This window comes from Heteronotia binoei, chromosome 2, assembly GCF_032191835.1.
Source record: "Heteronotia binoei isolate CCM8104 ecotype False Entrance Well chromosome 2, APGP_CSIRO_Hbin_v1, whole genome shotgun sequence".
Classification (NCBI taxonomy): Eukaryota; Metazoa; Chordata; class Lepidosauria; order Squamata; family Gekkonidae; genus Heteronotia; species Heteronotia binoei.
This window is the reverse complement of record NC_083224.1, coordinates 138326589-138903304: the sequence shown is the minus strand read 5'-3', so window position 1 is coordinate 138903304 and position 576716 is coordinate 138326589. Positions and strand designations below refer to the sequence as shown.

The following is a 576716-nucleotide window of genomic DNA, read 5'->3' as shown; positions in this document are numbered from 1 at the left end:
GGGCGGCCATCAACCCTTTGTTGCCGTGGGACCAAATCAACCAGCAGTTGTGGTTACAACTGATGGCCCCGGCTAAGCCCAACCTCGGGGACAGGGCAGATAGTGGGCATTTAGTCCATAAGCAGACAAGTAACCCAACAGCCCGCTTCACGGCGGGTCAGCTGGTTCAACCCCGGCTGTTGTGTTGGGAGTACACCTTGCAGGGAGTCTGTTCAAGGAAGGCTTGTAAATTCAAGCACGAGTGCCCGTTATGCGGCGGTTCACATGCCTTTTCGGCATGCAGCAAAGCCGAAGGGCGGGCCCAAGTGCCCCGGGGGCGGTAGCGGTTCACAACCGCTGGGGAAAGGGTCCCAGCCCCATTCGGCTGAGGGTTCTTGAATAAACAATTTTATTAGTAACATATGGTAGTAGAACTATAACTACAACTTATAAAAAGCTGAGGGTTCTTGAGCAATTCCTCGAGAATTACCCAAGGGCCGCGGACAGGATTTATTTGTTGGAGGGATTCACGTTTGGTTTCCAGATCCCGTATGTGGGACCTAGGGTCCCCTGCGCGGCTGCCAATTTGCGTTCCATTGTTGGTATGGAGCATGTGGTGAGGGACAAAATTGTAAAGGAATGCGCTGAAGGACGAGTTATTGGTCCTATTAGGGCTCCACCCGTTCCTAACTTGAGGGTCTCCCCGTTAGGCGTGGTTCCTAAAAAGGCCACGGGGGAGTTCCGGCTGATCCATCATTTGTCTTATCCCTCTGGGGGGTCGGTTAATGATGGCATTCCTGATCACCTATGTTCCGTTCGTTACACATCGTTTGATCAGGCTGTTAAAGTTATTCGGGGTTGCGGGATTGGGGCGGAAATGGGGAAATGCGACATTAAGTCGGCATTTCGGCTATTGCCGGTCCATCTGGAGGACTTCGAGTTGTTAGGTTTCCAGTTTGAGGGCAATTTTTATTTGGACAGGGAATTGCCAATGGGATGCTCGGTGTCATGTGCCGCCTTTGAGCGATTCAGCTCTTTTTTGGAGGGGCTGGTGAGGCACAGGTCGGGCTGCAACGAGGTGGTGCACTATTTGGACGACTGCCTGTTCGCTGGCGCGCCCGGTTCTGGGCATTGCGCTTGGTTGCTTGACCTTTTTACAAGGTTGGCCAGCGAGCTGGGGGTACCTCTCGCTCACGAAAAGACAGAGGGTCCAGCAACTCGCATCACATTTTTGGGCATCGAGTTGGACACCGTACAGCAGACCTCGCGGTTGCCGGACGATAAGGTCTACCAGCTCAGGGTTAGGATAGCCGCATTGAAGGGAAAACGAAAAGTGTCACTCCTGGAGCTGCAGCAGCTCGTGGGGTACCTAAATTTTGCTTGTTGAGTTGTCGCCCCGGGCAGGGCATTTATTCGGCGCCTCTGCGACGCCATGGCGAACCTGCATTTGCCCCATCATAGGTCTAGGATAACTGAGAGCATGCGTAGAGACTTGGAAGTTTGGGAGATGTTTTTAGGTGCATTCAATGGGGTGTCCTTTTGGAGGGAAGATCTGAAGGTCGAAGCGGACCTTCAAATTTCCTCCGATGCCACCGGTTCTACCGGTTTTGGAGTCTTGTTCAGAAGGCAGTGGTGCGCTGAGTTGTGGCCCGAAGACTGGCACCGCACCGGTATTTGTAGAAATCTGACCTTACTGGAATTTTTTCCGATTGTGGTGGGGCGAGCAGCTGGCCAACCGGGTCGTACATTTTTTGTGCGACAACCTGTCGGTCGTACACGTGGTTAATTCACTGTCTTCAAAGTCCAAGCCAGTTATGTCACTTGTCCAGGTTTTTGTTCTGCGTTGCCTACAGTTAAATATCATGTTCTTAGCCAAGCATGTGCCGGGAGTGAATAATGGGGTGGCGGACGCCCTGTCTCGCCGGCAGATAGAGCGATTTCGCCTTCTTGCCCCAGAGGCCGATTCTCACCCATCACGGATGCCACCCCATCTTTGGCAGCTTGGCAGGCTGAAGCCGGTAGGGCAATCCTCCTAGCGCTGGCCCCAAGCACGCAGAGGGCTTATGACCGCGCAGCTTCACAGTTTAAGGTATTCCGTCAATCCTCGGGGCTGGGCGAGGTATGGCCCATCCCGGTTGCTCATTTGATGCAGTTTTGTGTCTTGCAGAAATCCAAGGGTATGACGGTCAAAACTATCCGTGGCCAGTTGGCGGCCTTGGCATTCTTTAGCAAAGCCCAGGGCTACACGGCTGCCGGGGATGATTTCAGAATCAAGAAGATGCTCGAGGGTTGGTCCAGGGAGCAGGGGGCGAGAGTCGACACTAGGCAGCCCATATCCCCTGCTATTTTGCGGGGCCTGGGTGGTGTCTGGCCTGAAGTCTGTAGTTCAGACTACGAGGTGGTCTTGTTTCATGCTGTGGCCCTCACGGCCTTTTTCGGTGCCCTGCAGATTAGCGAGCTAGTGCAGTCTTCGCGTTGGGATACAGCTGACACCGCTTTGCAGAGTGGTGACTTTTCGTTTAAGGAGAACATGTTCTGCTGCAGGTGCGTCGGTCCAAAATGGATCAAAGTAGGAAGGGCACTCCGATTAAGCTTGGCCCTTGCTCGGAGCCAGGGCTTTGCCCGGTCCAGGCACTGTTGCAGTATGTTAGGGCCCATGGTACTGCACAGGGCCCCTTTCTCCGTCATGAGGGCGGGGCCCCCCTCACAAAGTACCAGTTCTGGGCATTGACTGCTCGGGCACTGGGTAAATTAGGATTGGGGGGTTTCAAGTTTGGGACCCATTCCTTTCGGATTGGGGCGGCGTCGACTGCCGCAGCCATGGGTTATCCGGGACCAACCATCCAACGAGTAGGACGGTGGAGGTCCTCAGTTTACCGTGCCTATGTGCGCCCATTGTTGTTCCCCTAAGGGGGGGGGTTGTTGTTGTTCTGTTCTGACTATGTTTTTTCGTTTCAGGTGCTGTGGCTCGTCATGGGAGGCTGAGGATCCTCATATGCGGGCACAGCATGATTTTCTGGGTGGCCCACTTTGCCAGAAGATCGTCGCTCGGTTCACAACTGGGGCTGAGCGAGTGGGCTACGGTCGACTGGCTGGGGCGACGGGGGCTCAGATGGTCTGGGTTGTTGCCGTTGTTGTTTGTTGGAGGGCCCTGTTCCCCGCCCCACGTATTGGTCATTCACCTTGGAGAGAATAACTTGGGCCTGTTGCAAGGGAAGGCCCTGTCTTTGCAGGTGATTTCGGACTTGCGGGTCATCGTGAGGAGGTGGCCCGGGGTCCGGATCATCTGGTCTGCAATTTTGCCTCGCAGGACCTGGTGTGCCGCTTGGAACCCCGCGGGGATCGAGCGGGCCAGGAGGAAGGCGAATCAGGCCCTGCGGTTGGCCCTGGAGGGAGGTCTGGGCACCTTCCTTCTGCACCCTGGTATCAGCGTGCACAGGTCTGAGCTTTATCGGCCAGATGGTGTTCATCTGTCCGATGAGGGAAATAGGGCCTTTTTGTCAGAATTACGGCAAGGTCTTCGGGAGGCTTTGGGCCTCCCGGGGGTCGCGAATGCCTAAGCAGAGGCCCATTTCCCAATTACCTTGTCTGCCTCTTTATTCCATTTGGGGGTGCAATTCAGCCCCGGCCGCGCCGCAAAGCGGCTGCGCGCCGCGGGGCCGTTCTTTGCAGCCCTGGGAGGATTAAGGGCGGTTTTCCTGGGCATCTGGGGATTTTGTGAGGGCGGGGACTGAGGCTATAAGAAACCTCAGCCCCACCCTTCTCCATGCAGTTTCATGGAGTCGTTGGCCCGCCCACCCACCCTGCAGTAGTACAAGATTATACCGGTCGCCTTATTAGGGGCCAGGTAGGAATTTTTTCACTATCACCTGAATTGGCCGTTGGTGGTGTGTTTTTTGCCTACTTTGTACTGCTAGCAGTGGTGTGGATTTGGTTAGCTAATTTGGTCACTTGGCGGAATTTGCAAGGGATTCAGAGCTTGCCGGTGAACACCCAGGCCTGGGCACCTGTGTTGTGCGTGCGATCTGTAGGAAAGGCAGATGGGCTTTACGGCTCAATGTCCTGGAATACGGATCAGGTTCATGACTCCCTTTGGTCGCCCCCTTCTGGTGATCGGGGCGGGGGTAATGGGAGGACATGTTTGGTCTGCCGCCCGGTTATAGCCACATTGGTATGGCTGGGACTGGGGGTTGGGTGTCTCGCCCTTGTAGGACTTGGCGGGGTCAGGTGTGACCCCAGGGCTTGTCCTCTTTCAGTTCACCTTGCCAGGTTGTGTTTAATGTTAATAAAGTGGCCCATTTCCCAATTACCTTGTCTGCCTCTTTATTCCGTTTGGGGGTGCAAAATGCAGTCATTCACCTCCCTCTCAGCTGCTATATCAGCCCTGCTGCCTATCACTTCCCTTGTTTGCCAGAGCCTGCAGCTAGTAGGAAAGAATAATAAGTGAAGGGACCAAAAGATTATAAGGTGAAACATCTAAGACCTTTCAAAGTTACAAGCATACTTAGGCAACCCTAAGTTTTACAATATTATGTCATAAAGTGAATATCACTTCAGCCCAATGATTCCAGTGCTTATATGTCTGCTTGGATGGCATTTCTGCCCAACTGTGGGTCATGCCCAATGTTCTTAAAATGCATCTATAAAGCTATTCAGATTTTTAAAATGCAGATAAACTCTTTTCTTCATTTTTCTCATACCAGCATCCTTGTTGGAAGTGACTCCTGTGTGTACTAACTATTTGCAGGGTTGGTACTTTGACATTACAGCAAGTTCAGATTATTATTTTTAACAGAATGTGCTTAGGAAAGGCTCTACTAAGGTGATCCATTTATTCAAATAAATCACATGGCCAGTTTAAAAAGGAGGTCAGCAGCAGGGTAGTTAGAGCAAATGTTCATTGGGGTTGTGTCTGTTCTGTAATTTGCCTGTGGATAATTTGGTTGAGTTTTTTTGTTTTGTTTTTTAGTATGCTGCATTTCCCACTGCTCTCATAAGCACAAATAATTGCTCCCATTTTTTAAAAGGAAAGAAAGCAAGAGATAGCCCCCTAGAAAGCAGAGTCACTGAGCTAGATACAAAAATTAATATTGAATACTCCTAAGTAAAAGTTACTCCTGATAAAGACACTAATATGAAAGCTGTAAATAATGGCCCTATTTAAGAAAGCTCAGGGCAAACTTTAGGAGTTGTTTTCTTCTCTAGCTAAACTTTCAAGGTTAGGAATCCCATTGTAACCAAAAATAGAAAGACAACTCAAGGTTTATTTTTCAGTACATGTATACTGTAGTCAAATGTAACTTGTTGGTACTATTCAAAGATGGAAAATTGGGTATCTTCACTATCCTTTCAAGGTTATCCTTGAGAAAGTGTGCTACAGATATTGCCAGATAAAGCTGAAAAGGAGAGCAGTAATTAGTCTTATGTGGACACAGTTTTGTAGTATTAAATAAAGAGCTAGATTTACTGAGAACATTTTGTAGTGATATCAACCAAGGCTTTTTTGGTAGAAAAAGCCCAGCAGGAACTCATTTGCATATAAGACCACACCCCCTGACATCACCATCATTTTATGCAGGGCTTTTTTGTAGAAAAAGCCCAGCAGGAACTCATTTGCATATTAGACCACACACCCCTGACAGAAAGCCAGCCAGAACTGTGTCCCTGCTTTTTAAAAAGCCCTGATATGGATAATAAAAGCATAAAAATTGAATCTTTTGATTCTTCTCTGTTTTCTATCAGTGAAAATGTGGTTTGGGGTGGAAATAAATGCAGTCTGGACTCATCACCAGTCTTCTTGATATTCTTTCAGCAAAACACCCACCAATCAATCACTCTGGAAAATAAATCAGTATATCGTTCATGACTAGAGCCATGAACAGACAAGACAGGTCTTTCTACAAGCCTGAGAAAAGCCCCAGGTTTGCATAATAATTTGAAATCTAAAATGAAAAACAACCAAAACTGGGGGATTAACCCTCCTCCAAATAATAGATTTTGTACTGTAACTTTAAGAAATGAATGCCTGCAGTTACTGTTGCTAGGCAGCCACAACAATATTGGCAACTGAAGTCTTTGTTTTTGTCAATAAAAGGCAGCTTTCAGGGCTTTTGATCTTTGAGGGAACAGCAGGGCCAGGCCTGGGAGAAACCACTGATTGACATCATACCACCCAAGTTCCATGGTCATCCAGGCCTGGCTGCTCACTATTTGATAGAAGCCACCCCACAAATCCAGTGTGGTGTTGTGGTTAGCATTTTAGAATAGGATTTTGGACATGAAGATTCAAATCCCTACTCTGCCATGCAAAACTTGATGAGTGACCTTGGGCCAGTCACACACTTTCAGCCTAACCTACCTCACAGAGTTTTTATGGAGATAAAATGGAAGGCAAGGTTTAAGCTGTTTTGAAATTCCATTCTAGAAAATGGTGGGCAATGAAGTAAATAAATAATGCACAGTGAAGTTAATAAGTATAGCTGTAGATAATAGGTAGGTCAGTTGGCCGGTGGGTGGAAAGGAAAGCAGGAATAAGGGAAATATGAGGATATAAGAATTGCCAAAAGGAGGGAAAGAGGAAATAGTGTGTGGAGGCCAATACAGGGGAAAGTGAGGTACCTCTTGCAAGTTCTTGCAGGTTTCCCACCATGCAGCTAAGCGCTGCAGCCAGCACCACATAACTCAGCTTTCATGGATACAGGCTATCAGAGAAAAGGAAGGAGGTGAAGTTGAAGGGGAACAAATTAAGGGACTGATGGGTAAGATGGAGAGAACAAAGCACAGACAATTTTTATATATATATATATAAATGAAATTAGTTGTTCTTAAAAGCTAACTTCCTTTAAGAAAATTGCACAGACCTATCCCATGTGTGGCGAAGGGATTACAAGTAATTTTTCTGTGTATCTGCTTTTCCACTGTGCCATTCCCAATCTTACTCTATGAAGGATCAAGTCATGTGAATCACTCTGGCTATCTCAGCTCTTTGGTACAAGATTGGTACTTTCTTGACTGCATAACACCAGCTTCCACCAATCAATACTCCTTGTCCATTTTAAGCAGCCATATAATGAGGACTGTTCATTCACTTTCTGATGAAACAAGATGGAAATTATTGAACTTTCCAGGTATGTATCATCATCACTGCCAAGATATAGATGGAGAGAAGAACAAGTAGCTCACCAGTTTTGTTTTGAGGGATATGCAGAACAGATTCTTGTCACCTGCAGTCATGACAGCCATGTGTGCTGTCTACCAAGATACACAACTGCTAGCATTGCAAGTGGTAGTGGTGACTCTGAAGTTATTTGGGATGCTCCCAAGATAGATCACATTGCTAGATTGGAGGGTGAGAAAGAGAACAGCTGTATCTTGGGGAACCAGTGCTCCCAAGGAAGACATTACTTGGCACATTCATTCTCTCTTTCATCTTTCCAGCAACAAAAGAGACCCAAGCTCAGTGTCCACATCTGGACAGAGGCTATTCTTGTACTTGTTTTTGCACATTTTTTGATTTAACTGAACATAAAATCTATAGCTTTCTGTATACTGGAGACTTCATACCACTTTTAACTTTTCTCCAGTAAATCCTGGAGATGGTTTAAATGACACTGGATATGCTTAGTTGGAGACCTTGCCCTCTTTTACAGAACTACAGTTCCCAGGAATCCTTAGGAAGACTGCTAATCAATAATAAATCAACTAGAAAGGCCCACATGATTTAAAATTAACTATCTTTCCCACTTCGTGTTTCACTGATATTATTCATATGAGGCACATGCCAGGCCAGCATGGGTTCTTAAAGGATCCTCCAGAGATGTTAGCGATATACATTGTTCTTAATGAAGAATATAAGATATTGGATTTATACCCCGCCCTTCACTACCCGAAGGAGTCTCAGAGCAGTTTACAATCTCCTTTCCCTTCCCCTCCCCACAACAGACACCCTGTGAGGTAGGTGGGGCTGAGAGAGCTCTCCCAGAACTGGTCTTGAAAGAACTTGTGGTTGACCCAAGGTCACATCAGCAGCTGCATGTGGAGGAGTGGGGAATCAAACCCAGTTCTCTGAGATAAGAGTCTGTGCACTTAACCACTACATCAAACTGACTCTTTTAAATATGAAAACAAACTTCCCCAGGCCATCAACCTATAATTGGGGCTTGCACCAAATCATGTCTGAGCCTGTCAAATGTTTACTAGTAGTCAATCATCACATTCAAACTCTGGCTTTATAATTTTAAAACTGGAATTAAACACCAACACAGTTTATCCACTCCGAAGTTCTGATTATGGTGTGTATATATTCAATAAACCTCAAACACAACTGTCCCATCAGCACGGGATGAGATTTTTTGGTAGAAAAAGCCCAGCAGGAACTCATTTGCATATTATGCCACACCCCCTGGCACCAAGCCAGCCAGAACTGCGTTCCTGCTCAAAAAAAACGCTGAGACTACCTGATGTCACCATTGTTTTGCTCAGGGCTTTTTTGAGGAAAAAGCCCAGAAGGGACTCATTTGCATATTAGGCCACACCCCCTGGCACCAAGCCAGCCAGAACTGCGTTCCTGCTCAAAAAAAGTGCTGAGACTACCTATGCAGTCTAGGCTGCCTGGCTCTAACATATAAAACATTAGAAAAAAAATAAAATAGTACCTATTTAAAGAGGGATATTTCCTGCACTTTGGTTTAGAAACAGAGCACTGAACTGAGAGTTCAAGGAGGCATCCTGCAGACATGCCCCCAGCAAATCTCAGGATTTTCTGTAATGGTACATCAATGATGCTGTTCTAGCCAACACTCTCTGCAGCCCATAACAGAACAAATCAAGAAAACTGGAGACCAGAAGGCCCTGTAACTCTGCACTATGCCTTAATTTCAGCCAAAGAGAAGGCAATCAGTGCAGAGACAAAGCTCTTTTAAAATGGGGAAGTTCTTCTGGTGAATCTTTTCTTCCTCCTACATTACAAGGCATACCTGCTAGAGAGAGAGAGAGACTGACTGATTGACTCCCTCCCTCCTCGTTGTGAGTGAAGATTCAGTACTGGGTTGTTATACAAGTTCCTGTCAAGTTAAAACCATACACAAGGAAGCAGTTGAAAAAGAGAGTATGTTAACCCATCTGCTGCACATACTTTCTAAGCAAGGCAGTTTCCTGCTGTACAAAACAGTGTTGTGCTCTAGGTCAGTGGTCTCCAACCTTCTTGGCACCAGGGACCGGTTTTGTGGAAGACAATTTTTCCACGGACTGGGGTGGGGGGAGGGGTGATGGTTTTGAAAAGATACAATGATTGTGCACATTATTTTGTGCACTTTATTTTGGTGTGATCGTGCACTTTATTTTGATGTGGTGGTTAAATGTGAGGACTCTTATCTGGGGGAACCAGGTTTGATTCCCCGCTCCTCCACTTGCAGCTGCTGGAATGGCCTTGGGTCAGCCATAGCTCTTGCAGAATTGTCCTTGAAAGGGCAGCTTCTGGGGAGAGCTCTCTCAGCCACACCCACCTCACAGGGTGTCTGTTGTGGGGGAGAAAGATAAAGGAGATTGTGAGCCACTCTGAGATTCAGAGTGGAGAGCAGGATAGAAATCCAATGTCTTATTATTACTACTACATTGTAATATATAATGAAATAACTATACAACTCACAGCCCAGTTGCTAACAGGCCATGGACCAGTACTGGGCCACGGACCGGGGGTTGAGGACCCCTGCTCTAGGTTATATGGAAGTCTCTGAGTCCAATCATTTGCAGATTTACTCAGACAAAATTGCCACTCAGTTCAGTAAGATAGATGTGTTGAGTGTCCATTAGAAATCCAGCTTGAAGACTAATACTTTTGTATTATTAGAAGTCACCATAGCAAAAGTCCCCCTCCCTTTTTTTTTTGTATCTAGTAACCAATCAAACTAGGAAGGCCAAAATATGACACAATCATAATGGAGAAGCAAGTCTCCTTCAACTTGCATAGTGCTGGGCCTTAGAAGGTCAAGCCATGCTCAGGCTTAACTCATTTGCTGATCTACATAGAGCAAGTTTTTAGTTAGATGATATATAGATCAAATAACCTTCTCCAATCTCACTGGAAACAACCCCTTGGAGGGTCTAGGTTTCTTAATTCCAGGATCCTTTTCCAAAACATTGGGGTAGAAGCCATACTGTTTTGATGCATTTCTTTTGCCCTTTTACTCAGGCCAACTTTTTCTCCATTGAACAGATGTGTTTGTTAGCTTAGCTTCTGGAAGTGTTAGGTTTTTCAGATTTCTTATTATGGGATTTGTGATGGGGATCTATAGGAAACAACATAGTTCTATTGCTGCCATTATTGTCTGGTCTGGGATTTAATTTCAATACATCACAAGCAACCAAGACAACCCTGGCATTGCAATTTGTCACACTTTTTTATGAGCTGTATCTTACTGAAGTGCATTCTCCCCAGCCTCCTGCCACAGGCTACAAGTCTGGAACAAAACTCTCTAACAGAGTGAGAGAGGTAAAAATCATACCAGAGAAAATTAATGGCCACTACTGTACATCTCTCATTTCTACAGGCTTTGTGAATACTCTTTCATCAACCAAGCTCTGTGAGGGGTCTGCTTACTGTGCCTGGAGTTGTGCAAACTTTTATAAATCTGATCCAGGGGGGAACTGCAATTATATCCTCAATCAAGTGATTTAGATGGTTCCTTAAAGCCTTGGCAATTTAAACCTTGAAAGTTGTGAAAGCCTTTTAAAATAACAAATGTCTAGTCCTCGTAATAACAGAGACCTTCTGAAAATGGAATTTTGCTGTAACTCAAGTTTACAATTTCTTCACTACTGTTTCTTTCCTGCCTTAGTCTCAGAAACAAAAAGAAAACAGGAGGCACAACTATGTTTATTTTTGAAAGTCATGATTTCTTGTGACATGACGTAATTGATAATTTTCAAGAGGGGAGTTGCATCATTCACTGAAACCATATTATGTAAACTCATTGGATGTATATGTCTTACATGTGTGCACTCACTCAGATTAAAAGATGACTAACTTTAGCTGGATCATCTCAGCTTCTGTGTCTCAAACAAAGATAAAGTGGCAGCTTGTTAGCCCAGGGCTCTTCTCCTTTATAACCCATATTAACATCCTTTTTGTTTTGCTTTTGGCCTCTTGACCTAGGAAGAGGGCTGTTAAATACTCATATTCCTGATGTGGTACCAAGTGTATTCAAAGCTTGATTTTGCTGTGCTCCAGAGGTCAGCCATGAAAGAACAGACAGCCAGGGTTGTGTCAAAAAAATACAAAAATGTTGTATGAAGAAAAAATGTTGTGACTTTGGCACAAGTCATTTACATATGTAAATTAAGCCAATTTACTCTTTCAACCTTGCAATTTACTCTTGCAACCTTGTTTAAAAATCATAATCACTTTTGTGAAATTGTGACCACTTGGAGACTATTTTATTTTTTCCTATTTGTATTGTATCACATACATACATACATACATACATACACACACACACACACACACACACACTTCTGTATTTTTTACAGTTATAATACATTCTGCTTGAGTTCAGTGGCACCTTTATGACCAACAGAGTTTTATTCAATGTATAAACTTTGTGTTGCTTGCTTACTTCAACTAACAAGCAGAATGTAGATTCAATTGAGTATGTTCGTGGATATTCTGCTTGTTAGTTGAAGTAAGCAAGTGCAAAGATGACTGGAGTGCAATATAACACAGAGTTACTCTAGTCTACATTCAAGATTTTACTGTAAAGCTATCCCTATCCTCTAGCAACAGAAGTTTAATTCCTCTTACTTCTATGATTTCATCAGGCATTACCTATGACTTTTAAAGACTAGAATTTTGTTTTGGAAATTAAAATAGAAATTCTCAAGATTCCAAAGTCTAACCAAATACTGGGCATTACAACTGTGGGATAAGTGCCTTTTCACAGGGGGATACTGCTGTCCTAATAAGCCTCATTGAATAGACCTGAGCAGGACTCTGAGTTGACATGTTTAGGATTCTGTTATAAAATAAAAAAGTTGTAAAATAGTTAAGTATAAATAAACTTAGACTTTAGCTTTCCTTATGTGATGTAAAAATTCAACTATACTTGAAGGTGATCAGTCAATACCCACTGTTGCTAAGAGATTAGCATTGATAGACTGGAACAAACCATGACAGTGATGGGAACCAAACCTGGTCTGCTTTGCAGATCGAAGAGATTAGCTTTCACAATCCATTGTGAAGATCCTGTTAAACATCTCATCATCCAAGGAGTTCAGTAGAGCCTTTGAAAATTCAGGTAAGAATTTAATTATTGAGTTAAGCAAGTAATTTTGTCTTTTCCTTAAAACAAACTTGGAATCTTATGGACTGTATTGTATTATATTTTTATATGGTTACTATTGCTGTTCTGTTAAGATTCATAGAACAACTTTGAATATAGTGATATATCTGCAATAATTAACTAAGTAGCTTGGATAAATCAGATCACAATTGACAAGGGCTCTATATGCCTCTAGTGCAATATCTGAATTCAGTACAGGGTTGTTTGTCAGGAAAAACTGTCTGAGAAAAGACGTAAATGAAAGGCTAAATCCACATCCAGAGACATAGCTGAGAATACTAAAGACCAACAGCGAAGGGAAAAACCACGTCACCAAGCAGTCACAAAAGCAGGTCAGTAGCAGAAACAGGATTAGCTATTTCATTATCCTCCCTGGTTCTTGGACAAGGAGATCATGAATTTCACCTATGCAACCATTTGAAATGTCCTTTCTAAACCAAACATGCTTGAAACCAAGAGTGCTGTTCAGAAAAATTATGTCTTGTAAAGAAGACCAGAGTCAAAGGTGATTGCTAAGTCGATAAAGAGACCAATATAGTTGAAGACCATAAAATAGCTATATTTTTCCCTCTCTTCAAAAATAAGAGCTTAAGAAAATGCATTTGGGTTCAAATACTACCTCAGCCAAGGAGGCATTGGGGGCATCTATAACTCACTCTCAATTTCTCTCTCTTACAGTTCAATAGCAAAACCTAGAGCAGAGGAGAAAGCCTGAGCACTGGCAAAAGGGGCACAGAGTGTGCATAGACATGCACTTTGACTTTTCATTCATATTCCCACTACAATGCCTGTAAACAGGATTATGAATATGCTACCAAACAATATATTAATTTTTACAGTTTCTTTTAAAACTCCTATACAAATTCCATAGCATTTAAAGGTGCGCCACTTTGAGCACTCGAGTTCATTTTGATGGCTCAGAAAAAGCAACTTGCTGCAGTAAAGCAAGAAGTCCTGATTTAGTTACCTTTTGTTTAATGCCTCCTTAAAAAGTTCTGCATGTCAACAGAGAAAGGTGAATAAAGCCTCTCAGATCATTTATTACTAGCTGCACTATTTTTTTTGGGGGGGGGAGCAACTGGTTGGGCAATCTAAGTGGCATCTCATGTCTGTCTTATCTGAATTTCTGTGCCATTGTTCTGGGGAACTTTGCAGTGATGGACAGCAATGAAGAGAGTGGAAACAATGTGTGAGTTGCCCCCCTGTGTAATATATGTGGAAGAGTTTCACAATAACAATTTGAAAGTCAACAGGGAAGCTTGGCACAATGAAAGGCCATGAATCAGGATGATCAAATGATTTTATTAGTTTCCTTTAATTAGTCAGATCTATTACCATTTTTTAATATGACCAGGGAAACAAACACAAACAAAAAACAAAGAGAAAGTAATTGTAACTAGTTCATCAAATAAGACCCTGGCAGAGACCACACTACCGATAATATGTTTCATTCATACTGAACCTATTGTTATTTTGTTTTTTGTTTTCCTGTGCTCTCTACAGTCATTTATCTTTAACATGCTGATTGACTAGAATGAACAGAAAGTAGCAGTTGCTGCTGAATCTGTGAGCATAAATTTCAAGGGGGTATTTTTATATTTACAGGACAGATGTAGCTTTAAAAGCAAAGGCATTTTTAAAAACAAAATGTTAATCCATCTTCAAACCACAGGCTAGAGATCCACTACAGGCACTCACAGTTTAAGGTCTGCCAACACTTCTGCCCTCTCCACCAATCAGGTGACCTTCCCCAGTAATAATCACATGCTCAGTAGGAAGGAAGGGCTTCAGCCACCATGATAGTTCATTCCAAAGCTTCCCCTAAGCAAAAAGAAACAATTACAATAAACTGTTGCAAATTATAGATGGTAGTCTTTGCAACAGAGAGTACTGTAGACCAGGCTGGGACAATTATCGAATGAAAGAAAATATTATTATTTGAGAAAATGGTAACATTTTAATACGATGTGAAAAATGATGAGGGAATAATAAATGGAGGGCATAAAAAGAGCTAATAATAAAAAGGAGCTTGGTGAGGAATCCCGCTGTCATATTTGCATTTACCCTGAAACTAATGCTGTGCACATTTTGGAATGCAAATAATTCACGAGAGGAAGCAAAATGAGGATGTTAATAATCATTTTGCCTTTAATGAGGGGCTGTACTTTGATTGAAGAAAAGCTTTAAGGTAACCAAAACTAGACCAAACAAAAGAGGGCAGCTCTTGTTTATTTAAAGATTATTTAAAGGGTGTGTTTGAATGCTTTTTTTTTTCATTTATCAGAAAACACCAGCATTAACACATTTCTGTCTGCAATCATATTTCCAGTTTTTAAAGATGAGTTTCAGAGGGAATGGATTTTGTATGTGTCATCTTCTCTCTTTCTGTTTTCTCTCTCTCTCTCTCTCTCTCTCTCTCTCTTTAACTTGAAAAAGGGTATCATTATGGCAGTCATTCAATATTTTGGATTTCTTACTTTTTCATGTCACAGATAACTGTGGAATGCTCAAATCCCTCACCTGAGTAAACTGGTTTCATGTTGAATTGTTACTGAACACAGTAATTCAAAGACTGAGCTGGACACTTGAATTCTGAAAACCTACTTGCTTTCAAAGAAATTTGGTTTTCTATATTCCAGATTTTTAAAAAAATCCTTAAAAGCAGCCTTATTAATTATAGGAATCTATATGGTAATGTAAATTCACAAATACAAGACTGGAATGAACTGAATGTTTCACTTTAGAAGTGTATTACTACAATAAAATAACAGGTTTGCTACAACTAAACTTCAGGTGCTTCCATTTTGAACGAAAAAATATTTTGTTATTTATTTTGTGAATTTATAGTCCGCCCTTTCCCATAATGGTCTCAAGGTGCATTACAACACAATAGGGCAGTTAAAATCCAGCAAGAAGACAGTTAAAAAGTTAAAACAGTATGGAAGGCAATAATGTCTTTTAGCCAGAATTAGAAGTCAAGAATCAAAGAAGTCATGATACAAGATGCAAAAAAAAATGTTTTCTGATTTGTTATATCACACTGTTAATATTATAAACTGATATATGACTAAACAAATCTCTGAGAAAGAAACAATAAAGACTGAACAGCATTATCTCCAATTAACGTACAAGGCCTACTACTTTAAATTTCAAAGAGTCATTATTTTCACTGGGAGGAAGACTTACCACCCATTGTGCCCCTGCTTGTCAGTGGCATATTGTCCTTTAAACTTTAAAGGGTCCTTATTTTCAGTGGAGCACACATCAGTGGACCAAATGAATAATAATAATTTTAAAAAGTCACTGGATCCAGATGGCATATGCCAGCCCCCCCACTTCTGGATGAGGCCCCCTAACTTTGGACCCCCACCATCCCCCAGGGCCTCTGGTCTTCTTATCGCTACCCTCCCTTCCCTGGCACCCAAATCCTATGCGGGGGTGGGTGGCAGAATTATCTCCCAGCCAGTTAAAGCACTTCCCGATCAGCTGATCCATGGACCCTTTAACTGGCATGGAAGGCTGGGACTGCTTCTGCTGCCCGTCAGCCCACACGTGCTATTTGAGTGGAAAGGCAGGGAGAGCAGTCCCTTCCTTCCCTGCCACCAGGCCCGGCCTGTGGAGTTCTGCCACCAGTGCTGGAAAGAGGAATCGCCATTTTTCCTTGGTTTTAAGGGGTGGGGGGCACTCCCCCCACCCCTTAAATCCAAGGAAAAACACTTGTCAGTTTCCCTCTGCAGCACTGGCCGAATTCAGCCAGTGCAGGAGAGGAGAATCACCGTTTTTCCTTGGTTTTAAGGGGTGGTTTTAAAGCCAAGGAAAAAATACTTATCTGTTTCCCTTTGCAGTGCCTGCCAAGTTCAGTCAGTGCTCTAGTAGCTGCTGCCCTCCCTTTCCCATCACCCAAATCATGTAGGGCAGTTTTATTTGAAGGGAGTGGGAGGGAAGGCTATGGGATGGGGCTGCTGAGTGCCCTCTGTAAAATGTATAGGCCCCCCCAACCTCCAAATCCCGGCTATGACCCTGGCATATACTCAGGAGTTTTAATGAAGACAGAGGTCCTTTGCATGGGCCGCGGTGCTCTGGGAGGGGAAATACCTCTCCTGGTTTTTGATGGTGCGCCGCTGAAAGCGGCGCGCCAGGTCAAGAGCCTGTGAGTTCTACTGGAGCCTTCACTATCGATGGAGGCCCAGGTAGCTGCCACTGCCAAGTCGGCATTTTTTCATCTGAAGCGGGCAAGGCAGCTGGCCCCTTTCCTGGAGCGCTGGGACCTAGCAACAGTGATCCATGCGACGGTCACCTCAAGATTGGACTATTGTAATGCCCTCTACATGGGGCTGCCTTTGTGTCAAACCCGGAAGCTGCAGCTAGTGCAGAACGCAGTGGCCAGGCTGTTATTAGGACTCCCAAAATGGGAGCATATACAGCCAAGTCTGCGCAAACTGCACTGGCTGCCAGTTATATACCGGATTCGCTACAAAGTGCTGGTTATTACCTTTAAAGCCCTATATGGCCGAGGACCTGCCTATCTGAAGGACCGTCTCTCTCCATACAAGCCCCAAAGAGCGCTGAGGTCAGCAGGGAAGAACAAGCTGACTGTCCCTGGGCCAAGGGAGGCAAAATTACAGAGAACTCGGGCACGGGCTTTCTCCATGGTAGCCCCGTGCCTGTGGAATCAACTCCCAGAGGAGGTGCAGGCCCTGCGAAGCTTAGACCAATTCCGCAGGGCCTGCAAGACCATCCTCTTTAGGCAGGCCTTCCTAGACTGACAGAGGATGGCCGAACGGATGATCCAACAAAGTAACTCTTTAGTGATTCTTGCCATTATCTAAATATGTAAATGGATAAATAGCGCCCAGAACATCTTTGCTGCTGTTAAGTTATAGATTATATATGCTGGATTAGTTTTAAGATATGTATTAACTATGTATAATTTTAATGTTGTTTTTAATTATTGTATTTTGTATAATGTTTTATTGAATGCTGTTAGCCGTCCTGAGCCTGCCTAGGTGGGGAGGGCGGGATATAAATAAAATTTAATAATAATAAAAATAATAAATGAACTCAGATGAAAAAAAGCATGCAGTGGAGAAAGCAAATAGATTTTTTTTTCTTCCTTTCCATAACACTTAAAATCGGGCACCCAATGAAATTGAAATGTGACAAATTCAGGATAGACAAAAGGAAGTACTTCTTTACTCAAAGGACAAGTTAACAAATCTGTCTCAACAGTGGTGAAGTTGGTGATTTTCAATGATTTTTTTTCCTGTCAACTAAGTTATTCATATGAGATCATATTCTTTAACAAATCTCTCTCAAATAATCCAAAATATCATTTGGGAGGTTATAGGGAATATCATTTTTTTTAAAAAAGCACCCAGGTCTTGCTCTAATACCATTCAACAGGTACCAGATGACATTTTGGGACAAATATAGCACTGCAGAGATTTGTTTGAAATGAATGGAAAAATCTTAGTCATTCTTATGCAAGGTGTAGGATTCAGATCAAAGAAACAGCCACATGTCACTGTGATCAAGCCTTCAGCAATACTCAATACAGTTATGCCTTGAAGCTTCCCTCAGATGTTACACTTACTTCATGGCCAAGCAGTGGGAAATCACCCCATGCCATGTCTTCTCAGTAAAGTCTCTCATTTCATCATGATGAGAGATGAGATCTTAAAAGCGCAATGCACTAAACTATGATTCAATGTTCTGGTGATTTGCCAGTGAGAATATTTTGTTTACTGAGCTGGAAATCAGACATATCACAAAAGGGTAGCAAAGTAAGCCTGTGATAACATAAAGGTGTTCCACAAAAGAGAAAATGTATTTATTTAGATACCTGATTCAACAGATTTAATACTGGTTTTCCACTTTAAAAGACTTCATAATTAAAATCAATGATATTACAATAATAAAACTAAGTCAGTCAATCAAATTAAATATAAATAATATAGCAATAAATAAAACAATCACATTTATTTAAAAATCAATAAAAGGAGAAAAAAGATTCTATTTTAGGCACTATAAGCAATGCCATGACACTGAAGGCAAAAAGGTGACATTGATGTCTCATGCATGTGTTCAGGTATAACTCTACTCACCGTATTTTATTTTATTTATTTTATTTTTATTTATTACATATATGCCACCCTATCCCATGGTGGGCTCAGGGTGGCTAACAACATAAATAAAATACATTAAATATATAATTAAAACCAGCAACTAAAACAAGATGGCAGCAAAACATACTTTGCTCAGGGTAATCTAATATGCCACTTGTTGGATATCAGTGGGATAGCAGTATCTTTAAGCTTGCTATGGGTAGAGGAGGCCAAGATGGTAGAGACATCATAGTGGATCACAGTAGTTAAGTCCTGGGAGGAGAGGTAGGGAACAAGCTGTCTGACCTGCCTCAGATGATAGAAGGCAGTGCAGACTTGGCAATAGCAGTGGCTTGGGCCTCCTTTGAAAGTGAGACATCCAGGATCACCCCAAGGTTTCCTGCCCTTGGCACTGGTGTCAGAGGCACCCCACCAAGCATCAGAAGCCAGATTCCCAATTCCAAACCCCCACAACTCAGATATAGAACCTCCATCTTTATTGAATTTCATCTCTCCCAGCTCTGTTGGAACCATACTATGTTGTTCAACTACAGTCCCCCTGCATTGCTTTCTGCAAATCATCTGCCAGGCATGAACAGAGACACCACAGCACATTGACTCCTATCTCCACCCCATACAGGTAGTCCAAAAGACTACCACTGGTCTGTAATATTGAAAACTACTGAGAGGTATGGGGAAATAAACATTCTTCCATCCTTCACAGTCACCAAAACAGGTTTTTTGTGCGTAACCATAAACTTAAACCAGATTGAAAGCATCCAAATAATCAGCATCATCTGGTTGTATCTACAGCAGTGGTAGTCACCCCACAGTTTGCAGAGAGCCACACTCACAATTACCATCAACCAAAAGAGGCACAAGCAGAATAAGTATGTTTAGGGCATGTATTGAATATAACTGAATTCAGATAAGTCACACATTTTATTCATCCTTTGGTCAACATGAACAGAGTATCTATGGAGCCCATTAAAGATTTATCTTCTCTATCTTCCCAACATACATTGAAAGAATTTGAATCTGAGCTAGAGATTATAACTATGTACCTTAGTGGTCACATACGGATGTGTCTCTATGCATCTAGTCATTAACCAGGTATATTTGGTTTATACTTTGTCAAACTGGGACTTTGCTGAGGTGGAAACTCAGCTGCAACTGAGCATCAGGTCCAAAATGGAAAGGTGTAAAACAGTTTTCTCAATACACCTGTGAGAGATGGACAGGTGATCAAAATAATGATAAGGAGAGGGAGTGTTTAGCCTTTTCCCCTCTGAACATTCTCTGGTAAAGCATCCCACCAATAGCCTATCCATCTGCAGGGTGATCACTATCTGTATATTTTCCACCACAGATTTTTTTTAAAGGTAGACTAAGACAGTTGCTAGGGCTGAACAAACTAAGCAGCATCAGCAGCAAGAGAAGCAGGCAGGGCGTGAGAAGATAGAAGCTAAAGATAGTCCCAGCATCCTTGAGTCTAAGTAGTTAGGAGAGGAGCAAGGGAGCCATCAATCATGACAGGCCTCCTAAGATAGCTCAAAGTCAGTTCGCAAATTTCAGAGATGCAACAAAAGAAATCTCCTTAATGTTTTTGCTTTCCCTGTGTAGGTTGTAACATAGTGAGATCTATTTGCTCCATAGGTTTGCCATATCCCTCTTAGCCACCAGCAGGGGAAGAGGGGGTATGTGTAAGCCAAAATGCTCTCAAAAGAGGTTGGGGAATTGAGAGGTGGGCACCTTTGGCTTAAAAAGGATCTAGAATCTATGTATACAGGATTCCACCTCCAGAAATTTTTGCTAAATTTACCAAGGATACTAATTAAGTAAAACAATCATGAATTTATTACAGAAAAATATAGAACACACACATAAAAGATAATAGACTCATATAACATACATACAGACCTAATAAAAATAGAGAGAAATGCATAGAGGTAACATAAGGATGGACAAACAGGGTGATAATTACCGATCATAGTCTTCAAGGAGGGCTCCAATGGCAACAAACGAGGACTATGGGGGAGGGGACCCTCAACTGGCCAAAAATCAGGGATGTATCTAAACAGCAGGAATGGGGGACTGCTAGATGCACACCTGTGGGGAGTTGGACCACTGGTTATAAGGACTACCTTGAGCCCTTAGGGGATGGGAGGTACAGGGGCGGATGATAGGCGGTCAGCTGGTACATGACCTCAGAAAAAGGGGAGGCTCCGCAATGACCATAAGGGCTGGACTTATGCAGTAGCCAATAACCAGTTCATTGGGGGCACCTGATTGGATGCCCATACCTGGCCAATGAGCAGACCTCGCCCTGGTTACCTGACTGGACTTCCAGGTAACAATGGGCCAAAGGGGGAGGTTCCAGGATGACCATTAAGGGAAAGAATGGGTGAAATTATTGTGGTGGAGGTGATTAAAGGCTATCAAAACTTATCTAAAAGGTGACAATAGATGGCCAAATTGCTACCTAAGGTAATACCCGATCTATACAAAGAAACTTGGCTCTGGATGAAGATGTTCTTCCTCTTCTTCATTCCTCTACTGGCACCATCCTTTCTCTTGGGTTCCGTTGGACAAAGGCTTAGGCAGTCTGACAGGATCCACGCCTAAGATAAGCTTGATTGCCTTATGCATAGGTGACATCTGTTGAGTACATAAGCCTCCTACTTTGCTGTCATGGAATCTGGCACTGCAGGAAGGTAGTTGCTGGTGATGTTAGCCTACCAATATGGATTCTATGGTCAAGGCTGGAATCCGCTTGCCCGGACAGTTCCTGGCAGCGCAACTTCTTCCGCTGCAATGGCCAAGATGGTGATCGCACAGAGCTACTGGAAACCCATCTGTTCTCATAGTTAGCACTCTTCCAGAGACACGGAGTGCTGCTGCAATGTTGCGGCTGTTAGTACTCACATAAGTCCCTTACAGTCTGGTAGACAAAACCCACGTTCTCCTGGAAGATGTGTGTGAGTTGAATCTCCAGGCACCCTGGCAACCAAATGGGTGACTACGATGTTCTGAAATTAGGGGTCTTTTTCTCACATATGGTTGACAGCTCAGATGGAGCCTGGGGATGACAGGGACCTAAGTGGGGCACAATGCCATAGAGTCCAACCTGCAATGCATCAATTTTCTTGAAAGAAACAGATTTCTGTAGTCTGAAGATGAGCTGTAATTCCAGGGGATTCCCAAGCCCCACTTGGAGGCTGAATTCCTATTGCTCCATGAGCTGTGGTTCTTATTGGGAGTGACAGCCAGAAATGTGTAAAACAGAAGTCAATAAAAACAATTGTGTGGCTGCTCTTATTGCTTCTAAGCAAATCAGCTCACAATGATTAAAAGTTGCACGGTTTGTTCATTTGTTTGTATTGTATGTGTGGTTTTCCCCTGAAGAAAATAGTGTATTACTAAACCCACCAAGCAAAATCAGAGCTTCCTAGAGACCCGGATAAAACTAAATTGTAAGTTTCCAAACACAATGTCATATGTGTGTCTGTGTGCAACCTTGGCATCTGGGGGCTTAGAGATATGTATCCTAAAACTAATTAATCCTGATGATCCACAATGTTTCTATGGTACAAGAAGCATTCAGTAGGGAGGGGAAGAACTCAGTATGTTTTACTAAAGCATAGAGGTCCAGTGGGACATAGCCCAGGGTGCAAGTCTACTATCATTACATGGCCTGATTTAGTAAATATCAGAAATAAAAATAACATTTTTTTTCTCAAGACACTATATATGCCCAGCTGATGTATTGTGGTATTTGTACTGGCCAGGAGAAGTGATACTTGAGCCAGAATTTACACAAGAATCAGGTCATTTTTGGACTGGACCACTTGAAATCTTAGGTTTGAGATTCCATCTTTGAATTCTATGCTGTGAAAAAACCTCCCTGATGTTATAAAAACTAGATATTTGTAGCCCTTTTCACAAGTTACAATGAATACTTCGTTTTTATTTTATGTGTGTTAAGTAATTTTTAACTTACATTCAATGCATATAACAGCTGAATGTGTAACTAAAACATGGCTGGGGAATGAGCCCTTGGGCACAATTCCAGGGACAAGAGCTTAATGGCTTGGCTAGATGGATTAAACTGGTGAACTTCAATCGAGGATATGTTGGGGAGCCAGTCTGGTGTAGTGGTTAAGTGTGCGGACTCTTATCTGGGAAAACCGGGTTTGATTCCCCACTCCTCCACTTGCACCTGCTGGAATGGCCTTGGGTCAGCCATAGCTCTGGCAGAGGTTGTCCTTGAAAGGGCAGCTGCTGTGAGAGCCCTCTTGTTGAGTATCGGACTCTGCACCCGCGCCGCGCAAGCCGGGACGTCCTCGGGTTACCTGGCGCAGCGCGGGAAAAGTCACCGCCAATCAAGACCAAGCGCGGGAAGTTTAACTGGCCAGGATTGGGCTGGCCAGCAGGGGGGTTGATCCGGGGTGCATGTATATATTAGCGGACCCGGCCGCGTGTTTCCCAGTTCTGTAATGTATCAGCGATTAAAGACCAATGCCTTTACCACGTCTCGTCTCCCAGTACATTACACTGGCGACGAGGATGGGATCTAGATAGGTCCGGCCGGAGACGAGGAAGGCGAGAGACCGCAGGATCGGGCAGCCCGCCGCCACCATGGCGAACTCGAGCGTAACGACGGGCCATCTTGCGGAATTCAACCCGGAGCACCCCGAGAGATGGGAGACCTACACCGAAAGGGTCGAGTGCTACCTGCGGGCGAACCTGATCGACGATGACGAGAGAAAGAGAGACGTCCTGCTGAGCGTCTGTGGCGAAGAGACCTTCGAGATCGCACGAGGTCTCTCCGCTCCAGCTAAGCTGACGGAGAGGACCTACCGGGAAGTCGTGAGGCTCCTCACGGGCCACTTTTCACCCCAACCGTCCATCGTCGCCCGCCGATTCCTCTTCCACAAGAGGGACCAAAAGTCGGGGGAGACAGCGGCGGTCTACCTGGCGGCCCTTCGGCAGATCGCCGGAAATTGCAACTTTGACAAAAGGGACGAAGCCCTGCGGGACCGTTTCGTCTGGGGCCTCCGCGACGAGCGATTGCAGCAGAAGCTCTTCGCGAAGGAGGAGCTAACGCTACAACAAGCCTTCAACGAGGCAACGGCCTTCGAGAGGGCCACCAAGGCGTTCGGCCAGCCACGAGGTGAAGCAGTCCACCAAGGGGAAACGGAGCCAGAAGACCGAACAGAGGAAGAAGCGTTTCAACTCCGGCGGCCCCAAAGAACGGACACAAGGGCCCCCACTAGACAGCGAGCGACGGAGAGGGCCACCGCCACCACCGGTCCCAGATGCGCCAGCTGCGGCGACCCCCACGAGCGCCGGGACTGCCCGTACCGCAACCTGGACTGCCGCAGCTGCGGAAAGACGGGCCGCATCGCTCGGGCTTGCCGGGCCAAGAACAGCCGCCGACAACCATCAGCGCATCACGACTCCCTGGACACCCACACGACGGCATCCACCACTCTGCAGGTATTGAACTTGCCCCTATCGGCCCCAGACAAGGTCAAAATGTCGGTCCTAATCGAGGGCGCCCCCTGCACCATGGAAGTGGACTCGGGTTCCTCCATCTCCATCATTTCGGAGGAAACCCTCAAGAAACTATGCCCCCACCGCCGCCTTCAAACGAGGCCAGCGGACTTCGTACTGAGGGACTTTCAGAAGAACCCAGTACACATCGTGGGGTGGGCCCGGGTGCATGTGGAAAGAAGGGGTTTCAGAGGGCCCCTGGACATCCTAGTGGTCAAGCGCCAACTGACCACACTTCTAGGGTTGGCTTGGTTCAATCCCCTGGGGATCCAGCTGGTGGGGGTGGACCACTTGCAGGCAAGCAATTTCGACGGGGTCTGCCATGAGTTCCCCGAGGTCTTTGATGGGTCTTTGGGGAGCTATAAGGGTCCGCCCATCACCCTACCGATTGACCCAATGGTCAGGCCCATAAGGCTTAAAGCGAGGCGCGTCCCGTTCGCCCTTAAGCCTAAAATAGAGGCAGAACTGGACCGCCTAACGGCCCAGGGCGTCCTAGAACCGGTAACATACGCGGAATGGGAAACCCCCATAGTAACGCCCGTCAAACCCAATGGGGAGGTGAGGATCTGCGCTGACTACAAGTGCACGATCAATAAGGCGCTACAAGACAACCCCTACCCAGTCCCGGTGGTCAGCCACGTCCTAGCAGCGCTAGCCGGGGCGAAGGTTTTTGGGAAGCTGGACTTAGCACAAGCATACCAGCAACTGCCGGTCGACGCTAAGACAGCGGAGGCGCAGACGATCGTGACCCACAGGGGCGCGTTCAGGGTTAAACGGCTGCAGTTCGGGGTCAGTGTGGCTCCGGGGATATTCCAGAGCATAATGGACTCTCTCCTTAAAGGGATCCCCGGAGTTCAACCCTTCTTTGACGACGTTTTAATCGCCGCCCCCAATGAAGGAGAGTTCTGCTGCCGCCTGCGCGAGGTCCTCAGGCGGTTCCAAGCGGCGGGGCTGAGAGTCAAAAAGGAGAAATGTTTGTTAGGGGTCCCGCGAGTGGAGTTCCTGGGGTTCGCCGTGGACGCGGCGGGGATACACCCGACGGCGGACAAGACCAGGGCCATAGTCCAGGCTCCGGCGCCCAAATGCAAGGCAGAACTACAGAGTTTTTTAGGATTGTTGAACTTTTATCACACGTTCCTACCGCACAAAGCCGCCGTAGCGGAACCGTTGCACCGTTTGCTGGATAAACAGGCCCCGTGGGTCTGGGGCCAACGCCAAGCCGCGGCGTTCCAAGCGGTGAAGGACCTCTTGGTCTCTAACGCGGTACTTCACCACTACGACGAAAACCTACCCCTGATCCTAGCTTGCGACGCCTCCCCCTACGGAGTAGGAGCGGTTTTGGGGCACCAACTCCCGGACGGGAGGGAAGTGCCAGTCGCGTACTATTCACGGACTCTATCTCCAGCGGAGCGGAACTACGCTCAAATTGACAAGGAGGCTTTGGCGATCGTGGCGGGGGTGCACAAGTTCAACGACTACCTCTACGGTAGGCGTTTCACCATCGCCACGGACCACAAGCCGCTCCTGGGCCTCCTAGCTCCAGACCGTCAGACCCCCCAAATCCTATCCCAGAGGGTCCTGAGGTGGAACCAGTTCCTGAACTCCTACACGTATGAACTGATCCACCGCCCGGGTAAAGCCATGGGACACGCCGATGCCCTCAGCCGCCTGCCGCTCCCCATGACAGAACCGGATCCCGCCCCGGCACATGGGGTAATGCTCATTGAATCGCTCCCCGAGCGCCCCCTGCACGCGGCGGAGGTGGCTCGGGCAACAGGGAGGGACCGCATCCTGGCACGGGTCAGGGACTGGGTGGGGAGGGGGTGGCCATCAGGCAAAGTCGAAGACGCGTTCAGGCCATTCGCGTCCAGGAAGGACGAGCTATCAACCCACAAGGGGTGTGTGCTTTGGGGCAGTCGGGTGGTGGTTCCCCCCCCCTTGCGCAAGCAGGTGCTGGAAGACCTCCACGAGACCCACCCGGGCATCGTGAGGATGAAAGCCCTGGCCCGTAGTTATGTGTGGTGGCCGGGCATGGATGAGGAGATAGAGGGGTGGGTGAGGAGGTGCCAACCCTGCCAAGAATCCCGGCCCGATCCCCCATCAGCCCCGGTCCACAGATGGGAGTCTAACAGGCGACCATGGTCCCGCCTCCACTTAGATTTTGCAGGCCCGTATCAGGGCCAAATCTTTTTTATACTTGTGGATGCCTACACAAAATGGCTGGAGGTGATTCCAGTAGCCTCAACCTCCACAGCAGCAGCCGTCCGGGCACTCAGGAGGGTCCTATGCACGCACGGGATCCCAGACACCCTGGTGACGGATAACGGTACTGCATTCACCTCCCGGGAATTCCGGGAGTTCACGGAGAGGTACCTCATACGACACATAAGATCCGCACCCTTCCATCCGGCCACCAACGGCCAGGCAGAGCGGATGGTGCGGACCGCCAAGGAAGCACTGGGGAGAATAGTACAAGGGGATTGGGACCACCGCCTCTCAGCCTTCCTGTTCCACAACAGGATCACCCCAAACCCTATAACGGGATCCAGCCCCGCAGAACTGCTTATGGGGAGGAAACTGACAACACGCCTAGACAGGCTGCACCCCGACCGGGCCCCCGAGGTCCGCGGGTCCCCAGAGGTCCGGGAGGCGGTGCGGGGGTTCTTTCCGGGTGACCCGGTATACGCGAAGAACTTCGCAAGCGGTCCCGAGTGGGTCGCGGGGAGAGTCCTTAGGGTGACAGGTTCCAGGTCATACGAGGTGACCACCGAGGGGGGCCAGGTACTAAGGCAGCACATAGATCAGCTGCGCCGCCGCACCCTACCCGAAGAAACAGAGGAGGTAGGGAATAGGGATCCGCGGGCAACCGAAGGTCCGGAAGGGCGCTCGCCAATACAGGAACTACCCACTTATGACGCCCCCAGAGACACCGAACCAGAGCCGGAGCCTGAAACAGACCCCAACATCCCGCAGCCAGAAGCAGCATCGCCCACAACGGAACCAGCCTCCGCACCAAGAGCGACCCCGAGGAGATCGACACGGGAACGGAGAGCACCGGCGTACCTCCGGGACTATGTGGTTTAAACTAAGGGGGGAGGAGTGTTGAGTATCGGACTCTGCACCCGCGCCGCGCAAGCCGGGACGTCCTCGGGTTACCTGGCGCAGCGCGGGAAAAGTCACCGCCAATCAAGACCAAGCGCGGGAAGTTTAACTGGCCAGGATTGGGCTGGCCAGCAGGGGGGTTGATCCGGGGTGCATGTATATATTAGCGGACCCGGCCGCGTGTTTCCCAGTTCTGTAATGTATCAGCGATTAAAGACCAATGCCTTTACCACGTCTCGTCTCCCAGTACATTACACCTCTCCAGCCCCACCCACCTCACAGGGTGTCTGTTGTGGGGGAGGAAGGTAAAGGAGATTGTGAGCCGCTCTGAGACTCTTCGGAGTGGAGGGCGGGATATAAATCCAATATCATCATCTTCTTCTTCTTCTTCTTGTTTACTTGTTTGGGTTTTTATACTGCATTGCATGCAAATTGGTTCAAACTGCATTTAAGTAAGCCCCTTTGGTTCCCCATCAAGGAAAAAAGCAAGACAAAAATCTATAGACATAAAACTGATTTCATATTGGCAGATCCCAGCTCCCTCATTAGTTGGGGTTGGGTGGGATTGCACTTCATCAACCTTTGGCCTGTCAAACTCGCAATGCAGAGTACTTGTGTGCAGGGATTTTGTTTTTGTTTTGTAGGAGAAACTCCTTTGCATATTAGGCCACACACCCCTGATGTAGCCAATCCTCCTGGAGGTTTCAGTAGGACCTGTACTAAGAACCTTGTAAGCCCCTGGAGGATTGACTACATCAGAGTTGTGTGGCCTAGTATGCAGATTGAGTCTGCTCCTCTCTCTCACCCGAGTGGCTGTTGCTACCCACCAAAGATGGTTTTGTCAGTGAAAGGCAAACAACCTTTGTTCTGGCAGTTACTGGCTCTTCCTAATCTCCTCCTATTGGCTGAGCTGCTTGTCACACTGATTCACAGAGGAGAGAAAGAAAACCTTCCTTCCATTGGCTGAGGGAGGGAGGAGGAGGGAGACAATCAGAGAAAGGCTTCCTTTGATTGGCAGAGGGCTCCTCCCTATTCTCCTCTGGAAAGGGAGGGAAAATGGCATCCTGCCAACAGACCAGATACAGAGTGAGAGCGAGAGACAGAGACAGAGATTAAAATCCTGTGGTTAAGGCCAACAACATTGTTAGAAACTGTTGGTCTGAAAGATATCACTACAAGCCTCTAAGGCAGAATTCATTGGGGCCAGTCCTGACTACAACTGCTAGTTCCAGGTTCTGTGGTGGAGTCTGAGGAAGGCATAGGAGTCAGGGCTTCAAAGTGGGGTCTGCCATTTTCCCCTGGGGAATCACTGTTGCCAATCTCCAGTTGATGACAGGAGATCACTCAGAATTACAACTGCTCTCCAGATGGCAGAAATCAGCAACCCTTGAGGTGGAGGGGTTGAATGTCTTCATTTGGGTGGGTTGAAAGATGACAAGGTGGAAGGACACTTGCCCAGAGCTTCTTTCTAGAGCCTGTTGTGTTTTTCTTCACAACAGGCCTTTTTCCTAGTATACTAAATAAATCAGTAAAAAATAAATCCTTTGAGCTCCACCACCATTTATTTATTTATTTATTTCTATTTTTAACCTGCCCTTCCCATAGGACATGCTCAGGGTGGGTTACATCATAAAAACAATCAACAATAAAAACATTAAAACATCAATTTGAATATATAACATCTAAAATGAAAGAATAACAATAGAGACTAAAATGGCAGGTTCTGCCTCACAGACATGGCCTATTGTCAAGGTCCAGCAGATCTTATAGCACTGGGATGGAATGAGGGGGGAGACCGGTAACAAGTGATGTCCACTGCCTCAGCTGAAAGCCTGGCAAAAGAGCACTGTTTTACAGGTCCTATGGAACTGGAGCAGATCCTGCAAGGCTTGGATCTCCAGGGGGAGCTCATTCCACTAGAGAGGGGGCAGGGCTGAAAAGGCCCTGGCCCTCGTTGAGACCAGATGGACGTCTCTGGGGCTGTGTACTACCAAAAGTTGTTGGGTCACTGATCATAAAGACCTCCAGCGCTCATAAAGGGAGAGGCGGTCCTGAAGGTACACTGGTCCCTGGCTGTATAGGGGTTTGAAGGTACCAACACCTTGAACCAGATCCGGTACTCAATAGGTAGCCAGTGCAGTTCACACAGCACAGGATGGATCTGTGCCCGTACAGGCGACGATGTCAACATCCATGCAGCAGCGTTCTGCACCAGCTGGAGTTTCTGGAGGAGAGTCAAGGGTAGCCCCACATAAAAAGAGTTACAATAATCTAGCCTGAAAATGACCATCACATGGGCCACTGTGGCCAGGACATGGGGAGGCAGGATATGGGACCAACTGTCTGACCCGCCTCAGATGGAAAAAGGCCCATCTTGCAGTGGTGGTAACCTGGGCCTCCATAGTCAGAGAAACATCCAGGAATACCCCCAAACTCTTCACCCTCGACGTGGGCATCAATGGAGCCCCATCAAAGGATGGGAGCCTGATCTCTGATCCCAGCCCCTTGTAACCTAGGCATAGGACCTCCATCTTCAATGGATTCAGTTTCAGCCGGCTCTGTTGCAAGCAACCAGCCACAGCTTGCAATGCCCTACCCAGTTCCTCCAGTACCCACCCCTGAAAGTGTATAGCCCCAGAGCATTTTTATGATCTCATCTGTGTAACCAATCAAACCAAACAGAATTCAATGTTGTAATATATGCACAAACTATTGAGCAGTTATCCTTCTTCAACAAACATTTAGAAGTTATTTTTTAAAAAGAAAAATGTACATGGAATAGAGAGGACATAATTACACTTAATATAGAGTAAGTAGTAGCATGTAAAGTGTCTCTAGACTAGTTTTAATATATTTGGATCAAGGCAAATTTATAATGGTGTAAATGTACCTAATCATATTCAAAACATGGTTATTCGGATGTTAGTTCCACTAAAGTTCAATGGAACTTACTGCTAAATAAGAATCTGTATGATTAGAGCCTTCATGCATCAACAGCATTTTGGCATTTCATTCTGATTTTAAAAAAAATACAGAGAGAGAGAGAGAGAGAGAGAGAGCATGTTTACTTTTTTCTTTATCAATTCAGTTGTACTTGAGATGAGTGAGAAACTATGCCAAAAACATAAGGTGAGATATAAATCCAATATCTTAAATTGTTTAATTTATATAAAGATCATCATTACAAAGTGTACTGCTGTGGGACTGTATAGGACTAATTGTCCCTAAACCACAAAGTTGTAAAAGATGCTGAAAAATCTTAATTTAATTAGTTTAATTAAATTCATTAGAGCTTCTAAAAGAGATTTAGCACTAATTTGAACCTCTAAAATTGAGAATTTAAATTGTTAATCAGTCAAGTGAGGTACTGGGTTATTCTGTTCATTATGCATATGAACGGAAGGGCTGATCAGCAAAGCGGTTTGCTTGTGCCATCCCTTGGAGATCAAAAGCAGGGAGAAGTGTATTTAATTGGACTATTTTGCCATTTCATGTACTGGAAGACTAGATTTAATAAAAAGCTGGTAAAGCAGAAAAAGAACCTCAGACCAAGTCCTTCTGGGTTTGCAGCAGTAGAAGTATTGTTTGATTCTCTTTCTCTTTGCTACCTTTACTTCAGTTTCTGCTGTCTCCTTCCGTCTTGTACCCACCTCCCGGGGGGGGGGGGTAGTGGTTTTCATTTCCTATGTTTGAAATCCAAGAAGCTTGACCAGAGATCTGCAGTGGTAAAGCAGACATGCCAACCCAGAATATATTCATTACATTCCACTCCTAACATAGAAGCAACATGAATTTTCTGGAATTTATTACCCACATTAATTCATTGTTGGTTGCAGATGCTCCTAAATTATGCCAGAGGCATGTTTTTCTGTATGGCATCAAATGGCCTGTTTATTTCACAAGCATAGCAACATTGGAAGGGTTGCCACAATAAATCACATAGGTGAAGTTATGAAATTGGCATTTAAATGCAACATTAAATGCAACAATTTCCCAAATCTAGGGAATGCAGATAGATGATATTTAGTACTCTCACAAAGTCCCCCTCTCCTGCTGTAATAATGTCTGCTTTATTCAGCTGAATGCAGGTAATCCATAACTGCATTACTTGTATAACTGCATATACACAGGTTGGTTTCCTGTCATCAGTGGGTCCATGCTCATTAGAAAGCAAGATAAAGGTACCAAAATCTGAAGGTTCCCTGCATGCGTAATAATGCAAGTATTCTCTATGCCTTGTAATAATAATAAATATTTTCAGACAGCAAGTATCCCCTGATGATGCAGCAACTATCCTGAAAGTGATTGCCCATTTCCCTATGAAACGCTTGTCCTGCATTTTGACTGCTACCGTCCAGCTTCCAGCTGAAGTGCTCTCACAAGTCTGCTTTCCTATGGGTTGCTTTCATCTGCTTTTCCTTCATTTATCTAAGTTAGCTAGTCAAGCTTTCCCTTGCACATGATTCAGTTAAGGGTTGCATTTTAGTTCAGCCTGTTTATTTCACAATAAATGTGTTTATTTCATCAGCACGTCTGTCACTGCAGAGGCAGTGATGTTCCATTCTTTTTATTCTCTCTCTCTCTCTCTCCCTCCACCCTCTCTTTTTTATGTTGCAAATGCACTATATATATAAAAAAACAAGATTATGTGAGGTGGTATTCCCTAGACAACAGAGTTCCAAATTTTCTAGACATGGTGGTGGAGGGAAGTAGCTTTAAGTTCTATCCAACTTATGGTGACACCATGGGATTTTCAAGGCAAGAGGTGGTTTGCCATTGCCTGCCTTCATGTAGCAACCCTGGGCTTCCTTCAGTGGTTTCTCATCCAAAGAACAGAGACAGAAAAAAGATTGGATTTATACCCCACCCTTCAATCAGAGTCTCAGAGTGGTTTACAATCTCCTTTCTTTTTCTCTCCACACAACAGACACCCTGTGAGGTAGGTTTAGCTGAGAGACCTCTTTTGAGAACAGCTCAGAGAGAACTGTGTCTGGGTCAAGGTTACCCTGCAGCTGCATGTAGAGGAGTGGGGAATCAAACCCAGTTCTTCCAGATTAGAGTCTGTGCTCTTAACTATTACACCAAACTGGGTTTGGGAAAAGGGTTGATTTCTGCTCTGATTCCTTTCTATATAATATATGGAATATAACCTGCTTGTTTCTATGTATGTAATGTGTTAAATGTAAGTAGATACTAACAAATATCCTGTGTAGAACTAATCAAAACTATAATACAAAAATCCAAACTAAACTGTAGTTTTCCTTCAACCACATGTAACAGGAGGACACTGTGATCTGTGATCCTCTTTATATGAATGGTTGCTGTTCTACAAGAACTGGGTCAAAGCATGTATAAAAGACTGCTTTTAAAAACTTTGTTGTTTACATGTACTACAGCTGTAGGTATATGGAGAATATATATACACAATACAGTGACCATGCATACTGGGAAGATCACAGGTAGCAGAGCACTCCCATTAAAAGCATCTGGAGGATCAAAACAAACATCTGAAAAGGACTATTGAGGAGTTAGCAAATGGAAAACAAGTGCCTCAGCAAAAGAATGTTAACTCCTGCTGTACTGAGTATGCATGAGGTAGATTTGGGACATCCCAGACACAACATTCACCTGTTGGCCAGTGATGGATAATTCCTATCCAAATCTCAAAAAAAAAAAAAAAAATGTGTCTGTGATAGTATGGTAGGCCCTCAGTTATCAGTGGAAGAATTGTACCAAGAGGCTTACCACAACTTTCCATAACCCCTCTGGGCTGAGCAGGAAATTTCTTAGCTGCTCCCTTGAGCTCCCAGGTGGGTCCATGCCTAAAGACTTGAATGCATACATAATAGGGATGGACACTAATCCAAACATGAAATGAATTTTTACTTGAACCAGGCTGGTTTGTATATTGTTCTGACACAGGTCAGTTGGTTGCACTAATATGGAAATGAAACAAAATGGCCATTTTATTTTGGTTGGTCATGTGCTTTGTTTCAGCAGATCAGTCAGCCAGACAGCCTGGTACTGATCAATCAATCTATAGACAGCATTGGGGATGGACTTCTGGAGAGCCCTAGAAGCACCCATAGGAGTTGCCCACAGCTTGATTATGATCTCTGGGGGCAAATAAACTACACACCTGCAGGTTCCAAACCACCATCTTGGGGCAACAGCATGCCAACCCAGAAGTAAGCTGCCCTGGGGTTTCCAGATGGCACAAAGCCCATCACTGGAACAGGGATAGGCCAGAGAGGAGCATCCACAGCACTTATGTGCCTTACTGCCACTCCTCGGGTGCTCTCCAGACATCCAGACACCTGGGAAAGGTGCCTTGGAGGTGTTCCTCTGATTTGCTACTAGTTCTGAAGTGGTAGCTTTTTGAGATGTGACTGGGACACCAATGGATGAGGTAAGTGTAGGAGCGGGGCGGCAGGCAGATGTGCGTATTTGGATGCACTTTTTTGATCCACCCAGATCCCATCCCTGTGCCAGCTTAAACTGCCGGTCTGGATTCAGCCACTATGACTCTGCAGTTTCACTTTTGCAGCAGCTGCAGAGAGTGGGGGCGAGGGGAGAGAGAGAGAGAGCGGTCATTATGAGAAATTAGAAATTAGATTAAAATCTTCACAAAATTTGGAGGGTGGGTGGAGGAGAGCTGCTGAAGACTCCTTGTGAGTTTGGCATTTCTAACTCGTGTAGAGACCTTTCCATAGCCTACTGAACTTCCAAAATGAATGAACCACAAATCAATTCAGGAAACCAAAATTTTCATGATGAATCATGACCCAAGGCTTGTCCAATCCAACAAATCACAAAACGAATCAAATCACAATTTTTTTTGGTTTGTGCCCATCCCTAATTCATAATAACCTTGCTGCCTCCTTTGCTTGTTCAATTCTGTCCTCCAGCTGTTCCTTCAATCCCTTTAATTGCATACCACGTATCTCCTTTTATCATCTCCTTTTAAATAAAATCTTATTTTCCCAACATTCCAAAATTTGTTCTTACAAATAGCACACCTGCCTTTCCAGCCCCTGAATTACTCCCAAGTTGGCAAAGCTAACCTGCTACATTGCCTCTGAGTCTATAGGTAAAGTGATGAAGAAATCTATAAGTAAATTATACAATGGACAAAGCTATCACATAGATGAGGCTTTTGAAAATCCCATGATGAACACTATACTACATCCAAGGAAAAAAAGGACTGAAATCATATTTTGCATGCTGTTCATGGTGGCTGCGAGGTAATGACAGAAGAAAGAGTCACTGACAATATTTTAGGGGATTTAAATAGTTTCTCTCATTATTTTCTTCACAGCAGGCTTGAGGGCAAACATTTAGCAGGAAAAATACCGAGGGTTAAATAGAACTAAAGAGGAATTCAAATATATTTTAAAATATAGTTTTCTCCTGGGTTTTACTTCTGACATTGATTTGCATACTTCTACCAAAAACTTTTGCAAGGATTTTGCATCACTTATTTAATCTTTAACTTCTGGCTCTAGCACTATTAATATCATCAAATATTTGTCTTTGGAATGTTAGCTGACTAGAAAATGAAGAAATGTGTCTTTGCAATATTGGACCCTTCATTATCAGAACTGCTGTTTTAGCTATTAAAATGTGAGGGCTTAGGAGGAGGAGGAGGAATGCTGTGAGAAATAGTGCTACTCAGTCTAATGATGACAAAGTATACAAATTAATGGACAAGATTAATGGATGAGTTAGACAGCAACATAGGTCAAGCATTTTAGATAGGTGGAGCAGATTTCTCACTCCAAGGTTTTGACTCATTAATCATGTGGGGAAAGTCTTCACACTTTCTTCTGTGATGACAATTGTCCCATTAAATACCAACTGCAGCCCAAGAACTGCTTGTTTCATTCCAATTAATATGTGAAATTCAGCCCTTGCCACTTATGGTTCTTCAATCACAAGGCTACAATAGAAGCCATAAACAGCAGAGTTTTCCTGTTAGGCTTCACGGCCTCATGCAGCTTTTGCTCAAAGTTTAGTTTGACCACTTCCTTCCTGCCAATAGCACACACATCTCCTTTCTTTAGGCCTTAGGTATAGTTTTATCCCAGTCTAAACTTCTTCCTGGCTTGTTCTTTCTTCAATCTCATGTCAATCAGCCCTACCCAATGTTTTTCCACCTTCCTGTTTTTTAAGCCACTGCCCGCATAGACCCACTTCCTGTAGTCACTCTATCTCCTGCTGCAGTGAAATCACATAAAATCCACATACAGTGTACACTTAATTTTCTTTACATATGCATTTAGCAGTTCTCACATTATATTCTACACACGTATAGTTAAAACATATGATTTAAACCTTACATTTAACCAGGTATGGTCACTCAATTCATTTGTAAAGTAAATGTGTATTGGCTCTTTCTTAGAAAGAGATGTACACACATACAAGTGGTTCATTGTAACATGTGAACAGGGCACCTCACTCTCGTAAAATTAAATGCTGTGAAGTTTCTCAAAAGCCCTTCCACAAGTAGCATCTTCTTGTCTCAATTTCAAGGTTTCTCTGAAAAATCTTTTTCCTAACTACATTTTCCTCAGTCAACATCCCAGTATGCACACTCTTCTTGCCAGGACCTAGCAACGGTGATCCATGCGACGGTCACCTCAAGATTGGACTACTGTAACGCCCTCTACATGGGGCTGCCTCTGTGCCGGACCCGGAGATTGCAGCTAGTGCAGAACGCGGCGGCCAGGCTGCTGCTTGGCCCCCCAAGATGGGAGCATATACGGCCGGGGCTACGCGAACTGCACTGGCTGCCGATTGTATACCGGGTCCAGTACAAAGTGCTGGTGATTACCTTTAAAGCCCTATATGGCCGAGGACCGACCTACCTGAGGGACCGTCTCTCCCCGTATGAGCCTCAGAGAGCACTGAGGTCAGTAGGTAAAAACAGATTGACCACCCCTGGGCCAAAAGAAGTTAAACTTCGGACTACCTATGCACGGGCCTTCTCTACCGCGGCCCCATGTTTGTGGAATCAACTCCCAGAGGAGGTGCGGGCCCTGCGGAACCTTGATCAGTTCCGCAGGGCCTGCAAGACCACCCTTTTCAAACAGGCATTCATGAACGGCTGACCAAGTCCACAAAGAAACATCAAAATGGTCCAGTCTGGAGATCCGCCATCATTACACAAATTGACAGGCATAGCGTCGATTAATAATGGTACTGTCAGATTTAACTTAATGTTTTTAGACTTAGTAACTGTTTTAACTAATGTATTAATCGGTTTGGGGTTAATTTAATGTTTTGTTAAATGTATTGTTATTTTGCTGTTGTTAGCCGCCCTGAGCCTGCTTGGCGGGGGAGGGCAGGATATAAATAAAATTTTATTTACTTACTTACTTACTTAAATAGTGGGTTCGATACATGGCTTAGTTGCATGATCAAAGCTCTTTATTGAGGTTACAGCATGGTAATGGTTAGACTAAGACTACTGCACTGAGCCAATGGGGCCAACTATATACACTCCCAAAGTTCCCGTGCTAGCGCATCATTGGGTCATTTTAACCAGCAGGGGGCTAGCAATTGGTCCGAGGAAGCAGAGATTTGGATCCTGCTTCCCATTGTTCCCACATTCCCAAGCTCAGTGCTCAAGGTTCCAATAAGCCAGGCAGGAACTAATACCCCACACTGAAATATAGAGTCACATACACAACACCTCCCATCTGATCTTCTTGTCCCTTAGCTTTTCTGTATCTCCAGAGAGCTTCTGAGTCCTCAGTCACCTCAATATGAGGTTTTAATCCAACGAAACTGGTAATGTTCTCGATCTGTTGTTCAATTGCCTGCACAACTGCCAATACAACCTAAACAAAGTTACACCCTTCTAAGCTAATTGAAGTCCAGCACAACAATCTTAAGCTCAGGAGATCACTTTTTTAAGCTCATCAGAACCAAAGGCAATCCATTGACAAACATACATGTAACTTCCCCAAGGAAGGGTTCAAAAAGTAAGAGGGAGGGGTTTTTGAGTCCACTCTGATCCTCTCTCAGCAGTCTGCACACCATCACTGCCTCAGAGGAGGAGTCTTAGGTGCCACAGCTGCTCTTCATCACTGGCTCTCATTTTCCCAGCTCCCACCCCTGCAAAGAAAAATGCAGATTAGCTTCATTATTTATGGTGCTCCTGTGGTTTTAGACACACAAACCCCTACTCTCCCTATCTGACTTTTCTACTTCCTATCCTAGTCTCCCTTTCATCTCCAACAAGATGAAGAACTGTTTTGGTGCAGCTGTATTAATTTCAGCATGCAATTTTTGTTTGGGGTGGCTGATGACCACCTCCAACATCCTCTTGTGCCACACAGCTACTAAATTCAGAATGGCATTAGGGACTGGGAGGTTGTGCAAATCAAATTGGATAACTGCTTTGCTGCATCTTTCTATTGACATTTTAATTTTGGGGAAAGCATTTTGCCCTTACATCCCAGCAGAGCCTAAGAGAGGATGCCAGCACAGGCACATGCTCGCTTCACTTACCCTTAAAAGCCAGCACTGGGTAATTGGAACAGTGGCAAGTTGACCTTCAGGAAGACCAACTGCTCAATTGTCCATGTGGACTGACAATGTCACCTGTGTGGGAGAAAACACACTCACTCTGCACTCTAGTCCACAGCAGTCAGATTGTCTTTTTCATGGCCCAGTAGCTCAGTTGATTGGTTGTCTGCAATTTATAAAGCTCAGCAAGATTCTGCCTAACCAATATTGCTACCGTATCCTGGTTGGTATACCTCTTGCTCTCAGAGAGGCTGAGTGCCCAGTCCACCTGATGAGGTCTGTCTCCAAAGTCATGAACATATCTCCCTACAGATTTAAAATGCAGGCTTTTATGCTGGACATAAAAGCAATGTAATACCAAATCAACCGCTAGAGAGAGCAAAACATGTGTGAAACAGGAAGAAAAAATCCTGAAGTAACAGGAATAAATAAGTGAGGAAAATGAAAATGTGGAAAAATCCATGAACTTTGTATTAAATGTGTAAGGAAAATTATGTTCATTCATAGATGAACCCAACATGCTGGTGGAAGTAGCTTCTGCCTCCTCACACACATAACCCTGAGGAGTTGCTATTTGCCCTGGTTAAGCAAACTTATATGTAGCCACATGCATAGGTGTAAACCATGGGGGAAGGCCTCTGGGGTGTGAGCCCCCATGGAATTTTTTCAGTGAGGGCTCAGCCCCCGCCAGCAATCAGTAAAGGACTTCAGGGCTTGGCAACCAAATAGTGACAAAGTCCTTTGAGTTTAGATTTTCAAGAAGGACAGATAATGATCTTCAAAGACATGAATGTAGTAGATCCTGTGTATATGCAGCAGTAAACCCCCCTCCCCTCCATGGTTTTTCCTCTAGGCTGAAAAGCAGAATGTCAGTGGTGTGATTTCCTTCACCTTCTTACAAATGCTAATTGAGGAGCTAGCAGACCAGGAACAGAATAGATAAACATCCCCCCCATGCACACACTATCTCTAGAGACAGAAAAGGTAAGGGGTGGGGACTGAGGAAAGAACTTTGATAATGTTTCTGAAAGGAAAGGAAAGGAAAGGAAAGGAAAGGTCCCCTATGCAAGCACCAGTTGCTTTGGACTCTGGGGTGACGTTGCTTTCACAACGTTTTCACAGCAGACTTTTTACGGGGTGGTTTGCCATTGCCTTCTCCAGTCATCTGCACTTTCCCCCCAGCAAGCTGGGTACTCATTTTACTGACCTTGGAAGGATGGAAGGCTGAGTCAACCTCAAGCCGCCTACCTGAAAACCCAGCTTCCGCCAGGGATCAAACTCCGGTCGCGAGCAGAGCTTAGGATTGCAGTACTGCAGCTTTAACACTCTGTGCCACAGGTAATGGGTAATGGGTAAAAGCTCTTTTGCCGCAATCCATCAGGAGGAAAAAGGTGGTTATTTTGTCCTTTCATCTGGCCGGCCTAGAGGGTTGAAGGAGAATGCTTGAAAGGTAATTATTATGAGATCTGCCAAATTTTTTTGCTGTACCTTTGGACTCTCTAGATTAATTACTAAGGTTTTGATATCCATAACACATCAATACTTAAATATGTTTGGTGTCTGTTGGAACCCCAGAAACTCTAGCGTCTGAAACGATATCAAAAGGTAAGAAGGCACTGTGAAGGGGCTACAGACACCACTTTGTTGGTGTTAAAGGTGCTACTGGGCTCCAACTCAGTTCTCACATTTGTTGACTGTTTTATTATCTGTACTAGGAGACAGGCCTGTTGTGAAGAAAAATACAACGGGCTGTAGAAGGAGGCTCTGGGCGAGTGCCTGCTACCCTTGCTGTCTTCCCACCCACCCAAGTGAAGGCATTGACTCCCTCCCCTCAAAGGGAGCTAATGTCTGCCATCTAGAGAACAGTTGTAAATCTGAGTGATCTCCAGTGCCTCCCCAGAAGGAAATGGCATTGTACCTGTCTAAGGTCCTATCCCTTCTCAAACCCCACCTTCTCCAAGCCCCATCCCTAACCTGGGGTTGGCAACCCTATCTCTTTTCCTTTATCTGCCCCTCTGACTTCAGCTTTCCATTGCCTTCCCTCTCCCTGCAGCTTCTACAATGGGGGAGTCAAAGCAGTTTGCACCATTCTCCTCTCCCTCCCATGTGATCTGAACAACAACCCTGAGAGGCAGGTTAGGCTGGAAGTCTATGACTGGTCCAAAATCACCCAGTCAGCTTCCACAGCAAGAACCTGGGTCTAGCAGATCCCACTCTGAAGCCCTAACTTGTATGTCCTCCTCTTCCTGTCCCACTTCCTATCCAGGCTTTAGTCACGGTGGAGTGTCACATTGGCCACATTGGGAAAATCTACAGTGAGGGACAATTGAAACAATGCTGAATGACATTAGAGAGACGTTGGGCACCAGGATGATGAAGAGTTCAGTGTACCTCTGTGCTTCCGCAGTTTGTATATTAGCATTCTCCTATGTTGTTCCTGTTAATCAAAACTAGTGGGGGGAGCAATGTTCCCTCTAAGCTGCAGAGTCTTGTGAGCAAAAATTCTACTTTGTGAGCTACTGGCATTAAAGTTGGGAGTTAGTGGCATTAAAGTTGGGAGCCACTGCATGAATTAGTGTGCTCAGGGGTCATCCTTCCTGAGTTAAGACAAAAATGTGTGAGCTGGAGGCTAAAAATCTGTGAGCTAGCTCATGCTAACTCAGCTTAGAGGGAACACTGGTGGGGGCATGAGGAATTTGGGGGGCATAATGTGGAAATCTCACCCCTCCCCAAATCTCCTCTCCAGGATTCCCATAAGCTGCCAGAGGCTTGAGTTGATCACCTCCTCCCCCTTTTCCCCCTTAGCTGACTCCCCATAGTCTTTCCCTCTGGCCCACAAGGGAGGAATTCTAGCAGGAGCTCCTTTGCATATTAGGCCACACACCCCTGATGTAGCCAATCCTCCAAGAGCTTACAAAAAAACTCCAGGTTAGAAGTGAGGCCTGGAGAGGGTGGGGTTTGAGAAGGGATGGGACCTCAGACAAGTACAATGCCATTTCCTTCTGGGGAGGCACTGGAGGTCACTCAGATTTACAACTGTTCTCTAGATGGCAGTCATTAGCTCCCCTTGAGGTGGGTGATGGTGGGGGGGTCAATGCCTTCACTTGGGTGGGAAGACAGCAAGGGTGGCAGGCACTTGCCCAGAGCCTCCTTTTAGAGCCCATTGTATTTTTCTTCACAACAGGCCTTACATCTTGACTTTTCTGACAACCACTCAACCCCTGTAAGAAAGGGTTGAGGAAACTGTTTTCAATGTATCTGAGGAAGTGTGCTAGCACAGGGTAGCTTATACTATGAATAAAACTTTGTTGGTTTTAAAGGTGTTACTGGACTCAAACTTTGTTCAACTGGTTAATGATTGCAGAAGAAACTGGGGGGAAATTGATCTTAATGTTATAGCTAATGAGTTCATTCAAAGAGCATCTATTAGAAAAAAACACATTCAGTGTCAGTTAAGTACAGAGGTTTCTGAATAGCTGCACCTTAACAGCTGTGTAGTACTTAGATTGAAGCAATCTTTAAGGTTTGCCACAGATCATGCAGCACATGGCAACTGCTGGGGTGGGGAGGTGATATGGCAAGAGAGGATGCTTGTGGGAGCAGAAGAGGTAACAGGGGATTGGGAGAATATTTGATTGTAGTGTGATTTCTAAAGAAACAGTTTGCATTGTTAATTAAAAGTTAAAGTTGTATTTCAGCTGTCTGAAGATCATTTGTTGAAGCCCAATGTGTTTTGCAAGTTGAACCTAAACAGCAGAAATATAACATGCACGGGAATGCAGTCATTTCCCATAAACTGAATCATGTGATTTTCATTAATGATTTGTTCTGAATATCTGTGTTTTTAAGGTGGAATTTCTAAGCAGCATTCTAAGAGACCAAGGTATATAAAATCCTAGGTGTTAAGGAGTCATGGGCCATGGGCACTGTTCTGAATTGCCTCAAAATGTACTTGTACTTGTACTCACTTTGTAGGATATGTTTGAAGTGAGAAGAACATTGCCACTAACTCTGAACTTTGTAAATTCTCAGAAATTGAGGACCCAGAAATTGTTTTGTATTCTGCCCTGGGTCAGAGACCAATGAATGTATCAAACAAAGGTATCTGTGATGCCATAGTTTTGTCAATTTCAGTACAATCGTACTTTATTAATGAGGCAGAAACAAGACACCTATAAGTGAACATCCAGGGAAACTTATAAAATGTGCCCCTAAAGCTTTTCTGTATTGCCTTTTACTGTCAAATTTGTGACCATTGGTTTGTCCTATGCACATGATATGTATATTTGCAGATCTTAAAGTGACTATTCTAAAAGTGAATTTCAAAAACAGGACACAGCAAGAGACCTCTGAGATACCACTATAACCACTGGCAAACTCCCACCTTTTCCTGGGTTTGGCCCAGTCCATGGGCATGGGGGGGGTGCTCCCTAAATTTATGGAAAGGGAGCTTCTCTATAAATTCATAATGGAGGCCCCTCCCTGTGATGTCACTGGCTCCTCCCTATCATGTCACTGGATCAAATGCCTCTGGCTGGGCCCCAGCCCGCCCCCCCCTGGGAAATTGAAAGGTCTATGCCCCTGGTCACATATATAAAAATCGTGATGGGGAGGCTGAAACCACTTCGACCTTCATTTCACAGCCATGGGCTAATTCCATATGGAGGTTATCTCCATTTCAACAGCTTTGCTTAGGGTGGCCAGACCGTCCCGGTCTCCCGGGACTTTCCCGGTTCTGGCCCCCAATTCCCGGCTCCCGGGCTGGCTATACCGGGACCATTAGAAAGTCCTGGTATAGCCAGAGGGGAGCCGGTGGGCCGCGCGCCTGGGCGGGGAAGGCGGCGAGTGAGGGAGCCAGCGTCCCTGCGCATGCGCACGGCGGTGTGCGCAAGCGCAGGGACGCTGGCTCTCTCACTCGCCGCCTTCCCCGCCCGCGCGCGGGGCCCGGCGGCGGTGGCGGAGGCCGCGGAGAGGCCGCCGCGGATCCCTGGAGGGCCTCCAGAGGCCCGCGGAGGCAGCGGAGAGGCCGCCGCGGGTCCCTGGAGGCCCTCCAGAGGCAGCGGAGAGGCCCCCGCAAGTCCCTGGAAGGCCTCCAGAGGCCCGCGGAGGCAGCGGAGAGGCCCTCGCGGGTCCCTGGAGGGCCTCCAGAGGCCCGCGGAGGCAGTGGAGAGGCCGGCGCTGGTCCCTGGAGGCCCTCCAGAGACCAGCGCCGGCCTCTCCACTGCCTCCCCGGCCTCCGCAGCCGCCGCCTGCCCCGCCAGCAGCACCAGCCGCCCGGAGGAGAGGCCGCCACCCGCCCTGGAACAAGGTAAGCGGGGGGGCCGAAAGCGAGGGGGGCGGCTGGCGGGAGGGGGCGGCCGGCCTTCCTTCCTTCCTTCCCTCCCTCCCCTCCCTCCCCTCCCTCCCTCCCCTCCTTCCTTCCTTCCTTCCTTCCTTCCTTCCTTCCTTCCTTCCTTCCTTCCTTCCTTTCTTCCTTCCTTCCTTCCTTCCTTCCTTCCTTCCCTCCCTTCCCTCCTTCCTTCCTTCCTTCCCTCCCTCCCTCCTCCCTTCCTTCCTTTCTTCCTTCCCTCCTTCCCTCCTTCCCTCCCTCCCTCCCTCTTTCCTTCCTTCCCTCCCTCCCTCCTCCCTTCCTTCCTTCCCTCCTTCCTTCCCTCCCTCCCTCCTTCCTTCCTTACCTCCTTCCCTCCCTCCTTCCTTCCCTCCCTCCTTCCTTCCTTCCCTCCTTCCCTCCTCCCTTCCTTCCCTCTCTCCCTCCCTCCTTCCTTCCTTCCTTCCTTCCTTCCCTCCCTCCCTCCCTCCTTCCTCCCTCCCTCCTTCCTTCCTTTCTTCCTTCCCTCCCTCCCTCCTTCCTTCCCTCCTTCCTTCCCTCCCTCCCTCCTCCCTTCCTTCCCTCCCTCCCTCCTTCCTCCCTCCCTCCCTCCTTCCTTCCTTTCTTCCTTCCTTCCCTCCTTCCCTCCCTCCCTCTTCCCTTCCTTCCCTCCCTCCCGCCCTCCTTCCTTCCTTCCTTCCCTCCCTCCCTCTGGCCACCCCTGGAGTAGACAATACTGACTTTGGTGGACCCAAGCACTGATTCAGTGTAAGGGAGCTTTGTGTTTGTGACTGGACTAGACAATGCTGACTTTGGTGGACCCAAGCACTGATTCAGTGTAAGGGAGCTTTGTGTTTGTGACTGGACTAGACAATACTGACTTTGGTGGACCCAAGCACTGATTCAGTGTAAGGGAGCTTTGTGTTTGTGTCTTCTGGTGCAATTTTGTTCTCAGATCCTGTATTTACTTCATCAGTATATGGGATAAGGCACTTTCTCAACTGTGCTGCATAATGCAGCCTATTTATTTTGTCCTGTTTGCTCTGTTGGCTCTATCTGCGCCACCTTCATCACTTTCGGGGTGTGGATCCCCCAGTGGGGTGGTCTCCCGATGGGCTGTGTGCACTCTGGAAGAGCTTTCAGAAAGCTCATGTGCCTCTCAGCCACTTCCAGTCACTACCCAGCCATCCAGACATCCAGAGAAGTGCCCCAGAGCAGTTTCAGAATTTAGGCACCCCTTTGTAAGTGGTGCCTTTCTGAGGCAGCTTCAATGCAGCCATGGATGACTGCATGCAGGACAGGGATGGCAGGCAGATGTGCACGTGTGTATGCACTTTTTTGATCAGCCTGCCTCCTGTCCCCAGGGCAGTTTAAACTGCCTGTCTGTTATCACCCAAAAAGTTCCTGGCATGCTCTCTCTTTTCCCATTCCCCCAATGTAGGAGGCCAGCTAGCCTTTTCTTTGTCGATGGATGCAGTGGGACGCCCAACACCTTTCTGTAACTATTATTACCGAAAGAGTAAAGTATTGTGTTATTCTAGAGAAGCACTATGCAAATATGCAGTTTTTAAAAATATTATTGCAATATTTTTCAGCAGCACCATGCACGCACACAAACACAAAGGTGGGCAGATGATCATGATGGTTGCATGATAACAACATGGTGAGTAGGGAATACAATCCCCAAATAATATGAATGAGAAACATTAGCTAACAACAAGGATGAAAAACCGGAATACTCTGTGCTATGTGTAATGTCTGCTGTAAGTGCAAATTGAGCAATAATGACCACCGCAGATGAACCTCATGTTTAAGTAGCCAATATCACAGAATGAGGACTGCATGTATCTGGGCAGCAGAGATCTTCCACCACATTCTGACATTTTTGTGCACCCCTAAGGACTTTGCATCATGTAAATCAGTCCTCAGCATGTGGAACTTTGAATCTTCAAATTATCTAACAAATTCTTTCTGATAGCTTAACTTTCTTAACAGCGGGCATTTTTCAAATCTTATTTTAAGACTTTAAAAAAGGTTCTTCGTAGTGTAACTTTTTTGTTCTCCAGAGATTGAAGTGACCTTTTTTTACTGGAAAAAAAAATCCATATTTCCTTCAGTCAATACTGCTTAGCTAATCCAGCAATTAACAAGAAAACAAAGAATGCCTCCTGCTGAGTCTTTTGCTTTCGTTTAACTACCATTTAAGAGGTTATACCAATGTGAGAACTTGGCTAGTATTACGCAGCCAAAAACTGAGCTGCTTTCATCCTTTATGCAAGTGTATGTGTGTATATATTATATTATATTATATTATATTATATTATATTATATTATATTATATTATATTATATTATATTATATTATATTATATTATATTATATCATATTATATTATATTATATTATATTATATTATATTATATATTATCATGCCCATAAACAATCACCTAGTTATGAGATATGAATGCTGGCTCTTTTGCTGTACAACTAGCTACTCTTTTCAGCTGATAATACTGTTGTGTGGCTTTAAGATTACAGAAAGCCAACAGCTTTTCAGCTGTGGAGGGGGGGGGATCCCATAAAGTTCATATGGCTCAGAATCCTTCAGTCATTTTCCGTATTAAATAGATCTCATTAATTTGGAAAAAAGGAACCTAAAGTGTTTGATCATCAACACTTGAAACTTAGCCCCATTACAGCACATGTTGCCATTTCAAACAATTAAAAGAAATGAAGTGCCAATCCCTGTTATTTCCATATAAATATGGTTATTAAGAATTCATTTGCCAATTTCACTTCAAAGAGATTCGTAACAGTAGGGTGGAATGGTTAAATGGTCATTTAAAATATTAATTTCTTTTTATTCTTGTAGAAATAATAATCATTAATAGATGCCTACTATTCACAAGGAAAGGTCATGACCTGAATATGATTAAAATGTTATCCTACATTTATGTGTTCATTTTTTAAAAAACAAAAAAGTAAAAAAAAATAATATTGTTCATATATTTGTGAAAGAGCAGCAATAATGGTTAGTGATTTCTATAGACCATTCTGAACTATCACATCAGTCCAAGGATGTCCTGTGTCAGTTATTAGAGCCTGATTTTTTTTTCTGAGAAGAGACTGTCATTCCTGCTGAATTGCATCATGGGTTTGTATCTTGGTTTTGTATTAACAAAATGTCTGCCAGAATCTTCTTATGAAGAAGCTCTACTCAAAATCCTACACAGGTATATTCATTGGGGCTTATTCCCAGGAAAGTGGTTATGGGATACCACTGTAAAAGTTGTAAGACAGGTATTTGCTTAAGCCATGCTACTGAAGGAACAAGTGCTGTATTATTTTTAATTTGATTTAACAAATTTAGTTTCAATAATGTATTATGCAAGAAGGATTTAGGATACTATTACAAAAAAAATTTGATTCTTGTTAAGAAGAATATTTCTGGCAGCCATTATTTGCCATTGGATCGTAGAATGGTTATGAGCTAGGGTCTAAGAAAGCAACAATTTATTGAAATAACTGAAGCATAGCTCAATTAGATTCCTGTTAACTTCTAGGTTTATGAGGAAAGGAGGCTAGAGGTAGCTTAATTAAAATTGTCAGGAAAAGATAGAGAGCACCTGCCTGGACAAGGTGCCCCAAATGCAACTTTCATTCTACCAAGAGATATCTACTGGCCCTTCACTCTGGTAAGAGGTATGGCAGAGGAGGCACAGCCTCACAGACAGCAACTATGTGGCGTGCACAAGGGCCAAGAATCCGTGGCACTCCACTCTGTGCAATGTCAAATCTAAGAGCGAGTCCTGCTGAGGTTCTTACAGTTATCTTGCCCCAAGGTCAGAGTTCTGCCAGAAGTTGGAGGTACAGATTATAGGGGACCTACATAACCTATGGAACCCAAGGAAATAATTGAAGCACCTCTTCCTCAAAAACAAGGCAGTTGCTGTGAGCTCAGAACAATCTTGAAAGGAAACTACAATTTTTAGTCTTTCTAGCAGAATTTTTTAATATGCATTGAAGAATTTCAACAGATCTCTTCTGGATTTCTTCTTCTTCTGGGAACCAAGTGATCTTCCTTTGTAAATCCACTGCAATTTAAAACAAGACACATTAGCAGAAATATCATACTGTAATTCACTTGAAGAAGTCTTGCATAGAACAAAAAAATGAAATATAGTTCCTCACCAGGCTAAAATCCTACCATTCATCAATCTACCTCTCTTTTCTTCACAAAAAATACCAGTGGCAGGCAAGTTGTAATGCCCAGGTTATTTATACCAAAGAACTCCTATTAAATATTAGGGCAACTACTCCAGAGTAAGCGCACTGAGGATTGTAGCCAGAAGTTGTCGATCAATCTCAGTTAGATTGGTGAGCACAAACTGAGTAAGAACCCTGAGTGGGCCTAAATTTTTAATTCCAAAACTGAGCCAAATGTTCTATTTGGTATCACATGGTCTTGGATCTATGTCTGTGCTATCATTTGTAAGCTTTTATGTTCTTAATTCTAATGACCTTTTGTTTTATTAAAAAGGTTTCCCTAGCTAGAGGGGTTGGTTTAGTGAACTAAGCATGAAGTTTGAAATATATTAACTCCCTGGGTTCAGAGTTTCAAATCCTGTCATGGCCAACCCTCCAGTGTGTCAGTGAAAATAACAAATGTTGTTAGTATGTCTTGTACATTTACCAGTATTTCTGTTACTGACTGCTTTCCTATCTATGAAATAAACAAAGCTTTGTTGGGTCTGTGCAATTATATGGGTGACTTTGTGCTCTTCCACTGTCAGTTAATTTAAACTTGTGGTATATTTGTTTCCAAAATGTGTTATTGCATTTATTTTCAAATGTGTTGCCTTACAACTACATATTCAGAATTGCTAACATTAAACAAGTGATAGACAAACTAACAAAAACTGTTGTGAAGTAGGGATGGGCATGAATTGCATTCTTGTGATTTAGTTCATGATTTGTGGCTGAACCACAAACTGAACCAGTATGAACTGGGAGGTCGGTTCATGAACTGACCTGGTTCATATCTGGTTGTGAGCCATTTAAAATTTAAACCCCTAATTTCTTCTCCCTATGGCTTTTTATGGGCAGCAGAAAGCAGGGGTTTCCAAATTGGTCCCCACTGCTCAGCTGTTTGGTTTAAATGGCTCTAAGCCATTTAAACCCTGCTTTCTGCTCCCTGCATAAAGGTGTGGTGAGCAGAAAGCAAGGGTTTCCAAAGAGTTGAACAGCAGGGACAGCCATTCAGCTGCTTGGTTTAAATGGCTCAGAGCTGTTTAAACCCCTGCTTTCTGCTCCCTGCAGCTTTTTACAGGAAGTAGAAAGCAGAATTTAAATGGCTCAGAGCCATGTAAGCCAAAAAGCTGAGTGCCAGAGAGGTCCACGCTCCACAGCCATTTTTCATGAAGAGCAGTTTTACTCTTTCCAAACAACCATGAAGCACCATGGGCTGCATAAAAATTCATGGAAGTTAATGGCAGTTCTTCAGTTCACAAATATTGCTTCATGAACCATGATAAACTTTAGTTTGTCAGCCAATTCATGCCCATCCCTATTGTGAAGTAATCCCCAAACATAACCAGTGCAAGCTACCAAATATTAGATACAAAGTCAACAAGTATAACTAGCAATTAGTATTATCTACTATATTTGGAAGCTATCTTATTTAGAAGAAGCTGTCTTATACTGAATCAGGCTACCTGTACTTCAGAGTCAGTATTATCTATTCAGAGTGGCAGCAACTCTCCAGGGTCTCAGGATGAGATATTACATATAATCTCCTGCCTGTACCTATAACTGGAGATGCCAGAGACTGAACCTGGGACCCTCTGCATGCATAGAAGTTCTTCCAATAAGCCACAACCCCTCCCTTTTTATTATTTACATTTTAGCTTATAGAACAACAAATCATACAAAATCATCACAGACATAAGAACAGGAGCCCAGCTGCAAAAGACCTGTTGTCCATACTGTGCTTTTTCCACAGTGACCATCTAGCTTGTTATCCTTGTTTGTATCTTGTTTGCATATTACCTTACAATTTTAGCTTGTTATTCTTCTTTGCATTTTTTAAAATATTTCATTATATTTTATGCTTGTATGCCAATTTGCAGTTCAACCTCAGCCTTATATGCATGGACTGGTAAGTCTCATTCCATTCTATCTGATGAAATGTGTATGCACAGAAAAGCTCACACCCTGAATAAAACTTTGTTGGTCTTAAAGGTGCCATTGGTCTATAATCCTTCTAGGTCTGTTGAAGTGACTGAGCTTAGAAAGATAGAACTCTGCTTAGACTGCATTGCCAGTGATCTAAAAAATAAAATTTGCCCTGAAACTTTCTCCCTGAAAAGCATACATGCATGGGGTAAAGTGGATAAAGGGGTCTTTTTCTCCCTCTCCCATAATACTGTCAGCCGATGTAACTTTACTGAATAAAATGCTTAGCTGAACTGTCGCCATCTTTAAACGCTGTTACTAACCATGAGAAAAGACCTTGCATATCAAAGTAGAAAGTGCAGATGTTGCCAATGCTTGATGTGAACATTTCTTTCCCTTGATACTAACAAAGGCAGAAATTCCCCCCTTTGAAGATAAAGCGCCTCCAGGGACAGCCGCCTGGCCATCCCTGGAAGACTAACAGTAACAATAAGGTAAGAGAGGGAGACCGTGTGAATCTTTGCACCTCACCTCAGCAATGTTTAGAATTGTGGCTTTGTATAGTTCCCTTTGATGTACCCCAATATAGCCTGCCTTCCAATGCTACAATGTATCAGTCTCAATTTTCCTTCGTTCTGATGCTTATGGATTATCAAATAAAGCCTAACTTTGCAACAATGCAAGGTCTATCAAAGATTTCAGGTTTTCACGGCTGGTAACATCATTAGGTCTGGTCAATTTGAGATCCCATCGTCTGACATTTTGAGACTGATACATTGTAGCATTAGAAGGCAGGCAAGAACTTGTGGAAACCCTATGAAATTGTTGGAAATAAGTTCAGAACAGACAAAAGGAAATATTCCTTCATTTAAAGAAGTGAAAAGAAATCATTGCCTCAATTATGGCAAGAGTGTGCATATAACACTGATTCTTAAGGAAGGAAATGATCCAGTCCTACCACAATCTCATAGACCAGGGGTGGCCAACGGTAGCTCTCCAGATGTTTTTTGCCTACAACTCCCATCAGCCCCAGCCATCAGCCATGCTGGCTGGGGCTGATGGGAGTTGTAGGCAAAAAATATCTGGAGAGCTACCGTTGGCCACCCCTGTCATAGACCTATCTTGTTGAATGTGGACTAAACATTTTTCACCTCAATAATGGCAGAAAGGCTTAAGATCTGATCCAGCATGCACTTCTATGACTAAGCCTCACACTGCTTCCCCATAGCGACTGACATTCAAAGGTGCACTGCCTCTGAATATGTATGTCCCATTTAGTCATTGATCCATCCTCCATGTATTTGGCATTTAATCAGGGCCAACACTGTGTTTTCTGCCACTGGAGGCAGACCCCAGCCCCCCCCCATCTACTTTTAGAAAAAAAATTCTGCGCCCGGCACGATGATGTCACAAAAAGTGATGTCATCAAGCAGGCCCCCCTGTCCTCCTCAGGCTTCCAGATCGGGGTGGGAAGTGGGGGAACTGACAGTTGTGTCCTGTGCACCTTGCAAGGTGTGCGGGACGCAAGCCCCCTTCCCTGCTCAGCCTTCCTGCAGCTCACGAACGCTGATTGGGGGGCGGAGGAGCCAACAGTCGCCTCCTGCAAGCCTTGCAAGCCACATGGATGCAAGCCCCTTCCCCCGCTCAGCCTTCCTGCAGCACAGAGGTTACGCCTTCCTGGGGGGCGGAGGAGTCTTCCAAGGTGCATGGGATGCAAGCCCTGGCCCGGCTCATGGGGGGGCACCCAGCTACGCCCCCAGGTGGGATGGTGCCCTAAGTGGCTGCCTACCCTACCTACTCCCACACACTAGATCTGCATTTAATTTTGCCAAATCCTTGCATCAATATTTGTGAAAAGGACACAGGGAATAAGAACAGTGAACATGAGCTGGGTGTGGCTTTTGCAAAATTGTATGACACACTTTTTTTTGTACACCTGGGTTATTTTTTCCTCCCCACCATGTGGATTTTCACTGCCCTCATTGTATGTGTTAAAAATAAAACAGCTCTTTCCATGTAGAATGAAAATAATTATTTCACTCAAAAATATTATGAGCTATTGTCCTTCACTGAATAGTCTTGGAAAACATTTTGATGTTTATGAGAATGAGCTAATATAAGTAAATCATCAGGATTTGAATTCCAAGGTTATGAGAACAAGACAGACATGACTGGTGTGGCAATTTGACATAATAGAGTAACATACTTGTTGTTCTAGAACTAAAATAATATAATAGAATGATCAGAAAATTGATCCCTTATGTTCAAAGCAATTCTGTAGCTTTTCAACAAGTTGAGATCTTAGTTACAAAGGAGTGGAATGATTATTTATTCAGCTAATAGAAAGATAAATTGGATTTCATTTTATAAAAGAGCAAAATTAATTGGCAATATCTTATTGGGATTAAATTAAAATGCCTTAGCTAAATTTTTAAATGTTTTTTTTCCCAAATTATCTATTTATAGCCCAACAAATGCTATAAACATATATTGTTCATTTGTTATGTATGATCCAAAATGCTTCTCTCAAAGAAGCTCTTCTGTTGTGGGAATGGAAAACTCTTTCATTAACAGGTATAATTCATTCCCATGCAACTCAGTACACTGTCAGGAAGGTGGCTGAAGAAGTGCCATAGGCAGCTATTGTATAGTTCCTGTGTTATAACTAGAGATGGATGAGCACTCTTTTGCTTGGATTGCAATAATTTGGAAATGGTGGATGGCATTCTTGAATACATATTAAAATATTATCTTCACTACTAACTAGATATTTGCACTATGATTTATATCAGTACAAAGGCACATGGCTCCCCTCCCTCAGCCTAACAGACCCAGAAAGAAACTCATAAAATGCATTTTGCTCCTATTTATGTACTTCATTTAGCCCTTTCTCCCAATGGGAACCCAAAGCTGCTTATATTGTTCTCTCCTCCATTTTATCCTTGCAACAACCTGGTGAGATAGGATGGGCTGAGAGTGTGTGATGACCCCTAGGTCGGCTCGCCCACTAGGCAAACTAGGTGGTTGCCTAGGGTGCCAGGAGGAGGGGGCACCAAATTGGGCTCCCCCCCCTCCCGATGCCCATGACAGCTGCCTAGTTTGCTTGCCTGCCTCCCCCCGCTGGCCCCCCGCCTCTGCCTACCTTTCCTCCCTCCCCGGTGCTGCAATGCAGCACTGAGCTCTGTCATTCCCCCATCATCAGAGCATGCTGCGTCATGCCGAGGCTGGGCTCTACTGGCTTTGATGCAGTCAGCATGCCATCTGATGCTTTGAAGCATGTGCAGGAGAAGACTTTGCTCCCCTCACTTCTGGTTCCAGGAAGGAGGGGGGAGAAGACTTCTCCTGTGCGGGCTTCAAAGCATCAGATGGAGCACCGGCTGCATCGAAGCCAGTAGGGCCCAGCCTTGACACGGCACACTTGGGGGGGGGGGTGATGGAGCGCAGCTGCATTGCAGCACCAGGGAGGGAGGGAAGGTAGGCGGTGGTAGGGGGGCTGCAGTGCGGGGAGCCAAGCCTTGTTGCAGGGGGGGCGCTGGAGCATGGCACTAGGGGCAGCAGCGGGGGGCACTGCAAGGGCTGGTGGGGGGCGACAGCAGGGGGTGGTGGTCAGAAAGCCTGCCTAGGGCGCTATGAGCCCTCAGGCCAGCACTGGATGACCCAAGACTATCTGGCATGCTTCTGTGGCAGAATGGCAACTCCCACATCTCAATTGTCAGGATTTTAACCACCACCTCTCAGTGGTAGCTACTAGAGTTGCTTCATCACTCAAACAGCCACTTGGTGCAGCAAACTGGTGTAGATGTGCCAATGTGGAAGGAGGTGATTCTGTGGTGCACCTGATATCACCTTCTGTTCCAGTGTGACTACTGCTAGGGGTCCAAGGCTGGCTGCAGAAGTGCTTCCTTGGACCTCTAGCAGCAGTTTACTGGAGCAGAAATTCTTCCTACAGATTACCTTGGACTCTGTCTAAACAGTTTCTCCTTGCTCATCCCTGGATCTAAGCCTACGTGTGGAACTGAGATGAATGACATCAGATTCATACCTGAGTTAAATGGAAGTGCTCATATCAAAGATGGGGTTCACAAAAAGTTAAGAAGACTCCTGTGGGGCAGGCTGAGTTCATCCTGTTCCTGCAAGATCACACCAGCAGACCTTCTAATATAGCTGCCTGTTTCCAATGGTAGCCAGATGGATGCTCCCAGAAGTTCACAAGCAAAGCATGAAAGGAAGAGCCACCCCCATTTTTTGCTTCTCAATAGCTAGTATGCAGAGGTACCCTGCCCCCCTCCCCCCTCTCTCTATACACACACACAGAGATCTGACATTCTTTCCACATAGGTTTCAGATTTCACAGTGCTCCAATTTTACATAAACTTGGCATAACCTCACAATGCCAGAATGTTTTGACAAAGCAGTGAATGCTGATTAAAAACAGGCTGATATTCACTTTATAGAACAACTGTTTCTCAGTGGAATGCTGCACACCTTTAATCATCTATGAAAAACATATATAAGGGAAAGGAGCTTTAGCAACTGTAGATAGCACCCTTATAGGCACCACTCCTTGAAACAAACACATCTGCTGTCCTCACACAGATAACAGAGAAAACCGGTGATAGTATGAGAAACATATTGGCTGCATGCCCACCAAGCTAGTCTGTCATATGATCCAGCAATCTGTTGAGGCTCTGATGTCCACTGACGTGAATGTAACAGTCCATGTGTGTCTAGGAATGCCATGTGTGCACTGGAAATATGTTACTGTCAGCTATGGGATTCCTTCATCTAGCATCTGAAATGCTAATCTCTTTGACAGAATCATACTGCAATCAATTTTTTAAAAAAACAACAACAACTAATTGATCCCTGGTGGATCTCTGTCTCTTTAGTGCATTGGGGAATTGCTTTTGGGGAGAAATCTTCTAACAAAACTAGGCAGTTTGCTTCTCTCTAGAAAACATTCTACTACATTTGAGCTCCATTCTTTATGCTGGGTATCATCTCGAGTAGTGAAATATGTGGCTTTTGAATGTAAGGCCATTATTCATGTGGAGAGGCAGATCAAGACACTGTAAAAAATTGAAACCATATGGGCAGCTTCTTTTTTTTCCCCTTCAATGAATACATACCAATCCTGAAATATTACTTTGGCTTGGTTGTTGCTCTTCTTATCTGTCATAAATGTGATAGAAAGAGGCAGAAAGAGGTGATTGTTCTTTTGCTAAGAAGTTTACAAATATTGAACTCAGTGCCCAAAGCCATTTTTATATGAAAACAAATACTATCCAAGCTGTATGGCTTTTGCTAACTATGCTCTCCACTTGGCATCCTCACTTAGATTCTATTGACTAAAACTGCATGTGAATCTTAACTAACTGCTTCAAATTAAGCTTGAATTTTGCTGTTAGTAGGTGTAGTGATCTGACATTACCCAGCTGATGCCAAGGAGATGGCCAGTGTATCAGGATAGTTTGGCTGGCAAGGAAAAAAACATTTTTGATGTGTGCTTAATGTTTCACCTTTTTCATGATCCCTCCTAATTATGCTGTAATAAAAAATGTTTGATGGAGTTTTTCTGAATTTCAGAGGTGGTTTGTTAGCTGGTGATGCTTTTGGGAAGAATGGACTCATAAGTTTTGTCAGGTGTGCAAATCTTGACAAATAATTATTTGCATCTTAGCTCTGAAGTGTTTTTTTCTCATTCTAGAATAATATTTTCAAGCAGCATTTTCTTGGCTGCAGCTTGGCTTAGTTGTTATGGGGATAAAATGAAGAAGAGGAGAACAATGTAAGCCACATTTGGTCCCCATTGGGGGAAAAGGGGGGGTATACATGAATAAATATATAAAATAGAGTTGGATGGGCCATATGGGTCCAACTCATGACCTCATCTGGTACAACTCAGAGATCCAAACAAGAACATTCTGGTTAGATGGCTGTCCAACTTCTATCTGAAGACCTCCTGTGAAAGAGAGCTTACCTACCCACTAGATCAGGGGTGTCAAACACCCGCCCTGCGGACCAGATCCGGCCCACCCAAGGCTTTGATCAGGCCCGCAGGGCTCTTTTCTCTCCCCTCCTCCCCCTCCTGTCCTTACCCTTTGAAGCTCCCAGGCTCTTACAGTTCCCAGGCTCTTTGAAGCTTCCACGCTAAGACTCTTTCAGTTTCAGCCTGGGAGCTTCAAAGGCTCTTTGAAGCACCCTTTGAAGCTTGCAGGCTGAGTCCCAGGCTCTTTCTGCCTTTCTTTGCTGGCTGCTGGAAGGAAAACATGGGGTGGATTTTAAGATTCATTCCACATTTTCCTTGCAGCTTTGTCTGTACTCTGCAATGGTTTCAAATGGAGTGGAGATGATTACATTTTCAACTTTCCTATAACTAGCTGAAACTGGAGTTGTGTTCTTGCAAACAAGGGTTGATGCTTTCAGCCAGCTTATCTCTCCTGAATAGACCTAACCTAGTGAATACTCTAATGTGGGAACCCACAGCCAAAGGGGACTATTATACTGGAAAGGCTGTGCCAATCTGAGTAGACTGGTGGGGATAAGTTTACAATGCCGTTTCATTGTTTCCACAGAGTCAGAGCCTTGTGCTTTTTCTTGATGTTTTATTGGGGGGGAGGGGGGCTCCCTCTTGGGTATCCTGCCCCCCCAGGGAAAGTGTATGCGCAATTACATAGCCTCTCCTTTCCCGGTGTAGTGAACGCCACGTGGTCTGAAGGGCATATCCACATCCACAACCCACAACACACCAAGTTTTGCAGCGATGGGCAAGGGGCGAAACGGCAGGTGGAAGATGCCACTGGAAGCCGCAATCCCGATCCTGCATGTAGGCGGTTCAGGGTATTGGTCGCCAGATGCTGACCCGAAGACGAAAGCATTTTTCGGCAGCACCCTGAACGACCAAGCAGCCTTATCTAGGGACAGCACTGCTTGCTCCACACGGAGAGGGGCCTAGAAAAGGTGGCCTAAACAAAGCTCGTCTCCCCCACCCCAGTTGGCTAGCCGTGGTCAACGCGCATCCTTACTTGCGGTCAAAAAATAACAACAAAGAAAAGGCATGCACCTGCCTCACAAAGTGCGCAAAGACTAAACCCTGCGTGTTGGAACATCAGAACCATGCTTGACACAGTAGACAGTGGTCGCCCTGAAAGACGCTCTGCTCTAGTTGCCCACGAACTTCTCAGGTTGAATATTGACATAGCAGCTCTCAGTGAGGTCCGTTTCCCTGAGGAAGGTAGTCTTCAAGAACATGGTGCTGGCTATACCCTCTACTGGTCGGGTAAGTCAAAGGCTGAGAGCCGCCTTTCTGGCGTTGGCTTCATGGTCAGGAACTCCATTGCCTCCAAACTCGAAAACCTGCCAACAGGTCACTCAGATCGCATCATGTCCATGCACCTCCCACTTCAAAACAAGCAGCATGCAACACTCTTCAGTGTGTATGCCCCAACCCTTCAAGCAGATCCTGCAGAAAAGAACAAGTTCTATGCTGATCTACGCAACCTCGTACGAAAGACCCCTACAGAGGACAAACTGATCATCCTTGGCAACTTCAATGCCAGAGTAGGTAAAGACTCGGAAGCCTGGAAAGGAGTACTTGGCAAACACGGAATTGGCAACTGCAATGATAACGGGCGCCTCCTGCTAGAATTCTGCACGGAGCACCAGCTCACCATCACCAACACTATCTTTCAGCAGAAGAAGAGCCTGAAGACAACCTGGATGCACCCACGGTCCAAGCACTGGCACCTTATCGACTACATTCTGGTGCGCCAGAGAGACCTTCGAGATGTCTTACACACCCGAATAATGCCCAGTACGGAATGTCATACGGATCATCATCTTGTACGCTGCAATCTCCGTCTTCACTTTAAACCCACACCCAGGAGAGGAGGTATCCCTCGGCGGAAGCTTCAGGTTGGCAGCCTTCAGTCAGCCGAAGTTAAAGCTGCCTTCCAGGCAAAACTCCAGTCAAGAATTGAGGACCCCAGTTGCCCCACAGACCCTTCTCCAGAAGCACTCTGGGAACACCTAAAAACTACCATCCTGTCGATCTCTGAAGAAGTCCTCGGGTTCTCCACAAGGAAGAACAAGGACTGGTTTGACGAGAACAATCAAGAGATTCAAGAATTACTAGCGAAAAAGAGATCTGCCTACCAAGCACATCTTGCTCAGCCCTCCTGTCCCGGGAAAAAAGCAATCTTTCGCGCTGCATGTAGCAACCTCCAGCGCAAGCTTCGAGACATTCAGAACGAGTGGTGGACCAAGCTTGCAGAGAGAACCCAGCTGTGTGCAGACACTGGTGATTTAAGAGGGTTCTATGAAGCACTGAAGGCAGTATATGGCCCATCATATCAGGCTCAGAGTCCCTTGAGTAGTGCAGACAGCCAAGTGCTCCTCACAGACAAGGCATCCATACTGAACCGGTGGTCGGAGTATTTTCAGGTTCTCTTCAGTGCCAACCGCGTAGTTCAAGATTCAGCAATCCACCTCACCCCACTCCAACCAGTGAAAACAGAGTTGGATGAGATCCCCACCCTAGAAGAGACTGTTAAAGCCATCAAGCAACTGAAAAGTGGCAAGGCAGCGGGAGTTGATGGAATCCCACCAGAGATCTGGAAGCATGGGGGCACAGTACTACATAGCACACTTCACAAAGTACTTGTCACCTGCTGGGAACAAGGCAAACTACCACAAGACTTTTGCGATGCAATCATCATCACTCTACACAAGAACAAAGGGGAAAATTCAGACTGCTCCAACTACCGGGGGATAACCCTGCTCTCCATCGCAGGCAAAATCCTTGCCAGAATACTCCTGAACAGACTGGTGCCCACCATTGCAGAAGAACTCCTCCCAGAGAGCCAGTGTGGCTTCAGAGCTAACAGGAGCACCACCAACATGGTATTTGTTCTCAGGCAGCTCCAAGAGAAATGCAGGGAACAGAACAAGGGTCTATATGTGACTTTTGTTGACCTTACCAAAGCTTTCGATACTGTTAGCAGGAAAGGCCTGTGGCAAATCTTGGAACGTTTAGGATGTCCCCCAAGGTTCCTCAGCATGATCATCCAGCTACATGAAGACCAGCGAGGCCAAGTCAGACACTGCAACGACCTCTCGGAGACCTTCCCAATAGGCACAGGTGTAAAGCAAGGCTGCGTTCTCGCGCCAACTCTCTTTACGATCTTCTTTAGCATGATGCTTCAAAGAGCCGCAGTATATCTAGATGATGACGATGGTGTCTACATCCGCTATCGCACTGATGGCAGCCTGTTCAACCTGAGGCGACTAAAGGCCCACTCCAAGACAATGGAAAAACTTATCCGAGAGCTACTGTTTGCTGATGATGCTGCACTCGTCTCCCACTCGGTATCAGCTCTGCAGCATATGACGTCCTGCTTTGCAGAGGCTGCCAAGCTATTCGGCCTAGAAGTTAGTCTGAAGAAGACAGAAGTTCTCCACCAGCCTGCACCCCAGGAAGATTATCACCCTCCCTGCATCACTGTGGGTGAATCAGTTCTGAAGACAGTCCAGCAGTTCAGCTACCTGGGGTGTATCATCTCCTCAGATGCCAAGATCAACAAGGAGATTGACAACAGGCTGGCAAAGGCAAACCGTGCATTTGGCCGACTGCACAAAAGAGTGTGGAGCAACAAGCATCTGAAAAAAGGCACAAAGATCAATGTTTACAAAGCAGTTGTGATGACAACCCTCATCTACGGCTCCGAATCGTGGGTTTTATACCGTCATCACCTGCGACTCCTTGAGCGCTTTCATCAGCGCTGCCTTCGCACCATCCTCAACATCCACTGGAGTGACTTTGTGACCAACACTGAAGCCCTCAAGAGGGCGGAGGTTACAAGCATCGAGGCACTGCTGTTGAAGACGCAGCTGCGCTGGGCAGGGCATATTTCTAGGATGGAAAACCACCGCCTTCCCAAGATTGCTTTGTATGGCGAACTTTCTACCGGCCATCGAAATAGAGGGGCACCAAAGAAGAGGTACAAGGACTCCTTGAAGAAATCCCTTGGCACCTGTCGCATCAACCATCACCAGTGGTCTGACCTAGCCTCAGATCGCAAAGCATGGAGGCACACCATCCACCAGGCTGTCTCTTCCTTTGAGAACGCACGCATAGCTGGTCTTGAGGACAAAAGGAGATTGAGGAAGAATCGCCCTGCTACAGCACCAACCCCAAATCAGACTTTTCCCTGCAGCCACTGTGGTCGGATCTGCCTGTCCCATATTGGTCTTGTCAGCCACCAGCGAGCCTGCAGCAGACGTGGACTACTGCACCCTTCTTAAATCTTCGTTCGCAAAGTCAAGCCGAGAGAGATTATAAAAATTGCATTGCCAAATTCCAATAATCCCCCACCTTTCCAATTTAAACCATTGGAAGAGTTTTAAGCCTGTTTGTATTTTAAGTTTTTTAAAATATCTTTAATTGGGTTAGGCTGTGTCCATTATAAAGTTTATATCTCCACTACCTGGCATATTTTATGACACTCATGGCCCGGCCTCACAAAGTCCCACTTGTGTCAGATCTGGCCCTCCTAACAAATGAGTTTGACACCCCTGCACTAGATAATAAGTTTGATTTTTGAACTGCTCTTATGTTTTGAAGTTTCTCCTAATGTTCAACCGAAATATGCTCACTATGAAGCCCATTTTATCTGGTCTTGCCTTCTGAAAAAGTGCTTCAGTGTGACAGCCTTCTGAGTATTTGAAGAATGCAATCGTATCTCCTTCCTAGTTTTTCTTCTCATGTCTTGAAGATTCCTTACACCACATCAGATAATTGATCCATTTCACCTGGTAGTATCTACTCATTGACTGGAAATGGTTCCCCAAGTTCTGAGACAGAGATTTTTTTCAGCCTTGCTACCTAAGATCCCAAACTACTGTGTTAGCGTACTGGACTAGGACTGGAGAAACCTGGGTTCAAATCTCCAAACAGTTATGAAGCACATTGGATGAATCTCAGGCAGCCATCATCTATCAACCTGCCCTAGCTCACAGGATTTCTGTGAGGATAAAATGGAAGAAGGGTGAGCCTCCTTCAACGTATAGCATAGGATCCCAGATCTACAAGTGCATGGGGGCATTTTTTTGCTGTTTCCCCCCTCTAACAGCAGATTTCCAGCTCCCCCTCCCCTTGCTGTTCCTAGAATTCCCCAATACACAGGATCAGTGTTTCGGCAGACATTCAGCAGAAGGGAAAGATGGGAAAGTCATGATAGATGGTGGCTGCCTGAGAGTCATCCAATGTGCATTATAACTGTTTGAAGATTTGACTTTTCCACCTTTCCCTTCTGCTGAATGTCTGCTGAAACACTGATCCTGGGTAATAGGGAATTCTAGGAACAGCATGGGGAGGAAGAGCTGCAAATCTGCTGTTAGAAGGGGGAAACAAGCAAAAAATGCCACCATGCATTTGTGGATCTGGGATTTCAAATTTTCTTCTACCTTATTTAGAATTGGAACAGAAACTTCTCAAATAGTTTATTTAATTCAATTGATCTATTACTACTACTACTACTACTACTACTACTACTATGAAGAAAAAGGCCCATTGTGAAGGAAAACAATGGGCTCTAGAAAGAGGTTCTGGGTGAGTGCCCTCTCTTGCTGTCCTTCCACCTACCCAAGTGAAGGCATTCACTCTCTTCCACCCTTAGTGCCTTCTCACCCACCTTCCAACTACCACCTCCCAACCACCTCTCCCTCTCAACTACTCCCACACCTCCGCCCGTGACATTCAGTCACCCCCACCCTTGCTGTCTTTCCACACACACACCAACTCTTGGCATTCACTCACCCCCCACATACACACTTGCTTTCTTCTCACCCACCCCACAGCTGAAACAGATGTTGGCTTTCCATTCACCCTTGCATATGTGTGTATGTTTCCATGTCTGTGGTGGCTCAAAGCTTTGAAATAGGTCCAGAATGGAGAGAAGAATAATTATGGCAGGTACGGGGGAGCATGACGACGGTCACACAGATGCTGAAGCACAGCATCCCTTTTGTTTGCAGTGCATTATTGCTGCCTTTTCCTGTCATAGGCTCTTTCTCCATTCAGCTTTGCTCCAGATCTAGTGAGCACTGAATCCGCCTACTACAAACTCGCATCATTCAAAATGCTCCCACATTTAAAAAATTGTTCCTCACCTTTTGCAGAGTTTTACATCTATATTTGCGAAAGAAGGAAGAAAACCTGCAGGCCCTCATCCCTCCCAGAGGCTGGAGGTTCAATTCAGCAGTCTTTTGAAATTGCCCAGCCATAGCTGTGTGGGTGGGGGGGGGGGTTTGAAATCACAGTCAAGCTGCTGCTGTCACACACAAACTCCCAACCACCCAAAGCAGGCTTTGCTTTGGGTCTGTATGGAACTGGGCTTTTATTCCAGGAGGGGGGAGGACAAGTGGCCAAAGCTGCCAACAACTTGAAGCAGAAGAGCAATGCCACCACAGACCCTCCAATGCCACCAAAGACCCTCACCACCATGCAGCAGTGCACACATTGCTCCTGCATGCTGCCTCTTTCTCCTTGCAAGGGAAGCTGAGCTCAGAGCCCCGCTCAACTGCTCTCGCCTAAAGGCAAGACCATCTGGGTGTGGCCGGATGTACTCTTCTCCTCCAAGCTTGGAGGAGAAGAACGTGCCCCACTCAGCTGCTCTCACTTTCAAGATGATTAGGTGACTGGATCAATATGTTCCAGTCGGGAGAAAGAGATTGAGTTTCTAGACACTCTCAATCACTGTGCTATGGAGCAGATGGTCACAGAACCTACCAGGGGTGGGGCAATCATAGACGTGGTCCTAAGTAATGCCCAAGACCTGGTGAGAGATGTAAAAGTGACTATACTGCTTGGGAGCAGTGACCATAATGTTGTTGATTTCACCATTTGATTAAATAGGGAGTTGCCCAAAAAGAGCAACACAACACAATTTTAAAAGGGGTAAATTCTCTCAGATAAGGAGGCATGTGAAGAGGAAACTGAAAGGAAAGGTAAATAGGGTCAAAACCTTGGGGAAGCTTGGAGGTTATTTAAAACTACAATTCTAGAAGCTCAGATAACATATATACCGCAAGTCAAAAAAGGCACAAATAAGTATTTTAAAAAGCCTGCATGGCTAACAAACAAAGTAATGGAAGTTGTAAAAGGTAAGAAGGATTCCTTTAAGCAGTGGAAAGCTATCCAAGTGAGGTTAATAAAAAGGAACACAGGCTGTGTCAAATAACATGCAAGTCTGTGATCAGGCAGGCAAAAAGGGACCATGAGGAGCATATTGCAAAAAAACATAAAGACCAACAATAAAAATTTCTTCAAATACATTTGAAGCAGGAAGCCAGCCAGGGAGACAGTGGGACCCTTGGATGACAAAGGGCTAAAAGGATTACTGAAGCACAATAGGGATATGGCTGAGAAGCTAAATGCAATTTTTGCCTTCGTCTTCACTGTGGAAGATGAGAAGTGTTTGCCCATTCCAGAACCTATGATTTTGGGAGGGGTGTTGAAAGACCTGAGTCAGATTGAGGTGGCAAGAGAGGACATTCTACAACTGATAAACAATTTAAAAACTGATAAGTCACCAGGTCCAGATGGCATACATCCAAGAGTTTTGAAAGAACTCAAAGGTGAACTTGTGGATCTCCTGACAAAAATATGTAAACTTTCATTGAAATCTGCCTCCGTTCCTGAGGACTGGAAGGTAGCAAATGTCACCCCATCTTTAAAAAGGGTTCCAGAGGATATTGCAGGCCAGTCAGCCTGACTTCAATACCAGGAAAGTTGGTGGAAACCATTATCAAAGAGAGAATTAGTAGGCACATAGATGAACAAAAGTTATTGAGGAAGACTAAGTATGAGTTCTGTAAGGGAAGATCTTGTCTCACTAACCTGTTGCAGTTCTTTGATGGGGTGAACAAACATGTGGACAAAGGGGACCCAATAGATATTGTTTACCTTGATGTCCAGAAAGCTTTTGATAAAGTTCCTCATCAAAGGCTCTTTAGTAAGCTTGAGAGTAATATGGTAAAAGGACAAGTTCTCTTGCGGATCAAAAACTGGCTAATTAATAGGAAACAGAGAGTGAGTATCAATGGGCAATTTTCGCAGTGGAGGGTGCTAAGCAGTGGGGTACCGCAGGGTTCAGTACTGGGTCTGATGCTTTTTAACTTGTTCATTAATGATTTGGAGTTGGGAGTAAGCAGTGAAGTGGTTAAGTTTGCGGATGACACTAAATTGTTCAGGGTGGTGAGAACCAGAGAGGATTGTGAGGCACTCCAAAGGGATCTGTCGAGACTGGGCTAGTGGGCGTCAACATGGCAGATGAGGTTCAAAGTGGCCACGTGCAAACTAATGTACATTGGGGTCAAAAATCCTAACTATAAATACAAGTTGATGGGGTGTGAACTGGCGGAGATTGACCAAGAGAGAGATCTTGGGGTTGTAGTAGACAACTCACTGAAAATGTCAAGACAGCGTGCTACTGCAATAAAAAAGGCCAACACGATGCTGGGAATTATTAGGAAGGGAATTGAAAACGAATCAACCAGTATCATAATGCCCTGTGTAAATTGATGACATGGCCTCATTTGGAATACTGTGTATAGTTCTGGTCACCGCACCTCAAAAAAGATATAGCATTGGGAAAAGTGCAGAAAAGGGCAACTAGAATGATTAAAGGGTTGTAACACTTTCCCTAGGAAGAAAGGTTAAAATGCTTGGGGCTCCTTAGCTTGGAGAAATGTCAACTAAGGGGTGACATGATAGAAGTTTACCAGATTATGCATGGGATAGAGAAGGTAGAGAAAGAAGTACTTTTCTCCCTTTATTACAGTACAAGAACTCATGGACATTCAATGAAATTGCTGAGCAGTCGGGTTAAAACGTATAAAAGGAAGTATTTCTTCACCCAAAGGGTGATTAACACATGGAATTCACTGCCACAGGAGGTGATGGTGGCTGCAAGCATAGCGAGCTTCAAGAGGGGATTGGATAAACATATGGATCAGAGCCACAGTGTATTGTTGGACCTCTCTGTCTGGGGCAGTGATGCTCTGTATTTTTGGTGCTTGCGGGTGGGCACAGTGTCCTGGGCTTCTGGTGTCCTGGCACCACTGGTGGACCTCCTGATGGCACTTGGGTTTTTTTGGCCACTGTGTGACATAGAGTGTTGGAATGGATGGGCCACTGGCCTGCTTCAACATGGTTTCTCTTATGTTCTTAAGCCAAGAGCTGCCAGGTGGAGAGCATTCTCCTCTGAGCCCAGCCTTCCTTGCCAATCTTCTGAAGCCCAGTCTTCTGAATATTGCCTTTCATACTATTCATTTCAAGTACCTGCTCTTGTATAGCTTGAATGAGTCCTTCCATTTTTTCCTTCAAATGCCCATTTTGGAGCCACTTCCAGGTGTTTTTGTTGTTGTTGTTGGAAGGAAACATGGTAGGCAAAATAAAAGAATAAAAATAAGCAGAAAAGCCTCAAGGCTGATGGTTCATGAGCTACATGAGTAACATAGGCAGTGGTTTGATAGGATGGGGGATTGGTAACATGCACACACCCCTTTTGAGAAATGGGTATTTGTCTTATTGCAATCAACAATAATAAAACATCAAAATTATATACAAAAATATGAGTACCAAATATTAAGGTGAACAGACAGGCCACATAGAGCCTTGGAAGACACTAGCTACCCAGTTGTCTCCATGAAGTAGGCCCTGTAAAGACTCTATCCCATCAATATCTCACAGGCCACACAGCAACTGGGAAAAGTAAAAGGAGAACATGCAATGCACCATGTTATGGTCTATCTGTTTTTTTTTTATCCTGTCCTTCTTCCAAGGGACCCCACCCATTTACCCTCCTAACAGCCCTATAAGGTAAGCCAGAATGAAAAAGAGTGGCCATTCAGTAAGTTTTATGGCAGAATGGGGATTGAACTTGGGTCTCCCAGGTCTTACTCCATCATTCTAACCAATATACAGTCTGGCTTGTGGATATATGTGTTAAGCATTTTGCTTCCTATAGAACACTAGTTCCTGATGCATGTGTTATTCCAATGACTGCTGTCTGGAGGACTCCAAAATACTGAATGGAAGATGTCATGTACTGACTCATCAGTCTTTAGGGTATGGGGTACCATTGCTTATCATAGACATTATTGCAAAATATACTTTTATAGACATACAAATGTCCTTGTGGACAGAATGGCAAGATATAAATACTGCAAGTTAAGTAAATAATGTCACAAGCAAATATTCTGGTGTAAGTGGTTAGGTTTAGGTGTCAATCTTATTACATATACTGAATGTATGCTGGCAATATTTTAGCCTTGATTAAAGCTTCCTGCCAGTCTGAAACAAACTATTGTTCACTTTTAAACAACAGCCAACAGAAAGAAGATACCAATTATATCCATTCCCACCAAACTTGGTGTATCAAAAATAGTTCATCATTTACATAAAAAATATTATATAAAATGAAAATATGAAAGCATGAATACCTCACAAACATGTAAGAACCACATTTTTTCATATTCGTGCACATATTGAAATGCTTGTCCACATAAGAGGTATACATAGGCTGCTCAATATGAGCAAGGACATAAACATCAAAACTATATTAACAAACTATCAGCTGGTGTCAAACCTTCCCTTTTTGGGTAAGGCCATAGAGTGGGCGGTGGCGACTCAGCTACAGGGATTCCTGGATGACACTTCCGCACTGGATCCATTCCAGTCTGGCTTTCGGCCAGCTCATGGGACAAAGACGGTTCTGGTCACCCTCATAGATGACCTCACGAGACGTCTGGATCGGGGCGGCTCAGCGGTACTTTTACTATTAGATCTGTCAGCTGCATTTGACATGGTTGATCATCAGTTACTGTCCAGCTGCCTTGCCGATGTGGGGATCCAGGGGGTCTGCCTTGCAATGGATGGCCTCTTTTCTCCAAGATTGGGGACAAAGGGTGGCGAAAGAGGAAGAATCATCCCAAAGGCACCCACTCACATGTGCTGTGCCACAGGATGCGGTTCTGTCCCCAATGTTATTTAACATCTATATGCGCCCCCTTGCCCAGATTGTCAGGAGGTATGGGCTGAGATATCACCAACATGCAGATGACACCCAGCTCTATCTATTGATGGGTGGCCGGTCCAACTGTACCCTGGCTCTTCAAGCCGTAACAACTTGGCTCAGGCTGAGTTGGTTGAAGCTGAATCCGATGAAAATGGAGGTCCTCTATCTGAGCCGGGATGGTCCAGGAAGGGAGATCCCTTTGCCAGCTCTTGACAGAGTGCCACCGCTACTAGCCCCTAAGGTCAAGAGCTTGGGAGTGCTCCTAGAGTCCTCTCTGACAATGGAGGCCCAGGTAGCAGCCACTACCACTTCCGAGTCCATTTAAAGGTGTTGGTCTTGACCTTTATGGTTGGGGGCCTGCCTACCTACAGGACCACCTTTCTCCGCATGTTCCCCAGAGAGCACTGCGTGCGGGGACACAAAACCTACTGTCCATCCTTGGACCAAAGGAAGCCAGGCTGTGCTCTACACAGGCTAGGGTTTTCTCGGTGGTGACACCAGAAATATGGAATGCCCTCCCAGAGGCCATAAGGGCCCTGTGGGATCTTTCGCAATTCCACAGGGCCTTCAAAACTGAACTATTCCGACAGGCCTTCAACATCTAACTGGGAGGGAACTGCCACCTTACACTGCTATGAACATTACAGGATCACAAACAGAAACAGAAAAAGAAAGATCCCACCATACTGAAGTTGTATAGCACTACAAAATGTTTTAAATTGTATTTTATTGGTTTTAAATTGTTTTACAGAACTGATTGTTAGCCACCCTGAGTCTGCTTGCAGAGAGGGCGGGATAGAAATTTAAAGTAATAAATAAATAAAAGTTAACACATTATTTTATTCCAGTGTGAATCAAATATGCAGCTGCTTATACTCTGGTGTTGCTTGTAAGCTACTGTTGAACTCCAGTATGCTATGGGCAGAAGATCTGAAGAAAAAATAGCAATTACTCTGGGGCACACCTTAAGCCTACTGCCTCCCAAGTTTCTCCTACTGACTGAAAGAAATTTGTAACACACACCCAGAAGCTCTTTCATGGAAAAGCTGAATAATTTGTAATCAGCCATGCATGTGGATTCATTGAGTCCCAGATTGTGTCAATTATGTTCTGGCACATTGTGGATCCACTTCGCCAATATGGAGCTCTGGAACCAGTTCTCCCTAAGGCTGTATTATCCTTCCCCATATTACTGAGATATAAAAAAAGATTCCTGCACCATGGGCTCCATCAGGTGCAATCTCCCTTCATGATACTCAGTTCATTGTAGAAATTATTCTGTCTTTTAAATCCAGGTAAGAACAAAAACACAACACCCTTATAAGTGCAAGGCCTCCAGATGGGGGTAGGTGTGGTTATTGTCCGGGTTGTGATGACAGTATGGGTTTGTTTTTGCAGTCATTCGAAATGAAAGATACATTAAAGTTGGCCTTCTGGAAGCTCCTGACATTTCTTTTTCTCCCTTGTCACAACTCTGAGTCACCGTTCCTACAGTCAAAATGCGTGGGAGACAACAGTCATGTGTTTTGTCCCTAAGGAAGTATAAGTATTAACTGTTGTGCTGAGTACTTCACAGTTGCTGCAACATATCATATGTGCATTCAACAAACACTCAAGAATAACATTGTTTGCTATAATGTAACCTGTTGTTGTATGTTACGTGCATTAAATGGAAGGCCAAAGATAACAGCAGAGGATATATCTCAGCTTTGCTCCGCATCCTTCTACAATGCCAAAGGCAACGTTTCACTCATAATTTACTCACCTTTGGTTCCTGCATGAACATTCTTGACCCTGTTGAGAAGCATATGAAAGTATATAAATATGGTGAAGAATGAAATAGATTTTCTGACATTTTGTTGCATTATATTATGACAAGAAGGAACATGTTCTGCATTGCTTTCTATCTTTCTAGTTGCCCCTTGAGTGATTAAGGATGAACTACCAACAAGTCTCTTTCAGCTGGCTAGGCAACGAATAGTACTCTGAAACTGTACATTCTTCCCAGACAAGTGTTTCCCAAACCTAGTATCCTGTACCAGTTATTTATCTCAGGAGACACCCAGGGGGCAAAACCTAATATGTTATCCAGACTGCAACAGAAGATAGAAGATTTTCTTGTTGCTGTTTTCCTTGGTACTCCCTTAGGGTCAAGTTATTGCAATGTTAAACACAGAAAAGTAACTCAGTGGAGAAGAAATCTATGAAAGTTACAAATACATAAACATTACAACATAAACATTATTTCCACCAGCCACAACATTGTCCTACAAGGTATAGAACTGCAAAAGTGTAAGTAAGTAAACAGAGTACTGAAACCCTTATATTAACCATTTCATTTTGGTGCTTTCTCAATCTGAGGTCTTGATGACAGAGGATTATGGTCATCTTTTGCCTTCCTGATTTATGGAGAATTTGGAACAGGTGAAGTGAGTAGGAAGTATGATAGGTAGCAATCAGTGCCAATTGTGGTGCTGGCTATTATGAGAACCTGAGTCCTTATTTGCTCTACTGGACTATTGTCTGCAGCAAAGTATCCTATGGGATGTTTCTAGAATGTGACTGGCATGATGGTTTTACAAGTTCTCCACATACAAACAGGCTAAATGAATGTCTCTGATATGTGTTTCATAGACATGTTGTTAACCCTGACAGAGTTATTAAATATTGCCTTTGATTTTTAAATTGGGGAATTTAGCAACAAAGGCCGAGCTTAGCAAGAGGTGGAGTAAAAGCAGGACCTGTTAGCAATGTTTATGAAGATCTTTCCAGATAGACCCTTTGTTGAAGTCAATAACCAGGCCAATTATAAAATAGAATAGATTTTATTGTAGGAAAGTAATAGAATTTAAATATGCACACAGATTGATTCACATACGCACAAAGTATTGGAATTAAAGTTGTTAGTGGGTGAGACAGAAGGCAGGGTGAGGTATGGGTGATCTGTTACCAGTCTCAGAGAGTCTCAGAGAGTGATGGTTGGGGTGAGGTGGTGTGTGGAGGTGTGTGGAGAACAACCAGTGCTAACCATGTACAAAGGCCTGATATGAATCAGGAGTGCTGCTTTGTGGGTGCTCACTAAGATACACAGAGCATGGGCAAAACTGGGTGTATTTATAGCCCAAAATCTATTCTGAAGATATCCTAATATGAGTGAGCTAATATGACAACCAGGGGTTTTTTTTAACAGGAACGCACAGGAATACAGTTCCGGCTGGTTTGGCATCAAGAGTTTTGGCTTATATGTAAATGAGCTACTGATGGGCTTTTTCTACAAAAAAGCCCTATACTAAACAATGGTGATGTCAGGGAGTGTGGCCTAATTTGAAAATGAGTTCCTGCTGGGCTTTTTCTACAAAAAAGGCCTGATGGGTTAGGAGGTCTTGACAAAAGTAATGTTTGAGTTTTCTGAGGTGTTAAACAAAAAGAAGGATGTTGCTCAATGGGTGTAGGATGTAGGGTGACTGTTGAGTATTACTGAAAAGTTAATGGTTACCTCGATAGCCTGGCATAAACGAAGGAAATGTAGATGTAGACAAATAGCTAGAAGAATTACTTCAGGAGTAAAGTGATTACCTGAGAGAAAGAACATACTATAAATTCCACAGCATGGCAGGAAGGGAATTGGGAAAGACAGTACCAAACATAATCCATGCAATCTATTGAAGGAAGTCTGGATGCTTGCTCCATTGTCAGTGCCTGGGCTACACAATGAGGCAACATTCTTGGCCAATATGTAAAGGTGCCTTGAGCTGTAGAATAATTCAGATAATGAGAGGAGATGGATAGGACAGGGGAGACTTGGAAAGGTCTGGCAACAGTGTTTGTCCATTGAGCAAATGTCTGTTTTTCTGTAGCAAGACACCTCTCTTTGCCAACCCTGGCTTTCTGGGGTACAGTGCTTTGAGGAGGTTCCAGTGTTTCCCATAGTGTTGGGGAATCTCTACTCATTTGGAAAGACAACCCCTAGTTTCACGGGCTATCGCCAAAGAGCAGGTTCATAACTTGATGGTGCTACTGGCCTACACCTGGAGGCTCAGGTTTGCTCCATGGCCTATAGCACCTTTTATCACCTCTGGCTGGTTTGCCAGCTATGGCCATTCCTTGAAGCACATGATCTGGCCATAGCAATTCATGCCATGGTCATACCCAAGTGAGATCGGTGTAATGTATTCTACATGGGTCAGCCTTTGAAAATGGTTGGGAAACTTCCGTTAGTCCTGAATGTTGCTGCCAGGCTCCTATCAGGAGTTAGTTAAACAGCTTGTACCACACATGTGCTAAAAGATCTGCACTGGTTACCCATCTGTTTCTGGCCACAATTCAAAATTCTGTTCTTTACCTTTAAAGCCATAAATAGCTTAGGGCCAAAGCACCTGAAAGGTTATCTCCTTCCATACTATCCAGCCCACCATTTGGCTTCTCAAACCCACCGCTCTCTGCTTCTGCCTTCAGAAGTGAGTCAGGTGGCAACCAGAGACAGGACATTTGCTGAGATGGCTCCTCATGTTTGTAATGCCTTCCCCTTGCAGCTCACCTAGCACTTACTTTACTTTTATTTAGGCTTTTAATTACCAGTTTAATCAGTTTTTTAATGTTCTCCTTGTGTTTTATGGATAGTTTCAAGTTGCTTATTCTAATGGCTTGTATTTTGTAATACTGTTGTGGAGGGACATGGGCCAATGTCCTGGAGAGCTGCTGACAGCCAGGACCAAGTAGAGCCAGCCACCACACCTCTGACAGTGCTATATACCTGTCTTTTGGAGGCTAACCAATGGTCAATGAAAATGGACCTCTGTGCCCTTACTATAGCCAAAAGACTCCCATTACAACATTGGAAAATAAAAGCCCATCTCCAGTAAATCAATGGATTGAGGACCTTAGGACCCTATCAGTAGTTGAATGCATGACACATAGACATCAATTGCATATGGACTTATGTTTAGATATCTGGGATCCATTCATAGAACTTTATATGTAGCTCTGCCACCATTGTTGCTATATATTTGCCTTTATGTATATATTTTCTAAAACTTTGTTTCTGCTGGATTTTAAAGTTTTCTTTCCCTTGTTTGGTTTTTTAAATGAATAATAATAATAATAATAATAATAAATACTCTGACAGTGCCTCAGTGGCCACTTGGCTTACACGCTTCAGGAGCGAAGATGATCAGTGTCAGTCCACCAGTTGTTTCTTTCTATAATGCTGCTAGTTGGGCATCCTGTGGACATAGGCAATGGGTTACTGGACAGGTCTGAACTGAGTGGCTCCAGAGCGCTAGCCTCTACAATGCTGGCAGGCAATGCTCAGTTGGGTTGCTTCTGGTTGACTTGGGCCATTTTCACTTTCCATACTAATCTTGCCCATACTAATCTTGGCTAGGTGAAAGTTAAGAAACTGAGACTTAATGACAGAGGCATCTGTTGCAGACAACAAAGTGTCAGATGACTTGAAATATCTGGTTGTTTAGGCTCTACTGAAAGACTGAAATTTGTATGTGGATTGTCCATTTGGGTCTTTCTCTATTCTTTCCTTTGGGAGAAAACTGTTTAATGAGCAGTTGCTTGCAATTTCCAGTTCATCTGAATACTCTCTGGGTTTTGGTTCTCTGCCAATATATCTTTTGGTGGTCAGATTTCTCTCACAGCATTGGTCAACAATCTCTGCCTGGAAATCAATAAGCGTAATTGCACCATATTGATTATGTTAATTCTGTTAATTGTTCCCTATTGATTCTCTTTTTGGAAACTTTGATATTGTTCATCACATGGTGTTGGTGTGGCCAGACTACTCTTTAGAAGATATCTTGGTTATCTACTCAAGCCCCCAAAATGGTAATTGGTAACTACTAGTCATACTCCTGAACTTTTCCTTGCAAGATGCTTCAGGGCCTGTCCTTCAGGATGTGTATACATAGTCACTGGATGAGCTCATAAGGAGACATGGATATTGGTGCTAACATGTGCATCCCTGATGGTGATCATTTATGCTTTTATAACCCCATAACTGGACTACTGTAATTAATTCTACATGGGATTTACTTTTACAGTTATCCAGAAATTCCAACTGGCGCAGAATAAAGTATTCTGCTGAAATAACATGATAATACCCTAGATCAGGGGTGTCAAACATGCAGCCTGAGGACCAAATCAGGCCCCCAAGGTGGTTCTATCAGGCCCCCAAGCAACTGGCTTTTGTCTGCTTCCTTCTCCCTCTCTCTTGCTTCCTTCTGCATTTCAGCTTGCTTTCCCAGGCTTACTCAATTGCACAGGAACTACAGAGCAAAACCTTGATTTTCTACATTGGTTGAGGCTCTTCCCCCTCCTGGTCCCCTGGGAAGGGAGGGAAAGAGCCCGAGCTTCCTTTGCCCAGTTTCCTGGATCCCATGGGAGAACTACAAAGAAGTTAAGACCAAAAAGTGTTAATGTTTTAAGCATATTTATTTAAAGCTTTTTTTAAAAAAAATAATCTTTAGTTGTGTTTGTCTATGTCCTTTAAAAAGTTTATATCTCTGCTACCTAATCTTAAATGGCCCAGCCCGACAAGGTCTCATTTATCTCAGATCCAGCCCTAAAAACAAGTTTGACAACCCTGCCCTAGATACTCAATGTCCAGTACAAGTATCTTAAATCCTTATTTGGTGTGACTTTCAGGACTGAACGTTGAGACAATAGAGAAATGGAGGTAGGGATAAGGATATCATTTGTTATGCTACCTGGGGCACCAACTATTGGCCTAGGCTGTGCTGAAGGGCCCCCAACTGCCCAGCTGCAGAAGCACTGCCTCTGGTGGCCTCTCTGCCACCAGGGCATCATAAAAAGTATCTGGACAAGTGAGGGGGCTGCAGTGGCAAACAAAGGCAGTGGTACAGACCTAGCCAGAGGAGACCTGGACAGTCTCTCATTCAGCCACTTCAAGCAGAGAAACTTCTGCAAGCAATGGGAAGGTAAGGCAGGGATGGAACATAGAAGAAAGAAGGCAAAGCCTGCTTTCCTCTGCCCTCTCTCCCATGGCGATTACTAGCAAATGAAGAGGAAGTAATGAGGAAAAAAACTGCCTCTGTGTTCCTTTTTCTTCACTATGCTTTTCCCTCTAAGCTACCATCCCCTTCAATGCATCAGCAATCCACTCTATATTAAACTTGCCACCTTTTCTTGGATGGGGAAGAAGAACCAAGCAGGACAGAAGTAGTACATGGCCATCTTGAGGGAAAGACCACTCTGAGCTAACTCTTGCTGCTGCTTTCTGATCATGTTCCACTGCTGAATCATACAAACCACAAATGAACTTTGCCTACAATTGTGAATGAAGTGATTAAAGCATGGTTCATAATGTCCTGCACGTATTAGTGAAAAAGACTGGAGCAGCAGTTTACTATGGTGTAATTGGGAATGAAACTACAGATATCATGTGAAAAAAACAAGACCAATTTCCCACTAGGTTTGTTCCAGCGTCGGAGCTCTTCTCCCGCACCCCCCCCCCAATGCTTCCATCCAGTTTCACACAAGCTGCCCTGGGATTGTGACTCCCCCACCCTTTCCCACGACAAGCAAGATCCTCTGAAAATCAGTTTCTGCTTGCCACAGGAAAGAGGCAGGGCAAGTCGCAGCCTGGGGCAGCTTGTGCAAAATCAGATGGAAGCATTGGCGGGGGGTGGGGGGTGGGAGAGCTCCAATGCTGGAATAAGCCTAGTGAGGAATTGGTCCAAGTTTCATTTTGTTTCCACACAGCTAGGGAAGCTATGTTTTTGGAGTGTTCTTTGTTTGTTTGTTTGTTTGCCCTTTAGGAAACTGATATCACCACACAGCCCTGATAGGGGAAAAGATATGCAATTTCTTGTTCAAAGTCAAAGAAGCAGGCAGTGGCAAGGTCCAGGGCTTTTTTTGAGCAGGAATGAAGTTCCGGCTGGTTTGTCATCAGGAAGTGTAACCTACTATGCAAATGAGTTCCTGCTGGGCTTTTTACAAAAACCTTGGCAAGGTCTATTTTTAAACAAAATGGTGGTAGCCCTTCTTTTTTTAGTTATCTGGAAATTGGCAGGGAGGGTCGCCTTATTTTAATGGGTTTGATGGAAATAAGAACACAAATCAAGAAAATAAATATGTGTGATAACTATAAAAGGGATAGAAAAATAAAGATTTAAAAATGTGCAAAACCATAATTCCATGATGGGGACAGTGTTATGACTGTCAAAATCATTTAAAGAAAACAATTGTTGCTAGTCTAATTTTCAAGTCAGTTTGAAGTATGAATATGTCTTCTTAAAAGGAGACAAAATCTAATAACTCTCATAAGGCAAACTGTAATGGACTCTATGTATTCTTCTAAAAAACCCCTGCTATTTGGACCATCACTGTGAACCTCATTCCTTTGCTAAGGAAGTAGAGTGGTAGTAATAAAATGGCTGACTTCAACTTGAGATTTTGAAAAGCACTATTCAGGATCCATGAATTAAACATCTCTCACAATGAAATGATTTTTAGGTGTAATAAAATGCTTTTTTAAAAAAATTGTGGAACAGAACCTTCTACTTTGAAACTGTTCTGTTTTGTAACAGAATACTTGTTAAATCCAGCTAACAAACTCAGCATTATGTAATTCTGACTTAAATTATTCTATTAAAACAATTTGTTCTATGTCATTGCCAAACTGTAGTTAATTTTTGTGTCCATGAGCTGAACTCCAGAACCCTGTATTCCAGAACCCTAACAGTCATTTTAATATTGGGGCTAAAAGCAGGGTGTTTCCTCACCTCTCCAGTAAAGCCAGCTGGGTGACCTTGGGCCAGTCACAGCTCTCTCAGCCCCACCTACTTTACAGGATGTCTGTTGTGGGGAGAAGAAGGGCAGGTGATTGTAAGCTACTCTGAGTGAAGGGTGGGTATAAAACCTCCTCCTCCAAAACCAGCAGATTCAAAACCCTTCCTTTGAAATACTCATCTTTTGTTCAAATATTTTATAGCTGAAACATTTTGGATAGTCAGATTTATTCAAATTTGAGCATTGCCCAAAAGATACATTTGCAGTGCCTAATTGCCAGAACTCCATTCCTAAATATTTAGGACTGATTTAAATATGATGCTAGCAAGGCAAAAACATAGAGAGGACTTTGTACCTGCACGTGTCTCATTTAAGCTAGGCTGCTACCTATGCAGACCAGTTAAAAAGGTAAAGGTAGTCCCCTGTGCAAGCAGCAGTTGTTTCCGACTCTGGGGTGACGTTGCTTTCACAACGTTTTCATGGCAGACTTTACATGTGCTTAGTTAGCATGCTGGTGCAACAGCTATTCAGGCTACTAAGCATACAGCTGCTTTGCATGCATATGAGATTATGTGAAAATGTAGAGTCCCACAGGTAAGTGTTGCCTCACCAGTATTATGTTTTAATCAGGTCTTAGAAGAAAAAAGGTGAACATAAATGATCCTTTACAAAGTAATTATGGGAGTGAGTATCTGACTGTTCAAAGCAACTACTAATGAAATAAAAAATAGTCCAACTAAAATTGTTACAGCTAATAACCTAACATAGCAGAACAAAACCAGCAGTCAGTCAAACCTAAAAATAAGCAAGAAGAACAGGAGAAAGACAACTCAATTAGTGTCCAACAAAATAAAAAACTGTTTCCTGGTAACTAAATACCAATGAAGAGAGAGCTAGGGATAGTATTCCATAGGCAACCAAAAAGGACTTGTTCACGGTTTCCACACTCATCATTCCTTGGAGAACACTGCCTAAGGCAGATATTGATGAAATTGATGGTTGATATGGAAACAGGGGGTCCTTCAGATACCCTCAAGTTCTTTTGACTTTGATGTGAAGCCAGAAGTTCTGTATTTTGCTTGCAGAAAGGCTTATAGCATGCTGGAAGCTGTAGTTTGTGTCAATACATATGGTATTTTTAAATTATAGCCAGAATGTGTTAAAAGAGATTAATTTGTCATGACTATAGATTGTGAATCTCCTGACTTGAAAAACTTGGACAACTTTCTTAGAGTTGTTTGTCATAATTAATACTATACAGAAATATCTTTTTGGTCAACATGGGATGTGGATGTTTCTCTCTTAAGCGCATGCTCATCAGTTTAGGGTATTTGCTTATCATTGCTCTCTGAGTGGTTTATTTCATGCAGGCTCATGTATGCCATTTAAATATTTAATCTGAAACTTGAGTTTTGTGATCTTGTGATGCCTATGTGTTATAAGAAATAGCTCAAAGCTTTCATTCCCAATATGAATGTCCTCTAAATAAACTCATCAAGTTCACTGGTAACAGTTGAAGTTTCTGTCTGTGTCCTTGAGCATCTCTTTCATAAATAGGAAAGTTGGGATTGTCAGTCAGGCAACCAGAGAAAGACACAGACTATAAGAATATGTTAGTATATAGCCGTGATAGTTTATCATAGTGTGTTTGCAACTATGCAGGACTCCAGACTTCTACAGAGTGGGGAAAATTCCATCACACTCCTCCCTACAGTTATAAATGGTAGAAAGAACACAAAAAATTATTTTCAGCACATGTATGTGTTGGATGCCACAGTAAACTATTTTGTAAATGATCATCCAGAATTACCTGTGATAATGTTATGTGAAGGTGTGTGCACAAGAAAAATCAGAGTCTTTTTGGATTTGGGTCCACTGGACCTGAAAAATATTGGCATTTCCTGATATTATTATTATTATTTACATTTAATGAATCACCCTATTCCGGCTAGCACCAGGCTCAGGTTGATGTACAACAGTAAAAAATACATACATATATTCCGGAGCTTCCGGATCAAACTCAAGGGTAGGCCAGCATAGAGCGAGTTACAGTAGTCTAGTCTGGAGGTAATCGTTGCATGGATTACTGTGGCTAGGTCCGAGTGAGATAGGAGGTGAGCTAGCTGCCAAGCTTGACGAAAATGAAAAAATGCCACCTTGGCAATATGTGTGACCTGGGCCTCCACTGAAAGCAAAGTGTCTAGTGTCACTCCCAAGCTCTTGACAGTAGGCACTGGTGTTAGTAGTGCCCCATCAAGAGTCAGCAGTCTATGCTCCAACTCCAACCCCACTCCCTCTAACCATAGAACTGCTGTCTTTGATGGGTTCAGCTTCAACCTGCTCTTCCTTAGCCAGCCCACCACGGCCTCCAAACCATCAGCCAGAGTTGGTGGGACTGCAGCTGACCGGTCATCCAACAGCAAATATAGCTGGGTGTCATCTGCGTATTGATAACATCCCAGTCTAAAGCTCCGTACCAGCTGGGCAAGGGGGCGCATATAGACATTGAATAACATTGGGGAGAGGAGTGCCCCTTGTGGAACCCCATACAAAAGGGGATATCTAGTGGACACGTCCTCACCTTGCGCCACCCTTTGTCCCCGACTGTGCAAAAAGGAGGAAAGCCACTGCAAGGCCACCCCGCATATTTCCACTTCGGCAAGGTGGTGAGTCAACAATGCATAGTCAACAGTGTTGAATGCTGCTGTAAAGTCTAACAATAACAACAGCGCCAACCCGCCTCGATCCAGCTGCTGAATCCTGAATCCCAATATCGGTATAGTGTTGGGATTTGGGTAAATATTTGGGAAACCAGAATTTATTCAGCTCCATTATACCCTATGTCAGGGGTGACCAAACTGCAGCTTGGGAGCCACATGTGGCTCTTTCACACATATGATGTGGCTCTCGAAGCCTCCACTACCCCATTGGGCAATTTGGAGAAGGCATTTCTCCTTAGTTCTCCAGGCCAAGCCAGACAGCAGCTTGGGAAATGCATTTATAGTGAAAGTTGCTTTCTTTCTACCTCTCCTGCCCTCCTCCCTTCCTCATCTATTTCCTTCCTTCCTTCCTTGCACAAGTTTGACCACCCTATCCTATGGGGACCATCTCCATAGGGTATAATGGAGAATCGATCTAGGGGTATTTGAAGCTATGGAGGCTGATTTTTTAGGTAGAGACACCAAATTTGCAGCATACCTGCTGGTGTCTTTCTTCAAACACCCCAAAGAAAGTTTTAAGAGATTGGACTGGGAGTCCAATTCTATGGGCCCCCAAAGAAGGTGCCTCCATTGCTTTCAATGGAGGAAAAGGGGCATTTAAAGAGACACTCTATAAATGCCTTCTCCAAGCTGCACCATTGCTGTAGTGGTGGCACAAGTCAGTAAGTGAACTCAGAAGGCATTTAAAGAGACTGCCTTCTCCAAGCTGTACCCAAATAAAAGCTGAATAATATCAGCTTTAATTCAGGCTCAGCTGTATTAGTTGCCAAGGGACTGAGGGAGGGGGGGGGGGTTGACTCAGGTAAACTGAATGCACACCCCTAGTTATATGGTTTTCTTCACCCCATCAATCACATCATTGATTATGACTGCTGGATGAATTTATCAATTCACAGTACATTATCATGAAACATGAAGGCCGAATATCTATATACATAATTCCCAAGTAACGTTGGAAGCATTCCATGCACATCACAACCCATTGGCCGATCACAGCTCAGTCAGAGTCTCTGGTCTCCTATTGGTTGACTCCCTGCCCCTGCCTATTCAGGCTCTGGAATGCTGAACAAACTGCCAAAGCAGTCTCACCTCAGAGAGAGAGAGAGATCTCCTATGCTGTTCTGTGTCCTCTCTGTCAACCAGCCTCAGACAGGACTGTTGCTCTACTGAGGCCTGACAAAAGGTGTTGTCGCTGCCACCAGCAACAGACCTCTGCCACCCTATCAATAGCCCACACTGTCTCCTAGCACAGGCAGCCTCCAAAGGCCACTGAAATAGCCAAGGAGGTGTCTCACCTTCCCTGTCTTTCCTGCCTCTTTCCTCTCATTCCCTCTCTCCTTCCTCCCTCAGCCTCATCACATGATTGTTGACTAAGGAGATAGGGTTGCCATCTACAGGTTGGAACATTCCTGGAGAATTGAAGGCTGCAGCCTGGAAAGAGTGGGATTTGAGGTGGGGTGGGGCCTCAGGTACAATGCCACCCTACAAACCAGTCATTTTTCCTGATGAATCATTGTTGCCAAGCTCCAGGTGAGGGCTGGAGATCACTTTCTGTCATTATACCCTGCTAAGATTGCTTGCTTCCAGCTTTGGTCTCCACTGTGGAGAAAGACTGGCCTTTTCCTCTGTAGAGACTGTGGGGAGGGGGGAGGGGATGGAAACTTGAAGTCAGATCAATTTCCCTACAGAAAATAGTCACTTAGAGGTACATACCCTATGGCAGGGGTGGGGAATATCTGGCCCGAGGACTGTTTACAGCCCTCAAAATCACTTGGTCTGGCTCTCTGGGATTGCTGGACCAAGCCAAGCCATGTGGTGGCCACCCTGGAGCCTGGCTGGTCAGCGAGGATCGCAGGGCCCAGCAGCGCTGCTCAGCAGCCTCCCTGAAGCCTGGCTGGCTGGCCAGCCAGGATCGCTGTGGGGCCTAGAAAAGTCACTGTCATGGTTCAAGTAAGTTTCCGACTCATTTCTTTATTTTCCTTTCTTTCCATTTCTTTCCCCCATTTCTTTCCCTTTCTTCTCCTCTTTATTTCCCCGTTTCTTTATTTTCCTTTATTACCCTTTCCTCCCCCCATTTCATTTCCATTTCTTCCCCCCATTTATTTCCTTTTCTTTCCCTCCCTCCCTCTCTCCCTCCCTCTCTTTCTCTCTCTCTCTCTCTCTCTCTGTGGAGCCTGAGTGGTGGGCATTGTGAAGGATTGCTGCTGGGGTATGTGGGTGCCTTTAAAGGTCTGCTGTGTGCAGCCACAGTTTCCACATGAAGGGAGGGAGGGAGGGGTGGCAGGGGTGGGGGGTGGGAGCCAGCTACCACCAATTCAATTTGCACTTGATTATCCCAGATGGTGTGGCCTAATATGCTAATGAGTGTGTGACCTAATGTGCTACTATCAGCGGATGTGGTCTAATATGCTAAAGAGTTCCTCTTGGGCTTTTTCTAAAAAAAAAAGCCTGGATCTATGCATTTGCCTAGGGTGGCAGGTCGGGTGTGTGTGTGTGTGCCACAGATGACTTAAAATAGAAAAACAATTATTTACATTACATTATTTACATTAATTTTGCTAGCCTGAATCGTTCTCCCTTGGTAGAGCACTGTTTTTTAAGTTGATAATTTTGTATGGCCTGTGAATGATGTTATAAATATCCAAATGGCCCTTGGCAGAAAAAAGGTTCCCCACCCCTGTATTAGTACGAGGAGTGGGGGTGGGGAGTTAAGGGTTGGAGGAAACTAAAGGTGCGGGAGGGGGAGTAAATACCTTGACTTGGATGGTGGGTGGAAGACAGCAAGGGGGGGGCACTCACCCAGAGCCTCTTTCTAGAGCCCGTTGTATTGTCCCCTCACAATGGGCCTTATTCCTAGTATATACATGAAAATCAAATCTCAGATTATTACTTACTTACTTACACATTTACATCCCACCTTAATGCTTTTGCAAGAGTTGCCCAGGTGGCTAACTATTTAAAACACATGGAAAATATGTTACAAAACCATTGCAATAAACTTATCTCCCAAACATACTTCATTAAAGCAATTTCTAAAAAGAGTTTTAAGAGTTAAAATACATAGAAAACTGTTAAAACACATACAAAAATAAATCATTGGTTAGGAAGGAAAAATCATAGAGGGAATGCAAAACAAAATTAAAAAAAAAAAAACTTCACCGGCTGGTAGAAGATGATGACAGAAGGGGACAGATTAATCTCCCTGGAAAGAGAGTTCCAGAGCTTTGGTGCTGTGACTGAAAAACTATCTTCCAGGTTGCCTCCTGCCTGATCACAGAATGTAGAGGCACCTGAAGCAAAACTTCCAAAGGTAAATGTAATAGTTGAGCAAGTTCATCAGGGGTTAAGCAGTCCTTAGGGTGTGTTGATCCCAAACTATTTAGGACTTTGAAGGTCAAGACCAGCACCTTGAATTGTTCCTGGAAACAAACAAAAAGCCAGTGTAGGTAGGCCAAGACTGGAGTAATATTGTCCCTATAGCCCACTCCAGTCAACATCCTGGCTGCAGTATTCTGCACCAATCAAAGTTTCCAAACACTTGTCAAGGGCAGCCCCACGCAGAGTAAATTGCAGTAATCTAATCTAGATGTAACCAGGGCAAGTACCACAGTGGCCATATCTTTTCTGCCCAAGAAAGGCCACAGCTGGCTAACCAGTTAAAGCTGGTAAGAAGCACTCTTGACCACAGCTGCCATCTGCTTGTCCATTCTTAGGCCTGGGTCCACAAGCACCCCCAGATTATTGACCTCTTCCTTCAAGGGGAGTGCAAGCGATCTGGCAATAGAGTGTTGGAATTATTATCTGTGAAACTGAGAAAGACCGGCACTCCAATTTATAAGATTTCAGTGTCTTAAGACTTGGATAAGGGTGAATGAAGCTGCATACTGAAGGTCTACTTACCGAAACTGGTCCCTTCACTTCAGCTTTTTCCAGTTATAAGAAATTTTCAGCTTTGATCTCATTAATGGAAGAAAAATACTCACAAGAGATTGCCAAGAATTTATTCTTGTCAGATACGAGACACTGAACACTGTTTCTGATTCAATTTCTTAATTGTTATGGGAGATACTGGACATTGCCTTTGACTTCATTTCTGTCATTCTAATATGAACTTATGATATGAGAGTTTTGTCTTAGTCAATGAGTATTGGTGCTACACGGTTTACCATCTTTATTCATTCAAATGAGTGACATCAGCTAGAATGCATTGGCTTCTTTTTATCCCTTTGCAATTAGCAGAAGCAATTGTCAGAAACAATCATAAGATTACATAAGAACATAAGAGAAGCCATGTTGGATCAGGCCAACAGCCCATCCAGTCCAACACTCTGTGTCACACAGTGGCAAAAAAATTGATATATACACACACACTGTGGCTAATAGCCACTGATGGACCTGTGCTCCATATTTTTATCTAAACCCCTCTTGAAGGTGGCTATAATTGTGGCCGCCACAACCTCCTGTGGCAGTGAATTCCACATGTTAATCACCCTTTGGATAAAGAAGTACTTCTTTTTATCCGTTTTAACCTGTCTGCTCAGCAATTTCATCGAATGCCCACGAGTTCTTGTATTGTGAGAAAGGGAGAAAAGTACTTCTTTCTCTACTTTCTCCATCCCATGCATTATCTTGTAAACCTCTATCATGTCACCCCACAGTCGACGTTTCTCCAAGCTAAAGAGTCCCAAGCGTTTCAACCTTTCTTCATAGGGAAAGTGCTCCAGCCCTTTAATCATTCCAGTTGCCCTTCTCTGGACTTTCTCCAATGCTATAATATCCTTTTTGAGGTGCGGCGACCAGAACTGCACACAGTACTCCAAATGAGACCGCACCATTGATTTATACAGGGGCATTATGATACTGGCTGATTTGTTTTCAATTCCCTTCCTAATAATTCCCAGCATAGTGTTGGCCTTTTTTATTGCAAACGCACACTGTCTTGACATTTTCAGTGAGTTATCTACCACGACCCCAAGATCTCTCTCTTGGTCAGTCTCTGCCAGTTCACACCCCATCAACTTGTACTTGTAGCTGGGATTCTTGGCCCCAATGTGCATTACTTTGCACTTGGCCACATTGAACCGCATCTGCCACGTTGACGCCCACTCACCCAGCCTCAACAGATCCCTTTGGAGTTCCTCACAATCCTCTCTGGTTCTCACCACCCTGAACAATTTTGTGTCATCCGCAAACTTGGCCACTTCACTGCTCACTCCCAACTCTAAATCATTTATGAACAAGTTAAAGAGCATGGGACCCAGTACCGAGCCCTGCGGCACCCCACTGCTTACCGTCCTCCACTGCGAAGACTGCCCATTTATACTCACTCTCTGCTTCCTATTACTCAGCCAGTTTTTGATCCACAAAAGGACCTGTCCTTTTACTCCATGACTCTCAAGCTTTCTAAGGAGCCTTTGATGAGGAACTTTATCAAAAGCTTTCTGGAAGTCAAGGTAAACATCTATCGGGTCTCCTTTGTCCACATGTTTGTTCACCCCCTCAAAGAAATGTAACAGGTTAGTGATCTTCCCTTGCAGAACCCATGCTGAGTCTTCCTCAATAACCCGTGTTCATCAATGTGCCTACTCATTCTGTCCTTGATAATGGTTTCTACCAGCTTTCCCGGTATTGAAGTCAGACTGACTGGCCTGTAATTTCCCGGATCTCCTCTGGGACCCTTTTTAAAGATGGGGGTGACATTTGCTACCTTCCAGTCCTCAGGAACGGAGGCAGATTTCAATGAAAATTTACAGATTTTTGTCAGAAGATCCACAAGTTCAACTTTGAGTTCTTTCAAAACTCTCGGATGTATGCCATCCGGACCCGGTGACTTATTAGTTTTTAATTTGTCTATGAGTTGTAGGACCTCCTCTTTTGTCACCTCAATCTGACTCAGGTCTTTCAACACCCCTTCCAAAATTAGTGGTTCTGGGGCGGGCAAAAAGTTCTCGTCTTCCACAGTGAAGACGGAGGCAAAAAATTCATTTAGCTTCTCAGCCATTTCCCTATCCTCCTTCAGTAATCCTTTTACCCCTTGGTCATCCAAGGGCCTCACTGCCTCCCTGGCTGGTTTCCTACTTCTAATATATTTGAAGAAATTTTTATTGTTGGTCTTTATGTTTTTGCAATATGCTCCTCATAGCCCCTTTTTGCCTGCCTGATCACAGTCTTGCATTTGATTTGCCACAGCCTGTGTTCCCTTTTACTAATCTCACTTGGACTGGTTTTCCACCACTTAAAGGAGTCCTTCTTACCTTTTACAGCTTCCATTACTTTGTTTGTTAACTATGCAGGCCTTTTCTTATGCCTGTTTGTGCCTTTCCTAACTTGTGGTATGTATTTTATCTGAGCTTCTAGGATTATAGTTTTAAATAGTCTCCAAGCTTCCCCAAGGGTTTTGACTGTATTTACCTTTCCTTTCAGTTTCCTCCTCACATGCCTCCTCATCTCAGTGTATTTACCCCTTTTAAAGTTAAACGTGCTTGTGGCGGTCTTTTTGGACAACTCCCTATTTATACAAACGGTGAAATCAATAACATTGTGGTCACTGCTCCCAAGTGGCGCAATCACTTTTACATCTCTCACCAAGTCTTGGGCATTACTTAGGACCAAATCCAGAATCGCCCCACCCCTGGTAGGTTCTGAGACCATCTGCTCCATAGCACAGTCATTGAGAGCATCAAGAAACTCAATCTCTTTCTCTTGACCAGAAAACATATTGACCCAATCAATCTGCGGGTAGTTAAAATCACCTATTACGTCACAGTTTTTACGTTTAGCCGCTATCTTTAAGCCTTCCATCATATTATAATCGTCCTCTCTCTTTTGATTTGGTGGGCGATAACAAACTCCCATAGTTAAATTTCCTTTTGGGCCCTCTATTTCAACCCAAAGCATTTCTAAAAGTGAATCCAATTCTCTGACCTCAGTCTTACTGGACCGTATATCCTCTCTGACATACAGAGCCACCCCACCTCCAACCCTTCCCTCCCTATCCTTCCGATATAGCTTATATCCAGGAATCACCGTGTCCCACTGATTCTCCTCATTCCACCAAGTTTCTGAAATTCCCACAATGTCTATGTTTTCTCCCAACACTAAACATTCCAATTCACCAATTTTACTTCGAACACGTCTAGCATTTGCATACAAACATCTATAATTTCCCAGGCAAGCTAGGCCCGCCACCTTCCTCCTGCTGCCTTGAGACTCTGGCAGACAGTCCATACTGTTTGTCACCTTCACAGTGGACAACTCCGGTCCATTACCCGGTAGAAAAATAGCAGCTAACCCTTCATCTCTTTGAGACGAGTCCTCCCGAACCAGAGACATTTCATCTCCTGTCGTCTTTCCCCCAAGATTTAGTTTAAAAACTGCTCTGCCACCTTTTTGATTTTAAGTGCCAGCAGCCTGGTTCCATCCGGGGACAAGTGGAGACCGTCTCTTTTGTATAGCTCCCGCTTGTTCCAGAAAGCATCCCAGTGCCTAACAAACTTAAACCCTTCCTCCTTACACCATCGTCTCATCCACACATTGAGACTTCTAATTTGTGCCTGTCTCTCCTGCCCTGCACGTGGAACAGGTAGCACTTCTGAGAAGGCTACCTTGGAGGTCCTGGCCTTAAGTCTCCCGCCTAGCAGCCTAAATTTTTCCTCCAGGACCTCACGACTGCATTTCCCCACATCGTTGGTGCCAACATGCACCACGACCACAGGCTCCTCCCCAGCACTGTCTATCAGCCTATCTACTACACGCGTAATGTCCGCTACCTTTGCACCAGGCAGGCAAGTCACCATGCGGTCAGTACACGGTTTCGCTACCCAGCTGTCTACTTGCCTAAGGATCAAATCACCAACTACCAAAAAAAACCCTCTCCCCCTGCTCAGGGATGGTTCCTTGGTGCGAAAGGATTTCCGCTCACCAACCGAAGAAGAGGTCCCTTCTGAGGGCGCATTCCCCTTATCCTCAGCACGGTGCCCTGTTCCCTCTCGACCCTCACGATCTCTGGCAGCAACGGGGCTGCTATGTTCAGAGTGGGGCTCATCTAATACGCCCCTGAGAGTCTTCCCCAAGTGCCTAACTGACCGTCTCTGCTTCTCCAGGGCAGTCACCTTGGCCTCAAGGATACGAACTCGTTCCCTGAGGACCAGGAGCTCCTTGCATCGAGCACACACCCAAGACTTCTGTCCTTTGGGCAGATAGTCATACATGTGACACTCAGTGCAAAACACTGGAAAGCCCCCAACCCCCTGCTGGCATCCTATCTTCATTATATATATTAAAATATACAGTCCTCTTTAAATGCTGTTTGTTTAAGTGGCTCCCCTTCTGGAGGGTCAACTTACCTTACCTTAACTTATTGGGAACTTACCTTATTGGGAGAACAAGGAAATCAGGGATCTGGGTTCCTGGTCCTTAGAGAGCCCCTAGGCCAAGAGCCACAGGCCAAGAGCCCTTTAGCTCTCGCCATTTAGCTCTCACCCTTCGGCTCGCGCCAAAGGCTCGTGCCTTTGGCAAGGTTCATGAGCAGGCATTAAAGCATACAGAAATTCCTAAATAGTAAGCCTCAACTAAAAAATCTCAAACAGATTTTTTTTTCTATTTTCACTATGTGCCTTTTAAAATTAGAAGTGGTAGTGGCAGTAAAAGAAAGGTGTGAGAGCAGTGTCTGCAATTGCCATTTGACAGGAAAGTTTCTTGTGCCTGGGTGGGGTGTAGGGAGGGTATGATTGCCAATCCCCAGGTGGGGGCAGGGATCCCCCAGTTTAGAGGCCCTTCCCCCATTTCAGGGTCATCAGAAAATGCAGGGAGGAAGGAAATGTCTGCTTGCTTGCTTACTTACTTACTTTACTTACTATGGAGAGCAATTCCCATAGGGTATAATGGAGAATTGATCTGTTGGTATCTGGGACTCTGGAGGGGGAATTTTTTTTAGGTAGAAGAACCAAATTTGCAGCATAATATCTAGTGCTTCTCTTCAAAACACCTTCCAAGTTTCAAAAAGATTGGATCAGAAGGTCCAATTCTATGAGCCCCCAAAGAAGGTAACCCTATCCTTCATTATTTCCAAATGGAGGGAAGGCATTTAAAAGGTGTGCGGTCTCTTTAAATGTGATGGCCAGAACTCCCTCCAATTGTGCTTGACACAGCCTTGCTCCTGGATCCACCCCAAAGTCTCCTGGCTCCACCCCCAAAGTCCCCAGATATTTCTTGGTTTGGACTTGGCAACCCTTGGCAACCTGCACTTTAACACCACTGAGACCATCACCGGGACTGCAAACGTTACCAATGAAGAACATCTATGGGCAGTGTGCAATAATTACCCAACAGACTATCTGGACTCGCACCCCACGGATGAGCGACGGTTAGCTCACTAATAAAACCAATTATTATTATCGTTAATTAATTATTGATTATTTTACCAATCAATTAGCGACTAAATTAATATCTAGAAAAAAAATTTTTTAACTTATTAATTAGGATGGGGTGGGAGGGATTATTTATTAATAAGTTTAGGAACCAATGAACTGATAGAAATTTAAACTAATTGATTGTAAGGTGGATTGGGAGGGCTAATTAATTTAATTAATTTAAGACACAAGTAGTGGGTTACCAGCTGGGAATCGGAGGGGTTGTTGAGGAGGGTACATTGAAGCGGCAGGTGGAGACAGATCGGGGGAGTGACACCGGTGACTTTATCTGGGTTGGTGCAGATGTTCGGCCAGGGGATCCCAGTGCTCCTGGGGAGGGGAAGATATGACGGTGGGAATAGACAGAAATACAATGGAAGGAGACAGAGACAAAATGGTGCTCGGCCACCTTCCAGTCTACTTCCCATCCCAACGGTGGCAGGTAGTGGGGCCAAGAGGAAATGCTCGCCTCTGTCATTGGTGTTATGTAATGCCAGGTCCATAAATAACAAGACCGCGACCCTTAGGGAGTTTCTGCTGCAGCAGAACGTGGACCTGGCTTGCGTGACCGAGACCTGGGTGAGGGACGGGGAGACAGTAGCTCTCTCCCAGATGTCCCCCCCAGCATACTCGGTCTTTCACCAATTACGGATTAGCGGGCGGGGGGAGGCGTAGCGTTACTCACACGGGAGGATTACTCCTTTCGGGCCCTCCCGGACCCAAAGATTGATGGGATTGAATGCGCCGGTCTGGCGTGGGATGTTGGAGAGGGGTTGGCAGTTTGGCTGGTGTACCGTCCGCCTAACGCACCAGCTAACGCCTTACCATCACTATTGGAGGCAGTGGCGGGCTGGGCGTTGGAGTACCCAAGGCTTATGGTCCTGGGTGACTTCAACGTCCACGCCGACGACACGGCCTCCACTCAGGCGATGGACCTAGTGTCGTCCATGGCGACACTGGGACTCTCTCAATTTGTCACAACTCCCACGCATCAGGCCGGGCACACATTAGACCTGATCTTTGCATCCGGGATTTTGGTGAACGATATCGCCGTAGAAGCGGTACCATGGTCAGATCACCTAGCCCTTAAGGCCCGTATGGGGACGCTGCCCCAACCCTGTATTGGCGGAGAGCCTATTTTGGCTCGCCCTCGGGGCCAAATTTGCAGCATAATATCTAGTGCTTCTCTTCAAAACACCTTCCAAGTTTCAAAAAGATTGGATCAGAAGGTCCAATTCTATGAGCCCCCAAAGAAGGTAACCCTATCCTTCATTATTTCCAAATGGAGGGAAGGCATTTAAAAGGTGTGCGGTCTCTTTAAATGTGATGGCCAGAACTCCCTCCAATTGTGCTTGACACAGCCTTGCTCCTGGATCCACCCCAAAGTCTCCTGGCTCCACCCCCAAAGTCCCCAGATATTTCTTGGTTTGGACTTGGCAACCCTTGGCAACCTGCACTTTAACACCACTGAGACCATCACCGGGACTGCAAACGTTACCAATGAAGAACATCTATGGGCAGTGTGCAATAATTACCCAACAGACTATCTGGACTCGCACCCCACGGATGAGCGACGGTTAGCTCACTAATAAAACCAATTATTATTATCGTTAATTAATTATTGATTATTTTACCAATCAATTAGCGACTAAATTAATATCTAGAAAAAAAATTTTTTAACTTATTAATTAGGATGGGGTGGGAGGGATTATTTATTAATAAGTTTAGGAACCAATGAACTGATAGAAATTTAAACTAATTGATTGTAAGGTGGATTGGGAGGGCTAATTAATTTAATTAATTTAAGACACAAGTAGTGGGTTACCAGCTGGGAATCGGAGGGGTTGTTGAGGAGGGTACATTGAAGCGGCAGGTGGAGACAGATCGGGGGAGTGACACCGGTGACTTTATCTGGGTTGGTGCAGATGTTCGGCCAGGGGATCCCAGTGCTCCTGGGGAGGGGAAGATATGACGGTGGGAATAGACAGAAATACAATGGAAGGAGACAGAGACAAAATGGTGCTCGGCCACCTTCCAGTCTACTTCCCATCCCAACGGTGGCAGGTAGTGGGGCCAAGAGGAAATGCTCGCCTCTGTCATTGGTGTTATGTAATGCCAGGTCCATAAATAACAAGACCGCGACCCTTAGGGAGTTTCTGCTGCAGCAGAACGTGGACCTGGCTTGCGTGACCGAGACCTGGGTGAGGGACGGGGAGACAGTAGCTCTCTCCCAGATGTCCCCCCCAGCATACTCGGTCTTTCACCAATTACGGATTAGCGGGCGGGGGGAGGCGTAGCGTTACTCACACGGGAGGATTACTCCTTTCGGGCCCTCCCGGACCCAAAGATTGATGGGATTGAATGCGCCGGTCTGGCGTGGGATGTTGGAGAGGGGTTGGCAGTTTGGCTGGTGTACCGTCCGCCTAACGCACCAGCTAACGCCTTACCATCACTATTGGAGGCAGTGGCGGGCTGGGCGTTGGAGTACCCAAGGCTTATGGTCCTGGGTGACTTCAACGTCCACGCCGACGACACGGCCTCCACTCAGGCGATGGACCTAGTGTCGTCCATGGCGACACTGGGACTCTCTCAATTTGTCACAACTCCCACGCATCAGGCCGGGCACACATTAGACCTGATCTTTGCATCCGGGATTTTGGTGAACGATATCGCCGTAGAAGCGGTACCATGGTCAGATCACCTAGCCCTTAAGGCCCGTATGGGGACGCTGCCCCAACCCTGTATTGGCGGAGAGCCTATTTTGGCTCGCCCTCGGGGCCTGATGGACCCGGAACGGTTCTAAACGGCCCTGAGGGATCCCTGGCCCACTGGCAATTCCCTCGATGACCTGGTGGAGATCTGGCAGGGCCAGTTGTCCAGGGCTATCGACAAAATTGCACCTCGGCGTCCTCTACGCCCTCGTATGAAGCTGGCTCCATGGTATACCTTGGAGCTGCGCCAGCTGAAACAAGGGCTCAGATGACTAGAGAGGCAGTGGAGGCATACTCGGGACGAAGCAACGAGAACATCCTACAGAACGTTTATGAAGTCTTATGAGATGGCAGTCAAGGCTGCAAAGAAAGATTACTTTGCAACCAAGATTGCATCTGCAAACTCGCGCCCAGCACAATTATTTAAAATAATTGGGGATCTTATAACGCTGCCACAAGGCAAACCAAATGTTAGAGAATTAGAAATAGGCTGTGAGGCATTTGCAAGATATTTTGCAGATAAAATCTCATTGCTCCGCCAAGACCTGCCTACCACTTTGGATACAGTGAGTGAAATTGAGGCTCCGTGCCTGTCTTCGGGTTTAGTGCTGGACCACTTCGACCCGCTCAGCCTGGAGGAAGTTGACAGAATCCTCTCTGCTGCTCGCCCCACAACATGCGATCTGGACCCTTGCCCCTCTTGGCTGATTAAATCTTGCCAGGGGGAGCTTAGATGTCCTTTACGGGACATCATAAACAGGTCCCTCCTAGAGGGGCATTTTCCAACACCTCTGAAAGAGGCCTTGGTCCGCCCTCTCTTGAAAAAAGCTACAGCAGACCCGGCCGAATTGGCGAACTACCGTCCGGTGTCTAATTTACCGTTTTTAGGTAAAATTATTGAGAGGGCCGTGGCGTTGCAGCTTCAGAGGTTTCTGGATATCGCTTCTGTCCTAGACCCATGTCAGTCTGGCTTCCGGCCGCCTTGGTAGATGACCTCCAACGGCAACTGGATTGAGGCGGCGTTGCAGTGCTGATGCTGTTAGATCTGTCGGCTGCATTTGATACAGTTGACCATCGGCTACTGACGCGCCGCCTCGCCGACATTGGGGTTGAGGGGTCGGCCTTGCAATGGCTTTCCTCTTTTCTCCTGGGTCGGGGACAGAGGGTGGCTATTGGGGGTGAGCGGTCTCGGAGGCGCACACTGGATTGTGGGGTGCCTCAGGGAGCAGTGCTCTCCCTGATGTTGTTCAACATCTATATGCGCCCCCTTGCCCAGATTGCCCGACGGTTTGGGCTGGGTTGCCATCAATATGCAGATGACACCCAGCTCTATCTACTAATGGACGGCTGGCCCGACCCCACACCAGGGAATCTCGACTGGGCCTTACAGGCTGTTGCGACATGGCTCAGGCTGAGTGGGCTGAAGTTGAATCCAGCGAAGACAGAGGTCCTTTGCGTGGGTCGCGGCGCTCTGGGAAGGGAAATAGCTCTCCCGGCCTTCGATGGTGCGCTATTGAAAGCAGCGCGCCAGGTAAAGAGCCTGGGTGTTTTACTGGAGCCTTCACTATCGATGGAGGCCCAGATAGCAGCCACCGCCAAGTCAGCATTCTTCCATCTGAAGCGGGCAAGGCAGTTGGCCCCTTTCCTTGAGCACCGGGACCTCGCAACAGTGATCCACGCAACGGTCACCTCAAGACTAGACTACTGTAATGCCCTCTACTTGGGGCTACCTCTGTGCCGGACTCGGAGACTGCAGCTAGTGCAGAACGCGGCGGCCAGGCTGTTGTTGGGACTCCAAAAATGGGAACATATACGGCCAGGGCTACGTGAACTGCACTGGCTGCCGATTATATACCGGGTCCAGTACAAAGTGTTGGTCATTACCTTTAAAGCCTTATATGGCCGAGGACCTGCCTACCTGAGGGACCGTCTTTCCCCGTATGAACCCCAGAGAGCACTGAGGTCAGTCGGGAAAAATCTAATGACCGTCCCTGGGCCAAAGGAGATTAAATACCAGAACACTAGAGCACGGGCATTTTCAATCGCAGCCCCTACCCTATGGAACCGACTCCCCGAGGAGGTGCGGGCCCTGCGGAACCTTGATCAGTTCCGCAGGGCCTGCAAGACCGCCCTTTTCAAACTTGCACACTTGGACTGCTAAGAAGATCGGTAATTAAAGATCCGCCAATGCAGTTTGAAGACCTACACCGCTGAATAACTGCACTTATTGGGATTGGTTTTAATGTTATTAAGTTTAATGTTTTAATGTTTTATATTGTTAAATTTAAGGCTTTTATCTACTATTGTATGTTTTTATAAAATGTTGTTAGCCGCCCTGAGCCTGCCGAGGTGGGGAGGGCGGGATATAAATAAAATTTTATTATTATTATTATTATTATTATTATTATTATTATTATTATTATTATTATTATTATTATTATTATTATTATTATTATTATTATTATTATTATAGGGTGTAGGAGGATGCTGGTCAGCTATGCCTCATATCTTAACTAAGGGTCCTGAGCTGCTATCTGTGACAGTTTCAAATATAGATGCAACCCTTTTATATCATTTAGATTATTGTCATTTACAAATACAACTTCAGGAATACATAGGGCTTGAGTCAGGTTTAAATGGATTTATCTTTGGTTATATTAAAGTATTTCATTGTGAATGCTGCCATCTTCTTTCGTGCATGTGCAGGAGTCTTGGAGTATCATCAAAATATGGGGTGTAAAATAAGTATACCAAAATAAGAACTCCAAAAATGATTTGGTGGAAACTATTACTTCCAAAGCCTTTTCTCATTAAGGAAATGTTTAGAAGAGGAGATATGGAATTCTTCATGTATATCTCAATTAAAGCCCAGGAGGCCTTGATGTTTGACTGATACCCAGCTTTTCTCCTTATCCAGTTCAGACTACAAACCACATGCTGTCTTCATTTCTTAGATCTTAGCATGACTGTCTTAGTAAATGTATATAAATGATCTTAGTTGGTTTTGATCTTGAGATCTTGCACAATTATTGAATCTCTCTTGTTAAAAGATTAAAAGAACCCATCCACAGAAAACATAAGGGGTAAAAAAGTCTGGAAAAGTCATTCTTTCATTGTTGAATTGCAGTGAGATTAACCCAGGTACGAATCTTACTATTTGTTTAGCACTTGAGCTTTTCTCATGCAAAACTCCTACAAAAACCGAATTTTTATGAATTCAAACTTTACTGGGTTTGTTATAGGCAGTCACACAGAGAAGAAGAAAAAACAGAAAGAAAAGGGTGTTCATGACTGTTCAATACAGACACAAGAGCAAATCTCAAGAATAAAGCATATAGTGCAGAATACCAACAAATGACGATTCCATCTTGGCACTCCCACTTCCACTTCAGCTTCATCCTTTCTGCATGATAGCAGCAACTCTATGATCTGACGCCATCTTGTTTTTCTCAGGGGTCTATAATGTTTTTAATGCTATTTATTTCTATTTTATCTGTTATAATTTTATATAACGTGTTGTGAACTGCCCTGAGCCTAGTTTCAGGAAGGGCAGTCAAAAATTCAATTAAATAAATTCAAAAGGCATAGTGGATTTATATCAAGGATAATTTAATGACTGGTTGTGGGAGGGGATGGAGACAACCCCTTCTCAAAGTTCTCTTATACATTGGAAACCTCATAATGTTTTTAAGTGGCCATCATATGAGGAAGAAAATTCATGCAGGGAATAAAATAATGCCAAATAATTCGCATCATCATTAGAAGTCCAGAGAGATCATTTTTGCAATGAACCTGAAAGAGGCTTATGGAATGAGAGAGTGATCAGATGCATAATTGGACTGAAATTAAACAGCAATGAATTTATTTGTTTAGGACATGAGTGCGGAGCTCCAAACAGTAGGAAAATCTTTCTCTAAACCTTTGTTAATTTGAAACCTTAACTATCAAGACTCATTGATGCAACCCTGTGGGCGGTTAACCTCTTTCTGATACTAATTCTACAAGGACAGTTCCCATGGCAACCCGAGGCCACTTTTCATGTGGCAATAATTTTCTGCAATTTTTTTCTCAGAACATTTCTGAGGCACTTGCACAGTGGTGATTAACCATGGCATAGTTTGAATGTATCAGGCACTAAGACAGAGAGCCAGAGTATATCACAAGAACACTGTAACAGGACAGCTGCTGCTGTGGCAACTTTCTCCAGGGCTTAAATGGAAAAGATCATCTGAGCTCTGGACTCTGGCCATTGCAAGTTTTAGTTTCCACTAGCTACCTTTGGGGGGAGAGAGGTGAATAAAGTAAGTTTTTGATGAATGACACTGTAGAATCAAGGCATGTGATTGAAACTTGAGCATTGAAGCTGCATTTTACAAAGCAAGGCAATCATTAATTGCAGTCCTGTGCTCTCAATTCCAACCAGAAGCAACTTTCCAGTATCTTATAGAGCAGCTTTCCTGGCACTGCTACTACAGTCCCTTTCAACTAAAAATGCCAGGGAATCAAATGTGTGACCTTTTGCAAGCAAAATAAGGGCTGTTACTGAGCTGTTACCTATACTGAAGTATGGGTAATGTGCCTTGTGTATTATTAAATGCTGAGTGCAATATGCATATGTTCCCCACCACACAGAGATTCTGATTAGGTAAGAACGCCAGACTGAAGCCATACTTTCTTCTACGTTTGTCTGTTTTTTAGCATAAGATTATCCTGGCAATCCTCCTACCCAATATGGGAGACTAATCTGGTGCTAGCGTTCAGATATATAGTCTTTCTTATTCTTTACCTACATTTTTTATGAGCATTGAGCCTTTTAATATTTATAGTCTGTCAAGGGCAGGTGAAACTACAAAAAAGGGGGGGGGGGTCGGATGGCAGGCCTGCTTCAAATATTATCTCCACCTACAATTTATAGCCTTCCATTTGAAGTAGCATCCCAAAACATGTATGGAAATTTAGTGCCATACACAGCTTACCTTATCCCAAAGACTGCTCAGTTAAAATGGTATTCTACATGACTTCTTTGGTGTGCATAACACATCTTTTGATGAAAGTGTTGCAATTACTTGTGAGAGGAGAGTTTTGATAAATGAATATGACATCATATCAGCTTTCCATCTACTTCTGGTCCACCCAGGCACTAGGCTTCATGTTTAAAAGAACTCTTATATGTATTAGGTGCTCCCTATTCAGTGTTCAGTTTCCTGCGTGACCTTTATGCTGTTCAGGTCATTTTATGAGTGGGCTGTTAGAACACAACTCAGAAAGGGTTACCTGTCAGAACTTAAGAACTCCAGGCAGATCCCATACTTAGTTTCCAAGCTAGGATTTTATTAGAGAGAACTAAGAACTGTTAGATACAAGGTACAAGATAACAGTGATGGCGAGAGCCAGCACTGGCCCAGTTTTATATAGTAAAACAAACAACCCACAAAGCTTTAATTCACACCGTTACAGGCACATCTGTCTTCCCACCAGTGCTATCAGCAAAGACGTTGCCTCCTTACTCTGAAGGCCACACGATTCGGCTTCAAAGGGTGTCAGTGTGAGAAAGTACAGAGATACAACATTATTCAGTCTACAGCCCCCAAATACTTTGGATACCATCGGGGCAGGGTTAACTACTACTCAGGCACTTCAGGTTAAGAAAGGTTACAACATGGGGTCGGTCTGGTTCAACGCTCAGGTCCACTCTATGCATACTTGCCAACCATCAATTATACTGGTTCTACATTAAGCTAGCAATAATAAAGTTACAAGTTCTGACATACTGCCCCCCCTAAGCGCCCTCCCCCGGGGGGTGGCGGCTTGGGCTTGTGCGGGTACAGCAGGTGAAACTTTTTTAACAATTGCGGCGCAGCTACGTTCTGAGACTCGACCCATTCATCACAGCTCGGGGGGAAGTGCTTCCACCTGATTAAGTAATACAGTTTCCCCCGTTTGACTTTGGAGTCCAGGATTTCGTGGACTTCATGGTGACTCTGACCCCTCACTGTCGTCGGAGGGGGCGGCGGAGCCCTGGGATGGAAGGACGTGGCACCAGGGTCTTTCCGGAGTAAGCTGCAATGAAAAACAGGATGGATTTTGCTTAGAGACTTGGGCAGCTCGAGTTCTGCAGTCACCTTATTGATTACTCGTTTGATCCTAAAAGGCCCAAGAAACTTCAACGCAAGTTTGCGGCAGGGCTGAGAAAGGGGGAGGTTTTTTGTGGACAAAAAGACAGTGTCTCCCACTCTCAATTCCCATTCAGGAGAGTGTTTTTTATCAAACTGTTTTTTGTAAGCCTTTTTCGCTTCCTCCAGGTTCTCCTGAATTCCCTTCCAGCTCTCCCGAAGGCCTTCCCACCATTGTTGGCACGATGTGGGTTCTGAGGGGGTGGCAGGGAGGGGAAGCGTTGGGAAAGGCTTGCCCTCATAGCCATTTATGATTTGGAAAGGAGAGGTTTTAGTAGAGCTGTGAAGGCTGTTGTTGTAGCCGTATTCAGCGAATGGGAGTAGGTCCACCCAGTTGGACTGTTGGAAGTTAATGAAACAGCGGAGGTACTGTTCTAGAAGGCCATTAACCCTCTCCGTCTGTCCGTCCGACTGGGGGTGGTAGGCTGAGCTGAGGCCCTGCTCAATACCTGCAAGTTTGCAAAACTCCCGCCAGAAGTTGGCAACGAACTGCGTCCCGCGGTCGCTAATGACCTTGTCTGGGAACGAGTGTAGGCGTACAATGTGTGTAAAAAAAAGTTGGGCAAGTTTTTTAGCCGTGGGGAGCTGCTTGCAGGGGATGAAGTGGGCTTGTTTGGAGAAGGTATCGACCACTACCAAAACAACAGTTTTGCCCTGCGACGGCGGGAGCTCCACAATGAAATCCATAGACACTACCGACCAAGGCCGGGTGGCTGTTGGGAGGGGCACTAGGTGGCCGGGAGGTTTACCCCCTCTTCGTTTAGCCATCAGACAGGTGGGACATGAGAGGACGAATTCGGAGACGTCTCTTTTGAGCCTAGGCCACCAAAACTGTCGGGTAAGGAGGTTGAGGGTTTTGACATAGCCGAAATGGCCCGCCAGGCGGCTGGAATGACAATGCTCTAAAATCTGCTTGCGGAGGGAGGAGGGCACATAGATCTTTTCGTTGTGCAACAGGAGGCCGTCCTCGCTTTTACGGAGGTTCGGTGGTTGATCTACTTCCCGAGCAGTCTCCGCAACTAACTGAGACAAGAGGTCTGGCTCCGGGGGGCCGATCCTCTTCCCGGAGCGGGTGGTGACCCCCCCCGCGATGGCCGAAGGGGGGATAAGGGAGTCCACCACCTCCTCGCGGAGGCTCTCGTGCTGTGGCAGGCGGGAGAGGGCGTCCGCCAAGAAATTCTTGGTACCTGGGATGTGTTTCAGTACAAAGTCGAATTTGGCGAAAAACCCAGCCCACCGGATTTGTTTTGCAGTCATTTTGCGGCGCCCGGTCAATGCCTCGAGATTTTTGTGGTCAGTCCAGATTTCAAATGGGACTCTGGCCCCTTCAAGCCAGGAGCGCCAGGTTTTCAAGGCAAACATGACTGCAAAAGCCTCCTTGTCCCACACTGACCAATTTTTCTGCTCGTTCGAGAACTTTCGTGAAATGTAGGCGCAGGGGCGCAGAACCCCGTTGTCCCCCCTTTGCATTAATATGGCTCCGACGGCGGCGTCGGAAGCATCACATTGAACCACGAAAGGTTTTAACTCGTCAGGGTGGGCCAACACGGGCTCCGAGGTGAAGAGGCGTTTCAATTCTGTAAAGGCTTTTTGACACTCTGGCGTCCACGTTAGGCGCGCGCCCGGCTTTTTTGCCTCTGCCCCCTTCCCCTTTGTTTTAAGGAGCTCCGTAAGGGGCAACATGATGGTGGCGAACCCCTTTATGAAGTCGCGGTAAAAATTTGCGAACCCGAGAAAACTTTGGAGCTGTTTGCGGGTTCGTGGGGGCTCCCAGTCTAGCACCGCTTGAACCTTTGCTGGGTCCATTGACAACCCTTCCCCCGATACTCGGAAGCCTAGATAGTCTAGTTCAGTCTTGTGAAATTCACATTTTGATAGTTTGGCATACAGCTTGTGCTTGCACAGGGTGCTCAACACTTTTCTGACTAGTGGTACATGTGACTTGAGATCTGGCGAATAGATAATGATGTCATCAAGGTACACCACCACCCCCTTAAACAGGAACTCTCGCAGAACCTCGTTGATAAAGTTCATGAATACCCCAGGGGCCCCCTGTAGCCCGAAAGGCATAACCAAGTACTCAAATTGTCCTAGCGGGGTATTGAACGCGGTCTTCCACTCGTCCCCCTCCCTGATGCGGACTCGGAAGTACGCGTCTCGGAGGTCGAGTTTTGTGAATATTTTCCCTGTGGCCACAGTGTTCAATAGGTCCTTAATCAATGGGATCGGGTAGGCATTAGACATCGAAATCCCGTTTATCGAGCGAAAATCTGTGCAAAGTCTAAGCGACCCATCCTTTTTCTTTCTGAAGAGGACGGGGGCGGCATGGGGGGCTGTTGCCGGTCGTATGAACCCCCGCTTCAGGTTTTTGTCCAAAAATTTGCGGAGTTCCGCTTTCTCCGCCCAACCCATGGAGTACAGTTTCGCTTTTGGCAGTTGCTGCCCCGGGATCAGTTCGATTGCACAGTCCGTGGGGCGGTGAGGTGGTAACTCATCCGCCTCCTTCTCACTAAAGGCCAGTTTTAAGTCCCGGTATTCTTTGGGGATCGAGGCGACCTCCTCGAAGGTGAGGCAGGCTCGCTCATTCCGGGGAGGCGGATGCGGCCCCCATTCGGGGCGCCAATGGTGGTGTTCGCACCTCCAGTCCGGGAATCGGACGATCTGCTCCTCCCACCTTATGTCTGGCTGGTGGCGGGCGAGCCAACCCGAGCCCATCACCACATCAAACGAGCAAGAGGGGGCAATTACAAAAGTTTCGATCCCCCAATGCTCTTCGGTCCCAACGGGGACCGCCTGCGTTTCTAGCTTACATGGCTCTCCCCTCATGGGCCCCCCGTCCATCTGCTGGAAAAGCATGGGTAGCGGGAGGGGGGACGTGGCTAATCCAAGCGCCTCTACTAGGCGGGGGGTGATTAAGTCCCGGTTGCACCCCGAGTCGATTAGTGCTCGGGCATGCATGAACCGTTTTAGGTTCGGGTTGAGAAGGGTTACGGCCATAAACAATAAACCCCCAGTGGCTCTCACCGTGAGGAGTGCCGGCTGTTGCTGGACCTGCTTCGCGGCACCCATTAAAGCAGGTCGTTGTCGTTTCCCGCCGACTCGGTGTCGTCCGACTCCCCGGTCGATTCTTCCACGGTTTCTGGTTCGGCGGTAAAATCCTCGTCAGTCGCCAAGGTGGTGGCGACGGAGCCCCGTCCGGGCTCTTTCGGCCGATTACTCTTTTTCTTCTTGGGCCCCGATGCGGTTGGCCTGGCTGTCGGCGGGGTGGACCCCGCTTTGGCTGGGCAGTTGGAGGCGAGGTGGTCCGGGTCGCCGCACCGGTAACACTTTCGGGCAGTGGTGGGGGTCGAGGTTGTCGGGGCCCGCCGCCCCTCCGCCTTGGTAGGTGTGGATTTCAACCCCTTCTTCGCCAGTTGCTGTCGGCGAAGCCCCACGTGCTGGATGTTGGTCTCGACCTCTCCGGCTAGCTGGATCCACCCGACCAAGGTGTCGGGTCGCCCGTGGCTGTAGCAGCGGTCGAGGACGTTCGGGTTCAGCCCGTTACAAAAAGCAGTATATTTCATAATCTCGTTCCACCCTCTCACTGCCGCGCAGTAGCCCAGGAACTCCGTGGCATACTCGCGAATGGATCGGTTGCCTTGTTCGATGCGCTGGAGGGCTGCGATGGCTTTCTCCTCGCGGAGCGGGTCGCCGTACTGGCGGAGCATGGCGTGCAGGAACCCCGCTACGGTTGCTAGCTCGGGCTTCCTCGCGGTGAACAGCCCGACGTACCATTTGCGGGCTGGACCTCTCAGTCGGGACGCAATGTGGTACACTCGGCTGGCTTCGGTCGGGTAGTCCGCACCCCAGTGGGTAAAGAACGTGTCGCACTGTATGGTGAAGTACTCCACGTCCTCTGGGCTCCCGTCGAATGTAATTTTCAGCTCTCTCCCCCCCCCTGCGACCGGGGGTGCCGCGGGTTGGGGCACCGGGGCCGGCAGGGCCGGTAGGGCTGGTGCAGCTGGGGCCGGCGGCGCTGGCGGTGCGGGCACGGGGACCGCCGGGGGCGCCGGAACTGGCGGCGCCGGAGGCGCTGGGACCGGCGGCGCGGGGGCCCCCGGGGCCGGAGGCGCCACTGGTTGTGGGGCCGGTGGGGCTGGAGCGGGCACCACCGGCGGCGCGGGAGCCAGCGGGGCCGGTGGAGCCACGGGCGGTTGCCCCAGCGGCAGCCCTCCCACGGGGATCCCCAGGACCGCCGTCTGCAAGGTGCGGAGCTGGTCGTAGATCGCGCCTAGGTTCTGTTGCATCTCCTCGGCCATCATAACTCGGGAGGCGTGTACGTCGTTGTGAATTTCCCGTACATAGTCGAACAGGTCGTTGCGGAGGCTCCGGACCGGGTCGTCCCCGCCTCGCGGTTCTGGACCCTCGCCCTGGTCGTCGTCTCCGTCTCCGCTTGCCCCGTCGCCCAGCATACTTCTGTACCGCTGCTCCGCCGCGTCGATCGCCGCCGTGGACTTCCGCGGGCTCCAGGATCGGGGTGCGGCGAACGCGTCCACCGAGAAAGGTGCGGGCACCTTAATCTTGCGCCTCACCCCCGTCACCTTCGGGTCGAGCGGCGGGTCCTCCGTTGGAGTGGTGGGCTCTCCGTTGTCTGGAACCTTTGCAGCCATCGGGCCGGGTTTCCAGTTCAGATAAGCTCCGAAACAATGGCATCACTGTTATAATGTCAGAACTTAAGAACTCCAGGCAGATCCCATACTTAGTTTCCAAGCTAGGATTTTATTAGAGAGAACTAAGAACTGTTAGATACAAGGTACAAGATAACAGTGATGGCGAGAGCCAGCACTGGCCCAGTTTTATATAGTAAAACAAACAACCCACAAAGCTTTAATTCACACCGTTACAGGCACATCTGTCTTCCCACCAGTGCTATCAGCAAAGACGTTGCCTCCTTACTCTGAAGGCCACACGATTCGGCTTCAAAGGGTGTCAGTGTGAGAAAGTACAGAGATACAACATTATTCAGTCTACAGCCCCCAAATACTTTGGATACCATCGGGGCAGGGTTAACTACTACTCAGGCACTTCAGGTTAAGAAAGGTTACAACATGGGGTCGGTCTGGTTCAACGCTCAGGTCCACTCTATGCATACTTGCCAACCATCAATTATACTGGTTCTACATTAAGCTAGCAATAATAAAGTTACAAGTTCTGACATTACCATGCCACACTATCTGAATATTGCCTTGTTTGCAGGTATGGCTGGTACTAGGATAAGGATATCAACATCCAGATGGGACCTGGAGTTTTACTAGAATTACAAGTGACCTCCAAATTAGAGAGATCATCTGGAGGAGATGGGAGTTTTAGAGGGTGGACTCTATGGTATATCATAGAATACAGTGGAACAGAAGTCAAAGAGTAATGTTGTACCCCTGCTGAGCTCCTTCTCCTCTCTAAATTCTGTCATTACCAGACACAACCTCCAAATCTCCAGGAATTTCCTAAACCAGAATTGGCAGTCACATATTATGATATGTGCTGGACTCACATATTATTTCCAAACCTCTGTCACATATTTGGTAGTGCCCATAGCTGAGAAGAAGACTGATAATCTTTCCTTCCCAGGTATTGAGATTGAGATCATAAGGATTATTCAGAGCTTTTCAACCTGCTGGGAGATAAACTAAAAATTCTGAAAGGTCTCATTTAGATAGCAGTCTGATCAGAAGAGAAAAGACCAGATAGTAGTTTTACACCTAGGGAAATGTTCTAATGTGAGCTTAGTTTCAGCCCTTAGGGGAGTAACACAGACAGAAGGGGTAAAGGGCTCTGAGAAATCTTAATGCCATCAGGATGGCTCTTCTTATATTAAGTACTTATTCTGAGGCAGTCGTTTGTACAGCAATGGTTACAGCTCGCTAGTCATATCAGGTTTTGATGGCCTGTTTATTCAGAATTGGCATGAGATCCACAGCTTCACACTTGAGCTTCAGTAGTTGGGAAATACAGAGCATGAGAAGATGGATGGAGATTAAGGGTTTATAGAAGTTACATGCAAACAAGGAGCTGAAACTTCAGGATGATCCCATTCATTTTGTTACTAACATGAATTCACTCTGTTGAGGCATATTGGCATCATTTGGAGGATAGTCATTTCCCCTTATTTCAGTGAAGAAACTGTTATTGCTCAAATTCACTTTTTTTTTTTTTGCAGGTGTTGATGGTTGCGGTTAACCATAAAAGGGTGCTTATTTGTGTTCACTTTAATTTTCTGGGCCCATAGGAAGGTGAACAACTCCACTGCCAAAATACAGCTAGGCATCAGCAGGCTTACCGATGTTGAATGGCAGGGGACATAAGAAATAATGTGGAATCTGTTGCTTCTATTTCTACAATTATGCTCTTGCAATTTGGCCTGCATCCTAAAGTCCATATTCACTTGGATGAGGAAAAGCTTCTATGTGCCATAAGCCTCTCAATGAGCTTTCAGATTTGCAAGGACCTGAAGGTCATCAATTGTATATCGCCAGGATAGTCATTTTGTGGTCAAATATATTAGAAAGGACAGCCTGGAGGGGGGCTTTCAAATTGGCAACAGGGCATGTGGAATTCTTAGTCAGCAGGTGTGTAAAGGAGTGTTAGCCTGGCAAATATAGTGCCTGTTATGGTGCTTTGTTTTGTGCAAAACAGTGTCATTTATTATTTAATGGTTAGCACCCAATGCATCCTAAAGGTGAAGAGAAATTTGCCAACATTTTATGGTTGTCTGGCCTAAGGAAAATGGGAGGGGGTTCTCTTGGGACCACAGCAGTGTAACTGAACTCTAAAGGAGAATGGCATAATCCTTGGTCCCTCTTGCCATATTTGTTGATGTAAATTAAGTCAAAGGGGAAACACAAACTTAGAACCATGGCGGGATTGTCCACAATTTTCCAGAACTGCTCAGTTCTAAGGCTGCTTGCTCTGACAGTTTATACAGGGTCTTAACTAGGCTTTGTTTCTTTAGATCAGCTGCTAATAAATGTAATCCTAGTTTAAGTCAATAATATGTCTTTTGTTTTCGTGTAAATAAAATTGAAGACAGTGAGAGAGATCACTATTGAAGGGCTTGTGATACTGAAGACCTGTGCTAACTCTGTGACAAATGTAAGCCTAAGCCCCCATAGAAGTGGCACCCTAAACCCCCGAGTCACCGTAACAGAGAATTATAAATGAACTGATTTTAGAACATAAGTGGTGATAAGATTCCTAAATGACTTTGTGATAGAGCAAGGTCTTTAAACCTGGACTTCACATTGGAACAAAAAAATGAACATTTACAAGAAAACTGCTCAGCAAGGCAGTATATTTACTTGGGGGGAAAAGTTAATGATGGTTTAATTGAAGCAAAATGTTTTATTTGGTGTCTAACATCCCCACTATCAAGCAAATGTCTGGTTGTGGTTATTAGCTCCTGAACCTTGCTCAGGAAACATAATAAATGCCATAATGCCTGCCCTCTCCAACATTGCCCTTTGCTTTGAACTTTTCCTTCCCGCTTGCTGTTCATTAAAAAAGCAGTATTGATAATTACACATATTTATTATCTTATTATTATTCAGAGTTTTTTTTAAAAAAATCCTTGCATGAAATAAATTACCTCTGCAGATTAAGTCTCTTACTTTTTGTGTATTGTAACTTGGGAAGCTACTGTCTATTTCAACACAAAGGACAGATAACTTTTAATCATGGAAAGAGTGTTGTCACTTGGTGAATTGGCTAACCTAGTTAGCTGCATTGTACTTCCTCCATTCTATTTTAAAGATCAAGCTATATGTATGATAAAAAAAAAAAATCAACGTTCTTTTGCAACAGAAGTAGTCATTACATTGTATCCAAGGGGCCTTGAAGCTAAAGAGTGGATAATACAGAGCTAAACAAAAGCTAAAATGCATTGATGGATCTAGTGCTATGGTAATAGTTCACATCCAGGATTTTTCTGTCCAGACAATAAATTATAGCAGTGTCATATCCAATACTATATGGATCCAACATAGGACCCATCCAGACTTGGGCTCTCAGATTTGTCTAATGGTATTTGTAAAATGCTGAACTGTAGATCTTGCACCCAGTAAGAAAAACATAGTCTTATATATTGATGCATATGATTATTTTATCTGTATAATTAACATCAGCGATGATTGTCGAGAAAGAGAAAGCTAACTAACCCAGTCCACACTTTTTATACCCTTTTTCCTTGATGGGGAACAGCATACTCAAAGCTATAAGAATGCGGATGCTCTCCCAGTTTTACCCAGCCATTTTCTCTGGGAACAACAAAGTGAGTGTCTTTTTCAAAACAGGATCCTAATTATTCACAGTTTTCATAAACAAAAACCAGTTGTGTGAGGGCATTTCATTCTTGATAATGTCCATTCAGCATTTTTCTTTGTCTTGGCAACTGAATTCCCCCCCCCCTTTTTTTAAATATGACTCAGTTATCATTTGCAGGAAAGGTGCATCTTATCTCCTATTTTTTTCTTCTCCTGATAGGCTGAATTTAAGAGTACATACAGCTGGTGTTAACACTCACAGCATCTCTGAGCTCTTGCTGCTTTCACTGAACACTGAATGTAACTGAACCTTGATTAAGCCACAACTCTTAGGCCTTCTTTAGAAGAAGAAGAAGAAGATATTGGATTTATATCCTGCCCTCCACTCCGAAGAGTCTCAGAGCGGCTCACAATCTCCTTTACCTTCCTCCCCCACAACAGACACCCTGTGAGGTAGGTGGGGCTGAGAGGGCTCTCACAGCAGCTGCCCTTCAAGGACAGCCTCTGCCAGAGCTATGGCTGACCCAAGGCCATTCCAGCAGGTGCAAGTGGAGGAGTGGGGAATCAAACCCGGTTCTCCCAGATAAGAGTCCGCACACTTAACCACTACACCAAACTGGCTCTCTCTTTAGGTCTGAAGTCCAAGTGGGATGTTGAACCCAGGTCTCTCTGATACCAATCAAACACTTTATCCACCATATTGCATGGACTTCTGAGGTTTGCATTAGGTAATCCCTATAACAATGTTCAGGTAGCCAGCTCCAGGTTGACTCAGCCTTCCATCCTTCTGAGGTTGGTAAAATGAGTACCCAGCTTGCTGGGAGGAAAGAGTAGATGACTGGGGAAGGCAATGGCAAACCACCCCGTAAAAAGTCTGCTGTGAAAACGTTGTGAAAGAAACATCACCTCAGAGTCGGAAACGACTGGTGCTTGCACAGGGGACCACCGTTACCTTTTTATAACAATGTTAATGCAGTCCTGAATCTTACATTTCAGGCTTCTGCCATACCATACAAGGTATCTGTGTTCTCTTCATTTAGCTTTTGGACAGTTCCATGTTACTTGCCTAGCTAAAACCCTGTATAGGATTTCCCATAGTGGATTTTCATTTCCATCAATATACAATCATTCTACTTTACTTTGGTTATTAAATGTCACAGTCAAGAAATTACAGAAAACTCAAAGGGAGAATCCGTTCCTCGCAGCCAGCAGCATCGCTGCTAGGCTGCAGGAACTCAATTTGCCTCCCTGGAGAGTAAGAGAAGACTTTTACTGCCCGTTTGGCGTGCTTTGGAGGGGGTGGGGCTTGGTCATAGTAACGGCCGGACCTCCGCCCCCTAGCTTCAGTCCCTCTTCAAAGCTCGGCTCAGTGGGAGCGTTTGCTAGCGCTCCAAGCCGTTTCTGATGGATTTAGCCAGTGGAAGGGCCGAGGGAGCGTTTTCCTTCGCTCCTGCTCAGGCCCTGTCAGTTGGGCTTATCAGCAATTGGATCGCTGATAAACCAAGCTGGATAGGCGTGAAGGAGGCAGCTGTGGAGCTGGGGCCAGCAGCATCGGCATGCTGATCAGGGCTTGCTTCATCATCAATCAACGCAGTGCTTTCACGGCCGGTTTTAACCAACCACCCCCCCCCTTGTGACCAGTTTTATTCAGCCTCAACCCCCCCCCCCCAGTTTGACAAAGCTTGCGCTGGATGGGAGCTGGTTGTTTTCATTATCCATTTTTTTGTGTGGTGAGGGTTTCTTTTTCAGCCTACCTTGGGCTGGTTGGGACTGTTCTGGACAGAGGCTGCCATATTTGGTCCACCTTTTTGTTTGCTAGGTGGCAGCCATTTTTGCTTTCCCTTCTTCTTTAGACGGCGGCCACTTTAGGGGTTGTTCTTCTTGGGACGGTGGCATTTTAGGGGTGGTTGGAAAGAGGCCATTTTGTAGAGGATATAGTACAGAACAGCTTGACATAAGGGGGCAATAGCTACTTCCTGGGGCGTTTCTTCAATAGCGAGCAGCTGTTTTTTAATGGCTTACAAGGACCCTTTTGGTGGAATTTTGAGTAGTTTTATTTGTCCTTGTTATTGGTAAGATGTCTGGTCGAAAAGGGATAAGAAAATCCAAGGGTAAGCAGCCTGCGCCAAAAGCTCCTAAGACCCCGCAAAAGCGACCACTGCCTCCTTTATCCTCTTCCGATGAGGGTGAAGACGAAGTTAATGCAGCTATTATGCAAAGGCTGCTGGCCCTGGAGCAAGCAAAGGCTGCTGGTTGCAGGTTCCTTTTCGGGGGGATAGGGCTTTCCTTCTCTCTATGGGGCGGTCCCTTTTGCTGACCTTCCATTTAGAGATGTAGCATTACCTTTAGGTGATCATTTGTTGCCTGCAATGAAGGATAAGATCCTAAAGGGAGAGTATGTTGATATTTTCTTCCTCCTGTTCCGTGAGTTGGAGAAAAAAGATAGAGGATTTGAATGACAAAGAAAAAGAGAAGTTGAAGAAGCGGAAGGTCGACCGGACTTGGGCCAATTGACTGCTGGCGTTTTTTATATATGCTGTTGTGATTGCACACACCCAGCCTTGGCGGGCTGCTGCGCTTATCCAGTATATGGATATCATTTATAAGGGGTACACGATGTTTAGTGGACCAGCCTGAATTCAATATGATGAGGAATTCAGGATGAGGGCAGTTTTGTACCCTTCCCTTCAGTGGGATCGCATTCACCAGCAGCTGTGGTTCCAAGTCATGTCTCCTGTGTGGCCAAATTTGGGTGATGGTCAGATAGTGGTCATTTAGTGGCCATGTTGGCAGGAACTTCTTCATCTTCGTCATCTTCCTGCAGTTTTGCAGGGCAGGCGGTTTAACCCTGCCTGCTTTGCTGGGAGTTTGGATCTCAAGAAGTGTGTAGTAGGAAAGCTTGTCAGTTCAGGCATGAATGCCCCATGCGTGGCGGCTCTCACTCCTTTAGTAACTGTCCCAAAGCTCGACCATGTAAGATCCAAAAGAAGCAGAGGTGGAAGTAATTACTAGGCTGGAAAAGGGGCCCAGTCCAATATGGGTGGGACCTCTTGAGCACTGGCTGTCCAGGTATCCTTGAAGGGTTGATAGTGCTTACTTGTTAAAAGGTTTCAAGTTCAGTTTTCAAATTCCTTTTCAGGGTCCCCGGGTCACATTTCAGTCCGAGAATCTTAGTTCTGTTACAGGTTTGGAGCATGTAGTCAAGGATAAGATTCACAAGGAGTTGGCAGAGGGCAGGATTTTGGGCCCATTTTCTAATCTCCCTGTGCCTAACCTTAGGGTTTCCCCTTTGGGGGTGGTGCCAAAAAAGGTGCCTGGTGGATTTCATTTGATTCACCATCTCTCCTTCCCCAAAGGGAGGTCAGTTAATGATGGGATTCCTGAGCAGTTATGCTCTGTTAGGTATACCAGCTTTGATCAGGCCGTGGGCGTGGTACGACGCTGCAGTAAGGGGGCAGAGTTGGCAAAATACGATATTAAATCTGCATTTTGCCTTTTACCTGTCCATCTGGCTGATTTTGAGCTTTTAGGATTTTCCTTTGCAGGGCAATTTTATATGGACAGGGCATTGCCAATGGGCTGTTCCGTTTCTTGTGCAGGTTTTGAGTGTTTCAGCACTTTCCTGTAATGGGCTGTTTGCAAGAAAGTTGGTCTGCAGGATGTTGTTCATTGTTTGGATGACTACCTCTTTGTGGGTCCTGCAGGGACTGGGCATTGTGCACAGTTGTTGTCTGGCTTCCTTGAGCTGGCTGCAGAACTGGGGGTTCCGTTGGCTAAAGAAAAAACTTATCTTTTTGGGGATTGAGCTGGACACCCTGGCACAATTGTCCAGAATACCTATCCAGAAAGTGGCAGACTTGAGGAGTAGGATTAATGCCTTCCTTCTTAAGAAAAAAGTCACATTGCTTGAGCTCCAGCAGCTGGTTGGGCATCTTAACTTTGCTTGCAAAGTGGTTGCTCCTGGACAGGCTTTTCTTCGTAGGCTATGTGATGCTATGACAGGCCTGCGCTTGCCTCAGCATAGGACGGGGGTTACCAGCAGCATGCAGGAGGATTTGAGGGCATGGCAGGAATTTTTGGAATCCTTTAATGGGATTTCTTTTTGGAGAGATGACATGAGGCTTGAGGCGGAGCTTCAGGTCATGTCTGATGCTGCTAGGTCTTTAGGTTTTGGGGTTTATTTCCATGGACATTGGTGGATGCATGGCCAGATTCATGGGTTCAAGTAGGAGTGAACTGAGATCTCATGTTTCTTGAGTTCTTTCCCATTCTTGTTACAGTTTGGCTGTGGGGGAGTTACATGGCCAATCGCACAATTCATTTTTGGTGCAATAACATGGCTGGGGTCCATGTCATTAATTCCCTTTCATCCAAATCTCAGCAGTTTATGAGACTGGTGAGGGCCTTTACTCTGCGCTGTCTGCGGCTTAACATAGTGTTTTTGGCCAAGCATGTTCCTGGGGTAAATAACGGGGTGGCTAACACTCTCTCTCGTAAACAGATGGAGAGGTTCCGTCAGCTGGCCCCAGATGCAAATCGCAAGCCGGCGACAATACCCCAGGAGCTATGGCTGATTGAAAAGTGGAGGCCTGCAGAGTGATAGGCCTTGCCATTGCGCCTAGCACCAGGAAGTCTTACGAATGTGCTGTGCAGCAGTTTGAGGACTTTAGGGCAGAGGTAGGGTATCGCATTGCTTGGCCCCTCCCAGTGGAGCAGTTGCTCCACTACTATGTTTCTCTAAAAGGTAAGGGATTGGCCATGCGATCCATTAGGGGACGCCTGTCTGCAAGGCGTTGGGACATAAGGAGGAAACAACAGACTTTCATCTTCAAAAGATGCTCGAAGGGTGGTCCAGAGAGGCTGGGCCTAGTCCTGACATTAGGAATCCTATTTCTCCTTTGATTCTTAGGGTCCTGAAAGGGGGTTGGGGCAGAGTGTGTGCATCTTATTTTGAATCTACCCTGTTTCATGCGGCTTCCTTGGTGGCCTTTTGGGGGGCTCTTAGGGTTAGTGTGTTAGTGGTAAGTTCCAGAAATGATGTTTCTGGTAATGCTTTGTTGCTTTGGGACCTGAGGTTAGTAGTGGGTAAGGCAGTTCTTACCATTGGACATTCTAAGACTGACTAGCGTAGCAAAGGGACCGTGTTGGAGCTGGGCACGTGCTCTGAGCTTGAGTTGTGCCCAGTTTCCACTTGGGCTGCCTATTTGGCAGTGCAGGGAAACAATGAGGGGGTTTTGTTTTGTCATCTTAATGGCAGCCCACTGACAAAGCATCAGTTTTGGGCTGTGACTTCTCGGGCTTTAACGAAGCTGGGGTTGTCTGGGCTGCAGTTTGGTACCCACTCCTTAAGAATTGGGGCGGCCTTTAGAATTGGGGCAGGGATATCTGCCCTGGGATATCCTTCTTCCTTTATTTAGTGCCTGAGCCGTTGGCAGTCATCAGCCTATAAATCTTATGTTCGCCCTCTGCTCTTAGTTCTTAGCTTCATTTGCTTGTACTTGGAATGTTATAGTTCTTGTTTCTAGTTTGACTGTTTTTTTCTTTTTAGATGCTGTTGTTCCTGGCAAGAGGAGCCGAGTTCTTGTCTGTGAACACAGCTATGTGTTTTGGGCTGCACATAAGGCTCAGAGAACTTTGGTCGGCTCTCAGTTGGGACTCAGCCAATATGTTACTATTGAATGGTGGGGGCGCGAGGTCTTCAGTGGCCCGACCTCCTGCCATTGTTATTTTGTGGGAATGCGGGCCCTCCTCCTCAGGTTTTAATCATTCACCTGGGAGGGAATGATCTCGGGCTGGTAAAAGGCAAGGCTTTGGTCCTGCAGGCACGAGAGGATTTGGGGCACATTAGGGAGAGATGGTCTGGGACCATTATAATTTGGTCAGCCATGATTCCCCGCCTTTTTTGGCGTAGTGTTTGAGACCCTGCAGGTATAGAGAGGGCCCGTTATAAAACTAACAAAGAAATTAGGAAGGCATTGGATGGGGTTGGGTCACTTTTTGTTCCACCCGGATATTTCTACAAAATTTCCTGACCTCTACAGAGGTGATGGGGTGCATCTCTCTGAAAAAGGTAACATGCTTTTCTTCAGCAATCTCCAGCAAGGGCTGCGGGTGGCCTTGGGCCTCCCAGTGGGTGCTAAAGCCTAAGTAGAGACTTGGCCTTAGTAGTGGCAGGTTTTACTGGGTTTATGGTACTATGCAGCTAGAGGAAGACTGGAAAGCATCCCCCTTTAGGGGAGTTAGGGGTCTGGCAGGATCAACCTTTGGGTTTCCATGACCCAGGGTGGGTGAATGCAGACCGTCCTGGAGGCTCGACTAGAGGGTGCCTTCCATTGAGATGTGTGTCTGGTGGTTGGGCCATCTGGGGCATGCCTCCTTGCTGGGCTGGCCTGGCGGGAGCAATTTGTGAATTGACACATTTTCAGATGGTGCAGCTCCTATAGAGCTGCTGTAGGTGTGTTTGTTTGCTGCCTTTAGAAAAAGTCTGTGAGAAAAGGTGCCATATATCCCCTGCATTTTCCTGTACATATGCTAAGAAGAGAAGAAATGTGGTCATTTACTGGTAAACAAGGCTTTTTTTGAGCAGGAATGCACAGGAACACAGTTCTGGCTGGCTTGGAATGAGGAGGTGTGGCCTAACATGCAAATGAATCCCTGCTGGGCTTTTTCTACAAAAAGCCCTATGTGAAGCAATGTTGATGTCAGGGGGTGTGACCTAATATGCAAATGAGTTCCTGCTGGGCTTTTTCTACCCAAAAAGCCCTACTGGTAAAGAAGATTCTTCAATGGCTCTGATCATTGGTTTGTTTCTCACCATTGTGAGAATTTTTGTTTCACATGCTTTCTGACTGATATCCCAGCTCCTCCTCTTCCTATCGTATGACTCTGATATCACATGGTTTTCTGTCATATGCTGCAGCTCAGTGGTTCCCATGCTTAGTGGGTCCCGGATATGAAAAGACTGAATATGATTAGGTTACAAACTTTAAGTGAAGAAACTCTAGGCCCAAAATCCCCATTCTTATATGAAACTCCCTGAGTGATCTTGGGTCAGTCATTTTATTTTACAGGACAAAGTAGAGATTTATGCCATACTAAATTTCTTGGAGAATGGGTGCTATAAGAATGTGACAGACCTATAGACAGAAACATACATAAGTTTCCTAGGAACTCTTCTGTCTACTGATATAATTTAGGAAAGTTGCTGCGCCAAATGCTTCCTATATACTGTTGCAGTTGTTTAATGTTCTTCCTAAATCTGGGCACCAGAGTGTCTGCATAATTTATAACTGTCATACTGTCATCAATATATTTGTGTCATGTTGCTGCAAAATTTAGAACCTCCTACCCACTAACCACCATTTGTTTTCTGCATTAGCATATTTGGCAAACTAATTGCAAAACCTTTGACACTAACTATGTATGTAAGTGGCAAATCACCCATGACTGACTTCCAAATATTCCCATTTGAGATCCAGTAAATTCAATAAAACTCCTCCAGGAATAATCCCAAAATAGCAGGTTGTGGCCTACTTCAAGCTACTAGCTTTAGAGCAGTGTCTGTGAAATCAATACAATAGTTTCAAGGTAAGTGTTGAGAATTGTGGTCTTACTGGCTTCATGGGTATATTTCCCTTTTGTAGAAATGCCTTTTGCTTGTTGCAGCAGACAGAGGAAACTGCCTATTACAGGAGGATTGATGAAGCTGACTGGACATAAAATGCTGTCAAATACACAAACTAAAGAGCCTGAAAATAGAGGATAGTACTGTTTTGTTCTCTCACCTTGCTCTATTACAGTCATCTGAGGTGCTACTTGCAACAATAGTACAACAAAGATTTTCAGACAGAGTGAGTTTTAAATGGATTCTGCCCTTTGATTTAAAAATAATAATAATGAAGATTTTTCCTCTGTCAGTGGAAAGTTATTTGAAACAAATCGAAGAGTTTGTGAGAAGGATAAATAGCTTTCTCGAAAGCTGGATGTTTTGTAAGTATTTTATTGTCTCTGTAGCTAAATATCATGAACATTCTTTCACTACATTGGAATATTCCTTCCTCTAACTATGTGCACTCCTAGACCATAATTTCATTATACATATAATTTTACAAAGTTGATTATTGTGTCGTGGAAGGCATTACATCTACAGAGGGAACTTCTAACATAAATTGAATGCAACTATCTAAGCCGTCTATGGAGCTATCTAGTGAACAAAGTGTTATGTAACAAAGTATCATAATGTGATGACTTCAGCATGGGTCCTTTGACAACATATGGGATCGGTAGGAGAGATGGGCGATATTACATTGAGTGCGGTAAACATCAATTCCCTATATCCTGGATAACACAGAAAGGTGAGAACAGGTGACTTTACTTTGTCATATTGATCTCAGAGGCTGTGAAGCAGAACTCCCCTTTTTAACTTCATACACAATTGGATTCATGAGCTACAGGGCTTTCACATGCATATACCCACATACACACACATACACTTGAGTAAGCAGCAAACATGGAGAAGTTTCACTTCTTGAGGCTTGGAGTCTCATTCAGTCTAAGGACAGCTCATCTCATGTACCCTGTGGCTAACAGGATGGAGGAGTTAAATGCACAGGATAATTCTAACTTGAGGTGACTCTCTATAAATCACTGATACTGGACACTGTATTCATGTTCTTTTCCATATCATCCACAGATGTTCTATTGGCCCCAGAATTCAAAAAGACTAGTAGTGGATTTTTAAAAGCTAAAGAACTTATATCGAGGGCAGGAGAGTGTTTCTTTTCATTACACTTACAATAAGGAATTAACCCCAAGGGTATCCACTTAATTTCATAATATGTAGACTGGAACACTAATAATGTGAATCTTCTAAAATGTAATAAAGAAGCAAGTGACCCTTTGCTCCCATGGGAGGTTTCTGTAAAATGTATCACCAAAAAAAAAATGTAAAACAAAGACTTTGAGTTAACAAGTTCCATAATGTCACTGGCTCCATTGCCCCGTGTGATCAGGAGCTTACAAACACAAGCATCAGACTTTTTTTTTGTACTGTGTTCATTGATGGGACTCTTTTTGTAGCACTGAGCACAAGAAAAGAGGGTAAAAACATAGAGATGGAAGACAACTATTTTACAATGTAAACCAGTAAGTATGCTCAAGAAGACACTTGGCCAGAGGTCAAGGGACTACAATAGTACAAATTAATTATGTGCTTGAAAGTCCATCTGGACCTAAAAAGCATGTTCCAAGCTTCCTAAGAATGCAATAACATCTTGGCATATCAATGTCAGCTTTAAAAGTTCCTGGACATTTGTGGGTGGTTCCTGTAAAAGGCAGAGTTTGAAGTAGAAAAAAGAAGGTCATTGGGGATCAATGCCATAGAGTTTGCCCCCCTCCCCCAGAAAGACTTCAGTCTCCACCTGGAGATTGGTAACCCTAATAACAGCTGTTCTTGAACAGGCCATCTAGAGAGTCCATTTCACACAATGGCCAAGTAGATACTCCAGGAAGCCTACAAGCAGGGCACAGAGATCAGTCTCCTGTTGTCAGTGTTTCCCAGCTTCCCAGTATTATTACCTCTAAATACGGAGAATCCATTTAATCTTATATTATAACTATCAACAGGCCTGTCTATTATTATTTTTTTTATAATTCCTCTTTAAAACGGAGTAAAGTAGCGACTATGGTCACTTCTGATGGCACTAATTCCACAAGCCAATCAGCCTTTGAATTAAGAAGGACTTCCTTTTGTCTGCCCTGTGACGTGCTAACATTTTATGCCCTATTCCAAAATAATTTTCAATTGACATTTTTGACAATAAGCAACTGCCTATGAATATTCAATTCTATGCAGCACAAAGAACAGCAAAACTATAATTATAGTCAGTGACTGTGGAATAAATTCCTTCAGCCTGAAATGCTGAAAAGACTATTCACATAGCTGGAGGAATCTTCATTTTAAAAAAAAATGGATGCCAAATCCATTCATTTCTAAGTCAGCTAAGGAAACCTAATGATCTAAACAGATCCCCTTTCTGGTTTGTTTGCATTGACCACAGAGGGTAATTTTGAGATTCATGGAGTGTTATTTATGAAACTGCAGAGACACTTTGTCTTCTGCGCAAAAGTCAGCTATTTACAACTCAACTGTGCAAGATCCCTTTGGAGATCCTTGGAGCAGATGTCAAAGATAAGTTGAGAAGTTGCTAGGGAAAAACTGAAAATAAGAAGTGCTAAGAGAACACTTAGGGGAACAATGCATCATATTAGGCTAGGAGAGCTGAGAAGTCAGAGTCTCATGGATGGTTAGAGAAGCCATCAGATGTGTCAGGAAGATATTAACTAGATGCACAGGAACAGTAGGGAGAGTCTAAGAAAGGGTCAAAGGATCAGGCAAAAAAAGACAGACAAAAACCATAAGAGACTGCAAGAAGTACATGTGAAAATTTGGCATGGAATGAAACATAATTCAGAATGAGAAAAGTTTTGCTGGTTTCAGGAGAGAGCTTATCAAACATTTGAAATAGGCTGGCTGGGGAATACAACCTATAAACATGAAGCCCTCTTTCTTCTACTGTTTTTATATCTCAGATACGTAATTCCAGAATGATCTATAAACCAGACTTTGAGTACTTTGTGCTTGCCTTAATAGATAACTTTTAAAATACCAGATTCTGTATTTTTATTATCTGCTTCATAGTTCCCTTACTACTAACAATCTCCATTAGGGATGGGCAGAAACCCATCCACAACCCTATTCAAAGCTAAAAATCATGTGGGTTGTGCAATCTCACCTCAATGTCCCTCCCACAGCCCTCCACATGGTTTTTGGAGATTTGTGCATCTTGTGGTGGGACATGTTGGTAGTGTCTGCTGTTGTCATGCTAGCACCAATATATTACTATCATCAAAGCAAGGGGGATGGACGTCGGCAGCCTTGGAAGCATCAATAGTGGCCCTCCAAAATTTGACAGGCAACACTGGCTGCCAATAAGAGAGCTCCTATTATGCTCTATATACTCCAATTGACTTGCAGCTGTTGTTTTCTGTCAGCAGCAGACATGCTGTGTGTTAGTTAGAAGCAGAGACAGAGAGGGAAGGGAATGGGAAGTCATTCCTCCTGTGAACAGTGGGGTTGGGGTCAGACCCATAACTATGGTGGGACATGGGGGGCAGGCACTCTATTTAGCCCCCACTTCCTTCTGTAGGGCCTCCAATACGTTCTAATTCATGCGGCCAGCAACAGGACCCAAGGAAAAGGGAGGGGGGAGAGAGAGAGAGCACAAGAGAGTGCAAGAGAGCACGACAGAGAGAGACAGTGAGAGAGAGAGAAAGTGACAGTAAGAGAGAGGGTGACAGTGAGAGAAAGCATGAAAGAGAGAGAGAGAGCACCTGATCTGCCCTCCCAGTCCAGGTGAGAATTGGACAACCCCCTCCACCCCAATCCCAGTCTTGGGCATCTGGCTTCATTGTCCTCTCCCACCCCTGAAATTCTTCTGGTGGTTAGTTCAGCACAAACATCCACCCTCTGAAAAAAGAAAACCCCAAGTCCCTTCAGCTTAATGGTCAAGGGGGGGGGAAGGGAAGCCCCTTCTCTGTTTGGTGGCTCCTGCTGCTGGGGCTGGGCGGCCACTGGAGGGAAGAAGAAGGCAAGCCCAGTGTCCCCCTCACCAAAAATTTTATCCGTTGGGCCCCTCCACTCACAATTTTCTGGGTATGGGCCTGGTTGGGGAGAGGGTTAATGTTGATGTGACTGACTGCACTTTTATGAAGCTCAGAAGTGCTCTACAAACAGCTGAAGGACTGTGAAGTGTTAATTCTTCACAAAAGCCAGAAAGCCTTGAGGGACAGGCTGTTTCAATCTGACTGGTTAGCATCAGCTGAGTAGAGAAAGATTTCTGAAGCACATGCTGAGAAGAGATTCAGTCAGATTGCTTTAATATAGTTTAGGAAGTAATTCTAAGAAGGTCTACTCAGAAATAAGTCCCATGTTATTCAATAGGATTTGTTCCCAGAAAAGTGTTTTTAGAACTGTACTACAAGATGCTTGCACAGCATCAAATCAAGATGGCCTTAAGATAGCTCTCACCAATAAGAGAGCTCCCATTCTGCTCTATGGGAGCAGAATGATATATACTCCCAACTCACATGCAGCTGTTGTTTTCCATCAGCAGCAGGCACACCACATGTTACTTAAAGGCAGAGGGAAAGAGGGAAGGGAATGGACTGTGATTTCCCCAGATGCCTGGGGGCATAGAATCATAGAGTTGGAAGGGACCTGCAGGGTCATCTAGTCCAACCCCCTGCGCAATGCAGGAAACTCACAAATATCTCCCCCTAAATTCACAGGATCTTCATTGCTGTCAGATGGCCATCTAGCCTCTCTTTAAAAACCTCCAAGGAAGGAGAGTCCACCACCTCCCAAGGAAGCCTGTTCCTCTAATGAATCACTCTTAACGGTCAGGAAGTTCTTCCTAATGTTGAGCTGGAAGCTCCTTTGATTTAATTTCAACCCATTGGTTCTGGTCCCACCTTCTGGGGCCACAGAAAACAATTCCACACCATCCTCTATATGACACCCCTTCAAGTACTTGAAGATGGTGATCATATCACCTCTCAGCCACCTCTTCTGCAGGCTAAACATGCCCAGCTCCCTCAACCTCTCTTTATAGGACTTGCACTCCAGACCCCTCACCATCTTTATTGCCCTCCTCTGGACCTGTTCCAATTTGTCCAAATCCTTCTTAAAATGTGGTGCCCAAAACTGAACACAATACTCCAGGTGAGGTCTTACCAGAGCAGAGTAAAGCGATACCATCACTTCACGTGATCTGGACACAATACTTCTGTTGATAAGTATCTGCTTTGGGGGGCTGTAACTCAGCCTTCTAAATCCCCACCAAACTTGGAGACAGGTAGAGGAGAACCATCTGGAGACATGGTGCAAATTCAGCATCTTTAGCCTACAGGGGGGTGCTGTACTACATCATCACAAACCTCACAAAATGAACAGGTTCTGTAAATGGGAAGGTCCATGGTTCCTGTGGCCCCATGAACCACAAAGCAAAAAACCCTCCATTTTCTCAGATTGTGCCCATCCCTAATCTCCATATCTCCACTCTGCAGATATTGTTATTGTTGCTGTTAAGAAATTTTATATATACTGCCTTTTCTGGAGATGGACTTGAAGTATCTTGATAACTGGCACAAATCTCCATATCCTTTATGGTCTCCTTCATCACATAGAGTAAGAATACAACTCATAATGAATGGTTATTGGGTTGTAATTTTAGAATTCTTCTCATTAAATGTGAGTGAAGATTAAAGCAGGGATCAAAGATTGGGATCAGTCTATATTTCTAATCTGTTTATGTGATCAAGAGAATATCCTCACACACAGAAGCAGGCAACATTTTCAAGTCCACAAAAATGTTGTATGCTCCTAACAGTGCAATCCTAAACAGAGCTCCTGACATTTTAGGAATGCACTATGAATCAGTGTGTTTTTAAAAGTTAGCTCACTTCTGGGTTATGCTTGTTGACTTCAATATTGCTTTGTGATATAAAGGACTGTATAGCTATGAATAAATAGCTGATAATCTGCCCCAGGAAATCAATCAATATTTGAAAGAATAAGGAAGACGTAAAACTCATCAAAATCATGCTGAGAAATATTACACAACAGAAACATTCTATGGTCTATGACTGGTAGATCATTGTTCTGTTGGTTGCCTCAGTTATTTGTTTTATAAAATATTACCTCAGTTACATGAAGGATTGAAGTAGGATTGTCCAGGCAGAGATAGGCCAGCCTAGCTGCAGTAATTGAAGTAGAAGGGTTTTAAAAAATAATGTCCCAGTACTGTGGATCATTATAACCTTTTATTATGAGTTTTTTTAACTTCTAAAGCAGAGGTGAAATAGGATTATAATAGTGGGTCACTTTTATGAGTAACCATTCTAGAAACATAGGGAGACACTAAGTAGTTTAGCAGTGCATAAGAACCTTTGGTTTACTGTATATCCTTTCTCCTCTACACCAAACAATCAAGTTATTACATGTCTATCTGGTTAGTCATCATTTCTCTTTAAGGGCTTAGGCTGGAGTAAATGTTGGTGCTGTATCTTCAACAAAAAAAGTACAAAAATAACATAATATCGACTTTTCACAAAGAAACCTATGTGCTTCAAGCATAAACTCTGGATTTGCAGTGGCAATGGAGCGTCCATATTAGATATGCCAGGCAACCTTCTTGGAAGTAGACCTGCTGCTCTCTTAACTCTGCCTGCTAAGCACAGGGAAAATGCTGGGGAAACTGGGAGAAAATAAGTGTTGCACTCAGGGCTTTTTTTTTTAGCAGGAACGCACAGGAATGCTGTTCCAGCTGACTTTATGTCAGTGGGTGTGGCCTAATCTGCAAATGTGTTCCTGGTGGGCTTTTTCTACAAAAAGCACTGTGTGAAACAATGATGATGTCAGGGTGTGTGTCCTAATATGCAAATGAGTTCCTGCTGGGATTTTTCTACAAGAAAAGCCCTGGTTGCACCAATTCCACGATGTCACTTCCAGCTTAACTTGGAAGTCATGTCCTGGGACTAAGCTACACTCCAACATTCACCTCAAACTCTGGGGTAAAACCATATAGTTTGGAGTGAATGGTAGAGTGTTGCTCCTCTGTAATAATGTCACTTCCGGGTCATGCCAAAAGTAATGTAACTGCATTGATCAAAATGTCATGACATCTCTGGGAAGCCCCCCTATAAGGTAAGTCTCCTTCCAGTTGCCAACCTCATACTGGCAATCTTAGTCCACAAAGCAGTTTTCCCTGAACTTTCTTTGCATCAGATTCCCATGGCTATCATTCCTTCTACAAATGCTTTTTTTAAAAAGTAAGTTATATTACTGTAGACCTATAATATAATAATGATCTATTCCTACTAGCTCTTCTGAATTCCCAGCTTTCATTTGGAAAAAAAGGCTACAAATGTTTGCCACTTGCCAGGGGTCTTTCTGGGAGGAGAGGGTACCTGAAAAAGCCTTCTGGCAATGTGAATGAAGAATGATTATCATAGGGGGCTGAAGCAAGTAAAATAGTACTAGTGTAGTTGGGGATGTTAAAATTCATACTTTCTCATCCACATAGTGCACAAAGAAGTTTTGAATATGATCTTCCCAAAGATCAAAGCACAAGTGGGTTAGGATTGATTACAGCAATGCTGAAGGAAACCTGGACAAATATTGTAGAAGAACTAAAGAGCTTTTTAGGCCAATGTTAAACAAAACAAAGAGAGCAATCTAGTCTCTTTAAAAGTTAATGGCAAATGGAGCCCAGTCACTATGATTTGAGTAATCACAATATCAGGGCCATTTCTTGCCAGTTAGATTTTACCCCAAAACAAATATTAGGAAATGAAATAAGTTTATTGAAGCCTGAAACTAGCAGATAAACCAGTAGTTAAACAGAGTTATATCCAGGGCTTTTTTGATAGTAGGAATTCCTTTGCATATTAGGCCACACTCCCTGATGTAGCCAGTTCTCCAAGAGCTTACAGGTCTCTTAATACAGAGCCTAGTGTAAGTTCCAGGTCTAATATGCAAAGGAGTTCCTGCTACAAAAAAAACCCAAACTGGTTATATCAATATACCATTATACCACTATATAGAGAAGGTTTCCTGAATTCTCAGTTTCCTTTTTTTAAAAAAAAGTAATATGTAGCCCCTTTCATTGTGGAGATATATTGGGAAAGACATAAGGAGTGTGTTTAGAGGTAGGTTGAGCCAGGTAAAGAGATGAGGTTTGCCTAGGCTTCCCATTTGCTTCTGGAGGAGGGAGATGTCCTGCCCACTGCTCCTGTTGCCTGCCAGCAGTTGGGAGCAAAGTTCCCTCTAAGATGTGGAGTCTTGTGAGCAAAAATTCTACTTTGTGAGCAACTGGCATGAAAGTTGTGAGCTACTGCATAAATTAGTTTGCTCTGGGGCCATTTTTCCTGAGCTAAGACAAATGTGTGAGCCAGAGGCTTAAAAATTGTGAGCTAGCTCATATTAACTCAGCTTAGAGGGAACACTGGTTGGGAGCTGGGCAGGAGAATTAAAAAAAAAAATCGTCGCTGTGTGATGGTGTTACATTACTTCTGGGAGAAAACTGTGGCCCAATGTCACCCCAGTGTCCCCACCCCCTGGACTTCCATCTGTTGCCAGATGGCTGAATTATCCCACCTTTCCCCCATATTACAGCAACTGGACAACTAGTTCAAGACAGGAAATGAAACAGGGACTAACCAAAATATTGGTACTATGGTAGGATAACAGAAATGTCAACAGCTAGATACTCACTACCCTGACTTGGACAGGCCAGGCTAGCCCAGCTTCATCAGATCTTGGAAGCTAAACTTGGTGAGCCCTGGTTAGTGCTTGGATGGGAGACCACCAAGAAAGTCCAGGGTCCCTATTAGGGGTGTGCAAAAAAGTATTTTTCAGATTTGGTATATTGAACAAGAAAAAATATTGGTATTTTCTGATATTCCCAAATTTCAATACCGGTATGACATTTGGATTCAGGATTTTTCTGAAAGCAATTTTTTATTTTGCTCCATTATACCCTTTGGGGACCATTATAGTCAATGGCCCCAAAACACATATGCAAGTGTCCTGACTGACTCATCAACACCCAACCCAAACCCCTGGACCTAGAAACCCAAAATTCCTTCCTTCCATGATGTAAGTACCTACTAAGAAGGGATTTTTAGAAACTCCACCCCAAGGGACTGAAAACTGGCAAAATGTGTTTTTGCACAGGGGTAAAGCTGTGTTATGTGGTTGGAGGCTGCTGCCTGCATGCATCTGGCAGCAGCCTGCTGATCAGCTGTGGAGCTCTGTGTTCTGAGGTAAAAGCCAGTTAGTGGAGATTGCAAACAGCTAAAGCACCCCCTCTCGCTGATTGTTCATCTGTGCAGCTCTGTGTTCATATACCCCCCCCCCAAAGAAGGTGCTCCCATCCTCCATTGGTTTGAATGAATAAAAAAGGTGTTTAAAGGGACTGTGGTCTGCAAGCATACTCTGAAGAGCTTGCAGTTCCTATAAACACCTTTTTCAAGTGGCGAGTTCACCCAGAAGGTGTTTGAAGGGACTGTGACTATCTAGCTGTCCCAAAAGAATCCCAAATACTTCCAGGATTTTGGGGGTTTGGCCATTCTGGATAGTTAAAAAATAGCCAAATCTACATGCAACTGAAAGAATTTCTGGAAAATTCTACTGATAAGGTATTTTTGGATACTTTTTTCAGCTCAGATTTAGCCAAATGCACACTCCTAATCCCTATGCAGAGGCAGGCAATGGCAAATTACTTGATTCAAACCCTGAAAACCTTATGGGGTTATTATGAATTAGTTGTGATTTGATAGCACTTCACATACACATGTACTCTGATATTGGCTGAAGGCACGCTGATTCATTATTAGAAGTCCTTGAATAACAGTCTGAATGCCAGGCATTGGGCAAGGTAAGGCATTTTCCTGGCACTTGCCTAAAATCCCTATTTTTTTAAGTGTGGTTGAATTTAGTGCAGTCCTGCTTCTGCTTGTTCTCTTCCTTTTGTTCTGTGGTAGGCAGAAAACTGTTTAACTCTGGTACAAAAACATGGAGGCAAAAAGGGCTCACTCCTCAGCATGTTGAGGATATGAACAAGATGGATGCAGTCTCCCAATAGGTCTATCTATTACTTTTAGCCATGGTTGTTACATGGAATCTCTATTTGTAGAGACCACATACTTTTGAATATCAAATGCTTGAAACAAATGAGGCACTGCATATAAAAATCTGAGAACTATGGCTGACCAGTGCTGGAAAAAAAGAATGCTGGACTAGATGGATCTTTGGGTCCATCCCACTGCTTTTACTGCTGTACTAGATTATATTGACCCATCACATATTCATCTTGCCTTTCTTCCAAGGAGCTCAGGGCAGGGTATATGGTTTTCTTTTCATTCACAACAACTCTGTAAAGTAGATCATGTTGAGAAGGTGTGGATGGACCTAGGCTTCATGAGTGATTTCCAATAATGTGATACCATTACAAACACATCAGTAGTGATACCATTACAAACACATCATTTTCTTCATTTTGGACTCCACTTGTACTGAGCATACATTTGCTAAAATCTGAAATCCCCATATCTTCAAAAGGGAAGAATAAGAAAATTGTGTTTATATAGAAATCATTGTGACTAGTAAACACTTTGCCTATCAGCCATCTGTGACACTGATTTTGTAGTCAGGTCTTGCTCTATATTATCTGTTTTCTCTTTGGCAATAGCAACCATGTGTGAATTCTGCTCTGGAATAGTCAACCTAAAATCTGTCAACAGTGTCTTCTGTCACTAAGTCTGAATCAGAAAAAAGAAAAACTGGTGAGTGCTCAGCATGGTACATGTCAGCAGGCCCATAAAATATGTCTGGCTTTGCATTGTACTGTGGTTGCAAATTCACATTGACTTTGCCAAGAAAGAAAAACAAATGCTCATGAGTACCAACGCCAGTAAATATTATCACCTCCAATAAAATAATTCCAATCTGTGGAGCTTTAGATCATCTCCTTCCAAAAGATAAAAAGCCAAATGAGACATCAGTCATCCTTTGCCGTCTTTTAGCAGAAGAATGGGAAAGCCACACAGGAACAGCTGCTTGACCGAACTTGGAATGAGCTCTGCCAAAAAGAAATAGGAAAAGCTACTTCATTGCACCCTTATGATACTAAAGACTCTCACATGAAGAGTCAAGTCTACACAGAAATGTCCCATTATTCAGTGGAGCTTACTCTTGGGAAAATGTCCTTAGGATTGCAGGCTTAGTTCCCTTGAGTCCTTTGAACTGCTTGGATGTTGGAATTACTTCAGGCATCAGTAGCAGTTGTGATTGTGAACATAGCATAGTTCTACAGGCTCCTGCTGTTGAGGGACTATCATTAGGCCCAGAGCAATTCTGGGGCCAGGGACCATTGTTCTATTCTAGGACCTGCCATTCTAGGCCCAGGCTGTTTTTCCTAAATCCTTTTCATGTTTTTATTACAAATTTTATGTGCTGTAATGTATTCCAATGGAAATCATGCTAGAGCATTAGTATTCCTGGCTCCTATTATATCCAATGGACCTGCAGGTAACAGGCCCTCCCATTGTTTCTAATTGTTATTCTTGACATTTTTTTAAGAACATCTGTTGCCTGCCATCTCTTCCCATTTTTCTGCCATTAATTCCAATCGGATACTTTCAGGGAGGCTGGAGTAACTGAATGTCACCAAATTGCAGCAGAGTGGGTGCTTCCTGTCCTGTAAATAACTCCAAAGTTTCAAGCAAATTGGTCCAAGAATTTGAATTCTCTGGACTCCTGAACAACTTGCTCCCACTCTCTGTTTTTCCATTCATAGTTGTTATAGTTAGTTTTTAAAGGGCTCTTCCTCCCTTCCACAAATGGGTGGAGGAGGGAGAACAGCAGCTCTGTGATTGGCTGGAAGTGCTTTGTTCTCCCTTGCAAATATCTGATTGAAAAAAGGTGAAATGCTATTGCCCAGGAAATCAATGGAATCAAAGAAAAAGATAAGCACAAGCTGCTTTGATGGTAAAGACCCACAGAAGAAGACGAAGAAGCATTGTTTCAGGGAAAGGGGTTTCATTATATCAATACCTTTTTATTACCATTCCAGGAAATGGTGTTACTGCCCTAAACCAGACATTTCAGTATATATCAGCCATTTTGTTATGAACACCCCTTACTAGGATTGTCTATACAGGCTTGGGAAATTCCTAGAGATTTGGGCCAGTGCCTCAGGGAGAGGGGAGAGAACTCAGCAGAGATGTGATGTCATAGAGCAGGAGTTCCCAACATGGTAACCACCAACACTTTTTCTGACACCCACCAAGTGTTTTTAGAAAGTGGGTAGGTAGGGCCAGATGGGGCTTTAACCCAGCAGGGCTTCTGATTGGCCATTGGAGATTTAATTGGAGATTTAATTGTGCAGATTTTTAAAAAGTTGCTTCAGCAGCAGCTACCACCACCATACAAGATTCTTCACTGAATGACAGTTTGCACATGCAAGAAAAATTTTTAAATTGTGTCCTTTTTAAAGGAAGCCTATTAAACAGAACTCCTGCCTGAAATGTTGAAAAAAATAGAATTATACATGACCTCACTCCCTGATATTTTGGGCTGGCTCTGCCTCCTGCAGCAATCATTTTGAAATTGCAATCACCACCTCCTGTCAGAATTCAAAAGAAGAAGACTGCAGATTTATACCCCGCCCTTCTCTCTGAATCAGAGACTCAGCTTACAATCTCCTATATCTTCTCTCCCCACAATAGACACTCTGTGAGGTGGATGGAGCTGAGAGGGCTCTCACAGCAGCTACCCTTTCAAGGACAACTCCTGAGATAGCTATGGCTAACCCAATGCCATTCCAGCAGCTGTAAGCGGAGGAGTGGGGAATCAAACTAGATAAGAGTCCACACACTTACACCAAAAAGGGAGCCCACAGGGTCAAGGTTGGGGCCTGCATCTGTCTTCAGAAGCTGCCATTTCTTTCAGGTGAACTGATCCTGCAGTCTGGAGGTCAGTTATAATTCCATAAGAATCCCTGGCCCTATTTTAGGTTGGGAACCTTAGCTCTGGCCAAAGGAAGGAATTATAGAGAGATCAGTTACACTCACAAGGAAACCTCTTGACTCCAAGAGTTTCCATACTCTTATTCTCTCTTCCCCGTGAGCAGGAAGATTAAGGCCAATATTACACACTTTCATACCCCCTAGACAAAATGACTCTTCGCAAACTGACATACTTGCAAATGTGAATGATTTGCTTGCTAATACTGTGAACTGGAATCCAGGGGAATCCAGGTTGGAGTTGACTGTTTAAATCAAATTAAAGTGTTAGTCTTTCAGATGCCACAGGACTTGGTTCTTTATTGATGCAACATGCTACCATTCTGGAATATATCAAATGTGCAGATGAAACAAATTTGGGAGGGATTACAACCTCTCCGGGCGATGAACTGAAATTAAACACTCTGCTTTGAATAAACTGGAAAACTGGAAAGCTGGCAATCAAATGAAATTCAACAAAGACAAATGTCAAAAAGGAGGGACCCTGCTAGGTAATAGCATTACTGAAAAAGATTTAATGGATTATAGTGGGTAATGTACAGTGCTGTGCTACATAAAGCCAATGCCAAATTAGATTGTACCAGCAGGAGCAAAGGGTTATGCCCTCCCCACTTCCCCAAGCGGTGAGAACTTCTGGGAGCAGCACAACTTGGTTTGGAGGAGAAAGCCCTGGAGATGTTGGTTGTTTCTGTAGTATTTGCTTTACTTATGAATGGTAGAGCACACACAGAGAGGCAAAGAGGCATTTTTGGAGGCTGATCAAATGCTGCACATCAGATTTCAAGAGAGAAATGTTTCCAGCACTACAAAGTGGGCTATATACAAGTTGGGCAAATAACAGCTTCCCAGGGTTGTTTCAAAGGAAGAAAAGAGCATGAAAGGAAGGGGAGGGTTAAGGCCCCTCTCTCTGCATGGATTACAGTCTCAATCCAAATCACTCCCTTCCCCTCATACCTAGGAATTAAGTTCTGCTCTCTGAACCCACAAACTGTCAAACAGTTCAAGGGATCTACCCAAGAAAAGTGTATCATGTAGCTAGGCCCTATCTGTCTTTAAAACACACAACAACAACAACAACCATTAGACTTCTGACTAGTTTGCAAGTTCTGTATTTCTTAGAAAAGAGAATGAATGCAGAAGTAATCAAGAACATCTGACAATCATGAATTATTCACATGTTACCAAGACAGTTCCACATCATCATACATGATTTTCATGTAAACTAAAAACTACCTTGTTTGCAAGATTATTTCAAACTGGCCATTCAGCCGCCCTTTTCAATTGTTCTGTGTTGTGGCACCACATCCAAATAAACAGTGAGTGTTTTAAAATGAACTCAAATATAAAATGCACAAAACAAGGTAATATTTGTTCAGATTAGTTGCCACCTAGTGGCCAAGTGGCAGGTACTTTTGTTTAGCAGTCACACTAGGCGTGCTCCTGGGAATGGAGACTTTTTGCACGTTTCCTAATTGGCTGAGGCCTTATATGCTGCGATGCAAATAAACCTGAGTGGCCTTGTGGTGTGGAAAGCCTTTGAACTCCAAACATTACTAACAAAACAGAAAGAAATCATAAGTCTTTGTTAAATCACTTCTACTTCTTCCAAAAATCTCCAGCTCTCCTTAGTGTTGGGATTTAATCAAGCACTTAATCTCAAATGCATTTCTATCAGGCCTTGAATTCAGCAGGAGCTCACAGAAGCGCAGCTCCTGAACCTTTCTGAGGATTCCCCCTACTCTTCCCCACCTACCTTGTCCATTGAATAGTAAGTGCAACTGCATAACTATCCCTGGATTAGGAGAGCAGCCAGCCAGCCACCAGGAGCTTTGTCATACCCCCAGCAGCCCTCATTAACCCCAGAGAAGCCCACACCACCCTTTCTCCACTTTTTATGAGATTTTGGGTGGTGGTTGGCTTGCTGGCCTCTTGATTGCGGAGGGGGATGGCCAAGGAGAGTCCCAGGTGAGCAAAGCCTGCTTGGGCTGGCTGGATCTCTAGCCAGCCCAAGAAGGTCTCGCTCATCCAGGGCGCTCCTTTCTTGCATCAGGTTGCTTTTGGCTTGTGGGTAGAGGCAGAATATGCTAATGAGTTATGCTAATGAGCTCCACCACCTATTTTTCTACAAAACAACACCTGATTTCCATCATCAAAATATGAAGGTTCTTTGATGAGTTGTACTTCTCTCTGTCATGAACGAGGGTTGCAAAGCAGAGTTGTCATTTCTGGGTTGGGAAATTCCTGGAGGTTTAGGGGGTGGAACCTGGGAAAGGCAGGATTTAGGGAGGGGAAGAACCTTAGTGGGGTATAATTCCATAGAGTCCACTCTCAAAAACATCTTCACTTGCAGAGCAGTTATAATTCCAGAAACTCCTGGAGTCTGGTTACCCTATATGCCAATTTAGGCTTGAATAATTCCTGTAGATTTGGGAGTGGTGTCTGGAAAAGGCAGAGTTTGAGAAGGCAACTCAGCAAGGATGTGATGTCATAGACTAAGAGAACATCAGGTGTAATTCTGAGAGAAATCTAGGCCTTAGCAAAAGCACTGATGGAGCAAAAGAGGGGGGGAAACAAAGAGAATTCAGCCCCCTCCTGGCCGAGCCAACAACTTCGGCAATTAGGTCAAGGGCTGTTTTTTCCCCACCCGGGAAAGGATCGGGAGGCTGACGATCTTTCCCAGACATATGGGGAACTGCTTTGGCCGGGGCATCAGGGGCTATATTAGCCCCGACCTCGCCCAAACCAACGCAGTTCTTCTGAGCTCTTGGCCCGCCCGTCCACTCTGCAGCAATACAGACTCTGACTGGTCGCCTTATTAGGGGCCAGGCAGGAATTTTTTCACTCTCACATGATTGGCCTGAGGGGGAGTGTTTTTGGCCTGCCTTGTACTGCTTGATAGTGTAGGTTGTAATTCATGTTAGAGGTTAGTATGCTAATCGGCCGCTTAGCAGGAGGAGTAATGGGCTACAGAAATTATCAGGTGAGCACCTATGGCTCTGCAGCAGCTTGAGTGCATAAGAACATAAGAGAAGCCGTGTTGGATCAGGCCAATGGCCTATCCAGTCCAACACTCTGTGTCACACAGTGGCCAAAAAAAATTATATATATATATATATATATATATATACACACACACACACACACAAACACACACACACACACTGCGGCTAATAGCCACTGATGGACCTCTGCTCCATATTTTTATCTAACCCCCTCTTGAAGCTGTCTATGCTTGTAGCCGCCGCCACCTCCCGTGGCAGTGAATTCCACATGTTAATCACCCTTTGGGTTAAGAAGTACTTCCTTTTATCCATTTTAACCTGACTGCTCAGCAATTTCATCAAATGCCCACAAGTTTTTGCATGTGGTCTGTAAGAACAGCAGATGGGCTTCACAGCTCAATACCATGAATGCAGATCACAACGAAGCCTTATCGGGGGGTGGATCTTTCTTGAAGGATTGATGCTGGCCCTGGTGAAGGTGGAGTTTAGAGCATGGCTGGCCCAGCACCAGCCATAATCCAGGGCTCGTGCCAGAGGCAAGGTAGCTTGCCCATCACAGGACTAGATGGGGTCAGTGAATGATCCCAGGGCTTGTCCTGTTAGTCTTATAGCCCTTGCCAGTCCAGTTCTTGTGGTTATGTTTAATAAAGCGGCCCTCTTTACCCAACTTACTGTGTAAGCCTCTTTATTCCGACTGGGTGGGGAAAGCTTGGCAACCCCAGGGTTCAAGTAAAATTTCATATCTGCAGTGATCCTTGGTTATTTCAAGAGGATTCTTGGGGCATTTTCTTAAAGAACTTGTAAAACTTGCATTACAAATGTTTCTTCAGTAGAAAGAGCCTTTCAGTTTCCATTTTGCTGCTCTTCATAGTTTCCTTGGTCAATCATTTCTCGATCCAAACTGCAGATCTAAGCCAGGATCACAAGCCTTTGGCTGGGGATTATTCTGCTGTACCAGCTGGCCTAATTCACTCAGGGCTGACACTTATACAGGGCATGATAAGGCATCCCTGGAGGCATTCTGAGTAAGTGTTATACACATCATTGTTTTCTATAATCATGAAGGGAAGTCTTTATTTCGATATAAATTTGGCCATTTAATATACTGAAGTGTGTTGATTTTCTAGTCATTACCCCCTCCCCAATGACCTTCAAGGTTAAGGCTGGCTATAAATATATTTCTGGGGGGAGGGGGAGAAGAAAAGTTTCTAACACAGAGAGTATGATAAGTAGGGTTGCCAGTTCTGGGTTAGGAAACAATTGGAGATTTGGGGATGAGCCTAGGGAGGGCAGGGTTTAAAAGAGTAGGGATCTCAGTGACGTAAAATGCCATAGAGGTTTCTTCCACTTCGGGATGGGATTTTGTGGAATCTCTATTGCTGATGCAGCTGCAGGTAAGGCACAATAACAAATGGGGGTTCCATGTAGTAGATTTCCCCCACAGTTTCCCTGCCCTAACCCCTCACCAGTGGTCACCCCATTCCCCAGTCCACCAATGCTTTTGCTAAGGATAACAAAGGCAAAAGTCCAGCACGGTCTGGGATGTCTGGCTGTGGCCTGGCACCCTTGGGAAGTTTTGGAGGGTGGGGACAGTTGTACCAGCATCACACATAATGGTACATAATGTCAAATCTGGAAAAAACTGGAGTGACACTGTAGGGTTCACCAAAACTCAATGGTTAAACCACAGATGGGGGAATGCTAGAGTGATGCCCCCAAAGTTACAATGTCATTTGTGGTTTTTGCCTACAGACAGGAATGGAAAGTTATAGAAATCATACAAACACCATGGGCCAAAACTGAAATCATGTTACCTCAGGGAAGCATACGTTTCTTCCACCATTGTCACTGCTACAGACATATAAAGAATGAAGGGACAGAAATTAAAATTTGATCCCTTTGCACATGCCAAGCTGTCGCCATGATTCATCTGGATTTTAAAGTGGGGCTAGATCTTTTATGTGGGAAAAATGGGCAGAGAAACAAATCAATTAATTAGACCATACGGCAACTTCTTGCCCTTTTCAACACTGTAGAAATACATATGCTTCCTAAACAGATGGAATGTCAATATATGTAAATGCAGGATGTATTAAAATCTGAATTGGGCCCAGAAGCATGTGGGGCTTCAAAATGTCTCCAGCTATTGGAGAGATAATTTCATTACCTTAGATGCCCAAGTCCAGCATTTTCTTGTACAAGAATATACAAAAATTAATTTGGAATATCTACTGAAACAGCAGCAGAAGACAGCAGTAGAAACCGTTAAAAAAAAGAAAAAAAGAAAGTGTATTTAGTCGTAAAATACAACATAAACTAATCTTTAGATCACATTGAAACATGAATGGTACTGTGGACTTCTGGGGATGTGGAAAAGGCATGGGTTCACTGGTACATATGATGTGAGATTGTTCATTGATCTCAGGCTTCTGATAGCAGTCTGTGTATGAATAAACATAGTATTAGAAAGTTGCTCTAAGATTTCCAGACACAATTGCTTTTTCAAGATATGACCCAACTGTGTAGCATGCTGAAATAGGACATAAATACTACAATATATTGATATTGAAATATTGGAAATGCAATAGAATATTGCCACAGACAATTATAGTTAAATTTATGTCAAAATATTTAATATATACTGTGAACACAAATCTGATTATAGAAACCAAGAGTAAAATGGGAAGGAATGTAACTCCTTTTCTTCTGTGCCTCATTTGGTTATTTTATTTTGAGATTCTCTTTTGCATTATTTCTTGCTCTAGTTTGCTGTGCATTATTTCTTGCTCTAGTTTGCTGTGCATTATTGCATTATTTCTTGCTAGTTTGCTGTGTCATTGTTAAAAGCACAAAAAGAATCAATAAGCATTTTAAAAACTGAATGTGCATAGGCTTTGACCTCATGGTCAAGAATGCTATTTAGTTGAACATTCCAGTCTCCGTAAACACACTTGCAGCCCCAACGCCTAAAGATGGGGAATGGGTAGCAAAGGTGAGGACCCCTTTACAACTACCCACTAATAACACTACACACATAGCATATTTGGAATAGAATGTGGAATAAATTGGCCACAACTTTATTGGTTACAGCTGCAAGAACCCTTGACACAGCTGACTCCTGGCTCCAACTGACCCACCTGCCAGTCAATGTATCTTGCCCCGCCCAGCCCACCTGCTGAGCTGGGGAGAATAATGGAATGGCAGGTTGCTGCCCCCACCTGGGGATTGGCAACCCTACTAGAGCAGTCTTGATCCTCAGATACCCTTGTGCCACAACTCCTGGCCAGCATATCAGAACACATTTCTTATCTTCTGCTGTCTGCTGGTGTGGTTTCAGGGTTCCAGGCAGGCTCCGAAAGGCATTTTGAAGGCACAACTGCAATCTTGCACCTGGAGTTTGTCAAGCCCCGGAATAGACTGAATGTGTATGTATCTGGAAATGGCTACATGATCAGTCAACATGTATACATCACATGTATACATCATAAATACAGGGTATTTGTCCTATGCTCTTATACAAATTTACCCTCTTCATTGTTGCCTACCAGCTCAAATATGTGTCCATTACTCCATACGCATCCTGTGACCTCAGGAATCAACTTTCACAGGGTTGGAAATGTTGTGGGGAGGGGAGACTGGGAAGATCCATAGTCCCTGAGCAAGCAGACAGCTGGAGCAGACCCTACGTTCATCATTCACCCTTGCATATTAGATGAATGGCCCTAGTGTGTCCATGATTGGATTGGTGCTAAATAGACTAACAGAATAAGGCAAGAGAAGCTGAATGTTCTCAGACTGATTTGAACTAATCAGAAAGACCATTGGAAGAAAGACAAGCCTTGGGCCAGGAACAGGTCACCCTGACAGTGAGTCATGAAATACTACTGTGGCATGTGATAGCAGCCCCAGATTCATGCCTCAGCTGCCTCTGTCTATGGCAGCATCATTTCTGCCATGAAGCACAGCTGCTGTTATTACTGAGGGAAACAGGCAAAGAATGACCTTAGTTTTGATGTCACTTTGCCCCTTCTCCAGTTCTTTCCCTCCTTCAGTGCTACAGACCACAATGGTGGCATTTAGGCCTATAGTTCTCTTGGCTGTGGTTATATAGGCAATTTATTCAAAGAATGATAATACACAATAGCAATAATCTAGGATTATTTCCTTAGTAAATTGTAAGGGCACATATTTTGCTGAAACATTAAGCAGCCTGGAAGGTAAAATATACCACTGGAACAATTATCTGGTCACTGTGACCTCTGAGGAAAACTGCTTTTCACATTTTGAGAAAGATGAAGCCATAATTTATTAATCCCAGCTCATGAAGGGAGAGAAGAGCCTTAAATGTGGCCTATTTCAATAAGTGTGTTAATTTCTTATCTTTCTCACTTTGTTACCCAAGTAATAGATTTCCTGACACTAGTGCACTAGTGACTAGCATAACTAATCAACATGCCATTGTATTTCCACAGTGGAAATAGCTGTTTATATCTCCCTTGCTCTATCTCTCAGTGAATTATCATTACGGGCTATTACGTTCCTCTTAGTATTTCCAATCATTTGTTACACTCAGCAGAAACACTCTGCTGAATAATGGCAAAATATTTCTTATCACTCTTTTCAACAATTCACTTCTTTACCTGTTTTTACTTTATCTGTTCCTCCATGGTGCTGAAGGGCAAAGCCTGCACAGCCAAGGCCAGTGTTCTGCATTGCACAGCCAGAGGTTTCAGGAGCTGCAATCGGAAAGGGAATCTATATAATGTGACACTGTGAATGGCTGTGCTGCAAGAGTGATGAGAAAATATACTTTTCATTTCTATAAGAGATGGCGTTTCACCTGGGATGGGGATGTGTGGCTTTCCCCCCACCTATTAAGAGAGATACAATCCTAGAAACAAACCTTGGGGCTTCCTTTACAAATCTGTACAAGATGTCCCACTGTACAAGCTCAGACCCACACTTTAATTGTTGCACACTTTTCATCTGCCACTGTGGACTAAATTTGTCCTGGGTGCGCCATGATTAGGATCAACTTTTTAAGTCTAAAAGCCAATATGGAAGGGGAGATTTGGATTACAGTGTTGGGAACAGTGGATTCCTCCAGTTAATTTTGCCACTGTGCTAATAGTTCTCCATTTGGACCAATGGCAACTTGGGGCAAAGTCCTTTGAGATTGGGAAAACAAGGAAGGGGGAAAGGATTAAACTTATTGTCCTCTGGTTCCCACTGTCCTAAGATGAACTGCCTCTCCTCTGGGAGGCTGTGTGTAGTCTTTTAAAAACACAGGAGGTCCTAATCATAGATCTCCTAGGTCATATATATTGATGGGGCTAAAACATTTTGCCAACGATCATCACACCATCAAATCTCCTCCAATATCACTGTTATATTCTTGAATTTATGAATGTAAGGTCTTGTATTCCATAACAACGGGCTCCTTGACAAAAACTTTATCTGATATATAACTAGCTATCTACAAAATCATCAATTTTTATGCTAGAAAGAACGCACCATGGCAACCTCTTTTCAAAAAGACATACCAGTAACATCCAACCACCTCCAAGCTACTCTGGATGACAATTCAATTCTACCTTCTCCACCTATGCTCTGTGTTCATGGAAGACTCCCAAGTCTGCCTTTTTCTCTTCCTTGCCATCTGATGTCAGATTATCACCTTTCTCTTTAATAATTGCACCAATGGAGTGTCTCCAAACACTTTCTCCCTCCACTTTAGATAAGCATGTGTGGAAATAAGCCAGCTCAGCTTCTCTGTTTCAGCTCAACACCTCTCCTTTCCTCTGGGTTAATTTATGCCAGGATTCATTGCTGGTATCTGTTTCAGCAGTTGATCTTATCCTTGGAATGTATTAATTAAGAATAGAAGCAGGTGCAGAGCAGATGTAGAGTGCATTTCCCCAACTACTGGGAAGATGCATACAGTTCTCATACATCAGATATTAGAGGGACAGGATTTCAGATCAGAGACCAAGGAGACTTGAGGCTCAGCATCTCTCCTTGTTGCCTTGACATCTTGGTGCTCTGCCATCATCTCTTCCACAGCCATACTGAGGACCTTTTGATGTACTGTTTTGCTCTTCCCAACAAATGTCCTGTATCTTATCAACAGGATAAACTAAATGCTATGCTCATCTCAGCCTCTTGATAAATTCTCTTGACTGGCATAATAGCCATGTGGCCTTCACTCTTTCTTGAATACTTCTTTCAAATTCAGACTTAGCAAGAGAATGAAACACATCACCTAATTCTGTTGCAGGCAGAAATTGTCTAATGTAATTACTAAAACTGTCATCTTGGGTAGTACTCTCAAAATGCTTAGAAATCTTTAAAGATTGAAGGACATAAATGCCAAATATCAGCTAATAACAGAAGCTGAAATTATTATTGTTGTTGTTACTGTTACTGTTATAGTTATTAATTATATATCATAATTCTCTTGTGGGGTGGCCAAATACACTCCAGAAATCATTGGCTGTTCACATCTCAGTCAGAGTCTCTTGCCTCCTACTGGCTGACTCCCCTGCCCCTACCTACTTTGGCCCAAGAATGTTGAACAAACTGCCAAAAGCAGTCTTACCTCAGAGAGAGACCTATCTCCAACTCTCCTCTACATCCTCTCTGTCAACTGGTCTCAGAAAGGACTGCTGCTGTACTGCAGCCTCGCAAAAGGTGACGTGGCCACCACCAGCAACAGACCTCTGCAGCCCTATCAATAGCAGCCAATACAGGTAGCCTTCAAAGGCCACCAAAATAAGCCAAGGAGCTGTCCCACATTTCCTGTCTCTTATAAACTGAGGCCAGAATCGCCCATTGGACATACTGTGAGGGGTCCTTCTCCTCAGAGGTCACAAGGAAAAAGGTCGAGAGAAAGAGATTGAGTTTCTAGATGCTCTCAATGACTGTGCTATGGTCACAGAACCTACCAGGGGTGGGGCGATCCTGAATTTGGTCCTAAGTAATGCCCAAGACTTGGTGAGAAATGTAAAAGTGATTGCACCGCTTGGGTGCAGTGACCATAACATTATTGATTTCACCATTTGTATGGACTGGAAGGTAGCAAATGTCACCCGCATCTTTAAAAAGGGTTCCAGAGGAGATCTGGGAAATTACAGGCCAGTCTGACTTCAATACCGGGAAAGTTGGTAGAAAGCATTATCAAGGACAGAATGAGAAGGCACATTGATGAACACAAGTTATTGAGGAATACTCAGCATGGGTTCTGTAAGGGAAGATCTTGTCTCACTAACGTGTTACAGTTCTTTGAGGGGGTGAACAAACATGTGGACAAAGGGAACCCAATAGATGTTGTTTACCTTGACTTCCAGAAAGCTTTTGATAAAGTTCCTCATCAAAGGCTCCTTAGTAAGCTCGAGAGTCATGGAGTAGAAGGACAGGTCCTCTTGTGGATCAAAAACTGGCTAATTAATAGGAAGCAGAGAGTGAGTATAAATGGGCATTCTTCGCAGTGAAGGACGGTAAGCAGTGGGGTGCCGCAGGGCTCAGTACTGGGTCCCATGCTCTTTACCTTGTTCATTAATTATCTGGAGTTGGGAGTAAGCAGTGAAGTGGCCAGGTTTGCAGATGAAACTAAATTGTTCAGGGTGGTGAGAATCAGAGAGGATTGTGAGGAACTCCAAAGGGATCTGTTGAGGCTGGGTGAGAGGGCATCAATGTGGCAGATGAGGTTCAATATGGCCAAGTGCAAAGTAATGCACATTGGAGCCAAGAATCCCAGCTACAAATACAAGTTGATGGGTTGTGAACTGGCAGAGACTGACAAAGAGAGAGATCTTGGGGTCATGGTAGATAACTCACTGAAAATGTCAAGACAGTGTGTGATTGCAATAAAAAAAGGCCAACACCATGCTGGGAATTATTAGGAAGGGAATTGAAAACAAAACAGCCAGTATCATAATGCCCCTGTATAAATCGATGGTGCAGTCTCATTCGGAATACTGTGTACAATTCTGGTCACCACATCTCAAAAAGGATATTATAGCATTGGAAAAAGTGCAGAAAAGGGCAACTGGAATGATTAAAGATTTGGAACACTTTCCCTATGAAGAAAGGTTAAAACGCTTGGGGCTCTTTAGCTTGGAGAAACGTCGACTGTGGAGTGACATGATAGAGGTTTACAAGATTATGCATGGGATGGAGAAAGGAGAGAAAGAAGTACTTTTCTCCCTTTCTCACAATACAAGAACTCGTGGGCATTCAATTAAATTGCTGAGCAGTCAGGTTAAAACGGATAAAAGGAAGTACTTCACCCAAAGGGTGATTAACATGTGGAATTCACTGCCACAGGAGGTGGTGGCTGCTACAAGCATAGCCAGCTTTAAGAGGGGATTGGATAAAAATATGGAGCAGAGGTTCATCAGTGGCTATTAGCCACAGTATATATATGTGTGTGTGTGTGTGTGTGTGTGTATATGTATGTATGTATATTTGTGTGTGTATACACACACACATATTGGCCACTGTGTGACACAGAGTGTTGGACTGGATAGGCCATTGGTGTGATCCAACATGGCTTCTCTTGTGTTCATTAACATTAACCTTAACTACAAACTGTAGCTATAACCTGAACAGAAGGATAAAGGAGAAGGTTTTGGAGAGAAGAACATGCTAGGTATCTGAATTAGCATCAGAAGGTAGGTACAGTATAGAAATGAAGATGATGATGATGTTGGGAATAGCAAGATGTCCTTGTGACCTCGGAGGAGAAGGACCCCTCACGGTAAGTCCAGTGGGCCGTTCTCCCTCAGAGGCAGAGAACATCTCCATGGGACCTCCCAGAACAGTGTCTCTCATTTGGGTGGGGAATCATTGTCAGAGACATTCAGGATGTGTTGCAAATCCTTTCTCCCAAAAGCGGCCTCTGCCAAAGCTAGAGTATGAAGTTTGTAATGTTGAATAAACTGAAGACCATGTCGCTGCCTTGCATATCTCCTCCACTGACGTCTGATTATAACATTTTTTTTACTGAACTATTACTTGCAATACAAGTCTAAACGATTCTTCTTCAACACAAATAAGTATAAAAAAGTCAGAGCAATCTCAACACAAAACTGGCTGGTTTAGCTTAACCATGTTGAAAGCACAGACTAATTTGTTAGTTTAATAATATCATTAAAATAAGCACATAAAATTCATATCTTTATCTTTAACAAGCTAAAAAAAATACAACATAGTAATTTGTCTATCTCAATATAAACAGTTTCTCCAGAGAATCACATTAAAAGAAAATCTGCCAGATTACAAAATAATTGTACTGTCTGCTTTTTTAACAGTTGATCCAATTTATCCCTATTGCTCTAGAAAAAACAATTTAATATAATCCAAAAATCTCAATGCACCTTCTCTCTCCTTAATGCAGTCTAAGACAAATATCTTTATCCTTCAGCTTTCAAAAGTTTTATTAGTTTCAGAAAAAGTAAGGGTAGGGGATAAGGGGGAAGAGAAAGCACAATACATTCTGGCCTTATTTTACATAAAAATACAAGCTTAATTCTACAATACTTTCTTTACATAAATTGTCCCATATTATTTTGTCTAAACTAAACATCATCCATTTTAAAATTTTATAGTATAAATCTTTTGTTAAAATTATCTAATAGTTTTGACAATTCCACTAAAGGTAATTTTATAATGTAAAATACAGGGGTGGGGGGGAAGAAGAATTAAGTTCACACCAGAGAATCTTAAGAATCTTGAATGTCTAACCAGGCATAAAATTTCATCCAATGTTTTCTTGCTTCTTCTTTAGATTTCCCAGCTGAGATAGAAAGTCCAGCTCTGCTGTTTCCAGAACTTTTCCTACCAAGCCCATTTTTGTGGGAATTTCCTGAGATTTCCATCTCTGCGTTAAAAGAATCCCAGCTGCTGTGTTAAAATGTGCCAACAGATGTCTCATTTCTTTGGAATAGTCCTCAGGAAATATGTTCAATAAAAAAAGTTCTGGTTTGAAATGAATTTGTGTCTTCATAATCTTCTGTAACATTTCATTCACCATTTTCCAAAAGCCTTTCATCATCTCACATGTCCACCACATATGGTAAAAAGAACCAATCTGTTTAGTGCATTTCCAACATTTGTTAGACATATTAGTATAAATCTTACAGTTTCTGTGGGGTCAAATGCCATCTATAAAACATCTCATACAAATTTTCTTTAAAAGTTACTGACCCAGTTAATTTAGCATTAAGCTTCCACAGTCTCTCCCATTCTTCTAATGTGATATTATAACCAATTTTTTTTGCCCATTGGACCATACAGTCTTTTACAACTTCATCTTGTGTCTTCATTTGAAGTAAGTATGCATATAATTTGGAGATTAGCTTTTCTTGTGGACCCAATTTTTTTTTGTCAAATAGATATTGTTCTGTATTAAAACCTGTCACCTTGTCTTTAGCATATCTGGATTCAACTTGCATTCTCTGCCACCAATTCATTTTAATATCCATATTTTCCAGCTCTTCTTTGGTTTTCAATTGATTATCTTTTCCCAACAAGTCATCATACCTATAATTCTGGTTTGATTTTAAAAGATTTGGATGGGTAAATGCTTCTACTGGGGAAACCCATCTTGGAATTTTTTGGTAAATTCTGGACTTTAATCATGACCATGTATGGTACAAGGATTTTCGAAATCAGTGATTCTTAAAATAGGAATGGCCTTCAAATCTTTGATACCATAAATATGTATGCCACCCCATAGTCCTTCTAACAACAATTGTCTCTTGTCATTCAGCAATATCCAGTCTCTTACCCATAGAAGTACAGAAGCTTTATAATACAATTGCCAGTCTGGAAGGCCCATACCTGCTCTTAACTTAGAGTCCTGCAATGTCTTTAGTTTAATTCTAGATTTTTTGCCTTGCCAAGCATATTTGGTGACCATCTTGTTCAGTTCCTGAAAAAATCCACTATTTAAAAATACTGGAATAGTTTGAAACAGGAATAATAACCTTTATTAGAGTTATTCTTCCCATTAAAGATAGGTTCAAATCGTGCCATTTTTCCAAATCTTTTTTTAATTTAAGTAATTTGTCATAATTATCTGCTTTTAAGTTACTACACTTATTCGAAATAACAACATGTAGATATTCAATTCTTTTTTCATACAAAAACTCTGATTTTTGCTGGAAGGATTGAATTTGTTCCATTGTCATATTCTTTGTCAAAAATTTTGCTTTATGATAATTAATCTTTAATCCTGCCCAGTAGCCAAATTGTTTAATCTTATTTATAAGACAGTCTATTGAGTCCATTGGTTGTTCTAGTATAAAGACCAAGTCATTTGCGAAGGCTCTGAGTTTATATTGTTCATCTTTTATCATAGCTCCCTTTATACTTGTATCTTCCCTTATTTGATTATTCAGTACCTCTAAAGATAAGATAAAAAGTAGAGGTGACAATGGGCAGCCTTGTCTTGTACCTTTTTGAATGTTGATTACATCTGTTAGTTCAACATTCGCTGTCACCCTTGCATTTTGTGAGGAGTATATTGCTTCTACTGCTCTCAAGAAGTTTTTACCACAATTGCTATAGCATAAAGTGCCAACAAACATTATCAAAGGCCTTCTCAGCATCTAAACAAATTAAAGCCAGTTGTTTCGCTAGATGAGTCTCATAATATTCCAAGATATTACAGTTTTGACATTATCTTTCAAATATCTTTTAGGAAGGAATCCTGCTTGATCATAATGTATTATAGACTGTAAAACTTTCTTCAGACGTTGTGCCAGTATAGCAGCAAAAATTTTATAATCCACATTTAAAAGGGAAATTAGATTAAAGTTTTTGATATCTTTCAAATCATTATTTTCTTTTGGAATCAAGGATATTTTAGCTTCTTGCCATAAAACTGGTATTTGGTCTTCCTCTTGAATCTTTTCAATAAGGCGCTTAAATGGTAAAAGTAAAGACTCTTCATAAACTTTGTAGAATTCTGCAGGTAATCCACCTGGACCCAGAGTTTTACCATTCTTTTGAGATGCCATTGCCTCTCCAAGTTCCCTTATCGTTATTGGCTCATTTAAAAATTTTTGTTGTTCTTCTATACATTTATTGAGGTTATTTTGATTGATATATTCTTCTAAATCTGTTTTATGAACTTGCTTATCTTCATATAATTTTTTATAAAACTGTTCCACAATTTGACATATTTTTTGCTTTTGAGTTTTCTCTTTTTTGTTCTCATCTTTCAATGTTATTCTTTTGTTCTCATCTTTCAATGTTCTCATCTTTTGGGCCTTTTCTTTTCCCATCCTATAAGCCAACCACTTTCCAGGCTTGTTGGCATGTTCAAAAAATTTTTGTCTAGCATACCTCAATTTAATCTCCATCTCCTCCATAAGAATCAAGTTCAATTTGTGTTGCATTTCTTTCACCTTTTTTTGAAATTCATATTTTGTTGGCTGTTTTTTAAGATTCGTTTCAGCTTCTCCAGCTTGTGACATTAAATTTTGAAAAATTTCAGTTCTTTCTTGCTTTTTCTTGATACTATATCTAATTGTAAGGCCCCTATAATAAGCTTTAGCAGTGTCCCAAACTACTTGCATCTTTACCTCTTCTATTGTGTTCTGTTTTAAAAAAACTCCATTTCGACCTTGGATTCTTTAAAAAAGTCTTTATCTTTCAAAACTGAAATATTTAACCTCCATGATCTTCTCATCCGTGGGCTTTTAAGCTTTATCATTACAGGGCTATGATCAGAAATAACTCTTGTTTGAATTTCTGCATCAACTAAATCTTTAATCAAGCTTGCAGAGAGCCAATACATATCAATTCTTGACCACGTTTGATGACTAGAGGAATAATAAGTAGTCTTTGGAGTTGGGGTATCTTGTTCTCTATGCATCCACCCAATCCATTTCTTTTGCTAATTTCCAAAAACGTATTGGCAGTTGGGAACCTTTACTTTTAGTCTGTTTGTGCATTTTTTTGTCCAGTTGTCTATCAGAAACTGCATTGAAATCTCCTATTAGACAGTATTCTACATACTCCAAATTTGATAATTTAAGATGCAAATCTTGAAAAAAAAAATCTTGATGATCATTTGGGGCATAGATATTTGCAAGTGAAATTTTTTTGTTATCCACTGTAATTTCCACTAATAAAAATCTTCTATCTTCAGAAGCATACTGCAGTTGTGGGTTAAAATTATCGTTAATATATGCTGCCACTCCCCTTTTCTTCTTGTACATGTCTGTTGCTGTGAATAAATTACCAAGTGTTTTATTTTTCAAAAAATGTTGATCTTTAGTTAGAATATGAGTTTCTTGTAAGCAAATTATGTCCATTTCCATTTTTGTCAAGTATCCAAAAGTCTTCCTTCTTTTGGCAGGAGAGTTGAGTCCATTCACATTAATTGAAACTATTGAAGCCATTATGGGTTTTGCTTATCATTATCTTTCTTGTCTTTTTTGGAATGCTGTCTTGTCTGGTATCTCCATGGTTCATTTGGATTTTCTTCACCAGAACTTTCTTCCTCCTCATCATCCTTCTTTTCTTTGCCTTTTCCTTCATTCTTTCCAGAAAATTCTGAGCTTTGAAAGTGGAGTTAATCCTGTATCTGTTCCCTTGGTATGTAAAAAGAAGGCCCTCTGGCATTAGCCACATGTAGGGTATTTCTCTTGCTCTCAAAACGTCTGTTAATGCTTGATATTCTCTCCTCTTTTGTCTCACTGGCCAAGGTTCCGCTCTTAGAATTTTCACCATACTTCCAGCTATCATCATGAGTCTATCTCTTACTTGTTTCAAAATGTCATCTTTAGTCCTCTTTCTTGTAAGTCTCAAATGAACTTCACTAGGTAATTTGTTTAGTCTTGTATAGCTCGATGGCACCTAACTTGATCAAACTCTTCTTCCATCCTCTGAGAAGTCACCTATAAATTTCAGCCAAGGCTTCACTTAAAATTTTCTGTAAATCTTCATTTTTCTCTTCTGGTATATTTTGAAACCTCACCATATAGGTGGCTCTGTCTACTTCCAGCTGCAAGAGTCTAGAATCTTGTATACACTGTCTTTTTCCAGATGTTCCACCATTTTAATATTCTCTGTCACATGACTATCTAGCACTTTTAGGGCTTTGTTGGTCTCAGCTGTCTGTCTGCTATTCTCCAAAAGCTCTTGTTTAATCTCTGCCATTTGCTCACCAATATTATCTACTTTGCTAGCCAGCTGTGTTTTTTTGTTATTTATACTTTATTAAGTTTTTCATAAAGCATATCACAGACGTTCATTCCGTCGAACGAACGGAGGCACTTATGACTTTGCTAGCCAACTGTGTTATAGCAGTCATTAAGGTGTTTTGCATTTCTTTCATATCTCCTTGCATGGTAATAAATTTCCCTGGCCCAGATGGAGCGTTAGGCGAAAGAAATGGTGGCTTTCCTTCTCTGTTATGTTTTTTTTACTGTTTCTTTGAAACCAATCCCAGCTTTATTTTCCATTCTTATTAGAGTAAGCACACTCATAGCCACAAGTTCAATAAAGCTTCTTCAATGTTTGTTTTGAAACTCTGTGTTCCTGTTTATAACAGATAAGCTAATCTCCACCAAACAATGCCCTCATTATGAAGTAGTTTTAAAAAGAAAACAACCTTATAGCTTCTATCAACAATTTGTGGTAGACAAAGCAAAGCTACGAGTAATAGTAAACACAACTTTTCAGTCCACCACACTGAGTAGTCACTAGGCAAAATAGTTCAGATCACTACAACAACAACAATTCACTGTTATGAGTCTTCCAGCAATGCTGATTCAGTTGAAGTCCAGATCACCACCACGTCTTTCAAATACTTTCAAAATTCAGCAACTTCAAGGTATAAATTTGCAATTCAGGCTGGATGCCCTATTTGTAATCCAAGAGTGAAACCCAAAATTAAACAATAAACCAATAATCTAGATAAAAGGGAAGGAAATCCACAGACCCAAAAATGAAGGCAAAAAATGATAGGAAAAAGTTCTCCTATTTGGTGATACAAAAAGGAATGAAAAATGAAAAGTGCATAAAAGAAAAAAGAAATCCCAAACCAAAAAATATTTAAACCATGTCAAAAAAATAATCCAGCCACAGATAAACAAAAGGCAAAGAAAAAAATAAAAAACAACTTTAAAAAGGTTATATCCATATCATCCAACAAGAATAGATAAAAATCCACTTTGGAAATTTGTACAGGTATTCTTCTTGCAGCCAGAGATCCTACTATGCTTTACAAGTCAATATCAGGCACTCACCAGCCTTTAAAAGTTAATTAAAATTCTTATAGATTCGTTCAGAGCACTTCACTTTAAGCTTAAAAGTATTTTTCAGCCAACTATCTTTCACATCCATGTACACTTGTCAGCAAACATCTTTCCCAAAGTCCAAAGCATTTTTCTCCCCCAAGGGAGGTTTAAAGTAGATCAGATAAATTCAGCCAACGAGTCTCTTATAAAACTAAAAGCTGGTGTAATTTCCTCATGCAGGTATTTTCAGTGTTATCAGGTTAGGCAGAAACTTTTACAAGCCTTGAAAAAGAATGGGGGAGAGTCCCCCCCCACCTTCTTCTCAGTCTTTTGCCCCACTTGAGATCTGCTTCAGTCCTGATTCTCCTTTTTCCTGCTTGTCAGAGATGTTACGAATCCAAAAAGATAGTACAGAAAAGGAACACTTACAATAGTAGAGAGATCAATGTCACTTGTCTTGACATTAGAAGGTTTGAAGGTCCAGAATATAGAGTGTTGAAAGAAGGAGAAAGGAGCCGGTGGCTGACCCTCTTACCATTTAACATGGCGATTGGAGCGATGAGGCTAGAGGCAAGCAGGGTTGGGGAGCAGCCGCCTCCGCTGACACCCCCGATCTACAGCTCAACTACCCCTGCCTTCTGGGACCCTTCCTGGGCCCCAGAGTTGAGTCATCCTTTGGGGGCAATGCCTCAACATGCCGATTTGAAAGCGACTCTGGACGCGTCAGTCCAAGCTGCTTTCAACTGTGCGTCGCTGAAACTGGAAGCCATGCAAATATCTTTATCCTTAACAGGCTAAAAATAGAACACAATCATTTATCTATCTCATTATAGACAATTTCTTCAAACAAACATATTAGAAGGAGATCTACTAATTTACAAAATAATGGTGTCTACCTTCTTAACAATTACAGACTAGCTTGTAGGTTTACCCATATCGATAGCAAACATAAAAAGCTAATATCATTATCTGTTAACGACAAGTTTACCAAATTACAAAATAATTATGCTGTCTGCCTTCTTAAAAGTTAATCTAAGTTAACTGTTTTTACATGAAATTATTTTCAAAAACTTTTCAGTCCTTTAGCTTTTATGTCCATATTACTCTAGACAAGACAACTTATTATAGCCCCCCCCCCCCCAAAAGAAATCTCACTTAGCCTTTTAATATGACATATCAGATTTTCTTCCAAGGTCCATTTCCAACTATCCACAGAGAGAGATCTAGTTCAAAAAGCCCTTCTTCCTGAAAGATTTCCGCATCATGATTTTCTAGTTAAAATGCACCTTCTAACTCCATAACGCAGTCATCCTTCTCGAAGAAAGTGGGAAAAATTCCACAGCCTTTGTTCCTCTCAACATAGCTTCAGTCAATCTCCATTTCTGGTCTTCTTTTTTAACTGCACCATAGGGTTCCATTTTGATTTTCTTTTGTTCGTTTCCCAATGAGTCACTCTCCCATTTCAATTCCACAGACATCACCAGGTTCTTTTTAGCACTCGGCTCAAGTAGATTTGAAATTTCACTAGCTTTCAGCACAAAAGTTCCCATTTGTTTCTTAATCAACTCTGTTAATGAACCAAGATCCTGCTTCAGAGAATTTAAACTGCTTAAAATATCTTTTTTGTAGATTTCACTTAGCAAAGCTATTTTTCTCTATCAACAAACTCAGTCTTTTAATCCAAGTTGAAAAGTAGCTCAGAGTTCCAGATAGTCCATCCTTCCCAATCTCATCCAGCTGAAGTTTTGAGTGTTAGTGTTTCAATTTCAATCAGATGACAAGGAGAAAACTCTCTAACAAATACTTGTTTTGTTCAGACCATATTGCAGCCAAATAATAGTCTCTTTAACAAATATCCAATTATAATCTGGGTCGATTTAAATATCCATATTTGGATTAATTCAAAGTATTTCCAATACTTAAAAATGTTCTTTAGCTTTACGAAGCCTCAGTCACAGAGAAATTAGAGATATCAACCTCTTTCCCTTCCTTTGAACTGCCCACTTGTTGTAATGTAAAACGACCCATTAGCCAGTGGTATTGAAAGCACACTTACTTGCTACGTAAAATTGTCATGCTTGAGGTAGAGAAGCGATAGATCAAAAGCTTACTGAAGAGAAGCAAGCGATCAGGCGTTCACCTCTTTCTGTTGTATTGGCGATCACGATGGGGGGGAGCTTCAGGGCATGCAGGAAGAACAGGAACAGCTGCCACTGCGCCTCTGTCTTGCTGTAAAAGCCCCATGCCGAAAGGAGACACCTTCAGAGTCTCTTTGGGGGTGTCACATCCGTGGCGCCCCTCCACCCACCTGATTCAGAGGGGCTGCAGGCAGAAGAACCCACGGACCCTGCTGAGCTCAAGACAACATAGCCCAGAAAATCTGAAGCCTGATTTTGGAAGGCTGCATTCATGGATGCACTATGGAGTGAGTGGGCTGTGATGCCTTTAGACATCTGTAACCCTGTGGCCTTATAGGCCTCAGCAATGCAGACTTTTATTATTGCAGATAGCACACTTAGACATCCTACCCTCCGTCTAGGCGGTGCAATGTTAATGAGCATAGCTTCTGTCTTGCGGATTGAACTGGAATGCAGAAGGTAAATCTTCAACATCCTACATATGTCAAAGGTATGCCAAACAAATTTTTTGGGATGGCTAGGTTGTGGGCAAAAGGTTGGCAAGTAAATCTCTTGTGTCTGATGGAACTTTGAGTCTGCTTTCAGTCTGAAGGTCGGATCTGTCCGAAGAACTACTTCATCCTTGTGGAAGACACACAGGTCCACACGAATGGATAGAACCTCCAACTTGGACACTCTACAGACTGACGTAATAACTATTAAGAATAATGTTTTCTTATGCACGCATTTGAGATTGACTTGCCTGAGTGGTTCAAAGGGTGAGTAAGTGAGGGTAGATAAAGCAGTGCTAAGTTTCCATGTGGGAAATCGATGAACAGGAGCCGGGGACTTCTGGAGGAACAATTGAATATGTGGATGCTGAGTCAGTTTGAATCCCCTGAAAATAGAGAGTACTATGGCCAGAGCTGCCATTTGCCTATGTAAGGTGACTGCCTTTAGACCTGACTGCAGTCCATCTTGGAAAAAAGCCAACACCAATGCCACCGAAGGGTTCAAATGATCTACCTTCTTCCACCTTTCCATGTAGTATTGTAAATCTTGATAGTTGACGAATGCCTGGAAGCCAGCATAGTATCAGTGACTTCTGTCGAGTACCCTAGACATAGGAGAATTTCTCTTTCAATTTCCAGGAGGCTAGGTAAAGCTACCCAGGATCCAGATACCACATCGGTCCTTGGTGAAGCAAGTCTAGATTCACTGGAAGGATGAATGGGGGTTCTCTCAACATCTCCTTCAGCATTGAAAACCATGGTCTGCATGGCCACACTGGTGCCACCAGGATTACTTCTGCTTCTAGCTCTCTCACCCTCTGGATGGTCTGAGGGATCAGAGGAATTGGAGGAAACACGTACAGTAGACCCTCGGGCCATGGGGTAGTCAGCGTGTCTGTCTATTCTGCTTGTGGGTGAAAGAATCTGGAAAAGAATTGGAGTAGTTGTGTGTTTATGACCGATGCAAACAGATCCACCTGGGGATAGCCCCAATGTCGACAGATTAGCTGGAATAGATCCATCTTGAGGGACCGTTCCCCTTCGCAAAAGACTTCTCTGCTCAGTCTGCTTGCGTGTTGTGTAGATACTTGATGTGTTTCGCTGTCAAGGATGCCAGATTCTTTTCTGCCCAACTCAGAATCTTGAAGGCTTCTCTGTGGAGCTGCGATGATCAGGAACCTCCCTGATTGATCAGGTATGCTTTGGGTGAAATATTGTCTGTTCTGATCAGCATGTGTTTGTTGTATAAGTATTGTTTGAAGTGAAGTAGCATCAGCCAAATCGCTCTAAACGCCAAAAGATTGATAGGTAGACATTGCTCCTTCAGAGATCAGAGGCCTTGAGCTGAAATGCCCTGGAACATGGCCCCCCAGCCTCTGAGGCTGGCATCTGTGAAAATCTCTTGAAATTGACAAATATGGAATTCTTCCTCTCATGTCAGGTTGGGTAGGTCTGTCCACCACAATAGGTAGATCTTGACTGAAGCAGGAACAAGGACTTTCATCTCCCATCGACCCATGATGAGAAGCTGATAAGGACGAAGAAACAGTTGTAGAGGTCTAGCATGAAAACAGGCCCATCGAATCATGTCTATAGTAGAAATCAAAAGGCCAGTAGCATCAACTGGGAAGATTGGCTTCAGACAACTAAGATAGCTGTGTCCCTGATCCTTCTGGCTTTGGAGATGGGTAGAAATAGAGAGTTGAGCCTTGAATCTATCACAGCCCCGAGATGCTCTAAACACTGTGATGGCTGAAGCACACTCTTCTTTATGTTTACCAGAAAATCATTGTAGGCATTGAATGGTGAGTTGACTGTCCTGAAGAGATTTTTCTCTGTACCAGTAGGTCATCAAGGTACAGATGAATGTGAATACCTGTTTCCTTAAGTATACTACTGGATTTATTAACAGTTTGGAAAACACTCTTGGTGCTCTTGCTCTTTTTACAGGGTGGTTTGTCATTGCCTTCCCCAGTCATCTACACTTTACCCTCAGCAAGCTGGGTACTCATTTTACTGATCTTGGAAGGATGGAAGACTGAGTCAACCTTGAGTTGGTTACCTGAACGCAGCAAATATATTAATTAATAAAGCTTTATGTGCACTTTAATCAGGTTGTGCATTTTTGCTGTGTTAATTACTCTGCCAATGCTTCCAATTTGTTTTCCCTAAATTCAGCCCTGCAAGGAACAGTTATACAATGACAACAATGTGATGAGTGTGCTTCTACAACCCTACAAACTGAAATGAAAGTGAGTGTGGACCAGTGGTTAGAATGTTGGACTAGAAGGGAGCAACCTGAGTTCAAGGTTCCCACTCTGCAATGAAACTCATCGGGTGACCTTGGGTCAGTATCATATCTTGTAAGCTTAACATATAGGACATATTGGGGACAAACTGAGGAGAAACGGAGTTATTCAGAGGACAAAATGGAGAAGGGGAAAGCCATATGCATACTCTGAGCTTCTTGGAGAAAGCATATGATAAAATGTGCTAGACAGAAGGAGGTCTCAGCTCATCAGAACTCTTCTTTAGGTTTTCTTTCTAATGTGACACAAATTTATGAACTTACATGAAAGGCAAAGAAGAAACAGAAAAGAGTCTGAAATATTTAATCTACTGATATGCAACCAAATGTCCCCTTTAAATGTTCAGTATATTCAGAGGTCAATATATGATTCAAGTAACTAGCTCATAACATTGTTTTTTTTCTTTGATTTTACATAGCATTGGATTAAATCAGGCCTTGAATTCAGCAGGAGCTCACAGGAGCGCAGCTCCTGAACCTTTCTGATGGCCATCCCTCCTCCCTACCTACCCCTTGTCCATTGAATAGTAGGTGCTGCTATATAACAATCCCTGGATTAGGAGAGCGGGCAGTCAGCCAGCTGCCAGAAGCTTTGCCACACACCCAGCAGCTCTCATTAACCCCTGGAGAAGCCCATGCCAGCCTTTCTCCACTTCTTATGTGATTTTGGGCAGTGGGTGGCTTGCTGGCCTTTTGACTATGGCGGGGGGGGGGCAGCCAAGGAGAGCCCAAGGTGAGTGAGGCCTGCTTGGGCTGGTTGGATCTCTAGCCAGCCTAAGCAGGCATCACTTGCCTGGGGCTCTCCTTTCTTGTGACGGGTTGCTTTTGGCTGGTGGGAGGATGGCATATGCTAATGAGTTATGCTAATGAGCTCCACCATCTATTTTTCTACAAAATGACCCCTGGATTAAATTAAGTTTTGGGCTTGAGAGAAAGTTAAAATAAATGTGTGTGTGTGTATACACATATGTATATGTGCACATATAAACATATATACACATATGTACATATACACATATATACATATATGTGTGTGTGTGTATATGTATGTGTGTGCGTATAAGGCTTGTTGTGGTGACTAAATGGAGCTCTCCCATTGGCCTAGGGGTGCATTCCATGCATTCCATAAACCATTGGCCCATCACAGCTCCGTCAATGTCTCTGGCCTCCAATTGGATAGTAAATAAAAGCTGACTCCGCTGCCCCACCTACCACAAAAAGAGGAGGAGGAGGAGATTGGATTTATACCCTGCTCATCACTACCTGAAGGAGTCTCAAAGTGGCTTACAACCTCCTTTCCCTTCCCCTCCCCACAACACGAACCCTGTGAGGTAGGTGACTGAGAGCTCTGACAGACACTGATCGTTCCAGAACAGCCTCTGACAGACTTATGACTGACCAAAGGTCACTCCAGTAGTTGCACATAGAGGAGTAGGGAATCAAACCTGGTTCTCCCAGTTTAGAGCCCACACACTTAAACACTACAACAAACAGGCCTGGGAATGTTGAACAAACTGCCAAAACAGTCTTACTTAAGAGACAGACACATCTCCAATGCTTCTCTGTTTCCTTTCTGCCAACTAGCCTTAGAAAGGGCTGCCACTATATTGCAATCTCATGAAAGGTGTCTTGGCCACCATCAGCAACAGACCTCTGCCACCCCATCAACTGCCCACACTTTCTCCCAGCACACACAGCCTCCAAAGGCCACTGAAATAACCAGGGAGCCACCACCACTGCCATAATGTTACTAGGAGGCAAGGCCTAGACCCTGGGAGCATTTCCTCAGAGGCCATGGCTGCCACCTCTTTCCTGTCAGACCCTCTCTCCCTCCTACCCTCAGCCTTGCCCCTGGACAGACTAGGATTGGGCCATTGGGGAAGCTGCTAGTCAGATGCTGTTGCTAATCTGTTGCTCCTGTCAGTAAAGGGAGAGGTCCCAGCTGAATAGAATGCTATAAATCCTATACTCCAAAGCAGTTATTTTCTCCAGGGGGAGAGAGCCCTGCTGTCTGGAGTTCAGTTGTGATAACAAAAGATCTTCAGGCTCCACCTGGAGGCTGACTACCATAGGCCTGGCTGCTTGCTGCTCTTCAGCAGCAGCCCCACCCCATGACAGCCAGTGTGACGTACCAGTTACTGCTTTAAAGCAGGGGCTGCCAGGCCCAGGTTCTTGCTGTGGAAGCTGACCGGGGGATTTTGAACCAGTCACAGACTTTCAGCCTAACATATCTCACAGGATTGTTGTGCAGATCAAAAGGTAGAGAGGAGGAAGGTGTAAGCTGCTTTAGTCCCCACTGTAGAGAAAGACTGCAGTTTTCCTAGATAGAGGCTGCAGGGATGTGGAGGAGATGAAAAGCTGAAGTCAAATCCATTTCCCTACAGAAAATGGCTGCCTTGAGGTGCATACTCTATGGTATACCATAACACAACCATGCCAGACCAAACAACACAGATCATGCCACAAGCTCATGCTGATGCTAAATGCTGCAAGGCTGAATATGACAGGAAAAGGTGGCAATAATACATCGCAAAGAAACTGAATGCGGAGCTTCAGCATCTGTGTGACAATCGTTATGCCCCCCCTCCGCAGCCCCCACAATTATTCTTCCTTCTCTCCATTCTGGGCCTGTTTTAGGGCTTCGAGCCACCACAGAAATGGGGACACAAACACACACATATTGGGGGGGGGGGGGGGGGATGGAAAGCCAGAATCCGTTTTAGCTGCTGGATGGGAGTGAAGTCTACAGGGTGGGGAGGTGAGTGAATGTCACAGGTGGGGGAGTAGTAGAATGTCAAGGGTGCAAGAATAGTTGAGAGGAAGAGGTGGGAGAGTGTAAGTGGTAGTTGGAGGGTTTGAGTTGGGAGTGGGAATACACCAAGGGTGAGTGGAGTGAATGCCTTCACTTGAGTGGGAAGATAGCAAGAAGGGGCACTTGCCCAGAACCTCTTTCTAGAGCCTGTTGTATTTTTCTTCACAATGGGCCTTATTTTTAGTGTGTGTGTCCATTGTTCTCTTTCCCTCTTTCTCTGTGTATGTGTGTGTATGTGTATAAACACTAAAACTTTGCTTTAAAACCTTGGCACATTCTGCCCTTGAAGCAGTGAATATTTGGACCAAAAGTCTTGAATCCATGCAACATGCTTCAATTAAATATTTCTAGGTTAATAGCCTTGAACCAGTAAAACAGGCTATACAATTCAGTATCTCTACTTTGATAACCTACACTCGCACAACTTTATTGCAACTCTTAGCCACTTTATTACCATGAGACATTGAAAATTTTATATCATTATTATAATGATTATTATATCATTGAAGATTTTGTTGTGTGAGTGCAGTTATCATGAGAAGGGAGTCATGGCCTGCTTTGTATACTTTCAACAACTGTACAACGTATGAGAAAGCAACGCTTGGTCTGGATTTAAATAGTAACTTCTGAATGTGTATCTTTTTGAGACTTCCTGTTTGGCTGGAAGACAGTCTGCAGCTCCCTAACAGAGGGGGATTTTATTGTCACTGTTCAGGGTATTAAAGACCCCTGATAAGGTCTATGCTCATTAACCCTAGGCAAGGGTTAACCCAAGACGACTTATCTTCCTTTAATGCTGTTGATATCGAACTGGAGCAGTCAGGGAACTGACTCCTTCATTTCTTGATGTCCGGCAATGGAATGTCAACCATCGTCTGCAGTGACTCTAAAGTGACTTCGGTCACTTAAGGCTGTCGGAATCCAAGCACGCTAGAAGGACTGATTTTAATTGCAAGAAAATAGCAGCCGGGGGAGTTGAGAACATCTAAAAGGTAGACTCATCATTCTTATCTTCACTCTGAGAGACTTTGAATATAGTTTAAACACTGAGTGGATTAATAACAGACGAAGGCAAAGCATAATTGAATGAAAAAAAACTTTTACCTTGTTAAGCTGAGCTCTGTGGCTTTGGATGTGAACAACAGCAAAAAAAAAAAAAAAACCTTTCAAGATAAGAGTGAAAGTTGGCAATGGGAGGCTGGTGACGCAGAAGAAAGAAAAGAGAGTTGCCGTGTATATATGCCCATAAACTGCAGAACCTAGAATGAACTGAGCTGAGTGGGGGCACAGCAGGAAAAGAATTCAGCTTGGGAAAACTGAACGCCGTAAAAACAATTGCCTTCAAAGATATTTTGGAGAAAGGACATATTGTTGTGAATTTTTGTGGTTGTGGTTTCTTCATGCAGCTCAAAAAACTGCGAGATTAGACACGAGATCAGTCTAAGCTGTGACAGGAAGTGAAACTAAAAGGGGCTGGACAATAAATCAGAGCCTATAAGGACAACAAGAGCTGTGACATCCGACCTTTGAACTAGGAAGGAATTGAGTCCAAGACTCAGATCAAGAAAGACGAAGAGAGACCTCTCTAGGCTGGAACTGTACCATAGAGAAATAACGATTGCCATTTTAAAAGGGAGAAAAACTGTCAAAATTGTTAAAATTCAATATCTTTGCTCAGGAAGAAGGGAGAAAAACGAAACTAGTCTCATCTGAAAGAACTGGCTCTAAGCTATTGGATTGGATGCTAAATTTTATGTGGGGATTTTTTTAAGGTTTGGTGATTTTTTATATGTCAGTAGAAAGAACAACACGTGCAAGAGCCCAATCATTTGACAAGATGCAGGCTCAATTTGACGCTCTGGAGGCAAAAATGTTAAAAGCTATGGACAAATTGCATTTGGCAATAAAAAAAGATATTAAAAAAGAAGTTGGAGACCTTAAGAAGGAGATAGAGAATTTTAAGGAAGAGACTCAAAATAAAGTGAAAGAGGTAGAGATGAAAGTGGATACACAGGCCTCTGCCTTGCTAAAAATTCAAGAAAAGGTCATAATACACGACTGTAAGTTGCTGGAGTCACAAGTGCGTCTAAGAGGGGTACCTGAAAAAGAAGACACAGACTTAAAAGCTATATGGTGGATATCATCACTGAGTACATAGAAGAAGACCCTGACAGATTTAAGAGTATGTTGGAGGGTGCCTACAGAGTCAACTCAGTTTATGCGAAAAATAAAGGTCTGCCAAGAGACATCGTTATAAGATTAAGATCAAAAGAAGTGGCAGAGAAAATTTTGAGGAAAGGGTACCAAAAAGCCTGGGCAATAGAAGGGAGCAGAGTTAAAATAATGAAAGAGCTACCAAGAGAAGTGATCAGCGATAGGAAAAAGTACAAGAAGCTAACCGATCAGTTGCGTGCAGAGGGCACAAGATATAGATGGATAATACCAGAGGGTCTTGGATTTGAACAAAATGGCAAAAGGATTACAATAAGAAGCGAACAAGAGATGCATAGCTTTTTTGAAGAAAATAAAGAACCAACATCATAATGGAGTACAAATTACTATCTTGGAATATAAATGGACTAAATTCACCACAGAAAAGAAGGAGAACATTTCATTGGATTAAAAAGCAAAAATGTAATATAATTTGTTTACAGGAAGTTCATATACAACGCAAGGACAGTAAATTTTTGTGGAATAGAAATTTGGGGTTGGAATTTTTTTCACTAGCAGAGCAAAAGAAAAGAGGGGTGGTTTTTTACATTAAAGAACAACTTGACCCAAAATTAATCTTTAAAGACAAAGAAGGAAGATACATTGCTGTTGAGGTGACGATAGAGGCGAAAAAAACGTTACTACTAGGACTCTATGCACCCAATGGAGCGAAAGACAAATTCTTTAAAGACATAAATAGACAAATGGACGAAGAGACTTATGACCAGGTATTGATGATGGGCGATTTTAATGGGACAATACAAAATAACCTTGACAGATCAAGTCCAAAGAAGAATGATAAAGAAGGGAAGCTGCCCAATTCTTTCTTTGAGTTGATTAAACAGGAAAATCTAGAAGACATTTGGAGAAAGTTCAACCCTGAGGTAAGAGACTATACATTTTTCTCAGCAAGGCATAATTCTTTTTCCAGAATTGACATGTTGTGGGGTTCCCAAGGCTTGGGCCTCATAACAAAAAAAATTGAGATTCTTCCAAAGGTTTGGGCGGACCATAATCCAATATGCTGGTCAACAAAATTGCAAAGAAAATCAAGAAGATGGAGAATTAATGAGGATTTACTACAAAATAAAGACACTGTATCATTCTTAGAAAAGGAGACTGCAGCATTCTTCCAAATAAATGAAACGGATGATATGGAATATCCAACAGTATGGGACACTTATAAAGCAGTAATGAGGGGTATATTAATTACATTGAATAATAAAGACAAAAGAGCAAGAGAAGAAAGGCTGTCAGCACTGCAAAATGAAATAGATAAAAAAGAAAAGGACTTAAAAAAAAGACCAGGGAAGAAAAAATTAATAAAAGAAATTACGATATTACAATCCCAAGTTAAACATTTGCTGAATAAAGAATTAGAATGGAATTTAAAAAATTTGAAACAGAAATCGTTTGAAAGTGCAAACAAACCTGGTAAATACCTGGCCTGGCAATTAAAAAAAAGGAAAGAAAATAAGACTATAAATAAAATCATGGCAAATGGGAAAACAGTAGTGGATCAAGAAGGAATTAAAAGAGAATTCTTTAAATACTATGCAAATTTATTCAAGGGTGTGAATGTAAGTAAAGAAAAAGTGGAAGAGTATCTACGAAACATTCAGGTGACACCTTTGACGGAACATATGAAAAAGATATTAAATGACCCAATAGAGAAAATTGAAATAGAAGCAGCAATAAAAGCAATGCAAGAGGGTAAAGCTCCAGGGCCAGATGGATTCACGTCAAAATTTTACAAATCTCTCAAGGATGAATTAACACCCAAACTGTTGAAGTTGTTAAACACGATAAGAGAAGAAGGGAAAATCCCAAAGACCTGGAGGGAAGCTGTAATCTCTCTGATTCCTAAGGAAGATAAAGATAGCACAAACGTAAAAAATTATAGACCAATCTCATTGTTGAATAATGACTATAAGATCTATACAAGAATTTTAGCAGAGCGACTGAAACAATACCTGACCAACTTTATAAACAAAGACCAAGCGGGATTTCTTCCTAAAAGACAAATAAGGGACAATGTAAGAGCTGTTATTAATGTTGTGGAATATTATGAAAAGCACCCGGAAAAAGAAGTGGCCTTATTTTTTGTTGACGCAGAGAAAGCCTTCGACAACTTAAATTGGGACTTTATGTTTGCGGTAATGGAAAAAATTAATTTAGGGGAACAATTTATAAAAATGACAAGAGCAATATATACAGATCAGCATGCAAAATTGTGTATAAATGCAGACCTTACCAAAGAATTGAAAGTGAGTAAAGGAACAAGGCAAGGATGCCCGCTATCACCATTGTTGTTTATAATGACTCTTGAAATTTTGTTACAACAAATTCAAAAAGATGAAAAAATAGAAGGTCTAAAAATTAGAAGATTCTCTTATAAATATAAAGCTTTTGCAGATGATATAGTGTTCATAATGGAGAATCCGGTTCAAGTGTCACCACTGCTGTTAGCTAAGATAAAAGAATACGGAGAACTAGCAGGATTATACATAAATAAGGAGAAATCGAAATTCCTCTGTAAAAACATGCAACCAAATAAAACAAACGAACTACAAAAGGTGACAGGTTGTGAAGTCACAACCAAAGTTAGGTACCTTGGAATAGAGATAACAATGAAGAACATTGATTTATACAAAAACAATTATGAAAAACTGTGGTGTAAGATGGACAAAGATTTGATGAAATGGAATAAACTCAACTTGTCCTTACTGGGCAGGATAGCTGCAATCAAAATGAATATTTTGCCAAGGATAATGTATTTGTTTCAAACCATCCCGATTGTAAAAGAAGCAAAACAATTCAACAAATGGCAAAGGAAAATCTCTGATTTCATTTGGGCCGGAAAGAAACCAAGGATAAAGATGAAGATCTTAACGGATGCCAAAGAGAGAGGAGGTTTTCAACTTCCCGATCTAAGACTATACCACGATGCAGTTTGTTTGACATGGATAAAAGATTGGATAATGCTGTTAGATAAAAAACCTTTGTGGTTAGAAGCTCACGGAAATAGATTCGGCTGGCATGCATACATGTACTATGGGAAGAATAAAATGGATGGTTTTTTCTCTCACCACTATGTCAGAAATACATTACTAAATACTTGGATAAAATACAAGAAATACGGGGACGAGAGAAAACCATTATGGATAGTGCCAGCAGAAGTAATAAAAATAACAGCTGATTCTGAAGAAAAAAGAGAAATGTCATATAACCAACTGCTTAAGATTCAAGGAGACAAAATTGAATTAAAAACCTCAGAAGAGCTAAATAACAATTATGATTGGTTTCAAATGCAACAAATTAAAAGTTTGATGGAAAATGACATAAAATCAGAGGGGATTAGACGAGAACAAACAGAACTGGAAAGAGTCCTGTTAGGTGACAATGAAAAATTGATATCAAAAGTATATAAGTTATTATTGAAATGGTCTACAGAAGAAGAAGTAGTAAAGTCTCAAATGGTCAAATGGGCAATTAATGTGAATAGAGAAATACAAATGGAAACATGGGAGCACCTCTGGAAGAACTCAATGAAGATATCAACTTGTCAAAGCATTAAGGAGAACTGTTTTAAAATGATGTATAGGTGGTATATGACTCCGAAAAAATTGGCTAAGATAAGTAAGAAAATGTCGGATAGATGTTGGAAATGTAAAAAACATGAAGGTTCTTTCTTCCATATGTGGTGGACATGTGAAAGAGCGAAAGAATTCTGGAAGATGATACAACAAGAAATCACCAAAATTTTGGGCTATGATTTTAAGAAAATTGCAGAGACGTTTTTACTTGGATTACAATTAGAAAAATACCCAAAAGAAGACAGGACTTTAATTTGGTACCTGTTATCAGCTGCTAGGACTTTGTACGCGCAGCTTTGGAAGCAAGAAAAAATACCAGAGAAATGGGAATGGACCATGAAAGTTTTATCGTGGTGTGAAATGGACAAATTAACCAGAACACTAAGAGACTATGATTTAGAGATATTCAAAAGGGAGTGGAGAAAATTTAAAGGATATATGGAGAAAACTTGGAAAGTAAAGAAATATTGGACATTTTTTTAGTTGTAAGAATATATATACGGAACTTTGAGCAATCAGAAGTGCCTTTAGTATGGATTTGAACTTATAACCTCGGGGAAGTCAACATTGGAGGGAGGGGGGATGGAAATGTCATATGGGTTAATGTGAAAAAAAAAGAAAAAATTAAGAAATAGATAAGCTTTGTAACCATATGCTACCAATAAATTGTTTAAAACTGAATGTGTATCTTTTTTTAAATAGTACATATTATTGACCATTGAGGAAGGCCCTAGAGTCCAAAACATGTGTGGTCTTGTTGGTCATTTATTATAATAATCAGCTTTTATGTGAAATTACTACGTCTTATGTAAAGTTCGTGTTAATGTTCTATGCAATCCGATATTCAGACCTTATGCTTTTAATCTTCACCATTGTATACACCATATTAGACAAACAGATAGATGGTAGATTAGACAGACAGATGATAGATAGATAGATAGATAGATAGATAGATAGATAGATAGATAGATAGATAGATAGATAGATAGATAGATAGATAGATAGATAGATAGATAGATAGATGGATGGATGGATGGATGGATGGATGGATGTTTTATTTGAGGTACCGTAGTTTGACCCTTGAAGCATTATCAGTATATTTTGGGTTGAGTTTGTTTCCCCCTTTTCCTTTGTTTGCAACTTTGAGGAGCCCCTGTCAAAATCTTGGGGATACCTGCCTTTCTGTCATCCTGAACATGACTCTAGAGACTTGGGGAGGGGGCTGTGAGCATGGAGGAATGCTTGCATTGCTTCCAGTGTCTGTCTGGGTGGACAGTCTGCCCAGGTGAAGTTTCCCTGTGGGTTTGATATCACAGGCTTGTTATTGAGCTATGCCGTAGTCTCCTATGCAGCTATCGTTTCCAGAGAGAGCACTGGGGAGACCTTTTGGGGAGAGGGTCCATAACTGGGATCCCAGGAATGTAACCTTCCCCTAACTTGGAGAGATTGTAGAGGAGTCGGGGATAGAGTGAGGTACCTTGTGCATTTGATGTGTGTAGCTTGCAGAAGGTCCATTCTATACAATTTTGAACCTGTCTGGCATTTCCCCCCAAAGCACTTTCCTAGCTTGACCTTAGTGCTGTTGGGTTTGTAGTGCTGGAGTGGCAGCGGTTCTGATGGGCTTGCAAAAATCCCCCCCTTCAATTTTTACTGAGGTATTCTCTGGTTTGACCTTAATCCATTGGAAACAATGGAGTATGGGACACTTTCTTTGGAGGTCCATAATTTGGACCCCATAACTCCAATCCTTACCAAACTTGGAGGGCAGGTAGAGGAGAGTCAGCCAGAAATTCCCTGTGAGTTTGGTGCCTCTAGCTTGCACAGGATATTTTCTATACACTCTTGAACCTCCTGTACCTGTGCCTGTCATTTCCCCAGGAAGCACTTACCGGGGGGCACCTACTTTGGTGGGCATAACTCAGCCCCCATAAATCCAGTGCTTACCATACTTGGAGCTCAGGTAGAGAAGAGTCAGCCAGAAATCCTCTGTGAGTCTGGCATCTCCAGCATGCTGAGCAACGTTCTACCACATCACAAACTTCACAAACCAAAGCAGTGCATCTAGCACTAAAAAAAAAGATTGTGATGGTCCTTGGTTCAAAACTGGGCACACTACAAACCTCAAACTGAACTGTGTTTTCCCACTTTGTGCCCATCCCTATCAGAGATTCTAACTGGTGCTGAAAGCCACAGCTAAATTATCAGGAGCTAGGTGGAGCGTGTATATTGCATATATTGTGTTTCTTATATAATAGTGTTCTGCGTTAATGTCATGTTTAATGCTTAATCTTTCTGCAGACAACAGTTTTGTTTCAAATTTCTGCAGTCCTAGTGCTATCACAGTGCTTATTAGATATTTCATTTTATTAATTGCATTAATTTACATTGTGCAATGCACTTTGAATCAGTGAGAAAGGAAACTACAAATAACATAACACACTCTTTTTTCCCTAAAGAGTGAGCAAAAAAGTGAATACTATGAATGGCTAGAATGCTATGGCTGCATTGCAACAGCCACTGAGGGAATTTCTTTTAGACTCCCAAATGTTTTTTTAAAAAACAGATTTCACATTTTTCTGCAAACCTAGGGTGTTTCTCAGGTTTGTAGAAAGATCCCTCATGCTGAACCACTAAAAAAACAACATCACCAGTTATAGTAATTATTCATATTATTTAGATTAGAAATTCTTATTTATTGGAAATTTGGTGGTGTGTGAGCATCAGAAAATAGCTAAAGAGAATTAGCAAACTTGGAATTTTTAATTTTTCAAGTCCTCTACCCCAATATCAAAATAATATCTCTTAAATTATCTCATCCATTAATAGAGCTGAAAGATCAATTTACATTTTCTATAGCATGAGCCAGTTTGGCAAAATAATCAGGCTTTTGAACTTCAGAACCAATTTATATAAACATGTGAGAGGATTAAACTGCCTAGTCCTTGATAATATGAGGCAAAATAAATGAGAGTTCCAAATTAAGTTGAAGACATGAAAGGGAAAATTGAAGTGACCTTGGTTATAGCTTGTCTGTGTCAGAAACTTTATTTCTAATAACAATATTGCCTTTGTCAATATTTGATTTGGCAAAGGAAATGCCATGAGCCACCACAGCCAAACAAAACAGGGGGCTAATGCTGTATACATCATGTTAAATATAATAAGCTGCCTAATTAAATGAGTGTAGGGAAGAATAACAGCATGGAGGGTTTGTAGGGTGTTCTTTAAAGAGAGTGCAATGAACATTTTATAACTTTTAAAAAAACTAATTCCTCTAGTAACCTTACTCCTGCCCTGCCTTGCTTGCTTGCACAGTCTATATTTGAGTATCAGAGACTTCATACACAGGTGCAAATGTAAAATTTTTATAAGCTTCAAGCATTTCCCACAACTGTTTTGAAAGCCCCATTCATAATCATGTGGTTAGAACAGAAATTAGTATTCATATGCAGACCAGTTTTCAGTTCAGAGCTTGGATGAGGATTTATAAAAACTAACAGGTAGCATTGTTTTGTTGTCTCAGCTTTGATAGAGAGACCATTTTTACAAAATGTGTGGCTGGGGTGATTTTCTTTAATAATTTACCAAATTACTTGCAGTAAAATGTCTTCACCTGCTCTTTGTTTCCTTAGTATTCAAACGTCTGGATTTATTTTATATCCTTCCTCTGCTGGTGTTACTTCCAGCCTTAAATCTCTCACTGAAGTTATATTTGTGCTCACAGTTTTCTGAAGCATTAAAATTCTGACCTAATTTAACCGAAACAATCTAATGCATTCCTTTTGATTTCTTCAGTCCATCCATTATCATTCTTAGTTCCTTTTCATTTAACCTTCACTTTCTGGGGGCTAATACTTTCTATAGCATTGATTTTGGGGGGTTAGTATACATAAATGCAGTTTCTCATTTGTCTTCCCTTACTCCAGGTTATAACCAGAGAAAACCGTAAGAAACTAAGCTTGTAGGATCGTGGCCTTTATTTAATTACTAGGAAACAAGCACTAGTCCAACAGTATATGACCTTTCTAAGGACAAACCATGAACTAGGAGATCCTAAAGAGATTTTCAAAAATTAAGTAGAGGGAAAAGAATAATCTTAAATACTGCCCTTTGTTACTATTTGTGCTAGCCTGGTCTTTGTTAAATTACGTGTTTTAATAGTAGACTAATATAGAATTAAAAATAAGAATTTAACAGTCATTTATCAATTAATTACCCATGAAAATCTGAGATAAGTTACAGGGTAGTAATTGTACCCTGGGTGTGAAGCATATGCTAAATAAAAAAAGTGCACTCACCTTGAAATTACATGGACACAGTATCCTACTAAATTTCTTATGGATGGGAAGTTTTGAAATTTGTTCATTTGTTGCTTTTAAAATGTCATCTAATCAACTGGGCAAAGAAGAAGAAAGAAGTCAGGTATGTTATCTTAGGAAACTGCAATTTCAGGGTTAGCGCACTTTTTTATGTAGGATAGGCTTCATACCCGGGGCACAATTACAAACTTATTGTAAGCTGCTTTGTCTCATGAGGAAAAGTGGAGTGTAAATGAATGGGTGGATGAGTGGACAGACAGACAGACAGACAGATAGATGATAGATAGATAGATGATTGGTAGATAGATGATAGATAGATAGATAGATAGATAGATAGATAGATAGATAGATAGATAGATAGATAGATAGATAGATAGATAGATAGATAGATAGATATTATTATTTTTTTATTTATTTGATTTATATCCCGCCCTACCCCACCGAAGGGGGCTCAGGACGGCTATCTAGATAGATAGATAGATAATCTTATCTGAAATGCCTATTTATATCCATGTATTTATTGGCCTTAGTAATTTGCTTGCAGTTCAATATAAAAAGAATTTCTAATACTTTTGCATCTCTGCTGTGGTGGATTTCAATGTGGTGGCTAGGTAAGTACCAATTGCAAGCTTATAATTTATTGGCTTCTTTGGAATATGTATGTTTGGATATGTCATGCATCAAAATACATGAATATGCATAAATTCAACAACAAAAATTAACTTGAACACACTCAGCAGTGAAAGTCAGGCAGGGAGGAAATGTTGAAATACTATAGAGAAAAAATACGGAGTTTCCCTACCCCACTCCTAACCATGACCAAGATGACAAAGAAAACCACCTCTTTTATAAATTATGTTTTCTTGTGGTGAGGTTGACAACTATGGCAAGGTATCTATGATCCAGAGCCAGGGCCGGCTTACCCACTAGGCAAACTAGGCATTTGCCTAGGGTGCCAAGATGGGGGTGCTGAATTGGGTTCCCCCCTCCCCATATCCAAGACAAATGCCTAGTTTGCCTTCACCTCCCATGCTGCTGTCACCGCGCTGCGAACCATTGAAACCACCAGAAGTGAGGGGGTGCAAAGCTTCGTCAAGCACTCACTCAAGAGATAGCACAGAGATGCCCAGGCCACGTCTAAAAGGGAAGGGTGATTCTAGCAGCCTTCCTCTGAGCGCATGCGGGGGGCAGGCAAGTTTTGGAGCATGGCGCTGCAGAAGGGAAGAGAGGGGGTGGCAGTGGTCTGGTCTGAGGTGTGTGCACGCATGCATGCCTAGGGCACGCAGGGATGGGGGGCAGAAGATGGTGAGTTTTGTTCACACTTCGAATGTAAAGATTAGATATCATGGGCCATGATTGTTCATTTAAAAATTAAACAGAAACACTAGAAAAAGCACAGATGATTAAGACTAAAACTCACAGATTTTGGATTTTATTTTAAAAAGTGATTTCCTCAAGATTTTATTATAGATCTGCAATTTAAAATTATAACAATGTTATCTTGGGTTTTGGTAATCCTAAAAAGTACAGAGTGGCAGAAAATCTCAGTCTTTTTTGTTTTAAAATCTTGAAGCTTCACCAAGTAGCACTGAGCCTTCTCAGCTCCGCATCAGCTTTTCACTGTCAAAACTATAGGCAGAAATGCCTGAATTCGTGGTCTTTACTAGCATAGACTGAACATGTCTGTCCAGGTCCTAGAGGGGAACGATAGCCTCTGGGCATAGCAGCAGTGTGTTGGGCCTGGAATAGGGTTGCCAAGTCTGACTCAGGAAATACCTGGGGAATTTGGGGGTGGGGCCAGGAGACTTTGGGGGTGGGGTCAGGAGACTTTCCTATTCCCTAAAATAAATCAATAAAAATACAGCAATGCAGTTCCCCTGAATACAGTCTTCATTTCCAGCAGCAGCTGCACTTCCAGTTCCTCTCTTTCTCCCCCCCCCCTTTCTCTCTCTCACACAGAAAGCAGCCAAAATAAACACAGTTTGGAAGCACACACTTTGTGGTCTCACTAAGGCAGTTTACTCACCTTGGGAGTTGCTGAAGGCTGTAAGCTCAAGCAAGTTCCTCAGACACAGGGAAACCTGTGTCTCTATTTTACTGTGCAAACAAGTTCTAGAGAGGCTTAAAACAAACAGATAAAGGGTGCTCCTTCGCTTCCTCCCAACAGCCATGTTCTGCAGGCACACCCTGCCCCCCAATCAGCCTAGTTCCAGAATTTTAAAGCACACACACCTTTCTAAAAGCAAATTCTCCCAAGCATCTTCTTAAGCCTTCCAATGGTTGAAGGCACATGGTGACTTTGGGGGCGGGGCTTCCCCCACCAGCCAGCTGACTGGGGGGCAGGAAGGAGCCTGCAAAACTGGAGAAACCCCCACTGGGACCTAGGATTGGCAAGCCTAGCCTGGAAAGACAGGTCGCAGGGTGGAATGAAGGCCCCTGGGAGTAGCGGAAGTGATCTGGCCTGGAATGATAAGTCTAAAAGTGGAATGGCAGTTCCTGGGAGTAGATGAAGTGTTCTGACCCTGGAATGACAGGTCCCAAACAAGAATGACATTCCCTGTCAGGGCTTTTTTTTGTAGCAGGAACTCCTTTGCATATTAGGCCACACCCATCTTATGTAGCCAATCCTTCAAGAGCTTACAGGACTATTATTACAGGGCCTTCTGTAAGCTCTTGGACAATTAGCTACATCAGGGGTGTGTGGACTAATGTGCAAAGGAGTAAGATATTTAATTCCACTCTAAGGTTTGTGATTACAGGTGCAGGACACAGATTTCAATCGCAGGGGCTGTCGGTCCATCTTTGGACCTGTCATTCCAGGTCTAGAACAATTAGATTATTCCCAAGGACCATCAGTCTACTCAGTGGACCATCATTTCAGTCAAAGAGTCTACCTGGGCCCAGAAACCTCCATCCAAAATCCATTCTGCAATTTCCTTGTGACTTTTTTGGGGTGAGCTAATTAATTTCAATGGAACCCAAGCATATCAATTGGCTTTTCTGGCTCCCATTATATTCAGCCTTCAAACCTTTCCCACTGTTCCCAATGGCCAATCCTATCCTCCATTTTAGTACACCCCACTGAAGCTGAGGTGTGGAAAGCAGCAGCAAATAAACATGTGTTTCTTCCCAAGCATGAAGGAGCAAATGCTGTGTGCAGACAGCAGCCTGCAATGGAAAAGCTTGGGAGAGAGAAGCTGCCTTCAGCTGATTCCTCCAGACTCCTTCCTTCACTTGCAAAAGCTGCTACTCTGCCATGTCTCATTGATCAGTAGCAGGGGTGTGCAAGAAATGGTATTTTGGGGGTTTGAGTATATTGAACCCAAAAAGTATCAGTATTTCCTGATATTCCTGAATCCCAATTCTGATGTGGTATTTGGATCTGGGAAATATTCAGGAAACCTGTTTTTCCCCTTCTTCACAATGGAGAATCAATGGAGAATCGATTTGGGGCTCTGGGGGAGCTGTTTGTTGAGGCAGAGGCACCAAATTTGCAGCATAGCTGCTGGTCTCTCCTCACCCCACCCCACCCCGTTTTCAAAAGATTGTATCAGAGGGTCCAATTCTGTGGGGCCCCAAAGAAAGTGCCCTCATCCCCATTTCTTTCATTGGAGAGGGGGAAGGCATTTAAAGAGACCATGGTCTCTTGAAATGCCTTCTCATAGCTGCACCCAAATAAAAGCCAAATAATATTGACTTTTATTCAGGCTCAGCTATATTGGTAGCCAAAAAGAAACTCTAATGTCCTTGTAGCTTAATCTCCCCCTCCCCCCCCCCGAAATACTGGTAAGGGGTTTTTTTTTGGGGGGAAGGGATCAGATAAACAGAATGCATGCCCCTAGTCAGTAGGGATGCCAAAAAAAACCCTGGTGGAGGAGTGGGTCTCCCACTGCCAGGTCCTGCCTCCCACCTTCCAAACATGTGGATGGCAGGGGGACTTACTGGTAGAAAGAAGAAGATCTAGGCCACATTGCCAGCATCACCTGGGAGGTAATATCATCACACGAGTGACTTCTGGACAATACTCTGATAATTGGGCAAAAATTCTATGGTAGAAGCTTGTTTTATCATGCAGTTTTTGTCCAAATATCAGTGTCACTTGGAAGTTGCTGATATCATGATGCCACTTTCTGTGAAACACTGGCAACATGGACTGGGAACTGGGCCATTCTGTCTGCTGGTAAGTCCCCGGATCACCCGCAGGTTGCTAAGAGGAATCTGGCAACCCTTCTGGTCAGTGAATGTCCACCTAAGCCTACCGATGATATTGGCTGCGCCACCTATACTTAGGTTTTGTGCCATGTTGTGTCACAAATTGCAAACTATGCATTTCACAAAATAATCACTTGGGAATTCATTAAAGGATCTCTCTCTCTGTACTACTGCAAAGTTAACCTATTAAGTACTTTTATGGTGTTACACCAGATTCTACACAGACTTTTACAAAAGTTAAATATACATTTTACAAGCTTTCCATCATTTCAAGAAACAATGGGAGTTTAATATATAATAATATATATTCAAAATTGATTGCTTCAACACAAACTATCTCCACCATGCTGACATATGCCCTGGGGACCCCATCTTTCCCTCTCTAAGCTCCTTAGAGGAAGGTAGAACTAGATGAAAGAGAGAGAGAGATTAAGGCAACAAAAGCAACAGATTCACAATACTTCATGCTGTGTAATAGCCTACCTACTAGAATACCAAGTGATGATGACAACCATAATTAACGTTACTAGACATTCATGGCCATTCCAAATTCTAGAAATATATAAGGTGTCAAGTGTGAACATCAAGTACAAAATGATGACCAAAAGCCAACAATGTCTGCATCCAGAGTGTCTCCAAACACATGCAGATTCTGTACAACAGCATAAAACACCAGAAGCAGCAGAAGACTGGAACACTTTCAAAGGGAATTTAAATTATCAAAGAATTCAGGTTTTCACGGCTGGTAACATCATTAGGGTTTGTAGAATCTTTCGGGATCAAGTGCCGTGTTCTACTGGAGAAAGTTTTCCTTCCAGATGTTTCGTTCTCAGCTGCGGAGGACATCCTCAGTGGCGTTGCAGCCGGAGCAGGCGCTCAGGCCTTCTTGGCTGCTGTGCATTGAGTGGGGCCAGGGCTGCTGGAGAGCTGCTATTTGTAGGCTGGAGGGGGTGTGATGAAAGGGCAATTGTTTTGTGGATGTGCCCATTGTTTGGTGGGGCTTCCTGGAAGGGTAGTGATAAGGAAACTGGCTGTTGAATGTGACCATTGTCCTGTGTTAATTGCTGGGAAGGTTCTGTGTTAATTGTTGGGAAGGTTGGAAGGGGTTTCAAACCTTCTCAGCAATTAACACAGAACAATGGTCACATTCAACAGCCAGTTTCCTTATCACTACCCTGTGTTTTTTGAGTGCTCCTTTTTGATGACTTTTTTTTAATTCACTGCAAGCTGAAGCAAACAAAAGAGCAGAAAGAAAACATTGGTTTCTCTCTTGCCTTTTGCTGCTCCTTGATATTAACTTCCTCACCTACTTCAAGATCATTCCTGCCCATCGAACTATCTTCAGCACTGTTAAAAGAAGCCCAAGACAGAATGCATCCTCCCACACAACTTTTTACTTTCCCATCATTTTAATTTTTTAAAATTCAACAATCTGAGATTGGGGGGGGGGCGCTAATCAAGGATTATCTCTAGTCTCAGATTATTGATTTTTTTTAAAAAAATAAACAATGGGGAAAGTGCTGCAGGAGGTTTCATTCCCTGGTCAGCCATATGCCTCCCCCTCATCAGCCAGCTGTGCACACCAGGAATCTGATCCATATGGAGCCTCAGGGAGAAGGAAAGGCCACCTCCCACCAGGCCCCCCAGGCTTCTGACATTGATGCACACTCACACTTAAGGAGAAAAAGAGAGCGGGAAGGAGGCCTCCTAAGTGCTTAATCAGGTCAGTCCTATGAAGACATAGGCAGAAAAGGCCATCAATCCCAGAAACATTTTTTTAAAAAATTAAGTGGCATGAGGCTAGTGATAAAACATTAATTTAAATCCACCAAAGGCAAGAGAGTGCACATTAACACCTGATCTATGTGCACTCATCAGCAAGGGGCTGGAGAGAGAGAAGAGAGGAAATTCCCTCACCTCAGAGCCAAGCCAACTTCAGATATTTCAAGGATGATTCCTGCCCAAAGCAAAGAAACATATCCACTAGACCCTGGAGACAGATAAGGGAGTGGAATGAATAGGGGAACTGTGAGGACACAAACTTAAACCAAGCAAGTACACAAAAAAGCTCTCCTAAGCTTCTGCCAGAGGAGTCCCCATTACAAACTGCAGCCCTCTGCAAAGTGTCATGGAGTTGTAGCCAATTTTGCACGCATTCACACATGCACATACACATTGCCAACAACCAAAGCTTGCAATGCCAGTGTGACTGAGGGTGTTCCCCTATATTATGAGATCATATGACTGTCTCTCATTTTCACAGTGGCTGATAGCAGAGAATCCCCTAGTGCTTGGCAATATGGAAAATGGGACATCACAGCTGCTCTTGTCAGTTTCAAAAAATAGTCTGGTTGGTTTCAAGATGATTTCCCCCCCTTTGCCTGCGTTTCTTTGTGTTCCCCTTCATTCAGTGAACTAACATTAAAATGTATGCACAAAGACTGAACCACAAAGATTTAAATGGAAGGTGCTTGCTTGACACTACTGCACAGCTTTAATAGGGCAATTGTGTAAATAAAAAAAATTGAATGCCACACCCCCATCACAAGCGACATTCCCATTAAGAAACGTGGCTATGTATACTGTCCAGAAGGGCTGTGATTGTCTGCAGATTTAATTAGTATCCTAAGCTACACTGCAGCCAAATAGACATTGCATAAGTCAGTGGTGAGACTTTGTTGTCATTGAACAGTAGAAATATTTATATTTACACCACTTCTTTTGCCAGTGTAAGGAACTGGGGCTTAAGAGGGCATAGGAAGTCAATTAATTCCTGCTTTTCCTTCAACATTAGCCCAATGCCACCCATATCTGGCCCCTACAATGGTGTAGTCATGCTGCTATTGGCATTACACTGGTCCTGTATTACACTGGTGTATCTCAAAGAAGTGAAGTGCAGGGGGTTAGTTACCAAATGAAGCCATTCTTGAATACCCATGGGGTTGTGCTGTTAGTTTCCTATTTTATTCTGTTTCCTGCACTTGATGTAAATGTAATACCAAACAATGGTACAAGTTGGCATACTGAGAGGCCTGAAAATGTTGCAAAGAATGCCTATCAGCCACTGGTAACTACATGTAAAAAAGATGCAGAAAATGGCAGCTGAATTCTTCCTTTTGCTTCATCATACAGAGTCTAATGGAAAATGAGAGAGCCTTTATTCATCATGCTGTATTTGACTACCAGAAAAGCCATGCACAGAGAGAGGCTTTATTATCTTACCCCCTACTAAAAATATGCCATTAGGACTGGAATAACCTGATGAAGCACAGTCTATTTGGGGTTTAATGTATGTTTTCATTGCCCCCCACCTCGAAACATTAATACTGTGTATGGTTTAATGGCTGATAAATAATTTAATGTACACCATTTTTTATATTTAAAGTTTATTGTAACTTTTTTGAGCAACATAAAACAGAGACAGTTTCTCTTTCCCACAAACCCACCCTCTCCCATAGCCCTAAAGAGGAAACAGAAAGGGATGAACAGCAGGATGTTTAGAAAGAGAAGACGAGAAGGGAAAAGGGAAACAAAAAGAGAGGCAAACAAAGGCAGATACGGATAGAAATGAAGGCAGAACTCCTCCAATAAGTGAACATAAATACTATATCAAGTTTCATGAAGTTCAAAAAATTTGACCTAAATGTTGTCAAATATCATTCCTACACCCTGCCTATTGAATACTGATCTTCACTTCACTGCTAAATCCAGTAATTCTGAGGCTTGCAGCCTGCAGCAACATTGCTAGGCTGCTTCAGCCTGGTTTGCCGCCCTGGGAGGAGTGAGTATGACTCGCCCGTTTGGCCGCGCAATGTTGTGGGCAGGGTCTGGCTGTCTTAACGGCCAGACCTCCGCTCCTCGTAGTCAGTCCTTCAGACGATTGGCCCTCCCGCCCGCCCTGTCTGTTATGTAGGCGGTTGCTGGTTGCCTCATTTGGGGAGCTGGGTAGGAATTTTTTACACCCCAGCTGATTGGCAGTTGCTGGGGTGTGTTTTTTGCCTACCCTACATAGCAGTGCAGTGGATTGTGGATTTGGCTATCGGGAGGTGCTGTTAAATAGGCGGTCACTTTAGTTGGCAGGTTTTTGGGGTTTAGGGCACTATGCGGCTAGGGGAGGACTGTGAAGCATCCCTCTTTTGGGGAATTAGGGGTCTGGCATGATCAACCTTGGGGTTTGGTGACCCGGGGTGTGGAGAATGCAAACTGTCCTGGAGGCTCAACTAGAGGGTGCCTTCCATTGAGACATGTGTCTGGGTTTGGGCCCTCTGGTGTATGCCTCCCTGCTCGGCCTGCCTGGCGGGAACTGAGTCACACAGCTCCGGCTGGGGGACTGGGTCTCTTGCCTGTTAATGGCAGGGGAGCGGTCTCGGTGACCCCTATCCCTGGCCAGGTTGCTGGTTGGGTGCCCTTGCCATTTATTATGATGTTTAATAAAGTGGCCCAATTTTTATACCAATGTATTGTGTCTGACTCTTTATTCCGATCTTGGGGGGCAATCTTCTATACAGTCATCTTAAGGTTTTTCAGTGTTGAAGGATAAAGTGCCCAGTAAATTTCTGGCCCAGTGAAATTTCCCACATGGAAAGCACATGAGATGGAGATTTTTTTTTTCTTTTTTGAAAGAAGCATGTGCTGTGTCACTGTGCAAAGATACTCAAGTCAGAATAGCTTGCGTTGGGAACAAGTTCTCCGGCACGTTTGCTGTTGAAATGAATGGGCGGTTTGCATGAATACAACAGTCCCACAGGAATGATCTTGCAAGTTCACATTTATTTCAAAAGGGGCTTTATGCAGGAGACCCTCCCAGTCAATTGTGCCTTTTAGCTATTGAAAGCACTGCTTTATGATAAATTTGGTTGTATTGTCACGGGCATCTCTGCCCTGAACTTCAAGTATATAATATCCTTCTGCTCACCCACGATGCACTCCTCATCATTACCACAATTTGAACAGTTGCTAGAGATGAAAAGGGTAACTGCCACTAGAAATCAGCAAAGGGAGGATTAATTAATGTGTTTCGTTATGTGAGAAAGAACTGCCAGTGTTCCCATTTCATGTGAGCTTTAGAGGCATGCTTAAGCATTGGAAATTAAATTCACAGAAGGACAACTAGAGAATACATGAGTATGCCTGCAAGACTTGTGGTGGGGGGAATCCCCTCCCCTCTTTCTTGCTGGGCCCACTGTGGCTCTCAGAGTCTGGTGCAGCTTCTGTTGGGCTTGCTGCTTCTCCTGGGTTCTGGAGCAGCCTCTGCCTGGCCCATCATGGTTCCTGGGCTCCAGTGAAGCCACCACAGTTCCTGGGCTATAGCACATCTCCCAGGTTTCGCCACTGCTGCTGCTGGGCCTACCATGGCTCCTGGATTCTCCTACAGCTGCTGCCAGACCACCTGTAGCTCTCAGGCTCCACTTCAGCCACCAATGGACACAGCATGCCTCCTAGGCTCCACTACAGCTGAGATAGCTTCCACCACCAGCCACCACCAGGCCCAATGTGGTTCCTGGGCTGCTGGAATCAGGCATTGACTAGGCAGGATGTAGATGCATTCTATGTGCAAACACATTGAATAATTTTTAGAGGGAATTTAAGCCCCCCCCCACACACACACACAGTGGTTTCAGATTTTTCTGCAAATCTGGAGTGTCCTCAAGTGTGCAGAACTATCTGTTTTGGGTGAGTGTGGCCCCAATCTATTAATTTATGTATCAACAGTCTGGACCACATTTTTGCTATTAGATATATAGATGATCAAGTCTCGAAGCATACCATGTCAAATATTGATCAAGTAAATGTGGGCTGGGTATCCTGAAGAGGGAGCAAATCAGGAGATATGGAAAGCCAGTGGTATGGCTAAAAAAGAAAGGGAATTAACATAGAGCTCCAGATTGCATATTTAGTTGTGTGATGCTGAACTATGATGTTGGGAGAAAGTATAAAACATACTTGGCTTTGTGAGATATGCAGGTCATATGGGCACAGCTGATATGTTCAGAACACAAGAAGAAGAGTTGGTTTTTATACCCCACTTTTCTCAACTTCAAGGAGTCTCAATGGATCTTACCATTGCCTTCTCTTCTTCTCACCACAACAGACATCTTGTGATGTAGGTGGGGCTGAGAAAGTTCTGAAAGAACTATGACTGGCCCAAGATCATCCAACAAATTTCACATAAAGGAATGGGGAATCAAATGCTAGTTTTCCAGTTTAGAGTCCACTGCTCTTAACCACTACACCCGACTGGATCTAAAACTAAACTGCACCTGCCTGTTTCACCCAAGGGGGAACACCACAATAAGGAAAGTACTTTTTGGTAAGTTTCCTTTGTCCTCTGGAGGTTGGTGGATGGCAGAACAGATGGTAGTAAAACCAACAAAATGGGATCACAGTTGATATTACAAAGAATAAGAGAAACGAACACTGTGGTGTACTGGCTAACACTGTTTAGTAAAACCTTTTAAGAAAAACTATATAATCTTTTTTATACATAACAACAGCACAAGAAAGGTCCATTCTCACATTACAATACTACAAGAAAGGTCCAATAAGCACCCGGATATAGGCTCATTTCATCAATGAATTTCCTCCTATTTCTTTCTGGATTGTCAGCCTCTTGTAACAATTCAACCTTCCTATTTCATTCTGGATTCAGCCTCTTGTAACAATTCAACAATCCTTCCTATTTCATTCTGGATTCTGACAATCCAGAAAGAAATAGGAAGGACTACTCCTGAGGAAGTTCACTGACAAAATGAACCTATATCCGGGTGCTCATTGGACCTTTCTTGTAGCATTATAATGTGAGAATGGACCTTTTTTGTGCTGTTGTAATATATAAAAAGATTATATAGTTTTTCTTAAAAGGTTTTACTAAACAGTGTTAGCTAGTATATCACAGAATAGATGGTAGGACAGGGAGAACTTTGGGACAACATTGCAAGAACATGCAGGTGCTTTAGACTTTTTTGAGCATTCAAAGGTGCTGCTTGAAATATATGATCAAGCAAGTTCAATCAAGGTGTAATTGTGTACTATTATTTCAGTGGTGTGCTGAAGTAGTGTGGTGTAGTGGTTAGAGAGTTGAACCAGGATGTGGGAGACCCAGGCTTTAATCCCCACTCTTCTGTAGAAGCTCAGGGTGACTTCAAGGAAGTAACACACTCTCAGTCTGACCTACCTCTTCAGGATGCTGTAAGGATAAAATGGATGATGGGCAAACAAAGCAAGCTGCTTTGGGTCCAACCTAGGGAGAAAGTTGGAGTATAAATGAAGTTTTTAAAAGCAAAGAATGGACACAATGAAAATAGAAACATGCTATAATTAAGATTCTAAAAGATGAGCCTCAGCATACAGTGATTTGCAGTTGAATGCGTTACCTGTGTTGTTTTTAATATGCTCTGTGATTATATGTTGTATCGGGAAAGCCTTGAAAAGACTTTTTCCATTTGACCAAAAGGCATGGAAGGAAAGTGAACAGTCCTATATCTAGTTTTGTGCCCTCCATGTACAAAAAATAGAGGGAATAACTAGCAGTCTGAATTGAGCTCAGAAGCAAATCAGCTGCCTTGCAATTGTTATAATACTGGAAAAATATGTTCTCTGTATGAGGCACTAGTCAAGAAGTCTAGCTTCTAGCCATCATCAGAGCAGCACATGTAAACCCATTACAATGACCTACGTAATTGGGGTGTGATCAGAGAACGAATGACTTTCACTAAGTCCAGTCTCTCATGAAAAGGCTACAGTTGGTTGAAACTGGTGAAAAGAGCTAGGTGAGACAGGTAAGTTGCAGCCTGCACATTAAGTTTTTTCTACTCAAGAACAACCTTCATAGAAAACTGGTTTTGATTTTGTCATCTCTGTTGCTTATTTTTTTTTATTCTTCTCAATTATGATATTGTTTATTCTATTCATAGTAGTATGGCTGTTTTATTTCAATTTGTAACCTGAACTTGATTCTGTTTGTAAGCTGCCTGAAAAATAAAATAAATAATATTTACGCAAAGGTCACAACATAGCATATTCAAAAAGCCCTTTAAAAATGGGCTGTGTGGAACGTATCTGCCAATCTGCCTGGCTGTTCTTCTCTCACACACACACATGCAGTGTTACCTATCACTGCTTGATCATTGCCTCCAAGTTTCCTTTCACCTGCTGTAAACAAACATTGGAACATGTTTGTAGCCAGAATGTAAAACTTAACTGTAATTTTACCTTTTTGTTTGCAGCTGGCAGAATCCTTTAATTATGTGCTTCTCTGTCGTTTTTTAAAGAATCCCTGTGGAGACAAGTCAAGAAATAAAGGAAGGAAAAATTGAGGTAACAAGCAGGTAACATTAAGAGTGGAGCAAAAGTTCATTGGGGAGAAGGAGCAGAAACTTCATCCCTTTGGTGAGCAAATACTTCCAGACAGGTATTGATCTGGCAGAGGAGGAAAAGTGTTCAGCTGCTATCATGAAATAGTGCTTATTAGGGGTGAAAAATGCAACAACAAGGTTACAAATGGTGCAGAGAGAAACTAAACATTTGTGATCGGGCATTTGAGAAAGGGACAAAGTAAAATGTTTTGCTCTCAGTTTGTGCTTTTATACTGGTGTTTCCTATTGGGAGTATTTTTCATATGAAAAAGAAATACAAAGAACCACACAAGAGATTGACAGCCGTTAGGGAACACATCACATCATCCTAGGTTATCTCTATCTTGTTTGGAGATAGCCTGGTTCTTACTGCTCTCTAAATGTTCCCCACATGTATAATAGCAACAAGTTCTTCTACACTGGAATTAGACTTGCTGGCCCCCAGTTCCTGGCAGATGATCTCCAGTTTTGCAGGATCCTCCCCATCACCAGCCAGCTGGCAGGTGGAGATCCTCCCCAACAGCTACAATGTGCCTTTAAACCTTAGCAGGCTTAAAAGATTCTTGCAAAATGTTTGTGTGTTGGACTGTGTATGTGCCTTTAAATCTTAGCTGGAGGAAAGCTGCATGGGCAGGTGAGTAAGCAGAACCACCTGGTTCTTCCCTGTGATTGTGTGAACCATGTGAGAAGAGAAGCCAGTACAGGTCCTCTGTTTGTTTTGAATTGGTTTCAGAAGTCATGTGTATACTAAAATGGAGTTAACTTGAACCCTATTATGGAATTGAGGAAAACGCCACCTCTTAAGCTGCTCTCCTTTCATTTTTCTATTAGTCTGAAAAAGCTGGTTGGAATACAGCAGATGGTTACATTTAGAAACTCCCCTGAGTAAATTGCCTCAGTGAGATCACAAAAGTGTATGCTTGCAAACTGTTTATTTTGACTGCTTTGTGAGTGTGTGTGTGTGTTTGCTTTCATTTAGTGGAAGTGCAGCTGCTGGGGGTGAGGAAATGAAGACTGGGAACTGCATTACTGTATTTTTATTTATTTATTTTAGGGAATGAGAAAGTCTCCTGAATCTACCCCGAAGTCCCTAGATATTTTCTAAGTTGGACCTGGCAAACCTACCTGGAATACTGTGAATTGGTTCTTAAACTGTGAATTGTTTTAAGGCATCTTTACATGAAATGCAAGAGGTCAGAAGTCACAAGTTAAGGTTGCTGTGCACTTTTTGAGACAGATAGCAAAACAACTCTTATAGTGGCAAGTGTACACTTGAAAGTATGAAACATACATCTGGTGAAATCTTGTCAGGTTCTGTCTTGTCCAAAAGTGTCAGGTAGTAGTAAGTTTAATTTAAACATTTAGAGTGTTGCCACTTCTACCTGTGTTGTGTGAGGCAGATAGGTGGCTTTTTTTTCTCTTCACATAGAACCCAAAAGATGTACTGGAAAGCCAAGCCCATGGCTTTTTTCTGGGGGAACATGGTGGTACAGAGTTCCAGAACCTCTTTGTGGAAACAAAATTCTCAAAAAAAATGTTTAAAAGTTCATGAGGGGCATCCATGTGTTTTCCCTTCATTTCCCTCTTGAGAGTATTGGCACCTTTCCCCAGAAATAAAGTCCTGGCTGGGCCCAATTCCATCTCTCTACAGCATACTTTGAAATAAATTTGCAGTTGCAGAACATTCAGTAATAGTTGCAATTCACCTGTCTACACTGTGACATTTGAGGTGCCCCTTATTCAGACCATGTTTTTCTTACCCAGCCACTTTCATACTGGTGCTTTATGAAAGAAGTATGGAACCATATTAGTGCTTAGCCTCTGAAAGTGCAAGAGGGCATTTCAAAGAAGTAGGATGTACATGTGCATTTGTGTTATTACTACCCGATAGATTTAGCACTGGCCTGCTATGTCTTTATAGCAGATCGTACTGAGATCTCTCCATTGTAATGTAAAAGGGAAGGGGGACATGGCGTAGGCAGATCTCATCAGATCTTGGAAGCTAAGCAGAGTTGGTACTTGGATGGTGAACTACCAAGGAAGACTGTACATAAAATGGCAGACATACCATCTCTGCTTCTCGCTTGCTTTGAAAGCCCGTTGAAGGGGCTGTCATAAGTTGACTGTAATTTGACAGCACCTACCTACATAATGCACAAAGTCAAAACACAAATATGGTGGTTGATGTGTGTGGAATTTTTGTACTCATTATGCTGTTTTATTTCACTCTGTGGTGGGATGATATCAGACACAGTCCTGGCTCATATAAACAGACCTATTTATAAAATATATTTGCATCTAAATTCTCCTGAAGGGCCAACTGTTTGTCACCACAAGTCCTTTGCATGAAGACCATGAAATCTGCCATCTAGACCACTGGCCTTTTTTCTCCCTGTGCCTTTTCTTATACCAGCTGGTCTGGGCTTCATCTTTCCCCTCATCTCCACCTCACGAATGAGCTGTTCTGGTCGCTCCCCTTCTATGCATTTTTTCTGAGTTTCTAGAAGTAGTTGATTGTGAAGTTGGGAGCCAGCTTGCTTACTTACCAGAAAATGCATGATATTTTGTCATTTTCCCCCAGCTGTTTTATTCTTTCTTACCTGTTGAGAAGAATGTGATTAGGCAATAAGCATTAAATTTACCAGCAGAGCTACAAGAAAGAGTGTAGGGATGTGGAACAGCATTTGCTGCGTGATAAGCTAATGAAACACAGGGGAGAGCAACAGAGATATGTGACAAGAGCTGAACCATTAACATTCAGAGGAATCTGTGGGGCTCTCAGCTGTGAAGGTGCGAAACTAGAGTAATCCTCAAAAGTATGGAAAAAGTGAAGTATCAGTGTGTGAAGTTACAACCCATGCTGCCCTTTAACTTCCTGAACTCAGATAAGTAAAGTTTTCAGTGACTGTCTATGTTTAATAAGAATATGTTTTAAGTTTTATGCTCTTCTGGTTTTGTTTTTGCAAATATTTTGATAGAGATCAACAATTCTTTGTGTGTCAGAGTGACAATCAAACCAGGTCCAGTCACCAAGAGACTCTTACCAGCCGATCAGGAGAATGGGGGGGGGGGGGGGGGACAGAGGGTGGAAGCAAACAGTTAAACTGCCAGATAGGGCTGAGTAAAAATAAAGAGTAAGGAAATCTCAAAATTCCTCATGCAAAGGAGGGAATTAGAAAGGCTTTTCTTGAGGAAAGGGTGGAAATCATAAGCCCATTCTAATAAGCATCAAGCTCTCACTGAGATGCTTTGGAAGAAAGCCAGGTTTGAAGGCAAACTGAACTCTTGAATGAAACATTGTATCTTCTCAACTTGTGTTATAAATTGACCTGAGCCCAGTATTGGTGAACCACTAAGCTTTTTACCCTGTCTGAATGAATCAAAATAAAGTTTCTTCAGGAACAAGCCATGTTTCAGCCTACACTTACAGAGCACTCCTAAGGGGTGGGGGAAAGGGAACTTACTGACCTCCAAGTTATGCTGGTGTGAGGGCAGTTTACCCTGGCATAGGGCATTAGAGCTGCTGCGCCACTGAATCCCACTGGTGCAGGAGCACTGCAGCTGCATGTTGGAGGAGCAATGGTACAAACCCCTCCACCAGCATAGATGTGGGTGTTTTCGGGGGTGTGGTGGCAGTTAGGTAGCTTCCAAAGTGTTTTCAGCACAGGAGTCAAAAGTGGCATTGTAGCCTATTGACAGCCATGGTAAGTTCAAATTCACCCCCCCCCCCCGACAGTTCTGGCCATGCCCATGGGATGCCAGGAAACAGTTCAGGACAGTGACTAAATGCATACCCAATCAGCACAATCCCCTGGGTGCTCTGGCTGCGCCCTGCCTCAGGACCCAATCACCACCTCCTACAAATGGTACCAGGAGGTCACACCAGAATTCCAGAGGTAAGGCACATGGCACATAATGCTGTCTGACAGCTCCCTGCTGACTGGAATTACAGCAAACACATATGTACCCCAGTGGCAGGTTCAACACAGACAGGTCACCTAGCACTGCTGGGTGAGCACCTGGGGGGAATACATCACACGGAGAGCAAAGTTCTAGATTTTGGCCCACACAGATACACCAGGCCCTTTGCTGGAATCCCAAGGGGCAGTCACATTTGAACAGGTAGTCAAGGTTCCCAGTCCCCTACCCCCATACCTCCCCTGGGCCTACCATGGTGGCACCGAGCCACAATAGACATGGCATCTCCCCCTCCCAAACCCAGCAGCCTTGGGGGAAGTGGCAGGCCCCAAACACACATGGATGCCACTCACCAGTCAGTTAGGTGTGCTAGGGTCCACCTGAGGCAACTGCCAGGGAAGGAGCGCCACTGTGACAGCAGTGAACTAAACTGCTCACCTAACCAGGTAATAACACCTCCCCAGACAAAACCCTGAAGTGGCAAGCAAGCACTATCAACCTATGTGCTGGCCAATTCCTCATGATAGTCGCACTCTTTCCTGTCTAGGAACAGTATGCTCTGAAAGTACTAATGTCATTTCTCTTCCATTACAGGGAGGTGCTGATAGGATGATGACTCAGGTGAGGAGGATGTGGAAACTCCCATCCAGGGGACCCCTTGTGGCACCAGAGCACCAGATAAGGTACCCCTTGTGGGACTGCTGATGGCCCTTCATTCTGCTGCAACAGAATGTCACTTGCTGCTCCTGGGTCTGTTTTGGTCCACATACAAATGCCAATCCAATGGAGAGAGGTAACACCCAAACTGTTCAGCCAAAACAACATCAAGAGATCACACTGCAGCAGAAGTCACCCCTTGTAAGCACCTAGACTCATCCAGCATCCTAGTTATTCCCTCCCTGCTGCCATTGATGAGGAACCCCTAGTGACAAAGGACCAAGTAGACCACCAGTTACAGGAGTCATAGTCCCATGAGAACCATCGTCCCTGAATCCCTTCAATGAAGTTGAATCATTGGGCCTGTCTGAGTTGTTGGGGAGGGAGCAGGAGGAGGGTGTTGAGGAAACAACAAGGATCCAGTGGACCCAATAGAGGCAGGAGCCTCATCCTGGCAAGATTGCAACCACAGAAATGGACATGGATGGGTGGGAGGGTAATGCCACTGTCAGACCTCACTGGCAATAGTAGCAAATGGAAAAACTGGGCTTAACTGCTAGCTTTTATCCAGAAGTACAATAAAAAGGAAATATCTTAGGGATACACTGCCTCATCCCCTGTCTAAAAGGTAAAGTTGATTTTAACAGGTAGATTAGCCTGAATACCATAAAGTTTTATGGTACAGTTTCCCTCCCTTCCTGTCACAAATGGTTAGAAAACTGCTGGCAACAGGAAGTGTTTTGGACTACCAGTATCTTTTTTGCATGCTTCTGTGAAAGTGTAAGACAGCCATCAGTGAATATTTTGTGTGCCAGGCCAAGTTTTTTTTTTTTTTTTCAATCAACAAGTTTTAAATTGATTGCTTTGCTGATTAACTGCTTCATTTTGCTATTATGGAAATGCTCTTTTTGCTGTTCCTGCTGTTATTTATTAATTAAAATATTTATAGCCCACCTTTCCCTTGTGGCTTACAGTTCCAAAAATTAAAACGCACAACATAGAGTAAGATGCTATTTCCCTTTGGCTTCTGCAGCTCTAACCCCTGCAAGCCAAAATGCCCTCAAAATGACGTTGGGGAATTGTCAGGTGGGTACCTGGCTTAATCAGGATCTTTTACCTGTGTATACAGGATTCCACATCCAGAAATTAATGCTTAAAAATATTAGGGCCTCTAATTAAGTACAACAATTAACATTTATTCAAGCAAAATATAGGTTTTCATACAAGATAAAATGCTCATAAAATCATACATACAATCCTAAGGAAAATAGAGAGATAGGGTAGACGAACAGGGTGATATTTACTGATCGTCGTCTTCAAGGAAGGCTCCAATGGCAACGAGCGGGGAAGTGGGAGAGGGGACCTGAAACTTGGCCTTAGAATCGGGGATGGATCTAGACAGCAGAATTGGGATAATGCTAGAAGCACACCTGTGGGTAGCTAGTCCACAGGTTACAAGGACTATCTTAGGCCCTTAGGGGATGGGAGGTACGAGGGAGGAGGAAGGTGGTCAGCTGATGCATGACCTCACAAAAAGGAGAGGCTTCGCAGTGACCATAAGGGCTGGACTACTGCGATAGCCAATAGAAAGTTCATTGGTGGCACCTACTTGGTTGTCCATTCCTGACCAATGAACAGACTTGAATCCTAGATACCTGAGTGAACTTTCAGGTTGAAATGTACCAGGGTGGGGATGCTCCAAGGGGATAGTCTATAGAAGAATGGAGGAAATCACTGGGTGGAGGTGTGCTTGAGTTTATCACACTTAACTAAAAAGGTGACAATAGAGAGCCAAATTGTTATCTAAGGTAACACCCGGTTTACACAAAGGAACTTGGCTCTGGCTGAAGATGATCTTCCTCTTCTGTCTTCTTCTTGGTACCAGTCTTTGTCTTGGGTTCTGCTGGACAAAGACAGTGGCAGTTGGGCAATTAGCCATGCCTGGGGTGGGTTGATTGCCTACAATCAAAGATTACATCTGGCAAGTACGTGAGCTGTTCACTTCGCTGGAATGCAGTCTGGCCTGGTAGGAAAATGGCTGCTTGTGGTGTTAGCCCTCCACGGTGGATTCCATGGTCAGTGCTTCAAACCGTTCGCCTGGATAGCTCCTGACGGCGCAGTCTCCTCCACTTCACAGCCGAGATGGACGTCATACAGAATGGCAGAAGGCCCTCCGTTCTCCTGACAGGCACTCTTGTACCGGTCTTGAGTGCCTTTGTAGCGTTGTGGCTGTTAGTACTGCATAAGTCCCTTTCACCCCTGGATAGGTTTGCTCACACTCTCTGGCCAGACGTGTGTGAGCTACTTCTCCAGGTGCTCTGGCAACCAAGTTGGTAATCACGATGTTCTGTAAGGGGTTTTTCCTCACACCCCATTAAAAGCCTTTGGGGGAAATGCCCCGATGCACCTTCTCCCCCCCAAAAAACCCCTACAGATTGCTCCCTCCTCATTTCTCCCTCCTCATTTTCTCCATTGGCTGAGGCTCCTCCGTTGGGGAGGAAAGGGGGGGAAGTAGAGCTTGCTTTGCCAGTCTCTTTCAATCACACAAGAGAGCTACTGAGCCAAGCCTCTCTTCCTTCTATTGGCTCAGGCTCCTCCCCATCCTGCTCTCCTGGGAAAGGAATGAAAGAGCCAGGGCTTTCTTTGCCCAATTCCCTGGACCCCATGGAAGAAATACAAAGAAGGCATCTTTAAGACCAACAAGTGCTAATGCTTTAAGCATGTTTCAGTTTAAGATGTTTAAAAAAAAACAAAACAAAACAAAACAAAAACTTTGTGTTTGTCTGTGTCCTTTATAAAGTTTCTTTCTCTGCTACCTAAACTTAAATAGGAACAAACATGGCCCAGCCCGATAAGGTCTAATTTATGTCAGATCTGGCCCTCATAACCAGGTCCAGCACTAGGGATTCTGCTGTTCCAGGCAGACCCCTGTGCCGTGCCTTCCCCCTGCTCCAATTATTTTGTATGCATGGCACAATGACATCACAAAGTGACATCATCGTGCAGGATGAACAGGCTCTTCAGAGGCTTTCTACGAAGCCTCCAAAGAGCAAGGCATTTTAGTGTTGCCTGGCCACTTTTGGGTTGAAAGTGGCCAAACAGAGCCTTCATGAAAAGGCACCACTTGGCCAATTTCAACCCGAAAAGCAGCCCGGCACTGCTAAAACACCTGCTCTCCAAAGAGCGTGGTGTTTTAGTGGCACCCTGCCACTTTCAGGATGAAAGCAGCCAGGCAACACTAAAAGAGTGTAGGGGAGTAAGAGGGCACCTGGTGGCATCCTCAGGTGGGGTAGCACCCTATGTAGCCACCTACCCCACCTATTCCCACACACCGGCTCTGCTCATTAAAAATGAGTTTGACATTCCTGCTCTCGTAGATGCAAAAGAGACCATTTTAAGTGAAGGAACAACCCGCAGATGCTTTGATTACAGATATGATTGTTATGCTAACCTAGGCTTTATTGATGGAGCTGTGTATTACTCCTGCTTTGTTTCTAAGGGGCTCATATACTTCTCCCACTATATGCTTACATACACACACTCAGAATTTGATCATCAGGTCACCGAAGCCTAATATTGTTTACTGCTCTGACTAGCAGTGGTTCTCCAGCATTTTAGGCATGGAAGAGTCTTTTCCACATCTTCTGCCTGAGATGCATTAACTGGAGATGCCTGGAATGTAATCTTTATAAATGCAGAACATATTGAACCATTCATAAATATTCTCATTGGACAAGATAAATATTTGTTCTCAAGAAGAACAGAAGACCTAGGTGATAAAATAGGTTCAGTGATTGTGTGCCAAATTTCACTTTCTCTTGGAAAATAATTCAGAGGATCCATTCAGCTCCCGGAATCAACCAGCATGTGCCTTGGATGGAAGAGACTATTATAAAGAAGACTGAGATAATGGAGAACTAGTTGAATAAGTACATTTGTCTGTAGGCGGCTCACCAATACCCAGCTGGGGACAGAGGATCCCTTGGTTTGGAGGCCTTCCCCCACTTCAAGGTTATCAGAAGGGACTCTCTTGTACCCTATGGAGACTGATTTCCATAGGGTATAATGGAGAATCAATCAATAGGCATCTGGGACTCTGAGGGGGGGCTGGTCTTCTTTTATGTAGAAACCCCAAATTATCAGCATAGCATCTGGTGCCTCTCCTCAAAAAACTCCCCAAGTTTCAAAAAGACTGGATCAGGGGGTCCAATTCTATGAACCTCAAAAGAAGGTGCCCCCATCCTCCATTATTTCCAATTAAGGGAAGGCATTTGAAAGGAATGTGATGTCCAGAACCCCCTTCAGAGTTCAATTGTGCTTGTCAAAACCGTACTCCTGGCTCCACCCCCAAAATCCCCAGATATATCCTGAGTCAGACCTCGCAACCCTAGTCTGTAGAAGTGTTTGGATGCAAAGTACTATTGGAGACACAATGCCTGCTCATTCACACCTCTGTTCAAGGTACACCCTTCCAAACAAACTTAAAAAGTTTCCCTGACTTTTTCATATCGCAGTGGCCTTGTTGACTCTGCTTCTCCAAAACAGCCTTGATCCAAGAGACTTGTAATGAATAGTGTAACTTTAATTCAATGTATTGAATAGCTAACTTGATGAAAGGCAGGTATCATAAGTATCATAATTTGATCTTGCCAGGATGAACTCTTATTTTACATCAAGGTCCTGCTGGCATCACGGTTTGACTTTATTCAGTACTTACCTTGTTGACACAAGAACAATATGCCCCAAGAACAGCAGGATGTTGCCCTTGATGATGAACTAAATCATTGAAATCTTGACCTAGAGGTTTTGCTGAGTTTCACAATCATAACCACTTCACATTTATATCAGTTACAGACATTATGTTTCCCAAAACAAAAGCAGTAGGATTTATGTGTGTAGCAGAATAAAACATCTCAATGACTCATAATGCATCACACTTCTGCAATATCTAAGGAGAGAAACACATGGTGAATAAGTCCACCTTCTAAATTGTCATCTGTATGAATATATTTATCTTATGACTAGGATCACATAGAAAATAGGGTTGCCTCTCCTGTAAATGTTGTTCATCGAGTATCTTCTGTGTAGGAACACATGGGGGACTGTGCATGAGTAGGGCTGCCTTTAGGAAGTAATTACAGCTAAGAGCCTGCAGGGGTGCCATGCACCAAAGCCAAATGTCCTATCCAATGGGACCACGTGTTCCAGTGTAGCAGTGCCACTATCCTCAGTACCTTCTATGCTGCTGACAAGCATTCAGTGGGGCAGGAGAGCGGGTATGTATGCCTGCATAGATCATGAATAATAATTACAGGTAAGGCAACTCTGTTTTCATTGCCAATCTTTTGTGCATTTCCACATGGGGATTCTAGCAAGCTAACACCAGGTGGTGGGGCATGTTCACCTATTTAAACATGACTGATGAATTGCCCTGCCAATTATGCTTCTCCTTTGGCCTGCAGGTCTACTACATAATGGTGGATGAAAATGTCTTCTGCTAACCATGTGGCAGCATAGCAAATCATCAATGGGACTCCACTCTGTAAGGCTGCAGATGTTGCCAGCACCCTAGTCAAATGAGAGTAAACCTCCAGAGAGCACAGAATCTTGGCCAAAGAGCAGGCCTTGAATTCAGCAGGAGCTCACAGGAGCACAGCTCCTGAACCTTTCCGACGGTTCTCCCTTCTCTTCCCCTACCTACCTTGTCCATTGAATAGTAGGTGCAGCTGCCTAACAATCCCTAGATGAGCTCCACCACCTATTTTTCTATAAAGCAACCCCTACCAATGAGTAATACTTTCTGAGAGTCAATACAATCCATCTAGACAGGGTTTGTGGAGAAGCCCTTCTACAACTATTAGGCCCAGCAAAACGTATAAACAATTCCCCCTCCAAACAGAAATCAGGTAGTTCATTTTAGATAGAAAAGTAACACTTTCCTGATATCCAGGGAGTATAGCTTCCTTTTGCTTTCAGATGAAGGAGTTGGAAAGATTATAGGCAATATAATGTCTTGAGACATATGGAACCTAGAAACAATCATGGGCAGAAAACAAAAACTGGATTGGAGAACCACTTGCTTAGGAAAGAATTTAAGGAATGGGTTCTCAGCCCAAAGGGCTGCAAGTTCACTTTTTGCAAGTTCATTGCAAAAGTGACTGCACACTAGAAACACACACCTTGAATGACAGCAAGTCCATAGTGCAGGTAGCCAAGGGCTTGAAAGGTTTGTTCATTGAAACTGACAAAATAAGAACATAAGAACATAAGAGAAGCCATGTTGGATCAGTCCAATGACCCATCCAGTCCAACACTCTGTGTCACACAGTGGCCAAAAAAATTATATATATATATACACACACACACACACTGTGGCTAGCAGCCACTGATGGACCTCTGCTCCATATTTTTATCTAACCCCCTCTTGAAGCTGTCTATGCTTTTAGCCACCACCACCTCCTGTGGCAGTGAATTCCACATGTTTTAACCTGACTGCTCAGCAATTTCATTGAATGCCCATGAGTTCTTGTGAGAAAGGGAGAAAAGTACTTCTTTCTCTACTTTCCATCCCATGCATTATCTTGTAAACCTCTATCATGTCTCCCCGCAGTCGACGTTTCTCCAAACTAAAGAGCCCCAAGCATTTTAATCTTTCTTCATAGGGAAAATCAATTACAAGGACCAATGTGGTATGAGAGGATCCTTGAGGGAACATAAATTTCAGCATGAAAACAACAAATGGCTGCCAGGTGAAAATTTAGCAAAGAGAACATAAACCTTTATTCTTTAAATGCAATACATACTCAAAATCATCCGTGAGAGGTCAAAAGAAGACAGTAAGCCCTTCTCCACACACCAGACTGCAGGAGTATAACAAAACCACCAATACCGCCTGAGAAAACCCTAGGTCAGAGCCTCGACCCTCCATGACATAAGTTTGAATCATACATTATGGTGCAACACATGGCCAATACTGATTAAGTGCCTGCACAGGGGTAAAGGGATGTACTGTCCTTGAGAGAGCACCATGAGGCTCTGAAACCACAGCTGCCTGGACCAGGAGGGAGCAATGAAAAATAACATCTGTAGTCTCTCACCTGGCTTTTGCAAGGACTTTGATTAATAGAGAAAGAGGGGACAAAGGACAGGAAAAAACCCCTCCCATCTAGGCTAGCTGGAAGGCATCTCTCTGTGAACCAGAGCCCAGCCAGCATGGGAGAGGTTCCCTGCTTGGCATTGCTTTGGCATTTTTGCTTTGGCATTGCCCTGGGTTACAAATAAATTTGTGACTGGGGCACCCACTGGGAGAAAACTGGTTCAAGATAACACTGGTTTAGATACCATTTATGGGAGAGGTTCCCTGCCTGCTCAATTTGCCTGCTTTGACATTTCAGCTTCCCTAGAATATGGACAACCTGGGTGGAGACACTGAAGTCTAGCACTGCCTTCCACACTAGGGCTGCCTCCTGACTGAGATCTTTGGCCCTTGTTCCACCCTGCATATTTGGAAGACGGTAAATGAATTGCCTGTTTGGAGAAGAACAGAGTGGTTTCAGAGAATATCTGCAAAACTGATAAGGGAATTAAGCACGGCTCTGAGTTCCAGTTAATTAATGTGACATTTTCTCTCCCCTGATGACCAGGTTCCCCTGACTGAGGAGCCCTCACAATGAGCTCCCAGCCCAGCAGCAAAGTATTGGTAGTCAGAACAGTGTCATGCTGTAGTACTCCAAAGGGAATACCCTGTGTTAAATTCTGAAGAGATGCCCGCCAGAATGACTGGCAAACCATCAACCTGGGACTGAAAACCTATGCCAAGGAGGGTAGGACAGTAAATCCTTAAGAATCAAATCTGTAATGTCCTCATGCATAATCTAGCTACAGGCTACTGTCTAGTGTCCCCAGCCAGCCTGCCATGGCAGGCCAGCAAGCTGGGGAGAGTGAAACTGACCTGTTCTCCCTCCGCTTTGCTTTCCCAGCAGGTCTGCTGCTGCAAGCTAACTGGGGAAGTAAAGACAGATTGGGGAGGCTTTTAAGATGCTTCCCAATATTTCTTCTTATACCATCTCAAAAATGTGTTTTAAGTACAGAGTCCAAGTTGTACATGCAATGGGACATGGTAGTGACTCAGGTTTACATACCATCTCCCATACTGCAACGTTCAGTCATATTTGTGGTTTATTTATGTAAATATCTGTGTACTTGTGTAATCCACCCACAACAAAAAGAAGGGTTGTGCTGAAGAGGTCCAGTTACATAGGCATTAATGTGGTTCAGTTCATATCAACATTCCTACATCATGCTATGTGGACATTCTATATAGTGGATCAATAGGTGAAAAGAGATGGCCATCTTTCAAAGAATGAGTGGGGGTGTGGAAACGCCACCTCCAATAGTCACCAAGTTTTCCAGTTACACTAGCCAGAAAGCACATTGATTGGTTGATGGGAATCAATAGCTGAGTTACATGAAGAAAGTACAGTCATTATAGTTATTTTTAGTACAAACTTGAACTAAATTTTGTATTTTCCAATGCAAAGAATTTTAGCAGGGAGGCCAGTTGGCATTCATAGACTATAATAGCTGGTATCCATTTTCAATTGGGTATCAGGAGTTACAGTTTTGTGCAATGTGGGTCTTCCGCCCCCCCCCCCCTCCCATCATTTGTATGAGCAACTCTGAAAGCTTTTCTGGGCCCCTTTTCAACTGGCCTCTTCCAGAAGTTACTAACCAACAAGGATGTTTGTCAACATCTCTGGTACACGGTTGTTTAGAACTTGGGTCGTGGCCTTTTGAGTTGTGTGCTATAATAGATCCAGCTGTCCCTGACATCTGATCTTGTATTTTTATTTTCCAGACAATAAAAATATTTTTCTGAAATATACTTTTAAGAGTCTTACTGTCTGAATCCAGACTGGCAGTTTAAGCCAGCACAGGGATAGGACCCAGGCTGACCAAAGAAGTGTAACCAAACACACACACCTAAGGGTAGCTTTTGAGGTGTAACTGGGATGCTTATGGATGGAGTGTTTGTGGGACGGGAGGCAGATGTGCATGTTTGGTTGTACTTTTTTGGTCTCCCAGGTCCTGTCCCTGTGCTGGTTTAAACTGCTGATCTGGATTCAGCAACTGTGTTGTTTAAGGATGCAACAGGACAGAAGTCTTCACAGGATATATACCACTTTGCTGCATAATGATGTCATTGATGGCACAAAAAGCAGGCAATGTATCGTAAATGAATCTGTGATTAACAAACAGGTTACTTTAATGACCCAACAGTGACCTCAAGGGATACAAGCTTCAAGAAGCTCTGCTTTGTGGACTGTGCAAGTGAAAAGCAAGTGCAACACATATTACCAAGACACAAACTAGACCCTGTAGCACCAGCAGCTGACTATAATTGCATAGCATGCAAAGCTGCTCAACAGGGTGCTCAGGACAAATGTGAACAGGAAACAATTCCATCAGAAGCCAGGGAGTTCAGTAGGTTCAACTGGCTATCATGCTTATTCTTGAGTTCTCAGCACTGTCATTCTGGCTATACACAAGCATGCAAAAGCAATAGTCCATAACCATAAACTTTTTCTTCCTTTTGAACCCAGGACAGTTTACAATCCCCATCTCAACTATTTTGTACTGCCTACATATAATAAACGAAATAACCACAATAGGGTTGGAAATCTGTATCTAGCACTATAGTGTGGCAATCCACTATAGAGTCAAAAGTAATTGCCTGAGGTTCAGTCAGATAAATGGTCAGCCTAATTCGTAATGCCTACCCTAAGTAGCAAAGTCTCAACCAGAGACCTTTCCCACTTCTGAAACCCTTTCACAGCAGACATCAGGGACTGAGCCTTGTATGTGATACATGCTGATCATGTACTCTGCCACTGAGCCCTGAAGCAGTGTTGTGGTAACAATTGCCATAATAACCATGAATCGGGAGCAAAAGCTAATTAAAGCTACAACCTAGAGGGGAATTTATTTCACTATGTTGATACTTTATTGTGCAAGCTGGAAAGAAGCGCAAGAATGATGAGCTTCAGAATGTTACTAGCACTATCAGTATTGATTCACTTGGTTATTAAGGCTCACATGGGATGAGAACAGACAGGCATTCCGGGGTGGCTGGGAGGTGACCGAAAGTAAAACAGCTCAAAAAGAGCCATCCCAGAACCTCCGCACAGTCCCGGCAAGGCAGACCCATCCCATCCATTACACGGCCAGGCACCTCCACATGGGGAGGTACCTCAGAAGTCACTTCCCTGTGCTGGTTGAACCAGGAAAGTGCTCATGTGCAGAAGTGCTCAACCTGGCCTGCAAAAGGGGGGGGGAAAAGCTTCCACGTTGCCAAGTTGCCTCATTTGTGCCCTTCCCCTTCCAGATGACAAGGAGGCAACTGGCGGATGGCACAAATATTTGCTACCCCTTCCCATGTGGTAGCTTTTTGGCCAGGTGGATCGGCCTGGGGGACGGGGTGAGTATGAGACAGGGATGGGTGGCAGATATTGCCATCTGAAGGGGTTGTTTGGACCGGCTTCAGAGGGGCCTCTGAGTCTGCCCAAAGTGCCATTCTGTATTCAACCATAATTTTCCCAGATTGTCATCAGAATCTCTCTCCCTTGCACACACATACCTTCAATGATTCTGGTTTTTATTGTTAAGAGCGCATTAGTTTGTAGTTAAGTTAGGTTTATCAAGTGACTCCTTTCCATAGATCTTCCATGGACAAGCAGACCAGTGGCAGGCCTCAAAGTTCATATCCTGACATTGAGCAAGCATTTATATTAAAAGCCTCTATTCTGCCTGTGGTCTGAATGAACCCCAATAAATCATCATTAAAGCAGAGACCTAGGCCTTTTCCACACAGACTCCTACTCCATATCAGGTCAGCATTGTGCACCTGATTTAGTGAAGAGTTCCGCACATTTTGCTCCTGATCAAATATTTGCTCCTTCTTTTCTGCCTCTAACGTGGATTTTCCGGACATCTGATTTTTGCGGTGTCACCTTGTTTGCTCCTTCTTTAAAACCACGGCTGGGTGTGCGGAAATCACACATTCAGGGGAAGATTGCCAGCCCCTTGGTCGATATTCACGCCCACCATTCTCCCTCATGATGACGCATATGGTGACGCTGCGAACGCTTTTCTTGCTACCGCCCACAATGGTGCCTCAGGTTTCTTTTTGCATTACAATGCAATTTCGGACCATTTCTGAAGTATCATTCTGATCAAATGCTATGTTATTAAGAAATCACTTGCTGCTCATTGCTGCTGAGCTGCAATGGTGCCTTGCAATTTTTTTTTTAAAAGACTGCAAATCTTTTGCGTTGCAACGTAATTTCGGGCCATCGCCCACCATTTCTGCAGTATCTTTCCTATATATGCTATTTTGAAATGGATTCCTGCTCATTGCTGCTGAGCCTCTGCATCGCCCTGGGAATGTTTTAAAATACTTTTAATAGTGCTTATTTCTATGTTTTGACTCATCCAACCATGCACGGAGCACACACGTTGCTGTCCAGCTTCTTGTTTCACCCTCAAAATTCCTCCTTTTTATTGGGCTCTTTTTATTATGGCGTTCCCTGAGCTTTGTTTCTTCAAAATCCCACCCCGCCCCCAAAAAGTCAAGCAGTGGCGGCTAAATACTGATGACCAATCAGAATGCAGACAGAGATCGAAGCGCCTATTGGTTACTCTATAACATAACCATGCATGCAAGCAAAAAGAAAAAGGAAAGGGTGGAGTCAGACGTCTGGAAAAGGGAAAGAGCAAAATTTGAGAAGGATTAATCAATGCAGAACCATTTGCTCTGGACAACACAACTAAGTTGAGGCAGTAGTGCGGAAACAAAATTTGATCTGGGGGAAAATAAACCCGCGGCACACGAGAAGCAAACAGACCAGTGTGGAAAAGGCATAGTATGGTGCACTGGTTAAAGTAGCAGACTAAGACAGGGAATACCTGGTTTCCAATTCTTGCTTAGCTGTGAAACTCACTGGGTGACCTTTCCTCAGTCACCTAACATCACAGGGTTATTATGAAAACATAATGGAGTAAGAGAGAACCATGTACACTGTTCTAAGTTCTTTACATCAAAGACAGGTTAAAAATGTAAGAGAGAGCTTATTGAGAGTAATATCATGTGAATTCCCTAGCAACTTCAGAAAGATAGCTTGTAAGGTGATGCGATGAGGGATTCACTTAAAACAAGAGAGTGCCCTTAGGTTAAAGTTGTTTATTATTCTAAACTAATTTAGTATAGTTCAACTTTATTTTTTTTAAAAAAAAAAAAATAATCCAGTGTTATTCAAATAACAGTGCTGTCTTGGGGAATTGATAGTGCAGAGGGGAGTATTCTGAATGAGCACAATAACCTTTTCCTGAAGACATTTACCTCCAAATGAAGCTATTTTTAAAAAGCCATAAAAATAGTATGATTCAAGCTTGAAGGGTACTTTAATAAAAGTCTGACTCTTAGGAGTTAGTAGAAAGCAGTGAAACAAAACAATGTTTCCATATTGCAAGGACTAAAGCAATTGCCTGGTGTAGAACACGAACTAGAAGTGCAACATTTGTGTGTGTTTTATTTAGGTTATTAAATAGTTATTTGGGTTAACAAACAGGTATAAGAACAAGAATTAAAAAGAAAAGGGTAAAATAAATCCAGAAACTTGAAAGAAAAAGCAATATCTAGATGGGGGGAGGGGGAAGACAAGAAATATAGAAAATGGTGCTGGGGACGGGGGGAACCTTCCAAACACTGCAAACACATAAAAGCAGCAATGGAAAGTCTCAAAAATGCATGAGCAAACATTTTTCTTAAAATCTGCATTAGTGGCAATGTATTTTAGAATTCTTGTCTTTCAAGCATGTACCTTCTGGAATTCTTACTTCCTCTAGAAAAATGCAAGAAAGAAAACAGGAGGGGATTCAAGGTGTATAAGTTAGTGAAATACAGATAAACACCAGAATGAATCATCATTCCTCTATAAAGATGCCATATGCTTTATATCAGGGGTCAAACATGCAGCCCATGGGCCGGATCAGGCCCGCAGAGGGCTCCAATCAGGTCCTCCAGCAACTGGCTGTCATCTACTTCATTTTCCCTTGCCTGCTTTTGTCGGTCGCCATTTTGTGTTTCTCCCTGGATAAGCCAGAGCAGCAAAGCAGCCTTTTCCTCTCCCCCCTCCCTTTTCCCAAAGGAAGGAGCAGCCTCAGCCAATGAGGGAGCTTGGCTCTATAGCTCTGCTGGGTGATTGAGTTTGCCAGACTCAATTAATCACCCTGCAGAGCTACTGAGACAAGCCTCTCTTCCTTCTAATGAATGGCTGAGGTCCTCCTCCTCCTCATGCCCCAGGGCAGGAAAGAAAGAGCCTTTGCCAGTCCCCACCACCAGGAGAGCTACAAAGAGTGCTTTTAAGACTAGCAACGTTTTAGTGAAGGTATGAGCTTTTTGCCTTGCTACAGAAAGAGAGAGAGAGAGATTTGTTGGGCTTGTTATGAGTGTAACTGGGTTCCCCTCCTCTTTTTTTCTGTACTCATGCCCTCCAGTCTTGCTCATTAGGAAAGCATGTGAACTATTTAGAAGAGAAATATCAGCATTAAGCTGCGAGTGTGTTCCACCCCAGGTTTACCCAACAACTTTTCCTTAATTTTCCTTTCACATTTTCCTTTGATTGGGGGTCTTGAATTTAGACTTCCCAGATAGTCGGCTGACACTGACCACTGTACATGGCTGTCTCTCTGTTCTTGTAGTTATTTTTTGGGGAGTTGTATTTTTTTTGTGTGTGTTGTCATTTTCCTGGGGAAAATTATAGTTTTGTAGACAAGCACATAGCCCTCAGTCTGTGCCATGGTGCCTTCACATGCTCTTGACTAGTATGTGAAGCACCTTCTGTACAAAAGCTCACAAGGCCCAGCTGCTTCATGTTCCTCTGGGTCTTGGGCTCAACGCATTGACCATGAGATGTCTGTAATGAATGTCAATGAATCAAAAATAAGTTTGCAACTTACAGATGTGTACACCTGAACAGCACATATTCAAGACTGGTACAGCACAGACATTGTCTGCAGTTTTTGATGCAATAATTCATAGCAAGAGGTGACATTTATCAGAGACTGTAAAACAAAATCTTTAATTGTGTGTCTGTGCCCTTTATAAAGTTTATATGTCCGCTACCTGGTATTACATTTTATGATACTCATGGCCCGGCCCGACAAGGTCTCATTTATGTCAAATCCGGCTCTCATAACAAATGAGTTCGACACCCCTGCTTTATATGTTCATTTATGTAACAAAATTTCATTCCAGCATAACTTTTCATAGTCTCCAAACCCATTTATTCAGATGTAAAATCCTTTTTAAAAAGTTCACAGTGTCTAGATGATGAAAACTGACACTGGAATAAAATTGTTAGTCCTTAAAATGGCATGAGACTCATTTATTTTTGGTGTAAAATACTCTCTGGAAAGATCCTCTACAAGAGAGACCTGCAGTCCATGGCTCAGTTAGGGTTGCCAGATCCTGTTTCCTCCCTGGCAAGGGACTTTGTGAGGAGGCATTCTTGGAGGGGATTGGAATGTCCCTAACATGATGACATCATGCAGAAGTGACATCATCACACTGAGGATGCAGCCCCATGGAAGGCATCCCCGGTGCTGGCTCACAAGAACCTTTTAAAGTGAACCTTCACTTTAAATGATTTTTGCAAATGGAGGTGCTCTGAAAAGCTTAAGAAACTCTCATTATCCTGAAACATAAGACCAAGTCCGTGCATGTACTGGTTTTACCTCAGAGTTATCTATATTGAGTTACCTCAGAACTTTCAACTCCTGATTTCACCTGACTTTCCCCCTTCCTGATTTCACCTGATCTTTCCTCTCTATGTTGAATAAAATATTTTGCTAATTTTGAATTTCAAAATGTCTCAAGTGCAATTTTCAGTGATTTAAGTTAAAGGACAATCCCAAACCTTCCTTCAGGTTCCTTGGCTGAACCTACAGCCAAAATATTGTACTGTGACAGGGTGGGACAGGGACAGCCAGAGTTGTTCAGCAAAAAGAACACACATTACTAGGGCAGCTCAGTCAGTAAAGGGAAAGAAAAACAGGCGGAAAACCATGCCTCTGAGGGAGGGAAGTGAATGGGGCTGTCGTAACAATATATCTTTAGAGCCCTCTTTAACAATAAGCAGCACATGGCTTTTTTATTTGTATTCTGGTAGGGCTTGCCCAGTGAACTGTCCCTGAAATATCAGATGTACTGAGGGCTAAAATATGCTTGTTCCCATTTTTGGCTACTCCTCTCTCATTTTTCTGATTAAAGGTAACAGCAATTTGAAAATATAACACAATTTCTAGCGCAGAGGTATCAAACTCATTTGTTAGGAGAGCCAGATCTGATACAAATCGAACTTTGTGGGGCCAAGCCATGCATGTCATAAAATGTAATGTGAGGTAGCAGAGATATAAACTTTATAAAGAACACAGATAAACACAAAGATATTTTTAAACTTAAAATACAAGCATGCTTAAAATTCTTGCAATATTTTGTTTAAAATGGAAACTTGTGGAAATAGTGGGATTTTGCAACATAAAAAAAAGCATAAGGATCACAGCAGAAACTAAAAATATATAAAATGCTCTGAGCACAGGAAAACAATGAAATGGCATTGCAAGCTTCTCCCCCACCCCCCACCCCAGGGTCTCCTCTGATTGGCAATGGCTCACTATTGTAATAACACCTGTTATGTATCATAGTTCTTACTAGGGCTCTAGGCTTGAGCTTGAAGCATGCTTCCATTACTCTCCAGGATCCTGATGTCTACATTCCAATTGGCCATTCTCTTAGAACCAGCCAATCATGATGTGAGGCATTTCTTCCAGAAATGCAAATAATGGATCCTGGAGAGAGCAATAGGAGGGATTGCTAACAACTAAAGGGGGCATGTTTTACTTGGCCACAGTGTATATATTGAGTTGAGTTGCCGGTGATGTTTGTGATTGTTCTCATTCAATAAACCGTTATTGCTTACCTAAAGTTGGCTGAACTCACTTCACAATATCCCCCTTTATCTGTGAGTTCCCAGGTTGGAGTACTCGGTAGGTCAGGTCCATTCAGCAGAGGCAAGCTGTCTCAAAGCGTCAACCCTTCATTTGCAAGGACAGAGCTTCAGGAAGCATGAGCTCAACTGGTTATAGGAACACTGAAAGTGAAACTGATCTCCACTCCATTGAAACATATTGCAGCACAGACAAAGTTGCAAGGAAAACATGGAATGGATTTTCCATTAAGGTTTCTGGGCCCTATCTATCTGGAAATGGAAAATTTATTCCACATTTTCCTTGCAGCTTTGCTTCCTGCTGCAGCTGGCAAAGACAAGGCAGAAAGAGCAGGGAACTTTGTTAGCCTTGGAGCTTCAAAGGGTAAGGACAGGAGGGGGGGCATGAGAGAAGAGAGCTCTGTGGGCCTGGGTGGTTTGGTTCTAGCCCATGGGCTGGGCATTTGACACCCCTGCTCTAGAGCAATTCTTTGTGCCATAGTTCTTAAATCAAACAGTAAGCAAGAGGAGCTGAATCCTGTGACAGCCTAGAGAGAAAGGAAGGTTGTTTGTGTATGATACAATCATACTGTATAGATTTGATGTTAAGATTTTAAGGTTTTTAGGTTTTTAAATGTTCTGACTTTTTAAAATGTTTATATATGTAATAATAATCTAAACTCTGTTTTATTATTTGCTGTGAGCCGCCCTGAGCCATTTTTATGGGAAGGGCGGGATATAAGTAATAGAATAAATAAATAAATACAGGGAGGGGGAAATTTGCTGAGCCATGTGTCACTCAGTCTCCATGGAAAGCAACCCCACCCTTCAGCCCCAGGACACACCTATAATATGCATATATAATGGTCTTTTTCTTAAGAACCTCAACTTCACCTTTTAAAGCAAGTTAAAATGGCATAAGACTCATCTATCTATCTATCTATCTATCTATCTATCTATCTATCTATCTATCTATCTATCTATCTATCTATCTATCTATCTATCTATCTATCTATCTATCTATCTATCTGATTTATATCCTGCCCTCCCCTGATGGGCTCAGGGTGGCTTATTTTTTGCTGTTTAAAGACTCTCTTTCTGGAAATACCCTCTGGAAAGATCCTTTTGTGCTTGCAAAAGTATACTTGGAAGGTTATGGTTAATGCACAGTGAAATTTCAGAAGTCAAAAAAGGTTCTGAATTTCCATGGGTCATAGGTGAGGCTTTAGAGGGGTTTTTTGTGGCTTTCTGGGAATCCTTCTTTGGACTGGCTGAAGCAGAAGAATATTTGAAAATTTATTCAGATGCAAAATAAGTTATGTACAAGAAGAGAAATGGTGCCAATATGCCTAGAGTTGTTTTTATAGCCTGCAGAATATGAGTTGTTCTGTTGCATTCTATATTTAGTGCCAGTTACACAAAATATTGTATACACTCCTCAACACAAAGAACATTTGAGAATAGCAAGGAGTGGAGACACCTTTTTCTTGACAAACTCTCCCAGGAGTATCTAACTTTAAATTGTGGGTGGGCATGATCATTCTGCTTCTTACCAGTCACATAATATGCTAGGATGAATCAGAAAAGATCTTATCCCCTCTCCTGGGCTGAACTCACCTACCACATTAAGAGCCACTGCATTTAAGTAAAAGCACAATTGTGTTCTGCCAAGTTAGGATTGCAATAAATTTGACTTCCATCTCACAAGTGAGAAAAGAAGACTTCAGCTCCATTAAGAGAGCTTACAGCTAAGGCTATCTACAGAATTCTTCCAAGAGATCCATCATAATGCATCTTTCAAAAGCTGTTAATGACTGATTAACACACAATGCAGAGGTTTTCACATTCTGAAAATAGAAAGGGATGAAGAATTCAATTCCAAATAAATTGCAAGCAATCTTGCATAGCACACCAATAGCAGTGTCAAGGAGATAGTTGCCATTAGGTTAAATTAGAATGCAATTTTTGAGCCATGAAAGAATCTCAGGATTTTCATGAGATCACAGAACATAATAATAATAATAATAATAATAATAATAATAATAATAATAATAATAATAATAATAATAATAATAATAATAATAATAATAATAATAAATTTGTATCCTACCCTCCCCACCAAAGCAGGCTCAGTGTGGCTTAATAATACATTTCTCCCACTGCACCTGGAGAGAAGCATTTTTATACAATGGTTCCTTCACTAGTATTGTAAAAAAATTAGTAGAAAACAATCATTCAGTATTATAGGGAGGGACGGTGGCTCAGTGGTAGAGCATCTGCTTGGGAAGCAGAAGGTCCCAGGTTCAATCCCTGGCATCTCCAAGAAAGGGTCCAGGCAAATAGGTGTGAAAAACCTCAGCTTGAGACCCTGGAGAGCCGCTGCCAGTCTGAGAAGACAATACTGACTTTGATGGACCAAAGGTCTGATTCAGTATAAGGCAGCTTCATATGTTCATCTGCATGTCAGTTTTCCACTGTGGAAAATGTTTGTATCAGGGGTGAAATTTGAAATTAGTGGTGACATCCTAAAGATATAAAAGAAAGGCTGTCTTGGCGACAACTCACCTACACTCCCATTGGCTGAGCCTTGTGTCACTTAATCTCAGTGGAGAGCAATCTCACCCATCAGCTTGAGGAAACATGAGGATAGGGAAGCTGCCTACATGTCCTATTGGCCCATCCTACCAGGTCCTCCATTTTCCATCAGTGGCTGTTACTATGCAACCATAGTATACTAAGCTTGGTTCCATCAGTAAAAGGAGACCGGGGCAGGCCCTTTCCAGGACCATTTTGACCTTTGAGGGAGAACTCATTGGGCCCAGTCCTGACTGCAGTTGCCAGCTCCAAGTTGGTGGGAAATTCCTGGAAATTTTATGGTGGAGCCTAAGGAAACCAGAGTTTGGGGAGGGGAGGGATCTCAGGGGCATGTAGAACAGAATGGCATATAGTCCACCCTCCAAAGCAGTGATTTTCTCCAGGATGGGGAGAGAGATGTGTTGTCTGTAGTTCAGTTGTGATTTCAGGAGATCTTCAGGCTCCACCTGGAGGTTGGCTCCGCTAGGCCTGGCAGCCCCCTCTTGGTGACTTGACACCACCTGACTGGCATTACTTAACTAGGCTGGTTGCTTGTTCCTGTTCAGTAGCAGCCCCCCCATGACAGCCAGTTTGATGTGGCCGTCAGTGCTTCAGAGCAGGGTCTGCAAGACCCAAGTTGCTACTGTGGAAGTTGACTGGGTGATTTTGGACCACTTACAGACTTTCAGCCTAACCTTCCTGATAGGGTTATTGTCCATATCAAAAGGATGAGAGGAGAATGATATAAGCTGCTTTGATCCCCACTGTGGAGAAAGACTTTTTCCTAGGCAGAGACTTCAAGGAGGGGGCAGGAGACATTAAGCTGAACTCAGGGGACTCAATAAAGGTATGTTGATGTTTGGCTGGAAAGGAGATAGGATTGCTAACTCCAGGTTGGGAAATTCCTGGAGATTGAGGGATGGAGGATGGAGTTTAAGGAGGGGGTGGGGCCTCAGACAGGTACAATGCCATAGACTCCACCTTCCAAACCAGCCATTTCCTCCTGGGGAACCATTGTTGCCAATTGCCAGATGAGGGATGGAGATAACTCCAAATTACAACTGCTTCGCAGATGACAGAGATCATCTCCCCAAGAGAAGATGGCTGCTTTTCAGACTCTGTATCATTATACTCTACTGAGGATGCTTCCCTCCTGCTTTAGTCCACACTGCAGAGAAAGATTGTACTTTTCCTAGGTAGAGGCTGCAGATAAGGGGGGAGGAGATGGAAAGCTGAAATCAGGTCATTTTATAGCAGTGGATCAAAAGAGAACAAATCTATATCAATATCTAATCAATATATATATGGCTCAGAAATGCTTAGAATTAATAAGGCCCACAGAAATGCTGTTAGAATCTTTTGCCTAAGCAAGAGGGGAACTGGCTGCCAGCTAAGCAAACGAAGAAGACAAGCAGCAAAATTTGTAACTTCCTGAGCAAACCGCAGAGCAGCAGGGTTGCTAAAGGCCAGCTGGAACATCAGCAGAGGGAACTTCCTCTTTTTCTGCAGAAGGTAGAACATATATGCAGGTTAATAGCAATTTAGCAATAAGGAATGTGCTTGGTAATATTCTCAATAAGGAAACAAGGGACAGCTGGCAACGAGGAAAGGCCCTTATAAGGTAGACGAACCTAGGAAGATGAAGCAACAGACTAGTACATCACATAAATTGTGGTTGATGCATGTTTTTTGTCAGTGTCCCAGGGACCTGGGAAGCTGAGATGTTTTAGGTAGTGAGTGGGTGGAGACACCTTATAAAGGACGGCAGGTAACTGCAGTCATTGCTCAGATTTTCTCTGAAGCCCGTGTACAATGGCCTGTGGTGCACGTTAAATAAAGAACGCTGTTTTCCTGATACCTCGTCTCCGCTGCCTCCGTTATTGATCCGGCTGAAATTGGTAACGTATAAATAGGGTTTTCCCGTAACAATTTCCCCTACAAAAAATGGCTGCCTAGAGGCACATACTCTGTGCTATACCATAACACAGCTATGCCAGACCAAAAACACAAACAGGTCACACCACAAGCACACGCTGATACTAAACAATGTAAGGCTGAATATGACAGGAAAAGGCAGCAACAATGCACTGCAAACAAAAGGAATGCTGTGCTGCAGCATCCGCATGATCATCATCATGCTATGACACCGTAGCAAATTGAAGCTGAGTCCCCAAGACCAGGGCATTCACCCAGACCCTCTTTCTAGAGCCCATTGTGTTTATTTTCACAATGGGCTTTATTCCTAGTAACATAATAAAAGGGTAAGAGAACATAAAATAAGGTAATGCCAGTAAGAGTGCACACTGGAGAGTCTCTATGAAATATGAGGTGGATCCTATGGATCCATTCTGCCAGCACCAGGAATTTTCCCCTGACTCAAGAGGCTTTGCTACATTGCTACAAAACACTGTGGAGAAAATCCAAAGTTAGCAACACATCACAGCCAAGTTCTTTACAATTGTTAGCTCATATGACCTGTAGTTCAATGCAGAGTTAGTCCAGTTTAAGTAAATTGGTTTCAGTAGGCCCAGACTGGAGTAACTGTATAGGATTTGCACTGTTAGCCTTATTCCAAAAGGTTGAGGCCAGTTAAAGGTAGAGGAAGTGCTCAGGGCCACTGAATGAATGGCATAGCTAAACCTCTAAATTCTTATAAGCATAGATCTTTAACAGGAAATCAGTTCGCATTATATAATTTCTCCATTTCTCATTCATAAAGGACAATGGGGCTTAGTCCTGACATTTTCTTTTATTCAAACACTAGGAATAAGGTCCACTGTGGAAAAAAAATACAACGGGCTCTAGAAAGATGTTCTGGGCAAGTGCTCTCCCTCGATGTCTTCCCACACATCCATGTGAAGGCATTCACTCCCGTTCACCCTTAATGTCTTTCCACCTACCCACCCTCAACTTTTTACCCCCTTCCAGCTACCACCCACCCCCAACTACCTCTTCCTCTCAACTACCCCTGCACCCTTGGCACTCCACTACTTCCCCCACCCATGACATTAATTCACACTCCACCATTGCTGTCTTCCTCTCCGACTTCCCAACCATCGGCCTTCACTCACCTCCCCACTCTTGCTGTCTTCCAGCTTACCCCCAACCCTTGGCATTCACTCAGTTTGGTGTAGTGGTTAAGTATGTGGATGTCAAGCCCCGCCCTTTTCTTAGAGATGGCTGGCCAAATGTCAGGTTAATACTCTGACTTTTCCCCATTATTTACAACCTAGAGAACACGTAGGCATCACCATCTGGCAGAAGAATATTTGTGGTACTGTTAAAGGCCTGCTGTGTTTCAAGGATGTACTCCCTAGATTCACAGGCTTCCTTATCTGTAGTAGTAGTAGTAGTACTTTATTCACGGTCATCCGACCAGCTTAATACAAACAGAAACAAAATCATAAAAACAAACCCATCACCTCTTACACAAAGTTTCTTACTATTACATATATTGTTAAAAATCATAGCCAAGATTTACATTCTCAATTTCCCTCCTTTCCAACTGAGCAACATAACAGAAACGGGCAATCTTAGTTGAAACATCAGAGTGAGTGTCAGACAGGAGGAAGGCAATCTGCTCATCCTCCGGCCTGCCCGCCAAGGACCCGAGAATTGGAGAGATTAATCTTGCCCTCAAGTCATTGTAATTTGGACACCGCAAAACGATGTGGAGAGTTGTTTCGACCTCATTGCAATTACAGGGGCACAATCTTTCCAGATATGGGGACCCAGCGTAACGTCCCAAAAGCACCGAAGAGAAAAGAGCGTTGAGTCGTGCTTTTGAGAAAGCTATCCGATATTTTGGGATAGTGATGTTGAAAAGATACCTGGCTGGGGACAGTACTTCAGCTTGCTTCCCTAAGAAAATGTGCGCAGAAAGACTAGCTCTAGCAGATCTCAGTTCCAGCTCAACCAACCTCAGGCACAAAAGTTCTTTCGCATCCCTCAGTTCCATCATTACTAGGGACTCAGGGGAGAGATCACAGAGTCTAAAATAATCTAGACACCTTTTCTCCCAAGTTCCCACAAAAGAGTCGAAAAAAATCAGATGGGGAAGGCCACCTGGCTTTGAGAGAACCCTCAAAAAGTAACAAAGGGTGTTTAACCACATAGACGTCTCGATGCTTGGGACGCCAGATTCCAACCTGATGGCAGTGTTTGGCACACAACTGGGAACGGACAGAAGCTTGCGCAAGAGTTTGGTTTGTACTATCTCCAATGGCTTGGTGGTTGAATAAGGGCCAATTTCAGCGCCATAGAGCAACTGGACCCTGGTCTTTGCAGTATGCAGCCTTAGTGCTGCAGGCAAGAATTTGGCCCCTTTAGAGATGTAAAAACGGTAGATGGCATCAGCTGTTCTTTGCGCAGATTGTGCAACATAGTTCTTATGTGCCACACGCTTTCCCTGATAATGAAAAATCACCCCCAGGTATTTAATAATTTTAACTTGCTCAATGGGTTTACCATTTAGAAACCAGCAATGAGCCTTGAAACGTTTGGTGAAGACTAAAACCTTGGTTTTATCTAGATTAATTTCCAACTTTTCCTGCAGACTGGTCTGGGTTAGATGGCGAAGGGCCCTTCGCATACCAATCTGCGTCCTGGATAGTATAAGCACGTCGTCAGCATACGCTAAAACTGGAATATGCCGATCGGCGAGCTTGGGAGGATGTAAAGCCAAATCATTAAAGGAGGTTAGAAGTGAGTTTATGTAGAAATTGAAAAGCAAGGGGGCGAGCACACAACCCTGTCTGACACCCTTGTTCACTAAAATTGGTTGGGTTAGATGGCCTTGAGATGAGCATCTTATCCTGATGCACGAGTTGCTATAAAGGCTAACCATTAGCAACAACAGCCGTCTGTCAATAGACGAAGCTGCAAGCTTGTCCCATAACCTGGATCTGTTCGCAATGTAGCGTGAGAATGCTTTTGTAGTGAAAATGATAGTTGCTGCTGTAACCTCTGAACCTTAGATTTGAATGAAGCGCCTTTTGTAACGGTTTATGATACCCTATATAGCAAGCATGTAACTTCTGGTATCTCAGTATTTCCAAGGACCATGTTCCTTGTAGCACCTTTGAATTCCTGAATAAACCAGTCTATTTGAAACAAAACAAAGGACTTCATTATTGGGAATCTCAGGGCTTGACATTTTGGAAATACTCCCACGTGGGGACTTAACCAAATTTAGAGACTTTCTAATGTAATGGCGGAGAAGGCCCCTGACAACAGAGAAGCTCCCAACAGACTGGAGACACTGGTTGGTGAGGATCAGAGAACCGGAGCTATCCTGAGGCAACCCCCCCGTGGCACATTCTGGATGCACAAAGGCAAGCTGGAAGAGGCTCCCTGCTGCACATACAGCGGCTTGTCATCACTCCAAAGGATTGGGGCCCACAAATCTGATGGACGAAGGACCCGGATGTTGGGAAGTGATCCTGGAACTTCCACCCCTACGCTCCAGAATAGGGGAAGGAGACCAGGGGACATTGGAAACCAGCGGAGGTGATGGTCAGGAGGACTGAGGCACCGACCCAGTTCCTGATGAGGAAGACAAGGTCCAGGATCATGACACACGGGACTTCCTCCAACCCATGAGAAGAAACCTTTGAGAAGAGATGAGAGCAAACAACACATTTATGGCCCAAGAGATGAGGAGGCAAATCAATCAGACTCTGAACCCTCCAGCACCTGCAGGGGGGCAACAACCTCCACCACCGCTGGCCCCAGCCGACTATGGACGAGACCAAGAGCTGACTGCTACCTTTGATGGGGACCTCAAGGAGGTCAATTACTTCACCATACAAGCAAACAGCTTCATGTACTACTGGGGCCAGATATTCCCCGATGAATTCAGCTGAGTAGATTACCTGGGTTCCAAACTGAAGGGGGCTGCCAAACAATGGTACATGAGTCTATACGAGACACGCAGCCCTGAACTAGATACAGTAGCAGCATTCCTTCACGCGATCCTTTTATATATATATAGGATGCTAGAGAACTTGCCCATTTGCTTCCCTTGCTTTGAATGATCCTGGCAAGAGAGTAGAAACCTCAAAAACAAACATCTAGCAATGTAATTCTACTGCAGTCATCTTGCAAGTTGCTTGTACAAGAAGGGTATTATCTACTTTTATAAAAAAAATCTGGGTTGAAAAATCCAGTTTTACCAATTACAAATCGGATTCATGAAATCCATTTTAAAAAATTATTTAGCTCACTACAAGAAAGTTGATCTCCTTGGCAAAGCAGGTGTTCTAACACAGCTTCTCTGGCAGGATTGGAAGTGCATGCGCAGCAGAATACTGTGCACCCAGATCACTAGTAGGCTACTGAGAGGTATAAACTGTGGCTGCATGTGATGCTGCATACACACACAGTGTGAGAACTGCACACACAGTATGCAACACATGATCAGTTTATATTGGATGCAGATGCATACCTGAGACATAATGTTCCTCCAAGCTCTCTTGATACAGATGCACCATGTTGGATAAAATGGAGAAGAGATGAGGCAAGGCAAGCTGCCTTGGGACCCCACTTGAGAAAAAAGGTGAGATATAAATTCAGCAAATAAATAATTGTAATGCAGACAGGAATGCTGACCTCCATCTTGTGCCACTGTGCATGGTTACTATTTGTATCCCAGGTAAAACCTATTTCTGAACTGGGACCAATAAGTCCAAACATTATATGCTGTTTAAGAGTCTTATAGTGAATTCTAACCAGAGTTGTGCCTTTTTAAATCCATTGAAATTAATGGGCTTGGAAAGATACAATTCTGTTTAGGACTGCTCTGTAAGAGTCTTACTAGATGAAAAGTTGATAGCATGTTAAAGATTTCATCCATAGGAAACAGAATTCTTCCCTCCAGGAAGGGCTTCTATTCTACGGGGAAAATGCAGTTATTTTACCAGCTATATCATCCATTTGTATAGAGTATTCATGTGCAGAATGTGGTTGAGTAAAGATCAGAGATACTGGACACCGCACCCCCCAATTATTAATTTGGTAGGTGTGTTTGAAAACTTTTTGGAAAGCATCAAAGCAACTCCTTCATCCACTATTTCAGGAAATATTTTGGAATATTTTTAAATGTTGTTGGCTGCTTGCTCCATTGCTCCACCAAAGCAAGAATTAGAGTGCTCACTCACCCCCATGCAAGTATATAAAAAAATGTTGCAAGCTTACCTCCCTATAGGCAAGCTATTTTGTACCATTCCCATTCACTCTGATTCCAAATGAAAGTAAGCATGGCGTGGCAGACAATTTTTTAAAACACTTGGAACATTGTAGAGCAATCTGAAGATGTTACGAGTAATTTTCAGTTTCTTCTCCAGAACAAATTAGACAAGGAATTTATTTACTTACAAAGGTGGTATCATTAAAAATAAAAGAATTAAAGAATGAATACAATCTATACATAAAATATGTTTATAAATTCCAATCGGTCTTCTCCATTTCTGTATTTTCTGTTCTTCCTTTCCTTCTCAGCTCTTTCTTTTAATATACTTTTCAGAAAAAACCTTTTCTAATTACATTTGTAAAGTGTCATACAGTTTGACAATATTTAGTACATAATAATAATGAATGGCTAACAGAAAGGAAAACACAATTTGTATGCTTTTCTTTCCCTTGGTACATCTTCAATATATCTAATTCTCAATATGGCCCCAATCTGTGGATACTTAAATCTGGAGACTGGAGCCATGGACATAATAAAACAGCTCTTTCTACAAGCCTAAAAAAGCCCTCAGGTTTGCAGAAAAATTAGAAATATATTTTAAACGTGCAAAAAAATAGGATAGGGTTTAAATTGCCCAAAATGATAGAAGCAGCACCTGTAGCTTTATAACAAAAATGTCCTTAGTGACCAATGCCAGACAACCACACAGCATTGATAGCCTTCAAGCCTTGGTTTCTAGCAGTAAAAGGCAGGAGTAGGGGGCAGGCCTTTTTGAGGGCTGTTCCGACCTTTGAGGGAGCAGTCATAGGGAGGTCAGGCAGAAACCACTGGGAGAGATGCTACCACACAATGTGCATGACTCACCCAGGTCTGGCTGCTGGCCAGTATTCAACAACAGCCAACCCACCAAAACCAGTGTGGTGTCCTAGTAAGAGTTTCAGACTAGGGTCTGGGATACCCAGGTTCAGATACTCATTTTGCCATAGAAGCTCATTGGGTGACTTTGAGCAGTCATGCATTCTCAGTCTAGTCTACATCACAGATTGTTGTGAGGATAAAATGAAAGAGATAATGACAAGCTATGTTGGGTTTCTGTTGTAAAGAAAGGTGGGGTATAAATGAAGAAAATAAATAATATATAGAGATGGGGGGCAGATAAAAGGTTAGTTGGCGGCTGAGTAGAAAGGATAAAAGGAAGCATGGAATGGTGAGAATATGGGGATTGCCAGAAGAAACAAAACATGAAATAATATAGGGGGATACAGGGCCCCCCACAAGTCATTTCAGGTTCTTCACAACAAAGTTGGACTCCAGGTCCAGTACTGTGCAACTGGGCCCAGCCTGGCCCAGCAGTTGGAATTATAATCTTCTCTGTTGGGGAGGGAAGAAAGATGAAAATGGTGCAAATAATTGTAGGCAGGTTGGTTGGTGGGAAGAAAAGAAGGAAGCAGGAAAAGGTGAGAGGTTATAGAGGTTTCTAGGCATAGGAAAGAAGAAATGGTGGGGGAGAGGAAGGCACTCCCTGAAAGTCCTCGTGGGACCCCCACTCATAATTTCTATTTGTCCCAAGCTTCTAAATTAGAGTGGAAAGAGGTTTCTGCAACATCTGTGTGGTTTCAATATGAACAATAGTTTTTCTTCTGTAGGCTTATTGAAACCAATTGTACCTACTAAAGTATGCTTTGTTTATTTAGTTATTATATTTGTTCTCTTGATTGCTCCTAGTGACTCCCCATGCAGGAAGTCTAGGCAGTTTACTGCACCAAACCAGCTTAGCTTTGTAAAATAACTTAATTTGGTGTCTTCAAAACATTCTCTGCACCTACTGAAGAATTAAATCTATATTTGAATATCCAATCTTTGGATACTTAAATCTGATGACTGGAAAAGGCCATAGGTTTGTAGAAAAATGTGAAACTGAAAAAGGCCATAGGTTTGTAGAAAAATGTGAAATTTCAAGAGGGGCGAGTGTTTAAAAAAATCTGGAAAATGATAAAAGGAGAGCCTGTAGCTTTAAGCAATGGATTCCCTCAGTGGCTGTTGCTATACAACCACTGGATTCATGGTTGGGTTTCAGGGAGTAAAAGGGAGGGGGGCAAGGTCTTTTCCAGGCCTTATATTGTTCTTTGAGGGTGGACTCATTGGGGCTGGACATGGCTAGGGCTGACAGCTCCAGGCTGGGAAATTCCTGGAGATTTTGTGGTGGAGTCTGAGGAATTCAGGATTTGAGGTGGGAAGAGGTCTCAGCTGGATACAATGCCATAAAGTCCACTCTCCAAAATAGTGGTTTTCTCCACAGGGACAGATCTCTATTGTCTGGAGTTCAGTTGTAATACTGGGAGATTTCCAGGTTCCCACCTTGAAGCTGGGAACTCCAAGGCTGGAAGCAACTTTTGGGTAACTTCATACCACCCTATTTGCATGACTCAGCTTGGACTGGCTGCTTGCTACTGTTCAACAGCAGCCACCCTATGAAATCCAGATGGGTATAGGGGTTAGGAGACCCACATTTGAACCCCCATCTTGCCACATAAGCTCACTTGGTCACATAATTTGTCTAATTTACCTCATAGGGTTGTTGTGCAGATAAAATTGAGGAGAATAATGTAGGCTGCTTTGGTCCTCACTGTGGAAAAAGGTAGGATATAAATAAAGAAAATAAATAATATGGCTGAAGATGGGAAGCAGATAAAATATAAGGTGGTGAATGGCTGAGGAAAGCATGGGCAGTGAACTGTGGGCTGCAGTTTTCCTAGGTAGAGGCTGCTGGGGAGGAGAAGAGGGAAAGCTTAAGAAAGAAGTGCAGATAAAGGTAAGTTGGCTGTTGGTTGGGAAGAAGATAGGGTGCCAACTGCATGTTGGAAAATTCCTGGAGATTTGGGGGCGAGGCCTGGGGAGGGTGGGGTTTGAGAAGGGGAAGGACAGGTATGCCATAAACAACACTCTCCAAAGTAGCCATTATCTCTGGTGGGCCTAGGGTTGCTAACCTGCAGGTTGGGGCTGGTGATCCCCAAGAGTTATAACTGATCTCCAGACAACAGAGATCAGTTCCCTAGGATGGCTGCTTTGGAGTGTGGCATTATGCACTGCTGAGGTCACTTCCCTCCCCAAACCTCACCCTCCCAAGGCTCCACCCTAGACAACACCCTCCAAAGTAGCCATTACCTCTGGTGGACCTAAGGTTCCCAGCTCCAGGTTAAGAAGAAGAAGAAGAAGATATTGGATTTATATCCTGCCCTCCACTCCGAAGAGTCTCAGAGCGGCTCACAATCTCCTTTACTTTCCCCCCCACACACAACAGACACCCTGTGAGGTGGGTGGGGCTGGAGAGGGCTCTCACAGCAGCTGCCCTTTCAAGGACAACCTCTGCCAGAGCTATGGCTGACCCAAGGCCATTCCAGCAGGTACAAGTGGAGGAGTGGGGAATCAAACCCGGTTCTCCCAGATAAGAGTCCGCACACTTAACCACTACACCAAACTGGCTCTCAGAATGCCTGGTGGAGCCTGTGAAGGGTGGGGTTTGGAGGAAGGGAACCTTAATGGTATAATGCCATGAAGTCCATATTCCAAAGCAGCTATTTTCCATAGGTGAACTGAACGGTCACCTGGAGATCAAATGTTATAGTGGGAGATAACCAGCCACTACCTGGAAGTTAAGCAACAGAAATGGGAAATATGGAAAAGGTAGAACTGGACAAGCTGTAGCTTCCGTGTGAATGAAACTTCAAATAGCAAATAAGAAAACTTTCTATATTCAATATAAATATTGTATAATTCATTAAAGTCAAAGTACATTTCATGTAAATCTATAGAAAAATCAGAACATCAGAATCAGGTCATTGGAACCAAAGTGGACTAAACGGAACAGAAGACTGTAATTAAGAGTGGAAGCCCTATGGGGCACCTATTGAAAAGGACTGGGTGGTGATGCTTTGGATTCTAGTCACATGGAGGCAATAGCTTGTCCACTACCATCTGGAAGTTGGCAACCCTACTCCACCCCAAATCTGGAATTTTCCAACTTGGGCTGGAAATCTCTGTAGTTGGAAGATCTGTTGTGACTCCAGGAGATCTTCAGGCCTCACTTGGAGGTTGGCAACCTTAGAAGTAGAAGACTACTTCAGGAAAAGGGGAGAGGCTATGAGAGCTTTCAAAAAGGAAGAGAAAATCATGGGGGAGAGGAAAATGAGGTGCCTCCCATGAGTCCTTGTGTTTCCACTAACCAATCAAAACATCTGGAAAGACACTGGTGAATTCTTCAGAAAGACAATTATGATAGTGAAGAGGAAAAGAACTTCCCAGCAGCCTCCTGCAATCCCCCAAAAGACACAGCTGAAGGGTGATGAACCCTTTGGAACAGTAGGCCATGTGGCTATGTAATCTACCTTGAGTTTCAGTTTCAGTGAGAAATCAGGCTACAAATAAATAAATAAAACAGAGTGCTGTACCAAGTGGTGGGCTGTAGTGCAAGGGAGTTTAATACCTGCCAAGTTATGCTACTTGGCATAGCTCACCTCCCCCCCTTTCCTGCCTGTTTGTCAGAGGTGATCTTAAAGTGGGCCAGTTGGCTTCACTCCTGCCAGAGCTGGAGCCTAGTGGTAACCAAACCTCTGCAAGCAGGCAGACAAGGGGGGGCTGACTTATTCCAGGTTTGGGTGGGTGGAGGTCAAAGGAATAAAGAGAAAATCAGTGGTTTCCAAACCAACAGGAACTTCTCTAACAAAGCTCAATTATCTGTGTATTTTTATTCCTTTTGAATCATTAGTGTGACGAACATACAAGCTGAAGCTTTTACTTCTTAGTGAATACTGTTCTGAAAGCAGAGTACAGGAGGCTTTCAGAGAAAGAGGATGTTGTTAAAAATCCCTTAAGTAGACTCATACAGTTCATGGAAGCCTTGGAGCCAAACCTTTGATGATCAGTTGGTTTTTGGACAGAAATTCATGCTGTACTAGGCAGCAATGAAATCACATTCCTCTGGCCATGTCAAGTTCATATTATACTTTTGATAAATTTACAGGGAAACACAGACAGAAGTTAGGGGAGATGGGAATAAAGCTCTATCTGGAGAACTGGCGGACTCTGATCTGGAGAACTGGGTTTGATTCCCCATTCCTCTACATGAAGTCTGCTGGGTGTCCTGGGGTCAGTCACAGTTCTCTCAGAACTCTCAGCCACACCTACCTCACAAGCTGCCTGTTGAGAGGAACAAAATGTGGTTGTAAGCTGCTTCGAGACTCCTTAAAGTATAGGAAAGCAGAGTATAAAAACCTACTCTTCTTCTTCTAAAACATCCCAAGTGTAAATATATATTTAAAAAGCCCTTAGTAAGAGAGGGCAATTCCAACAGTACAAAAGAGAAGAAACACTGCTAAGAGCTGCCCAGTGTAAAGTACTTTAGCTACCACCAGTCCTGTCTTACCACTCAGTGGTAGCAGTTGGTGTATGAACAGACCCTTTTCTCTTACATGCTACTTAGCAGCAGAAAACAATAGTCAGCATCTGCTATCTAGGCCACTGTTGGCTATGAACCCATAAAAACCGTGTGGGGCTCCAGATCAGCCATAATGGCAATGTTTTTCTGGCTAGAAATTAATAAATCTGCTTTAAGATTATAAAATGGCCTGAGGGAATCATTTTGATCTGGTCCAGCTTCCACATATATTTGCCAGACATGAGACATATGTAGAAGCCATGAGCTACAGAAATTTCCTTGAAATGAAATCCCATTAACCACCCTCTAAAGACTACTGGGAAGTTTCTCTCCTTAAGCCTCACTCAATCCAATGTATTCATATATTTCCATATATTTCCAGTGTATCATGCCCAATTTCCTTAATTATTAAGGAAACAGTTGGCAGTGTTCGCAAGCAACCAGGGCTACATAAAAACAAAAATATACCAACAAATTATTATGAAGTGTCTTGTATATTGTTTAAACTTGAATGACTGGAAATGAAAACTGGAATCAGAAGTATGCTATAGGCAATCTAATGTAGAGGAATGAACGAATAGTTTCAAAATAGTATGTCTGAAATTAAATCCTGCTTCTGCTGGTAACATGCTATAAACTGCTTTGGGCAAAGCATCAGTTTCCTGCCTCGATTCCCCATCTGCTAATAGTAGCAATAACAATAACCTAATCTGCATATCACAAAAGACTGCTGTGAATTACCATCTTTGCAAGGCCTTGAATATTCACAGCACTTCTATAAATGCTAAAATATTAGTATTTTTCCCTGTGACAAGAGCTTATCTTTATCACTAATTATAGCCATATAATTAAAATTTCATGAAATATGACTGCAGAGTTTGCAACCATTTTTTATTTTTAATAAATCAGGTTCCTATTTGAGTTTTAAAAATCTGTTATGTAAATGGAGGACACTGCCACACACTTTTTGGAAAAGAAGCTTGCGTTTCTCATCTTGATCATATGTGACTATGACTAGAATATCAAGTAGCAGCAATGACCTCTATTCAATAGAGATATATAGACAGCTCCTACTCCAGTCTTCAACATATAAATTGAGAACTGTACAGGAGCAGTGTGCTAAGTAGAATTTAGTTGGCAGTGCATAATCGAGCTTATGACTCTCAGGTAAGAAAGCGCATTTTACCTATTTGGAAAAAAATTCACATTTATTTACTGTCAAACAGGTGTTAAACTTTACATTGGATATTAGTGATGGGCTCATTATTAACAGGTTTACACAAAGGGATGAAAAAAACAAAATTTTTCTGAAACAATGTACAATTAATTAGATCTTTCATCATAAAATAAATTAATTACTAAATATAGGCAGACGGAGTATGGAAGAATAATATTTTTGTTTTCTCTTAGATTAAAAAGGACAGGCACCATTTGTTCCCCATTAAATTTTTAGAGTAATATCCTGCCCCCCCCCCAATTCTACTCCCCTCCCCAGTTAAAGAATGCAGTGGGAACTAATTTATAATCTGTTGCAGATACTTTACCAAATTTGTGCAAGGCATGGCTTCTAAGAGAATTCTCCCCAGAAAATATGTTCGTTTGGCAATAAAAAGTTTGAAACATAAGAAGAACACTGTTTACAGTGAAAAAGAAGTGAAAATGGGAAGAACTTGCATTTTAAACATATTACGGTACTATGAACCAAGTGTAAGAAAAAACAGCTTGTAGCATATGTGCAACCAAGAGCGTTTCACAATATTTTCTTCAAACTCTTTAAAATTATTTTAATGACAATTATATTTCCGTTTGGACACAAATGTATTTATTTTTTTTACCCTAGCAATAGAACAAAATATAATTTCTTTAGCCATTTTTTTCATGAGAACAGTTCATTATACAGTTGAGGAAATATATGAAATAAGGCCTGTGGCTTGATTGCTAGTGGTTAGACATGTTTTCAATCTTTGCCATAATGGAAAAGATTTTCAGTGAACTGCAAACTGATGCAGAATTTTCTCCTGCTTATGCAAGTCTTGTCAGGAATAGTAAGGTACAGTAAATTTGTCCCACAGGATTTTTAGAGCCTACGTCTTGTATATAATACAATGTAGGTCTACAAAAAAATGATGCAGCCATATTTACAAATTTAGTTCACAAATTGCTGCAGTAAAATGGCTGGAACGCTTTCTTTGCATGTGTGTATGTTTATTTCACAATCTCTTTTATGTCAGCCGCAGAAGATATCTTAAAATACCTCGATGGCATCTTTTTTTTTCTTTGTAACAAATAATTCTTTTAGTATACTCTGTGTATATACAAAGCTTTGTTTTATAAAAATTCACAGAACTGCAAGGTCCAGTCATCTCCGTTACATGGGAGAAAGAAACCACAGGGACAACAGAATTGTCTCTTCAAGAAGGTATGAGAGAGCCTGCATGGGGCCAATTAAGTCTGTTTAATACTTGTATGTGGTCTTCAGTATTCCTTTGCTACACTATTAAAGGCTTGTCACTAGTTGCATTTGTCCTTCCCTAACGTCCCCTTCTGGAATACATCCTTCCTTGTTAATAGGAATTATATAGCCATCGCTATTGCCCCTGCTGATTTGATAGTACATCTGAAGCTGATGACCAGCTCCGAGATTTGGCATGCTTTTGTAGTAAATGTCCTCATTCTCACTCCTCCTGGAGGGAGAGAGGTCTTCCTCGATGTCGGGACTGCTCTCGGGGTAAGGAGAGTCTCTGAGGTTAGGCATGCTCGTGTAAAGGGAGTCTCTGTTGGGGGACTGGAGGTGGTCTTCGACTTCAGCTGTCAGCTGTGACACATAGCTATCTGTTCCTTCAGTTTTCACTTTCTTCTGTGGCTGGTACAGAAGGGAGTGAGTCCGCTGGGGAATCAGGGGGGCCTCAAGCTCCTTTTGGTGCAGCTCCAGGCCTGGGTTATCACTGTGCATCAAAGATGACGCATCTGCAACGATAGCATCATCTTCACTACTGCTCCCGCCGATCACAGCTTTGATTGGTAATGTGCGCTCTAGGTTGTGGTTCTTGTTGCTGCCCCGCAGGTTGTTGTGCACTAATTCTGAAATGATCATTTTTTCAAATGCGGCATCATTCAGGCTTAGTCCACAGTCTACAACTTGCACACTGTCATTATAGTCCCCATTGCGCAAAGAGTAGCTGTTGTTGAAATTACCATTTAGCGGTAGAGTATCCATGGCACTTGTATCCCTGGCATTGTTCAGTGAATGTCCTGCAAGAGAAAAGTGACACCCTACGTTAATGTCTAGGCTGGAGCTACAGTTCTTATTCTATAAAAGAACTTTTAATGTAGTTCAGGACAAAGTTGTACTTGGAAGTAAGACTTGAGGAATGTTAGGGTGATTGGATGTTCCCAACGGTAAGGATATGTACCTTATAAGAGAGAGAGAGAAGTTTATAAAGTAGTAACACTTTTCATGAAGCTTCAATGTTACTTTAAATTAGAAATTTGAAAGTAAATGCAAGGTTTCTAATTTAACAATTTAGCATAAGTTCTAGATGTCTTCCAACAAGGAAGAGGAAGGTCACTCCATGCCCTTGCATATATAATGCAATGCAATTCATTTGTAAACATTTATATTTTAAGTACAATACCATGATTCGGGGAAAATAAAATTAACAGAATTTGTCCTAAACAACACTAAATTAAAACAAAAGCCCCCCCCAAAAGAAAAATTAGGTCACATACAAAACAGAAGGTAAATGTGTAACTAAACCCACGTCATTGGCAAGCAACTACTGTTACAGCATTTCTAAATTTTCCTTTTTGTGTGTGTTTTTTTTCTTTTGAAGATGGAATAAAGAAAAGAATGAAAAAAATGGACAAGTACAGAGATTTCATGTTAAGCACAGACAGCCACCTCTCACACTAGGGGGACTGGGGTCCACAAGCACCATCCAACAACACGGAAGACAGCAGGTGGAATGACTCACTTTGGACAACTCACATCATGTCTGTCTGCTCAGGCTATCTGGCCTAAGAGTAGCTGATATATAAAAGAAAGTAAAATGATTTATTGTAACATGATGAAGAATTACTGAGCTTATCAGCAACTTAGTCAGAGCAAGGGTTCAACAAATTAGATTGCTTGCAATAACAGCTTTTCCCCATTTTAATGTGAATTTTTGTTTTTGTTTTTGGTTGCATTTTTCTCTGCCAGCAACGGCCCCAGGCTTCAGAGTGTCAAAGTTCGCCTGCAGCCCTGCAGTCTGCATCAGTCACAGTGACAGCACTAAATGAAACCACCATAGTCTATTTAAGAGTTGGGCCCACAGACACCATGGGCAACATGGAAGTCAAAAAGCAGAAATGTTAGGGATTCCTCTAAGCATGGGTCACAGAAATTAACCAAAGAATAAATATTAAGCTGTGGAATGGGAGGAGATTATCAGGCAGGGCTGACATTTTTCAACTGCTGGAGAAATGGAGAAATTGAATACGTCTTGCTGGAAAGATGAAAAGAAGTTTAGGAAAGAAACAAAAAAAACAACCTGGAGTTTTATGGTGACATGCTCTTTTTTCTAGAGACAAAGTAATTGGTTTGCTATAGACACAAAGACATGTAAACTAAGACATCACATTGCTTCCCAGGCAAAGAAGAAAAAAGAAAGCTTTGAAAGAAACTGAATGGTGTGTCATGGAAAGTTAGATGATTTGTTAGTGAACTCTCCTAGAAGAATCACTTTTAAATTCTTGAGAAATGTGTGGAAAAATCAAGAAAGAATGAGGTACTGTTTTTGGAATGAAACTGACCACTGTGAGGCTGCTGCATTATATGCAAGGCTTGGAGTAGCTATATAGAGAGAAAAGTGATTTTTTTAAATGTGTCTAACAACATTTCCTGATTTACTTTCAGCCAGCGCTTAAAGCTGCAGCTTAACCAAGAAAATTCAAAGTTGCTTTTATAAAGACTGGATTCATGCCCAAAAGTGACTTTTTTTTGTTTGGTTACAGAATACTAATTTTTGAAGTGCAAGAGCTGCAGCTAATCTTGTATTGTATTGTTGCAGCCACCCATGTGCACTGAATTAGTCAAAAGGATGGCAATTCTTTGAACAGCTTCTCTAGGCTTTGATTAAACAACTTTTTTGTAGTTGGGTAATTTTATATATGTTCCTAGATCTCTCTTGCAAAAAGCCTTATCCATATGGAACATATGGCATTTATATGAGACAGCCAACACATGGACTACATGCTGGTATTAATTTCCTCTATGAAGGCTCTCTCTCTCTCTCTCTTTTAGAAATAATCTAATTCTTTATCCTCTACTAAAGAGATATCGAAGCATATTTAATAATCCAAAATGAATTTTCTATGATATACTGCAGAGTTAAGCACACTTGAATATACTTCAACCAGTTTTAAAGAGGCAAGTTTAGCTGCCCGTGATCAGGTAATTCACTTGAAGTCTTTTCATAGCCTGTAGCAAGATTACAGTGGGAATGTGAAAATGTAAGTCAATTATTAAGCATCTCTGTTTAATGGTGCTCTGGTTTTTAGCAGCAAATTATTTCAGCATTGAATATCCTCAGTTACCAATAGGGCTTGCTACAGACCTCTTGTGACTTGTTTCCCTTTCCCAAAAAGCAGTACATATGTACTGTTTAAACAGGGAAACATTTCATTTGCAAATTGTGAACCACTTGCCCGCTGAGTCTACTTCATGACCGCTAGTTATGTTTTAATTGTGCCCATTAAAAATCATGCTGAAAAAATTTACATTTGATAGGCAAAGTTAAGTTTTACTCCCATACTTGTCTCTCTGTAGGTTGCTAGAGGAAAGCATAAGGAAAGTAAGAAAACAGGAGAATGAACATAGAAACTACAGTTCACCTTTTAAAATATAAAATAAGGAAATCTGACATAGAACAATAAGTCTGGTTTTTAAAAAGAACATGCTTAATAAAGATTTTCCATTACATTAGAGACTCTTATTTTATAGCTTATTCAACTCATAATTATTAAAAATGTTTTAATTTGGGAATTGATTCAGTAGTGAAAGGCAAGCAGTTAGACAGTATAGTACAAGTAAGCTAGTGAAGAGGCTCTGACAACCCTGAACCTATACATATGCATGTGCACATCCCATCCCAAAAATTTAACTGCTGATGCTGCCAACAGTCTTAGGACCAAGGCCATACATCCCACACTTCTATGTTCTCTTCTAATTCTAATCACTACCTGAACACTTCCCTAAGGAAAAGAAAACAACTCACATAAAGCTGCACTATACTATAGTTTGCCTCGAAATATGACTCTGGATACAGTTTCCCACACTAGGATAATTCAGATGTCAAGATGCCTTGTGTGGGTTTAATTGCCTAATCAACTCCAGAAGCAGAATGTTCTCAGCAAGCTTTTGATTAATTTTATATTGCATAGATGTGATACCTCTAAGTGATATATATCTTGAAGATGGGTTCTCAGACCAGGGGGTGTCAGTCCTGTAATAGTATATTAAGATTTATGCCACCTGTGTTAAAAACATGGATGATTATTGGCAACGGCTATTATGGAAAAGGCATTATCACTATAATATAGTGCAGTTTTACAAGCCTGGCATTATCAGCAGTACTCTCAAGGGAGAGGCATTCTGAAGTCAGTTCTAGGTCCCCAGCTACATTAAGGGAAGGGGGCATTGAGCAAAATATCATTAAGAAGCATAGGCAAGATCAACATATCCCAAAGTGTGGGCACACCTGGTGAGTTAAACACAGGAGCTGAAGGGGCATTACATACAACGGTTTCAGCAAGCAATGTGTTATAAGGATTGTTAGTGCCGTGCGGTCGAAGAAGAGGGTTTGTTAGTAGGTAATTGCCAGTCATTCCTAAAGCAAAGAAATAGAAAGAGAGAGACATCAGCTCTTTAATTTGATTCTGACAGTTCCAATAAAATATTTTTTGTTTCATCATGAGTCGTGTATATCTTGTCAAATTTAATTCAGCTGAACATTTCTGAATGTATTTGAACTACTAATTTGAAGAAAGAGAGTGAAAATGTAGTTAGATTTCAGTAATTCACAGGTGCCGTCCAAATCCCCAAAGTAAACACCTGCTGAGAATGACATTTGCTAATTTATACAAAATCGCTGTTAAAACAAGAATAGCAATTAAATACCAAAAGACCCAATGCTCTGTTTCAAGATGTTACAACTTAATGTCTATAACCTTAATCATGGATAGGCACCAGGACTGAGAAATCAAAATCATGTTAATTTAAAGGCATTGGGCAATCTCTGATGGGGGGGGGGGAACCACACCAGAGTCTATTTCTAACTTAAGTGTAAGTAGAACAAGATTTTTTTTAAAGGGAGGGGAAGCACAGCTTTTTCAGCCAAAGGTGAGTTTAGCACAAACTGCAGGAAGCCTCTTTTATTATATGCAAAAGAGCACATGCTGAAGGTTTTGGGACTGGGGGTGGGGGAGGTAAATCATTCACACAGTCTTGTAGAATAAATGGATCCATGCTGCAATATCAACTACAAGGCTTTTTAAAAACATCAATTATCTTTAAGGTATGTTTTTTCCCTGAGTAACAATAATCTTAAATGAGCACACTAAAAGAAAGAACAACTAGTTTAGCAATTTCAGTCCAAATGAATCAATATTTTTTGTACTAGTGTCTAAATAAGCAGGCAAAGTTTCAAAATAACATCTTGGAAACCCGCATGGATCTTGGGTCTCTTAAATGAACACACTCGTCAACAGTACATAAAATTAGATTACAGTCTTTGATAGTCTCTGTGCACACATATATATCACATGAGCTAGGTGACGGTGCTATTCAACTGAACAGTACGGGTATGCATAAGAAAGGGTTGATCTTGTCTGAATATATTACATGTCCAGAATGAGATAGAGTGCAGTCTAAAAATTTACATACAAAATTTAAATTGATTAGCTTCTCATTGTGGCAATGGTGGCAGATATTACATTTTAAATATTAATGCCTTATCACCACTCAAAATATTATTACTGTAGGTAGCAAAAAATCCTGGAGTTCGGGGAATTGCTTTACTGACAGATTATGTTAATCTTATTTGGTGTTGGTTTCATTTATTTGATTTTCACAGATTTTTTTTTAAAAAATGCAATCTACATACAAGAAAGGGCAGTTCAAGTAATCTTCTGCTGTAGCGTACATCGCAAACTTTTGACTGTATGGTAATTTTAACTAATTAACATAATTGAACATGGATCCACATTCCCCCTCATCACTGTTATCCTCATTGTGCTATAGCAGAATGAATATTGATTCTCATTCCTTAGTCCTGGTGGTTCTAGTAAATTAAGCTCAAAGGCCATGGGTCTTGCAGGCAAATAAAGAATAAAGAGTTGCCAAATTTGGGTTGAGAAATTTCTGGAGATATGCAGATGGAGCTTGGGGAAGCTGGAGTGTGGGGAGGGACCTCAAGGGGGTATAATGCTGTACAACATACTCTCCAAAAAGCCATTTTTTCCCAGGGGAACTTATCCCTGTAGTCTTGGATATCAGTTATATTTCAATGCGGTCACCAGGCCATTTAGACTAGAGACCTCATTTGAAGGTTGGCAACCCTAGGAATATGTGGGCAATTTCTCTTCCACAATTCCTGCTAAAATTAGTGGAAGCTGTGCATTAGAGCCAGTTTGCAATAGGGTTAGGAGTGAGGACTAATCTGGGAGAACCGGGTTTGATTTCCCAATGCAGCTGCTGGGTGACCATGGGCAAGCCACAGTTCTCACAGAGCTGTTGTCTTAAGAGCAGTTCTTGGAGAGCTCTCTCAGCCCCACCTACTTCACAGGGTGTCTGTTGTGGAAGAGGGAGGGAAGGAGATTGTAAGCCGCTCTGAGACTCTGAGTGAAGGGCGAGGTAAAAATCCAATCTCTTCTTCTGTAGCCTGTTGTTTTTGTTAGGGTATGTTGGCAATTATGAGTTCAGAAAAGTTTCTGCTGGTTAATAATGGAGTAGTTATGTATTCTCTACGGACAAAAAATGTTTCTCTTAGGCCCTATGCAGATATTACTAGTCAGGAAAAAATGTCTCCTTTCAAAGTGTTTCTGATTGGCACATCTTATCCTACTTTCTCAACATGGGGAACAAATAATGTCTGAACTTCACTGGGTTTAAAGTCAGTATTATGACCTTGCCTCTCTGTCCATGCAACGAATGGTACTTAGCTGTTACGGGATCAAGGAGATGCTGTGTTCCCATAAACATGGTACAAATTGAGCTACAGATTGATTTTTTTTCTCTAGGACAGGGGCAAGGGAAAACCTGAGAACGATGAAATTTTCCTCAGGTAATATCTGAACAAGTCCCAATTTTCTAGCGTAGTCTTAATTTTGCTAAGAAGTCTGTGGGCAGTTTATTGATTTTAGCTGAGCTGATGTGTCTGGGAGTGGAAAGAAACCAGGCAAGGAAGATTGTGCACTGGTTTGGGATATGGGACGTGCAGTTCCACATACATCAGCAAAATGTGTTTTTCAATATGCCATAGGGTACTGCAACCCTGTGGTACATGCCACAGGAAACTGCAAGCAACTGTGGTGTGTACTAGAATTGTACAACTGTTGGAAAAGGAGTAGCAACTATTTACCATAAACAATACAGATATACAGAAACATAAGGTATGTTGCAGCCCTTAATTCTTAAGTTTACTTAGCAGCTGTGTACTTTTGAGTGTAATCTGAGGTTTTGGGACAGAGAAAAGTGAGAAAAAGCTTGTAAAAGACTCTACATGGATCATGTGACTAATAAAATGTATATATACAACTCTCGCTCCAAAGAATCTGTATGTGCTGTGTACATCATGCTCTTCTGAATATAGAGTTCTCCTTTGACTTCAATACATTTTAAAACTATACAACCATATTGTTTTGCATACACAGAGCTACTCGTGCCATGAAATGGGAAAGGAATGTTGGTGGCTGAATCGGAAATGCAATGGAAGTCCTGTTCCAGTGTTTCACGTTTTGTGGTTGCCCAGTAAGAATCCTGCATTTAGAAAATTAGAATCCAGAAGCTAGAGGCAGAGTCTTAAATAAGACCAACTGAGCATTGATTGCTTGGGATTTCTGGAGTATAATAAGTCCTAGGATCAATCCCATCAATATAGCAAGTGAAAAACTAGTAGAAACAGTGAAACACTGGTTTTGTTTTTATTACTACCTGGAAGGCCCCACTTCTCATAACCTAGATTTAGATTTTAAAGAAATATGTAATGAGGCAGCTTTCAGATAAAGATGTTAAGGTTAAGTGCTGTCCCATTAGCATCACACTTCCGTTATGAAAAGATTTGGCATGGAAGCCACTGAGAAAGTTTGCTCAGCCTTTAGTATTTATGGCTGGAACACAGTGGAGTGGCCCTTCACTATCATTTAGTAAACCTGTAGGAAGAGATATGAAGGTTTTACAAACATTAATCTGAGTTGCAATGATAAATCTATGTCTAGAGGTATTAAATCTAGTCTATGTGGCTATATTTTCTCCCTTTTGGGCTGTCATGTGGCAGACAAATGCTGCCTTACAGACTTGATCAAAACTATACAGAAAAAAAATCTTTGCAGATGTCTTTTGTAAAGAGCTGATTTCAATTTGATTTCACAGGCAAGATGTCCATGTATGGAAATCTAATGAATTTAAAATGTTATTGTGCTGGTAGTTCTGTTTCAGTTTTAGAATACAAAGGTTAGAAAAGGTTTTAAATTATGTTCTTGCTTTTAAGTTAAATTATTGATGAGACTTATTTAAGTATACACTTTCTATGAATGAGAATGCTAGCTTCTATCCTAAGAAAGGAGGCTGAGAGAACCAGTTTTTAAATGTATTCAAGACAAACTTTATAATTTTAGCAAGTACTGCTTCTGAACTGCCTGTATATGTGTAAGTGTGTTTGCCTGCATGTATTTTCATAATCCAGTGCAGATGTTCAGTGTGCCTACTATAGACATTTCTTTTTATGATTTCCAATGCAATTCTAAATTCATATCTAATAAAATACTGCTGAATTATTTAAAAAATAAAACAAAGGAGAATGAAATGTGCCCAATAACTGACCTTGATTAAGTGTTGAAGTGCTATTGATATCACCTGAGATAAAAGAAGATTCAGATTGTTTTCTCACAGTGTCATTCCACATTCTTCTTATTCGGCTCTGTTAACAAAGTGAATCAAACATAATTGTCACATTTCAAGCAGCAGACTGACACATTTTGTCACTTTTACTCTGCCTTTGTATTGCAATCTCCATGTGTGCTATTATGGATAAAGTAATGGCGAGTGGGGATGCTGCAAATTTTTGAAGCAAACCTGTTTGGCAGCCGAACACACCCTGGTTAATATACCCTATCAGTTTGTGCAGAGATCAAGGTTATGTTCACTTTGTACTGAACAAACTGAACAGCTGGTGGACAAGTGTGCAGATGCCTGCTGGTCAGAAACCAGCTCACAGCTGATAGGGGGGAGTCAAGTTCTGATCTTCCAACACTACTTTGCATCTTAGCTTTGCTGTGATGGGACACAAGACATTTTCAAGGAAGAATCAGCAGAAGCCAAGTCCCAGCTGATGGGGAAACTACTCTGAATAAACTTCTGATCTACCCACCTCCCTGTTTGTAAGACACTGATAACTTTTGTTCCATGGCGGATAGAAGCTGACCACTAATGTTCTTCCCCTCCAGTTGCGGAAAAAACAGAAGTAATTAGCTTCTGTTCGCGCCCTAATCATCTGTCCCTGTAAGGCTTCAGGAAGAAGCAGAAGAGAGAGCATTATCAGCCGAGTACCAGCTTTTCTCATCAGCTCCTTGACCGCTGCAGGCAAACAGAAGGTAAACCAAACAGAGGGATGTTCAAGCATACCCACTGGAGAGAAGCATGTAGTTTTAATGGAACTGGCTGCGGAGAGTTTACCTTCAAACTAGTTTACAGCACCATCTTAAGCAGAAGCATGCCCTTCTAAGCCCACTGATTTAGAAGAGTGTGATTTTACTTAAGATGATATTGTCAGAAAATCAAATGTGTTATGTTTCTTCCTCTACATCCTGAACAACTAGAGCTAGATGAGAGTTGACAATGCTATCCTGTTCTGTACCGTTAAGTCCAAATCAAAACATTTTAAGGAAAGAATCACATTTAATAATTATGCTGAAAAGGCCACTAAACATATACTCTTGATAATTAGTTTGCACATTCTAGAGCTGAACAGGAAACCAGTTCAAGTTAAACTCTGCATGAGGGCCTACAGGGCTGTGGCATTTTAATAAAAAAAGGGTAAAGTCCTTTTTGATAATGTCCTTTTAGATAAAAAGGAGGAAATGTGCTTTCTTCCCTGGAAGAGATAAGGAAAAATTAGCTGAACTCAGTAGCTGCCTGAGGAAGAAAGTTTAACGTTAAGTCAGGATTTATTGTTCATGCTAGTACATATTCTATCTAAACACAACCAGTATTCTTGCTGCAGCTGTTTTTGCCCTAATTTTGTTTACTAAATTTCCAGAAAATGGCCAGATGGGTTCATTTGTAAATTGTGAAATATGCATTTAATAAACATTCCTGAAAGTGCATTACCAAAAACTTATCTCATTCTCATACTTGACTGTTCACCCACTATTTCTCAGAGATGTTTTCCTCACCATTGTCCAGTCACAATTGGGAAGTAGCCCTAAGTCTGCATATCCTTGTGTTTAAAAACTACCTTTCCACCTTATAGAAATGTTTAGAAATCAAGTCCAGAATGTGAAAGCATGTAATTGTTATCTAGATTGCTACAATAAGGACATGATTAGTGTATCTGTACATCTTTTAATGTGCTATTTGTAATTAAGGATAATTAAAAGTTACTGACATTAATAGATACTGCCAAAATATTTTGTTACCTGAGTACCAGAGGAATAGCGAGCACTAGTTCTTGTGGTTGATGCCTTTACTGAACTATGTGGGCTCTCTGTTGGTAATCCTCCACAACAATAGGAATGTCTGAAGCACTTTCCATATTCCTTCCGTACCTGTAAGCCAGTAACAGTGCTCATAAAATATACATTCATAATTTCATTTTTTAAAATTGATATTTCTAGCCCATCCTATTCTAGAGATTTCAGTTATAATAATGCTAAACAGAGAGTCTCCAGAATTGAACCAAATTTAGATTTCCAGTTAAACAAATATTGATGACAAGCAGTATTATTTATGTTATTGGTCCATCCTCTCTTAAGCATTGGTATGATTTGGTAGATAAGAGTTGGAATATCATCACTTCAAAAATGCCAAGCTTTTGGTTCTCATTAGATTATTTGATATGATTGCATTACTTAAAACAGGTGTGATCACTGGCCAATTATCACTGGCCAATTATTTTATAAGTGGAGGTATAAAATAATTCTGCCTGAACTGCAGATGGCTTCTTTGTAAGCAATTCATATATTTGTTTTCTGCTTAACTGCCTCCTGGTTACAACCAAACACCACCAGTATCTAGAAGTGAACTGCAAGAAGCATTTCTTGTCCAGTGATCACACCTCTTTCAAGTAATGCAATCATATCAAATAATCTAAGGAGAACCAAAGGCAGTAAACATGTGGAGGAATGGGGAATCAAACCTGGTTCTCCTAGATAAGAGTCTGCACACTGCACCAAACTATATGCTACACCAAACTGGGTCTTGACCAAATTGTCATGGTCAAAAAAATGTGAAGATTACTTTGAAGCTGGTTTGGGTAACTAGCCTTCTTCAATAGCTGTTCATTAACAGCATTGTCCACTTTACCCATTCATCAGGTTAAGCAAATGCAAAGAAAACTGAATGGGGTATGTGTATATACGTGTGTGCACTAAAGCTATAGGTGGTTCTGAACAAAAGATTTTAGCTTATTTGGGATCCTAGAGACAAATTTTAAGTTCATAGGGTTGGTTAAAATCACAAACATGTGAATCCCTAAACCTTACTATAAAATGCTATAGTAGAACGTCAGGAAAATATGGATCTAGAGTTTAACATATTTTAACTGGCACAGAAGCATATTACAAATCAGGAAGCATATGACCAAAACCTGTCTCTTTTTATCCAAGTACCACTCCCTGGGGCTGATTTTTGCCTAATGTCTCTACTGCTGCGAATATACATTATCTGTCGGTACAGCACATTCCACTGTCATTATTTCTAAATTATAGCCTGTTCAAAACTGAAGGAAGTAACAGCACTATCATCTTGTCAGAACTAGAAACAATAGTTTTCACTCTCACAATTCTATTTCTCTGTTCAATTTACTGACCAACTAGTAATAACAGAATAAAAAATCTGCATTAGCTATGTATACAGTGGTTGAATGATAGCCAGTGAAAGACGCTGCAAATTTTAAACACTAAATGGCAACCTGAATGTTTGTTCAGGTATGAATCATCTCAGACTAGATGAAGGTGTTCTGTACTTGACTGGCACTTTAATATTGCTTTCTGCTGATGCCACATAACAGAAGAAGCAGTGCACAACAAAAAGCTGCATACCTCTGGATTATGTAATTTTTTTTAAAAAAATAGCACTATGTAATAACTTACACTGGAAATGACTTGCATCTCTTAAGATTTTCTTTTTTAAAATGTTTGGAGCATTCAACTCATGTTTTGTTCCAATGACAAACAGTATCTGTACACAATGCAGTATTCCTTCTAATTTTTTTTACATAAAGAATTTTGTTGAAATTTTTGTAAAGGATGCTACACTCAAAACAAATAGGATGGCAAGAAAACTCATTCTGAAATGCTACACTTGAAAAAAGGTTGCTTCTGACTCACTTACTAAAAGCAGCCTATCTCCAATAAATACTTTGTCAGCATTTTGTTAATGTGTGAACAACACTGGCCCTTTTAAAAACCTCCAGTAAAAAGCCTACTGTAAAACATTGCTTTAATGTAGTTATCATAGCATTTGTAAGACACCAATAATAGAGTACCTTTTTTTCCTTGTGTTATTTTCTTATAACTTTCTTCCCTGTTCCATCTGCTCACACTTTCCTAACTCCCTTGTAAACCCTTGGGTATGTTATTTGTTTCCATTTATGGAAATCAAACGTGTTGTGTCTCAAGTGGAATGGAAATTAAGTGAGGGGTTGCTTTGGCACAGTATGTTCAGCTTTGAGGATTCTCATTTTCACCTCTCTCTGTCAGTGTAATTTACTTGACAATGGCTGAATTCAGAAGTTATGAAGAAGCCACAGTTCATTTGTGATGAGAACAGCCAGGAAATCCTCTGGTTCAAAACTCTCTCTTTTCTCTGCAATGCACTGCACCGCACCGCACTAAAAATAAACTAATTTGCTGTGGTGTCAAAATTGGGCACTTTAACAAATTGTGGTTTGTTATTTGTCTAAATACTAGTATTCTAAAACGATGTAAGCTTTGTAATGTAAAACAATGCTTTGTAAGCCGCCCTGAGCCTGCCTTGGTGGGGAGGGCGGGGTATAAATAAAAACTTATTATTATTACTATTATTAAGCAGAGGACTTCTTGGTTTGTTATACCTGGAAACAGTCTATAAAAAAGATATAGTAATTTTGCATAGTGACAGCTATTAGAATAGGAAACCATCTAAGCTGCCTTGATTTATTCTTTCGTGGAAAGCTGTATTTCAGAAACATCAAAGTTTTATGATATTAACAGATTAGAACAAAACAATAGTTTTAAAAACCTATATATATGAAATCAGAAGATTTCCATATTACAATGCTATTGTCAAAACCTGCACCATGTAGATAGGTTTGTTTAGTGAGGTTTGTGATTCAGTAGAACAGCCCCCCCTGTGGGCTAGAGATGCCACACTCGTACTGAGTCTCCAACTGATTCTCCTCTATCTGCCCTCCAAGTTTGCTGTGGATTGGATCTAGGGAGCAACTTATTGCCCCCAAAGCAGGTACTTCAAGAAAGTTCTCTGGGAAATCAGGAGTGTATCAAATGGGCTCCCAACAAGCTGGAGGCATCAATGTTGGGAGCCCACGGACCTTTTTGGGATGCCCTTCTCCCTGCCTTCCAAGTTTGGTAAGGATTGTGGGGGTGGAGTAGCAGCCCATCAAAATAGGTGCCCCAGGAAAGTGTTCTCTGGGGAAATCACAGTCGCAGGTCCAGAAGCATATAGAACAGAACCCTTGCAAGCCACGATACATCAAACTTGCAGCAAACTTCCCCGGGATGCCCCTTTACATGCCCCTCAGAGCAGAATGAAAGCCACTATTGGTGATTCTAGGGCTGCAGAAGTCAGTCCCCCCATTACTTTGACAATCATAACTGATCTGTAACACACTGGCACAGGTATATTATGATTGTCAAAGTAGTGTGTCTGCCACAATGTGTTTGCCACAGCTGCCACTGACATCCACCACTATGAATTGCTTGAACCTCCGAAAATCACATGGAGGGTCATGGGAGGTTCGGTTCACGAACTTTGAACCAGGTGATTTTCATCACAAATTTAGGTTTATGAGCCAGTTCCTGTCCATCCCTACGTATAACCCATGAGAATCCTGCACTATAACCTGCTGACCTTGCTCCCAACTATTACTATGTTTTCATTTCTTTTTAAAAAGTTTTCCAACCATTACTTACTACATCAGCTTTCAATCTGTTTGCTATGGATCAACAATGTAAGTTGCCCTAACCAGATAATAAAAAATCATGGAATGTGGGAACTTCAAAATGACTCGATGGGAGAACAACCACAAGAACAAGATTAATGGGCAAAATTCACAGCAGAATCACGACTTACTCGTCTGTGAATCACACTGGGAAAATAGTAGTAGAAAGCAGAATACAAGTTATTTACTGTAGCCACTGTTTTTACCTAAGTGCCCATTTAAAAGTTAATTGAGATATTCTGGATGGAAATCAGAGAAAATGTGCAATAACTCACTTTTTTTTGGAGTGCACAATGAAAGATGAAAATAAACATTCCTTGGAAAGCATTAAATACTGTGAAAAGGTATGCCATCACAATGGTCTCTTCATTGACAAAAAGCAGCCCAAAGGACCATGTTAGGCCAAGAAGACACAGGAGAGCAAATGCACCTAGGACCCACGACCTGAAAAAGAACATTGATTTTAATCACATTGCAGAGAAAAGTGCACACAGCAAACTCATATATTAACATTTTACTTGTTGTATTTGACTTTTACTAGCATACATGTTCAAATGAAAAGCTCTCTTGAATTTAAACTTTCATCTATTAAAGGAAGAACAATTCCATCAGTAGTTTTCATCAGCAGTGAAAACAGCAGCAGGCTTTCTCCTTACTCAAGACTTAAAAAAAAAAATGGCCAGAACTATTTTGAAATGCAAAGATGTACCACAAGACATCCCTGCTTTATCTATTTTTTTAAAAAAGTAGAGATGAAAACTCTAGTTTAGCTGGTAATGGAAACTCATATTCTAACAACTGTGCTTGTATCTGACATACACACACACACAAAAATAATAATAATGAATATGCAAAGGTTAAATGACAGATCAAAAGCAGATAACCTAAAGCTAGAAGATTCTGATTAGCTCAGCTAAACTGATGCTAGATGATCTAACTTTCATATGGAAGTGTCTCACTGAAATGTGACAAATACATGGATTGATCTGCAAAAGAAAGTCTTTAAAGGATATTAAGTCATGGGTAAGTTTCAGGCGGAAACAAAAAGAATTGAAGAAAACAGTGCAGAATGAAAGAAAAGAGGTTTTTCTTCAGTGCATTCCACATCTAACTAATGATCTTACTTGATAAATGGCTTATTATCTTCATAGCTAGAAAGCATTATAAGCAGAAAAGAGAAACAAAATGATTAGACAGAATTTATATTGAAATAAATAAAGCATTTTAGTAATATTATACAAAAATAATCAAAATTAGAGAAGTCAAAGTGCAGATGCAAGCAGTTTAAAATAATAAAAGGCATATAACAGTTAAAAATAGCTTAGCAAATTAGACATCTCCAAAGTAGTTAATTAAAATCAGGGACAATCTGCAAAACTGTCCAAATCTGCAAAGTTGTTTTGTTTTTTAAAAAAAAATCATGCTCGAAATTTGTTAATATAGGGTTCTATCTTACCCAGGTAAGTCCGTATTATAGTAGCCATCACAAACACGGTAATTACTGGTGTGGATGAGAAGACAGAAAGAAGAAGAAAAGGAAGAAAAAGAGAGATGCTAAAGATTAGCTCTCTCTTATCATGCAACATGCAATGAAGCTGATACAGTGACCTATCTAAGCAACGTCCAGTTAGCCTGGTTGCAAAATGGCTGCTGTGTTCAGTGACAATTCAAGAGCCCAGCCCTAGTTACATTTTCCTTGCAACACCCAATTATTTAAGCAGTGCTTACTTCCAATTAACTGTTTATGATAAAAAGTGCTGTTCTTCCAAGGCCAGCCTAGCAAAATAAGTAATACCATATAGAACTAATGAAGGGATACGTAACCTTAGGCCAATAGCTTTTATTCAGACATTCTGAGTTTCCTTCAGAAAAAAACAAACAAACATATCCACACAATGGCAGATATTGGCTGGAGATGGGGAAGAGAGCCTTATCTTGCCCACCTGTGACCTAAACCGTGATTCATCACTGCCAGATTCTTATTAACTATTTTATTAACCAATCACACTAATCTCTACTGGGGTGAAAGTAAACATATGTTAAATTAGCATGAAAAGCATCAGATTAAATTAGCATGAAAAGCATCAAATAATCTTCAAGATAACAATAGTAATATGGGTAAAATCTCTTAGAGGAATATGATTATAAGCAGGAAAACTGCTGAGAACCCTTTAACTGTGGAGCATAATTTTAACAAAACTCAGCAGAACAACACCAGCCGTACAAACAGGAACATCATTTTGAACTATGTTTTAAATGCAAATAAAATTACTAGATCACTGTGGAATTTCTGCAAAGGCACCAAAATGACGTCTTGGCAGCTGTTTCAGGCAGGAGTTATTTAATTTTGACCCTTGTCTGTGACATTATAGCAACAAATGTGACGAAATCAGACCTGATGTTCTTTGCTTGGCATTGACAGCTACGGTTGCCGAAAGACAAAGCCATGTGTTCCTAATGGAGGGCAGCTTTCAATCAGTTTGAACAATCAGAAAATAATCATAATTCCTCGATTTGAACACAAAGCACTTACTTAATGTTTTCCAACCTGCTGGAGTCTGGTTTCAAAGTGCTTGAATGCTTCACCATTTTGCACAGTGTGATCACCAGGAAGATAAGATTCAGCTGTTAAAACAGATACCAAAGAAATTAAACTATTTCAAGTAAAAGGTTGAGTAATAATGATGCTCTAGACTAAATAGAAAAGGGAAAAAATGGTTATTTCATAGCCTGTTTGGTGGGTTGGTGACAGAACAGCTTCTTAATACTACAAAGCTGTTGCAAATAAGAATGAGATTAAAAATGGTTGATGCCATTCAGGATACATCTTATATTACTTTGCATGTTCCCTAACAATTAAGTTTCAGTTTAGTATATATTCTCCTTGATGGTAAACATTCTTAGAAAACGATTACAATTTTTTTTAATGATTTCAGCCTTTTAATTGCTTTGGGAATTTTCAAATATATGCTTAAGCACTGGGGCCTACAAAATGTAAGTGCTTCCAGCGTCCCCTGAAAAGCAGCGTTAAGTCAGGAGACCCCAAAAGACAAAAAAGCCATGTGGAATGGGGTGCTACAATGAGGAAGCGGAATCAGGAGAGTCTGTGGTCTCTCCTACTATCAGCAGAGCAGAATGCCTTTTTGTGGGCAACACAAGAGTCTGCCGTGGAAGGGGAAGGCAGGGGAAAAACCGCCTCACACTTATGGATTGTATGAAATTGCCTCTCCTTCTTTCAGAGCCATTTCTCCCCTACTGAGGTTCCTAGAAACTCACAGTACCATCTCCTTTTACAGAACTGTAACAGGTTATGTCACTCTTTGACCAGCTGCTTCCCTTTTGCTCATAAGAAAAAAATTTAAAATGTTTTAAATGTGGAATCTTTGATATCACAAAGCAAAGCAAACTCTCCCTCCAGGAGACACTTGCTCTACTCCCTGTTGGACTATGAAATTGCCTCACAGGTGTAAATGGAATGGCATCTCTGATGTTGCTTTCCTCTAAACAAAACTGGATTTATTCTGGATTTGGTACTGTTGGAATGTTTTTAGTGTGCAATGTCATAACTACTGAGAGTTAGTTCAATTGCCAGAGACACAGTTACAGTGGTTGGCTGTGTTACTACATTACTTCCACTGGCATTGTTTTGATTTGTACTGTGCTAAGCAGGAGAGGATTGTAATTATGTTACACCAATGTAGTAAGAGCACAGGATCTGTTATCAAGTCAGGGCTGGTTCATATTTACTTCAGTTGCTTTCTACATTTACAGCAGCATTAGATTGATAAAGGCAGAACAATCTGAGCCAGGACTTTGTGTATCTCAGTAGTGAAAATCTCAATGGATTATGAAGTCCTGGAAAAGCACCTTTCATACCACAAGCTTTATCCACATCAATGATCTATGAGATCATACTTTACATTACCCTACTCATGCAAATACTGTGTCCAATATTAAGGAAAGTTGTTGAAAGTGCTGAAAGAATCAGTCCACAATGGCATCCAACCACACATGCATGTGTGTGAGTGCACACACACATTTCCATCTCCATAGGTACTTGTTCAGGACTGAAGACCAACATGTAAGTAGATAACTAATAACTAGTAATGCAAAATAATTTGCAGTCTGTATTACAAATGTAAGAAGGAAGGAAGGAAGGAAGGAAGGAAGGAAGGAAGGAAGGAAGGAAGGAAGGAAGGAAGGAAGGAAGGAAGGAAGGAAGGAAGGAAGGAAGGAAGGAAGGAAGGAAGGAAGGAAGGAAGGAAGGAAGGAAGGAAGGAAAAAGCTCCTGGTGGTAGGTGAAAATGGAAGTGTCTTTAAAAATACAGCAAAGAACTGCAGTTCCTCAACAAAGTAACTATGACAACAGAACATATGATACTTGTTACATCTCTGTGAAATATGATGTAATTTAAAGCATCACCAAACCAAAGAAGACTAATTCACTATCTGAAAACAGTATCTGGACATCCTGGTTTTTCTGTGCTCTAGGTGCTTATTGAAAAATTATTCAATTTTCACTTTAAAAAAGTGAGAGAGAACAAACCACTGAGAAGATGCATCCCCTTGTATATCAGTCACCTCCAGACATTCGGTTGGGAACAAAAAAGAAGTTATTTTAAATAATTTGCTCTCTCTGATACATTTATGAGTCAAAGAAATTGGGCAGCTTGCTATTTTATCATGTAATATGGAAAGAAGGCAGTGCAGGGGAATTTGCTGAAAATAACACACTCCTATAGTAAATTTCCTCTTTCAATTTAAGAACAGTCTATGAAAAATAGAACTATATAAAGAAATCTTTCACTTATTCCCCATTCTGCTAATTTTCAACACTGATATTCAGCAAATTACACATATTTACAAAGCAAGATTTTTGGTTTGGGTTTTTAAAATTCATTTAAATTTTTTAATCTAGGACTATTTCCAGTAGAACATTCCTAGTAATTTGCAGCGTTATATATCCTGAAAACCACTGATGGTAGCTACTTCACTGAAAGGATGCAAATTGGCCAGTGGGAAGCGTTCCACTGTTTTTGCAGCAAATATTATCTGGATAATACCTATGTTCATTGCATTATATGTATATGTCTAAAAACAGAAAAAAGAGGTCTGATTCTAATGACCAATTTTGCTGTGGTAACCTCGCCATGACATGACTTTATTTTGTTTTTAATGATGAAGCATTCCCAACATGAAGAAGAAGAAGAAAATATTGGATTTATATCCTGCCCTATACTTTGAATCTCAGAGTGGTCACAAACTCCTCTACCTTCCCCCCCACCCACAACAGACACCCTATGAGGAAGGTGGGGCTGAGAGAGCTTTTTACAGCAGCTGACCTTTCAAGGACAACTCCTGTGAAAGCTATGGCTGACCCAAGGCCATTCCAGCAGGTACAAGTGGAGGAGTGGGGAATCAAACTCGGTTCTCCCAGAAAAGAGTCTGCGTATTTAACCACTACACCAAACTGGCTCATGAGATTGGACACATATCCCAGCCTGCATTAGAAATAGGTTTCTTGCATTACATCTTTAATTACATGAACGTAAGTGAAATGGCTGCTACATATTAAATTTCCAATATTTTTTTTGAAAAAACTTTAATGTTTCTAACTGTTCCACTCCTAGCCTGACAACAGTTTTTTGAGTACACTTTGGAGTACTCAAATGGCCATAATAAAGTAAATCAGTGGCTGACATCATTACTGGCAAACTGACTGGGCTTTGGACATATATATTTGGAGCTGGGCACAGACTTCGGAGGATGGTGGAAGACAGGAGGGCTTAGCGTGACTTTGTCCAAGGGGTTGCAAAGAGTCGGACTCAACTGTGCGACTGAACAACAACAACAACAACACTGATCTTTATAATATCCTAGACATGGTAAACATATTTACATATTCTTATATGTAACTCTTATAACTGGAGCAATAGTTAACTTTGGAAATCTCCATTATACTCAATAAGAAAGATATTTTCTCACTGCCTGTATTTTATTATTCTGTATTTTATTACCAACAACGTGATAAATCTCTATTTGACGAACTGAAAGACAGTAATGCCTCTTCAAAGTGGCAGGTAATAGATAGCACCATGGTGAGGTAACATAACCGTGTTGATTGAGGTCCTTTGTATCAGTAAAATTTACACAGCTAACTTATCAGATTTGTGAAGATCTCTCACAGAAGCCTCTTATGAACTATAACCAACCCACTTTGACTGGTATGAATGAATATGGAGGAAACAGAAGTCAAAATATAGCCTTTTCTGACCAGAGCTTATAAGGGTGCACTGTTTGTTTTATAGCCATCAACCTGCTCAATTGAATCACGTTCACCTGAGCTTAGCAGCTTGAAATTCATTCCACACAGCCTGAAGTGCTGACATGGATATGATAAGACAGAAGAACAGAAACACCACTCTGAAGTAACCTAGCTGAACTGCACATGTTCTGACCCTGCCTGTCCTCCCTAGAGCTTTTGTTACCTGGCAAATGCAGCTCTAAAATTGCTCTTGTATCTCCAGATCTTTGCTCTTAGCCATGCAGAAGCCTATTTCTCCCTGGGACTGGCAGCCAGAGAGGTGTTCTCTGAAGAAGGCTTCTAAATGAGTGTGCAAGTTGAACTCTCTCTGAACTTAATTAATTATTAAAGATGCAGATGGAGCTGTCCGGATGATAAGAACAGCTCTTGACGTGTCATGATCCAAGCTTTCATTAAATCATTTCAGGCATACTAATGGTTTTCTGCTGCTCATTACTTACAGGCATTCTCTTCATAGATATAATAACCCTGGCTCCCATAAACACAGAGTCTGAGAGAAAAGTCAACCCCTATCCTTTATAGGTACAAACAAGCATAGGTATTGGTTGGCCCTGATTCTGCACAGGTAGCCATAAATAAACAATGTTTTAAAGGTAACAGAGTCATTATTGAATTAAGGCCACAGAAGGCTATTTGCAGACTACCTAAATAAAGCTATTTTTCCTGGATGATATAAATTCACAACAGTCCCATAAATCATAGGCAGCTAGATTTATCTTCTCTGAATATTATCAAATTTGTGAATTCTTGCACTTTGATCAATAACTGTCATTTCTCTGTTCTTCAATAGATAGTATATTCTGATATATTCTCTGCTTTTTCTGATCATAAGAACCCTTGAAAATGAAGCCATCAAACGTGTCATCCAACAACATGGTATTGTATGTCATCATGATGAGATGACAGCTCATGGAAACTGATACTTGTGCTTGACTTCACTTCATTTTGGGTGGCGACAGCCACTTGCAATTCCGTGCCCAGGGTTCTGTCCTTTCATTGGTGCAGATCAATTACAGCACTTGTTGAAGTTCCATCTTCCCAGCCCCTTAGGTTCAAAAGAAACACAGTAAGTTGGCACAAGCAAGTGTTGGGGACAGGGAGCTGTTTGGGGTCCTAGCCAAAAGAGAAATTAAGCACTACTTTCTTGGCATGTCATGGCAAAAACAGGTTTCTTACCTGTAACTGATGATTTTCGAGTGGTCATCTGTGCAGTCACACACATGGGTTATTCGCCAAGATCAAACCCGACCTCAGAGAATTCAAAGCAATCTTAGAGTGTTTTGGCGCGCACTTCCTCTCGTCCTGGGGAGGAGGCATCCACTGCGCATGCCTAGACGAGAGGGAGGCGCACCACCCACCCAGTTTCTTCCAGCCACTGTATAGGAGGAAAATTTTTAATCAAGAACAAGAGACCAGCACTGGGGAAGGTTGGGCGGGCGTGTGTGACTGCACAGATGACCACTCGAAGATCATCAGTTACAGGTAAGAAACCTGTTTATCTTCATCATGGTCTCTGTGCAGTCCCACACATGGGTGACTGGCAAGCTAATTTGTCTGGAGGCGGGTGCTGGATCTGTAACCAAAGGGCAAAAGTTGGTTATGCATATGATAAGCAATAGTGTACTTACAGCGTAGGCGACTGGAGACATCAGTCAAAAATGGACCGTAGTACAGCCTGCCTGAAGGACGTGTCATGCCGAGCACAGAAGTCTAAAGCGCAGTGCGAGGCAAACATAGATGGAGACAACCCGTCCGCAGCAGCACAGATGTCTTCCATCAAAACGTCCTTACAGAAGGCTGATGAAGTGGCAACCGCTCTTGTGGAATGAGCTTGTAAATGTTCAGGTATAGGCTGTTTAGCCAGTCGATAGCATAATGTAACAGCAGCCACAATCCATTTTGAAAATCTCTGTGTTGAGATTTTATTGCCTTGATTGTGGGTTGCATATGCTACAAAGAGTCTAGTGTCATTCTGAAATGGACGTGTCCGCTCAATGTAAAAAGCAAGGGCCCTACGTACGTCCAGATTGTGTAGGGACCGTCGACTAGCGTCGGCAGAGCTTTGAAAAAAGGCAGGTAATGTAGATGGCTTTCCTAGATGAAACGGTGAGACTACCTTGGGTAGAAAAGAAGGGTCAGGCCGTAAAACAACTCTATCATGATGAAAAATAGTGTATGGAGGGTCTGCTCTGAAAGTGCATATGTCGCTGGCTCTTCTGCCAGAAGTAAGCGCTACTAGCAAGGCCATCTTCCAGGAGAGGAGATGCATAGGAATGGATGCCATGGGCTCAAAGGGTGGCTTCATTAGTTGGCTCAGCACAAGAGACAGGCTCCAGATGGGATGAAACTGACGGAATGGGGGATGAAGGTGAAGGATCCCCTTCAGGAAGGCTTTAGTAGCATAGTGGGAGAAAACAGTGCACCCTTCAATTTGTGGATGGAATGCAGAGATGGGCGCTAAGTGGACCCTCAGAGAAGAGTACAACAGTCCTGAGTTAGAGAGGGACAGTGTGCAGGTCAGGATCTCAGCTATAGTGGAGAGTTCAGGCTTGAATTTGTGTAGAACAGTGTAAGTTGAAAAACGTTTCCATTTTAAAGAGTAAGATTTTCTGGTGGCTGTTTTTTTTGCGTTGAGTAGGACATGACGAACATCCAATGGAAAATTCAGAAACTGATTTTCCAGGCAGTCAATCTTAGAAGTCCCGGATTGTGGTGCAAAACCTTGCCTTCTTGTTGGGAGATCAAGTCCTGAACTTGAGGAAGTCGGAGGAACGTGCTGTTCGAGAGGAGGAGGAGAGTGGTGAACCGGGGTTGACAGGGCCACCACAGTGTAATCAGAACACAATTGGTCCCATCTAGCTTTATTTTTTGCAATACTCTCGTGATGAGAGGAATTGGTGGAAATAGATAGTGCAGTGTCCCGGACCACCGATGGAGAAAGGCGTCCTCTGTAGATAGCGGGGATGGAGGACCATGAGTGTAGAAGTGTGGACACTGGGCATTGTCTGGAGATGCAAAGACATCTATTTTCAGAACTCTGAAATTTTTGAAAACTGTGTACCGGTAACAACGGTTGAGAGTCCATTCATGGTCGTTGACTAGATGACAACTTAGCGTGTCCACTTGAACATTCTGGACTCCTGGCAGGTGCACCGCTGTCAGGAAAATGCCGTGAACGATACTCCAGTGCCATAGGGATAGGGCTCGTTTGCACAATTGAACAGAGGCTGTACCTCCCTGCCGATTGATGTAGAAAACAGTGGCTACATTGTCGGAGGTGACTTGAATGTGTCGACTGTGAAGAGATGGCAGAAAGGACCTCAGAGCTCTGTGGACCACTAGAAGCTCTAGGCAATTGATGTGAAGGGATCTCTCGTAATCCCTCCACTGTCCCTGAACTGTCAACGTTCCCAAGTGGGCTCCCCATCCCCACTTGGAGGCATCGGTCATGACAATCACAGATGGAGGTGTTTGTACGAACGGCATTCCTGCCAAGAGATGACGATCCACCGTCCACCATTCTAGAGATGGGATAATGTGGGATGGGACCGTAAGTAGAGTCATTTGGTGTTGCCGGTGTGGACAAAATGTCCGAACCAACCACAGTTGAAGACGGCGCATATGAAGTCTTGCAAAACAGAGAACAGAGGTGGTGGCTGCCATGAGACCTAACATCCGTTGGAAGATGAAGGCTGTTTGGGTATGGTGCGTGATTATGGTAGTGGCCAAGGATTGGATATGATGCACTATGTCTGCTGGGAGATAGGCCTTGTGTGATGTCGTTGACAGATATACCCCTATAAATTGTATGTTCTGTGTGGGATTCAGGTTGGATTTTGCAAGATTGACCTGAAGACCTAGCGCAGACAGGAGGGACAGAGTGGACGAAATGTCCTTCTGAAGTTGTTCTTTGGTTTGAGCTACTACCAGATAATCGTCTATATAAGGATAAATGGAGATTTTTTGTTGCCGGAGTACGGCTGCCATCACCGCCATACATTTCATGAAGACTCTAGGTGCTGTCAAAAGATCGAAGGGGAGAGCACGGAACTGATAGTGTTGATCTCCGATAGCAAACCTGAGGAATCTTCTGTGATGGTGATTGATGGTGAGGTGGAAGTAGGAATCTTGTAGGTCTATCGACGCCATCCAGGCCTGCTCGGAATCAGTGGTAGGATAGATTGCAGAGTAATCATGCGGAATTTTTTGTAGTGAATATGGAGATTGAGTTTTCGAAGATCCAGTACAGGGCACTGCCCTCCATCCCTCTTTGGAACCAGAAAATAACGGGAGTAGCATACCATGCGATGGAATTGCGGTGGAACTGGTTCTATAGCTCCCTTGTCTAGAAAGGTGGCAACTTCTGTTTGTAGAGGAAGAGAGGGGGGTGTAGGTATGAACCTGTGGAGTTTTGGGGGCAAATAGAACTCTATAATGTAGCCCCTGTGGATGATCGCTAGGACCCATGAATTCGATGTTATGGATTCCCACATGGGGTAGAATGGTCGTAGTCTGGTGGTGTCTGGATGGTGTTATAACTGATTGAGAGGTAGGAGAGAGGAGTCAAAGAGACTGCTTTGGAGCCGGTGTTGTCTTTTTTGAGGGTTGTGGACGCGCTCTTTGTTGAAATGGTTGTTTTGCCAGAGGAGCCTTACGTTTTCAGAATTCAGCTTGTTGAGGCGATTGTCAACGCTTATAATATGACGGTTTCCAGGTTCTCTGCCGATTGAGTTGGGATTGCTGTTGAATAACTCCCAATCTTTTAGTCCTTTTCCTACTGTCATCAACAGTGGTTAGAATATCATCTGTGGTGGCATTAAAGAGACCCTGGCCGTCGAAGGGTAAGTCTTCTATCTTGAATTTGATGTCAGGCTGCAGTGACAAGCACCTGAGCCAGGCATGACGGCGTAGAGCAATCAATGTAGCCATAGTCCTAGATGAGCATGACACAGCATGACACACTGCATTAATTTGCTGCTTGGTGACGCGAGAGAGCTCCTGAAGGATGTGCAAAGCTTCCTTCTGTGCTGCATCCGGTAGGGCGGGGACCAAGGTGGTAAGTTGGGAGGTCAGATTGAAAGTATATGCCAAAAAATAGGCCAAATAATTGTGAATTTTGGAAGTAGCAGTGGTAAGTGAGTAGCTCTTTCTTCCTAAAGTGTCCAATTTCTTCCCTTCCTTTTCAGGTGGAACCAGGTGGCGTGTTTGTTTAGATTTTGAAGACGAATGCACGATCATGGAATTTGGTGCCGGATGATTAAAGAGAAATTTTGATTCAGGAGCATGAATCTTGTAGAGGGATTCAATTCATTTAGATGTCAGTGGAACTGAAGCGGGTTTATCCCATGCCTCTTTCAAGGCTTCCAAATGGACTGGAAGCATAGGGAGAAAAGAGCCTGCCGGCAGGTCTGCATATACTAAGTCGTGGACTACATCCGACACTCTAGGTGCGTCAGTAGTCTGTTTAATATTAAGTATATTTGCCATGTTGGATAGTAAATCCAAGTTAGATTTAGAACCCTCTGAGGGTGAGAGGTCAGCAGGCTTGATGATGTCATAGGCTGCTGAAGGTGGAGCTGAGGCTGTTGAATGGGAGGAATCTGATTGTTCAGCTTCAGATTCTTCCTGAGTTTCAATGGGCATATCAATGGGCTTGGTAAGTATTGCTATCTGTTTGGTCAGCAGGGAAGGCTGTTCCATCTGTTGTTTAGGAGAGACCGAACACACCGAAGTCGATCTAGCTGGAGACAATGGTTTGATACCATAGTGTAATACTTTCGGCGTCGATAAGGACTTTCACGGGGTCGGTAAGAAATGTCCTCATGGTACCGTAGATGATCTTCATGGTATGCGTGCTCTCGATGTGTAGGATAATAAAGCACTTCACGGTACAGAGGGTCTTCACGGTGTCCAGGGTCTTCACGGTACCGATACCGATGTGAATCCGAGGAAGGTGACCTATAATACCATTGGTACCTATGAGGAGATGGTGATCTGGAACGTGATGGACTATAATAGTAATAGCATTCCCTGTGATGACTAGGAGATCTTTCGGCTCGGACTCGAGTGGATAGCTCTCTTGGTGTCAAAAGTTCTCTTAAGAGTGGAGATGCAGGTGTCACTATCTACTGTTTGCTAGGCGTCTGTTGTCTGCTAGGTATCAAAACTTCCCGAAAGGAGTGTGTGCCGAGAAGATTAGCTTATTGACTCCGGTGTGTGGATTCTGGAGATTCGGTGTCAAGAATATTCTCTGGCAATGACCCATGGAGTGATGGAGACCGAGAATGAACATGGACGACCTCGAGAGGTACGATATCGATGGGCGCCGAGACCTCCAATGAAGTCGGTGCTGTCTATATCGAAGTCGAAGTGCAGACAGTCGGGTGCGGTGCAGAAGTCATAGTGGGAGACTTCGAATCCGAGGACCTATGGCCCGTCTTCGATTTGGTTTTCAGTGATGTCGAACCCGAGGGATCTTTATTAGTCAATTCTGTGCGATGTTTCTTTCTAGAATCGTCAGACTTCTTAGAGTGTTTCCCGGACTTAAGCTTGCTGGGAACCGAGGCCATGGAAGCTGCCGGTCGAGCAACTTCCTTTTGAGTAGATAGGAAAGATGGTGAGATTTGAGATCCTGAAGTATGGGACATAGTAGGGCGCAACGACGACTCCAACAGATGACTTGAGTCTAGCCGCGCGGTTTTTTCTTGCCTGTTTTCCGAATTGACTACAATGCAGGCAAGTGTCCATACGAAGGGCCTCACCAAGACAAAAAAGGCATAAAGAATGTCCATCCGTGGATGGGATTTTTGAGCCGCACCGAATACACTTCTTAAAAGTGATTTTGTTGTCTTTCCCTTCCATCCACCCAGGAGAGTGGGGGGGGGGGAGGGAAGGGACGAAGGGTAGAAAAAAGGGATAGAAAGATAATTTTTTTAACGTTACTGGTGATGAAGTTAGAAGAAGACGAAGACAAACGATGAGGAGAAATGCAGGAGAACAAGGTGACGTTTGCAATGAAGAGAGGAGACTCAGCGAGGTAGGTGTATCCCGGGCGTCGGTAAAGAAGAAACTGGGTGGGTGGAGCGCCTCCCTCTCATCTAGGCATGCACAGTGGATGCCTCCTCCCCAGGACGAGAGGAAGTGCACGCCAAAATTAACACTGTAAGATTGCTTTGAATTCTCCGAGGTTGGGTTCGATCCTGGCGGATAACCCATGTGTGGGACTGCACAGGGACAACGATGAAGATCTTGCAGTACAACTTGCTACTTGCTCTAACCCAAGATTGCTCAATAGCAACTAATGCTATTGGCTATCTTAAAAACCATTATGGCTATCTTAAAAAAAAAAAAGGAGGATCCAGGCCTTGAACATGTATGTCAAAGGCAGGAAACATCAATAAAGATTTTGTGTATTTGTGGGAGAAGAATAAAATCTCAAATTGCAAGTGTAATAAAACCAGCTCTGTGATTGAATTAAAAAAATGTTCATAAACCTGTATAATGGTAACAAATTGTTCAAGCCTGAAGCACAAATATGATGTGGATGAAAAAGGGATTTCTTTTCTAATGATTTCATTTTGGATCACTGTAATAAGCCCAGTAGGGCATTATTCAGATATTCTGAACTCCTCCATGTAATCTAGAAATACATTCTTTAACATTCAAGATGACATTCTCAATATTCTGCTGGACATATATGCTCTGCATGAGAAGTCATGTCCTAGCCTCCAGTCATACTGTGCGTGGCACGTTATTTGTGTTAAACAGAAGCAGCAATAGTTCTAGTACTACAATCATCACAACACCAGATTTTTGCAAGGATTATAATCTTAAATTCCTGAATGCTACTGATAATGTATGCACATTAATGTGTACAAACAGCTACTCTTCAGTAATACTGTTCACATTACACTGTTCTGGGATCATTACACTTTTTTTCTTTTGGTTGGGACGATTAGAGGGCAAAGCAATTGCCAGAGAAGAATTACTCCCAGGAACTGTGCAGTGATTGCTACCTGCTGTTTCATATTTTTTGAAGTTGGGAATACTGCTCCCAAAGGCCTTTCACTTCTCAGCCTAAATGATTTGCAGGAGGATAATAATGTCATGGCCGGTAAATAATAGTAGACTCTGAGTTACATGGTCAATATGATTAAATGTCCCTCACCCCGGTTTTCACTCTGACCTGGTTATGAGGAAACACCAATATCTGCAGCAATGCCCAAGGCCCACACAAACTGCAATGTTATTTAAAGAGAGAGGGGAGGGGGGAGAGAGGGAGAGAGAGAGAGAGAAAGATAAAGATAAAGTACTCATAGTAAATAACACTGCAGTTTTTGCTAAAAAGGAAAAAAGCACTGGTTCACTGAAGTGACAGTCAAGACCCAAGACAAATTCTGGTTCACACATTACCATCAGTCACTTTATTGAGCCACAGAAGGTGGCCCCCTGAATTGTACAGAAAACCATGTGAGACGCTGTCAGGTACTGCAAGTCTGGAAGATACTTTGTGCTACTTTGGAGATGAAGAACATTATCATGGCTGAGATCTGGAGAAGGTTGGCCCTGTACTTTGCACTGTGCACATGACAAAACAAGTACCAAGTAGGAGGAAAACGATCAACTGCAGCATTCCACTAGATTGTAGCATTTCTTTTAAAGTATCCCCAACAGGTGGGCACAACAGTATATTGAATCAAAAGCTACCACTTTTAAATTATGATGCTAAAGTTGGGGCAGGGGAGCAGGGATGAGGATGGTTTTCATTAATTCCTTGCTTCTGAAACTATGGCTCCCATGAGCCCAAGAACTATGCTGTCTTAAGTTTTCTGTGCACACTTACATCAATTGTGACACTTGAGAGATAAAGAACTTTTTAAAAGAGGTCCTTGTTTGTGAAATGTGAATAATCTGCTTGCTACATAATGGACATTTCTCATGTGCAGAATGGAGGGGGGAGGAATACTCATTTAACAAAAGTAGTCTTCTAATGTGGCAAAGAATGTTTCTGAGGATGCACCATTAATAAGAGTTCCTTAGAATGAAACAAAGCCTAGAACATTTTTTGAAAACCACTAAACCATGAAATTATTAGTTGGAAGCAGGGCTTTTTTTGAGCAGGAACACACAGGAATGCAGTTCTGGCTAGTTTGGCATCGGGGTGTGTGGCCTAATATGCAAATGAATTCCCACTGGGCTTTTTCTACAAAAAAAGCCCTGGTTGGAAGTATTTTTTATTATATACAAACAAGAACGCAAAGTATATATATATTTGCTTTATCAGATTTGCTCACACTGTAATGCAGTCAGAGCCAGGACCATCTATGAGCCGCTGCCAGTCTGAGAAGACAATACTGATTTGGATGGACCAAGGGTCTGATTCAGTATAAGGCAGCTTCATATGTTCATATATGAGCGATACAAACTGTACATATCACATGATCTGTTCTGAAAACATCTCTCCTCTGAACTGAATTGCCATAAAGAGTGGCAACCTGATCCTATGGACTGACATTAGCTGCCATACAGGTTCATATAGGAGCTTACAGAACTGGGCTACAAGCAGGGCTTAAGATTATTTTTTTCTTGGGCAAAATTAATTTTGCATCAATTCATCTGGTATAAATAATTAACTCTGATATAATAACTTTGATTACTTTTCAGAAAATGCTGGGAAAGCATCACTGAAAGGTTCCTTATGGATTTGTATGAGGGAATGCTGGAAAGGCACAAGATGCAGTTTAATGGCTGAAACGGAGCAGTGCCTGGATAGCACATCCCTTGCAAACTATGCATAAGCTCCTCTGAGCTCCTCTGGAGAAAGAATAAGGAGCAACTGGAACAAATAAATAAACAAACTAAGCCAACTGTAACCATTCATAAAATCAGCAGCAACATGCTCCTCTTATAAGGGGAACCATGTGATAACATAGCTAGTACCAGTTTTTATAACTGTCATTAACTGGAATAGAAGAGGTAGGTATTCTTACCAAAATAATGAAGGTAACAGGCCCAATAAAACTCCAGATAAAATAGTTGTCAACCTTGAGCCAGCAACTGTTTCAGGAAAAAAAGAAGAAATGTTATGTGACTATGCTGAATAGACTCTATGTTGCCTGGGACAAGCACAAACCATAGGCATTATTTATGTGATTATTTCCTAACTATTATGTGATCTTTTCCCCTAGAGACTACCTGGTGGAAGTGCACATGCAATGCAGTCTTGCAAATGGGTACAATACCTGTGGCTGTCTCACTTTCTCATATCTGGCCACAGTCTAAGAACTGTATATAGTATATTTTTGTCTCAACCTTCTTCAAAGGATTTCACAGTGGCATACAGAGTTCTTTCCTCCATTCTATCCTGACAACAAATCTCTCAGGTAGGCTAGACTGAGAGACAAAGATTGGCTCAATGTTCACCCAGCAAACTCTATAGTCAGGAGTGGATTTGAACCTGTTTTTTTTTTCCAATCCTAGTCTAACTCACCACCATACCACAGTGGCTGTCAATAACTCCAATAATTTATGATAATGAATACCAAAAATAATTTAATCTGCTCCAAGAGCAATAAAATGGATCGTGGAACTCTCTCCTTAAGTAGTTTTTGAATTGAACATGAGGTAATTTGAAACAGAAAAAGTCTGCTCGTGGGCACATGTATGCTAACCTACAGCTGTTAGATCTAGGCTCTTCATTAAGACTGTGTGCTAATTACCTACTCATGTATTGTGTTTTAGCATAACTAAACATTGCTATATAAGGGACCTTTACACTATGTGATGGATAAAAGGACTTGCTATGAGGAGATGGCTTCCAGAGAAAACCATTTACTGTGGTCACAAACATGATACTTTGTTATTCCTTCTGGAAGCCTTTGATATAGGCCTGCAAACTTAGGCATTTAGAGTTCCCCTTCCTCATAGGTTTTCTTGGTAACACTCAAAATTGCTTTTTCCATCCTCAAGGAATGCCAAGTCAGAAAATGATTACATGTCATGTTTTGCTGCAGAACAGCCAAATATAAATCAAATGCCCCAGCATCCAATAGGGAATTGAATAGTTAAAGCAAAAAACAAAACCAAACCAAATGGTATTAAAGTAAATTAAGCATCTGCTTATCAGGACTTTATTTCACTTAGTGATTTGTTTTTCATATACCACAGCTCCCTGCTGAATCACTTTTATTTATCTTTCATCAGCAGCAAAATCAAGTATTCAACAGTATCTACCTATACTGTAACTAATTTCATCAAAGTAAGCACTATTGGAAGGCACATTTATGCCTCCAGCAACTAAAATCCTCAGAAATATTCTATGACTACTTTCTGTCACTTTCTAAATACCTGTTTTTTTTAAATAAATAAAAGGCAGCTGTCTTATTTTAATCCTGTTCTTTCTTGCATGGTAAAATATTATCAAAGTGAAACATATGGGCTAAAATATTGAACTATCATCATCCATAGAGCTAGCCAGAGGGCCAGTTAAACAAAGAGATCTAATGAGGCATTAGCTTAAGAAGACCAGGTGATTCAGCTAGTTACATACTTTAAGTTAAGAAGAATGTTCATTCATTGTTTGTTCTTTTTACTCAATTTGAAGCCTAGAAGTTATTTACTTTTTCTCCAATTTGTTTCAGGTCAATCTTTTGTGTTAAAAAGAAAGGCCATAATTTAGAATCTGCCTCTCCAGAGTACAAATCCTATGAACCTAGAAAATTGCAAAAGACTGTATTGGAATTTGCACACAGCATTGCTATTCTCTTACCAATAAAGCTTTCAGTTGCTATTTTAATCTGTCAGGGACTCCCTGAGAGCTAACACACTTAAACAAAATATTCACTTGAAAAACACTCAGGTCACTAGCAATTACTTACGCTTTCTGTGTTCCATAGCTGCTATAGTCAATTGCTGCTGAGACCCCAACAACAGTGGCAGGGAAGAGGTAGCCAGCTACATAGTAGTACTTCTTCCTAGAATATTCACTTTCAAATACTTCTACTAACATGAGATAGAGTTGCACCCCTTCTAGGCACATCCAGGCAAAGGCTGCCAAGAAGAAAAAGTGCAAGAGGCCTGCAAATATTGGGCATGCAATCTGCAAAGAAAGGGAAACAATAAAATACAAACTACAACACCGTCAAGACATGGGAAATGTGTGCGTATTTGCATTCTTTAATATAATGGAATATCAAGTGAGGAAAGCAGTCCATTAATTTTGGTAGTGAAATGTTAACACTCTACTGTAACATTTATATTGTAGATGAGTTGGTGCAGATACCCTACTACTAGATGTATTATTTATACCTTCTGTTTAAAATCTTTATGCCACTTTCAAAATATTGTCTTTCCTTCATCTCAAAGATCATTCCTTTTTCTATTTTAAGAAGGTATGCTATCATATCACTAGCCAAGTACATTCCATTCTCTGTAGCCAAGTAGTGAATGAAATGGTTCCAAATGACTTAATTATTAAGAGGAGTTGTTTTCAAAAACCATGATACCCTTTGTCTTGAGATTTAGGAATATGTTATTACTATACCTGAGAAGCAGATTGGCAGGTACATCTAGATCACATTGTAATGGGACTCACATGTTGAATCGTGTATCTTAATAGCCACACTTAATTTTTGTTGAATTAGAATAACTGTTTTAAACAACTATAAGCTCATGAAGCTATCTTATAATGAGTTAGATCATTATAAGATATGATCGTTATAAGATATGATAAGTGACATCTGTATTGTGTTCTTGGACTGACAGCAACATTTCAGGTAGAGGTGTTTCACATCAGCTATTACCTCATTCTTTTTAAAATTAAATGTGCCAGAAACTGAACCTGGGATCCTTCTGAATGGCGAACAGATGCTCTTTCACTTAATCATGCTGGCCTCCCCACTGTGAGGAACACCAATATGCCAATCTGATCTGTTGTCATAGTGTGTCAAAAACACCAACTTAATGCTTACAGGTTACTGGAACAAAACTGTTTCTTAATTGGTGGTCTACTAAGCATTTATCTTTCTGATCTTGTTCGGTCTCTTTCCTTCTTCTGATCAAATTAGTCCCTGTACTACATTGGTCATTCTCAGTATCAGACAGAAACCTGAGTCAAAAGCAGAATTCTAAGGACTAAACTGCACAATACTGGCCTTTCAAAAGACCAATAGTCTTTCCATGAATTTTCTATCTTTGCAACATGTAGTATGATTTACTTGTGCACTGATGTCATGATGCTATCCATTTTCCTGTCCTCTGCTCTACATATTTTGTAATTACCAGCAGGCAAATGCACGAAGTGACAATGTCAGGACACAGGTCATGGAGGGAGGACTAGGGTGCAAATCAAAAGTACTCTGCTGTTGAAATTCTATTGCTTCTGCTTCATTATCTCTTATTTACAGCACTGTCCACAGATAGTCTAAGTAAAGCAGCATCTAAGCTACAGTGTGGTATACTCACATTCTGTGACAAGTAGGCCACAAGATTTTTAAAAGCAATCCTCCTTCAACTGAAGAAACAGCACCAGCTTTACAGCAGAACCTGACATTTAGTAGCAAATACAAGATTCCCACTTTCTTATTTCCCTTCTGACGTACAAAGCATGTATGTGTGCACTGGGAGGGGGGAGGGGGGCTTTGTGTAAGGGTAGAACCAGAAGATGTGTAACCCTGCTGCTTGTTCTTACAGCCCTCCCCTTGTTTCTCCCCTGGAAGCAGAAATGGAAGATGAAAATCAAGCGACTGGGAATTCTGTAATTGCAACCAGATATCTAGCTCTGGACAATGTTGCAATCCTTTTCAGGGATAGACAGACAGATAAAAACACAACCATAGATTATGTCTAGAGAGCTTACCTTATATTCTGTCTTATCAATGCCTATTAGGAAAATGAACTCTGCAATGAGGAGGTTGATGCAAAGGTTCTTGTGAATTGTGTTTCGATCACTTTGAAGGCCACGGAAGAAACAGAAAGTGAAGATGCAAATTGCCAGGCAGACAAGGGAAATGACAATCCCTACCCAGGTGATGACAGTGAGGAGTAACTCATGCATTCCATTTTTGTACTGCAAATGATGAAGTGAATAAAATTAGTATGGTCATTGATAAAAACAACACAACATTATGTTCGGAGAAAGCACCTAGAAACTACTGTTCTGTTTGAAGGGAGACACAGGACCCTAACTTGGCAAAAGAAAAAAAAAGTGAAGATATGAAAACTGTAGGTCTTTAACAGTACAGAAATGAACATCTGGGATGGATATTTTTTTCCCCAAGGAACATGCTATAGTAACAAATATAAAGGGCACTTTTTGGAAAAGGACAATTGCTGGTATTTAATATATAAAGAAGGTATTCTTATTATTTCAAAGGACGTTCAAGAGAATCAGAATTCTTTTCTGTATAAACTGCATGATCCTTGAAAGAATATGTGAATAAACCTACTGAGGCACTCTATGCTATCTCTGACTTGGATAGGTCAGGCTACATTGATCTCAGAAGCTAAGCAGGGGCAGCCCAGGTAATTATTTGGAAGGGAGACCTCCACGGAATACCAGGGTTGTGTGCTGAGGCAGGCAATGGCAAACCACCTCTCCATGTCTTGAATCTGTGGGACTGCCATAAGTCAAGCTTAGACTTGACAGCAAAAAATAAATAAAATAAAGGCATTCTATACAAAGCATGATAGCTTGCCAGGTTCTGGATATTTTTGGTCAGGTAAGAGCTGATTAATGTATCTTTTAGTGCCATCTCCATGCTATCCATCTGCCCATGCAGAGTATTGGTACTATATAAGCTTGGTGTGACTCCTATAACCATCTGTCCAGCTCATGAGGTTATATTGTAATGCTATGCATACTCTGCCATCTTTTAATTGTTTAACTGTTTTAATTGTTTTAAAGAACTTATTGTATTAACTGGTTTTCAGTGTCTATCTGACTTTGATGTTACCTGCTCTGAGCCCACTTGCATGAAGGATGGGATATAAATCCAGCAAAAAAACTAAATAAACAGGACTTAAAAAAATATGAATCTGGATCACATAATCATTTTAGTGGATTACAAGGTACTTGGAGAGGAAATGGAAGAAAAAGGTTTTCACAGTTAAAAGCAGCAGAGGGGACATAAATATTGCTGTATATCAATGGGCTAGACTATTTGTTTTTCATAACAATAAAAAGTATTACATATAATGAGCCGAATCCTATTTTGGCTGACCAAATAATTCTATTTTTTGTTTGTATGAAATTGTTTTCAAGGGATAGAAAAACTTTTAAAAACATTTTAAGGCTGGACCTGTGAAACATGACAATGATATGAATCTCAAGAAATGAGATAACCAGAAATATTTAGAAATAATGTTCATTTCTGGCTAAGTTCCAAACTATGTGTTACATCTGCCATGTCTGGTGTAGTGGTTAAGTGTGCGGACTCTTATCTGAGAGAACCGGGTTTGATTCCCCACTCCTCCACTTGCACCTGCTGGAATGGCCTTGGGTCAGCCATAGCTCTGGCAGAGGTTGTCCTTGAAAGGGCAGCTGCTGTGAGAGCCCTCTCCAGCCCCACCCACCTCACGGGGTGTTTGTTGTGGAGGAGGAAGGTAAAGGAGATTGTGAGCCGCTCTGAGACTCTTCGGAGTGGAGGGCGGGATATAAATCCAATATCTTCATGTAATTGCCATGAGGTTTTGCAGCCATATAATAGCTGCATGGGCCTGTGGAGTAGAGGGCTGTGTATGCACTGAATCCTTGCAAATGCAGGCCCACAATGGGTCCCTGGTGGAAATCCCTCCCCCCACAACAGTCCATTACTGAATGAAGCCCTGTGGAACTTGCAAATTGAGTTCCTATGAGGAAATCACAGCTCTAATATGGATGAAAGTTCCCATGGTTACATCTAACATGTTTATGTGATAGATGTAGCATATAGTTTGGCCCTAAGTCCCCTTTTCATTTAGACACATAACTAGGTTTTCTCAAGTCACTGATTAGAGCAACTGTTGCTTACCACAATTCCTCTATGGGCCATGAGGATTGCAAAGTTGGTTAGATGGCTGCATGCACATGTGGTATGTGTTTTATTTGTGTCAATTAGCTTGCAACCTTGAGTGGACCAATATCCCATCATAGTTCGTTCTGAGTAGTTCCAGAAGGAGCAATTGGCATTGAAATAATTTTCGGCCTGTAAAACACCAGAATAAAATTATGACTGTACACACAGAAATGCAAAAATGGATTTAAGATGTATGAAATATTGTTTAGATTTAATTTAGCACATTTTTCAGCTCTAAAGTTTATTTATATATTTGATTTATAAATCAGTTGTTCTCCACAATATAAGGCTCTAGGCAATATACAACCATTAAAAACAAGTTTAAAATGAAAACCAAAAAGAACAACTATATAATTTCAGATTTTATCTGACATTCCTTCTCTACATCACTCTGGACTGTGTTGCTGACTCACAGAGGTGAGAAGAGGCCTGCAGTGAAGATGGAGGGAAAAACGGAGGAGACAACTGATCAAAGGATCATTTTCCAAACCTCACTGAACTCCTTATATAACAACTACTGCAAAAAAAGAATAAAACCTATTGTACTCATCATTAGCAAATGGTCGCTGCAAGGCTGCTATCTAGTCAAAATACAGACTAAGCTGCAGAATGTTTTAGACTATATGGCTGCATTCAGACAATCAATTTGAGCTGACACGGGGATGGCCCCCAGGCGGATTAAAAAGGAAGGTCAGGCAGGCACAGCTGCTACTCGTCCTGCTCCTGCGCTCACCTCATACTCTGGTAGAGGGACTATCACCAGTGAGCACCTAGAACAGATTGGTGGGTACTATGCTCTAGGCACTCACTGGGGATAGTCCCTCTAAGCTGTGGAGTCTTGTGTGCAAAAATTTTACTTTGTGAGCAACTGGCATTAAAGTGTGAGCTACTGCATAAATTAGTTTGCTCTGGGTTTTTTTTTTTCCTGAGCTAAGACAAGAATGGAGGCTAAACAACTGTGAGCTAGCTCACATTAATTCAGTTTAGAGGGAACACTGCTCACTAGTATTCTTTATTTAAAAAACTACCCAGAGCGCATGTGCGCATGGCCACTAAATATGTAAGGGGGAAAAAACCCAAACTGTGCTAAGAGGGTGGCATGCAACAACTGTGTGAACACGCCAAAGCATCCCCTGTGCAATATACGGGCACATCATGTGGGAGCATCTGATTGGGATTTACCACTCCAGTTTGGGATGGCACAGTTTGGGATGCCTCTGGTGTGTTCGAAGCTGTCTGTACCTAGCCTATTCTAGAGCATAGTCCACATCTAATAACCAATATTATTCAATTACAATTTTCCACCTGAAATTCAATTATCATACTGCAACATTAATTTCTCTTAATTACTTCCCACTCTGTGGTAGTACGAACATGATATTTTTTTCTACAGTTTCTTGAGGATTTATTAACGCATTCACTTTTCCATTCTAATTTTGATCAGGTCTAAAGCAGCATAACAGAATTATAGTCAGGATCTTAAGTCCAATTAAAGTGACACGAAAACTTGTCTTGGGAAAACAAACACAGTCCCCAATTTTGTACAGCACCCCCCCCCCCCCGTCTCTTTAGGTAAACAGAATGTCTCTCCACCTGTACAATGAACTTAGCAATAAACAATGTATTAACACAGAAAAGAAAGTCCAGGGGAATAAGTTGAAGAGAGACAGCGAACTTTGTGTCAAACTGAATTGAAGGAAACAGTGCCATCCTCCCCTCTGCTGACCAAAACCAATTTGAATGAATAGTAAATGAGCTCCAGAAGACAATGTAGCATTAGAGAGAAATGTTTTAAGTGCCTTTGAAATTTTGCTGCATTAAGCAAAATCATAAGAGCTGGCATTTTCTGCCCTGCTGCTAAGGTAAGAGTTAATTTTCACTTAGGAACAAATTAGAGCCATTTACATTTTCATGTTGATTACTGAATTAACTTTCATTAAGAATACACTTAAGTTCTAATAATCACTGAACCAGGCTCATTTAATTTTATGTTCGTAGACTTAAATAAACCTGTGCCTCTGACCTAGTCCGACATTTAAAATTCAAATGGAAAGATTCCCCCTCCCCTTTCTTTGCTCTTCTCTCTCACTGATTTTATGACCTTCCCTATTAATTCATTACCATTAATTCATTACTCACATCAATGTGTGCCAGGGTGAAAAGAACAGGATCAGTCAAGTAGACCCGGCTGGACTCTTTGTTGATGGAAGCTGCTATGACGTCAGAGTTCACAGCAATGGTACTGTTCCTGCCAGCGAACTCGCCACCTAGTTTTATGGTTGCGTTTTCAGTACTGAGGAACCGACCCAAGCTTTTGTAAATTATGAATACCAGCTTTGCTAACCCTGTGAAAAGACAGCTTACATTACATCAGCTTGGAATGGGGAGGAAGCACAAATAGCCTGTCCCATCCCACTTCCCCAACTATGATATAAAACTGTATCCCAGAGGAATTGATTCCAAGCAAAAATGCCAGCCAACCTTATAGATAAATAAGACTTACAGAAGAGCTATTTTTAATATTTCTGAGGGTGTAGTCACCCATCACACTTTAAGACTTTAAGATGCCAGAACTTGAAATAAACTGTTTGCAAAAACATACCATTTCTGCTGTTCTGTTTCACAGTGCTTGAAGAGAGCTGGATTGAATTGCCTCCAGTATTGCCCTGAGGAAATTTCAAGTCCTGCACCTGCCCTTCTGTACTTAGCACCGCAACTTCCAACACTAGGCAAACCAAAAGCAAAGACAATTTGGGGATGGTCAGATTTGTATTTATTGATTAGAAATCATCTTAGTTGGCTACCTTTGTTTGCTTGTACAAAACAGACAAGTTCTTGGTGTATTTCAACAACATAGGCTTGTTTCTCTTTAAATTTTAATCAAACTGAGTGCACATGCCAATGAAGGAGCAGCATTTCAGATCTGAAAACATGACATCCAACCTGACTTTAATGTGCTGTGTAAAGGATATGACCTTAAAAGCCCTGAGAGAGATTAGGCTGAAGGAGTCCCTAACGTTAGGAAACCAAAGTTGTTATGCTGTATCCCCCCCCCCTTTATCTATGATTGTTAAGACTAATCTGAATAATTATTTGTTTGACGGAGACAGAATCAAGTAAGACCTGCCAATGATCTCTAAGGAAGTGGGGGCAGTGGCACTTTTAATAAAGAATGCAGAACTATTTTATTTGAGCAAATGTTTTACAACACTATACAAGAGCACTGCCTGCTTCTCTCCGATTCATTGTCAGCTTTTAGATTTTTTCCCTTAATGATTTTCTATTAATCTGACTGTACTTTTATGTACATTGGACTTATCAGGAAAGTACAGGAAAAATGAATTAATATTTATTTTCAGACCATTTTTTATTTAAAAAACAGTACTTTGAAATAGAGAAGTTTATACAAACGTTTTCAAATTTGTGGAAACAGAGAATCTCCCAAGTTAAAAAAGCGAAAATATCTTCTTGTTTCAACTAGTTCAATATGGAAAGATTCAGAGAAGAGCAGTATGTCTTTATTTTGTTTAATAGAGTTTTAAAGACTTAAAGGCTGGGGGCTTATTTTTTCAACGTGCATAAAAAACTTTAGTTCCTTTAGACAAAACCACTCTGCTCAATTATATTTCAAATAACAACAAAAGGATTAGTACTATATGGCAACCTTATGTCCACTTTTATATTTAGTTAGATATTTAAAAGCTTAAGCTTCTCATTGTAATGCTAAGGATACTATTCAGTATCTATAAACTCTACTTCACCTTCAGCTACAGAGTGTGCCACACTGCATTCAAAAATTCAAACACTGGCTTTCTCCCACATCCCATGCATAGTCCTTCAGTATCCAGGCCTTGCTCTCAATAACTTAGATCTGCAGAATGGGACGGGTTTTTTTTTTGCTCCCATCACCTCCAGTTGCAGCTCAAAATATGTCTAGAAATGCTGCTCCCAGGAAACATGGAACCCTCAAGAATAACATGAGAGACAAAAGAGTGGTCTGCTATGGATAGGTGGTATCAGTGAAAATCCCCTACCTTTGATTAGCAGAAATTTATCAAGCTATCCAGCCACTATCTTTCTAGTTCAGACCCAGTCAATTAACCAATACACAGAGATTGGGGCAAATCTTAAGGGTACAAGACTTAGGAAGGTTTAACCTAAACACAGAAATAGCCTTAAACATAAATGGAAATTCCTGTATGTCTCTAACAGGGAAACTGATAGCACTTCAATGATAAACTATGCTAAAAGTGTTGTTAGCTATTTTCCAATCTATGGAGCATGGCTATTTTGCATTTGAGGAGATACAGTTCATTGAATATATTTTTCACCTGTGTTTAATATAACACAGGTTTAATATAAACATTTGGTCTATGTTCCATGTGCCCCAAACTTACATATTTATCCAGAACATAATTTAATGGAGTTCCGTAATAAGACCTGGCACTATAAGCCGTGGCATCCTGGCTCAGGCTGAGTTGACTGAAGTTGAATCTGACAAAGACAGAGGTTCTCTATCTGAGTCGGCGTGGCCCAGGAAGGGAGATCCCTTTGCCAGCTCTTGACAGGGTGCCACTGACAGCGGCCCTTAAGGTCAAGAGCCTGGGAGTGCTCTTGGAGTCCTTCTTGGCTATAGAGGCCCAGGTAGCAGCCACCAAATCCGCCTTTTTTTCATCTTCGGCAGGTATGGCAGCTGGCCTCTTTTTTGGAACATGACAACTTAGCAATGGTGATCCATGCTATGGTCACCTCAAGAATAGACCACTGTAATGCTTTCTACATGGGGCTGCCCTTGACCCTGACTCAGAAACTACAGCTAGTGCAGAACACTGCAGCATGGCTCTTAATGGGGCTTCCTCGATGGGAGCACATTCAACCAGTGCTGAAAGCGCTGCACTGGCTACCTATTGCATTCCAAGTCCGTTTCAAGTTGCTGGTATTGACTTTTAAAGCCCTATATGTTCGAGAGCCTGCTTATCTACAGGACTGCCTTTCTTCATATGTTCCCCAGAGAGCACTGCATTCAGGAACACAAAATCTATTATCTGTCCCTGGACCAAGGGAGGCCAGATTGTGCTCTACATGGGCTAGGGCCTTCTCAGTGGCAGCACCAACAATGTGGAATGCCTCCCAGAGGCCAAAAGGGCCCTGCAGGATCTCTCCAAATTCCACAGGGCCTTTAAAACTGAATTATTTCCACAGGCCTTTAATATCTAAATGGGAGAAAACCACCTACACTGCTGAGTGACATCACTCATGAGGAATTGTGATTACTAAGAAAGTTATGATCCTGCCTATACTGAAGTTTTGAGCAGTACCATGAAATGTATTTTAATTGTTATTTTATTGTTTTAAATTGTAATCTTAAAATTGTTTTGAATTGACTGTTAGCTGGGATAAAAAAATCTAAATTAATAAATAAGAAATAAATAAGAAATTTCTGTGCTGCTAAAAGATCAATTTTCCAAATTTAAGTGCCAGAGAAATTGAAATGAGGGTTCCACAAAACACTTAATAAAGTTCTACGTTCATTTTAAAAACGGCAATGCTTGTCTCCAAAGCGGCTGCTTGGAAGTACAGTTTTCTTTCTTTCTTTCTTTCTTTCTTTCTTTCTTTCTTTCTTTCTTTCTTTCTTTCTTTCTTTCTTTCTTTCTTTCTTTCTTCTCTCTCTCTTTCATAAATTACTCTGTTTTCTCCTATCATAAATTACTCTGTTTTCTCCTAGCTAGCTGGCTGTTTCCTTTAAGATGAATTATCTGGTCTTCTGTTGAGGGGGACTTATATGTCATTTATTCTACTTTATAGTAAATCAAAAATTGCCTTATTTATAATCAAACTACTGCAATTACAAAACCATGCTCATAAATACCATTTATGCTATGCTTGCTACAAGGTTTTTAAAAATTATTAAAGTTGATGCTCTATACAAGAGGTGACCATTAACCATTTATTCATAAAAGCAGTGAGAGAAATGCTGGACAACTGAAGAAATATCTAATTTCTAAGCCTGCTTTGGCAGGACGGGTGGGGCACAAACAAACAAAACAATTAGATAGGCTAGAAGGAGACGCATAAGATGACGTTTAAAAAAGCATTAACCCTGGAAATTCTCAGTGGGACTTGGGTTCTCTACACCAAGCACCATGGTACTGTATCCTCCTAAAAATCATAAATCAGGTCTGCTTCTCCAACCTTGAAAAATGACAGAAAATAGAATGCAACAGACTGCCCACAGCATCATCTAGGTAATCTGTAACGACCAGATTGTAGCAGACCAATATTGCATATGAAACACAACAATAAATTCATTAGGATTGCTTATAAGTAACAGAAAAATAATTTATGCAACATTTATTTATTTTTTTTAAAAAATATGTATTTTCTTATTCACAAATATTTTTATTTCCAGTACTGAAAGCCACTGACACACATTAGTGGTTATTACACCAGTCTGGTAAACTAAGCTTAGTGGTATTAGTTCCATGCTAAATTAGGGATTTCTGGCTTACACCTATCACTACTATAGCACACCAACTTTTTAATCATTACATCATATACAACTGGTTTTCAATGTTTTATCAAGATATGAATGTGTAGTGCACCATCAGTTTTATATAGTATTAATTATTCTGCAAAGGACGCAACCTATTATGCAATCTTATATATACCTATGTTTACGTTAATATATAGATATCTCAAATGATTTGTTTTCCAGCTGACAGGTTTATTTACTTACCAATATGATCTGTAGGCATTGCAACTCTTGTAGGTTCTAAAAGATTGTCAGCCAAGACAAAAGCCCCCTCTTCTAGTGTATCAAGTAACATTGTTGCAGCATGTGCTTGTTCTGAGGAATTCATGTCTCTCCATGATTCTAGAGCTTCAGCCCTAAGCAGGTTGTCCACTGTGTCAACGATCGCCTGTATTCATTAGAAAAATATTAGGCCATATTGCCTTCGGCAGCTAGAGAGAGTGCAGTGATCTGACAACAATGGTAATTTTAAACTGTCAACATGATTTAAGGTGATTTAACGTCAAAATACACTGCTGCTTTTGCTTTAGTACTATGAGTACCAATATAACATGCCCTAGAGCAGCTATGAAAAAGTATGTTACTGAAGAGTTCAGTGAGTGAATACTGGTAGCTTAAATGCTAATGCTCCTGGTGCCAATCTAAAGCTCTATTAGGCTTTGATGAGCAAACAGTTGTTTGGGAACAAGGGATTTCCTCATTCATTCCATGTTAAGGAATACTCCGTGGTGCCCTGATGCTGCCTAGTTATACACACATTAAACTGCTTGAACTAACAGAAAATCAAGGAAGACGGAAAGGACTTAAGCAGAAACATATTCACCCTGCAAAATAATCAGATCAATCATGCTAATCAAATGATCGATCAAGCTATAAATCTTACATTACTGCACACTATAGCCCCACCACTGAATAAGATATGCATTGATGAATCACTGTTTGCTCTGCCCCATGTACCTAGTAATGTGTCATTAAGTACATTCATAACTCGGTTGATCAATTTCAAAAGCAAGGGAATAAAAACAGGATGTGTTAGACAAACAGAAAAGGATGCTGAATGTGCGTGAAAACACAGCAATAGTTGGTTAAGGCTATTGTCAGGAGCAAAATTAATAAACCTAATTCATCTCAATATCTTCTTTCTGCCTACATTGTGAACAACCACAATGGGCAAGTGGAAGATACTTTGGAGTGACACAAAAGGATTCTCTTCCCCTTTTCTCTAATACGAAACAGAAGACTCAAACTGTTCACACTGATACTGCTGCAGCCATAAAATAAAGAGGAACAAAAATTGGTTTGCAGAGGCCATGTTCATTAGTCACCAAGAAATATGGATTGAGCTCCTGATCTGAGTTACAAATGAATCCTCCATTGCAAAGTGGGCACTTGCTTCATTTTCATAGCATCAGCCAACTTTTGATTTGTAATTTTAAGAGGTTTTAGCAGCATACAGAGAAGTTGATTGAGACCTACTGAAAATACTCCTAGTCAAAACTTAATCCTGTGCTAGTTTGGGCTGCCTATGTATGTCAAGCTTATTACATACATTCATTAGTATGATTCACTTTCTGTCTCTAATTTTTAAATGTCTGAATCTGCATTTCTCCAGTGGCTAGAAAATGGGCTGCAAATAATGATATTTCCTCCTGACATGGATGGGGGAAAATAATAATTAAGGTATGATCCAGCTAAAATTACATGTATTTAAATTCTATTAGTTCTAAGCAAAGAATTTAATCATATGCATATCTTCCTTACTGAAATGAAATGGACTTAAAATGGATTTTGTTTGGATCATGTCAAAGGATGCTTCCCATCCTGATAACACCTATATCTTCAGAAGCATACCAATCATTACATTTTATATATTGACATGACATTTATCTTCAAAGGTAAGCTGAAAATACAACCCTGAACATTCAACCCACTACAGAAATCTTATTGCATGTTAAACAGGTTACCAATTACAGCGTTATTTAAGGTACAATTTCTCATTTGATGTAAATGATGATGGATCAGATCCTGGTCAGCACAAGAATTACCCTACAAGAGTATTTCAGGTTAGTGTTTTGAATTTTTCGCCTGATCTTTCAGCAGCTTACTAGAAAGTCAGCATTTTATTTGGAGTTCAAGTTCAACTGTCAAGAGACTAAATTTGCTTAATTGGAGAGTGCATCAGAAAGAAAATAAAGTATGTTAGTTTAAGGTGTGTATGTGTGTTTTTGGCTTTTTACATGCACAAAAATGGGATGTAATCCACCAGGCTCTCTTGCTAAATTAACTCTGCTGAAGCAAATGAGTCATAAAGTGGAAGTGATCAATGGATTCCACTTGCTAGAGTTGCCCAGTCTTTGATATATTAACATTATGGCTTTGAAAGTATTTGTGTTATTGCCAGCTTCCCGTCCCCCCTTCCACAAACATAATACGATGAGGAAACAAAACCATTATCATCCCCAATTCAACAAAGGCCTATTGTACATTTTAGCGAGGAAACAGTGGAAGGAAATAAAGTAGCAAATATTGATTGCTGGCTTAATTCTGGTAGTATTATACCTGTACAAAGTCAACCTTTTGTACAGTTGGTACAGAGGCACAATGCACCTTTATCAAAGACTGAAACACCTAGGATCATGCAGCAAGAGGACAAAGCATAGCAGCGGGTTGCTGAAGGAGGGGGAAAGCAAGGTGACAGCACAGGAGATATACCTTAAGGTAAGCCCTGCATGTCTTCTCTCGCTTTTGAAGCTTGTTAGTAAGAGAGAGGGAAAAAAAATCAGTTAGACACAGTTAGTCTAAGAATAATGTTTAATATTTAATTGTTAAGAAACAAGTGTGTTAGCCTGAGAAATTCTCTAAAAATCATTTTTAAAATTCTGTTGAATTATACTGATTCAAGAAATTTTAAGAAGGCCAAGAGTATTCCAGTGAATCAGATTTAACTTTTGGTATATCACACACTTCTAGGTTCCATAGCAAAATTACACCCTTCTAAATTAACCTGCTTGGAAGGGTGTAACTTCACTGTAACTTCACTCACCAGCATAAAGAAGCCAGTGCAAAATGATCAATGCAAAACCCAAACAAATAAATAAAAACATTCTTCCTGCAAGCTCTCTCTCTCTCTCTAGCTAAAAAAAAAAATAGTCTTCTGCAACTGAAAATGATCAAATGATGTAACAGAGCTGAATGTTATTCATATTTCAAATACTGGGGGCTTGCTCGTTTGTTTATTATTGTTGAAGTATTAGTAAAATTTCCTATTCTGTTACCACTACTCATGTTGATAGATCCAGAGGCGTTAGCTGTGTTAGTCTGTTGTATCTGACGAAGAGAGCTGTGTTTCTTATTTTATGCTTATGCTACAATAAAATTTGTTAGTCTTAATGGTGTTACTGGACTCTTTACTATTCTACTACTCATGTGGAAATAATCATGTTCAGTTCTTTTCTGTCACTGTGACATAGCCTAGGGAACATAGTTGTGTCAATTTGCTACTTTCCCTTCATATCTTTAAATGCATCCAATAACCTCTGTTAACAGTGTTTGTAGGAAGAAACAAACAGAACTATCTTAACCATGTGTTAAAGCCCACCAGAAAAAATATGGAGTTCTTTACTGACCTTATTATAACTCCGTCCAGCAGAGTCCTTTTCATTAGGTTTCAGATCTTGCAGCTGAGCATCAAGAATGTCCACCAACTGTTCCATCAGTCTGACTGATGAACTCACATCGCCAGCAAAGATTGGTCCTTTGGTGTGTTTAGCCAGTTCATTGGCAAGGCTAGCAGCATTTTCTCCACTTCTGATCTGAAATGACAATTCAAATTCTCCTTATAAGATTCCTTGGGTATAATTGGTGGTCACTCACCAACTGGATTTTTACAGTTGGTTTCTATTGCTTTTTGTTGTTGTTGTTTTATTTGCTGTACTTGTTTTATTTGTTTTTAAAAAATATTGCCAATATGTTAAATTCTATTGTTGTTTTAATAGTTTTTGTGATTGATTGTTAGCTCTCTTCAGTGTCCTAAGTAAAAAAAAAGAGGTGGAAAATAAATTTTCCAATAAATAATTTTCATTAATGGAACATTTTATTTGAAAGCAAACACCAGATTGTTTATCTTGGAATTAAAAATTAGTAAGCCTTTTTAAGAAAATCTCCATCTTCCCCCTCTCCATTCCTCAGTTGGGATACAACAACATCTGTTTACTACTGGGGAATTGAGACAGCAATCCTAAGCAGGTCTACTCTGAATTCTGCACTGTAAGTCTTCTACTATGGCTACTTTTACTGCTGCTGTGGCATGCTGAGAAATTGGTTTCAATGTTCATTCTCACAATACTGATGGTACATTTTTATGACCTACTAATATGGTGGCTGCTTCACTTCATGACAGCCATGGGAAAACCCAGTGAGTGCTGGCTCTCATGCTGTGGCCAGCTACTTGTGTGATTCCCATAACTGGTTGCCATTACATAAGAATTTTGAGCACTTTTCTCCCTGCTACGCCACTCAAACCTGTTCTTTTCAAAAACTGAAAACCCAAAGGGAATTATTTCCATCTTATATTCACTTGTGCAGACTAACGCTAGATATCTGAAAAGGCATAGCAGCTCATAACATGGGAGCAACAACTCCCAAGTCTAGATAAAACCTCTGGTGGAGATTATCAGGAGATCTGGATGTAGATAACACCAAGCTCTGCCTCCTGCTTGAAAAGTAGCTGGCTGCTGGGATCTCGGCTCTGGCCTTTTGCCTGAACTTCATAGTGGATTGGTTGTGTGACAGCTGGTTTAAGTCAAATCCTTCCGGAAAAAAAAAAAGATTATGAGGTTGGGTTGATCCAGGGCTCAGGGTGGCCAACCTTACCTGCACTTGATGGAATCTATCTTTCTGCAGTGGACTCCATTAGGAGGTTACGGGTGTGGCACAATTCTTCCCTTACCCAGGGGAAACATGTGTCCAGGGTGGTAAATACAGCATTTTATCAAATACGCCAAGCCTGTCAGCTGGCCCCCATCTGTCCTGCTCTGACCTTGCCACTCAGATTTGTAAGGTTGCATCTGAAGATGCTTTAGAAGCTTCAAACAGTCCAGAATGTGGCTCCTAGATAGCTGACTGGGTCTCCCTGGTCTGCACATATAAGATCAATACCTTGGCACCTACACTGGCTTCTGGTCAGTTCCAGTGTCAGTTCAAAGTGCTGGTTTTGGCCTACAGAGCCCTAAATGGTCCGGTACCATCCTACCTGTGATAGCTCCTCTCCCACTATGATACCCCTTGCCTCCTTAGATCATTATCACAGGACCTGACCATCAGGACAAGGGTAATTTCAGTTGTTGCTCTCTCTCTCTGAAACCAGCTCCCTGGGGAAGTTCATACCCTGTGGGATCTTCCAGCATTCCACAGGACTTTACTTATATTATAAGTAAACAAACTATGGAATATGACTCTAAAATGGTCATACCAGTGCAATGTCTCATGTTTTGTCTCATGCAGACTTTGGTTAAGTGTCATGAAGCAGGGAATGGGCCAGTCGTTTTAATTCTTTGTTTTGTGCAGCCTTTGGTTAGTGTTATGAACTAAGGAGCTGGCCAGTTGTTTTAATCTTTCAGAGTGGTTAAGTTGATGTTTCAATTGGTGCTATTGTTCCATACTTACATCTTTTATTTGTGCTGTATCAGTATTGTATTTTTAAATGCTGTAAGCTGCTCAGAGTCCCAGAGGGTCCAGGGTATAAATTAAATATATTATAAGTAAACAAACTGTGGAATATGACTCTAAAATGGTCATGCCAGTGCAATCAGAACAGTTCCCTGGAATAACAGTAGTTTTTCAAGTAACTCAGACATTATCAAACATTACTCAAATATTACCCAAAAACTGAGTACTGAATAAACATGGCCAACTCACTAAAGTGAATTGAAGGCAATGTTTGCCTTACTTGTGATCGATCAAGCTGTCCTACCACCCTGCATGAGGCCCAACAGGGCTTCTTCAGTCAATTGTTGCTTCTTGGCAAAATCTAGGCCAGTCATCTGAATATTAATGATGGGTGGGTACCCAGTCTATAAGCATCTATGCTGTAGTATGCTGAACTCCTTGGGGAGCTATAGAAGATTATTTCAACCCACCTTCTGAGCCAGCTGATTTACCCAGTGTGAAGTACAGTTACTAAGATCAGGGCCCTTAGGATTCCATGTTCCAGTAGAAACCATGCAGAGGTATGAAGCTGTTCCTATTAAAAATGTGAAAAACAAAATCCAAAGTGAACATGTTTCTCCTGTAACTTCCAGCAGACCATCCAGGAATCTGAGACTATGACTTCTGACTTCTAAATAACTAATAAAGGCAATCTACTAAATGGAAACACTAATAAAGGCAATCGACAATGAGGTGACAAAATACAAGAAAATGGTGCCAATTAGGGATGGCCATGAACTAGGAAAATGGAGGCTAGTCCCAGTTTGTGGGGGTGGTGGTCACACAAACCATGAATCTTCACAAGCCTCCTCATTTACCAAACTGGTTCATTTTGTGAGATCTTTCTTCCCTCCTTTCTGCTGAGGGCGGGTCCCTGAGGCCAGAACGGAAGAGGAGGGGAGAGGGTGTGAGATCGTGCAAAAGTCCTCTTTTTTTGGAAAGCTGTGCTGTGTGTGAGTAGAATCCAAGTGGTGAGTTCACCTGGAAATGGCTGAAGTTGCTGCTTGGATTTCACTGGCACACAAACTATCGAAATTAACCACCTGAACCTCTGTGAAAAACATGGAGGTTGACTGGCGGTCTGTTGTGTGCATGATCACATGACCCTTGGCTTACAAACCGGGCCCATCCCTAATGCCAATTAAAAACATTGCTACCAAAGTCAGAACAAAAATCTCAGCTTGTCTGTCAAATAAGCAATGACAAAAAAGATATTTGCTTTTCCTTAAACTCATCCAAAGGAGATCTCAGAAGGAGAAAGACAGGTATACAAAATTTTGCTACAATCCTTCACTACAATCTAGAATCCTGAGAAGGTGCTTTAATGCCATTCTGTACCAAGGCTTCAGCACCCTCTACAACTTGGCAACCTCTACAACTCTAAAACTGGATGCTGCCATCTTCTCCCATGTAACCCAAACCATTTGACAGATATGGGCAAAACCAGCAGGGCAAAAGGTTTCAAAACTGCTTCTGAATTATTTACTACAGTTGAAGGCATAGTTTGAAGGACTTACCACGAGTTCCTTTAGGACAGGGACGTTCCACCATGATTCCCCTTTGTGTCTGAGGCCAACTAATCCCCCGGGCCACATCAGGTTCACAGAACCTTTCTGGCAAAGGGAAGAAGCTTGTCACAGGAGGGATTTTGGTTGTAGAAACTGCTGGAGGTGGTTTAGGGCCTTTGCTTGTTCCTGTAGCTAAAGCTGTACTGACAGAGACTTTCTGGGGTGTAGTGCTTGTGGTTGATACAGTTGTTTTGTACAGCTCTGTGGAAGGCGTTACTGTCTCCACTGTAGTAGGCACTGTGGAAGGGGGGAGGGGGGAGAAAAACAAGTTAAAAGGGAAATACAAATAGGAAGATGACAATCCTAAAAACACGATGGATGAAAGCTGTGTGTTTTCTTAGAGAAGCTCAGGTATGGGATGATTTTAAAAAGGTAGGGGAAAGTAATGTTGATAGTAGCAATAATACATAATGCTTACTTTTATCTGCCAAAAGAGTAATTTCTTATATTTCTTCTTTGTGGGATAAAGTTTACAATAAACACATCAAAGCAATTTTTAAAATATAGCCATCTTTCATGGCTTCTGTAAAAACGTTATTACAATATGATCCCGAAAAACTGTTTTTGTGATCTCCAATATCAGTGTGCTCCTGAGCATATATACTTGGAAGTCAGATCCCCTGGAAACAACTCCCAGGTAATGTACACAAGACTGCAACCTCACTGTATAGCACATTCTCTTTACAAAGACATCTTCATAAATATACTGATAGCTTCAAAACTGTATTGTCTGCACATGGCAAACAGGCAAAAAAATGTGGCAGAATCACTTACAGCAAGATGCTATAGACACCAAATTACATAGCTAAAAAGCAACCACCCCCCCAGGAGACTATAAATAACTAGGCAGTTAAAAACCGAAGAAAACCTAACTTCATATCACCCAGTCTGCAACTTGCAGAAATATAATTAATGTAACATCTTTCCACCCAGCAGTCGCTCTTGCTTGAGAGATTTCCAGCATGCCTGATTAGATCCAAACAGAAAAAAAAAAATGTAGCATGCATGTATTGCTTTAGTATTTGAACATGTCAGCCTTTGAACATCTCCCCACCTACTTTGATAAAGCAGGTATGAAGACATCACTTAATTGTCTATGTCAAGATAAGTGCTTCTGAACAAGTAACTTCTGGTTTGAATTCTAGAGCTTAGTATTATTGATCTGACAGTATCCACCTGTTAACTGAAGTGGCATTCTGCTGCATGAACTTGAACACAAGTTCAAGAACAGACATCATTTCTTTCTGATAGGCATTTAAGACATTTGGCATCAATATATTATCATAGCCTCACCTGCCAAGACTCACTCTCTGCCCAACACTGTAAAAGGATTTTTTTTTAAATCCTTACCCAAGCCAAAAGTAAAGAATGGAGTTAAGCTCGATATTTTCATTCATTCAGATCACAGTCCTAAATGAAGATTTACAAGACGGTTTATATGGCATGTTCAATAAGGGATTTGTAATTTTCTTATGTATGGGTAAATTCTAGATCTAACATGACTGAATTTTCCACAAGGTTTCTCCTCCAGTGGTTGGTAATATTTACTTATTCAATTTGATTTTTTTTTAAACTGCCCTTCCCTGTTTGTGTGGGGCTCAGGGCATTTTACAACAATTGTTTTGTTTTAAAATAATAAGCATATTACATTGTTTGCCCAACTTTTGGGGAGCCTCACATTTATATACAGTAGTGTGCAAGATGAATACTGACCACATAATCTGGGCATCCTTCTCAATGGTATAAATGCTGATCCCCTGACCATAAGTGAGCATTTATAGCATAACTGCATTGTGCAACAAAGATTATAGAGGGCAGAGTAAACTACACAAATAGGAATGTTTTTCCTTAAAAAACATCACAAAATCCTGATTTTTATATCAATACCAATACAGTCAATAACCCAAATAACTTTTCAAGGAATAATCATGTCTATTTCTTATCTCAACTTATTGGGCAACTGGTCCACTTAGGATACTTTAGGCTGAGGACGACAGCTCAAAGATGAGACAAAAGCTGCAGAACATTTTTAACAAAGCTGACAAAATGACAAGGAGAGACAATATCACTAATTCATTCCAAGATACTGCATAAGATTACACTGAATACTGTTTTCCCGAGAATAGCTACCAAGCATACATGCCAATGAGGAGTATTAATCATCATTCCACATCCAAACTTTAAAGTGCATGTCTGAGGAAAAACGACAACAACCAAGAACTGTCTACCCTTTCGCTATGTCAGTACTCCAAATCTCAATAATGAAGAAGTGTCTGAAGAAGTGGGCAGTGACTTACATATCTGAAGAAGTGAACAGTGACTCACAAAAGCTCATGATCTACTAGAAATTTTGTTAGTCTCTAAGGTGCTACTGGACTCCTACTCTTTTCTATTGCTAATGAATTAATTAACAGAGCAATCCTAAACAGAATAACACTCTTCTGTGCCCACTTAAGTAATTTACTGCACTGCAAACTGTGCTTAGTGGTTTTGCATATGAGTTGTAATAAAACATAGCCCTGACATGGCTGTAGTAGAACTGCTTTCTTTTTTTTCATAAAGAGATGAAGTATCAGGATGTAGAACTTTTTCAAAAAGGTGCCACATTCACTCTGGGTTTTTATTGATCCAGATGGGATTGATTTGCAGTTACCGAGGGAAAAGTGAATGCAGTAAAAACAAGGAAGCCTCTTTGCCCTGTATGGTTGGAAAGAGAGGGTTCTGGATTCACAGAAGTCTGGACTTTTAGCAGGGCTTTGTTTGTAGAAAAAGCTCAGCAGGAACTCATTTGCATACTAGGCCACACCCCCTGACATCACCATTGTTTTCATAGGGGGGGGGGTTGTAGAAAATCTCAGCAGAAACTATTTGCAGATTAGGTAACACCCCCTGATGCCAAGCCAGCCAGAACTGTGTTCCTGCTAAAAAAAAGCCCTGGCTTTTAGACAGTGAACAGATGACACCTCCATTAAACTCCCTTCAAAGTTGTCCCTATGTGAACCTTGCAGAATATAATACACAAGTCTATGCAATATGGTCATGAAACATCTTTAATTTAATCTTCCTCTTTTCTAATGTTCAAGATTGTTTATGTGATTGATACTGCTATATGTGTACAATATAACAGTATATCATGCAGAACTATTAATATAAACATTAATTAGAATTCCCCAGTTTTTAAATCCCAGGAGGACATGAGGTTTATCAAGTCCCTAGAGAAAAGAATACAGAGAAACAATTCTTTTCTGAATGTAAAGCTTTGTTTTATGCACACATTCAATGAAGCTGAAAAAGTAGCTAAGCTGCTGGAACACTCCTCTTGGAACTAAAACAAACAGGATCTTTTTTGAGAAATTACCGATGTTCACACACACGAACTTAGCTGCCACCAGGAAGAGCTGGCTTTGAGGTTCTAGGATTGTCAAGTCCCCACGGGCTGACGGTGGGGGACTTTTTTGTGCATGAGTGGTGAAATGGCATCACCCAAAAGTGATGTATCATGCCTTGGAGTAGGATAACTGATTTAGCTGGGAGACAACTGGAAAGCTTTTTGTTTCACTGTGGCTCAATCACAACAATTTAAAAAGAGATATGTTGATCTTTTTTGAGGAATTACCGATGTTCATACACACGAACTTAGCTGCCACCAGGAAGAGATGGCTTTGAGGTTCTAGGATTGTCAAGTCCCCACTGGCTGCCGGTGGGGGACTTTTTTGTGCATGAATGGTGAAATGGCATCACCCAAAAGTGATGTATCATGCCAGGCATGTTGCGTGGAGATGCTCTAGAAATTTGGGGAAAACTCTACGGTTTCATGTGGGGACGCTCTAGCAATTTGAGGGGAACTCTATGGCAGCATAGTGTCCCCCCAAATTGGTAGAGTGTCCCCACGTGAAACTATAGAGTTTTCCTCAAATTGCTGGAACGTCCTTGCACTATGTGCCTGGTGCAATATGTCACTTCCACATGACATCATTGTGCCGCACACTACCACACATGATGGTGTTCTTTGGGAGTGGGGATCTTCCCAGCAGCCTGATCCGTGCTGATGGGTTGGGGGCCCTGAAACCGGGGGAAACCCCGTCCCCAGTGAGAGCTTGGGAAGCCTATGAGGTTCTGCATGGGATTTGGATACAGAGTTGGAGAACTAGGATTTAGATCTCTATGCTGAAGCAATGTATGTCCCTTGGTTTCCAGTATGAGCCTGGAAAATCCACTAATTTCTGCCTGATCTGCTTGCTGGCCAAGGTCAGCACAGCAACCAGCAGCACCCGGGGGTGAAAAAAAATTAGTGGGTGTGGACAGTTATGATTGGAGATGTACCCTGTAAAGCTGGTAATTCAAGGGCACAGCTGTGTATGGATACTATACCTATGAGGAATAACCTCTGGTCTTGTTGACTTTAGTTGAGAGCTTGTTGCAATTAAAAACAGTTTTCAGGACATTTAAAAGAAGGAAAAGCAAACAGCTAACTGTAAGAAAGCAACTTCAAAAGTTGCAGGAAGGTAGATCAATCCTGGTACTATAATAGCACATCTTCTGTACAATCCTGTCTGTTCAACAGAAAATGTGCCTCTGGCAACAGTTAAAAATTCAAAGCAATATTGGCCAGCGGAGAAACATAATTCACAACTTATTTCTCCATCTCCACAGGTGTGCCTTCTACTTTTACAAACAAAGAAAAGACAGGTCCCTGCCTGGAGGAATTTACAAACTGTGACAAGCATTCACTCCTTTCTATGTCAGGCCTTTTAGAAACAACTGGATATGACACTTTTCAGGTTTAAACTTTTTTCTTTGACATTTATTTCCTAAAGGCTTATGCTTTTAAAAAAGGATTTAAAGCTCTTCTATCCTTAGGCTAGAACTTATCAAAAACATATATTCTTGAATGTAAATTGAATTTAACCATAAATGCAAACAAAGAGAGAGGCACCAGGCAGTCTTTCAAAGGAGTTGAAAAAAGAGGGGGTTTTGTTGTTGTTGTTGTTAAAGAAATGGAGTTTCGGGGGGGGGGGAGGGTGGGTTGAGTGTTTTTTCCCCCAGAGTAGGAACAGGAATCACACAAACTAGAGCTCCACATTTTTTTAAAAAAAAGAATTCCTAAAAATTGTCAAAGCTTTAATTTCCCTGCCATCTCTATACGCTCCCCCCCCCCAGTGAAAACTGGAACACAAGATCTTTTAATGTGGGGGCTGTTTCTGAGGCTAATGAATACCAGCACCTTGTCAAAAATGCCAACAAGGGTTTATGATGGTATGTATGTGGATCCAAGTAAATTTCACACACAAACAGGTATTATAAGTTAACCAAGGAAACACACATATCTATGAATTTTACTGTGATTTTATAATTATTTCCTGATTCTAGCTGCCAACCCGCCCCCCATTTTTGAAAAGTGTGATGCTTACTCCATATCTCAGATCAGAAACACTTTTCAGTGTCATGCTTTATCCCCAGCCTCATATACAGACTGATCAAGTGCTACTTATGCCTGCTGAACTTCTTGACCACCCTCACTGCTGTAAAAACTTTTCCTGACCTGCCTTGTCTGCAAGTATTTTCTTGACATCTTGTGAAACCTCTGTAATTTTCCATTGATTACAATGTGGCCAGCCTTTTAATGCTTTCTCAATGTTTGTCAAAAACATCACAGTTGCCTGAAAGAGTGTCAAAAAACCAGTGCTGATTCAGATCTCAGGGTACAATGGGAAGGATCTAGGAAGGTTTCCTACCATTATTAATATCCTAGACATCCAATAAATGCCCTGTGCTAAATTAAGTCATTCTTCACAACAGGAATCTGTATCAACAATGGTGTGATTAATATCCACCAATATTCTCTTACTTTGGATAGGTTCTAACTCATTTAAACTACTATCATGTCTAGCTGCTTAACATCACTAAAGGGATCACAGTCTCCTTACTGAAGTCTAGTGATGAGGTTAGAATCACAAAAAAATACAATTGTATCTAGCACTCTGTTTGTAGTTGTTCTTTTGCCAAGACAAGATGGATTCACACATTGTTGAATATTACACTACTGTAATGTAATGCCACCCATGTGGTTCATAAAATGAATACTGAAGCACATCTGTTCTGCCTGAAAAACCATCCCCAAATATTTACTAATGGGGTATTTTTAAGGAAAAAAAATCCAAACTAAGAACTTTGTTGATAATTAAAGATGGTGCCAATTGAAAAGTGTGATTCAGTAGTCATTTCAGTCACCAAATTAAACCTGAGTTGAGAGGCCTCCTTTCCCTTTCCTAAAGGTGGCACTACAAGCATCCCAACAGACTTGTTAATTGCAGACATGGAGAAAACTTAGAGTAGATAATGAAAGAAGATGGAAATCAAGGGCCCCTTCCTTTTAACATGTCTGTGTATTCAATAGGATATGCTATGAGGTTTATAAATTGGTCAACACCCACTCTTTAGCTCATTACTTTTCCTCCTGCAAATTAATTTTATGACATTTCTTAAGATGTCAATTGGCATTGCTGCTTTAGGCCTATATCACAGAGGGGGAAATGTAAAATCCCTGTTTTGGGCTGTTAAGTGGATTTTTGCATTCAGAAATTAATAGTGTTGGCACTGGTTACTTGCATATGCAGCATTCCTGTTTAAGGAAGACCAGCAAGGGATCTCTCATGATTAACCAAGGCACAACCAAAGCAGCCCAAATTGATGTGCCCTAGGAACAGTATATCTGATAAACCTAACCTGCTCTCTTTCAACTTTCTATCACCTGTTTGGCTGCACTTTCTGGCTATGTGTGTTCAGGGACAGCCAGAAGGAAATTCCTGTTGAAACAGGTAATTATGAAACTTACTTGAAATACTTGTATCTCATGTAAATATCAGTGATAATATAGTAAAAGGTCAGGGACATGTCAACAAAATAAAACAAAGTTTAATATTTGAAGCTGGGAAAAGGAACTCTGAGTCAGAGGTAGTAAGTGAAATCTACTGTTCTTGCATATTTAAATATTGGCACATAAGCCAGTAGCTATCCATAAATTTCAAAGCAAGATAGTTTCCCATTAGAAAATAAGACATGATAAACAAATTGGGGCAGCAAAGCAAGAATATGATGGTTGAAAATCAAAAAGGAAATACATGGAAAAAACATGCATGTTTGTGCATCAAATACCCCAGTGAACTCCTAGACTTGGCCTGTGTCCCACAAGTAACCAGTGCCAATTTTGAACTTGTGTTCCTAGGACATTATCCCATCACATAATAACCATTTGTGTGTATGACAGTAAAGCAGTTTAGGTTTGCAACTCAAAGGGGGAAAAAAAAACCCCTTTGCTCAGATTAAGCACCAAAAGGTGTTTACTCTTTTGCTAAATACATTTTGGAGAGGCTGAGAAGACTGCTAATGGAACAAAACCAAGTCACAATCTTGATCTTCTCACGTGTCTAACAGAATGGCATAGGGATTGCTGAAAAAGAAACCAATTCCTCACCCCACCAGATGTGGGCTCCCACTTACTGTCACAGGGAGTTTTGTTCAATTGTAGCCACATTGTCCCCTTGTTTTCATGCTGAAGCATTATAGTTAAATGCAAAACACAATCCACTCAAAGAGAAAGACATGCTTAACTGACACAAGATCAAAGGTAATAAGGTGCTCAAAACAACGGAACAAAAGTAAACCACCTGGGAACTGTGGAAATGTGCCATGATTGGAAGAAATGTTTCTGACCACGAAAGCATTTCTTGGTAATAATTTTGCATACTCCATGAAGCAAGGAATAGGGAAGACTGCACATTCTGAGGAATCAAATCAGACAATCTCATGAAGTGTAGCATCAGCATTGCAACCTGCTGGACTCCAGGTTGGGTAAAAATGGCAATGCTGTAGCCATGGCAATCTGCAGAACTCACAAGCAATATCCAGTTTCAAGAAGCAGCACATAGTTGAGGTAAAAAATGATCTGGCCTTGAGAATGAAATTAATGTTTAAATTTAGGAGAGCAGGTCAGATGAATGTGACAAAGGCTTCTTTTCAGTCAAAAGGGTAAAGACTATAGTGTTTGAGAAATTTTTGTAAGTAGGAAGCTTTGGTACAGCCAGGCGCTGACAAGCAGAGAGATGAAAGATAAAGGGCTCATTAAGTCAATATATCATTACTGCTCTCATCACAACTGAAGTGGCAAAGTCTGTTGAGTTTTTCATAATGACCTCAAATTAAGCATTCCAACAATGGAGGCTATGACTTCTGCAATAGAAGCACTGACCGCATGACATCGTCAAGCACTTGATATCAGGGAACATCAGCAGAAGGCAACTTCCTTCCCCTTAAAAACTTGAAAGGATCCAAAATACTACCTTGACAGACCATTTTACAAATTTACCATCACTCTAAAATGGCTTTGCAAACTCAAATCAGTTTAAACAAATGATCCCCCAAAAGGTTTCAAGTTGATTCCTTTTCCTTTACTGATGAGTAACATTTCAGGTTTTCTAAATATATGGAAGACTGAGGGCAATGAATGCAATGCACTCTAGGTATATCTTCCTGATCAGTATGTTTTAATGATTTAATCCAAAACTAATTAGATCCATCTTCACCATATTCTTAAAATCACTTGGGTTAAATAGGTTCATTAACTAAAAACATTTCAAGCATGCTTTTGTAAAAGAAATGCCTGAAATATGAACTGTAAATTTTTCTAACCAAATATGCAAGTCTGCATTTTCTAACTGCTCCAGCATGTTTTCTATTAAATATATATCACTATTCTTTTGTAAAGAGATCAAGGGAAAAACATGGTAAAATGGGATATTTGAAGAGATATATTCCTATTGTAAACACTATCTAAAAATTACAGATTAATTGATCTGCTGTGTTATTCTGGACATGGGCATTAAGTAAACTGGACATGGACATTAAGTAAATTGGAAGAGTCCAATTGATGTGTTTAATTGTACTGGTTGAAGAAGAGTGAATCAAATGCTGTAGAATAATTCTATTGCCAAATAAAATTAGACTCACTGTCCTTTAAAAGATCCCAGTCCTTTAAAAAAAAAAGTTAACGGCACATTCTTTATCATTTATCTAGTGTTCAAAAGAAGTTTTCTTGGAACTGAACACATGGCTAGAAAGGAAGAAACACTGTGAGAGAGAGATACTTGGAACCTATTTAAAATCTCCCTAAGTGAAACCCAGATAGAATGCATTTCCCATATTAGGAAAGGTACTACTGCCAGGTCTAAAATGATACCTGTGTGATTAGAGACCCATGTCTATTCCCAAATGTCTATTCATTGGCAATTTACACAAAATTCAGTCTTTTAGATAGCTGTGATTAATCTCAGTATAATTGCTACACCAGTGGGAAAGTTTGGTGCATAATAACACGCTGCAAAGTTTGGTGCATAATAACATATTTGCGAACCTCACTAAGTTTATACTGAAGACTGGAAATGAGACTGACAGCCAGAAATACTTTTGCAATGTTCATGCCTACAAATTCCTAGATTCGCTTTATGGCACAAATAAGAAAAGAAAAGAAGGAAGGACATTTTTTTTTTAATTTAGCAAAATTGTATGCCTTTTTTCTAGGGAACCTACATAAGCTATTCAATTTGAAGGCTGAATATCAGCCAAAAGCACCAATGTGAGTGTTGCTAGGTCCAATTCAGGAAATATCTGGGAACTTTGGGATGGAGCCAGGAGACTTTGGGGGGGGGGGGTTGGAGCCAGGAGACTTTCCAATTTCTTAAAAATGAATAAATAAAAATACAATTTCCCTGAATACAAACTTCATTTACTCCTCCTCTTTTTTTGCATTCAAATGGTTCCATAGCAGCTGCACTTCCACTAACATTCTCTCTCTCTCCCCCCTTCCTCTTCCTCTCCCTCTTACACACACCCACAAAGCAGCCAAAATAAACAGTTTGCATGCCCACACTTTTGCAATCTCCCTGGGGCAATGGTATAGATAGTTTTAGTCAGTGGAGTTGCTGAATGCAAAAATCTGCTGTATTTCAACCAACTTATGGGGAGGTCTAGAGGGTGGAGTTTTCCTCTATTCCATACTCAGGTTTTAGTTAACTCTTTACTATCTCTTTTACTATGCAAACTGCTTCCAAAAGGAATGCAAAATGAACAGAGGGATTAGGCTCTTTCACTTCCTCTCTCTCACATACATGGCTCTTCCTGCACCCCCCCCCCCCCCCCGCTCACAACTTGTCTCACTGAGATTTAAAAGCACACACAAATTTTCTAAAACAGGAGCAGTTGCAAGCTTCTGAACCTGTCTGAGATCTAAAGGCATATTATGGCTTTCCTTGCTAGGCAGCTGGCTGGCGGTGGGGAGGAGTCTGCAAAACCAAAAAATCCCACACCTAACCAATGCTAATATGCATCTCATTCCAAGTGGATACATTTATTTTGGTCACTGTAATAACAAACTAAACCATTAGTTATATGGCTACAGAACAGCTAAAACTAGTTCTCTGTCAGGAACTATAAAACAGATTTTATAGCTCTTAAAGAGTATAGCTTTGTAGCAATGTAGTTAGGGTGCTGGGAGAATTGGATTCAAGTTCCCACTCTGCCATGGAAACCACTGGATGGCTTTGAGCCCACTACTTTCATTTAGACCAACATATGTCACAGGATTATTATTGTGAAGATATGGTGGAAAAGGGGAGAATGATTTTGTAAGCTACTTTGGGTTTCCATGAGGAGAAAAGTGGGGCAAACATAAATAAATATTAGCTTCTGAAACATTGAATTTTAATTACACTAGTAAATATAGTAAAGTTACTCAGAGAAATAGAAACAGAAGGGAATCCTTACCTTGAGCAGGGTCTGGTGGGCCAAACTCTAGAGAGTATCGCAGAATGAAGTTGTTGTTCCAAACATACAGTTGATTATCTCTCGGATTGTAATCCACTGCAGCAATGTAATGATACATGTTGGGGAAAGGAATATCTATGTACTCTCCTCTGCTTAACCTTGTGTTGTAAATGTAATCAATTGAGTTCTTGCCAGTTTCACTTTCATTGTCTTGGTATACTGAACGGACCACATAGAGAACCCCACATATCATAAAAGCATTGGATGCTGCCCGTTTGTCGTACGTCGTTTCCCAAGTTGCTTCAAAACGCAGAGTATATGGATTCAGCTGGCTAATCACAATCATCCCATTGTTTTGTTCTGTAGCATAAATTACCCACAAGCCATTTTCATCAACGGCCAAATCAATATCAGTCTTTCCCCCCCATCTATATGGAGAAGTGTCATGGTAATTAGCATAATTTATAATAGCCTCTCCACTCTTAATTCTGGTCCTTAGGTCAAACTTTACAATATTCCTGGTTCTTTCCTTGTTAAAAAAGACAGCACCATCATATACCACAAATCCAGTGCCATCCACTCGATTTGGAAGCTTGTATGTCGTCTGCTGGCGTCCATTTTGGAAGTCCTCTAAAGAAGCATATTCTATCAGGGTATCAGTACGGTATGGAGTCCATGGCATGAAGTATATTTTATCTGCAGCCTGAAGAGGGTCTTTGCACCAGGCACCTGCCTTTTGCTCTGCTTCATATAAAGTTGGAGAATCCACAACAGCTTTCAATGTCCCAGGGCAAACAAAAACTAGCAATCCAAGAGAGAAGGAAGACAAGAGTTCTGTAAAATTAAAATGTTCATGCTACCAAGTAAATGCTAGGTAAACATTATAAGTGACTATATAGAAGAAAACATCCTTTTCACTGGCAACAGTGCTTGATAAATCATACATAACTAATACATGTCCTACCCTTTGCTTGTGTCTTGATGTTATCAAGTAACCAGTATGTGATAAGTTTCCCTTTTATTGCCCAATGTTCTATGGTATACCAATGGAACTGGAAATGCAGAACTACACTTGGTTTTATAAACTTTCATAAACTTTTACAAAATTGGAAGGTTAGTAATAAGTGCCTCAACTTATGACAAAAACTAAAAAGAAAATAAAAAGGATGAGATTTAAAGAGATTGTAATCAGGTGCAACAAAAATAAAGGACAACCAAAGCAATGGATGGAACAGACCAGGAAGGAACCCTTGTAACCATGGCATGCTATGGAGTGGGTTCTGGAAGCCAAGCAAGATGAGGTTTAAGTAACAAGAAGTATTCAAGGGTAAGAGAAAGACAGGGAAAGAAAAAGGGAGGAAGAAAGCAAAGGGAGCGTCCTTCCCAGAGCAGGTACGTCAGACAATAAATCCCACCACCTGCTTTAAGCAGCCAAGTCAGTTTATTGCAAAGTTCATTTCTTTATGAGGTGTACACATGAGATCCTGCTGATTATCATAGTATCAGTGTTGAGGGGAGGGGAGGGGAGAAGGTTAACATCCATAAGGCACATAACAAGGAGCTGGGAGGGGGTTGGACTATGTACATTATTTACCTTTTTGCTCCACTTCTATTTCAAGCATCGGAAGAAAAATGAAAAAAAGTGCAAGGGAAAAAAAAAGAAGATTAACACAAATTGACTATTAGGCGAAGATTAAATTAGTTAACAGATGTTTAACACGGAGAATAAGAACTGCACTACAGTGGATAAAGAGAAAACAGACAACAGGAAGACCTAGCAGGAGAGAGATTCTACAGTTACATACATGAATGTGGATCAATCATTTTAGTAGGTTAAAGAGGCAATACAGAAAATGCTGGGATGTAGTTTCACTTAGTCAACCTGAATAAATAATGAAAGACTTGACTAATGCATGATATATATACCCTCCCCATTCCCAAGCCCAAAGTGGAACCCTGACAACTTCATCTTAAAAAGAAAGCTCCTTCTTTTAATATGGTCTGTATATGTGTATGTGTTATGTAAGTTTGAATGTAATATATGTATGCACACATATCATATCCTCGCCACCATCACACTGCTAGTGTTCTACTTCTGTTTGTTGTAACAAATTTTTATTTTGCAGAATGTAACTTTGAATCTTGCATGGCAAAGCCTCTCTAAAAGGAATAAGAATCAACCTCTAGAAAAAAGAAGCAAAGAACAGTAGGCAACAACAAAGGATAGGAGGAACATGTAGAACCCACAGACATCCTTCAGCATCGAACAGGCCCAAATTGGGAAGCTAGTGATTAAAACAAATCTTACCAAACATCAGATTAGGCATACACCTGTACCTGCCTGATAAAACAAACATTTATGGGGTGAGGGGGGAAATCACTTAGCTAACAAAAGTAATTCTTTACATGCCTTGAGAAAGTAGTTACTAACACTTTTTATAATGCTAATAAAGAAAACCGCTGTGTGAGAAAGTAGTTACAATAATGCAAAGCTTTCTCACTTGCACAGCTTCCCCAATCAGAAACTGATTCTTATGCATGTAACCTTGCACAAGTGAATCTACTTCCATAAATGAAATTAACAGGCACATAAGGGACTCTAAGTTGATGAAGAATATAAAAACCATTTTGTGTCCAATAAAATAACAGCTACAAAATTCCATTGTTAAATAGTCTCGAAAATATTCCTTGGAAAAAGCTAGTCATATCAGCTTGTATGCAGCCTGCATCAGTGTTAAGATTGTACATCAAAAAGTTTATACAAAATATACTTTAAATATTAAGTTATGGAATAAATACATTATTTCCTGTAAAAATGGTGTATACTGACTTTTCATTACCATGTATGATTGTTATGTAAAAACCCAAGTTTCATAGCACTATAATACGATCCATCATAGGAATCTTTAGAAATAAACTTCTTGCAATCTGTAAAGATTCTGCACATCAGATTGTACAGTTAGCTACTCTAGTCCTATTAATTTTCAGTGGCACAACCAACTTTCTCTAGATGACATAAATATTCCTTATTGTTGACATATATGGCATACTTTTCAATATGACAGCAGTTCATCGTTCAAGTACAGAGCACAAACATTTGGAAGCCTCTTAATTTAGCGTTAATAACGTCCTGATGATTCCCTGTATAAGCTCACTACATATTTTAAAAAGAAGAGCATTGTACCTGCTTAGAATAAATGCTACTGGAACAAAGATATAAAAAAACAATAACAAAATTTATGAGTGGTATATCTGCTGTGGCTACACTATACATAGCTATACATTTTCAGGGGTGAATATGCTAAAGCAAATAAAACTGTAAAGTTCAATCAGTACAACTAAAGAATTAAACACTTCATAATATTTCCCCTTGAATTCCTAGGTCCAAACAAGGCTAAAAAAATGTCATGCACAGATGTAGAAAAGTGGTGCTTCTGATGTGCTTATTAATTCTAAAAGGACTGACTTGGGTTATTCGAAGTATCAACATACATTGTGCAGTATAATTGAAAGAAATGTCAAGTGGGATACTCTCAATTTCTCTGTAATTTAATCAATAACACTTTTATTCAAGGACAAAGCAATGCATCTTAGGCTTTTTTAGAATTTTAATTTTAGTGGCAATCTTTCTTCCTGAAAAGGTTTAAGGGAGGCGGGAAGAATCCTGGCAATAGATTTGATTTTTGACAAACAAACAGAAACAGCTGGTGAATGAGAATGTATTTTGCAGGAATGCAAGAATTAGGAAAGCTCAGAGTGCATAATCTTCCCAATACTACCATATCTAATGCAAATCTGGAAGACGTGAAAAAACCAGCAAGTTTTTAACTGCATAAAGGTTATACAGCATAGAATGCACAGAGCTCTAGCTCTTTACTATGCAATCCAATGCACTGTTTTAAGTTTCACAGAGTAGGATGTAGTTCATCTGAGATGATGACCTGAGCATGCTGATTTTTAGTTAATAATTTTAGATAGCTAAGCAATCTGAACAATGACAAGATTGTAGGGCAGGGGTGGGGAATCTTTTTTTCTGCCAAGGACCATATAGATATTTATAACATCATTCGCGGGCCAAAAAAATTATCAACTTAAAAAACAGTGCTCCGCCAAGGGAGAACGATTCAGGCCATCAAAATTAATGCGAATAATTGTTTTTCTATTTGAAGTCATGTAGGGAGAGTCTAATCTGACACACACAGACCGGGCCCACTGCCCTAGGCAAATGCCTAGGTCCAGGGCTTTTTTGTAGAAAAAGCCCAGCAGGAACTCAGTAGCATATTAGACCACATCCCCTAATATTAGCATATTAGGTCACACACTCATTAGCATATTAGGCTACACCATCTGGGATAATCAAGTGCAAACTGAACTGTGACAGTAACTTTTCCATACCCTGCAGCAATTCTGGTCGGCCAGCCAGGCCCTAGGGAGGCTGCCGCACAGTACATCTGGGCCCTGTGATCCATGCCAGGCCCTGGGGAGGCTGCTGCACAGCGCGACTGGGCCCCACGATCCTCACTGGCCAGCCAGGCCCCAGAGAGGCTGCCACATGGTTTGGCCCAGCAATCCCCGAGGGCGACATCAAGTGACCTCGAAGGTTGCATATGGCCCTCGGGACAGAGGTTCCCCACCCCTGTTGTAGGGATATTGCAATATCTAACTATTGTAGTAAACGTCTTCCTGACCAGGTTTTCTCATTATTCTGTAACATATATTCTAGGGCAAAAGGATATCTGCCAGAGTCTTATGTTAGACCAGTTCTTCCTTTTTAATTTTTAAGTGAAGATTTTAATGCCACATTGCCTGGAAAAGTTAGCACATTTTATACTGGCTTTAATAACTCTCTGAGGCAGAAAAAGTGAGTTGTCCTGCTGTTGCATACAAGAAACAAATAAGTGAAGATTGTTAAAAGTAGGAGCAAATATAAGATAGGACAGATGTTAGCCAAGAATGAGTGCAACTGTGCATTCATCTATCAGGATCAGGACCCCTTTCCACAAAAGACTGAGATACATGTAAACCTCTCTGGAGTTGGCCTGCTGTGTGCAAGCACCACAGTGTGGTGGCAGGTGGCTTGGTTGTGTTTGTAACTGGTGCTCCCTCTGGAGTAACAGAAAAGTGTGGAAAATATTTCCTTAAACCATTCACGTACATAAAGTGAATAAATCTCAACTGCATATTTGATAATAGAGGTCTACTCTTCACATGTTAAGAGCTTCCCACTGACAGCAGACAGTTGCTACCATAGATATGCCCATTAGGTTGTTATCCAGCTATTTGCCTTCATTCATCTTAAGGACATACAAGCACGGGGGGGGGGGGGGGAGAAGCAAGGGAAAACTCTATATGTGATAAGTCTAGTTTGCTGCCTTACATAAAGCTGGTGTTTGCATTTCCTGTCTAAGGGGGAAATTTAGAACATTATAGAGATCCTTCTGGATCAAAGGGTGGGTAAAAATCACATAAATAACCTGTACTGAACTACATGGGTTTGCAAGAAACAAAATCACTATCCTTCTTTCACTTTCTTTTATATAAATTTTCTAACAGTCCTAGCATAGTTGGCTATAAATCGAAGTAAGTAAATCAACTAGATAAATTTTATGGCTCCCTGGGACCTGAATGCTCTTTTCACCTTTGCAGACCCTGCAGTATTTCCAAACATTCAGATGAGAAAGCTTTTTTTCATGTAACATGAATGTAATATAACAAGTCACTAACTCTTTTCTGGGAAGTTAAGGGGTTCTTTAAGCATCCTTTTAGCACTGCTGCTTGATATACCATGACACCCCCCCCATCAACATCCAGAAGCCTAAATGACACCTTTAAGTAGTAGGGTTGCCATCTCTGGGTTGGGTAATACCTGGAGATTTAGAACAGAATTTGGAGAGGAGAGGGACTTCAATGAGGTATGATGCCATAGAGTCCACCTTCCAAAGCAGCCATTTTCCCCAGGTGAACCAATCTCTGTCGTCTGGAGATCAGTTGTAATCCCAGGAGCGCTCCTGCTACCACTTGGAGGCTGGCAACTCTATTTAACTAGACCTGACAGCAAATGATATGTTGCATGATAATATGCCAGCTTGCTTTCCATGTGGGACTATGTTTGAAAACTGTGCATAAACAACAGCTTATAAATGAGCATAGGATAGCTGCAACCTTATAAACTTGTATATCTGTCCACAATCACATCTCATGAGTTTTAAAAGAGCTTCACTTTGCTGTTAATCGGTTTCCAATCTCAATGCAAAGTACTGGTTTTTACATATAAAGGTCTAAATGGATTCAGATTGGCGTACCTAAAGACTGTCATGTATCTCCAAAACACTGTTGCATATGCCTTGTTAACTGATGTTAGGTGAGTGGTCATAGAAGAAAGGACCTTATCTCGTTTGCCCTCTCATTTGTGGAGTTACTCTCCACCAATACCAACCTGGTATCTTCCAGGTTTTTTATATATCCATATATTGGTGATTTTTTTTCTTTGCTGGTGTACTACTGGTCACTATTGTGTAATTAATATACTTGTTCTTGTATATACTACTCAACTGGATATGCACATTTCACAGTTTTATCTGTTACACTGTATTTTAAAAATATTTCTGCTGCTTCTATTGTTCATTGCTTTAGCATTGCTCCTATTTTGGTTTAATAGGGTTGATTGTTAAGTTGTGTCATTTCCTCCTGTGCACTGGCTTGAAAATCTTACAGATGAGAGGCAGTACAGTTAACATCCAAATAAATTAATAAGGGGAGAAAAAGTTCATTCATCAAAGGTAAAGCATGAGTTAATAAAACTATCACTGAATTTAATAAACTGCACAGACTACCCTCTCCCACTCACTAATCAAGCTCAAAAAATAATGCATTATATACCAGGTGTACTAGTGAAGAATAACATGGTGATACATATATATTTCTGATACAGATGATCTCTGTCCATGGCCTAGAACCTGAAACACACGATGGATTGTAAGTGCATTTGTTAATTTCAGCGCAGAAAACTGAAGCAGTTCACCACTGAAGCAAAGAAAAAAGATGCAAAACCTTAAGAGCTGTGTCTGAATATTTAGGATGTAACTGTCAACCATGAAGCAACAGCTGAGTTTCTGAAATGGATTTCCAGTAGTTCAGAATTCTAGGCACTGAAAGGACTGAAATTTGAGCACTGCAAAGCATCTAGAACTCTCATGCTATACACAGAAAACTTCTTCACAGCTCCACTACAGAAAGAATGATAAACCTCACACAGACAGATAACATGAAGATCACAGTAAAAACTAAGTTATCAGGCACTCATGAAGAATGGGGGTTGCCAGTTTAATCAAATATGCCAGATATTTAAACTTATTGCTCTGCCCCATCCCACTATCCACAGCAAACACTAGCAACCAACCCATACCCAGCTGGGAATGCCATGACAATAGCTCCCACACCTGGTAAGACCCTTTCCCTCTGAGTCACAGATCCAACACATGTAGAAGATAGATAAGAGGACCAGCTGTCTGAGAACCCTCCAGCAGAGCTGGCTCCCAACACTCTCTGGAAGGATGAAAGGAAGTAGAACCTGATGATGACATCAGCTGTCAAAAGCCCAGTAATAGCTGGAGGCACAAAGCTGACTGGCTAAACAAGCAGGAGTGGGGTGTGCTGAGGTCTGAAGATGCAGAGGAATGGCGGCTCAGTGGGAGGAGCTTGCCACCGGTTGATACTGGATAACAGAGCATTTTAGATAATCAAGTGCTGGATAACAAAGCCTTTTGCTGTATTTGGAATTTAGAAAGAAAAGATTAAGATACGGCATATGTAGATAAACAGGAATATTCATACAAGGATTGGGACTTTATTGTTAGATATTTTAAGGGCTGTCATAGTTTATATGACACACAATTAATTTGGGGACCACAGTTCTTTACACTATCATTTGGGCACTTAGTCTCCATTCTCAGCTTTGCAAAACCTGGAAATCCACACTTGCATTTTCACAATTATAAACCAATAATTCACTAACTGTGATGGTATATAATATTTGATATTTCTCCAACTATTAAATTAATATCATGTAATAACAGTCATATGATTTAATAGAGATGTTTTAAAGCAGACAAGGTACAAGAATTTGAATTACTAGTGTATATTCTGCCTGACATGTATTGTTAAGAGAACTGAATTACTAAGCAACAATATGAATTTTCTTAAAATCTTCCAGTTATATAGTTCTCTCCAACCCCGCAGGATATAACAAGTTCTCTAATACAGAACAAAGCAATGTCTAAACTCAGTCATACTAAACAAAATAAAAAGCTGCAATCCAGTCTTTCATGCATGACTGAGGCATGCTGGACCTAGAGTTCTCTTGTTATTTTCTCTAGTAGCTCCTGGTAAAATCCACAAAACCCTGCAGTGGGCTGATGGGACTGTTGAGAGAGGCTGTAATCCTGCACCCAGCTATGTATGCTTAAATGACTTCAATATATGCAAAAACATGTAAATTAGCACAGGATTGCAGCCAATTTTAGTATATTTAAATATTATCAAGTAAGTAACGTTCTAATTTGACCTTGTAATCCAAACAAGAAAATATTATAATTCACTAATCTTAAATCACTTTCGAAGTCTGCCAATTCAAGCTCTGAATCTGATTCATGAATCAGAAAAGGTTGATTTCAGTCCTTCCCAAGGCAACTGAGAGTATTAAAAGAGGATAAGTAACAAGCAATATATGAATTTTTATATATTTTCCAAAGGAGTAAAATAACTATATGTTAAGAGTTCTGCATAGGCAATGCCGTGCAGAGTATTCTTCTGTGAACTGTAAAAGAAACAAATTTATTGATAGGAAAACCCAATCAGCAGGACATATCCACATTTGTCTCCCTAAAAATAGCATGGAAAATTATCTGTAATCTGAAAATAATATTTGAATAATTCTGGTTTTCATTGCCTCATCCTTGACATTCTGGCATAGGGTTGCCAACCTCCAGGTGGGACCTGGAGAGCTACTGGAATTACAAGTTATCTCCAGACCACAGGGATCAGTTGACCTGGAGAAAAAGGATGCTTTTGAGAGTGAACTCTGTAATTATACCCTCTTGAATTTCCTCCCCTTCTTAAACCCCACCCTCCCTGGGCTTTACCCCAAATCTCCAGGAACTTCCCAACCCAGAGTTGGCATCCCTTGGCTTATGTCTTGAAACCAGTCACTGCCTCTTTCTGGGGATTTAGGAATAGAAATTATGTAGAGGTGACTTTGTGAAACAAAATGGTTTTTGTTAGATATAGAAAACAACATTCCTCCTCAAAAGTTATACACAAAAATGATTACAATGAGCCACCAATGAAAGACACAGGAGGACAGACACTAACGTCAGCACACACAGTAGGCTTCCAACCCTACTGAAAGCACAGAAAAATAAAATCACAACAAGCATCCCTTCCACCATGAGACCAGAATACACAGTGAGAATGAAAGGAAAAGATGATCAGCGGTCAACCTTTGGCTCAGTAAAGTTAATAGTGATTTAATATTGATCACTGCCTAGATGTTTTAGGTTAGTTTTTTTTTAAGGTGCATAACTAGCCAAGTAGAATCTTGATATTATTTATTTTGATACTACTTATTTTGATACAATCCTTTAATTTTGATGCATGAACAGTGCTAGCCCTAAAGTGCTACATCGCATACAAGGTGTGTGTTCTCTTTACCTACACACACACAAAAAAAGCACACTAATTCTGTGTTTTTAAAAGTCTGAAGGGCTCCTGTGTATTAAGAACCTTATATCTCACATTTATAATAAATGGAAGCACAATCAATGCATTGCTGGAGTTTACTGTTACAAGCAACGACCTTTCTCTAATGGAAAATATGAGGCTAAGCGCGATTTTTATTTTGAGGAACAGCATTATGAAGGAGAAAATAAAAGCTTTTCAGAAATGGGATGAATCAGCTCTTTAGAGACAAGGCAAGTAGCACAAGTCTCATGGACTGCATAAGGCCTGCCAAAGTTCTCTGCAGATGGGAAGCAATGATAAAAGCAGAGGAAGAAAAAATAGTATAGAATCTATCACAGTGTAACATGTTCCTGAACCTAGTATTTTCAAGCTGTGAAATTCTGCAAATTAAAAAAAAAATGTAAAATGCTGTAAAAGTGAGCATGAAGTACAAAACTCATGAGCTTCTATATGAACACTTTAAAATCCTTTACAAAATCGATGAATAATTAGGGAAAGAGTCCCTAAATATTTCCATGGAATACAAACACCCAAGTTACCACAGCAGGGAGTCTTTTCAGATGGCTGAAGATTAAAATGGAAGCCAGTGATTTCTTTAGAAAACTACAAGCCAAGCCAATTTGTCAGTAACTGGCATTGGGCAAAAGTACAAATTCCTATCTAGTCTTTTGAATAGCTAATTCAAGTTTGTTTTTGTGGAAAATCAACCCTAGTGGTCTTAAAAGCCAAACACTTAAGAACACAGACAGACACTTGGCCAGCATTACATTATGGCTCCTTTCCACACTTGTGAAGCTAATTGGAGGTCCTAGTCTGTAAGTGCTCCGCATGCATAATGGTTCTCAGGCCATAAACGTATGCTCTTTTTGTAAATGTAGCATGACTCTGGCATCAATTGTGAAAGCTAGAGGAAGTGAACAAGAACAAATAGCAAGTACTTACTGTAGGGGACACATTCATATTGGACTTCGAGGTATTTGTATGTTCCAGGGCAAGGATCAGGAAACACATCTGATCCAGTAACTACTATACACTGAGTTCGGTTGTTGCACCTGTAAGGGGGAATGGAAAGTAAAGGAATTAATTTAACTAAAATTTATTTAGGATAAGGTTTTTTAAATGCTTCATTTATATCCTGTTTTTCTCTTCAATGGGATCCAAAATTACCTACCACATTTTTGCCTTCATTTTATTTTCACAACAGCCCTGTGAGGTAGATCACACTGAGAGCATGTGATTGGACACCCAGCAAGCTTCCATGGAGAACTGGAGGATAGACCGTCACTCTAACCACAACACTAAATTCCTATCTGTTGAATAACAGATTTAAATTTGGCTTTGTGGAAAATCAACCCTTGTAGTTTTAAAAGCTGGATTGGTGCCTTTTGATTTTTCCCATAGTTTACACTGGTTTTCTTTAAAATGTATACTTCTATCAGTGTCTTGTGCATTTTTGCATACACCCTGAAAAACTGTGATGCTTGAAGCCCTATAGTAAAAACTTCCAAATAAAAAGTTGACTCCATTATTTTATAGAAAATTTATAGAAAATATTAAAATGGCTAAGTCAGTTAGTAAAAATGAAAACAAAGCAAAACAAAACTATCTGTGCCCTAAAAGCAAAGGAAGGAAGTAAAAAGATCGGAAACAGTTTGGTGACTAAACAAAGAAAGCTTGGCTGATCTCCTGGGTGAGTTCTGTTTGTCAGTAAACTCAAGGAAAGGAAGCCAGATCTTAAAATAATAGTCTAGCCTTTGACTTCAGCTGTACATCAATTCCAGCGTTGCTAGTACTTCCCACACTACTGAATACCCTTCCACAAGTTGAGGCGATCTGTCTTGTGTCAGGGTGCTTCTAACATCTGTCTTCTGCCAACAGGTGCAAGATGAAGCTATATTTTAAATTCATGCTGCTGTGCAAATATTAAAGCCAGACTAGCTGCAAAATTTTCATATGACTTGAGAACTCCTTATCCATCTCTCTTTCTCTCTCTCTCATCTTCTGCTGCGGGAAGGGACTTGTTTTAGAATACTGTCAAAAGCATCACGAATGGTGCAGATTTTTTTCAGTCCGTAACACTGATCTCAGGCTATGAATGCTTTCTGTATCTGTGATGCTGTTGTAGCAATTAAGAATGCTATCAAATTTCTTATTTCTTCTTAATAATGAACAATAACAACAAACAAAGTCACCATTTTGATTCTCTGTGAATCAAACCCAAGACTTTATTCTGTACCAACTGCTGTTTCCTCATGCTAAATTTTCCCCGTGAATACCCACACAGTGTGTGCAATGCTGTTTTCTGTCAATTGCATACTCTTGCATATAAATGGCATAAATGGAGTAAAATGTCATAAAAAGCATGAAAGAAACCAATATACTTGGAATACAAGAAATAAAAATTGGCAGAGGGAAAGACATAAACCAGGAATGGCCAATCTTGCTTAACATAAGACCACATAGAATAAACATCAGATGTTCGAGAGCTGTGAGACATGAACAAATATCACACACATATCTTTATTAAAACTCTTAATACTTTCTTTGCACATAAAGATAAAATACATATGTATGCACTTTATAACACAACCATGCTAGAAGGAGACTTTTTTTAAAAAAACCCAAAAAATGGGAATAACGGTCCCCATAACATCAACATAGTGAAAGGTTAGGGAATTATTTTTGGCACCAATGGGAGAAGGAAATGTATCCGTACCATATAAAACACAGACCACCATTTGTGTGATTGTGCATCTCTCTTTGCCTTGACACCATGATTAGTAAATACAGCTCTTACAAGAGCTATGAAACTAAGGGGGAATCCTGCCTTGCTCTCCTAATTCTGTCCTTCCTTTCAGTGGCTCCCTTGGCTCTTGAGATCTCTTTCCCTGCTCTAGGTTTCTGGATGACCTCTGCAATGGTGGAGAAGAGCTTGCAAGCCTGTCTATTTCCCCCTCCTCACAAACATCAGAACAGTCGCCTACCTACAGGTCGGCGCTCAGAGGCTGACTGAGGTCCCAATGTTAAGCATGCTTGAAAGTAAGCCTGCATTAAGTTCCTCCTTGGCTTCCAGGAGCCACACAATATGTGTGAAAGTGCTGGATGTGGCTCCCAGTCTTGCCATCACTGGCATAAGCTTTCATTTTAAAAAAAAAAGATGTCTAGCCATTGCAGCTGTGAATGTATGGACAATTCCTGATGAAATCTCAGAAGCTAGAGAAGAACAGAGTTTCATAGGTCTACATCACTCCTCCTCCTCTTTTCTATTATTAGCCAGAGCACAATGACTTTTAAATTATATATTTCCCTGCTGCAATAGAATGTTAGGTTTTCTGAAAGGTTCACAATGTACACTCTGTGTAATTTTAATGCCACATGTATGCAATGCTAAATGTATGTAGAAAACAGCAGGACCCCTATGGGAGTTCTACTTAATCATAGGAACCATACTATTCTGTATCTGTGTACATTGGCTGCTAGCATTCATTACATGCTCACCCAAGAAGGATGCCAGTCTCCAGGTGGGACCACTGGAATTACATCTCATCTCCAGGGTACATAGATCGGTTCCCCTGGAGAAAATGGATGCTTTCGAAGTCTCTATTGCACTGTATTACAGTCTCTATTGCACTGTATCCTGCTGAGGTCCCTGTCCTTCCTGGGCTCCATCCCAAAATTTCCAGGAGTTTCCCAACCTGGAGATTGCAATCCTAATGCCTAATACTTGAGCTTAGCTGCCAAACATACCTATTTTGACAGTACAACTCTGCATGCTTTAAATGAAAACTGGACTAGTGAATGCAATTTTAAAAATTAATGTCATCTGAATTAAAATATTAGCAGTTTCTCGTTTGTTCTTGAACAAACAAGAGGACTTGAACATGTATACTAAGGACACCTTGTCTGGGCCAGTTCAGAATGTCGAGGTTTTTGTGGGTTGGACCCAGGTTGTGATGGACTCAATTCGAGAAAAAGGGTCTATGCTGTACCTACTTGTTTGCACTAAGCCTTGTCTGCAGGGCATAGTCTGGTTAGGGGAAATAAGTACAGACTTACCATACCTGCTTAAGACTTAGGTGAATCAACGATAAATTGAAATATTCTACCCACAGAGACTTATGGATCCAGTTAATTCTTTAGTCTGAAGAAATATAAATATTTTAAATAATAAAATAAATAAATGGATTCTGGAATGCTCTGGGGGATTTTTGGATTTCAAATGGCCATATGTTGAGGCTGCTGTGGGAACCTCCAATACAAACATTCTGAAGTGATCACTAAAACTCCTTGGTAGAATTCAGCACTGTTGCATGTTACAGAACTGAATAATTTGAAGACATGCCTTGTTATTTTTTGTTGGGTTTTTTTTTGGGGGGGGGGGAAGGGGACTTGAAAGGTATCTGACAAAGCATGTTGTAGACTCTTTGAAGGCCTAGGAGGTAATCATGATAGTGAGGACGAAATCATTTTTTCCTGCTACCCCTGCATCAGCTAGTTCATATCTGGTTCAGTTGTGTGGGGTATTTTGGTACTTGTTGACTTCTGTATCAAAGGCTTTAAATTTAGCTATGACACCAGGGAGTTGTGAAGGCCACCATTTGTATCCTTGTCCATCCTGGTTACTAAAATCTCTTAAGGAACAGATTAATGAGCCCTATTGTTCATTATAAATCAATCACCAACCTTGGAATACTTTCCTCATTCACTAAAGGATGTGGCTATGCATCCACAACTTAAAAAAAAGAAAAGAAAACACTGCTAGGGAGAATAATATGACCATTTATGGTTCAGTATCCAATCAACTCTTCCTATGCTATTTTGTTGAGAGGGTGGTGGCAGTGCAATTCTAGGTTTTCCTGGATGACACATCTGTCATTGACACTTTTTAGTATGGTTATACACTGGGCTATGTGATGGAGACAGAATTTATTAATTTAAACTGTTTATAGTGGAGTGCTGCAGGGCTCAGTACTGGGTCCCATGCTCTTTAACTTGTTCATAAATGCTTTGGAGTTGAGAGTAAGCAGTGAAGTGGCCAAGTTTGCGGATGACACTAAATTGTTCAGAGTGGTAAGAACCAGAGAGGATTGTGAGGAACTCCAAAGGGATCTGTTGAGGCTGGGTGAGTGGGCATCAACGTGGCAGATGAGGTTCAATGTAGCCAAGTGCAAAGTAATGCATTCTGGGGCCAAGAATCCCAGCTGCAAATACAAGTTGATGGGGTGTGAACTGGCAGAGACTGACCAAGAGAGAGATCTTGGGGTCGTGGTAGATAACTCACTGAAAATGTCAAGACAGTGTGTGATTGCAATAAAAAAGGCCAATGCCATGCTGGGTATTATTAGGACGGGAATTGAAAACAAATCAGCCAGTATCATAATGCCCCTGTATACATCGATGGTGCGGTCTCATTTGGAATACTGTGTGCAATTCTGGTCACCACACCTCAAACAGGATATTATAGCATTGGAAAAAGTGCAGATTAGGGCAACTAGAATGATTACAGGTTTGGAACACTTTCCCTATGAAGAAAGGTTAAAACGCTTGGGGCTCTTTAGCTTGGAGAAATGTCGACTGCGGGGTGACATGATAGAGGTTTACAAGATTATGCATGGGATGGAGAAGATAGAGAAAGAAGTACTTTTCTCCCTTTCTCACAACACAAGAACTCGTGGGCATTCAATGAAATTGCTGAGCAGTCGGGTTAGAATGGATAAAAGGAGGTACTTCACCCAAAGGGTGATTAACATGTGGAATTCACTGCCACAGGAGGTGGTGGCAGCTACAAGCATAGCCAGCTTCAAGAGGGGGTTAGATAAAAATATGGAGCAGAGGTCCATCAGTGGCTATTAGCCACAGTGTGTATATATATATATTATATTATATGTGTGTGTGTGTGTGTGTGTGCATCCAGTTTGCTCACTACCATAATAAAAACCATTTGTTCACTGCCTATAGCATTGTCAAAAATATTTCTCAAGTAGCTAGGAATAATAGCCTGAAAGTTGCCTTTAAGCAGTGAAGGTGGCACTGCTGCCACTCCTTCTCTCACACCGTAATCACTGATCACACCAGCAATTATGCAAGGGGCTAGCTAGTCCATTCTCCTGCCCTCCTAAGAAAACTTTTCTGTGAGTAAACCCCATTGAATAACATGGGATCTACTTCTGAGTAACCCTAATATACAAAAGCCATAAGATTTGCATGTGTTAAATGTCCAAATATGAGCTTCCCTTTTCTCTTCTGTTAGTCTTTCAAGATAATGTTTGATTGGCTCCACAGTCCTTGTACTCACTAAGTTGCTCCTTGCTGGGATAAGAAACTACTACGAAAGTTTGATAAACTACTTACTCCAAGGCCCATCTTCCTTCAAATTCATGTAAATAGAGGAGTTATTTTGTTCTCTATTTTAATAAAAATAATTTTTAAAAAGGTTAGGTTCAGTTAGGACTTCCATGATTTAAAAAAAATCTGATCAATAAATACTGCACCTAATTAAGATTTCTCAGTGAAGCAGAACAGTAACAAAAAAAGCTATATTGGCTGTGGGGGCACGTGTGGTAGGACAAAATATATTATTTATTTTGAGAAAGAAAAATGCCTAACAGTATTGCGCTATACACAAAACTAATACAGTATAATGTGCTACTATCCAGAAGCCAGCAGCCAGATGGTAGCCAATGCACAGTTATGACAAACTAACGTAATATAAATATTTGCCAATATTTCTATATGTATACATTGGGCACTGCTGATATTCTTGCATTCTGTCTGAACAATCTTACATGTGCTGGACAGGATTGCTATTCCCTTTATTCAGAATTCAAGGTCCTTGTCTATAGTATCAGTGTTCCCTAATTTTGAGAGCTTTTTGTTCAGGGCTATAATTGCCCTCAAATTACATACAAATGAAACAGCTTTCTGAGATATAACGTTTAGGGTAGTATTAGGGATATAATTTCCATTTCTTGTAAAATTAAGATTCAGTGTTCAGAAAAACTGGGGACATTCTGTCCTTGGACACAATGGGATGGATTGAACTGAGCCCTTGCACAAACAGAAGGCAGTTTTACTGCCACAAGAGATTCACAAGCTTTCCTTATCCCTCCTATACTACAACAAATACTGTTCCATATGATTTTCAAGCACCATAAGTTTTTTATGGTGGCATGTGGGTGGACAAGTTCCATTCCACAAATGAAAGTCATGTTTCTTTGACTCTAAGCCAAATGATATCTACTTGCATTAATAAGGAATCCTATTTATTTTCATACACAGTACACACTCCACTTAGACTAGTCCTATCTCATCAGATCTTGGAAGCTAAGCAGGATTGGCCCTGGCTAGTATTTGGATGGAAGACCTCCAAGGAATACCAGGGTCAAGGAGCAGAAGCAACCAATGGCAAACCATCTCTGAATGTTTCTTGCTTTGAAAAGTCTATGAGATCGCCATAAATTAGCTGTGACTTCACGGCACTTTTCTCCACCTCACACTTACACAGGCATCTCTTTCTCTGCTACGGTTCCAGACACACACACACACACACACACACACACACACACACAGCACTTATTTGAAAGTAAAGGTTAAAGAACTTTTGACATTTCATGTTTTGAAATAGATACACACTCACACACTAAAACATTTTCATTTAAACACAACTGAAAATAATTCAGTTTATCTGGTGCAGATATATCCCTGTGGGAAATCTGAAACCAAAAATGGTCAGTTAATTAACAGCTCCAGCAAGATACCGAACTTGGCTCACCTTAAATGAATGACTGTGCAAATGCAGGGCTAGGTTCTTCACACTTCAGATGAAGAAGGTCCCAGAAAAGCAAATCGGTCTTTCACCTGCTGTTAAATCTGCCCACTTCACGTTTATTCCAGCATTCTGTGCAAGTTCATCCTCCCGCGCCTGGCTTTAAAAGCATCACTGTTTCCATTATAATTTGTTTGTGTTCCCGCTGTAATCTCGATTTGTACAATTCTCAACAAATTGCTTTTGCTCTTCTTTTGATTATCTTATGCTCATTATTACACTTTACCAAGTGAAAAGTATGGAGATGAGATTCCATGCGTAATCTATTTGTGTGAGGTGCTTTAATCAATAGTCTTGCTCTACTGATTAAGGAGAGGCTTCTGTTTTGGCAAGATAACATTAGTTTCTCCTGTCATGCTCTAAAAGCCATTGGGAATCTTCAGCAGATCATTAGATATGCTACAATAAAGCTTTGGTACGTTCCCTTTTCTTTCTTAAATTACTTCTTCACTGTCCTATCATTCCCCGTCACCGTTGGCACGGCATTATTATTACAACTCCCCTGAAACTTGCACTAGAGCTATGTCTCCAGGCCATAGGATGCCATTTTCAATTGAGGCTTCTGCTTGAAAATATAAATTAAGAAAATTTCATTATCTCCTGCCAGGGGCCATTATTCACCACTGTTCTAGGGAAGATTAAAAATGTAAAATCTACAGACTTGAACAAATACTCAAACATTAAAATGAAAAGCTTGGTATATCAGGACAAGGCAAGCAAGCTGAAAGTAGCATTGAAATTTGAAAAACAGCACATTGAAATGTTTTCACGGATAATTGTCTCAAGAAAGGAGAAGTACAGGAGATTGATGAAATGGAATCAAAAAGAACTCCTCTTATATTACACACATTAATGCTGGTTATGATCCTTACACAATTAGATCTGTTTATCATATTGTATTTTAATTGGTTAAGCTATTGTGGCGTCAACTAAAAAACTTGAAAATTTTGGTCTGCTGAAAATGCTAACTGGATATCAGTTCCCATAATCTCCTACCTCATCACCTCGCAGCTTAAACAATTTCCTGGTAAGAATTTAATTTTATACTATTTTTAATCAGAATTCTACTTTTTTCTAGAACTCCTATAGGTATAACATAGGAGACAAATTTGCAGCAGGCTCAGATTTTTCCCATATACTTCCCATGTCTTGCACAGTGTCTGTGCACAATGTTGAGTTGAACAGAATATACTCAGGCTACTGAGCATATTCTCAAGACATGCACACATTGAGACTACTGAGTATATACTTAGACTTAACCATACACAAACACTCCATAGCTCAATACTTTTTATTACAACTGATAGCAACTCCCAGGAACATAAGGCTGTTTTCATAATGCTGTTACATGAGATTCTTTAAGTAGAGCTGTGAGAGGCAGAACCTGAGGTCTTTTGCATGCAACACAACCCTAAGCCACATCACCTCAAAGCTTCTGATTCTGATGTTGTTATAGGCACAGAAGGACAAAAGGGCAAAAGGACAGCAAGTAATTGGGATCACTAAGAAAAACAGGTTTCCTAACTGTAACTGATGATCTTCGAGTGGTCATCTGTGCAGTCACACTGATGGGAGAAGGCGCCGGCCACGATCGGTAACTTCAAAGCCGTGGATTTCCGTGCCCCCGTCTCGGTGCGCATGCGCAGGCACCCCCCTTTCCTGTGCATGCCCACCGGGACAGGAGCGGACATCCCGCCAGTTCCTTCTGATCGCTGCATGAGCCCCTGGGACGGACCAGCAGCAATGGGGAAGGTGGGCGGGTAGTGTGACTGCACAGATGACCACTCGAAGATCATCAGTTACAGGTAGGAAACCTGTTTATTTTCTTCGTGGTCTCTGTGCATCACACTGATGGGAGAATAGCAAGCTAACAGCCTACCTGGAGGAGGGCTGCATGGTCCGTCAACAGGCGAGCGACTGCAGAACTGCACTGCCCACAGACGAACTATGCCTCCACTGAAGGTCCAACGCATAATGCTTAATGAACGTATGCGGGGAGGACCAGGTAGCCGCCTTACAAATGTCTCGCAATGGCACTCCCTTCATGAATGCTGCCGAGGTCGCCATTGCCCTTGTGGAGTGCGCTCTAATCGGCACTGGCAGAGGCCGCTTCCGCAGTAGGTAACACAGCCTAATCGTCTCTGTCAACCATTTCGAGAGTCTCTGTGATGAGATCCTCTGTCCCAATGAGGCCGAGGCATAGGAAACGAAAAGCCTTCCGCGAGGGCCTCACCCTGTGCAAGTAAAAGGAGAGTGCACGCTTCACATCCAGGGCATGAAACCGCCTTTCCGAATCTGTAGCCGGGTTCGGGAAATAGACTGGCAGGCAAATTTCCCTTTTCAAGTGGAAGGAGGACACCACCTTAGGCAAAAAAGTCACATCTGGGCGCAACCACACGCCCTCCAGTCGGAAACGGAGGTAGGGGTCATTACATCTCAATGCCGCCAGTTCTCCGATCCTCCGTGCTGAGGTGATAGCCACCAGGAACGCCGTCTTCCACGATAATAACTGCAATGAGCACGTGGCCATGGGCTCAAAGGGTTTTCCCATGAGGGCTTCCAGGACTCCCGGAAAATCCCACGACGGAGTCGGGTTCCTAACAGAAGGGTACAACCGTGTCAACCCCCACAGAAAATTCTTTGTGGTGGGGTGTGCAAACACTGATCGGCCTTCGACATGTTCATGATTGGCTGAGATGGCCGCCAAGTACACTCTAACAGAGGACACAGCTAGTTCCTTATCCAACAGGGTGAACAAAAAGTTGAGGATGCTGGGGAGGCCTGCCTTCGCTGGGTCACCCCCGGCCCCAGAGGTGAACTGCACAAACTGTGCCCACTTATAGGCATACGATTTTCTCGTAGACTCCCTTCTACAGTTAAGGATAACATGCTGAACCCTTGCCGATAATGGGTTCACCCGAGCCTCCACGCCATCAGCTTTAGGTGTGGAACATCGTGGTGGACTATCAGCCCCTGTTGGGAGAACAGTAAGTCCGGCACTGTAGGGAAGTGGTGAAAGATGCCTTCGGACAGCCGTAGAATGGGGGCGAACCAATGTTGCCTGGGCCACCACGGGATGACCAGAATCCCTCTCGGTGTTCTCTGTATAGTTTCTGTACTACCCGTATGATTAGTGGAATCGGGGGAAACAGGTACACGTGACGACGGTCCCATTGGAGCAGGAGGCCGTCCCCCAGCGACAGTGGATCTCTCCCCCCTCGGCAACAGAACCTTCTGCACTTTCTGTTGTCATGGGTGGCGAAGACGTCTATCTCCGGCATCCCCCACTTCTGAAAGACGGATTGGAGGAAACTCCAGTTGAGCTCCCATTCATGTAGGGAAGCTCCCCCCCGACTGAGAAAGTCCGCGCACACGTTTTGTTTGCCCGGAAGATGAGCTGCTGTCAGATACGTATTCATCTCTCTGCAGATTTCCCAGATGCGTAAAGCCAGAAGACAGAGCTTCCGAGACACCGTGCCCCCTTGCCTGTTTATATAGGCCAGTGCTGTGGTGTTGTCCGTTAGAACTGCCACTGTCTGATTTGCTAGCAACGGCCTGAAGGAAAGGATAGCATGATGAATCACCAGAAGCTCCAGGAAGTTGATATGATACTGTAGGTGGTCCTTGGGCCATCTGTCGCCCACACATAGTCCATTCACATGTGCGCCCCATCCCCACAGGGACGCGTCCGAGGTTAAAGTTATTGTTGGACGTGATCTGTAGAACGGCGCTCCCTCTAGCAGGTTGCGCTTGTGCTGCCACCACCTTAGCGTCACCAGAACTTCCACCAGAATGGAGAATCTGCGTAGAGGGGAATCTTCCCCGCATCTGAAGCGCTTCAGGAACCATAACTGGAGGCTCCTCATGTGGAACCTGGCGAAGACCAGTACCGCTGTCGTGGATGCCATCAAGCTTAGTAAACTCTGCACCTGAAGAGCGGTGACCAACTGGTTCCTCTGAAATATCTGTATCAGGTCTATAATGTCCCCTGCCCCCTTTTTGGCAGAAACGCTTTGCACAACTGCGTGTCCAAGATCGCCCCGATAAATTGAACTCTTTGGGAAGGCTGGAGACAGGATTTCTTTGTTTTCACCTGTAACCCCAGCTTCTGCAGAAGGGTCAGGGTGGTGGAAATGTGCTGCAGGAGCCTGGTCTCTGACTCAGCCACCAGCAGCCAGTCGTCGATGTATGGGTATATTGCAATGCCCTGTAATCTGAGATGAGCTGCTACCACTACCATTGTCTTTGTAAACACCCTGAGGGCTGTAGACAGGCCAAAGGGTAGGGCTCTGTACTGATAGTGCATAGTCCCAATGGCGAACCGGAGAAATTTTCTGTGGGATGGATGGATGCTTATATGAAAATAAGCATCCTGCAGGTCTAGAGTGGCCATCCAATCTCCCAGATTCAGCAACGGAAGTATGTTGGGCAAGGATGTCATCCGGAACTTTTGATGTGGTATGTAGAAATTGAGACCCCGAAGGTCCATGATGGGATGCAGGCCTCCATCCCGCTTTGCGATCGCAAAATAACGGGAGTAGAAACCCAGTCTCAATTGGTCCGACGGGACCGGTTCTATGGCCTCTTTCCGGAGCAAGGCGCTCACCTCCTCTTGGAGCGTTGGTGACGGGGTGGTGTAGACGAATGTTGGAACCTCTGGTTCTTGTTGAAACTCTATCAGGTAGCCCAGCCGGACTATCGATAACACCCACTGATCCGTTGTTATTGTGGACCACGCCTGGTAAAAGGGCCATAGCCGGGTACGGTCCGAAGAATGGGTGGGGAGGGGGAAATATGGGGAAGGACAGTCAAAGGCCCTGCTTGGGCTGCCTGTTTCCCTTCTGGCGAGATGACTGTGTAGAAGTCGGAGAGTATTTGGACTTAGTGCTGTACTGGGTTTTGGCAAAGGGAGCCGTGGTCTTGGGCCTCCATTGTTGCTCCCCTGACTGCTTCGGGAATGGTTTTTTGCTCCAAGGTCTTGACCATGGTCGTTTGCTCTGCTGCCGGGATGAGGCTGGAACCCCCAAATTCCTGGAGGTTCGGATGCTTTTATCCATTTCTTGTAGTACTGTATCAGTATTGGCACTGAACAGCCCTTTACCATCGAATGGTAGATCCTCAACGTATACCTGGGAAGCAGCCTGCAATGCTGTAGATCTGAGCCATGAGTGTCTCCTCAGTGTAACAGCCGTCGTGAGGGTTTTTGCGCCAATGTCGCCAGCATATTTTGCGGAGTTTAATTGTTGTTTGGCCAATGCCATGCCCTCATTCTGAATCTTCCGGATGGCATTCTTAGTCTGCTCTGGAAGCCCTGGTAACAGTGTGGACAGTTGGTCCCATAAGGCGTATTGATAGCGCCCCATACATGCCACATAGTTTGCCACCTTCAAACCCAGCGAACCCGCCAAGTAGACCCGTCAACCCAAACTGTCGTTTCTTGCCCTCTTTGTCTGAGGGGATAGCATGGGTCTTCCTCGCTTTCGATGATGATGCCACAACTACCAAGTTTGGCTTGGGGTGATTAAACAGGAAGTCTGCTGTAGACTCTTGTATACGGTACATGTGATCAAGCCTGCGTGATGACATGGGTGTGGACGCAGGCTTGTCCCACGAGGCCTTGGCTGTGTGCAGTAGTACCGTCATCAGGGGGAGGGCGACAGCTGTTGACGTATCCCTCTGTACGATGTCGAACACACTGTCCGTGATGACAGGCTGGGGCTGCACCATTGAAAGGGATAGGGACTGTGCCATTCTCTTTATCAGTTCCCCATAGGATTTTTAAGTCCTCCGAGGGGGAGATAGGTTGGTCCTCACCAACTTTGTTGGATGGTGATCGCTCCTCTGGAGCCCCTTGTTCTTCCAGTATCGACCCTTCCGTCGACCTCGGTGAGCCTACAGGGGATTCTGATTGCTCAGAAGGTTGTGATGCTCTATCCCGACCCGGGTCCGGGGTTGTGATCTCCTGGGCTGGAGGGCGTGGGCACCCTTTTCTTGGGGGGCTCCTCTGTTGGAGGCTTTGACACCGATGCCGACAGGGTACGTTTCTGCGGTCGGTAGGATGTCCTCGATCGATAGGACGCCTCCGAGCGCTGGTCCCACTCAGCCTGGCATGGGGGAAACCACGGAAACATCGATGGCATCGGGCATGACCCATACAAATATTGCCATTGGCGTTGATCCCATGGCAGTGGTGGTGGCGCCCTTTGCACTGGGGAGTTATCCCGACGTCTTCTGGGGGAGCGGTCATCTGGGGATCTTTCTCTCGATACCCATAGATCCTGTCGATGTCGAGGGCTCCAAGACCGGTCCGGCTGCGAGTTCTTAGAGCGATCACTTCTCACTGGCTCACATCTCAGAGTAAGGGGGGAAACTTTATAAGGACTCTGAGATCGGTCCCGCCGGACTCTGTCGGATCGATCCCGAGAGCTGTCCTTCTCCACTTGTATAAGGTCTGAAGGACTGTCCTCTCTTCCCGACCGTTGTGCTGGTTCTAAGTCGCGGTCGGAGTCTGACGAGATTGCGATTTGCATTGACATCGACTCCAACATCGGTGGGCTCAGTCGACGGCGCGGGGAAGCAAACAGCTTTAGTGGTGGAACAATCAGCGCTGTCGGATCCGGTGGAGACTTCGGTGAGGAGCGAGGGGCGATCTCGCTATGTTTCAGCTTATCCGCCTTCTTCTTCTTCGGTTCCGAAGAAGCTCCTTTATCCTCCTTGGACCTCTTTGCTGGTGTAGAGGTATCCAACATTGAAGCTGAGCCCGCTCTCTTTAGGGGACGATCGGCATCGGAGGAGGACTTGTCGGTATCGACCACCGACGTCGAAGACTTTGGCGCGCTTTCCGATGATGCCGCCATTTTACAAGGAGACAGCGCTTGTTCCATCAAGGCTGCAGCGAGGCGAGCCGCTCGATTTTTCCTCATTTGCCTGGAAAACTTAGCGCAGTGGGCACACGAGTCTGGCTTGTGCGTCTCTCCCAGGCAAAGCAGGCACAGGGTGTGGCCGTCCGGAGGGGCGATTTTGCTGCCACATTTCCTGCACCTCTTGAAAAATCCCCAGCGCTTTTCCATACACGGAAGGCGCGGGGGTGAGGGGGAGAGGACGGAGGGGGGAGGGAAGGGAAACTGGGAAGTTGGAAAAATAACAAAGGCCCTTTTTCTCCCCACTCACAGACGATGTAACAGCAACTCAAAGTCTCTAGAATATCCTCTCTGGAAATCCAATGAACGCTATGAAGAAATCCACTGACCGTAGCGAAGATCGACTGATCTCAGCGGCGGACAGAAGAGAACTGGCGGGATGTCCGCTCCTGTCCCGGTGGGCATGCACAGGGAAGGGGGGTGACTGTGCATGTGCACTGAGATGGGGGCGCGGAAATCCGCGGCTTTGAAGTTACCGATCGTGATCAGCACCGGCGCCTTCTCCCATCAGTGTGATGCACAGAGACCACGAAGAAGATTTAGTTATTACAGCTTCTGTAATGTAGTTATCAAAATTAGTGTGGGTTTAGTCAACATTACTATCATAACCGATAGCAGGAATAAGATATTACAACACTCAAACACCGCCCAGACCAGAAGTTCAGTAGGGGAGAGCGCCTTCAGGGTATGTGGAGAGCCTTCTTGCCAGTAATTTTAACACTGTGGAAGAACTGCAGTTGCCGTTTTCTTTCAGTGTTTAACAACTAATGATTTGTTGAACCTTATTAATCACTAAATAAATACAACATTAGGAACTAAATGTGGTGTAATTAATATGGTAAAGGAGGTGTTCCATAGTAATGATCCAATTTGTCATAATTAATGAAATAATATTGCTTGTGGCATGGTAGCATTGTACAGTTCTTGAAATTAAAAATCATTACTTTAAAATTGTTGATTTTAAAAGCCAAAACTACAAGTACTATTTAAAAAGCAAGTCGAATAATAAATACAATGCTTTTAAAAAAAAAAAAAACTTGGTCCGGTTAGTTCTATAAAATCAGTCAAGACTTCAGAATGCCATCTGAAGCAAGAAAACATCAGATACAATTAGCACCAGACTGCTTTAATTGTTCTTAACCATTTTAATTGTTTAACTTGTTTTATTGTTTAAGTGTTAAATTGTTCTTATTTTGCTGGTTGTGAGTGCCCTGAGCCTGCTTTGGTGAGGAGAGCAGGATATAAATCCAATAAACCTTAAAACTTAAATCAGTTTGAAAGAAAACGTGTTTAATTGTGCTTTTGCATGCATGCACTCTCACAGATCTATATAAGCCGCCCTGAGCCTGCTTCAGAGGGGAGGGCAGGATATAAATATGAAAATAAATAAATAAATAAACAGGCATGCAGTAATGATGTGCATTTTCAGCTATAACTCTCAGCACAATTCAACAAATACTATTACTGTTTATTTCACAACATTTTATTTCAAATTTTCCTATTTACATGTAATGAATGAACATTGCTGGAATGGGGTGGGATGGGAGGCTGTCTTAAAATACAGGAATCACATCCCATGTGTGAAGCTGTACCCCTTTGTCGAAAATTTTCAATATATTATCTGGTTGAATTGCTGACATATTTCCACTCTACAAACTGAACTTTTAGATTTCTATTTTCAGCTTCCAGCCCAGTTCTTTGCTAAGTTAGGTATGTCTTTGCCCAATAGAATTAAATAAATTATCATAATTTATCAGATTAGACCATTAACATTAAAAAGAGAAAACTTTTGTTAGTGGCTGTCCAATGTAGAAAAGTTGTCCTACAATTTCTGATTGCATGATCACCACATATACTCCAAGGCTAAGCACATCTGTAAGAGTCATTTTTGCATCTCCTCTACTTGACTGAAATAATTCCAAACAAAACTGGTGCATATTAGGATTTTGAACAATATATTATATATACTCTTGGTAGTCCTCTTCATTTAAGGAAAGGAAAGGTCCCCTGTGCAAGCACCAATCGTTTCCGACTCTGGGGTGACGTTGCTTTCACGACGGCAGACTTTTTACAGGGTGGTTTGCCATTGCCTGCAAGGATTAGATCAGAGCTTGACTTTGGTCCTGTCATGGATTAGTTCCAGAAACCTGCTTTCAGTTCAAGGAATATCACAGAAAATGGAAAAGTTTAAAGTCCTGTTGAGCATGGAGAATGCTTTCTTCCCCAGGTGAATAAGCATAAATAGATATCAGATATCTGAGACAAGGCAAGGATAGGGTTTGAGCTCAGAGAGTGTCTTGTAAGAAAATTTGAGCACTGGTGCTTTGAATTTTAAAAATTAACTTGATGACTGGTGTACATAATACACGCACACGCCACATGAAAAAAAAATCTACTAAATACTGAAAAAAATACTAGATTGATGACACACCCTAAAAGAGGGAGTAGCAAATGAAAGATACATATATTTTACAGAGATGCTACTGAATAGGCAACAAACTAGTAAAAATACTAACCTATATCCAAATTAATACACAGCTAGTTCTGAGTACTGTGGAGTTTGTATTTCTTAAACAGTAGCCTTGCTTTCTCCTATGACAAATACAGTAGTTTATGATATGGCATGGGAGACCTGCTTTTCCTGGGCCTGGGGGTGGGAGATATCCCACAAGGCTAAAGTAACTCTTTGGATGCCAGGCACTATGTAGATGTATATTCCAATGTAATGAAAATAGTCTTTGCTTCCATATGGTGTGCTCAGAATTTAAGTATGGGAGAACACAGAATGGGTAATAACCTGTTCCAAACTTATTCTTCTATGCATGTAATTCCTTAAAAAAAAAAAAAGGAGAAATCAGCAACTTGGCATTTAAGTGTTTCATAATAGGCTTAAAAGTTTTACAAAGTCAGACTGTTTTTTCTCTTGTTGTTTTAATGTAATTCTCTGAGTAACAAATGGCACCAGGATTTACAGTGCCAATAGTATAGGGATTTTTTCTTTTATATGTGGTAATTTGCATAGATTTTGAATATAACTTAAAACTGCCTTTAAAAGCTTCTTTAATTAGCAAAATAAGCAATTTTTAAAGCAACACCACTAATTTGTTAGTAAAACATCCAATATGTTAGATACCTTGATAATTCTGAGCAATTTTACAAGACCTTTGGGTCAGTTTAATGCAAATTAGGCCTGACTCGCTCAGAGTCTTATTAATCCAGTCCAACTTTCGTTTGCAGAAATGCACATTCAACATAAAAGTAGCTTAGTTTTAGGAGAAAAATAAGACATATTTATTTACAGAGAAGACCACTGAGACCCATGTAATTTCACAGGGTCATCATGTCTCAACATAATGCCAGGACAACATGATTGCAGGTACACTGAGTGAGCAAATGTGCATACTTAATTATTTAAGTGCCTATAGGATGCCTGGAATTTCAAGACCTCACCTTGGATAATTAAAATATATTTCTATATATTGGGGCCAGTGTCAATTAGGACCAATTACTTATGAAAACGTTCAACTGCTGCAGTTTTCACATATAGAACAATCACTTCCCAGTTTGACAAGGGAAATGGGAAATCGCTATGGGATGTCCTAGTTAAGATTTAAATTAGCAAGAACTTGTTACCAGGCCATATAGAAGATACAGCATAATAAGGTACGACCTTGCAGAACCTTGGAGGCAATCTGAATTCCACCACCCCCCCCCACAACCCGTTAATTATCTGCAAAAGTTACCAGCCCTTTTATGGCAGGTTATTTTTCTTTAAGTAGTGAGGGGAAGAACAGGAGGGGGTGGGCTCCTAAATATTTAATTAGTTGCATGATGCGTTAACAGCAGCACATGCCAAATGCTTCTGTTCTCAATCCATGCTCTTCCTAATTATGCTCAAATTTAGATTGGTCATCGCAAACCGTGGTGCTTGTAATTATTTATTCCTTAAAGATCCTTCCGTGGAGAAATATTTTTTACCCTCATGGCTTTGGTTTTCCCTAAATGGCTCTTCTAACCCATTAATTACCCTCTCAGAGTATTACAGTCAGTAATGATGCAAAAGTAGGATGGAAGGAGGAAAATAAAAATCTTTGTGTGTAGCCTAAGCCAGTTCCTAAGGGCAACATTTTTCCTTTTGCTAAAGAACCCATGGGGGGGGGGGTCCTCTTTGGGAATCTATTTATCAGCCTTGGTTGTGAGAATCTGCATTATATTTATATAGGTATTCCAATATACAGTCAAAACAGAACTTTAAAAGCAGCTGTGACCATAAGATGACTGATCTCAAGGCATTCCCTAATGATTGAAATTTCTTTTCTTTCTTCTACTGATTAGATTGCAATTTGAGGTGAGCATGTCATGACTCCCCCCCCCCTCCCAGGTAACTTTTCAATTGTGCCTTTAAAAGTATAAATGTTAAGCTGGTGGCTAATAACTAAATGAAAGACTTGATTTGATCTCCTGGGCTCCCCATCCCTATGCTCACCATGTGGTTTAAAACACGCGACAGTAGTAGTGTCCCCCTGGAGCAGTCTGTAATCAACTCAATAGTGGCAGTGTCATTTTCTATTAAAATGTATCTCTGAATTTTATGCTACAAGTACTTTTTCCCCTTGTGGGGGTAGCATGCTACAAAAGAGCTGTTGTTCATCTTGGTGTCTGGGTATAATTAGCATCTGGAAAGTCTGTAAAGGTTCCAGGTGTAATGCTCCCTCTCAAAAGGTATCTTTTCACTCCTGCAACTCAAAGGAGTTTAGTCTTTGGGAGACAGAGGGGAGATTAGGTTGCTTCTCTGAATGTGTTCTGCTGGAATCAGCCATGAGGGCCTAACAATGAATGACAGATTTGTAGTGATTGTGTTGATTTTTTAAGGCAGATTGTGTTGCCTTAAAAAAAGAAGAAGAAGGAATCTTTGGAAATGGGGATTTGGTGCCCTTTCTCAAAATAGCATGTTAAAAAATGCCAGAAACCTGAAAAGAAACCCAGCGGCTTACCATTGTTAGGTCCCAACTGATCTTTAATCAAGCTGGAAATATTCATAATCTAATCCTTTTTATCAAAAGTCTGGCCACTACAAGAGCTTCATACGCATGTACAATTAAAAACCTCACATTAGCTAGACATAATGCTGCATTACATTGGATGCAAATCCTTTGCTATTGAAATAAGCATTGACTTGACAGCAGGAAGTGGCTGATAAGAAAGCAACAAGGCATTGCTGATGGCATTCATGATAACTGAATGCTAACACATATGTATTTAGACTTACAGCCTGTTACCCAAAGAGCTCTTTAAAAAGTGTGGCTACGCTGAGGGATCTTTATGCTGTATCTCAGTCACAAAGGCAAAGAATTATCTCAGAATGTTAAGTATACAGAAAGTGAGTTTTTCAACCTCTCTGTGATACTAGTAGTGGAGTAACACACTCTTGACAGCAGATGCATTGAAATGAGAAATGACCTACAGGTACTTGTACCACTGATTTCACTGCCTGAACGTTACCATCATGCAGATGTGCACAGAAGTGATTATTCTTCCAGAACAAGATAACGAGTGAACCCCATCTGCCTCATTGCTGCACACAGAAACAGTTTCTTGTTCAAGTCGTAAGGTTGAGGACAGTCGTTTGATTTATGCTGAAACAATAGCTTTGCCGATCTGGTAAAATGCCTAGATTAAAGACATGTTCAACATCATTACCCCTTCTGGCTGGAAATCACAGCAAGAAAGCAATATTACAAATACTGAAGAGCAAGGTTAAAGATAAGGCTTCCACCAACCGTCACTAATAAAATAACATCATTTTTATTTTTTCCAATGTATACATCTTGGTGAGATGAAATACTACTTGGTGAGATGAAATACTGAGCCCCCCTCCCCCCCCCCCCCCCGCCACTCCAATAATGAAATAGAGAATCTAGTGGACTGAGATGGAGGCTACAACCAGCACATTAGCTAAACATAATTTTTATCAGCTACATGTGGTAAAAGTTTTAAATATGTAGACACTATATTCTGGGACACTATATTGCACATACTAGCATTTTAAAAATTAAATTTTAAATTATATTAAATTAAAAGAAATTTTTTCACACAACTATTTAATCCATGATTACTGTGACAAAACTAAGAGTAGCTTCATTCAGAGTATTCAGTGTGAAGAGGAAGCAAAGAATTTAGGTCAGAGGTCCCGAGCATGATGCCTGTGTATACCATAATGCCTACCAACATCTTTCTCGGTATCTGCCAAGTATTTACAGAAAGTGGGCAGGGCCAGGTATGACTTTTTTTCAGCAGGGTTTATGATTGCCCACTGGAGATGGTTGACTGTGCAGATGTCTAAATATGCTGTTTTGGCAGCAGCTGCCATCACAGCATAAGGATCTTCACTGTGTAACAAAGTATGCAAGAAAGTATTTTAAAACTATATGTTCATTTTAAAAGTCACTCTGTTAAACAGAGCTTCTTCCTGAAATGCTGAAGATACTGTTAGAGTTCTGTATAATCTCACTCCCTGACTTTTTGCAGTTGGCTCCACCTCTTGAGGTAGACATTTTATGTTTGCACTCATCACTGTGTATCTGAATTCCAAAGGGGCCCATAAGCTCAAAAAAAGTTGGGGACCCTGTCTCGTGCTTCCTGCTCCTCTGCAACAGCAAAATAATAAAATTCATCTATGTCAGAGATGCATAGGAAGTTTGTATATCTTCCTAGTCATGTTGGAATGATCCTTAAAATACACACACCTTAGTAAGTGATGGCATTGTAAAGAACTGGGAAACACAAACCACTAGAGATTCTTTCTTCAACATATGAGCTGTTCCTAATGTTTTTGATATTACGCAATAGTTTCTAATATTGCCCAAATAAATACTTTTACTCAGGACTTTTTTGTGGAAAAAGTCCAGTAGGAATTTATTTGCACATTAGGCCACACCCCCTGACATCACCATTGTTTCACACAGGGCTTTTTTGTAGAAAAAGTCCAGCAGGAACTCATTTACATACTAGGCTATGCCCCCTGGCACCAAGTCAGCTGGAACTGTGTTCCTGTGCGTTCCTGCTTAAAAAAAAAAAAAAAAGCCCTGCTTTTACTACACAGACTTCCTTCAAAAGTTTGAAGATCTCATGAAGTGAATCGGGGGGGGGGGGGGGGAGGAAATCACGAGGATCTTAATTAAAAATGAAACAGCCAGAGCAAACATATGCTTGAACATAAGATTTAAGGAACATGTAACTGTATAAGTCTTCAGTAGAATTATTATGCTAGCAAACAAAGCTGACATTAACAACTTATATGAGGGATTTTTTTAAATGTCCGATTGATATATCTGTAGGAAGCTAAAAATATTACACTGAGTAAAGCATTCATTTTGTGTTACCCTCTTAGACTGCATTAACTTCATAGCAGTCACTTGCTGTATAGGCTCTGTTCATCATGACCTATAAAATGTTAGGCTGAAGTGTTTTAAATATCTGCTAACACTATGTGCAAGCCTGGGAGTACAACACAGAGTGCTGTGAAGCGGCAAAAACAGTAGTCTTCTGAGAAACCAGCACACGCTCTTATGTCACTGATATAAACAGGATAAGCATGCTAAATATTGTATGACACAAAAGTCTTCATAAGCAACTGGAAGCCTAGGTGGGTCTGTTTTAATACCCTTCCTATACACACTAGATTGTTTAATATTTTTTCATTCCTACAACAGGATTTCTGTGATCAATGTCAAACACAAAGACATGTCCATGTTTCAAAATTTGCAGATCACATAAAGAAAAATTAAAGTTCCTTTAATTTATAGCTATAGCACTCTGTTTTACATTTACAAAGACAGCCTGAGATTATTTAGGCTTCTTCAGTCAATTCAATAGGCAATTAGCTGCAACCATTCTTTGAGGAAGAGCTGATGCACTCTAAAATCATGCTGTTGTTCTTATCCTTAATCCTTAAACTCTCCCACTTCAGAGTTTATTAATGCAGGGGAGAAATATATTTAGGATACCTAACCCATTCAAAACTGGTTGGGGACAGCAAATGCAAAAATCTTTTAAATGGTTCAATTTGAAAAGGTATTGCCAAAGGTACATAAAATATCAGGATTATATTTTCATGATAACCAGGAGACTGGTAGTAACTTCTAGTTTTATAATTTGGGATGCCAGTGCAGCAGCCACTTTCTACAAGTACAATCTTGCATTTCATTACTAATGCTACAATGCTGGTAACGCTAAGGAACATTTAATATGTTTTTAACTTATTGGGGGGGGGGGGAATAATGCATAAGTTCAATTAAATTATCTTTGCTGACCTAAAGGTTCACTGGTTTCTTGCTATTTATGATCATCACTTCCCTACAGGTTTCTGTCTTCATCTTTCGCTTTGTGTATTGCTTCTGTTTACTACATGATATTCAATATATTTCCTATAGAGCAATGAACATTAACAGAAAGCTTTAACAGTCTCACATAGGAAACCACATTGCTATTAATTCCACTGCAACCGTATAATACATAAACTATTGCTTTGCAAACTCTAGAGCAATTAGACCTCTCGGCTATTTGGCTAACTCTGCTTCATGATACCCAGTGCAGTTAATTATATTTTTTGAAGTTAATAGTCTCTGTCAGTTCCAAGCATAAATCCTCTTTGATGAATATTTAAATTATATTTGAATAAAAATAATCTTGGTTACATTGCCTATTCACCAATCATCACAGCTGAATAAAAGGGTTTTTCGGAAAAGGGATGAGAGAAATGGTTTGTGATCGCATGTGCAGGAATCCTAAATCCCCATTACATCTGATGTTGTGGGTATGATGACCAGTATCATGCTGTAATTAATCATGTTTTCATAGTGAGAGGGAAAGGTCTCCAAAACAGCTTAACCTTCTATCTTTGTTTTGCATATTAGGTATATAATGTAAGATGAGAGTCCACTGAGTCACTTGGCTAGATGGAAAACTATTCTTTGTAAAGGATATGTGATGTCTGGTTTTATAGTGTTAATACTGACTTTCAGGTGTTACCTCAGACTGTCATAATTTTGCAGGCAATGGGGGGGGGGGATAAAGGAAAAACATATTTCACTTTCACAACCTTTAACAACATAGAATAATGAAACAAAAACATAGACAGGATCCAAAATGAAACTGAGTAAAAATTACACTGACCAGAAAGGCAATCAAGACACCACCACAGAAAAACCAATCAAATATTGAAAATCAAATTTGTTCTGAGGCCTAAGCATCCTCTTGAGAATCTTTAGGCCTGGCCCATAATCTAACTAACCTGTAACTTAGACCCTTAAGTACCTGTAGAGGGTTGGGGAAGGAAAGAAGCCTCATGAACTTTGTCCGATGCCATATGGACAAGGCTGCAGGGGGGAGAGGGAACTGCATAGAAGTGACATGGGACCACGGTATCCTTCCTCTTAATTTTTCAGGAGAGCAGGAAATAGAAGGGAGAAGATGGTATCCCAACTACAGAGCACAGCTACCACAAAAAGCTTTTATATAATAATTATAAAATTCCTGCATAATGATAACAAAATGTTTGTCTACACTAAAACTTTGATAATGATAACAGCTTTAGAGAACAGATACAAGTTAATTTGACAAATTATATATGCATTATGCCAAGCATAAGTGCACATGACAGCTAATAAGAGAAGGGATGACTCGTTAGAACTTCTTTCATAAAGCATTACATGCTCATACCTGTAGGATCCAATCATCTGTACAGGATTTTACAATTGGATATGTTTCACTCATTGTGTACCATTGTGATTCATTATCAGTTATGGGGTATGCCTGCTTTCAATTGAGAAAGTAGAATGTAGTGGCCATGGATCAAGAAACCCCCAGTTTGAATCTCAGGTCTTCTATGAATTCCATATGTGGCCATGTTCTCTCATCCTTAGCCTCTTTTCCAGTGACAGTATAGAAATTAAAATACTAGCTTACCTACCATACAAGATTTTTGTTAGGGTAACTTCAAATTCAATCCATATTTTATAGTTTAAGCAAAAGTTCATTAAAGTAACAATAACAGCAAGCTATTAAATAGGAAGCGTTTTGGTTCCACTCTGTGCTTTGCTAAATGCTAGCATTATAAAACACTAGTTGAGCAATTGTCAGTATTTCACTTAACCGCAGGCTCTCACATTTGTTTTCTTAACAGTGAATTCTCAAAATGTGGTCAATTTTAAGAGATTGAGTTTAAACTCAGCAATCACCCATCTGACTACAAATGTACTCACTAAGAAGAGTTTGCAAAAAGAATGCCTGTGTCTGCGAGTCAGCTTTGATGTGAGCTGCAGCCAGCTCCAAATAAAGGAATGTCTAAGAGAGAGTGTCTGGCTCTGATAATCATGTACAGTACAGGTTTGTCAAGCATCTTTCAGACTGTGGTATTGAAAGCCAATAACATGCCAAAGGAAAGTAAGGACCTGATATTTGAGATCAGTCATTTACAATGACAGCTTTGATGCACATTCAGTCAGGGAATGCACTTGTCCAAATTGGTATCTGATATGTGACAATCAATACAGTCACTTTTGGGGCAGAGCAAGAAAAGTAAGTATCCATCGTATCGAATGAAACAAAAATAAAAATGTAGGCAGCGCTCAGCTAGAAGGCACCACTTTCACTAAAGAATACTATTAACAAAAGGCAGCAGCCCCAATCCATGGAAAGAACAGCTAGTCGGTCACATGAAATCCAACAAAGCAGAAGAGGTGAGTAGAGTTCTGGTCTCAGACTGAAATATCTCCCCCTCCCCCCTCCCCCCAAAAAGGTGGCTTTATTCTCAGTAGCATGGGGAACCTGGAGATGAAGGTCGAAACATAAGGAGTTTTTAAACCCGAGTTAAGAAATGGAAATGGAACGCTGTACTGGAGCTCTTTTTACAGAACAATTTTTGAGAGCCGTCACAAAGCATATATAGTGAGATGCTCCAAAATGGTTCTCAGTAGGGTGTACTGTAATGTGATGAGGTAGCTGGGAAACTATTTTCACAAACTGGTTTAGGCTTTCCACTAGCGTGGACCTGGGATTTAAGGGGCCAAAGCAATTCATGCTGATGAGATTAATCAGATGAAATGGGTGAGTTCAACATCCATCTGTCGAAGACTCTGGATTTTAGTGAAATATATTCCTTAATTCATTATCATTAGAAAGAAGACAGCCAGCCTTGTTTTTCACTTGAAAGGATGCTAGTCTCATATCCCTGCCCTGCTTTTTTCCCCCTTCAGGCCTGACAAGCAAAGGAATATGTGAAACACACTAGCAGGATGGAATCTGATCAGGAAGGTAATTTATTTTTTGTTTTCTTTCAGCCAAGCATCATTCATGTTGACAAAAGGAATTAAAAACATCATTTGCCAGAAGATATTTGATTGCAGGAGAATATCTCCATTTCCTTTCCTTTCACTCCCTCAAATAAATGAGCTTTTTTCCATCATCATAGTTAACACAGTAAAAGTAAAGGGGATTTCAAATTAAACATTTAGGAATTTTAAATGGCCTCACTGTTAAACTACAAATAGAAAGGTCAGGGAGCCAAGCAGTTAAAGGGCTTTCATATTGAGCTTGGGTTTCATGCAGCTGTGATCTCTGAAGGATGAATGAGTGACATGAGAGGGAAGATTACTGTAGCATAACACTCTTTGGGGCATGATTGTTCACTAGCTTGATACACCTAGTATACTAGACTCAGTGCAACAACTGAACCCATGCTGTTAAATGGTAATTTTTTCATTCCTTAACAAACACATTTCTACTTATACTATTGAATAAATTTAAAAGAAGGAGCTTCACCATTTTCCTTTCCACTATCTATGTCATTTTAAGTAAACTGAACTTCTGATTACAATTAGGTAAGTTAATAAGACATGAGCAGTCACACCCAAAAGTGAAATACACCACTGTCACAGTATCAGCTGATTCTAAAATACAGGAGTACAAATTGTAGACCTTAATCACATTACACTGTCACAGATAATGGCCAGGATTTAATACTGTAAATCTACACATGCAAACAGGTCTTGTCCACTGTCAGATATGGCAGATGAAAACATCTGCCATAGAGGTACTGCGATCTGAATATATATTTTGTGAGGGCATTTTCATGGATTGTTTTTATGCTGTGATCATAGGATTTGATTGTATCATTTTATTTTGTGATCCATCTCCAGCATGTCCTTGGAGATGCATTATAAAAGAAATTAAATGAACAAACAACAAATTAACCAATCACTCAAACACACTCCAGCTATTTAATGCAATGTGTATGATCCAAGCCAGACTCAGGAATGAAATTCTATTCTTCTGCAGGTGGTATTAAATAATCTGATTATTTTTCCTTTTGAATAAATGGATCTTAAAAATGGTAGCTGGATTGTGCCAGATGTAACTGAATTTTGCCAGGGCTGAAGAAAATTGAATGGAATAGTATGTTCTAAATCTACCTACAAGCCCTAAGTAATCAGCAACAAATGTACCATATTTAGACAAAATTAACTATCAATAAATGCTCACACAAACAATTAGGGCTGAAGGAGGTATACTTCATTAGAGTTTAGAAGCTTCTGTAAAGTATATGGAACATTACATTGCACCACATGCTTGTTAATTGTCTTCGGTTCCTACAATACTAACATTACAAGCCGTTTCTGGCTTTTAATTGCAGTGTGGTATATTATTGTAAGTGTAATAAGCAATTCCAGAGACTTTATTAGAAATGTATACAGCAGATATTTATTTATTTTATACTTACTTATTTTATTTATAAATCAAGTAAAATGAACCTGGTTTTGTCCTTTAAGGTGATGCCACCTTTATTTGCATGTGATGCTTTGATGTACCATGTTTCCTACAAATTACATTAGAATTAAAAATAAAATAAAATATGCTATTCTTAAATTTTCATATTCTATAATTTTACCAGAGCCATATTTGGGTCTAATCCACAATTTTGCATTAAGTAAAATCTGTTATTTCAAAAACAAACAAAGTCTGTTTCAATACAGCTTGATTTATAGAGACTTCCATAATGGTCTCATGTATCTGCCATGACCAAATTACGGTATTACCTGCTATGATACGTTGGTAATAGGTTATAAATGCTAATGATGGTTAACCAGTGGCTATAAGAGTCTGCTAGACACACAAACACGGGAAGCCAAGTCTCTTTGCATCCACCTTCCTGCTTTTTTGCATTTTACGTAGAGAAAGATTTAAAAGGAATACACTCAAAGATCCTTGCAAGTGGCGTTATTTATTTAATTTTTTTTAAAAAAATCCCTGCTAAAAATGATGAGAATGATTGATTTTTCTTCCAGGAGGAGAAATGGAGGGGGGGGGGGGGATGAGAATCAGCCCCGTCAGAAGTGTACTGAAACTTTTTTTTAGATGTATAGCAAATTGACCCCCCCCCCTTTTTTGTTAGTGTTGTGCAATCAGCATTACGGTTACCTTTGTGTCATAATTTTGTAGGCATCAGGGAGGAAACATTCTGTGTTCTCCATTTGGAAAGGGTCAGCATCGCAAATTTTGTCATCTGTCCTCCCATAATTAGCACTCTCTATCATGATGACATCACTCCCTGGACACCGAAGATCGATGGAGTAGCCCTCACAGGACAGTTCTCTCCTTACTAAGCCAAATGGTAATGCTGCTCGACTGAAGCCTAAAAAAGAATCAGAAAACAAATTAAATTACTATTTTTACATAACTTTATTTTTAAAAAAACAAAACAAAATCCCGTCAGTGGAGGGCAAGATACAAATATAATAAAATAAATAAATATAATAAATAAATAAATCTGTCAATCCTACTAATACAAGTCAAACCTAGCAATGGCAATGAATAGAAATGTATATTGAGTAATAGCTAAGCTTTATTCTTTTGGTCAACAGGTTTACAAACTAGAAAGCAACCAACTTCAAGACTAAACTATTTAATAATTCCCATGTATGTTTATGACTGGGTTTATCCAATCCTGGAACCAGTTTAATTCTCAGATTTACTTACTGGTAAATCAAATGAAGTGCAACAAGTTTATTTCCCTGCTCACCCCTACCCCCATCAGTTAACTACTAAACCTAGAATACTCTGCAATGTTTACGTAAACAAGTTCTCACATAACTTTCCTTACTCCCTGCCTCAAAAATAAGGGAAAAGTGGGGCACCAACCTGTGAAAAACACAATAAAATATATACCAAGCTTAATAAGCTCTCTAATTTAAACCAGTACATGCTTTAATCGTTCTAGTGTTTCTTTATTCCTTCCTCTTGCTCTTTTGCCTCTGATTTTTTGTTTCCTATACCCATGTACCTTGATCCAGTTCTCACATCCACATTTCCCATACGATCCTCTCTAAAAATTAGGACTAATTTTATTTATGTACAGTTTATGCTTCAAAGGTGGTTTGCTATTTTGCTGCCTGATGTGATTGTTTCATTTAACAGTTTTCAGCTTTGGCTGTGTGTACAAGTGGCTGTACATCTTTTGCACAGACAAAGGGAAATTCCTTATTTGTTAGTGCTGACTAAAGGCAAGCATATAACCAGAAGAAAAGCTAATGAAGTGCTTGGAAATATTTCAGAAGTACATTTCTGAAATGTACAAGCAACTCTAAAGATTTTTCAGTTACTCCATAACATTCAACTTCTCATTCATGTTCCACTCCAATTAAAACTTCAGTTTAAACTGCTGGTGACTCAAGAATAACTTCATGAATCAGTATAAATTATAATTTGAATTAGTAAAAACCTAGTAGTAATAAATGAAAAGCAATATTAATATGACGACAAAACTTGGTATCATCTTTTAATATTGCAGGCAGCTCTACATGGGAAATCAGCAGCATTCTTTGAATATTCAGCAGAGCCAGTAGGCGTCCCTCAGGGTATATTAATATGTGAAGCCAGAGGAGGTAAAAAGCAGGCATGAATTTGAGCTACTGAGGGAGAAGAGTGGGTTATATCAAGGCTCAGCATGGTAACCAATTTTTCCCCCGCTAACAAGGACACTCTGGAACATGTGATGCAAAAAAGAATGAAACACAAAGGTCATTACTTTCACTGCTGTGTGGACTTAAATGTACTTAGATGGGTGCAGTTCTGCTTAGTACACTGTAAATACTCTCAGCTAATGCCACCTTCTGCTACCTTCTGGATTTAGGAAAATGGTTTGCACAACTGACAGTATGATTTTCTTTTAGGCTTGAGCAATAACACCTGTTTTGGTGTACCAGATTACCACCATTGACAGAAGACTCTATTTCTAAAACTGTTTCGCCAAGTGCCAACTCTGAGCTCAGAGGTACTTGGAAGATTTGAGAGTGGAGCCTGGAGCGGGGAGAGAGGGACTAGGTAGAGTATAATGCCACACAGTCCACCTTCCAAATAAGGTTGCCAGATCCAACTCACAAAATATCTGGGGACTTTGAAGGTGTAGCTACGAGATTTCTCCATCCCCCCCCCAAAAAAAATACAGCTGTACAGTTCTGCCAAATACAGTCTTCGTTTCCTTGTCCCCCTGCAGCTAAACTTTCACTAAATAAAAGCAAACACACACACTCTCACACAGCAGCCAAAATAAACAGTTTGAAAGCACATACTTTTGTGATCTCACGGGGGCAATTTACTCACATTGTTGTAATCATCCTGTATTTCAACCAACTTTTTCAGACTAATGAAAGAACAGCCTAGGGGTGAAGTTTTCCTTCAAACAGCCGGACTAAGAGCAATGCAGCTCTGTCTGCTTGCCCTGCCCCCTGCAGCTCTCCTCTTGACAAGATTTAAAAGGCACACACACATTCAGAAAAGCAAACAGTTGCAAGCATCTTCTAAGCCTGCTAAGTTTTGAAGGCACATGGTGGCCAATGGTGGGGAGGAGCCTGAAAAAACAGGGGATACCTCACCCGGGCCTGGGGACTGGGGACTTCCAAAATTGCCATTTTTCTCCCCCAAGAGAAGTGGAATAGATATTTTAAATAAATAAATAAGTAGTGTGTGTAGCCTGCAGATCAGTTGTAACTCCAGGAGGTCTCCAAACATCACCTAGTGGCTGGCAACTCTATTTCATCCCCTAGCACCTGCAGATTACAGTCGCACTGTCAGCACACATGCAAATCAGCTTGGGCAATCTTAGAATCATAGAGTAGGAAAGGATCTCCAGGGTCAACTAGTGCAACCCCCTGCAGAATGCAGGAATTTCACAAATACATCCCTAATCACACCTGCTCCATGCCCAGAAGATGGCAAAAAACTCCAGGATCCCTTGCCAAACTGGTCTTGAGAAAACTTGCTGACTGACCCCCAAAGTTGGGCATGTAAGAAGGGACCACAAGAACTAAACATTGATGCAACCCTTCCCTGATTGCCCTCTCATGATCTGCCTAATTCACAGAATCAGCATTGCTGTCAGATGGCCATCTAGACTCTGTTTAAAAACCTCCAAGGAAGGCGAGCCCACCACCTCCCAAGGAAACCTGTTCCACTGAGGAACCACTCTGGTCAGAAAACTCATCCTAATGTTTAGCCAGAAACTATTTTGATTTAATTTCAACCCATCAGTTCTGGTCCAACCTTCTGGGGCAACAGAAAACAATTCTGCAACATCCTCTATATGACAGCCCTTCAGGTATTTAAAGATAGTGATCATATCACCTCTCAGTCATCTCTTTTAGCATGCAACTATGAATGCTGGTTCGCCATATATACAACAAACTCAACAAGTGGAAATGTGACTGGAGGTTGCATGTGCCAAGTGAGCACCATTGCTGCCACAAGGTAAAACAACTGTGAGAATAGGCCTGAAGGAACTGAAGATGGAGCAACAGGAGCAGCTCAGCCTGAAGAACTGTTGGTTTTTATAAACCAGTTTTCTCTTCCCTAAGGAGTCTCAAAGCAGCTTACAATATCCTTCTCTCCCTCTCCTCATCACAAACAACTTGGGAGGTAGGTGGGCTAAGAGAGGCAGATGGGGCGGAGAGAGTTCTGAGAGAACTGTAACTGGCCCAAGGTCATCCAGAAGACTTCATGTGGAGAAGTGGGGAATCAAACCTGGTTCTCCAGAATAGAATCCTCCACTCTTGTCTTATGCACTACACCATGTTGGCTCTTGAAGAAGAGTGCAACATTAAGAGCACAGGGTCTCTCTCAAATTCTGCATCAGGGTGGGGGGGGGGTGGGGAGAGAAAAAGAGATTGGGGGGGGGGAGAGAGGAAGATAGGTATGTATGAAATGCAGGCCTTAAATTCAGCAGAAGCTCACAGGAGGACAGCTCCTGAACCTTTCTGATGCCCCCTCCTCTCCCCCAATCTTGTCCATTGAATAGTAGGTGCAGCTGCATAACAATCCCTGGATGAGCTCCACCACCTATTTTTCTACAAAACAATTGCCGTGCAAATGTGTATATTTGTATCCATATCTATGCATGTGTATACATTTATAGATACCTATACTAACTCCCTTAAAAAGTATCTAGATCCCTTTTTGCTTAGAATGCTTGAGGGAAAAGAATTATAGTGCAATAATATGAAGGAAAACTCACAAAAGTGCTTTGGCTACAATAATGTATTCAACAAAAAGCAACGCTTCCTGTCAGTCTATTCAGAAATTCTTTATATGACCAATAAAACTATACAGTATTGAGCAGAATATTATATACTGACAAACTATAACACAGGACTTTATTTAATAGCTGCTGATCTAAAACAGTAGCCTTGTCAGAAATATGTTTCTTTAAAAAGAATCTCTACAGCAATGAAGAGTTATACATAGTTTCACAGTTAACAGTCTGTTACAGCTTCAGGCAATGGAGTCTGTGATTTTCAAAGAAAATGCCCCCTATGGTACTACTTTGTGCATGGCAGAAACATGCCAGTTTCCATTCAAAGACAAGTGCAACAATATGTCAACCACTTGGCACAGTCATATAGATAATTACTCAATTAGCCACAATTATCTCCAGCAGCTCCAATAATACATTTTGATTTGTATTCTGCGTAGTTTGATTCATGAAGTCATGGTTGTTAGTTTTCCATCTTGGTTTGCCACCAGTAAAATGGGGATAGGGACCTACTTCATCACTTTGTTGGGAATGTTAAATGCGTATGTTTTCACTTTCCTCTGTTAAGAGACTGCAGGTTTAAAAATAAATAAATAAAGAGAACTGCACAAACACAAGGCACAAGACAGCCCTTATTGACATATATAAGAATTTAAGGGTCGGCCAGGTTACATATTAAAAGAATACATAATCCATACAGAATAAAATTAAGATTACATCCCTCATGGTGGTGCACACATTGCTGCCGTGCACCACCTATTTTGCCTGCCAGGACTCAGGCAGGTGAAGGGGGCGGCAGGGCACATCTCTGCCGCTCAAAGGCTGCGTTCGCTTGCAAAGGAAGGCAACCTCTAAGTCAGGGGTCCTCAAACTTTTTAAATAGGGGGCCAGTTCACTGTCCCTCAGACTGTTGGAGGGCCGGACTGCTGTTACTGTACAAGGTCGCGGGCCGTCAGTTCTCCGTCTTCAGCATCTCTCTCCCTTCCCCACACCACACACCCTGGCCTGGGAACTCACCTCACCTCGGTATCACCTCACACTCTGTCTCCGCCGCCTCAGCCCAGTGCCAGAAGGGTGCGTTGCTAACGCGAGTTTGGGTCGAACGTCACTTCCGGTCTGATTTTGCCATAACCCGGCGGGCCGCATAAACATCCTCAGCGGGCCGCATCTGGCCCGCGGGCCGTAGTTTGAGGACCCCTGCTCTAAGTGGTGCACATGTCATCACTGCCTCTTTTGCCTGCCTGGGATGAAGGCAGGCCCAGTGCTAGGGCCTTGACCATCTGCCCCTGCCCCCCCTGCCGCCACAATCCTGTCCACGGGAAGAGGTGATTTGGCATGGAAGGATGGCTGGGTGGGCTGTGGCTGAGCAAGGCCTGCGCAGTGCGCTCTCAGAGATATGGAGCACCTTCAAGAGTGCACTGTGGAGCTGTTCTCCTCTGAGTCACGCTCAGAGAAGCAGTGCTAACGCCCTGCCCAGTTGCTTTCACCATGAAGATAATATGCAATGTAGAAGATCACTTTAAAATGAGCACTGAGAGACGATCTGCTGCTAAATGTAGAAACAGCCAAAGACAGAGGGAGAGAGAGAATGAATAAAGTAAGTTATGTAAAAGTTTGAGAGAAAGGAATAAAATAAAGGGAAAGTAAGTACAGAGAAATGACAGGAAGACAGGCAAGCAGGCAGGAAGGGAGGTAGCCATTAGAAGCCTGCCTTTCATCCCCTCCCACTTGCAAGTGGGGGGAGGAGCGAAAGGGAGCCTTCAAATGTCTTCCTGCCTCTTAAAGCAAGCAGTTCACTGTAGCCTAATTTGAACAGAAAGAGTGCAGACTATTTGCAGGTGTGGAAAGGGAGCTTGAGTATAAAGAGTATAGAATATAAAGAGTCTATTTCTCTGGTGCTGAACTTCCCCCTTCCCCCGTTGTAATGGAACATTCTTTTTCTGTCCGTTGACAATATTTAACTGTTTTCTGTTAAGAGTTTGCTTCATTGTGTATAATTAAATGATGTTCAATGTTACTTAAGCAAGTATGTCTGCCACATGATATTAGTTCACACTGGATTCAACCACACTGTGCTGTAAATGAAGAGGTGGAATATTGTTCCATAAGGAGGAGTTTCTGGCATATTTATAAACAGTATATATATACCTCACCTCCTGAACAGTAGGGGCGGGGGGGAAGGGCGTACTGGGCAAATGCAACTTTGGCAGGAAATGTTAATTGAAGGCAGCAAAATGGTGGCAGCATTGTTTGGGGGGGGGGGGAGATGGACTGAGGAGAGGCAGCAGTAATCAGTAGGCTCCAGGAGAACCTCTCAGTAGAGAACTGTCTTGCTCAAAGGTAAATGGCCTTCTGATGAGATTCTGGCCGGCAGTAGGTGGGTCACAGAGAGGCTATCCAATGACAGGGGGGAGTGGTGACAGAAAGAGTGTCAGCCAATACTTGGTGCAGTACAGTCCCAGTGACTCCAACGAATCAGGATGCCGGAAATTGCCACCACGGCTTCGCTTTTATGACTAAAGGATAATCATCTTCATTTCACAATACAGCAGATTCTTAATGTTTCTCATGATATACCAGAGTGTTATTGCAAAGATGTCATGCAGGCCCGTAGCTACAGGGGATCTGGGGGGGGGGGCAAGGCCGCTCCACCTAAACCCCCCTTCCACCTGTATGACCCCTTCCTTTCTTCGCTGCTGCTCTCGCTGCCCTGTTCTCCCCGTGCTCTTGCTGTTCCACTCTTACTACCACCACTGCTCTCGCCGCCTCGCTGCTCTGGCTGCCCTACTCTTCCTGCTGCTCTTGCCACCCCGGTGTCCCCGCCACCACCGCTTTCGCTGACCCTCTCTCTACACTGCTCTCGTTGCCCTGCTCTTCCTGCTGCTCTCACTGCTCCGCTATCCCCGCAGCTCTTGCCGCTCCTGCTTTCGCTGCCATGCTCTCACTGCCAATGCTACCATCCTTTATTTCTTTTTTTAAAGTATGTGGCCATTTTGGGCCCCTCCACCTAAACTTTTATTCCCTGGACCCCCCCAACCTAAAATTTTCTGGCTCTGGGTGTGATGTCATGCAACATTTGTCATCATCACCCTAGCTGTCCTATGTCGCACAAGTTCTGTGCAGCCCATGGCAATGTAGAAATGATGTTGAATTAAACTCCATTATTTGTATCTATATCTCACATGCTTTTGAATGACATCCTGTGGCCAACCAGAGTTCAGGAATCTTGGGTTGAATAGTTCAGTAACCTTTTGAAGAAAACAGACCATCTGTTGCTTATGTATTTGTCACACGTGTGTGATCATCAAACACACTCACACCTGCACACACAGACAGAATTACTATTAAGAGTATGTTTTTTAGTTCTAGAACTATAAAGAAATGAACCGCAGGGTAAAAGAATGGAGAAAGTAGTGCTATCGTCTATATTTTTCCCAACAGTATGAAAAGTCAAGTGTTGTGTTTGTAATTTCTGATCAGACACTTATCAATGAAAATTTTTAAGGACAAAACAAAACCAGGTTACAAAATAAGTTCTAACTGTTTTCTTTGGTTCTTGTTATGAAATGGGTCAACATGCTGGATTTGACAACAGTAATGTTAGTTCACTGAATCTCTTCAGTTTGCTTTGTAATGGAGTGTCTTAGATGCAAGGGAAGTAGTCTCCTGCTTTACATAGCAGGAAAAATGTGTGTGCGTGTTTAAAACAAACAAAAAACTTGATTTAACAGCATTAGACTAACTTCTATCCAGCTCTGTTATAAGTTGGATACCTATCCCAAGATAATAGATTAAGATCTCAATTCACAAGCAAGAGGCATCTTATTTGATGTATGTGGTGCCACACATCACAAAAGAATAGTGCAATATGATCTACAGCAGAAGAGGAGCTCTGTTTGTGAAATCTTCTCTGTGCCATAAATATGATCCAAGATGTGCAAAAAATGAATGCCTCGAAATGAAAAGCCTACCAATGAACACTGTGATCTTTATTTTTAATCTTATTTTCATCAACAAATGGGGAAAATAAGCTTTCCAAGAATCTGAGTGTAATTCAATCCATTTTACACCCCGACAATATATTTAAAAAACAACAACTGGTGGGAGGCTGTGTGTGGGGGGGGCGGGAAATCAATATTGCAGCTCAGGGCTGTGAAAATGTGAATACTGCCAAATAGCAGTGCTTAGGGTAAAATGAGCTGTTTTGCTCCATTTTCTTCTATGTGAACAAATGATTTTTAAAAGACACGTTTTTAAAAGAGCTATAAAATGTCAAGCAACAACTCCCCATGCTGTAGATGAGCAATTGGAATAAATGCCTCCTGGCAACAGGTGCAGTGACTTAGACTGAAATATATTCACATTCAGGAGGCAACTCTGGTAAACAGATGTCTTGCTTCATGATAGAAAATGGGAAGGCCAACATCTAGATTCTACAGCTAGTTTCTCTATTTCAAAGATCTTCAGAATTAAGTATGCTGGCCTGTCAATATGAACTACTGTCACTATTGACTTGGAGATGCAATACCAGCCATTGATATTTAAACACTATATTTTCCTGATAAATCTACAATTCAGTCTGCAACAAAACAACTTCCCAGTGCTATGCAAAAGCCTACTTCAATAGGATTACTGAGGGTTCAACTTGACATGACAAGGGAATCCATTCATATTTATTTATTGTTGTTTCATCCATTCACATGTAAAAATAGGATGATCATGGAATAATTCATTTCTGTTCTCCTAAAACAGGAGTGTCAAACTCATAAGGGCCAGATCTGACATAAATGGGACTTTGCCGGGCCAAGCCATGTTTATCATAAAATGTAATGCCAGGTAGCAGAGGTATAAACTTTATAAAGCACACAAATACAATTAAAGATTTTTTTAAAAAGCTTAACACATTAGCACTTGGTCTTAAAGGATGATTTCTTTGTATCTCTCCTGTGCAATAGAACTCCTCAGCCAATAAAAGGAAGAGAAGCTTGGCTCAGTAGCTCTGCTATGCAATTGAGAGAGCCTGGCAAAGCAAGCTATCCCTCCTCTCTCTTCCACAAGAGAGGAGCCTCAGCAATGGAGAAAATAGATGCTTTGCTCTGTAGCTCCTGTGCAATTGAGCAAGCCTGGCAAAGCAAGTTGTGATGCAGAAGGAAGCAAGAGAAAGGGAGAAGGAAGCAGATGACAGCCAGTTGTTTGGGGGCCTGATAGGAACCCTCTGGGCCTGATTCGGCCCCTGAACTGCATGTTTGACACCCCTGCAAGAAAACAGGTTGTGAGGCTTCCGGGATATGTCGCTCTGACTTCAGGGGTGTCTGCAGATCGTCCTCCCACGGCACCTTTGAATCAGGCAGTTGGAGGGGTTTTCCTTCGGCATGGGACTTTTGCGAGAAGTTAGGAGTACAGCGGCAGCTGCTCCTGTTCTTGCATGTCCTGAGGCTCTGCCGCCACGATAGCTGACTCAGCAGAAAAAGGTGAACACCCGACTGCTTTCTTTCGCTCCTTTCAGTAAGCTTTTGATGTATCGTCTCTCTACTCCAAGCATGGCAATTATACTCTGCAAGTAAGTGAGCTTTCAATACCACTGGCTAATGGGTCGTTTTACATAACAACGAGCGGGCAGCTCAAAGGAAGGGATAGAGGTCAACTATACGCCTACTTTCCCTGCGAAGGAGGCCTCGAAAAGTCAAAGAGCAATTTTAAGTATCGGTAATAACTTGAATTGGACTGAATACAAATACTTAAATTGACCCGGATTATAATTGGACGTACGTTAAAGAGACTATTATTTGGCTGCTAAAAAGGTCTGAACATAAAAGATATATTTTAGAGAGATTTGCCCCTGTCGTCCAACTGTAACTGAAATGATAACGTTTGAAATCTCAGCTGGAGCTGATTTGGAATGATGATCTAACAGGATCTTTAAACTACTTTTAACTTGGATTAAGAGACTGAGTTTGCTGACAGAAAAATGGCACTGCCAAGCAAAATGTCTTATAAAAAAGATATATTATGGAATATTACTTCTCTGAAACAGGATCTTGGTTCATTAATGCCGTTGATTAGAAAGCAAATGGGAGCTTTTATACTGAAAGCTAGCGAATTTTCAAATCTACATGAGCTGAGTCCTAAAGAGATTTTGGCGATGTCTGCGGAATCAGAATGGGAAAGTGATCCGTTCCGAAACGAACAAAAGAAAACCAAAATGGATCTTTATGGTGCAGTTACAAAACAAGACCGGAAATCAAGATTGAGTGAAGTCCTGCTGAGAGGAACAAATGGTGCAGATTTCTCCTCATTACCGAAATGGGTGGCCGCATTGAGAAGAGAGAAGGTGCATCCCAGCCAACAAATTAAGATGTGAAAATCTTTCAGGAAGAAGGACTCTTGAACTTTTTCCCTTTCTGTGGATAGTTGGAAATGGTACTCTCGATAAGAAGTGAAATGCGATTTTAAAGTTAAAGTCTGGTGTCTGGGTTATATCAACTTGGTTTTCTTTGGAGTAATATGGATATAGAAGCAAAAGGGATCAAAAAGCTTTTAAATTTTAAGAAGATAGATAACATAATCAAATTGTAACTTGGTGAGCAGTTGGATATGGAACTTATAGTAAGAACTCATATATGATTTTAAAAGGCTAGGTGGGATTTTTGGGCTATATACTTAGGTAGATAGATAACATACGGTAATTATTTTTCAATTTGCTTCGCATTTAATAGATAAAGATATATGTTTTTATGCTACTGCAATGATGATATTGTTGAACCAATAAGTGAATTTGTATTTTTAATATGGCTAAGTTAAGAAGCTAAAATTAAGATTTAAAAATTTTCCCGAGAAGAAGAATTTTCTTGTGGGTAAATAAATACGGCATTATTAATAAGAACTGACATGTGTTCTTAAAAGGCCAAGGGAGATCCTAAGGATGAAAGGGTGTTGTTAAAATGTTAGATAAATATACAGTTAATTTGGATCAATGGTAAAAAGAGGGCAGACAACACATTTATTCTTATATGGCAGATTTATTTTTAGTATGCTTGGAGAAATTGCTCATACTGATATAAGAGTTGGATTAATTGTTAAAAAGGCAGACAGCACAATTATTTTGTAATCTGGTAGATTTGTTTTTAATATGCTCCTCTGGAGAAATTGCTTTTACTCAGATAGAGAAATTATTATGTTGTATTTTTTAACTTGTTAAGGATAAAGATATGGTTTTATGCGCTTATTTTAATAAGGATATTGTCAAGCTAACAAATTAGTCTGTGCTCTTAACATGGTTAAGCTAAATCAGCCAATCTTGTGTCGAGATGGCTTTGAATTGTTTATACTTACTTGTATTGAAGAAGAATTGTTTAGACTTATATTGCTAGTAATAGTTTAGTAAAAAAAAAATTATAATGAAAGACAAGGATGGTAAAATATATGTAGAACTTCATACTTGCAGGTAGAACAAACTGAGTCCGCTTGCGGAGAGGGTGGGATAGAAATTTAAAGTAATTAATAAATAAATAAATAAATAAATATTTGGAGGTAGAATTATAATTGATATATTTGTACTTTTCTTTGTTTCTGTTTTTCCCACTCTACATGCCCTTTCCCCCCTTTTATGTATCTTTGCTCCTGCTTCTTCTTTTTGTAGTTAAAATCAATAAGGATTATAAAAATCAAGAAAACAGGTTGTGAGAGGGAAGGAGGCTAAATCCTGCCTCCCTTCTCATCTTACTTTATTGCCATCCGTTGTTTGCAGCATTTTTTCTACTTCAGTTCCCATTTTGGAAGCGAAGTTGGCTGGGACAAAATGCTTCAAAGAGTGAGTACTAAGATAATAGAATAATAGAACAAAGTGAGATGAGGCAGACCACATATTTTAATTAATCTTACCCAGAAGCTCCTTTTTGTGTGAAAAATAGACTTACACCCCTGCTTTATACATGAATGGGTCCCCATCACATCTATCTTTCCACAGAAATTTAGGTGAAGTTTTTTGAATACTTCAAATGAGCTAGATAAACTATGAATACTTTTATCATCAATAAATAGCAATGCAGTTTTCTAGCATTTTTAGTAACTGTTTGGAGCATTCTTGGATCATGGATGTATTGGTCATGCTGTGTGAGGGACAGGGAAGCCCACAGTTTGCTGATTGTCCAAGATCTTTTGTGATACTGCAGATGTGACTTGTAGCATAACGGAAACATTAACTCTGCCAAGAGCAACCAACACTGCATCTTATTCATTTGCATATGGATGGATAGACAGATAAATAGACAGACAGGCAGGTAGGCAGACAGACAGACAGCATACACACAAACATACACAAAATCTCTTGTCCAAAAGAAAGAAAATAGGTTTAACCAATCCGAACATTTATCTTACAAACAGGCTTTCTGACAAACATGCTTCTTCTTCCATGGTTGTGATTTTGTGTGTATCTCAGCCACTAAAACAAACCGATTTCCTCTCACACCTCTATGAAAGATGCTGCTGACATATTATTACTTGGTAGATAAAACTTTTCTGCACAATTTGCTTTTATTTAATAAGAACAAGGCCACTGAGGAAGGAAAAGGAGACTAAAATAAACTGCTTTTTTACACTAGACTTAAAATGAGCTTCATGATCAGCTGAAATTCTTCTCAGAGGTCCTGCAAAATGGTATGTGTATTTCATTTTCCATCCCTCTTTGCTTTAGCTGTACTGAAGAAATTGCTTGAACCAAAGAGAAATAATAATCTATGTTAATAGAAGTACCAAGATTAGATTACCAGTTTATGCCATCAACCATTTAAACTTCAAGTACTAGTGTAATCCAATCATCTATAGATGGACTTTGTGGAGCACTGTTTTCTTGCTTCCTTCTCCTGATGCAGCTCTGTGAGGCTCCCTGCCAATATTGTTCCTTGGGATCCATAGACTTTCAAAAACAGAATAGGGGGGAAGGCACAATAGCAGGGGGTAATCAGTGAGAGTCACCACTACTTCTTCCACTGGAGGAAATGTTTGGTTGCATACAGGTCAGTTATCACAAAGCCTGCAAACAAAACAAGGACTTCCATCTTTGGATTCTGTCCCAAGTAGAGACAAATAATGTGGCTGGGGGAGGGGGGAATGTGGCATCCATGGGTGCCATGGTGCCTGAACACATTTCCTGGCTCCCATTTAGAATTTTTAGAAAGTGGGTGGGGCTATGTGGGGTTGTTGCCCAGTAGGGCTCCTGATTGGCTGTGCAGAAAAAAATAGCGTTGTTTCAGTTACAGCTCCCCCCACACTGTTGGTTTTATTTCCTCTCTTCTTTCTAGTGTGTTTTCTTATCTCCTGCATCTGGCTTCCTCTGTATGTGTCTCTGCCTCCTGCAGCAGCCATTTTGTTATTGGCTCTGCCTCCTGGGGCAGCCATTTTGTAGTTGTGCTTTGTCAGAATTTAAATGTTGCTCAAAGGCTTTAAAAGGTTGAGGACCCCTAGGCTATACTGTTTCAGTTAATTATCAATACTGCTTACTGTTAGGAATAAGAGACTTTGGGTTGGGGTAAAGCATAAATCAACAAGAATCTCTATTCTAGAAATACGACATGATTCCAATGGACAAAATGCAAGTTACTGAAGTTATCATGAAAAAAATCTATCTCAGCATAAATATATTTCTCTGCTAAGAATCAAATAGTGGCCCTTCCCATGTTATTTTTCCACTCACAAAAAAGATCTTTTGTAAAGATTACATTTTCCCAAGTAGAATGTTTACAGTTGTCTTTTTTGACAATCTTTTGAAATTATGAAACATTATAAAAGTTGCAGCGATGCACATTGGGCAGAATTTCACTGTTTCTTGTTAAACATATTTAATGCTTCATAAAAAAGGGTTATTACATCATAATACTTCATAATATTACTTCATAATAAAGGGTTATTATTTTTATTATTACATCATAAAAAGGGGTATTACATAATTATCTGTCCCTTACACTAGATATGAAAATGGAATCTTTAGATTACGAGACATGTTCCCCAGAGAGTACTGAGATCGGGAACTCAAAATCTCCTAGTTATCCCCGAGCCAAAAGAAGCCCGCTTAAAATCTACAAGGGACCGGGCCTTTTCTGTTACGGCCCCCTCCTGGTGGAACCAGCTGCCGGAAGAGGTGAGGGCCCTGCGGGACCTCGCCCAGTTCCGCAGGGCCTGTAAGACAACCCTCTTCTGGCTGGCCTATGACTAGCTGGTACAAGAAACTGAGTGTAGTTACACTAGATGTCTGCTGTCCCTAATATTTTAAATGGTTTAAATGTCTTAAAATTTTAAATGTATTAATTATTTTAACTGTTTTTATGCTTAAATTCTATTTATGTCAAATTCTTATGTTGTGAGCCGCCCTGAGCCACTTGTTGGGAAGGGTGGGATATAAATCATAAAAGAAAGAAAGAAAGAAAGAAAGAAAGAAAGAAAGAAAGAAAGAAAGAAAGAAAGAAAGAAAGAAAGAAAGAAAGAAAGAAAGAAAGAAAGAAAGAGGCAGAAGATGGCAGTTCTATTTAAATAAAAATTCAAAATCAGATCTTCTGGGTTCCACTCTAGAATTTCATTAAGAGATCCATTCATACCATTCCAAAAGAATTTTAACCTTCCAGCAGAATACTCCATACTTCTTTATTAAATAACTCCTAATCAGTTCCCAGTGCCCAACAACAGTTAGAGAAAATCTCCCAATGAAGCTAAACTGATAATTATAGTTTTAAATAAGGAATAAAAGGGGGGGAAACAGACCTAGGAAGCACTACAGTGGAGCAATAACAGCTTGGTCCACCAATGCAGTTGAACGATATACCCTAGGATACAGAATTATTTAGATACACTGTCTTCAGTGAAATCATTACATCTGCCATGCAGCACGTCACTGGTTTTGTAGGCTGATATATAAACTGAGAACTAGAATTTATACTACACAGCTCTCATTTCCCTAAAAGCCACTGGAAAAAAATACAAAGCACTGGCATAAAGACAACATTGAAAGCCGCTTGTTTGTGCTGACCTGGCAGAAAGTCTAGTCTACTTTTGTCCCTCTTTTTCCAAGAGATTTGTAAAAATACAGAATCAGGATGGATAGAAAAAGAACACAGGGCTAAAAAAAAAAAAGGCTAAAACTGAACAGATACTATGATCTTCTAACACAAAAGATCCCACAATCTTCTAACATACAGCACTACACAAATGAAGCTGCCATACTGATTCCGTTTTCAGAAAGGCTCTTTAAACCCACTTTGGTTTTTAAAGGCAAATGGGTTTTTGTTAAGGTTTCAGGCACCTAAAGGACAATAGTGGATAAACAAATGTATCAAAACTCACATTATCCACATTCATTAACTGTGGATAAGTAGTGTTTTATCCTTAAAATGTATAAAACCTTAGCAAAAATCTGTTTGCCTTCAGAAGCCAAGAAGGGTGAAAGAGCGTGTATGAAAGGGACTGGCATTATGTCACTGGACCATTCGAGCTCAGTGCTGTCTACTCTGACTGGCAGGGGCTTTTCCAGGGTCTCAGATAGAGGATGGTCTTTCTGAGCATTTGCTCTGAGACTCCAAGTGAAGAGTGGGGTATAAATCCAATCTTCTCCTTCTCCTCCTCTCCCCCCCTTGAAATTCTTTAACTTGAGACACCAGACCCTTCTGCAAGGAAGATAAATGCCCTGCCACTGAACCAAGCTTCCTCCCATACTGTATGCACACAGCAGACTGAAACAAAATCCTGCTGTAGGTGCAGCAGGTCCATGATTATTATTCTGCAACAATCCAACCCTGGACACTGATGCATGAAGAAAATCACAGCCTTCCCTAAGGGTGGGGAGAATGAATGCACTGTTCCACCATTCAACAGGCAAAGCCTTGCATCTGCACAACTCAAATATATGATCTATTTCTCATAACAGCTATAGTCACCTTCAGTACTTGGGATGCAAAGAGCTTCTATTTCTCATCCATGAACAGAACTACCTGCATGCAGCACTTTGGGGATGGCAAGAGAGTCTTGGATCAGAGCTATATTATGCATGATGGAATGGCTTGCCACTGCACAATCACATACAGGTACATTAAAATGAAAAGCAGTCCTCAAGGACATTCAAATCTCTCCAAAATGCAGATCAGTTAAAACAGAAAATTATGATAAACTGTTGAAAGAAATAAAATCTGACTTAAAGAAACGGAAAGATTTACAAATTTCTCTGTTGGGAAGAATTGCAACAATCAAGATGAATAGCCTACCAAGAATTCTCTTCTTATTCCAAATGGTCCGAGTTAAACTTTCTAAGACTTTTTTCCAGGAGTTGGATAGATTGGTGTAGAAATTCATATGGCAAAGTAAAAAGCCAAGAGTAAGGCTCAAGGTATTACAGGACTCCAAAGAAAGAGGAGTTTTGGCCCTCCTGGACTGGCAAACATTATAGGGCATCAGCCCTGGTTTGGCTACAAGACTGGATCCTGTTACGAGATAAAAGATTATTACTATTAGAAGGTGTGGATCTGAACTGGGGGTGACACGTGTTTCTTTGGTATGCAAAACCAGAAAGCTACAAAAGTTTTAAAAATCATGACATAAGAAGTTCTTTACTTCAGATCTGGAGTTGGTTAAAATCCCAAATATACAAAGAGATTCCAAAGTGGGTCTCTCCCATAGAAGCATTTACGCAACCGAATCTACTGGACTTCCAAAAAATATGGAGATATGACTCCCTTCTTTCTGACATAGATGAATTAAAGACAGATGATGAACCAAACCAACAAGAGATTATACTAGACTGGTGGACAAAGCTACAAATCAAATCTAGATTTGCAAAAGACAAAACGATTGGCTTTGCCAAAGATCTTTTGACAAGATAGTGTTTGGACCAGAAACAAAGCTAATAACAAAATTTTATAATTTTCTTTTAAACTTAAAAATTCAAGATGAGATAGTCAAAGATTGCATGGTCAAGTGGGTCCAAAACTTGGGACATAATATAGACTTAGAAGTCTGGGAGAAAGTGTGGAAATGTAATATTAAAGTGACCAGATCAATTAAAATAAAATATTTATAAGATGTTTTATAGATGGCACTTAACTCCAGACAAATTAGCAAAAATGTACCAAAATATGTCAAATAAATGCTGGAAATGCAAAAATGCAAAAATGCAATTGAAACTTTTTACCATATTTGGTGGTTATATGGCAGAACCAAATCTTGTTGGAAGATGGTGCACCAGCTACTACAAAAGATCCTGAAAATACAAATTAGACTCCAACCAGAGCTCCTTATTAAATATACTACCAGAAGATTATTCCAGACAGACGAAATTGTTTTTAATACACGCCGTGACTGCAGCCAGAATAATATATGCCAAATACTGGAAACTTCAATAAATACCAGGAAAAGAGGAGTTAATATCTAAGCTTTAAGAATTTGCAGAAATAGATACACTATCAGCCAGACTAAGAGATGCTAATCTCTGTGAAACTAAGAAAATATGGGAACCACTATATAACTGGTTATGTTGTGATATATAAACTTTCAAAATAATGCAATAAGGTAATTTATGATAACTATTGCCGTGTAAAATTATATTTTTGTCTCAGTAGGAGCTTTAAGAGATATTAATGATTATTGTATTTCTGGATGATAAGATCAGTTTGCAGTGAATATTATATGATCACTGATACCGATGACGATATGAAATGAGCAATGTATAAGTAGAAACACTACAAAATTTTCAAACTCATGTACCCTTTCATTTTCCCTTTCCTTTTACTCCCCTCCCCCATTCCTTTTTACCTGAAAATTCAATAAACCTATTAAACCACGAAAAGCAGTCCTCAAGTGATGAAGTGCTTGCAATGAGCATCTTTTCAGGATATTTTATGATACTATTTCTGCCAAATTAACTCAAGATATTCTCAGTGGCAGTACTATGGCCTCCTCTGCATTTGCTAACGTATCATGAACCGCATGCTTAGTTCTAATCTAAATAATTGGAGAGGGGGTCTGGTTGGAGAGAACAATAAGAACCAGCATATCACAAGGACATTGAAAAAATCCCCTGGTATTTTGCAGATATGCCTATGCACAGCTCGCTGCCCCATTCAAACCCTCCAAACAATCTTTCCAGGGCTTTTCTAAGTTCCTTACTCTAAAGTCTGGTGCTCATTTTGTTTTCTGTTCAAAGCTTATAACAGATTTCCATTCTAAGTGCTGACTGGAAACTGCTGTTAAGGACCAAACCATATTATATATTAACTTGCATAACATAAAGGCATTTCTCTGCAACACCAGAACTGATATCCACCTCTTGCTGTATGTGCTGCATACATCTGCAGCTGCAAAGATGACATTCTAACTTTTGAAAGCAACCACCATGATTTTAGTGCATACATACTACAGGCTGTGGCTCATGTCACATGTCTTCTTTAGCACATAAATAGAGACAGAACAGTTCTGAAATCATTGTACTTGAAATAGCCAGTCAAATCATTTACCTTAGCCAAGTGGCTGCAATCCAAAAATGCGCACATCAGGTATTTTTGGCAAGCGATACATCCTTACATATGCATAAATGGGCTCTCTGGATCAAGGCCAGTGAGGGCAACTAGGCAATCACAAATTAGGCCATAATTCAACACAGTCTTACAGACACTTTAAATCCTATTGATTTCAACAATATGGCAGCTTGCACAACTATGTGTAAGGATTTAGCTTCTCAAAAAGTGAGTTACAGAGTGTTTGTTAGCTGGCCTGTGAGAGTTTATCCCCCTTTTCTTCATAAGAGCCTTCAGAGTGTGCTACTTGTCAGGAAGGAAAGGCTTCCGAGCTAAGAACAATTTCAGGAGAACCAAGACAAAAAAGCACACATTACAAACAAAGGAGTTTTGTATTAAAAATTATGTGTCAACAGAATTTCCTGCTGCATTGCTTCCCCTTAGCAAAATATCTGTACCAGAATAAAAACAATACCTATCTACATCAGTATTTTAATCAAAAAAACATTTATCAAGTATATTTATGTGATAAACATTTTTATTTTTTAATTGTAACGCAGTTCCTGTTGGCTCAGAAGTTTTACCAACCATGAGGCTGACAGAGGAAAACAGAAAAACAAAACAAAACCCTCTCTCTAAGCAAGATTCAAAAGCCACTGCTGAGTTCACAAACTGACAAAGAGGAAAAAAATGCCTTTGTTCCCAGGCTTTATAAGCCAAACCCAAACCCTTTGAATCATGAATGTGCATAATTTTATTTTAGGGGGTCTAATTCTGTGGGACAATGAATGTGGGTGGAAAAGAAAGTCTGCCCCATGGAGATCAAAATTGCTAGAATTCATCACTTATACCATATTATGATTTCTCTGTGTGCTGAGGGGGCTTATTTAGTTTATAATGCAGCCCCAAATAGAGGATTTGATATATTTGCTTTAGATCATGGATCTAAATATTGATGTTTTTCTTCAACCAGTCCTATAAATGCTTATAGATGAGCATTAGCAGGAATACTGTGGAAAGAAATGTCCTGAATATGGAGCATGCAAACATTCTTATTTACTTCATTTATACCTAACTTCTGTTCCCCATGGGGTGCAAAGTGGCTTACAACATTCTCCCCTTCTCCAGTTTATCCACATAACAACTACTCTGTGAGGTAGATTAAACTGAGTGTGTGTGACTGACCCAAGATAACCCAGCAAGTTTCCATGACAGTGGGGGTTCAAATCTGGATCTCCCAGATCTAGTATGACACGCTAACACTACACCACACGATTTTGATGTGCGGAGGGAACTCTTATTCCCAGTTCTCCTATGCTTTCCTCAACTTCCAACATTAATTTAAATGAAGTTAAAAGTAAGCATACCTGTGGTGGCAACAGTCCCCTTCCCAATATACTATAACATACTATAATAGTATATAATATACTATAATAAGTAGTAGTTCTTTATTCACGGTCATCCGACCAGCTTAATACAAACAAAAACAAAATCATAAAAACAAACCCATCACCTCTTACACAAAATTCCTGACTCCTACTATTACACATATTGTTAAAACTCATAACCAAGATTAACATTCTCAATTTCCCTCCTTTCCAACTGAGCAGCATAACAGAAACGGGCAATCTTAGATGAAACATCAGAATGAGCGTCAGACAGGAGGAAGGCAATTTGCTCATCCTCCTGCCTGCCCGCCAAGGACCCAAGAATCGGAGCGATTAATCTTGCCCTCAAGTCATTGTAATTAGGGCAGTGCAAAACGATGTGGAGAGTTGTTTCAACCTCATTGCAATTGCAGGGGCACAATCTTTCCAGATATGGGTACCCAGCGTAACGTCCCAAAAGCACCGAAGAGAAAAGTGCATTGAGTTGTGCTTTTGAGAAAGCTATCCGATATTTTGGGATAGTGATGTTGAAAAGATACCTGGCTGGGGACAGTACTTTGGCTTGCTTCCCTAGGAAAATGTGTGCAGAAAGACTAGCTCTAGCAGATCTCAGTTCAAGCTCCACCAACCTCAGGCACAGAAGTTCTTTCGCATCCCTCAGTTCCATCATTACTAGGGACTCAGGGGAGAGATCACAGAGAGATCACAGAGTCTAAAATTATCTAAACACCTTTTCTCCCAGGTTCCCACAAAAGAGTCGGAAAAAAAATCGACTCTCTATAATAAAACATCCCTCAGCTTGGGCAATTCAAAACAGTGACAAATGCTAGATTTTTGTAAACCAAGCCATTTTATTCTCATTAAAAATGAACATAAAACAAATGGGCTTTCATAAACAGACTGAAAGAACAACACAGATTTTCTTGAGACAGGTTACTGTATCTAAAAATTCTTCTTTAGCACTGTGACGGAACGGCCCTGGTTTGCCTATCAGACCCCGTTCCCCTTTTTAGAGGGAGCTATTTCTCCTCCGGCACTTGGGCTCGCTGCCACCACCTGCTCAGTCTAGGGGTACGGATTGAGAGGAACAGGATTCCCAATCCCCCTCTCCAGCTCTGAGGCCAGGCCTCAAGGTCCTCTGCCACCCTGTACTTGGGTATCACAGAGACCACAGCACTTCTTTGGGGAACCCCTGGAGGATTGGCACCTTATCCAACTACATGCCTTTCCCCGGGGCCCCCTTCATAAAGCAGCATGGTCTAAAGCGGTTGGGGATCTATGTGGTACAAAGTTTGACTGCCAGCATTCAAAACAGTAAAAATATTTAATTAGAAGAGAAGAAGAAAAGAAAATTAAAAAAACAAAAGCAGTTGCATGTAAAAGTTTAGCACAGCACCCGAACAGCAACCAGAAGGACAAATAAAAGGTGGATTTAAACGCATCCTCCCGTCCCTGGTCTAAACTTGCCCTGCCTTGTGGATGACTTCCTCGGTCTGACTGCCTGGAGTCCACTCCTGCTCTCCCTCTTGAGAAGGCCTCTCTCACAGTCAGGAGCCCGCAGATTGACAACCTCTCTCCTTGAGGGCCAGCAGAGAACTGACCTTTTCCCGCCTCACTCCAATACAAAAAAAGAACTTCCTGCCCCTCTAGGAGGCTTTCCCCCTAGAGTTGATGGTTTAACTCCGGAAGGGAGGAGGGAGTGAAGGGAAGGCTAGGCTACAAAGCCTGCCTTAGCAGTTTCATGTTCCCTCCCAACCAAGCACCACCATTAACTAAGATGGCGTTTCTCCACAAGCACCACAACAGGAATCCACACTTTTACACAGCAAAATCTTCGGTGATAGCCAAGGAAGATTAGACTGCTGAGAATTATGTTTATCTTGATCTATTCAAATGGCCATTGGGATACTGAGAATCTTTTGAGACCACTTTTACATCAACTTTTTTTTTGGGTGGGGGGAGCCAATTCTGAGTTTCCTTTTTGCTTGTGTGTAATGTTTGTCAGTATTCTTTGTCCTGCCCACTCCCATCCAACTTTTAGATTATAGAACTGTCATTGTCATCAAACCACTCCCTCTCTTCCCCCTTGAAGATAAGTGGTTTAATTTTAGATTTTTTTTTAAAAATGCAACCCTTATATCAATATAGGCATTCACAAAAAAAAAACTTTTAGTTTAGCAGGTTCTCTGAATTTCCAGCTTTCATTTAAAAATAAGTCTCTAGCTCTTTCCTTATGGAATATGCCTTTTTAACCCTTTATATCTACACAAGGGAGGGGTAGAGATTTACTTCTTTAATAAATGCTGGGAATTCAGAAAACCTGCTACACTCATCAGTATATTGATATAGCAATATTTTCATGCAGATTTGGTTTTTTAAAAATGCAAAAGCCCTGGTAGTGGTGGAGTCACCACTTCAGAAGCCTCTTGGACAATGCCATCGCCTTTTCTATCCCTTTCTCTGCTCCCTTTGGCATGACTAGAGATGGGAATAGGGTTGGGGGCCATCAGTAAAAGAAGCCACTGTCCTTCAGGTTGGAAAAGGGTGTTGGTAGCTTTTATCTGTAGAAAGGAAGGTGAATGTGGGTGTGGTAGTAGTCCAAGAGCCATGGCACAGACATGGTTTCACAGTCTTGCTCCAACATCTTGGCCCAATGGATGTCATTGATGAGATACTCAAGAGACTGGAGGCTACTGTTAAGGGTGGAAGTATTGCATTAAGACTCATTAACCATGGCTGATACCTAGGAAGCATACTTTTGGAAGATATATACCGAGGTTCCTCAAGAATTTCCTCTGCAAAAGAATTTCCTCTACCAAAATTGCCACCTGTCACTGTAAATGAAATTAAGTCACATTAACAAACTTAAGAGAGGAAAGGCTTCTGGCACTGATAATATTCCTCAAATGGTGGGCTCCTCCTCTGGCCTCGCTCTTTACTTATATCATTTCCTCATGGTGCATCCCAGAGGAGTGGAGTAAGGAGATTATATTTTAGCATACAAATGAGTTAACAAACAGATGTGAGAACTAAGTTTGAGACCAGTGGCACCTTTAAGGCCAACAAAGTTTAATTCTGGGTATAAGCAAGAACTGAGTGACTTAGCATGTGTAGTGAAATAACAACCAAGTATCTCTGTTAAACCCAGAGAGTTCCATTGTCCTGAGTGTTGTAATAATTTGTAATTCAGCAATCTCCCATTCCAGTCTGTTTCTGAAATTACTTTGCAATAAAACAGCTACTTTGGGATCCCCCACTGAGTGCCATGGGAGGCTGAAATGTTTTCCTACAGGTTTCTCAGTTTTGTGATGTCAGATTTGTGTCCATTTATCCTTTGGTATAGGGTTTGACCTGTTTGTCCTATGTAGAGAATTGAAGAGCACTGTTAGCATTTAATGGCATGTAGAAGATGAGCAAGTGAATGAGCCTGAGATGGTGTAGTTGATGTTGTTAGATCCAGTGATTGTGTTGTCTGAGTGTATGTGGAAGTGAGCTGTCTGTGAACAATAAAAGCTGCCCCCCCAGTACTTGCAAAAAAGAACTGTCATTATCCAATAGAGGCTGTAAGTCACTGAAGATGTGTTGGAACTGTTTCGAGTTGAGAGCTGTATGTGACCACTAGGAGTGTTCTGTTAGTGGCTCTTTGGGGCCTGACTTGCAACAGGTTTTCTCTAGGTGCCATTCTGGCTTGGTTAATCTGTTTCTTGACTTCATCAGGTAAATATGTTTATCAGTCAGCAGGTTTCTGGCATAAGGTAGCATCTGGTATAAGGTGTGTCCATTGTGTATTTTTACAATAATGTCCAGAAAACGTATTTCTTGCATAAATTGGTTCATTGTCAGGTTGATGCTGGGGTGAAAGTTGTTGAACGCCTGGTGGAATGTGTCCAGGGGTTCTTTACCATGTCATTAATGTATTGTAGGTACAAGAGAGGTGTGAGTGGGTAGGAGTTTAGGAAGCTTTGTTCTAAGTCAGCCATAAAGATGTCAACATGCTATGGGGCCAATGCCCATGGTGCATTGATCTGAAGGCTACCCACCTGAACACAGCTAAAGAAAGGGAAGGAACACCCTCCCAAGAAAGATTCTGTATTCGTGTCTTTGCAAGCAGGTGAAGACTTTTTTGGTTTGTCTGGTATTCTCTCCAAAACGGTGTTGTTTATGTGTTTTTAATTTGATTATCTTATAATTTTAAATGTATTTTAATTGCTCATGTTTTTATTTCTGTTCACTGTCTTGTGGACCTTGATTGGGTGGGAAGACAGCATGAAAAATGTTTTAAATAAATGAAACAATGGCTTTTGTTCTCAAATTTTGAAATAGGCAACATGCTTATTTTCCACATGCAACCAGCTGACGAACTGATAATTCAAGTAGTCATAGGACCTGAAATATATAACAAATGAGATCGGCCCATTGGACTTACCGTGAGGGGTCCTTCTCCTCAGAGGTTCGGAGGACATCTCTGTGGGTTATTCCTACTATTCCTTCAGGGAGGCAGGAACACTTTTTTCAACTTCCTGTTGGCGCCTTCGGAATAACCCCGCCCTCAGTTGTGGGACTCCGAAAGCAGTGTCGTCTTCCCTCTAACTAGAAGGACTATAAACACAACTAACAACTCGTTTTAACATGTAAACTGTAAACTTGAACTCCGATAATACTGAAAGTAACACAGTACAAGGGAGATAGGCTATAGAAAGAAACCTAAGCGATGAAAATGAATCTGGGAGTGGCGAGATGTCCTCCGAACCTCTGAGGAGAAGGACCCCTCACGGTAAGTCCAATGGGCCGTTCTCCCTCAGAGGTTGTCGGACATCTCTGTGGGACCTACCAGAGCAGTCCCCTTTAATCGGGTGGGTCTTCATCGCTGACCTCCCCCAGAACATGCAGTAATACCTTTCTCCCAAATGCTGCATCTGCTGATGCCATGGAATGGATCTTATAATGTCTTATGAATGTAGACGGAGAGGACCAAGTAGCAGCTCTACACACCTCTTCGACTGAAGCCCTATTCAGCAGTGCCGCGTTTGTGGAAGCACTCCTAAGAGAATGTGCAGTGATTCCTCCAGGTACCTGTAACCCTGATGCCCTATATGCTTCGCTGATACAGGCCTTCAGCACTGCACTGATGGATGAATTAGACATCTTGTCTCCCACTCTTGGAGGAGAGATGTTGATGAACATGGATTCAGTTTTTCTAATTGACTCAGATCTTAGAATGAAAATCTTCAAGGCCCTGCGCACATCTAACGTATGCCAGACTACCTCCTTTGGGTGTTTGGGTTCTGGACAAAAGGTGGGTAAGTAGATTTCTTGTGAGCGGTGGAACCTAGAAGCAGCCTTAGGAATGAAGGAGGGATCCGTGCGCAGAACCACCTTTTCTTTGTGGAACACGCAAAGACCCGCCTTCACTGATAAGGCCCCCAGTTCCGAGACTCGACGTGCAGACGTGATGGCTACTAAGAAGAGAGTTTTCATTCGCACCCATTTTAAGTCCACCTCTCGAAGGGGCTCAAATGGCTTCTTGGTAAGCGCTGATAAAACGGTATGGAGCCGCCAAGACGGAAAGCGATGGACTGTCGGAGGAGATTTCGATTTTGCCCCCTGCAAAAATAATTGGATGTGTGGATGTTGAGATAGCCTATACCCTCCAACGACCGGTAAGACAGTGGACAGGGCAGCTATCTGCCTTCTCAGCGTAGCTGGTTTTAACCTGGACTCCAGGCCCTCCTGTAAAAACGCTAGTATCTCCGCAATGGAAGGGGAAAGCGAAGGAACCTTTTTCCTACGACACCATCGGACAAAGGCCTTCCAGGTGGTGTTGTATATGCGAACTGTGGAGGGCCTTCTTGATGCTAGCATAGTGTCCGTCACCCCCGGAGAGTAACCTAGATTTCTGAATGTCTCCCGCTCAATCTCCATGAGGTCAGATGAAACCACCCCGGGTCGGGGTGCCACACCGGACCCTGATGAAGCATGTCGGGAGGAACTGGAAGTGACATTGGAAGGTCTATTGATAGCTCTGTCAACATTGAGAACCACGGACGCCGTGGCCAATAGGGAGCTACCATGATGATTTCCGCCTGTAGAGCTCTCACCCTCCGCAGTACTCGAGAAACCAGAGGGACCGGAGGAAACGCATACAAGAGACCTGGAGGCCATATGGCTGTCAAGGCATCTGTCTGTTCGGCTTCTGGATGGGAGAACCTTGTGAAGTACCTTGGTAGTTGCGAATTTGTGTTTGAAGCGAAAAGATCCACCTCTGGTAGACCCCAACGCTGGCATATGAGGTCGAATATGTCTGAGCTGAGGGCCCACTCGCCCTCGCGGATTTCCTGTCTGCTTAACCAATCTGCCTGTATGTTGTCCTGGCCTCTGATGTGTTCCGCCCTTAGAGAGGCCAGATGTTTTTCTGCCCATGTCAGAATTCTTGATGCTTCCCAGTGCAACTGTGAAGACCTGGAGCCCCCCTGATTGTTCAGATACGCCTTGGCTGTGATATTGTCCGTTCTGACAAGCACATGCTTCTGGAACAATTGGGTCCTGAATGCAACCAGGGCTAGACGTATGGCTCTGATTTCCAGCAGATTGATGGGAAGCAGACTCTCGGACTGAGACCACCTGCCTTGGACTGGCTTGTCCTGAAGAGAAGCTCCCCAGCCCCCCAGGCTGGCATCTGTGAATACCTCCAGGTATGAGGGAGGATGGAACAACTTGCCCTGGCGAAGATGAGACAAGTCCGTCCACCATCGCAAACTCCTCTTGACTGACAACGGAATTATCAGATTTATGGCCTTTCTCTCCATTATCTGAAGTTGAAATGGTCGTAGGAACAGTTGAAGAGGCCTGGAATGGAATCTGGCCCATTGAATCATGTCTATGGTCGATATCAAAAGTCCCATTAGTTTGGCAAGCAACATCAGAGGTGATGATTTGCTCTGGATGACCCTGGAAGCCAAATCCTTGATGGCCCTGGCCTTGGACAGAGGTAGAAATAGCGAATTGCAAGTGGAGTCGATCATTGCGCCTAGGTGTTCCAACCTCTGACTCGGCTGAAGTGAACTCTTTTCTTTGTTCACCAGGAATCCGTGAGACTGAAGACACTGAATGGCCAGAGTTGTCCCCCGAAGGGATTTCTCTTTGCTGTTGGATCTGACCAAGAGGTCGTCCAGATAGGGGTGAATGTGAATACCCTGCTTCCTCAGCTGGGCTATTGGGTGAATTAGCATTTTGGAAAAAACTCTGGGCGCTGTTGACAGGCCAAAGGGTAAGGCCCTGTATTGGAAGTGCTGATTCAGTACCACGAACCTTAGAAAACGACGATGAGAAGGGTGGATAGGGATGTGGAGATAAGCTTCGGTCAGGTCTATGGAAGTGAGGTACTCCCCTGACAATAGAGAGTCCATAATGAATCTCAAGGTTTCCATTCTGAAGTGACGTACTTTGACATAGCGATTTAGAAACTTGAGATCCAAGATGGCCCTCCAGTCGCCATTCTTCTTGGGTATGGTGAAAAGGATGGAGTATACGCCTTTCCCCTTCTCCAACCCTGGGACTAGTTCGACTGCTCGAATGTCGATAAGATGCTGAATTGCTTTTGAGGTGATGAGACGTTTGTGCTTCTGCTTGGGGGAAGGTGATCTGACAAATCTGTCTGGTGGAATGCGGTGAAACTCTATTGAATACCCCTCTTTTACAATTTCTAAAGACCATTGGTCTGCCTGAGAGGCCTCCCAGGCTTCTGCAAAGTGGAGTAGTCGAGCTCCCACCGGTACGTGACCGTAGTCATGCCTGCTTGGACTTGCCCTCTCTGTCAGGCTTGTCCATTTTGGAGAAGTTATTACGATTGAATTTGGAGCCGAATGAGCCTCTTTTGAAGGAATTCTTTGGTGTTTCCCAATTAAACTTCTTTGATTCAGAACGATATCTGGCCAAGGAATGTTGGGTCCGAAAGGACTGGGGGCCCCTCTTTTCATTCCTCCGAATGGATTTGGGCATGGCCTTCTTTTTATCCCTAGTCTCTACTAGGATCTTGTCCAAAGCGTCCCCGAAGAGACGATCCCCTTGAAAGGGATAAGCTGCCACTGTGGACTTAGAGAGGAAGTCAGCTTGCCAAGCCCTAAGCCACAGGAGGCGTCTAGCCACAGTAGCGGAAGCCATTGTTTTAGAGGCAAAGGTCAGTATATCTAAGGTTGCGTCAGCTGTGAATGACGCTGCCTTAAGGATGCGTGAGGCGCCCTCTAACATGCGTCTGTTGTCCTCTGGTAACATCTGGAGTAACTTACGTACCCAAACAATGGACGCCCTGGAGACCAGGGAGGCCGCGGAGGACGCCTTAACTATCATGGCCACAGATTCGTACAATCTCTTCAAGGTTGCCTCAGCTTTTTTGTCCAGGGGATCTCTAAGAGAACCCTGGCCGTCCTCTGAAACCAGTCCCAAAGACTGTAGAGCTGCTACTGGGCCGTCCACAGTTGGAGCTTGTAACAACTCATTGGTATAGGCAGGCAGTGCATATAACTTCTTTACTAAGTGAGGAAACTGTTTAAGGGAAGCTGGTTTTTCCCATTCTGCTCTAACCTGCTTTTCAAAGTATTCTGGAAAAGGGAAAACTTGTTCAGAAGCCTCCCCCCTGGGCAAGAACTCAGAATTACCACTGGTTCTTGACTTAAACTTCTTAGATTTAGCTACCTTGACTTCCTCATCAATAGGGCCCTCCTCAATTTCTAAGGCTGAAAGCGTTTTGGCTAGAAGAAACTGGTAATCTTCCTGACGGAAGAAACGACTAGCCTGTTCAGGAATTTTAACCTCCTCCTGTTCCTCCTCAGAGAAACATTCCCCCTCTTCCCTGTCTTCCTGGTCAGAGTCAGATGCCATAGTCTCGAGCTCTAAGGATTGGGAAGACTGCACTGGGGCCTTTCGCGCTGCCTTAGTGGGCCAGGAGAAAGAGCGGGGAGGGTCTGCAGGAAAGGTTGATCCTTGAGGGAGAAGCCCCAGCCGGGCGCAAAAGGAGCCCATTTCCTCCTGCATAGCTCTTCTAATAAAAAGCATAGCCTCTGGGTTCAGAGGGTTGCCCATTTGTACATTACCCCCGTCCTGGAAGCCTTCGATGCGCGGTTGCAGGTAGTTCCGAGTCTCCGGAGTGCCTGCTCCTGGGGGTTGGAAGGTCTGAGAGCTACGCTCCGCACTTCCAAAATGGCCGCCGCTGCTTGCTGCCGCCCCGAGGGACGTAGCCTGGGCCTTCATTACGCGCCGTTTCTTGGCGCTGGCAGCTGGCTCGTCTGCGGCCGCGTCAGGAAGGGCGCGAACAAGCCGCAAAGGCAGGTCGGCTCCTTCGACGTGAGTCGGCGCTGCTAGAAGCGCGGCGCGCGACTCTCCCTCCTCGTCCGATAGGAAACCGTCCCTACTACAGGCCATTCTAAAACGACCCAGAACAAGTTTCCTCGGTAGTCTTTGATCAGCAAAGGCAGAAGGAAAAGGAGGGATAAGTAGATATGGAAAGGAAAGGATATGGAATGGAAATTGAGAAGAAGAAACAGAGAAAAAAGGCTGAGCCTAGCCTTGTGCTGCTGCTCCCTGTAGAGGCAGGAACAAAACTGAGGGCGGGGTTATTCCGAAGGCGCCAACAGGAAGTTGAAAAAAGTGTTCCTGCCTCCCTGAAGGAATAGTAGGAATAACCCACAGAGATGTCCGACAACCTCTGAGGGAGAATAACCGGTTAAACTCTCCACAGTGTTCATTAAAGCATGACAAAAGCATCACTATAGTTGGGGATCATTACTATAAAACAAAGTAACTGCAAAGTATTGACTCCAGCTATTCTCAATGGGTCAGGTTAACTCTATTTCTCCCCCATTCCACCCCATGAGTGTATTCTGCTTTTTAAAAATTGTATTGTTCCAAACATTACACCAAAGGTTGTCTCTTTAAATTATAAACTTATTATATTCACAATATGTTACATGACAGTATTTGTTTAAAGTGAGTGCATTTAGATGTATGGTAGCTACCACCAAACTGCAAACATACAACACTGCATTATAAATGGGCAGCCCAGGAGAAAGAGAAATTTCAGTCAACATATGACATATTAAGTAGGTTGTCCTAATATTAACTATATTCCCATCTTATGCTGTGCTTCTTGTCAACCACAGTTCCATGATATAACAATATTGTCAAACACAAGTACACAGAATGGTGACTGATATGCCATCAAGAGTTTCTTCTCTCAGCATTGCCCTTGCAGCCATCAGACAGACCTTCAATGAATTTCAGTTCAGTGCAGTTTAATTTATTATGGTTAAAGACCAGCAGAAAGTTTTGACCCACCCCATGCCTTTATTGTAGAAAAAGCCCAGTGGGAACTCATTTGCATATTAGACCAAAACCCCTAATGCCAAGCCAACTAGAACTGCGTTCCTGTGCATTTCTGTTGAAAAAAAAAAGCCCTGGACCCACCAATGATGAACAGGTGAAATGTTTTACATTAATGTAGAGTTCAAACCTATTTGTAGACTGGGCTAGTTGTAGAATTTTCTGACATAAAGCATTAAAGAATAAAGCTAATATGACAGAACTTAGTACTACTAGGAGAACAAATGGGGCTATAATTCCAGCATTAAATCAATCATTTGTGCACAGTAGCTGAACATACAGGACACACAAACAAAGCTGAGTAAAACTTGATGACAAAAGGCATTTTCTAATACAGCTTCAAAGCAACATGAATTTGCAATCCTTCTGATAATACCTTCTAAATTGTCTATATTATTGCAGTAGTCAAGACAATAAAATTCTATATGATTATCAAAATGAAAATGAAAAATAGCTATGAGAAATATCACACTGGGCTGGGTCCAGACTAGCAGCTTAGGGCACACGTGAAGCATCCCAAATCGGGCTGGTTCAAAATGGAGCAGATTATTCCTGGTCGGATGCTTCTGTGTCCCAGGAGGGGGGCACTTTGGCGCTGTCAGACGGCTGCTGCACGCCATCTTCTTAGCACGGTTTTGGTTTCTTTTTCCCCACCCATTTTAGTAGTCATACGCTGATGCGCATATGCACTCATGTGCTCAGTGGCTATTTTTTTTTAAGTCAGAAGTGGCTTGGGGTGGCCTGGTGGGTTCACATCACCAATCCACCTTGCTTACGGGCTCCCACGTTCAGACACCCGGAAAGGGAGATGGTGTGTGGCAGAAGGATTTGAAAGTGGTAGCTTTTTGTGCTGCTTCAGAGGACATGGTGAGTACAGGAGTGGCAGATGTGTGTTTGAACTTGATTTTTTAATCCATCTGCAAGGCGTCCCTGTGTCGGCTTAAACTGCCCATCTGGACCTAGCCATGGATGCCTTTCATGCATTATACATATTATAATTACTTGCATGTCAGTCAGAAGTCTCTGGATTTTCCATAATGATACTTTTATCTTTGGAAATGTTTTCATGGGCTCAGGAATGTTATCAACGTATCAATCACAAAAGCAGCACAAGTAGGTCTAAAAAGATCAACTTGGTAGCTTCAAAGGTGATCAACTCACAAAGTCAGATTTCCCATGACTTCACACTGATGGCACAGATAATCAGAAATGGTGTGACAAGCATAATTTATTATGCTGGACTCTCAGCTCTACATCTTAATTAAAAGATCAACCATCCTCTAGAGATTCCCAGGCTACCCTAGAGAAAATGAAGACTCTGCTGTTGGGATCTTACTGTAGAAATATGTTGCGTGCAGAGTTTTCAGCTAGAGAACAAAAACCAAAAGTTAAAAAATATTTCCCAGTCATTTATCCTCCAAAATGCACTTTGGTGCTGGTTCTGTACACATTCTTTCACTGCTACACTTGTTTCCAAACTTATTTGTTAAAACTAACAAATAAAAACACACCTAGACACTATAAAGCAAGACAGGAAGAAAATCTTTGTATATGTTAAGGAGCGACAGCAACTGATGGAAGGAAGAATATACTATTAAAACAATGCATCAATTTATGTGAAGAGTTCAAAGGAAAGGGGTTTTTTTTAAACTGTGTAGTATGATATATAGGGTGAAAAGAATGTTGCTGAAAACTCAGGGCAAACTTTTAAAACTGCCCAGGAAAATAAGCACTTCCTTATTATCACGGCTAACTAGTCACCTGTGTACACAATAAGGTATCATTGTATCTCTGTTGTACCTTTAAAGGGACTGCACAAGACAGACTGAAATACCTAGGGACGGAGCAGGTGCTCCCTGCTGCTCAGCTGTTTTTCAGGCTATATTGGGCGCTCCCTTTAAACTGGACTGCACAACACTGCCTGAAACAGCTGAGCAGCAGAGAGTGCTTGCTCCCACTGCTTCACTGTTTTTGCAGCTTGGGACAGAAAGCAAGGGTAAAATCCCTGCTTTCTGTTCTATCCAAAAACTGCTACAAACTGCTTTTAAATTTCATAGAAGTTTGTGACAGCAGATCGGTCATGAACTTTGGTGAATACGCCATTAACAGGAAAAAATTAATGACGAATTTTGCTTTGTGGTTCAGTTTGTGCCCATCCCTACATGCAATAAAGATTACAGTCCAGGCAACCACTGCCTTTATGCCAGCTCTCATCTAAACAGGCTGATTCTTTTTAGCCAGCTACCATTCAAATAAAACAAATAATACTTCTTCAGTTCTTTGATCCATATCCTCCTCTGAAGGGAAGAGCAGCAGGCCTCAAAAATCCACCTTGTCCTTCCTTCTGCACCAATCAGATGTGCTAATTCTAACCTTCTCAGACTTTCTCACTTTTCCTAGCTAAACATGTTAAAATCATGGGCTTGCTACTGTGCTCTTCAGGTTATGGAACTGGGAGATGGAGCAAAGAGCTGAAGAAGTATGACCTGAAGATTTGAAGAATGCAAAACTGACCTCCTCTTTCCAGTGCAAAATTGCACACTGCTAACACCATACCAATACACAAACCATCCTGCACATAATCAGTACACTGCCAACTTGCAGAGGTACTTGCATGCCTCCTATCTGCATGCCCTGGGTTTAGACTTGCTTATTAGACCAAGATTTTCCCACTTCTGTATTGCCTAGAACTGCTGCTGGATCACTTACTCCCCCCCCCCCCCAACTTTGCCAAGCAACTTTCCTTGACCCTCCCTCCAAGCCACACCTGAATGTGCCCATCCAAGGATCAACAGCACTAGACTACCTAAAACTATTCCCTAACTGAAAAGGACAGTATCCCCCGCTCCATCTTCTTTCTCTCCTTTGCTTGCTTCTTTGCCTGCCTTCTTTCTCTTATTCTCTGAGGTACATACCACTCCAGGGGGCTAATTACTGGGTGAGTGCCAGAATTAGTACTAGTACTCTTGTGCAGAGTGATATTTTGCACTAGAATGTAATATAATCCTTTAACAGTTTAAGCTGTTACCTTGGTTTTCCTCAATAAAATGTCTATGATTATTTCATTTTATTGCAGCCTCTGTTCTCCTTTCTAAGCTTGCATTGAAAGTCCATATATTTTTTTTCATTTCAGTTCCAAATTTATGGGCATGCAGTACTTATTCTCCTCCACTTGAACCTCAACCTGAGTTCTGTCTGCACAGACCAAGAAATTTACACATGTGGCTCTGAGAAATACATTAATGCTCTGTGTATTTTGTAGCACAATAGCCTCTCAAGCTATGTTTCACAGGTGATTATGTACAGCGTATACACTTAAAAAACCACAATGATAGTCCCTGTGAAGCATCTCTGACTGTGACTTCTGTCTGGGAAGCTGTCCAAGGCAATCGTTAATGCTTTTCTAAACTGAATTTTGAACTCCGGTGTGACGGACTGCATTTTAAAGGACTGTGAAGGGTTAATTCTTCACAGCAGCCAGAGAGATTTTAGTGACAGGCTGTTCCAAATTATCTGATTGGTTAGCATTAGCTGAATAGAGAAAGACTGCTGAACTGGATGCTGAAAAGAAATTCAGTCAGATTACTGTTTTGATGGAGTTGAGTCTGATTTCAGTGCTAGCTGAGAGCAGTTTTACAAGACTGGAGAACGGAGGGAAAACTGGAAAGGGAGTTTGGGAAGTAGGTGAGGACTTCCATTCAGACCAAGAAAAAGAGGATAGATCTAGAGAGAGAAGAAAATTTCCTCACCCAGTCAAACCGGGAATTAGCTCTGAAGAGTGCAGAGATCCCTGGTCCGTGCTTAGAAACTGCCTTTAAAGACCTTAAGAGTCAGTTTAAAAACTCTTGAAGAGAGAGCTGGTGTCTCAAGAGAAGGGGTTTGGGTACTGGAAAGAGTGTATCACCCTTCTGAAAATCAGAACAGTTAGAGAAAGAAAAAAAAAGAACAGTTAGAGAATGCTCTAAGAAAGTGTACTGGAATGTTTGGGAAAAACACTGGAACAAAAGCATCTCCACAAAGATTTTAAGTAACTGAATAGCTTAAGAAACTCTCATTATTAGTGTGACAAACAAGAAAAGTCTGTGTATATACTGGTTTTACCTTAGAAATTTCAACTTCTGATTTCTCCTAATGTTTCCTATGTTAAATAAAATATTTTGTTATTTTTGAATTTCAAAACATCTTGAGTGCCATTTAAGTTAAAGGGTGATCTTGACTCTTCCCTTCAGGTTTCTGGGCTCAGCCAGCAGTCAAATATCATACTGATATAGGGTGGAACAGTCAGAGTTATTCAGGAAAGAGGAGGGCAGACCACTATGGCTGCTCAGCCAGAGAGGGATAGAAGAACGGAGGGAAAATCTTGCCTCTGACAGGGTCATCAAGTTTGGACATCTATGATTCAAGCAAAGGGGTATGTATTTTCTGAAATACTTACGGCCCACTTTACCCCACAAAATAGTCCAAGATGGCTCAAAAAAGGTGCAACATCATCAAAAGAAACACTCCAACATCAGAGCATCAGAAATGGACCACCCTAAATAATCAAATTCCACAAATTTACCAATTTCATACCATCAGAAAAATGCCCTCTCATCTGGAGCTCATCACTCTAAGAGGTGGCACAGGCGGCATAAATGTCAAGAACAGCACAACTGGCATACTGATTCATTTAGAAGACATACCTGTTTAACTATGTTGGTCCTGGGTAATAGAAGACTTTAAATTGAGTGCAGGAAAAAAAAAATCTGGTGGCTGAAGAAAACTCATTCTGGCTGGGACTACTATTCTGTGGCAAAGTATTCCTATAGGGTGACTTAATATGCAGATTCTGTTAATTTTTTCATGATTCTGGATATTTATGTTGGCATTGTGCAAAATGCCCAAACCATGTGTTCAGCCTGCATATGAACACATCAAAAAGTAGGCTGAAAGACTGCAAGTTTTTATGTAAACCCAATTCCCTGCACATAGAAGCTGATATACTAGTACTCCATGTGTAGGGAGCATTGGAATATATTCTATATTCTTGTCTATATTCTGAAGTGCTAATTTGCAGGACTCTGCCATGTACTTTTTTCTGAATGTCATTAAGAATAACATTGCTATTCACCTACCATTTATCTCACAAGGAGACAGCTGTGAAGCATAACAGATCTGATTGCTCTTCTTTCCCACATTCCAAATAAAACTACACTTTCCTACAGAAACTTCCACTCAGATCTGTGATGAGATATATTACTCAGGTCTACAAAAAGTAAGATTGTATAAGAAAATGAGAAGGAATGAAACAGTCTATGGTTTAGGCATCAGGAATGAAATACCACAACTTCCTAGAAGCATAATTCCCAGCAGGGCTGACTCCACAGCATTATTCTCAGGCAGATTAAATTCAATTCCTTTCAATTTACTGTGTGGGAGTCTCTTTAAGTGAGGAGGGGGAAAGCCCTGTCTACTCTGCTACTACAATGTACCAGTAGGCTTGCATGAATGCCGTTGTTAAGCTCATTATCTATTTCTTTGTAATATGTTTGATTTTATAAATCCATTTTGTGACTTGCTTCGAGCCTCTCATTATTTTTAAAGGCACTCAATCAGTCACTGTTTCAGCAAATTGACTTGATAATTAAGGAAAACAAGTCCATATTCTTTAATGACAACTTGCATTCATACAATGTGTTTGAAGGACACTAGCAATAACACTGAACAAGTATTTAATATTCATTTCACTTTCACTTTTTGAAAGCTAGTGTGGTACCCAGCTGAGCTATGTTTAGCTGTATTAAAAAATAGCCACGTGCTCTGAGATGGGCCCTGCTGAAATCCTATTTCTGTCAAGACCTAGCTAGTGGGCTTTAGGCAAGCTGCTACAACTTCTCTTAAATCCCAATCTACCATTTGGAGATAATGCTCACCTATATTGTCAATCTAGACCTAAGATGTGTGCATAACATGGTTTATAGGATTACTGGGAAATGCTATGCATTTTCTAAAGAAACTGTACAGGCTGTGGATATCTAATTGCACATGTTGCCTTCATGTAAATTAAAATGGAGATAAAAATGGAATAACATGCACGTGTGTGTACACATCACAAAAAGGGGTCTAAGATTTCCAGCCATCCAAGATCTCATAAGAACACATCACAAGATCCTGATTGAAGGAGAGCAGGGGCTGGGGGAAAAGAAACAGAGAGCCAATGGGAGGGGGAAGTGGGGACATGAGAGAACAGACCAGCTAGTAGGCAAGGAGACAGACAGAGAGAAGGAAAGGAGGAAAGCAAAGCAAAGCAAGGGGGTGTGGGGGGGTAACAAGTCTCTCTGGCCCCTCTTGTGGCAAAGAGAAGAAATGGAAAGGGTGAACAGTTTTGCAATTTCCTTTATATGTTTTCTATGTACGGGAAATGTCACAACTATTTAGGGAGACATAACTCTTTGTCATCACTCCCTTTCTATTTGCATCTACCTTTATGCACAAAAGGCATTCAGTCACATGAAGAATCACTCTGAGTGCACAACTATAACTGAACTAATAGTCTATTAAAACAAAGCAGGAGTCAAGCAGCACGTTTAAGACCAATCAAAATTTTATTCAAAACGTAAGCTTTCGTGTGCTAAAAGCACACTTCTTCAGATGAGGGGATAAGGTACAGTGGACTGAAATACATGTACCAGCTACATGTATTTCTGCCCACTGTATCTTATTCCCTCGTCTGAATGCGTGCTTTTAGTACACAAAAGCTGACGTTCTGAATAAAACTTTGTTGGTCTTAAAGGTGCTGCTTGGCTCCTGCTTTGTTCTACTGCTTCAGACCAACATGTTTGTCCACTTGGATCTATCTACTGGTCTATTAATCTAGTGGAAAATATCTGATCAGATTACACTGCACAGGCGAGTTCATGTACCCCCTCCCTCCCAAACACCACATAGATGCCCTCAGTCATATAACATATTAAATAACATATTGTTTAATGAGCTGTAATCTGAAGCGACACCTGAATTTATTAAGCAGGTTTATACTAAAAATCACTGATCCATTAACATAGAACTGACTGTTCCGACTGGCAGAGGCTTTCCACAGTCTCAGGCCCAGTTTCCTCAGTTACCAGGACCTGTTATAAATTTTCCTAATATTCTTATCAAATGCACAATTCTAAATCAGATTTATGCAGCTCCGCAAAGAAACATATACAGTTCTGAAGTACTAAAACAGAAAGTAAGTAACTAGAAAACACTTGACTACCAAATTCAGGAGGCATATTGCACCATGCTTTCTTTGTTTCTCCTGCCATCAAAAACCTTCCACATTAAATAAAAATAAAACCTAAATAGTTATAAAAATATTAATACACATCTAACTAAAAGTTAGGAGAACCTTACCATTAATATTCTTCCAGTAGTAAATTTTGCACTGGTGAAGAAACAAAGGGTTAATCAGTTCCAATCCCACATAGCAGTTCCTATGATTCCCCAGCATAGCCTTTTTAATGGTCATAGGAGACAGTGGAAAAGCTGCTTAGCTCTAACCCAATGTTTATTGTTATAAAACAAAATCAAGCAATTCAGGACTTGCAAACTGAAAGCTTACTATAAATAGAAAAGTACCTACTGAGTACACTTACAAGAGGTTTTCCATAGACCTCTAAATAATAATAATTCCATATGTAGAGAACAACTAATAAAACCACCAGATTCAATGTCCTGTATTGTCTTAATTTGGCACAATGGTAATATTTCTAAATATGTGTTCCCAGTATATCTAAGGTCTCCTGCTTACCAGTAGCAGATTAAGAAATAAACCTGTGTCTTGGTTGCACCATGTCAAACTGTATTTGAGGGTTTCAGGGTAGACGGAGGAAAGGAAAGGTCCCCTGTGCAAGCACCAGTCATTTTTGACTCTGAGGTGATGTTGCTTTCACGTTTTCACGGCAGACTTTTTATGGGGTGGTTTGCCATTGCCTTCCCCAGTCATCTACACTTTCCCCCCAGCAAGCTAGGTACTCATTTTACCAACCTCAGAAGGATGGAAGGCTGAGTCAACCTTGAGCCAGCTACCTGAAAACCCAGCTTCCACCGGGGATTGAACTCAGGTCGTGAGCAGAGCTTAGGACTGCGGTACTGCAGCTTTAACACTCTGCGCCATGGGGCCCTTTTGGGTAGATGGAAAGTTAGCATAAAACACATTTCCTGCCATCCTATAGACTAGAGAGAGAGTACTTCCATAACTGATCCTAAAGGTTACTCCGCAACTAATGACTGCTGCTAAATCTGAGCACAGATTGTCACTTCTACAATAGATGTAAATGATTATTCAAATTCTTAATGGGGCCTTCAGCACTAGATACCAAGCTGAGTCCATCTGAAACACCAGATCCCAAAACTGGAGAGAGGGGGGGAAAAAACACCATGGTTTTACTTTCAGCTGCTGCAAGACAGAATACAAAGTCAAGGATTATTAATACAACTCATCACCCTACACAGTAACCATTGAATATAATGTACAGTTCACTGTAGTCTAAGTGACCAGTCTAAAATGTCATTGCACTTTAATGCTGAAACTAATTTGTAGTTGCTTCAGAACAACATCAACTCAGGATATGTGTGATGTCATCATAACAATAGTGCTAGGCCAGTCAGATTTGGGAAAGGACAGAGTTATGGAAATCCCTCTCCCTAATTAAATCACAGAATGAAGGTTTGAAGTGGTAAATAATAAATCACAAAGAATCTGCAATCTGGTTGCCAAGGAAACTGGCATGCCTTTGCCATAATTGCTGTGAGCCCCATCTTGCCCTTTCTGACACCAAGCCTTATCAAGCATTCTGGTCAGAGAATGAGAAAGTGGCTTTTCTGTTCCTCTCAGGCAGTCATGTAACATGCATTGAGCTTGACTGAACAGGGTCATGGTACCACACAAATGTTGCATTCAACACCATCCCTTTTTTCCCAACCCAAAGACAGTAATTAACTAGTAAGCTTGACTACATTTGTATCAGTCCTGAGATCAGAAATTGCACTAGATTGTTTGACAATGCTTTGAAATGTCTCAGCAGCTGTGTTTAATAGAAAGGTTGCTGCAATTTATTGTTCTAAGGCAAAGAAAATCATTCTGCTTTGGACTATCTCTGGATGGTTTTGTTATAAATTTTAAACCGGAGGGGGGGCATTTATTTTGATTGCAGGCATGTAAAAAAATATGGGGAGGACATCGGCAGTGGTTTCAGTTCACTAATCAGTGCTGCTAAAAACTGAAGACCTCAACCATTTTAATGAAGGTTGTGTTGGATACGGTCGTGGCTGTTTTTAATTTTAGAATCATTCTTCTCATGCAAATAGATGTCAAAGATACAAATATAGTTAACCTTAAGGCATTCTAGCCCCAAGAAGTATAAAAAATACCCAACATAACAATAATTTTTATTGCCAGCCTTAAACAAAACCAGCAAAGACTACCATTATTTTAATAGAGATTCCATCCACAAAAGTAAGTTTGGGATTATAACTTTAGAGTCAAAGACCTGATGAACAAACTAAGCTCTAGAACAGAAGCATCGAGCTCATTTGTTATGAGGGCTGAATTTGACACAAATGGGACATATAAAATGTGATGCCAGGCAGCGGACATATACACTTTATAAAGGATAAAGATAAACACAATTAAAGATGCTATTTTTAACTTAAAATACAAACATGCTGAAAACTCATCTGATATTTTGTTTAAAATGGAAAGGTTGGGGAAGAGTGGAATTTGGCAATGCAGTTATTAAAATAAAACATCAAGAAAAAGCATAAGGATCACAGGAAAAACTAAAAACATTAAATGCTCTGAGTCTAGGAAAATATTAAATGGCTGGGCATTGCAAGCTTTCCTGTTCTCCCCTCTCTTGTGTCTACTGAGATAGACAATGGATCTCCAGTGTAACTGTGAGTTCCCAGGTTAGAGTACTCACTAGGCACCAGTTCTCAGGTCCATTTAGCAGAGACAAGCTGGCTCAAAGCATTAACCCTTTATTTGAAAGAAGTTTCAACTGGCCATAAATGCTGCAAAAGTGAAACTGCTTGATCTCCATTGAAATATACTGCCGCACAGACAAAATTGCAAGGAAAATGCAGAATGAATTTTCCATTAAGGTCTCTGGGCCCAGAAAGACCACCAGTCTTATCTGGGTGCAGAGACCTTAACGGAAAATCCATTCCACATTTTCTTTGTAGCTTTTCAAGTCCAGAAAAACTTCTAGCTGAAGCAGGCAAACATAAGGCAGAAGGAACTAGGAACAAAAGGTGAGGACAAGAGGAGGAGGGTGGAGAAAACTGTCATGGGCTAGGAATTTGAAAGTCTTGCTCTAGAATTCTTTTTTTTCTTTTTTTTAGAGTTCTGGAAAAAAAGAACCAACAGTTAGTACTACCGTACAACTATGGCAGTCAATGCTTTTGAATAGAATCAAAGAGATACTTGCATTAATTTAGATATATTTTTGTTCCATTTCCCCCTCCCATTCTCTGTTTTTATTTATTATTTTCTTTTGAGAGAGCATAAGAGACAAGTATAGAAAAGGATTAGAAGTGGCTATTTGAAAAAAGGAAAAGTTAATGAAAGTACCAGCCAGAGCAAGGAGATTGACTGATCACTGTGGTGGTCAGAAGAGAACTGGTGGGATGTCTGTCTCCATTTTGGTCAGCATGCATGGTGAGGTTCCTGCATAGGCCCACTGGGAGTTCAAACGCAAAATTCCCTTGGCTTGTTAAATACCAATCGGGGTCAACACGGGCACACTATCTCATGGGTATGATGCACAGAGACCATGAAGAAGATTGCCAAGTTCTTCAGAGCAAGTTATTTGCCTACCCTAAGATTCATCTTCAGCAGCAGTGATGAACACATCTGTTCGATGCATTTACAATGGTCCCTTAGGATTGGCTGGAAGAAAATATGCATGGTGACACGGAATAAACATCCTTCCAAGATTTTTCCTCCAGAAATAACTGAGACAATACCATGCGTCCATGAAGTTGTCCACGTACTTTCATTTAAAAAAAAAAATGTCAGTGGCTATCAGAAATATCATTGCATAGGCATCCCCAATGCAATTTGTTAATTCTTATGTTAAACCTCCTATACTACAAGTACTTTATTTTGCTGTTGTCATTATACATAGCAGGTTCTCAGAATAGGGAATAACCAAGGGAGACAAAAAAAAAAATTCTTATCCTTCTTTAGGATTTCCAGGTCCAACTAAGAAAATATTTTTATTTTTATTTTTATTTATTTTTATTTTATTCCATTTATATCCCACACTCCCTGCCGAGGCGGGCTCAGGGTGGCTCACACAGACATGCATGTGCATGATTCAACATAGTAGTACAGCATTAAAAACATAAAATGTAGAGCAAAAATAAACATAAAATATATTTAAAATGTTTCGGTGCCATGATCTTACATTTTCCAATTATATAGTTCTCTGTATAGCAGATCTTATCCTCTCTGCAGCTGCTATACAGCAGATTGTTGGTGGTGGTTCACATATTGCTTTAAACTGTAGTGGTTAACAGCCAAGTTCACAAATGCCTGGTGGAAGAGTGCCATCTTACAGGCCCTGCAGAACTGTATGAGCTCTTGCAGCGCCCTGACCTCTTCCGGCAACTCATTTCACCAGCTTGGGGCCACTACAAAGAAGGCTCTGGCTCTAGTTGACATGAGCCTCGCATCCTTAAAGCCGGGGATTGTAAGTAGATTTTGTGATTCAGATCGAAGTGCTCTCCGGGGAACATGTGGGGAAAGGCGGTTCCTCAGGTATGCAGGCACCTGGCCATATAGGGCCTTAAAGGTAAGAACCAACACCTTGAAATAGGCAATAGGCAACCAGTGCAGCGCTTTCAGCACGTTGAATGTGTTCCGTATAGGAAGGTCCATTAACAACCTGGCTGCTGCGTTCTGCACTAATTGAAGCTTCCGGGTTCGAGACAAGGGCAGCCCCATGTAGAGGGCATTGCAGTAATCCAATCTTGAGGTGACCGTGGCATGGATCACTGTTGCCAAGTTGCTGCGTTCAAGGTAGGAGACCAACTGCCTTATCAGCCGTAGATGATAGAAGACTGATCTGGCAGTTGCTGCCACCTGGGCCTCCATATTTAAAGAGGAATCCAAGAGCACCCCTAAACCTTTGACCTTGGGCGCCGGTGTAAGTGGTGCCCTGTCCAAGGTCGGTAGTAATACCTCGGTTCCCAGACCTCCACGACTTAGGTACAGGACCTCTGTCTTCGTCAGATTCAACTTCAGTTGACTCAGTCTGAGCCACCCGGCCACAGCCTGAAGTTCCATGGTCAGATCTTCCATGGAGGAGTTGGACTGGCTGCCCATCAGTAGATAAAGCTGGGTGTCATTCGCATATTTATGGCATCCCAGCCCAAACCTCTGGGCAATCTGGGCAAGGAGGCGCATGTAGATATTGAACAACATTGGGGATAGAACTGCCCCTTGTGGCACACCACACACAAGTGGGTGCCAATGGGACAGTTTCTCCCCTATCGCTACCCTTTGTCCCCGACCCTGAAGGAAAGAGGAGAGGGACTGTAAGGCCAACCCCCGTATCCCAGTGTCGGCAAGGCGGCAGGTCAACAACTGATGATCCACCATGTCAAACGCGGCCAATAGATCTAGAAGCATCAGTACTGCCAAGCTACCTCTGGAGGTCATCCATGAGAGCGACCAGAACCGTCTCCGTTCCATGGCCCGGGCGGAACCCAGATTGGAAAGGGTTCAGTACGGAAGTATCATTCATGAAGCTTTGTAACTGCACCACAACTGCCCTCTTGATAATCTTGCCCAAAAAAGGCAAGTTTGACACCGACCGATAATTTGCCAATACGGCCGGGTCCAAAGATGGTTTCTTTAAGAGGGGGTGGACAATTGCCTCTTTAAGAGGCTGAGGGAAGGTCCCCTTAGGTAGGAACTGATTTACAATTTCCCTCAGGGGGACCCGAAGTTCATCCCGGCTAGCCTTTATAAGCCAGGACGGACATGGGTCCAGACTACAAGTAGTCGGGACGTATAATAGAGAGCATACTGTCAACTTCCTCCAGGCTGAGTGGAGTGAAGTAATCCAAAACCTGACTAGAAGATGTACACGGAGCCTCAAGTTCCTTTACTGTCTCAAGAGTGGCCGGGAGGTTGCAGCGTAGTGACAAGACCTAATCTGCAAAAAAACTCGCAAAAGCCTCGTAGCCTATGTCCAATTCCCTAACATTTTCATTACCCTGTGGAAGGGTAGTTAGTGACTGAATTGTTCTAAACAACTGTGCTGAGTGTGAGTATGCAGATGCAATTGTGGCCGTAAGATGGGCTCTCTTAGCAGCCTTGACTGCCATCTTATAGCTTCTCATAAACGACCTATAGGATGTTCTTGTCACTTCGTCGTGGGCACGCCGCCACTGCTTCCCTAGCCATCTCAGTCTGTTTCATCAGCCATAGCTCCGGGGTATACCATGGAGCCAGCTTTGAGCGGGGACGGAGAGGGCGCCTGGGAGCAATCTCATCAATGTCCGTGGAAAGCTGGTTATTACAGGTCTCCACCAGCTCATTGAGAGAATCGCCAGGGGGTCAAGAGTCTCGCAAAGATTTCTGAACACAAACACATATAACTTGTAAAGTAACTAACACTTTTGTACCGAAGAAAATGCTGACATGCACATTAAGATTTTATATTGCTAACTATGGTCAGTATCCTGTTACTCAAGAAGTTCCATCTGCTAAAACGGTAGCAAAGAAAGCCATGTGCTCTGGGCCTTGGGATCACCACCATGGCATGTGGTATAAAAGAACCAAAGTTATTTAGATGCAAACTGTCACACAGTTCTATGCCTTCCCTTTACATGATTTTACCATTGAAACACAGTTTATTTTAAATACCTTACAGTGCAACTCTAAACAGAGGTACACCTTTCTAAATCAACTGCCTAAATCAATTAATTTATAAGGATATAACTATGCATAGGATTGCACTGTTATTCATTAAATACTATTCTACTGGAAATGGATATACTAGAACACTGGACACAGAAACCACATCTTCTGAATAAATCAACATACATAGATAAATTATAGGACAATCATAACAATGTGCAAACACTTCTGTCATAATATGTAATCATCTAACTGTTGTTGTTGGTAGCTTTTCCAAAAAAAATGGGAGCATTAAATAGTACACAATAAAATCAATCTAAAAAAAACAAGTTATAAGAATGCTACTATCTTTGTGGCCTGCAGAGTAATATAAAATATAACCACAGTTGTATTCATCTAAGAAATTTGCAAGGACAATTGCATTATTTTGTATCTTTTGGCTCACTTCACAAATGTGAGCCCAGGAGACTACCCAGGTTTACACATCAATATTTTCTTTCCTGTCTTCCAAGACATTCACATTCCATAAGCATCAAACTGGGCATCATCTGATTGGTTTTCCCAGGCACACACCACGATGCACAAAGAGTTCAAAATTATCTGTATCCTGCACTTTCATAATCCACTGTGAAAAAAGTACCTCAGTCTCTCCTGTTGAGTAGGAAGTCCTGCCAACCTGATATTTCTTAATCTGAACAGTTTTCCAGGTGGTCAATTTGATTTGTCAATGCTTTAAAATCTTCAGTGTATCATCTGTTAGAACAGCACTGAGTCCATCAATCATTGTCTCCAGGCCTACAGTTTTTTACTACATTTCTTTCTATAATCTTGAACAGGAAGCTTTCAGACTTTCAATCTATTTTGCCACTATACCTTAAATTGCATCTAAGCATTTACTAATATTTGCTGAGTTTCAGTAGACAACTGTTAGTGCATTTGGTATACCAAACCTGAATCTCTTGAAACTAAAATGCTGGTAGGCTGGACCCAAGATATTACATATACATAAGATCTACATGTTTTAATATCAAATACCCAACCTTCTCTCACTTCTTTCTTTGCGCTCTCACACTTATTTTTTTAACTGTTTTAAGAACAGGTCTACTTTTAAACATACAGGTTCATGGACATCAGATCTAATTTTGCCTCCAGATTGCCACATCTTTGAGACAGGGATCCAGTAGTCTTTTCTGTATGTTACTCTTTAAAAAACAAAATGAATACTAATTATATAATAATTATTATTATAACAGTGCCATCATTTGTTCCTTGGACAGGCCCCAACTAAAAAATCCAAAATACTCCAAGTAATAGTCACTTGAACACACACAACTCTAAATCTCATTTACAATTTCAGATATATGAAATAACATACCTTCATTTTAACTAAAGCAACTGCCCAGTCATCATGCAAATAATCAAGAGAATTAATATGCGTTTTCATTTTATCTTTAAAAGGTTTACATACTCGTTTTCCTGTTTTTTTTTCAACAGTGTACATTACAGTGAAAATACAGTTTATCAAAGTGTGCTTCAGAAAATAAAAATCAATTTAACTGTTGTTACCATGGTGCCCATGTCAAGTTGTAGTAGAACATCTTTTTGAATAAAGAATTATACTCTGTGTGTGCAACTACACAGTTATAAACCATGTAAGACCCTGTTTATTTTCCATGTTGCCATTTACTCCAGCTTTTAACCTTTCAAATGACATTGAACGCTTTTGTAATCATAAAATAGCATTTTAAAAAACCCTGTTAATCTGAAAGGGACACATTACGACATATCTCCCTGGTGCTATAATAATTTAATTTCTTTTTTTCAAGACAAACCAGTTGGAAAGTGACCATCTGGTAGTGTGCAACCACTACTCAAGTAAAGTAATGAACAAAATGTCCTCCATTTCCAGAAAGAGAAGGTGCGTTAATTGAAAAAAATTCATGAAACAAAACATGTGAGGTTAACAGATTGATTCACCAGAAAATAAAGTCTCCATTTCTTTGATTATTGTTACATTCAATGGTTGCAGAGAAGATGAAACAGATATAACTTTTTGTTGAACATTATGCATCCCATAAACTACAAAAGTAAGGACTCTTGAATAAAAGCTATAAAAGAGTAATTCAAGGTCCTCCAGTGCTTTTATTCATCATTTGAATGGCTTTTCCTTGTGCAGGTAACTGTTGATTGAGAAACTGCACACATAGTTTTTGTCCCTCAAAATAAAGTTATTTTCTAGCAATCTAGATACTTAATCAACATTTAGTAACACATTGTAGGTAAAGAAAGATAAATGCAACTGGACAAATTGTAATAAAATAGACCAAACTATATTTGTATAGCTGCACATAGTCTGTGCAGAGTTCCAATCGCAATATAGCTTGACTCAGAATATAATAATTTATCAATTGATTTTATGCATGTGGTTACCATCTAGAGCCATTGAGTCTGGGCCTCATATTTCACACTATACAATATTCAGTTTTCTAGGAGGACTCTGTAATGCAGCAGATAAGAGTGCTAAACTGAAACATGGGAGAGATTCACTTTCCCATTCTTGCTCAGCCATGCAGTTCACTGGTTTAACATGAGCAATAAGTTTAACAACTTTGAACGTTGTGCTCCTCCTTATATTTAAAGCACTGCTTAATAGTAATTAACACACTTCACATCTACAAATTAACTAATTTCTTCTACATTGTAAGGTCTTACAAAATGGAAGTGAATAAGGCATATAATCAACCAAAACAGTGAAAATTCTACAAGCATTTGGAATTTCAAAATGAATGCCAAAGAGAAGGTCTAAGTTATAGATTTCCAAGCATCTTTGTTTCAAATTTGAACTTTTTTTGTGGGGGTGGGGGGTGTTAACATACCCTTTAGAACTGGCAATTCCAAATTCAGTCCAAAGAATGTTTCTTTGTCATACAACAGGAATCTTGATGAGATCTTAATGGCTAAATTATTACTTCAAAACTCTGAAATAAATAGTTTTGATGGGACAGCTGAATCCTACAGTAGTGATGATAGTGAAGAAGGTCATTCAGTGACCACTTACACTAGTGCTGTCCCGCAGAACTTAATATAACTGTGCCATGGGAAGTGATTACTGAATCATCCCCACAAGTCTAATAACTAAGCTTCTTTTATTTATGAAATGATGTGAATGCTTTAGACACCACTGCATCTTGCTGATTAACCATTAATGAAATGATACACACATCCAGGTGTCTAATAAGTGAATGGATCTCACTGCTTTCCCTTGCTCCTTTTAAAACTATATTTCATAATAGCAATAAGACATTTTCACCATGTATTTCACAGGGAATATAGCCCTTCTGGGACTGATAAAGTCACTCTGCCTTCATTCAGCCTTGTAACGCTGCATGAAATGCAATAAATGCTGGGATATGTGATGCTTGCTATGTGTCTTCTTGCACACAGTTTCCTCCCAAGCAAATTGTTCTTGCTTTCACATGAACACATAATTTAAACTATGCTCCTGGTGGGGTAGGGGGGGAAAAAGAAAAAGAAAACAATTTAAATGCTGCACACATATAGCTAGTGTGGAATAATTCCTACTGAATTAGGCAGCTCTTTAGGTGCTGGCATTGGACTTTTTCCAGATCAGATAATTTTGAATACTGCAATCAATTTGTCTCAACACCTCCACTTTTCTATAAGAAACATACTGTGCCAATTACCAACAATAAAACTGCCATTCAGACTCAGGACTGACAGAACACATTCCATGACAACCATCTTTCCTCTGCCAAAGTTTGGTGAAGTAAAGCAAAGGGAAGTTAATGAAAAAGCCAAAGGTTCAGACTCTTTAAAGTATCTTTTGTGAATATCTTTTCACTCATACTCACAGTATTTCTATACAGTTGTTTTATGGATAGATTTCAAACATAGAGATGCAGCTGGGATTGTGCACTTTGCAGAAGGTTGTGCAAACTGTCCACAGGAAGGAGGGGCAAAGTCATAATAGGAGCAATGAAAAGAACACCTACTGAACCTCAGCCTCTGTATAAACCTTCTATCAGTTTTTTATAAAACATGTTGTCTAATGCCAAGAAAGCCAACCAAAATAAGGGATTCTCTAACTGCACAGGTATATACTTTTATGAAGGCAGCTTTACATGTTCAGTGATATAAATTAAAAAAAATTCATAACAGACTAGATGGTAGCCCTACTGCCAGACTGAATCAGAAAAACACTGAATTCTATTTGACACATTTCTTTTTAAAAATCTTATTGGTAAAGTCTTGGACCCACACTATTTAAACAGAGTTACCACTACACTGATAACCAGTAAGAATGGCTATAGTACAAACATCTGACTTGGTCTAGTTTCTTGCCCACATTTGTAGCAGAGATACCAAGTCTTTCACCATACTAACACCTCAAGTATGAGCACTGTTGGGGACCTGCTCATTGCGCCTGTCATATCCCGTTAATGCAACTTTGATTTGCCTTTGTTCTGACAGTAGCAAACAGCTGCTTGTAAATGAGCCACTGTCCCTGGGCTGCCTCCCATTATTCCCCGCTTTTGTTTGACAAGGTCACTTGCTGAGGGGATTTGGGGGGAGAAAGAGTATACAAGCCTACAGAATTAGAGTTAAACCACAGGCAACCCAGTTTGAATGCTCTTATCCCCACCCCCATGCATCAGCAAAGTAAGAATAACAAAGAGATAATATTTTTGCCTCTGTGAGCAAGCCAACCTGGGTTTTATTTTTTTCCCTCTCTCTCCAGTAGTATTGATTTCATAATCCCAGCACTATTTTATTAAAAGCAAGTCATATTTTGATAAATCCCCTTTCAATTCAAATCTTTCTGAAAGTTATATAAAAGATGGATTTAATTACAAAACACGATTGACACAGCCAGATTAATATTATATTATTCATTTGGCTGACATGATACAACATGAGACAATGTGATTCCATCTAACATCAACTGTAGCAAACTGTACACTGATATACAAATTGCAAGGGCTGCAATATTTTTACTAGAATATTTATTTTGTATGCATGTTGGGCCAAGTTTGGCCAGAAAAACTAGACCTCCAAGAAGAGTCTCATAAGCAAAATATTATACTAACTGCTTTTTTAATGGGTTGCAGATATTTACGAGTTTGGAAGTATGTAACTATAGGGCTTGTACTTCCAAACACACTGAAAATTTACACATGACATCAATCCCCCCCCCCCCTTTCAGGGGCCCTCTCTCTTTAGTCTGACCCATGATCTCAAGGACAACAAAAAACTAAACAGACATTAGGGTATTGCTTCTCTTTATTCCAGTGTGCTTTTGCTGAGAGTGAGTGGCAGATATTCAAATAAATGGCTGACAGGATAGTAGGAGATACCCTGTGGCAGTTGCCTGAACGAGTTTTCAAAATTTCACACATGAAAAAGAAAGGCGAGGGCCTACTTGAAGCATTCTTTTAACTTCTTCATCAAGAGCCATTCAGAACAATGAATTGAAATAATTCTTAAAGGTATCTTTTCAGCCACCCTGCTACCTGCCTAATTCCAAAGAGTAATCCATGATTGTTCCATTCTGTATCTAATCAATTTAAAGAATATTTAAGCTTTTCTCTGATCTCTACCATTTGTGCTCAAGTCAACTGGCTGTCAAACCAATATTTAGCAAAAACAAGGAAAACCACTGCATCTGTTCAAAATGCAAAAAAAGAGAGAAGTTCTTCCTTTTTTTAATAGAGAGAAATCTCTGTTATCTTTAAGAAAAATTGGCAATGTTTTTCACACAGCAGAATACAATGTATAAAATATCTGATTTCTCTACCACCAATGGATTTTCTGTGCTCTGAAGAGGGGGAAATATTGTTTACAAGCCCTTTATAGTTTATTAACTTTTTTGCCAAATCTATTTTTCCATTCCATTCCCAGCTATAATATTTCTCAACCAGTCACTTACATTCAGCTGAAACAATTTCCCTTTAAGTCTCAGCTGGGTTACTTACTGTCAAACTCTATTTATGCAATAATTACTTACAGATCTTGTGAACTTCAAACAAATTGTTTTGGTAATCAACACCCAAGAAAATATTAGTGTAATAATAAACTGTAATACATTCCAATCCAATAGTGACCAAAGTATGAACACCGTCAATTTAGTTTGTAGGGAGTATTCAGGCTTGATTTGACATAGAACCCAATTATTTGTCTTTTTGTCAGTCCAAAGTATCTGCGAAACTTTTCCTCAAATGAATCAACTACTTTCAGTCTGCTTTCTCCACTGTCCAGCTTTCACACCTATATATAATAGTGGGAAATACTAAGCCATGAATTATTTTGATCTCTAGCAACACATTCTTAAAAGATGTTTTCTAGTTTCTTCATGGCTGTCCTTCCCAGTCTTCACACTCCTTTTGATTTTCTGGTTGCAGTTTCCCTTTTGGTTGATGATTAAGCCAAGGAATAGAAAATCTGTAACAATTTTAATTTTTCCACAGTCAACCTTAGAGTTGTGCAACTCCTTAGTAATCAATTCTGTTGTCTGTTTGATATTCAACTATAATCTTGGTTTGGTACTTTCGGTTTTATATCTCCACTATTTTCTGCAAGTAATACGGTGCCATCTGCATATCTCAAACTGTTAATTTCACTAAATCTAATCAAGTTTTCCTTATATGTACTGCATACAGATTAAAAAGATAGGGAGATGAAATACATCCTTGTCTGACACCTTTGCCATTCTGTTTCTCCATATTCTGACTTAAAAGTAGCCTCTTCTCCAGAGTATAAATTGCACTTCAAAACAATCTGATGCTATGGCATATTTATTTGCATGCAAAGGTAACAATACAATGAACATTCATGTACATTCATTTAACATTTTTACTTTGTTGACAGTAGATAGACAACTGATATTTCTGTGCTGTCTACAGTATGTTGTTCTCAATTCAATCTAAAGCTCCAGAGCTGGCTCTGTACCATGAGTTTACCCAAAGTAATCTTGTATGTTGGCAGAGAGAGCTGTAAATTAGCCCACTGCAGATCTGATCATGTGGCACAACTGGCAGAATATACCTCTTAAATGACCGGTGGCAAGGTGCCAATTCCCTCTTTCCTCTTTTGCTACCACACTGGCTGAACTTCTTAGGGACGCTAGCTAAAATGATAAATGTCTGGTATCAAACACGGAATTAATCATTACAGACCAACTAAAGTGCTTTTCCTTTGTAAAAATGAGTACTGCTCTGTGTTTTAAGGGAAATCCTTAAAAAAAATTAAAACAACTACACCAAAGGGGTATATTTAAAACAACAACAACAACATAATAATAAAACTGAGTTTGGGTCCTACTTCTGTCATGCTAGGAACAACTTTCTGCAGTACCAATCTCTCTGTCCAGCTGATATCTGATAGATCAGGGGTGTCAAATGTATGGTCCATGGGCCAAACCAGCCCACCCAGGGCTTCAATCAGGCCCGTGGGTTCTTTTCTCCCCCTTCCTGTCCTCACCCTGAGAAGTTCCGAGGCTGCTGATATTCTCAGCTACTTCTTCCTTCTCTTTTCAGAGGCTAAAGCAGAAAGCAAAGCTGCAAAGTAAATAGGAATGAATTTCCATTCAGGCTTCTGAGCAGAGCAAATATGAATGTAAAATCTATTCCACATTTTCCTTGCAACTTAGTCTATGTGTTTCAATGGAGAGGAACTCAGTTTAACTTCCCAGCATTCCTATGGCCAGCTGAGGCTTCCTGGAATTGTGTCCTTGCAAAGCAAGCGTTGCTGCTTTGAACCAGCTTTGTTTCTGCTCAATGGAGTGAGAACTAGTGCCTAGTAAGTACTCTAACTTGGAACTCATAGCCAAAGGGGGATATTACACTGGAGAGCCATTGCTAATCTGAGTAGACCAAGGAGAGAGGGAAAGAAGCTTGCAATGCCTTGCCATTTGATGTTTTCCAAGGCTCATTTTATTTTATTTTTGTTTCTGCTGTGATCCTTGTGCTTTTTCTTGATGTTGTATTTTTAAAATTGCATTGCAAAATCCCACTATTCCCCCATCTTCCAGTATTAAATATTGCAAGAGTTTTTAAGCATGTTTGTATTTTAAGTTTTTAAAAATGATATATTTAATTGTGTTGACCTGTGTCCTATATAGAAGTCTGTATCTCTATCTGCCATTACATTTTAGGACATGCATGGCTCGGCCCCACAAAGTCCCATTTATGTCAGATCCAGCCCTCCTAACAAATGAGTTTGACACCCCTGTAGGACACTCATGGTTCAGCCCCACGAAGTCCCATTTATGTCAGATCCAACCCTCCTAACAAATGAGTTTGACACCCCTGTGCTAGATGGACTATATTAAAATAATTGTACAACTCTGAAGACATATGGTATCCAGTATTACTGTTATTTCAACCAATAGCCAGATTCTTCCAAAAAAAAAGTTTCTTATTGGTCAAGACTAGTAAAAATAAATTCCTCAGTATGAAAATAAACAAAATAATATCCAGCTTCTAGTCAACAAAACCTCAGACATGTTTATTCCTCACCAAAACCATATACAAAAAAAGCAACATCCCCCAGCAAACAATCCAGAAATACAGTCATTCCATAATCATATGCCTTTTTTTTCCCTACAAGAACTTCTCCAGTCATTTAACTGTGAGTATTATATCTGATTTCTAGATCTGTAACCAGTGCAGGCTGTAGTCAGTCCATGTCTAGGACCTACCAAAAAGCTTCCATGAATGGAAGCAATTTCCAATCACAGAGCAGAACTTCCCAGCATTCCTTCCCTTCCGCAGCAATCAAATGATGATCCTAAAAGATGAACAGTGCAGTCCTAAAAGCACTTTCTATTACATTGAATAGACCTTAGTAGAATTCGGAGTAGGACTGCACTGTTAGGATTGCTCTCAGAGAATCACCAGGAACTATGCAGAAGGAGGGGGGGATTGCCCCCTACCCCATGTCCTTTGAAGTTCATTTTCTGAAGTCTTAGCTTTACAGTACTTTCTCAGATAAGTTCAACTGTGACCCAAACCAGTGATAAAGACCATTGTGCTCATAAGACTCTTATAAGAAATATGAGGAAAACACCTGACAAATTATGTTCTGTGAATATATGGTCACCAAGCAGTTGGCTTGGGCAACATAAATAAAACTTTTTTTAACAAAAAGCGACAAATAACTTCAACAAAAGCTAATCATTCAGACATTCTCTGAGTAAAGTGTACTTCCGGGGGAGGAAAAGGTCGAGCTGAGCTGCTTCTCATAACGGGAGCAGGCTGGAACTTCTGTTCGGGGTAGTGGAAGGCAATTTAATGCCTACTGCCTACTTTTCTCAGTCAGAGATTAGTCCAAGATATGCACAGGAAACTTTGAGATTTACCTTGGCTAAAAGGGAGTCCCGGGGGGGGGGCTCCTTTAAGGCTTTGAGGGGTCTCCGGGAAGAGTTGCATCTTTATCATCTGCAGAAGTTTTCAGAGTCATTTATTTGACATAGCTCGACAGGATCCTAACCTTCTTGGACATTGCTAAACATCTAAAGCTTTGCAAGACCGGTGGGAACTTGGATAATTGGAAGAGAAGGTACAAATTACTATCTTTCATTCCGGAACTGTTTACAGCTTAATGGAATAAATTTAAAAGGTGGGAAAGGAAAATCTAGAAAGTCTGGAAGAAGAGGGGAGGAAGAGGTGAAATTTGGACTTCATAAATATAAAAGACAGTGTTAAAAAGTGCTAAAAAGTGGAAAGGAATTTATTGTTTAGTCTACTTGCGGTTTTGAAAAAAGAGCACCATCGTCACAGACCTGCAGCACATTCAAGCAAGACAGGAATTACGTCAAGTATCGTGAGATCTCCTTACAAGTGTGAATGAGGCTTCGTGGCAACAAAAGCAGAAACATCGGTGGCCATTGCTGGGAGGTCAAAATAAAAACAATGTTTTTAAAGAATTCGGGACATTAAAAATTGGAGTTAACTGAGAAGAGGGTAAGAAGTTTTGAATCTGATAGTCGAATTGGAAATTGGTGAGGTCCAAATTTTCATTTTTTAAATGTCTGAACACAAGCAGCCTCGTACAAGGGCTACTTCATTGGAAAAATGCAGGACCAATTGGAGGCAATAGAAGCCAAAATGATGAAAGGGGTGAGAGAGATGAGAAATGAATTGGGGAAAAAAATGATTGCAGAGATATGGAAGATCTCAGAAAGGAAACTGAGGAAACATCTAAGAAAGTGCAGGAGGTAGAAGGCAGAATGAAAGTATATGATTCCGCCTTGTTGAAAATGCAAGGAAAATGCAAGGAAAAGTGACAATCCATAACTGCAAATTGATGGAGACTCAGATTCGTCTGAGAAGAGTACCTGAGAAGGAGGATGGTGATTTAAAAGAATATATAATAAAAACAATTGCAGAATTTTTAGAGGAAGACCCTGAAGAGTCTAAAAACATGTATGACTATATGTATAGAGTGAAGTCACTTTATGCCAAGAAAAATAACTTACCAAGAGATGTTGTCATAAGATATATGACAAAGGGAATGGTGGGAAGGATCATGAGTAAAAACTTTGAAAAGACATTGATAGTGGGAGGCAATAGAATGAGAATCATGAAGGAGCTGCCAAGGCAAGTGATAAATGATAGAAGAACATATAAAAAGTTGACAGAAAAATTGAGAGACAATGGAATGAGGTTTAGATGGATAATACCTGAAGGCTTGAGCTTTGAACTCCAGGGGAAAGAATCACAATTACAAATGCACAGGATATGCATAGATTTTTTGAAGAAAATAAAGAATTTGCACCATGATGGATTACAAATTATTGTCTTGGAATGTAAATGGACTAAATTCATCACAAAAAGGAAGGGCACATTTCATTGGATTAAGAAACAAAACTATAATATAATTTGTTTGCAAGAAGTGCATATCAAACAAAACAATTATAAATTTTTATGGAACAAAGAATTGGGAGTAGAATTTTTTTCATTGGCTGAACAGAAAAAAAGGGGAGTGGTTTTTTATATTAAAAAAGAATTGGAGCCAAAATTAGTATTTAAAGATAAAGATGGAAGATTTGTAGCAGTAGAGTTAATATTAGATGGGAAAAAACGTTATTGGGACTCTATGTGCCTAATGGTGCAAAGGATGTTTTTTTTTTAAAGACATTATCCAACAGCTTGATGAATTGACCTATGACCAAGTTTTGATAATGGGAGATTTTAATGGAACAGTTAAGAACTCATTGGACAAGTCGGGAGGGGGAAAAAAATAGTAAAGAAGGAAAATTGCCAAAGTCTTTTTTGAACTGGTTAAACAAGATAATCTGGAAGATATATGGAGGAAATTTAACCCTGAAGTTCAGGACTATACTTTCTTTTCTGCAAGACACAAAACCTTTTCTAGAATTGACATGTTGTGGGGATCTAAAGATTTAGGTCTTATAACAAGGAAAATAGAGGTTTTACCTAAAATTGGTGCTGATCATAACCCAATAATGTGGATTACAAAATTGTCCAAGAAGGTGAGAAGATGGAGATTGAATGAAGATTTGCTACAGAATAAAGAAACAGGGACATACCTAGAAAATGAAACTAAAGCTTTTTTTCCAAGTGAATGACAAAGAGGATATTAACTTTCAGATGGTCTGGGATACCTGAGAGGAATGTTGATTACTTTGAATAATAAAGATAAGAGAGTAAAAGAAAAACAGTTGTTGGGCATTCATAATGAAATAAAGAAAAAGGAAGGGGAGTTGAGAAAAAGGCCAGGGGAAAAGAAAATTTTAAAGGAAATTACAATATTACAAACTCAATTGAGATATTTGTTAAATAAAGAAGTGGAATGGAGTTTGAAAAGACTTCAGCAGAAATCATTTGAGGGAGCAAATAAACCGGGAAAGTATCTGGCTTGGCAAGTGAAGAAAAAGAGAGAAAACAGAATTATTAACAGAATTGTGGTAGATGGAAGAGAAGTGGTTACTCAAGAGGGAATAAAAAGAATTTTAAGTACTATACCAAATTGTTTAAAGGTGTTAAAATAAAGAAAGAGAAGATGGATGAGTAATTACAAAAGATAAAAATAGAGCCCTTAACTGAAAATATGCGAAAAGTTTTGAATGATCCAATTGAAAAAATAGAAATTGAAGCAGCAATTAATGCAATGAAGAATGGAAAAGCACCTGGGCCTGATGGATATACAGATAAATATTTTAAATCTTTTAAAGATGAGTTAATACCAAAATTGCAGAAGTTGATGAATACATAAATACTATGTATAAATACTAGCATATAAATTACTTCTACAGTGGTCTACAGAAGATGAAGTAGTGAAATCACAAATGATTAAATGGGCAATTAATGTAAATAAAGAAATATAAATGGAAACCTGGACTGGGCACTACAGGCCGTGGCTGAGTGGCTCAGACTGAGTGGACTAAGACTGAATCTTGCGAAGACAGAGGTCCTTTGTTTGGGCCGTCGTGGTCCAGGGGGGGAAATACCCCTACCAGCTTTTGACGGTGCGCCGCTGATGGCGGCGGACAGGGTCAAAAGCCTGGGGGTGCTACTGGAGCCGTCCCTAAAGATGGAGGCTCAGATAGCAACCACTGCCAAGTCCGCGTTTTTTCATCTTAGGCGGGCAAGGCAGTTGGCCCCCTTCCTGGACCGCGACGACCTAGCAACAGTGATCCATGCTACGGTCACCTCGAGGTTGGATTACTGCAATGCCCTCTACATGGGGCTGCCCCTGTGCCGGACCCGGAAATTGCAGCTGGTGCAGAATGCCGCGGCCCGGCTGTTATTGGGCCTCCCAAGGTGGGGGCACATTCGGCCGGGTCTTCGGGCTCTGCACTGGCTTCCAATAATATACCGGGTCCGGTACAAGGTGCTGGTCATTACCTTTAAAGCCCTATATGGCCTGGGACCTGCCTACCCGAAGGATCGTCTCTCCCCACACGTTCCCCAGAGAGTACTGAGGTCTGGGACGCAAAACCTTCTCACCATCCCCGGGCCCAAAGAAGTCCGTCTCAAGACAACCAGAGACAGGGCCTTTTCTACAATGGCCCCCACATGGTGGAACCAGCTGCCGGAAGAGGTGAGGGCCCTGCGGGATCTTACTCAGTTCCGCAGGGCCTGTAAGACAAGCCTCTTCCAGCTAGCCTACGCCTGACTAGATTAATGTAGCTTATCAGACTTTAGTGAAATATACGGTATAGTTTTAATGTTAAGATTTTAAGGTTTTAATTGCTGTAAGATTAGCTGACCATAGAGGCCTTGAGTTCCTGGGTGAATTTAGCTTTATGGAACAATAGTAGTCTGGTAATGTGTAATTCAAGACCAATAAAATAAAATTAGATAAGCATTACTAAAGTTGAAGCTGAACTTGTAATGCCTTGCAGGGTCACACAAGGTATATTACTAAAAAAAAAAATCATTAAAAAGCCAGCACAAGACTTTAGGAGACAGACTGCACACAAGATGAGAAAATACTGGACTTTAGGTTTGTAAGCATTATTTCCCCAATGAATATGCGAACAAATGCCTCCACTGTCCTGCTCTAAAAGAAAATTTAAAGGACCTTGGCTTGCTGCATGAATTAGTCTAAACACACCCAGAATTTATTTTCAGTAATAGTGTAGTTGGCAATAGCTTGTAAAACATCACTTGCTAAGGGTGAAAGCACTAAATCTTCTCAGCTATCAATGCCTAGGCTTTAAATTCAACCAGCATCTGAGTCTGAACATCTCAGATTACATCATTATGAAGAGCAGTACCTCTGGGTATAGATGTAGCTGAAGAGATTTGCCAGAACCTGTGTAATGTCCACTAATGCCTGGTCATTTTTGTATTGAACTAAATTCCTTTAGCCTGAGTTTCCTTCAGGATTATCTCACTAGGCAGTAGCAGCAACAGGCTTGTTTATGGTGGTCTGCACTTGCCATACTATAAAGTTGTCACTGAGTAGGCTTGCCAATCCCATGTCCCCAGATTGAGAACCAATCGTGCAAACAGAAAAAAAGAAATTCTGTAAGTAAGCTGATGCCTTAGCATGGGTTCCACATAAAAATTCAGGCAGACCGTGGAAGTGGCAAATGAAACACGAATTAAACTTGGGACTCGTGTAGCTGCACTGTTGGATAGAGGACTGCTACCTCTATGCCATTCAAGTAATACGGTATTCCTGCATTCATCAGAAAACAGGATTCAAGGACAGTAGGATACATACCTTATAATCAGAGGACTGTATATGGACTAAATAGGAACCAACAAAAGTATTTGTAGATTTGGAGCTCGGTCAGAATCATATGGATTATGTTTAGTTATATATTTTGAGTTCTAATGAAATGTGCATGTTAAAAAAGAAATGAATGTGTAAGAATTTTCTGAGTATATAAGTTTTCACAGTGTTTCCTCATAATTTAAACCAATCTATACACTGTGGTTTCCAGTTTGAAATAATCCCCAGGTCCCAGAAGGGGTTACCCTCATATTGCAGGCTCCTTCCTGCTTGCAGCCAGCTGTTCAGCAGAGGGAAGCCCCGCCCCAACAGCCACCAGTACCTTTCCACCTCAAAAGACTTAAGATATGCTTGGGAACAGCTTGCTTTTTAAAAGGTGTGTGTGCCTTTAAATCTCCAGAGCCGGGTTGAATGGGGGAAGGGTGAGCCTGCAGAACAACATGGTTGTTGCAAGAAAGGGAAGCGAAGTAGCCCATCCCTCTGTTTGTTTTACATTCCCTTCAGAGGTTGTTTGCACAGGAAAATAGAGAGTAAGGAGTAAAGTAGAATCTCTGGTTTCCTTGTGTTAACTTGGTTGAGTATACAGCGTTCAACAACTCCCATGGTGAGTAAATTGCCCCAATGAGACCACAAAGTGTCCAAACTGTGTTTACTTTGGTAGCTTTGTATGTGGAAGTAAAAGTGGAAGTGGAAGTGCAGCCGGCTGCTGAGGATGAGGAAATGTATTCAGGGGAACTGCATTGCTGTATTTTTATTTATTTGTTTTTGGGAATGGGGAAAGTCTCCTGGCCCCACAGCAAAGTCTCCAGGTATTTTCTGAGTTAGACTTGGCAACCCTATCACTGAAAAAAAGTTTTATGAAGTCATTGGGACTAGCAAACCAACTCCACCACACCTCTCTAGTACAAATGTTTCATACCACTTGCTCATTAAGTTAGCAGACACTCCTTTACACTGTTCCACAGTCTATTTATGGTCATACTAAACTGCAAAGCCTTTTTTGAATATTTTTATGCTACTGTACCAGCCATGCCTAAATGTTTGAGTACTTTGTATGGATTTGAATTGATTGGCTTCTTAAATTGTTTTTATTGGTTATGTACCATAACAATAAATAATCTGAATCTGGGGAAAAAATCTGAAATGGTCATACTAAGCAGCAGTACAATCAAGCAAAACTTTCCATATGAAATGTCCACGACTCTGGAATCTAATCTTTAAACATTATTGCTATTGTTTTAAACATAAACTATTACAATCTAGATGAAAGTTAGGTGTTCTTAAGTGCCAGCAAAACCAATTAAGTATGATAATATCTAAAGCACTCTGGATCTCACATTTTCTCAACTAGGATACATTTAAACCAGCCCACTCAAGACCATAATATTTGGCAGGAGGGAATTCTGTTTTGTTTTTTTGTTACTTGTTTCATTCCAACTAGAAATACCAACAGTGCAAAGCATGGACCCTTTCTGTGATGTGTGGACAAAAAAAGAAAAATAACATTTTCCGCAATTGTAATTATTTATTAAACTTGTTACCCAAAGAAGTGCCAATATTAATCAGTGAGACACAACAAAAACAAGTTAGCAGGACCAGCCATAAAATTAAACTTTGGACTGTAGTTCAAGAAAAATAGCCATGTTAAAGCAAATTAGAGACCCCAAACATAATACTGCTAAACTGCACAGTTAAACTCATATAGTTCCTGGATTTATAATAGAATCTGTAATTTGGAGCACAGGAGGAGGAATGTATAGGAATATGACAGAGAAATAGAATTTTGTGGAAATCTTTTCTAGAAGCATCTTACTTCCATCTTCAATTTTTAGCAATAATGAAAAACAAATTCAGCTATCTAATCTAAACCCATTGTGCTAGTTCTTAAGTAACCTTGTGTAATTGATTTGGAACTGCAGATGCCAATTTATTTTCTAGCAACTAAAGTGTTTTTGCCACTTTTAATGATGCGTTACCAGATCACCCTCACCAATTGTTCATTAAAGCACAGAAAGGATAGATAAATTTGCATCGAACAGAGTTCTTCAAGTACTTTTTTTGGCCCCAGGTTAGTATCATGTGTATCCCAAAACTTCAGGGCTAGATTACCCTCTTGGCTGTATGATATATCTTCCATTTAATGGCCCAATTAATCACAAAGATATGCTTGGAAGTGAAGAGGAAATCTTGTCTGGATAATAAAGTAGAGATTACAGGATGTCTGAGTGGGAATTGTGCTGTAAAAGCACAAATTGAGCACTTCCATTATGGCTCTACAATAAACTCCATTAGAACTTTTGGAGGGAGTTTAAGGCTACCCAGAATTTAATGTTCATTTTATTAATTAGCCACAAAAGGGTGAGCAAAATAAAAGTGGACTGAATAGTTTCATATTGACATGTAATCAGAGATGGTGTTTTGGTAAAGTTGTAACTAAATGTGTTTTGGTTGCAACAATGCAAACAACTAGGATTAGCTTGCTGAGATAAACAGGGTAAGGAAAGTTGATCCAGTAGTCAAGGGCAGAGGTTCAGACTTGTCCACAGATACATAAACAATGATAGCAACAATGTCAAAATAAGCAATGTGTTCCCAATGTCTATGTGTGTCCATATGAGCTGCAACTATGTTGATGTCATATGTCACAAGATTTCAGTAAAAGTAAGCAAATCTGCTCAGAATCCTTATTCAGTGTGGCTTACTCTCAGGAAAGTGTTCTTAAGAATTTCTTCCCGCTGAGAGCTGACTTCTCCATGAAGCCAGGATGGTCATTAAGGTGGTCCTGAAATTAATTCACTGTGTGCCTAGGTCAAGGTCAAAATGTTATTCTAGTGCCAGTAAGGTGCTAAACAATTCACATGTTTTATATACATCTGTCATGACCCAGATAGGTGTGCCACCTGTTGCTGCCACCACTCTAGATTGATGGTCCCTTGGGAAGGCCCAGAGTACCCTCCCAAGCCCAACCAAAATGCCCCTTTAAGCAGAGAAAAAAAACCCAGGTGTGATGACCAGGCAGAGAATACTAAAAAAAGATAAAGGTTTACTAATACAGGGATGGGTATTTAAACAAGGCAAGGTGCTTAATCAATATAACAATGGATAAAGGAAAATGAAAATAAACCCTAGCACGGCTACCTGTACTTCCCCTAGCTTGTTAGTCGTCAGGGCCCCCAGCACTTTTCCTCAGGCCGACTGTCTGTGACTCACACTACCTTCTGAGTGAGGGATCCTTCTCTTAGCCACAGACTGTCCTCCCAGCCTGACTCTGTGAGAGAAAAGAACACAGTTCCACAGCACACAAAGTTTATGTATCAATCTCCTCACACAATCCCTGGACACTGATTGGCTACAGTGGGTGCCAAGCATTTTGGGGATTGTAGGCTGTGTCTGCTTTCTACTCCCACACTGGTCTTTAGGCCCAGACCTCCCTAGGCCTTGTCTCCCAGTCCTGCACAGATCATGACAACATCTAAATGCACTATTAAAAAGCCTCCACCAACATGAACCTGTCCTGGATGGACAATCAAATGCAAGTGACCAGTATGTGATATTAAGGTATTGTACTATTAGAAAGAAAGAAAGTTGGTTGGTACTCATGACAGGGAGTTTTCAGTTGCTACCTCAAGTTTATGGAAGAGACCATTGATCTCAGTGGTGATAAAATCTTCATTTATTTGTGTAATGACTTTACACCTTTTTATTTAAAAAAAAGAAGGAAAGGAAAGGTAGAATCATAGAGTTGGAAGGGAGCTCTAGGGTTATCTAGTCCAACCCCATGCACAATGCTGGAAACTCACAAATACCTCCCTGCACAATCCCAGTGACCCCTGCTCCACGTCCAGAAGATGGAAAAAAATGTCGAGGATCCCTGGCCCAACAGGCTTGGAGAAAACTGCTTCCTAACCCCAAAGTGGTGATCAGCATTTCCCTGGACATATAAGAAGCAGGCTATTTTAATATTTGATAGCTAAAGTCATCCTTACCTAGATAGTGTAGGGTAGTCCAGTCTCATCAGATTTCTGTGGCTAAGTAGGGCTGGCCCTGGTTAGTACTTGCATGGGTGACTACCAAGGAAGTCCAGACTTGATCTATGCAGAGGCAGGTGACGGCAAACCACCTCTGTACATCTCTTGCCTTGAAAATCTTATGAGGTTGCCATAAATGGCTGCAACTTCACAACCAAAAAACTCTCATGTAACTAAAAGCTTACATTGAAAATTCCATTGTATATTGATCTGAAATGTGGGGATACTGAAGTATTAAGAAACAAGATTTCATAAATATAAAATGTTTATAATGAAGAAAACTGGACTAGAAAATTTGCATTACCTTAATGGGAAGGGATGTGGTTCAGTAGAAAGTGTTTGGCATGCAAAAGGTTCAGTTCCCCACATCTCCAGTTTTAATGGGTCAGGTAGAAAGTGGTGTGAAAGGTCTCAGTCTGAGACCCTGGAGAGCTGCTGCCAATCTCAGCAATCTGTACTGATTCTGATGACTAAGGGTCTGATTCAATATAAGGCAGCTTCATGTGTTCATGTGATATTGTTAAAAAAAATGTATAGCGGCAAGCTGCACATACTTTTAGGAAAAGGCATCAATACAGTAAAAGCTTTCTTATCAGTCAACATTATCTCTTGACTGGTAAAATGTGAAATAAGTTAAGTTATTATATCGAGTTCCATTTCCATCATGCTCCAGTCAATGAATTAAATAAGCATAATGGAATACAGTAGGATGATCGAGGAATCCAAAATACAAAGCTTTCCTTTTTACTATAATAAACCATTGTCAAACTCATTGCATGATGGGATATTCTGCCTGGCTTAACAGCAGTTGTTCAGGCAAACAAAAGAAGTCTTTATGCTCTATCTAGACATGGCAAGGTGCTTATTCAATTTCTTCTGCATCAAGAGCAGTGTTCCTTACCTAATATGTATACATTTGCTGAGTGTTATTCAGCCTTTGTTGCTCCTCACCCTCACTTGGCATTTAATTCCCAGTCCACCAGGGTATTCATGCTTGATGGCACTGATGCACACACTGAATGCTTTATTTACGTAATGGGACAGGAATGAAGCTATAAACTGCATTAGACAATATCCTGCTTAAAGATGCCAATGGCTGGTGTCACTACACTGCTGACCCCAAACTACAGTGGGGAATATGTCACTGGATTTTAGAAGACAATAGATAACAACTTGTCAATGCAAGAGAAGAGGAAGAAGGAACGCTGCAACCAAAATAGCGGCTTTAAGCTGTGCTATAACTCGTGGCTCTGTTAGTAATTGTAAAGTACCCAGAGATTCCTCTTTCTAAAAAGTTTTAGAATGACAATAGACAATGACAGTTTAGATGAAATACAAGAAACAGAATAATTTTATATTGATACCATTCTTCATATATAATTATGTTATTCATGTTATAACAATAATTACAATTAAATACATTTTTGCTAGTAACAACATATATATGGGCCCCCATCTTCTTCACAAATCAAGCTTATATCTTTCAAACCATTTGCCATCTGGGATCTGCCAGATGTAGATGCTAGCCATATGTTCTTCATGGTGATAAAAATCAGACCTATTCTAGGTTCTGCAAATTTATTCAGACACATTTCTCTTAGAAGTTTATTTCAAACTATACACCTCCACTCCAATCCAGAAATTTGTGTGTGCCATAATGCTCCCCTTTCACTTTAACAGAGACTCCAGCTCTGCAAGCATTCTGTAGGACAATGCTTTTCATTGAAGTAGATGGAAACTTTCTCATGGGCACACAATCTCTGGTGTGAACTTGTGTGCCTGTTCTTGAGGCAGATGGAAAAGAAGAGAGAAACAAAATTTATTACAACTGCAGTGAGACTATGTTGAAATAACACAGGATTTAAAAAATAACAACAGTGCAAATTTAAACTTACCAACACTATACCACAAAGGTCAGGCAAAAAGGTTCCCTTGGGTAGGGAACTCATACCCTCAGCCTTTTTAGATAGATCCATTATTTACACCAATAAACATATATCAGCTAAACTGACAATGTCTTCTCTTTAAAGATAAAGTATTTCACAGAAGTGGATACCATGTGTTATTCAAATGTTCCTTTTAAATATTTTTTTAATTTAAAATTAACCAAATGGCATGTAACCAAAACTCTCTGAAAGCTGACCAATCTAGTCATGACCTATTGACTTTGTGCCTCATTTCCTAAAGTGAAAGCACTGGCTGAAGGGGAAAATTACACAGATGCTAATAGATCACAACAGCAAGGGGTATTTCAGAGAGACTTAAATTATTCTTGAAGCCTGGAACTTAAGATCCATAACAGCTTATATCTTCTGTTGTTTTTAATTATGTCTTTTAAAAAAGATTCCCTGCTGTGTTTTTGAAATACTAAATCGCCTCCACAGCTATGTGACATAATTCATTCTAATTCATGATTACAAGATGTTTTCAAACTACTTCGTTCCCCAGCAGCTACTTAAAAGCAGGAGGGAAATTTTATTTTTTTTTCTCATTATCAACTTATACTTCCCTTTCCAGGTGTACGGTAGAATAGTGCATGAAGTAAAATGGTTACATACACTGAGCACTTTCAGTTTTTTTCCATTAGCCCCTCTAGAACAGCTAGTGAAAATACAACATAAGTTAGTTATAACAATTTGCCGCTTAGCAAATATTGTACTTCATACAGCAATATCTTCTCACACTACAGACATTATGCACGATAGGGTTTACCCACCTCATGGGGTGTCTGTTGTCAGGAAAGGAGATTGTAAACTGCTCTGAGACTCTTAAGTGGAAGGAAGGGTATAAATCCAAACTCTCTCTTTTTAAATTTCTCCCTCAACACTTTGGGGCTTTTCAATATTTGAAGACAACAATACTCTCAGTTATTGGTTGGGGGGGGGAGGTTGTTAGATCTCTAATTAAAATACATTTTCATATCTATTCTTAGACTCAGGTGATTAGACCAATCTAGAGATTTGTTAGGATTCTGACAATGCACAGAGTTCTAAATATGAACAAGGCTTCCCATTAATTCAGGATCTTGAAAACTGAGGTCTAACAGAATTGTGAAACTTCCAATAGGTTTCAAAATTCAAGCAACATGATTTACAGTGCAAATTTTTGAGGGAGAGGGAAGCACTCATAGAGCAATTGACCGTGCATTGGCATAAGTCTGAGATGTGCCACTGTAAGAGCCTCTTATGATGGTGCAGACCCCCAGTGCCTGTTCATTGCTCTTCAGTGCCAGCAGTGGGTAACCGCGGCCACTCAGTGGTGCAGACAAGGCACAGGCCCCTGTGCTGGTGTGGCTGTGGTTGGTTTCAGGGTCGTGACTACAGTGAGTTGGCTCCCTGAGCTCTTTCAGTCTGGGAACAGTCCCTGCCAGAGATGGAAAGTTACACCAGCAAAAAACATGGCATAGCCCACAGGTACCAATGAAACATGAAAACTGTCTCTCTCCCCCCCCTCCCCACCACCACCATGGGGGCCTCACCAATTATGCTCAGAGGAACTCAGGATGCTAACTACAGGCTCAGCCAATCAGCACCCTCTCCATGGGAGTCAAGCCTCCTCCCCAGAACCCAATAATGCCCCCCCAAATCCTACATAAACTTCCACCAGGACATCTCAGAACTCAGTAGTTATGGTGGATGGAATGGGACTGTCTCAGAGCTCCATGCCATGCAGACTTAGAGCAAGCAGTGAGGCACTTTGGTGGTGGGAACAGCACAGAGAGAACACTTTGCACTAATACCCAAAGAGGAGAGCAGTCTGAATTTTGTGGGTGACCTTTCCCATTTCAGAAACCTTACATATTCCCCACCATTGGAGGCTCAACCTAAAGGGGAAACCACATACAGATGGGTAAGCAAAGGCAAACATTCGAAACCTGCTCCCTCATTCCTCTCAGCATTGCCTGCACTCAAGCCCACTGAGTTTGTTCATGGGCAGCACATGCGGCGGCCACACAACTCCATGCTCCCAACATGCCATAGGAAAAGATCCCAGGAAAGTTTCCTGGAATAAGTGTGTGTGTGGTGGGGGGGGGGGTGCTCTGTTATTTGCCTGGCTCCTTTCTTTGGTAGTAGTGGGGTCTGGCAGCTGCTCCACGAGCTTGCCATGCAACACTTTTACTCATTTCCTTGCAGAATCAGAGGAGGAAGAGATTTGGATTTATACCCTGCCCTTCACTTGGGAGTCTCAGAGTGGCTTACAATCGCCTTCCCTTCCTCTTTCCACAACAGACATCCTCTGTGAGACAGGTGGGGCTGAGAGAGTTATCCAATACCAGCTCTTGAGAGAACAGCCCTGAGAGAGTTCCTGACCCAATATCATCCAACAGCTGCATTTGGAGACGCACAGAATCTAATCTGATTCTCCAGATTAGAGTCTGTTGCTCTTAACAACTACACCAAACTGATTCTTGAGCAGCAGCTGCTCCTATGAATGAGTTGCCAGCAACCCATGACTGCTACAACACAGGACAGATGAATGTAACTTGGATAGTACTCTTATGTGCCTCACAGGGGGTTTGTGGCAAGACCCTCCTCCATGGGACTGCATTTGTAAACCCTGTTAGAACAACACATCCATGGCTGAGTCACTCATGGCCCGTTGCCAGGGCTGGACATATCTTTGTTTTACATGTTTGCAGATGGAGATTCAACAGGGAGACTTGTGGGTGTGGAAAGTTCCCCTCACACACACTCTGCTCTAACCACTGTCCCAGCCTCCTCTTGAAGTTCCACCTGCAATGCCATCCTGCTGAGATGCATGCAATTTCAGAGACCCTCAAGTCCTCTCCCCACCCCCAGCCCTGGGGAGGAAGAGTCTGGAGTCTTCACACTTTGTCATGGTTTGCAGTTCAATAAAGTCTCTGTTGTGCAACAACTGTGTCTCTGCCAGTTTGGTTTTGATGAAATGACAGGAGCTCCACACCCCTCCCTGCCCCACTTCCTCCCCATCCCACCTGTCACTTCTCCTGAGGGCTTCCTATGGACATCTCTCAGAGGGAGGCCTCTCAGGTGCCTCCAGTGAGGGGGAGCCCTGCCACTCATGGGGAAGACATCTGTGAAGGTAACACAGAGGGGGTAGGGGATCATGGGGATCCAGGAGTTAATGGCTGGGGAGGGGACCAATACAGCGGGTGGATTCAAAATATTTGGAGGGACTGAGGTTTGGGGGTGTATGCCCATTGGATATACTGGCATGCAGAAATGACAAATAATTAATTTCTTGCTATGGTTTGCAGTTCAATAAAGTCTGTGTTGTGCAACAACTGTGACTCTGCCTGTTTGGTTTTGATTACGTGACAGGACTACATGACAAGACACTGCAAGATATCACAACTACATCAATGCATATGGAAGGAATGATGAATGTGGAATGGATTTGGAATGACAGTCTCTGGCACTGATTGTTCAGGGACTGCAATGACAGAGCCAAGCAAACCAAAGGAAAAGCTCAAAATCCTTCTCCACTATCAGGTGCTTGGATATGCTAACAGTTGGTCCCTTCAAGGAAAATGGAAGGTGTTCATGAAAAAGAAGGAAGCTGCTGTGGCCTATCTCTCTCTGCCCCCTGAAGAAGAGAAGAAGAAGAAGAACTGTAGATTTATACCCCACCCTTCAATCTGAATCAGAGACTCAGAACGGCTTACAATCTCCTATATCTTCTCCCCCCACAACAGATACCCTGTGAGGTGGGTGGGGCTGCGAGGGCACTCACAGCAGCTGCCCTTTCAACGACAACGTCTGCAAGAGCTATGGTTAACCCAAGGCCATTCCAGCAGGTGCAAGTGGAGGAGTAGGGAATCAAACCCGGTTCTCCCAGATAAGAGTACATGCACTTAGCCACTACACCAAACTGGCTCTGATGGACTCATGCCCTTGCCACAGGGCCACTGATTGCTTTTGGCAGCCCTATCTGTCATAGTGCCACTGCCTCCAGTGGCTGCCACAGCACAGTTGCTATATATGCTAGCCCTGTTACAAGCAGCAAGCACTGCAAACCTACAGATTTTGTCTGATGGCCACTGCACAACTTATACCTTATGGAACAGACTAGCACTGAACAGACTAATACTGATCCTTATGGACCCCACTGGTTACTTCCCCTCCATTGTGATAACTGTCCATTTATTCTTCCACTGCTTCCTGTCATATAACCAATTTTAATTGATAAGAGAACCTATCCTCTTATGACATGATTCCTGAGTAAACTTTGGTGAAGAACCTTGTCAAAAGCCTTCTGAAAGTCCAAGTACGGTATATAATGTCTACAGTGTCACATGCTTGTTCATGCTTGAACTCTTGTTCAGGGTTCTAAAATCACTTACTCCCCTCTTTCCAGGTGATAATTTATAGTCCTGTGCTCTGTTAGGCAGTGATGTCCAAGATTCAGCTAAAGAACCCCATGATCTGCTCTTCATTTGTTTCACTCTGCTACTATGCCAACATCTGAAAAAACAGGCCCTAATGATGAATCTGCACAAGTTTTTGAGTCAGGAATGGGAAACTGACAGGAATGGGAAAGGAAGCCTGGCTCTGAACCAGCCCACCTACAATCACTTAAGTTTTCACCAATGATTTCTGATAGAAAAGGGCTTTGTGTTTTTATGCAGGCAAATGAATCAATGCTGAATCTAATCGGCAGCTGATAGCCCAAGGATATTACAAACATTGCAATGATTATAGGTATAGTCCTATTTGATTTTTCCCCCTAATTATTAACACTGACATCTGTCACTAAATGCCAAGGTATAAAGTTATAGGAAGCTTTTTACTGTCTTCCTAAGTGCTCTGCTCCAAGATTTACTCAGCATAGTTCCCATTTCCCCTCGCCCATCAATCTTAGCATAGCAAATTAATGAAAAGCCTTAAGTGGTCATCTTGTCTCCAGGTATACAGGCACAAACGTTTTTTCTTAATGTCACAATTCTGATATTGTTACCTTCTCTTTCCTGTTACTACCACTCCCCATTAAAAAAGTACAAAATACCTAAATACGAATCATTGTCATTCAAACCCTTTAATTATTTCTTTACATATCCTTAACAACAGCAGCATACCCAAAGAGATGATAGGGGAAGGCTGAGGACCATTAGTCTCCACTGAGTCATAACAAGCAGACCTTAAACAAAAAGAATCAGGTATGCAATTTTTGAATTTGAATTTGTTTTTTTCTAAAAACCCCAAATATGAGACTTTGTGGTCTAAGCTCTTTTTGTGCTGAAAGAGAAAGCAGCATCTGATTTCCTGGACAGTTTTTCCAATATGCTGCAGCTAGGGTTCTGTTTATCTAGAATAATGCTTGACAGCTGCGAGTCCCCCAAGCACATGTTCTGATATAATGCCCTGAGACGGGTGAAGCTTGTATAACAAAACGATGGAACTTAAAGCAAGACAGTCAAGTCAAGCTAAACCCTTCTTTCACAGACTCCTTTCTTGAATGACAGACACAGGGACAGTCTCTTGGAAACTGGCAGCAGAACTGCCAACTCTGCTGGGAAGTTCAATGTCACTCTGGGATGGTTTTCTTCTCTTCTTTTTATATTGTGTGTGTGAGTGTGATTCCACCCTGAGTTTAAGCAGCACATTAAAAACAAGGCTGACAGAATCAATAGAATTTAAGATGTTCTCGTAATCTGGGTTTAACACCAGAGCAACACCTTTAATCAAAGATGTAGAACCCTCCGTGGCATTCTGACATCTACATCTATCATCTAGATACTGCTTACTTTTTTAATAAAATGGAATTAACAACTTTAGTCAAATAATTAAAACCTAGCTGCCTAGAAATGTCATGATAAAACGGGTGTGACACTTTATCATTCCTATAAAAGTCTCATTTTAATCTACATGTTCTGCCAGGTGCTTTGTGGTACATCAATAAAAGACCTAAGAATGCTATTGGGAATGGCAAAAAAAGAAACAGCATTATCTGCTGCCAGGCACATATTTAAGTCAGGACCAGTTTATTCCACAGAAATAGGAGGGGGAGCCCCTCATAAAAAGAGACAACTATTACAGTCAGAACCAATCATTGTCTTTCTTTTAATTAAAAACTTTATTCAGATAAAAACCTCCCAAAAAGCTTCAGATAAAGAAATCAGGGTAAGTGTCAGAAAGATATAGATTCTGGGTATCAATGTCAGACATCAAGAGCAAACCTAAATTTGTTACCGATGGGCAGAAACCTGCTGTGCTCATGTGCTTTTCTCTCCTCATGTTGAACTTGTGAAATCTGAGTGTAGGCACCTGTGGTTCAACAGTATAAATTTGTATAAATAACAGTATAAACAGTATAAATAAATAAATGTATGCAGTCCTAATCAGAGCCACAGCCTTCTGACGCCTTTGAAATAATTGATTAACCCTAGTTTCAGGGACAGAACCAAAAAGCTCAGTTAGTGAACATGGCAGCAAGCATTAAGACCATACTTTAACTGGGAACAAATAAAGATGGTTACCTTATATGGTAGCGCACCACATAAACAGAGTAAGGATAAATCTACACATAGAACCTTGTCCCCAGAGCCTGATTAAGTTGGCCCATGGGAGGTTGTTTATTTTTAATGTTTGTGTTCTAAAATCTTTGTTTTAATAGCTTTGTTTTATTAATTCTATAGAGCCCCGTGGTGCAGAGTGTTAAAGCTGCAGTCCTGCAGTCCTAAGCGCTGCTCACGACCTGAGTTCGATCCCCAGTGGAAGCAGGAAGCAGCCACAGGGAGTGTGTGTGGGGGGGGAGGAGGCAAGAAGCAGGAAACAGGAAGCAAACCACCACTGGGTAGCTGGGTAAAAAGCAAGCACTGTGCAGCTGCAGCTCTGGAAAGAAACAGGAGAAGGAAGTTGCGGGGAGGGGCAGATTTGAGCCTTGTGCGAGACGAATCCAACCCGTGGGCCAAATGTTTAACACCCCTGTTCTAAACTGTTCTTGCAGCCTTGATGTGCAGTTCTGCTGTCACAAAGCAATGGAAGTATGGAACCTAGCCTTATGAATGACTTAAAATGGAAGGTCATATTGAACAATTTAATCAGCTACCATCTCTTTTTCCTATACACTCACTTGCCTGATTCTTCACAATGGTAAAATTACAGTGTTTGTCCTGTATTTTCACCAATATCACCCCACTCCAACAAAAAGAATGAACTGTATTAAGGAAGGAGAGAAAAGCAGTATTATGTTTCCATTAGTATTTCCACAAGACTAACTCTTAATGGGAAGACTTGAATTACTCAGATTCAACTATTACAAGACTCTGGGGCACAAAAAGAACAAGCAGATCAATGTTCCTCTCATGGATTGCTGCCTTGATATGGCAAGAGGACTTGTGAAGTTCAGTGAGGCTGTGGGCTATGCCATGCAGGCCCAAGATCGATAGGCCACAGCTGAGAACTCAGACAAAATGCAATCCACTGGAGGAGGAAATGGCAACCCATTCCAGTATCCTTGCCAAGAAAACCCCATGGACAGTAACAAAAGGCTAAAAGATATGGTGCTGGAAGATGAACCCAATATGTCAGAAGGTGCCCAATATGCTACTGGGGAAGAGCAGAAGGCAAGTACAAGTAGCCACAGAAAGAGTGAAGTGTATGGGACAAAGCAGAAAGGAAGCTCAACTATGGATGTGTTTAATGAAACTAAAAAAGAACGAGAATGGGCGAGTTTAACTCAGAGGATCACTACATCTATTACTGTGGACAAGTGTTCTGTAGAAGATATGGTGTGGCCTTTATAGTTAACAAGACAGTGAGGAAGGCAGTAATGGGATATAATCTCAAAAATGACAGAATGATCTCGGTCCGTATCCAAGGCAAACCATTCAATATCACAGTAAACCAAGTCTATGCCCCAACTACTGACGCAGAAGAGGCTGAAGAGGACCAGTTCTATGAAGATCTACAACACCTTCTAGAACTAACACCAAAAAAAGATGTCCTCTTCATCACAGGGGACTGGAATGCCAAAGTAGGAAGTCAAAAGGTAACCGGAACAACTGACAAGTTTGGCCTTGGAGAACAAAATGAAGCTGAGCAAAGGCTAATAGAGTTTTGCCAAGCTGGTCATAGCAAATACCCTCTTCCAACAACCTAAAAGGCAACTCTACACATGGACATCACCTGATGGGCAACACAGAAATCAGATTGATTATATACTCTGCAGTCAAAGATTGAGAAGCTCCATACAGTCAGCAAAAACAAGACCTGGAGCTGACTGTGGCTTAGATCATGAGCTACTCATTGCAAAATTCAGGCTTAAACTGAAGAAAACTGGGGAAGCCATTAGGTCATTCAGATTTGACCTTGATCACATTCTGTATGAATATACAGCGGAGGTGAAGAATAAGTTTAAGGAACTAGAGTTGATAGACAGAGTGCCTGAAGAACTATGGACGGAGGTTCGTGACATCCAAAGATAGCAATAAGCACCATTCCCAAAGAAAAAGAAATGCAAGAAAGCAAAGTGGCTATCTTATGAGGCTTTACAAATAACTGAGGAAAGAAGGAAGATGAAAAGGAAAAATTCACCCAACTGAATGCAGAATTCCAGAGAACAGCAAGGACAGATAAGGAGGCCTTTCTGATGGGTTTAGAATAGGAAAAGGAGTTCAACAAGGATGTATATTGTCACCCTGCTTATTTAATTTATATATAGAGTACATCATGCAGAATGCCGGGCTGGATGAAGCACAAGCCAGAATTAAGATTGCCGGGAAAAATATCAACAACCTCAGATATGCAGATGATACCACTCTAATGGCAGAAAGTGAAGAGGACCTAAAGAACCTCTTGTTGACAGTGAAAGAGAAGAGCACAAAAGTCTGCTTGAAACTCAACACCAAAAAAACTAAGATCATGGCATCCGGCCCCATCACTTCTTGGCAAATAGAAGGGGAAGACATGGAAGTAGTGACAGACTTCACATACTTAGGATCCAAGATGGCAGGTCACCATCTGTTGGCAAATGGTGACTGTAGCCATGAAATTAAAAGACGTTTGCTCCTTGGGAAAATAGCTATGACTAACCTGGGCAATATAATAAAAAGTAGAGACATCACCCTGCCAACAAAAGTCCATATAGTCAAAGCAATGGTATTCCCAGTAGTAATGTATGGCTGTGAGAGTTGGACCATAAAGAAGGCTGAGTGCAGAAAAATAGATGCTTTTGAGCTGTGGTGCTGGAGAAGACTCTTGAGAGTCTCTTGGACTGCAAGAAGATCAAACCAGTCAGTCCTAAGGGAAATGAACCCTGATTGTTCCCTGGAAAGTCAGATACTGAAGCTGAAGCTGAAATACTTTGGCCACCAAATGAGAAGGGAGCAGTCACTGGAGAAGGTTCTGATGCTGGGAAAGACAGAAGGCAAAAGAAGAAGGGGATGACAAAAGGTGAGATGGCTAGACAGCATTACTGATGTAACTAACACAAATTTGAGCAGACTTTGGAGGATGGTGGACAGGGGGGCCTGGCGTGACTTGGTCCATGGCGTCACAAAGAGTTGGATTCAACTGTGCAACTGAACAACAATAAGATCAATGATCACAGGGAGTTTTTTCATCGTAAGTATTGTGCTAAAGGTACAAACTAACTGATAAGTTAATACAGTGCTCTGTGAGCTGAGAAACATAACTTGTCCAAGGCCAGCCAGTAAACTCACAGCTAAAAAAACCTCTGAACTTGAGTTCTTGCTAGTTCAGTACTTCCAATCTGACACTAACTAGTTCACATTTATTACTGTCTCCAACTGAGGATGACAATATGAACAAAGCATACACTTCCTATGTTCAATAAGATTATCCTATTAGCCAAATAGCTTTTTGGTACAATGTTCTAGCCTGTGTTAAAGAGTCTAGTCTAATATGGAGCTTCCTGCCAATTAAAATCTATGGGAGAAGCACTGCTCCAAATACAATCTGCAAGGAAATCTGGGGTAGGGTATTTTTAGTGGTTATACTCAATGTGTAAAACAATCTACACAATGGTTCATCAGAGACCAATAGCCTTTATTTTTAGAAGTTGGGTTAAAACTTTTTAAAAAATTTAATACAGCCATTTTAATTCTGATTTATTTTTTTGAATTCTTGTATTGCTATGGCACCTTATTTGTTTACAATTACTTTCTGGTTGCTGTAATTTTAATTATTTTTCTAAGCATCTTTTTCTTCTAGTGAGAATGGTATGATTAAAAAAAACTGCAAAAACATTATTGTCCATGCCACCCATCTACCACCTTATCTCTTAGAGCCCCCCAGGTAACTGCACTGCCCCCAGGGGGCAGAACTGCCCACTTTGGGTACCACTGGTATAACACATTCATCCTTTCATCATTGCCTTCTCTAAGGGCTCAAACTGACTTAATTGGGAGGTAAAGTTTCCAATCTCAATTAATTATGGCTGATGGACTGTTTTATTTTTTTCCCCTTGTTGCAGTCCTGTGACCAGTAAAACACCTTCCACAGGATCAAGGCAAACATAAGTGCCAGCCACTTAACAAGATTGTTCAGTATATTTCCTGCTCACTGTGCATAAGGAACTTACACAATAAACACAATAAGTAAATACGGTAAATACTCTTATCCCCCGTGCTATTTAAATCAAGCCACTAGGAGAGGCCACGGGCTACAGTGTCACCAGTATACAGATGATACCCAGTTCTGATTTTCTTTCTCACCTAATTCCAATGACGCTACTGATATTCTAAATGTTCTACTGGAAGTCAATAATAGTCTGGATAAGGGTGAATAAACTGAAACAATGCTGACAAGACAGAGGTTTGTGGGCTAGCAGAAAGGCAGAAGGAAATTGAGATCTCCCCTGTCTGGGATGGGATTATACCCTCCTTGAAAAACCAGATTTCAAATTGGGCTATTCAGTTGAGGCATCATGAGACATACAAACTGTCAACTTTGAAGCCACAAGACTTCAAAAAACTCCTAACTTTATAAATGTAAATTAATCAAAGGATTCATTTTTCACAAACACAAGAAGAAATTAGAATATTTAAATTAAGAGTAACCAATTCTCTTGACTAAATTATAAAGAATCACCATTCATTGCTGGATAGTCATAACGCTGATAGGAGGACTTTAAATACCCAGTTTTAAATCTACTTAATGTAGTGTTCAACATATCACACTTGTTAATGACACAAAAACTGGAAATTCCTTATTTGCTACATCAAAAGAATTTTAGAAGCGAAGGAAGGATTTATTCTGAAAGAAAGTGCTACAGAGTGAGGGGGGCGGTATTTCTACTTTGTTTTAATAAAATTATAAACACAGCAACAACCCTAACTGTTTCTACCCCTGCTCCATAGAATTGGTTGTTTTATTACTTTATTACTAGGGTTGGTTTACAAGACCATCCCCAACAGGCATGACCTTTTGAAAATGCAGGCGCAAGTGTGGGAATGCAGCAGGGAGAGGAGGTGGAATGAAAGATGATGCCAGTGCTGCAGTTCTCTTATGCTAAAGACCTGACTTCAATGTGTAATTCATACAGATGCAGCCAGAATAATCTGAGAGCTCACTTTTCAAACTGCCTACAAAAATGAAGTGTTTTGTTTCAAGACAGACCTTTTTCCACTATAAAGTTGGGAGTGCATATATGATTATGTCAAAATAAAAATGGCAGTGATTTTACTTAACAAAAAAAGACATTGTGTATTTATTTTTAAAACTTGTACACTGCAAAGAGTGTATTTTATTTCACTATGCCAGTTATTTAGGCCTAATGTTGATGTATATCTTGGTTTTATGTAATTTCCACTCTTGCTTAATTGCTCAGATAAAGTCAGAGCAAAACCACAAATTACCTGGGTAGGTAAAAGCAGAATAATTATCTTCTACTGCAGAATGGGAAAAAGAGTCGCTTGCTCATTTTGCATATCTAAAAGACTAGGGGTATAAGGGACAGCCAAGTAATCACAATGATTTTTTTAAAGAAAAATCCTTTATCCTGACTGTATATATTTACACTAAGAAAAATAGAATTCGTTGTCAAGATAACCGATTTTGTACCAAGAAAGCAGGACTCTGCAACTTTAATGACACATGCAAATAGAGGGACTGCATACACTTCTGCTGGCCATGCAGACACAAGAAACTATGTAAAAAGGGGGGGAATAAAGAAGTCCTGGTTGTTCACCCTAATTTCACCAGGAATTCTTATTTTAGAGCTTCTCTCTGCATCCATAAGATGCTTGTGGATTTGTAAATACAAATGTTTGTGATTCTCATGATACCAAATTATCTCGTTGGGTACTTTATCAAAGCTTCTTTCAAGGCAAAAAATGGTATTTTAAGTTACCACCAGCACTTATAATTACCCAACTTATTTCAGACTAATGCCCTGAACTTATAATTAGTATTGCAAAGTCCACTGATTTGAAATTTGAAAACCACACACTACTATATTGCTCTCCAAAATGTGAAAACACAATCTCAGAAAGTACCATTAAAGAAAGACTTACTTTAGAAGTAACATTTACTTCATAAGGAATAACAAAATATTTTGCACTTCCGGTTCTAGATTTTAAGTTTTTCAGCTATCCTTTGTGAATGCCATATACAAACTACATAAATTATAATTATAATTAAATTGCTAGCATATGTATTCTGTGTTAATTAAGTGGTTTATAACTCTGAAGTTGGTAAAATGAGTACCCAGCTTGCTGGGGGGGAAATGTAGATGATGGGAAGGCAATGGCAAACCACCCTGTAAATAGTCTGCCATGAAAATGTTGTGATGCAGCATTACCTCAGAGTTGGAAACTACTGGTGCTTGCACAAGGGACTAACTTTACTTTAACTTTGAAGGTGTTCTATTTAACAGCTTGAAATGCAAACACACATACATAGTTTTATATACAAACTAGATTCCAAACATACATTATTAACAAGAAAAACAAACAACAACTGACAGCAACCATGTTTGCAATACAGGCACATGGTACATTAACACATTTTAATGTGTGTGAGTTAAATAACAACAGAACAATCTGAACCCAAATGAACTCAGCTGGCATCTCTAGAGTAAATATGAACATATTGGGTCAAAGATTTTTGAATTGTGAAAACATTTGTGACCTCTCCAGACTACATACCTACAGCACATGGGAACAAAAAGGTGCCAGAGATGCATTGTCCAAAGGCACAATGCACAAAAGTCAGTGCTTAAAAGAACTCCAAAAACTATTTCCTTTAGAGGCCTATGGTTCCCATTTATCAGTTGAAAGTGTATTACTATTAAACCAGTTTAAGGGGTGTTTATATTTGAGGGATATAAGGCCCTCTTGTCCTATATTTAACTATGTAATCATTTTTTAACATGGAAGAGGCAAAAGACAGTCATTTGCAATGTGAATTACAGCCGATGTTGATTTTACTGTCGTAACAGACAGGACAGGAGAGAAGGGAAAGACAAACTATTACAAGGAAGGCATTATATGACTAAGTCTCAAGTCAGACATGTCAAAACACAAACAGAAACTATATAACCATGGCTTGGCATAACATCAGAATTAAGAAACCACTATTTGGTTATCAGCTAACAAAGCAGAATCAGAAATTGTGGACTGAAGCTGATTTTCATGCTTATCACCATCACCAGCAAATCAGCTGCTCCAAAACAGCCCCAGATCTGTAGATGAAGCAGCAATAGCACATAATTCTTATGGAGCTTCATCAAGGTGAACAAGGGCAGCAGAATTTTTGGCCCAAGGTGGCTGATCTGTCATTTAATTGGTTCTATTTGTAGCCTGTCCTCCCCACCGGAGCAGGTTCAGGGCGGTAAACAACCTCAATAGGGGTCAAAACCATTTTGTGTCATTTTGCTGGTGACTATCCACAGTTGGAATAATGAAATGAGCCATGATCCATGCAAGGAGGAATCCCTTCATGAACCTCTGCAATTTTTAAGAATACTATGCATTTGACATTTCTAAGAGCTCAACTACTGAAGGCTTCCCAACAGAAGCCATCCTCTCTTCAACATATGTGATTTCCCATCTTTCTGTTTGGTGTGCCCTGCTGTGTGCCACACTGAGCTGCTTCTGGCTCACATGTCTAGTGCTGCATGCCCTAAGATGTTCTCAGTAAATGTTTCCATTTGATCCAAACAAATGTCCTCATTATCACTTTTTGTGCACTTCTGCTCTTCCAATGAGTGGATTTCACACAAAATTATATGGCCATGAAAACAAAATTACCGTATTTTTCGGACCATAAGACGCACTCCCCCCAAAAAAAGTGGGGGGGAAGTGTGTGCATCTTATGGAGCAAAGAGACGATAGGACGTACCTTCCTCCGGGGGGGCAATCCGCTGCCTCCGCCTCCGATCCCGGCGCTTCCCCCGCGCCTGCCTGCCTGGCTCCAGCTCTGCTTCCAGCAAGCGCTGGGATCGCTCCACGTTACCCCCACCGCAAACCAGCCTTCACGAGCGCCAGCTGCGGAGGGGGCAGCGTGCTTCCTCCGTGCCTGTCTGCCTGGCTCCAGCTCTGATGCTTACAGCAAGCGCCAGGATCGCTCCCTCCGCTCTCCGATCCCGGCGCTTGCTTTAAGCATCAGAGCTGGAGCCAGGCAGACAGGCATGGAGAAAGCACCCACCCCCTCCGCAAACCCAGCGCTTCGCGAGCCCCACCTCAATAGTGCAATCCCAGATCACTATCAGCTTTTGCTTCCCAAACTCGAGTGATTATTATCTGTCAGGCACAGTAGAAGAAGATTATATTGGATTTATACCCCTCTCTTTACTCTGAATCTCAGTGTCTCAGAGCCGTCTTACAATCTTCTTTACTTTCCTCTCCCACAACAGACACCCTGTAGGGTAGGTGGGGCTGAGAGAGCTCTCACAGAAGCTGCCCTTTCAAGGAAAGCTTTGTGGAGAGCTATGGCTGACCCAAGGCCATTCCAGCAGCTGCAAGTGGAGGAGTGGGGAATCAAACCCAGTTCTCCCAGATAAGAGTATGCACACTTAACCACTACATCAAACTGGCCCTTCCTAAATGCATCTGGGTGGCACAAAAAAAGGGGGGGGGACTAAATTATACAAGGAAAGAAGCTGCCATTTACAATGTGTCTGCTGCAGCACACCTGACTGGGGAAGTTGTGCCTAGGACAGTAATAATAGCACATGTTGGGCAACACAACATCTTGAGTCACTAGTTGTAGGGAACTGGGGGGTGGAAAAGGCAGGTCAGATAGGAAAAGTTTGGGAGGCTGTCATACATGCTAGGCAATCCTCAATGCTGAGACTTTTCTGAAGAGTAATGAGCAAGAAACTGTTTAGGTAGCTCATCCCCTTGAAATAGGGAAATTTGTACAAACACTTTTAAAAAACCCAAAGTATTTCCTCTTGAAAGTTTTATATCTCTGCTGGGACATACAGCAGGATGTAGATAAAGTGAGCACCAATGAAGCACAACAAAATAGTTTGCCTATATGTTTGGGACTACCAAATCATTATTTGTATGCATATCCACTCCACAGTTTGAAGTTCCAGAGCTATAGTCAGTGTACAGCATAGTCAAATGTCAGGAGTCTCTGTTCTGAAAAATAACGCTACGAATTATTCTTTTAGAGTCTTTAGACTATCTGGATCAGTCAGAAATACAGACTTCTATGCATTCATTCAAAGAAGCAGAAGCATAAAAGTATGTGTTTTTTGGCTAACCACAAGAAAGGAAGACTATATGCCACATAAGATGTCCACCAAAAGGATCAGACAGTGGAATGCACATTTCTGAAATGACTTAGCTGCACCTTAATAATTAACTAACCACAAGAGGAATACTTCAGCTATCTGGTTATCAGATTGAGAACCCCCTCCCCAGTACTCAAAGCCCTCTTCTTTTAGAAGTGAGCTGTAATAGCAATTTTTAAAAGAACTATAAAACTATGTTGCCAATTCAGCTGTATTCTGACAGTATGATTAACTCTAGTCCACAAAGAAATGGTATGGCAAAGACCCGAGAAAGGGGGCTTCTCTGAATCAATGGGAGATCAAAGGGGCATTTGTAAAATTATGCAGTCACTTTCAGTAGGGTATTGAAGGATAATATGAAAGAAACTCAGAATCCTCTGCCCACAGTAAGCCAATGTGTTATGTTTCCTTTAAGTACAGAGAAGGATAGCATAATGGGTAGAAGTGTGAGCTGTTAAGAGCTTACTTTTTAGAGCTTACTTCAGCCATAAACTCATCAGGTAGCTTTGGGCAACATATTATTCTCTTAAAATTCATCCATACATTATTGAGAATAATACTTTCCTAGATTACAGGTCATTGTGTTTTGAGTACTCAAGCAAAGTACACAAATGCTTATTTATTATTATTCAACTATTAAACATATGAAAATCATTGCTCTTTCTCAAGAAAACAAAAAGAGAGAACGCCAGGTGGTTTTCCATAGAACCTGAGAGATTTCATTTCTGTATAAAGCTTTTCTCGGTTGTTCATTTACAAAGTCTGCATTTCATCCTATCCCAAAGGACATGCCCACATTTTCTTGCTATCAGGGACAGTCCCCATTTTCTTTTCATTCACAAGGTCCACAACAAAAACACCGGAGTAAGTACCCTTTACCAACTAAGTCACAACAAGATCCAACCCCCCCCCCCTCAGATGACCTAACCAGGCTCTCACACAAGTGCATTTCTAGGCTTGAAGAATACAACCTTTAAGAAAATAATTACACAGATGGAAGCAGATAGTAGCAGCAATTCTGTCTGTGGTCCTATCACTACAAAGCACCTGCAGCCTTGCACTGTCCTGCTAGGTCTTTCTGAAAACACCTGGCCAAGCTGTTTGCCCAAGATGCTAAGAGATAATTAGCAAATAAAACCACTTCTGGCACACTTTCAACATTAGTGTCGAGCCACAGCAGCATGCTGGCACCTGGCAAAGAGAAATGCTAGATGCGATAATTCCAATTTACACATTCAGCACAACATTCCATCTGCCTGTCATCAGGAAACAGTTTCATATTCAGTGATAACATAGATACCCCGAAAGAATACTGTGTCCAATTGCTGACATGGAGATTCCATGCACAAAGCAGGCACCAGCTGCAACTTTACTTACATGGTGACTGAGAGTCATTTTTCCTATTGTCACAATATTTAAAAAATATTACCATTTTTAAAAAATATATAAGAAAAAACCCAACAGTAAACCATTAAAAGCTGGTTCCTGCCTATACTGTAACCAATCTTTGCTCAAGTTTGATAATAAAAAAGGAACATGTTAATGTGACAACCAATACAGAAGAGATTTTGGAATAACTTCAGGGTACAGGAGAAGGCTAAGATGGGGGGAATCAATAAACAACCTTTATTTGCAGGAAGTAAAGCAATTCACAGACCTGTGCTTTTCCTCCTTCCCTTTGGCTTACTTTGGGCTGGCAGATTCATATGTCATGAACAGAAACTGGATTGAACAGACAAAAACTCAGCTTACTGCAATGCTCACATGCCTCCTTCCCTCTTCTCACCATGCAAGGATCAAGAGTGAAGATTCCCCAGTTTGAGAACCACAAGTGACATTTCAGTTTCTGGTGACATCTACATATAGACATCTGTACAAACTAGAGTTAGGATTGCATCCAGTCTGAATTTTCTATCAGTGGCATGGCACTCCCCTCACGCACACACATTTTAGCTCACTTATATCCATGTTGCTCCCGGGAGATAAGGGATCCCAAAAGAACACAAGGGGAAGCTATGTGAGAAGGGAAAAACTGGTAGAAACTGCAAGGGTGGATTTGATTTAAATCAAATTGATTTAAATTACTAGTCAATAAGACAATTTAAATAATGGTTTTCTACATAAAGACTAATTCTTCTTGGCCTTAATATTTACAACCCAGATCAAGGTTTCATTTTGGTATAACTTTTCAGGTTACTTTTAGTTATATAGATAATTATGAAATCACTGAAAGGTTAACTATCTCCAGTTTAATAGATTAATCATTCATATTTTGACAACTTTTTTGCTGTACTTTATTGGAAGGATAAAAATAATCTTTAACAACAACCATTTAAATTGTTTTATTTAACTAAAATAAAATTACACAGCAGATGTATTCTTGTAGTTGCTTACACTTCCATGAGGATACACTCATAAAGATCTCAAGATTTCTTGAGGTTTCTGCTCAAAATGTTTCACTTTTATTTGTACTGCTTGCCCCTCCCTCCTTACACTTGGTTCTTAACATCTGCTTATCCAGACCTATTCCACCCAAACCATCTTAAGTTATATTCACTGAAATTCTTGAAACTAGGTACTTAAGGGACAACGGGTTGGTTCTGTCTGCGCAGATGTGAAGAGAACCAATAGAACTGAGATTTCTTTTGCTGTGAAGAAGAGGCATGTTATCTCTGCAGACACAAATTCACAGTTTTGAGAACTCCAAACCAAGGATCTGGGATAATATTTTCTAGGCAGAAAAACTGCCCAAAATAATCTTACAGAAACTTCTGGAACAGCATGATATGGTGATTGGATTAATGGACTTCATTTACCAAAAAATTTAAACATTGCATGAATACACAGCCTCACAATACATAACTAAAAACTAAGTCCTTATTTCATGATAACCTTTGGACTATAATGTATCTTAATCAGAAAACTATTCTTAGATTTCTCATCAAAAAGCATTTTTTTTTAAATCTGATTTAAATTTTAAAAATCTGATTTTTAAAAAATAAACATTACTGATTTTTATTCACCCTAGAAACTGCCAATTTAGTCTGAATCCAAGCATAATTTAATTCTATATTAGAATATGAAATTTTGGTAGAAAATACAATTTTAACTAGCATAGGTTCCTACATTTTGACCATACAGCAAATCACATTTTCACTGAAGGCTTCGGAAACCCTTCAATTATACTTTGTGTGCAAGAAAGGTAAAGAAGGGGAATGAGGGAAGCACAAGCATTGTAGCAAACATAATGGCTGAATACAATTACTGTCAAAATCAGCAAACTACTATGGTTTGTACGTATTTTTTAAACCAGACTAGTAAACCTTGAGTTGATATAGAGGTTGCAAATTCAAATGCCAGTTTGCTGATTTGGATCATGGAAAACTGAAACTAAGGCCTATACATAAGTAGAGGCAGAGAGAAAAAGGGAAGGAGGAGAGTACACAAGCCTCCAGAATTTAAAAACTCATCAGAATCAAGTCAATGTTTTCAAGAATTACCAAGAATGGACACTGTAGTTTCCAAATGGCTCTGAGCCCTTCTGCTGTTCTTTACTATTGTGTGAACTAATTGAGCTACACACCATCAATGTAACATAAATGTAGTGGGCACATTTTGAAAGACAGGGCAGACATGGGAATTGACTAGGCATGTGAAGCAGTGGGCAAAACTAGTGTGTTGATTATGTCATCGTGTGAAAATATGAAAACAGAATCTCAAGAGCTTTTGACTGCCGAATACCACTACTTTCCTCTTCAACAATATCCAATACATTACTAACACAGTGCCAGCAGAGATGTCGAACATAACATAAATATTGGGCAGCTAGGTGAAATACAAGAGAGAAAGGAATGGAGGATTCTTTTTCTCCTTTAAGCTTTTAAAACAAATGTAGGTATCAGTATCCAACTTCAAAATTCAGAAGGCAATTGAAGACTAATGCATTACAGATTGAAGAATGACCACAGATTGGAGAATGAATAAAACCATTTTAATAGTAAAAATTCTGGGGCAGATTCTAACATACAAAGGCAAAGTTACATTTCACACTGTACCTCCACATTAACATTTGCAGACAAAGCATATACTTTGCCCAAAGGATATAAATGATCAACCTAAAGCTACATTTCAAAAGCAGTAAGGATATCACCATTCCATGGATCTTAAAGGTAAACAAGTAATCTTATTATGCATTCATTTTTGGATATCATAAGAATAGGGAAGCAACCATAAAGACATTTAATTATTTACCGTAAGTCAATTAGAACTAAAACTCTGTTATAACTGAAGCTTAAAAGCCTGGCCTAAATTGATTCACTCTGATCCAGATTTTGGGTGGATTCTAAAATTATCTCAGGGATCTCTACTGATTATAACTGCATCTGGATCAATGTTTCCTCTAAGCTGAGTTAGTGTGAGCTAGCTCACAGGTTTTTTAGCCTCTGGTGCACACATTTTTGTCCTAGTTCAGGAAAAAATGGCCCAAGAACAAACTAATTTATGTAGTGGCTCACAACTTTAATGCCAGTAGCTAACGAAGTAGAATTTTTGCTCACAAGACTCCACAGCTTAGAGGGAGCATTGATCTGAATACAAATGAATAAGCTTTGTTAATCAAACTCAATATGGAAACCATTCCAGATGATGGAGCACATATAAACAGTGCTCCATCATCTGGAATGGTTTCCATTGACATATAATCAAAGCAGGAAGGATCTGGGAGAGGGAGACATTCCACTGACACCAGAGGAATTCAGGATACCAACACTAACTAGAAAAAATGAGGATTACTTCTTGACATTTTAATAGCTTATAATTCTTTGAACCCTATATAAAACTTTAATCTAACAAAAAAAATAGATTTTATGAAAACTTCAGTAAAAAGCCACAACTCTGGGATCTGAGGCCCATTTCAGTTTTTAAAAAATCTTTCATTTAAAAAAAAAACCCTTCCAAGCTAGTTATTTTCCTTCAGGGGAAAAAAAAAGGAATTTAAGGAAAATCCAGCCTGAGTGGAAAGTAGTCTCTTCTCACAATAGCTGTGTTCAAACTAACAGCCCCTGAGGCTGCTTGTGTATAAAAAAATCAGGAAGAAAGACACAGTAGTATATCAACTATTCTTAGCACCTAACTATGTTTACTCAGAAGAGAGTATCACTATAACAACATACACAGTACATATCAAGAGATCACCATATATTTTATTTACAAACATCTATCTATAACTATATATCACAATACATATAAAATATGCTGCATACATCTGAAAACATAACTTATGGCCACCACACCATGTCATGCATACCACACTACAAAGTCAGGACTGCAGGGCAGCATACATTTTTGTGCCAACAGCCCTGAGTCCCATTGTGATCCCTTTGACGTTACCTACAGAATGAGCCTAAGATTGCAGCTCAATTACTGACTATAATTATTCAATTGCCAATTGTTTGGTATCAACTTTATTCCAACAAGGTGTTATAATCTTCTGGGGGAAATATTTGGATTATATATGTTAGGCATCATCACAAAGAGACTACTTGGATTGTTAGAATAAATCCAAAGCAGAGCAAACTTATTCTCACCATTATTTGTTTTCTCCATACCGTTTGAAGCAATTGTTTGGGCCTTATCAAGGAAAAGTTTCAATTTTCTATCCTTCCATTTAAACTTTCCTTAATCAGTTGAACAAAAGTACTTTAGGTAAAATGATTCCTTCAGTTGCCGTAGCTACAAATCCCCATAGTATGCTATTATTGAAATCTACTCACGCAAGTTAGGAATAATTAGAACCCCAAATTAAGCCAAATACAAAGTTAATTCAAACATTCAGCTGCTGTCATGTAAATGGTTATGAGGGCGGGTGGGTTAACCGTTGTTTAACATCTCGGAATGTGTTAAAATGCACCCAGTTCTTTGTTCCAGGTCATAATGATTTAGCATGAACAGAAACACATGTTATTAACACTGGTCTCTCCAGCCACACCCCTGGTAAAGTAATTTATCATTAAAGGTTCCCCAGTTATTGCCACTGAATCTTCGCTATGAGCCAATTAACAACTCTCTTGAGATAAGGAATGCTACAGCTCCACTACAGTCTCATGGCAAATAAAGCAGGTATTCATCAACATGCAACAGAGAGGGTAACAAAAACTGTGAAAGCTTCACATTACAAACTACACTGCAACCAAGCTAAGGATGAAAGAAACTTCTGCACCAATCAAATAAGAAAATAACAGATGAAAAGGGACATCATAACAACAGTATTATCTGGTAATAATTCTTGCTATAGCCTGTAGCACTGATGGTCTCACTGCATCCTGGGAAAGACTCCTACTTCACGGAGTACACAAAATATGCCTATAGCTGTTAGCAGCGTTTTGTAGTGAGACCACCAGAGCTACAGCAAGAATTATTTCCCGATAATGTTGTTGGGTCTTTCCACCAGAAATTCTTTTTCACTAAAGATGCCAGATACGGAATACATAAATTATCTGGGTTCAATGTCTGGCATCTTTAGTTTAAATGGATTCTGAGTAGCTTCTTGAGAATAGGGATGCCAGCCTCCAGGCAGGACCTTGGGATCCTCTGAAATTACAGTTCATCTCAGGACTACAGAGGTAAATTCCTTTGGAGTAAATCAGTGGTTTGGAGGGTAGACTCTATGACATAGAGTGGTTTGGAGGGTAGCCCACTCTGTCCTCCCCAGGCTTGCATCCTCAGATCTCCAGGAGTCTCCCAACCTGGATCTGGCAACCCTACCAACCAATCCCCCACAAGTGGCCAAGGGGGATCTGGCAACCTACCTGGAAACATCCCTATTTGATACTATGGGGAACTACTGGCAACCAGAATAGGAAGTAATAAGAAGAAAACCGTAGATTTATACCCTGCCCTTCTCTCTGAATCAGAATCTCAGAGTGGCTTACAAACGTCTTTATCTTCTTCCCCACAACAGACACCCTGTGAGGTAGGTGGGGCTGAGAGAGCTCTCACAGAAGCTGCCTTTTCCAAGGACGACTATTGAGAGAGCTATAGCTGAATCAAGGCCATTCCAGCAGCTGCAAGTGGAGGAGTGGGGAATCAAACCTGATTCTCTCAGATAAGAGTCCACACACTTAACCACTACATCAAAAGCTAGACTTATTACATGTAATACAATTGAACAGATTGTAACCCTTATTGCTATTAACATATGTAAAAGAAGATTTGAGGACTCCATGAACAATAACCTACATAATAAGCCACAATTATCTCCCACTACCTTCTAACCTTCACTCATGCATTCCAACTTCATCTGTTATAAATTACATAATGAAAAGGGGCAAGTAACAAACTGTACTTTTTGTTTACTAAGTACTGATTTATCTCAAACCCACTGAAATGCATAATCAGTTCTAAATGGCCACAAAACCTCATTTTCCCAAATAGAATTATGATGTTGAATATACATTTGAATTTGAACTATATGATTAAAATTAGTTTAGAAACATCTTGTTCTAATAAGAAGTTCATTTAATGACACAATAAAAAACAGTCAAAGCATATCTATTGCACAAGCAAAAGAGGGGCAGCACCACATTCTCAGAAGAAAGGACTGATACACCAAGGAAGGAAGATCAAGTTGCACTCAAGAAGACTTAAACTGGTTCAATGGATCAAAGACTAACTAATATTTACAAGGTGGAAGGAGGAACTTAAAACCTCTCAACATCACAAGAATGTTCACATTTCAAACAGAATGCATCCTGTTAATTTAGTTAAATCCATTACTAGTAGGGAGGAAAAGCTTACACAGGAAACCTTTAGCCAGTTACGTATACAAGTATACAGGAAAGGCTAGCTTTTCCATGCCTCTCAAGGCTATCATTGAAGATAAACTTATAGTCAATTCACACTTTAGTTTTTTTAACTCAGGCACAAAAATAATGATTAAAGAACCATAGAATAATAGAATTACAGAGTTGGAAGGGACCTGCAGGGTCATCTAGTCTAACCTCCTGCACAATGCAGGAAACTCACAAATACCACCCCCTAAATTCACAGGATCTTCATTGCTGTCAAATGACCATCTAGCCTCTGTTTAAAAACCTCCAAGGAAGGAGAACCCACCACCTCTCGAGGAAGCCTGTTCCACTGAGGAATCACTCTAATGGTCAGGAAGTTCTTCCTAATGTTGAGCTGGAAACTCTTTTGATTTCAACCCATTGGTTCTGGTCCTATCTTCTGGGGCCAAAGAAAACAATTCCACACCCTCCTCTATATGACATCCCTTCAAGTACTTGAAGATGGTGATCATATCACCTCTCAGCCGCCTCCTCTTCAGGCTAAACATCCCCAGCTCCTTCAACCTTTCTTCATAGGACTTAGTCTCCAGACCCCTCACCATCTTCATCGCCCTCCTTTGGACCTGTTCCAGCTTGTCTATATCCTTCTTAAAATGTGGTGCCCAAAACTGAACACAATACTCCAGGGTGAGGTCTTACCACAGCAGAGTAAAGTGATACCATCACTTCACATGACACACATTACCACCAAATGTGAATAGCTGACATGCACGTAAATGGCCAGGTCTCCCTGTACAGAAGCAGCAACAGCGACCAAATTGGGCCACGGGTTCCACAGTTAACTCTAGGAAACGTGGAGTGGTTCTACACTAGTCAACTGAGGTCCAGTAGTCACCAAACATACATTTATAGTGACATTGATAACAATCTTCTGTTCTTTCAATCTTTCCCTATCACACTCATAACTTTTTCAGAAGCCAAATTTATTGTATTTGTTTAATAGAATAGAAGCACAATCTTTAGTACTGAGAAGTATTTACACTACCAATGTTTCCCACTCACCTTATGCCGCTCTCACGTTCCTCTTCTCAGCGGGGCTTCCTTCCGATTTCACACTATCTGCCCCGTAGTATACCCTGGAGTGCCGATCGATGAAACGGCGATTAAGAAGACTAGAGAGACAGTGGCAACGTACTCTTGACAAAGCTATGAGAACATCTTATAGGTCATTTATGCAAACCTATGAGATGGCAGTCCAAGTCACAAAGACGACTTACTTTGCGTCCCGGATTGCCTCTGTGACCTCATTCCCAGCACAACATTTAGCATAATTTGGTCATTAACAACCTTACCACAAGGTAAGCCAAGCGTTAGAGAATTGGAAACTGGCTGTGAGGCTTTTGTGAGATTTTTTGCAGATAAGGGCTCATCGCTCCGGGGCAACTTTCCCGCCACAATTGATACATTGAAAGAACTCGAGGCACCGAGCACGTCTTCTGGTCCATTTCTAGATTTCATCACTCCACTTAGCCTGGAGGAGGTCAACAGGATCCTTTTTACTGTGCGCCCTACTACCTGTGGGTTGGACCCATGCCCGTCCTGGCTTACAAAAGCTAGCCAGGCATCACTACGTGAGCCACTGCAGGCTATTGTCAACAGATCCCTCTTAGAATGGATCTTTCTCACACCTCTTAAAGAGGCTGTGGTCCGTTCCCTCTTGAAAAAACCATCTGCAGACCTGGCCATATTGGCAAATTATCGGCTGGTGTTGAACCTTCCCTTTTTGGGTAAGGTTATAGAGTGGACGGTGGCGATTAAGCTGCAGGGATTTCTGGATGACACTTCCGCACATTCCAGTCCGGCTTTTGACCAGGTCACGCAACGGAGATGGTTCTGGTTGCCCTCATAGATGACCTCATACGACATCTGGATCGGGACAGCTCAGCAGTGCTGTTACTATTACATCTGTCAGCCACATTCGATACAGTTGACCATCAGCTACTGGCTAGCCACCTCGCCGACGTGGGGATTCAGAGGTCTGCCTTGCAGTGGTTGGCCTCTTTTCTCCACAGTCGGGGACAAAGGGTGGTGATAGGAGAGGAGTCATCCCAAAGGCATCCACTTACATGTGGTGTGCCACAGCGTGTGGTTCTGTCCCCGATGTTATTTAACAACTACATGCACCCACTTGCCCAGATTGTCAAGATGTATGGGCTGGGATGTCACCAATATGCAGATGACACCCAGCTCCATCTATTGATGGGTGGCCAGTCCGCCTGTACCCTGGAAAATCTAGACCTGGCTCTTCAAGCCATAACATCAGGCTGAGTCGGTTGAAGCTGAATCCGGCGAAGACGGAGATTCTCTATCTGAGTCGGGGTGGTCCGGGAAGGGAGATCCCTTTACTGGCTCTTGACAGGGTGTCATTAATACTGGCCCAAGGTCAAGAGCTTGGGGGTACTCCTGGAGTCTTTTCTTACAATGGAGGCCCAGGTAGCAGCCACTTCCAGAGCCACCTTTTTCCATTTTTGGCGGGTACAGCAGTTGGCCCCCTTCCTGGAGCATGCCGACTTAGCAATGGTGATCCACGCTACAGTCACCTCAAGAATAGATCACTGTAATGCTCTCTACATGGGGCTACTCTTGACTGACTCGGAAACTACAGCTAGTGCAAAATGCTATGGCGTGGCTGTTAATGTGGCTCCCTCATTGGGAGCACATTCAGCCAGTGCTGAAAGAGCTGCACTGGCTACCTATTGTGTTCTGAGTCTGTTTCAAGGTGTTGGTCTTGACCTTTAAAGCCCTTTATGGTCAGGGGCCTGCTTATCTACAGAACCGCCTTTCTCCACACGTTCCCCAGTGAGCACTGCGTTCAGGGACACAAAATCTACTGTCCATCCCTGGATCAAAGGAGGCCAGGTTATGTTCCACCAGGGCTAGGGCCTTCTTGGTGGCAGCACCAGGAATGTGGAATGCCTTCCTGGAGGCTATAAGGGCCCTGCGGGATCTTTCTACCTTCCACAGGGCCTGCAAGATGAAACTGTTCCGACAGGCATTTAACATCTGACCCAGGAGAAGACTGCCACTCCACATCTCTAAAGAGCTATGATTACTATATGATCACCATCAGGAAAAGAATATGCCTATATTAAAGAAAGCACCATAGAATGTTTTTTAGAATGTTTTAATTGCAATTGTATTTTATTGTTTTTAAATTGTAAATGCAAATATCTAAATTGACTGTTAGTTGCCCTGAGTCCGCTTGCGTAGAGGACAGAACAGAAATTTAAGGTAAACAAAATAAATCAATAAACTATCTGTCCCAGGGCTGCAAGTAATGTTAGCATTTTTGTGCAGCAAACAGAAACTTCTAAAAACCAGTTTCTGTTTTCTGTGTGAAAACGCCGATATTACTTGCAGCCCTGGGGCACATAGTGTGAAATCAGAAGGAAGCCCTGCTGAGAAGAGGAACGTTAGAGCGGCGAGTGGGAAATCGGTGTATGCCTTATTTTACGTACAACCTACTAAAGTTCACCCACCACTAACACAGAGATTTTTCCAACTTGTTAAAATTAGCACTAAAATACCATTATGAATGTCAAAGAATTTTCAAACTATCGCACCTTTGCACTCATTTCACATGTCAGCAAGATCATGTTAAAGATCCTACAAGCTAGGCTTCAGCAGTATTTATTTGATTTTTATTTGATTTTATTTATATCCCACCCTCCCCACCGAAACAGGCTTAGTATGTAGATCGAGAACTACCAGAAGTTCAAGCTGGGTTTTGGAGAGGTAGAGGAACTAGAGATCAGATTGCCAACATTCGATGGATTATGGGGAAAGCACAGGAGTATCAGAAAAATGTCTATTTCTGTTTCATTGACTACGCTAAAGCCTTTGATTGTGTGGATCACAACAAACTGTGGCAAGTCCTTAAAGAGATGGGAGTACCAGAACACCTCACATGTCTCCTGAGAAACCTGTATAAGGGTCAAGAAGCAATGGTCAGAACAGGATATGGAACAACTGATTGGTTTAGAATAGGAAAAGGAGTTCGACAAGGATGTATATTGTTACCCTGCTTATTTAATTTTACATGCAGAGTACATCATGCGGAATGCTGGCCTGGATGAAGCACAAGCTGGAATTAAGATCACCGGAAAAAACATCAACAACCTCAGATATGCAGATGACACCACTGTAATGGCAGAAAGTGAGGAGGACCTAAAGAACCTCTTGTTGAGGGTGAAAGAGGAGAGCACAAAAGTAGGCTTGAAACTCAAAAAACCTAAGATCATGGCATCCGGCCCCATCACACCTTGGCAAATAGAAGGGGAAGACATGGAAGTTGTGACAGACTTCACATTTCTGGGATCCAAGATCACTGCAGATGGTGACTGTAGCCATGAAATTAAAAGACGTTTGCTCCTTGGGAGAATAGCTATGGCTAACCTGTGCAGTATAATAAAAAGTAGAGACATCACCCTGCCAACAAAAATCCGTATAGTGATAGCGATGGTATTCCCGGTAGTAATGTATGGCTGTGAGAGCTGGACCATAAGGAACGCTGAGTGCAGAAGAATAGATACTTTTTGAGATGTGGTTCTGGAGAAGAATCTTGAGAGTCCCTTGGACTTCAAGATGATCAAATCAGTCAGTCCTAAGGGAAATCAACCCAGACTGTTCCCTGGAAGGTCAGATGCTGAAACTGAAGCTCAAATACTTTGGCCACCAAATGAGAAGGGAGCACTCACTGGAGAAGATCCTGATGCTAGGAAAGACAGAAGGCAAAAGAAGAAGGGAACGGCAAAAGATGAGATGGCTGGACAGGGTTACTGATGTAACAAACATGAATTTGAGCAGACTTCAGAGTATGGTGGAAGACAGGAGGGCCTGGTGTGACTTTGTCCATGAGGTCGCAAAGAGTCGGACTCGACTGTTCGACTGCACAACAACAAAACCACTATGAATTACAGCCATTCTCAATGTGAAAATGGTGAGTAACAATTAACTTAGAACCATATTCTGAATCCCTGGGAAAACCTAGGAAGTAAATCATTCTAATGGTGTTAAATATCCCAGCCCAGACTTTCCACTGTGATAGTGCAAACAGCTAATACCACAGCATTACTTGGCTTGCAGAAAATGGCCCTGGTTGGGAAAGTGTCCTGATTACTTAAATTGTCCAAGAACTGCTGACAGCACCATATGTGTCTTTTGTTCTAAGTGTAGATTCCTCTTAAAAACTTGAAGAGACTCTCTGAAATGAAGAAATTCCTTATCCCAAAATATGAGATACGCAATTAATTTTACTTCCCCCCGCCTTTCACTAGACGTTCCTAGCAATGCAACACAAAACTGAAATTATTATCGGAGTTCCTTCCACACAAAAGTTGTTTAAGAAGCCAGTACAAACATATTCAGAGTTAGCTTGGATCCTGAATTCTTTTTCTGCTAGCAGGAGGAGGATTTACACTGACTCCCTCTTCATAGCAGCACCTCCCCACCCACCCACCACCCACCCTCCCTTCTGCAAACATTAATGGTGGTCCTGGGTGTCACTTGTCTAAAGAGACACAATGTCAGAGCTGGGGAATGAAACTGGAGGAGAGGGAGGCAGAAAAGTTAGGAGTACATAATGCAGGTTACGTGGACTACTGCACCCTTCTTAAATCTTCGTTCGTGAAGTCAAGCCGAGAGAGAGACATAATGCAGGTCCACTTGGGATGAAAAGGATCAAACTACTTAACTTGCTTTCTTACCTCTTTCCCACTTTGGGGGAGCGTAGCTGGTGGGGCAGACAAAACAGAATTTCTTTTCTATACCTCATTACGAAATAATAGGGTAACCTCTATGAATTACAATCCAGAAATAGCCTACCAACAATCTCATCAGTTTTGAGATTGTTCATACTTACTGGAAATGAGGAAAGCCTTTATTTTTTATATTTTTTAAATAATATCCTATTGTTCTGTCTTAAAGACAATTGGGCATGGATGAGTTATCTCCACATACTGCGGAGGGGTCCACCAAGTGAGCTAACAGTGCTACACCCACCAATTAAAAAAAAAAAGCTGATGCACCAAGATAAGAAAACAATAAAATGCTTTAACACAATACAATTGCAGAGTTAAAGAAGCAGCTCTGATTCCCTTTTAATGTGCAGGGTGGGGGAGGACCCAAGATTCTCTCAAAACCTAATGTAGCTCAGTTTTTTTTATGTCACAAGAGTCCATAGATTATGGTTGATTTCTCACAAGAGTTACTGCATCCAAAATATGCTTTTTGTTTCAAATTATTTCCAAAACCAAACCAGTTGCTAAACATAAAGAACAGCAATCAATTTCATTACACATTGTTTCCAACAGAACACCAAAAAAGTCAACAGAGAAGCACCTTGCCATTCAATAAACCTTTCAAACTTGGTACGATTTTGCTAGGCCCTAGCCCCAGGGGAATACCCTAATGCTACATAAGAATGTGGAGGAGATAAAATAAGAACAAATAACTTTTAACTTTGATGAGATGAATTTTTATTCCACTTAAGACTTGGATTTGATAGAAAATCTTGAAAGATGCACACACAAGCAGCACCGTGCAATTTGTAGAAATCAGAGCAATTATTTTTGTATGCTAGCAACATTTAATCAATCCTAATCTGAGTTTCACTCACAAAAATAATAAGAGTTCCATGGCACCTACAGACTACAACACTTATGGCATGAGCTTTTGTATCTATTACATCAGATGCATTAAGTGATCAGTTCATAGATAAGAAAGTATGTTTCACCCTGAAGTGTGTTTTTTTCTCCAAGTCCTAAAAATTTTCGAGGACATTTTCTTCTTTTGTGGAAGGACTGGCTAATTCTTTCAAAGACTGACATTTGTAGGTAACACATTACTATAGCTATTGTAGACATAAGGGTTCTGGACCACCAACTGTGTGTCCAGACATTCAGCCATCAGAAGGCACAATTAACCTGTACTATTTGCATCTAAAAATAGATATACCTTATGAGTCATCATTTATTTCTTATGCAGCCGTTGGTACTGATCAAGTTGACTTCCCAAATTTTAGATTCTTATTCTTCATTCTCTTTGTTATGTGACTTTATACAGCAACATCCTATATAGTGTTCCACAAGCATAAGGTCTTCTTAACCTCATTTACTTGGTAGCAAATTCCACTGTATTCCATGAAGCAGCTCAGTCATACACACATTCACCAAATCTAGCACCTCCAGTATGCATCTAAATGCTTCCATAGTCTCTTCCATATTATAGATAAATAAAATAATATAATAAAAATAACCTGCAAGAACTATGCTAGGGAAGTTTAAGAGTCAGGTAAGTGGCACAAGCCATATGCAGGTGGCTGAAATATAAAACTGAATCTTCAAATCATTTAAAACAATGACTCAAAGTTATACTTAAAACAGCAGCAGCACTTTTTACAAAGGGTGGTTTAAACCAGGTTACCAGGTCTGTGTTGGAAAATATCTGGAGACTTTGGGGGTGGATCCAGGAGAGGGAGGGGTTGGGAAGGGGAGAGGCCTCAGTATGGTACAATGCTGTAGGGTTCACTCTTCAAATAAGCCATTTTCTCCAGGGGAGCTGATTTCAGTCAGTTGGAGATCAGTTGTAAAAGTGGGAGATCTCTAGGCCCCACCTAGAGGCTTGCAACCCTAGCTTAGGCAAAGCAGCTGAACAATTCAATCTCATCCCACTGGCTGATTTCTGGAGAAATTTCAACAACTTTTCCTTTTAAATACTATATAAAAGCCCATAGAGGTCTAAAACAGCTTGCACAATCTTACTTGGTTTAAAATAAAGATTAAAGTCAGATATCTTTCAAGGACTAACTGGATTTGAATAGTTCCCATTATCTTATCTATCTTCAGAGCAGAGTTGTATTAATATGGTTGGATGGTTAAATGAAAGATTTCTTTGCTGAGTCCCTAAACAGAATTTGCCTCAGCACAGTACTGAAAATGGTCTGGGTCCACAAACTAAAATGGTCATGGTCAACATATTTGCTGCCTCTTAGAAAGTTTTTCAGCATATGTGTAGAGAATATTTTTCTTGTCTTTTACAGGATATGCACTGCAGCTCCTCCATATAAAAGAACACTGAACAAGGGATTTATATATGCTTTCAAAACACATTCATACACAGTGCAGACACAGGCGCCTCCCCCCCCCTCCCCAGATATTCAAGCACTTATTTTGACCATCTATTCAATGTTCTATTGCCAAGTAGAAAATAACATACAAAACCACTAATTTGATCAGGGGTGGGGTTTACAGAAAACTCATGGAATGGAGTATGGTACGCATGAACTATAAAATTCCAGGTTTAAATCCTTACTAAACCATGAAGCTCAACTACCTCACAGGACTGTTGTGATGACTAATAAGATCTTTCACATATTCTACTCCTTTCAGCTCCTTGGAGGAAGGACAAAATACCAATGTGATAAAGAAATAAACAGTATCTGTCACCAATGAGAAATTGTACACCAATAAAGAAATAAACAGTATCTGTCACCAATGAGAAATTGTACACCAATAAAGAAATAAACAGTATCTGTCACCAATGAGAAATTGTACACAAGTGGCTTCCATAGGCTGAACCAGGACTCAAATTTCTCCTCTACCAATTAGCTCACTAGGAGAACTTGAAGGCAGTCACTCTCTCAGTCTAACCTACCATCATGGGGTTGTTTGTTGTGAGGACAAAATGGAGAAGGGGAAGGAGGTTGATCTATAAGCACATCTTCCCATATGTTCTGTCCCTCAACTGAAACTGAGCATGCAAGGATATGAGGAAGGGAAATGCAGCTTTTAACAATATTTTCTACAAGTACTGTGATCATAAAAGGGATGCTTTTAAAAAGGTACACACAATAATTACTAAGGGAAATTGGTAGCTACATGTAGGGACCTAAGCTCCTAATTAGCTTTTAACTTCTTTACATTGCAAAAGTGGCTGCATAGAGCATCACCTCTCCTTTGTACTCTGCACTTCCATAGGAAAATAAGATTTCATTCACTCCTACGGACACAAAGGCCAACAGGAACACATGCCCATAGAACCTCTGACAAATCACAAACTGCCATCTAATGAAACCACAAGTGAGAAGCGTGTGCTATGGTCATAACTGTCCTTCAACACTCCACCAAAAGCTTCACAGAAGGGAAGAGGAGATAGGTCTTAAAAGTTGGTTAGGTAAAGTAGACTTTCAAAGGGCAATATCCCCTGAGAGAGATTGCTGGTCTGCATTCCGTGAAATCTAAATTGGAGTTGCTACTACACTTTTTTCCCAATTCCAGTCCATGAGCCGTGTCTTAGAACATAACCAACATTCAACTAAATAGATAACAAATGTAAAAGCTTTGCAAGATATTCAGGGAAATAAACAGTGGTGTTTACTGTTCAGCATGCATTGGCAACGGGGGAGGGGGGTTGAAAAATTACTATACGTTCCAGGCACATATCTTATCTGTAATGGTTGAAACAGAACTATAAACACGGGAATACACACAGATCTGTTCCCTTGTTCCATGTGAAAACATGGCTGGGATGATGGGGTGAGGATTCCTAAAAGATGTAAAGGATTCCTAACAGATGTAAGGCAGTTGCTGGGTACCAGGGACTGTGAGAATTCTGATACAAATGTAAAGATATTAACATTTTTTAAAAAAGCACATTAGCAAAAAGTGATGGCAGTCATGATTTAGACTGAAATCCTGTGCATACTTCCTTTGTGATAAGGCTCGCTAAACTCAGTGTATCTTACTTTGGGATAAAGATGCTTATGGCCAGGAAATGAGATTTAAATTGATGGTGACTCACTTCCAATCGACGTACCCAGTTCCAAAACACATAATGTTAATTTGCCACTAATAACTTACCATCCTGTTATCAATAAGCCCAAAAAGTGAGGGGGGGAAATGTATACAGGAACCCCAACTGCATTCTTTTGAATTGGCTTATGCATTTTTAAAGTTGCTCTGTCTTCTGCTTAAATAACTTGCAGCTTTGCTGGTATTCAAGGAAAACAATAGTGAAAGGCCTAAACCAGAAGAGTCCAAAAATACACCACTTGCTACTTAAGGACAGTCACCCTGCAGTGATTTGCTGTGTTCCATTGTCAATTAATCTTTTCTTTTCTCAACTCTCTCTATTTTTAATAGGTAAAGCAGAGCCGGGAAGAAGAATCAGTATTAATAGGTAAAGCAGAGTTGCTGAGCCGGGAAGCAGTATCAGCAGCAAATAGCTGTTTCAGGCACTTTTCTCGAATATCTGAACATTCCAATCACATAATGATCTGAAATTATACATCAAAAAGATATCTATAAAAAGAACACTGATAGGTACCCCACAAAATAATAATGCAACAATGCATTATTTTTTTTTTAAAGGAAGATATATAAATTACGTTGTTCCCACAAATGTTCCAAATATTCTGGCAGCTATCAAAACATGCATTTGATCAGCTACTTGCCACAGTGCATGGATCTATACTCAAAGTTCATCTTGGGATCAACACTACAGAGCCTCATTAAGTTGCTGTTTAGAACATGTTCAAATCTTCATATTTGCAGTATCTACCAAGAATTTTGAAGCTCACTTTATAAAGTTATGCATAAACATAAGCCTTTGAACTCAACAGATTACAGAAAGATTAATTGTTAGATTAAATCTACTTAATTCTAGATAGACAAAGATAGAGAGATGTGCTTATATCTTACCTTCCGTGCACTGCAGGAAGCTGACTATCAGTAATAGCCAAAATCTTTTCATTCTGCAATCAGAAGCCACCATTATTGACCCCCTTTAAATTTTCTTTTTATTCCTTAATGAATCCAGTTATAAATGTCCAGCGTCATTCAAGTGGGTAGTCTACATCATTGTTCATAACTGAGGAGAGAGATGAAAATGAAAAACTAAAATTAATCCATGTTCATTACTAAAACTTTTAAAAATGACACAGGGAACAGTCTCTTGTTGATGAGAAAATTAAGAAAAAACACTGTTAACTTCATGACCACAGAGAATCTTACACTAAAAATCATGATAAGGAAAACAGGAGGTGTTAATGATACTGGCATACTCCTACAGAAAATGGCTAGGATTTCTAGGAAATATCAAGCTAAAGTGCCAAAAGACAGCAAAAAGAAAACCTACATTTTAAAAAAATGTAAGGCAGCTGCCAAAGAGAAACTAAGCAGGCAGTCTCTCCTTCACAGGCTCTTTTGAAAGTAGTACCACCCTTTGTGTTATAAATGGCTGTGCACCCCTCAGACAAAAAACAGAAGCAGCAACAATGCTATCAAAACATCTATTTTTGCTGAGGCAGCTCTTGCCTCTTTTTTGACCAGCAGTATTCATGTGTTAAACACCAAATATGTCTTCTGTGAAGACATTGCTTCTTGGATCCAAAGAGAGATCATTAAAATCTTCATGGCAACTATGACAGCAATGAATGGAGTGCTAGCTTATATACCTCAGGGCTCAGCATCTGTCAGAACTTAGACATGGCACATAGACAAAATCACACTGAAATCTTTGAGGTGTAGGATGTTGCTCCCTCACAACCAAGTAATCAATCACACACCCTCCATACACACAAAATTAAGATTAGGCAGAAGGGTTTCAGGGCCAGGAGTTTCATGTACACTTGAGCCCCAACATCTATTTTATTTTAAATAAGTGACTGTGATTTCTTCCACATACCAAAAGGGGTAGTGGTGCTTGATAGCTAATATGAGACTAGTATACTACACATACATTTTGAAAATTTCAAACCAACACAGAAAACTAAGAACAGATGAATATCCATTTATCTTCTTTACTATGAGAAGCAAACAACTTTCTACAGCCCAGGAGGTGGCTGAGCACCATGTATTTCTGGGAACGTCAATCTCTCTTTCAAAACATCAACATCTAAGGCTACAAGAGAAACCTTCCACATGCAAACAAATAAGTCTAGGATGTTCTACAAACAAAACAGCTCTGGTAGCCTTGCTTTGCCAAGAAACAGTGAAGTCAAACCAACAATGTGAGCTTTCCAAAGCTACTCTTTTTTTTCTCCTTTTTGCAGCCTACTAGTGGCTTGAGGGGGAGGGGGGGAATGAATCCTCTCCAAACTGCCCTGTAGTTGCTCACATCTATAAATCAGCCATGAGCAATCATTCCTTCACCAGAGTACAGCCTCTGTGATTCTATGGACTTCCAGAGTAAAGATGTGGGTCTGAAACTTTTTCCAGCTGTGACCCAACATGATCACTTTGGCAGTCAGTTACTCATCTCCCCAGTATTCTTGGGTGGGAATAATAATGAACAACCTAATACAGTTACTACATCAGTTTAAACATACTGACTATCCCAGAAAGGAAACTTTGTTCATTGTAAATTTCCAGGTACTCTGAAATATGTCCTACTGATTTCATGTTGAAGGCAGTATGTGCTTAGCTTGCAAGCATTAGAAAGACTTGGCAGTACAGGTGATCCTTAACAGAAAGCCCTCCAGCACCAGTCTTTTGCAGCAGTGGTTCCCAACCTTTTTGGCACCATGGACCAGTTTCGTAGAAGATAATTTGTTCATGGACCAGGGATGTGTGTGTGTGATGGTTTCAGGATGATACAATTGTGCACTTTATTTCTATCATTACAATGTAATATATATATTACAAAAAATAACTCACAGCCTGGTTGTATATTATAAAAAATTAACTCACAGCCTGGTTGCTAACAGGCCACAGATTGGTATCAGTCCATGGTCCGGGGATTGGGGACCTTGTTTTACAGTACATGCAAGCCTCATAAGAGCACATATTCAGGATCACTCGCTGAAGATTAATTAACCATTCCTAGAATTACTATTTTCTGGAAGATGGTAAATTTCCTTCCTACTTTTAAATGCATGGAATTATGGATGTGATCAGACAAGCTGTTTGTTCTGATGTAGTTACTTCTCTACTGGATTTAAAGTGCGACATCTGCCTCCCATTCCCCAGTCATCAGCCTCCCCATCCTCACCCTAACTTTCCCAACACCAGAGAATGTCCAATATTTACGGATGAATTGTTCTCACCATGCATTTCCGGACACTGATCCAGACAGTTGCTTCTGCATCCTAACCCATCACGCCCTCCCCCCAGTTAGCAATATGTACATGCAAAAAGTAGACTTTAAAAAAAAAGTTGTTGCCTGCCCACTCTATGGTGACTGCAAAGCAGTAGTCTGATTGGTCTTGATCAGTCAACAACGGGGTGAAGCTGGATTAGGGTGGCATGTCTAGTCAAACCTCTTTGAAACAGTTTTCTGGAAGATGGTACATTTCCTTCCTGTTTTTAAATGCATGAAATTATGAGTGCAATAGGAGTTCCAGAAAAATTAGATGTGTGGCCAGACCAAACCAAGTCTGTCATCTGACTGCAGCCTATGTATGAAGGGATTGTAGTAATTCATGTTAGCAGTTATAACAACAGAAGCATAATAATTATTCCAGGTTAATAACTTCTGTGTAAAGGACGCGAGCCTGGGTTCCTCTGAGTCACCATCTCTCAGGTAAGTAGAGCTGTGCTTAGAGCTATGGGTCCTCAGGGCTATATGTACACAAGAAACCAGACCTTGGTAAATATATGAAGGTTTATTAAATATTTAAAGAACAGGCTAACACTAGCAACAATCTTGTAGCATTTAAAAAAAAAGAAAGCTAGCTTTTCTAATAGACTGATACTTTGTAATACATGGCATAGTCTTAACATTTCCAAAATCCAAGGTAGAGGCTTAAGCATCTTCTACATAACCGATCATTGCAATGAGGCTTGGTATAGTCAGAGCCTCTGACTCTTGTCCTGTAAAACCACAAAATTAGCATGGCTCCCTTCTGGTCTATGGTTTAATTATAGTATCTTGCCAACTGACATCAGGTGATATTCCAAATCTGAATATCAGGGTGCACACTCACTGGAACCATCTAGAAGTTTATTACATCACTCCTGTCTCCCTCTTCTATCTAGTGGACCACAGGTTCACAGGAAGAACCAATTACCACATTCTTGATTCCAACCCTGAAAGAGACAAGGATGGTGTAGGTAAGGAGGTCCAACTACAGAGACCTGCAACCTGCAGTAGACCCTCTAGTATTCACATTAACCCGTGGGAGGGAACGCGGTACTTTGACTCACATTCTGGTTTTCAAAAGAAAGAGCTGAGAGGTGTAATTGTGTGTATGCATCCTAAAATCTGCTAATATTCTGAAAATGTGTATAATGAGAGAGGGCACAGGTTAAAACAAATTTCCCACATACATGGTGAAAGGGAATTGTTCTGATGTCCACTACCTGATCCTGACTCGTATTCATAATTCCTGACAGTTAATCTGACAAGTCTCCCAAAATCACCACATCTGTGGCTGAGTTTATATCATGTGTATGGAAGTTAAGGGCTAAAGAATACATAGATCTATTCTACCTGCCTGTTTTGCCTTTTTAATTTCAGTGGGTTCTGGTTGGTGGCAACCTTTTTTTTAATATTTTAGGTGTCTAGTTTTTGGACTGATTACTTCTGTTTTATTGTATTATTATGCCATTAAAGATTTGATTGATAGTGTCCCTGATCTGTCAATCAAAGAGAAAGTTCTTACTAGAGAAAGAACATTTGCTTCCTAACAAATCCACCAACCATTTAGAATGTATTAGAATCAAAATGGGAACAATTCAGTCCTGAAGATGTGGGTAGATAAGATTCAGGTTAGGATTAGATTTTTTTTTTTTTTAAACTGGGTACAAACCAGCAGAAGCTTGAAACAGCACAAAATTAGGGCTCTGGAAGCAATACTAACTTTCCTGCCTTCCCTCTTAGTGATATGCTCCAAGTTTCAGAATTCCTTTTTTATAACAGGTAAATACAGCCAACAAGCTCTGAACAAGTACCAGGCCAGAAAGATTTAAACTTTGACACAAAGAGTATTTCAATACAGGGCAGGCACTAGGGCATCTTCAATGGCATAGGGGAAGCGGTTCAGTGCAGACAAAACAAAGCATAGTTCTTTCCCTGGCAGAGGCCCAAGCACCTAGAGGTAAAAGATCCATCAGCAGTTAATCTAGTGGCAGCATGTCAGCTGCTGCAGGAATTTCCTGAAGCTAACACAAAGGAATAGTCGTGTTACATCTCAAAGTCTTTCACTCAGAGCAGGGAAAACTTTCTATGCTGAAAAATCTATACAGTCTATAAAGAAACAAGTGGCATGCATAGTTGAAAGGATGCATCTATTTTTTTCTTTTCTTTCTAAAAACTATTCCCAGTCAGGTAAATCGGTCCTGTCATTAGATTTGGAACGGAGGATGTATACAATCAAAGATACAGATATACACATAGAACACCACAAATTTAGATTAACTCTTTATCTCTCAAAGAGTAACGGCTGATCCATTTCACAGACTCTACAGATATTACAGTGTTACATGACTGAACCATTAGAATAATTCAAGCGCATGGCTGAGGCACATTAATAACTGAAAAAGAAACTAAGCCAGCCTTTTGATTACTCCCAGACTATTCAGAGGATTTTTAGATTTGCTGAGATTTGGGTTTAATGGGTTTTTTGATTTCCTGAACATAATGCTAGATGGACTGCTTAGGTATACACTTCAATCTGAAGAAAAGAGAAAGAGTTCCCCCCCATTGGACAGTTACAAGGCTGTGTTCTGTCACATGTCACCTCACTAGGGTGTTGTTTTTAAGAAGGAAAGAGTCCATAACTTTGTAGGAGACTGGAGACCACTTTTTCTGCACAGTAACTAGTGCAACAGCTGTCAAGATGGAGAAAACAGAGATATGAAAATAGGCTTTAGCCTGAGGATGGACCCCATTTGAGGTGTTGGCATGACTTTAAGTAGCTTGAGGATGTGTCTAGAACAACACAGAAGTACCCACAGGAGCAACAACTGTTGGCTGAAGGACAGTGCAAACCAATCTCCTCTGCCAAACAAAGTGTTGAGAATGTAGTAGCTGGCAGCAAAAATATATCTTGGTTCAGCTTTTTTTCTATTGAAAGACAAACCTGAAAGTCAGCAATCAGGCTTTATTGGATTATTTATCCCTTGTGCTTTCACCGAATAAACATGTTTTCTAAGCTTACATATCACAATCAAAAGCATTTAAAACTGAAAGCAGGGAATTTTATAGCAATACTCTAAACAGCAAGTGTGAGTGCCTTCATTTTTCAATCCACCCCTCCCCAATAATTAGCTAAGGCATACCACAAACAGTAAGTCAGCAGTACAAAGTATACAGCTTCAGCAACACAGCACAAAACAAATTCTCCCCCGTAAAAAAAAAAAGGTAGAAAACCTGGAGCCAGAGGATACTTATGGGCAAAGATGTTGCTGACAGCCCTGTCTTTCAGACCATGTAATTGTTGTAGATAAGGAGACAGTCACTGGAATCTCACAACAACAACAAAACCCAAAACAGACAGAACACCAGCAGGAAAAGCCATATTATGTTACCTCTTTGCAAACAGAAAAATGCAGTTCATAGTAAGTAAGTGGCCATTCTGTGCAAATAAGCCATTTCCCTTCAGACCTTAAATAAAACCTTTGCTTTGGATTATGTACAGCTCTGGCTTGATAGTGAGGAAGGGAGACAGTCTCTAGGGCCAAAATGCAGATTAAGTTTCAGAATACAACCAAAGATGCCTAGAAAACTTTGTTGGTAACTTAAATCCTTAATGTAGGAATGCAATTTGGTCTCCCAAAGAATAACATGGGTTCTTGTGACTTTTCTTTTTTGTACATCTGCTTAAAAGACAGCTCCTTCATACCAACATAGGGGCTACCACTTTTCCAAATTTACTAAACCTTAGATGCAAATGGCATATTTTGCTCACAGACTTCTGAAGTTTAACTTATATCACCTCCATTGGTTCTTGCTTTTGGAAAGGAGTAGAAGGTATTGTGAAGAGCTCCATGGCGCAGAGTGGTAAAGCTGCAATACTGCAGTCGAAGCCCTCCGCTCATGACCTGAGTTTGATCCCAGCGGAAGCTGGGTTCAGGTAGCCGGCTCCAGGTTGACTCAGCCTTCCATCCTTCCAAGGTCGGTAAAATGAGAACCCAGCTTTCTGGGGGGAAAGTGTAGATGACTGGGGAAGGCAATGGCAAACCGCCCCATAAAAAGTCTGCCATGAAAACGTTGTGAAAGCAACATCACCCCAGAGTCGAAAACGACTGGTGCTTGCACGGGGACCACCTTTACCTTTTTTAGAAGGTATTGTGTTCAAGAAATTAAACAAACGCTGAAGCCCAATCTCAGTAATTCCAGTAAACAGGCAAAAAGGAACTTCTCTCAAAATTTGAGTTTCTGGTTGAATGACCATCTCTCATGGGTGTAGATTCAAGATACTCCATTCAAATTGGACAGTGGGGTTATATTGTATCAAAAATACACAGAAAAACTGGGAAATAATTTCTTAGGAGAGCTCACGCTTCATATTTCTTGGAATCTTTTCACAGTGATAAGATGGACCAGGTTAATGCAACCTGCCAGATCTCTGTATATATTGGAATATTTATTAATTTTTATGGTTTTATCTGTTTTATCTGTTTTAAAGTTATTCCCTTACATGTTTAAATATTGTTTAATTTATGTTGGATCTAATGTTGGAAGCCGCCCTGAGCCACTTGTGGGAAGGGCGGGATATAAATTCTAAATAAATAAAATAAAAATAAAATAAATAAATAAATTTATTCTTTTTAAACATTTATAAGGTATCTTTCTCTCAGATAACTGGGACCCAAGGCAGGTGACAATAACATCAGCACAACATACCTCTGTGCACAACATACCATAACAATCAGCAGAAAAACTTAACCACTAACAAAGAACACCAATGTAGATGAATTGTTTTTAAAGCCCTTAGAACTGTAAGGGAGAGAGAGATTGTCTGATATCCTCTGGGAGCCTATTCAACAATGTCAGAGCAGCCACAGGAAAAGACTGTTAGTAGGCAGAAGTGGAACATAAACTTGCATGGGTCAGAATGCCCAAAATGCATTGCTGATTCTTTCTAGTGTCAGATGACACCACTTCCTTTCTTCCTCAACCAGACTCATCAACCGCTATTTATTCGATTTTTAGCCAATTAATTAGTGATTGATTGATTTATAATATATTTATATATTAGATTATATATTTATATTTATAACTTTTTAGCATATTAATTAGGAAGGGGTTGGGAGGGATTATTTATTAATAGTGCTGGAACCGATTAAACTTATAATATTTTTTACTAATTGATTGGAAGGGAGACTGGGATGGGCTGTTAAATTAATTAAGTTAAGATATAGGTAGTGTGTTTAGCAGTTAAGAACTGGAGGGGCTGGTGGGGGGGGTAAATTGAACGGCAGGTGGAGATAAATTGGGAGGGGGTCATACTGTGAGCTCATTCCAGGCAGGTGCAGATGCTTGCCCAAGGGATTCCAGTGCTTCTGGGGAGGGGAAGATATGATGGTGGGAATAGACAGACACATAAGGGAAGGAGGCAGAGACAAAATGGTGCTCGGCCACCTTCCAGTCTACTTCCCATCCCAATGGTGGCAGGTAGTGGGGCCAAGAGGAAATGCTCGTCTCCGTCACTGGTGTTATGCAACGCCAGGTCCATTAACAATAAGACCTCGACCCTTAGGGAGTTTCTGCTCCAATAGGATGTGGACCTGGCTTGCGTGACCGAGACCTGGGTGCGGGATGGAGAGACAGTAGCTCTCTCCCAGATGACCCCCCCCCCACATTATTCGGTCTTTCACCAGTCATGGAATAACAAGCGGGGGGGAGGGGTGGTGTTGTTCATATGGGAGGGTTACTCCTATCGGGCTCTCCCGGCCCCAAAGATCGACGGTATCGAATGTGCCGGTCTGACGTGGGATGTTGGAGGGGGGTTGGTGATCTGGCTGGTGTACCGTCCACCTAATGCACCAGCTAGCGCCTTACCATCACTATTGGAGGCAGTGGCGAGCTGGGCATTGGAGTACCCAGGGCTTATGGTCCTGGGCGACTTCAATGTCCATGCCGATGACACGGCCTCCACTCAGGCGATGGACCTAGTGTCTTCCATGGCGACACTGGGGCTCTCTCAATTTGTCACAACTCCCACGCATCAGGCCGGACACATATTAGACCTGATCTTTGCGTCTGGGATTTTGGTGAACGCGGCTGAAGCGGTGCCATGGTCGGATCACCTAGCCCTTAAGGCCCATATGGAGACACCGCCCCAACCCTGTATTGGCGGAGAGCCTATTTTGGCTCGCCCCCAGGGACTGATGGACCCGGAACGTTTCCAAACAGCCCTGAGGGATCCCTGGCCCACTGGCAATTCCCTCGATGACCTGGTGGAAGTCTGGCAAGGCCAGCTATCCAGGGCTATCGATGAAATTGCACCTCAGCGCCCTCGTGTGAGGCTGGCTCCATGGTATACCTTGAAGTTGCGCCAGCTGAAACAAGGGCTCAGACGACTAGAGAGGCGATGGAGGCATACTCGGGACGAAGCGACGAGAACATCCTATAGAACGTTTATGAGGTCTTATGAGATGGCAGTTAAGGCTGCAAAGAAAGACTACTTTGCAACCAAGATTGCATCTGCAAATTCGCGCCCAGCACAATTGTTTAGAGTAATTGGGGATCTTATAACATTGCCACAAGGTAAACCAAATGTTAGAGAATTAGAGATAGGCTGTGAGGCATTTGCGAAATACTTTGCAGATAAAAACTCGTCGCTCTGCCAAGACCTGCCTATCACATTAGATACAGTAAGTGAAATTGAGGCTCCGCACCTGTCTTCGGATTTAGTGCTGGGCCACTTCGACCCACTCAGCCTGGAGGAAGTCGATGGAATCCTCTCTGCTGCCCGCCCAACAACATGTGATTTGGACCCTTGCCCCTCTTGGCTGATTAAATCTTGCCAGAGGGAGCTTAGATGTCCTTTAAGGGACATCATAAATATATCCCTCCTAGAGGGGCGCTTTCCAACACCTCTGAAAGAGGCCTTGGTCTGCCCCCTCCTGAAAAAATGTACAGCAGACCCGGCCGAATTGGCAAATTATCGACCGGTGTCTAATTTACCATTTTTAGGTAAAATTATTGAGAGGGCAGTGGCGTTGCAGCTACAGAGGTTTCTAGATGACACTTCCGTCCTAGACCTGTGCCAGTCTGGTTTCCGGCCGGGCCATGGGACGGAGACAGTCCTGGTCGCCTTGGTAGATGACCTCCAGCGGCAACTGGATCGAGGCGGTGTGGCGGTGCTGATGTTACTAGACCTGTCGGTGGCATTTGATACAGTCGACCATCAGCTACTGATCCACCGCCTCGCCGACATAGGGGTTAGGGGGTTGGCCTTACAATGGCTTTCCTCCTTCCTCATGGGTCGGGGACAAAGGGTAGCGATTGGGGGTGAGCGGTCCCAGAGGCGCACACTAGATTGTGGGGTGCCTCAGGGAGCAGTTCTCTCCCCGATGTTATTTAACATCTATATGTGCCCCCTTGCCCAGATTGCCCGGAGGTTTGGGCTGGGTTGCCATCAATATGCAGATGACACCCAGCTCTATCTGCTAATGGACGGCCGGCCCGCTTCCGTCCCAGGGAATCTGGACCAGGCTTTACAGGCTGTTGCAACGTGGCTTAGGCTGAGTGGGCTGAAGCTGAACCCAGCGAAGACAGAGGTTCTCTGTGTGGGTCGTGGCGCTCTGGGGAAGGAAATATCTCTCCCGGCCTTCGACGGGGCGCCGCTGAAGGCGGCGCAACAGGTAAAGAGCTTGGGTGTTTTACTGGAGCGTTCACTATCAATGGAGGCCCAGATAACAGCCACTGCCAAGTCAGCATTTTTCCATCTGAGGCGGGCGAGGCAGTTGGCCCCTTTCCTAGAGCGTCGGGACCTAGCAACAGTGATCCATGCGACGGTCACCTCAAGACTGGACTACTGTAACGCCCTCTACATGGGGCTGCCTTTGTGCCGGATCCGGAGGTTGCAGCTAGTGCAGAATGCGGCGGCCAGGCTGTTGCTAGGTCTCTCAAAATGGGAGCATATACGGCCGGGGCTACGCGGACTGCACTGGCTGCCGATTGTATACTGGGTCCAGTACAAAGTGCTTGTCATTACCTTTAAAGACCTATATGGCCGAGGACCGACCTACCTGAGGGACCGTCTCTCCCCGTACGAACCCCAGAGAGCACTGAGGTCAGTAGGAAAAAACAAACTGACCATCCCTGGGCCAAAAGAAGTTAAACTTCAGAATACCCGCACACGGGCCTTTTCCACCGCGGCCCCATACCTTTGGAATCAGCTCCCAGAGGAGGTGCGGGCCCTGCGGAACCTTGATCAGTTCCGCAGGGCCTGCAAGACCACCCTCTTCAAGCTGGCGTTCATGAACTGCTGAATTATAGTTTGTAACAAAGGAAAACGCCAAAATGGTTCGGCTCAGGGACCATTGTTATTATTATGTCAACTGACAGGGATAGCGTCAAAAACAACAATGTTACTGTCAGATTTAGTAATTTAGTAATGTTTTAATTGACTAGTTTTAAATAATGTTAATCTAATGTTTTTATCCACTGTATTGTTTGCTTATGGATGTTGTTAGCCGCCCTGAGCCTGCTTTGGCGGGGGAGGGCAGGATATAAATAAAATTTTATTATTATTATTATTCAATCTATATTTATAAATAATGAGGGTAAAACAAAATACTTTTGTCTTTAGATCCAAATATCCAGTACCAAACCCTGTACTCTTAAGAACATAAGAACATAAGAGAAGTCAGGTTGGCTCAGGCCAATGGCCCATCCAGTCCAACACTCTGTGTCACACAGTGGCCAAAAACAAAAAAATCCCAAAAAATCCCAAGTGCCATCAGGAGGTTCACAAGTGGGACTAGAAGCCCTTCCACTTTGCCACCCCCCCAGCACCAAGAATACAGAGAATCACTGCCCTGGACAGAGAGTTTCAACAATACACTTTGGCTAATAGTCACTGATGGACCTCTGCTCCATTTGTTTATCCAATCCCCTCTTGAAGTTGGCTATGCTTGTAGCCACCACCACCTCCTGTGGCAGTGAATTCCACTTGTTAATCACCCCTTGTACTTCCTTTTATCCATTCTAAACCGACTGCTCAGCAATTTCATTCAATGCCCACGAGTTCTTGTATTGTGAGAAAGGGAGAAAAGTACTTCTTTCTCTCCTTTTTCCATCCCATGCATAATCTTGTAAAACTCTATCATGTCACCCCGCAGTCGACGTTTCTCCAAGCTAAAGAGCCCCAAGCATTTTAACCTTTCTTCATAGGGAAAGTGTTTCAAACCTTTAATCATTCTAGTTGCCCTTTTCTGGACTTTTTCTAATGCTATAATATCGTTTTTGAGGTGCGGTGACCAGAATTGTACACAGTATTCCAAATGAGGCTGCACCATTGATTTATACAGGGGCATTATGATACTGGCTGATTTGTTTTTGATTCCCTTCCTAATAATTCCCAGCATGTAAACTCCTTGGTTTTATGCTCAGATTTCTACATAATTCTTAAGAGCATACTGAAAAAGGTGAGTGAAAACTATTTTATTTTCACCTGTTTCCATCCATTATCATTGTGAACAAGGTATCAGTATTCAAATATGCTGTATATCTAAGCTGAGGGCCAACTCAAATATTAAAAAACAAAACAAAAATGTAACAAACATTTTCCACTTCAAAATACAGTATTTAAACTCTCCTGAGTATTTAAACTCTCCTGAACCAGTATTTAAACTCTCCTGAACATCAGAAACCCCGGAAACTCTAACCTGGAAAGCCAGCATTTAAGGAACAATAGCCCTTTGATATAATAGATTTCTACATACATGGAACTTTGGGACTGGGAGAAGTACATGCATTTTTTTTACTTTAATTTTGAAGTGAACACTGCTATGGCAGATTTTTTTTTAACACATGGATCACCCCTAACTGATCTTGAATATGCTCCCTCTTAGCTGATAAGTGGCTGGTCTGTAACCTGCTTCCAAGTAACTAGAGTTGCTACAAGTACTACTATTAGCAGTAGAAATGATAGAAAACTGGAACCACTGTAAAACATAACAGCTTAAGAGCAACATTAGAATGACGGAACAACAAACAGTAGAAAACTATAGAATAACGTGGAAACTTGACACAGGCTGAATAGTGTTAGGTAGGATATAGATAGGCTAGACAGATGCCCCATTCTACCTACTGAAACTTGACTTCTGACAACTTATTTTGGAGCTGGCGATGGCGAGCAGGGTGGGCCAAGATGTCCTCTTGTCCTCAGAGGAGAAGAACCCTTCACGGTGAGTATCCAATGGCAGAGGACATCTTGTGGGACCTCTTAAAGCAGTGTCCCTGTATATAGGGTGGGTCTCTGCCATCTCAGATCTCCAAAACATGCTGTAAAACCTTCCTTCCGAAGACTGCATCTGCCAATGCTTATGAATTAATTTTATAGTGGCGAATAAATGTAGAGAGGGAAGACCATGTTGCTACTTTGCAAATTTCTTCTGCTGACGCCCTATAGGCTAGCGCTGCGTTCATCGATGCATTTCTTACCGAGTGGGCAGTGATGCCTTGAGGTACTTATAGACCTTGACTCTTGTATGCTTCTGCAATACACAGCCTTATTACCTTACTGACGGCTGCTGGAGACATTTTTCTGCCCGTGTGTGGTGGTACGATGTTGATGAAGAGTGAGTCTGTGCCTCTAATGTCTTTGGTTCTAGCTATGTATTGTTTTAGAGCTCTTCACATGTCTAGTGAGTGCCACATCTTTTTCCTTCAGGTGTACCGGATGGGGACAGAACAACCGTAGGCAAATTTCTTGTGCCCTATGGAATGATGAGTCTACCTTTGGGTGAAAGGATGGCACAGTACACCAGACAACCTTGTCTTTATGGATTATACAAAAATTTGTGTCTACCGATAAGGCTCCCAGTTCTGAAACCCTTCTTGCAGATGTGATGGCCACCAGGAACAGAACCTTCATTCATAGCTGGTTAAGGAAATTTCCTTAATTGGCTCAAAGGGCAGTTTTGTCAGTGCCCGTAGAATGGTGTTGAGGTTCCAAGTGGGGAATCTATGCACCTGTGGTGGCTGCGAGAGGGAGGCGCCTCTCAGAAAACTCAGGATGTGTGGATGTTTAGATATAAGTGACTTGTGAACCTTTGGTAATACCGAGGCCAAGCTGCTACCTGGCGTCGAAGGGTATTGGCCTTGAGGCCAGAGTCCAAGTCATCTTGCAAAAAGTTCAAGATAATCTTGACTGGTGGGTGAAGTGGGTCGGCCTGCTTTCTACGGCACCATTTGCCGAACAACTTCCAAGTATATTGTATATCTTTTGCGTGGAGGGTTTTCTGGCTGCCATAATGGTTTTGGTGACCTCTTCTGACTATCCTAGATGTGTTAACCTTCGCCTTTCAATTTCCATGTGGTCAGTTGGTACCACCCTGGATCAGGATGTTGAATTGGACCCTGGAGTAGTAAATCTTCTGTTACTCGAAGAGGCATTGGCTCTTGAATCGTCATCTCCTGCAGATCTGCCAGCCATAATAATAATAATAATAATTTTTAATTTGTATCCCACCCTCCCCGCCGAAGCAGGCTCAGGGCGGCTTACATATGGCAGGTATGGGGCCACCACTATGACTTCTACTCATAGCTGCCTTATTCTTCTGAGACATCTTGGTAATAACGGCAGTGGAGGAAAGGCGTACAGTAGCTCCTTTGGCCATAACGCCGTCATCGCGTCCGTTGCTTCTGCTAGATGATGGTGATATTGAGTGAAGAATCGGGGTAGCTTGTGGTTCGACGGCGAGGCAAATAAGTCCATTTCTGGTTTCCCCAGACACTGTATGATCTCCTGGAAGGCTCTCTGGTTGAGTTCCCACTCCCCTTGGTGTAGATGCTGTCTGTTCAACCAGTCTGTCTGAATGTTGAGGACTCCCTGGACATGTTCTGCTCTGATCGAGCCAATGTGCAACTGGGCCCACGCAAACAGCTTACAGGTTTCCTTGTGTAGTAGTTGGGATCCGCCCTGCTTGTTGACGTATGCCTTGGCTGCTATATTGTCTGTGTGGATCAGGATGTGTTTGTGAAGTATTAGAGAGGAAAAGTGTAATAGTGCTAGCCGGATCGCTCTCAGCTCCAGTACATTTATCGGCAAGTTTGATTCCTGATTTGTCCACTTCCCCTGAACCAGGATTTGATTGTAGGTCACTCCCCAACTGGCCAGACTGGCATCTGTAAAGATTTGTTGCCATTCTGAAATCCAAAAGATCTCCCCCTGCAACAGGTTGGTAAGATTCGTCCACCACCTTAGGCTCATCTTCACCTGGAGGGGAACTCTGAGAGTAAGATCTGTCTTCTTGGAGATCTGGCATTGGTAAGATCTTAGAAAGCTCTGGAGTGGCCGGGCATGGAACCTTCCTCATTGGACTGAATCTATAGATGCGATCATCGACCCTTGGAGTGACGCTAGGGACATCAGGGATGACTGCTTGCTTCTGATGACTGCCACCGCCATCTTTCTGATTTTCTGTGCCTTTCTTAGAGGTAAGAAGAGTCGCGTTGTTGACGTGTCTATCACTACCCCTAGGTGTTCCAGACGTTGAGCTGGTGTGAGGGAGCTCTTCTGTATGTTGATTATGAAACTGAACTCCTCCAGGCATTGAATAGTATGATTGGTGGTTGAATGCGCTGATGACCTCAAGGATGCCCGAGTCAAGTTGTCGTCTAGGTACGGGTGGACGTGTAAACCCTGCTCTCTTAGGATGCCAGGCCAAATGGAAGCGCTTTGAATTGGTAATGACCTCCATTGTAGTAGAACCTTAGGAACTCCCTGTGGCCTGCGAAGAATGGTGCAGGTATGCCTCAGGTCGATGGATGTTAGCAGTTCCCTGGGTCTGAGAGACTCTGCTATGGACCTTAGGGTCTCCATTCTGAAGTGGCCTGATGAATTTGTTGTCATACTTCAGATCTAGAACTGCCCTCCAGTCTCCTGATCTTTTGGGCACCGTGAAGAAAATGAAGTAAACTCCACATTGCTGCTCTTCCACTGGTACTCTCTCTATTGCTTGTATGGCTAAAAGATGATGAATGGCCTCCAAGGTTCGGAGTCTCTTTTGAGGGCTCCAGTGATCTGAAAAACGGATAAATCGGTGTGGTGGGAAACTGAGGAAATATTGTACCTGTCCAAAGTCACTTCTTTGCACCAGACATCTTCTTTGGAGTTCTGCTAAGTATTCGCGAAGCGAGTAAGGCGGGCACCGACGGGCATGCTTTGGTAGTCATTGCTTTTGATCGCAGTCATTTCTGTTCGCGTGGTTTGTTGAATCTGCTGTTGAAGTTGGGTCTGCGAAAGGGCTGTTTGGACAAATTCTAGGTGCTCCTCTTAGTATCCTGTCTGAATTTAGGCAGGGTATGTTGGGAACGAAAGGAAGACAAACAATGGGCGGCCGTCCTGACATCTGATGAAGCGTGGCATTGCTTTCTTTTTATCCCTTGTTTCCACCAGAATCTTATCCAGGTGTTCGCCAAAGAGGCGACTGCCCTGGAAGGGGTAAGCAATGATGATGTTCTTGGATCTTGGATCTGCTGATCACACTCTTAGCCATAGTGCACGTCTAGCTCTGGCGGTGGAAGCAATTGCCCTGGAGGCGAAAACTAGGGAGTCTAACATTGAATAAGTAAGAAATGAGACCGCTTTGAGTAGCCTGTTCACTCCGTCCATTGCCCATGGGTTGTCATCGGGAAGCATTTTCAACAATTTTCTGATCCAGACGATTGACGCCCTTGCTATCACGGAGCTCACCGCTGAGGCCTTGAGTGACATTGCAGATGCTTCATGAGCCCTCCTTAAGGCAAATTCCGCCTTCCTATCCAGTGGGTCCTTCAGTGTTCCATGGCCGTCTTCAGAAACTAGCCCATAGCATTGCAGGGCTGCTACTGGAGCACCTGCAGCTGTCACCTGCAAGAAATCTTTTACAAAGGAGTACAAGTGTTAGGTTTTTTGATAAAGCCTGGATACTGCTTGTTAGCAAACGGCTTCCTCCATTTAGCTCTCATTTGTCTCTCGAAATAAGCTGGGAATGGAAAAGCTTTTTCTGTAGCACTATGTCTGGGAAAGAATTCCTTGTCCCCTTCCTTGTGTGTGGCCTTGTGCTTTACTTCTGCGTCCTTCTTAATGTCTGGATCATCATGCAGATCTAGGGCTGCTAGGGTCTTAACCAATAAACATTGATGATCCTCCATATTAAAGAAACGTTTGGCTTTTCAGGCACTTGAATCTCTCCTTCCTCATCATCAGAAGAAGAAAACTCTCCCTCCTCCCTGTCCTCTGGTCTAAATGGGGTTTCTGATGCCCTATCAGGTGACTGGTCCCCAGTGTTCATGTCTCTTGCAGCCTGTTTCTGGGCTGCCTTAGTGGGGCATGGTTTAGTGTGACTCTGCTTAGGCTTGGTACAGAGAGATGGGGAGGGGGAGGGAGAAGAAGAGGAAGATGGGGATCTACGGCACCTCTTGGCCCTGCTTTTTCTGAGCCCCGCCATTTCCTCCCTAAGCTGGCCCTTTAAGATCTCAAAAAAGTCATTTGGAAGCAGCACAGGCACAAACCCGGCCGAATCACCCCCTTGTAAAGTATCTTACGGTTCTACTCATGAGTAGCCCGTAAAGCCCACCACGCCTCGCACCTGAGAGCTAGACGCTCTGGCGTTAACACTGACTCCAGTACTTGCTGCCTCCATGTCCCTTGCACCAATCTGTCTTCTCCCAAGCGCTGTGAGGCGTTCACTGCTGCGCTGCTTGAAGCCGCGGCGTTGGCGCGGGAAGTTTTGGCACGCTTTAATGAAAAGCCGCAATTTTGCAGCATCAATGGGGAGGTCCGCGCAAGCTGCGACTGGGTCTTGCCAGCTCCACTACAGGGGTTCATCTCCAGGGGCTCTCTGTCATCATCGGACAAAAACTCATCCCTTCCACCCTGCATTTTTTGGAGGCAGCTTCTGAGTGCGTAACTTTTTCTCTCTGAGCTGATAGCCTCACAAGGAAGCTTAAAATGGCCACCTGGTAAGTGGAACCAGCCCAGCAGGGTCTTTCTGCGCCTCTCTCCCCCCATCTTTTTTTTTTTAATGGAGGTGAAAAACAGGATAGTAATAGGAAAGAAGAGTTGTAGAAAGAAGAAAAAACAGACAAATGGAGAAAAAGGACAGTGAAAGATTGAATAGCACTGCACAGGCTATTCTGAGGTGCTCTCCCTACTGAGGCAGGAAACGAACTGACTCAAGGGTGACTCCCACAGGAAACAGGAAGTTAAAATAAATAAATAATTTATCCTGCCTTCCTACAAGTAGGATAGGAAATCACCCACAAGATATTCTCTGCCTCAGAGAGAGAAAGTCATTTTTATGCACTCAGCTGCTGTGCGCTCTGAAGTGATACATCAATGCTTTCATGAAGCCTGAAACAGTATGAGATAAATATACATGTACCCTGAACCTAAACTGAAAGAGAAATCACAAAGCTTGAGTCCCACTGGACTGGATCCTGTGTTAATTACTACAACAGAGTTTACTCACAAAAGAAAATCTACCTGCATGACAAGCCAAACACTATACAAAACCATTTCAGCTTTACAATTTATCCCCTCTGTCCATAGCGGCACAGTGGTCTACCTCAATCACTCACAGGGAAAATAAATGGGATTTGGGGGAACAAAAAAGGAAGGGGGGGAGAGAGAAAAGGCAATGATTTTTACTGCTGATCATCATTCTAGTAAAGCTCTGCTTTCTTCACTATTTTCCGTCATTTATGTTTTATACATTTTGTACACCAAAGTGGTTTTCTGACAGGTTAGCACCACCCTTTCTTGTTAACACAGTCTAAAACATGCAGTCTAAGTTTTCATTCAGTAACTTAAGAAAATCGTTAGCCCTATTCAGAAAGGGGTCTGGATGGTGCAGAGGGAATCCAGTCATCATTGTCATCCTCCTCCTCCTCCTCCCTCTCCTTACAATATTTTTCATCCTATCAGCTAGGTCTTCAGTGATATGAGGGCTTTTCACTCATGCATACTATTCTTCCCTTTCATTCCATCTGATATTAAGCTGCTGACTGATCCCACAGTCTTCTTTAACATTTTGGGCTTCCCAAACACTAGTTTGCCCTTATGATGACTCCCACTGTACAACAGGGGAGGAGAAAGAAAGAGTGAAAGTCAATTGCAACTATTATCGGCTCGGCTGTAATATCATAAAAGTCATGCTGAGCATTTCAAATATGCTGATCACTTTGAACACAAGAGGCACAATTTGAAGCTGTTTACCATTCCCTTCATTAAACACTCCGAGACATGTATGAGAACTGTAAAACAAATACATCTCATTTTCAGTCCAAATGTAGGCTGAATTTTATGTACATTAAAAACGAAATAAACAAACAGGAAAATAATGAAGAGCTATAAAGAATGAATGTGCCACAGCCCATGGGATAACCCAAAGCAGGCCTTTCTGCAATTCTAGAAGAGAGACTATGACACGGAAATGAAGTGATTCCTCCAATTTCTTTTGGAACAGAAATTTACCAAATAAACAGTATGTCACCTACTGATAATAACTAGACTGGATCAAATTTTATCATGTACCAGGCAGCCATGGTTTGACTTGCATTACAACTCAGCCTCTGTTCCAGGTCTATAAAATGATAATAATAGTGAGTAACCTGTCTCAGAGCAGTTGCAATAGAAATTTAAGAACACCAGAGTCTTTTCTGTATGTGGCAGTACTGAGTACTGGCACCTGAGGGGGAAGGGGCTCTCCCAGGTCCTGAGGAGGGAATTGGTGGAAATCAGTGCATCCTAATATATGAGTACTTCTACCTTGGGGGGGAGGGGCACTGAAGAATACTTTGCAAAATTAAATAAGTCCTTCAGACATGGTGAAATGCTTGTTCATAACAGACATTAACATGTTTAATGGCTTCCTTCCCCTCTGCTTTGGGGTACAAGAAGAAGAAGAGTTGGTTTTTATATGCTGCTTTTCTCTACCTTAAGGTGGTCTAAAGCAGCTTACAAATGCCTTCCCTTCCACTCCTCACAACAAGCACCTTATGATGTAGCTGGGGCTGAAAGAATTCTCAGAGAACTGTGACTGGTCTGAGGTCAACCAGCAGGTTTCATGCAGAGGAGTGGGGAATCAAACCCCCCACAACTGAGGGCTTCAGTTTAGTTGCCACAATGGTGAAATGAGGATGTCTGGATGAACTGGAGTATCATTCTTCATGAAAATGCCATTGAGAGCCAGTGTGGCATAGTGGTTAAGAATGGAGGGCTATAATCTGGAGAACCAGGTTTGATTTCTCACTGCTCCACATGCAGCTGCTGAGTGACCTTAGGTTAGTCACAGTTCTCTCAGAGCTGTTCTCTCAAGAGTAATTCTCTCAGAACTCTCTCAGCTCCACCTACCTCACAGGGTGTCTATTGTGGGGAGAGGGAGGGAAGGAGATTGTAAGCCGCTCTGAGACTCCAAGTGAAGGGCAGAGTACAAATCCAATCTCTCCTCCAGTGCAACAGCAGATTCTCCAATTTAACAGCTTTCTGCCCATTCCCCCTCCTGCAAAAATCACCCACTGGCTTCCCACACTGTTCCCTGACAGTTCACTGACTTATAGGAGCACAGGTTTGGGGATTGGGTGCGTACAGAGAGCTGCCTTGAGGAAGGAGGCAGGAAAGTTGGCTTCTTCTACTTGTGCTGCTTGTGCTGGACAAGCACAAGATTTTAAAGAAACCAAGATTCAAAAATACACAGATGGTGCAAGGGGGGAAAGAGACAGAATATTTAACTACCATTAACCAAGCTTGTACCCATTACAAACAGAGTAGTGCATTCAAACTTGGTTAATAAGTTTTTGTGTGACATCTAAAAAGAACCCAAGTTCCAGCTGAGGAAACAGTAGCCCAAAATCCTTAAGAAAGATACTGAACTTGTTTTTTCATATTTTGATAAGGATTTTCAAAGGTTTGTGTATTTAAAAGGTATCACACTCATTTGGTTGCCTTCTTTTTCCATCTCAATTTTTACGTACAAGTTGTTGGGAGGGGTTCCATTCCCCCTCATGCGGTGCAGAGAATTTGGTTCAAGTGGCAGCCTACAAACGTAATGGGCCTGAGACCAGACATGCCAATTTCTCTGGAATGGCAGAATCACATGAAGCTTTATGTAGCACACTGTGAAGAATTTGATATGATTTATGACCTTTTTTTCTTGGCATAAGAAAAGCCGAGAGAAAAAAAATGTTTGAAAAAAAATAGGTTTGCACATGCCATTCACAGTTGACATCCCAATGTACATAACGTCATCAACTCTGGATCCAACATCCACCTGACAAAATAAAACTGAGTTCATAAATTTGGCAACAAGTCAGCTTTGTAGATTAAAATATACTTCATTGTTTGTTTAACCATCTTGGATAATTGGGTTAAATAAAGCCTTAACTTCCAGAGACTGCAAGTTGCAACTGTATTGTAAATGGGCCTAAAGCCAATCACTCTGCAATTGAATCCCCCCCTGTCATTCTAAATGTTTTGGGCTACTTAGGCCATGCAAAAAAGATATGTTGAAACTTAGGAGCTTTTCTTTCAAAAGATACATGAACCATAAAAAAGCAATGTGATATAATACTTAGAGATAATATTCAGATAAAATCAACATAATATAGACTAAAGCAATTTTTGCCCGCACATATGTATCCTTTTTTTTACACCTACTGTTATGATTACCTATATACGAACTATTTAACCTCAACAAGTATGCATGGACACCATTCAAACAGTGTTTTTTCTGTTTACACCACCACTGAGTTTCTCCTGTGTTCTCTATTAACGAGCAAGTGCAACCATGCCTATTGAGTTCAGAAATAACTACTTAGAATTCTACAACCACCTGTGTTGTTCCTTTCGTGTGGTAAGCAGCCATTTCTTGAATGAAACAGCTATTAATTGGCCCACTTAGGCCTTTCAGCCCCTGCCAAAGAACAAGATTGTCGTCTTCAGGATGGCAACTGCACCATCCATGTGTTCTACAATCCCCCCTCACTTCCCAGAAAAAAAGCAACATTCCAGCTGCAGCTTTAGCCTCCCCAGCTATGGATATTTTGGTGGAATCAAGCAATTTAGAGCTGGCCTTGTAACCAGGACATCAATTAGAACAATAATTTTAAATAAAGGTGACCATAAAAAGTCACTATGGCAATACTGGCCAGTATTGCTCCTGGCATGAAAAGATTTTTTGCTGAGGAAATGAGCTGGGCACAAACTGTTATTCATTACAGTCTCAGCAGACATTACATGGAGAATTTCTCAGAAGTCACCAGCAACCTGAAGCAGGAAATGCAAAACATCTTGACCTCTTGTTCCTCATACATAGCCTCTTACTGGCCACTATCTAGTCAGGCTTCCCCTACATTAATGCAGTGTGTACAGATTTCAGCAAAGAAACAGAACTCTTGTTATGCAAACAGGTGGAATCATTCATACATATAAAGCAGAAGGCAAGCCTATTTAGTTACTTTTATTAATGGCCCACCTTTCTCTCTGAGACCCAAGGCAGGATCATATAATATTAAACGGTGTAATCATACAGCATAAGCCACCAAACAATGCAACAGAACTAGGAATAAATCATTGTTAGAGAAATAATGCAAAAAGAGATATCATACACCAACAATGCCAAAAACAGAATTACACAAGTAAACATAACAATAAACATAGACTACAATCTTGAACCTTCCCCACAGCATGCTGGTTTTCTAAGGGCATGGAGTCTTTTCCAGAAGGGGTCAATCAAACACAGCACCTCTTTAGACCACGAAAGACTGCATCACAGAATTTCTGCTGCATTGGCTCTTGATTGGCTTTTGCACAACTGAGTTGTAGTTGTTGTTTTAACTGGCATCAAATATTTGATAAAAATACCTTGGTCTACTACTTTGAAAGGTGAGTAAGAAATGCACATTGAAGTCCAGCCTCATCATGGGAAAGGAGATAACCAAAGGAGGCAATAGCAGAAGCAAGAGCAGTCCTGGATAACCAGAGGATGAGTTATACTTTCTCAGCAGTTTTTGTAGAGCTACTGTAATCTGTGTAGACAAATATGCATTTGCATTATTGATAATTAACTCTACATCCTGATGCTTCTAGAAGGAACATAGTTGCAGAGCTAATTCTTGTGATATCATGGTCTAATCACTGTGCAGCGAAATATGAAACAAAATCAATGGTAGCTCATAAAATGTAATCTCACTACTCTGTTTGGCTCACTGTGCTGAATTCTTAGCTCATAAATCATTGTTACTAGCCATTCAGTGAATCAATATTCAGATTCCCTCTTGGTCTATACACACAACCACTAAATGAAATAATAATGACCCAAGATCTGTCATATATTAGGTCATCAATACCACCAACAGAGAAATTTCTTGGCAACAACGAAGTAACTGGAGATAAAACACATCTGATGAACATGCAAGCAATTATGAAAATTCTGTAACTATATAGGGGGGGGGAAAGAAATTCCATGCACAGGACTGCACATGTTCTTAACCACAGCCCTGAAACCACTTACCTACTTGGCAACTGAAATACAATACCTAAACAATGGAATAACTCAGGAGTAAGTGGTCAAAGACCCAATATGATCATGTCTTCAGACATAACATTCATCACAGAACTATAATACTTCACATTTTAAAGAAAGGCAGCTTTTACGATAACGCTGATACTAAATATATTTAATTAGACTGTAAACATGCGATCGTTAAATGCTATCTTCTGTCTCATTCCAAATCCCCCTCCTCACTCCTTTATCCTCTTTGTCTTTTAAAAGCACCATTAGTACATCTGTAAAGAGAATTCCTCAACTCCTTTCTCTCATTCCGATAGCCCCAAAGCCCCAGAGGAGCAAAGATTAGTCCCATTAAAAACCAACAACAAAAAAATAAAATAAACTATTAGAGTGCTTTCCGTGAAGCCTTATTCCCCAAATGCTTTACAGACCATTTAATTATCTCAAGGTAGTGGAACGCCTCTCTGCAGATGAACCTGAAAGCTATTGCACGTTCTCTGTCTCAAACACACACACACACACACACACTCCAGCATCCCACATGTGGGCCACAATGCTATTTTAATCTCTAATGGTAATAATATCTGTAAGAGCTAGCAAGAGAAAGATATTGGCTGGGACATACTACTTAGTTGGGTTTTTTTCTTTTTAAAAAATCAATAGGGTGGAATCTTTAAATTACCACCAAAACAAAGCAGGATAATCCATAGGGGCAAATCTAGCTTGTGGAAGGAAGCTACACAAAAATATAGGCCAGCCCTTCGTCTCACTCCACTATGCATATCATCAGCAGAAAAAGCAGTGATTGCTGCCAATCACTGACATAAAGCGATTTTCCAGACATGCCACTTTACACAGCAGGGGAGCAACACATTTAAGAGGCTTTATAATAATTATGTTTCTAAAAATGGGAGGGGAGAGAGGAATCACTACTCGTTCCTTTTTTCTTTGCTTTGCATCCCGTTTGCTCACAATCTACTTCTAAGGAATTAGAAGATTCCACCAGGCAGATAACAGGTAGCACTTTTAAGAAGCCTCCAGATTGGAAAGTAGCAAAACGTTATCACAAAGGCTGGACTTTAATTGCAGTTTTGGAATCAGCCACTCATGAGGCCAAAGTAGGAATTCTCTCCAAGAGCATAGGCAAGGAACATCTAACCAGCAGTCTCACATGGGAAGCAGCACCACATTATTCCTATAGCTGCACATGCTGCCCTCCCCTGTCCTGAAGATATCAGCAGTGTTATTGTTTTAAAACTATCTTCCATAATTTGCTTAACAAGACAACCTAGCAGTCCATCTATCTCCCATACCGGGTCTCCAAAAGTAGCCACTAGAGCAGTGTTTCCCAAAGTGGGTGATATTGCCCCGTGGGGGGCGCTATAATGATCCAGGAGGGCAGTAGTAGCCTTGGGTGCAATTGGGGGGCGGTGAATAAAAATAAGGGGGCGGTGGAAGCATAAAGGGAGGAGAGGAGAGGAGAGGAGAGGAGAGGAGAGGAGAGGGTGGTAGATGTCAAAACATCATGTTTCTGGGAGGTATCCAGAATTTCTAATGTAGAGAAAAAATTCCATTAACAAAGATAGTGTTCCTTTTTGTCTGCTACTTAGTGCAAATTCACCTAATTTGACTAGTAATGAGGACCAGAACTCCTTCCACTTAAAATATAACAAAGATGCAGTTTATTTACAAGACAATAAAAAAATAGAGGTGTACAGACAAACAAGAAACCTTGCAATCCTATCCTAGCCAATACTTGCTACAGCTAGCAACTTCTCAAGGTTGCTTGCAGTTTCTCCCTTAGCAATACAGTTCAAGTCAGGACAGTGGAAGCACTGAGGCAATTGCACAAACTTCTCTGAAGAGTTCCAACCTGCAGCTTTCTCCTCACAAGGTTTTCTGCAGAGCATCAAGCTTCTTACAGTTCTCTGGTTACCAGGTGGTTGCTTCTGTTGATTTCAGCCAACAGCAGTGTCCCAGACACAAGAGTGTCTTCTGCAGGGGCAGTGCATGGGAGTAGGCAGGGTAGGCACAATCTTGCCAGCCAGCAGGCAAGCCGAGAGCCCCGGGAGGGGCTGCTGCATTGCTGCTTTTCTTTGCAGGGCAAATGTTGCCTGTGCTTGTCAGAAGCTTCCAAGGAAGCCTCCAAAGAGAGCCCCATTTTACCACTGCCTGCTGCTTTCAGGTTGAAAGTGGCTGGGCGGCAGCACCTTCCCATTGCACTAGTCAGAGCTGATGTGCACAATGGGAAGGAGCCCAGCTGCTTTCAAACAGTAAAGCAAGATGCTCTTCAGAGGCTTCCATTGAAGCTTCTGAGAAGCATGGACAATGTTTGCCCTGTGAAGAAAAGTGGTGGTGCTTGTGGGGGGGGGGGAGTGGAAGAGCTTCTAGCCTCACCTGTGAACCTCCTTTTTATTGGCCACTGTGTGACACAGAGTGTTGGACTGGATGGGTCATTGGCCTGATCCAACATGGTTTCTCTTATGTTCTTATGTTTAGCACTTGTGTGTGCGACCTGGGGCTCTCAGATTGCCTGCTGGCTGGTGCGATGAGGTCATCACTGGTGCGCAAAGAATATCCCCCCCTTGGGAGCACACGGGGAGGCACGTCTAGGATGGCAGAACCCCTAGTGCCAGCACTGATCTTCTGCTCCTCTTCTTGAGATTTGATATTTTACTAATCCACTTCTATCCCTGACTGGCTGTCAAAGTGCTAGAATTGTGCAACCAATCATTGGTACAAAACAACCAATTTAGCTGGGCCCATCTAGATCTCCTGTCAAATACCTGTCAAACTAGATGGCCTCCTGTCAGTTGGAATTGACAGTTCACAAGTGTTTACTATTTTACAAGTGTTTACTATTAAGAACATGGTCTCTAGGCTTACTTAAGCTGATAGCAACCCACACAAACACTTAGAAGTTGGGTATTGTCATTTTCCAGGTAATGATTCAGACAAACATACACATGTTGATGAAATGCTCAATTTGACAGGAGGCTTCTGCGACTTGTGGATGGGTACCATGGCAGTCTAGTCTGCCCTCACAACCCAATCCTGTAGCTATGACACAGTCATAAAAAACTAAGCAATGACCAAGTGGCATTACATCAAAGAAGCCTCTCTCTCTCTCTCTCTCTCTCTCTCTCTCTCCAAAGAAACTTCCTTATTCTTTCATGTCATTCCGGAAGCCATTAAGTGTTTCCTGAATTGCCTGAAGCCAGGAGCCCACTGCTGGCTGCCTGCTTCATTAATTATTTCATGTTTCCCATGCTCTGACCTTACTTCCCATGTGATGACTGAGATAAACAGTTGCTGCTTCAAACGCTACTCTAATCTCTGTACTGCTGTTGGTAAGTAATGATTTCAAAATTAAAGAAATTGCAAAGGTGGCTTTTCCCCAACTATTCATGTGGGGGTAGAGTTCCCAAGTCTGACTCAATAAATATCTGGGGATTTTGAGGGTAGAACCAGGAAACCTTGAGGTGTGGTTGTGCAAGGTTGTGACAAGTACAAATGAACTCTGAAGGGAGTTCTGGCAATCACATTTAAAGTGACTGCACATTGTTTAAATGCCTTCCTTCCATTTGAAACAATGAAGGATGGGGGCTCCTTCTTTGGGGCCTCATAGAAATGGACCCCCTGGTCCAACTGCTTTGAAACTTGGTGTTTTCAGCAGTGGCACTGGATGCTATGCTGAACATTTGGTGCCTCTACTTCAAAAAACAGCCCTCCAAGAGCCGCAGTTACCCATGGATCAATTCTCCATTATACCCTATTTTTATTTTAATATTATCCTTTGTTATCTTACTTTTCTGTGTGTACATCTTTCAAGTTGGAGAGTTAAGGGTGCCAGTTTGTTGGAACTGAATCTATTTGAAAGTGAATTGGATGAGCAAGACTGAGAAATAGGACTTAACTGACCACAACGTTTTGTAAGCCAGAACTAATTGGTGAATTGAACTCAGACTGCTTGTTGCTTTTCCTTTTTACTGCTACATGCATATTTTATCTCCATTGGTTTTGTGGCATTGTTCTGTATGATGGAAGTGATGCATTGTATACTATATTTCAATTGTTGTTACTTGCTCTGAGCCCACTTGCAAGGAGGGTGGGATAATAATTAAAAGAAATTTCAAAAATTCTCTGTGTATGCTAATGTTACTATGGTTGATTTTATAAAATAATTTTAGAATTTCAAGCTTCAAAGTGTTGTAAACAAGACACTTTGTAGCTTCAAAGTGTTTGTAAACAAGACAGTGTCATGTTTACAACACCCTTGTTTACCCTGTGTACAAATATGTCACTGCATCTTTTAGTCCACTTCTTGAAGATTGATTGCCTGGGGGGCGCTGAGTGATTTTTTTTCCTGAAAAAGGGGCATTAGGCCAAATAAGTTTGGGAACCTCTGCACTAGAGGATGCGTCAGAAGAATGACAATTTACTACAGGACACTAAATAAAGTCCTCCAAACTTACATTTTCTGACAGTGAGCAAGCCCGTTATTCTAGATATCTGTATGCTCAAACTGCTGTGTTCAAATTGCCAGATGAAAAAAGCAAAATGACCTGAGCTACAAAACCTGCCTCACGGCAAAACATGCCAATACAGGACTTGGTGCTTGTGGGATGTTGGCTACACATTCCAATGATATAGTATAACAACATCCAACAATCAAGTCAAAAAAGAGACTGCAAATATGCACAATATTCATTTTAATAAGGGAAATTTAATTCACATGCTTATTACTTTATGAATTCCCTCAAAAGGAATGCATTTGTCCCCACCAAATTTAGACAAAAAATACAATCATACTCATTGTCTTTCCCCATACACATGCAACGCAAGAGAAGATAGGCCATTAAGATCACTGGCTGCCTCCCCCTGCTAGGGCAACCCCACCCAGCCACTAGTGAAGGGCAGCCCCTATAGTCCACTGCAGTGAGCTGACAGCCCTTGACCCATGCAGGGCAGGGGAGCACCATCATCATAAGCAAGCCTACAGCCCCAGCTTTGCATGGAGCTAGCAAGCTGTCAAAACTCCCACACCCCACTCTGGGGCACTGCGGCTTTGCAGCTGTGGGAAAAAAAGACATGTTGGCCCCGTTGAATCCATGTTAAACTGACCCGGTTCTGTTCCGAATATCTTTGTTCCAGATATTATCAATCAGACTGCCATATTGTAATTCGAATCACTCCGCAGTGAAACCGTCTTCTGCCATCCACACAACGGCACCATGCAGTTCTTTGTTTCCCTCCACTATTATGCGCATTCGCAATTATGCCCATGCACGCATTATGCCCATGTGCGCATATGTTAAAACATTATGTGGTTATGTGCATATCGCTACGTAATAAAAAAAATGGCGACCATAAACCGGATGTCTGAGGCTCCTTTTGCTCTGGGACAGCCTTCAGACATCCGGAAGTTGGTTAATATCGCAACTATCCAGACGGAGAAAAATACGAGGTGAAACTGGAGAACACGGGAAAGGAGCAAGTAACAAAATAATCCAGTTCTGAGAAGGATTTGGGGGGGGGGGGGTACCACAAGTTAATATCAGGAGGCAGATGTTGCTGTCTGACCAGGCACTTTAAATCCGGACGGAAACAGCAGCGACATATGATTATACTGTGCACCTGAACAGGGCCGTTTTGTTACTTCCCCCCTTCCATTGGGGTGGCAAGACTGGGGGCAGACTAGAGAGTGGAGCCAGGGGTTTTTTTGCTTCCTAGTGCACCCTAGTGTAGCATGTGAAGCTACCCACAATAAACTACACGTTTGGAATTGTTATAAAGTGTCCAAATTGTGTTTTGATGCATTCATGAAAATGATGTTTCATCTTAGGAGATCCATATCCGCAAAAAGCAACATGTAAAGCAGTTGAATTTGGCAGCATATTATCTCTGCTTCCAACACATGCATACTTATGAAGTTGTAAGAAAAAGAATGCTTCCAGTCTAAGCAATGTTAATTTAAGTTTTTTTCTTGAAATTCAAAAGTATCCAAACTTCAGTACTGTACATTCCTCAATTATCTTATTGATATGCTAGCAGAAAGAGAAGTATATCACAACAGAATACCTGAAATTATTATTTTTTAGATACAAATTATTAAATTGTCTTTAAACCTGTTCTAATTACAAACAAGTTTCTTAGAATTAGCTCTCTATCACAATGACATTAAACTATTTAAAAGTTATACCAACTTCAGTTTGAACCTGTTTGACATTCTTTTCACTTATAAATGAAACAGATTTCTGCCCTAGTAGTGCTAAATTTTCTGCTTTTTTAAATCATTTCACAGTGCAATCCTAAACAGTTGCTCTCTTCTAAACCCATGGATTTCAATGGACTTCCTAATGTGTAATCCTCCCTAGGAACGCAGTGTCACTGTCAGTCTTCCTATTTGTTCAAAACCTGTTTCTGCCAACACCGACTGGTAATTTGATTTCCTCTCCCCATAGCTTAAAATCCTTGTAGTAAATTCCTACTAAATAGTACATTCCTCTTAGGCATACCCTATATGGTCAATTGTGAACTTGTTCAACTGGATGCTATTTCAAGTTTATTCTCACTTCATGAGCACCACATTCACTCACAAAAGACTGCTGAATCTGATGATAAAATTGTCATTGTGTAACTCTGCATGTTAGAGATAACCATTTAACACCATGCAATATTCATTCTGTATATTCCTAATGCTGGCCTGAGTAATTATACTTGTAATTTTGGCTTCACTTGCTGCAACATGCCACCGATACAAATTACATTTTTAACCACAATTAACAGCACACTCAATTTGACCGTCAACAATCAGATACTAAAAGTGCACTATAAAATAAAATGTACAAATGAAGGCAGAATTTTTCTATCAGACTTATTTAGAACTGAAAAGAGTGAAGAAGATTACAAAATTTTAATAAGAGCCTTATATTATGGGTAGCAATAATCTAGGTGTTTTACTGGAAGTGAAGTGGATTACTGTAAATGAAATTTTAAAATGTCCTTTCCATTTTACAGATAACGCAAAATGACTCCTTTCATGTCTCCTGCGATAAGGATACATTTGCCACACATTTAAATGGTGCCTTCACCCCATCCAACCCAATGTATAAATTAATAATTCAGTGACATTAATACAAGAAGATAAATGATAAAGAGGTTGCTACATGAGGCCAACAGTACATACAGACTTCTTTTGGAGGAGCTAATACCTCTCTGCCAATTACAGGCAGAACTTTTTAACAATTTTCAATGGCATTTTTACAATCTAAATAGCAGCTTATGCACACACAATTTCATACAACTCTGGCTTAATAAATCTCCTGCTGGTACCAAACAATCATTTTAGGGGATTAAAGTGCAACATCTGCTACCATTAATAAGCATTTTATATAGCTGTATATATAAAAGCAGTCTCTACTGAATTGTTAGTCTCTGAAAAAGCTTCTAGACCCAGGCACCAGTTTAGCATAAATTACAGCTTTATCATTTGATTGGTGACTTTAGCTTAGGACAACAATGAAAGTATTACTACACAGCAGCTCCAGAATAAAAATATATACTAAAAAGAACTATTATTTTCCAGCATGGCAGTGTTCCAAAAGGTTGACGGGGAAAGGGGGGGGGAGCAAATTACATAGCCATATGAAAAGTGCTTCCAGTCAGACTTTGCAAACACCAACAACTTTTGAACACATACCCCCAACCCCACCCCCAATTACAGAAGTTACATTTCAGATCAAGTCTGGAGTGACAAGATGTCTCAAAAACTTTAGTCAAGCTCTGTAACTGATTGGTTTCTGAGAAAGCCCATCAAACATTGTCCCTAAGCAAGCCTCTACATTTTAATGCAATTTGTTCAGAAGCCGTACTCAATTGGGATCATGATCACTACTTCAATTAAGAGGCAATCCTTAAAACACTTCTGGAGACTTCCCACAAATTAGATGACTTTTAAAGTAACCCATTTGATGATTTACAGCCCTAAACTGTATGTAAGTGTTTTGTTCCTGAATAAATTTTTGCCCAAGCAAATGTGTTTCTTTAAATAAAAAGCAGTAACTGGAGGAGGGGGATAAAAGGTAATATATATTTTCGTAAGAGATTTGCAAACTACAGCTTTTAATCAAAGTTGGCAGGTCTTGAAGATTCAGGAATGAGGATTCCAAACATATGATTGACTAGAACCAAGAATATTGTTGGCATATACTGCACAAATGTCTCTACTCTGAACTGCCAAATAACCTAACCCCCTGCTGTATTAGTTCTGGTCACTGGAATACCACAAACTGCCAATCATGTCCCATCATAAAATGAGAACAGAAAGTGGAATGTATACAAGCTCTGTTTGACCAGTTTTAAGCTCAAAGAATTCTGTTTCCTTTTTTAAAGGGGAAAGCGATTCTGTTGTGTTTTCATTGAGACCACACTGAAAACATCATCAAAGTTTTGTCATTACTTATTTTCCCATTCTAGTATGTTGGTCCAAGTCAAATAGTTGTTGTGCATGTGGATATGGAAGTACCTTCTGAGAAATCCTGTACATTTTCAACAGCTTTTTATTTCAAGTATCACAATGCAAAGAGATATTGTTGACTGATTCACACCACCATTGCCAATATGTGACAGATGACACATAGGCTAGAATCGCTAAGCCATACTAGGCTTTAAACTATCTACGGCTGAGGCAACTCTTAGCCAAGGGAAACCAGCTGTTTGGAAAGAAATAAGCTTTCCAGCATTAAGGCAGAATGTAAGTGGATTTATCATCTTTTTTTTTGTTGTTTCACATTGATGGTTGCCTTTGGCTGAGAAATGTCTCCAAAAGCTCTCATGAGTACTTTACAGGAAAAGTCACCCAAGAGTAGAGAAAATCATAAACCTGGGCACTAGGACTACTATTATTCAAAGATCATCATTATCTGAAGTGTTAATAGTATTGTGTGAAATAAGGCAGACAAAGATTTGTTTTTCCATCCTCAAACCAATTAGGAAGTAACAACCCAAGTTAAGTAAGAAAAAACAAGGTGTAGCCTCAGTTCTGCAACAAAACAGTTATTTGACCATGATTCAGCTGGAAACCTAGGGTGGCCAGATCGTCCCGGTCACCCGGGAATGTCCCGATTTGGGGCCCCAATTCCCGCCTCCCGGGCTGGCTATACCGGGACCATTCAAAATCCCGGTTTAGCCAGCGGGAAGGCGGCGGGGAGGCGGCAGGCCGTGTGCTTGGGCAGGGAAGGCGGCGAGGGAGGGAGCGAGAGTCCCTGCGCCTGCGCACGGTGGTGTGGCGGGCTCTGTGCATGCGCGGGGCCAGGAGAGTGGGCGGCGAATGGCCCGCCACACCGCCGTGCGCACGTGCAGGGACTCTCACTCCCTCACTCGCTGCCTTCCCCGCCCGTGCGCGCGGCCCGCCGGCTCCTCTCGCTGGCGTAGGGCCCCGGCGGGCGGCGGCGGGACAATGGAGGCGGCAGCGCTGCAGCGGTGGGCGGCCATGGCCGGAGCGGGAGGCAGGCCAGCGGCGGCGGCGTGGCGGGAGGCCCCGGGTCGGTGGGCTCGGCCGCCTCCTCCTCCTCAGCCGCCGCCAGCAGCAGCACCAGCCGCCGCTGCGCCTCCTGGCCAGCCCGCCTGGAGGAGAGGCCCACCGCGCCCTGTGAAAAGGTAAGGCCCCCCCCCGACTCCGAGGCAGGCAGGGAGGGAGGGTCCGAAAGCGGCGGGGGGGGGGCGGCTGGCGGGAGGGGGCGGCCGGCCTTCCTTCCTCCCTTCCCTCCCTCCTTCCTTCCTCCCTTCCCTCCTTCCTTCCTCCATTCCCTCCCTCCTTCCTTCCTCCCTTCCCTGCCTCCTTCCTTCCTACCTACCGGCCCAGAGCCGCAGCAGCAGCAGCAGAACGATGCCGCCTCCCGGGCCCGCCGCGGACGCCCAGCCGCCCGCCAGCAGGAGAGCAGCGCGCCGCCACCGCTCGAGCGATGGGCCCCGCAGCCCCCCGAGGACGCCGCCGCCTCCTGCCAGGCTGGATCGGGGCCGGTCCCTGCTTCTTGGAGCATGTGCAGAGTGCCGGCGGTGGAAGGGAGGGAGGGAGGCCTCGGCGGTAGCGAGGGGCGCCGGGCGGCAGCAGGCCCTGCACGATCCAGGCGGCGGCGCCCCGGGCTGGCTGCAAAGGGCCAGGGTGGCCCAAGCCGCTTCCGGACCCCACAGACGATCCCAGAGCCAGGACACGCCAATTTTGCAAAGAAAGACTCCCAACTGCTTAAAATGGAACAAGATGCCTTAGCCAAATTCCATGGGTCTTTCTGTGCGACTGGGTGGTTGGGGGGCGGGCGAGCTGTGTGTGCAAAGCCGCATTTATCGAAGAAAATTCTTCCGCCCGATCCCCTTCTCCCCCTTCCCCAATTCCGCCTTTGCAAGACGCACGGGGGAGAAAAACACTCACCCACCCCTAAATGTTTATTTGATAAAGTTTCCTCCACCTCTCCCTTTTCCTCCTTCCCCACTTCTCTCGCGCGTGCATGCATCCGGCCAGCAGCCCGGGGTTTTTGCATGCATGCTCCCTTGCCCCCCTCTTTCTCATTTCCATCCGTGCCTCTTCTTCGTCTTAGTCCTGGAAAGCACAGAAAGGAAGAGGGGGACGTCTCTGGGCGACAGCGGCAGCTCGCTTTGCATTTCCAGCCCCCCCCCTCCACTTCTGCAGGCTTTTCTTCTTCTCCTCCGCTCCGCTCCCCCCCTCCTCCCCCGCCTTCCCTTTCTCCTCCTCCCCCCTCTCCATTGAGAGCCCAGGGACGCTGCCTATGCGGGGCTTTTGTTGCTGCCGAGAGCGCAGGTTCCCATGCGATGCCGGGGGGTGGGTAGAGCAGAGGGGTTCCCCGGCATGGGCCTTTCCTAGCCCCCCCCCCCCCGCACGCCCCCCTCATGAGGAAGCCCTTTCTGGAATCTCCCCGGTTGAATCGGTATGCACTGCCGAGAAGACTTTACTAAAACACACCCCTTTTTCTACTGGAATCCTGCAGCAAGGATTCTCTTTGAACGCTACCATCTATGCCTTGGGGGCACCCAGCCCTGGAAATGCAAAGTTTGGCAAAGGGAGAGAAAGAAGCCAGGCTTCTCTTCCTTTACGTTCATTCCAGGTAGAGAAGCGGGCATGCGAAAGAAAGGTGGGCTCCCAGTTCCTCCTCTGTCTCTTGCCTCCTCCAGCCCTGAAGGTTCTTCTTCTTTATCTGCCTTCACCAGCTGGGCTTCTCCTTCAGTCCTTCTTACAAGGGGTGACTCTTGCATTTAGAGGGTGGGCTTTTAAAACTCATGGGTGGCAGGTTTGGGGAGGGGGGTCTTTCTTTTCTTTATATTTTAAAATTCTTGTTAAAAAAACTTTTGTGTTTGGTAAAAGCATTTGGCTTGTTGGGATTTTGAATTGTGGCTTGGATCTCTGGATGTTTGCTAGAAAGGTGTGTGTGCGCGTTTGTGTAAATGAGAGGCATAGGAAGCAACCAGGGATCATGCTTTTGGACAGGGGTTGGGGTAGGCAGAGAAGATTGGGAAGAGAAGACAGTCTTGGTAACAATTTTTTTTTGTTTTTTTGGCACTATTGTTCCATTACACTTGAGATGCTGATTGCTATGAATAATGATGTCCAAAGTGGAATGAATGAATAATGTCCAAAGTGGAAGCAAATGCATTTTGAATAAAGAGGTGTGCATTTGAGTCCCCCCCCCCCCTTTTGGACACCAAACTTCATCATTTATGGTTGCAGTTTGGTCAAGAGCCATAAATGGCTCTTTACGGATCAGGCTGTTCCAACTCTGCGTGCCATCAGTGACATATGAGGAAGTGGGGGTGGGAGACTGACTTATTTCCACAACTGTCTGGAGTTTCTTCGGATTCCTATCTATGCTTGCGTTAGAAACCATGAATTGCATTAATGCCCCAATGTTATAGGTTAAGCTATAAATCAGCTACTTAAACTGATTTACTGGGTGTAATCAAACGCGAGTTCCTTTTGAAATACATGGCTATGGTTCTCTTCTGTGTTGCATGGGCACAAATCCTGATGACTCCATAGGGACCTATGGCTGCTGTATTAATTATAGAACAGAATTAGAGTCCAGTGGCACCCTTAAGACAATCAGAGTTTTTTATTCAAGGTATATAAGCTTTTGTGTGAAAGCACACTTCTTGGTTTTGGCATTTAGTAAGAAAGGCAATAACATCTGTACCTGTGCAAGTTTTTTCTTCTCAAGGCTGATGGGATTCCATTCCATGCGGCTTAATGAAGAGCCTTCCATGAAGATAGATCCAAGTGGGCAGCTTTGGTATGGTTCTTATAGGGTTGCCTAACTCCAGGTGTGGCCTGGAGAACTCCCATCTCCAGACTATCCCCAGTTGAGGGCAGGGGATCTCCTGGTTTGGAGGACCATCCCCTGCTTCAGGGCTATGAGAAAGGGGGGAGGAGGGAAATGTCTGCTGGGCATTGTATTATGCCCTGTGGACACTGGTTCCCATAATGGAGTATAATGGGTATAATGGAGAATCGATCTATGGGTATCTGGGGCTTGGGGGCACCTGTTTTTTGAGGTAGATGCACCAAAATTTTGGCATAGCAGCTGGTGCTATGGAGGGCGGAGGGAAGGGTGGCCCCCACCCGGCTCCGTTGCAAGAGCCCACCTGGCCCTGCCTTTCCTGTCAAGGTCACTCAGCCCCCACACACTCCTCCTCCCCCAGGGAGCCCATTTTGCTGACACAGGCATTGATTTTAAAAAATGTATTCCCATTATGCTGCCCACAGTGACCTGGCTACTAAGTGAGCGGTTGAAGTGGATTGGGAACCAAATGACCAACCCCCAAACAAGAGAGGCGAAAGGTGGTATCGGGAAGGAGCTCTACAACTCAGCACCAGGAGAAAAAAAAGACAGAAAGAAATTGGAGTTGTCGTGTGCCATAGAAATGGGGGGGGTGATGTGATTTGTTTGAGAGGGCAGCTGTATTGGTCTGCCAAAGAACAGCTAGAATCGATTTGAGCCCAGTAATGCCTTAGAGAAGAAGATGATGATGATGATGATGAAGATGATATTGGATTTATATCCCGCCCTCCTCTCCAAATCTCACAATCTCCTTTATCTTCCTCCCCCACAACAGACACCCTGTGAGGTGGGTGGGGCTGAGAGGACTCTCACAGCAGCTGTCCTTTCAAGGACAACCTCTGACAGAGCTATGGCTGACCCAAGGCCATTTCAGCAGCTGCGAGTGGAAGAGTAGAGAATCAAACCTGGTTCTCCCAGATAAGAGTCTGCATACTTAACTGTGACACCAAACCAACAAGATCTTGGCTGGCCCAAAGCCATGCCAGCAGGTGCAAGTGGAGGAGTGGGGAATCACACCCACTGGGGGATCCACACCCCGAAAGTGATGAAGGTGGCGCAGATAGAGCCAACAGAGCAAACAGGACAAAATAAATAGGCTGCATTATGCAGCACAGTTGAGAAAGTGCCTTATCCCATATACTGATGAAGTATATACAGGATTTGAGAACAAAATTGTTTCCGGCGGTGATATTTGGGGGATTTTTGGGGACGTCACAGGAAGTGCTGTGAAGTCACTTCCTGTTTCCGGCAGTGGCATTTTGGGGAAATGATGTCATTTGGGGGAAGTGATGTCACAGGAAGTGATGTCACTTCCCGTTTCCGGCAGGTGACGCGGGGGAAATGATGTCACAGGAAGTGGTGTCACTTCCTGTTTCCGGCGGCGGCATGGCATCACCGGAAGTGACGTCACCGGAAGTGACGTCACTTCCTGTTTCCGGCGGGGGGCGCGCGCTTCGCGCGCGCACCCCTGCCTCCCCCCCTCCAAGGTGTCCCTGGCTAGCCTTCAGACATTATGGTCACCCTATGGAAACCTCACGATTCAGCTGGAAAGTTAGGCACAAAGTAGCATTAGTTTTTAAACTTTACAGTTTGGGTACCCATGTCCACATTGTCTTGGCACAGAAACTTCCTCATGATATTCCAGATTGAGCACAAACTTTGACCATTAATCAGGCCAACTGCTTATCATCATTGTTCTGTACGAACAGAGAGGATGCCACAGAGACTACTCACGACAGCACTTTAAGGCTGCACATTGCAAGGAAAGATGAACATTGGTGAGCTGGTGTGGCAATAACAACAAAGAAGCTATATAAATTTTTAAAAACCTCCCTTGTTTAAATTTTGGCTTAGCCATGAAGGCACTAAATGGCCGAAGGCACTACTCCCCCTCAGCCTTCACTCTATCTACAATACTGTGATTATAATCATAGTCTGATTTATAGGAGTGTTACATTACCTATATAACATATTCAAGTTACTTTGTATACTTGAAAACACTGTAAAAGCAATATTATTATTGATTTCTCTACAACAGTTTTAAAAATTACAACCAGACACCATGATGAAACATCCCAGACAGTGAAATATCTTCTTAAAAGCAGGCAAAATATGAACTTTTGGGTTGTACCCCACATTCTTTGCCATCAGTTCTGCAGTCTAGAAGATGAGTCTGCGGTAGGAGGAAAGCACATTATAAAGGCCAGGTTCATTCCCAGAAAACCCTCATGGTTACTCTAGGTTTGCTTCCAAGTAAATTTGCTTAGGACTACAGGCTTATTGTGAAGGATTTGCAGGAGCAGCTCAATTGTTATTTTCAAATCTAGATCACAACTGTTTATCATTGTTCACATCAGCATTTGAAATTTAATCGGCCTTAATTCAGCAAATGTGTGTGTCAATAATCTGCTCTGCTCATTTTGCTTAAAGCAGTTTTAATCCTAAGAAGGACCTTGAGCACATTTAATAACTTGAGTTAGTAAATGGTGTAATATGTCTGGCATAATATAGGAGGATAGAATTCTTACATACCATTCCTCATGCTGAACACAAACGACTTGTTCTGGCATCTCACTAAATTTGAGTCCTGAATTCTCACAGTATGGACGTACGCATTTAGAGTTTATTAATACTTTAAATCACACCATTATTAAGCTTTGAATAATGAAATGTACTGTAGTTTTATACTGTGATGACAAAGACTTTTCTGTAGTCAGCATTCAATTCCCAGAATGAAAGATGCCAGAACTGACGCTTGCCTAGAAGTCATGTCCTTTGCCTGATAAGGACATGATTGCCATTTGCTGGGGTTACTTGGTAAGACAAGAAATGTAACCTGCCTGTACTAAGAAACATTTAAAATTACTTTAGATGTAGTTAGGGAAGTCATGGCATTTTAAAGAAACAACACATCACATAACCCGTACATTCAGCTTCATGAACTATAGTTCAAATTAAGTCACGAATGTGGCCTTAACAGATCCTTAGAGTGGCAGTCCCTCAAAGGCACTTTGAGATGGGGAAAATGAAAGAGCAGGAAAGCAAGTGCCTCTAAGTGGAAAAGTTCATCTCTTTAGACCTAAACCATTGCTGTTTTTTAAAAAATAAAATAAAATGAAGCAAATATAGTTGTAAAAAAATGCAGGCTGGCTCTCAAAAGAGCTCCACCAAAACAAACACCATTCAGGACCACAAGGCCAGCTTATCACCTCAATTTCAGGATAATAAAGCAGCTGACTGAGAAGTGAATGCAAATTGTTGTTCTTGTCCTGAGAGGAATTTTAGATGAGGACTGTGCGATAGCGACAGCAAATCAAAAATGGAACCAGCTTTTGAAAGAGGGTGGTTTTTTTAAAGTGTGTATCCTGTGACCCTTGTATTTTCCCCTCACAATCAATGTAATACATCTTGTATTATGCAATCATTCCTGTAAGAGACTCATATTCTATTAACTTGTAGTAATAACTAAAAGAAAAATAAAGCACAGAATAGCATAACAGAATAGAAACTTTTGTAACTACTGGGGCAAATGTAAAATGCTAACAAAGTGTCAAATACAGAACAAGACCAACCGCCTTTTAACCACTCAACCAAAATTATAATAATTTCATTAGACAGGTAGTAAAAAGGAAATGAGAGAATAACTAAGTCTGGAGAAGAGACAGCAAGATGCAAAACAAAAACTTGACAATTTAAACTTCAAAATGAGCAGAAGGCTCTAACCATTATGAATTAACATTGATCTGACTTTTAAAAACTTTTTACATGATTCAAGTTAAAAGAAAAAATTCTGAGAAAGGATTATAGAACATTAAATATTTACATTACTAAAACGATGAAGATTCATTTACTCTTCATCTACTGTTGTAAACATTTTTCAAAGAGTTCTGTGGGCGCAGAGTGGTAAACTGCAGTACTGCAGCCCAAGCTCTGGTCACGACCTGAGTTCTATCCCAGTGGAAGCTGGGTTCAGGTAGCTAGCTCAAGGTTGACTTAGTCTTCCATCCTTCTGAGATCAGTAAAATGAATAGCCAACATACTGGGGGTAAAGTGTAGATGACTGGGGAAGGAAATGGCAAACCACCCTGTAAAAGTCTGCCGAGAAAACATCCTGATGTGACATCACCCCATAGGTCAGTAACAACCCAATGCTTGCACAGGGAACTACCTTTACCTTAAAAAAAAAATCATGGCTTGGAAAACTGGCAAAGGGTTACATGGATATTCCAGGATCACCAATGGGTGTTTCCACTCAGATGTTTTGCTCCATATTAGTTTCTTTGTAACTACTCTGCTTGGGGAAGCATCCACATGGTGCCATCTTCTATTTATCCTGCTTTTGTGTCCCCTGCCCCTTCTCCAACCTAGTTGGGTACTTAAAACTATTATAGTCAAAGCCCCTCTCGATGCCATACAGACATGAACGTGTGTATTTCTGAAAGTCCAACCCACACTGGTACCATTTCCTTTGCCTCAGTCCCTGCAGTTTCCATCCCCCCCCCAAAAAAAAGAAAATAACTGATAAGGCTTTTTCTTAATTAAAAAAAAAATCAAAAATCCACAGATGTATAACACAGTAATGTTACAACTATCTACTACAACAATAAACATGTTTGCAGTTTCATTTTCAAAACTCTAGACTTTTTTGTTGTTCAGTTCTAAGAAAAAATATGCAGCATGAATCTTTCCCCTTCAAACTACAACAGAAAGCATTAGAGACTTTGTTTTTAGTGACAGCTAAAAACTAGTACATTGTCATAACAAAGCATTATAATATTATTGTGTTATACTGATCTAGCAAGTCCCCCCCCCTCTATGGAACTAGCTCAAGTCTGTGCTAGACTACTGCAGTGTTGGTCTTATATTGTTAATAATCTTCACACAACACTGACTCTATCACATTAACACATTATTTTTTAACAAACTCAGTAGCAGGTCTGATATAACAATAGCGTATTTGATAGTTTAAACGGCTGTTTTGTTAAACATAATATGCATTCGTAGCCAAGATCCTCTTGTGAGTTCTACACAATCCACTTAAGTTTTCACCATTCTGAATACTTTGATATAATCTGAAAATGTGGCTCCTAACACTGCTCATTCCCAATTCCAGATAATTTATGAACAAGTTAAATAGCACCAGTCCCAATACTGATCCGCACTGCTTACTTTCTTCCATTGCAAAAACAAGCCAGTTTGGCAAGGGTTCCTGGAGGTTTTTGCCATCTTCTGGGCATGGAGCAGGGGTCCCTGGAGAGGTATGTGTGAGGGGGGGGAAGGGATATGCATTGTGAAGGGGGTTGGACTAGATGACCCTGGAGGTCCCTTTCAACTCTATGGCTGAATTCAGACAGCCAATTTGGGCCGGCACAGGCACTCCCCACTGCTGGATTAAAATGGTGTGTTCAAACGCACACATCTGGGCCCTGGCTGCCACTTGCCCTTTCCTCATCCTCCATGCCACTCCAAAAAGCCACCCGTTACTAACTAGTGGCAAATCTTTGAGGTGCTTCCCTGTTATCTTTCCTGGCTGTCTGAATGCCCTGGGAGCAGCAGGCAAGTGCCTTCCAAGTGCACAAGTGGTGTGAATGCTCTTCCGGAGTACACACCGCCCATCCCACTTCTGGCAGCAGGACATGCTCTGTCTGACTGCCCCGTGGTGCCTCTAACTATGCTGGCTTTTTTTTGAGCTGGAAGGCTGCTGACCCAAGCTGGCCATGTGTACTCAGCCTATGGTTCTGATTTAATCTTTCTTTCTGCTTCATGCAGTTTAACCCATTCTATCTAATTTAACCATCTTCTATACTTGTTTGCTATTGGTTTTAAATCTTTTTAGGTGATATTCTATGCCTGTTTTGTACACTGTTCTGAACCCAGCTTGTCAGGGGAAGGTGGCTGAAAAACCTAAATAAAAAAATAATCCACAAAGGGCCCTGTCCTCTTATTCTGGTTGCAACATTTACTCAAAAGTCTTTGTTGAGTGCTATTGTCAGAAATATTTTTCGAAGTCTGAGTATATAATGTCTACTAGATCACCTTCCTCCATGTGTCCATTAGCCCTCTCACTGTTAGTCAGTTGGGTGATGGTACATCTCCACTGGCAAAGGGAACCTATGCTTGCTTCCATCTCCAAGGATCCTTACCTCCTATGGCCTTTGATCTCAAATGGCAATTGTATACCACCCTACTCTTATTTTCAAGCTCTTGTGTGCTCCCAGAAAGATTATCCTTAGACATTTACCATTTTACCCCTTAGAGATGAGTTAACTTAAAATGGAAACTCCCCAGTCCATGTTGGCTTTCTCCCAGACATTAGTTTAAAAGCTGCTTTACAACCTTTTTGATCTTAAGTGCCAACAGTCTGCTTCCATTCTGGTTCCAGTGAAGCCCACCTATTTTCTGCAGGTTTGGCTCTCCCCAGGAAGTTCTCCAGCCTCTAACAAACCCCAAACTTTCTTCCTGGCATCACTTTCTCATCCATACACTGAAATCCAATCTGACCTCCATGAATTAGTCTAATCCCCTTTAAATGCTCTCTAAACTAACTGCCATCTCACTGTATCTGAGACAAAGTGTTCTGTAAATTCATTACAGATATTCTTGCTATTGTCTCTCAGAGTCTTTCACATATCAACTTCATTGGATGTTCCTGCATTCTATTATGGAGAATGGGGAAGAAGTTGTCTCTCTCCACTTATTCTACATTGCACATTTTTTTTTAAATTTCCCCTCTTATAATGGTTTCCCTCCTTCTTAATCATTTTTTTAAAAAAGAATGAAAATGCATTTCTAAAAACCACTGTGTCTGTGAATACATTCAGTTGGATATTTATTTAACCTTTTCTCCCTACCCCACTGCTTCAACAATTTAAAGCAGCTTACACATTTTGGTATTAAAGTTACTGAGTTAAGTCTTATACAACCATAAACAGAGAGAGCTCACAAAAGGGATTTTTGCTACCTCCCTTTTCCCCAGCAGCCCCATGCTCCCTGAAAAGCTGCTCTTGAGGGACCATTGAGGAATGTAGTCCAGTGTCCTTCACAAAGAAGACAGTTATCATAAGTCTTTTACTCACACACCTCTCCTGCAAGACTCGTGGCAAATCTTGCAGAAGTGGTGGGGAGTATCATTTCCGCCTACCACCTCTTTATTACTAAGTACTAAGTACTCCCCCAAGGTGTTCTTAGTATGCCCTCCAAAGAACACAATGCAATAAATCAAAGGGGGGGGGTACTATAACAATCAATGCCACTCCCTTCCCATTCCACATTATTCCTGAACATCAGAAGTGAGGCTCACAAAGCGACTGCAGTGGGAATGAGGGAGAGTGGAAGAATCCCTTCTTGGCCCTGCAATGTTTCCCAATATGTGAGTCCCAGTTCAAAAGTCTGACACAAAGCCTGTGAAATTAGATACCAGGCTTTTGCCATTTTATCGATTTGTGCATGCTTGTGCTTTTTTGGCTGTTTGTTGTTTATTTTTTTAAGTGGGTCAGCACAGCAAGTAAACTTGGACTTGTGGGTCACAATACTAAAGAAGTAAGGAACTACCAGTATAAAGGATCCAGGATGCAGGCTCGATACTGCAGCACAATACAGCTGATCTGTTGTTAAACCCCCTTACAGAAGTTCAGATTCCAATTTTACAACTGTAGTAAATTCCTAGTTGCATATGAGACTGTTAGCCAGAGGTTTGCACAAGTCATTTTAAGGATGTGGTAGACATTAGAAAGAAAAGCTTTTAAAGATCCTCTGTTCAATAAACCTGAGCTCTAATAAGATACTAAAATAGATCTTACATTTTCGTATGTCAGCTCTTATTACGCTACTTTGCACAACTCTGCCATGTGTCAATATACTATGTCTCAAAGAGGCTTTCTGATCTATTTTTAAAATACACATTTGGTCAAGAGTTCAGTCAATGCTTCTTCACCTAAAGCAACTTTTTTCCTTTAGGTTTTCTAAACATGAAAATTATTCAGTATATGAGTAATACTGTATGTATTTATTCAAAGTTTACAGCTAACATACCATAACATTCCAACTGCCAACCCACATACCACAGCGACCTCTGTAATATAAAATAAAGAGACCAAAGCTAACATTGTGAAAATAAATTTTTGAAGGTTACATTTAAATTTTCCCACGGTATTAGAACTTAGTAACTAAATAAAACACCTGATAAAAATCAGGCTTGCAGACTGGACACTTCATTTCTATTTCTAACCTTTAATGCTGAACCACAACAAATTTAGATATGTCACTCATGCATCCAGTGTCTGAAAGCCACTACAGACATTCTGAAAAGTATTCATGACTAATCCAGGTTTTAGCTTTTTCAAGCGTCAACCAAGTATTGGCAAGAACAGTGAACATTATCTCCCTGTGCAACTCACAAGTGTGGAACTTGCACATCTTTTTGTGGGGGGAAATGTAAAAGTTGCCCTTGAACAAATTACTTGTATTTTCAAAACATTTACCAATTTTAAAACATTTCTACCCTATGTGTCCTTTTTTGAACCCACTTACAAAAACTGCTGCATAATCATATATGTGAACTTTTTTTTTAACTATACAAATCTAGCTACTTCTAGTAAATAACATAATTATTGTCTAGGTACAATGAACTAAAAAAGCATTAAAAAACATCAAGTCAACAGCAGTTTAATCTCCTTTAAATAAACAAGATGCTGAGCTTCCCAAATTTTAGCAAGGAATCACAGTGGCAAACATGCAAAGTAGCTGTTAGTTTCTATTGACAAATACTTATGTTCCTTCCAACCAGAGTTTCAAAGACACATTGAGTGCCTGCATTTGGATGTCCTCACTCATTCCAGTGGAGGGTGTGTGTGCTCTTCACATACATCCCTCTGAGTATTAGAATGTGAGTTGGAAAAGCCACTGCACACATTAAGAGGTCACTAGATAAGGCTGAAAGGGTGCTGAATCTCAGAAAGGTATACATGCTTATTTCCCATTACTTTCAAAGTGAGGTCAATATATAACTTTGAGCCAAGGATAATCTTTTATCATGAACTGAAAGACTCTTTGGCTTTTTTGGTGTAGTGCCAGTTTGGTATAGTGGTTAAGTATGCGGACTCTTATTTGGGAGAACCCCACTTGCACCTGCTAGCATGGCCTTTTGTGTGCATAAACCACCAATTGCCTAAGGCCCGAGCTTTGCCCAAGTACTTTTTTTAACAGATTTTACAGAGCTCCATTAGGTAAACCAAATTATGAAAATGTTAAAGGAACAAATGCCAGGCTGAAGGAGAAAGCCCTGAACTCAAAATGCCAGCTACCATAGGCAAACCAGAAAAAACCCTGTGATGTCCTAGAAATATGTGAATTTGCAAATAGGTTTCTGTGAGGTCGATAGAGGTCATAAAGCCTTGGGGAATAAGGCTTTTGTGACAAATCATAGGGTCTCCATGTGAAAGCACTTATGGATAATATCTTCAGAGAATGGCTCTCCAGTCCTCATTTCTCTTGGACATCATGAAAAATATGGAGTAAACTCCTGGGTGATGCTCACAGAAAGGAACTGGCTCTATTGACTATACCTTCAGAAAGTGATCTATGGCAGCTGTAGTTCTTAAGTGTCTTTTCTTTCAGCAGATCTGAGGGACTAAAGGATGAGGTCTGGGGGGAGCTGCAAAATTCTATGGTATAGCTGAACTGGACATGAGGTCTGGTTGAGATTGAAGCCACTGGGTTTGGAATTTCTGTAGATGCCTCCTCATACACACCAGAAGGTCCCTGTGCTTGTTTTCTTGTCTTTTTTATGCAGTGTTTCATTTAAAGCACTTTCACTTTTAATTTAGGGCCTTCCTGGTTGGCTCTGAGCTAGTCTGATTGGATGACTTCTGTCCATGAGAAACAGATGGCAAAAGAGCATTTCACATAATTTCCTTCCATCTTCCTCCTAAATGTATGGGGCCTTCCCCTATGGGGAAGGAAGGGGGAGGAGGGGGAGCAGAGAAAAAAATCCAGAAGACAGAGAATCAGCAGGGCCAAAATGAGGTGTGAAAAGGAAGAGGAACAGGCTGGAAAGGTTAGGTAACTCTCCCTCATTGAGAAGAAAGGCAGGTAAAAAGGAGCAAAGAGGAACAAGGCAGGAAATAAACTGAGCCAGGGTGAGGCTCACCATGGATACAGGAAGTTTTTTAGTCCTGCTTCCCTGAGCAATTGGTGTGAATCACCCATATCAAGGGACCCTCCTTTTTGGTCTACTGAAGTGAATGAGGATAGAAGGGTATATCTTTGGTTGTGACTGTGCTGTGTGTCTCCTAGTTTTTGGCAAAATGAGCCTCCCTGAAGTTTTCATTAATGTTAAAACAGCAGGTACTTGTACAGGGGAATTACATAAACCCTCCATGACAGTAGTTGTAATATAGAACGTATGGTATACATTTCTATTACTAAGGATGCTCACATACCACCAGTGGAACAGAAAGCAGCCATACAACATCAATGGATGAATAAGGCATCACAAGGATTAAGACACTAGTCAAATATTACCAGCAGCATTTCTACTGCCAAAAATCACTTCTGTTCAGTTGGGGCTGCATGCTGCTGCAGTTAACACTGGAATTTTGGCTAGATCACATGATAAGAGCCTATACAAATATCATAGTTCTCAGGGGGCTGGCAGCATTGGAATGGATTCACAATCCAAAATCTGACTAACTAGCCTAGACTCTCAATAAATTATTTTTGGAAGCAACTCTGCCACTAAATTGAATTGGCTCATGTCCTGTAAAGAAATGAATTCACAACCAGTGCTTCCCACTCACATCAATAGGTAATCTGACTTATATTCTTCCAATTAACTATTATAGAACTACCTAACCAATGGAGGGAAAGACCATAAATGCTATTCTTTTTACCTGTGACATTCGTGATTACTATGACCCCCTACAACAATTCCACTGCACAGATACCAAAGGCAAGAGACAGCATTTTCCACATCCTAACCCATCCAAGGAAATTTCCCCACCTAAATGTCCTTCTTGTGAATTAAGCAGATAATCTACACCAGGGTGGCGACGCTGTGGCTCAGGAGCCACATGTGCCTCTTTCACACATATTGTGTGGCTCTCAAAGCCCTCACCACACCGTCGGCCAGCTTGGAGAAGGTGTCTCTTTAAATCACTTCACCAAGCCAAGCCAGCCAGCAGCTTGGAGAATACATTTAAAGTTAAAGTTGCTTTCTTTCTACCTCTACCTCCCCATCTATTTCCTTCCTTCCTCATCATTCCTCCACTCCTAGACAACTGTAAGGCAAATATCTTTTATAGTCTTTTAGCAATATATCCACAGGCCTACTGTCATATATCTAATAATCATTACTGAGGTCAGGGAGGCATCTATTTGATATGAAAGAAACACAGAATGTGATTCATCTTTAAGTAGGGGTCCTTACTAGCTTATCAACCAGCTCAGTACCGTAGTTAGTCGGAGAACTTTAATTTCAGACTCTCCTGCCAGATTAAAATTACTACTGTGGAGCCATCAACAAAATCAGTTTGGAATGTAGTTATGACTCTGTAACACCACTGATGTTATTACTGGTTATCAAAAGTATTGACTTAACTAGCATCACAACAGTTATTAGCAGCGGGAGCACAGGAGCCATAAATAACACAGGAGAATACTTCTATGATGAAAACTTCTCACATCCTAACTACACATGTATTGGTAGTATGGCAATAGCAAAAGAATCAAAGGAACCCCAGTGGCATCATTCACAATTATTATATACATAGAATCGTTGCTGCCAGCTTTGAAAGCAGACACTAACTCATACAAAATCTTGACCCTAAGAATCATGCCATCTACACAAAAACACCAATGCACCCACAGGTGTCTGGAATGTGTGATTATTTATTCCCACCAGATCATTTTTAGGATCAGGAGTGAAAAAAAAAAGTCATACTTTGAACCAGGGTATTTTTTCCTTGAAAAACAGGTGCCTGAACTCTCAAGAAGGAAGTGAAGGAGAAACACATGGGGTGCCCCTCATGAACTTTTAAGCATTTCTTTTGAAAATTTTGTTTCCACAAAGGAGGTCTGGGACTCTGTTCCATCATGATCTCCCAATGGAATATACCACTATGGTTTCCCCCCCCCCTTGCTTTGAACAACAAAAATAAAACCCTAGTGGCTATACTTCTTCACTCAATTAGTAATTAACTCAAGAGTAATTAACACGTGAAATTCACTGCCACAGGCACAGCCAGATTTCGGAGAGGACGGGATAAACATACAGAGCAGAGGTCCAACCGTGGCTATTAGCCACAACGTATTGTTGGAATTCTCTGTCTGGGGCAGTGATGGTCTGTATTCTTGATGCTTGGGGGCAACAGCAGAAGGCCTTCTGAAGTTCTTGCCCTGCTAGTGGACCTCCTGATGACACCCAGGTTTTGGCCACAGTGTAACACAGAATGTTGAACTGGATGAGCCACTGGCCTGATCCAACATGCTTCTCTTGCATTCTTAGTCACTGTGCTTGTGTGTGTGCCATCATTGTGAAGAAAGGAGAAAGGGAAGATGACTAAGGATGGTATAGAACAAAACACTCGTTCACACATTACACTCCATTAAAAACATCATCTGCTGGATTTATAGAAAAAGACATTCACTGCACCAGAGATGTAAATAGGATTTTTTATTAGCAAAAAACAGGTTTACTTTATGGTCAATTCATAACTAACATGCTCTATGTGGGGCAGCCCTTGAAAAGTGTTCATGAACTCTAATTATGCAAAGTGCTTCAAACCAGGATATTAACTGGAATGGATCACAGGGACCATATCACTCCAGTCTTGGCCCATCAGCACAGGCTCCCAACCCATTTCTGGGCACAGCAAGGTGTGCTGCTGTTGACATGTAAACCCTATATGGTTTGGGATTGGCATACCTGAAGAACAGCCTACTCACTTATGAGCCTGTTCACCATCAGAGGTTCTGCTTCAGTTGCACCCACCTTCTGAGAGTAAGTGGGTGCCAATCCAGCAGAAGACATTCCCAGTTACAGCACCAAAACTCTGGAATTCTCTCCCCAGCAAGACTAGCCTGCCCTCTTCTGTTGGCATCTTCTGTCAACCAGTGAAGTCTTTTATGTTTTATCTGGCATTCTCTCCCTTATCCTCCCTATCTGCCCTTTTTAAATTGTTTTCATGTATGTGTATTTCATTGTGTTAGATGCATATTTTATTTTATTTTTTTTTCATTTTTAATTGATGTGGTTTTGTCTGGTTTTAATGTTTTAAGATGTGTTTCAAATAATTATATTTTCATCTGTTTTAATGAATCAACGTTTGTGGCCCTGATACAAACAGCAAGGTGGGATATAAAGTTTGAAATAAATAGTAAATAAAATAACTTCCTGGAATCGAAAGAGCCCTTATCAGAATGCTTGGAAATCACTAATGAAATATTTTATGTTTTCTTTCTTTGAATAGTCCCATCAGCTCTGCACCTATCATATCTAAAAGATGTACTGCGCTAAATGCCTCTGTAATGTATATCTAATTGTTAAAACTAAAATGTTACTTTATGGAGGGAGTCACCTTGTAATACGCTGGAGTTCTACTGAAGAAATTCAAATACAAAGCCTCTGAATTGCAGTTCTTTGGACCCCTATCTTTTCTTATAACTTTGTCTACCATCAACATAGAACAATAGAGAAAAAGATTCCTGGCAACAGAGTAAAAGATTCCTGATGTTATTTTCCCGTTATTTCGAATCCCTTTGTTTCTTGCTACAATGAATGTAGTTTGTTTGGGATTTTGGAAAGATTCTTATTTAATGCTATAGACCCAACTCCCTTGTTTTGGGAGTGGTCCTACTGTTACTGGAGTTCCACAAAAAAGAAACTTAACTATGAAACAATACTTCCTCTTGTAGCCAAACCACACATCTTAAATTTTGTAAAGAAAATACCAACAAACCCAAATTTAATGAAAATAGGGATAAAAACAACAATACAAGTGGGAGGGGGGACCCAAAGCTTTTGCAATACATTTCCAACATTTATTGCCTTGGGACAAAAGAATAGAAGTCAACTATTAAAAGCTAATGTCTTTTTCAACCTGCCTGTTATATGAAATGTCTTCATTAAAACTGAGACTTTTACTGACTGTGAGCTATCATTTTTAAAAGGCAAGCCAATTCACAGTATCTTCATTTAGAAAACACTTGCAGAATGTAGTACTCCTTCAAATAATCAACCCTCATAAAGTGGCTGACATAGGGTTTCAAATTCTCTTACTGCTGGACATCATTATTTCTGCTTCTCCTTCATTAATAATACTAAAACTAATTATTTCTTTGCTCTACTTAAAGCAAAAAGAAAAGCCATCATGATTTGTTGTATGAACAGAAGGAGGAATCAAACATGGCACAAGGTGTTGAATTTTAGAAACACAAATTAAACAAAAATACTGATGTTTTACTACCATATAAATATTTTCCATCAGAATGGCATTTTATTAAATGCATGACTTGTTTACCTAAGGAAATGAAATTAATGTTGATGTTTTGGAAAAAGGGGGAAGCAAGGCCAGTCTTTAAAACAGAACCAGGTTTTATCAATCAGTATGCACACAAAACAAATGCTCTGGAATCCTAAACATCTCTATTTCTAGCAAGTAGCTCCATGTTACAGAGAGATAATGGACTAGAATCATAAAATTGTTCTTTTAAGAAAGCAATTTTCTAGCACTACTCCACTAGGTGTTCTATGCTTCACCCATTATTCATATCGAGATGATACAGAAAATGGTTCAAAATAACATTGACAAATTATGTAGAAGACTGCTAATATTATAAAAACCACCATTTGAAATTCTAGACAGTGCTACAATTTTCAAATAATTTAAAAGGAGACATACTACACTAAACATCAGGTATAAACACCACAGAATATTTAAAAAATCAAATTGATATCCATTCATTAATCCCCCATTCTTTAATATCATCGAGCTAACTGAAAATACTGACAAAATTAATTCACTTGTATTTAAATATAATCAGTGGTGTACTCAAACCACTTTCTGTTACATTCAATGGAAAACAGTAATTATTTCTGACTTTTAGCCCACTGGTGTGTTGAACTCCCCCCACCCCCCATTCACTGAATATTGCAAAGCCTGGAATTTTAACCACCAGTAACAGAGGTTCTCTTCTGTTCAGATCCAAAGAGATAGTATGCAGTATACCATGAGCAGTGGCACTACAAAACACTGCCATGTCAAAATAATGTCTTATTCTTGCAAACATAAAGCATATCCAGGTATAAATATATTCACTAGATACACTAAATATTGGCGAGAGTAAATAAATGCCGCAGACCACTAATCAGATAAAGTACAAAATGTTAATTGTGGCTTTATTAACCCAAACATAATTCTAACAGTAGGGCTTATAAAGTGCCACTGTGCCAAGCTAACAACAAATATCACAATCTAAATAAACTATGTTGGGGAAGGGGAGAGAAACATTCAGAAGATACCTTGATGCGTAGCAGAGAGATTGGTATTCCATGCAGCTGACAAGTTAAAAAGGAAAAAAATTCCATCCAGAGGTTTATTTCAAAGGTTTCACTGCTTTGATGTACTCTGTTCTGTAGGTTTGTCGTTGCTCAGCCAACAGCTCCTGGTCACTTACATTCCATTTGCCACAGAGTAAAGTTTTTATTAGTTATAACTACTGCTCTCTTCCAAAGATAGAGAAGAAACTCCCAAACAAAAAAATCAGTCCTCCACACATAAATGCTTTCCCACAGTGATTCGCTAGTAGGGCATCATCATTTAAGATGAACATGACCAGTGAAAGCTTACAGCGCAGGCTCGCGGACAGATTTATGATCTCTTTGAAAGGAAAAATGCTAATTTTCTTACTACCATCTAGCTCAGGGTCTGCAAGGCACTCAAAGAACACAGAACTCAAATGCACTCATCTTAGGTCTTCTTGGGTATTTTGATGAATATACTTCATCTAGTTTAGCTTGTTTATGCTCTAGAAATAACCTGGCCCAGGTAGCAATGAAAAGGTAGATAAAGGCATGTAAATTTTAAAGCCATTGGAGTATTTCCCTCTTGTATGCTCCAATTCTAAAAATGTTTACTAGGCTTACTCAAGTTAAAAGAGCAGTATCTTTCAGAAACTCTGCTCTCTCTTGGTTTATTTTTGTAATATTAATTTTGAAGGAAGCAAATAAAACTTTTAAAAACAGACTTCTCATGCTGCACGCTGTCTAGATCTCACCCATACTTCTAGTACACCTTTCCTTATAATTTGTAATAATGATAGCTTTATCACACTACTATACACATTTATCTGGGAATAATCTCCACTGAATGCAGCAGGACTTTCTACCTAGTAAACAAACGTAGTAGTGCAATAGCTGCATCCTATATAGGTAAACTAACGTACCTACTGAAAAGTCTTTTTAGTTTTCTGATATACAGAAATCATAACTGGACCTTCAAATCCAAGTATATGTTTAAATGCTATATCAAAATCAATGCTATAAATGATGTCTGCTATAAGCGATGGCTCTGGAAGGCTAATATTGTTAGTGTTGCAATGTAGGTGATACTAATCACTGGAAGATTCATAAGAAAGTTAGCAGTTGTTAACATGAATGTTTCCATAATATGATCGATTTTACACTATAAAACTTCAAATAGAAATTATCATTATTAGAAACCAATGTACTCTACAGTCATACAAACATTTCAAAACAAAACAAACATTTCAAAAGGCAAGAATTTGTCAATACACGTGTAAAAATGTTCTATAAAATTCAATCTTTGTTTTCAGTTCCTCAACTACTGCTTTACAATGATATAACTCCCCACCCCCCACCCCCCCAAAAAAACTATGATGCTGCATACCACCATTTAATGCCTCAATGCTCTACTCAGGATTTCACTACATGCCTAAGTAGCAGCTCATTCAGGTTCACAGAGTACATCTTCTTCTGTATGTGCCACATTTTGTAAATACAGAAGTGCAAAGATTAGATCAATGGGTCAGTCCTTTCCTAGAGTTACCTACCCCCATACTAATAAAATACAGAGAACTGGCTACATTGTACCTCTTTTCTGAAAGACATTTTTAATCCTGGGTACAGAACTCTGAGCACACTGCAGTTTGCTGGGGAGATCTCTGGATTAGGACCTTTATATTTCCATCCCAAAAAAATATACTACCTTATTTTGATCTATGATTTATTTATTAATCATTCAAAAATGATGTTAGCAATGCAGATTTTAAACCATCTAAAATTTCTATTGATTATTTGCCTCATCCATCCATATGGTCTAGTGGAAGCAGTAATTTAAAACACACTAGCATAAAACCATGGGGAAAATTCATGATTGAATAAAAATATTAAAATTATTGCACACCTGCTTAGCCCTGGCTGTTAAAAAGCAAAAGAAAATTATAAATCTTGTGACTCTCAGGCTTATATTTTGATGAACCTCTAGAAGAGTTGCAGTCAGAGTTAATGATGGCCCGCTATGCCCTGCTTGAAAGATTACCAAGGGACATCTGATTGACTATTGTAAGAAACATGACACTCAACTAGATGGACTTTTGGTTTGATCCAGGAGAGCTGCTCTTACCAATATATTTTTGCCATGCCTTTTTAGCTCATACTTTGCATTTAAGATATTCAGAAGGAAATAAGGTAAACGTTACATTTACAGTGTCGTATATAGAAAGTGATCTTCACAGTACTGACAATGGACAATTGCCGTGACTAGACAATGGACTGACCTCCAGAGTTAGTTTCATATTGTTACTCAAATGGAGAGAAAACCTGCACATGACATTTCACTTAAAAATTATACCAAATTAAGAATGAACTTTTGCATAAACTAACAATGCTTTTAGTACCTTTTCATTTTCCATTCAAGATGAGGAGCTACAATGGCAAAGCTAAACCACTTCTGAAAATTCCATGAGCTGAAATTATACATCTTCGTTTAAATTATGTTAGAAAGTACTTTTGTGAACTAGCTTTACATTAATGCCTTCAGCAGGAGAAGACAAATCAAACGGGTTAACTTAATATTTTTATGCATGTAAGTGTGAAGGGAAATGTGCAAGCTTTTGAAATGCAAAGCACTATTCCTAGGGCTGAATATTCCATTCAAGCCAATGGAAGAGTATATGAAAGTCAACAACGTGTACTCTCCAGCATCCATACAGGCTGATACCCACAAGAATCCTATCCATTTCATACACCCTCTTCTAGGACTGACAAAGTCTCTGAGCCCAAGAGTTTTATACAAAAATACCACATCTCCTTAATTATGTGATTTGTGAATCCTACATGCGTCTCTTCAATACAAAAGAGAGCTCAGTCTTCACAAAGGCATAAAATTCCAAAGTCCACTCAAGATTATTTCTATAGTTCCAATAAGTCTTACTGCCATAATCATATCAAATTGCAATTGCCATGGATAACTGTTTTATGAAAAATGTTCCATATAAATCTGGCATCAAATTGTTGGGATAACACATGATCATGCTGTGAAAGCATAATTTCCTATGCAATTAGGCAGACCAAGTGGGCAGCCATGTTGGTCTGAAGCAAGAGAACAAAGTTGGAGTCCAGTAGCACCTTTAAGACCAACAAAGGTGCTACTGGACTCCAACTTTGTCCTATTCCTATACAATTGCCCTTGCCAATACCATAAATCTCTTTATTAGACAACAACCTATTACAGGAGATCTACTTAACTTTCTCTACTTAAAAGACCATTTGGTACTACAATAACAAGCTGATTTTTCACATTAGCAGAGATTAGCCAGTATAAATAATGAGTCGACACCAAGACAGTGCACTTTTGCAACACCAGTAAGGCTTTCACTGAATGTTTAAAATGGCCATCCAAAATACAGTAAGAGCTTGTTCTCTTGCACATATACACATATTTACATTTACAATCCTGTAATAAACCCAGAAGGGGGAGGGGGAATCAACTCTCAAACTAATTTTCTAGGAAGATTTATGGCAAGACAGCACATTGCTGAGTGCTGTTTGTGTTTTATGGAATGTGCAGCTATGCATAATGCTTTATTTCATATTAGTATCACAGCAAACAGCATGCAAACTTCCTCAACTATCACAAATGAAAAAAGAATACCACCATTTCTCAAAGTTAAATACCGCTGATTTCAGCTCTATCTCCATTATCCTCCCTGCCCAGCAAGCAAGATAGTAAGTCCCATTTTCTCACTGCCACTTCTTTTGCTTCTGGAAGGACTATATGGCTTCAATGTGCATAAATTTAGAAAGTTTATAATCTAAAATATGTAAGAACAGGGATTTTTTTTTAAAAAAAAGTGTTATAAATCTTTAAAAGTTACCTTAGCAAATGCAAATATGCTGTTTCCTGGGTTATATTCATTCCTTAATATTCTCATAATCAGATATTATTAGTTCTGCCAGGGTCTTTTAAAACAATCAGTATTTTCTTTTTTCTTCTTAAAAAGTTTAATGCTGGGCTCTAAAGGTTTAACCACTGAATGTTTAAGTACCATTACAACTAATTTGTCAGCAGTAGTGCTGATGATCTTTTTAAAAAAAACAAACAAAAATTAAGAGTTAAATTTGAATCCATACTGTAAGCAATCTAATTAAAAAGAATGCTTGGCGAAGGGACCACATCCATTTACAACTTTTTGTTTAATATGCTAAACACTGCTTTAGTCTAATTAAATCTTCAGGATTTTTAAAGGTAACTATTTATTCAGTAGCTATTTTCTTATGCACTAACTCCCAAAGATTTATTTACAGCTGTTCTAATACAACCACTCAGGCATAACACACACACACACGTATGTATCTATCTATCTATCTATCTATCTATCTATCTATCTATCTATCTATCTATCTATCTATCTATACACACACACACACACACACACACACCTTTATGTTAAAGCAAAACTTTAAAGATGCCAGAAAGAGACTTGAATCTGAAATAGAAGCATCATTTTAACATTTTTACTTTGCATATTAAATTTTCAATAGTTTGCCAACCACAGTCAATGATGAAAGTCCATCTCAAGCATACCCTTGTGCATATTTTTATCTTAGGCTGGGTAAGTATCACAAAAAACACTACAACAAACTGAAGTTGTAGTTTAGAGCTGAAAATAATTTCTATCCTTAAAATGCCATGATTATTCTGATTATCTCATATACAAGCTCCCTCTGCAGGTAATAAGAAGAGTTAGCAAAAAGTATGTGAAAAATGCAAAATTTAGCATACAACTCCAAACAAATGGTCACCCCAGAGAGGCTTGTCCCTTAAGAGTTATCTGATATCCACTGCTACTGAAGGAAGCACCCTGACAGATTTTCTGCTGGCTCTACACTATTACCTTCTCCTTCAAAACAGTTAAGCAAGCAGCTTCAGCTCTGAATTCCAAGACGCAAAAGTTTTTTTTCCCCCAAAGTCACATAAAGGCTTTCAGTGGAAAAAAGAAAACACCAAACAATCCTGCAATGGAAGGACCACCAGAAACGAGTCATCCCATTCAGCCTAAATCATCTCCTTATCCAAAATAAACAAACAGAGCTCTATGGCTCTGTTTAATGTCCCATTGCCACCTAAATCAGAACTTCTTTCACTTGGGATTAACTCTCTACCTCAAACATTAGTATCAATTACACTAAATACAAACAGGGACATTTTAAGAAAAACAAACATATAATCCTAAACATGTCTCTCTTTTTTGAGAAAACCACTTACTTGTTTTTATGCATTTTTTCAGCCTAAGAAAATACAGTGTCCTTACAGAAAACTAAAAAAATGTCCCTAGTAAATTTTGAAAAACAAAAAACAAAAACCAAACTAAAACCCCAATCTGTGCCAAATGTATGAAAAAAGACAACTGAAGCTAGAATTACCAACTAAATTTGCCCAGCCAGTGGTTCAAAGCCTTGGGACACTGAAGTGACATTGCGGGAAAATAATACCTTCTGCTTGAGCAAGAAAACAATCTTACTTTTCAGCAATAGATACCTGCTCATTTGCCACAGATGATCCGAAGGACTACTAATGTTCCGTAAGGATGGAAGCATAATTCAAGGGGGCAGGGGTAATTTGATTTTAAACATCCAAGTTTAATTTCTTGGCTCAATTAACTGGCAAGTTCCTTTCAGTCTCCCTCCTCAATCGACTTCCTTGACCTATAAAAACCTGGATATTGAAGCCACAGGGGTGTGGGTGAGCTCATAAATTTCAGGAATAGGGGCCAAAATCCAACCCAGATGGCAACATGATTTCATATGGACCATGCTTGCTGGGAAAAAAGGTCAAGTCAAGTCAAGTAAAGCATTCATTTTAGCAAATAAAATATGAACTGGCATTTTTAAAAAGAGAATAGTAGGGGAAAATATTTTGAAGTGAAATTCTCAAAATGTACTAGGGGAAAAATACTTAAAATCACAGTGGATTTAATGCACTTTGAATACACTCTTTGCTGTTACAGGAAAGCCTCTAGTGGTCAAATCTATAACCTATCATTAGCGGGTCCTGTTCAATAAACTTTAAATATTGCAGCCATGAGAGCCCAGGGCAACTGATGGGAGAGGGCAAAGTGAACATGTTCAATAGTATGAACATTTTGGAAATGAAGAAAAAAGAATTTTTCTCCCACCTCTCCAAATGTTAAACAAAATCAAACAGAAAAATCCCTCTATAGACACTTAGCCTTTACGTCCTTTCTTTTTACATTGTCTATCAACAATAGTTGGCAATCTCAGTTCTGCAGCTGAGCAAGATTAATTTTAATGTACCAGACAAACTTGAACCCAACTATTCTTTTCAAATAGACAAATGTAACTACGCAGATTTTAAAAGACGTTTGTATAGCCCAGGTATGCACCTGCATGGCACAAATAGAACTAGGCCTTTGCCTGACAGTAAGGAATATTTCATAAGCAATCATAACTGCAGCAGAGCTATCCATGCTACTGAAATTGATCCAGAGAGTAACAGAAGTATCTATAGAAAACGGGGGGGGGGGGGGACGACATTTTACTTATCCAGTTCAAAAAGACCTAAATTTTAAATGCAGAATCTTTCAACCCAGGAGAAAAGAAGAAAAGGATTTGCACGAAGCTATTAACAGGGTGAAAGCAGCAAATGCAGTGACTGAGTCACATCAACAATCATGTTCTGTCATGAAACCTGAGTTATAAGCTTGCCAAAAGATGCCACCCAACAACATTTGGAGTACAAAAAATAATAGCGAACTAGCTTGGCAGGCTAAATGTCATTGTTTTGGGAACACACATTCCCCCCCCCCCCCCAGCTCTTATGGCCATGAGTCAGGGCAAACATTCTCGATTTGTCTTAGGAAAAGACAGTGTATTTGTGTGCTCGTTTGCTTCTGGGACATAGCATGTGGTTAAGTCTACTTGAAAGTCTGGTCACCTTGCAGGACATTTCAAGAAATGCGGGGGGGCTTTAATTATGCTGTGGTGATGGCTTCTGCATATACTCAGAGGCACTCTTTCCTTTATTATTACTTTACAGGATACAAGGAAGAGTCTTTTCAATTACTTGTTTCAAGTCAAAACTCACAGGTAAATCCTGTTTCTGCTTAAATTCTGTCCCTAATTATAACCCAAATAACCATTTCAATAAATGCATGGACAGCCACTATGAAGAAATCTCAAAATTCGAAAATAAAATCAGCTTTTTACTAACTCAGCCATAAAGAACAATTTTGGTAGTAAAGAGAGTTACATTATCCTGTCATCTAGATGCAGGGTAATCATTCCAAGGTGTTGATTGATATTAAAAGACTTACAGAGGACACAAAGCACAGTTCAAAGACAAGATATAATGTGAGGTTCAGGCTTTCATTAAGAAACCAAATCAACTGGTAAAATATTTCAATTCGGTAAGAATGGGACATGGCTCAGAAAATGTCTGAGACATTTTTAAAAAATTTTAAAAATTCACAGCTATTTCAGTTAAGTTTTATATAAGCTTAATTTTACAACTCATGAGCAATAGGGCAATTTTATTGTATTGTGCCATTTTAGAGCACAACAAAACAGGAAAGGACTAACCCAATATCAAAAACAGGCTTTATGGTTTTAATGATAGCATTCAAATGTAGAATTGGTATATTTTTCTCTTTGAACAGAGCAGAACACATTATTAAACAATCACAATGCATGAAAACTAATACACAATTTTAACCTCTGCCATCTTCATGCATGTATATTTGCTCAGATGTAAAGAACATACAGTCAATGGGACTTGCTCCTAAATTATAATAATCCTGTGCATCCTTTCTCAGTTTCATCTGACCTGGTTCTTTCTTTAGACTAAACAAATGCAGCATTTGACTTTACAGGATGGAACCAGAAGCTCTATTAGAACAGTATATTAAAGAGTCTCACTTTCTGCCAAAACCAGCATTTTCACTGGGAGAATTATGGCAATGATCAACAAATATTAGGAGATAAGGACATTGCTATGACAGCTACTCACCATTTATCCCTAGAAATGTTTGAGGAAAAATAAAACTGAACACAGGCATTTGTAGATAATACAGAAACAAAATAAAATATAAAAGGATATGATAATGTAAAGTACATAATTAGATGCAAAAGTGTCCTTTTGCTCCAAGCACCAGTCAAACATAATGAGAATTAGTTTGATATACCTGAACTAGGTTTTTTAAAAATTACCTTTCATGGATTTCCAAATATTCACTTGACAGGCTTTGCCTGGTATATATGAAAATTATAGGAGGTACACTTCAGTAATCAGAGTGCTGGATTTTGGAACTGAATCCTTCAATCTCTTAAAAAATAAGTGACATTGTAAAAAAAAAGTATGTTAAAATGCAATATGAAATTCATGACAAAAATATAACGTAGGTATTTAAAATTCTGTATGATACCTTTGATATATTTGAAGCGTGATGTATTTGGGAACATGTCCTACAATAAAATTTTATGTTTGAATACAAAACTAGAAGTATCTCTTCATTTATGAAGGTCATGTATGTGCCTTAATTAATAGCATTTTCCATCAAAATACTTACAGGCAAGTACCCGATCCTTTCCCTGTTCCAATTACAAGTATTTTGAAGAGAAGTAGCGCAGTTTTCTCACAGGTACTATCATAACTAATGCAAAAGGTGGCCATTTTCTGTACTCAACTATCCTCACCCAAGCACAAAAGTGCATTGCGGCACTTAGATACAAGGATTTAACTACATGAGTGTCTTTTAAATGTTTATAATGTCCTCTCCTAGGCTGTCAGCCAACAAGGTCCCCCCCCCCCCACCCAGCACACGTTCCCTTGTCAGGCCATGATTAATTCTGGGCTCTGTAGAGGGAGACATTACATCCGGGCTAAAACAGACCTAAATTTTACCCTGAGGCAGAGGTCTGGTTTAAACATCTCCATTCAAAGTGGCATTTGTCTTCTCTTTTCAGTCACTTTACCCAGAAATTCTAGTGTGATGACTTTGTGACCTACAAATGGCCCACAGGATTTAAATTGTTATGTCGCCTGCCCCTTGTAACTAAGACAGTTTTAGTGACTCAGTGAAGCAAGATTTTATGTGCTTCAGGAAACTCCACCAAAGCAGGTGTTCACAGAAGAACTATGAATTCTAGTTTCCAATGAAACACATATAGTTAAGATTTTCAGGCTATAGTACTACAAAGCATGCAGTCTACAGGATAAACATTTCACAGTTGCATTTTATAAGTACATAAGAACGGTATAGGTGATGAAACTAGCTTTCCTACCTAACTGATATAGTTGTGGCTATTATCAAGGCCCATAATTCACTTTTTATCTCTAGAACTGAGCTGTTCATATGCATTTAATGAAAAAAAAAGGTTGACATATACACAGACAAAAACACTTCATGCAACCTTTTCTCTCAAATAAATAGCACAATATTCCATTTGTTTTGTAAACTCAATGCTACCTTGTAATCTTCCAGCATGGAGATAAAAGAAACCTGGCACAGCAGAAAGACTTTACAAATGTACTTGAACAACTAGTTCATATCCTTATTGCATTAAATATGGCAACTTCTGACAATGCTAGGCAATTCAGACATTGCTGGCAAGTTGCTACTTAACAAGGTAATCTCATTTCTGTGGTTTTTCGATGTACATTGATTTTTTCCCTCTTAGTTGCACTGATAATTGAACAAAATTATACAACTGTTATGAGATTTTACTTACCAGTCCACAATACGTAATTTTTTCTACAAAGATGAAGTATATTACTCCATAAAACTTCATTTTTATTGTAATTAAACAAATTGTATTTAAGCTTGCTTTGTGCCCCAAAAGGAATCAATAGCTTTTTTTTTTTGGCTGGAGGCTGCACTTTACCTGCAGGTGTTAGGCTCTGTATTTATTCTAGTCAGACTGCAATGTTCTTGATTATTATGCCATTCTAAATTTAAAAAAATTTGGAAGGAAAATAACAGGCTTATGTACAGTTGAAGCATTAACGCCTGACAAATACCACAAGGGAAGAAAAATAATGGCACATGCAAATTATATACTGCATCTTAGGCCCATAAAATGCTCTGTTTAAGATAATGAGCCACAACCTTGCCTGTGCTATAATTCAAAAATCTGATAAAGAACAATTTTCTTTAAAAGAGCTAGCTGATGATTTTCTGTTCATCAAACTTAGGTTCTTGTTTTAGTGCTCATTAAGCAACTGCACTTTTTAAATTCCATGCTATAACAAGCAGTGAACTATGTATATCTAAATCGATGTAATGATTATTTAGAAGGATTTCTGGGAATGCAAAGTTGAACTAATCTTCAAAAGGAGACTGAGGAAAGACCTGAGTGATACAACCTCTTCTAGCAGACTCCTTTCCTAGTCATCATTCCCCTATTCATATTCAGAAAGGGCCACTTTCTGCTTAAAAACCAGTAAATATTTTCAAAAACAACCTAAATCAATCTTGAACAGTCTTTATGGTTTCCTATATGTCTTGATATACTATTACAACAGTGATGCAACCTCTCCATTAAATTCAAAAAAAACGGGGGGGTGATTATGTTTGCACATGTGCTCTTTAAAAGCTAATAGTGTAGGATTCTAATTGGCCCTTCTCTTTACACATGCACCATAAATTCTACAAAATACTTGGAGAAATATGCCATATAATGGGACATGTATAAGCAGAACACTTAATGATTTAGTATGAAGAATGTTACCTCATCACTCCATACATTAATTTAAAGTTACCATAACATTCTACCACATTGTCTATTACTTCTAGTATATCATCTGGTGAAACCATTCCAGTTTTCAACTTCCTGCTTCAACTCTCCCACATACAAAAAATAAATAAATAACCTCCATTTTGTCCTCCATGCTATTAAAATCTTCATTCCTAAGGAAAACTCACAATGAATATCACTGTAGAAATGGTAGGAGCTTAAAAAAAATCTGTGCAAAAATAATAAAAAAAATTCCCTACCTTCAATCTACATGACTTTGTAATATCTACACCCAGTTCTCAGTGAGAGCTTGCACTAGATTCAATTAAATGGTTTTCCTCCAAATCAAACTTTTGCAGAATATATTGCCAGCAGGTGCAATATACCCTAATATTTCTGCTTATGCGCTTTTGTCAATTAAGTACATACTGTGAAAAATCAAATACTTGTGAACTAAATGAGATGTCAGATCATTTTTCAGTATGTTGTTCTTTTCGAATACAAATGGCACTAAGCTTTCTACAGTGTTTTCTTACCAAATCTTTGGGATTTGGTCCTAGTAACTCCAATTCATGATGTAAGGGACAAACAGAACATGGAGCAGGTTAAGTGTCTAATCGCTAAGCAAACTTTGTTTTTAAATTCTCTTCTCTTGCTCATTTTAAGGTAGGAAAACACCCAGAAGCCTGGTGTTAATGTCTCGGCTGATTGTGAAAATTGCTGCAATAAAAACTCCAACTGCTTGCCTTAAATTAAGACCCAAGCCTACGTGCAAGATCTGTATCTTTGCATTGGTTTTTATAACACTGGAAGTTGGGCAGCTTGCTTTGATGTTGGTCTATTAATGAGCAGGGGAGCCAAATATGACAGGGGGGAAATTGTTTATTTTAATCTCCCAAGTCAAAACCCAAAGTAATTGGTTTGTTCTACCCCACATTGATTCAATATCCTGATTTCTCCAGCTAGCAGCCTCCAGAACCATCTGAATATCTATGTTCCATTTCTATTGCCAACACAGAGTAAGCCACTATGACTGAAAAGGGCAGCTGATGCTTATGTAGTACATTAATTTCTGTCTAAGTGGTCCAATTTTGTCCTATGAAATCTTTAACATTTTCCTGCAGGGATATTTTATAGCATTAGAGATTTGTCAGATTTTGAGATCATCATACAAACTTGAGTGCAACTTTTTGAGATAATTTTTAGATTATTTCTAATGGTTCTATGGGAGAATGTACTTTCTTCACAGCACTCTCCACTCAAAGTAGACTGGTTAAAAGCAACTTAAGTGTCATGATGACAATTACGTCAATATGTTCTGATCAAACTACTGAAAGGTACTACTTCAGGCCCCTTGACGGCAATAGAGACACTGCTAAAAATGATGTCAGAGAAATAGCACACCATTTCAGAGCTGCTAAAAGGTGTCTATCAACAAAGTCTGAGATGTTCTTGAACTATTCAAATAGCAGGTCTCAAAAAATGTTGTTACGTGAATTCTCAAGACTGTTACTTCCAAGCACAGCAGTTTCTTGACAAACTGAACTAAAAGGAATTATTCTGAACACCTGAATATAGACCCCTTAGCGCTAAACATATTTTTCTCAGCAAGAACTAAAGTTGTATGTTTTGTAAAACTGATTCATGTATTGCACTGAAGAAAAGGCCAAGTAGCCATTTTCAATATAGCTATGGCGCTTGCTTAGCTTTTTGTTTAGCTTAATATGAGACTTACTACATTTCAGCTCCCCCCCACCACCAAACAATCTAATGCTTGAAAAAGAGCTCACCCAACATATTGAAGAACTGCTGTATTCTGGTCTGCCGGATTCTGAATACTTAGATAATGAAAGAATAGACTGAGCCATCTCTCTTTACAAACACAGGGGAGGGGGGGAACAGAGCAGTGAATGAACCAAAATCACATAAATGTGATAGCAAAGTAAACTAACTTAAAATGTAGTAATGAATATTCCACAACCAGATTGATGTGGCCAATCCTTGTCACAGCTATTTTCAGAATATTCATTACACTGACAATGAAAACAACAACAAAAAGATAAGCACTTGACTGTCACTAACCCACACAAAACTCATTAAGTACCTTTTTTTAATTACACAGGAAGTTGCCTTAATTATCCTATTATTCTTTGGAAATTAACTCATAGCAGTATCCAGAGGAGAGCTTCAACTATCAAAAAAGAATACAACCTATGGAAAAAAATATCTATTATCCCAGTATTACATATTAAAGAGATAAGTGTGCTAACTTCAAAGGGGTTGAGTGACTCTTTATTTCAAAGATTCATTTGTGATTTTCTTGAAGTAATTAGAAGTTCTTTTCCATTCAGACCTCCTAACGCAATAATGTGTAGGCCATAGCCAAAGTATGAGCGTAGAAGAAAAGGCCTTGCAAATCCTACTAACAGAACAGACAGGAGACACCAGAAACTATGCAACAGTGGCTGCCATGAAAAAGGTCACCCTTTTTCTTAGAACAAACCATTAATCAATAGAATATAATTGTTCGGCCGTTTGCAAGGGCCCTGCAGCATACAGACTATGTTCTTCATTGGCATAATTACAAAACAGTAAAAGTTCAGAAACATAACCCAAATCCACCTCCCCTTTTTACCCTTTACAATTCCCCACTGCCCTTTGGGCCTCTGCTTTGGAAGCAAATGGAAGACAGGCTGAAGTTTTCTCAATTGAGCTGAAAGCTACAAAACCTTTGATATGCTAATACCCCCTTCAAATGGTAAGAATTCACACTTGCATTAATTCAAACAATTTGTGCAGAATGATGTGAAATGGCACCTCTTTTAGTGGCAGGCAACAAAAGGGAGGGAATCAGAGTCCCTGAAGAAACCAAACAACAGAACATTTGTTCTGTAGAATTCTTTCTACCAGCTACAATTTCTTGAGGAAAACACACACACACCCCCTTGAAGCCCAAGAGCAGATATCTTTACTTTCTGCCAAACCGACTGTGTCTAAACCCACCACCACCACTAGATTTGGAAGATCTTGTTAGTAATTCAAAGTAAAAATCCAGAGATTCTTATAAGGTTATGGAGTCTAAAGAAATCCTAACACCTGAAGCCCCAGAGATAATGGAGCTTTTTCTGTCTACACAAAACACCCCCCTCATTTACATTTACAAAAATTATTCCTTGCCAATTATATATATTTAAAGCATCCTAACCCCACAAATACTTTTGAAAAGCATATTTAATACACCACATACACTTCTGGAGCATTGTCTCCAGATGTCCTTGATTTCTACGAATCAACCTTTCCTTTGGGTCACAACTGAGATATCCATTTGTATCTAGAAAGCCTCTTGGGAAAAGGCATCCTTCTGCTATGCCTCCTTGAGTTTTTGTGAATATAAATGTGCAACAGGTCTTTATCCATTAAAGGGAAGTAACTTCTTTCAGTGTACAACTTGAGTTCAGCAGAAGAACAGACTTTGTGGGGCCTGCAAGAGACCAACAGAGACAGACACATGAATGGAACTAGCCACCAGGCAGAGAGGAGAGCCTGCCTTATTGTTAACTAAGCAAAGAATGTTGGAACAACCCAAAGCAGGGGAACAGAAAAGCTTGCCTTTCTCTAATTAACAGGATCCAGATGGCTTCTGCAGCCAATATTATACTTGCAAGACTTCTCCTTTTTCCAAGGGGTTCTTAAAGGATACCCTCAAAAAAGTGTTCCATGGGAGAAAGGAGGGCTACACACACACACAACAAGCAAACCTATTTAGAAAGAGAGAATCTTTCTTTACCAAGTCTAAACTAGACTTGTACTTTAAACAAAGCCTGGCACGCATGCCTTGAAATAAAAGTCAGTGGGGCACTTCCAAGTAAAATGTCCTTCTAGTTAAAGTATCAACGGGGTGTTAAGTATCACAGACCAACAGGAGGCTGCAAAAGCCTATGGCAGGCACACTTTTCTTTTAGACTGGGGCAGTTCCACTAAAATCAATAAGGGCTCTTTCAAATACAAAAAAACACAAAACAAGACAAAAAACCTTTATGATGAGGCAAAGTTTAGCAAGTCAAGCAGACTCCTCTGTGCTCCAATCCACTTCCCATACATCAAATATTTGAGGTGTTGGCAATTCATCGGGAGAAAAAACTCCTAGATCCTCAACGAGGCTAAAGGGGCTTCTTAATTCTAGGAGTTTCTTTTGCTGGCTGCTGAACTCTTCACTATCTCAGCTCCTTCCCTACCCCCACCCGATATCCCACAACAACTCAGGCGCTAACCTAATGTCCAAATCCCTGCGAGCGTTGGTCCCGTAGCCCCAAAGGGGTCTCCTGCGGCTAGGAACCTTCCTTTTGCTTGCTTCTGCTTGCAGGCCCTAGAGCTTTCCCCAAAAGCCCCGAGTTCTCCTCCTCCTCCCGGCCTTAAGGATAGCCACAGCACACCGCGCCGGTTCACATCTGATTGCATTTTCAGGTCACCTTTCCCCCGCCTTGTCTGGGAAAGCCCTCTCCGGCTTCCCAGCATTAACCCTCACCCGAGCTGCCGTTTGCTCACGGCAGGAGACAGGCAGATAGGGACAGTAAAGGGCCGTGGATAACCTCCCCACCCCCACCCCCGCCTCTGGCTGTTCAGCCACCCCCAAAGCCTCCCCCCCCCCCCATTAACACTTGATTTACGCAGCGCGGAATATTGTATTTTTTAAGGTGATGGTAGTGAGAATAGGAAACTGAATGCATTGGAAAAAGGAGATAGGAAGGGACACAGTTCGATTTTTACTACATCTGACTTCCCCCCCCCCTCCGGAGAAAACAAAGGGTTAGGGATACGTCTCCGCTGCGCAGACCACATCAGCACCCCCTTGCCTGCAAACGGCTCGCCAAGGGGGGCGATCGAAGTAAGCAAACAGGTACTGCAAGTGGTTTCTTTTTTGCCCCCCCCCCCCTTACCTTTGGATTTGCAGCCAACGCCGGGCCGGGGTTTCTCTAGCATCTGGGGTGCCCCGGAAATCGGGTCTAAAGAAAGCTTTCTTCAGGTTACAAGGCAAAGGAGGGGAGGGATTGTGGCCCGGAAGGCGCCAGCAGCAAATAGCCAGAAGACGAAGAGGGATCACCGGGAAGGCGAAAAGAGCCGGGTTGGGTTGAGCCTTTGCAGCTAGCTGGGCTGGGACCAAACGTACACAGAGGCGGTTTCTCCTTCCTTTTCTCCAAGCAAGCCCAGCCAGCCGAGAGGCTTCGCTAGGGGTTAAGTCAACATTTTCCCCCCTGCAGTTCCCAACGCACTCTGCTCCGTCCAAAAAGAGAAGCGACAAGGGGATGAAACAGCCACACGCAAGACAGCGGTTGGAGGGGGGGGGGGGCGCTGAAATAATTCTTTTGGCAGAAAAGAGATCAAGCGTCGCCACCAAAGAGCGCTAGGTGCAAAGCCCTGTGGATGTGACCGACCCTGGAGTCCTCTCTCTCTCTAGGCAACTCGCATACGGAACGAGCAAGGCGATGCCGACGGCAGCAGCCGATATCAACTCAGTGAATTCTCGGGAGGGAGACGAAGTCGGAGAAAGGAGTGCGATCGCATGCACAGACACGCGCGCACCACGCATATATATACACAGAGACGCTCCAGAAAAAGCTCCCTTCTCCGTCGTTCTCTTCGCCTTCGTTTACATCTCCCTGGATGACATTCTGGCCTCGGGCACGATCCACTTCCAGCCCAGCTTCTTCTTCTTCTTCTTCTTTCTTTGCTTCCCTGTCGTTGCTGCCCCGTGAACGGCGATCAGGAGCCAACACCGATCGCACTCGAAGCGATGGGGAGAAAAGGAGAAGAAAAAAATCTCAGAGCAAAAAAATAAAATAAAATTAGAAAAATCCCAGTGAATTGTATTGCCAGCTCCTTTTCGTTCATGCACCTCTCAGTGTGTGACTGGGGATTGCGAAGTCCTGACACAGACTCTCTACTCCTCTGAACTGGAGCCACCTCCGAGCCTCCACCTCCTCTTCCAATCTCCACCCCTCTCTGTCTCTCCTTCTCTCCACCCCTGGGCTCAGCTAATCATATAAACATATTATCATGGATAGAAGCGGCGGCAGCAAAAGACACCCCCTCTGAAAAAAAAAATCCTCCCCCATATCTTTCTTTTCCTCCCCTTGGAGGGTGAGGGGCTCTGGCAAATAAAAGCAGATTAGAGCGCGCTAAGTACCAAACGTGAAACAGATAATCTAAAGGCTCGATCTGCCACCACTGGCCATTTTCCACTCCATTTGAGCTGCTTGCGGCTGCACGGCTTTGGGGAGAGGGAGAGAAGGCGGGTTGGCGAAAGGGGAGGGGAGAGGAGGGGGCTTCTCCGCACGAAGCGGCGGAGCTTTGGCCGCGACAGCCTGCGAGGTGATTCTAGCCAACGGAGCCCGTGAGCTCTGGGACAGCCCCAGGGCGAGAGCCGGAAAGTCGCTGCCATCTGGGGGGAGTCCCCATGGGGCGCCTCACAGGCTGGGGTGCTGAGCGGGGCGCTGCAGTCGTCTTGCTTCCGCGCCAGCTTTACTCCGGGAGGGGAGGATTAGTTGCCTTCGAGGGCTCTTGCTTGCAAGGAGGGCGCGCAGGCCCCTCAAACTTTCGCCGGCGGCGTGCCTTGCTCTCGCTTTCTTTTTGTTCTTTGTGTGTACGAAGCAGCTTACGGCTGCCGCCGAACCGGATAGCTGGGGAGCGGAGGGGAGGGTGCACAAGCAGACGGGGTGGCTGGCCAAAAGGAAGGAAAGACCCGGCAGAGAAGAAGAGCCGGCGGGGAGTCTTTCAAAGTTCAACTCCAAAGGGCTTGGAAGGGTTCGCCGCCGCAGCCATCCCGGCCGCCATTCTCTACCGTCCTAATTGTTTTGCACGCCTACTCATAATGCACTCGACTTTGTGAGGCCGTTGAGCGTGCAATCAACTTGCGGCGACGCTGAAACGGAGGGTGGGAGTGAAGAGAGAAAGGCGCGAAAATAAATACGAAGTACTTTCTATGGCTCCCCAGATACTTAATGTTATTTTTAAGGTCTGTTTCCTTCATTTCCTTACATTGAAATGGCTTGCTCTTGTCCACTGAGCACATTTCCTTAGGACACTTTTCTTTCTCTCTCTTCCCCTTGTCAGCAAGCGGAGGCGGCAGCAGGCCACATGAAAGCACGCGTGTCAAGGCAAGATAACTAACACTAGGAAACAATATCAAGAAGGATGTAAATTTCACGTGATGATATCAGCAGGGCTGGGGGAAGCTCCTCTGGTTTCCTTTCTCAGTCAAATTTTGCCAATTGTAGGAAAGGGTTTCCCCTCCCCTTGCAAAATATGAAGTGCTGTTCTTTTGTTTGGAAGTCGGGGTGGTTTTCAAAACATTTGCGCTGGGCATGTTAGTATTTTGATGTACCTGTCTGGTATGGTAGGGCAGGTGTGTGTATTTTTACCCTACAATATTGTACGGTGTATATTTATTACACATTCAAACAAACTGGGCCTGGAACTGTGTGTATTCTTGGCACATCATCAGTATATTCTCAACATGGTCAAATATGTGGATGCTGAAATCTGGAGACTTGAGCCATGAACAGGCAAGGCAAATATTTCTACAAAACTGAGAAGAGTAAAAGATGAGGGGAGGCTTGTCTTCTGATGAGAAAATATCAGGTCCCAATCTGACAGAAACAACTGGAAAGCTACTTGCTACTATTTAAATGATTGCTATATTCAACAACAGCTGTCATATAAAACTAGTGGGATGTAGTGGTCAAAGTTTCAGACTAGGATCCAGGAAACCCAGGTTTGAATCCCTGCTGTGCCAAGGAAGCTAACTGGTTGACCTTGGGTTAGTTATACCCTTGCAGACTAGTTCAACTTTCATGGTTGTGAAGATAAAATGGAGGTCAGAACTATGAGCTGCTTTAGGTCCACATTGTAGAGAAAGACAGGATATAAAAGAAGTAAATTAATAAATACAGGTTAAGTGGGGTGCAGAGAACAGATGAGTTGGAAGGAGAGGCAGAAGCAGCAAAAAACTGCCAGCAGCAGGAGGAGGGAAAGAAGAAAAGTGTGGGGAAGAAGAAATAGGAAAGTGAGGATTCCCCCCACATAAGTCCCAGTGGGTTCCCACTCCACAGTGTGCCATAGGTTTCCTGGATAGAGGCTGCCAGGGGAGGGAGGGAAAGCTGAAGATGAGAGTAAGATGGACTTCCAGGGGAGGAAAATGCCAAGCTGAGCTGCTTCTCATATCAGGAGTAGGCTGGAACTTCTGTTCGGGGTAGTGGAAGGCAAATTAATGCCTACTGCCTACTTTTCTCAGTCAGAGATTAGTCCAAGATATGCACAGAAAACTTTGAGGAAATTGACCTTGGCTAAAAGGGAGTCCCGGGGGAGAAGGGCTCCTTTGAGGGGTCTTCGGAGAAGAGTTGCATTTTCATCATCTGCAGAAGTTCTCAGAGTCATTTCTTTGACATAAGCTCGACAGAATCCTAACCTTCTTGGACATTATTAAACATCTAAAGCTACACGAGACCGGTGTGGATCTGGATAACTGGCAGAAAAGGTACTGATTACTATTTTGTATTGCAACTCACTGAAAATGTCAAGACAGTGTGCGTTTGCAATAAAAAAGGCCAACGCCATGTTGGGAATTAATAGGAAGGGAATTGAAAACAAATCAGCTAGTATCATAATGCCCCTGTATAAATCGATGGTGCAGTCTCATTTGGAGTACTGTGTGCAGTTCTGGTCACCACAACTCAAAAAGGATATTATAGCATTGGAGAAAGTCCAGAAAAGGGCAACTAGAATGATTAAAGGGCTGGAACACTTTCCCTATGAAGAAAGGTTGAAACGCTTGGGGCTCTTTAGCTTGGAGAAACGTCGACTGCGGGGTGACATGATAGAGGTTTACAAGATAATGCATGGGATGGAGAAAGTAGAGAAAGAAGTACTTTTCTCCCTTTCTCACAATACAAGAACTCATGGGCATTCGATGAAATTGCTGAGCAGACAGGTTAAAACGGATAAAAGGAAGTACTTCTTCACCCAAAGGGTGATTAACATGTGGAATTCACTGCCACAGGAGGTGGTGGCAGCCACAAGCATAGCCACCTTCAAGAGGGGGTTAGAGAAAAATATGAAGCAGAGGTCCATCAGTGGCTATTAGCCACAGTGTCTATATGTGTGTGCGTGTGTGTGTGTGTGTGTGTGTATATATATATATATATATATATATATATATATATATATATATATATATATATATATATATATATAAAAATTTGGCCACTGTGTGACACAGAGTGTTGGACTGGATTGGCCATTGGCCTGATCTAACATGGCTTCTCTTATGTTCTTATCTTTCATTCTGGGACTATTTACGGTTAAACAGAATAAATTCAGAAGGTGGGAAATGGAAATCTAGAAAGCTTGGAAGAAGAGATGCGGAGGTGAAATTTGGACTTTGTAAATTTAAAGGACAGTGCTAAAAAGTGGAAAGGAATTTATTGTTTGGTCTACTTGCAGTTTTGAAAAAAGAGCACCATTGTCACAGACCAGCATATACAGTCAACACAAGAAGTACGTCAAGTATCATGAGATCTCTTTAACAGTGAAAACAAGATTTGGTGGCAAGTAAAGCAGGAAGTAGCAGATGAAAAGCCTACTCTAGGACTATAATATCATAGAGAAACATCAGCGGCCATTGCAAGGAGGTTAAAATTAAAATAATATTTTTAAAGTGTTCGGGACATTAAAAATTGTTGGGAATAATTGAGGTGATGATAAATAAATAAATATTATTGGACATATTGTTTATATTGGACTTTAGAAGTTTTTAAAGGAAAAAAAATTAAAGGGAAGCAGAAAGTCGCAACTGCCATTTTGATGGATTTAAAAACTTTAAAAATTAATATCTTGGTCTAGGAAGCTCTGAGGATGGCAAAATTAGGCTTGTTGGAAAAAGCAAGCTCTAATCTATTGAATTTGATAATTAAAATTGAAATTGGTGAGATCAAATTTTTCGGTGTTTTTTTTAAATGTTAGAACACAAACCCATGCAAGAGCTACCGCACTGGAGAAAATGCAGGAACAATTAGAGGCAATGGAGGCCAGAATGATGAGAGGCATGAAAGAGATGATAAACACATCTAAAAAAGAAATTATAGAAGAGATTTAAAAAGATATTGAAGATCTCAGAAATTAGACTGAGGAAACATTGAAGAAAGTGCAGGAGGTAGAAGGGAAAATGAAAATACATGACTCTACCTTGTTGAAAATATAAGAAAAAGTGGCAATCCATTGATGGAGACTCAGATACGTCTGAGAGGAGTACCTGAAAAGGAAGATGGTGACTTGAAAGAATATATAACAAAAATAATTGAGGAATTTTTGGAGGAAGATCCTGAAGGGACTAGAAATATGTATGATTATATGTATAGAGTGAACTCACTCTATGCCAAAATAATAATCTATCAAGAGATGTGGTTATAAGATATATGACAAAAGAAATGGTGGGAAAGATCATGAATAAAAATTTTGAAAAGACATTGATAGTGGGGGGCAGCAGAGTAAGAATTATGAGGGAGTTGCCAAGGCAAGTGATAAATGCCAGAAGAACATACAAAAAATTGACAGAAAAACTACAGCACAATGAAATGAGGTATAGATGGATAATACCTGAAGGTTTGAGTTTTGAACTTCAGGGGGAAAGAACCACAATTAAAAATGCACAGGAACTGCGTAGATTTTATGAAGAACATAACAAATTTGCACCATGATGGATTACAAATTATTGTCTTGAAATGTAAATGGACTAAATTCACCACAAAAAAGAAAGGCAACGTTTCATTGGATTAAAAAGCAAAATTGTAATATAGTTTGTTTACAAGAAGTGCATATAAAACAAAAGGATTAGAATTTTATTCACTGGCTGAACAGAAGAAAAGGGGAGTAATTTTTTTTAATATTAAACAAGAATTGGAGCCGAAATTAGTGTTTAAAGATAAAGATGGAAGACTTGTAGCAGTAAAAATAATATTAAATGCAAAAAAATCCCATTGTTATTGGGACTGTATGCACCAAATGGTGCAAAGGATGCTTTTTAAAAAGACATTATACAACAATTTGATGAACTGACTTATGACCAAGTTTTGATAATGGGGGACTTTAATGGAACAATTAAGAATACACTGGATAGGTCTTGGGGGGGGGATAATAGCAAAGAAGGAAAATTGCCAAAGTCTTTTTTTGAATTGGTCAAACAAGAACATTTGGAGGATATATGGAGGAAATTTAATCCTGAAGTGCAGGACTATACCTTTTTTTCAGCAAGACATAAAACTTTTTCCAGAATTGACTTGTTGTGGGGCACTAAAGACTTAGGCGTTATAACAAAAAAAAATAGGGATTTTACCTAAAATTGGGGCTGATCATAACTCAATAATGTGGATTACAAAATTGTCTAAGAAATTGAGAAGATGGAGATTGAATGAAAATTTACTACAGAATAAAGAAATAATGACATCCCTAGAAAATGAAACTAAAGCTTTCTTTCAAATGAACAACAAAGAGGATATAGAATTTCAGATGCTCTGGGATGCCTATAAAGCAGTAATGAGGGGAATATTGTTTACTTTGAATAATAAAGATAAGAGAGCAAAAGAAAAACAGATGTTGGACATTCAAAATTAAAGAAAAAAGAAGGGGAGTTAAGAAAGAGACCAGGGAAAAAGAAAATTATAAGGGAAATTACAATACTACAAATGCAAATGAGACATTTGTTAAATAAAGAATTGGAATGGACTCTAAAAAGATTGCAGCAGAAATCTTTTGAGGGAGCAAACAAACCTGGAAAATATTTAGCTTGGCAACTGAAGAAAAAGAGAGAAAATAAAATTATTAACAAAATTGTGGTAGATGGAAGAGAGGTGGTTAGCCAAGAGGGAATAAAAAGAGATTTTTAAAAGTATTATGCCAAATTATTTAAAGGTGTCAAAATAAAGAAAGAAAACATGGATGAGTATTTACAAAAGATAAAAATAGAACCCTTAACAGAAAATATGCGAAATGTTTTGAATGATCCAATTGAAAAAATAGAAATTGAAGCAGCAATTAACGCAATGAAAAATGGGAACGCACCCGGGCCAGATGGATATACAGCTAAATTTTTTAAAACCTTTAAAGAGGAGTTAATATCGAAATTGCAGAAGTTGATGAATATGATAAGAATAAAAGGGAAAATACCAAATACATGGAAGGAAGCTGTTATTTCATTGATTCCAAAGGAAGATAGAGATGTCATGAATGTAAAAAATTACAGACCAATTTCGCTATTAAATAATGACTATAAAATATATCCAAGAATTTTGGGAGAACAGCTTAAATAACATTTGATAAACTTTATAAAGGAAGATCAAGCGGGGTTTCTTCCCAAAAGGCAAATAAGAGACAATATTAGAACTGTTGTAAATATTGTAGAATATTATGAAAGACATCCAGAAAAGGAAGTAGCATTATTCTTTGCGGATGCAGAGAAAGTATTTGAAAATTTAAACTGGGACTTTATGTTTGCAGTAATGGAGAAAATGGAGCTGCAAGAAAGCTTTATAAGAATGATAAAAGCAATATATAATGAACAACGTGCAAGGCTATGTATAAATGCAGATCTTACAGAAGATATGATAATTAGCAAAGGTACAAGACAAGGCTGTCCGCTTTCCCCATTGTTGTTTATAATGACTCTTGAAATATTACTGATGCAGATCCAAGAAGATAAAGAAATAGAAGGATTAAAAATAAAAGGATTTACTTACAAATATAGAGCATTTGCAGATGATATAATGTTTATAAATGAAAATCCTACACAAGTTACACCTTTGTTGTTAGCTAAAATACAAGAATATGGTTAGCGGGACTGTGTATTAACAAAGAAAAATCAAAGTTTTTATGTAAAAATATGCAAACAAACAAGCAACAGGTCTTGCAGTGACTGACGGGTTGTCAAGTTACCTCCATGGTAAAATATTTGGGTGTGGAAATAACAATGAAGAATATTGATTTGTTTAAAAATAACTATGAGAAGCTATGGCATGAAATGGATGAAGATATGTTAAAATTGAATAAACTTAATTTGTCATTGCTGGATAGAATAGCTGTAATTAAAATGAATATTCTACCAAGAATATATAGTTTGTTTCAAACTATTCCCATTGTGAAAGGTAGTAAACAATCTGATAAATGGCGAAGAAAAATTTCAGAATTTGTGTGGGCTGGGAAGAAACCAAAGATCAAAATGAAAATTTTGAGAGATGCAAAAGAGAGGTGGATTTCAATTACTGAATTTAAAATTATATCAGGAAGCAGTTTGTTTAGTGTGGATAAAAGAATGGATAATGCTGTTAAACAGAAAACTCTTAGCGCTGGAAGGTCATGGAAATAAATTTGGCTGGCACACATATTTGTATTATGGAAAAAAGAAGATGGACTTTTTTCTCTCACCATTATATAAGAAATAATTTGTTAAATACATGGATGAAATATAAGAAATATGGAGATGAGAGAAGAACGTTATGGATAGTGCCAGCTGAAGTAATAAAAATAATGGCTGAGATAGGTGAAGAAAAGTGGTTGTCATATAATCAGTTATTAAAAATACAAAGTGGCAAAATAGAATTGAAAACTGCTGAAGAGTTGAATAATAAATATGATTGGTTTCAAATGCAACAAATAAAGAGTTTGGTGGAGAATGATATTAAAACTGAATAAGGAAGGAGCAAACAGAAATGGAAAAAATTCTGCTTGGAGACAATGATAAATTAATTTCAAAAATATATAAATTACTTTTAAAATGGTCTACGGAGGATGAAGTAGTGAAATCTCAAATGATTAAATGGGCAATTAATGTAAATAAAGAAATACAGATGGAAACTTGGGAATACTTGTGGAAGAATTCTATGAAGCTTTCGACGTGTCATAGTATTAAAGAGAACTGTTTTAAAATGATGTATAGATGGTATATGACTCCTAAAAATTGGCAAAGATGAACAACAAGATGCCAGACAGATGTTGGAAATGTAAAAAACATGGTTCTTTCTACCATATGTGGTGGACTTGTGAAAGAGCAAAAAAGTATTGGCAGATGATTCAACAAGAAATTTCTAAGATCTTGGGATATGAATTTAAGAAAGTTGCAGAGACTTTTCTGTTGGGATTACAAATGGAAAAATTTCCAAAAGAAGATAGAACTGTAATTTGGTACTTGCTTTCAGCTGCTAGGACATTATATGCGCAGTTGTGGAAGCAAGAAAAAATACCAGAAAAATGGGATTGGATTGTAAAAGTTATGACATGGAGTGAAATGGACAAATTAACAAGAATATTAAGAGACTATGATTTAGAAGTTTTTAAGAAGGAGTGGGAAAAGTTTAGAAGATACATAGAGGAAGAGTGGAAAATAAAAGGACACTGGACAATTTTCGTTAATGATTAAGTTTTAGAAAAAAGAAGAATATAAATTTTTGTTTTATTACTTAAGGGTACCTTTAAATATTAGTATTTTAAGTAAATAACACCGGTGGGGGTCAAGTAACGGGGGGAGAGATGGGTGGAAAGTAATATATGGGATAGATATAAATAAATGTTATTAAAGATGTAAGAAATATATTTATTACCATATGTTACCAATAAAATTGTTTTAACCAAAGATGGGAGTAAGATAAAGGTAGGTAACCTGGTGAGTGGAATGACAGAAGAGGTTTAGGATCTTCTAAGAAGGAGTAAATAATGTTGAGAGGGGAAAATTAGATTCTCCTCTCCACAAATCTTTGTGGCATATCAATACACTATGCTGCAAATAAGAGTACACTACAGATAAGAGTGAGAGCAGGAGTCACCCTGATCTGGATAGTCCTGGCTAGACCAGTCTCATCAGATCTCAGAAGCTAAGCAGTCCAAAGTTAATATTTGGATGAGAGACCACCAAGGAAGTCCAGGGTCAATATGCAGAGTTTGCAGTGGCAAACGACCTCTGAATGCTTCTTGCTTTGATAACCCCACAAGGTCACTATAAACCATCTGTCACTTGATGGCAAAAAAAAGAAGAGGCAAATCATGTTTAGAGAAGGTTCTTTTCTCTTTTCACTTCTGTGGTCCATTTTGGTTCTGTCAGTGGAAATAGCAACTGCACAATTAACAGTCCCCTTCTCTCATTCTAAAACTCTCTTCCCTTCTCCCACTCTAGAACTAATTTAGCCATGTTATAGCATTTTGTGTTGTGGAAGCTATGACAAATAGAGCACTTAGAGGGAACAAAAATCAAACATCTTGTTTTCCAAACCATTCTTCATACCGTGTTCCATGTTTTTCTGCTTGCTGACCTCTACCAGTTGCAGCCAAAGTTGCAGTCAGGAGAAGTTCTTTATTTGATTTGTATCCCACCCTCCCCGCTGAAGTAGGCTCAGGTACAGAACTTTGTGATACCAGGTCACTGTAAGCTGTTCCAAGATGTTACAGGTGGGAAGGTGATCAAACACACTGTTCCTTTTTCCGAAGCCATCTGCACATTTAATATAACATTCAGACCAGAGAGAAACATTGTTAGAGAACTTCTTATGGAATTTTTTTTTTCAAATCCCATACTGGGCTAAATTTTGATGATGCAGAATTATTTCAGAACCACTACCACAGAACACCCTCAAGGGTACCATATGTTCATGTCAGCATGCGTTAACACTGTGGGTGCAAACTAATTGCAGCTGTGAGTCAAAGTGATAGGACCATATCACAACCGCTTCCTGTGTTTCAGACCATGTCTTCTTCTCTGGCTGTAATTACTATAAGACCTAAATTGGTGTTTTAAAACCATTCAATATTTATTTATTTATTTATTCTATAACTTATATCCCGCCCTTCCCACAAAATGGCTCAGGGCGGCTCACAGCAAACGATAAAACAATAAAACAAAGTGCAGAGTTATTACATTTAAAAATCAAAGCATTTAAAAGCCCAAAAACCTTAAAATCTTAACATTAAAACTATACAGTATAATTCACAGAGTCTAATAAGCTACATTTATCCAGTCAGGCGTAGGCTAACCGGAAGAGGGTTGTCTTACAGGCCCTGCAGAACTGGGTAAGATCCCGCAGGGCCCTCACCTCTTCCGGTAGCTGGTTCCACCATGTAGGGGCCATTGTAGAAAAGGCCCTGTCTCTGGTTGTCTTGAGACGGACTTCCTTAGGCCCAGGGATGGTGAGAAGGTTTTGAGTCCCAGACCTCAGTACTCTCTGGGGAACATGTGGGGAGAGACGGTCCCTCAGGTAGGCAGGTCCCAGGTTATATAGGGCTTTAAAGGTAATGACCAGCACCTTGTACCGGACTCGGTATGTTATTGGGAGCCAGTGCAAAGCCCGAAGACCCGGCCGAATGTGCCCCCACCTTGGGAGGCCCAATAACAGCCGGGCCGTGGCATTCTGCACCAGCTGCAATTTCCGGGTCCGGCACAGGGGCAGCCCCATGTAGAGGGCATTACAGTAATCCAACCTCGGGGTGACCGTAGCGTGGATCACTGTTGCTAGGTCATCGCGGTCCAGGAAGGGGGCCAACTGCCTTGCCCGTCTAAGATGAAAAAACGTGGACTTGGCAGTGGTCGCTATCTGAGCCTCCATCTTTAGGGACGGCTCTAGTAGCACCCCCAGGCTCTTGACCCTGTCCGCCGCCATCAGCGGCGCACCGTCAAAAGCTGGCAGGGGGATTTCCCCCCCCCCGGTCCTCGACAGCCCAAGCAAAGGACCTCTGTCTTCGCAGGATTCAGTCTCAGTCCACTCAGTCTGAGCCACTCAGCCACGGCCTGTAGTGCCCGATCTAGATTTTCTGGGGCGCAGACCGGTCGGTCGTCCATAAGTAGATAGAGCTGGGTGTCATCAGCATACTGGTGACACCCCAGCCCATACCTTTGGGCAATCTGGGCAAGAGGTTGCATATAGATGTTAAATAACATCGGGGACAGAACCGCTCCCTGGGGCACTCCACAATTAAGTGTGCGCCTCCGGGATAGTTCCCCCCCAATTGCGACCCTTTGTCTCCGACCTTCAAGGAAGGAGGAAAGCCACTGCAAGGCCAGCCCCTGAATCCCCGCGTCAGCGAGGTGGCAAGTCAGTAACCGATGGTCGACCGTATCGAACGCCGCCAATAGGTCCAACAACATCAGCACTGCCGAGCCACCCCGATCCAGATGCCGTTGAAGGTCATCTACCAGGGCAACCAACACCGTCTCCGTACCGTGACTTGGGCGAAAGCCGGACTGGAGTGGGTCAAGGATGGAAGCGTCCTCCAGGGAAGTCTGTAGCTGCCTCGCCACTGCCCTCTCAATAAGTTTGCCCAGGAAGGGCAAATTTGAGACCGGCCTATAGTGTGCCAATTGTGCCGGGTCTAAAGATGGTTTTTTTAGGAGGGGACGGACCACAGCCTCTTTAAGCGGCGCTAGAAAAAGCCCTTCCATCAGGGATCTGTTTATGATATCCCGTACAGGATATCAACTGTGTTGTGGCACCCTTAATTTCTCTGGGATCATTCTGGAGTAATAATGTCAGCTTCAGGGCTAGTCCTCCTGTATTAACTCTATTGTGCCACCCAAATTGCCCTAGATTCACTCTTCTGAAGTGAGTTATGCAGTCCATACCGGGGGATAAAGGGGTTGTTAATTCGTAGCTGGGGGGTGAAGCATCAGTGGCCAGTTGAGAAGTTCTTTAATTTTGTGAGCTTTCAAAGTTGTAATCATCCTTTTTGGCTCTGTTGGCAGAACAGAGGTTATTACTGCATGAAATTGAAATAGCTTTTTTAAAACACTTATTTGAAAGTGTTAAGAAGGGCTTTCCATGCTTAAGTGTATCATCCACCATGATATTTTCACAGCATAAAACAGTAGTGGTTTTTAATGTAGTTATTTGAAGCAGTTAAAAGAGGCATTCCATGTCTAAAAGTATCCACCTTGAAAATTAACTAAGTGAATTCTTCAGAGTAACTAAGAGGTCTCTAGACAAGAATACTACTCCTTATTGCTCTATAATACCATTTGTGCCAGTGATCCTCTGGTGTGCTCTTGCATCCAGATGACAGATGGGTTAGTTGTTCTCACATCTCCATGACTGCAGGCTGTAGACAGGTGGTAGCCATGTTGGTCTGAAGCAGCAGAACAAATTTTGAGTCCAATAACACCAGGAAAGCTTTATTATGGGTATAAGCTTTTGTATGTTTGTGCACATTGGATTCAAACTTTGTACTGAAACAGTTGCACTAAGAATGGACCATCCTGTCTCTGTAGCCAGATAATTTGGGTGTGGTCAGAATATTGTCTGAAAGCCAGACTGAAGCCACAAGAGGACATGTAACCGGTACCAGTGAGATTATTTTTAAGCCGCTATAAGTGAAAATGTTCATGTTTACTTTCAAATATGAAAACTCTTTACCATAATTTTTTGGGGGGAGTTTGCAATCAAGTCACAGATGACCTATGGTGACCCCAAGGCAAGAGACATTTCAGAGGTAGTTTGTCATTGCCTGCATTTGTGTCACAACTCTGGAGTTTCTCAGTGGTCTCCCATCTTAATACTAACCAGGACCAACCCTGCTTAGCTTCCAGTACCTGACAGGAGTACATTGGCCTGGACTATTAAAATCAGGGCCTGCCATAATAAAGTGTATAAGTACATGAACAAAAAGAACTGCTGATGGCAGAGACACTATCACCCAGATCCTCTCTGGCTACCAGCAGGAGGTGAGGGGGTAGGGTTGCTAGATCCAGGTTGGAAAACTCCTGGAGTTTTAGGGATGGAGCCTAGGTAGATAGGGACCTCACTGAGGTCCAATGCCGTACAGTCTACCCTCCAAAGCCTCCATTTTCTCCAGAGGAATTAACTTCTATAGTCTAGAGATCAGCAGTGATTCTTGGGAATCCTCAGGTCCCACCTGGAGGCTGACATCCCTACTAGTGCCTATTCTTCCAACAGGTGGAAACACAATCTTGGGATGGGGGGGGCATATCACCTAGATCTCAAGACAGAGAACAGGTGGGGTCTGACCTGGATAGCCCAGGCAAACCCAATCTCATCACAACTCAGAAGCTAAGCAAGGCTGACCTTGGCAAGTACTTGGATGGGAGACCTCCAAGGAATACCAGAACTGTGATGCAGAGGGAGGCAGCAATCCACCTCTCTTAATGTCCTTGCCTCCAAGTTCCATTAAAGGTCACCAAAAGTCATCCAAGCACAAACACAAAATACAAACTCTGTTATGCCACCCGTTGGCTTAGGGGTGCACTCAATAAACCATTGGCCCATCACGCATCAATAACAGCCATGACTTCCAAGCACACACATATACACAGACACAAAATACAAAACTCTGTTATTGCTACTCATTGACTTAGGGGTGTACTCAATAAACCATTGGCCCATTACATGTCAATAACCACCCCTGGGCTCTCATTGGCTGACTCCCCTGCCCACTGCCGAACCCAGGACAGACAAGGATTGGACCACTGGGGAAGTTACTAGGCAGTAGCTGTTGCTAGACAACCTACAAAAAATTGGCAAACTTTTTTTCAGGAATGTACCAAGCTATTCCATTCTTTTGAACACCAGTTAGCTAGTGGATCCAAATGCTCCAGTTAATACTGTGTGACAGAATAAATTTTGCAAACCAGAGGTACAGGCATATTACTGTTGCTTCTGTTAGTAAAACACAACCAAGCTTAATTCTCTCAGTAAAAGGCAAGGGGGAGAAGGCCCTTCCTAGGCCTATTTTGACCTTGGAGGGAGAACTCATTGGGCCCAATCCTGACTACAGTTGCTAGCTCCACGTTGGTGGGAAATTCCTGGAGGTTTTGTGGTGGAGTCTAAGGAAGTCAGAGTTTGGGAAGGGGAGAGGCCTTGGCTGAATATAATGCCATAGAATCCACCCTCCAAAGTGGTTATTTCTCCAGGATGGGGAGAGAGATCTGTTCTCTGGAGTTCAGTTGTGATCCCAGGAGATCTTCAGGCTCCATCTGGAGGTTGGCTACCCTAGGCCTGGTAGCATCCTCTGGGTGACTTGATGTCAGCTGAGTGGCATGACTTAACTAGGCCTGGCTAGTTCAGTAACAGCCCCCTATGACAGCCAGTGTGACTTAGCAGATGCCAACTCCATTTTGGGAAATTTCTGGAGATTTGTGGGGTTGGTTTGAAGAGGAATGCGGCCTCAGACAGGTACAATGCCATAGATTCCACCCTCCAAATCAGCAATTTCCTCCTGGGGAACCACTGTTGCCAATCTCTAGTTGAGGGCTGGAGATCACTCAGAATTACAACTGCTCTCTAGATGGCAAAGATCAGCTCCCATGGAGGTATGGGGGGAAGTGAATGCCTTCACTTGGTAGGTGGGAAGACAGCAAGGGTGGGGGAGCACTCTTTCTAGAGCCCATTGTATTTTTCTTCACACCTTATTCCTAGTTTAGACATGAATCTCCAAGTTCCACATCTGGCGCTCTAACCACTACACCACACTTATCTCATGCTGCAAGCATTTTTTGTATCCAGTATTCATTTCATTTTGCAATCATGAAACATGTTCTGTACCGAACTGAGTTATAGGTCCAAACAGTTCTCCAAACAATACTAATAGAGTAATTAGGATTCAAAAGTACTTTCCTTGTAGAGACTTCTCTAGGCACATGTAAGGATTCATTACATGTGCTATGCTCTTCTTTTAGTATTGTCATGTTTTTTAAAATATGTTTGTTCTTTCCAATGGTAGGTCCCTGTGCAGATGAAAAGACTTGGAAAGGGAGTTCACTGATATAGGTGCTACTTTTGACCTTGGCTCAGTCAGAGAACGGGAGCAAGACTGGGTCACCAACCTTTCAACAATAAACAGGGATTATTGTGTTTGCTTTTCTTTTGCTAGGAGAAAGAGAGAAATTCCTTCTTATCTGTTCCTTGTCAGCAAAAAAAAAAGTGTTCCCGTATGGGGGAAGCTCAGTTCACAGTGAAAGTTTTGCCTGAATAAAACTTTAAAACAAAAACAAAACACAAGCAATTGCTACTTTGCTAGTCACATTTCTGCCCACACAAAGCATAGTATATGCCTCTGGAAGCAGAAACAATGGCTTAAAAAGATCCAACCATTGTTAAACACTTTGAGATAATATTATTTTCAGTGGGAGAACTAAATGCCTAAAAATCAATGCAACTTAACAGTGCCTAACTTTGGCTAGATTATTCCAACACGGTTTTGGCTGAAATATACAGGGACTTTTTCTGAGTTCCTAAATGTTGATGAAATCCCAGTTAAGGAGTTCATAGACACAATAAAATTAATCTTGGAATACTGTTTTCTAAAAAGTAAGTCTTTTATGTGTCCCACAGTTTTGGTAATAGGATAATTATATAAATATTTATAATATTTTTACAGTGACAGGGATATTTAGCATTGTTAGTAAGTTTTATCTTTCAGTTCTAATGAATCCAGGTATTTTAAAAGGTGAGTATATGTGTGCAAGCAATTATCTGCATTTAGCATAGTTTTACAGAAGATTACATAAAATGGGTGGGTTCCTATCAACTTTTTTGTTGATGCAGGAGAAAGGGCTTTTGACTCCTGAAAAGAATGTCGTGCAATCTGTGAAGACAAAAAGCCACATGGAACAGTCTCCCATGAGGAAAAGACTCAGACAAGATCTCTCCTCCTTTCTCTTGCATTAACAGACAAGCTGGTAGATTTCAACCCACAAGTTTCAGTAGAAATCATGGTCTCCATTCACCTGTACATGTTCTATGCATCGATACATGTACACCGGTTTGCTGTAGTGGTTAAGAGTGGTGGACTAATCTAGAGAACTGGATTTGATTCCCCACTCCTTCACATGCAGCTGCTGGGTGACCTTGAGTAAGTCACCGTTCTCTCAGCTCTCTCAGCCCACCTACCTCACAGGTTGTCTGTTGCGGGAGAGGAAGGGAAGAAGATTGTAAGCCTCTCTGAGAATCTGAGTGAAGGGTGGGGTATAAATTAAATCTCTTCACCTCTTACCTAAAAACAGCTTTGCTTTACTTAATATGGCCTGTTGTAAAACAGAAGGAATTTGCTTTATTGCTTTTAATGCATCAACTTTTAACATGTAATTATATGTGGACTCTCCTAGCATTCAATATCTAGGGGAGCAACATAAGCTTTGCCCACTGACTTCACAGTCAAAAGCTATGTCAGATATCACTGTAGCTACCTGCAAGCTGCACTCTTCACATTGCTTATGTGAAAAAGTGACTAATCCTACCATGGTAACCCATTTTTAAAATGCATCGGTATTTTGCTTGTCAGGGTTTGCATAACTGCCTTGTTTGCATTCAGCCAGCCTGCATCCTTATGGAATGATCCACAAGTTTGCATTTGGACAAGTGTATGTGAGAAGGCATGGCTCAGAGGCAGAGCATGTGCTTAGCATGCAGAAAACCCCAGTTTCAATCCCCAGCATCTACAGTTAAAATAATGTAGCAGTAGTTGATGTGAAAAACCTCTGTCTGAGACCCTGCTAGTCTGAGTAGACAGTACTGAATATTATGGGCCAAAGGTCTGACTCAGTATAAGGTGGCTTCATATATGTGTGTATGTGGATGGATGTTGCAACACTTCTTCATAATCACCTGGTGAACTCTGAATGCATTTTTGTCATAAGATTGCCATGGTACAGTATAGAAGGGGTGCCAGTGCCACTTTCACAGAATACACAATCATAGCAGAACAACTAAAAGAATGTATGAATGCACAGAAACAAAACAGCTTATGTTTTACATACTACAGTGGACATTTGATTCAAGTCAGTTGTGATGGTATGCAGTTGCAGTTGCAGATGGTATGCAGTTGTGACAGTATATATATAAACTTGCTCTAACACAATTCTATCTAATGCTAGGTTTTGTAACATTTTCAATTTTTTCCTGTATGACTGCTATACATGCAAGTCTGGTCAAACCAGTAGGAGCTATTCACATACCTACTGGATAAGGCACTTGAAGACTAATGGCCAATTGTTATGGATTATTGCCATGATTCTCAAAGAATTGTATACAACTTCACTGTATATAGGCTCTCTAATGAAAGGGTACCTGACAACACTTTCAACCAATTGTACTGACAGCTGCATTCTTGGGAAGAACGCATTTCCAAAAAGCGATTGAACCTATCTGACAAAATGGGTCAAATTGCGTTCCCAGTTACAGCCACACAACACTATTGCTTCTGCTAAACAGTATTTCAGCTATGAAATTGCTGAGTATGTGCGCTACTTTGGGGAGAAAAATATCTTAGAACACTTCTGTCATTTGAACAAAAAATTATTAAAGTGATTTGCTTGGAATTAGATATACCTCAGGGCTATAGTCAGAAGTGTTTGTATACTTAGAAAGCATGAGATTTGATACTGAATACAAAATAAGAATAGAAAGAATCTCTATTTTAACTTTCTAGCCCTCAAGGATACAATTTTAAAGGTGTGTAAACAGTGCTTGGAGAAAGATGCTAAATTCTACTAATCAGATAGCAAGCAAAGCAAATATATTCAAACTAGCTTAATTTACACAGTTTATTCAGGTTGCCAGATTGAGTTTTCTTGGCATAGACTTTGATTTAAAATGATGGGGGTGGGGTTAAAGGCACAGAGTATTTAGAACCTAGAAAATGAAAAGAAAAGTAAATTAATCATGAAGGTAAATAGGAAGGACCAAAGTCTTTTCAGGCTTGAAGGTTAAAAGCAAGCAGGAGCTAAGTTGGAACAAATGACTAACAGCCAATCCCCCGCATCCAAGTAGGACCAACAAGAGATCGGTCCTCAGACGAATTCAAACAGCATTCTGCAAAGACAGCAGGCTCAAGCATCAGCTTAACATAACTCTAGCAAATATGCCAAGACACGTGCAACAGAGCAAACCAAATCACAATAAAATCATTAAGCGCTGATCTTGAAGTTAATCTACTAATATTAATTAGTTGAAATTTAAAACATGAATTATAACTTGCATTACAAGATCAGAATGTAGGAAAGACAAGTCCAGATTAGAAAGCTTGAATTAGGCTCTATGCAGAACTGTGTTACATGCCTCACTTTTCAGGCATCTGTCAAGATTCACAAAGGTGTATGCAGACAAACGGAACGTGTTTGTAGGATGAATTCCACTGCACACACACACACACTAGTCTCTCATCTTCCACTGCACAGGAAGTATTTCCCTGGCACACCTATCAAATGATACGATTTCACTGAATTCATGAACGTGATCACTTCTTTTCTCAAGGTAAGGCAGTGGTTTGGTTATCAAATTTTCTTTAGGGAATACTTTTTGTGTCAACTTGTCTGCCAAAAAACCCACAAAAACTTGAACATCTGCCAAGGAACCCTGAGCACTGCTGAGAATTTTGGAGAATTCTGGGTCATTTGCGAATTGGGTTGAGCCCAGGGCTGGTGCATAGGAGTAGGCCAGGTAGGCAGATGCCTAGGACGCCACCTGGCCTACAGGGAACCCCCTGCCCCACCACTTTCACCTTCCCGGGTCTGCACCGGGAAGGCAGGCTCCAAGTAGAGCACGCTCCACCCTGCCACTCTTGCCTTCCCGGGTCTGCACAGATCCAGGAAGACAAGAGCAGTGCAGCAGCATGTGCACAGGCCACCACCCCACCCCACCCTTGCATCATCTCCAAAATACTGCCTCGCAAAAAGGACCGATGATAGTGGCAAACTGTCCAAATATCAGAGGTTCTGGAAAATTTGGAAAAGGATCTTTTACTGTCTTCCAGAGAAACTCAGAGCAGTCCACAAAGAGTGTAGCTTACTCAAAAGCCTGAAAATCTTGATTAACAAGAAAGCACTTGCCAGAACTACTAGTGGAGATGACAGTACTGATCCCAAGAAAATATCCCCATGTGTGTATGGTAACCAGTCATTGATATTCTGTTCATCTCTGGACAAAGATGCTAAGATTGTACCATCTTCTGTTTGTTTGGTTTTGAAGGGGTTTGGGTTTTTTTAAGTTTTCTCTGTCTGTTTAATAGGTATGGAAAGCTTCCAATGTCCATTTATCCTAGTATGGAGTAAGTAATTGACTTACTTTACATATTGTGAACTGTTCAGCTAGGTTGTAGAAATGTTGAAGCACTTTGTCCACTCTGTCCAAACCAAATCTGTATATCTTTCCCCCCACCCTGCAAACTAGTCTTACCTAGGCCTGCTATGTCTGGATTTGGTCTGGTCTCACTGCACAATTTGTTTTGTCATTGGATGAAAAAATAAATGTCTTTCCCACTGCTAGACTGCACATTCATTCTGAAGTGTGCTCTACACATTCTAAAGAAGGGAGTCTTTCCAAGAATATCACAGAAGACATGCCATTGTCTTGAATGTCTCCTATGCTAATACAAATCAACTCAAACATAAGTTGTTTTCAGATTCAAAATTCTTATTGGAAACTGTCAACTATTGTTTTTGTAAAGAAATAACCTTTGACCAAAATCTAATGTGGAATATATATTTCCAAAGCTGACTAGCATGCTTCATGAGAGGGCTATAATATTAAAACTCAGCAGAATAGCTTTTTTTTATACATCTCAAACAGAGAGTTAAGATTTCAGCCTTCTCAGAAAGTATGATCTAGGCCATTTTTTCTAAAAGAGAGATGCTTAGCGCAATCCGCTGCAAAGCTAGATCATATAGGCAATCAGATGGAAAGTGACAAGAGAAAAACTTCCTATGATCATACATAAACAGTCATCAGCTTTGGCAAAAGAAAAAACAGAGTGACTTTTCACCTTAATTACTAGCAAGGCTCTCTGTATTATGCAGTGATATATGGACTTGAGAATTTTAGTGCCATGTGCCTGATGGTTTCCCATATCACAATGTAAAAACTGCTTTATTTTGAATGGAAAGGTATTGCAAAGGATCTCAGTACAAAAAGGCTGTATGGACAGTTTCCTTTCTACAGTGTATTATTCTCATGACTTCAGCCTTATTTTAGATGGGATCATTCTTTATAGAGTTATGTGCAGATTGGATTTAGGGGGTCTGAGTTATGTCCTCCCAAATAAACTAGCCTCAGGAGAGTGTTTTTGGGAAAATGTCAGGTGCAGGTTCAAAAGTGTACATAATTGACCCCCTGCAAGCTACACACACCAAATGCACAGGGAACCTCAACCTGCTGCCTGCTCCTCTACAGTCTTTCCAAGCTGGGGAGAAGATTACATTTCTGGGGTTCCAGTTAAGGACCCCTCAAAAGGTCTTCCCAGTGTTTTCTCTGGAAAAGACAGCTGCAGTTACAGGAGCCTATGGAATGGCTTAGGAAAAAGCCAGGGACACCAAACTCACAAGGAAACTTCACCTGGGCAGACTCCTGCTATCCATAAACTATGCTGGCAGCCAACCCACCCCCAAGTCTCCAAAGGCAGGTTCTGATCAACAGAAAGGCAGACATCCCCCAGAGTGCCTGACAACTTGGCAGGCACCCTAGCTACACCACATAAGCAAGAGAAGCAAAGAAATTGGAAGCAAGCATAGAAGTAGCTTTTGAAGCTCTCAGGATTGCTCCCAGTATTACAAAATATGGTTTATGCGGTATCACAAAATATGGTTTACGCAGTTTATGCAGTATGAAGTGTTATAAGCCACTCCTCTGCTTGCTTCAAATTCCTGAATACCTCTATGTGATGTGAGAGTGAAAGTAAATGCAAAGGTTGCTCATAGTGTGGGAAAGAAGTCCTCTACCCCCTGTGTACCACAGTCTCACAACCAAAGGCACCAAACCAAACACCAATTAAAGGTAATAATAAATAACAATAATAAACTTCTAGGTCACTGGAGCCTGGCCATAGCAAGGCATTACCAAGGGTCTCAGAACCTCCTTCCCCTGATGTGTTCCTGGGCTCTCAACAGAGGCAAAAGAGTTGTTACCACTGCCCAGAAACATCAGCTGTTGATATCACTCTTTGGAAAGGAGGATTCTGACAGCAGTGATTCAGAGGATGGTGGGAAAGCCCACAGTTCAGAAAGCCCTGACCCTCCCCATTGACCCCTGTGTGGTAGAGTGCCAGGTACGGCACACCCATGTTCGGAGGGATGTAAAACCTCAACGGTTGTCCTCTTCCATCCTTGGCAAGTAGAAATAGCACCAAAATGTAATGTCCAAAGTGGCTCTTAGGTTATAACTTCAAACTCTGAAAGGATATCTTGTAATCCTTTCTTTAAAAAAAAATTGACCAGTAAAATACAATTTCTAGAATTATATTTGTCCTTATGTAGATGGTTTATTACAGAAATCAATGTTAATGACTCCTGGTCTAAAGACTTATTTAATAAATAGCAAAATCACCAACTTTCACATAATACTTGCTAATTGGTTTTTTCCCCTCCTTTTAAATAAATTCTACACATGACTGAGGAAACACCCATTTCCATTTGTTTTATGTTAAATCAACATCTAACCACTCATGGTGATTTCATTCAAAGAAAACAGAAGGAATGTATTAGCTGTGTGGTTAGAGAGACTGATGGGCTTCAAACACTTTAACAGTGGATAGAGTTCTTTCCCCCCCTCAACTGTAGAGGCTCATGTTTTTAATTTAAATGGATTCAGAAATATGAAGATCACTTCATTCTGCATTTTTTTTTGTTCCTTAGGCAGAAATTAAGTTTAACATTTTAAATTAACTGATAGTCAAGAGGAACCTTTTCTTAAAGAGACCAAGTACACACAATAAAAGCATGTCTTGAGTTAAAGATCAACAATAGTTCTTTTTTTCCCCCAACACAAAATGTTTCTTTATTATAGAAAATTGATATATACAACAAAAAAAAGCAAAATGCAATTTGCAAAATTATATCAAATCATTACAGAGTTTAAATTTCTCAGTAGATAAAAGTAGCAAATAATACTTTGGGGGAAAGGAGGCATATCTATATATGTCTGCTATGTGTAATTCTAAGAGATGGGAACAATTAGAGGGGAGGATGTTATGTTCCAACATGAAATTCAGTACAGGGTCCCAGATAGAAATAAATCTATTGTAAATCCTCTCTGAATTGATAAAGTTATATTTCGCAAATGCTGAAATTCTATGCATAATAAATTGATCCCAAATTTTATCATATCAGACTTGTTTGGAGGGAGGTGATGAAGATTTCCATGCGGATGCTATGGCAAGACATGCTGCAACTATAAGTATGATGATCAACTCTTTATGCAAGGTGTTTTGGGAAGTGTCATCCAAGAGATTCAAGAGCATTACATTTGCCCACTTATCTCATGATTCTGGCAGGATGTTATCCAACAAATCTCTACAATCACCTCACAATTGCTTCCGATGACACCTGAATTAAAGATCAGCAATAGTTCTTTAACTCTTGCAGAGGCAGTATTCCTATGAGGCAAAGTAAGGAAGCAACTGAAGCTGGCAGATCTGAATGCCATTATGGGGGGAGTAGAAAAGGAGGTACAGGCCTTACAGAATAAATAGGAACTGTGGCCAGTCATATCCCAGGGCCTGCCTTGGTGGTAGAAAGAGCCATCAAGTCACAACTGACTTATGGCAACCCCGTAGGGTTTTCAAAGCAAGAGATATTCAGAGGTGGTTTGCCATTACTTGCCTATATGTCACACTCCTGGTATTCCATAGATGTCTTCCATCCGAAGACTGATCAGGGCCACCATTGCTTAGATTCTGGGATATGACAAGATAAGGCTAACCTGGGCTATCCAAGTCCTAAAGGACCTGCCTTAGATTTTATTTATTCATTACCCAGCCTTCTACAACTAGATCTTCAAGGTGGCTTATAAACATATTTGATTTGAATGTATTCTGTTCACTTTATCATTATACGTTGGCTCAGTTCAGACACAACAAAAAACTCCATTAATTATGATTTATTGGGGCCCATCAAACCAGGTTCTGCAACCTGGTTTCAAACATAGCTTCACAGAAACAGAGAGCCTTTTTAGTGACAGGCTGCTCCAAGCAATTTGATTGGTTAGTATCAGCTGAGCAGAGAGAGACTTTAGAGCTGAATGCTGACACGGACAGGAGAACTGGGGAAAGTTGACAAGTCAAGTGGGTAGCTAGATGGAGACTCCCATTCAGGCCAAGGAAAGAGGATAGATCTTATAAAGATCTAATACAGATCTATTTCTTATACAGAGAGCAGTTTCCGTACCCAGTCTAAACAGTGTGATAGCTCTGAGAAGTTCAGAGATCCCTGGTCTGGTCTGGTTAGAAACTGCCTTTAGAGACCTTAAGTGTCAGTTAAACATTCAAGACAAGTACTGGTGTTTCAAGAGAAGGGTTTGGGGTACTGAAAAGAATATATCAGCCTTCTGAAAAATAAAAGAGTCAGTGAATACTCAAAGAAAGTGTACTTATGTGTTTGGAAAACACTGAGAGTAGCAGCAATTACACTTGCAGCAAGTGTAAGTTAGTGGTCCTGCTGGAGGAGAAGATACAGGGACTGGAGGCACGATTGTCCACACTGCAGTGTATAAAGAAAGGTGAGGATTTTCTTGACAGAACGCATGAGGCGCTCTTGAAAGGACAAGAGGAGGGAGAGGAAGTGGTATCTCAGTAATTGGAAGAGAACCCAACACAGCAGGAGAGTTTGTGGAAAAATGTAACCCAAAGGAGCAAGAAAATCAGGAGATGTTCTGAGCCTCTGCTGCTCAGCAATAGGTTCCAGGATCTCCCCACAGTAACTGATTCTGAACCATTGGAACAAGGGCTACTTCCCCAGCCTCCGCGAAGCTTAAAGGAAGTTTCTCAGGATCCTGTGGAAAAGAAGCCTGGAGCTTCTGCTCCCCAATATAGGGAGAGGAAGGTGGTGGTGATTGGAGACTCCTTGCTCAGAGGTGTGGAGCCCAAAGTGTGCCGAACAGACTTGTCATCCCAAGAGGTCTGCTGGGTGCACACATACAGGATGTAACAGAAAGGACTGGAAGACTTATTAAGCCCATGGATTACTATCCTTTCTTGCTGATCCACATGAGAACGAATGATACTGCCCGTCATAGCCCTGAACGTATTAAAAAAGACTATGTGGCTCTGGGTCAGAAGGTGAAAGAGATGGGCACACAGGTTGTGTTCTTGTCAGTTCTTCCTGTTGAAGGCCGTGGCTTAGGACGAAAAAGAAGAATACTTCAAATAAAGAACTGGCTATGTCGATGGTGTCATCAGGAAAGATTCAAATTTCTGGAACATGGCTTACGCTTTCGAGATGGTGGTCTTCTATCGGGAGATGGTTTGCACTTTACAGCGGTAGTAAAAAGGGTGTTTGGTAACAGCCTTGCTAACCTAATGAGGTCTTTAAACTAAATTGTATGGGGGAGCGAGACAATAATTCGAAGCCTCATATGATGCCAGAAACTGAGGATAAGAACACTAAAGATTTGCAGAGAGTGGCGCATATGCTAGGTAATTTTAACTTGCAGGTATGTCCAGAAACTAAACTCATGGGATGCATAAAACATGGATTCCAATGTCTCTACACTAATGCACAGAGTATGGGAAACAAACAGGAAGAACTGGAAGTCCTAATAAAGAAAGGAGACTATGACATAGTAGGCCTTACTGAAACTTGGTGGGATGACACTCACAACTGGAATATTAGGATTCAGGGGTACAACTTATTTAAAAGGGACAGGCAAATGAGAAAGGGTGGAGGCGTAGCAGTATATGTGAAGGAGGTATATACTTGTGAGGAAATATGTGAATCTGAGCATGGCAGCTCAGTTGAGAGTCTCTGGGTAAAAATAAAAGGAGTAAGAAATAACAGTGATATTATTGTGGGGGTCTGCTATAGACCACCAAGTCAGGCAGAGGACTTGGATGAGATACTTCTACAGCAGATTGCAAAGTTCTCCAAGAGAAGGGATACAGTGATCATGGGAGATTTCAATTACCCGGACATCTGTTGCAATTCCAACTCTGCTAAAAATGAAAGGTCAAATAGATTCCTGACTTGTCTTGCTGACAACTTTCTTTTCCAGAAAGTGAAAAAGGAAACAAGGGGATCTGCTATCTTGGATTTGATTCTTACCAATAAGGAAGAATTGATTGAAGAAGTGGAAATAGTGGGCATGCTGGGCAGTAGTGACCATGTGATTTTGGAATTTACAGTCTTAGGGGGGAAAGCTACACATAGTCAGACATATGTTGGACTTCAGAAAGGCAAACTTCGATAAACTTATAACTATGCTGAGTAAAATCCCATCATCAGAAATACTTAGGAAGAAGGGGGTTCAAGAGGGGTGGGAGCTTCTTAAAAGCGAAATACTAAAAGCACAATCACAGATGATTCCTATGAGAAGAAAAAATGGAAAAAAGCCTAAAGAAGCCGAGTTGGCTCCATAAACAGCTCTCTAAAGACTTGAGAAGTAAAAAAGACTCCTTTAGGAATTGGAAGGAGGACTTTATAACCAAGGATGAATATAAACAAATCACCAGTGCTTATAGAGAAAAAGTTAAGAAGGCTAAAACTCATAATGAGCATAGGCTGGCCAAAGATGCTAAAAACAACAAAAAAGGGGTTTTTTCTTATGTTCAGAGTAAGAAAAAGAGCAAGGACATAGAAGGCCCATTGCGAGGGCAGGAAAGTGAAATTGTAACAGGTAATTAAGAGAGGATGGAACTGCTCAATTCCTACATTTACTCAGTCTTCTCTTCTGAGGAAAACAGTGCTCAACATGGCAAAAACAGAACATATAATGAGGGTATGAAGTTCCAACCTAGGATCAGCATAGGGGTAGTACATAAACACCTAGTTTCTTTAATGAAACTAAATCCTCGGGGCCAGATGAACTGCATCCAAGGGTTCTAAAAGAGCTTGCAGTTGTAATTTCTAAGCCTCTGGCTATTATTTTTGAGAATTCTTGGAGAACAGGAGAAGTGCCGGAAGATTGGAGGTGGGCGAATGTTGTCCCCATCTTCAAGAAGGGGAAAAAGGAGGATCCTGGTAACTACCGGCCCATGAGCTTGACGTGTATACCTGGAAAAGTTTTAGAACAAATCATCAGTCAGTCCTAGAACATTTAGAAAGGATGGCAGTGATTACTAAGAGCCAGCATGGGTTTCTCAAGAACAAGTCATGTCAGACTAACGTGATCTCTCTTTTTTTTTTTTTGAGAAAGTGACTACCTTGCTTGATCAGGGGAATGCTATAGATATCAGTAAGACTTTTGATAAGATTCCACATACTGTCCTTGGTGACAAGTTGGTAAAATGTGGTTTGGATCCTGTTACCGTTAGGTGGATCTGTAACTGGTTGACAGATCTCACCCAAAGAGTGCTTATGAATGGTTCCTTATCCTTTCGGAGAGGAGTGACAAGTGGAGTGCCTCAAGGATCTGTCCTGGGACCTGTTTTGTTCAACATCTTTATAAATGATTTGGATGAAGGAATAGAGGGAATGCTTATTAAATTTGCAGATGATACTAAATTGGGAGGGGTTGTAAATACAGTAGAAGACAGAAACAGGATACAGGATGATCTTGACAGGGCTGGAAAACTGGGCTAGAACCAATAAAATTAATTTTAACAGGGATAAATGTAAAGTTCTGCATTTAGGTAGGAAAAATCCAATGCATGGTTATAGGATGGGGGAGACTTGTCTTAGCAGTAGTATGTACAAAAAGGATCTAGGGGTCTTAGTGGACCATATGCTGAACATGAGTCAACAGTGTGATGTGGGGGCTAAAAAGGCAAATGCAATTTTGGGCTATCAACAGAAGTATAGTGTCCAGATCACGTGTAGTGAAGGTATTGCTTTACTCTGCTCTGGTAAGACCTCACCTGGAATATTGTGTTCAGTTTTGGGTACCACATTTTAAAAAGGATATAGACAAGCTGGAACGGGTCCAGAGGAGGGCGATGAAGATGGTGAGGGGACTGGAGACCAAGTCCTATGAAGAAAGGTTGAAGGAGCTGGGCATGTTTAGTCTGGAGAGGAGACGGCTGAGAAGTGATATGATCACCATCTTCAAGTACTTGAAGGGCTGTCATATGGAGGATAGTGCAGAATTGTTTTCTGTGGCCCCAGAAGGTAGGACCAGAACCAATGGGTTGAAATTAAATCAAAAGAGTTCCTGGCTCAACATTAGGAAGAACTTCCTGACCATTAGAGCAATTCCTCAGTGGAACAGGCTTCCTCTGGAGGTGGTGGACTCTACTTCCTTGGAGGTTTTTAAACAGAGGCTGGATGACCATCTGACAGCAATGAAGATCCTGTGAATTTAGGGGAGGTATTTGTGAGTTTCCTGCATTGTGCAGGGGGTTGGACTAGATGACCCTGGAGGTCCATTCCAACTCTATGGGCGTTTTCGCACTGACCTTCAAGTGGCGCGACCACCCTGCTTCTTGGCGGTTTCCGTTTGAGCGGGTTTCGCGACGGAAGTAGCCGGCTCTTTTGGGTGCGCCGGCGCTTCTTGTGCGAAATCCGGGCAGATCCTCCGGTGTGAAGAGGGTGGTCGCGCTACTTGAAGGTCAGTGCGAAAACGCCCTATGATTCTATGAAACAAAAGCCTCTCAACATACAGATTTTAAGTAACTGTGAATAGCTGTGAATAGCTTAAGAAACTCTCATTGGCATGAAAAATAAGAACTAAAGTCTGTATATGTACTGGTTTTACCCATATTAAGTTACTTTACCCATATTAAGTTACAGCATCTGATTTCACCTGACTTTTCCCCTCTATGTTGAATATTTTGTTAATTTTGAATTTTAAGTGATTTAAGTTAAAGCGCAATCCTGACTCTTCCCTCAGGTTCCTGAATGGAGCCAGCAGTAAATATACTGACACAGGGTGGGAGTTGGACAGTCCTGTTCAGTCAGAAAGGGAGAGAAAAACAGAAGGAAAATTTATCCTCTGAGGGAGGGAAGGGGTTGGGGGCATCATACCAGCATTTACCAAGGCAAATCAGGTTTTGAGTGATCATCTCTAGTCCTGGATTCACAAGCTCAATTAAACATTGGTCATTTTACTATTTTCCCATGCATTCAAACAGGGAATGATTCCACTTTGTTACTTCAGTCTGCTAGCTGACTTATCATGCTTCTGTAAAGCTTTCTGGTGTGAATTTAACAGCATTGAGTCATTTTGTTTCATTTTGTTTCAGCATATCAGCCTATAAAGGCCTCATTTCAGTAATTGATTTTTCTATATTACGAATACCTACAACAGAAGGATATTAGTATGGGGATCAAAGATACTGCATCTTCCTTTTCCCCCTCAAATAAGCATTTACTTTTTAAATATTTCTGTTTTCAACAAATATTGTTTCAGTCTGATTGAAAGCATGGTTATGCCTTTCTAAAACAGCAGTCAAAAGAGTGATATCAATGCCATGATACTGTTGCAAAGAACATCAATCACCTGCCCAGTACTAGTTCTAATTATATACTTACATTAAATAATTCATTAAGATGCTATTTAAGAGTTCCACTATGAGAACTATATCACCATTTGCAGTCTAAATTGCCACCCCAAATAAGCATATGAAAACTATAAAAGAGATATGAGCATTCTTAAATAATTTTCTTGTATGGCTAGAAATAACTCATGTAAACAAGTTTAGGTTGTGTATTCAGAACTCAGCTTCAGAATGTTGTATGGTCAGATGTTGTGAAAATTCTTTTAAATCTTTCCTATTGTAACAAAGATTATGAACTCAAAACTAACCATAGTTCAAATAAACACAGAAGCCTTGTGCACATGGTATAGTGAACACATGTCTATCTGGTTTAGGGTTCCCATTCCCCCTCCTCCTATGGGGGTTCCCCTGATTTCATGGCCTACAACCCACCCACACAGAGATGGCTGGTAGGAGAGCCCACCCACAAAGAGCTCCATCTTCGCTTGACATGCCCTGCATAATGATATCACAAGGAAGTGATGTCTTCATGCCAGGCACATCGCATGGCAGACACTATAGCATTTGAGTAAAAAAACTGTATGGTGCCAGCAGGCAGGTAAGATTTGGCAACCCTAATCTGGTTGTAAGAAACAGCCAACATGAATTCACTTTACATATGAAACTGGGGACCAATACCTGGATAAATGTGCAGTTTCAGTTACATATTCAGCTATACGTTTGTTATATGAAACATGAGAATTGCTCAATGCACATAAAAAGAAAAATCAAGTGTGTACTGGACACCTTATTATGTGGGTTCACTGTAACTTCTCAACTGGGCTAGAGACACATTTTTGGGAAGATGAGGACTTTTTGCCTCCTTCACCTTTTCTGACAGTGACATCCTAAGTGGAGTTACACCCATTGACTTCAAAGGACTTAGAAAGGTATAACTTTGTATCTTGTAGTAATGCAATAGTATTAACCATTGTAACCCTTAACCCTTCAAACAGTTTTTGTTGCTTCAGAATTTTTTTTGTGTGGGGGGGGATTGTTCTGTAACTTTAATTCTACTGTATTGCTTATGGGAGGACTTTGCTTTTCACATTTTGTAAACCACATTCATCTCAGTGAGAAAGATGGGCTATAAATGAACTCTAATCCTATAACAATGCTTCGAATGGTGTAACTTTGCTTAGGATTGCATAAATGAAGTTTATCTATTAGGACTTTAGTCCGATCAATCCATCCCAGTTCCATGAAGCAAATGCAGATAACAGAATTTGCACCAATTTTTAAAAATGAATATTTGAAAAAATCTCCTCCACCCAATAATTCACTCCAATAATTCAACTATTGGGACTGCATTCTGTTCCTGAACTGGAGCCTGGCTGTAACCACATAGCTGGGAAACTGGATGAGCCATCTCTCTCCCAAGAACAGTGTACTGCAGATTTTAGCTATGCAAATGCCTCTGGCCAATGCCTTACATTTTGCTGGAATGTCACATCTAAAGGAACAAAGACTGGGTCATCCAAATGGCTAGATAGTACGGTAATTTATTTCTCTTGGAACAAGAAGATCAACACTGACCTGGGGGTATGGACACTCAGAGGCAAGATTACAAATTTTCAGAACATGAAAGAGAAAGTCTTTCTTATTGGTCAATTTTTGTCAAGTGGCATAAACCATCAAGGATCAAGTCATTACCTGGGGACTCCATCATGTGTATATGAAGCTGCCCTATATTGAATCAAACTATTAGTCCATTGGGATCAGTACTATCTACTCAGACTGGCAGCTGTCCTCCAGGGTCTCAGGCAGAGATCTTTCACATCATCCATCACCTGATCCTTTTATCTAGAGATGCTGGGTATTGAATTTGGGACCTTCTGCCTGCCAAGCAGAAGACCTACCAGTGAGCTGCAGCTCCTCCATGTGGTGCCAGACAATGGAAGAACTCCAACTCTGAGTACTAAGGCAATGAAGAACTGCAATTTTAAAAATTACTTGCCTGTCCTAATCAGTCATCATTTAGGATTAGCCACAGTGTGTGTGTGTATATATTTGGCCGCTGTGTGACACAGAATGTTGGACTGGATCGGCCATTGGCCTGATCTAACATGGTTCTCTTATGTTCTTATAGAGTTTAGGATTCAAAGGACAGCATGTTTGCACATTTTCTTTCTATCCTTTTTCAGCCTGAATCTTGTACAGAACAAATGTACTTTTTATTTTTGATTAAACTTCCTTGAATTTTGAATGTTCAGAGCCTGATCTCCATAACACACCACAATTATTCAGTCATACTATCAAAAGAGTGTTAAAGGAGAGGAGCCGTGGGTGAACTCACCATCCCTTAACTGCAGTAGCTCAAAACTTTGTAAGTGCAATAGATCATCCCCACACTATCTAGTATGAGAATAGCAAGCAATGTGGCAACTAGATGGAGACTTTAAATGGCAACACAGATACTGAGTGCTAGTGTACAGATCAGTCTAGTGGGAAATAGCCTCAGATCTGTTGATGGCAATGATCACCAACCAGCGAGAAGTTGGATGTCCCTCATGAGCAAGGGAAAGAGGTGATGCTGGCAAGCAAAGAGTTGGGATGGCAGTGGAACATTTCCAGCTTTTTGGAACCTAATGGAATGGAGCTTGTGAGTCCATTCCTTCACGAAATAAAATGTCCAAAGTACAAACAGTGATAGACTGATGCCAGTGCTTCAGGAAAATGCTCAGGCTCTGATTTAGTAAGCCTCCCAGGGAAGGAGGTTCCAAAACTGTGAGACAGCTACCAAGACCTCTTCCACTGTGGCTATTACTGTTCCATTACTGTCAAGAAAGTATTCCCACTTGACCTTAGAGATCATAAATAAATTTAATAAAGAAATAAAACAACTGAACATAGGAGAAGAGGTGTTTTACTAAGTACATATGGCTGGAGAGCTATTGATCAGTATCCCTCTGTGGTGCAGATTTATATTTTCGAGACACAGCAGTACTCTGTTCATGACACTGACGAAGGAAGCAGAGTTTATAGATATATACTATATTTACTGGAAGGGAAGAACTGAGTGGCTTACACATTATCAGTGAAAATGAATCTGTAAGTAATGAAACACTGATCTTTGGCTTCCTTTAGCTTACATCTCTCCCCCCCACCCAGCAATTTCCTTAGAAAGTAGATAATTCTTCATGAACTATCAAAATGCTGGCCATTATCACTTTCATGAATGTGCATTTAAATTAATTTGCAACATGTTTTAACCTTGGCACTTTGCTGCAATTGTGTTCTGTTTTTACTGTAGCATTAATCATTAGAAATCTGTCATCACATAGTGGTTTATCTTGCCTCCAGAAACACTGACACCAAGTCTTTTATTATTGCATGGCATGCTCAAGAAAAGGAGCCAAATGCCACTCTGATAATTCATTTAAGTTGTATTTCTCTTGAAGAGAAATTAATAAAGTAGTCTATGTCTACTTTGATGGGTTCCAACAGAATAATCGATAATATTTTAGATTAGAGTGCAGGGCACTGAAGAAGACCACGAGCAGAAGGCCAATAATCGAAAAACTAGACTAAGAATATCCACAAATATGTTAGAATTTACTATGCTTGTTTATTTGTTTAAACATTGTATCCCACTTCTCCAAGTTTAAGGCTACGATTTCTAGCTCTTGAAATCCAAAATCCTGGTACCTAAATGGAAAGAGGTCGTGGTTGTAGGGATTAGAGTGTCAGTCTATGACTGGGAAGATCCAGTCTTCAAATCACCATCCTGCCATGAAGCGTGCTGAGTGACTCTGGGCTAGATATAGATTAGGCCACACCGCCAGGCCTGGGAGCACATGGCTGCCACATGGTGGGTTGAGCCAGCCGGAACCCTGGCCTGCCCAAGCTAGAAGAAGAAGAAGATATTGGATTTATATCCCGCCCTCCACTCCGAAGAGTCTTAGAGCGGCTCACAATCTCCTTTATCTCCCTCCCCCACAACAGACACCCTGTGAGTTGGGTGGGGCTGGAGAGGGCTCTCACAGCAGCTGCCCTTTCAAGGACAGCCTCTGCGAGAACTATGGCTGACCCAAGGCCATTCCAGCAGGTGCAAGTGGAGGAGTGGGGAATCAAACCCGGTTCTCCCAGATAAGAGTCCGCACACTTAACCACTACACCAAACTGGCTCGCTAGAGTCGCTAGGGTCGCCAAGTCCAATTCAAGAAATATCTGGGGACTTTGGGGGTGGAGACAGGAGACTTTGGGGCTGGAGCCAGGAGCAAGGTTGTGACAAGCACAATTGAACTCCAAAGGGAGTTCTGGCCATCACATTTCAAAGGACTGAACACCTTTTAAATGCCTTCCTTCCATAGGAAATAATGAAGGATAGGGGCACCTTCTTTTGGGGCACATAGAATTATACCCCCTGGTCCAATCTTTTTGAAACTTGGAGGGTATTTTGGGGAGAGGCACCAGATGCTACACTGCAAATTTGGGGCCTCTACCTCAAAAAAACAGCCCCCCAGAGCCCCAGATACCAGCAGGTCCATTCTCCATTATTTCCTATGGGAATACATCTCCATAGGGAATAATAAAGTTCCCAGGAGATATTTCCCTCCCCTTCCCCCGCTTTCTGATGACCCTGAAGCGGGGGGAGGGCCTCCAAACCAGGGGATCCCCTGCCCCCACCTGGGGATTGGCAACACTAGCCCAAGCCGAACTCCACTCCTGTGAGCTCCAGCAGAGCCAGTATGGTGGAGTAGTTAAATGCACAGGCTATTATCTGGGAGAACTGGGTTTGATTCCCCATTCATCCACTTGCAGCTGCTAGAATGGCCTTGGGTCAGCCATAGCTCTTGCTTCTGTGACAGCTCTCTCAGCTCCACCTGCTTCACAGGCGTTTGTTGTGGGGGAGGAAAGTAAAAAAGAGATTGTAAACTGATCTGAGACTCTGAGATTGACTGAAGGGTGGGGTATAAATCCAATATCTTCTTCTAGTGACTTTCTCTCAGCCTAGTTTATGTCACGGGGATTCTGTGGGCATAAAATGGAGATAGGGAGAATGATTCAGAGAATGTGCAGTAGAAAATGTAATAGAGGAGACAGGCCAGTGGTCATTGGCAAGGCTGCCTCACCATCTGAGATGTACAACTAAAACAAACAAACAAAAATGATGAAGGTTGAGAAAAACTTTTCTCCTGTTTCTTTTCTGGCAAGCAGCCTCAAGCAAAAATCCCAGCCAGTTGTGCTTTTCTTCAGCTGATCGGCAGCCCTAATCAAGTAAGCTTCTTGCAAACTATTACACAATAAAAGGAAATACATTTCTTTTATTTTAAAAAAATCTCCTTAAAAATCCTAAATCTTGTTTTTTCTGGCTTATCAAAAGAACAGCGTTTTGAACAATAGGTACTCCCTTTGCAATATAATATTGTTTTAAAAAACATTTGCAATGTTGGGTAGATTTTGCTTTCTAAGAGATACAGATGTACAGATCTCTCAGTACATATCCCTAGAGTGATCTTTAAAAAAATAAAAAAAATTAAAATCCTGGCTTGAAAGGTAGCTGGAATGTACAGAAAGCTGAATGTTTTGTTTACAGCTACTAGAATGTACAGAAAGCTGAATATTTTGTTTACAGCTACTAGAATGTACAGAAAGCTGAATATTTTGTTTACAGCTACTAGAATGTACAGAAAGCTGAATGTTTTGTTTACAGCTACTAGAATGTACAGAAAGCTGAATGTTTTGTTTACAGCTACTAGAATGTACAGGAAGCTGAATATTTTGTTTACAGCTATTTAATGGTTAGTTGCACAATAGCAATGAACTAAGAAGATGTCATCTGGGCATAATGTCTATTTAGACTTCTGTATCTACAGGTTGTAGTGTATTTTTGATATTGCAATTCAAGCAGTTCTTAATGGTACAGCTAAGAAGATAGGGGACACAATGGTTATACCCGGGCCAAAATGTTCAGCATTCTAGGATGAAGTAAGTGTGGAGGAAAACCAGAGTCTGAAGTAAAACCATTGTATAAAATATGTTATAAATCTGCATTTTCAATCAGTCACAAGTTTTCTTCTTTCTGGCTGGGAACACATCAGATTTATGACTTTCACAAGCAAGAAGAGGACATTAGGAAAAGGTGTTTATGTACAGAATTGTGCTTGGAGGGAAGCACAGATGGGGAAATTATTCATTTTCCATGTCTCAAGTATTAGCTGATGGATCTAAACTGGATTGTGGGGGAGAACCCTTTCCCCTACATTGATTGTGGAATTCTAACCACAGTTACAGTCTTCCAAATCCATTGTTAGTCTTAGAAAGGTGTAACTTTGATTAGGAATGCACTGTGAGAACCCCACCAGCCTACCAGTGTATGAAATTGCCAGTGGAAATTAGGATGGGTGCTGAGAAGATTTTCCTCATTGTAGTATTTTTAAAATCACACCATAAGGTATTAAGAAAAGTACATCAGTAGTGGCCCTGACGTGTATAGTCCCATATCATCAGCTCTCAGAAGCTAAGCAGAGTCAGCCATGTCTAGTATTTGGATAGGAGACCTCTGAGCAATACCAGGGTTGTGACACAGAGACAGGCAATGGCAAACCATCTCTGAACATCTCTTGCCTTGAAAACCCTACAGGGTTGCCATAAGTCAGCTATGACTTAGCAGTACTTTCCACCACCACCACATTGGTAGTAAATGATGTCATCCATGATAGGAAAGGCAAAATGACTCCAGTCCTCAGTGAAGAGATTTCAGTGTTCTTGTGGATGGCAAAGATGTACAAGACAGAAAATATGCTTATGGCAATTCCTAAAATCTGTCACAAAAGAGTATCACAAACTTATTATGCTTAAAAATTATTTTCTTCAAATATGCCTAAGCAGTATCCAAAGATGGCTGAGCTGAAAACCCACGCATGAAACCATGTTTTGAAGTAGGGTTGCCAAGTCCAATTCAAGAAATATCTGGGAACTTTGGGGGTGGAGCCAGGAGCAAGGGTGTGACAAGCATAACTGAACTCCAAAGGGAGTTCTGGCCATCACATATTAAAGGGACTGCACACCTTTTAAATGCCTTCCTTCCATAGGAAATAATGAAGGATAGGGGCACCTTCTTTTGGGGCTTATAGAATTGGACCCCCTGGTTCAATCTTTTTGAAACTTGGGAGAGTATTTTGAGGAGAGGCACTGAATGCTATACTGAAACTTTGGTGCCTCTACCACACAAAACAGCCCCCACAGAGCCCCAGATACCCGTGAATCAATTCTCCATTATTTCCTGTGGAAATAAATCTCCATAGGGAATAATGGAGTTCCCAGCAGACATTTCCCTCCCCTCCCCCCACTTTCTGATGATCCTGAAGCAGGGGAGGGCCTTCAATCCAGGGGATCCCCTGCCCCAACCTGGGTATTACAATATACACAACTGAATCATTACAGTGACAAATTATTATGTAATAAAGTGCATATAAAAAATACAAAACATAATTCATGAAATTTCTTCCACGAGGATTCCCAATGTGCAGGCTGTCGACTTTAAAAAGTCCTGCGTCGATTGTCACTCTTCCAGCAAAGGGTGCTCCATAAATTTTCAAAAAAGACGTTCCCATTCAATGCCGCTCACTGTTGATCTTTCCAGTGCATTGCTTACTGCAAAATGTTTTTTAAGATAGTGTGGGAATATAACTTCTCCAGGAGGATTCCAAATTGGCATAATGCTCTAAGGAGGCCCAGGGCCTTTTTAAAGTCGACAGTCTGCACATCGGGACTCCTTGTGGAAGAAATTTCATGAATTATGTTTTGTATTTTGTATATGCACTTTATTACATAGTAATTTGTCACTATAACGATTGAGTTGTGTATATTGTTGTTCCTGTAGTGACTTCTCTTCTGTTGTCCCACCTGAGTATTGGCAACCCTATTTTGAACTTAGTTTGCAAACTATGACTAGTAGATCAGGCTTGGTCCATATGCCCTCTAAGAGCAGGGGTTTGTTTGGGATTCTAAATCATGGTTTTGCTCTTCAGTGTTAACCAGAGTTAAGGCAAAAAACTAGTTTATGCAAAGCCATGTGAGAGAATTATGCCTGTACTGAACTTGTATATCAATTCACATACCACATACCATTTTTGTGTGAGGGAGTTGTATTTCTTATGGGACATAATATTTCACTGTGCTTTTTTGGGAAGTGAACCCTTCTGAAAGCTAATATCATACACAGGAGCTTTGTTTATAACAACAAGTGGAAAAAAAAATGTGTGACTTAAGTGCCATGAAGTTAGTTCTGACATACCGTGACCAATGAAGTAATGATTCCCCAAATGTCCTTTCATTAACAGCACCGTTTATATTATTGTTAAGAAATGTTTAAAATTTCATTCCAACATTTTATTCCAACATTGTGCAGTTATCAGTGGGGCACTGTTGCTAAAGGCTTGCTAAACAAGCAGTATGTAGCTGAGGAACAAGACAATGAGAAAAATCTCTTTGCAGACTGTAATTAACTATTGAGTCTGTTTGCATATTTTGTGGGAGGGGGTGTGCAGTGCAACTACTGTAACATTTACATAGAAGACTACTTTTCCCAATGTTCCAGTTGATGAAAGTTATGTTTAAAAATCCTGTAGTTACATTATTAACTTCTGCAAAACAGAAGCAGATGTGTGTCTTAGCATGCCATTAAATTTATGATTTACGTAGTACCCTTGAATGTATCAGTAGAGGCCAAGGATTCTAATTTGCTCTAGATTTACCTGGTCTGGATTGTGTAAATTCTGCAACACTTTAAACAAAATTAGAAATCTGCTGCATTTTGCTTGACTAAAAATGCAGTTCTTATTGGGGTAATGAGAAAAGTTAGAAAAGTTTTTTCCTCTATCAAAGATTTTTTTAATACACGCTAGCACTATATTTTATACATATTTCCTCATTTTCCCAATAAAGTAAACCAGTTCCATTGTACTGGAATCTATGTGAAAAAATGCCAAAAACCTAGCTTGAAATGTGCAGCAACTTTCATTGTGGAAGGGGAAAGAGGCATAGCATATTTCTCAAGGAATATATTTTCCTGGGAGCTGCTAATGAATTTTGTTCCTAAGTAGACAACTTTATCATGTAAAATTGATCTGGTTGAGAAAACAAGGCTACTTACAGCTTGTGCCATAGTAGTCATGGTCATCAAGGCAAGAATAGTCATAGAACGTAGTAGCAGAATGTTTGCCAGCCCTATTTGTTGCTGATGCAAGGGAGTCACAGCAGGATGGGGGGGGGGGGGGTGCCTTTGGCACCTTTTCCCAAGGCCAACAAAAAAGGAAGAAGTTCATTTCTGCTTAAGTAGTATGTAAGCTTATATCCACTGTAGGTAAATATTGGCTTTCAATCTAATGAATCCACTCCATGTAACAAGAGACTGATTTAGGAAGCATCGATATTAACAACTTTCTGGACAGAGAAAGTCTGAATGCCCAGCACTCTATAACTAATTGCTAGCACTGCTGAAACGAACAGAGTGGAAGAGACAGAGATCTTTTATAGCAACAAATATAGAACTTTTTACATTTCCAGGCAGAGCAGAGTATAACATTCTATTTCAGATAAGGTTTTTAAGACCAATAAGTCATTAATTAATTAATTAATAATATTTTAAAGCAACCTTTCCACCCAACTTAGGGTCCCTAAGGAGTGAACAATTTATTTATAATATTTTAAAGCAGCCTTTCCACCCAACTTAGGGTCCCTAAGGAGTGAACAATAAAACTCTAAAACAAACTTTAAAATGCATATATAAAACAATTTAAAACAATTAAAACAAAATACCTAAACACAGAGATGGGGTTAGAATAGTCAAAGAAAGCCAGTGAAGGAATGCCAAACAAAACAAGAAAGCCTTCCTCCACTAGCAAAATTCATTAGCAGCTCCCAGACGACCTCCACAATTAAAAGCCGTTCCCTTTCTTTTCCTGTTTCTTCTTGTCTCTGCATCAGTCGTCAGTTCTGAAATCGCTCTAAGGTAGAGCTTCTTTTCCTCAGCCTTCCCTTTCAGCAAATGAACTAATCTTAGACATAACTGGAATATTTTACATTATAATCTGAAACAGGAGATATATTCAAGAGATTTGGGCTGGGACTATTGGTACAGGAAAATGAGTAAGGCCCGCTCAATGGAGTACTTTGAAGTCCTGACTTTTTACAACAATTAATAATATTTCCACATGCAGTACATTTATTAGGTCTGTGAGAAAATGACCCCTAATTTCAGAACATCGTAGTCACCCGTTTGGTTGCCAGGATGTCTGGAGACTCAACTCACACACATCTGCCAGGAAAACGTGGGTTTTGTCTACCAGACTGCAAGGAACTTATGTGAGTACTAACAGCCACAACGTTGCAGCAGCACTCTGTGTCTCTGGAAGAGTGCTAACCAGGAGGAAAGATGGGTTTCCAGTCACTCCGTGTGCTCACCATCTCAGCCGTTGCAGCAGAAGAAGTTGAGCCGCCAGGAACTGTCCAGGCAAGCGGATTCCAGTCTTGATCACAGAATCCATATGGGAAGGCTAACAGCACCGACAACTATCTTCCTGCAGTGCCAGACTCCATTACAGCGAAGTGGGAGGTTTACGTACTCAACAGATGTCACCTATGCATAAGGCAATCAAGCTTATCTTAGGCGTGGATCCTGTCAGACTGCCTAAAGCCTTTGTCCAACGCAATCCAAGACAAAGGATGGTGCCAGTAGAGGAATGAAGAAGAGGAAGAACATCTTCACCCAGAGCCAAGTTTCTTTGTATAGATCGGGTGTTACTTTAGGTAGCAATTTGGCCATCTATTTTCACCTTTTAGATAAGTTTTGATAGCCTTTAATCACCTCCACCCCAATAATTTCACCCATTCTTTCCCTTAATGGTCATCCTGGAGCCTCCCCCTTTGGCCCATCATTACCTGGAAGTCCAATCAGGTAACCAGGGCCAGGTCTGCTCATTAGCCAGGTATGGGCATCCAATCAGGTGCCCCCAATAAACCGGCTATTGGCTACCGCATAAGTCCAGCCCTTATGGTCATTGCCAAGACTCCCCTTTTTCTGAGGTCATGTACCAGCTGACCACCTGTCATCCCATCCCCTAAAGGCTCAAGGTAGTCCTTATAACCACAGTCCCAACTCCCCACAGGTGTGCATCTAGCAGTACTCCATTCCTTCTGTTTAGATACATCCCCGATTCTTGGCCAGTTGAGGGTCTCCTTCCCCCTAGTCCTCGTTTGTCATCATTGGAGCCTTCCTTGAAGACTATGATTGGTAATTATCACCCTGTTTGTCCATCCTTATGTTACCTCTATGCATTTCTCTCTATTTTTTTTAGGACTATATGTGTGTTATATGCATCCATTACCTTGTATGTGTGTTCTATAAGTTTCTGTAATAAAAGCATAATTGTTTTACTTAGTGTCCTTGGTAAATTTAGCAATAATTTCTGGAAGTGGAATCCTGTATACATAGATTCTAGATCCTTTTTAAGCCAAAGGTGCCCACCTGTCAATTCCCCAACCTCTTTTGAGGGCTTACAGGTCTTCCTATTTGATGATCTTTTTAAAAATTTGAAGGCCTATTTCATCATTGTTCTTTATATGTTTATTGGTAATTAAATTCCTGAAATATAATTGTACTGTAACATGTTCTTTTGATTTTGCTTAATCTCTGATGAAATGTTTATTAATTTTTCTAATCCTCCCATTTTAATTATATACAATTAAATATAATTATGACTGGAGGAGTTCAGTTTTAATAAACATTTAATCACACGCTTTAACTCATACACACAACTCTTTCACACACACACTTTACTATAGTGCAGGTTTGTAACAATCTGATCCACAAAGCTAAATGCAGCCCATCTAGTGTGTGTAAGCCACTTTGGGGCTTGACTCATTTATGCAAATTTAAACTGGCAAAGCCACATTTGTTGAGGCTTCCATGCACAGATGTGGGCACGATTTGGCTTAATGGAGTAAAAGTTGTGTGGATCAAGTATAATATGAATAGAATGTCTGTTTTTGTTTGCTTTCAAAAATATATGTATAGATAAGAGTTCCTTTATGAATAAGCTTATTCATATTATTTATTTATATATTTAATTCCATTTAGATCCCGCCCTCCCCGCCGAAGCGAGCTCAGAGTGGCTTACATATTCCTGCATATGCATAGGCATAACATATAATAAATAAGATAAAAGCCATAAAACAATTTAACAACCATAAGACATAAAAATTTACATTTCTGCATTTCTGTGCTATGATCTTGCAATCAGATTTATGTTTTCTGTAGATGAGTCTTAGATGGTCCTTTCTGCTGCTGCTATAGAGCAGCTTGCAAGAGGTGGGCCGGATGTTTCTGAGAACTGTAATGGCCAGCAATCTAATTTGCAAATGCCTGGTGGAAACCTGCCGTCTTGCAGGCCCTGCGGATTCTTTCATTCCCGATCTTTCTTATGCATCAATTTGATGAGGCTCTCATGATTGCTTTCATGAATAACTATCCACAGAGGGATGCAATAATAATCCAAGCAATGAAGCACACAGAGTACAGCTCCAAGGTTAACTTTGTGGGCCACAGTGTAGAAAGCTGACTTCTAGAATGAAGGACATGACAGACATGACCAGATCCACAGCTCAGCTGCCTGGCTTGGACAGCAGCCTGGAATAACGAATGTAACATAATGATCCACTTTCATCCCCATCTTCCATTCTATGAGATCTCAGGAAAATGGACAGGCTGTTTCTCTCCCCATGTTGCAAGCTCCAGCAGGCTTAACTGGGGATCCCCATACCCAGTCCAAAATACATACAGGGCTTTTTTTGTAGCAGGAACTCCTTTGCATATTAGGCCACACAGCCCTGATGTAGCCAATCCTCCAAGAATTTACAGGGTTCTTAGTACAGGGCCTGCTGTAAGCTCCAGGAGGATTGGCTACACCAGGGGTGTGTGGCCTAATAAGCAAAGGAGTTCCTGCTGCAAACAAGCCCTGCAGATATAATGCTACATTTACTGTGCTTTAGAAGCCAGGCAAAGTTGTCTTATTTACTGGTTATTTTAGAACTTAGGTTGTGTGGGCCCATATGGGCCCCTCCTATAGGAGACACACAGAGATATAAGGGAGCAGCAGTCAGAATCTCAGTTGTGGAAAAATATAGAGTACCATTGGTCTGGATCACAAGAGGTACAGAGTATTCTTTGTACAGTAATATTACAGGGACTCCTATAGTTTTTTAGGTGTTTTGCTGCTTCCATGGTTTTCAGATTCTTTTGCTGAATTTGGTTCCAGCTATTACTTGTGAGGGGTTTTTTGTTTTTATTTGCTGTCTCTTTTACTCTTTATTTCTATGAGTGTTTTAAGGAATTCATATAAGTTTCCTTGAACACTTTTATTGTCAAAAAGGTGGTAAAGATTCTTAAAAAAAAATAAATTGGTAAGGAAGAAAGCAATACCAAAGAGTTTGTTCACTGGGAAAAAAACCCAACTGAAATATAAAACATGGTGCTTTTTCAACCTAGGAAATGGAGTAATTAATGCAAACCAGTGTGCCCCCAATTCAGCAAACACACATACATTTACTTTTAAGCACTTGAGTAGTTTAATTGAAGTTAATGAGACTATTCATGTGTAGAAATTTAAGACAAACTGGGACATTAGATTGAAGAAGTGCAATCTACAACGCAAATTAAGTTGAAGTGAACAAGCCTGTGCTAGTGGAATGTTCTAAAAATGCAACCCATTTGGCAAATTTCATGTACAGCACGACTAACTTTACAATCCTAAATAGTTCCATCAGTCAGACTACTTCATACAATTAAGTGCTTGCAGAAATTAAGGTTTAGGTCATAATCCAGTAGGTTCTTAAATACCACTGAAATCGAAGGGCCTTAAGTACTTGTGCTGAATTGTGACCTTTCCACATGATTTTTATTGTACATTTTGGATTGTGCTCCTGAATCTGTAAAATACGTGGTTGGAGAAGTGATTAAAAATGAAACCAGCATTAGAAGAGAATGATGTACAAAAGATCTGGGACATGCAAGGAACCTTTTGCTTTACCTTACCTTTTAGAGCTCCTACAATCAGATGATCTTGAGCGATAACTAAGGGAATAATTAATTATTTACTAAAGAAAAATATTTCCAGACAAATGAAATGTTTGGGTCATTGTCTAGCATCAGATAAGGAATATTATTCCCTAAACATTTATTAAGTGACGTGCATGTGAAGAAGAAGAAGAAGATTGCAGATTTATACCCCACCCTTCTCTCTAAATCAGAGTCTCAGAGCAGCTTACAATCTCTATCTTCCCCCACAACAGATACCCTGTGAGGTGGGTGGGGCTGAGAGATCTTTCACAGAGAAGGTGCCCTTTCAAAGACAACTCCTACAAGAGCTTTGGCTGACCTAAGGCCATTCCAGCAGGTGCAAGTGGAGGAGTGGGGAATCAAACCTGGTTCTCCCAGATAAGAGTCTGCACGTTTAACCACTACACCAAACTGGTGAGATCCAATGGTTACTAAAAGTGGTAAAAAATGGCATTCTGATATTTTGTGACAATGTCAATTTTATCCTGACTACAAAAGCAGAAACGATCTGAATATGGAATGTGACAAAATCTGCCCTGTAATACTTCAGAGGGTATGAACTTAAGTGAATGCTCTAACAAGGTAGTGGGCCGTTTGGTGTCTCATGAATAACGGCAGAGCTTGAGGAGGTAAAGAGCCAAGAAATTGAGACTCTGTGAAAGCGAATCACAGAGCTGTAATGCAGCTCTATAAGGCCATGCTGATCAAATGAAAGGCCTTTGGCCTTATCTAGCTGCCTTAATTTAGCATCTACTGTCTTCATCCATCAAGAATGGTAAGCATCTTCTTTAAAAAAGAACAGCAGAACTTCATCTTCCAAGGAATCATTATTCTGGAACTATAATTATTCATAAAGATTCAGAATGGGATTTTATGCTCATAGCTGTAGGGAAGGATAATATTTCACTGAATATTTTAACTTGTGGCATCAGAAATACTCTTTGAATTGCCTGCATCTAAAATTCTGGTGCCACAGTTGTTTAATTGAAAATGCCTTTTATCTTTTTTCTATACATAGAACTAAAAGACCATTAACCAATTTCGCACTCACCTTACACCGCTGTCATGTTCATCTTAGAGCAGCTTTCTTCCGATTTCTACTATCTGCCTCGGGGCTGCAGCAAGGATTGGTGTTTTTGCACAGCAAACAGAAACTCACTTTTAGCGGTTTCTGTTTGCTGCATGAAAACGACGATCCTTGCTGCAGCTCTGGGGCAGATACTGGGAAATTGGAAGAAAGCTGCGCTGAGAAGACAAACGTGAGAGCGGCGTAAGGTGAGTGTGAAATTGATCATCCTTAGTAGCACTTCCCAAACCCTCAGACACAAGGGTTCAAATATCATGGGTTTAGGTGGCACTGAATAAAGTGATCTCTCCATTTCAATTACCCTATCTGCAAAATGGGTATAGCATTGTGCAACACAGGATTTTGCATGAGATTGTTGCACATAGAAAGTAATTGATGAACAATAGAGATTATCTTTTTCATAATGCTTTGTGTTAATATTCATGTGAGTCTTTAAAATAATAAAAAGCTGTTGGTGCTGTATTATTGACCTCACTGTGACCATGCTGTGTTGCATTTTATCTTAAATTGAAGTTAATGAAGAATATAACTCTGCTTATGATGGAACAGTGAATCAGACTGGCAAATCATCTTAAACCTATATTTTCACTCTTAGCTGAATTGTAAACCAAGCCGGATGAAATCCATTTTCTACACTTTTCTGTAATTTATTTAGATTTGGTAACCCATCTTCTCCTGGGGGCTGGGTCAAAGGTTCATGTCCTAAAACACCTCTAAAATATGTATCACAGTATATTATTGTATACTAAAAATTCCCACCTAGTTTAAATGGGGGGCTGGACCAGGCTTTGACCAATAGAATTCTATACAACCTAAGGCCTGCATATTGTTAGACAGCTACGTTTGCCTCTTACCCAGTAATGGTGAGGGACCTTCCAGTGAGGCTCCCTGTCTCACTCTCATTTAATGGACAGGCAGGAGAAAAATGGGGAGAGGGGAACAGAACCAGTAAGTCATTCCTGTTTCAGACTGCCTCATTTGTATAAGAAGAAAAGGAATAGCTTTCTATTCTAGCCTTGAAGAGACATTTTAGGTGTGCACCAAAGTGTATGGCAACATCAGTACTTTCATTTATTTACAAAATATATATCCTTCCTTTTTGCCTTCATTAGGGACACCAAGATGATTAAAACAGATTAAAAACAGACCTAATAAAATATGTCTTAAAAACCATTAAAACTAAACAAAAGTAGATCATTAAAACAAATAAAACCAAAGCTTAAACACGTGTTCAAAAAACATAAAAATCACAATTCAAAAATAGGGTAAGAAGGAGACATCATTGGTGGAAAATGGCAACAGAAAGGGACAGACAAGGTTACATGTGGAAAGAGCTACTGAGTTTTTGTGCCACAACTGAAAAGTTCATCTACTGGATTGCCACCCACCTCATTTCAGAAGATGGGGGCACAAGAAGCGGGACCTTGAAAACTACCATAATAGTTGGGTGTTTTTTTTAAGGGAGAAGGCATGCTTTTCCCAAACCATATAAAGGAAAGTCAAGAGAGCTGAATTAGTATAAAATAAAGATACTGTAGGTATGAAAAACTGATATTATATTAGCATCCAGATTTGTAATGATATTTATTGCCACCAAGACATTTGTGATTGCTCTTATGCATCATCTATTTATTTAGAGGATTTCCACAACTTAAAATCTGAGTCTTATGTCACTATCAGTACAATCCTAAACAGGGTTACTCCCTTCTAAATCCATTGAAATTAATGTGTTTAGAAGTGTATAACTTAAAGACCTTGACATTTCTCTGAAACTTTGGACATCCACTGTTGTGTATGTGTGTGTGGGGGGGGGAGGGTTCTCCTAAGAGAAATGGTGTGAACCTCCTGAGCAATGTGAAAGATTCTTTTCTTGTCCTCAGTAAACTTTTCTGATTAATTGTTCTCATTCTCCCTTTTCTGTATATGGTCATGCTTGCTGCTGGTAATTCATTAGGCCAGGCATTTTAGCTAACCACAAGACTATCACATAGTAAACAGCCAGCGGCCTTTTATGCATGGAATTCCAGCAGTCAAGCCTTTAAGCTTGGTTTAGAATGTGTGTGCCTACCATATGCACCATTCTTTTTTTTTTTTTTCTGGTGCATTCTTTGCATTTATTCTGCAGCTACAACCAAAACCTGCAGTTTTTCTTAATTGTGATGTGACATGTGAGGGGTGGGATCTAAGGGTTATTTTAAAATTTAAAACAAGTCACCATTTTAATGTTAATTTCATTCTGTACTGATGATTTCCCCCCTTTATTTGGTTTGCAAACAGGTATTTTATTTAAATGTGCTCAGAACAATTTGGATACGCTCCTGGAAATTATAGATGTTTTTCTGTTTCAAAATGGTACTATGTTGCTTAAACAAAACTTCAGCTTTGTCCATCTTCATGCCACCATTTGCTCTTCCATGTTTGCTTCCACCTTCACCACCAACTTGGGAGGCTTCTTAAGCACCAGTGCCCCGTGCCTCAGGTAACTGCTGCTGTGCCCCAGCAAGGCAGAAACTGGAGGAGCAGCAGGGCCTGGCCAGAGCCCACAGAGGGTGCCTGGGGGCAAGGGGCTCAGGCAGGCAGTGGAGGCAGTGCTGCTGCTGGGTTTTTCATGAAGGAACTGGCACTCCTCACTGTAGAAGCACAGATAAAAGCATGGGATGGTGACAACTATAGCACCAGCAGCAGGAGCAAGGCTGCCTCAGGAGACACCACTGAGGCTGGCCTCAGCACAACCCCGTAGCCAGGGGATAAAATGGGGTGGGGGTGGGGCTTAGTTGCTTCTTTCAGCGGCCAGCCACCAGGCCCCAGCTCTCTCTCTTGCGCTCTCTCTCATGCGTGTGCTCTACCTGTCACTCTGTCTGGGAAGAAGGGAAAGATGCAGCAAAAGCCAGCATGCGCTCTCCTCCTGGGGTCCCCAACAGGCACCTGCAGGTCCCAGGGCATGCAGGGGTGTAGTAGGAGGCAGGCAGGCAGGTGGGTGGGCTGACTGGGGAAGCGTGGAAGAGGTCTGGAAGAAAGCAGGAGCAGCCACTGCTGTCATAGCCTGAGGGCCACTGACAGAGGGAAGGGGAGGAAGGAGAAAAGAAGCAGGTCAAGTAAGCCCGCCAAGGAAGATGAAGTAGGAGGAGGGAATCTTTGGCAAGGCTGCTCAACGGTTCTGGCATTAAAAGGTTTTTTTGTTTGTTTTTTTTTTACAAGGGGCATGAGTCTAGCAAAAGGAGTCTTTTGCTGGACTCAGATCAGTAGGGGGGGGAGCCTCTTTGAAAACTCTGAAAGATGAGAAGGAAGGGGGAGGAAAAGATAACACTGACCTCAATGTGGGCAGGGACTGACCTAGGGCAAACAAAGGGGCTGGGGAAAACTGAGGGAATATATATGCTTTTGAATTAACTTCAGCTCAGCCAGTGAAGCAAGGGGGAAAAAATCAGTGCAAAATCACTCTTGGAAAGCAAACTGGAGTTCTGAAGGGGGGAATCAATGTTAAACAGAAAAGAAAACCCGATAGACATGCACACTGAAAATAAGGGAAAATGCAGAATGACAACGAAAACCCAATGGACATGTACTGTGAATGGAAGGGAAAACACCCATGCATAAAAGGCCAGATAAAGAGTCTAGCAGGATGTCTATGGTACAGCCAGAAGTTTTAGATATGCTTGTGAAGTTTTGCATCCATAGTCCTTTTCACCTCCTTCTAGTCTGTTTCCTAGAAGGCAAAAAAAGCCCAGCAAACAAAATTGTAACCAAACTTCCAGCTTCCTGACCCAATATTTTACTTACATTAAAAGGCTCTCTACCTTCATTATTTAATTTCTATTTCTCTCTCAGAGCTTGTAGTCAATACAATTCTTTATTTTGTATGTTTCAGAGAGAACACCTGCTGGCTTCTTTAATAACGAATTGTCCTTCCTTAGGTTATATATGAAAACTATAGCCCAGTAGGGATTTTAGACCTTTAAATATTAAAACTGTATTCCATTTTTTTTAAAAAAGTTCAGCCTTTGTGGTGAAGACTGAAGATTGCCCAAGTAAATTGGGCTTTTCAGCAGAATAGATAAACTGGGGGGCTGGGGGCAGATGGATATTATACAAACAAGTGAGTTTCTAGTTAGGGTCCTAGAAAAGGATTGCTAGTGTTATTGCTAATATTTTAAAAGGGGCCTCTTGGTATTGCTTATAATTGTTTATGAGACAGATTTCCTGAAGTGTTTACCTTGACCTTTTTGTCTGAGTTGAAGAAGGCTGGTCTTTATAAGTAAATTGACTGAAGGATAGCCACTTAACTGTCAGTAAATTCCATAGCTTTGTAGGTATTAATACAGGTCCAAAGTCTGCACTTTGATCTGAAGAAACCCAGTCTGGTTGAACTGAGAAGTTTATTCTCCAATCTCTGTCTTTGACTCATTTCCCCTCCCATGCAATAGACTTTGTCAGTATATGCTTCCTTTGGCTCTGTATCAAACTGTGGTCGAAATGGTCTAGAGGGGAAAATTTCCATTTAAACTCAGTGCTGAATTATATTACAAACCATGTTTTTTTTTAAAAAAAATTCTGCACTGTGCTTATTATTTTGCATTGATAAATAAAGGCTTTGGGGAATTAAATGTAAGTTAAAGCATAAACACCCAACACTGAATTCCAGTGATTAAACCACTTTCACCCCTTCTGTACCTGGTTATGAAATACCAACTTAATGTCTTACTTCCTGAAGATAGTCATGCTTAGTTAGCACATATGGCAGAATGATGTGGAAATGAATGATAAAAATCTGATACAGTAGAATAGATTGCACCACTTTAGACTATAAAAGGGAATTGCATTTTTTAATGCTCTCCTAGGTAAAAATCTTCCTGATCATAAAATCACAGGACCAGGTAGTGGGCTGGGATAGAAATGGTCTCCCTAATTTTGACATGAAAATTTTCTCACATATCAGGAGATTTGGGTGGTTTGCGCAGAGATGGGCTTACTTGGTTTTCCATTTCTGGTGCAGCTAATGAAAAAACATAATAGCAGCAGGGCTTCCCTCTCCCAGTCCTCCAGCAGCAACCACCTCCTTGTCTTGGTCTACCAAGGCTTTTGCATTTTTTTTTTTTTAAAGCCAGCACCAGGATATTGTTATATTGATGTACCAGCATGTGTACCAGATTCTCTGACTCACCAGCCTTCATCTTTTTTTAAAAAAAAGTCTCTAATCATTTCCATTGTAGAGGTATAAGGAAGGACATGTCTCTGCAGTGGAAAAGGCTAAAGACTTATTTTTAAAAAGAAAGCTGGACATTCAGAAAATGTTAGATACACAAATATAATGATATTTTAGTGCTTATTAAAATAATGCCCTCCAAGACAACAGGAGCAAAAGGCTGCCATGGGGACAGAGTTAGGGAAAATGGTGGCCACAAGGCAGAGAAATCCAAATTTTCTTATCCATACAGCAGCCATCCAGACTTTACAACAATCTTTCCCAAAACTTTGGCACAAACCAGGTTTCAGAAAGATCAGAGAAAAGCCAGGGAAACCACAACTGGTTTGAACCTTGATGCTGTGGGGAAGCAGGAAAACAATGCCACTTCCCAAAATCTTTGAACTTAGGGTAGATAACCCTAAATAACCTTTACATTAAAAATAACTACTCCTATCAGTCTGAAGTGGTACATTCCACACTATAATCTTGACTATATGTTTCTCTGAATCTGCCAAATGGTAATATGAATGTATTCCAAAATTAAAGTCCAGAGAACTTTGTTGGTCAAACTTAGAACTTGTTATGGATTGAGCCTTGACTATTTAGGGCTTTCATATGTCACAACCACTATCCTTCAACCTGGAAGACAATAGAGAGTCAGTATAGATAGAGAGTCAGTAGTGATGCTGGACAATTGTTATAACACACACTTGGCAACTAGGGTTGCCAATCTCCTCTCCAGTTGTGGGAAGGGGATCCCCCAGTTTGGAGGCCTCCCCCTGCTTTAAAGCCTTCCCCCTGCTTTAGGGTTATCAGAAAGGGGAGGGAGGGAAATGTCTGCCGGGCACTACATTATATCCTATGGAGACCGATTCCCATAAGGTATAATGGAGAATTGATCCATGGGTATCTGCAGCTCTGGGGAGGCTGTTTTTTGAGGTTGAGGCACCAAATATTCAGCATAGCATCCAGCGCCTCTCCTCAAAACACCCCCCAAGTTTAAAAAAATTGGACCAGGGGGTCCAATTCTATGAGCCCCAAAAGAAGGTGTCCCTATCTTTCATTATTTCCAAATGGAGGGAAGACATTTAAAAGGCACACGGACCCTTTAAATGTGGTGACCAGAACTCCCTTCAGAGTTCAAATGTGCTTGTCAACTCTTGCTCCTAGCTCCACCCACAAAGTCTCCTGACTCCACCCTCAAAGCCCCCAGATATTTCTTGAGCTGGACTTGGCAACTCTATTGGCAACCAATCCCTTCAGAACATGGATTGGTGATGTTTTATTAATCATCTAAATCTTTTTAATCATTGTAAAGGACAGACTTATGTAGGCCACCATCATTCTGTTGCATTACAAGCATGCGTCCCATGGGGGCTTCCAACCATCAAGTGTAGCCTGAAGATCTCACTTAATTACAACTGATCAGCAGATGACAGAGATCGGTTTCCCTGGTGAAAATGGCTGCTTTGGCGGGTGGGCTCTATAGTGCTATAACTGCAGAGGTCCCTCTCCTCTTTAAACCCCATCCTCCCCAGGTTCTGTCCCTGAATCTCCAAGAGCTTCTCAACCTGGCCCCCTTCCTGGAGCACGACGACCTAGCAACAGTGATCCATGCTACGGTCACCTCGAGGTTGGACTACTGTAATGCCCTCTACATGGGGCTGCCCCTGTCCCGAACTCGGGAATTGCAGCTGGTGCAGAATGCCGCGGCCCGGCTGTTACTGGGTCTCCCAAAGTGGGAACACATTCGGCTGGGTCTTCGGACCCTGCACTGGCTTCCAGTGATATACCGAGTCCGGTACAAGGTGCTGGTTATTACCTTTAAAGCCCTATATGGCCTGGGACCTGTCTACCTGAAGGACCGTCTCTCCCCACATGTTCCCCAGAGAGTACTGAGGTCGGGAACACAAAATCTCCTTACTATCCCTGGGCCAAAAGAAGCCCGCTTGAAATCCACCAGAGAAAGGGCTTTCTCTGTTATGGCCCCTACATGGTGGAATCAGCTGCCGGAGGAGGTTGTTCAGTTCCGCAGGGCCTGTAAGACGACCCTCTTCCGGCTAGCTTACACCTAACAAAGATGAGAACTCAATGTAGCTTGCCAGATTTCTGTTTTATATATATTTGGATTGTTTATTAGTTTTTAAGGTTTTATCTGTTTTAAATGTTTAACTGTTTACATATTTTAATATTGTTCAATTTTTATGCTCGACTAATTGTTGGAAGCCGCCCTGAGCCACTTGTGGGAAGGGCGGGATATAAATCCAAAATAAATAAAATAAAACCTGGAGTGCAAACCTTATACCCTTTCTTCTTAGAAGATGGAGAAATGCTGCAGGAGGAAAGATTCCTGGTTTCAGCTTCCCTGCAAGAAGCTTAGGGTTTTGCACATTGAACAATAGCACAAGAAGGAGCTTCTATCCCACCAGCAGAGTGTGTTACATCTGGCAGGGCCTGAGTCCTTGTTTCAGCTCTGTGGTGGCCTTGAAAAAGTCACTAGTTTCAGCTTCAGTTTTTGCCTGCAAAATGGCAGACAAATGGTAATGACATCCACTACAGGGTTGCTGCAAGGGTAAATAAGATAAGGGCGGTAAAGAACTTTTGCACTTTGAAGTTGCTATACGAATTATTAATAATCAAAAGACAGGCTTAAAGGCTTAGAGACCTGTGCGAGAGTGTGGACTTGAGATGATCGCTTGGATGACCTTCTAACTCTGTGATGTATATTTTAACATCTTACTATATTTCACCATTTCTGTAAACTGCCAAATACCATGGATTTCATATGAAAATAATCCATGCCATTTGTGCCTGGCTGCATCGTTGCCTGGGGACCCCACTGCCTGAGCAAAGTGAGGTCTTTGGTTTAATGACTGACCCACTTGCTATTCTGTTTGTATGTTTGTTTGTCGGTTTGCTCAGCATTTCAGAATGAACTTTGGCATACATACTCAGGGCACAGTTTTGTATTCATACTTTGAATACCAATTCAACCCCTGTTTCCAATCATAGAAAGGAAAATGCATCATACAGTGCCTTGCAATATCCCCCTTGAACACGGAGACACTGGAAGGAAGGAAGGAAACCACCCTCCTCCAATTGACAGTGCCAATTTTTTTTTCAAGGGGGCAGAATAAACAGCACACAGTGTCTTGAAGATTAAGGATGTATGTTAGTTTGCATGCTCAGGGCACAGTTATACATTCTCTGTTCAAATCTGAGCTCTGCCTATCGCTTTATAACAGGTCTAGGAAGGAGAGAGGCCTCTTGAACAACATGCTTTACTAGTTATGATAGTTTACATTGTGTAAATTCAGAGGCTGTTAATGAAAAACCTTGCTCATGAACTCCAGAATATTATGCCTTTGAGATAAACATGCAACATTTACAACTCAAATAAACACACTCAGGCTTTTTATCATACTCATATAACTAGACTATGAAAAGATTCCCCCCCCCCCTCATTATAATAGGGCTTCACATATCGAGGTGGCATGACTTAAATCGGCTCCTTCAAAGTGAATGCATTAGATACCCAGGCTGCAGTAGCATTTTAGCAATAGGCACTGGCCTTTGAAACTAAAGAGCAACACAAAATGTTTCAACAGACAGAATTTGAATGATTTAATTTGTATTACAAATGTATTCTTCATGTATCCATTGTCCTAATTTATGGAACTGCCTCATATTGATTCTGATAATTTAGCCTACTCCTGTTTGCTCTAACTTCAAAGGTCTCAGGCAGGGGTCTGCCTGAGATCTTTAGAAATGCCAAGGATTGAACTGGAGAACTTTTGCATGCAAAGCATAGACTCTACTACTAAGCAATGGTCCGTTCCACATTCACATCCATAGACCAGTGGTTATTTCTAGCTGCTGGACCAAAGTCTATTCAGTGATACCAAAAGGAAAATAACCCTCCCTCCCTCTTTGTCACCTTCTTTATTATCTGTAAAGTGATTCACAAGCTGAAAACCGATTTTTGCTTAGCTGTTTTGAGTTTCTGAACAGTGCTGTTTGGGTAATGGAATATCTCAGGAATCATACAGACAACACTAAGCAACTTCTCTGTGAATAAAATGCCTGCACTTTCAAGGACCACGCAAACATGAGTTTCCCACTGTTATCTAACTGTAGAAGGATCACCAAAGCCATGAGTGTGCTCCTCAAGACTGTGGGCCAAGAAAAAAAATGTATCCTATTAGTATTTTCAGCAGCCTTTTATATTCCAGCCAACATCACACTCTAAACAATAAAGTGCCCTTAAACACAGACAAAGTGGCAGACTCTGTGAGCTTGTATACTTTTATCTCTCTTGACAGTTGTGCAATGTTTACATTTTCATTTAGGGCGCCGTCTGGCTACTAAGGTGATGGGTGTGGTGTAGAAACTTAAACAGAAAAGAAAATTTCTTCATGGCACAGAAGAGGGAGAAATATCCTAATGTCAAGAAACCAGCAAAGAGGTTTTCAAACTATATCACATAGTGAGCCCTACTGCCAACTGAAGAAGGAAACAAATGATTTGGGAGCTTCTCAAACTATAATTAAACCAAAATATAGAACCTTATCCATTAAAAAAGCACATCTGTGTGTGTGTGTGAGGGGCTGGGGAGACACATGTGGTTCTATATCTTGATTTGAAGAAGTAGCCCAGCCAAGAAATTTCCCCTATTCTTCATACCTGTGTTACTGATCAGGATAGGATGTGTTAGCACTTCAACTTTGGGACAAATCGTGACAGCATTGCTCTGTGAAGGGTTAGAAATAAGTTTGTGCTTTTCATACCTTGTGGTTGTGCCTTTTTACCAAGGGTCTGTTCTACATCCTTTGTATAACAGTTACAACATATGTATATTGTGTGCGTGTTCAACAGACAGAATATACAGTGTTGGTTTAGAACAGGAAAAGGAGTTTGACAAGGATGTATATTGTCACCCTGCTTATTTAATTTATATGCAGAGTACATAATGTGGAATGATGGCCTGAATGAAGCACAAGCCAGAATTAAGATTACCAGGGAAAACATCAACAACCTCAGATATGCAGTTGACACCACTGTAATGGCAGAAAGTGAGGAGGACCTAAAGAACCTCTTGTTGAGGGTGAAAGAGGAGAGCACAAAAGTAGGCTTGAAACTCAAAAAAACTAAGATCATGGCATCTGGCCCCATCACACTTTGGCAAATTGAAGACATGGAAGTAGTGACAGACAGGGGAAGACATGGAAGTAGTGACAGACTTCACATTTCTGGGATCCAAGATCACTGCAGATGGTGACGGTAGCCATGAAATTAAAAGATGTTTGTTCCTTGAGAGGACAGTCATGGCAAGCCTGTGCAGTATAATAAAAAGTAGAGACATCACCCTGCCAACAAAAGTCCATATAGTCAAAGTGATGGTATTCCCAGTAGTAATGTATGGCTGTGAGAGCTGGACCATAAGGAAGGCCGAGCGCAGAAGAATAGATCCTTTTGAGATGTGGTGCTGGAGAAGAATCTTGAGAATCCCTTGGACTGCAAGATGATCAGAAAAGTCAGTCCTAAGGGAAATCAACCCTGACTGTTCCCTGGAAGGTCAGATGCTGAAGCTGAAGTTCAAATACTTTGGCCACCAAATGAGAAGGGAACACTCACTGGAGAAGACTCTGATGCTGGGAAAGACAGAAGGCAAAAGAAGAAGGGGACAGCAAAGGATAAGATGGTTGGACAGTGTTACTAATGTAACTAACACAAATCTGAGTAGACGTCAGAGGATGGTAGAAGACAGGAGGGCCTGGCGTGACTTTGTCCATGGAGTTGCAAAGAGCTGGACTTGACTGTGCGACTGAACAACAACAAATATATACAGAGAGAGAGAACTAGTGGGGGAAAAGTATTTGGGTCATCTTTCATGGGCAAGATCTTGGATTTCTATCAAAAATAGTGACGTTATATAGATGTGGCCCAATTATGGCCTAACAAACTTGTATAGGACCAGCTATACCCTTGGGAAAATGTGCTGGAGATTTGAACATTACTAGAGAGTAAGAATGCTCAAATAGGACATACAGCCTGCCAAGGAAATCACTAAACAACTTTGGACCAGTCTCTGTCTCTTAGACTGCTTTACCTCACTGGGTTTTTGTAGCTATAAATAGGGAAGCTTCTTGAGTGTTCATTGAAGGAAGAGAAGGATAAATGCCCCACCCCTGGAGACTATATATAATTCTGGATTTGCTCTCTGCTCAACTACCCTGAGCCAAGTTTCTGCATTTCTTTTCTGACAGTGTTCTAGTCCATTTAACACCTGCACAACTATATCTATATATCTATAGATAGCTAGGTAGTTAGGTAGATAGAAGATAGATGATAGATAGATAAACAGACAGACAGACACGTGTATGTGTGTTTAGTAAGGAAAAGTTTCTCTTCGTTGCATCATCTCTTTATCAGAAAAATTAATGTCCATAACATAAAATATCTGCTGATCACATAAATACTCAGGGGGACAGCTAAAAGAATTCTGGAAACCAAAGGGATTGAACATATAACTTTCTACCTGAGGGGCAGGGTAAGTTATCCTTGGAAAATTAGTTCTGCCTTTTAACGGAGTTGTAATGTGTTAATTATTGTTTTATATATTACAAAAGTTAGCTTTGATTATAATTTTTACATTCTCTTTCATTCCTGCACTATCACAGTATTCCAAATGATTATTTTTCTAAAAAGGAGGGGGAAGTTGTTTACATTCAGTTTGGCTCAGCCTAAATAAAGTATTAAAATGTGATGATGAGTTTGATCTTGACTGACAAAACTAAACAGCTCCTCATTCACAATAATGCAGCATCTAATTTGAACATGGACACTGGTACCAGAGCTTGCAATAAACTCAGATGCCAACTTTGCTGCCACAGAACCCAAACAACACAATCACTAGACCTAACAACATCAACTTTATAATCTCAGGTTTACAATCTCATACCGTGAATAAAATTTCATTGCTCTTAAAGGTGCCACTGGACTCAGACTTTGTTCTGCAGAGAAAACAAATGCTTTGACCTCGGGAGCCAGATATAGTTGCAGAACCCCAGCTGGCATATAGCCCAGCAGTGCCAGACAACTGGGGCAGCCACTCCTCAAATAAGCTCTTTGGTCTGAACAAGGTGAGTTCTGACAAAGAGGCTACAAAGCTGAAGACAGATATAACAAAAACTGTTGTTATCAGGATAATAAAGCGCTGATAAGCATCACAATGAATGAACTGCCTTGTGTGTGTGTGAGAGAGAGAGAGAGAGAGAAATTCTATTTATTGTTTTTGCTTATAAGAATAATATTATCCCAGGGAAGTGAACCAAAAAGTCTGGTGACACCACAATCCCCAAAGCTATCTGTACTGTGTAAGAATAACCATTTTTAATTGAATGAAAAAAGAACCATATTTCTATTTCCTGAAGAAGCTATGAAGCTGTACCCTAACTGGGTTCAGAAATGCTCATAGTTCCAGTTTTAGCAAAACGTGTACCTATTTATTACTTAGATGGCATCAATCAATATTTAGGATGTTTTACAGAGCACCACAGGCCCAAATAAACCAAAATCTACTCTCTGCCTTAAGGAATTGACAATCTAAATTGTTGTATGTGTATTAGCAAAGAGCTGAAACATGCACTTTCTAGTTTTTGTGTGTGTTTATGTTTTTTTTACCTTTGGGGAAAACATGAACATATAATGAAATTCTTATGACAAATCTACATTTAACATTAAACTGGTATCCAGATAATTTATTAACATACAAAGTAGGAAAAAACATTTTGATTAAAACCTAGATGCTGTGACTATTCATAGTCGTGTGCATTTAATCCTTATTCATTAAGCACAGCTGGAGGTGGAAATGAGAAAGAAAGTGTATTTCATTAAGGTACAGATGAATTGTATTCAACAATTTATTTTTTCTGGTTATCTGACATTTATCGCCCTCCATATGATTAAAAAATGCACACAGACCCTTAACTACTTTGATAGAAATTACATGGGTGAGTTCCATTTGAGCTATATTATGTGAAAAAATCCAGCGCAGAATTATGTGTATGTTTAAGATAATGATAGAGAAAACACCTATCCAGAGTTAATCTCACAAACTCACTTGAAAATTCTGCACTTCATTTTGTTTATGATTATAACTGTGATATGTAAGTTTTCTTCAAATTAGCACCTTGCCCAGGATTTAGCCACAGATTTAGTTGTTAATCTTTCAAGGATCTCATCCCTGCTGAGCAAAAGCAGTCCTTCTACCAACCACTCCATGAAACATACAAATAACTGTGCTCTCCTCCAGCTTGTCAGTCCAGCTGTGTTTATCTGCACATTCATTATTAAGGGACATAGTATTTATCGCCGTATACCTTGGTTGCTGCTACCTCTCATCACTTTATATTTTCAATCAAATACAGCAAAGAAGGAAAATGCTATTTATAGTGGAGTAGCCATTAGGAGTGTAGATCTCAACATTATTTTATTTCCATCTTGGAAAGTCAGGGTGGGTATGATATTGGAAGTACTGATATCATACCAGGAAAAATTGTGTCAGGAAAAATTTGCCCTTTTAGTTACTATTAGAATATAAGAATATCCTTGCTGGATCAGACTAGCGGTCCATCTAGTTCAGCATCTTGCCCACACAGTTGCCATCTGGACAAACAACAGGGTATACAGGCCAAGGCCTTCCCTTGATGTTGCCTCCTGGTTACCTATTTACTGCATCCAATGTAGATGTTCTCTTTAGTCCCCATGGCTGGTAGCTGCAGACTGACCCATCCTCCATGTATCTCTGTAAACCCCTTCAAAGTCATCTATACATGCCACTGCCCTGACCAGGCAAGCCTAATCTTGTCAGATCTTGGAAGCTAAACAGGACCAATTATGGTTAGTACTTGAATGAGAGACTTTCCTTGAAATACCCAAGTGAGAGGCTGTGGCAGGCTTATTCAGCCACCTCCCTGAATATCCTGCAGGCCCCAAGTAGGGGTCAGTCACCAGTATTGGCATTATTTTCAGGTGCACACACACACACACACACATGAATACAAAAAAAAAAGCCCCAAATAGCCATCTAGACCTGTCACCATCATGTCCACTGGCAGCAAATTTTGCATTTTAATCACTCACTGTGTATTTTCTTTTGTCCATCTTGAATGTCCTACCCATTCATCTCATTGGATGCCCTTGAGTTCTAGTATTTTGGGAGAGGGAGAAAAAATTCTCTTTGTCCACTCTCTTCACTCCATGCATGATTTTATAAATCTCTGTCATGTCCCATTCCTTAGCCATCTAGTTTCTAAACTGAAAAATACCTGATTATTGGGAAAAAATAAATTACAAAATGAAACTAAAGCATACAGTAAAAGAGGGCAGGGAGAGGAAGCGTGCCACATTTGATCCACAGTACACTTGCTCTTTAAACCTCAGAGCCAGGTCTGCTGCTTATTTAAAACAGTGGCCCTTTAATGTTTAAAGCAGGGGTGTCAAACATGCAGTCTGAGGGCCAGATCAGGCCCCCAGAGGACTCATCAGGCCCACAAGGAACTCACTGACATCTGCTTCCTTCTCTCTCTCTTGCTTTCTTCTGCATCATAGCTTGTTTTGCCAGGCTTGCTCAATCACTCAAGAGTTCTAGAGCTGAGCTTCTATTTTCTCTATTGACTGACCAGCATGTGAAGCATCATGTACAAAAGCTCACAATGCCCAGCCATTTCACGTTTTTCCCTCAGTCTTAGGCTCAAAGCATTGACCATGATATTTTTGAAATGAATGTCAATAAATAAAAATTAGGTTTGCAACTTACACCCCTCCGAACAGCATATTCAAGATTGCTACAGCACAGACATTGTCTCCAGATTTTAATGCAATAATTCCGAGCAAGAGATGTCAGAGACTGTTAAATAAACAAAATATTACAAGAGTGTTAATCTTTTATGCATATTTTAAGTTTTTTTAAAAAACAAATCTTCAATTGTGTTTGTGTCCTTTATAAAGTTTATATCTCCGTTACCTGACATTACTTTGTGACACACAAGGTCACATTTCTGTCAGATCCAGCCCTCAAAACAAATGAGTTTGACACCCTTGGTTTAAAGGAACTGTGCATTCTCTTCTCAAATGGGTATTCTGAAACCCATAAAATATTGAGTCAGGCATTGGCAAATAGAAATGAAGGGTACTTCTCATCTCTGTTGATTTTCTCCTGAAAATTCTCCTGTCCAAGGCTATTTTTCCAAATCAGATTCCCAAATCACCTGAAGTATGCTATCTGAGGGAGAAATGGGGAGCATCTACAGAGCAGCAGCAGACATGTGATGAGGTAAATCATCCCATTCATTCCCACATTTGTGTTATTGTGGTAAGTGTGGGTTACAGAACACATGCTTACAGAGAAAAGAAGAAATCCTGGCCACAATTAATTCTGTTCCAGCTATTGATTTTCTCCTAAAAATGCACACGAGCCCTAATATCACATTGGTGTTTCAAGATTGGTGACCTCATGTTTTCCTTATTTTGTGTCATTCTATTCTCTTGTCTTTTGGAATATAACCTGAGTTAGTGCTTGTTGCTATGGCTGTGCAGTTCTTAGCAGGATGTAAGTACTTAACAAATAATATTTATAACACCAGTGATGAAGCAGAGTTGCAATTCAAGCCCTGCTCCTTGTTCCAGTGTGTAGAAAACAATAAGAGGGAGTGAACAGCTCAACCCAGCTTCCTTCCCCTACTCTGGAATGCGCTTCTTCATGTGGACACACCTCTCTTTGTTTAAACAACTGTTGCTCACATATCCAGTTTTTCTGTTCCCATGGCTTGCCCTAGAATGCATGAAATGTAAAACAGCGAAGAGGTAAAAATCATTACCTGAGACAAATGGCACCTGAATCTAAGCCCTAATTTGGGAGAACTTTAGAACTACTGGGCAGAAAAAACCTGGACAGTATTTTAGTATTAGGCTGGCAGAGATGAAAAATGTTTGGAGACAAACTTAGTTTTGACAAAAATCATAGAGGTCTCTCAGACTGTTAGAAAAAAAATATGCATTGCCATCATTAGTATCAGGGCCATAAGGGAAAGAGGGAGAGTGGATTCAATTCCTGCTCAGTTCCACTCATTGAAACTGGGCCTATTATACTGTTGCCGGCTTTTAACAGAAGTTTTCAAAATATACATTTTTTCACTTTAAAATACCAATAACCTCATGTATATCCCAATTCTCACAAGCAAACGTGAGTGAAAGTTAAAGGAATAAATCCCTTATTCTCCCTTCACACAGTCCTGATCAAAATCAGTGCTACACATGCACGAAATCTTCTTTTAATAGAAGGGTAGAGATAAGGATGCCAGTCCCCAAGTGGGAGTGGGGGATTTTCCAATTTCACAGGCTCTTGCCTGCCACTGGCCAGCTAGCCAGGGGGGGAAGTCCTTCCCCCAAGCCCCACCCCAACATAAAAGGGCTATTTAAATCTCGCAGGAAGGGAAGGAGAGGGGGCTGGGCACTTGAACTCCAAGTGGCAAATTCACAGGACTGGATCTACGTTTTTTGAGGGGGGCAAAATTAAAAAATGGCATCCCTTTATGGGCCATTTTATCTTATGGTTCCATAGAATACAATGGACTCCATACCAAATTTGGCATCCCACCCTCCATTGGTGCCCGAGGCAAGCACCCCCCTCTGCCCCCCCCCCCCGATCCGGCCCTGCAAATTTGCCACTTGTGAGACCACACAAGGGGAACTGCACTGCTGTATTTTTACTTATTTATTTTAGGGAATGTGATTCTGGCTCCACCCCCAAAGTCCCCAGATATTTTCTGCGTTAGACTTTGTAACCCTAACAATAATACAAACAGTAAAATACACTAAAGCTACATCAAAAGAACCAATCCAACAGACACCTTAATTACAGTTTAAAATGTTTCCTTTTATTTGATCTCAGACTTTCTCCTTCCCCTACCATGTCATTCTGAGCCAAGTTGGAATCAACTTTATGTTTAAGTTGTGACTGCTTTATGGCTGTGGATTGGGGGATGCAGATCCAACTCTTTAACAAGTATCATATCTAGTTTGGCCTTGAAGGATTATTTAGGATTGCACTGAGACACATACCAGACATAAACATGAGGCAAAATATTCAGATTTCCAAATAAGGGCCTAGTGCTTGTCAGTAATCCCAGTTCCTTTGCACTCATTAGCTAAATAACTGGAAGATAGGAGCAAGTTTCATTCTTATTGAGTAATTGTGGAGAATACTTACTATACACTTTCCCTTACATTTCCAAATGTTTTAAAAGCCTAGATCTTAAATTAAAAAACAACAACATAAAAATGAAACTTAAAAAATAAAATTAAAAACCAAAATGTTCAGGAAAGGGTGTCTGGATTATTTCTGAGAGGTCCAGTTCCCAATGAGAGTTTCTGTGACTACAGATCCCACCACCACTTAAATTGATAGGGCAGGGATGCTGCATGCGGCTCTTTCACACATATTGTGTGGCTCCCAGAAGTCAAGGAGGAACTTAATGCAGGCTTATTCTCAAGTAAGCATATAGCATGCTTAGCATCAGGACTCCAGTCAGCCTCTGAGCACTGACCCATAGGTAGGCAACTATTTCCACCATGTGTGAAGAAGGGAAGAAGGAGGAAATAGACCAGCTTGCAAGCTATTCTCCTCCACCACAGAGGTTGCTGGAGACCTAGAGCAGGGAAAGAGAGCAAAGAACCAAGGGACGCACTGGAAGGAAAGCCAGAATTAAAGAGGGCAGAATTAAAGAATTAAAGAGTACAAGGTCCCCCCTTAGTTTTATAGATCTTGTAGGAGCAATAACCTTGGTGTCAAGGCATATTGATACAAATGGAGGTCAGTGCTTTATATCAGGTGGCCAACGGTAGGTCTCCAGATGTTTTTTTGCCTACAACTCTCAATTTTATAATTTTTATTGATTTTTAATTACAAAGAGGAAAAGCAAGAGCAAAGATACATAAAAGGGGGAAAGGGCATTTACAGAGTGGGAAGAACAGAAACAGGGAAAAGTACAAATATATCAATTTTAATTCTACCTCCAAATAAAATACCCAGATCATTCTACCTGCAAGTATGAAGTTCTCCATATATTTTACCATCCTTGTCTTTCATTATAGAAAATTTTTACTAAACTAATACTAGCAATATAAATCTAAACAATTCTTCTTAAACACAAATAAGTATATAAAAAAATTCAAAGCCATCTCAACACAAAGCTGTCTGATTTTGCTTAACCATGTTAAAAGCACAGACTAATGTGTTGGTTTAACAATATCTTTATTAAAATAAGCACATAAAAATAATATCTTTATCCTTAACAAATTAAAAAGATACAACATAATAATTTGTCTATCTCAGTATAAACAGTTTCTCCAAAGGAGCATATTAAAAACAAATCTACCAGATTACAAAATAATTGTGCTATCTGCCTTTTTAACAATTAATCCAACTCTTATATCAATATGAGCAATTTCACCAAATAAACATACTAAGAATAAATCTGCTATGTAAAAATAAATGTGTTGTCTGCACTCATTAATATTGATCCAAATTAGCTGTATATTTAACTAAAATTTTAACAACATCCTTCCTTCCTTAGGATCTCCCTTGGTCTTTTAAAATCACATATCAATTCATTATTAATAATTCCATATTTGTTTACCCACAAGAAAAACCACAACTCCGGAATCCTTCTTCCCAAAATTTAAAAACTTTTGGATTCGTTTAGTTTCTATATCCATATTATGCCAGAGAAAACCAATTTAGTGTAACCCAAACACCACACATGCCTTTTAAAATCGCATGTCAGTTCTTATTGAGAGTTCCATATCCATCTATCCACAAAGAGGGAAAAAGTTCAAGAGTCCTTCTTCCTGAAAGATTTCCACATCTTAATTTGCTGGCCAGAATGCACCTTTTCTCTTCTCAATGTGGCCTGCCCTCTCAATAATGGGAAGAAGAATTCTGCACCATTTCTCTCAGCATGACTTCATTAAATCTTGATTTCTGGTCTTGTTTTATAACGGTGCCATAAGGATCCATTTTGATTTTCTTTAGTTTATATCGGAACAGATCACTTTCCCATTCTAATCCCGCAGACGTCACCAGAATCTCTTTAGCACTCAGCTCATGTAGATTTGAAAGTTTGCTAGCTTTCAGCATAAAAGCTCCCATTTGCTTCCTAATCAGCTGCATTAATGAGCCAAGAACCTGTTTCAGAGAAGTAATATTCCATAATATATCTTTTTTATAAGACATTTCGCTTGGCAGTGCCATTTTTCTCTGTCAGCAAACTCAGTCTCTTAATCCAAGTTGAAAAGTAGCTTAAAGATCCTGTTAAATCGTCATTCCAAATCAGTTCCAGCTGAGATTTCAAATGTTATCATTTCAATTGCAGTCAGACGACAGGGACAGATCTCTCTAGAATATATCTCATTTATGTTCAGATCATATTGCAGCTAAATAATAATCTCTTTAACATATGTCCAATTATAATCCAGGTCGATTTAAGTATTTGTATTCAATCCAATTACCAATATTTAAGATTGCTGTTTGACTTTTCGAGGCCTCATTCGCAGAAGTAGGCGTATAATCAGCCTCTATCCCTTCCTTTGAGCTAGCCGCTCGTTGTTGTGTAAAATGACCCATTAGCCAGTGGTATTGAAAGCTCACTTACTTGCCAAGTAGAATTGCCACGCTAGAAGTAGAAAGGCGATACATCAAAAACTTATTGAAAGGAGCAAAAGAAAGCAGTTGGGCGTTCATCTTTTTCTGCTGTGCCAGCTATCATGGCAGCAGAGCCTCGGGACATGCAAGAAGCACAGGAGCAGCTGCCGCTGTACCCCTAGCTTCCTGCAAAAGTCCCATGCCAAAGAAAAACCCCTCCAGGGTCTTCCTATATCTTTTTTATAAGACATTTCGCTTGGCAGTGCCATTTTTGAATCAGGGTAAATGGCCTGATTCAAAAGTGTGGCAGGAGGACAATCTGCGGACACTCCTGAAGTCAAGATGATGTAACCCGGAATCTTTTGCCTACAATTCCCATCAGCTCCAGCCAGCATGGCCAATGGCTGGGGCTGATGGGAGTTGTAGGGGGAAAAAAGTCTGGAGCGCTACCATTGGCCACCCCTGCTTTATATGGTACATATGTGTTTCCTTCTCCCACTGGTGCCAAAAAATAATTCCCTGGCCTTTCCTTGTGCTGGTCATATGGGAATTGTTATTTGCAGCTTTTGTTTTTTTAAAAGTCTCCTTCTAGCATGGTTGTGTTGTAAAGTGCATACATATGTATTTTATCTTTCTGTACAAAGAAAGTATTAAGAGTTTTAATAAAGACGTGTGTTTAATATTTGTTCATGTCTTACGGTTCTCAGACATCTGCCATTTATTCTAACATTAAGCAAGTTTGGCCACCCCTGTGACAGGGTTACTTTCACGTGTTCATTGTTTATTTACTTATTTGTTACATTAGACTTGTTGACTGCCCTTCCCTGCAAGCAGTGCTCAGGACAGCTTACATCAAGGAGAATCTATAGACATAAAACTGGTTTCATGTTGGCTAATCCCAGTTCCCTCATTGGTTGGGACTGGGTGGGGCTGCACTTCATCAACCTTTGGCCTGTCATACTATCAGTCAAGCATACTTGTGTGCCAATGGTTCAATCTGCTCCTCTCTCCCACCCAAGTGGCTGTTGCTAGCAGCAAAGCTGATTCTCTTAGTGAAATGCAGCCAACCTTCATTCTGGCAGTTATTGGCTCTCCCTACTCTCCCAGTGGCTAAGCCTCCTGTCTTACTGCTTCACAGCAGAGAAAGAAACCCTAATCTAGAATGGCTGAGGGAGGGAGAAGGAGGGAGACAAGCCAGAGAAAGGCTTTCTTTGATTGGCTGAGAATTTTTCTGGAAAGGATGGCGGGGGGAATGGTGCCCTGTGCCAACAGACCAAATACAAAGAGAGAGAGAGAGAGAGATTGAAGTTCTGTGCTTAAGGCAAACAGCATTGCCAGAGAGAGACTGTTTCTCTGAAAGGTCTCACTATAGGCCTCTGAGGCAGAACTCATTGAGGCCAGTTCCAGGTTCTGTGGTGGAGTCTACGGAGGGCAAAGGAGTCAGGGCTTCAGAGTTGGGCCTGCCAGACCCAGGTTCTGGCTGTGGGAGCTGACTGGGTGTTTTTGGACCAGTCACAAACTTCCAGCCTAACCTCCCTCAAGGAGTTGTGAGAGGAGAATGATGTAAACTGCCTTGCGCCCTCCCCCCATTTTAGAGAAAGACTGTCCTATCTCTATGTAGAGGCTGCAAGGAGGGGGGAGATTATGGAAAGTTGAAGTCAGAAGGACAGATAAGAGGGAGAAGATAGTTTCCAACTCAAGGTTAGGAAATTCCTGGAGATTTAAGAGGTGGGGCCTGGAGAGGACAGGGTTTGGGGAAGGGTGGAACTTCAGACAGGTACGATGTCATTTTTCCCTGTGGAATCACTGTTGCCAATCTCCAGGTGATGTTCAAATCAGAAGAGAATCAGGGCAGAGAGTGACAGGAAAGAACCCACAGATTCCGTGACAACCAGCCTCAAAAGAAACAAATTCTTAGAAAGAATAGAAAATATTAATACTTATAACACTCTCATATACAAAAGTTATTCTACCCTGGTGTACAGAACACCCATATTAAGTGTAACAGAAGGACATAACTGAAATCATTCACAGTCTTTATGTATATCCAATAGCCTTCAGCTTCAATGGATTCCTCGGTCCAACTCCTGAGGAAACCACGTAGTAGTTCAAGTTCAAGTTCTGATAAGTCCCATATGTCTTGTACACAGCAGTCTTGAAACACAGTGAAGAGGTACGTAGTACTTTCAATTCCCTCATTTCCCTAGAAGCTTTGACCAGCTTTTCATAAGAGCATGGCAAGATTCCAACATTTTTGCACACAATCAAGTTACAGTCTTCAAGATCTTCAAGACAAGTCTGTTACAATTAATATGGGTGTTCTGTACATCAGGGTATGTTAATTAAATAAGTTTTGTATATGAGAGTGTTTATAAGTATTAATAATATTTTCCATTCTTTCTAAGGATTTGTTTCTTTTGAGGCTGGTTGTCACAGAACCTGTGGGTTCTTTCCTGTCAATCTCCAGGTGATGGCTGGAGATCACCCAGAATTACAGCTGCTGTCCAGTTGGCAGAGATCAGCACCCCTTGAGGGGGGGGGGAGTGAATGCCTTCAGTTGGGTGGGTGGGAAGGAAGACAGCAAGGGTGTGTCATGGGTGGATGGGGTAGTGGCATGACAGGGTTGCAGTATAGTTAAGAGGAAGAAGTGGTTTGGGTGGATGGTATTAGGATGGGGGAAGACACCGAGGGTGGGGGGGGGGAATTGAATGCCTTCAGTTGAGTGGGCAATGGGAAGACAGCAAGAGTGGGGGAGGGGTGTCAATTTTTGCAAACCCAGCAGAACCATTGTAATTTGCCAATTAGATCCAGGGCCACTCTGGCAGTGCAAATCCAGCTTCTGCTACTCCAATGGGCTGCCGTTCCACTTGGGAGGGCTGTCCTTCCAGTCCCAAATAACTTATTCCAGGGGTGGCCAACAGTAGCTCTCCACATGTTTTTTGCCTTCAACTCCCATCAGCCCCAGCCAATGGCCATGCTGGCTGGAGTTGATGGGAATGGTAGGAGTTGTAGGCAAAAAAACATCTGGAGAGCTACCGTTGGCCACCCCTGACTTATTTTATTTCTAGGGTAATCTTTCCACTCTGGAACCTGTTATTCCAGCCCAGGACCAGTTTGTCTGGATCCAGAGACATTAATTTACAGTTGACTTTGTATTTTTATTGCAACTATTTTGTGCTGTGATGTATTTAAATTGAGCCCATGCAAGTCAGTTGACACTCCCGGCTCGCATTATCTCAGGCCTCCTCCATTGTTTCCAATGGGCAATCCTATCATTGCTTTTAATACATCCTCTCAGCAGAACCCAGTGTTATTTTGGCAATGCCACCATAACAGGACTGATGTGAAGCACAGAATCACACTCCAAGCTGGAGGGCGGAAATGGGTGGGTTGCAAGCCCAGCAGGTCCAGTGTTGACTGGGTGATTTCAGACCAGTCACACACTTCCAGGCTAATCTACCTCACAGGGTTGTTGTGCAACTCAAAGGGGGGAGAGGAGAATGATGTAAGCTGCCTTGGTTTCCCCCCCACACTGAAAAACTGTCCTTTGCCTATATAGAGGCTGCAGGGAGGGGGGAGGTAATGGAAACCTGAAGTCAGAAGGAAAGAAATAAGGTTGCCAACTCCCAGCTAGGAAATTCCTGGAGATTTAAGGGGTGGGACTTGGAGAGGGTGGGGTTTGAGGAAGGGTGGGACCTCAGACAGGTACAATGCCATTTCCCTCTGGGGAATCACTGTTGCCAATCTCCAGATGGCAGCTAGAGATCCCTCAGAATTCAACTGCTCTTCAGATGGCAGCAATCAGCATCCCTTAAGATAGAAGGTGTGAATACCTTCAGTTGAGTGGGTGGGAAGACAGCAAGGGGGGGGCACTCGCCCAGAGCCTCTTTCTAGAGCCCATTGTATTTTTCTTCACAATGGGACTTATTCCTAGTACAATAATAAGATGGTTAAAATAACATTAAAATATATAACATCCACAATAAAACAATATATTAACCAAGATGGGAATAAAATATCATACTCAAAAGTTTAATTTGATACTATGTGACTTTTTACAGGTATTCTGATTTTCTACTGTACCTCTGTTTTCATACAAAACCAATGATAATAACAAAAAGTTTGACACTCTTCTGAAATGTGTCATTGTAATGCTCTTTTACTTTAATGTTAGTTATTTTCTTAAAAAGCAGATTTTGGGTTGTTCTAGGATTAGAACGAGGAGCTTTCAACTGTAACATGAAGAAGAGGATCCATTTCTACTTGGAGGGAACTGTTTTTCTAGAAATATTTTCCCCTTTATCCAGCAGTATTTCCCTCTGTATGATGACTTTATATTTGTTTCAAACCAAATCTTTGAGGAATGAACAAAATGGCCTGGAGGTTGGAAGTAGATGGACTGGGGTGGGTGGGGTAAATCAGTGTTCTAAGAACTGGTGAACACGTCTCTCCTTAACAATTGGCTTATCTGATTTGGGCTACTTTTCTCTGAAGTCTTATTTTAGGATGACCTTTACATGTACAATATGATGCATTTTCATTTTATTTGATAGCAAAGATGTTATGATCAAAGGGTAAAATAAATATTGCTTTTCTGAATCTTAGAATAAAAACCTTAGCAAATATATATATATTTTAAAAGCAACATGGTAGCAAGCAGCTCTTTCCAAAGATGTGGTGTCTATTTTCAGAAAATATAAATTCATTTTAAATTCACATATGCGGCAAAACCCAGGTGGAACATAAATAAGGATCAATTTTTATACAGTTCAACACAGTAAAACATTATATAGGACTAACCCTCTCTCAAGCTAAAGCAGAGATACAATTCCACTTTCCGCTGATAGAACATACACCATATTTATGTGTGTGGATATGTATATATTACAATAAATTATGCAGCAAAGCACACTGGTGAACACCACAGGTTTCTGAAGCATTTCCAGCAGAGATGGTAAATCTTGATGTTTCTTTAGAAACAGCATCCACAGTCACTAAAAAAAAATCCTATGGAAATTTTAAAGATGGCTTTATAGGGTTTAAATATTCAAATGTTTACAGCTACAGTATCTGTGCATTTATTTAAAGTGAATTTTCATTATTTGAAAATGACAATTTTCTTGTTCTCTTGTATTCATTGGGATCATATACAGAAAACAGTTTTCTGCTTACCTTTCTGGAAAAGATGACATTTATCATTGTGCCCAAAATACCCTGGAAAACAAAGAAATACTATTAGTTATTACACCCTTGTCCACGGGGATTCAAGCTACTAAACAAAGAGGATCAGCAGCCCCACAAAACCAAAGCAGAACAGTATTTTACTACAGATTATTTCACATCACTTTAGGCAACAAAGATCAGTTCCTGAGGCCAGTATGTCACCAAGTTCCTGAGGCCAGTATGTCACCAATCAGGAAAATGAGGTTACACCGAGAAGTTGCAGCTTCTAAATCCATTGATGTCAATTGGTATAGAAGAGTTTTTGTCTGCTTAGGATGGCAGTGTTAAGATGGTACATTGTGGTCCAATAAACTTTCCCCACCCCTCTTTTGCATCTATGGAGATCAGTATGTTCCCACAGAATGATTTGTGGGAAACAAACCAAACCAAACCATACATCTGATAGTGCTGTATAACTAGGGTGTGCATTCAGCTAAATCTGAGCCCCCAAATGTCCAGAAAATACCAATTTTTTTTATTCTATCAGCCAGATACATATTTGGGGTATTGTTTGTCTACCTGAAACAGTCAAGCCAAGAAATCTAAAAAATATTGGGATTTTGAAGCCACCGGAAAGTCAAACTTAAAAGGAATTAAAAGGGATTGCAGACCCTTTCAGTGCCTTCTCCAAACTGTCCATCAGCAGCTATGCTGCAAATTTGATACTTCTACCTCAAAAAACCAGAACCCAAGATACTCTCAGAACAATTATCCATTATACCTTACAGTCCCCACAGAATATAATGGAACAACAACAACAAAATCTGGTTTTCTGAATATTTCCCATATCTAGTACTGGGATTCAGGAATATTGGAAAATACTGATATACCTGTTCAATATACCACAACCCCCCAAATACCATTGTTTTTTCACACACCCCTATGTACAACTGGAACCTGCCATGTCGCTAAAGCTTTTTGAAGGGTTTCACCATATTGAGAACAAGTACAGTACAGCAATAAGAGCTCAGGAGTACAGCAATAAGAGTACAGCAATAAGAGCTCTTCATCAGAAATGCAGGTTCAAAATACTGTTCTGTTGTGAAAGACAGCCTAAAAGAAGCCTAACTTCTTGTGGGGCCAATACTGGATGCCTGGGAGGATCAGGAAGATTTAAATATAATAAAATACAATATGCAGAACAAATTACCTTTTCAGCATACCTTCAACTGTCTTTCAGTGTGAGATGTAGCTAATATGAATCCTGTTGCTTATACTATTGTCCGTTCCCTCTTGGTATTCCATACATTTAATTTTTAACCTACTGGGAATTGTTGTTTTGATCTGCAGTTTATAATATAATGTTCTACTGAGAGGCTCTTTACTGAATCCTCACTGAGTGAGAATCTCTGTAGAAATGTCATACTTTTACCACTGAATCATTAAAGGAATCCACACAAATCTCCCCCTTTATCACAGATGACTTCCATAGTCATCTTGTAGAAGACAGTTTATATCCAAATCCTGTCAATGGCTCAACTTGTAGACCAACTCACATTTGGAAATGTGCAAAAATTGGAATGCAATGGATAACTGTGTGTAGTAATCTGAATGTTCCCTAAACTTAAAATGAATTGTGTGACTGTTAAAATGAATGGTGAATGTGTATGTGTATATGTGTGTGTAAGGACCATGAGACTATGGATATTGAATTGTCATGCTTTATGTTTACATCAATCTTGAGAAATATGTCAAGTTAAATAGTGTCTTGTCCATGATTGCCCATTGAGTTTCATGCCTGCCAGGAAACTAAACTTGGATTTTCATCATACCCCTGCCCAGAACTCTAGCCCTTATACCAAACAGGCCTCTTAAGTAAAAAGAATTTAAACTTCTATTTAAGAACAAACCTAAGATTCTTGTATTTTAGCTAACAGCAAGGGTGTTACTTGCGTGGGATTTTCATTTATAAACATTATATCATCTGCAAATGCTCTATATTTATACGTAAATCCTTTTATTTTTAATCCTTCTATTTCTTTGTCTTCTTGAATTTGCATCAGCAAAATTTCAAGTGTCATTATAAACAACAGTGGAGAGAGCGGACACCCTTGTCTTTTACCTTTACTAATTATCATATCTTCTGTAAGGTCTGCATTTATACATAGCTTTGCACGTTGTTCAGTATATATTGCTTTTATCATCCTTATAAAGTCTTCTCCCAACTCCATTTTCTCCATAACAGCAAACATAAAGTCCCAATTTAGATTATCAAATGCTTTCTCTGCATCCGCAAACAATAATGCTACTTCCTTTTCTGGATGTCTTTCATAATATTCTACAATATTTACAACAGTCCTAACTGGAGAACTGGCGGGATTTTATATAAATAAAGAAAAATCAAAAATTTTATGTAAAAATATGCAAGTAAGTAAACAAAAAGAGTTACAAAAGCTAACGGGTTGTGAAGTTACCTCGAAGGTGAAATATTTGGGTGTGGAGATAACAATGAAGAATATTGATTTGTTTAAAAATAATTATGAGAAGCTATGGCGTAAAATGGATGAAGACATGATAAAATGGAATAAACTTAATTTGTCATTGCTGGGAAGAATAGCTGCAATTAAAATGAATATTTTACCAAGAATAATGTGTTTATTTCAAACTATTCCGATTGTGAAGAACAGCAAATAGTTTAACAGATGGCAGAGGAAGATCTCAGAATTTGTGTGGGCTGGGAAGAAACCAAGGATTAAAATGAAAATTTTAACAGATGCGAGAGAGAAGGATTCCAATTACCAGATTTAAAACTATATCATGAAGCAGCCTGCTTAGTGTGGATAAAAGAATGGGTGATGCTATTAAACAGAAAACTTTTGGTGTTGGAAGGTCATGGAAATAAATTCGGCTGGCACGCTTATATGTACTATGGGAAAAAAAGATGGATGGTTTTTTCTCTCACCATTATATAAGAAATAATTTGTTGAATACGTGGATGAAATATAAGAAATATGGTGATGAGAGAAAACCGTTATGGATAGTTCCAGCAGAAGTGATAAAAATAACAGCTGAAGAAAAGTGGTTGTTATATAATCAGCTATTAAAAATACAAGGTGGCAAGACAGAGCTGAAAACTGTGAAAGAGTTGAATAACAAATATGACTGGTTTCAAAAGCAACAAATAAAGAGCTTGGTAGAAAAAGATCAAAACTGAAGGAATAAGAAAAGAACAAACAGAAATGGAAATAGTTCTGTTTGGAGACAATGAAAAATTAATTTCAAAACTATATAAATTGCTTTTGAAATGGTCTACAGAAGATGAAGTAGTGAAATCTCAAATGATTAAGTGGGCAATTAATGTAAATAAAGAAATACAGATGGAAACTTGGGAATATCTTTGGATGAATTCTATAAAGCTTTCAACATGTCATAGTATTAAAGAGAACTGTTTTAAAATGATATATAGATGGTATAACTCCTAAAAAGTTGGCAAAGATGAACAATAGGATGCCAGATAGATGTTGGAAGTGCAAAAAACATGAAGGTTCTTTTTACCATATGTGGTGGACTTGTGAAAGAGCAAAAAAGTATTGGCAGATGATTCAACAAGAAATATCTAGGATCTTGGGATATGAAATCAAGAAAGTTGCAGAAACTTTTCTGTTGGGATTATATATGGAAAAAATTCCAAAAGAAGATAGAACTATAATTTGGTACTTGCTTTCAGCTGCTAGGACATTATATGCGCAGTTGTGGAAGCAAGAGAGAATACCAGAGAAATGGGACTGGATTTTAAAAGTTATAACATGGAGTGAAATGGACAAATTGACAAGAATTTTAAGAGACTATGATCTAGAAACTTTTAAGTTGGAGTGGAAGAAGTTTAGAAGTTATATAGAAAAAGAGTGGAAAATAAAAGGATATTGGACAATTTGTGATAATGATTAAGTCTTAAATGAAAGAAAAACAGAATTTTTTGTTTTATTAGTGGTACCTTTAAATATTAATATTTTAAGTATACAACACCGGCAGGGATCAAGTAACGGGGGGAGGGGGGATTAGAAAAGTAATATATGGGATAGATAAAAGGAAGTAATTAATAATGCGAAGAATTGACTGTTACCATATGTTACTGGAATAAAATTGTTTTAAAACATAAGAACAAACCTAAGACATGGGCAGGGCTGATGCTAGGGTTTCTGGTGCTCTAGGCAAGCTGCCCACTAGCGCTCCTCCCCCCCCCCCCCCCCCCCGGAATTTTTTTTAAAAACAGAGGTAGGAGAAATGAAGAAACTTGAAACTATTTACATTTTTAATGTACAGTTTTTAATTTTACATTTTAATTTTTTTTAATTGTGAAATTAAACAATAACAATTGTGAGAATACTACTTGATCCTTTTAGCTGAAGGTGCCAGGGACAAGACCTTCACATGGCCATTACTACTTGATCCTTTTAGTTGGAGGTGCCAGTGACAAGACCTTGTACACGTGAAAAAGATGCTCTGCTACTGAGCTATGGCTCCCACCCCATGGCTCTGTTAAAGTAGAGTAGAAAGGATGAGTGGCAGCATACAACTTCAACAGGAGCCAATTTTTAGAAACTGTAATTGGCTTTTCTTCAGCTTTTACAATTGGTTAATTTATCCCTGCTGGGCTCCAAGGAACACACTGCCCAGGCACTGTCTGCTTTCGCGTTTCCCGGGTCTGTAACAGACTGGGGAATGAAAAACCAGCCAGGCAGTGTCTGCGCTCCATGGAGCCTGCTTTCCATTGAGGAAGGCAGGCTCCAAGGAGCACACACACCGCACATGGGGATTGGAGGTGCCTGGTGGTGCCCCCTGGGCCAGGTGGCGCCCTAGGCAATCACCTACTTGGCCTACTCCCACACACCGGCCCTGGACATGGGACCTTTTAAACTTTAATTTAGGAAGATGGGGTGGGTGAGGAGATTGGATTTATACCCTGCCCTTCACTATCAGAAGGAATCTCAGAGCGGTTTACAATCTCCTTTTCCTTCCTCTCCCCACAACAGGAACCCTGTGAGGTAGGTGGGGCTGAGAGAGCTCTAACAGAAACTGCTCTTGGAACAGCTCTGCTAGAACTCAAGGTCACATCAGCAGGTTTAAGGGAAGGGGTGAGGAATCAAACCCACTCAATTCAGAAAATCTATAGCTACTCTTCAAAGTCAACAGCTGTGAGACTGTACAGTGGTAGAAAGAGAGATCAGAAGCTGATAAGTAGGAAAGTAATAAACATGTATTTAGGTGTGGTTAAAACACCCAAATTCCAAGGACTCCAAGAAATCCTACACAACTATCATTGTCTAATCACCACCTGTTCTTTGAGTTTGTCCAAACAGCTGTTTCCATCACTGCACTTTGCATTGTACTTCACAACTGGTATACTATCAGTTTACTCAACCCATGGTATTAGCATGCTTAGTCTCACTAAATTCACATCCTTATTTTTATGTGGCATAGTTATGTAGTCACATAGTCCCTGCACTGATAACATTTGAAAGAGTTAGAAAGCTGGGTTACTTCCAGTACTGGGTTGCAGCCACACAGGTTTTTTTCCACCTTGGCCCTGAAACTGCAACAGGATGTTGTTGCTTTAGGGGGAGGAATATTCATATGGCATCATCCTTTAATCATCTATTTTGCTTGGTATTATCTATCTCAAAATATTACTTAATCTAAGTACATTAGCAAACTGTCTGCATGGGAAGGTTCACATTTTCAAAGGTATGTCTGCATCAAAGCCAATTTCCTTCTATCAGCCACTAGCAATTACCATTTTTCCTACCAGGCCAATGGGAAGCATTTTGAGGGCTTTTAAAAATGTAATTGATATAGCCTATTAACATAATGATGGCCAATATTCTACCAGTTTATCTGAATTTCTAGATTCCGCCCCCCTCCCCCCAAAAAAATCTAGCCCTTTTTGTTGTGAAGCCATATGGGGAAAAGGTGCACATTTCTCATATCTCTGCAACAAAAACAAAAGCTTGACATCCAGAGAAACTAACAGATTTTGGCAACTGATCATTTTAATAATATTAAACTACAGTAAAATAGCAACTATCAATTTTAAAGAAAGTGTTTATAAAGCTCTTCAGTTTGCATGGCAGGGGAAGATGGAAGGGTAATGGTGGCTGATAGAAGAAAATGTGCAACCAGGGGTGTCAAACTCATTTGTTATGTGGGTCAGATCTGACATAAATGAGACCTTGCCGGGCTGGTCCTTGCATGTCATAAAATGTAACGTCAGATAGCAAAGATGTAAACTTTATTAAGGGCACAAACAATTAAATATTTTTTTTAAAAAAAAACTTAAAATAAAAATGTTTAAAAGATTAGCACTTTTGCAATATTTTGTTTATCTAATAGTTTCTGATAACCGACACCTTTTGCTCTGAATTATTACATCAAAATCTGGAGACAATGTCTGTACTGTAGCAGTCTTGAGTATGCTGCTCAGGTGTTGTTCAGGTGTATATCTATAACCTACTTCTGACTTATTGCCATTCATTACAGAAATTTCTGTGCTGTAGGACCCAGGGGAAAACTTGAAATGGCTGGGCAGTGTGAGCTTCTATAGACATAAGACCGCTTTCGTGTTGGCAAAACCCAGCATCCTGATTCGTTGGGACTGGATGGGACTGCACTTCATCAACCTTTGGCCTGTCAAACTATTAATCAAGAGTACTTGCAGGCAGTGTTCCCTCTAAGCGGAGTTAGCATGAGCTAGCTCACAGATTTTTAACCTCCAGCTCACACATTTTTGTATTAGCTCAGGGATGACACCAAAGCACAATAATTTATGCAGTAGTTCCAACTTTCACGCCAGTAGATCACAAAGTAGAATTTTTGCTCATAAGACACTGTAGCTTAGAGGGAACATTGCTTGCATGCCATTGGTTGAGTCCACTCCTCTCTCCCGACTGGGTGGCTGTTGCTACCCAGCAAAGCTGATTCTGTCAGTAAAATGCAACCAACCTTAGATCTGGCAGTTATTGGTTTTCTCTATTCTCCCCCATTGGCTGAGCCACCTGTCACACTGATTCACAGAGGAGAGAAAGAAAACCTTCCTTGGATTGGCTGAGGGAGAAAGGAGGTGGAAAACAGCAGAGAAGGTCAGAGACAGACTGTTGGTCTAAAACAGGGGTAGGGAACATTGGTTCTCCAGATGTTTTTTGCCTACAACTCCCATCAGCCCCAGCCATTGGCAATGCTGGCTGGGGCTGATGGAAGTTGTAGGCAAAAAACATCTGGAGAGCCAACGTTCCCTACCCCTGGTCTGTATCACTAAAGGCCTCTGAGGCAGAACTCTGGGCCCAGTGTGCTGAGTAGGACTGCCAGACTGTTGGTCTGAAAGGTATCACTGAAGGCCTCTTAGGCAACACTCATTGGGCCCAGTGCTGACTATGGCTGCCAGTTCCAGGTTGGTGGGAAATCCATGGGGATTCTGTGATGGAATTTGAGGAGGGCATAAGAGTCAGGGCTTCAGAGTAGGCCTGTCAGACACAGGTTCTTGCTGTAGAAGCTGACTGGGGGTTTTTGGACTAGTCACAGACTTTCAGCCTAACCTGCCTCACATGACTGTTCAGATCACATTGGGGAAGAGGAGAATAATGTAAGCTGCTTTGGTCCCCCTCACTGTGGAGAATATAGAGGCTGCAGGGAAAGGGGAGGCGATGGAAACCTAAAGTCAGAGGGGCAAGTAAAGAGAAGGCGATAGGGTTGCCAACTTCAGGTTAGAAAATTCCTGAATATTTAAGGAATGGGGCCTGGAGAGGGTGAGGTTTGAGGAGGGGTAGGATCTCAGATAGGTGCATTGCCATAGACTCCAAACCAACGATTTCCTCCAAACCATCAATCTCCAGGTGAGGGCTGGAGATCACGCAGAATTACAACTAATCTGCAGATGGCAGAGATCACTTCCCCTGGAGAAAATGACTGCTTTGCAGGATGGACAGATAAGCAGGGAGCTTAAGACCAACAATGTTATCAGAGAGAGAGTGTTGTTCTGAAAGGTATCACTAAAGGCCTCTGAGGCAGAACTCCCTGGGTTCTACTATGGTTGTCAGTTCCAGGTTGGTGGGAAATTCCTAGAGATTCTGTGGTGGAGTTTGAGGAGGGCATTGGTCTTCAGAGTGAGATCTGCTGGACCCAGACTCTTGCTATGGAAATTGATTTTGGGCCAGTCACAGACTTCCAGCGTAACCCCCCTCACAGGGTTGTGAGAAGAGAATGATGCAAGCTGCTTTGGTTTCTCCCACATACACACACTGTAGAGAAAGACAGCCTATGTAGAGGCCTCAGGGAGGGAGAAGGTGATGGAAAGCTGAAGTCAGAGGGGCAGATAAAGGAAAGGGGATAGGGTTGCCAACCTCAGGTTAGGAAATTCCTGGATATTTAAGGGGTGGGGCATGCAGAGGGTGGGGTTTAAGGAGGAGTGGGACCTCAGAGAGGTACAATGCCATTTCCTCCTAGGTAACCATTGTTGCCAATCTCCAGGTGAGGGCTGGTGGTCATTCAGAATTACAGATGGCAGAGATCAGCTTTCCTGGAGGTGGAGGAGGGAGTGAATGCCTTCAATTGCGTGGGTGGGAAGACAACGAGGGGGGCACTCACCTGGAGCCTCCTTCTAGAACCCATTGTATTTTTCTTCACAACGGGCCTTACTCCTAGTTTGTACATAAGCTGCTTAATGTGCTTGACAAGAACATCTGAAGGCACAATGACATAGAGTGAGGGCTATGTGTTTATCTAGTAGCTATAGTCTTCCTCAGGAAAAAAAACTCCTATGAGGCAATGCAAGAATAGAGAGACAGCAACCTATAGTGGTCAGTATCAGCCTGGGAAGCCTAAGTTCAAAATCCCCAGTCTCCACCTCACTGGCTTCTTGTTATTCCTCATCTAAACAGTTCACATTGCTTTCCTACTGAGAAAGATTGGATCATGAGGGCATGAATACAGTGAAAAGGAAAAAGGAATTCAGTTGCACCCAGGAAAGCCCAGCTTAATGAGTGGGGGGAAAGGCAAAAAACTCTTACTTACCTTGAACAAAACTGTGTTTGACTTAAAGGTGCTTAAAGGCAGCTGAGGAAAGCAGCTCTCTCTCTTCCCCAAGGGATGGGAAGGGAGAAGCCTCAGCCAATGAAGGAGCTCGGCTCTGTAGCTCTGCTGTGTGATTGAGAGAATGTGGTACAGCTCAAGCTTTGATTGGGCGAGCTCCAGCTGTACCAGGCTAACTCAGTCACACAGCAGAGCTACAGAGCCAAGCTCCTGCATTGACTAAGACTCCTCCTCTCTCCCCCTCCCTTGGGAAAGAGGGAGGGGAAAGAGGGAAAGAGCAAGGAGAGGCTGCTTGGCTTAGCTGCCTTAATCCCACAGAGAAAAACAAAAATGGTGAAGGTAGGAACAGGAGAAGGAAGAAGGAAGCAGACAATGGAGAGCTGCATAGAAGCCCTCTGGGGCTGGATCAGGCCAGCGGGCCAGACCTTTGACACCCTTGAGTACACAAAATTTCTATTTGGATGTTCCAACACCAGTATGAAAGCTCTGCATTCATGGTGGGGATGATCCTGTGTAGACACAGCCCTAATATAGGAATCAGTGATGTAATCCACCATCAGTGAGGTTTCTGTTGTTACTGATGAGGTGGACAATCTAACCATGTTAAAATGACAGCCATACTGTGCTCGTAACATAAGAATTCAACTCCAGCAGATATAACATGGATTTTAAATAAGAACAGGGCTTTTTTTGAAATAGGAACTCCATTACCTATTAGGCTACAGCCCCCGATGTAGTCAATCCTCCAAGAACTTACAGTAGGCCCTGTAAGAAGAGCTCTGTAAGCTCTTGGAGGATTGGCTACATCAGGGATATGTGGCCTAATATGCAAAGGAGTTCCTGCTACAAAAAAGGCCCTGAATAAAATATCTCATTCAGTTTACTGTACTGCTGCACTTTGGACTATAAGACAATTCTTTTGTTAAGTACTGTTTGATAGGTTTTGGGAATGTCTCGGTGAGCTGAAGTCTGTAAATTGGTTATGGTCAGGGCTTTTTTTTTCAGCAGGAACACAGTTCTGGCTGGCTTGGTGTCAGAGGGTGTGGTCTAATATGCAAATAAGTTCCTTCTGGGCTTTTTTTTTTTTACCAAAACCCCCTGGTTATGGAGAATTATCACACAAGTCTGCTTATTATTTTCCATAACTGTTAGTCCAGCCCTACTGTGACATTCTTAGATGCTGCTTCTGGAATGTTACTTAAAAAAAAAATGTAATGCTATGCCAGCCTAAGAATGCTGCTAGTGAACTTACTGAATCTGATAAGGTCATATTTGCTCAACATATTTCCTGAATCAATAAACACATTCAAAAGTCCTTTTTTTAAAATCACTGGTTCCTGAAGAGGGCAGCACGTTCTAGATATTATTGAATCATAATCTAAGGCATGACAGCCCAGCTTTACTGTACTGTAAGGAAAGAAGGAGAGTGCAAAGGGGTGGGGTGAAGAAAAGAGAGGGATATTTTGTGTAGCACTTTCCCTGGAGCAATAAACCAGCTCAAGCTCTTGGCAGTTACAGGCCAAGGTCAAAACGGCATCCAATTATTAAAGGGAACATTCAGATAAAGCACCTGAAGCAATGTATTTAGCAAAAAGGAGAAACCAAAACATCAACAAAAAGTTCTTTCACAAGAAACAGGTTATATCTTTAATAGCGATGACAACTTTTTTCTCTCTCTCTTATTGGCAGTGCATTGACTGTCAAAAACTTCTAAAAAGGGGTTAGATTTAATTATCTCACTCCTTGCACATTTCATCTCGATTGCTATGGCAACATTCAGTTGCCTCAGCAGCAATGCGCACTTTAATCAGATATTTCCTCACTCATTTCTCTGTGCACTACAGCAATGCAATGAAATTTACAGCCAAGCCCCGCAATGTCTCGCAGCACCTCTGAGGGACTGATGGTTCTCCTCCATTCTCTCCTGCCTTCCTGAACCTGATGCACAGACAGAGCCACCAATACAAATATTGACATAGAGATGTGCATTCAGATCTAACCAAGCCAAAAATCTACTAAAAAAACCACCTTACTACCATTACCATTTTTTTGGAGTAGATTTCTGCATCCCAAATGTATCTGGGTTTTCTCAGCCCCCTCCCCCCAAAAAAAATCCCTCCCCAAAAAAACCCTGGATAAATTTTGGAATTACTAGGTAAATTCAAAAACAGTGGATAGGTGGGAGCAGATTGCTTCCACCTCTCAGTTGTTTGTCATGCTTCTACTGCAGTCCCTTTAAAGTTCAAATGAACTGCAGAAGACAGCCTGAGGATCAATTGTGCTAGTGAGGAGCAGACTGTTCCCTCCAACTTGGCTTGGGGCTGTAGGAAAAGCCAGCCACAGGATCTGCGGTGCTGCCAGGCTTTGCACTGGCTTCTCCTGCAGCCTGGTTTAAACCAGACTGCAAGAGAAGTAAGCCTAGCCAGGATCTCCTGTGCTGTAGAGCAATATGCTCCACCACAAACAGCAGCTCCTGGGCCTGGTTTTTCCTACTGCCTGGTTTAAACCCAGCCAGGATTGGCTGTGCTACCAGGAGCAATGTGCTCTGTGTGGCACAGCAGCTCCTGGAGTACGCTTCTCTTGCAGTCCAGTTTAAACTGGACTGCAGGAGAAGCAAACCCAACCAGGGTCAGATGTGCCCATGGGGAGCAGATTGTTCCCCACTGACTCAGCTTTATGCTGGCTTCTCCTGCAGCCCAGTATAAACCAAGCTGCAAAAGAAGCCAAGCTGCAAGAGAAGCCAGGATCGGGCTGGGTTTTTCTTTCAATTGGTAATTCTTTTAATTGTTTTTTTTCTTCTTGGGTCTATTGGATCTGGAAAAAATGGAATTTCCAAAAAATCCCAGATTTAAATACTTTACTGGTATTGGGATCTAGGCTTTTTCAGAAATCCTGATTTGGGGGTGGAATCCAATAGACCCAAACTGAAACATACTGATTAAAAATATTGCACACCCCTAGTTTGGCACCCAGGTGACACATAGACCACAGGAGATGATAAATATTTATAATAATATAATAATAATAATAAATTTTATTTGTATCCTGCCCTCCCCACCTCGGCAGGCTCAGGGCGGCTAACAACATTTCATAAAAACATACAATAAAAGATAAAACCTTTACATTTAACAATATAAAAACATTAAATTTAACAACATTAAAAACCAGTCAATACAGTTAAATAACTTGGTCTGACAGTGCTGATGGTGTTTGACACTAGTTCTGCCAGTTTATACACAGCGGTATAGGTCTTTAGGGCCGCATTGGCGGATCCTTAATTAACAGCTTTCTTTAGCAGTCCGAGTACGCAATTTTAAAGAGGGTGGTCTTGCAGGCCCTGCGGAACTGATCGAGGTTCCGCAGGGCCCGCACCTCCTCAGGAAGTTGGTTCCATAGGGCAGGGGCCACGATTGAAAAAGCCCGTGCTCTAGTGTTCTGATGTTTGATCTCTTTCGGCCCAGGGATAGTCATTAGATTTTTCCCGGCTGACCTCAGTGCTCTCTGGGGTTCATATGGGGAAAGACGGTCCCTCAGGTAGGCGGGTCCTCGGCCATATAAGGCTTTAAAGGTAGTGACCAACACTTTGTACTGGACCCGGTGTATAATCGGCAGCCAGTGCAGTTCCCGTAGCCCTGGCCGTATATGTTCCCATTTCGGGAGTCCCAACAACAGCCTGGCCGCTGCGTTCTGCACTAGCTGCAGCTTCCAGGTCCGGCACATAGGTAGCCCCAAGTAGAGGGCATTACAGTAGTCCAATCTTGAGGTGACCGTTGTGTGGATCACTGTTGCGAGGTCCCGGCGCTCAAGGAAAGGGGCCAACTGCCTTGCCCGCCTCAGATGGAAGAATGCTGACTTGGCAGTGGCTGCTATCTGGGCCTCCATCAATAATGAAGGCTCCAGTAAAACACCCAGGCTCTTTACCTGGCACACTGCTTTCAATGGCGCACCATCGAAGGCCGGGAGAGCTATTTCCCCTCCCAGAGCGCCGCGACCCACACAAAGGACCTCTGTCTTCGCTGGATTCAGCTTCAGCCCACTCAGCCTAAGCCACGTCGCAACAGCCTGTAAAGCCTGGTCGAGATTCCCTGGGGCGGAGTCGGGCCGGCCGTCCATTAGTAGATAGAGCTGGGTGTCATCTGCATATTGATGGCAACCCAGCCCAAACCGCCGGGCAATCTGGGCAAGGGGGCGCATATAGATGTTGAACAACATCGGGGAGAGAACTGCTCCCTGAGGCACCCCACAATCCAGTGTGCGCCTCTGGGACCGCTCACCCCCAATAGCCACCCTCTGTCCCCGACCCAGGAGAAAGGAGGAAAGCCATTGCAAGGCCAGCCCCTCAACCCCAATGTTGGTGAGGCGGCGCGTCAGTAGCTGATGGTTGACTGTATCAAATGCAGCTGACAGGTCTAACAGCATCAGCACCACAACGCCGCCTCAATCCAGTTGCCGCTGGAGGTCATCCACTAAGGCGATCAACACCGTCTCCGTCCCGTGGCCCGGCCGGAAGCCAGACTGGCATGTGTCTAGGACAGAAGCGTCATCCAGAAACCTCTGTAGCTGCAACGCCACAGCCCTCTCAATAATTTTACCTAAAAACGGTAAATTGGACACCGGACGATAGTTCGCCAATTCGGCCGGGTCAGCTGTAGCTTTTTTCAGGAGAGGGCGGACCAAGGCCTCTTTCAGAGGTGTTGGAAAATGCCCCTCTAGGAGGGATCTGTTTATGATGTCCCGTAAAGGACATCTAAGCTCCCTCTGGCAAGATTTAATCAGCCAAGAGGGGCAAGGGTCCAGGTCACATGTTGTCGGGCGAGCAGCGGAGAGGATTCTGTTGACTTCTTCCAGGCTGAGTGGGTCGAAGTGGTCCAGCACTAAGCCCGAAGACAGGCACGGAGCCTCAATTTCACTCACTGTATCCAATGTGGTAGGCAGGTCTTGGCGGAGCAACGAGATTTTATCTGCAAAATATCTCGCAAATGCCTCACAGCCTATTTCTAATTCTCTAACATTTGGTTTGCCTTGTGGCAGTATTATAAGGTCCCCAATTATTCTAAATAATTGTGCTGGGCACGAGTTTGCAGATGCAATCTTGGTTGCAAAGTAATCTTTCTTTGCAGCCTTGACTGCCATCTCGTAAGACTTCATAAACGTTCTATAGGACGTTCTCGTCGCTTCATCCCGAGTATGCCTCCACTGCCTCTCTAGTCGTCTGAGCCCTTGTTTCAGCTGGCGCAACTCCAAGGTGTACCATGGGGCCAGCTTCATACAAGGGCGCAGAGGATGCCGGGGTGCAATTTCGTTGATAGCCCTGGACAGCTGGCCTTGCCAGATTTCCACCAGGTCATCGAGGGAATTGCCAGTGGGCCAGGGGTCCCTCAGGGCCATTTGGAACCGTTCCGGGTCCTTCAGGCCCCGAGGGCGAGCCAAAATAGGCTCTCCACCCATACAGGGTTGGGGCGGCGTCCCCATACGGGCCTTAAGGGCCAGGTGATCCGACCATGGAACCGCTTCTACGGCGATATCGTTCACCAAGATCCCGAATGCAAAGATCAGGTCTAATGTGTGCCCGGCCTGATGCGTGGGAGTCATGACAAATTGAGAGAGTCCCAGTGTCGCCATGGACGACACTAGGTCCATCGCCTGAGTGGAGGCTGTGTCGTCAGCATGGACGTTGAAGTCACCCAGGATCATAAGCCTCGGGTATTCCAACGCCCAGCCCGCCACTGCCTCCAATAGTGATGGTAAGGTGTTGGCTGGTGCGTTAGGCAGACGGTACACCAGCCAAACTGCCAACCCCTCTCCAACATTCCACGCCAGACTGGCGCATTCAACCCCATCAATCTTTGGGTCTGGGAGAGCCCAAAAGGAGTAATCCTCCCGTATGAGTAGCGCTACCCCTCCCCTCCGCCTGCTAATCCATGATTGGTGAAAGACCGAGTATCCCGGGGGGGACATCTGGGAGAGAGCTACTGTCTCCCCGTCCCTCACCCAGGTCTCGGTCACGCAAGCCAGGTCCGCGTTCTGCCGTAGCAGAAACTCCCTAAGGGTCGCGGTCTTATTATTTATGGACCTGCCGTTACATAACACCAATGACAGAGGCAAGCATTTCCTCTTTGCCCCACTACCTGCCACCGTTGTGATGGGAAGTAGACTGGAAGGTGGCCGAGCACCATTTTGTCTCTGTCTCCTTCCATTATATTTCTGTCTATTCCCACCGTCATATCTTCCCCTCCCCAGGAGCACTGGGATCCCTTGGCCGAACATCTGCACCAGCCCAAGATAAATTCACCGGTGTCGCTCCCCCGATTTGTCTCCACCTGCCGTTCCAATTACCCCTTCTCACCAACCCCTCCGATTCCCGGCTGATAGACCCACTACTTATCTTAAATTAATTAATTTAGTTAGCCCTCCCAATCCTCTTTGCAATCAATTCGTTAAAAATTCCTGTAAGTTCGTTTGTTCTCAGCCTTATTAATAAATAATCCCTCCCACCCCATCCTAATTAATAAGCTAAAAGTTTATAAATATATTAATTCTGTCGCTAATTGATTGATAAAATAATCAAATAATTAATTAACAATAATAATAATAGGTTCTATTGGTGAGCTAACCATCGTTCCTCAGTGGGGTGTGAGTCCAATTATTTTGTTGGGTAATTATTGCACACTGTCCATAGGTGTTCTTCGTTGGTATAATGTTTGTAAGTTAATCTTCATTAATGTTAAAGTGCAAGTGCAGGTGATGGCAACTTCGGGTTTGATTCAGCCACTCGGAGCATCTATAGACTGGCAGTCTGGGAGGGGAGGCGAGGTCCTTTCTGCAGTCTCTTGGCTGGTCCGGCTGAGAAGCACAGCTTCTGTACACGTCGCCTCAGGTCTTCTCCGGCTCAACGCGCAACCTGGGCTCCCCTGAGCCCCGTATAGGGCTTCTCTGATTGGGAATACCCAGGCTGTTGAATCGGCCGTGTTATTCGGTGCTTGTAGGCAGAGGGGGGGGGGTGAGTGGGTGGGGGGGGTGGGTGCGAGATGAAAGAAAGGGGGAGCAGGAGGCGGGGCTAAAAAACGCCCGCCGAAGCCCTCGCCTTGGGGCTCACTCGCCGCTTGTTTCTCCTCGGCTCCTCAGCTCCATAGGGCTCTGTAGGGCTCCGTAGGACTCTGTCGCCACTCCCCGACCCCCTAGCCGACGCCCGCGGTTCGTCTGCGGCGCCCTTGGCTAGCTCCCACTCCGCTCTCCCAGCCGTCCTCTCTGGCAATGTCTCCACGGCAGGCCGTGGTTGCACCTCACCTCCATTACAGCACTAGGCCAGGCAGGCTGCTGCCTCCGCTTTTTACCGGTGAGATTTCTTTGTTTACCGCTCTGTTGGTGTTCCGTTGCTATTCTTTTGTTACTGCTATGTCAGTTCAGTTGTCACTTATTAATATTTCAGTCACTTATTCAGTCTTATTGTTGTTATTAACTGCCAAGGCGGGAGCCCTAGCATCTAGGCTTCTACTGCCGCCGCCATCTTAAAATAATAGTGTTTATACTTTGAATGTGTTTCTATTTCACTGATTTCTAGGTTGTTTCCTGTGCCACTCCTTTTTACAACAAAATAGGAGTCAAGTTGCACCTTTAAGACCAACTTAGTTTTATTCAGAGCGTAAGCTTTCATGTACTCTCTAAGCACACTTCATCAGATGAGGAATCCGGTACAATGAGCAAAGCCACAAATAGCTGGTAGTCAGTGGCACAGAATGCAAAATGGTACAAATTTAAGAACCAATGACAGTAAAGTAAAATTATCTGGTAGGGAGTGGTTTAGAATGCAAAATGGTAAAAAAAAATTAAGATTCAATGACAGAATAGTAAAATTAACAGATTTGTTAATTTTACTATTCTGTCATTGAATCTTACTTCAGACCAACACGGCTGACTACTTGGCTCCCTCTTTATAAGGCATCCATTCACTCATTCAACAACCTAGCCCTGCAAGCTAAGCTATTGGACAGTTTCTCTGGTTTCTGCAAGAGCAAATGTTGGGAAGAGAAAACTTAATCACCAGCAGCCAGACAATGTTGTTTGTTCCATTTTCACCCCTCCCTCCAAAGCTTTTTGTTTGATTACCCATCCCTTGATGAGACACCTCTCAGCAGACAGAACAGTCTCTTTAAACTGCCTGATGGCAAAACCAGGGACAAATGCTAAAATGAAAATAATTAGGGGCAGTGAACCAACAACAGGAGTGCAATTCAAACAGCAGACAATGTGATCCTTCAGACAACTACAATATGTGCATACAGCCTGATTATAGGAAAGAGTGGCATTTTCAAAGAAGAATATATATAAACTGAACACAGAGAGAGAGAGAGAGATCCTTGAATTTCACATATAAACATAAATTCCACCTCTGGGAAAAGGAGAATGCTGGAGGTAATTATTCTTCCTGTTTGTGTCAATATTGGCAATGGCCAGATTTAATATATGTGACATGTTTCTAGCGGTCAGTTCTCTTGGGCCATCTAGCCCAGCATCCTGACTCACACAGTGGACAGCCAGTTTCTCTGGAGGGCCAACAACAGAGCATAGAGGCTGAGGCCTTCCCCTGATGTTGTTCCTCTTTCTTACATACTAGTTCTAATGTATTTGCCTTTGTTTGTTTACTTTGCTTACATGCCACCTTTCCATGAATAAAACAAAGTTAATAGATCCAGGTGGACAGCCCTGTTGGTCTGAATCAATAGAACAAAGTTGGAGTCCAGTAGCACTTTTAAGACCAACAAAGTTTTATTGAGAATGTAAGTTTTCATGTGCTAAAAGCACACTTCATCAGACAAAGAAATGGGGTACAGTTAGCAGTGCTACATATAGCTTGTGGGTAGTGGTTAAGCATGCAAAATAGTACAAAGTTAGAATCCAATGGCAAAATAGTGAAATTAACAAATTGAAAGAATAACAAGTTTGGTCTGGATAGTATAAGTTGCCTGGAAAAACACCAAAAGGCAATAAACATGTCAGAATTGGAGAATGATGATAAGAAAACTTACATTCTCAATAAAACTTTGTTGATCTTAAATAAACTTAAGTTGGCTTACCAAGTTAAGACATATAAAATGCAATTTAAACTTTGGCATATCTGATGGGATTCAGTGGATAAGATCCGCAGAACATAGTGGAACAGATCTCACCCTCCCTCTCCCCTTTCAAACTCACACTACTTATTCCTAAAACCCTCTCTGAGGATTAAGCGACCTCATAAATAAAATGCATTACAGTTCAGGATGCTGCTACAAAGAGGGAGGATAGGAGGGAATGACATCCTTTCCCTGATTTCACCCAACTCCCCGCTCCCCTGCTTCACTTCAGTCATCTTTTCAAAAACAACTCCTGACTTGCAGAGAGGATTTTTGGGACAAGCAACAGGCTGCTGGAGGAAGAGAAGGCTGAGAAAAGATAAACTCTGCCAACTCTTTGCACAGGTTTTTTTACAGGATCCAACCAATGTTCCCTCTAAGCTGCAGAGTCTTGTGAGCAAAAATTCTACTTTGTGAGCTAGTGGCATTAAAGTTGTGAGCTACTGCCATTAAAATTGTGAGCTACTTCCATTAAAATTGTGAGCTACTGGCATTAAAACTGTGAGCTACTGCATAAATCAGTGTGCTCTGGGGTCATCCTTTTTGAGCTAAGACAAAAATGTGTGAGCTGGAGGCTAAAAATCTGTGAGCTAGCTCACACTAACTCAGCTTAGAGGGAACACTGGATCCAACCCATACAATCCTAACAGTGAGATTAAAATAGATAAGACACAGGGAAAACATAAAATAAAATTTGCTGGAAGGCCTGCAATGAGGAGCAAGACAAAGTTACTAGTGACGAATTTAGGGGCTGCTACCAAATGGACTTTTAGACTATCATCACTAGACACACCTGCAATAACACAGATCTTCACAATAAAGCCCCCTATGAGTTACCTCAAAACACAGGCAATAACCTGTGGGCAGAGGTGGTCCATTGGGCACTTAAAATTTGATCCAAAAGTACGCTGGGATCCAACGTACAAGATGCTCATACAAGTAACAATCATGGTATTTGTCATGTGAACTTTGGCAACTGTGCATGTATTAGAAATATATCAATGAGTATACCTGTTTCTCCTCCGAGAGAAAAGCACATGATAAATGGAGGTGAATAAGACATGATTAAGATCTCCCTGACCAAGGCTCTGCAACACCTTGTTTGTATATAATTTTTTAAAAATTCAATAACCACCACAGAAAATATGGTTTTGTGTATTAAAGACCCAACAGTTAATCTTTTTGAAACTTGAGTTTGATTATTTGCAAGACTAGCCAAGCATTTATAATATATGCAAGACCAACTGTATCATTTGGAATTAAATAATGGATTATTACCATTTGGTTTGGCACAGGCTTTCTGTTAAGAAACAGCCATAAACTATTGGGTGCCACTGTCCCAAGCCCCAAAATTCTCAGGAGTTAAGCTTATGAAATCCCTGCCTGGGTCCTCGTCCTGGCTCTTGTTTCCCACCACTTCTCCAGCACCCAGTGGGAGGGAAAATAATAAGATCACTTCTGGAGGAAAATTTGGAAGTGACATCATTCTGCTGTAGGAATTGCTAGAGGAATGACATCACTTCCAAAAAGCCAGTGCTCTGTAGCTATTGTGGTGTAGAGTGTTGGACTATGATCTGGAAGGTTCTGGTTTGAATTTCCACTGCCATTGGGTCACACACACTCTTACCTTACCTTACCTACCTTATTGGGGTTGTTGTGAGGATCAACTCTAGTGAAGTTTACATTCTCCAGCTGATCCACAGAAGAATATTAGACATTGATTCCCAATTAATAATGGCTGGAGCTAAGGGCATGTGTTCACCCCACTCTCAGGGTCTTTCCTTTCCTCCAAATTGCATGACTCAGTACTTCTCTAATCTAATAAACCCATGCCAACAATGAGTTTTTATGCTGGCCAGACTCAATATATTCCCTTTGTCCATGACCTTTGGCAGGTATATGGGTATCCCTTATGAACAGAGACTGTGCAGGTATGGTAGAGAACTTGATTCTTTAAGAGACATCGTATTAGATTGCCTGTTGTTGATTTCCCACTGCCACTGTTTGATTAAACCATTTTTCTCAACCCCTAATTTTGCAATAGGAGCCCTGTGGCGTACAGCGGTAAGCTGCAGTACTGCAGTCCAAGCTCTGCTCATGACCTGAGTTTGATCCCAGCAGAAGCTGGGTTCAGGTAGCTGGCTCAAGGTTGACTCATCCTTCCATCCTTCCGAGGTCAGTAAAATGAGTACTGTGGGGATAAAGTGTAGATGATTGGAGAAGGTAATGGCAAACCACCCTGTAAAAAGTCTGCCATGAAAACGTTGTGATGCAACATCACCCCAGAGTCGGAAATGACTGGTGTTTGCACAGGGGACTACCTTTACCTTTTAATTTTGCAATAAATAAATGGACAGAATTCTTGCTAGCTGACAAATGTCCCTCAATCACCAAGCAGGAGAGGAGAATGATGCAAATAGCTTTAAGTCTCCATTGGGGAGAAAGGCATTTATAAATGAAATAAGTGAATAATGGGGCTACTGATCCAAGATAGAACACCTTTTGCTGTCTGAGGTGAAAAAACAAAATTGTGCCTTCACCAGTTTCTTCTTCTTCATTGTCATCTCTCTACTAATTGTAGAGAATGATGTTGTCCTCAGATAGTAGCGGGGTAAGCCCTGACAGAATGATGCCAGGTATTCTCTACCATCAGTGCAGATGCCAGACACTTGAGCTAATGGGATCATCTTTAACCTCCTGGAATGTCATATTTTGGACAAAATATTACACTTCTAAAATATATCCAAGAAATACCACAAGGCAGTATCATAGCTGATTCACCCAGAGCATATAGGTCCTTGGAACAATGTAAGAAATGATCCAATCTTGATATCCTTGTAAATGAATTAAGCTAAAAAAAATCACTACAGACTACTTGCAAGTTCCCTCAAATAATTCCTGTACATAGAACTTTAATGAAAACAACAGAGTATGGTTTTATGAAGTACGGGAAGGGGAAGGAAGTGTATGCCTAGGGCAGACATCTGCTTTTTCTGTTTATGTGGTAATATACAACTTGGGCATTCGCCTGCCAGTCATGAGTCCTTCATACATCTGTTTGTTGGTGCTTCTTTTAATGTGTGAAACCACCTTATGCTTCCCTCATCTGAAGTCCTTTCCTATTACCCACTAGGTCCCTGAAAGAGAATAACTGAAGAAGAGTGGTAAACAAGCATCATATTGGGTGTTTTCAGACTGTAGGCTACCAGGAAAAGAAACTATTGGTAAAATATGGCAAAAAACAAGAAAATAGTTATTTCATCATTAGGGACCAGGTGAGATGGTTTCTGAAGGAGGAAAATTGAACCATATCATATATTCTTGGCTACACATGAATAAATAAAAGGAGGCTTCGGGAGAAATATTTGAAAAGAATGAAGAAAACAGAATCATGTGTGAGAAAAATCATGATATGGTCTATTTGCAAGTTCTGCCTATAATGTTATAGTTTTGTCACATAATACCTACTATAGGAAACACTGATTTTCCCTCTCCTGTATTCTGAAAATGAGTTTTGAATACAACTGTAAAACAAGTCCTTTTTTCTTGACAAATGGTAATTAAAGTTGTATAGAAAAAAGGTAAGCCATGGAGAAATATTTGTCAAGGAAGTGAAGAGGTCTGCCACAGAATCAACACAACAAACCCCTGTGATTTAATTGACATTAAACTTTTCTTTATGGACATGCGCTATACATGATACTACCCCCCCCCCCAAAAAAACCCCCACTATAGACTCTTCAATGGAGCCATGTAAACAGTGAGAGAACTGGAAAAGCCATGTAAATTGCAGAAATCGCTCATAATATTTTTGTAAGATACACAGTCATATCCTGTAAACTCCATAAACAGAACTGAGAAAAGCTGGTTGTGCTTATGTTTCATTGAAAGGAATAGTACTTAAGAACAGAGTTAAGCATTTAAATCCCAGGTATGTCTAACATTTCCAAGACTGTGCCTGGAAGATCGACATGTAGATCAACATAGAGGGTCTGTGGCTCCATGGTAGAGGATCTGCTCAGCATGCAGAAAGTCCCAGGTTTAATCCCTAGTATCTCCAGTTAAAAGATCTGGCAGTAGGGGATATGAAAAACCTCTGGCTAAGATCTTGGAGAGCTGCTGCCAGTCTGAGCAGACAATAATGACTTTGATGGACTCAGTATAAGGCAGCTTCATGTGTGTTCATGTAGATTTTAATAAATCTGGAAAGCAGCTGAGGTTTATTTTGACACTGAGGAAGCTTCTTTAAGCGGTTTGTGTACATTTGACAATTTATTCACTCTTTTACTAGTCTATAAAACCTATATATGCATGATAAAGAAGTGCAAATCCTCACTATTGTAAATTCATCTGGAGGAGAAAGATATACAATCTCTACCTGTTCTCGTGAAGAGGAAAATAGTAGCTTTGGTTCCCTTCCTGTAAATGACTGCAGTTCAAGCAGAGGCTTGTACCACAAATAAATCTATAGGATCCCACACAAGGTAAGCAGAGTGCTTTTGTTCCTTCTAGCCTGTCTTAACCAGAAGAAACTGCCCTGCTTTAGTTCCTCATTGGAGTTTGCTAGAGAGAAAAAAGGGTCTTGAAGTTTAAGAGAGGAGCAGTTAGGGTTGCTAGGTCTCCTCCACCACTCTGATCAGCAGTGGGAGATTTTTTTTAAAAAAAAAAAATTGTGAGCAGCATGTCTGGAATGACATCACTTTCAGGGAAAATCTGGAACTGACATCACTAGAAATGAAGGCGGCGGAGGAGGAAGATAATGGATTTATACCCTGCCTCACTTGGAGTCTGATAGTAGCTTAGATTCTCCTTCCTCTTCCTCTTCCCACAACAGACACTCTGTGAGGTAGGTGGGGCTGAGAGAGCTCTAACAGAAACTGCTCTTGAGAGGAACAATTCTGTGAGAACTTGTGACTGACTCAAAATCACATCAGCAGGTTTATGTGGATGAGTGAGGAATCAAACCCAGTTCTCCCAGATTAGTGTCTGCCCACTTAACCACTACACCAAACTGGTTCCCATCATTCCTAGAGGAACGTGGGCACCCCATGTCTCAACTCCACCTCTCATTTCCTGTTAGCTGCCAGCCATGGGCTGACAGGAAGCATTGAACAGGCTGAAAATCAAACAGAGGAGGAACGGTTGAGTGGCAATTCCAAAACTAATCTTGCTTGAAAATTGTTTATTTTTAAAGCTGCCCCCCCCCGAAGCACAGCTGTCAAGGTTTAAATACACATGTTTGTGTGTAACATGTATTTAAGCCCTGATGACTGCACAGATTTTTACAGCTCCATAGATTTACGCATAGTAACTCCCCAAAATAGACATTCCCTGAGCCTCTATAGAACTGAATTCCATTTCACAAGATTCAGTTACGTCAGTGCTTCAACAAGAGGGAAACAAGCAGACTTTGGGAGCTTCTAATTTCTCTTTTATTCAACCTTGAAAGTATTGTGGGATATTTCCTAGTCATTAAATAGTGAGGAGGAACTTGTTAGAAACTCTTGCATGGTTATATATTTATGAACTTTATACATATTTTTATTACAGCACTAACATTACCTGAAGGGATTATTAAGTTGTTAGACAAATTAAAATTAAATAAAAAAGAAAGGTGCACTTGAATAGAAAACTGTTTTTAAAAGCTTACGGGCAAAGACAAAAGTAAGTGGCAGAAATGGCTCTTTTGGAATGTCTCCAGGAGCTCTTCAGGACCTGTGGCTTCTGCAGGCCAACTTCTGTTGAAGAGACTTGCAATGGTGCTGCCAGCTGTAAGCAAAGGGGTGGGGGAAATTGTCACTGTAGCCATTTAGAAGGGGGAGGGGAGGGCATATGGTGCAGGACTACACAGAAAGGAAACAAACAGCAAATATTGCTCCACTAATGAAAAGAACTAATACAGTGTGTGAACATATTTGCATTTACTTGCCTTCTCGTGCCTCCTTTCCTTTCTCTCTCTCTGTTGTCATCATTTAGACTGGATGCTCCTTCTATTATTCTAGAAACATATTATTGGGTGGTGAACCCAGGCCTCCGTCTTTCCCAGAACTGGTGGTGGCATATAGCTGCATCTTTCATTACAGGGCAACAAAGATTAAGGCTCAACGAAATGTTAAGGGAAACAGAGAGATGTTGCCATTCTTTAGATGTTGGCATCAAGACTAAATTTACCAATGGTAGAACAGAACTTTCCTGCTTCTTTTCATTCAACATGCTGTACTGATCTCAACAAAATACTACTCCTGGGAAACAAGTGACCTTTGGAATGTCATGACAGCGGTCTACAAAAGGAAGAAATAGTCAGTTTGGTATAGATCTAACCCTCTTTCTTTTTTTCTGTTTTCTTCCTTCTATTTTGATAAACACAGAATGTGATGTGACATTGCAATGCATATAACTCTGCCTCTCTGCATCCAAGAGCCTGTGTGACATAGTGGTTAGAGTTCTGGGTTAGGGAGACCCTGGTTCAGATTCCTGCATGCCATGGAATTCACTGGGTGACCTTCAGCCAGTCATTCTCTCTCAGCTTAGCCTACCTCACAGGGCTGCTGTGAAGCTAGATAGAGGAACTGGGGAACTGCTGTTTGTTTGGTTTGAGTGGGCTGAAGGTGATTGTTGCTGATTGATTAGGAGTGGCTGTGTTCCCCACCCTCTTTGCATTATTAAGCTGCACCTTGCCAGAGGTGCAAGCCTTTGGCGTGAGCCAAAGAGCGAGAGCTAAAGGGCTCTTGGCCTGTGGCTCTTTGCCTGGGGGCTGTGTAAGGACCAGGAATCCGGATCCCTATTTTCCTTGTGTTCCCAATAAGGTAAGTTGACCCTCCAGAAGGGGAGCCACATAAACAAACAGGATTTAAAAGGGGACTGTATATTTTAAAAAAGCTATCATGAAGGTAGAATGCCAGCAGGAGGGTGGAGGCTTTCCAGTGTTTTGCACTGAGTGTCACATGTATGACTATCTGCCCACAGGACAGAAGTCTTGGGTGTGTTCTTGATGCAAGGAGCTCCTGGTCCTCAGGAAACGAGTTCGTACCCTTGAGGCCGAGGTGATTGACCTGGAGAAGCAGAGACAGTCAGTTAGGCACTCGGAGAAGACTCTTGGAGATATATTAGATGAGCCCCACTCTGAACATGGCAGCTCCGTTGCTGCCAGGGAGCATGAGGGTCGAGAGGGAACAGGGCACCGTGCTGAGGATAAGGGCAATGTGCCCTCAGATGGAAAAAGGTGGCAGAGCAGTTTTTAAACTAAATCTTGGGGGAAAGCCGACTGGAGATTAAATGTCTCTGGTTCGGGAGGACTCATCTCAAAGAGATGAAGGGTTAGCTGTTACTTTTCTACTGGGTAATGGATCAGAGTTGTCCACTGAGATGGTGACAAACAGTATGGACTGTTTGCCAAAGTCTCAAGGCAGCAGGAGGAAGGTTGCAGGCCTAACTTGCCTGGGAAATTATAGATGTTTGTATACAAATGCTAGAAGTGTCCAAAGTAAAATTGGTGAGTTTGAATGTTTAGTGTTGGGAGAAAACATAGACATTGTGGGAATTTCAGAAACTTGGTGGAATGAGGAGAATCAGTGGGACGCGGTGATTCCTGGATATGTTATATCGAAAGGATAGGGAGGGAAGGGTTGGAGGTAGGGTGGCTCTACATGTCAGAGAGGGTATGCAGTTCGGTAAGACTGAGGTCAAAGAATTAGATTCCCTTCTAGAAATGCTTTGGGTCAAAATAGAAGGCCCAAAAGGAAATTTAGCTATGGGAGTTTGTTATCGCCCACCACATCAAAAGATAGAGAACGATTATAATACGATGGAAGGATTAAAGATAGCAACTAAACGTAAAAACTGAATATGTGTTCAGGTCAAAAGAAAGAGATTGAGTTTCTAGATGCTCTCAATGACTGTGCTATGGAGCAGATGGTCACAGAACCTACCAGGGGCGGGGCGATCCTGGATTTGGTCCTAAGTAATGCCCAAGACTTGGTGAGAGATGTAACAGTGATTGCACCGTTTGGGAGCGGTGACCATAACGTTATTGATTTCACCATTTGTATAAATAGGGAGTTGCCCCAAAAGACCAGCACAACCACGTTTAACTTTAAAAGGGGTAAATTCTCTGAGATGAGGAGGCATGGGAAGAGGAAACTGAAAGGAAAGGTAAGTACAGTCAAAACCCTTGGGGAAGCTTGAAGGCTATTTAAAACTACAATCCTAGAAGCTCAGAAAAAATATATAAACCACAAGTTAGGAAAGGCACAAACAGGTATAAGAAAAGGCCTGCATGGTTAACAAACAAAGTAATGGAAGCTGTAAAAGGTAAGAAGGACTCCTTTAAGCGGTGGAAAGCTAGTCCAAGTGAGATTAATAAAAGGGAACATAGGTTGTGGCAAATGAAATGCAAGACTGTGATCAGGCAGGCAAAAAGGGTTATGAGGAGCATATTGAAAAAAACATTAAGATTAACAATAAAAACTTCTTTAAATATATTAGAAGCAGAAAACCAGCCAGGGAGGAAGTGGGGCCCTTGGATGACCAAGGGGTAAAAAGATTATTAAAGGAGGATAGGGAAATGGCTGAGAAGCTGAATGCATTTTTTGCCTTCGTCTTCACTGTGGAATATGAGAAGTGTTTGCCCTCTCCAGAACCACTAATTTTGGAAGGTGTGTTGAAAGACCTGAGTCACATTGAGGTGACAAGAGAGGAGGTCCTACAACAGATTGACGAATTAAAAACTAATAAGTCACCAGGTCCGGATGGCATACATCCAAGAGTTCTGAAAGAACTTCAAGTTGAACTTGTGGATCTCCTGACAAAAATATGTAATCTTTCATTGAAATCTGCCTCTATTCCTGAGGACTGGAGAGTAGCAAATGTCACCCCCATCTTTAAAAAGGTTCCAGAGGAGATCCAGGAAATTACAGGCCAGTCAGTCTGACTTCAATACCGGGAAAGTTTGTAGAAACCATTATCAAGGACAGAATGAGTAGGCACATTGATGAACACAAGTTATTGAGGAAGACTCAGCATGGGTTCTGTAAGGGAAGATCTTAGCTCACTAACCTGTTACAGTTCTTTGAGGGGGTGAACAAACATGTTGACAAAGGAGACCCAATAGATGTTGTTTACCTTCCAGCTTCCAGAAAGCTTTTTATAAAGTTCCTCATCAAAGACTCCTTAGTAAGCTCGAGAGTCATGAAGTAAAAGGACAGGTCCTCTTGTGGATCAAAAACTGGCTAATTAATAGGAAGCAGAGAGAGAGTATAAATGGGCAGTCTTCGCAGTGGAGGATGGTAAGCAGTGAGGTGCCGCAGGGCTCAGTACTGGGCCCCATGCTCTTTAACTTGTTCGTAAATGATGTGGAGTTGGGAGTAAGCAGTGAAGTGGCTAAGTATGCAGATGACACTAAATTGTTCAGGGTGGTGAGAACCAAAGAGGATTGTGAGGCACTCCAAAGGGATCTGTTGTGGCTGGGTGAGTGGGCGTCAACATAGCAGATGAGGTTTAATGTGGCCAAGTCCAAAGTAATGCACATTGGGGCCATGGATCCCAGCTACAAATACAAGTTGATGGGGTGTGAACTGGCAGAGACTGACCACGAGAGAGATCTTGGGGTCGTGGTAGATAACTCACTGAAAATGTCAAGACAGTGTGCGATTGCAATAAAAAAGGCCAATGCCATGCTGAGACTTATTAGGAAGGGAATTGAAAACAAATCAGCCAGTATCATAATGCCCCTGTATAAATTGATTGTGCGGTCTCATTTGGAATTCTGTGTACAATTCTGGTCTCCACACCTCAAAAAGGATATTATAGCATTGGAAAAAGTCCAGAAAAGGGCAACTAGAATGATTAAAGGTTTGGAACACTTTCCCTATGAAAAAAGGTTAAAACGCTTGGGGCTCTTTAGCTTGGAGAAACGTCGACTGTGGGGTGACATGATAGAGGTTTACAAGATTGTGCATAGGATGGAGAGGGTAGAGAGAGAAGTACTTTTCTCCCTTTCTCACAGTACAAGAACTCATGGGCATTCAATGAAATTGCTGAGCAGTCAGGTTAAAACGGATAAAAGGAAGTACTTCACCCAAAGGGTAACATGTGGAATTCACTGCCACAGGAGGTAACGGCGGCTACAAGTATAGCCAGCTTCAAGAGGGGATTGGATAAAAATATGGAGCAGAGGTCCATCAGTGGCTGTTATCCACAGTGTGTGTGTGTGTGTGTATATGGCTAATAGCCATTGATGGACTTCTGATGGACTTCTGCTATATATATATATATATATATATATATATATATATATATATATATATACATACATACACACACACACTGTGGCTAATAGCCACTGATGGACCTCTGATGGACCTCTGCTTATATTGTATATGGAATTGTATATTCCATTTTCTACTACTTTGAGGAAAAATGCAATAAAATATACCAAAGGAATAAAAGATGTCAGTCACACATCATATGTTGTATTTACCTAAATTTTAATGTAATGAATTGCAGAATGGGAGAGCTCCCTGTTTCTCACAATGTCTAATTAAGCCTTAAATGAATAAACTGGGAGCTATCATGGGTCCCAGCTCCATGGGAAAAAATGCACTTATGATATATGAGGTCATAAATCCATGCATGTCACATTCCAATTTTTAGTTATATGCATGAAGTATCTTTAGTGTAGAATTAAGCAACATGATGGATTCCTACTAAACAGGGAGGCATCCTTGCAGGCATACAGGGCTGCACTGTTCACAGCAAGAAAGCAAAGAACTTATACTGTTGCAGGCACTCACAGATATTTAGGAGCCATATTACTTGCATTTAGGGGCTTGTAGTGCCATAAGAGCCAGTGTGATGTAGTGGTTAGAGTGCTAACCTAGGATCTGAGAGACCCAGGTTCAAAACTATGTTCTATGATGAAAAGTTGCTGGGTGATCTTGGGCCAGTCGCACACTCTCAGTTTAACGTGCCTCAGAGGGTTGAGAATAAAATGGAGAGAGTACAATGATACTGCATCCTTTGGGTCCTTAGTGGGGAGAGAAGCAAGGTATAAATAGCCAAATAAATACATTAAAATCATTTGTGCCAAGGCAATGTTTTCAAGTCAATGATAGATATTAAATAAGAATAGATGAAACTGTCCTTGAGCAGCTGCAGAATGCACCCCCTTCACCAATAAGTAACTACACAGAAGTCAGGAAGTAAGGTTATCATATGAGGGAGTTGTATTTTGATCATCCAGCATTCCCTTTTCTAGAAAAAGAACTGAATCTAGCCAGTTGTATTTTTTATACATGAGAAAGCTTAGCAAAGCAGCATTACAGATCTCCACCACAGACAATATTGTCTGTAACCTCTCATGCTGTTTCCCAGATTCCTTCTGGAGGAAACAAAAAGTCTTGGCAGATTAAACAGAAGCAGCTGCTTGCCATGGCTTGCCAGAGGTATATGAATCTCTTCTTCATGATCAATGGCTGAATGCTTAATAGCTTACGGCATTAATCACCATACAGTGACTCCAGATGCTGCTGAGTCCATATAGGTTCAACAAAAGCTTGAGGGGAATGGGATCCTGAGCACCCCCTCTCTAGTGAAGGGGGGGGGGACCTGATAAATTCTTAACCACTACACCATGATGCCTCTCATGGTTCATAGTTTCTGTTTGATTAAAAGTCTATAATTACCAACTGCCTGGAGGGGAGTGGGAAGCTTAATGGGATGTTATTACCCCCACATTAAGCTTTATTTATTTGTTTGTTTGATTCAATATCTATTCTGCCCTTCCCAAGAACAGACTCAGAGCAGGTTAAAGCATTAGATTAAAACAATAAATTGAACATTGAAATTTGTAAAACTATCACCCTAACAAGATGGCATTCTGATAGTAAATGTCTCACTCTCAGTCAAGGAACAGGACATTTGTCTCTGGGTCTGTTGGCAGCCACAGTGCCAACACATATAGTTTGGCACACATATAGACACATTGAGGGAGAATATGGAATATTAAAAATAGCCTTGCAGCAGTGTTTGAAATATATTAGACAGCTAAGTGCCAGCAAAACAACTTTGAGACTTGGGTAGAGCTGGGGAAAAATTAAATTCTTAGCTGCCCATGTCAAGTATTTACATTCAAGGCACCAGGTGCCCAACGGTTCAACTCTATGTGGAGTTTCATAGGACAGCATGAAAAGAGAGGAGTGTTTAATCCTGAAATCTTTTATATGTTCTATTTGGAACTGGGATGATAATCATGATGATTGAAATTGTTTTCTTCCCAAAATGAAGTAAAAACAAATAAAACAATAAGATACAACAAATTAAAGGAAAGACTTCTGCCAGCCTTTAGAACACTTGCCCTTTGTACATGACTCTTCTGCATGTTGACTGAATAAACTGAGGGGGGAGTAGGCATTAGTAACGGGCCCCACCCCTGTCTTCAGGTGCTCATGAGAACAATGTCAATGTGCAGAGACAGTGGCCATACATATGCTTCCTTCCCATGATCCACAGAGGTTGGAAAGCAGCATTCCAGATTGCAGGGAGGACCATCTGTGTGGACATTACCTCTGTGTGTGGGTGCCATGCAGGGGCAAGTTGAGGTGAGATGGGATCAGCAGACTCATGCTTACTCTTCATCCCT

The 576716-nt window shown here is 41.7% G+C and overlaps 1 protein-coding gene across 21 annotated transcripts; it reads right to left on the bottom strand.

The window, feature by feature from the left end:
• Nucleotides 1–210582: 210582 nt before the first annotated feature.
• On the bottom strand, nt 210583–477208 carry ADGRL2 (adhesion G protein-coupled receptor L2). Of its 21 annotated transcripts, XM_060232099.1 has the most exons (26): nt 476194–477207; nt 409727–409895; nt 310991–311204; nt 283712–283821; nt 273032–273832; nt 262163–262450; nt 261077–261180; nt 258566–258751; nt 257652–257690; nt 255144–255327; nt 251010–251132; nt 250547–250752; nt 248363–248536; nt 246211–246420; nt 244232–244452; nt 242345–242411; nt 228564–228655; nt 227487–227531; nt 227155–227181; nt 226306–226474; nt 222288–222416; nt 220474–220570; nt 216134–216262; nt 215189–215206; nt 213368–213420; nt 212458–212645 (listed from the first exon to the last, which is right to left on the bottom strand). In XM_060232099.1, the coding sequence occupies exons 2-25, from the start codon at nt 409797–409799 to the stop codon at nt 213383–213385; spliced, it is 3744 nt and encodes a 1247-aa protein (XP_060088082.1). In that variant the 5' UTR covers nt 409800–409895; nt 476194–477207; the 3' UTR covers nt 212458–212645; nt 213368–213382. The 21 variants fall into 21 exon arrangements, with proteins under 21 accessions (XP_060088069.1, XP_060088071.1, XP_060088072.1 ...); XM_060232086.1 differs by lacking the exon at nt 213368–213420 and having other exon boundaries at nt 210583–212645; nt 476194–477203; XM_060232088.1 differs by lacking the exon at nt 213368–213420 and having other exon boundaries at nt 210583–212645; nt 476860–477034.
• Nucleotides 477209–576716: the final 99508 nt, after the last annotated feature.

Coding starts and splice junctions, on each gene's coding strand:
- ADGRL2 (XM_060232086.1), bottom strand. CDS start 409,799: ATGGTGGCTTCTGATTGCAGAATGAAAAGATTTTGGCTATTACTGATA. Junction 248,537..250,546: donor TCACCCTGGCACACATTGAT/GTGAGTAATGAA, acceptor GGTGTTTTACAG/GCCGAAAATTATTTCAATGC. Junction 226,475..227,154: donor GATAATAAGCCATTTATCAA/GTAAGATCATTA, acceptor GTTCTTTTTCAG/GTCGTGGGTCCTAGGTGCAT.